The following is a 576,716-nucleotide window of genomic DNA, read 5'->3' as shown; positions in this document are numbered from 1 at the left end:
TAAAATCTGGCTTTTGTCCAAATATTTTTAAAGCCATGAGCAAATTTCCATTCCTTGGTGCTTTTTCTTTCCCTCTATCCCACCTTGGCACTTCTGTTTTTGTTTTGTACAGAGAGCACAATGAGCATTTATCCATCACAGCCCCAGGGATGGAAGTACCTGGATAAAGGCACTGACTTGGCACTACCAGTGCACTTGGCCCAGTGCTGAGCTGGCACCTGGATGCATTTCTGTGCCAGGTAACCACTGGCAAATGGTTTCTTTAACTCCTGCCTCATTTTCCCCACCTGATCACCTCACCTACTCTGCAAAGTGCTTTGGAAAAGCCTCTTTTTCTCATGGCTCTGTTGACTTCTTGGGGGTGGAATTTTTGAATTTCTCAGCAGTCTGTGGCAGCTCCACCAATTTCTGCTCTCAGCTTGATCCACCCTGCTGAAGAGTCATGGTGTGTGCAGGGGTTCTTCTCATCTTCCCACCCATTTCTGCCCTGGCCCTGGGTGTCAGAGGCTGCAAAAGTGACTTTGGGCTCCCAGAGCACACCTCTCACAGTAGTCCCCTCTGTTGTATCAGTTCCCCTGCAGTGATGGTCACTTTTTGGTTGTCTCCAGCTATGTGTCGCATGCTGGAAGAAACAGAAATATATAAGAATAAGTTTGAAACATCAGAGGAACCTTTTTATCTACCCCTAACAGGGTGGTCAAATGGGAATTTTTTGGGGAAGAAAAATCTGCGCAAAGATGTTTTGGACTCTCCATCTTTGCAGATATTCAAATCCAACTGGACGTGGTACTGAGCATGTTCCAGCTGACCCTTGTCCAAGCAGAGGGGCTGGACCCAAACCTTCCAGAGGTACCTCATCCTCTGCAATTGTTCCTGGGACCTACACAGCATTAGCCTCCATCCTGGGCACCCAACACAGGAGCTCTGCATTTCAACTCTGCACACAGCCACAGGAGCATTTTCTGTGACTGAGGGAAGCTGTGCTCATGTTTGGTTTCAGTCAGCCACAATAAAACTAATTAACGTGAAAAATCAAAGGCAAACTATGCAAGACACTCAAGAAAATTAAATTGGATTGATTTTTCAAGTGGATTAAGTTAAGTCACATTTTGCTTCTTTGTACTGTTTTTAGCAGAATTAAAATGACCATGGCTCGGTTTAGTTCTCGTTAAATGAATGAAAGCAAACTGAATCCCTTGTAAGAGCCTCCTACCAAGGAGCTTAATCCATAAACATTTATTTAATTTTGATTTTCTTTCCTAAGTGTCCTTTGTGAGCCTAAGCCAATAGCTGAGGCTCTCTCTGCAGACAGATGCCTCTGGAATGTGCTTCAGTGCTGCTGCTGGAGGTGTGTGCCCAAGACAGGTGAGGAGCATTTCCTTCAGCACCTCCAGGGAATCTCTTACCAACCTCCTCCTAAAATGCTGGGCAGGAAAAAAACCCCACCCAACCCAGCACTGACACTTGAGGAAATCACTGCCTGTCTTTGCTTTGGGGGCAGAGATGTGATGGCTGAGAGGTCCAGTTGCAAACACCATCATTTTGATCCCACAGGTCTCCTTGGGAATTAAAGGAAAGGGAGCAATGATTGCTGCCCCAGCACTACCAGGGCTGTGGTATCTTGTCAGAGAAACCCTTTTTCTGACCCAGAGATGGGGCTCCTAAGAGGGGTTTTAAGAGATTTTATTCCATTTTCAGTCTCATGAGAAGGGTGAGACAATACAGATGTTACAATTCACACCATCACAATCAGAAGCCAAAGTATTTCCCAATTACAATACATTGTAAGTGTTTTCTGGCCTATCAGCTTTTGCCACACAGTGCTCTAAATGCTTTTAAGCCAATCATCTAAAAATACCCCACATGGGTCTTGCTACAATACATCTTTCATAGTTCTATTTCTCAAAAATATCTGGTCTGTTTGAAAGGCCATAATTTGAAACTTGTTTCCAGTTCAGTTTGTCTCTCAGCAATGTCTTCTCTATCCCATGGCCTTTCTCAGTCAGCACACCTTATCTCAGAGTTTGCACACAGATGCACAAGACTGTGTGAGCTTTCAGTCAAGCTTTGGGAATCCTCTACAAACCCATTTCTCACAGTAGCTGCCACTTTATCCATGTGGGGACTGGGACAATGGACCCTGGCTGTGCAGGAACAGCTCCTCGTGTTGCCCAGAGGGTCAGAAATTGCTGGCCAGGGCTGTGGATGTTCCACCCAAAGGGAGGATTTGGTAAGCACCTGCGGATGTGGATTCCAGCTTCACCCTGGGCAGCCCCACTTCAGCCCTGTGGGGAACAACCTGGGGCTCTGCCCTGCACCCTCACATCCTCCAGCCCAACAGGGATAGGGGGTGACACCAGAAGGGTGTTCAGATGCTGGGATGTGCAGGTGGCATCTGTTTTACCCTGCAGAGCTGCACACAGCTCAGGGCTGCCTGTCCAGCCTGGATCAGACACGCTCTCATGCCTCCTGCAGGCATCAGAGCTGCTGTGCATGGCTGCCTCAGCTCTCATTTAATGAGAAATTAGTCCTGCCTGAAGCTGGGAGAGGCCACTTCAGCATCCTGAACATACCACGGGATTGGTGCTTGAGTCCCATCTCTGCTGGAATTTGGGGTGCAAAAAATGTGCACAAGCTCTTCTCTTAATTCCTGCTGGTACCCAGGAGTTTTGTTTTTGCTGAGGAAAGTGGGGTGACATTTATACACTACTGGGATTATTGTACTGATAATACATGATATCATACACTGCTGGGATCCCAGCCACGTCACCCTGTGTGGATACAAACTCAGACAGTTTTTATCTTGCTGAGATTTCTACTGGAGATTTAAAAGGAGCCGGGATAGGGACACGGATAAAGCTCAGGCTTTCCACATACTAAATCACCACAGGCTGACTGCTGCTGTTTATCACTGGGAAGAAAGGCCAGGACTAAGTCAAAGTGGGGAAGCAGAAAACCTCGTTCTTCCTTGCCCTCTGCTCTAAGGTGGCACTGGAGTGAGACCCAGCATCTCTCCTGGTACAGGGAATTCCTCCCCTCTGCCTTTGATCATCCCACAACCTGCTAACGCCTCATCACAACCTGTCAGTAAAGAGGGGCAAGAAACGGCGCTGGCAGCTCTGCAAACATCTTGTAATCACCACGGTTCTCCCATTCCCTGTCAAGATGAGACCTGGAGTTATTCAGCAGGAGATAAAGCAGAGTTTGCTCCCAGCCTGACCCTGCTCTTGGGGGACTCACCAGGATGCCGAGTTCATGTATCTTGTCTTGAGTGAGATGGGCCGGGGCTTTGGTCTTTGTTGCTCACACTGTGGGTTCATGCCCTTTTTATCTGGCTGTTTCTCATTCTCTCTGGGCCTGACAAGAAAGCCCCTCCTGGATTTGAAACGTGTTCTCCAGGGAAGTTTTATCAGGACTTCTGGAAACTTCCACTTTTAGCAAACCAAAGAAAAAAAAATTCCATGAATTTTCTGGCCTATTGTGCCTGCTGTCACAGCAGGCAGTGTGATGCTGCAAATCCAGAGTGATGACCTTACCATGCAGAAAGGTGATGCGGTACTGGTGGCTTCCAGCCTGGCTCATGTGCAATTTTCTGGGATTTGCTTTTTCCACTTGGTGACAGCACTGAGCTGTTTATAAGCAAGATAGTCCAATTTCCCCCCAGCCCATCTCAGCCTTCCCCCTTTCACCTCTCTGTGTGTACTGAGAGCACATTTTCTTCTTTCTAACCTCATACATGTAGTGATAATCACCAGGGAATGGTGGATGGAAAGTACCAAAATAGGAAAGAAATAATTGCCCTTTCCTATTGTTTTTGTGGCATAATGTTTGCAATGCTCCTTTAGGCAGAAATTTGGTTTTCCAGCCGTTTTACAGCAGAGTTCATTCCAACTTTGCAAAACAGTGATTTTACCAGAGTTGGTTTTCACCCATTATTCAGAGCAAAGCTGAGGATTGGGCTGGTGGAATGCCCTGATGTGCTCTGCTTCCAGCCTGCCTGTGCCTGGGTACAGCCTCAGCACAATCTGAGGGAGAGTGTGAGATTTGGCTCCATGATCACACTTAACACCTCTTTTTTGATTTTATAAACCTGGGCTGGCTGTGGCTGAAAGCAATGAGCAGATGGTTTTAACTGCAGAAGTAAGTTACACTTCATTCAGAGGTCACTTTTCTGAATAAACTGTTGGGAAAAAAATCTCTCCTGTTCAAGATCCAAGTCCTTCCATTGCCCAGGGTACCTCAATTTGATTCCATCTCAAACCATCAAGCAGGGATGTGTTACCCAAGGAATTTCTCCAGCAATCATTTCTCCTTTCAGAAAGCCAAAGCCAAGCAAAACCAGTTTTTCTGCAAGCTCATGCAGCTGGGGAAGAGAGAAGAACATGCTGATAAGCATCTTGGATGGCTCCAGGATAAATTTATGTCTGATCTGTTCCCTAATACAAAATGTTTTGGTTGTTTTCTCTCCTCAGTAATTGTACATAAAAATCAAAGTTAATGGGATGAGGATTAAATACCCTCAGGATGGGGAAATAAACCTTGACTTCTGGCAAGATTTGAGAGGTTTTGTACAAAATAAAGCCCTGTGAACAGCAGTGTAAATGCTTCAGCACGAGGTTTCCCACAGCACTTTGTACCTCAAGGTTCATTTTACACATGAGGACAGGGAAGAATTTGCTTGGCTCCATCCTGTGATGTGACACAGCAGAGCCCTGAAGCCACCAGATGTGCCTCAGACAGTGTCAGGAGGATTTACCAGGCTGGAAGGAGGGAGCAGCACTCTGATGTGGGGCATGACCCCTGCCACAGGGACAAGACCTGTCAAGACACGGGGCAGGTCCACTTCATCCATGATGATGCTTTGGGATGTGCAAATCTTCCACCTCAAGCCTGAGTTTGGGTCATTCTAGGTGCTCCAGACCAGCAAGTGGAATGCTGGAGGGGTGATAAAGGGTGATAAAGTGGTAATTTTATTCTATTTATATAAAGCTGTAACTTTGATCAGCCCTGCAGGCCGAAAGCTGAGCTCCTGTTGCAACAGAGGAGAAACACAAGGAAATGAAAAAAAATTAAACCAGCAGGGAGGGAAATGTGCTGGGGCAGTGCTAAGGGCAGGCAGTGTCACCTCCACAGGTTACCCTGTGCCCCTCATGTGCAGCATCAGGACATGGAGCCACAGCTCCCCACCCCATCTCCAGGGCACCATCAGCAACCTGCAGATCCCAAAATTCTGTGAATGGAGATGGCAGGAATACCAAGCTGAGATATTTGCTGACATTAATAAACCTCATTCACCATCAGACACTAAAAGGTGCTTATTTTAACAGAACTCGTTGACCTGAGATAACTTTTGGAAACCAGGCCAGAAGCAGATTAAGGGGGAGAAAGCCAAACCCAAGGAGTCACTGCTCTACTTTCCTCTCCCCCTGTTCTCCCCATCCAGCACAGCTGCACAGCACTGAGCCTCCTGGATTGTGGGAACTGAAAAATCAGTGAGAAATTAAATCACAGACAATTCTCAAAACCTCACAGAGAGATCACAAGGTCTTGTGTGGTCTTATCTTATCCAACATTGGATAAGCTGCCATCCCACCCCTGAGCAGAGGACACATCTCTGTGATAACACAGCAGCTCCTTTCCAGTGGCACACTCACCACCCACTGCACACAGTGCCTCAAAGCAAGAGCCTTGGATGACAATACACTTCTAATTCATCCTCTTGCTCTGGTTAGGATTAATTCTCAGCAGCTCTGCCTGAAAATACCAGCCAGCAGCAGGCTGCAGGATCCCCCCTTGCTGGTGGTCACCTGGGTCACTGAGCCTCCCACTGGAGAAAGATGCTGGTATCTGCTTGGCCATGAATATGGCAAGAAACAGCCCTGGTTTTCCCCATATCCCTGCACTGTGCTGCAGGTTTTCACACACTAGATGTCAGCAGAAGAATAAAAATCACTCTAGTGCTCCAGCTCAAACCTGGCGGGGATTTCCATTGGGGCACAGTAAAACTCGCAGCCTGACACCAATAAATCCATTTGCTGCAGCAAAAACCAGACTGGGCAAAGGGTGGCAGGGAAAACCCACCCAGGGGAGATTTGGTGTCTCTGTAAGTGCTGGATGGAGAAAGCCACAAGCCTGGACTGACTCCTCTGTGTCAGCAGAAACCTGAGACACTCAGGGACACCAAAACACAATTTCTTTTGCACACACATTTTTGGTGGTGGGAGATCTGCTGCTGGCCCAGGGCCCAGCATCTCTAGCAGAGCTGATTTAACCACCCAGGACTGATCCCCAGCTTCTCCTGCAGACACCTTTGAAGCTGGGGATTATGGAGAAGCCCTGCAGGTATGACCTGCCCCTTGCTCCACCTGCAGGACAACAAACCACAGCACAAAACACCTTTCCACACCAGGAGAAAGTCCTGTGCTATCAGCATTTGTATCTTTATGGTTTATGCATCAATAAACTCAGAGTGCAGCCCTTGCAGCAGAGGGGACTGCATCAGTGAAATAAGCCACCCCAAGGCTGTACCTGTTTGTCCTGAGCTGGGCTCTCACTTTCCCCAGCAGCTTTTACCCACTTTTGGACAGGACTGAGAGCTGGGAGATTTGAGGTCCTGTGCTGGCCTCTGTACAAGAGCAGGAGAATGGATCACTGAGCTTTGGGAAACCCCCTCCACCCCAAAACTTTTCCCCTACAGACTCAGCTGTACCTTCATTTGACTTGGTCTGGGAAAAGAGCCTCTTAGAGCCCATCCCAGAACATCTATGTGGGATTCCCAAACCCAGAGCTGGGTTGCTGCCCAGGGGTCCCCTTCAAGTTGCACCACTGTGTGGAGATGCCCAAGGCTTTGGAGGATTCAAAGTTTTCCTTCCAAGCCACACTCTTACCTATAGCTGAACCAGCCAAAATGGCATTGCACATGGGGTAGATGCAGCTCTTGGAATAAATCATGGGTCACTACTTGCCCCTAAATTCTTCTCCCTGGCTAATGCCTTGGAGATGGATGGGCTCTCAGGGCTCTCCCAAGCAAATTGGTCTCCCCTTTCCCAGGCTCTAGGATTTCAGACCCTCCCCATCCCAGCCCAAGGTGTCTCCCTGTGCACTGACCCTGCAGGACACAGTTCAAAGCCTCCAACAGGAAAAACAGGAAAATCCTCCCCAGCTCTCTCCGTTGACATAGTTTCGGTCTGGTTCTCGGTGTCAAAGGATGCATTGAGCTCCACCTCGGCCCTGTGTGCTGCTGGTCCCTCTCAGCACATGCCAGGAGGCCCCAGAGGGAGGACACCACAGTGGGGAGCTCCCAACAGGTGCCATAAATTCCTGCCAGGGAATGTTTGGGGTGATGCCTTAAGTTTCAGCTTTCATGTTTTTCAGATTCTGTGCTGCCCAGGGGTGCAGTTCTGAGAATCATATTAAGTGCTAATATAATACAATACATGTTATATGTATGTGTGTATATATATATATATATATATATATATATAATACGACATATATAATGTTAACATTATATATGTTATATGCATATAAAATAACATATGAAATATATAATTAAGTGCTAATATAATAACAGTAAGCCACAGAGTAGAGAGACAAAACAAATCCTTCTCCTGCTGCACACCAAGGACAACTTTCAGGCCCAAAAGCACAAACAAGGGTGGCTGAAGGGAGAAACAAGAAGGATGAGACCTCACAACCTGGAGCTGGAATTGGACAATTAAACCCCAAGATGCAAATGAACCAAAACTTATCAAAGTGTGAGACCTGGTGACCGTTTGTCCATTTTGTGACCATTTTGGGTGCACTTTGGGTGTAGCCCTGGCCAGGCTCCTCTCCTGCCCAAGGTGTGTCCTAAAGGCCTTTTAATAAATATCTATTTTTTTCTCTTATCTCTGTCCAGTCTCTGTTTCAGCACAGCCTTCCCAAGGGATCAGGGGGTACCAACCCTCTGCCCTGCTGCAGGAACCAAATCCTGTCTTTAGTGGAGGCACAAAGGGGGAAATCTCTGCTTCCCTTTATGAGAGATCAGCGAGGCACCACAGCCTCTTTAAGCGTCTCCCAGCTGGAGGGAGCAGCAAGAAAAGAAAAAAGGAGAGGGTGCGAGGTGTGAGAACAAACCTTCTGCTATGTTTACAGCCAGGAGATGGCGACTCAGCCCACGGGGCACGGATGATGGGGAAACACACAGACCCTGGTGACAGGCTGGCCCTGCTGTGCTGATGGGGTCAGAAAGGGGAGCACAGGTACTCGGGCACACACAGTCCCACTGCCACCAGCTCCTGGCTCTGGTGAGGATAAGGAAGAGCCCAAATGCAGGATCCTTCCCTCTGTCCCTTCCCATCTTTCTGATCCTTCCCTCCCCTCTGTTCCTTCCCCATGCAGCATGCAAGGTGCTGCAATTAGGGAGACATTAAGAAACTCCTCCTGTGAGAGGTTTTGCCACTCTCCAGAGCACCAAGACTGCTCCCATATCACCTTCTGACTTCCTCACTGACAGCACTATTTATTTATATATTATTTATTTGTATTTAATATTTATATTTATATTATTTCTATATTAAATATTAAATATTAAATGATATATGGTATATCTATTAAATATATGGGGTTTATTTTATATAATATTTATTATAGCACTATGTATTTATCCCCCCTGGCCCAGCCCTAGCCCCAGGCCAAGAGGTGGGGAGCAGGTTTCAGTGACATGAGGAGGCTGCATTTCCTGCTAAGCAGGTTCATGGCTCTGCTCACCCGTGGGGTTTTAGCTCCTGCACACAGCTTGGGGCAGGGCAGTGCCCAGGAAGGAGACCCAGCCCGTGTGTCACCCCCAGGGCACATGGAAGGGTGACACACTGGCCAAGCCAGGAGCTGGGAGCAGGCTCAGAGGACACAGGTCTGAGCACCCCTATGACCTGGGGGTCACACAGCACTGTGATTCCAGCTCTGCCATCCCATTTAAAGGTGCCCCAGTGATAAACCACTGATCCCTTGGAGATCAGGGGCTGTGCCAGCCCCAGCAGGGATACAGGGGATGAGCAGCGCCCCCCAGAGCCCTTCTGGGGCTCCCCAAACCAAAGCCTCATCCCCCACAGCCTGCCCTAAATGCTGTATGAACAGCCTCATGCTGATCCCAGCTCCACTTCCAACCCCTCACCTACAGATCTCCTGCAGCTGTTTTACATATGACTTCCAGCTCAGATCTGAGCAGCTCCAGCCTGGTCTGTGCTCACCAGAGGGAGATGCTGGGGTGAGGGAGGCAGCCCATCTGCAGAGCAGGGCCTGCCTTTGAAGAACCACCCTCTGACTTTTGGCTTCTCAAAAATGCAACCACAGGAAAGAATTTTTCTCTCCAGGCTTCATCTGGCAGGGTCCTTGCTCTGAGGTCTCAGCTTCCAGCATAAAAAGCAAGAAATTCTTCCAGATCTAATGCTGTAACTGCCAGGGGTGGATGTAGCATAAAGCAGGGTCCCCTCTGGGTCTGTCTGACATCACCCATCTCCCCAGATGGCACCAGGCCCACCTCCAGACATCCTGACTGCAGCTGCAGAGGATGCTCCAGCTCTCTGCTGCCTTTTGCATCCATCAGCTCTTTCCCACATCTTCTTCCCACTCCTTACTCTGCTGCTTGCTGGGTCTGTCACCAAATTCATCAGCATCACACGCGGATGGAGATTTCCTGTGGGTCACACACATCCTATGGCTGACCTCATGCTCAGTCTCCCTGCCCCAGCACACACAGTCCCAGCACTCAACAGCATCTGTCCTTCACAAACCACTTTCCCAGAGTGTATCCAGCTGGAATTCACCACACACTGACCAGGCCAGCACACCCCCAGGTGATCTGTTGAATTCGTGACCAGACTAAGAGTGCCCAAGGCCAACAAGGCAAACAACATCTCTGTCCTGTACAAGCATCTGAGGCAGCTGGGATTTCCCGCCCAGATGGGGATGAGGCAGCAAACACAGGCACTGGAGCTTTTCCTCCAGGGCTGCGGGGACACAGAGCCATGGTGGATCTCCCCAGCCTAAGGCAGAGCAATGCTACCATAAATATGCTGCTTTGGAGCACTGCAAAGAGCCTCTTGCAGATCAAAGCTTTGGGGAAAGCAAGGACACCTTGATCCCACTATAGAATAATGCAGGGGAGGTCAGGAGAGGGTCCTGCAGCCTCTTCAACCCCCCTGCCCTGCTGAGAGCTGCTGTCAGCAGCAGTTGGGGTGACAATGTTGTTGAAACCCTTTCCCATTCCTCCCCCCAGTCATGGGGTGATGCAGCATCAGCTTCGTGGCTTAATGTGAACCAGCTTTGGTAAATATAATGAAACCATAAAAAGAGGGGAAATTTCAGCCCAAAAGAACTGAAGTCTCTCGTTCAACTGTACTTTCCCTTTGGCTAAATTGATGTGAATGGTGGGTAGACCCTGATTCTCATGGGAACTCATCCATTTGCTGTTTATCTACAATGCAATAAAAGTAATATTAAAAATAGTTTGTGGACTAGAAAGAGCAGGAAAAAAAAAAAAGAAATTGACACCTGATGCTGTTCTTCTCCCTTGTCTGAAATCCAATAGCTGAGCTCTGGGAACAGGCATGTCCATGCAATTACAGCTTAGACACTCCCAGACCTTGTCTTGAACAGAAACTGGGATGAAATTATCCTTCTAGAGGACTAAAATGTTTTTATGAGGTTATTGAAACAGCAGGTACAGCGCTGCCATCTCACCCTGGGACCACAGCCCAGGGCTCTGCTCCACCCTCCTGTAGTGGGGAGAACAGATGAAAATACCAAAACTCACAAGGCATTAAGACATTGTGTTAAAAGGCAGCGTTCTAAAAACGTAAATGCTGCAGGAAAACCTGATTTTGTAACAGTCAAACCTCTCCAAACTACATAAAAGAGGGAAAGTGTCATAAAATGCTGAACCCAAGTTCCAGAGGGACAGGGCAGTGCTGGAGCTCCAGTCATGCCCCCAGACAGGCTGTGCTCTTCAGCACAAGAAGTTTTGAATTAAGACTGCTGGGGAGCAAAGCAGCAGGCTTGGGAATCTCTGCAAATCAAAGGTGGAGAGGGAGAAAAATACTGGTTCCTCCTTGCACTGAGCCTTGGGTTCAGGTCTGGACTACACTGGGGATCAGCAGAATTTTGCTGTTACAAAGTGAAGTTTTTTTCAGTCATCATTCACTTTTACTACTTTTTACAAGTTTTAGTAACACTCTCATAAACAGGTTTTTAATGCAATCCTTTTTCTCTGACACACTGTATGTTAAAGATTAGCAGAGGCTTTTTATTGCAGGTAATAAAGAACCCTGATGTCAAATATTTTAACAAGCCAAATGCTCCATGGGAAAAGCCCAAGGGGCTCCAAATGCATTTCTGCTCTGCAGCCCCTGTCACGGGGAGGGCGAAGACAACAGAGTTTTCTGGGAAAATATCTTAGATTTTATCTAATTTTTGGAAAAGAACAAAGTGGCTCCAACCACAGTACTGAACTCAAGAGCTTCCCAGGCAGGCATTTCCCACACTCCACACAAAGCTGTTCCCCCCTCAGCATCTTCATGGATTTGTTCAAGGGAGGCTCTACCTTAAGAAAAGAGTGGATTTAGGGCTGTTATTTGTGAGACACTCAGACCTACCTGCAGCCACAGGACCCCACAGGAATGACCCCACAAGGGGTTTTTTTATCCTAAGTGATGCTGCTGGCTGGAGGCATCACATCCCTTGGCTGCAGCCAGTGGGAAGGAGCAGAAGGAGGTGGGGAAGGCCAGCACATCATCACACCACCCTCACAACAGAGAAAGTGTCATTTGCCAGGGCAGGGGGTGTCTCAGCCTGGTGACACCTGTGAGAACAGGCCCCTGGTGCTGTTTGGGCAGAGCACACTGGGTTTGTCCTGGGGTGACTTTTTGGTGCTTGTATCTCCAATTGTCTGTTCTGTTTATGCTGCATATTAAGTTTTACACATTTCAGACTGGTTCTGAGAGTGAAGGGCGAGAAAGAGAAGCATGGAGTTTGTTTTCAGAAGCTGCTCTGACTCCTTCACATTCTGCTCCTGGACTGTGCTGTCTGCAGCATGGACAGACAGTGGGACAGAGATCTCCTGTACTTTTAGTTGGCTTTATTTGGCTGAGGCAGAGAAGTTCCCTGGACTGGTTTGTTTCTTTCCTTTTTCTTGGAACTGATCATCCCTGCTCTGGACTGAAACCCCAGAGGAGCACCAGGAGCTCACACCTGTGGCCCACCAGGGCCCAGGATGGATTTTCCAGCACAGGAGGGGCTGATAAGAGACTGAGTGAGCCCAGCTACACCCACATCAAGGACTTTCTCAATTTGTCATCTCTCTTCAGAACAGCAAGATATTTTATTGTTTCATATTATTCATTTTTTTATGCTTGTGGGCACTTTGTTAAATAAATGGGTTTCTTCCAGTTTTCTCTAAGGAGATTTTTTCCCGGACCGATTGGAGTAGGGACCGTTTGGGTTTGTGTCCCAGAGGAGGATTTCCTCCCAAATTTGCCCTAAATTAGGACAGGATTCCTGATCAGGAGAGCTGGGAGAAGCAGAGCTCGCTGCTCTGCACAGCCTCAGCATCTCCCTGCTCTCTCTGCTTTTTTTGGTACAGCCTGGATCCCTGATGGGTACCACGAGCATCCACCCACACAGCATCCCCAAACTGATCACTGCCCGAATTGATCACAGGCTGAGGAGGGGAAGAGCCTCGTGCTGTTCTCCAGGAGCCCAAATGGTTTTTCCCATTCCCTCTCCCCATCCCTCCTGGCCAGGGATGCTCCAGGGCAGGTTCGCAGCCCTGCACAGAAAATGAGTTTACAAGCGAGACGCGCTCCTGACATTGCCTGCAAAGCCAAGGGATCAGAGTAATAGCCCCAAATCATCCAAAAATCCCCCAATTTTCCCCAAGATTCCCTCAAAAAAAGTCTGAAATCCCCTCAAAATTCCCCTGAAACTCCTCAAAACTTCACCAAAAATTCCCAAAAGTATGAAATCCCCTCAAAATTCCCCTGAAATTCCCAAAAATCCCCAAAATTTCAACTGAAATTCCCAAAAATCATCTCAATTTTTAAAAAACTCCCAAAATTTCACGTAAAATTCCCTGAAATCCCCCAAATTTCCCAAAAACTCCCAAAATTTCCCCCAAAATCCCTGAAATTCCTCCAAAAATGTCCCCAAATCCTCTCCAAATTCCCAGTAAGGTTTTGGTCACTTTCCCATTACTGGATTCCCCCCAAAAACAGCAGCAAATGCTCCTGCTAATGGTGATTAATCTGCCATAGAGATCAAGGCAGAGACAACCAGCCTGTGCCTTGGGATTCATCACAGTCTCAGTGCTGTGGTGGAGTGAGAACCACCCCCCAGGTCAGACTCAAAAAATCTCCAAAATTAAGTTCCAAAATCCCTTCCGAATTCCCATGAAATTCCACAAAAATGACCAAAAATCCCCTAAAATTGACCCCAAAAATTCCCTAAAATTTCTGAAATTTCCCCCAAAATCCAATTTTTAAAAATCCTCAGAAACTCCACAAAATCTATAAAATCCCCCAAAATACAAAAAATTGCCCAAAATTTAATCAAATTGTCCCAAAATCTTCAAAATTCCCCAAAAATCATCCCAAATCCCCAAAAATTGCCCAAATTTCCCGAAGATTCCCAAAAATTCCCAGAAGTCTGAAATCCCCTCAAAATTCCCCTGAAATTCCCAAAAATCTCAAAAATTTCCTATGAAATTCCCAAAAATTCCACCTGAAATTCCCCAAAAAGTCCACCTAAAATCCCCTCCAAATCATCCCGATTTCCCAAAAACTCCCCAAATTTCCCCAAAATCCCTGAAATTCCTCCTAAAATGTCTCAAAATCCTCTCCAAATTCCCTCGAATTCCCAAAAAAAAAAAAATCCACCCCAAATCATCAAAATTCCACCCAAACTTCCCCCCAAAAATGACACCAAGTTTTCCCAAAAAATTCTCCAAATTTCCTGAACTTCCAATTTAAGGTCACGCCAACCCACCCTCACTCCAGGTGTGATATTCAGGGCTCCCCACCCTTCTGGAGTGGCACGCAGGGCCCAGTTTTGGGGCAGCCACCACAGAGGGGACTGTGGAGACACTCCTGGGAATGGGAAAGGTTTTTCTGAAAGCTTTTAACTCTGGTCCCAGCAAAATTAATGAGCAGAGAGAGACAGAGATATTGAGGCACTGACCTCCTCCAGCAATGGTCCCCTCACTCAGCAGATGGAAACCTCTGGGAGCAGCACTTGTGTCTTTCCACAGACAAATCCAGGCACTTCCATGACAGCCACACTCATAAATATTCTGGGAAAAATGCAGCCACAGCCCCAAACTGCTGCAGCCAAACTTTCCTTGGGAGCAAATCAGCAGCCACAGCTTTCTCTGCCATCCAAGTCCCACATCACAGGTCTCTACAGATGGTTCTGGTTGAGATGAATTCTCCCAGCTCCTAAAGAGTCCTGAAAAGACTTCAAAGTTGTGTTGGGTAACACCTTTGGTTAAGCCTTCAGCACCTGCTTCAAGTCAATCTGAGGGAGCTTGGAAAAAAATCCACAGGCTGTGATAGCAGAGCAAGGCTTCCAGCTCTCCAAGCTGGTGCCAGGTGGGTGCTCTGGAGGTGGACACTGAAGACTTGGGCTGTTTGAGCACCTGTGGAGAGCAGCACAGCCTTAGAAATGGAAAACAGTGTCCTTGAAGGAGGGCAGAGTGCAGGTCAGGAAGCATTTGCATAATAAACAGGAGCAGAATATGAGAATCAGCCCTCAAAGGAGCAGAAACCATCTCTGATCACTTTTTCTAAGAGTAGATCTATCGGTGATTGATGGAGAGACGGGAAGACTGACCATGATCAGAATTCGATTTTACTCAGGTTTTCCAAGAACTTCTATACCATTTCAGTAAGGTTAATGATTTCTACTACAATAATTAGGTTAAAAGATCATACAAACAACTCATGCATTTTTCAACATATCCATCGTAGGGGGTTGATTGAATCTTCTTCCTTAAGCAGGTTTCTAATCCCATCTTCTCATAAGCTCAAAGTTCTGTTTATTCTCGCCAGGGCATCCTAGTCACCAGACTAGATGTGCTAATTGAGTCTGTCTCACTCTTGTGAATTCCCACATAGATCTATGAATTGGATGCTTGGTTACCCATCTGCAGCTGCACATCATCCTTTTAGGATAATTCATGAAGCTTTGCAGCCATAAGCACAGCACCCACCCCGAATCCTGCACCACTGCTGCTCTGCCTGTGCCTTTCCTTTTTTTTTTTTCCTCTGAAACATGAAAAGCTGAATTTGGATCTGAGATCAGAGTGGTGCTTTAGCTGTGCAATCACTGGAGTTGACTGAGGCCAAGCAGGCCCTGACAGCACAGATGTGGCTCTGCACAAACCAGCCTGGGCTGTGTCTTGGAGCACAGGGAAGGCTGTGGCTGGTTTGGGGTTTGGGATGGCTCCTCTCACCACAGCTCTTGCTTCCTGGTAATCAGCATGGGGATAACTGGCCTCACTGCAAATGCAGTCAGTGGATCTCAAAATGACTCAGGGCATCTGCTGGTTGGTACTAGCTGGAACAACCTGTCTATTTTCTTTCCTCAGAGCTGCCAGGTTTTCTCCACCTTTCATATCTATGTCTGCAAAAGCCAGAAGTTTTCTCTCCCTAAGTTCTGAGATGGAGAGATGAACAAAATAGAAAAAAAACAAAACCAGAGGTCAGTGCTGTGCTCTGGGGAGCCAAGTCCTTCAAGGGAGGGCTGGGCTTCAGCCTCTGAAGCCAGGAACCTGCAAAACCTGATGGAGGCATTTCCCCAGGACACCTCCAAGATGATTTCTCTTCAGGACGCACCTATGGAGCTGCTGTCCCTCTTTCATCACCCTGACTCAACTTCTCTGCCTGCAAAGAAGAGACCATCCACCACCACTATGCTGCCAGTCTGCAGCTGCCTGCCCAGTGCCCACAGCATCCCTGTCCCATCCCCACCTCTGGGAACAAGGAAAACACCCTCAGCAATCAGCCTGCATAACTTTGATTCCAGCTCGGGCAAACCAGGAAACCAGAAAACCAGAGTGAACCAGTCTCATTCACATGTTCCCAGCAGCCTCTCAGTGAGACAGAAAGGTTTTGCTGCTCTGTCTTTACAAAAATAAATAAATAAATTAATTAATAACAAGAAAAGTATAGAGGCAGCAGAGAGCTTGACCAAGGATGTGCAGAGTTCACAATGAGCCAGGGCAGGGGAGATGCTGTCCCACCCCTGGTCCTCCAGCATCACTTTCTCCTCTAAAACTCAGCGCAGGAAAGAGGACAAGAAACTCCCAGAGAGAGTTAGAGATTTGACACTGATCAGAGCTGAGCACAAAGCAATTTCCCTCTCTGTACAGACTTCACAGAGTCCTGCAAGATCCCACCAAAAATCAGAGTGAACCGCTTTCCCCTCATAGACAAACCCAGCACTGGTCCCACCATGGTGAGCGGGGCCAGGCAGGGACGGCACAAGGATCTCCAGGTTTCTGTGCCCAGCGTGCCCAGACACAGGCTGGAATCTCCCCGGGAAGCTCTTTTGCAGACTGGCCGGTAGATGGGGATGGAAGAGCAGCCAAGGTGTGGCAGCCCTGTTCCTCCAGCCTGGCTGTGTCCTGGTGTTTGTCAGGGCTCAGGGGGCACTGGTGGCTGCACTGGCCGTGTACAGGGCTAGACAAGGGGCAGAATGACTTGGAAGCAGAGGAAACACCCCAGAGTTTTCGGTGTCATCCCTAGGGCAGCAAGAGTAGAGATAAAGCCTAAAATTCCAGATTTCCCCGAACTCCAAAAAAAAAAACCCACCCCAAATCCTCAAAATTCCACCCAAACTTCCTCCCAAAAATGACACCAAGTTTTCCCCAAAAAATTCTCCAAAATTCCTGAAATTCAAATTCAAGCTCACACCAACCCACCCTCACCCCAGGTGTGATATTCAGGGCTCCCCACCCTTCTGGGGTGGCAGGGAGGGTCCAATTTTGGGGAGCCACCACGGGGGACTGTGGGCACACTCCTGGGGAGGGGAAAGGCTTTTCTGAAAGATTTTAACTCTGGTCCCAGGAAGGTGAATGGAGAGAGACAGAGATATTGAGGCACTGACCTCCTCCAGGAATGGTCCCCCCTGATCATGTCCCTCTTGCTGAGACCTCTTGCTAACTCCCTGTGGTCTGCCTGTCCCTGATAATCCAGAGTGGAGAGATCTGTCCTCACCACTGATGTCTCCACTGCTTGATAGGGAAGTTGTGGAGGACCAGAGAGCAGATCCAGGTCCAGGTGCCTGCAACAGCACTGCAGTGAAACTATGGCCAAGTGCAGCTCCTGGCAGGGAAGAGAGCCCTGAGAGTCCATCACAAGCCCCTGCTAGTCTGTACCTGCACACTGTGACCTCCTGAGAGCACCCACCACCCACCACCCAGACCTGTGCTCAGCCAAGGCACTGCATGGAGGGAAAATGAGCAAACCCCAGGAAGACCCCCAGAGACACAGAGAAAACTCCCTCAGCTCACACAGCTCTGCCAGGTTGAGCTCTGCCCCTCAATGTGTGGCCAGCTGTGCTGGAATCCCCCTGGTTTGCCCCATCCAGGATTTTCCCAGTGGATGATGATGTGGCCAGTGAGCCACAATAAATGAGAGCACAGCCAAGGAACGTGTGGGTTTCTGTGGGGTGCTGGTGCCTTGGGACCCTGCACTGGTGCAGAAGGGCTTCCCCCACTCGAGCTGGGCTGTCAGAGCCCAGAGCAGCCTGCTTTCACCCTCCAAAATAAAGAAACAGGAGCAAACAATGAGCGACACTCAGTGCCCTGCCCCTGAGCTTTGTCGTGTCAGGAGCCGTCATTATGTTGATGTGTAATTATACCATTAATTACTGACCATAAAGCTCTAAAGAAAACAGACCTGAAATGAATCTAGTGCTGGAGCAAAGTCCTGAGAGATAACTCTGTGGCTGCTAAGGTGATGAAGACTGAGCTTCAATTTCTAAACCAAAATTGAATTTGCAATTAGCTCGCCTTGTTGCCTAAATCCAACAAAAGACCTTCCTGCATTTAATACTGAGAAGGGATGTCTCTGCACTGCCATCAAACCACAGAGGTTTACAAAAACCAACTGGAGCAGAGCAGAGGGAGCAGAATCCCAAATGTCTCCTTGGGCTGAGCAAGGCTCTTGTTTGATTTTGGATTTGCTGCACACTCAATGTACATCTCTGAGCAAGCCACTTAATCTGACCCTGGCCCAAAGTTTAGCTGTCTGTCAAATATTAGAAAAGGGCTTTGTCTCCCTCACAAGGACTCAGAGGTTTAATTACTGGCTGTGCCAAGATGCCCTTAGGTGGAAGCTGCAATGCAAATGTAAAGTATCATTATTAGAGCTTAGCAAATAACTCAAATGTTTTTCTGCAGCAACTCCCTCAAAAAGAAATTAGATTCCTTTCTGGTGTGTTTGGGCCTCTTTCCAGGCTCTCTTGTTGTGACACTCGTGAGCAAGTGGAGAACTAAGAACATGAAGGTAATTCACCAAAAGTCAATGCCCAGCTCCTAAACCTGAGCCTGGCTCCTGCCTCAGCCCCTGAGTGTGCCCAAACCCAGCACCAGGGGAGGCAGGGGATGGGGCTGCACCCAGGCAGGGGCCCAGCAGCTGCCCGTGGACACATCCAGCCCATCCAAACAGCCCAGGGACCCCTGGGGATGTGCAGACATCAGCCACTGCCTTCTGCTCTGTCAGTGCACGTCCCTGGGGGTGGCTCCCAGCCTGGGCACTCTCAGGGCCTTGCTGAGCCAGGAGAGTATCAAAGATGAGGGAGATAAGGGAGAAAGGCTTTGCTGAGAATGTTTTCAGAGGGAGCCACACACCTCTATCAGCTCATGCCGTGCAAATCCCGATGATTTGAGCCATTTCATGCTCTCCTCTTGACAAGTCTTGGACGTAGATTTGCATCATAAATTCTTTGGGATGGAGGTTCTCCAGGGCTGGGCAGTTGCTGTAAAGCTCCAGGAGTTTATGAGGATCTGACAAAACCTGCCAGCTCCTGCTGTGATCACTCAGTACCGTCCTCAGCACCGTGTGCTGGACTGTGGCCACTGAGTCCCAGCCCAGGGGTGCACAGGAACATCAGCAGAGCCCTGACCTCCCCAACAGCCTCGTGTGAGTGGGAACAGCATAGAGGAACATTTTCAATTAGCTTTACAGAAAACACTTGCCTGAAACTGGATGCTGTGTGAAACTCCTGAACTCTCCTTTTTCTTTCAGAGCTGGGGGGGAGGCAAGGGAGGGATGGGGGGGGGGGAATTGGAAGAGCTTTTTGTTTATTCAGATCAGAGTTGCACTGCTCTGGAGCATGTGGGGTTTGGCCAGGCAGAGGCAGAGCAGGGTAAAGGAGCTGCTGCTGTGCTCCACAGCCAGGCTGCTCCGTGGGACTGCACCAGGACATGAAAGCAGAATGCCCAGTGCCCAGAGGAGTTGGCCTGCAAGCAGCCCTTGGGCTCAGCCACACAGTGTCTGCATGGCACAGGATCACACAATGGTTTGGCTTGGAAAGGACCTTAAAGGGCGTCTTCTTCAAACCCGCTGCCATGGGCAGGGACACCTTCCACTAGCCCAGGGTGCTCCAAGTCCAGTCCAACCTGGTCTTGAACACTTCCAGGGGTGGGGAAGCCACAGCTTCTCTGGGTAACCTGTTCCAGGACCTCCCCACCCTCATGGGGAAGAATTTCTTTCCAATATCCCATCTAACCCTGCCCTCTGTCAGTTTGAAGTTATTCCTCTTTGTCCTGTCACTCCATCCCTTGTCCAAAGTCCTTCTCCAGCTCTCCTGGAGCTCCTTCAGCACCTTAGGTCTCCCTGGAGCCTTCTCTTCTCCAGGCTGAACAACCTCAGCTGTCCCAGCCGTGTCTCCACAGCAGAGGAGCTCCAGTCCCCTGAGCCATGCGCGGCCACCACCCTGACACACATCCCCTGCTGGGGCTTGGGGTGGGCACCAAGCAAAAAGTGCAGGAGGAGAAGGGGAGCTGGACAAACATCCCAGCATTCTCCTCTTACCTTGAGGTTAAACCTGCACTGCCTGACACCTTCCCCTGGCTCTGATGAGCGTGTCCCTGGTGCCAGTGAGTCAGGTCACCCTCAGTCCCAGCTCTGGGGCACTGTGGCCAGACAAGGATGCCCTTCCTGCCGTGTTGCCCTCATGCACAGCTGCCCCTCACCCTTCACAGCCTTCCTGGGCCCTGATTCCATCACACTCTGTGACATGGTTTATTCCATCTAATTAATTTCTCCTTCCCTCTGTGGCTGATTTCTTCATGGCCAGGGCTCCACCACCTCTCCAGCCCACTGAGGTGCCACTACAGTCTTCTTTTTCAGTGCTTGCCTCTCCCAACAGCCCCCTTTGCTCCTGTTCTCCCCAAAAGCACCAGCAGCAGCCCCAGTGCTGGGAGCAGCATCACTGGAACCAGCCAGGGCTACAGCACAGCAAACTGAGCTCCTGTCCCACCCTGAACTCCTCTGAGGTTTCTTTGTTTGTGTTTTGACTTGAAACAGCAACAATTAGCAAAACAGCAAGAGCTTTTATTTAATTTGTTTTTCCTCCTTGGCTGGGCGTTTCCTCCCCAGACACCACCCTGCAAAGGTGCCTCAGCCTCCACAGGGCTCTGCAGGTTCCAAAACATTCACAGCTGTCACTGCAGAGCAGAAACTCTGCTGAGGAGAGAGAAACACATCATTTTTTCATCTGCAGCTCCCAACTGTGGCTGCATCATTTGGGATTCCTTGGGTGTGATTTTTCAGCAGTTCTGGGCTTCCATCCTCTTGCTGAGAGCTCTACACCCCACTTTTCTCTTTGTGAGTACCTGTCCCCCTTCCTGCAGATGTCCTAATGGATGTCCATGCCTGCACTCCCAGCTGAGCTTCTACAAATCCCTCGTGGCTGAGGCACGTGGCTTTTAAAAATCTGTATCTGCCTTGCAGACTGTGACAATATGAAAATGAAGAGCGTTTGTAATTAAAGAAACCCATTGCAAATTATTTAATAGCACAAGCTCACGCCAAGGCCAAGGCTGTTAACAGTCTGAAGCCATTCAGCCAAGCCATACTCGAGCCATGACAAGTCAGAAAAATAAAGTTAATAAAATATCCTTGAAGTGAAATGTAGGTCATGGTACTTGATCTGCATATTTATAAAAGCTGAGCCTAATCCAGCCAAACTTTCCAGAATAAAGATCTTGCTCGTCTTTGATCCCACCTGTGCCTCCTCAGGGAATATCAGTTTTCCCTCAGCAGAGTTAGATGGGATTAAGAGTCACCTTAAAGGGAGCAAGATCTGCACAGGGAGAGAAAGTGATGGAGAGCTGTCCCTTGGAGCTCAGGGGTGTTGAGCTGGCACCATGGGGAGGCTCCCAGGCACACTCTGGGCACAGACCAGCAGCACTGCAGGCAGCCAAATTTACACTCTCCTGGCTGAGGTCTGGGCTAGTGCAGCATCTGCCAACCCAGCATTAAATTCAATGTTCAGTCTCTCTGCCTCCAGGGCCTGGCTCAATCTGCTGAGTCCAGCCTGAAGCCTCATGGCAGCTCATTTATCCAGCACTGGATAATGACACTTCTGCAGAAAACCTCAATCGTCAAGAATCCCCCTCACACCCCCAGCAGTGAAAACGATGGTGAGGGGCATGCCCAGGGCTTCACACCGGGATGGATCCTGCAGGCTGGAGAGAACCACCTCCTGAATCACATTATCCCCTGCTGCTGCTCCAGCTGTGCTCACACAATGCCCCAAGGCTCCATTTCCACAGAAAACACGGTGGGGAAGGCAGCCCCCCAGGCAATGAGGCTTGTGCCTCCTCCCCTGAGAGCCCTGAGGTGCAGAACCTCCCTGTTCCAGAGCCCCTGGGTGGCTCTAAACCCTGCAGGTTGAAGGCAAGCTCCCTCCTAGCAAAGACACAAAGGGTGTCTCAGGAGAGGAGATGAACAGCTTCAGCCCAGCTGAAGGTTTGGGGGAAGGAAAAGTCCTTGACACATCAGCTCTTGGAAGTGTAAGATGCTTCTCTGCAGTAGCAGGGGCTAAGAGTTTTCTCTATATGTTTGCAAATATAAATACTTGTGCAAACACAAGGGAAACCACAGATATTATTCACCCCAAAATTGCCCAGGAAGTGGCTCCAGAGATTATCATCTTAGTTACAGAGCTGCAGGAAACTGGTTTCAGGCCAACAGGACCCTTGATGTGTTGAGGTCTAGAGATGGGAGTGAAAATTCTGAGAATCGTTATGATAAAACCAATGTTACAAAAGCTCCCTCTCACCTAAACTGAGTCCTGCAGAGTTCTGTAAGAACCAAAGCAGTGCTACCAAGCCAGGCCCAGCTTCCCAGTTTGCCCAGTTTGAGCTGCTGTGACATCACCACCCTCCTGCTGCTGCCTCCAGCCCAAACTGCAGCCCTTGCTGTGACCATCCTGCCCTACAGGAGTCCAGCCACCCCTGTGGGCCATACTCCCCTCCCATCCCAGGTGACAAGGGACACCTTGCTGTAACAAACACCACCCCAAAGCCTCTGCAGCCCTGCAGGTGAGGGGTGCCAGCAGGATCCTCCAGCCTTTGGCTCTCCTCTTGGCTTTGGAATCCCTCTCTCATCATCCAAAGTCCCTGTGTGAGTCACTGCCTGCAGGGAGGATGATGAAAACAATCTCTCACCCCTCTGGCTGTGCCTTTGCTCTCTGGAGACAGCGGGCTGCATGTTGTCACCACGAAAATACGGCAGTTTCTCTTTCTCTTGGCTACAGAGAGAACCCAAAGTGGACAAGGGACGGATTTCTGTGTGAGGCCAGAGTGGTTTTAGCCCCACGAGGATGCATCACACTCTGAGGGTTGACCAGCAACCTCCCAGAACTGGATTAAGAATAATTAGTGAGACAGCATGGTCGGGCATGCTTTGAAAAAGTAACAAGGTTTTCATTAGAGAGAAAATAACAAACTATACAAAACAAAAGAAAAAGGTCATGCCACAGTGCACGGAGGTCCTTTGCACCTACTGAGACACCTCAAAAATGCCTTGAGAATCCCCGTGCTCTCTCTTAAATATTCAACAATCTAAGAGGGTTTTTAGTAAGCTACCCAAAAGAAAATAGCAACATTTCTTAAAGAATGGCTAAAGGGACCAACAAGTGCTTTTGTCCTGGCACTGGGCTAATTATGGTGAGAAGAGCATCCAAGTTTCTGTTTCATCTTCCTTGTAAGTTCAAAGGTGAAACTCAAAATCTTTTCCTAATATGGGAACACCTGCTCGGTGTGAAAGTGCGTTACAACAGACAAGTACCACTGAGGCTCGGAAATGAGGAGGTAAATTCCAGGTGATGAGCACACACCATACAGCATGCACAGCTGTGCTTGCAGCAGGAGGGTATCCATGGGCTTTCTCAATTTTGTAAATTCTGAAATTATGTACAGCATCCAATCTATTCTCTGTCTGCAGTCTGATCATTTTCATCCCCTTCTCTCTGCCTCCATTCTCCATTTTAATGTATTATCTATTGATATATTTATATTATATAATAAATATATATCATAACATATAACATATAACATATAATATATAACATATAACATATAACATGGTTTTTATTTATATTTATATTATATGTATAATATATCTAATATAATATCTGTTTATATTTTTATTGTCTATTAGTATTATATATTTAAATATATTAAAGCATGACCTTTAACCCCCCTCCATGTGCATTCTAAGCCACCCCCAGCTCTTGGTCCCTGCTGAAGTCTGGGGCTGGTGCCTTGCAGAACAGAACATCAGCTCCAGCTCTGCTCACCACAGAGACAGGAGTCACAGGGTGGTGCAAAGAGAGAATCAGACTTCTCACCTCCCCACACTTGGCCAGAGATTGTGGTGATCCAGAGCCACTGGGGCAGGAAGGAGTTTGAGGTGGTGAAACGATCCACCCAAGGTGGCTCAGGGGCATTGAGCAGAGCCTGGCTCCAGCCAGGGCTTTGTCCAGCCTGGGGACACTGCAGCCACCTCCACCTCCTCCTCCACCTCTGTCACCTCCACCTCCATCTCCTCCTCCTCCACCACCTCCTCCACCTCTATCATCTCCATCTCCTCCTCCTCCACCACCTCTATCACCTCCTCCTCCTCCTCCACCCAAAAGGGGACTTTCAGCAGGCTCCAGTCCTGGGTTTACAGCCAGAAGGAAAGCAAGGGTTTGTCTGTAGTTACACAAGAACTTTGTGGAGGGGAAACCAGCCCAGTTTTTTCCAAGTCCTTGATTATCCCCCCACCGAGGGGATGCACAGCACTTCCTCTGTGAGCCGCTGAGACCCTCGAAGGCGGGGGGTGCCCGGGCTCTCCCTCAGAGGTCAGGGAACGCCAGAGGCAGCCAAAGCCTCCCCCTGCTTTCCCACCTCTCCTCCCGCAGCTCAGGGAGCCGTGGGCACCCCGGGGTCCCGCAGAGCCCCGTCCTGAGTCACGGAGAGCTCCAGCCCCAGCACATTATATCGGGATGAATCACTCACTGACCTCTGCCTTCCACAGTGTTCGGTTTCTAATTTTATGGGCTGTATCAGCGCGGTTATTGAATCCAGATGTCTGCAAAACGCAACTGCAGCACACAGAAAGCCACCAGGAAAGGCGTTGGTGGCAAGGACCGGGGCATGGGGTTCATTTTTCATGAGTAAACCCTGCCTTAGGAGGGAGAGGAAAGCACCTCCTGTCCCCTGCCTACTCAGGGCTCTGCAGGAGCAAGTGATTTCCATGGGCCATCTCCCATTTCCATCACCAACTCATCCTTGCCCTCCCTTTTCCTGAAAGCATCTGTTCCCCCAGGCAGTGTGGCAGGCTCAGGTGGGTCCCATTGGAGGGAGATTTGGGAGATGCTGCAAAAACGTGGGTCCTGTGGAGCCCCTGTGCCTTGGCAAGGACATGGTGCTGCCATGGGATGAGCACTGGACTGGAGCAGAGCTTCAGCTTTCCCACAGTGACCTCTGAAGCACAGATCCCTCATGGCACAGGGCAGCCAGGGGCACCAACAGCTGCCTGTGATGGGCATTGGGTGTACACAGAGCACAGCTGGCTCTGAGACACCACCACTGCCTCTGTCCCTCCACAGGGAGGGGTAAAGAAAAGAGAAAAGAAATATCCAGACCTTGCCTCAACATCAAAGAGAAGCCTGTGGAGTGACCTGCCTGCAGTGGGGGCCACAGGAACCCCCAGCACTGCTCGAATTATGTGGGAGGCTCTGGACATTGACACAATGTGGGATCAGAGGCACCAGGGGATGGAAAGGATTATTTGTCTATTTGATGTTTTGTTTATTGGAAGTTTTTCTTGCCCCTTGCCTTCCCTGCAGCTCTGACATGGCAGACCTGACCTGAGCCTCTCCAAGCTCAGGAGGATTCCCAAGAGCTGTGTGTGGGTGCACATCCCTTAAGGTGTTGGAACCCTGGGCACTGAGAATTTTAGACTTTCTGTGCTGACAGGCACTGACCCCCAAGAAAACACTGCATTTGATCTGAGGCTGTGGAACAGGCTTCCAAAACTGAGTGACAGCACTGGGATTATGGGTGTGTAGTGTGAATAGAAGTGTGTGATATCACAGAGTGGAAAACTTAGAGTTTAAGGGTTTAGAATGTAATAGTAATATATATATAAAGTAACAATAATATATATATATATATAAAGCAAGATGGAGGTTTTAGGGTATAGTCCAATCCTTCTTTTTCACTTTCCTCTTCATGGCTCTGGGTGGTATTTTGTAATTGGATAGAAAAGTCCCCATTGCAGGCCATGGGTGGTTGGTTATTGGATTAAAAGTAAAAATAATTTAGGTGCCATTTCTTAATTGGAGAGTTTATCCTTAAAAGGCCTTGTAGAGAAGTAGAGATAGGTCCATTTATACTTTGTTAGCTAGGAGTGCTGTAGAGCTCACAGTTTGTGAGACATTACTATAGATAAGAATTAATAAACATCTGAGTCCAAACACCAAATACCATCTCATTGATTTAATCCCAACTCTGGCAAAAAAGAAGATAAAAGCAACACTAAGGGATGGTGCCCAGCCCCTGCGTCACCAGCAGCTTTCTGCAGCAGTGCAGCCCCTGACCCTTGGTATGACAATGAGCAAGGTTGTGTTCAGGACCCAAATGAACAGGCCATAACCCATTGAACTGCATTTTCTGCTCAGCTCATTGTGCAGTGACTCCAGACAAATCATTCCCTCCCAGGGTTTAGTTCACCTGACATTGCGCAGTGAGATAGCCTCACCTTCAGGAGAAACACTGGCCTCCAGGTGGAAGATTTCTAGTGGTGACTTGCTTCCTGGTCACTGAAAACCCCCCAAACCCTTACCTGGCTCTTGCTGACTCAGTGACTGCAAACTGCTGTCAGGAGATGAACAGTTTGGCTCTCTTGTCCACACCTTGGCTCTGGTCCTCCTGAATAAGCCCCAAGAGAACATCTGCCTTCCACAGAGAGGCCAGCACTGGTCCTCTGCAAGCTCATGGGAAGTGGGACATACACCAGTGCTTCATCCTGAGCTTCTCCCTGGCATTGCTGGGGTGTCTGTGGGGGATTTCTCTGCACCCACCTGCTCTCCTGCTTCTCTGGGGCTCAAACCAAGCTGAGACCTGGCTGGGAAATGCCTCCTTTGCTTTTCGCTGCAGCTTCCACGTCTCACAGCTCAGGACAGATGGAAGCTGTGCAGAGTAGCAGAGAGTCAGGAGCACATGTGGGTTTTCTCATTTTCTCTTTTGTCACCTTGGAAAGAGTGAGGTATAATACATAAAGCAGAGAGAGACAGTAATAATGAAGTTGACCTTCACCGTGGTATTTCATCTGACACGGCTGCGCCTACGCCGAGCCTCTCCTGGCCTTGGCTGCTCTTAGGGCTGCTCCTGCCTCTCAGGAACCCAGAAATGAGTCTTTTAGAGCAGCCAGTGAACCTGGGCTGGTATTTCCCCTGCACACAAGTCACACACAAACACTTTGAGAAGGCTCAGAAGACCTGCAGGGGATGAGCTTAACGTACAGATGGACTTGGTGCCAAGTTTCAGCCTAATGGGAATCACAACAGCTGACTTAGAACAACCTCCCCCTTTTAAAGTCAGGGTTTATGGGGAAGGAATCTCTGCCAGATCCAGAAACTATAGCAACTGGTGTAATAAAATAGCATTTCAGAGTAAAGCTATTTTTACAGCACATCGCTACATTTGTGGGATGGCAGTTTCCAGCCTTTTTCAGATGTCTCCTGCCAGAAGATTTAGTTGGATTAGCAGTTAAAGAGGGAGGGATCACATTGGGTTGTCAAATGCACCCCTTTCCCTGCAATGGGAAAAATTATATCCTACAAGGTGATTCATCAGGTATTAAATTAATATCACAGTTGATCTCGGCTGACTCAAAGTCCGGGCTTGCCGCAGGGCCCAAACCTGGTCACATTGAAGTCAACACGACTTTTGCAACTGGCTCTGGTGAGGCAGGTGTGATCCAAGCCACAATCAGACTTGCCTGAAGCCTAGAAACTCACACCACTCACAACATGAGCAGCAAAGAGTTGTGATCTATAATGGATTCAGGCTTATCTCAGTTCAGCCCAAGCTGATGCAAATTTTACCCCTCATTTGCATGGGGCCAAAATGCCAAACAAAGTTGGGCTTAATTCTGAGTGGCACCATTTCTTCCTGTCATTCCAGTCCAGTGTTTGCCTCTTCCACAGCTCTTCTTTTGTCATAGGAAAATTTATTTCAATGTTTATGAGGGTGGAAAAGGTGGTCTTATAAGCAGAAGAGAAGATTTACTAAATTTATTTACTTAACGATTTACTAACTATTATAATAGTTATTTACTAACTATTTACTTAAGTATCTAAACTTAAGTCTGCACCAGTGGACAGGTAAATTGGTCCTACAAGCTTCAGCACTGACAGCACAGAGGAGAAAAAAACACTAAAAAGAAAATCAAAGTCTATTTCAAAGAGATACTGATATCATATCTGAAACTACATTAAACTTTTTGTTCCTGATAACTCAGTGCAAGGGATTCTGGCTTCTCTGTGAATATGACAGACTGACATCCATAGCTTGAAACAGGCTGCTTCTGTCTGCTAACCCTAAGATGCCTCAGATCTGACCAGTGGTCTCCCCTGTTCACCAAGTCCCACATCCTGGGTTTATTCCAGGCTTTGGAGATGGGAGACCCACCTGCTTTACCCCTTTCTTGGGCCAATCTCTGTCTGCCAAAGCATCTTTCTATTAATCTGAACCTTCTTCCCACAATTAGCTTTGGGGTTGTTTTTTTTTTTTTCACTTTATTGAAGAGTTTGGTGCCCTGCCATGGTTTGCTGCTGCAGCCCAGGTCTCTCCAGCCCTACCTCCTCTCCTCCCACCACAGTTCCCCCATGTGCTGCTGGAAGGGGTTCCCTGTACCCACACACCTCAGGCACCACTGAAGCCAGGGTGGCTCAATCAGGGCTGAAGTTCTGAAGTTGTCTCTCTTCAAAACTCCTCTGAAGCTGTGGCCCACCTTGGAGCTGTAGCTGCTCCAGTTTCCATTTCTATCAGTCCAATACTGGTAAAAAGCCCAGGGAAAGCAGAAGTAATCATCCACAACAGAGAAACTTGGGAAACTTTTGGTTTCCCCAGAAATGCTGCCAATGCAAGAGGCTTGAAGTGAGAGACAGATCACACCAGGTGTGATCACTGTGTAAGGCAGAAAAGACTTTGTCCCTTTTGGTTTGGGGGGGCTCACACCCACAAACAAGCAAACCTTGGGCAGCCCGAGGTGAACAAACCTGGCCAACACCCTTCTGATTGTGTGGAAAATACATATCCTGCTCAGCCTCTTAAATAAACCCATCACTGGGTTTAGGACTGGTGAGGGAGAGCTGCCCTTTTGCTGAGTATTTACTGGAGACTTTTCTGCACAACTGGGTGGCTGCACTCAAACAAACAGTGAAACTCTGTGGGTGTCTGGGTAGGGACTGACCCATGGGTGCCACGGAGACTGTGGGATTGGTGTCAGCTGTGCAGGAAGGTTTGTTCATCTTGGCTCTCTGACCAAAACCAGCCCTCACCTTGTTTATTCACCCAGGGCGCCTGTGAAAGGCGAGTGGGAGCTATTATACACCCACTGGGACAGGCAGGAATGACAACACCAGGTGCATGGAGATGGAGAAATGGACAGGGAGAGAGTCAGCCTCACTCCCATGGGCAAAGGGCACAGGGAGCCACAGAGCCCCAGCCCAGCCTGTCCTGATGCCTTGGGAAGGCTGAGCTGGAATAGACTGGACAGAGATAAGAGAATAAAGTAGGTATTTATTGAAAGGCCTTTAAGGACACACCTTGGGCAGGACAGGAGCCTGACCAGGGCTACACCCAAGGTGGACCCAAAATGGTCACAAAATGGACAAAACAGTCACGAGGTCTCACACTTTGATAAGTTTTGGTCCATTTGCATCTTGGGGTTTAATTGTCCAATTACAGCTTCAGGTTGTGAGGTCCCATCCTTCTTGTTCCTCCCTTGAGTCCACCCTTGTTTGTGCTTTTGGGCTGGAAGTTGTCCTTGGTGTGCAGCAGGAAAAGGATTTGTTTTGTGTCCCTGCTCTGTGCAGAGCTGAGTGACACTGACTGTGAGCTCAGAACTGCACCCCTGGGCAGCACAGAACCTGAAATATATGAGAGATAAAACTTAAGGCATCAGTCCCCTCAGCCACAGCTTTTCACCCTTTCCTTTCTCTGCCATCAATTGCTTCACAGACACACAAGAGGCCAAAGCAGCCAAGGCAGAGCTGGAATCTGTGTCCAACACCTGGGATCCACAGGGGATGGAGACCCTGCCAAGGATTATTTTAACCTTCAATATTTCTGGCAGCAGAGCTTCAGTCAAACAGTTCCTACTGATTTTTTGGGGGTTATGTCACTCTGACAAAAGTTGCTCCAGACCAAAACTCTCCACGTGCTCAAAGAGAGAAGGGTTTGTTTTCCATCTTAATGGACTTTCAGTAGCAGGGGAAAGGATGCCTGAAATAATAATCCTTACTAAACCCAATAGCTTCAAGAAGGAAAATCAGCCTAGATACAGCTCATGCCCAGTACAGATGCAGTGTATATTTTTCTCCCCCAAACCACTCATCAGACCAGTGGTGAGGCACTTCCCTTCTGCATCCCAAGTCCTCCCTGCAGAGCCAGGTGGAAAGGGCTGTCTCCAGAGACCCTTCCCTAAAATGGCATTTTTAGTGTAAGTTACTTGCAAAGAGTATTTCTTTCTGGAAAAGTAGAAATGTAAATGAGATTTCTTTTGATGTGAATTACATTGGTTCCAGATAACCTTTTTTTTTTTTTTTTTTTTTAAGGAAATTGTGAGTTTTTCAAGTAATTGGGAATATCCTAGGGAAACAGCCACTATTAGGCAAGGGGAACAGTGGCTATGTAACATTTCTTGTGTTTTTCTGTGTGTTTGTTGCTGCAGGTGGAGCTTCAGAGAAAATCCCTGCCCTGTTGGAGGATGCTGAGGGCTGTACCTGGGTTAAGGAACCCTGTCAGGGCTGCCATGGGAGCAAGGGGCAGATGCTGATGCATTGAGGGTACTTTTGAAAATTACTTATTAAAAATCATGTGAAAAGCAACAAGAATGGCTTTTTCCATCCCATTATTTGAATCCAGCTGCTGACCTTGTCTCTGGGAAAATAATTATTCTTGACTTGGAAGCAGGGAAGTTTTTTGTGCCAAAGGCAAATGGCTATAGATTTATACTATTTGGAAAAATCAAAGGGCTGCAAGCCAAGCCATCCAGCTTATAAAACACAACCAACCCTCCAGGGATAATTTAAAACTGACCCTGCAGCACTGAAATTCCAACCATAGATGATGCAAAACATAATTCACCATTTTCTTATCTCCTGGATGCTCCCAGCAGTATGGGCTTCAGGGACAAAGACAAGCCAGGGGAGACTGAAAGAAAGTAAAAATTAAAATTTAAAAAAAAATTTAAAAGTTTCCAAAATAAGTTTGTGCTAACGAAGGCAAAAAGGCCTGGCAGGCCAGAAGGCAAACTTTGTCATCCACACAGCCAAAAGTTGCAAAGGCAGCCACAGTCCATGCATTTTCCATTGTGCTCTGCCAAAATAAGCCACAAAATTCTCCTGGGATGAAACAACCCACTCTCTGCTCCTCCAGTAATCCAGGCTTAGATCCTGCTTCTGACTAACAAAACTGGGAGCTCTGGTGCTTCATTCCTACAATCAAGACTCATCTGCTGGTGATTGGTGTCTCCAGCCCTCCAGCCTTTAAGCACAGGGAAAGTTCCTTCACATCTGAGCTCTCCTGTAGCCGGGGGACCACCTGAACCAGGATGAAGCAGCACTTGATCCCACCACAGGTGTCAGTGCTGATGGTGAACCAGTTTGGCAAGACAGCAAAAACAAATATTTCTAGGTAAGAAGCTCTTGTGGAACAGAGAAGGTGGAGGAGATTTGCCCAGCTGTGTTTGCCACAAGCAGGAGCACCATGAGGAGTGTGGCCTGATGGGGGAGAAGAGGCTTTAGACTGGCAGGATTGCTGTGGACTCCACCTTACAACTCACTGCAAAGGGTTCTGCTCCAGTTCACCAGCACATGGTGATTTCTCTGAGAAACAGGAGGTGCAGGGCTCATCCAGAGCAAACAGAAGCAAGGCTGACAGCAAATAAACAAGATACATGCCAAGACTTCAGTAAGAATAGAGTGATCATTCCTACAATATCCAACTCTGAACAAGGACATGGGGATAAGACAACCAGAATGAGTAATCTTAGCATTCAGCAAATACCCCCTCCAAACCTGTAGCACATATAGCTCTACCTGCCAGGAGATCTGACTCATCCCATTTCAGATGAGAATTTCAGTACTTTTTAACAAAAAGAACTCCACCAGACCAAACCCTATCAACACCAGGTCCCTCCCCACCCCTCTCTGTCACTGAAGTGACTGATGGCTCTCTGTGAGCCCCTGGGTGCAGTCACCCCTCAGGGATGACCAATTCAGGGAGGGAGAACTCTTCATTCTGAATTTCCAACTGGGTTTGGTCTCCAGCCTCCAATAAAGCAGAGAGTGGAGAGCTTTAGCACTTTGCAGCTGTAGACACTGGGGAGGAGTCACGAACATCATCTTGCAGCACTTTATGGTGGTTCAATTACCCCATGGGCTGCATGCAAAACACAAGCAGCTGAGATCACCTCTTTGTTAATCCCCCTCCTTTACCCACAAGCCCATCACAGATGTCAGACCATGCTTTGGTTTCACTGCTCACTCACACTAGGAAATTCTGAGGGACTGAGCTTGTGACTCAAAGGGTTTTGCCAAGTAAAATATTGGCCTGCAATGATGTCCTAACAATACAAAGTAGTTGACACCATAAAATAAACAATTGCATAAAGAGAGAATAGCAAAAGGGTGTTTGGAACCGCCAAGGATCTTGTGGAGGTGTTTCTGAGCCAGATTGGAGTTAGCAAAAGCAATTTTTATGACAAAAACAAGTGTCAGTGTTTCCAACATACCAGTCCCCATGTAGAAAATGCAGCTCTGTCTGGAACTGGCCACACTGCTGGCTTCTTCCTTCAAGTTTCATAACTTTTACAGCATGCAGAAATAATAGAAACAGTGAAAACAGACTGGGACAGAGTATCCATAAAAGTGTGAGTGTACTTATGGTTACACAGCTCCACACTTGGATATACAGCTACAGATTGAAATGGCAAAAGGAGAACCAGAGGCTGCCATGTTCTTGTAATACAATCACAAGGAAAATGCTGTAATTCCAAGGAGAAAGTCTTCAAAAGAATCAGCTGGGCTTGATTAGTAGCAGCAATGGAACTGCTTCCCCATCATGCTGAGAATATCAGCAAAGAACAAAGAAGGAAAAAAAAAAGAGATAAGTATCATTATTAGTTGTCAACAGAGCCAGAAAAGCCTTTACCAGGTAGAATGTCACTGTCTCCAATGTCTGTCCTTGCTGTCACTATGAAGAGTGTTAAACTGCTCATAGTCAGCAGCATCAAGCACACCTGGAAGCCTCCTTTAGCAAGCAGAAGGACACAAAAATCCTCAGGGCACACCCCCTTTACCAGCTGCTTTCCCTAATCACAACTTCTGTGCAAGAAGTTGTTTGCACTTTATTTTCAGAGACAGCTCAGATTTTAGGTCCATCCAGCAGATCCTACCCTGCCAGGTGCTTCAGAGCAGTGTGAGGATCTCATAGCAGCTGGCTGGTGGCAATATCTGCTCATCATGTTATTCTCAGTCCCAGGCTGAGCTTGTTGGTAGAGCTGGACTAAAGCCCTGCTGGACTAAAACGTCTCTTTTTGGAAGCCCTCACTGTCAACAGCTTGAGTGGGGTTCATTTGCCTTCAACAGGGTGCCTACAAATGAGATAACCAAACCTAAACCAGTCACCCTGAGTGGTGGTGAAGTCCATGATGACAAGCAGTCACCCCAGAGGATGAGCCCCCATCTGCCTTAGGATGAAGTTACTCTATTTTTGCCTATTTATTCTGATTACAAAGAAAATTACTTAGCCTTGGATATCCTGTAGGTTTGGTGAGATGACTCCTGCTATCAGAAACATATGAAAGGCTGGTGCCTCCTTGGACCCTGTATTATTACAGCCTAAATCCTTCTCTCAGGAGAAGGGAGCACAGCCAACTGAGCACAACACGGTGCTGCCAGGCCACATGAACCTCCCAAAAATCCCCATTCCCTCCTGAGAAGCTGCCCAGAGCACTGCTCCCCGTTCCCACGCCTCGGCTGAACACATCCTCAACACCCTGCTCAGCAGAGCAGAGCCTGGACGTGGTTTTGAAGGCCTTTCCTTGCCAAGAGAGGGATATTTCTGTGACCTTTCTCACCAATTCCTATAGCAATCTAATCTTAATTTAAAATGTCATGCCCTGCGGCTTCTCCATAAAATTTTAAAAACACCCAACACACAAATAAACAAACAGACCAGATGAGTTTGACTATTAGCAGCAGAAATAACACAGGGTAGTTTCCTGGGGATTTCTGCATTGTGGTTGGATTCTCTGGTGCACGATAAAGGATGTGCTGTGATTGAAACTCCTTCTGTGGTTGGAGCATTTATAGCATCCCCCTATGTGGATTCTCTACTAAGAGTTGAGCTTAGATGTCAATCTTCTCACTGTGGCTATTAATAGAAGTGCTTTTGTTTTGAGCTGCATATTTCACACCATTCTAGAGATTTATAAACTCCAAGAACACTCTCAAAATGTTGTTTTTTTTGCTGAAATTTGGGGCTCAAAAAGCAGAACGTAGGAGTGAATATGGATGGATAAACAAACAATGCAATCACACACACAGCCTCATATGAGCACACCATCCTTTCCTCCTTAGGGAACTAGGATTTAAATAAAATTAAAACACTGTTTAGAATTTGAAAATCTGCCATGACAGTCTATGTAATTTCCTATTTTTAGTTAGCTTTTGTAGGGAAACAACTCCTGAGATCACAGCCTGCAAGCCTCTCCTCAGCCCCAGAAAGGTTTGTGTTCAGCTGGCTGGGATCAGCAAGACATGGGTGCAAGTCTTCAAGGCAGAGTCACCACGCGTTTTGGGAAAATCAGCACCTGGGTAAAAGGAAGAGTCCTGACAATGCAGGAAAGGCAGAAAAAGCTTCTCTTGCCCAGCCACAACACAGCTATGGGCTGACACACAGCTCCACACCCACCATGACAAAGGTTTTTCAAATAAAAACTTCATAGCTGGAATTTCTGAGTGTAGGGCCCACAAGAGGAGCAGATTTCCAAAGGACAGAGCACCCCATACTCATGTTTGGGCCTATTCTTTCTCGTTATGGAAATGTTGAGACACAGATTTCTGTGTGCTCCTCTCTAGAGGTGGCAGACACACAGCTCTGAATCCTGGCTTGTTTTCTCTACAGCTAAAGCAGTTTGTCATTTGTTTTTCTCACCAAAATGCATTTTGGCAGCCCTTAGGTATCTTTTTCACATTTGTAAAGCAGCCCAGTTTGTTTCATAGATTTGATAATGCATCCACTTCCCTTGCCTTGCTTGTCTCAGGGTGTGCAGATAAACAGAGTGTTTTCAAAAACTAGAAACTACTCCTGCAAATCACTCATCATGTCATTGTCATCAGCCATTTTCCAGAGACATCATCACATCAAACTCCACGTCCACTTCAGGCTTTGAATGGTAACACGGTTCCATTTAGCTGACTGAGAAGGATGTAGGGCACAGCACACAAAAATCAATGTCTTTCCAGCATTTTTAGGTCAGGCACAGTTTTCAGGAGACATTCCTGCTGTCAGCTTCTGGAGCAACATAAGAAACTGAAGATTTGAATAGCCACCATCTCTTCCTGTTGACCTTCAGCCCTTCTGAGCCAGGACAGCAGTGCAGATACTTTCAACAGCATCACACAGAAATGAGCTGGCAGTGTCTTGTTTTGAAAAGACAGGTGTCTGCTAAGGAAGGCAGGAGCCTCCCTTGAAGTGGAAAATGTAAACCCCCTCCTTCTGAATTATTATTATTTTGAAATAAGGGGCTCTCAGGCGAGGATATGGGAATAGGGATAACAGTTCTTTACTGGGAAATTAAAATAAAATGCAGTAGTATAAAAAAAACCAAAAAACTCAAAAAATGCTGACAGAGTCAGAACACAACCTGACACCCTGTTGGTCAGGCTGTTGGTGTCAGTCCAATCAAGTCCTCCTGCAGTGACAGATGTGGTTCTGTTGGAACAATGATCCTGTGGAAGGGTGAAGTTTCCTCTGAAGGTCCAGTGGTGGTGAGATGGGTCTGGTCTCCTCTGGGAATCCAGAGCAAACAGGCTGTGCTGCTGTTCTCAATGCCAGGTTTGATCCAGGTGGGAATGCTGGGCTCCTCCCCCTGGGTGGAGCATCTCCCCATGGGTTGATGGAATTGTCTCAGCCCTGCAGTGAGCCTGGATGGGCCATGGACAGCAGAGATCCCCTGGAGGGAGGATGGGGCCTGGAAGGGATAAGAACCCTGCCCCAGCTGGTTTAACAGCTGGTAATAGAATAGATACTGCTGGTTACATCCTGCACTGCAACCCAAGACAGGCAGCCGAACCACAGGTGCAGACGAAGGCAGTCCCAACAGCCGTGCTCAGCTAACAAAAGGTGTCTCTGTCACTGTTAAAGCAGTAAAAGATCACCACAGGACCAAACAGCACCTGCCAGGTGACCTCCCCACCCTCCCGGTTCCTTCTTCCACAGCAGGTTTGGAGTTCAGCAGTGTGTGTCCAGATCTTCCTTGCTCAACTGGCACTGCAGGCTGAAGGCAAAACCTCCTTGCCCTGCATCAAGACCTGGCATCCCACACACATGAAAATGTGATTTCAAGAGCCTTGTCTGAGGCACAGGACAGCGTGGAAGTGGCAGGTGCTGAGCTGTTTGCTTTCACTGGCTCGGGAGTGTTCACTGTTTGCATGTTTGAAGGAGGCAGGACACTGACACATGAATCACTGTGCCTAAAGGAAGCTGACACTTAGGAGGGCCATAGCAAAAGCAATGACAATTTCTCCCTTTCTGAGCTGAGCAGATGTTTAAAACTATGTCAGCGACCTCCAAACCATAAACATTTCTCAGGAACATGTAGATGTGGTTTGCAAAAAAAAAAAAAAAAGAAGTGTCCAATGTAAAGCAGAGGCCCTTGCTAAGCCAGCCCCCTTCCAGCAGTGGGAATGGCAAACATGCTTGACCTCCAAATCAGCAAATAAGCACATTATAAACAATGTTATTAATGGTTATGCTTTCACTACAATGAGGAGTCTCCCTGTTTGTTTAACATGCAGCACGCTGGTTAGAGTGCACATAGTTTCATGGCCAAGCCACATTCAGGGGAATTTGCTCCTGTTGTTTCCAGCTCCACTGCTGGAAGGGGTGGTAGGTGGCAGGAGAGGAGACACACAGCTAATCCCAGCATCATCAGGATCTCTGTCATCATTTCATGTTTAGATACTGACCCTGTCCCTTGAATCACCAAGTGATCATCACCCAACTGTTGGGATGATGTGAGAGGTCATCACTTCTTTATGAAAACAGAAAATATTCTCCAAGTTCAGCACAAGCAGATGGCCCCATCCACATGCAAAGTCCGCTAAGGTTTCAGCCAGCCCAGAAAAAAGTGGTTTTGCCTTGAGAGGAGGACAAGAAAGAAGTGAGGTGCTCTACCAGGACTTGTCTCTCTTCCCCATGTATTCCCTCATACAAGATGTATGTTACAGCCAGTGTGACTGTACTATATTTCCAAAAAAGCATCCCTGTGATCCTACAACCTTCCTGCAAACAAGGCTGGGTCTAGGCAGCCAGTCTTCATCCTAACTACATCCCAAAGAACTTTGGGGCTTGTCCACCACAAAAGTTAATGTGTAAAAAATTCCCTTTTCACACAACTCTAACCCAACTGCCAGGGGTGGGGGCAGCAAGTGAGATGGAAAATTTCAGCTCAGGGTGTTGAGGCAGAAGTGTGCAGGGTGACAGAGGTGAATATGACGTAGAGGTGCCCAGACCATTGGTATCCAAGATCCTCCTTTGCATCAGCTGCAGGGAGGCCAATGGATGTGTCTCCTGAGGAGTGGTAACAGCAGGATTGTTACAGGTGTCCCAAGGCCAGCCAGGAAATTCCTAACAAAAATCACACTGGGTTTGGTCATACCTGACCCAGCCCAGGTGCTGTGTCCCTGTAACCACATTATAAACTACATTATTGCTCTGATGCAAAAAGGGAAGAGCTGAGCCACTCCTGTCATTCATGAGTCTGAATATTTCAAACCTGATCTTTAAACTGAACCTTCCCAAGTGACCACACTGCAGCAGCCAAAGATTTGATGTAAGGAGTTCAGGCTCACACTGGAAGTGTATCTGATCAAGGGTTAACACAGACCCTGAGATAAAATACACAATGAAAGGAAAAAGAGTGGTCCAACAGCCTCCCTACCTGTGCTAATGAGTAATGATGTCCCAAGCACAGAGAAAAAAAAGTAGAAACCCAACCAAGGAGCACGACAACAGTTACAGCAGCAAAGGGAAGGAAGGAGAAGGAATTTAATATTCCTGCACTCAAAGTCTGCACTTTGGGCTGGGCTTTCCTGCACGACCTTGGGCAGCTCACAGAGGCCAAGCCAGAGCTGCAGGATCAGGGTGGCCCTGGGAGCCTGAGGTGTCCCCCAGGGCAGACAGGCAGCAATCCCTCCCCTGTTCAGCTCCTTCCAGTTACAAGGACAAGACATTCCTTTCCTGTTTCACTGGCACATTGAGAAGATGCACAGCAGCACCAACGAGGCTCTGGGGGCCTGTGGTGAGGAGACCACACTGACTGCTCTGACAGCATCCCTCAAGGCCACCAGCATTTTGTTTTAGGCAGCTGACTGATTATTTTTACCACTTAAGGACTCATCCACATCTAATGACATTCCTCCAGGTCAGTCCAATTTTCTCCACTGATAAACCCCTTCCCTCCACCCCTAAGACATCAGTTACTGCCTCTCTTATTTTATGAGCACAGGAAAAAACCACAGCAGACTAAACACCTCTCTTGTCTCAAAAGACTTGTGGAGCAGCAACTTGCCATTAAGGACAAAACAAGCTGATAACCCAGCAGCATCCAAGGAAATGGAAAGCAGATGAAGATACAGTTTCTATAAGCTCCAAAAACATTCAGAGAGGCACAGGAGAAACGGCAGGGACTTGCACTGTGGAAGGACAGCACTCAGATGTAAAGCCCACAACTGTGATTTATGTTTTATGAGTGGTGGGATAAAATTCCCTCTAGCCATCCTTTCCCATTAGAGCAGCATTTGCTCACAGAAAGCTCCTCTGCCTCCAGCTTTGGCCACGTTATGGAGGAAGTCCCAGGGACTGAGGAATGTGCACCAGGGAGAGCAAATAAACAGAGGTGTGCAAATCTGCTAAAAATAACCCAGGAATTGTGGCTCTTGGAGGGGAACACAGGCACTCAGTTGTTCACCACCATCTACCACAATTGAGGCCTTGTCTGAACAGGTGGGTGGCTTTCCTGGCAAATCCAGTCTTAAAAAAAAGAAAACACCACACAGAAAAATCCCTCCTTAATCATTCCTGCAGCCCCTCTGTTTTCATCTAGATTCTTGCCAGAGGTTGTCAAAACAAGAAAGAAAAACAAAGCTCCAACATGTTCTTTGCTGTTTTCCCACTGCTTTCCAGGGCACTGATGTGTTGTTCCAGGCAGCCCAAATGTGAATGGCTGGTGACTATGCTGGTGACAAGGGGCAGGGCTGGCAGGGGACAAGGCAATGCCAGGAACAGGCAGCAACCTGCCTGAGACTCCCATGCACGGAGCCCTGGGAGAAAAAGGTCCTGAAGAACCCAGCAAGAACTAGAAATGGGATGGAATTATGGATCCCTGTGTTTTTGAAGTCTCAAAATGGAGTAACACAAGCATGAGACCCAGCAGGAGGAGGGGAGCGTGTGATGGAAAACTCAGCAGAGGCACTGGAGAGATTGGGTTGTGTAAGGTTGGGGTTGCAATGCAAACCTGCTGGTAAGAAACCCAAGCACTCAAATGTTTTTTTCCAATTCCAGCTGCTAAGCTCAGTGTGGGTAAACCTCCCAAAGTCAGGAGTGACTGATCTGTGACACTGATCTGTGTGTGTTAAGAAATCGCCTTGCATCAAAATTTCCTGGTGATGTCTTTTATTTCTTTGACTCCTCCCTTAATTTAAATGCTGCAAGCCCAGATAACCCCAAGTCTCTCAAAGCAGAACCTCAAAGTAAATATTTCTTTTTGTCTTTTTGTTTTTTCCTCTCCTTTCTGGCCAAGCTTCTCAGAAGTCTCCTTTCATCTCACCCAAGTCTGAAATTTGCTGAAAGGCTCCTCACAGGGTACTGAGCACATTTCCCAACACTAGAGAGCACACAGAGCAACAGGAGTACAATCTTTCCCATCTTTCACTTTCTATGGTGTAAACCCAAGCTTAGACTCAGATTAGCTGATCTCCACTCATGCAGAGGATGGGCATGATGGTCACAGACATTATCTTTGCTCTGGCCCTTCACTGGGGTTGGAGGCAGGCCCATCCCCTGCACTTTTACACCCTTATTTCTGCAGCAGACACTATGGATGGCAGGCAAGAAGAGCAGTGAAACTCCTTGAAAGGGGTGACAGAGCCAGGGCAGGACATGGGGAACAGCACGGACCATGGCAGCAGAGTTGTTAACCACCCCAAAAACACAACACTCGTGCTTCCCCCACCTCCCATGGGTGTCACATCCCTTTCTGGGCAGCATTTGAAGTGATTTCATTCCTGGTCCACAGGAGTGGTTACTGCAGCTTGTGTTGGCAGCAGAGAACAGGTGACTTACCTGGACTCAGCTCACATCAACTCTGCCTCCCACCAACTCTGGGGCCAACATAGCCAGGGTTGGGGTCAGCATGAAGGGTTTGGGGTCAGCATGAAGGGTTGGGGTCAGCATGAAGGGTTGGAGTTGGCATGAAGGGTTGGGGTTGGCATGAAGGGTTGGGGTCAGCATGCAGGGGTTGGGGTCAGCATGAACGGTTTGGGGTCAGCATGTAGGTTTGGGGTCAGCATGAAGGGTTTGGGGTCAGCATGTAGGGTTGGGGTCAGCATGGAGGGGTTGGGTCAGCATGCAGGGTTGAGGTCAGCATGAAGGGTTTGGGGTCAGCATGGAGGAGTTGGGTCAGCATGTAGGGTTGGGGTCAACATGGAGGGGTTGGGTCAGCATGCAGGGTTGGGGTCAGCATGAAGGGTTTGGGGTCAGCATACAGGGTTTGGGGTCAGCATGAAGGGGTTGGGGTCAGCATGCAGGGGTGGGGTCAGCACGCAGAGTAGGGGTCCCAGGGCTCTGTGCCACAGACTGCTGCTGGTTTTAAAGAAATGAGGTGTCACTGCTCTCTGTGGTCTGGGACAGGGCCATCCCCTGTTCCAGCTCACACCACAGCAACCCCTGGAGCTCCTCAGCTCCCTGTGCTGGGGCACTGTGGAGGCTTCAGGAACACAAGAGGCGGGTCAGTGGAGCTGAGCAGGCTGGACAAGCATCAAGATGATCTTCTGATGCCTGGAGAGGCTGCCTAGAGCAGAGGCTAGACAGAGTTAAAAGATAAAGGTATTTATTAAAGGCCTTCAACAGAAGCACCTTGGGCAGTGCAAGAACCTCACAGAGGCTACACCCAAGATGGAAAATGGTCACGAGTTTTTCAGACAGATAAAAGTTTGGTCTATTTGCATATTAGAGATTAATTGTCCAATTAACTTTTAACAATTAGCTTCAGGTAATGAAGTAACTTACTCCAAGTTTGCCCCCCCTAAATTCATTGTTGTTGACATTTTTCAGGGCCTGAGACAATAAGGTGTCCTTGAGTTTCAGGCCTAGGGAGAAAATGTTTTGTCTGAATAAAATGGGAGAGCAGCAGCTGACAGGCTATGGAGTTTCAGAGTTCTGCACTAAAGCAGGACTTATCTGAAAAATATAAAAGCTAAAACTTGAGGCATCACTTCCACTTAGTCCTGAAGATATCAACAAAAAGAGCAGTCTGTGCATACATGGCATGATTGCCAGAGACTGCACCAAGCTGTGGGATAGCCCACCCAGCACAAGCAGACTGGGGATTCCCTTCCCTGGTAACCTCAGCACAGCTCCCCACATCTGCCCATCCTTGGCCACTGCTGGAGTCAAACACAGCAGGGTCAGCTCAGCTGCTTTTCTGACTGACTTCATGTGACCTCAGCTCGAGTGGCTGATAAGGATTATCTGCGCTCAGGGCTTCCTCTGGGTCACTGGAGATCCTACAGATCAAAGCTGGGCTGCAGATCTGCCTCCTCCTCTGCTGCTTCAGCAGTACCAGCAGCAGCAGAACGAGTCTGGCCTGGGCCAGGCTGATATGAACTGTCAAAATAATTTTCAGACTGCGCAGACATAGGGAAGTCTTTGAAGGGAGTCAAGAACTAACCTCACTGGCAGAGGCACATATTTGACCGTATTACCTCATCTCAGCTGCAAACTGTCCAGCTCACAGCTGCTCCTCCTGATTTCTTCCCCTTGCAGAACTCTATCCAGCTCCCCCCAAAGCTGGTTTAGCAGCCTGTTTAACTGGTGATGTCCTTGGCCGTTTGCTCCCTATTTTAGATGGAGAAAGCACACTTGGAATTTTTTATGTATCACTTTAACCACTTTATTCCTTGCTCGAGACACCTGGTTATAGCATTGCCATTTCATAACTGCTATTAAATAGATTCTCTTTATAGCAGTCAGGACAGGATTTTTCTGCTTGCTTTGTCTAGTTTTCAGTCTGGTTAAGCTCCAATGACTACAAAAATTACTTTTATTTCCAGTGCTGCATGCTTAGAAGCTGGCCTGATACAGTTTCCAGGCACTTGGCCCCAAAGTTTCACAAAGTTATGGGTAGGATTGGTATTCCAAGAGAGCTTCTGAAGGAAAAAACAAGGCAGCAAAGAGGGGGAATGGAATAAAGTATCTTTCAACTCAGCAGTTAATGTCTGGTCTGGGGTTTTAAGTTTTCCACTGGTTCAGGAAATAACATCAGGAAGGTTCAAGGTAACGGGGATACAAGAGCCAACCTTCCCCATCTTTAGTCACAAAGTGGTCCAAAATTTGCTGCTCTTATGCACACTAAGGAGAAAACCCCTGTCCTGCCCTATGCCTTGCAAGGTGCTGCAGGAATCAGCCTCCTGAGGAGTACCCAGGGTGAGCATTGGTGGGACACGGTCCCTTGGGTGAGCAGGGATTGCTGGAACACAACAGCACCATCAAGAATGGCAGATACCTCTACAAACCTTGGCTTTGAGGAGTTTTGCACAGCTACAGTTCCACTTACCTTGTGGATATGAGAAAACCTGTGCAAACTCCTGAAACCCTTGGCTGTTGGCAGGGGAACACTTGTTGAGGTGGGGCTGCTCTTTGTAAACTGCACCACAGAAAATAGAGACAGCACTAATGTAGGGCTCAAAACTACTGTCAGGCGTGTGGTTAGAGCTCTCAGGACTTCTTGCATCCCCCAATAAATCCATTTGTGACCTCAAGAATGCATGTGTCAAACCAGAGAGTCTCCTGCAAAGAGGTAATTCAGCCTGTGATTGGGTAGGTCACCCCTGTGGTCTCAAATAAGAAAATCACAAAAACCCCAATCTAACTTCTTAAAAATGAAGGATCTTTCTCCTTTAGTTAACAGGACATAAATTCTATTTATTTGCCTGCTGGTACTTAGTCTGTAGAGTGACAAAGATGCACATTTTCCAGATTTTCTCTATGACTCCAAAAGGTGAAGCAATTTCCTCCCTCAGATTCCTCCTGAATCAGAAGGGGGAAGAAGGGTTGTTCTGGAAGTGTTGAAGTTGCCAGGATTTTGATAAGGGCATGGAAGCAGACACAGCCACCCTGGCATCAGAGATGACAGAGGCAAAGCAGACCAGTGAGTAACACCACATACAGCAAACACAACCCAAAGTAATTCAGGTCAGAATTACTGTGTTTTCCTCTTTCATTTATGAAGCAAGACAGGAAATGTATAAAAGCTGACGGGATCATTAGAGATTTTATAAATGCTGCTTCCTGTGGTACAGAAAAAGGAAAGCAGAGAGGCATGGAGCCAAATTATGTGCTGGAGCAGATTCATGTGGCTGATGCAAAGCAATGCTCTGCAAACTCTGGTGGACCTGCACCCAGAAGGATAAGGTGATCCAGGATCTGGTCTGCTGTGAAAATCAGGGCAAAAGCTGTAAAAAAAACAGCTTTAAAACTGTCCCAGAGGGCAGGTGGTGAGGTGGTGCTCCCCACGGGAAGGCTCCAGCACCTGCACATTCGATGAGTCAGCAGCCCTGGCCCCAACCTGAAACCAGGGACAGGAGGCCCCAGGATGGGAGGGGGAGTTGGTTTTGTTTTATTTTCTTCAAGGCTTTCTCTATGAAAACAGAACCTCCTACCAACATCAGACCGTTTTACCGAGCCTGACAAAGTCAAATAATGAATTTTGGCACTTCCCTTTGGTATCCACTGCCCCTCTCCGAGTCATGCTCTGGGAATCTGGAGGAAGAAGGGCTAGCAGGGAGGCAGGCTGGTGTTTGTCTTGGAAAGCTGCACACAAACCCAACGTGAAGCATCACTCCACACACTCCCCTCCTGGTCCTGCTTTCATCCCCGGCTGCAGGCAGGGAGCCCAGCCTGCTGATGGCTGCTCCAAAAGCCTCCTGCCTTTGGTACCCGTGTTCCAGCATGCTCAGGAAAACAAAGGGGAAAGGAAGTGGTGGCACATGGATCTGTTTAAGAGGAAAGAAAAGAGCAGAGGAACAATGCTCTCCACAGCACAGGATAGCTTTAGTAGCCTGCCATGGGTTGGAGGTGTTCCCAATGGGCATTCCCAGTCCAGGCAGGATGGGAGCTCCTTATTTACCCAGCCCAGTCCAGCACTGCCCAGAGCAGGAGCTGCTGAGGATGCCAGCTGCCAAACCTCAGCTTCAGAGGGGCTCCAGAGCTGGTTATTGAGTACCAACACACCAGCAGTATCTCCAAGGATTTTTAGGAGTGTCTTTCTCCAGTGTCTTTAGGAGTTTTGGACCATCCCAGTCCTACAGTCCCCTTGCAGGTGTATCCAAGAGCAATTACAGCAGAGAGAGTGTGTGAGGAGTGTGTAAGTCATGGCTGTGGAGCTGCAGGGATGTGCAGCATCCTCGGGGCCCTCTGCACCCAGGTGGATTTGGGTGCCTGCTCCAACAGAGGGGGGTGAGATGATGCTGGAGGAGTCTGGCTGCAACTCTGACAGCTCTGACATAAATGCAGATAAACCCACTGTGAGCAGCACAGCTGAAGCTCTCCAAGTGTTTAGGTTGTTCAGGAGCCAAAGAAAATACATTTGCTCTGCAGGTTACAGAAGGCTGTTAAACCAGCCATGCAACCAGCTCCTCCAAGCCAAAAATTATCTTGTTCCTCTGCACTGGAGCCTAATACCTTCAGTGATCCTGTTCAGCTTCAATTCTCCTGCTGCTCAAAGGATGCACATTATAAATAAAAGGATGAATATGTCAAGCATATATGTCACACTCCAGATTCAGCTCAAAATTGTCTTCTGTGTTTAATGAGCTTTTTCTACTTGCAGCTGAGCTCAGCCTTGGCCAAAACAGGGAAGAACAGCAAGGACTCTCCCTTAAATATCTGAGACTGGAAAGACAGCTGATACATCCCTACAGCAGAAGACAAGGGCAGAATTCATATCTGGGTTTTCTGTGAGGTGCTGTCAAGCCAACACCTCCTGCTCACCACTGCATTTGTCCCTCCAAGGAGTTCCTTTGTGACCACATTCCCTGAAGGCTGGTGACACAGGGCTGGCACCAGCTCACCTGGAAGGTGGTGGCAGGAAGTCCTGCTGGACTTGTTTCAGTGGCTGGGGAGGAGTCCCTGGCTGTCCCTCGCTCCCCTCCTTGCACAAATAGCTCAGCTGCAGGTGACAGGCACCAGGGGCCCAATCCTGCCCATGAAACAGGTGCCAGGGATGCTCATCAGGGGTGGCACACCTGCCTGAGGTGGCAGTCTGGTAAAGGCACTTCTAAGGCACCATCTGGCTTGGTAACAGCAGAGACTTGGAGGAATATTAATTATAGAGCACCTATCTTGTGAGGTTTTTCTGATCTCCATTCCACTTTGTGCCTGATGAGTCATGCTTAACTTGTAGCACCAACCTCTGCCCCAAATCCATCAGGATTAAATTGCTGCTTTTCTTGCCCTGAGCCCCAGTCCAGCCCAGCCTGCCCTGGATGCTCTGCAAACACATTCAGCCTTCAGGACGACAAAAAACCTGCTTCTCTAAAGCCATTTTCACAAAATGCTTGCAGCAGCTCTGAAAATCCTCACATCTCTCCAAAACACCATTGTAGGAGTGTTGTTTGTGTGGACCAAGAGCTCTTGTGCCACACGCTGCTGCAATACCTGCCTATCTCATCAGATCTTCCCTTCTGTCAGCAAACAGGTCCCAAACAGCACTCAGCATCCACACAGCCCTGCCTGCTGCCACAGCATCTCCTCACACAGCCCTTGCACAACAACCAGACAATCTGGATTACTCACTGGCACACGGTTTGCTCAAGTTTCTTTGCTTATCAGAAATCAAAGAAGGTTTTTTTCTATATTTGTCAAGACGACAGCACCTAATGTTACACCAGGCAGGTTGATGTTTGTCAGGGTCACAAAGCCTGCAGCCTTCAAGCCACAAACCAATCTTTTAGGGATTAAGGAAAAAACTTTCTCCTGAGTATAGGTTACTCCTCACTTGCTGACAAGGTATTTCTTTCCTCTTCCTCACCAATGTCCAGCCAGTCACTGTAGGAGCAGGATGGCTGTGGGACTCTGCACTGCCTTAACTCAGAGGCTTGGGGGAGCCAACCATTTAAATAACAACAAAACAGAAAGCAAAAAACACAGAAAAAAATATCCCACTTTCATTTATTTTCGCCTTTGCTGACAGCATAAACACACTGCAACTGCTCCACAACAGCACACTACACCCAAATTATTCCTGTGGTTGTTTATTCACTGAGATTAGAGTCATGCCTCGAGGCCTCATCTTTGTTGTCTGAAACTTTGTGGGCAACATTTTCTGGAGGAAAAGAACGACTTCCAGTATTCCCCATCCAGCCCAAGGTCACCCAGCTGGGACACCTCTGCACACCTCTGCAAGGGACACTCCTGGGGCCACACACCTCTGCAAGGGACAGTCCTGGGCTCACCTGTCAGCACCCCCTTTGTGATTCCAGTTGCAGAGGCACGAATGACCATGCCCTCATGGTGAAATCAGGGAAATTAGGCAGCTAAAGCACGCATGGGATCTTGGCTCACATCCATTTAAAAAAATAATTGAAAAGAGTCAGTTTCACCACGAGTTAATCATTTGCTCTACAGGTCTAGCAAAGAGTGGAAGTGGGAAGTCAAAAAAAAAAAAACAAATCCCAAAAAGAAACACAATAAGGGAAAAGAGTTCAAGAACACCTGCACAGCAAAGGACAGAACTTTCTTCAGCACCTGAACTTCCTTGCAATCAGGAGGGATGGGACAGAATAACAGATACAGCAGATACAACAGCCTTAATTTTTTCAGCAGGTACAAAACCCAAGAAGGAGCAATAGACACCAGAACCACTGACCACAGGCTAATGAATCCTCAGCTAAACCAGGCAGCAAGTCAGGAGAGCATTGCCATGAACCCCTGCAGGAAGGGCAGATGCTGGAACAGAAGATGATCTGCAAGCTCCAGGGAGCTCCCAAGGGCTGAACAAACCCAACCTTCATGGCCTGGTGAGGTCCAGGGACACGCACAGCAATTTATAGCAAAGCAACTCCGACACAGGCTGCAGGGCAAGGAGGGAAGTTTCACACCCATTAGGAAGTTCTGTAAAGAGGAGCCCAGGCTGAGGGAATACAGTTTCCAAAATCTGTGCTTTGCCAAGTCACAGACAGTGTATAATTGGAATATTTCAGACAAGTGAAAGCAGGAATTTCTAGCAGGAATTTCTACATGTAGAGTGAGTGGGGAAAATGTCATATATTCCATCTGAAGGGGTAGCAAAGGAAAGGTAGCCACGAGCACTTTTCCAAATGGAGAGCCAGATAAAATAATATATTAGACCCATTTTTTGGCAGGAGGAGCCAGGCTTTAAAGGTCTTGATACAGGCCCAGGGAATCTTTCACCTTTCCAAAGCCCAGTCTCCATTTAATGCTGTCTAAAATGTGGTGATCCAGCTCAATCCCCAGTTACAACATGAAGACACCACAGGATTTACCATGGAGGGACAGCAGCATTGTTGTCAAAAGCAAGGAAGACACAGTCTGGGCTCAGGTTTAAGCTCACAGAGTTTCACATTGACATTCTCCCAGTTTCTGCTTGTTTGAGTGAGATCAAAAAACCAGGAAAGTTTGGTCAACAGCTTGCAGTTCCACCTGGTTTCTACTTGAAGCCAAATGGCCTGCACCAAACTGCTTCCAGATTTGCTCTGAGGATTTGCAGCCTTTGAGGCATCAGCCAGGGAATCTGTAGGAAATTCATACTTGAACCCAAGTATGGCAGTGGAATCATGGCTCACAGCTTTCAGCAAAGCATCATCAGCCTTCTTCACCCTCACTCCACTCCCATCCTGGTGCCTTTGCTGCCAGGAAGCTCAAACGATTCCACAGACCGACAGAGTGTGGGGTTCTTTCTGCTGACTTCATGGAATCTTGGGATGGTTTGGATTGGAAGAAACTCTAAAAATCACCCAGTGCCACCCCTGCCATGGGTAGGGACACTTTCCACTGTCCCAGGCTGCTCCAAGCCCTGTCCAGTCTTCCTAGATTCCTAATCACTTCCAGGGATCCAGGGGCTTCTCTGGGCACCCTGTGCCAGGGCCTGCCCACCCTCCCAGGGAAGGATTTCCTCCTAACAGCTGAGCTAAATCTCTCCTTTTTCCTTCAAAACCACTTCCCCATTGTCCTTTCACTATCTGTCCATGTAATAAGTCTCTCTCTCCCTTTTCATAAGCTCCTTTCAAGCACCTTTGGATTTCTCCTTGGGATGAAAGCCTCACATGAAAACAAGTGGGGAGGCAACTGGAGAACCTGATGACAGCAGAGACCAGCTCGATCCCAGCAACTGCTGCACTGGGCAAATAAATGCCACGGGACATCAGCTCTGCAAACATGCTGTGTCCCCAGGACAAAGGATTCACATGAAGCAAAGAATCTGGAAACAATGAGTGAACATTTTTCTGAAACATCCTGGTGATGTGGAGAGTGGAATTTAGCAGCGTGTTACGCTGCTCAAAAGTTCTGCTGAATTTCTCCAAGGGCTGCCCTAGATCCAGCTCAGTTTTATGATATATTGCTTTATAGGACTCACAACTGCTTTCCCAAAATAAGACCCTTAGCTCTCTGAAGATCCACCAGCACTGTGACTATTCTAAGATCAAGAGCAAGTTATTAATACACAGCAGAAATGTGTGAATTGAAGGGGCAGGACGAGCTGCCCACAAATAAACAAAACTATTATGTTCTATTTTCAGGCACAAGTGTGAGTGGACTGAAGTGCTGGAAGGGCCCTGCCAGAGCTTTGGACACAACCCAGTTCGATGCCAGAAGTCAGGGCAAAAACAATATCCTAGGGTGACTTTATGAATGACAACTAATTGTTTCTATTTGGGGCACAGAGATTGAAAGTTTGGTCTAAAATCCCCCAGACAATGTCCCCATTTACCCTACAGAAATTTGGAGAACTACAGAGTGAGCTGCTGTGATTTCCTACTCACTCCATTGGCACAGGGGTCAGATTGTGGTGAAAGTGCTTTGAAGTGGCACTGAAGCAAACTTTAACTTTGGGGGGCAAAGAAATTCACCAGGATTTGTTCCTCACAGAATTTGTCCCAGTAGGTTAGAATTTTCACAATATTTGCCTGCCCAGCAAATGAAATTATGATTCTTTTCCCCTGTGCAAAGTCAGGAAACAAAGGCTGACAGACAACAGGTTGCACTCTGAGCAAGAAAACACATTAGATACCTGTCCAAACATGAGGCTTAAATAGACATTTTGTGCACCTCTTGTTCAACCCTTGTACAACTAAAGAATCCTGAGACTTTATTCCTTTTTAAGAAAACACTGGGATTTGTGTAAAATGGGTAGTTCCTGGAGATATTCCCTTTGGGTTGTTAAGTTTGTTGTGGGTCTTGGGACCCCATAAAGGGAGAGCAGACTCCCTCCTGCCAGAAAGTTAATAACCAGCACAGAAAGCAGAGCTGCTGCTGACAGACATTGTTTCCATAACCTATAGACTGAGAGGGCAGAGGGGACAGGGGAGATCAATAGGCCTGGAGTGTGTGTGGAAGCCAGCGTGTCTCTGATCAGGTTTCCTCCAGGGACTGGAGCTCCATTTTTTTTTTTTTTAACTTAACAGAAAAAATATCTTCCAGCCCTGAAGAGTGAGTTTGGACATAGATCTTCAGCCATAACAGATAAAAAAAAAATTTAAAAAATGAAAAGGGAAAAGAAAACAAAAAGATAAAAGCATATTCTTCTCCCATTTACAGTGGTGTGAAACCAAGCAATTGTGGTGTGGGTTTACTGTGCTGTGATTGGAAGCACAGATTATCTTATCATTTTACATGTTTCCATCCAGATTAATGAAGCTTTCAAGCTCAGAGCATTTTCGTCAACACTTAGCAGTAACATCTCGTGTTTAAGTGTTTGTAAAAGCATTTATAAAATGATGAGCAGGATTGTTGTTTCTACAGCCAAGATTCCAAAGAAAATGAGTCATATGCAGCAACACTGCCTGTTTCTTTGTCCCTTCCTCTCATTACTCCTACCCTGGAACTCTTGATCCTCACAGCACTTTTCAGTCATGTTTGATAAGGGAATAGGCACCAGGAGGATATTATAACTCCACCAGCTCTGTAGTCTCCAGACACCTCAAATGGCATTTAAGTCTCCCCAACCCTCCCCAGATCTCAGCTGTGCTGCTGGGAGCATTTCCATACCTACACATGAGTACCAGAGAGAACCTAGAAACCCTCAGATCTGCTTTCTGCCATGGTTTGGTCGAGGTCCTCTCTTGCCTCTGACACAGGTGCACAGAGATGCAAGAACACAAGGTGCTTTTCTGGGATAGCATCTTCAACTAATTAATAGAAATAAAGGTTGGAAAAGACCCTTAAGGCATCAAGCCCAACCTTAAACCTGAAACAATGAGACCTGCTCCTTCCATGAGGCTGTACAACAAGCACAGACCTGCCATTCCCAGGGGCAGGATGAGCTCTAAACTCATGAGGAGCCACATCCAGGACTGGAAAAAGCCCTTATCACAAGTGTGCATGAAGTTACACCAAAACACCCCCCTTAGCAGCCCCTGCTTTACCCCCTTCACCCTTTCCTCAAAGGCAAGATTTTAAAACTCCTTGCTCGTGTCTTTTTCCTGACTTTTACTGTGAACTTTGGGCTCCACATCCTTTGCACCACTAGGAGCTGTGTGCTCAGCCACCGCTGCTGGGCAGAAAGTGTGTGGCAGGTTCTGTGCATTGCAAAGGGCCCTTCCTCCCCAACAGAACAGTGTCATTTCTGCAAGGCTCAAACCTTGGACATATAGAAGGGTAAAGAGCCCTTCCTTGCCAGCAGAACAGTGTAATTCTTGCAAGGCTCGAACCCTGGACATCCACATGCCAGCCCCTCAGACCTGACATTTAATATCCCAAAGCTGTTTATCACTCAGCATCCTCACCCTGGTTTAAAATCCCCAAGTCACAAGGCAAACAACATTTTTCTGGGCTTTTGTAGGTTTCTGATTGCCTTTCTCCCTCTGTCTATTCAATGCTGCTTCAATGAGCTCCCCCAGTGATCCCAACATCGGCCTTTCTCCTCAGTGCCACCATTGTGCACCCACAATACCTTTGGGGCTGCCCCATCCATGCATGTCCACACCAGTTTCCCCATCAATTCCCCCACGATTTAGCAGTGCCATCTGATTCACAGCTTTTTTTTTTTAATGTTCCCCATATAGCAGAGACCCCAGCGAGCTGCTCTGGCTGCTTTAGCATTTTAAACAGCTTTACCCTGAACTGGGTCAGCTGAAAAGCACTTATTTCTACAGAAAAGGAGATGACATCAGCTGATGTGGGATAACCATGACAACCTCCCCAGACCAGCAGGGCCACATGCTGTTTGAATGAGAAAGTTGAACTCTCAACAACTTTCTAGGCAGGACCTCCAGTTTTAATTGGCAGAGTGAGCCCATGTCACTTTTGCACACACATGTGCTCCCCCCACCCCGGCATTTTTATGAACTAAAGACTCCTAAGATGTGGAGAAGATAGTGGTTAAAGGGAATCTTTCCAGAGTGGCATTTTGCATTCCTCCCTGCCACAGAGCTGATGTGCAAATAAAGAGGAAATCAGCCCTAAAACCTTCCTTCAATTTGTTTTCTAGCAGACTTGCATCAGCATCAAATAATCCACCATTCTTCCTAAGAAATGCACTTTGGGATTTGACACATGACAGGACTTCAGGAGTCAGGCTCCTCATCTTTAATCATCTGTTGGAAAGTAAGAACTGAATGTATTTCAAGGCTTGGGTTTGGATCCAAAGCAAAACCAAATCTATCTCCTAAATTACTTCTTCCTACAGAAAGGGGTCCACTCCTGATTGGTGTTTTCCAGCTCAGCTTTTAAATGGGCTGATGTGCAGAATCTAGAGGCAATGTGCTGGATCTGGAGAGGTTAACTCTCCCCTGCTGCAGTTTTAAAGCATGGCTGCATTCTGGAAAGCCCCACGATCACTTCTACACCATTTCTTTCCAGCATATAAACTCTTTATCAAAATAAGTAAGTGTAGGAGGATTAGCCTTCTGGATCCAGAATCTCTTACTCCCCACTTCTTCATAATAGTGTATTTATAAAACACATGTGTCCCATTTTGGGGCAATTTAGAGTTTGTCTAGTACATAAATGCTTCATTAAAACAGCTGCTCACAATCTGTTAGTATAAATATTTTCCACCACTTTCTGATCGTGGTGAAGGGAGGCCAAGGCCAGAGCCATGGATGCAAACAGCTCTGCATGTCAGAGGTGTTCAGTATTTACGTTCACATAAATACTTCAGGGTTGAGCCTGCCAGCCTGGCTCCCTTCCAGGCTCTGGGTCCTCCCTGGTGGAGAAACCTCTGAGAGATGAGGGCAAAGATGTTGGAACCCTGGGCACTGAGAATTTTAGACTTTCTGTGCTGACAGGCACTGACCCCCAAGCAAACACTGCATTTGACCTGAGGCCGTGGAAAAGTCTTCCAAAATTGAGTGACAGCACTGGGATTGTGGGTGTGAGGTTTGAATAGAAGTGTGTGATATCACAGGGTGCAAAACTTGGAGTTTAAGGTTTTAGAATATAGTAACAAGTTTATATAAAGCAAGATGGAGGTTTTAGGGCAGAGGCTGAGTCCTCCTTTTTCACCTTCTTCTTCCTGGCTCTGGGTGGTATTTTGTAACTGGGTACAAAAATTCACACTGTGGGCCATGGGTGGTTGATTATTGGGTTGAAAGTAAAAATAATTTAGATGTAATTTCATAATTGGACAGTTTGTTCTTAGAAGTGTTTGTAGAGAGATAGAGACGGCCATTTTTCACTTTTCTAGCTAGAACTCACAGCTTGTGAGACTGTAACATAGATAAGAATGAATAAACATCTGAGTCAGAACATGAAATCCATCTCTCGAGCACTTAGTCCTGACTCTAACAGAAAAGAAGACAAAAAAGCTACACAAAGAGAACCCAGGTGTGTTTGCAGGAGCCCTCTGGAACATCTCTGGGCAGCAGGGCTTCACTGGATACAGTTATGCAGAGATTTCAGTTCTCCATTGACACATCCACTGCCAAAAAGGAGCAGTTCCTGCATCACCACATGTCCCTGCTCCAGACCCCTGTTCCATCTATCCCTGCTCCACACCTCTGCTCCATATCTCCCTGCTCCAGACCTCTCTTCATGCAGCCCTACAGCCCACTGGGTCAGAGAACTAATTAGGCTGAAATAAAAGATTATTTTCCCCCCTCTTTCTCCCATCTGCTTCATGTGTTCCTTCCAAGTTAAAAAAAAAAAAAAAAAAAAAAAAAAAAAAAAAAAGAGTGGAGTAAAACAATGAAACCCCAAAACTGAAGGATGTAGCCCAGATAGTGCAGCTCCAACCCTGATAAACACTTCCAGCCCAACATCAGCAGATTGGATATAACTCACAGACAAAATGAGCCTCTCATCACCTACAACATCCTAATTTGAGACCAGCAGGCCCCAAGGGCTCTAGCTGGGAACAGGGAAGTCTCCTCCTCCCAACACGTCCCTGCCAGTGTGGAACAAAGACTTGTTCACTGGCCCAAAAGATCTGTTTGACTTGGAAAAATTAATCATGACCAGAAAGCCAGTCTCCTCGAGATCAGGAGGCTCAATTCCACATTTCATTAAACCCCTGCCCTTCTGGAATAACTGCAACCAAGGCAGCAGGGTCACATCTGATTCATACTGTGACTGGGAATGAAACCTGAACCGCAGGCTCAGATCATTAATCCTGTTATCTGCTGCCTCCCTGCATCAATCCAGAGAGGAGGAAGCCTCTTTATCGCAGCTCTATGCCTCATGATGAAATAATTCAACTGGATTAAATCAGCTCTTTGGGTGCATCAATCACCCTATTGTCCCTGGAGCAGGAAGTTTCCTCCTCAGCCTTTAGCCACCTCTGCCCTGACCCATATTCCAAGGACTTCCCTGCACATTTTGCTCACGTTTGTGTTTTGCATTTACTTACACAAGCAGTCATGTCCCGTTGAGCAAGAGCAATTAAAAAAGAAAAAAGCCAATAAACAATAAAGTTAATAACTCTTAAAGTTGTACAAGATCTAATAGATACAGGCAGAGATGCCTGGTGAGATTTTCATTGGAAGCAACTTACGACTTGCTGAGATTTCCTCCAAGCAGGGTGTTGAACAAAGAATTTTGGCATTTGGAAACTTCCACTTAGCACCTGCCTGAATGGAAATCTCACTCAGGAACCCACATCTTCAAAAAAAGTGTTGACTCCCAGTAAGGCTTAAGCAGAATCAGGTGTTGACTCTGTCTAAGGCAGCATTGGAGCAAGACACCAGTCAGATACACCGTCCATGAGATTTCCCAGCTAGAGCCTGAGGGTGAGAACAAAGAAACATGACAACAATGACTCTAGTTCTTTGCTAAAAATCAGTAGTAACATTGGGGTCTCCAAAGGAGAAGCTTTTTATCTTAAATCCCTTTCTTGCCATGGATATCACAGCAAAATCCACATCCCATGTTATGGCTGGCTTGCTGTGCTTTGAGAGATCAAAAATCAGACAACACAGGAAAGGTTTTTCCCTCAACTTTTAACCTGTGGGGCCTCTGCTAAGCCCACAGGATGAGTGTGGGGGTGTCAGTGGGGTCTGCTTGTTCAGCACAGGGGCACCATTTTCCCAAAGCATTTACTTGTGGGAATTTTGCACCCAAAAGCACTTGTGTTGTCCAAGCAGGAAACATGGCCTTTCCCCAAAAATCAGTCCAGAATTATCAAGGTGCCCCCCTGCTCCTCACTAGCCCCTGTGTGGACTCACACCATGGAATGAGTTGTTTCTCTTTGGCAGAGATGTGGTGCAAAGGGGCTCTGGGGGAGGGAAGCAAAAGCGACCAGAAAGGATCAGCTGTTGGGCTGTGTGGGATTTGGAATGTGAACGTGAACTTCACAGTAACAAAATAGGCTTTCCATGGCATTATTTACACTCCTGATGCAGAGATAAACCACCACTTCCTTGCATTACTCTCTTCCAAGTGAGAGCAGTGAGAAACATGACAAAAAAGCATTCCCATTTAAATCCGTGCTCTTTTTCCCCCCTCTCCCTCTCCCAAACACACATTTGCTTTGAGCCTCAGGTTAACAAAAACCACAAAGCCCCACTTAGCCAAAACCACAACATTTTCCTTGATTTGGGGTCAAAACTGACAAGTTCTGCCTGTTTTCCTCTTGCAACCATCAGACTTCTCAGGTTCACTCTCCGAGCACCTCAGAAACGCTGCAAAGTTCACAGACCTGGCACAAGCTCGGGATTTATTATTAAACCTGCCAGATTTCAGGTTTGATTTATGACTCTTTCACAGGGCCCCGTTATCGAGTAGAGACAGGCCCTGCAGTGCATGCTGTGAGGAGTTCTCAGAGCTACAAACCAAAGCCAAAAGAGACCACTTAGAGCTGCTCTGCCCCACGGAGAAATGCAGAGCAGCCACCACCTACCAGCACCAGGAGTGTAGCTTTTAACAGTATTTTCTGTTTCTGCAGCTCTCTGTGGTTTCTAGGGGCTCAGAGCAGCAGAGAGGACTCTGTGGAGTAAAGGAAAGGGCAGGGGCACCTCGTCATGCCCTTAGTTCTCTCGTGGTTTGGCCCCTTTCAGTGGTGATGCTGAACGCTGCGGGAGCCCCACGGGGAGGTGAGGCTGCTCCTCTCACCAGGGTGTGAGTTACAGAATTTCTGCCCTGGCCAGAGCATTTCAGCTTTCACCACGACCACAGCATTGCTTTCCCCACTTCGGTTCAGACAGATGACAGCAGTTTTACATTCAGCAATGAGGCTCATTTCCAGCTCCACCCTGGACAGCCCCAATGTCCAGGGACCAGGCAGGACTCCTGCAGCATTTCAGGAGCACTGCTGCTTTTGGTACCTTCCTGATGGATCCAAGAGTCACAACTTCAAGCACTTCCCCAGGATTACGGAAGTAAGGAAGGGCTGTGCACACACAGCCCCATCCTTACAGACGTGTCTGCAGAGGGAAGCAGAAAAATAGGTAAATTTTTAAAAGCACCCAAAAAACCCACCAAGTATTTCTGCCACTATGACCCACAACAGAAACAAAAAAATTGGGACCAACTGACATTGTCCCAGGAGATAAATCTCCATTTATGTGAGCTTCCAGAGGTCTTGGAGAGATTACAGAAAGTGTGGAGAGGAAATAGTAAAAAGCACACACAGGAAACCCTGACGTGGTGTCACTAAGCCATATGGCCAACATAAAACATTCAATACTTTTGTTTGGATTTGCAGTGTGACATTTATATTATTTTTATACATTTTATGTGTATGTATGTATATGTGTATATATATATATATATAGATAAATATAATTTATTTATTTTATATTTTAAACTCCAAGGCAATCCGCAGAGACAGAAGAAGGGTGATTTACTGCCAAGGTTTCAGGAGCAGTCCCAGGGGCCCCGTTCACAGTTATAACAACACATTTTATCTCTGCACAAGCAGGAAAGGGGAGGCACAGCGAGACGGAGGGGCGGAAGTCAGAGCTGGCAGTGAATCAGATGATGCATATTAGGGGAGATAATGAGGAGAGATTACACACTTGGCAACTGCCCCGCACTGTGCCCGGGGTTTGCAAAGCTCAGGTTCTCCCGCCAGGATTACTCGCTGCTGCTCCGGAGTGCCTCGGGTAGTTTAGTCTCAAAGCACATCCCGCCGGGAAAAGCTGGTGTGGCCAAGGCACATCGTGCTTTTTCTCTCTCTCCAATTCCAGTTTCGGTGAAACTCTCATCTCCAGGAGAGGATCAGCACCGGGCCAGGGAGGCACTTCACTCCCAGCCCTCCACAACTTCCGAGTGCTGCACATCCAGAGCTCCAAGTGGGTGGCATGCCCAGCTGCCAAGTTCCCATGTTGAATAGTATCATTCCAAATACTATCATTCCAGCACCAAGTTTTTTTCTTTTTTTTTGTTTTAAGGCAAACAGCTGCATGGCCGACATGCAAAAGGGCTCAGCAGGAGCCATCACCATCAGGTAGCTGTGCTGTCTCTAACCATGCAAATTATTCATTTAGGACAGAGTCTTGGCCAAGCCACAGCCTTGTCTAAAGGGCCTGGAGGTCCTGTTTCCAGTTCAAAGTGGCTGTGGCACTAGGAAATTCTTAAATTGGCAGCATTGCTTAATAAAAAAGTAAAAATATGACTCATTCAAAGCTTTTTCTACATTTCCTTGTTCACCTGAAGACAAGGTAGCCAAAGCTTCACAAATTACTCAGGTGAGCTCCAAATGTTGCATTTAATTTCTTTCATAGGAGGGAAGAAATCTTTCATCTTTCATTTCGAGATAGAAGGAAACTTAAGGATCACACAACTCCATCCCCTAGCCATGGGCAGGTCCACCTTTCACTAGACTGGGTTGCTCCAAGCCCTGCCCAGCCTGACCTGGAGCACATCCACAGGTGTGGCATGCACAGCATTGTACAGTTCTTTGTACAGCAAGTCTCAGTCTTGGCTCCCTATAAAACTTCAGAAGCTCCAAAGGAGCAGCACTTGACTCTAAAACAAGCCTTTGCTGACTTACCACAGTGACTCACTGTTTGCACTCCAGTGAGGGCTCACAAACCTGTCAGGTTTTGCAGATGCTCTCTGGATTCTTGCAAGCATCACTCTGCCCTTTTGCTTTGGCACTCGAGGGTTTCTTGCAGCAAACCTCAGTGCCCTGTGCTCAGGAGGGACCAGCTAAACCCATCAGTGGTCACAGACCTGTGGTAACCGTGGGAGCAAGGAAAACATTGTCCCTCCTCCACCCTGAGGTTTGTCCACTTCACTGTCTGCACCAGAACCTTAATTAAGTCAGGTACAGCTGCAGGAGTAAAAGCAATGAATCAGCAACTCCCCTTTGCCACCAAACAATTTCCCAGCACAGAGCAACAAGTGTGGGAGGCAAGAGAGAGAAAAAAAAAAAAGAAAAAAAAAATTATTTTTAGTAATGATTTTTTTTAGGTGGTATGACCCCAAAACAGGAAAGCGATCAACATCACCATCTCTGGGTATCTCTAATGTATGTGCTACAGCTTCAGCTGGAGATGCCAAAACCACAAGGTAAATTTCTCTGGCCAATGTTGGGAGCAAATATAATTAGGTGACTGGAACTTTTGGACCTAAATTGGAAAAAACTATGAAAGTGCTCTGGTTTTCATTTAAACATGTGCTGAAATGCTTTCCTCAATAGTTCTAATTTAGACAGACACAGGGCTAACTCTATTTAAACATCTTTTAGAAATAAGTAATAACTCATTTTTTAGTTCTCTAGCTGTACAGCCTAATGAATGAGTTTTGTCCCAGATACATCCGCATCCTCCTCTGTTCTGTGTATTAATTCTCAAAAGGAGCTTCAGTTGAGGATTTCTTATCTATGCATTCATCAGCTCTAACTCCCCAGTGAGGTTATTTCTGAAGATTTTAATAAAAAGCGACTTTTGATTCTTGGGGTCATGTTGCAAATTATATCTTCACTAATCTAGCAGAGGTCAAAAAACAAGTTGGAGCCAAAGAACATCTCTGACTTCTCAGCACACGTGTGTCTCAGGGCTTTTAAAAACACACAGTCCTGCTGTTATAAATAGAACACTCTTCTCAAAGGTCAAAAGCTTTCAACATCCAGGAAAACAACATTTTCTTTCTCTTTGTAACTATAATCCATTTTTTCTCCCCAGAATAAGGGTGCACTAAACTGGGACAGGAGTTGCTTTCTGGGGCATCATTCCAACCCGTCTATTTTTACACTGTCAGAGAGTTAACGTGAACATCAGTGTCATTTCCTTTGTCAGGCACCTCAGCAGTGCAGCATTGAGAAAAGCAGCCAGACACTAACACAAGAAGAGAATAAAAGTATAAAAAGCCAAGGATGAGGAGGAACAGTTTTCCACTAAACCCTCTTCAAGGACATAAGCGTGGGAAGGTGCCATGGCAGGGTAAATCCCATGCTTGAGGCTGTGATCAGTTCTCTTACATTAAAAAGGTGCTTGGACATGTAGAAAACTGCTCACGAGAGTTTGAAGAAGTAAAATCTGCTGAGTAACTGCACAAAGACAACAAACTGTGTGAAAAGAAATCCAAGACTTCAGCTGGTAGCTGGGATGTGATGAGACTGAGAGCTTCTCTGAAAAGGAGTTTTTCCACACAAGGGGAACGTATTTGTTGCCTCCTTGGTTCTCCAGGTGCAAGAATCTCTCTTCCAGCTCCAATATTTGCACATTTCCTCAGAGATTGATGAAAAGAGCAACCTCAGTCAGTTCTCTAATCGGCCTTGCTCAGGAGTGATCTCATACAGCAACTCATGTCTCTGCATGCAGGATCTCTCCTTGCTGCTGAGGTGGAACTTTGCATGGAGACAGCCCTGGTGAATATGGCCCCAGGTCCTGCTTGGAGGGCTGTGGAATGAACAGGATGATGCATTTGTGTGCTGCACAAATCCAGGTTTTATAAAGAAAATTTAGTTCTTCCAGGGATCAGCTGTGCAAACAGCACCTGCACTGTCCATGGATTGTTTTAGCTTCTACTCTTGAACTGGCTTGTTTTCAAAACACTTATAGAGTTCTGTCATGGGGTTTGGTTGTAGTCTCTAAAATAAGGGAATCCAAATCAGGTAAGAGGTGCCACCTCCTTTTGTGTTACTACGACTTCTCTATCAGGCTGAGCTTGACATGACTGATGAGGGTGGTTGGAATGTCTGAAATAAGAACAGCATGTGCACTCTTCCAAAAGAGCATCAGGACACCAGAGCTTCACTGAGGGACACCTTCCTGTGCTCACCCTTTAGTTTACTTGAGGCTTAAAAATGTCTCCTTTGGAGCAGTCTGGGAAGGCTTAACTGTTTTTAGGACCTCAGCCTTTGAGGAGCTGCTCTACAATGTGATAATGTACAAGCTTTCTTCAAGCTTTTCTGTTCCTGTACTGATGCCAGGAGCTTAAAAGGCTGTTGAGTGGTGCTGAGCCTCTGGAGGGGTCATTAACATCACGTGCAGTACTGGAGTGGTTTTCACTGGCTCAAACCATCCTGGGCTGCTGATGAGCAGGCAGAGGAAGTTGCTGTGGTCATAGGAACACATCCTTTGGGGTCTGTCCTTCCCCTCCTTTCTCCAAGACTTGTTACAGCTCTTGGCCAAACCCAAAGCCATTCTTCCAAGCTCCTGAGCAGCACTCCCCCCAGCTGCACTGCCCACCATCCTGAGTGCTTTGGAAGGGCAGGAGCAGTGCAAGGGCTGCATGTGGGGAGCTCTCCTGGCAGAGCCCCTGGCACTGTGCACCACGTGTGAATTTCACCAGTCCCAAGAGCAGAGCTCATTATTCATACACACACCAGCTCCTCTCACATGCTCAGACAACTCCCCCCCAAAGCACTCTCAGCTTTACACAACCTCAGCAGCTCAGTTGTTTCACCAAAGTTAACACCCCAGGGCAATATGGATGTTACACCCCGAACATCAGGGAAGGTAGAAGTGAGGTGCTTTTCCCAACCCTCCTCCTGCACCAATCCTACCCTGGCCAGTCCCTCCAGTGAAAAACTATCTCAGCTGACCGAGGGAATGGCTCCCAGGCTTAGAGAAGGTCCCTGTGCTGGAGACAGCAGTATCCATCCCCAGCACTGCTTTTGCCAAGGGTCACCTCAGGGAAGCCTTTCCCAACTACATTCCTGCACTGGCACAATATCCAGGGCAGCTGTGCCACTACCAGTGCCACCAGGCATGGCAGAGGAAAGGGCTGGCACCTGCCTGTTGAGAACCTCAGGAAGCCAAAACTATGAGCAGCCACTCTATAGAGGTGTAGGGGTGGGAGAAAAACAACACAGAGCCCAAAAGGACCTGCCAGAGCAAAGCCAGACCTTCTGCTGAAATATCCCCACAAGCAACTCAGCACATCCCAGAGAACAAGTTTCAGTCTAAGGGCAGGGTGAATCTCACCTGGGGGTTCTGCCCCTGTGCTCAGGTGAGTCCCCACCTGCAGAGCTGCCCCAGCCCTGTGGCCCAGCACAGGCAGGACCTGGAGCTGCAGGAGAGAGTCCAGAGGAGGCACCAGGATGAGCAGAGGGATGGAGCAGCTCTGCTGGGAGGAAAGGCTGGGAGAGCTGGGATTGTGCAGCCTGGAGAAGGGAAGGCTTTGGGGTGACCAAATTGCAACCTTCCAGCATCTGTAGGGAGCCTAGAGGAAAGATGGAGAGAGACTCTGCAAGGGCCTGGAATGACAGGACAAGGGGAATGGCTTCACTGACAGAGAGTAGGTTTAGATTAGATATCAGAAAAAAATTATTTAATGTGAGGGTGAGGAGCCCTGGCACAGGTTGCCCAGAGAAGCTGTGGCTGCCCCATCCCTGGAAGTGTCCAAGACCAGGCTGGACAAGGCTCAGAGAAACCTGGGATAGTGGAAGGTGTCCCTGCCCATGGCAGCGAGTGGAACAAAATCATCTTTAAGGTCCCTTCCAACCCAAACCCTTCTGGGATTCTGTGACAGTGGTGTCCATCCCCTACCACCCACAAACAGCCTTGACTCTTTCTAAATCTTATTTTTCTCCTCTGCTCAGCACTGACAGCACCCATGTCAGCACCATGGCACCCAGCTCACAGGGATGTGTGGTACTGTGACATGGGGTCAGATAAAATCTTAGAGTTAATTCCTCCTTGAGACTTACATATCTATAGCATTTTCTCTACCAAAAGACTGCCAAAACCACAGAGTCTCCCCCTGGCATTATATCCATTTCAGTAGTCTGGCCTTTCTGCTACTGTGAGTGGAAAAAAAAAATTCAAAGTCCACCTTTCCCCCCATTTCCAAGCAGTAAGTCCAACAGGAGATCAAAGCACACAGTAATTTAGCCCATGGAATAATAAAAGTCAATGAGAACAGTGTGCTGCTGACAGGGAAGTTGTGCCACAGTGGGGAGGAAAGCTCAGGCAAGCCAACAGTTATTCCCTGGAGCTGAAGAGACCAAACAGAGCAGGGACAGAGGGAGCTCTTGTTTTAAAATGTTCTAATTTTTTTAAGAGGACCCACGGATTAGACCACAAAGCCAGAAGTATGAATATTTATGGGGCCAAACTCAGCAATCCCAGACCCCATGAAATTTTCCACTGGTTTTAATAGGTGCTTTGCCTTCTTTTTGGTAAAATCCCCTTACCACCATGCCATTCTGCACTGTGGAGTGTCTCCTCCACTGTGTGGACACTGGACCTTGCATCTGGAGGAGCTTCAACTTTTTATGTGCATCAATTCTTTTTGAGCTTCCCTCAGACACAGCTTGTGTAGGTGGGAAAACACTTTTGGAATCTGCAGATGGAGAGCAAGAGGAAAACAGACTGCACTGCAGAAGGTGGCAGGTCCAAGTTGATGGTCTCTCTTCTGTTTGCTTAGAAAAAACCAATTTGTTCCCAACTGATAACAATTGGCCATCACCCAAAATGCAATGAAATTAGAATAGCTACATAAACCCAAACCCTCCCACCATCAAATGGAAAAGCAAATCAAGCTGCAGGACAGAGTCAAAAATAACTTCCCAACTGGCCAAGATGACAGCCCAGTCCCCGCCTCCAGCAGAGGAATCCTCTCAGCCACTCATGCTCATCCCACAGGGGCTTCTCATCTGGCAGAGGAGGGAAGTGACAGCTCCACAGCTGCCAGCTAAGGGCTCATGGGTTAATGATCCACCTTTAATATCACACATGGAAAAAAAAGAAAGCAAAGTTTTCCTTGGCCTGCCACACATCCCAGGAGATTTCCTGCTGCATCCCTTTCCTTCCTCCTCCAACCTCCACCACCACTGTGCCAGGACCGTGAATGGAGAGAGCTGGAGCCACAGCCCCTGGCCAGAGGACAAGGATTGGATCCAGTGCTCATCAGCACACATTCCTCAGGCTGCAGGAACAGCTGGGGCTTTCCGAGACCACTCTGGGAGTCCTCCCAGCAAGTCCCAGCCCAGCAAGGGCTGGTGTGAGGGTTTGTACTGCCCCAAAGGTGGTCTGGTGGGACCCCAGAGAGCCAACACAGCCACTGCAAGAGAGTGTGCTGCAAGGGGAGCCCAGCCCCACTTCCCTCCTTCTGATGGAAGGGTGGAAGAAGAAACACCCAAACAAAACAAATGCCAAGTTTGGGTCTGACTTTATGAATTGGACAAAGTCGTCTCCTGTTCCTCCCTCACAGGAGGAGAAGAAAGTCCTGAATGCAGCTCCTGAGGCCCCACCACTGCTCACAGAAATGAGCAAGGATGAGGGTGAGGTTCCTGGGTTTGGGTTCAGCAGAGGAAGCAACCAGCCCAAAGCTGAACCAGCCAGACTCAAGCCAACCTCCTACTGAGGTTAGAAAACATCAAGCTAACATCCTTTTTTTGTCATTAAATAATTCAGCAGTTTGTTGGCTTTGGCAGGTACCCGAAGCCATAATGCTGCAAGAGAAGTTGATCTCTTCATGCTCCATTCTGGCAAAACTAAGGAGCAGTGGAAACCTCATACAAGTTTGCTTCTAATTTTGTGAAGTTTCCAGATTTCAGTCTGGACCAAGAGCTTCTAATGAGTTTGGATGAACTCTGGATAATCCTCTGAACTCTCAAATGTCTCAGGAAAACAGAATCAAATATACTATCTGGGACTTGGAAAGGTACTTCAGAGTTCAGTGCTCCTGGATCAGCACAAATATAAGAGATGCAACAACCATTGCACACCCATGACTTTCATTGAAATTGAAAACAAAAAATAAATTTAAAAAAAAGATAAATAAAAAAACACCCCACACACACATTGTTACTAAACTTATGGGAAAGAAAGGCAACCCCAATTCTCTCATTGTTACCAGCCTAAACCTGCAGGGGAGTTCACCAAGGCACACCAGCAAAGTCAAAACAGATTTATCTATCCGGCTTAAAGAAGGGAAAGGATGAATGACAGCTCCTTTCTTAAAAGGGAAAGAAAAGAAACATTAACTCCTGGTGTTAAAATGCTGTAAAACTGGCTTTTGACTCAGCACAGCATAATGCTGCTTGTAAATGGGGTAATTGGTTTGTGTGAGGTCATGAAATGAAGCATGTCTGTTCCTGCCCATCCCCTGGAGCACAGTCAGCTGCAGGAGAGCACAACACTCGCACAGCACAGGTGAGGGTGAAAACACTCAGGTATCGTGCAACCCATTAATCAGGCACAAAATACACTAATAAATTTCAGTGTGTGAAGAGCTAAATTAGCTGAGAGTTTGAAACTCCCTTAGCCCTGGAGGCGACACTGTGCTTTCTAATCCTGTCCCTCTGCAGCAGTGCAGTGACCAGCAAGTGCAGAGTCCCCTTCTGCTTTGCCACCTCCCTGGGTTAGAGGTCCTTAACACACCCAGACCTCAGCTGGGCTGAGTGTGCAGAGACCAACCCTGTGCTGGAAGTGAGAGAAGCAGATGTTGGAGGGGTGGCAAAGCACTGAGGATGAAACACACAATGTGGTTCCAACAGGCAGACACCGGGAGAGCCGCTGGAATCCCTTCTGTTTATGTTTCCAGACGTCTCCATCAAGTGGGGGGTAATTAAACACTACAGCAATTGGGTGATAGAATGATTTATTTTCAAAGCACCCTCGCAGCCTGGGGCTTTGGGAAGCACATGGAGACACAAATGTTTCTCCAAAGAGGAAAGAGAGCAGAGCACTGCATGAAACCCCAGCTGAGGGCAGGCAGAGGTAAAGGAAGGAGGAGAGAGCAACAGGCTTGCATGGAAAAGTGATGCAGCTCCTTATTTCACTGTTAGCTCAGGCTTTTTAATCTTTCCAGGGTTTGTTTATGAGGTCAGAGAGAAGAAGGGAGCGGTGCCAAAAATGTGAAAAGAAAATAAGTCACATATTTGAATATGAAATGTCCCACTTGGAAAGCAAAGTCCAGCACACAGAGAAGGACACACAGAGACCATGGCCACAGATCAGTGGACAAAAATGAAAGAGCCAAACCAAGATGGAAGAACCTGCCCAGGGTCACCATGGCAAGTCTGGGGCAGAGGTGAGAAAGGTTTTTCCAAGCTTCTGTCTATTTATCAGCTGGACTTCCCCAAAAATTACTATTCCCTGAGTTCCCTGGTTTTAAGAGAGAAGAGAGCAAGGGGAAACATGGAAGTGCTTGATCATAGGAGAGCTGTGACAAGCAGCAAAGGACTTGTTCCAAAAGAGACAAACAACAGGACAAAAGCTGCAGGGATGACTGCAAGGGTGACAAGATAGGGATGTTGAAAAATTTATTTCTACCTTAACAGTGTTGAAAGGCAAAGGTCCAAACCATGAATGACATGGGACCATTTGGCTTCAGGACCTATCCAGTCCCTGGAACTCTGTTTTGGTCTTGCTTGTCCTGAGCTCCTTCCCAATAAAATCATGGAAGAAGGAAAGAGGGAGAGCAGCCTGACCATTTGAAATACGCAGAGCACCAAAGGCATCTTGTCCTGCCATAAAAGTCAGGAGAGCAGATCCTTGAAGCCAAGGACCATGGGAATTCAGCTTTATATCCAGTCCCGCTTCAGTCCGTTTATTTTACATGTTTATTTAACATCTACATGAATCAAGGCAATATAATTTTGTGGGAAAAAAAAAAAAAAAAGGGAAAAAAAGAAAACTTGGCTTCACTTATTCAAACATTTGGACAAGGAAGGAAGAAAGCCCAGCTCATGATTTGGCTGGGTGGAAGAATAGGACTATGCAGTTGTTACCCTGTTGTCAATGGTTCAAAACCAGCTCGATTGGAGGAACTGAAGTAATTTTTATCTGGCAGCTCTTGGAGGAACCTCCCTAAAAGAAGTCATGGCCTCAGCTCAGATCCAAGCAGATAAGAGTCCTGCAAGGACAAGGAGCGGGACAAAGCCTTAATTTTTCCTGGAGAACAAGAGGAACTATGGGCTTTCTGTAGGTTTGAGTGCCCCAGTGAGAAGGTGTTCACACAGCTCCTACAGTGCCCATTCTGGACTAAAAGAAAAGTCAGACCTTTACTGAACCTACCCAGACCCACCACACTCTTACCTTCCTGGCATCCTCCAAAACAAGTCAGTGCCCAGAATAACAAACACCCAGAGCAAAGGCTAGTCAGGGAAACACTGCTAAAAGCTGGAGAATAATACCAGCAGCACAAGGTCATAAACTAGAGCTGCCAAGGCACCAAAACAAGCAAGGGTTGTTATTCCCCCCACTTCCCTCCTCTCCTGAGAATAACATTAAACACCAAGGCAGCTGCAGAAGCCATATTTTTCTAGGCAATTCCCAAAGCTGCTACCATGTCTTGACTTTAAATCAAGGCTGGATGGATTTTTGGAAGATGTGCTTTTGTCAAATGCGAGTTATTGGGTTCAATAAGGGTTGGAATTCTCTGGCCTGTGCTACACAGGAGGTCACAGCCTGGATGATTTAAAGTCTCTTTTGGTTCCAAAATCTGTGGAAAGAGCTACGAAGCCTCCTGCACTGGAAATAAAAGAATAAACAGCGGCAAATAATAAAATTGTCAAATACAGATGGTCTTCACCCACAGAATAGCCATGAGCAAAATGAAGGCTCTTTGGCCCTGTTCATTAATCACAAGGATTCAAATTCATTACTGAGGTCTTTTATCCCACTTTCCAAATGAAATAAGATTTATGGAGTCACACTGCACACTCACTCCGTCCATCCACTGTTTGGGCCTATCATCCACATCCAACAGGGTCTGCAGGTCTGGGATATTAACTTACCTCACTTTTGGCAAAAGAAGGTAAGTGGGTAGAAGGAAAGAGTGCTGGATTGATATCCCCAGTGAAAGAAAGGCAGTAGCATAAAAATCAATCCTTTGCACACCAGGAAAAACCTCTTGGGGCAGGGGAAGGGGTTGGACCCCCCCACCCTTGTCACCCCCCTGAGAAACCTACTCCAGCAACATTTCTTATTGGTCTGGATTTTCTGACTTCTAAGGACAGCAGAGCTCATGCTGTAGTTTTAATACAATTAATAAAACTCGAACGAGCCACTAGACACCAATCAATGGTAAACTGAGCTCTAGGAGTTTCAGAACTCACAGAATTACTTTTATTTATGGCTAATAAGCCACAGCACAGATGGCAGAGCTTCAAAGCAGTTCACAAGCCCCTCCATGACACAGCCTGCAGTGTGGATACCACTGGGAGTGTGGATGGGCTGGGGCCAGAGCCCCTGCAGCCCCCTGTGCACGCACTCCTAATGAGCACCAGAGCTTTCTGCAGGGTTTATATAGTCTCCATCAAGACAGGACCTAATTTAACAGTTTATTCTCTCCTTTTCTCCTGGGGAGCAGACCAGGGGGAATAAAAACCCTCCCCAGCACCATTTACAGCTTCTCATGTGTTGGTTATTGTTCTGGCTTTACTCTGGTTGCTCAGGCACCCTGTGCAGAAGGCAGAATGTAAAGAATTCCTGCAATGACCTCATCCTCTGGTTGGCAGGCACTGCTCTGGCTGTGTCCTCGGGTGGAATTCATCATGAACTTTTGCTTGTGTCCTTGTATATGCAACACCAGTGACATCAGCCTAGCTGTGGGAGCAGTGGCTGCTCACAAGCACAGGTTACAGAGGCCTGAGAAAGCCAAGTGGTGATTTATGTAAAATACTGGATATATTTCAGCCCCCACCCCTGTGCCACTTAACACCGAGACTTAAAATACCTTTTTTATTTCACATAAAATCAGCTATACCTTTGATGTAGTTTCAACATTTTTTTAATCAGGGATGATACCCCAGTGCATAAAGATTAGTTCTGCATGCCTGGATTCATCACTGCCTTGACCAGAAACACCAATGAAATCAAAGGATTACGTGCATCTTTCTGGCGTAAATCCAGAGTGAACTTTGGGAGCCTGCAGGAAGGCCCAGGGTTGGTTCTGACACTCAGATCACTCAGGATTAACAGGTGTCAGGGGGTGCAGGTTCACTCCAGGGCTGTCCTGGACCCAGCACAAGACAAGCACATTTCCAAAACAGAAACAAAGAGCTCCTAAAAAATCAAATATTTTTTTAAATATTAACACTTGTGCCCAACTTGCACCCCATGATTACTCCACAGTCAAAGCAAAATTTATTTGCCAGAGATAACACTGCTTTGCATCCAATATTAATTCAAGAACCTCTGAAATCCCAATAGTTTGGTGTGTTTATCCAAGCTGAGAAGATTTAACGAATCTGTGACTGTAGATACCTGTAATTTTTGCTGATTTTCTCCATCAACATGCAAATCCACTTGCTTTCAGTTGGGGTCAAATCCCCTTTTCTTCACACCAAATCATTTCTACCAGTCTTCAAGAAATCTGTTCCAGGCAGCTATAATGGAAAAACCTGTGCTCACCTGGAACTGATGAATGAGTAAAATAAACTGTGAATGGGACAGTCAGGAGCAACTGTTTCCATGGAAAAAATCTGTCATTTTAATAACCAGGTACTGGAATGAATCCTCTTCCAGGCCGGATTCCTGGCTGAATCAGCTGCTGCAGCAGCACAGTCCTTTCTTATTCCAGAGTTCCCCCTCACTAAACTTCAGCCAAGTATTCCCCATCACCTCCCCAGCCTGATGTTTTCCTCATTTGTGCTCTCATTCCTGTATCTGTAAAGCCCAGCAGGAGAATCATGCCAAGTGCATTATATTTGGATGCTGGATGTGAGAAACCAAGCAGTTTTCCTTCCCTAAGCCTCTCCACATGCAGAGCTCTGCTGGACACTGCTGTGCCCATCCCATGGGCTGGCAGGTGCCCCCACCGAATGCAGCACAGCTTTCCTACAGTTCTTCCTTTTATTAAGCTTCAAAATATGTTTAACACCCATCTGACATGACTAACTCATTGATTAAACATCAAGGTGTGGATTTATGGTTTGTTTAGAGTGCTGCAGAGCCCTGTTGTGGTTTGAAAGCAAAACGAGTGAGAGGCTCCAAGTCAGAAATACAATTTAATAAGAAGAAAGGTAAAAAGGCAAAATAAAATAAATGCAATAATGCAGAAGTCCACTGATAGAGTCAGAATACAACCTGAGCAGGGTGGTGGGAGCAGTCCAGGTGAGATGCTCTTCCTGAAGCAGTGATCCCACAGAAAGGTCTGGGAGCTCTGCTCCTCTGGGAATCCAGTGGGTCAGGGCTGCTTGTCCTGTCCCAAATCCCAGATTCTCTCCAGGTGGGAATGCTTGGCTCCTCCCCCTGGGCAGAGCATCTCCCAATGGGATGATGAGTCGTGCAGTGGGTCCTTGATGGCCCATTAAACAGAGAGAGCTCCTGGAGGGAGTTCCCTGTGAGTCCTGGGCAAAGCATTGATGGGCCATGAGCAGAAGAGCCCAAAGGAGGGGCCTGGGAAAACACTGCCCCACTTGGTTCCAACAGCTCATGGAGATGGTGATAGAATGAATACTTTGTGTACATCCTACACTACAACCCAGGACAAGCCCGATATTTAAATGTGTTCTCTGTGCATTTATACTTCTGTAGAGGATTTGTGTGGGAAATAGAAAAAGCAGAAAGCTTTCACAGCAGTGCAGATGTAAGCCTAAAGTTAAAAAGATACAAGAACAATAAGACTGCGTTTTTGTGCTGTACAAAGTTAGGCCTTAGCAAGTAGAAAAATATGTTAAGCAAGATAATAGGAAGGTTTAATAATGAGGCTCTATGCTTTGTTTATAAAAGAGTATTAAAAGTTCCTCAATAGCAAAAAATATGCAACAAGCACCTGTTGTTAGATATAAGGTATACAAAATGATTGGTTTATGCAGATGCCTGTAAACTCTTAACAATTTACTATTGGTTAGAAAACTTTTAAAAGGCCTTGTAACACAGATAATTCTGGCTGCTGTTGTCAGGATGTGAGCTGTTGCCTTCTTGTCTCACCCTGTACTGAGACTGATGTCACAATAAAGCTCCAGGAACGTTCTCCCAGCAGTTATTTAGAATACCAGATCCAACAGATCTGGGGGAAAATTAAAAGAAAAGTCATTGGGAAACAAAAAATTCCTAGCCCTGCTGAGAAATAACCCCTCAGCACTGCGTGGTTCTTACACACAGATCAGGCTGATCCTCACCCCGCCCCACACCACAGGCACTGCAGCACAGCTCACACATGCAGGATGCCCATTGCAGGGCCAAGACTTCATGACAAAACCTCATCCCTCAGCCCCTTGTCACTCTAGGGCAGTCATGAAACGCCCCAGGCCTGTCCTCCCATCCATCTGTGAAAAACGAGGTTCACTTTTTTGGTAAATTTTAAGAGATAGATTTAATAAAAAATTAAGACAATTAGGAGATAAAAAGCAAAGTACGGCTGGGTGACTTGGCATTCAGCAAAGTCCACACTCTGCTGTACCAGAGACATCCTTTAAATACCCTTTCTATTGCATCAGTTTGTTGAATATTCATATTCTTCCATAAACTAGTTTCCGTATTCCAGGAACTGTTTTGCATGGTCCCTCCTTGGGTCTGCCTTTTTAGAGCCTGTGTGTTTCTGGGCTGTGTCTTCATTATCACCTCCAGCTCGGGCCTTGGTCCCTCCTTTCTTCAGATGGCAATTAGTATATCAATAGCAGAGTCTTCTTTACATGTTCACTGGATGTTATCCTGACCAAACAGACAGTTTAAGCAGACTTATATCAACGACTACTACTATGCCTAATTTTCTTTACTAATAGCAGAAATAAAAAAACTTATATCCTATATCCTTACCACAAGGTTATTAATCATATAGCACACATCTTGCAAAAAGCCGATTTTATAATATACATTTATAACACATCCAAACACCATCTAAAGTTAGAAAACAGCTTTTTCTGTGTCCCTGGCACTCCAGCACTCTGAATGCAAAGCCAGGCAGCAGCATTTCTCAGCCCTTTGGTATGGTGTGAATCGGGCACCCCTTGGCCATCTGACCAAACCTCTCTGTCCTCATGTGTTGGGAAAGATGGGACAGGAAGGGTTTGTGGATATGATTGCCTGGTAAGAAATACTGGAGATGTAAAACCTGTGAGTGAAATAGAAATGAAGGGCAGCTCTGAGATGTGATCATGGCAGGTAGGAAGACAGGGATGAGCTGGAGTTGGGTTGAAGGACAGAAAACAAGAGGACCCAAGAATGGAGTCCCTCTCCACCCTGCCAAGGTATCAAGGAAAAAGTAGATAAGAAAAGTAGCCTTTAGAGTTTAGAATACAGGATGATATGGTAATATAGCAGTTCTCATAGGCTGCATGCAAAGTTTGTAGGTTTTGTATCTCGTGCTGGTTGGTCACTGTAAATTAGAATATTCAACACGAAAGGAAATACAATGTATTGTAACAAGGTCCTCACTCTCTCTCTTACCACTCTTACCTCTCTTACCCTTCTTAGCTCTCTTAGCTTTTTTACCTCCCTCACCTCACACCCTCTCTCTCTCCCTCTCTCTTTGGGGCATCCCTTCAGCCCAGGCTGGTGGCTGAAGGCAAAGCCCTTTTAACCCACCACCCCTGCAATAAAACCACATCTTTCTAGAATATCTCATGTCTGCAGAGTTCCTTCTCCCTGCCCTCCACGGATGCTCCTACACTCATGACCCCAAGCAAAGACCAAAGACCCCCCTGCAGCCCCTGGCCAGGAGCAAGGTCCCCATGGGGCTGGCACACTCTGGGCTGAGCACTCCACTTCTCAGGGAAAACCAGGGCTGGGGTTCAAATTAGAGAACAGCAAGAAACTTTCAAGCCAAGAACAACAATACAGCTGGAAACAGTGCAGTGCTTCACACTGAACAAACACGAGATAATTCAGCAGAGCAGTGACTCCAGCTCCTTCCCGAGATAGCGCTGGCGGCACCTCTGAGCGCAGCAGACAGAAGCAGCAGAGGGGAGGAGAGGTGGGGCATGGGGAGGGAAATTCAACCCCAAAGAGCCTTTTAGAGTGAATTAGACTAAACCAAAACAAGGACAGAGGGCTTAGAGCTCCCGTTGAGCTTTGTTGCTGGCTGCAGACAGAGTGCACTTAACCCAAAGGATGTTGGCACCAGACAAACGCTGGAATAATGCGAGTGCAAAAAAAGACAGAAGGATAAAGACACACACACTGCCCTGTCCACTATGCCAGGCTGCTGGACACACCTATCCTTCAGGAAAAGTTCAGCTCAGCAAAGTAATTTCAGCTTGCTGTAGGTGACTCCTGTGTTTAACTTTATCTCAATTGCAATCTGTCCTCATACATTTGCGATACAAAATTTGGCCTGGATGTAGGTGGATTCCAAACAAAGCTCTGTGGAGTGGAGTGAAGAATGAAATGCAAACAGAGCTGCCAGTGGTTTCCGTCATCACTGCCCTTTCCTAGCAGCAGTCAGAGGAGTAGCAGGAAGCATCAGAAACCTTTGGAAATGGCCCATTCTTTGATAAACTTCTTTTTGCCAGCTCTAAAGTCCCCGTAAGGATCAAGAAGTTTGAGTGCTTATCCTAACCACATCTCAAGGTTTCTCTGTCCACTCACTGGCAATTCCAATGGGATTACAGCTGTTGTCCAATGTGGGTTACTTTTCCTCACACCAACATGGCCAGGCTCAGCTCCATGCTGCCTGTGCCACCTCCTCTCTCTGTCACCTCAGGGAAGAGTCCCTCACTGCTGGGCTCATATTTGTGCTTAGTGCAAATAAAATATCATGGAAAGAGTAAAACCTCTACTTTTTCTCCCCACTTGGGAATTTTTTGCTTCTTTAACGACTCCTTTATTATTTCACCGAATCGCCCATATCTCTTTACAAGTAAATACAAGCTGTCCCTTGGTGAGGGGGTGGGGGAAGAGAGGACACTGTTTTCCCTCTGCAGTATCAGTTTTCAGCGTGACACACAGTTCACTGTGAAAGCAAACAGCCCTAATGAGAGTGGCTGTGCAGTTGCTGCTCCCTGTGTCAGCTCGGCTCCTCGGCAGGGTCAGTGCCAAGGAAATGGGGAGCAGGACGTGTCCCACATCCCTTGCAGCTCCCAGCACACCCTCCTCGCTGGGAGACAGTGCATGTGCCAAACCTGCTGAGACTCCAGCCGGGCTGGGGTCACTGCACCCTCTGCTGTGTTTACACCACATCAAAGGGCTGAGAAATGCTGCTGCCTGGCTATGCATCCAGAGTGCTGGAGTGCCAGGGACACAGAGAAAGCTGTTTTCTAACTTTAGATGGTGTTTGGAGGGATGGGAGGACAAGCCTGGGGCATTTCATGAAGTACCTCAGGCTGGGTTCAGATGTCCCAGCATTGAGGGATCAGCATGTCCTAAGGAAGGTGCAATGTTGGAACTCTGGAGGCTGAAAAATTCAGGCTTTCTGTTCTAAAAGGCACTGACCCTCAAGCAGGCTCTGCATTTGACCCGAGGCTGTGGAACAGACTTCTGAAATTGACTGACAGCACTGGGGTTGTTGGTGTATAGTTTGAACAGTATTGTGTGATCTCATAGGGTGAAAATCCTAGATTTAAGATTTTAGTATATAGTAATAGATGGAGCAAGATGGAGGATTTAGGTCTGAGTCCTTCTTCTTCATCTTTTTCATCCTTCTTCTTCACCTTTTTCATCCTTCTTCTTCATGGGCTTGGGTGGTTTTCTGTAATTGGTTTGTAAAGTCCACATTGCAGACTTCAGGTGGTTAGTTATTGGGTTTACAGTAAAAAAAAAAAATTAGGTGGCATTTCACAATTGGACAGATTGTCCTTGGAAAGACCTTGTAGAGATAGAGATGTTCTCCATGTTACCTTCATTTTCTAACTTGCTGGTTAGAGCTCATGACCTGTGAGGCTGTAACACAGATAAGAAATAATAAACACCGAATCTCAACATGAAATTGTGACTCCTGTGTATTAATCCTGGCTCTAACACAAAGAAAAGAAAATGAAAACCAATACTGTAAGAGTAACAGCCTCAAAGAACTCCATCCACAGAGCTGGACAAGCAAGCTCTGCACTCATTTGGAGCATCACTAACCCCATGGACCTCAGTCATGACATCCACATCCCACAGACCATGCTGGGCACTGGAGCACTTTCCCAAAGCTTCTCTCTCCCTGCTTAGTGGAGACAGGTCTGAGCAGGTGTCTCCACAGTCTGCTGGAGGCAGACCCTAAGGCAGACCCTGCTGCCAAGGGCTGAGCTGTAGGTTGCATGGTCCTGGCTCCAGGACTCCTCCCATCCCCAGGGTCCTGGAAGGGGGCAGGGATGGCCATCACCCCCTTTTCCCTCTCAGCTGGAGGATCAGAGTTCCTCCTGTCTGTTTGCTCACATGTGCCTTTTCTCAGCCTGTGGGTTCTTTTCACTTTTGACCAATAACCACCATTTTAATTAGCCTCCAGCTCCATTGCAATTATATCCTTATCCATCCTTGCCTTTTATCTGCCTATCAGAGAACTGTCTCTCAGATTTAGGACACCCCACAAAGCTGCTCCTCAGGCTTTGAGTGTCCCCATTGACTCAGGACAGGATCCCAGGCTGAGGAAACCACCATCAGATCCTCATTCTTCACTCAGCTTTAATTTACTCCTGACACCAGGAGTCCCAAGCTTCTCCCCTCTGCCTTCACTGTTGTCTCCAGCCACCAGAGCAGCTCAGCACCAGGGGCTGAGGGTAGATGACACCCCAGGAGCGTTGCCATGGGCGCAGACCATTGTCCCTCTGGGTTCCCATGGCACCAGGCCAGACATGCAGTGCTGATGAGAGGGAAGAATACACACCAGCCAAGCTATTTGTAGCCCCTCTAAGCATCTCACAAGTTAAACAGTTCGTCTTTCTTCCCCCTGCTCCCAGCACCCATCCAGCTCAGGGGGCTCCCCTGCCCGCCAGGGCAGCACTCACACTGCACAAAAGGCTAAATAATTGTCCTGACTGACCTGGAGACAAAAATAAAATTCAACACGGGTGCTCAAGCGTGGCCAAGGGCAGAATTTGGCTCCAGTGAGCTGCCTGTTGGCTGGTTTTCCTTGCGCAGTTTTTGGCATGAAGTCCTCATCTCAGGCCTTGCTGCAGGCAGGGGTAAGGCAGGGAGCTGTGCCCAGGGCTAGGGTGCAGCAGGAGTCTCAGAAACCCATGGGGGAATTTCTCCAGCTCTGGGAAGCACAGAACACAAGAGAGCATTCAGGAGGCCTGGGAGGAGGATTTCTCTGGACCATGGGAAGGACATGGCAGTGGAGACTCATCCCTCTGGCCAGGGACAAGCATGTTAGGGACAACTCCTGTCACTCTCTCCTTTGCTGGCTGACTTGAACAGAACAGGTCATTTTTCCAGTCTGGAGTGGTTTCCAAAGGTACAGAGGCTTCAACCTCATCTCCATTTTCCCCAGGAAGGTTCACTGAGCTGTGCCTGCAGAGCACTGATCACCCTGCCAGAGATGAGGCTGCATCAGCTGCCAGCACTCAAGTTCTGCAGCATTTTAAACCCACTCTGATGTCCCATTCTGATGGTGATGTCATCCGAAAGATATTTCAGCAGGGGAGGGGGAAATAGCCCATCAGAAGCTTATGGTCAAATCCAGAATAAACTTTGCATGCTAATGAAGCATCTTCCTTCTTTAAACTGATCCCCTCCACCTCCTGGCCCTCAGAGTCCTATCACCCCTCAGATCTCCCCACGAGCAGGGGAAATCAGCAGCTAGCCAGTCTGCTGGACATGGTGGTGAGAGCAAGAGGAATTAGTCTCCATAGTACATGAAAAGAATTAGGACTATTTAATCTCCTTTTCCCCTTATCAGTGGTCTCAAATATCCCTTTGAGAGGGAAACACAGTGGAAGTTCCTGCAAATCTTGCCTACAGTTAAGGAATTGACAAGATTTTTCAGCTTTTTCTCTCTGTGTTTGAAAAATTACTACATAAAGGAAACAATCTTTGGGGCACATATAACTCACAATAGGCTGAAACATTATCTTAAACTATTCGTCTGCTTCCTGCTTAAGTAAGCATATTAGGAATGTGTGTATATATTTCTTGGGCAGCTTAAAAATAAAAAGAAGAGGTATATGGTCTGTCCTGCTTTTGAGGAGCAGGTTGTTTATATTGTCATAAGCACAGGTCATATTTATAGCTGAACACTCAGTGAAAGTGCAGGCAGGCTGGGAAACATTTGTTAGGTTTAATGATCTTTTATTTAACTGGTGCAGAAAAATGCATCCCTTTGGATTGATTCATGGCATGAATTGTATAGAAACCTTCCTTCCTTGAGAAAAGAAAAACCTCAAAAGGTCAATCTGACATTTCAGCTTTCTCAAACATCCAGCAGAGAGATGTTCACAGAGCAAACTTCCCAGCCTGACAAGCTGGATGGGGTTAGGGCAGGGAAAGGATAAACCACAGCCAGAGATACACTTCAGGACATAAAGCAGAGACATTCAAATCACCTGGACTGGAAGGATCCCATCCAGCAGCCCCACATTTCACAGCCTGTGAAATGCACCACACTTCTCAAAGCATCTTGAAACAGAGGCTCCACAGCCTGCAAGAGAGGGACTGACACTTCCTTTGCTGTGTGACATCTCCCCATTCTAAGAACAGGCTAACCAAGGCCCAGCCTGCCTCTCTGGCTCAGCCACTGAGTCAAAACCAGAGCTGAGAAGAGCTTTTCTCAGCTCCCAGTTGCCTGAGCTGACTGCAGCATCTCCTGCTGCAGAGAAGCAGCTCCTCTCCCCTGGGTCAGGGGGTTTTACAGTTTGCACCTCTCACCTTGCCAAGGTGTTGCATCTCTGCACTGCTGCAAGAGCAGCTCAAGCCTGGGCCAGCCCTCCCTGAGCAGGGCAGTAAAGGTTACAGCAATCACTGATGAAGCTGATCCTCCAATGGTGAAATCTGTTCATCCTTCATGGAGAAAGACAGTGACCATTTTGATTTCTAAAACACCTCTCCCCTCACAGGTCCTTTCAAGCTGTCCTAAGGGCTCACCTGGAAATGGTCACCACATCCAGGTGGTCACCTGAGGTATGAAAGTGCAGTGGGGACCTGAGGCTGGACAGGGAGTCCTGCAGTGATAACCCAGAGTGATGGGCAGGGAGCTCTGCTTTCTTGCTTTTCTTGGGTAAAAACTGACAAAAGGAGAGAAAGTGGCCTTAAGCTGCACCAGAGGAAGGAGTAGCCCATCCCAGGGCAGTGGCCCATCCCAGGACTCTGCAGCCCCTGCTGAGCTTCCAGCACTGCCCTGGGGTACAGCATGTACTCACACACCAGGGTTTGCTGCCATAGGGGCCAGGGCTGGCTGAGAACTGCTTCTGTCTGTGGTCATAGAGAGAGTGACGTGCAGAGACCTGCCCCAGAGCACTCCCATGAGCCAACTGCAGAGCTGGGCCAGCACAGAGGGACCTGGGGCAGCCCAAAGGGACCTGGGGCAGCCCAAAGGGACCTGGGGCAGCTGGGGCTCCCTGGCAGCTCTGCCCACACCATAGAGTGACCATCCCTGTGGCCACAGGGAGCAGCCAGTGCTCCAGCCAAGCACATCCCTCTGCCTGGGGCTTTTCTGAGCACCCACCAACCCTGTACAGACCACTTTCCCTATGGGACTGAGCACTGATCACTCATTAGGTGTTGTACATAAAACATAAACTAGCCCCCAGTGGGCTTTGTGGTGGGAGCTCCCAAAGCCCAGGACAGCAAGCACCATTAATATTTCCCTTCAGAATCCCAGAACCAGTTTGGTTGGAAAAAACCCTTAAGATCACAGAGTTCAACCATTAACCCAGCACTGCCAGCCTGCCACTAAATGCCACATTTACCTGTCTTTTAAATCCTTCCATGGCTGATGGTTCCATCACTTTGCTGGGCAGCCTGTTCCAATGCTGACAGCTCTTTCTGTGAAGACCTTTTCCCCTAATAACCAACCTGGAGAAACTTGGGACTGTTTCTTCTTGTCCTACTGCTCACTGCCTGGGAAAAGACATCAGTACCACCTCATTATAACCTTTCAGATAGCCTCCCATTCTGCAAGATAAACAAGTCCAGCTGCCTCAGAGTCTCCTCACACAATCTGTTCTCCAGAGCCTTCACCATTTTCGTTGCCCTTCTTTAGACACTCCAGAGTCTCTATGAAGGTGCCTCAGTTCATCATTGGTCTCCCAAAAGGAACAGAGGGAATGCAAGTTTGGTACTTGCTAAAAATGCTTTAGGGGCAGAAAAAGAGGGGATTTGCTTCCAGAGATCACCCAGAAGAGTGGCATCAGAAGGGAGGGAGGGCATCATCAAACTTTTGCTGTCTCTCCCCCTCGGGTGGCTGTAGGTCTCCAGCCTCTGAGGTTTGCATTGCATCACTTGGGGACAAGGACAAAGCCAGCAAAGGGCAGCTGCCCCCTCACAAAGCTGACTGCCTTCAGCCCCAAACCAGGTTAGAGATAACCAGGAACCTTTAATTGCTGCTCCTGCCTCTTCTCATAACCCACAGCAGGACTCTGGGTTGGGGAAAGTCAGGACAGCAAGAATTGCTCCACACTGGCCACATTCTAGGAAAATCTCAGCATTTTTGATCCTCAGCAAGTCAAAAGTTCAAGTAGTAAGTAAACAAAACATAAAAACCAAAACAAAGCACTCGGCTGCCTTGTCCTTATCTGCCTCAATTCTCCCTTTTATCCCACAGCTTCAGGGGAAGCAAACCTACAGGCAAAGGAAGTCATTCCACGGTGCCAGTTTCACCAGCATCACTCTGTCCCTAAAAAAGAGAGAGATTTAACATGGATTAAACTGGATCTTGGAAAACCAGCACCCTCTCGGAGGGCAAACCCAGGGCTCCTGCCCAGGCCTGGCTGCTCTCAAGCCAAGTAAACTTGATTCCTCCAATTAAACCTCTGCTGTAGTAGTTCTCCTCTGTGAATTGTATCAGCTTCTGTTTTCGAGGAATCTTAGAAACAGGTGAATGCATTAAAATTCATCAGTCTTTCCACCAGGAGCTTTATTTACCCTGACCAGGCAAGGGGCAGAGAGCTCTCTGTGCTGCCCCACTCCGCAGGGGGTGGTTGGGGCACTGGAACATTTTGGTTGAAAACTCCGTTAGTTTTTACAAGAATCAGATTTGCACTGCAGGATCTGTTTGCTCAGTGTCTGCTGTGTCTCCTAAACCTTATTTTTGAGCCCACTTTTCATAGGCTGGGCTATGAAAGACACTTCTTCCATGGCAGGTAACAGAGAAATCCCAAAGGGGAGTTCCATGAAACACCAAGTAATGAATGGTCAGAATGAATTTTTGCTGCCTACAGAGCAGCACCCAGCCATGGCCAGTGGCTGCAAGAGAAAAACAGAAGGTTATCCCAGTGCCACTGAGCCTGGTGGGACAATCTGTGTGTTTGTCTTTAGGATGAAAGAAGGAAATCAATTTGGACTGAGGCAAAGCCCGGAAAGCACAGTGGGGAGATTTAATGAGAGTTTAATCACCACTTGTAATGGGATTTGCTACAGGTCCTGCAGGGCAGAGGAATCATAGAATCACACAATCATTAAGGTTGGAAAAGACCCTTAAGATCATCAAGTCCAACCATTGACCCAGCACTGCCAAGCCCACAACTGAACCATGTCCCCAAGTGTCACATCTACTCTGCTTCTAAATCCCTCCAGGGATAATGACTCCACCACTTCCCTGGGCAGCCTTTTCCAGTGCTTGACAGCTCTTTCCATGAAGATATTTTTTTCCTAACATCAAATTTAAACCTCCTCTGGTGCAGCTTAAGGCCACTTTCTCTCCTTTTGTCAGTTTTTACCCAAGAAAAGCAAGAAAGCAGAGCTCCCTGCCCATCACTCTGGGTTATCACTGCAGGACTCCCTGTCCAGCCTCAGGTCCCCACTGCACTTTCATACCTCAGGTGACCACCTGGATGTGGTGACCATTTCCAGGTGAGCCCTTAGGACAGCTTGAAAGGACCTGTGAGGGGAGAGGTGTTTTAGAAATCAAAATGGTCACTGTCTTTCTCCATGAAGGATGAACAGATTTCACCATTGGAGGATCAGCTTCATCGATGGTTGTTGTAACCTTTCCTCCTTCTTTGAGCAGTTTTTCTCCTGAAGAAGCAGCTGCCAGGCCAATTCAGAGGGATTGCTCTTTCCAAAGGTGGAAAATGCCGGGCATTGTGTCCAGCCTGTGTTTGAAGTGGGAAAAAAGCAACTTTGAATAAGCTTTTGATGGGGCCCACGGCTCTGCTTGACCACAATGTCAGCTTGTAATTAGCAACAGATACCACTTCTGTCACTCCCGATGTTATCATCAGCCGTCTTGCGTTTCAAAGTGAGGAGAAGCATGTAAATTATGGGCAATTTGGGCTCTGAAATGGATTTTATGTTGTGTTTTTTGGTTTTTTTTCTGCTGGGCGACCAGGGAAGCCTGGAGTTTTTTACAGAGAGGAGCAGGAGGAAAGCAATGACATTGCAGAGCTGCTCTAGCAGATCCCTGGAGGAAACACATCCATGCCAGCTCCTCAGTGGAGGCAGAGCTGAGTGGTGGCTCTCACAGGGGCTGTGGGTTTTGGGGAAGGAGGAGAGAAGGTTGGAAGGAGTCACTGTCCTGCCTCTGGAATGGGGGTCTCTGCAAGGCTCCATTCATACACCAATGTGCAGAGATGGGTGGGAAGAGGGTGGCTCATGCCTGGGCAGCCAATGTACATTTATTTCTGCTCAGCATATTGTAAGTACTCAGCTCAGTGAGGCTTCGCTGGCCTGAGAATAACTGAGGCAATCCTTTCCCCTCATTGATAGAAAATGTTGCCTTCAATTAAAATTTAGTCTTCAGAGTGAAGGAAAGGCTTGTGTTTCCCAAAACAGGTTTGGATTTTTGTAAGAAAAACAAAACCCCCCAAACTCATGTAATTTCCAATTTTGACAGAAAACAATTCTAACTTTTGTTAGAAAAAAGGGAGCAAAATTTTTTTGCTTCTTTTTGGGGGTGGGATGGAGCAAGGGATGTCTACCTCTTGCAGCAAGTCTAGTGAGTTTGTCAGATCCCCTGGCACTGCTCTGCAGCTTAACAGATCCCACTGCCAAGGCAGTGGCCTAGTGTTTGATTTCATCTGTACAAATTACCAAGTGTCCTGTTTCTCCCCTGCTCTGGCCTTCTGCAGAAGGACTCACACCAGAGCTGCTCTTCACAAGAGCTCCTCAGGAAATGGGCTACAACAGAATTTGGGCCCACATTGGCTCTGTGGTGTCAAGTTCTCCCCTTCTATTTGCTGGAGGAATTCAAGCATCACTCTGCTGCTCCAATCTTTCTATCTACCACTAGCAAACAGCACAGCCAAGAAGGTTATCTGCCTCAAACAGAAATAGCTTATGTTTAGAAAAGAATTAAAATTTGTTCCCTTTAGAGTTACAACCACATCCTCAAAGCTTTTAACCTGAAAGTGAACTTCAGATAATAAAACTCTAACCTCACCCCTGCAGAAGAGCCAGCAGTGAGGAGATACCTTGTGTGCTCTCCCCCTATCTGCCCCATCGATTGCCTGATAGCACAGCTCGTTTTCTTTTTTTTTTTTTTTTTCCAAGGGAAGACAGCTACTAAATCTATGCTCCCCATCCCTCTCAGCACTCTTGGGCTCCTCCACAGCTGCAATGCTTTTCCACCGTCCCTGCTCTCAGTTAAATAAACATTATGACACATACTGATTGCTTTAACAAACTTCGCTGCTCCGCGTCCTCGGCAGAGCACGGTTATCTTTTTTACAGGGAACATTCCTTTCCTGTTGCTATGCCTGCTTCAGCACCATCCAGCACCATAGCCAAGGCTGCTGAGCAAACCCACAATTTCCAATTTTGCTCGTCCTGAAATAGCTCAGGAGGGGCTGTGGGGCCAGACCGCTGGCAGATGTGAGCTGTCAGAGCTCCTCTGCCACAGCTCATCCCACCAAGGACCCAGCCACACTCTTGGAGGATGAATGTTGCCTTCTGAAAATGCCTCAGAGCTAAAAATGTCCTCGTGGGGTGAGGTGGGAGAAGGCAAAGAGGGGTGTAGTCATGAATATTCCCCCAGCACAGCAGGGGAAGGTTTGGTTTTGTCCTCCCCGTAAGGCTGAGCTCGGTGTTCTATAATTTGCAACTAAATTGCAGAATCCAGAAATATTTCTGGCACATGGTGTTTCACAACCATTCATCATCATCGTGCAGAATTTCCTTTGCATGACAACCTATGTTTTAAAACTCGCAAGAGAGAGGGGAAACTGCCATTTGTTTTGGCCAAGCCAAAATCACTCTTGGCCCCAGGACTGGTGGTGCTGTGGCTGCTCACAGTGATAAGCACACAGGGCAAGTCCTGCCAGGTGGGTGAGGGCATCTCCTGCTCCACACACCACCCAACAGTTTGAAGAAATTAGAATGCTTCAGTTTCCCCCAACCAGCTCATTTTTTACCTTCAGCCCAGCAGAGCTATCACCAGTGTGGTTTTGCCACTTTGTGAATTACTGCTAGGCAGCCCAAAGATATTCATGACAAATTTCCCCAAAGGCTGTGATTTCACCTTTTTACATGTTGTTTTCACTTTCCCTTGTGCAGACATTTTCTTCTCAACCAAGGACAGGTTGGCTCCTGAGATACCTCAGCTCTCAAAGGTCTGATTGTTCCTGTTTAATGAAGATCCAGATGCTCCAAGATTCCTCCAGTATGTTGGACAACAGAGGAAGAGGCCAGAGAAGCTGAACACGATTTCTGGCAGCTGATCAATTGTAAAAAATAGTTCTTCCTCCAGGCATCAGCCAGAGTATTTTTGGGTCTGCAGGATGTGTGCATGTACTGCCCTCACAGCTCTCAAGGGTGTGAGCAGAGGAAAGGACTTGGAAAGAAGCAGATAAATCCCAGCTCGAGGCCCTTGTAGTCTGTATTCCAACAGCAAGAACATTTACAGCCATGCACGGCTTGGGGACAGCCCCATTTCCAGGGCCAGGCCAGCACTCTGCCCTTGTGGGGGCATTCACCATCTTGTCCCACCTCTCTCCATCCCATCAATCTCTGCACCCAGAGCTGTGTCCATCTCATGGCTCCAGGAGCTGCAGGCAGGGGTGTGCCAGGGTCAGGGAGATTCTACACACAGCTGGAGGGTCACTCTGGGATAAACCCAGCCCTGGGGGAAGATGTTTCTCTGTTCTCCCAAATGGGCTTGTGCATGATGACCCTCTGGAGACCCTCCACCAGCCCTGCCCCAAGGGACCCAGCCAGGGCAGCCAACTTCTCCTGAAGACAAGGATGCTGCTGCTGGCAGGCCACCAAGGACTCATCTCCGGCCACAGCAGCACAGCCAGGGCAGCACTGGAAGCCTGCATGGCTCAGGAAGTGAAGGGATCAGAGAGCTGGCCAGACCCAAACCCAGATGGGGAGAGATGGCCACATGAATGGAGGAAATTATTCACAGCCTGGAACTGTGAACAGCACAGGCTGCATGCCTTGGGTCTTCAGTTGGCCTCTCCTGACACAGAGGGGTTGGGGTTATTTTTTTTTTCCAGGACTCAGACAGAGATTCTTGGAAGCATATCAGGGCTGGATGTGTCCAGCAGATCCACGTGGAGAAAATCTGTTGTTGGATGTCTGGAACACCAGCTGAGCGTTTTTCCACTTCACTCTTTGCAGGTTAAGCTGAAGATTAAATAGATGCATTTCTTGTGCTCATTTGCCTTTATTAAAAGAATAATGTACCTGCACATTACCAGCAAGCCCTACACCTAGGATAAGTACTGTGGGTTATAATGGGAATAAAGTGGCCTTTCATGGAAAAAAAAACATGTCCAAAGGCTTTTCTGCTCCATCAGGAGCAATTCTTTGCTGTAATTCCAATACTTATTCTCACTGGTCAGGATCAGCCACGTTGGACAGGACTCTTTCCCACCATACCCTGTTAGAACATGCTCTGCCCTGTTCCAGATTGGAGCTCCCTACACCCAGCCCCAGCTCCTGTGCCAGGCCCCCTTCACCACCCTGTATTTAAGCTCACCTCAGATTAACAAGATGGCACTACTGGTCCTTTTTTCAGCTTTTCCAGCCCATTTCCTGGGCTTAAGCTCTGCTTTCTGCCTCTCCACAGATATGGGATTGCACAGTCTAATTGTTCAGGCTTTAGGTTAAAAAGGGGCCTCCAAGACACCCCTGAGACTCCCCCACCAGCTTGCCCAATTCCCCAGCTGCACTGTGTGAGGGCAGCAGATGCTCCCCTTTTCTTTGGCTCCTTTTGGACCATTTGGCAAAGTGCTGTAGAAGCACATCAGACACCTTGGCTGCCTCTGGAGAGGGTCCCCCATGATCATTCCCACCTCCATTACCATCCCACTTCAGTCCCAATCAGCAACTGCCAGCCTTCGTCCTCATCCCATCCCTACAGGTTACTTATTTGCCTAAAATCACCTTCTTGTCCTGCTCATCCAATCTGCAGAAGTGAAATAAATTCACCTTTTCCTCCTACCTGTGGTGTGGCCTCCAGCAATTTATGTCTTGGCTGGGCAAGAAAAAAAATCAAAGGCAATGGTGATGCCCAAGATTTGATCATCTCAGATGCTGCTGAAAAAATTATGACAGTCACAAGAGAAGAAGATTGAGGGTGGATTGTCCCAGATATGGTTGTGTTTAATTTTACCTCATTAAATCGAACTGGGGTTGAGTTACCTCCAGACAGTCTCTGAGAAATACAATCAGGAGGATCAGTGGCAGGGTCCAGCCCTTGGACAACATTGGATGTGTCATGGAGTGAAGAAATCAGTTCCCCATGGGACAACTAGATGAAATTTCTGAATTCACCCCTGTTCTGGCTCTGAATTTGACACACGGGAAGGGCTGGGTCTGCCCACCTGAGAAATTAATCTATTCCAGACCAGCCTCAAGTCCAGTCCTGGAGGCAAAAACACCTCCCTGCCCCTGTGTCCTCTGGCCATGGACTGGAAACACCACCTAAATTAGTGGGAAGGGAGTCTGCTTTCCTGTTTGTGCAAGAACTGACTTCTCTGAAGGTTTGCCAGTGGTGGGGCTGGGTTTCAGAGTCATAAAATACTGGTGAGATGAAGGGGAGCATCGGTGAAGGTCAGCAAGTATTTTGGGTTAAATTTATGTGAGGCTTGCATAGTCTAGCTTTCTTAAGCTGTGTGATTTCTTGCATTCCTATGAAACAAGAAGCCAAATTCATACTTGCTTTACGTCCATTCATTTCTCTCCTTAAATTAATTTTGTTCCCTCTGAGGGAGGGCTATGGATGTTTTACCTTTGGGTTCAACAGGCTCAGCTTGCTTTGAGCCTGCCTCTGGTCTGAGCCTGCCTTGTAGTTCTTTCCTTTCAGGGGAAAGAAAAAGATCAAAATCAGATTCATCAGACTCCCATTTCCAGGTGTATCTATTTCCTGCCATCTCTTTAGGAAAGAAGCATAGTGAATCTTTACACTCCTCCCAACAAAAGGTGCAGAAAAGAATGGTTTGGTGAAGAAGTGCAGAAAGAAATCTGCAGACTTACTCCAAGACTGAGCAACAGATGAGATCCTGCCTGTGAAAAATGACATTATGAATCTGGTGAGGAGATGGAAGAGGCTGCTTGTTGGATTTTCTATCTAGGAAGCAGCAGGCTGCCAGAGTATCCAGTAAATAGAAGTTCTGGAAGAGAGAAGCACAATCTGTCAAAGGGAAGAAGTGGTGCCAACCAACACCATCAACAATGGCTGACAGAGCAGCTTTCTCTGGACCAATTGAGAATTTCTGTCCATTACAGAGGCTCTTGCAAAATCCCTGCAAAATCCCAGCTCAGACTCAGCTATTCCAGAAACAATTGAGCCACTTCAGAACAGCAAGCAAATACCTAAATAATCCCTCTTGATCCTGGGCCCAGCAATGTGCTGGTGGGAGGGTGCTGAGAGCCCAGATGTGCTGGGGTGGTGCAGAGCTCCCTGCTGCAGCCATGGCTCTCCTGGAATGATCCCTTTCCCCTTGGCCAGCCCCAGCACCAGTGTCCCACCAGTTCTGATGTGGCCTCAACGCCACTGTCACCACTCCTGACCTTGCCCTCTGCTCTGGGTCAGGGAGCCAAACAGGTCTGCAGTCCTGAGATGGCCTCAGGCTTTGCTAAAAAAAGTGGTTTCACTCCTGTTGAGCCATAACAGTGGGAATAGAACACCTGGAGACACACCAGAGACATACACACTTTTGGGGTGCCAGGTATGTGAGTGCTCCCCTCAAGCTCTTCCAGAAATCCCTGCTCCACTAATTCATCTTTCCTTCTTTCTGTCACCACCCCTTTCTCAACATTTCAAGTGTGTTTTAATCATTTCTTATTCCTTACAATGCCCTCCAGTTTAATCCAGAATAGGATAGGGAAAAATGGAACAAATCTTGGATACAAGGCAGTGACTCCAAGAAGGCAGACAGGGTGAGCAGATGGGATGGGCCAGTCACAGCTTCTGCTGGAGTCAAGCATTGGCATGTGGACCTCAATCAGTCAGGGAATTCAGCTTTTTGGGGAAAGAAACTGCCCAGCAGGATGTCAGTGACAGTGCAACTTCTGTGTGGCACAACCTTGGCCTCAGCAAAACCCCCATGACAGAATGAGAACGTCCCAGAAATATTCAAGTCCTTTGCACCACCAGAGGCAAATCAAAGCCCCTGGTGTTCCTCCTCACACCACACACCTCAGGCCCACACTCTCAAGGCACAGGCTTGATCCCAACATCTCAGATCACACCTGGGAACATGGCTGGGTCAGGCTCAGGTGCCTCACAATCACTGTGAGGCACAGGATCAAACAAGAGCATTCAGCTACCTGAAAAGAAGAGGTGGATCCTCCCATATGTTGTTTTGGGGGTTTTTTTTCCCTCCATCCCACAACTATTACCCCAGTAGATGCAATAGCTGCTTGCTGTGCCTACTCTGTAGTAAAAGGGCACATCCTGGACAGCTGGAAAAACCAAAATGGGTTGTCATGTCTGTATTTCTTTCCCCCATCTTTCTTCCCTACTCCATGAGCACCCAAATGAGATTTTAATGGATTACTTTATAAGAGGAGAAATTCATACCTCAAAGAGCAGGAACAGAGCATGTAAATGTCTGCACGTTTTCCAAAAGTGGTGTGGATTTTGCAGGAGGCTGCCCTTCTTTTGAGCTCTCTGCTCTAAAACATCTCCTGTAAGAAAGTTGTTTTTCAGTTTTGTGGCATTTTTACAAGTAAACAACTGCTGCTTAGAAATCAGCTCCAGTCCATCTGCACAAGCCTGAAAAATGCCAAATTGGTGATTCCAGGAGAATGTTATGTCTCGGGGCTCCCGCCACCTGATCCAGTAGCAGATCTGCACTCATTTTCCAGCAAGCTATGTTTAATTCTGGCCTCTTAGAGCCAGATTGCTTAGCCCTGAAGCAGGAAGCCTGATAGCCCTTTCAGAACATCGTTAGCATTAACTATTTTTACTGCACATTGCTGTTATTCCTGTAAGAGGATCCCCTCTGGGCCTGGCTCCAGGCAAACCCCTGAGCGTTTGCCCAAGTGAACTCGGTGTGCTCCAAGCCACAGCAAAGGGCTCTTCCCAAACTTCCTGCAAGTGATGCTCACCTGGCACGAGCTCCACAGCTGGACTGGTTGGTGTCCCTGAACACAGGCCCAGGGTCACAGGGCACAGCTTCAGAGTGTGGCTGCACAGAGATTTTGGAGTTCCTGAGGTGCAGAAAGGAGCAGGCACCGGCATCGGGAGCTGAGCCTGGCCAGGAGGACACACACCTGCTCCAGCAGCTCTGCTGACCTACAGAACCACAGAATCACACACTGAACCAGGCTGGGAAACACCTTTGAGATCATCAAGTCCAACCTGTGACCTCACAACTCCTCATCAACTAAACCATGGCACTGAGTGCCACATCCAGGCTTTTCTTAAACACCTCCAGGGACGGTGACTCCAGCACCTCCCTGGGCAGGCCATTCCAATGCCCAACCACTTTTCCAGTGAAGAATTAGAATTTCTTCCTAAGGTCCAACTTGAACCTCCCCTGGCACAGCTTAAGGCTGTGTCCTCCTGTCCTGTCCCTGTTCCCTGGGAGCAGAGCCTGACCCACCTCACCACAGCCGCCTTCCAGGGAGTTGTAGGGAGTGGTAAGATCCCCCCTGAGCCTCTTTTTTTTCCAGGATAAACAATCCCAGCTCCCTCGGCTGTTCTCCAGAGGGTTTTCCAGGTTTTCAAGGCCCTTCACCAACCTTGTTGCCCTCCTCTAGACTCCATGTCCTGACACCCAGTGTCCCATCCAGCCCTGCTCCACCCTGCACATGGCTCTTGGGAGAGTGAAACCCTCTCTGACTGGGTTTTTGTTGTTGTTGTTGTAGGGCAGCTTGCCAGCCTCCCTGTAATCACTTCAGAAGTGCAAAACAGCCTGATCTACATCTCTGGTTCACACCTAGTTTTTCAATTATATTTTTGGAGTGAGCCAGATTCTTAATTGGAAAGGATGTTACCTGGTGCCCCTGCAGTGAAGATCAGTGCTAATGCTTCCTCTCATCATCTTCTCTCACTTGTTCTGCATTCAAGGCAATCCTAAAATCTACACTTGAGACAGAACAATCTTCTCCCAGGAAGATCCTTTCAGTCTGATAATGGCATTTTTCCTCATCTGCTGTGAATGTCATTGCTGCAACGTTCCCTTTTAGCACTCTGGGCTGCAGCTCTATATTAGGCCAACAAAAATAATAAGTCCTGAAATGAAAACCTCCAGATGATCTTGGCAGAAACAGCACGTCCATCACAAATGGAAATCACATTTGATACTCCACAATGGCAGGAAACTCACCTGGTTTTATTTAGTCTCCATGCAGCAATGTGCTATTGGCTCTTCTCCAGAGTATCTTTTGAGGGGGATTTTTTTATTTTAAATTCTCAGTTAGTGACTGTCTTTTCTTATCTAGAACAGCCCTCATGTTTGATTTTCACTGAGGCCCTGTGCTGATTTTTTTGTTTGCCTACTGTAAAAAGGTATAAAGGAATTCAGCAATTCATGCATTTACAGCTCCATTCCCACAACAAGGTGCTTAAAATAAAGAAATTGTCTCAGGGTTATTGCTTGATATGAGAAAGATTATACAGGCAATGAACATCTGTATCACAGCTACAGTTGATGGCTCTGAGTTCTGTATCGTGTGCCAGGAGTTCCTTGCCAAAAAAAATACTCAGGAAAAAAAAATTCCAGCCTAACGTATGCTTATATAAGACTTCTCCAGTATGCAAAGGAGATCATTAAAAAAAAAAAAAAAAAAAAAAAAAAGGAAGAAGAAAAAAATAAAAGAGAAAAGACAAGAGTGTTGAAATAACACAGGAAATTATGCAACTGATACCTGAGCCTGAGCATTGCAGATCCTATCCGGAAACCTCCCTATCTCACAAAGCTTTGGTAAAATAAAACAACTTATCCTTCTCTTTGGAACTGAACTTGTTGACACGGAGTCAGATGGAGGTTTTTGCATCGACATGGTCACTGCAGGCCAGAGGAGCAGCAATATAACTAAGTTTTGTGTCATCCCCCCTTACCCTCCCATTGCATGGAAACGCCCCAGGGCTCAGCACACACCCGAGGGGCACAGGGACACTGCTGATCCTTGGGCTCAAGCTGTCTCTGTGCTTTTAGCATGCCAGCTGCATGGATTAAAGGGAATGGGGAAATAAGCTTGGAATAAAATCAGCTGCGAATATTTTTGCCAGAAATTTAAGCTGACCCACAGAAAACTGATTTCTGAGATGAGTTTGAGAACATTTCCCACCCTGTTATTTCCATGTTCGCGTTTGACGTCCAGGAGGGTCACGTCCCCTTCTTCTCCAGGAACCTTGGCTTTGGAGGCTCTGTAATCCCCACTCATCTGTAACCTCAGCTCACCTGGGGCTCCCACAAATTCACTTGGGAACCTGAAAAAGTGGCACCCCCATGGGTGAAGAGGTGAGGGTTGGGTGAGCTGCAGCTCACTACTCAGCACACGGCACGAGTCTGGCTGGGACTTGCCCGGGCACAGCACGGGGAGCTCAACACCACATCCTCAGACTTGCCATGGGAGATCCCCCTCCCACCCAGCAAAGGAGCAGGAAAAGTTCTCAGGCTCCCTGGTACCCGGAAAAGATCTGGTTCTGTTGTGTTTTGGTGAAGAGCTCACCCATCCCATGACCAACAGCCTTTGCTAAAGGTTTGTGTCTAAGAGAAGGAAGAGAGAAGCATCAGACACCTGAATCTTACCAGCCAGTGGTGGAGTGAAGGGAAAGGAAGGCAAAGGCAGGACAGGACCAGAACAATCGTCTTGCCCTGAGTGAAACACACCAGTCTCCTGAAAGAAGACAAAGCTGGGAGCCCTCCTGTAAGATGATATGAAGAAACATTACAGGCTTGGCCTGCAGAGGTCTGGTTTGGAGTTCAGTGAAGCTGATGGGAGTTTCCACAGTAGCTTCAACAAGCCAGAAGCTCACCATGTTCTTGTTCAGCCCTTAGGAAGCCATGCATTCAGGGGGATGTATGCCCTTGCCTTCACCTTGGTCTCTCCCTGCTCTCACACTACCCACCTCACCATTAGATTGCTCTCTCCCACTGATCCAAAACCACAGCCCACTTTCTTCCTTGCAGCTCAGCTCCCTCCCCATCAGCCCATGGTGAACACACTCACAGGGCCTGCAGAGATATGTTTCTCCTCTTGGGCTGCAGAGCCCCAGAACTGCCTTAAACCAAATTAATAACTTAATGTCAGGGAGGGAAACACGTCCCCACTGCTGCCTTCCCAAACCCACAGCACCTCATAAATAGCCCCACTGCAGGATCTGGCCATGCCCTTTGGCCCAGTGGGACCTGAGCCTCATGATCATGAAGAAGCCCTTTGTACCTCTGAAAATGCTGTGAGCTTGTGAAACAAAGTTCCAACAGTCCCACACTCCTTGGTGCCCCAGAAGCTGAGTGAGCAGAGGGGCTGGGAGAGCCCCCAAGCACATCTCAGTGGGCAGAAGGAGGGCTATCTAATCAGATGTGGATGGAGAACAAATAAAAAACAGCTGCTTCTCACCAGATCTTCTCCCAACTGGGGAAAAAATTGCAAACACATACAAGAACAAGGGAAGAGGCACTGATGAGCTGTTATCTGAATTTATTGCCATCATCTGACCCACAGTGGGGTCTACTTTTTTTTCTTCTTCCTTTAATTTATAACCCAGTTTCTCATCATGTCATGACATCACCCAGGGAGTTGGATTTCATAAACATGTACACTCATCTCACCCCTGGGCCATCCTGGTCTCTATGCAGCATCACTCCAGCAGCACTCCCCAGGCACCCTCTCTTCCAAAAACATCACTTGGTGGGGCCATGACAGAGCCACCCACCTTTCAAGCCCTGAAGGCATCTTGGGGGGGATTTTTGTACCACTCCAGTCTCAGGCAGCCTTCACCCTCGTGTCCTCTTGCTCCACCCTCACTGCACTTTCCTTCCAAGGGCTCCAGATAGCTCTGCACTCCAGGATGATCTGTGCTGTTTTCTTTTGGCAGTACAATATCTCAAATCCTTCAGGGACTGGGTGGAACCAGAACTCCATCCATCCTCCATCACTCAGCCCAGGCTCAGGCTGGAGAAGCCAGTGGTCAGCATGTCCTGATGCACTCCCTGGCCCAGCATTGGTCCAAAAGCAGCACTGCCCATGTGGATGGCTCAGGAGGGAGCTCCTGGCTCTCCTAAACCCAGCACTGGAATGAAAGAGCTGCCATTCATTTATCTAAACTCTCTGATATTTGTCTGCCTGCAGCTTCCCTTGGTGAGAAATCAGGAAGTGCCCCCTCTTCAGGGTGATCTCAGCTGAAAGGTCAGGACCAGATGAGCACAGGGTTTAACTTCCCTCTGCTTTCAGAGGGGGCAGGACAAGCTGCAGCTCAGGGGGGCCATGTGCAGAACACTGCCAGCATGGGCAGTTTAGCTCCAAACTGCTTTTTAAACCAGTTCAGCCAAACCAGTGTGAGACAGGGTAGAGACCAGCCTTGAGACCAGCAGCAATAATGCACCTACTGAATTCTGTGGCTTCAGTAGGAATGATTCAGGCTGCTTGCCCAACAACTTGCCTTATCTTGGTTACCTGCAAAATCAATTCAAATCAACGGAATGTGAAATGGGAGGAAAATTAACTTCCCTACGATGTGCAGGCAGGGAGAGGAACACAGCATCTCCCAACTTTCCTTCAGCACAGACACCTCTGGGCAGGGCTTATCCTGGGGCTGGACACCAGCAGGGCCAGCTGGTGGCCCCATACCAGTCAGGATCTGGTTGTTCTGTCCTTTTCTGTGCACCCAGCCTAAAATCCACCTACCCAACTGCTCAGCTCCAGACTGATGTTCTCATGAACCCCCAGGATCTCTGCACCACATTTAACCCAGGAGTTCTGAGATAATCTCCTGGAAGAGCAGGAGCAGCTTCCTCCTGCCCATTTGCTGGTTGGGATAATTCTTTCTTTGAGTGATGATCAAGAAGCTATTATGTCCTGAGAGGGCAGTGATTTGTTCTATAATGCTCATGGCACTGCTTCAGTGCTTGGCAATTCTGTCTTGTTATCACTGGTGGAGAATTTTACAGGCCACTGACAGACCTTCAAACGCAGCCATTGCTGTGTAGAAAATCCAATTTGCTTTGGAAGTCTCCTGACACAAGGCCTTGTCTTCATGGTCCTTTGGCAAACCATTTTCAGCACATGCATTAGTTCATGACCCTGTGATTTAACGGACATCATTAAATTTTAGCAGAAGAATCCATCACTTTGAAGGAACCCCTAACAAGTGTGTGACCTAAAAGTGAGACCTAATATCCTGGCATCTTCACACAAAGGGCTCCTTTTCTCTTAACATTTGGCTTATCTCCACGCCACTCCCAGGTCAAGTTCAGCAGTGAGCCCTGGTCCTCAATGTGCCATTGAGCTGCTCCAGGAAAAGCAAATCACATCAAAGCAAAAAAATGTAAATGTGCATTTCTTCGCAGCATCCCCCACTGCCAAACAGATAACAAGTTTATGTAGGCACAGGAAAAAAAAGGTCCCAATTTGAATAGTAATTGTTTGCTTATAAATTAACCCACAGAACTGTGCCACATGCCGTAAAACAATTTTACATTACATGGACTTAAACGGTGGGGCTGGTATAATAAACTCTATGTTGAGTTACCAAATTCCTGGCATTCTTTGACTTCCCATTATGTCTCAAATGTCAGATATTTCACTGGGGTAACAAGCAGTAGCAAGGGCTGGGGGTTTGCGTGGGCTTTAATTGTAAAAGCAACAATCTCACAGAGAAGGACAGACAAGGTTCACAACCCCACTCTGAGGCTTGGGCAGATTGGAGGAGCTTCAAAGACTCTTTGTCTCCACACTGGGTTGTTTTGGGGGTTTAAGGCCCCTCCAGTCTGGCTGAGGGTTTCAAAGCTGTACAGCATCCCCCAGCCTAGGTCATGGAGCTTCTGCAGGCTGCTGCCTTCTCACAAAAAATGTGTGTGAGAGTGGGGCTGAGCGTGGCTGCAGCCTGGGGAGGCTCCTGGCTTTGGGCAAACCATCAGATTGCTGCAATGACCTGACAGCTGCTCTCCCTTCTAACCATATTGTCAAAGCCTAAGAAAGGCTTTATCACTTTGAGATTGTTCAATAAAATCCAAGCTTTATTTACCATAAAACTTGAGTGCTTAAAGATTTTAAGATCTTGTGGATCCTCCTCTTCCTTTGTATTCTGTTGCAAAGCAAGCCAGACCTTACTTAGAGAGAATTTATGCTTCATATGCTTTTGGTTGGTCCTCTGTCTCCAGAAAACATCAGTAAAGGTGCCAATGTGTCTTGTCTCCCTTCTCCATGGAGCCAAGACAAACCTGTAGGCAATTTGGACATACCTTTCCCCAGAAATACAAACGATGCTCCAACTTTGTCCATGTCCTTAAGCATGGATTCTTCATGAAGGCAGCTGGCAGAAGCTCAGGAAAAAAATAGGAGCCCAGAAATATCCTGTGATGTACCCAAAACATGTGCATGTGCCTGGATTAAGAGAAGAATTGCCCAGGAGCAATAAAAAAAGCTAAACTTCCCTTCCCTCAGTCTCAAACACAGGTTTGGCTGGTGTTTAACATTGATCCAGAGGTGAAGCAAAAAAATACTGGGAGGGTCAGGCTGCCATAGTTCACTTTTTCTCTTCCTCCTCTCTTATGCAAACAGGATTGGGAGAAAGGGAGGGAGGTCCTGCCATTGCTCACCCCAACGGCAGGAGCACCCAGGAGCTGAGCAAGCCCTGTGCCCCACTCTGATTTCCTAGAAAAAACACAAAAGAAGCACATGGATTTATTATCTATGGTCTCTTCCCCACTATAACCAACAGAAAACATCTGTAGGGGGAAGGAACCGCTCATTTACTGTCTGAAATGTCAGTGAAACCCAAGAGAAAAGGAACCAAATGTAGCAATTACCCAGGGCTCCTCTAGCCCCCTGCAATAATAAAATACAGCTAATTTGCACTGACTCCTTTTCATGCTGACTCCAGGCATGGAAGAAAAAGATCACAAAGGAAAATCAACCCCAACCCTCCAGTCTTTCTCAAAAAATTGGGAGTTATGGCTGACTAACCCGTAGGAGGAAAACACACAGCCAGAAGGGCAGGAGATTTAAACACTTAATCCCTTCAGACAAATGTGAAATACTTGTGTTTCAGCTGCAGCATGAATCAGAGATGACTCTCAGCAATCCCTGATTTAATAACAAGGGCTGGGTGCAGTGGATGCAGCTTTTCCCTCTCCCTCTACCTGCTGAATCCATCTCCAGCTTTTGAGGCTGATTTGGGGCTGGCCATGGCACCATTAACTCAAACCTAAAACAGCCTGCTCCCATCATCAGCAGAGAGCCACGGGGTCAACTGGAAACCAGAGCAAATCTGTTTAGTCATTTCTGAAGGGAAAGCAAAGCCTGATGATATCACTTACCCGTGCAGACACTCAGTCGGCAGTTTGCTGCCACAGCACCTGGTCCTGCTGCCTCAAAACGCTGCCAGGGAGCCCCTTGCACTTTATTAACCAAAATCACAGGTTTCTTTCTAGAAAACCCAGTGAAGATGATGTGCAGGGCCCTGGGTGCAAGCAGGACCAGCTGACACTGAGCTCAGCCCCAGCATGGTGAGGCTCAGCTCCCCTCCATCCTCATGGGATGTTCAGGTTGATGCTCCCACTCAGCCCAAGCAGAATCCTCCACTCATAGTGGGGGTTTTGTGGTGGAAGAACAGCCTTGTCCTCTGTGGGAAACACTAAAAGGAAAAAGGAATTTTAGGAGCTGACAAAGCAGGCCTCAAACAGAAAAGGCTGAAAACTCAGAATCTGCTGTAACTGAAAAAGGTTGAAACTAGAAAAGATACAGTAGTGTAGCAAACAAGGACATGGGAAGCAAAGGCTGAGTTTCTAGGTTTGGCTTGAACAAATCTTAACACTGCAGAAAACACGTCTCACAAGATAGTTGAAAGTCTTAAGTTTAATAAGGGAATTGTGTATTGTTAATAGAAAAACATACAAATGAACATTGTTCAAAGCAGGTGTACATGTGCTATAATTGATTGGTTAGAATAATTGTCTGTAAGCTTTAACGGTATGATATTGGCTGAAAAAGTTTTAAGATGCTTTGTAACAAAGAAATTTGAGGCTGCTGCGAGCAGACTGTGACCTGCTGCCATCCTTTACCTATGCAAAATCCTGTAATGAGACTGATGCTTCATTAAGGATTGTGAAGGGTTACCCCAGCACAGTCCTCCAGCTGCCTCTCATCAAGGCTGGAGAGCTGCCCCCACTCCCTGCCCAGGGCTGGCCACCCCTCTGGGAGCAGCTGGAGCAATGACCACGCACAGCAGTTGGGGTGTGGAGGAAGGACACGGCCCCCAGGAGCCCTGAGGAGCTTTGGATGGCAGCCAGCAGGTCAAGGAGGTCAGGAAACCTCACAGGACACAAAGGTTGCATCCTGAGTGGAGAAACATCCATCCCCAAGGTCCCGAGGAGCACCTCCAGCATAGCCCTCTTCCACCCCACCACATGCAAAGGCAGGGTGGGAAGGTGTGGAACAGCACAGAGGGGACAATGGGGCAAAGCCAGAGCCAGTTGCTGCCACAGGCAGTGTGATGCTTCACTCCGTACCCAGCAAGGCCACCTGAGCAGCTAGGGGACAAGCAGAGGGGGCTGCCTGGCCTGCCCACCTTCCCCAGGGGGTCACTGACTGGGGAAGCAGCAAATAAACCACTTGAAAGCAAAGATGTTCTCTGCTCAAGCCAAGGAGCAGGAGCTGAGACCACCAGTATGGACCTGCCACCACAACCAGCTCAAAGCCACCAGTGTGGCAGCTGCCACCACAACCAGCTCAAGGCCACCAATATGGAACATGCCATCACAACCAGCTCCTGTGCTTCCATAGCACCTGGAGGTCTGAGCTGGCCTGAGTTCCACCTCCCTTGATGGATTTAGCAGTAAATAAACAAGATAAACAGGGGGAAAGTCAGGCTCAGAGAGGAAACAACTTGTCCCTGAGTCACGCACAGGTAGAAACAGATTGCAGGTCTCCTCCTGCAGACCTGCTCTGCTTTCCTGCCTGGGAATGTTGTTCTGCGGCTACATCACCTTCTTCCAGCCTCCCCCCAGCACAGCTTCACTCTCTCCTCTCCCCAGCACTGACATATCTAAAATGCAAGCCCAGGGTTGGTGGTCCAGTAAGAAATGCAAGGAAGGAGGCAACTTCTCTCCTGGGACCAGACTAGGTGGCCCTTTTTTAGTTCATGAGGAAATCAAGGGGAAAAAAAGAAAATAAAAAGAGGAGAAAAATATCCATGTCCAAAGATTGTTTTTTCTCAGCAGCTCCAATTGTTTCTGCTTCCTAATAAATCATGTAGGCCAGGGACAACCAATCTGCACAGCATTATTATTGTCTCAATGCATTTGTTGAAAGAAAAATAACACTGCGGCTTTGCTGAAGCAGACAGGATCTGCTTTTCCAAAAGGTTTGTTGATATTAGCCCACAGCCTTGTTGGGCTCCATGTATACTCTGGACTGAAAGAGCTTTGCTGCATTCCCATCTCTAAGATACAGAGAGTCACCAAACCTAAATATTACCCTGAGCAGCTGAGACCTCAAAAGGTCTGTCTTTGTTTTGCTCCACACTCTGTTTCCCATTAACTCTCCAGCAGCATTTGTGTGCCTTGGGCTTGCAGGACCCCGGGCTGAACTTGGCTCCAGGCTGAACTATCTCACATTCATCTAAACAACAGTGAGTTTGCAACCTGCAGGATTTACTCCAGAAGATTTTCCACTGGATGTGAGCAGCACAAGCCCTCCCTTCCAGGGGCCATCTGGGGGCAGCTCCCAGGCTCTGTTTGGTGGATAAGTGTGGTCATATCAGCAAGTTATTGCCATCAAAAGCCCCCAGGAAGTGATTTTCAGTCAGTCCACATTGAGGAGCTGCAGTTTCTGTTCTCCACCATCCCAGTCCTCTGCAGCTCCTCATGATGCCTTGGAGTGATCACCTAGAACAGAGGTTAGACAAGGTTAAGAGAATAAAGTGGATATTTATTTAAGGCCTTCAATAGATACACCTTGGGCAGTCAAAAGACTCACAGAGGCTACACCCAATGTAGATGATGCTCAGCAGTTTTTCAGAAAGATAAAAGTTTGGTCCGTTTACATATCAGAAATTAATTGTCCAATTACAGCCTCAGGTAATGAAGTCACATCCCCCCAATTCACTTTTGTTTATGCTTTTTGGGGCCTGAGGCTGCAGGATGTCCTTGAGTTTCAGGCCCAGTGGAATTGCTCTGTCTGACCAAAATGTGAAGACAGTAGCTAACACTTTGTATGGAGTTTAGAATTATGCACTAGTGCAGTACAAGATCTGAAAAATATAAAGGCTAAAATCTTAAGGCATCATTCACAGCTAAAAACATCAGCACATTGTATGGACAGACCATATGCTTAAATCCCCAGTGTTTAAAGAGACCCAGAGCAGAGGCCACCAGCACTCCTGTGCCTGTCCTTGGTGTCCCCAAGAGAAGCAAGAAGCTGGACTGGGTGCAGACAGCAATGCCCTGGGGTCAGTGGTGTGCCCTTGTCTGGCCATGTGCCATTGTTTATTTCTGAATGAGAATCAAACAGCCTCTATTTTTCTGACTTGTTTTCTTTCCACAGCACATGGAAACCAGGAGAGTTCTCCAGCATACCCAGAAGGATCCAGCCAGGTCATATGGGGACAAGGAGGTACTCACCTCACCATGAAGTGTGTCCACAGTGTGATGGATACACAGCACAGACCCTCTGAACCAGCCTCACTGAACCAGTGCTTTGGAATTGAGTTACCTGACCCACAGGAGTCTGAGAAGCAACAATGAAATGCCTGAGTTTTGCTGGCCCACAGCCCAGCCTGGCCTGCTAGACGGGACACAGCCAAAGGGAGTCCCCAAAAAGCCTTGGGTGAGCAGGCACAGGGAGCCAGGCAGGGCACAGCAGCCCAGGTGTGTCTGTTCACACCCACAGCAGAGTGATCCCAGCCTGGAGATGTGGAAAGAAGGAAACACTGAGGCAAAAGAGCCAACAACAGTGTGTGCTGCTCCAGCCAGAGCCTCCCCTCAGCTCTGCATGTTGGGGCAGTCACTGACCACCTCTGCAGCCACTCAACAGTGTCACAGCAGATAAAATATCCGCCTGATGCTCCCAGCTGTCAGACATTCTGATACCTTTGGCTCTGAAGGAAATGATAATTTAATTTTGAATGCCAAGCCAAGACTAGGTGGGGTTTGGAAGCTGAACAACAAACACAGAGGGGTTTTTCCACCCAGCTTCACTTCTGCTGCCTCTGCAGCAGTTCCCCATAGCCAGGCTGCTCACACTGGGCTTGCTTAACATCATCACCCATTCCCTGCTCCGAGGGGGCCCTGCAGCGTGAAGGAGGAAGGAAAGGGCATGTGGTGTCACAAGGGAGATAAGGCAAGCAGCAAAAACAACCCTGCAAAGGTGGGCACACATGGCTGGCCTGACTCAGGGCTGAGCCCAGCCCTTCTCAAGGGCTTCAGAAACAGGGGGGGAAAGCCAAGCGAAGTAAAGGCCAAAGTTTAGCTAAGGTTTGGCTACTTTTAAAGATTTTTTTTTAAAGCATGATCAATAGATTTACTAGATCCTCTGACCCTCAGGAGCCAGTCCTGCAGTGTTTGCACCTGTGGCATAAGGAGGCTTTTGCAGCCGTGGGTCAGTAACAGGCACTTGAATAGACAAGCCCAGACAGGGATATTTCTCCACAGAGCCTGGCACAACTGGCTGAAATCAGCTCCAGTCCTCCTTGCCTAAAATCCACAATTTGTCCCCAACTCACCAGTATCCACCAGCATTCAGGCTGGAATGTTCCTGTGACACTCCAAAGCATTGATGAAAATCCAGATTAAAACATCTCTGTGGAACTGAAGAAAACTTGAAGGGCAGCAACATTTGTGGGGGGTTTTGAAAACATTTTTTTCCCTTTCTGGGAAAGACAGAAAGTCCTTTTGCATTTTGGGCATAATAATGGGCAGATAGGATTTCTCTGGAATAAGCAGATTAAGGACAACCCAAGGAAGGGTGGTAACACTGCACAGTCAGAAGGAAAAAGCCCAAGGGCAAGGCAAGCTTGGCTCAGCTGCCACACACAACTAACAAGGCTAGAACTGCAGCCACTGGTGCTTATCAGCAGCGTAATGATTTTATATCCATACTGAAATCTGCTCCTGAGATGGGTCCATGCCTGAATTTCCTCCTCCCTTCAGCCAAGGATGCAGAGGCAAGCTGTGTTACCAGCACTCTGTCCAGCCCCTCCAAATCCCCAAGAACAGACACCATCCACATCTCAATGAGAGATGTGTTTGTTTGTGTCTCACTCAAGTCCCCATTTGTCCTCTCTGAAAACCACGGAGCAATTCAGCCCCAGGGCAGGCTCCAGCAGATTGGGGGTGCCCAAGACCTTCTCCACACCACTCCCTTTAAAAACACAGCTCTGGGCTGAGGTGACTGAACTGATTTTTTAAATTATTATTATTATTATTATTATTATTTCCTCTCCAGGCAAATATAGGCTCTGCACAAACCAGTTTGACTCCAACTCAATCTGGCTCTTCCCAGAGGAACTGGAGGAACCGGTTGGTGATGGGGCAACCCCTCCACAGCCAGCACGGGTGGGCACCTGTCCCAGCCCCACACCCACAGGGATGGCAGTGACATCCATACTGCCTCATCCACCTCCATCATCTCTGCCGTTTTCATTAGGGATTTCATCAGGTTTCTGTGCAGTCAACAATGCCCTCACCTCTGTGTGTGGCAGCAGGGCTCTCCTTCCAGCTTGGCCCAAAGCCCTTCTCCCTCAGCCCATTTCAGCTGGGATAAACGTGTTTATCACAGGAGCAGTCAGGAGCAAACAGGATTTGGCCTCGTGGCTCCACTGTCCCATATGGAGAGGAGCCTACTGGGCTGCTGGAAGCATCAGGAAAACCCACCTCCATTTGAGGACAACATGGAATTGGCAGCAAAGCTGCTGGGCTCAGCCCCTCTCTGGCTGCAGCAGGGTCCCACCACTCCAGGCTCCAGGCTCAGAGGTCAATCCTCATTCCTTGCACAAGATGTTCCTCACATCCCAGCTCAGAACTTACACTTGGCCACTGGCTGCAGAGGGCAGAGGCAAGTCTTAGGTGTCCCAGGTGCTGGGACAACCTCCATGGTGTGTTTTCCACCCCAGAAGCTCAGCCTCACCCAGCCTCCACCACAGCAGGGAGAATGTTCTGGCACAAACACCATTAATAACACTTCAGTGAGGCCAAAGGAAGAACCCCCCTGCCCCAATGCAGCCCTGCAGAGGGGGGACACAGCAGCAGGAGCAGCATTGCTGCAGCACACATTGACCCCAGGAATCAGCCCAGGCTGAGCAGCACGAGCAGGAGTACAGAACATACCCAGGAGCAATCCTGAGGCTCTTACTGAACTTCTTGGCTCTTGCCCCAGAACAGTCAAAGGCGTGACTCTCCCCAAACCGAGTAATGCTGACTCCTGCTGCCCTGCCACGGCCCCGGAGCCCCAGGAGATGCCTCTGGTTTCCAGAGAAGCCAGGAAAAGGCAAAGCAGCTGAGTCAGCACCCAGCCCTGGGGAGAAAGCCCTGAGTCAGCTCTGCTTCCAGCACAACTGGACACTCCACTCCTCTCCTCTCCTCTCCTCTCCTCTCCTCTCCTCTCCTCTCCTCTCCTCTCCTCTCCTCTCCTCTCCTCTCCTCTCCTCTCCTCCCCTCCCCTCCCCTCCCCTCCCCTCCCCTCCCCTCCCCTCCCCTCCGGCAGCCCCAGCCATGCCCTGGCTGCCCCACTCCAGCTGCACACACAGAACACACGAGAGAGGCTTTGCAGGCTGGAGACCTCAAACCCAGGGGCAGCTACTGCTCAGGGCCAATTAACCCTGTGCAAGGACCAAGGGGGTCACCCAAAACCTTCTCAAAAACCTCACAGCACAGCACAGACCAAGGCTATGAGGAGAGCTGTGGGATGGTGTGAGGGTTTTTATCTTCTTTTCTTTGTGTTAGAGCTGGGATTAAAGCACGGGAGTCACAGTTTCATGTTTGGACTCTGTGTTTATTAATCCTTATCCATAGCACAGCCTCATGAGCCATGAGCTCTAACTAACAAGGTGCCTCTAACTCTTTCCAAGGTCTTCTTAAGCATAGACTATCCAATAACTAGATGACACCTATATAATTTATATTTTTGACCCAATAATTGACCACCCAAAGTCTGCAATGTGGGGTCTTTTTGACCCAGTTAGAAAAAAACACCCAAAACCATGAAGAAGAAGGTGAAGAAAAAGGACTTAGACAACACCTTAAATCTTCCATATTGCCCCATATTACTGTATACTAAACCCCTAAATTCTAAGTTTTTCACCCAGTGAGATCACACAATACTATTTAAACTCCACACCCACAACCCCAGTGCCATCACTCAATTTTGGAAACCTGTTCCATGGCCTCAGGTCAAATGTAGTGCTTGCTTGAGGATCAGTCCCTGTCAGTACAGAAAGCCTGAAATTCTCAATTTCCAGAATTCCAGCAGGATGGGTTATAGAGCACCCATGTCCAGCAGCAGCTCAGCTCAGCTCAACACACTTCAGCTGGGGAAAGGAGGCAAGTGGGGGCCCCAGCTGGAGCCCCACCAGCAGCAGTCACTGCTGGTGCTCTCATTGCTGTGGCTCAGGGCCATGAGGGTGCTCAGCATCCCTGGAATGGGCTGCCTGCCTCTTCAGAGCCCTCTTCTGAACTGGGCCCACCTGAGGCTCTGCAGAGACTGCCTGCCACAGCTTCCTCCTTGTGTCTGGAAATTCTGCACCTCCTTTGCTGGGCAGAGGGAAAGGATTAACAAATGAGACAAAGTTCTTTAAACAAGGTGAGATTAAAATAACTAGTGAAAATTGCCCTTTCCTTTGTCCTCCCCCTCCCCAACACTCAGAGCACTAGCTGATGTTCTCCCTGGATGCTCCTACCCCAACATGAGTGAGCAGCCCGGTGCTGGCCACAGCACCCAGCACCAGTGCCAGTGGGTGCTGATGGCTGGTGTGTTTTCAGTCTGCCATAGGCAGCCCCACACCTTTCCCCAGCTCCAGCACAGAGCCTGGGAGAACCACTGAGCAAGGACATAAGGCAGAAATCCATGTTTCTCATTCAGCTTTGACCAGAGATTTCTAAATACTGATTGGGGCAAAATCGAGGCATTTGGGTGATTTTGAGATAGGTGGGGGTGACACTCCAAAAAATAAACTTCACAGAGGTGGGGGTTTTTTCACTGTCACCAGGCATCTCAGTTTTGGTAAGGGAGGAGGAGGAGGAGGAGGAGGAAGGAGTGCTCACAGTTATTCAGTGTCTCTCAGTGAAGCTCTGATGTCAAGACTGATGGTGAAGGAGAAAGAATTTTCTGGAAAAGGTGGAAAAGGCTCCTTCTGTATGGACCATCCCAGAGTAAGGCCAGCTGGTCCTTGCTAAAAGGAGGTTCAAAGTCAGCTGAAGGGGCTGCCCCACAGCAGAAAGGGGAGTCACTTCTGTCAAGCTGGAGAGGAGAAACTTGATTCTTCTCCCCCCCAGCAGCCCCACTCCTCCAGGCCTGAATCCTGCTGCTGTCAAGGCTTTGCTCTGGCTCTGTATTACTTCTAACCACTATCAGAGACTTACACATAGCTCCCTCCTGATGTTTTTCTGGTTTGATTCTCAACCAATTTGGTTTTCAATTTGCTGCCTCTCCTAGAACAGCTGGTCCCAATATTACCAACCTTATTTAGCACTTAACCAGCATCTCTGGCACACATCACCAAGAGACTTTTCCAGTTCCAGAAATAAGTATCGTCTAATTAAGTCTACGTCAAGCAGGAGAGCTCCCATCTGCCTCAGAGGTGTTGCACCACATCAGCTGGTCAGGCTTGGAGCTCTCACAAGCCCTATCACACTTCAAAGGACAGGTTTGCAGGAAACACCTGCTGCATTGCACCACGGCACGTCCCTCGCTGCTCAGCCTCCTCCCCGGGCGTGAACACTCCTGGACGCTCAGGGGAGCTTGATGCAAGAGCCAGAGCACGTCTGCTGCCTCCTGCCAGGGTGACTCACTGCAAAATCACTGCAAAATCACAGCCTTCCCCCTCCCAAGCAGCACAGCACTGAGGTCTGGGCTGAAGAAATCACCCCATGCTGGTGTTCAGGGTGCAAACAGCTTGGCCATTATTTAGCTTGAATGTGGCCAAGGCGTCCCTCCCAGAGCCCATGTGTGTCCTTGGATGAGGAACTCAGCTCCATAGAGGACCAGGCCACAGGGACAAGTCAAGGCAGTCCCATCCTCCAGAAAATATTAAGTCACACTGATGGCAAATCCTTATATCAGAAGAGACCAGCAGCAGGCTGGAACTAAAGTGATACCTGATGTTCCCCAGGAAGAAAACTGGGATCACCCATGGGAGTGAGACAGCAGAGCTGGGAGAAGGTGGCAACAGCAGCAAAGGGTTTGATGAAAAAGTATCTACAGGCAGCTCTGGTCTCACAGCCAGCTGAGGGTGGCTGGGACATCACTGGGGACAAGCTGTGACAATCACACCTCCCTGCAGCCTGGCTGTGTCTCACAAAGAGTATCATCATAGAGGGAGGAAAATGGCCTGTTCTTCCTGTCTGGGAAGCAAACAGGTCATCTAACCATGGCTGGCTGCCAGCAAAACAAGCACAGTGACCCTGTTTCCCTCCATGCAGGCACTGAAGTCATGGTGTTTGGAGAAGAGATGACCCTGTCTCCCCACAGGATGAACAAGGACAGGTTTTCCCCCAGTCAAGCAGCATCAGATAAATCTCAAACAGACCCTGCAGATACCCACACAAGTTTCCCAACCCACCTATTCGCCATGGCTCATACCTGGGAAGTGATTTAGTTCACCAGTGGGCTCATGGAAAGTCAGAGAAATCGAGGGTTACCATGAAAATTGTTTTCCCCAACAAACCACACACTTGCCAGAGCTCAGACACAAGGACACAGCACATGCCTTGTGCCTATTTACAGGCAGCATTGCCCAACTGGAGGGGGCTCTTACAGAGGCAATTCAAGTTCACTAGTTCTGCTTCCTAAGGAACAGATAAGTCACCCTGTTGCTTTTAAGAGGAACTCAATTATGCTACTTAGCTTCAAGTGGAGGAAGCCCTTCATCTTCAGAGAGCTGCAGTGGCAAGAAGGGTAATGCTTTGCAAGCACCTGCTCCACCTGAGTCACCTTCAGCCAAGTCTTTCATTAAGTGGCAACAAGCATGTCCTCACCTGGCACTGCATCAATATGGTATTTTCATCTCATTACAGAGTGCAGTCAGCACATGTGAGCAAAGACAGTCATTTCTAATCCATCCTTTCCATCCCTGACTCCTCTGCCAGACAAGTCAAGCTATAATCATGTTTCAAACACTTAAGGGTGAGCATTTGGGAACTGGATTTTAGAGCAGTTAACCTGCATTAACCTCCCTCTGTACAAAGCACAGGGTGCAAAGGGTATTAAAAAAAAAAAGTCTACAAACAACTCAAACTGCCATAAGAATTGAACTGCAGCCAAAGGTGGAGCTCCAGGGCCAAAGCCTCCCCAACTGTTTGTATTTTGCTTGCACTGTCCTCATAGGACACTGAATTCAGCCTCTTCCCCTTGCTCCTGCAGCTAGCAGAGGAAGATGAGAGTGGGCAGGCTGGAGACAATTCCAGGAACATATTGTTCTTTTCTTCTCATCCTGCCAGCAGTGACTCTGTGCTGGATGACACACAACAGGAGAGAAGAGGTGAGGTACAGGGCTTCTCAAACGCCCACTCAACTGTGCTACGAGTTATCTCAGGGCTAAATCACTTTCTTAAAAGCCTGAAAAAGGCTGGGTTGAGATCCCCAAAGTGGAAGCAAGGGCACAGAGAGGGGTTGGAGTGAGCCAGTTTACCCCTCTAGTGGTCCTGGCCCATTTCTCCTGAAGTTCTAAGTAGGCTGGAGGGAACCTTGGAGCACATAGGATGGGATGCCGGGTTTGGGGCTCTGGCTGACAGAAGCCTGGAAAGCAGCTGGGTTCAAAGCAGCAAACAGGAGGGTGCTAGATGGGGTTTAGAGTCTTTGCAGAAGTAGTCACAGTGCCCTGGAGCCTCTTAGCATCACTTCAACACAGCTAAAAGAAACTCTTCTTCTCCCACTGGTGCACAGAATGAATCCTGCTGGGAGACATTCACAGAAAACACTCACAGAAGGATTTTGTTTTCACTTCAGGCCAGTATTCTGGTGCAACCCTGGGCCTTTTACTCCTGAAAAGGGCCACGGAACATCTCCTTACCCTCCATCTCAGAACCTCCTGCACCCACTCAAGACCATCCCCTGAGTTGCCCTCCCCAAGCCTCAGAACCAGATTACATGAAAGAGAGGTGAGGGGGCAGGCAGAAAGTGACACTCAGTAGAAACTTTTTATTTAAAGAACCTGATGACCTAAAATGAAAGTTGGAGCAGTGGAAAATGCAAGAGATTAAAATCCCTGTGAAGGCACCATCAGTGATCCACTGCAGGCTGTGGGGAACAGCAGGACTGAACAGAGGGGAGAGCTCCTGTCCCTCCTCAGGGTCAGTGCCTGCAGAGGTGGCACACCTTGACTCAAGTGTTTATTTTTCACAGAGTGGCCTGGTCATGTCCTCCAGGACTCACAGGTGTGAACAGTCACCTCATGCCCAAGCTACCACAGCCAGAACACTTAAAAGCTTCAAGCTGAACATGAAGGGGCAGCCTGCCTTTGGAGCTGGTCCCAAAATAATGCTGCTGACATCAGAGAGAGCACTTAAAGCCTCGCCTGCACACATGTCTGAAAATCTCCAAAAATAGCTCTTGCTTCCCCTTTGAAAAACACACTGTGGTTCCCAATGCCTCACAGGAACTCTGGTTCTGCTCAGAGAAGCCACAAAATAAGCGAGCAGCCCAGAACTGATCTATGAGCACATCTGGACTAGCTGAGATTGGCCTTAAGAAGAAAGGAAAAAAAATAAAGATTTTAAACAGCATGTGTCAAATCCAGGGACATTTATTTCTCTGGAATGGAAAGAATTTGCCAGCCTGGACAAAAAATTGCAGGCAGCAATTGTACATTCTTTCAAATAAAAAAAAAAACAACACACACACATAAGAGTTTGGCTCCATAAATTTCTGTCATAAGAAACAACTTTGAATTGTACACCAAGCTTTTTACAAAGCATCAACGTTAAGATGTTTTACCGTGCTCTATCACATTCTTGGCCATTTATACAGAATACGCCATACCAAATGCTACATCAGCTTAAGACATTTTTAAAAATTAGTATTAAAATGATACAAAGGCATCTTGGCTTTCATTTGGGTTTTTCTTTTATTAAGACATGAGAGTTTTTTTCTTTGTTTGTTTTCCTAAGGAAGTCACTAAAAAAATATAATAACTTAATTCATAAGGACAAGATTGGTTAAAAAAAATCCAGCCTTTCTTGCTTGGCAGCCCTCTGAGCTCGTACCTCTGTTGCTTCCATGAGCCTGTGAGCACCTCAGGCTGTGGGGTCTCAGCCTCCAGGTCTGTCCAGCCTCAGTGGCCAGGTTTGTTCAGAGTTCCCACTGCAGCCAGGAAATACTCCTGGCCAAAAGCTAAAAGGGATCTTCGGCCAAACGGGGGAGTTTCAATCTGGGCCAATCTCACATGGGTTCAGCCCTTTGTCTTTTGCCTCTTTGTACATCCTTTGGAAGTCTTTGAAACGAGGGGCACAGCCTAGCCTGGCCTCCCCAAAGTGCATACGTCCCGTGAAAAGGAAGTCTCCATCTCCCGGCTTCACCCCACACTCGAGCAAGGTCTTTATTTGTCCTCTCCAGTTCCCACTCTCCCCTGTCAGCTGGAAGACCTTGCTCTTCTGCCTGTACAGTTTGTTGACACCAACGTGAATGATGGATTCTTGCTCTTCTGCCTCGTTTGTTACGTTTTGAATGGAGCCTCTGATCACTGGAAACAGAAAAAGGTTTTAAGGATTAATCACTCAAAAATGCTTTGGAAGACCCTGGTCCAAACCCAGGGGAACTGACTTCACTACAGCAGCCCAAGTTTTGGTCCTTTGTTATTCTGAGAGCTAAGATTATCCAATAACCTCCAGTATATGTTTGCATTTTCTATAGTTTATATTTGTAACCTGTCCAGTAAAGAGCATCCACGGATTAAATTTAAGCAGAAAAAACAATTACATCAGAAAAACATCATTAATCATGAAGAATTCTAACAAGAAGATTTGTGCTAAATGCTCCCTGACAACGTACTTTCTGTTCTTCAGCCACTACAGATACAGCCAATGCTACTTTCCCTTTTAAAAAGGGAAGCATGGACAATTAGTGAAACTTTTGGTCTCTTGTCAAGTCGACCAACACTGTAGGGCAACAAGTAATGGCCTCTCCTGGGTGCATCCATATCCTTGACCTTCTATCTGTGGTTGCTGTGTCCACCCTGGGGAGGTGCCAGCTGGGCAGACAGTTCTGAGGTCCTCAGAACTCTCCCCGTGCCCTTAGACCACGTTTACTGCTGATGGAGGTTGCCAGGTGTGAGGAGGTGTCTCTTGGTGTTTATGGGAGGAGAAGGGACTGGGGAGACAGCAACTCACCGAAATCACTAGTGCAGACAGCCAGGAGCACCTCAGTGTCACTGCAGGGTCGGCAGGGAGCTGCACAGGAAGGGTCACAGTTAGCAAAGGACTAGACAGCAGCAAATAAATAAATTTAAATAAATAAACCATTTAAACTAAAAAAAAAAAGTGACACACACACACACACAACACAAGCACAATCACTCCAGAGATCTGTCTGGCATCTCTACCACTACAAGAAGTGGGGGCTAATCCTAGAGCCTCCATGAGATTTTTGTACCCAAGCAGGAACACTCTTTACCAGTCCTGCTGGGATATTTTGTCCAGCAAACATTGCACATACTCACTGCACTTACACAAAATATATTTTGGCACTGGGTGCATTTGTAGGGCGCTCTGCTGTAAATTCACTCAAAAGCTTTCAGACCACGTGTGTTTTATACTCTGATGGCAAGGCTTCTCTCTTACAATTTCTATCAAGTGTTGTTGGGGCATTTAGTCATCACCACATCAAAGATCCAGGAGGTTACAGCGTGGGGGAGGCAAAGAGGGGAGGAAAGAACCCCAATGCATGTGTTGGAGGGCGATGAGGCAAAGCGGAAACTCGAGCCCGTATCTGTTTGAGCTCAAGCAGCACAAAGACCATTTCCTGTACTGCTGGAAACATTTGGATATCTAATCTAATCAATGCAAGAATGTGGCTCCCCTTTGTACTCAGCCAGATATTTCTGAGGAGAAGGTGCTGTAGTTGCAATACAGATGTTTCTATAACACTCTGTGGAGTTCAGGAATCTGCTTATTATCAGGATCTGCCCTGCCTGGCCAAGCTCAGTGAGTCTGTCCCCAGTGGCACAGAAGATCAGAACCTTATCTGTCACCTGGTGTCACCTCAACACATCAGCCAGAAAAATGGAAACCCTGGATCAGCACAGGCAGATCAGCAAAGCAGGGCTCCTGCTGGAGGTGGCTGGAGGATGAGATTCCATCACACAGTCCACCACCAAACCCCAAACTGAAGTCACCCTACTTCTCCCCACCCCCAAAAAATTCAGGTTTTAAACCTCAGCGTCTGAAAACACCTGTTTGAGGTTCCCAAATAGTCACACCCTTCCTGTCCCCCCACCTGCTTCCCAAAGTTTATCCATTGCACTTAGAAGTAGATTTAAGCTTGTCCACACAACACGCAGCTGGTGCCTCCAATGCTCTGTCACCCTCCTGTCAGACAGCACAAGCCACTCTCTGACACAAGACATAGCAAATCTCTTCTTTTTTCCAAGGACCCAGAAAGGCAGTGATCCAGAAAGCAGGATTACTGAACCAAATCCACCAGATTTGCTCCAGTCAGATGATTCATACACAGTGTAACACGCTGTTTAATAGGATTAAAGGAAATGTAAAATGCACATTTCTGGGCAGGGATATTTGAAGGAATAATTCGAGGAGCTTAAAAAGCTCCAAAAGAAGAGACAAGGAATAGGCAAAATAGCATCTGGATCAATCACATTTCTGTTTAGTTTGAAAACCTCCAAAGCTTTCAGAAAAAGTCAGCTTTCCCCATATACTATTTCAGTTCTCCATTTCAGAAAAGTTTGGAGAATGTTTAATATAATGAGAAATGCAGAACCAGATGAAGCCTGGACATAACTGGAGTACCAGAACAAATTCAGGCTAAAGATACTTCAAGTTTTAGACTCAAAGAGATTTTGATCAGTGGCTAGACCGAACATACAAGCTTCATCTGACAAAGAAAATTGTAACAGAATTATGGAATCATTCAGGTTAGAAAAAACCTCTAAGATCATTGAGTCCAATCATCGACCCAGCACGGCCATGCTCACCACCAGCCCCTGTCTCCCAGTGTCACATCCACACTGGTTTTGAACACTTCCAGGAATGGTGATTCCAGCACTTCCCTGGGCAAGTCTCAGTGTGTGAGCCACTAACCATCCAACTATGGAGTTGTTTCATTCATGGCACCACCCAAATCCATCCAGGGCAAAAGCCCCTCTTCTCCAGCCTCCCTCAGTCCAAGTGAGGACCTGACTTAGATCAAGCAAAGGGAAGTTGTACAAATCTCACGGCATTTTCACATGGCCACAAGCTCCAAAAGAAAGTACAGCTGATTGACATCCTCTAAACCCACAGCTGCATTTCAGATATTTCATTCTGGAAAAACCTCATAATAAAAAGGCATCTCAGCCTTTTTAAGTCTTGGTTTAGACCAGACATCTCTGTAGTTCATCCAGCTCCATCAGAAAATTGAAAACACCAAAATGACTAAGGCATTTCTGTTCTCCAAAGGAGCGCAATACAACCAACAGCATTAGAGATGAAAAACAAAATGCTTTAAAAGTGGTTCCTTCCATTTAAATAGACTGACACAGTAATAAATCAAATGAAAAAAATCTCCATGTGTACACAGAATCAAATCATTTTAATTGTGGATCCTGGGCAAAATCCTGCAGCCTTTTTAAATACAAAAGGAAATTAAAAATGCTCAGCATTGCTCGTACTAGATCATTACTTAAAACCTGCTTCAGGTCCAGCTGACTCACAGCAGTGTGGTGGCATGTGAGCTGCTTTAACAACCATTTTCCACCACCCATCTCTGCAACTCCAGACAGATGAAGACCAAAAATCCTCTTCTGTGGGACAACTCTCACATCTGCATTCACAGAGTATCAAATAGATCTTGCAAGTGGCAAAAACAAGGTATGGAATCACAGATGGAAAGCAAGTTGTGAAGAATTACTGCTGAAGTAAATGGACCATAAAAAAGCAAACAACATCCACTGGCTACAACCAAAGCCTCATTCCCATACAAGCTCATAAAGGAAACTAAATCCTTAGGAGGTGGCAATGCCTACACTTCCTTTTGAATCACAGTCATGAAGGAATCTGTATGTTTAACAAAATAGTTTGTGGCTTTAGCTGCAGTTCAGCACTCATTCCCTTTGGATCAGGCAGCAGGTGCTCTGCTCTATCCATAGGTCAAAATAACACACACACCTCAGGCTAGAACAGGAGGCATCCTTATAACTCTAAAAAAAAATTAAAAGAGAAAGCCAACCCCAAGAAAAGCACTTCACTGAGGCACAGCAGGTGAAGATGTTCATTTTCTGGGGAACTGGGCCTGGTTACTGAACAAGGCAGCTGTGTTTGCCAGATCCTGACTCTCTGGGGGTATCTCAAGGGCTGCCCAGGTTCTCATGTCCAAAAGCCAGCCTGTGAACTTGCAACAACAACATCAGCTGCTCTAATTCCTTTAAACCTGATGAGCCAAAGAGCCTCGATTCATACAGCAGCAGGAGAAAGGTGGGGAAAAAATAACATAGAAAAGCAACACTTCATCGAAGTCCTGTAAAGCCCAGACGCCTATACCCAACTCCACCACCAGTGGCATAAAGCCTGCATTGTGCACGTCGGCTGCCCACTCTCCTGGGACTGCCTTTGATGGATTTTGATAGTATCCTGACCTGGAGTAACCTGAGGCAGCCCTCTCCCTCCAACGCCCCAGCCCAGTGCCTCCAAAGGCCTCCCTATTCACCTCCCCGCAGAGGGAGATGTAATTACATCATTCCTCACAAGGCAGCAGTCATGTCCCAGCTGCTTGGAGCCATTTGCCCTCTGAACCTGGTGTTACTGAGGAGGACGAGGCCGTGCTAACAATAGACTGCACTTGTTGGCCAACAGCTTTGTCAAACACGTTGCTGGTCCTCTCCTGGACTCTCCACAGGGAGGCAGAAACACTTGGTAAGAGAGAGGGATGTGCCCCGAGGAGATGCCACAAGCCTCAAGTGGTCCCCAGCTCCACCAGAACCAGGGAGTTGGACTGTCTAGAAGGGATTTTCCCCAATATTGTGGGGACTGGAGCTGTGTGTGTGAGCTGAGACAGGCCAGCAACACCTCCCGGCATTCCTGGTGCAGTGTGCTGAACTGCAGCACCAATGGGGCACTCAAATCCAGAGAATGTTCAATATCCCCTGAATGTTAAAGATACCACCTTCCTGGTATTTCATCTGGTGAGCTTTCTCTGTATGGTTTGCAGCTTGTCTAGAGTGAGGTCTGAGATTTCCAGAGGGGCTGATGAGACCCCTGACCCAGAAGTAGGCCCTGGATTTGAGTGCCCCATTGGTGCTGCAGTTCAGCACACTGCACCAGGAGTGCCCGGAGGTGTTGCTGGCCTGTCTCAGCTCACACACACAGCTCTAGTCCTTCCTCCTTTGCTTTGTGTGCATACAACCCTTCTTTCCTTGGAAAAGAGGAGGTGGGGGCTATGGAGGGGCCGTGGTGGAGGATGAGAGCTCCCTGCAGGACACACACACAACCGAGACGTGCTGGCTCTGGCTGCAGGCGTCACAGAAACCACATGAAGGGGCCTGGTCTTCTTTTGAAACATTTGTGTTTCAACAGCCACCCATGGGTCTGACTGACCTGACCTTACCCCAAAACCAGCTTCCAACCCACAAAAAAAGAAGTTTCCTCTGCCTGTCCAGATTTTTCTTAACACACTCCACGACGTCACAGCCACCAGCACACCCGATGAGCCACGCTACAGGTCCCTACACCCCATCCCAACACCCTTAGTGAGCCCTAAGGACCTTCCCCATGCTGTGCCCCCAGATAGGCTGTGCTGAACACCCACCCCCGTGCGGGCAGCACACACAGGAAGAGACACACTTGAAGCAGAAGTGAAAATGTTGAACACAAAGTAATTGCAGAAAACCACTTCACCGAGGAATACCCTTTGGTTTCATGAAGAAGCGGGTGCACGCGTGCCGTGTGGTGAAGGTGTGGATGCTGGGGGAGGAAAACACAGAGCTCTTTATCTGCCCTTCCATGGCACACATCACCCACACCTCAGTACTTCTGAACAAGCCTTTGATGAGCAACCAGACCTTTTCAAGCATCAAAAGCTACACCAAGGAGGTCCAGGCAGGGTCGAACTGTAATTTTCTGTTAGTTAAAGGTTTAAATCTTCTGGTTAAAACAAGAAATCTTTTCACTTCAAGACATTCAGATGGGTCTTGTTGCAGTCCCTGTACTGCAGCACCTCCGGCCACACCACACACAGACCCATCTCCCTCAGCTTGACATCAGCATTAGTTCATATGGAACAAAGGAACCCACCCACACCTTTCAAATTCTTGCAGCCAGCCCTGTAACTGGCAGCTCTTGCTGGCAGCACCCAGACTGGAAAGGGAATCACAGGGTGAGTCTCCTTCCTGGAAACACAGTGCAGGCTTCCCAGAGCAGATTATAAAAATAGAGATGTGGTTTCTTCAATAATAGTGCGTTCCTTCATTATTTTTCTGAGTCCTAAGCAAAAACGATTATGTCTCAACTGCTTACTGGATCAGTGATTTAGGTGGGAGACAAGAGTTTAGGGACAAACATCATTTGAGCAAGAAAAAAAAATAATAAATCTTGCCCTGATCCTGCTTTAACTAAAGTGAAATAAATTCTTGAAATTATTTCTTCTTAAGTATGCCTGTGCTTCCTCTCTGAAGGAGCATTTCTTCCATGAAGCAAACCTCTCACAGCTCGCATCCCAAACAAAAAGATCTGCTTTGCAGTGCAGGTGGGCAAGAATTTGATAACCACTCTGGTTTACCAGGCTGTGACTCGTCCTTTCCTTTCTTGATACACCTCAACTTTCCTCGCCACCTCAGAAAGCTCTTCCTGAGCAAGCCAAAACAACACTCAACCTCACAACCCCCGCACTGAAACACCACCTAAAACGACATCAATGCATCTGCACTGACAGTGCATCTCATATTGAGCAGGAACGTGCTGGCTGGGAGCTGAGGCCAGCAGAGCTGCATCCAGCACACCTGCATTTAACACAACACACCGAGGGAAAACAGGGCCAGAAGACACAGAGCCTCTCCACAGCTGGGCTGGAAATTACTGACACCCTGTCACAACACACAGAGGAGCTCTCTCATCACTCCTTTGTTTTACAAGGTCTTCCTGTCTTTGGATGGGATAGGATTACAGGGCTTTCTGCAAGCACTGCACTTTTTGCAGCGTGTCAGGAGGAAAACAACAAGTGAGGGGACAAACAGGAGAGCTGGACTTGCCCTGCTCCCAGCCCTCTGGATCAATAAGCCACAAACATAGGACCACAAAATCACAGAACAGCTTGGGACAGAAGGACCCTAAAGATCATCTCATTCCCACCCCCTGCCATGGGCAGGGACACCTTCCACTATCCCAGGTTGCTCCAAGCCCCATCCAACATGGCCTTAAACACTTCCAGGGATGGTGGAGCCACAGCTTCACTGTGCCAGTAACCTCAGTGTCCTCAGAGCAAAGAATTTCTCTCTAACATCTAATCTAAATCTCTCCTCCTTTAGTTTAGAACTGTTACCCCTTATCTTATCATTATCTGCCCATGCAAAAAGACACTCTCCCTTTTTTTTGTTAGCCCCCTTTAAGTACCAGAAAGCCACAATGAGGCTGTGCTTTGATGAATACAAGGTTCATGCTATGAGTAATATAATGAGGGAGTTTAGTGCTCTTCTGAAGGCAGAAGTGTTCATCTCCATTCACTAGAAAGTTAATCTGAGGCAAAACTTGGGACAGGGATCAAGAGCACAGATACAAAACTCAAAGATTCCCTTCTTCTTACAGCCACAACACAGCCAAGATTTGGTAGAGGACAAGGCGGTGATGAAGCAGCTGAAACAACATCATGATGCTGCAATGGACATCCTTCCCTGACTTCTCTGTATGGAGAAGGTGATTTTACCCCTCCAGAAAAGGAAGTGTCAACTCCCATTCCTTGCCTTAGCTCCTTTCTAACACTCAGTTCAATTTGCACATATGTACAAGTTTCCAGAAGTAACTTGGAAAATACAGACACTGGCCAAGAACAATTTAAACCTGCAAATAAATTTAATGAAACGCAGACTTTTGCAGGCTGTGGCATGGACTGTGCCAAGAGAACCGAGTTAATACCACTTCCTTCCTGCAAAGAAAGAATAAAAAAAGCATATTGTAAAACCTCACCATCAGAGATGTGATGACCTTTGTGTTCTGAGAAACGTTAGGACAAGAGATCATAAACCAGAAATTTATCTTTTCACAGAACTGTCTTCCAAGAGGGCATTAAAGTCCCTAAGTACCAAAGATTAACTATTTATGTAAACAATGTGAGGAAGAGATTTGGTACTAGGCGAACTCCATTTGCAACAGCTTTCAAACTGAAACTTGGCTCAGCAGATACAGAGCACGTAAGGATCCTTTGGGATTGATGCCTTTTTGCTGTTCCAAGACACAGCAGCCATTCTAACAAATGAGCTGAAAGGTCAGCTAGAAACATGGCCATTTGTTTAAAATTTAAAACACAGTAAAACAAAAGGAATGAAAAACCCACAGAGCAGTTTTTATTTAAGCAACATTAATATTATCAAGCTCTACCTCCATGCATGAGTTGCACCAACCCAGGAGAAGGGATGAAAGTGTCACAGCTCCAAGACACTTCTTTGTGTTCCTCCTCTTGTGGCAAACCCAGCATCAGGGTGGGCAGAGACAGAACGGTGACAGGACCAGTGCCAAATCCCAGCTCCTGCACTTACCCATTGCATCACAGCTCTGTAAAAACCCTCAGTTACAGTCAAGCCTGCAAGATATTGTGGCCAAAAAGCCCCACTCAGCAGATCAGATGTCCAGTTAAATTCCTCTCTCTGCAGCCCAGCCCAGCAAACAAGAAGTGTCTCTGCAACCACACCAGCCCACGTTCCTGTGCAAGCAGCACCTGTACACATCTGCTTTTTTTTTTTGCTTTCCTCTTCTCCCTCCCTAACTGCAATTAAAGGGAAAAGATGGCAGCAAGATAACTGCTGGGAGTTTCTCCTGTTCTACGTGCACAAGACACCACTATAAAGCCATAAAAAGTAGCTCTATTTGACTATCTCACAGAAAATACCTCTCTCCTTCCTCTAACCTACCGCTACTGCCCAAGGGGGATTAGGAGTGGGAAGCACGAGGAGAAATGAGCTGCTGAAAGTCAGAGATGCCTCTGGATGGTTGAGGGGCTCCTGTGATCCCCTGTGACCTGCAGCAGAAGGGCCGGGGCAGTGTCCCTCACTGTCACCCCAGGAGAAGGTGGCAGCACAGGCAGCTGCAGCATTTCCCCCCTGCACTGCCAGGCAGGACCAAAGGAAATGCTGCCCCTGAGTCAAAACCCACAAAGAGTTATGGCTCATCACCTCCAGAAATTCACTCTGGAAATATTTCTTCTTTCTTCTAAAGAAAACATCATGCCAAACCCTTGTGAAAGCTCTCACGGATCAAATCTAGGAAAATGTGAAGTTATAGTTTGTGATGTCTTGTTGGGCTCTGTCTCCGATAGCTAACACAGCCCTCAGCTGTCATATAGTGCTTGCACAGCAGAATATGAACAAGTAAAGGTGTTTTTCACTCCCATGCCCTGGGGAAATTGTGCAGCCAAGCATTTCTCCCTGCCCCTGCCAGGGCTATAGGGGAGCTGGAGCCAGCACCTACTACCAGGCTGGAAACCTGCCAGGAACACAAAAGCCTTCCCTCCCTCCTCCCCTTCGGTTCGGTCCATTAATGCCTCTGATGGAGCAGGGGAATAGAATTAAGAAACAAGTGGCTGGTTAAAGTTAAACCCTGAGAGTGGACTAATGACAGATCAAAGATTAAGTGAGTTTAAAAAAAAAAAAAATCATACAGGCACTCAGCTCCACACAGGTCCTTCTTCTTCCTGTTTCTAGAAATTAAATTCTTTTTTGTATGTGGGAGAGCTCTAAAGGAACAAGGCCAGTTTTCATTATAAAACCATGTTTATTTGATCACCCTGTTCTTGAGAAGGGCTGTGGAGAGGCTACATCTACACAGAGAGATCCTCAGATGCTGTAACGTTGTTCAGTTAACCTCAAAAAAAGCCACTTAAAACTTCATTTGTAACAGTAAAAGCTTTGAGATACATCACCTTTTCTTACTTAAAAGCACACCGTGCTTGGTCATATCAAGCTCATCCGCCAGTTCTATATGGGAACATTTTTTTTCTCCCAAATTTCTGACACCCACTTGCAGATAGAAGAGATTGGTGTAAAGCTACCAGCAGTTCTGGTGGGGTAGAGGTGCATCCCGTGCAAACAGGAGTGATCCTGGCAGGCAGACAGGGCAATGGAATGCCTGTGCCTTTCCCAGCACCACTGTGTGCCTTTCCCAGCACCACTGACCACTTCAGCTCTCCCAGGGCTTCCATACAGAAAGGATATGGGCAAACACCAGAGGTGATACACAGTGCAGGAGTTAATGCTCAAACCCCATAAAGGACTCAGGAGGTGCCCATATAACACATACCAAAAAAATCCTTCCACGAATCCCAACTAGCACCAAAGTTTAACTGCATCAAGGCTGTCACAGGGCAGCAGCTTTTCTGAGCCAGTATTAAACCTCCCAAGGTCAGACATAACATATCACAGCTTTAGGTCCAGGATACCTTCCAAGTATCTGTGCAATATTTCAGTGAATATTTCTAGCACAGACTGAGGTGAAAGAGATTTTCTGTCCTGCAAATCAAGACTCCAACACAGGAAAGATCTGGCCCATGTTTCAGTCAGTGGGAAGAGGAATGCAGCCTCCCCGCCCTCTCATCCCTTCTCTAACTACAGCCTCAGGAATTAGCAAACTAAACAGTTTTGCAGAGCAAGCACAGAGCATTATTAAAGACTGCCAAGCAACTGGGCTGGATTGCAGCTCTGTTTGGGCCCATCTTTGGTGGTACACAAAGGTCAGAGCAGAGCAGAGCCCCAGCTGCCCGGACAATACACCTGACTGCTTATTGGTTTTGACTGCCCACTGAGTTGAGAAATAAGCTAACGGCATTCGTGGCCAGTCTAGCAAAAATAAGCTATTTTCTATCCCTCTCTCCCCTGCAGCTGTGTATTTATCACTGCAGCCCCATTGTCACCTCCTCTGCCCACTGCAAAACCAACTCCTGTCCGACAACATCAAAGCACAAGCAGGGCCAGAGAAGATACTGGCAAAACCACTCTCTTGGGGAAAGGAGAGATTAAATTAGGGCATTCATCCAGTTTTGGTGGGGGCTTTCTTTTAGGTGAAAGCTTCTTAGTCCAACATTTTTCAGACTCAGGTCCCTAAAACATCACCCTTGCTCGAGTCAAGATGATGTAGGAGTGTGTGCATTGCCTGAGCATCAGAACAGCACTTTGAAACCATTCCACATGGGGCAGGGAGGGAAACAAAAACCAAAAACACAACTTTGTTCTCAAACTCTCCCACCCAGTCAATCATTCACTGCAAACCTGACCACTTCAGGTGCATGAATAATTGGAGCAGGTTTCCAGCTTCTCAAAATTAATCCCACTCCAGGCAGTGTTATACTGCAGCCAGCCTGATCCAGCCAGGTGCTGCTCCATGGCACACGGTTCAGTGGCATGCCCTCAAAAACCACCTTTAAATGCATTTTTTGGACATTAAGGTTAGAGAATGCTGTTTATATGTTCATGGCTACTTTGTACCAAGATTTGGATCGGCCATTACTATGGGAAAGACAGTTAGTGTGGACTCCTAAAAGGAGATGGAGCACACACTTAAAAAAAAAAAAAAAAAAAAAAAAATTAAATATTGTATCCTAGAGCAGGAGTGCCAGAAAGAACCCTTATACAGCCACTAATTGCAGTGTATTTTGAGAAAATGCAATAAAGGCTGTTTCCTCATGTTTTTCTCTTAAAATTTGTTTATGACCTTTTAGATAAAAGTCAAACAAACCATCAAAGCTACAGGTACACAGGTGAGCCACTCAGCAAGGTGTGCTCAAGGCTTATAGCACAGATCCCTCAACTTTGCTGCTTATTATTCATTTCTCCAGCAAACCCCAAATGGGAGGAATGCAATATCAACCTGTTCTGTGCACTTCATAGAGTCACAGCATGGTTTGGGTTGGAAGGGGCCTTAAAAACCATTTAGCTCTAACCCCTCAACCCCAAAAGGTTCAAGAGCTTTAACCTGCACAGAAAACAGGCAGGGGACAAACACAAAGCGAGGCATTTTCTTCATCTGATGGGGTGTGCTCCCACTCTGCCACACAGCACAGTGCCAAGATCTCAGATGGCCACAATTACTCAGGCAGAACCTGTGCTAGGCAGAAATGTCATGGGCACTTTCAGTTTTAAGTGTTCCAAGTTCTTCTTTCCATCACCTCTCCTGCCCACAGCAGCGAGGAGCTCGGTCATGGTTACCCTGGCACAGAGTGGGCACAGCAGGCTCAGTCCCTGCTCACCAGCCTTGGCACAAAACAACACAAAGTTTCCACTCTGACAAGAAGTGAAAAAATACACCAGTGTGAGGATGGTGAAATGCTGGAACAGGATGCACAGAGTAGTGGTAGATTCTCTTAACTCAGAAGCTTTCGAAGCCAGTTTGGATGGGGCTCTGAGCACTGGGGCCCAGTGGAAGCTGAGCCTGCACACTGCAGAGGGCTGGGCTGGATGGATTTTAAAGATCTCATCCAATATAAAGCATTTTGTGATTTTATAAGCTGCAGCTTCAGGTTACAAAGCTAAGCAGCACATCCAGCCTCCAAAACACAAAAACCCCTAAAGATTGGATATTTGTGAGGAACCAGAGGAAAGCAGGAGACTAGGAGCCTACAAGGTGGAGTGACAATAGAGCCCTGGGAGGATTCCTGCAGAGATAGGGCAGATTGGTGCCCCACCTCTTCCAAACACACACTGCATTAAAGATCAGAAGTTAAGAAGGGTGCTTTTAAAAGCCGTTTGTTAATAGAAGCACTGGTATAGCCCAAATACTTCTGAGCTTCCTGAATTTCTGATCTGTTTTCTCTGGACAGTGAATTAACAGCATGCAGGAAATAGCTGAACACTGTCAATTACTTAACTGGATTTATCTGGTTTTGCCTTGTTTTTCAGATACCCACACAACTGTTGTACCTCTTATGTATTAATATTCTCAGCCAGGTACCCAGCATTAATAAAGAAAACATATAAAACAGTTAATGGAATCTGCACTAAGTCTGTAGATGCCATCAAGATAAAGGGGCATTTTTGTTAAAGTTTGACTTCTTTACTACACAAAAGCAGGTGGGTAATGAAAGGGATTTCAATATACCCTCTGAGCTCTGACAACTAAATTACAGACATCCCCCTGAGTGTGCAATGGGAAAAGCAAACTACACAGCTTGAACAAAGCTGGACCCAGAGCTCGATGAGACATTCTTGAAACACAGACTTTAACTAACAAAATAAAGCTCCTTTGGTGGGACAGGGTAGAGGATTCACCTTCCTCTCCAAAACTTTTGGTCAAACCTACAGATTCTTGTTTCAGGTTAGTTGAGCAAAAGCTGAAAAATTACTCTCAAGGGACCTTGACAATTTTCATAGAAATTTAATGCAAGCAGTGTGTGCTGTGGTGCCAGGCACACCTAAACCAGGCACGGCTGAGAAGCTTGTGTGGGTCAGCGCCTTCAGAAAACTTACAGGGACTATATGGCAAAACAACACTTTTGCCAAAACCTCCATCTACTTGTCAGTATAGGCAGCATAGCTGATACTCAGAGTATTTTCTTCCAGCACAAGCAGAAAAGATTAGAATCAACAGAATTCAACAACTTAAACAAGTTCTGCTGATTCTCCAGTGGCCTCAGGCCAAAATGTCACAGTGCCTCAGTTCTTCACTCCGGCAAACACCGAGGCTGCAGAGCATAAGCTGGAGTTAATGGACCATCAGTGTGGATGGGAACGATAGAGGGGTGCAACCCAAAGCCTAATCTGAAATCAAAAGCACTTTCAGTCAACCATCACTTTGGATATGAAGAGAGAACACACCCATCAAGGTGCCTGAATTGTCAAGGTGACCCTTCTTAGGGACTACTCCCATGAAATGATGTCAAGCACTGTGGCATGTTTGCCTTCACTCCTCTTCCTTTCTTAAGGAACTACAACCCCACAGAGATGCACTTGTTTTGACTGTTACTATCATGGTAAAAAACTTTCTGTACTAGAGGTCAGCCTGAATTAAAGTCTATTAGTACAGTACCAATTCTTCCTACACTTAGGAAAATCTTGAGAGAATTTCAATGCCTTGTGGTAAGGCAGAGTCAGAGCCAGGAAAAGGGTTAAGTCATCAAAATTTAGAAAACTGTTAAGACTGCTCTGTGTCATTCAGCTTTTCCAAAGAAAGGGAAAGGCCAATGCAGAACCTGCATGCTTTCTACTGAATTATTTGCTAGACTCTGATTAAGTGGCAAAGAACGGCTGCAAACTAATAAAACTTGAGGATTTCTAATTAAACCACAGGCACCATGCCAAGCATTGTTGATTTGTTGATGCACCCTGCAATGTCAGGACTCTAAGGACATTAAAGTATTAAACAGATGACTTACACCCTTTAATCAGCGCTGGGATGCCAGGTTAGGAAGAGAGAGTAAATTCAAGGGCAGAGTACAACAATTATCACCAGGAAACAAACACAGCACTTAGGGAAAGCGGGGAGAAGTTGTTAGCAAGTACTTATTGCACAAGGAAAGGGCTGGATTACTGAGCCCCACACCTGGGTCTTTTATGATCGTCATCTCCCCACTCTGAAATAGCAAGAAAATCATGCAATATTTGCTATTTTCAGCTCTTTGCCATCAGAAGAAGCACTGCAGCTTCCTCTGCTCGGCACATCTCAGACCCCATCTACAACAGCATCTCACATCTTTGTCACCTCTTCACACCTACCACCAGCTCTGCTAAACTCTAAAACTGCAACTGAGACAGCAGCAGGCTGGTTTTTCCAGAGTGCAGCAGCCAAAAATATCAGCCCCGTTTGTGAACAAGGGACAGAAGTAAGGATGGTGGGGAATGAAGAACCTTAAACCCAGTTTTCAGCTCCTTTAAGGTCAGCACTTGCCTCTGCCTTGAGCCTCCTCTCCAGTGAAGAAATTTTCAGTGATTGTAAACTCTCCCTCCAGATGAAAAGCTCAGTCAAGGGCGTTTCATCTGAGGTTTCACAGAAAAACTAGAAGCAGCTCCAGAAGAAAGGAGGTCCACGAACTGCAAAGAGCCTCAAATATATTGCTCTGTGGAAGCCTCACAAGGCAGCTATTTGGCAGTTCCCCCAGACGTACAGATATTTATAGGAAAATAAAAGTGCTCATCTAAGTGAGTAGTGGAAAGAGTCATGTATGGCATTTTCATCGTGTTTTCACCCTGCACAGCCCCTCCCCGGAGGGGAGTCTGGGGATCCAAAAAAAGGCAAGAGAAATAATTTAAAATACAATAGAGATCCCCAGTTTGCCCTGAAGGCTCTGCTGATGAACTATTAAAAAGCTTCTTCTAGCCAAACAAGACACTTGGAGAATGGAGCAGATTCCCCACCACATTGTTTCATAAGGCAGCACAGAAATTCAAGCAGTGTCTGTTACAGCTGAAAATACAGCAGTCACTGAAAAAGTGATTTAATGTGCCTATTAAAGAGGAAGGCTGTAATTGCATGCAATCCTCAGTTTGACTTCTGAACGTCCCTGAAAAAAATCAGCTTTAAAAACCTCCAAGATTTTCTGTGTAAAGAAGAGCATTTAGTTCTGAAAACACAGCAGTTTGTCCTGGCTTGTGATGGTAAAGGATGTCAGCAGCAAGTCCTCAATGCTAGCAAAGTTCAGGGGAAGCCCTAAGTGCAGACTAAACCCAGCAGTGATAAGCAGAGTTTCTGTCATATTATTTTACTATATGCAAAAACAAGTTTAACTTTTTTTTTTTTTTTTTTTTTTGGGGGGGGGAAGAGCACAGGACTTTTTTTAGTAAGTTTAAGTGACTTCTCATTAGCCTGTCTGTGTCTCCATCCTCACAGCCTGACAGAGAAAGCAGCACTGAATCTGGGAACATTCTCCAAATAACTGATTAAACAATGTATTTAATGTCTTCTGCAATGGAATTCTACTACATAGCTGACATTCTGCACAGTGTATTCATCTTTACACAGATGATCTTACTGGGAAAGCAGCTCAGCAGAGATATCCCACTTCATTAGCAGCACATTTTGGATGTAGCAGAGCAGCCTGCCTAAAATGCACAACGGCCAATAATAAGCTTCCACTTGTGAGCGTGGCAAAAGTAAAGGCACTGACTTCAAATGTAGAATATTTGTGTTTATATTTTTTTTTTGTTTTAATGGCAAAGCTGCCACCTGTCAGTTCCCAGGGTTACTGCATCAGCCCTGAGCCCAGCTCTGCTCAGCCCAGCTGAGTCCAGCTCAGAATTGCACAAAAATCAAGCCCCGTCCGAGCTGGCGTGACAACAACTGCCACTGGCAGGGCTGCACAAACACACAAACAGGCAATGCAGAGCCTGATGTGGAAAGGAGCCAGGGGAGGGGAGAGGATAGAACAAGTTCTGCAATCACTTATCCCACAGAAGATATCCCTGGAAGATACAGCTGCGGTTTAATTAGTCACAGAGCTGCTTATCAAGCAGCATCTCAGGCAGAGCATGTGGCATCAGCACGGCAGAGTCTGGCCAGCCTCCACACGGCTCTTGGGCCACACAGCCTCACCAAACATCGCCTTTGCCCTGGGCAGAGTCATCCCAAGTGTGCTCTGAGGACTCTGCTCATTGCCTTCACCCAAAAGAGCAAATGCAGCCCGCATTTCAAAAGAGAAATCTGATTGAAACAAATCTGGTTCCCCACTTAAAATACCTGAACCTTGAAGCCCTTGCAGTCATTTGAGACAAACTACCCTAAATGTGCAATTCCTTGGGCTGTTCTGGAAAGCTCCCCTCCTTGGTTTTGGGGATAAAAGCTAGAGGCAATCCTGAATGGCTAAGAATTGTGAACCAGATAATGCCTATCTAAAGAGAATTCCCTTTTCACCCTTGTCATCCTCTGCAAATACCAGATTTTCTTCTCAAACTGTCTAATTGCTCAGCACACTTAGGTCACACCTACAGCCATAGTTCCAAACGTTCTTTAGTACCAAACTTCACAGGCTTGTAAGATCTTTCCGTTTTTCCACTCCTCTTTCCTATAAGCTTTTGATTTGAGTAAAACTCCTCTCCTACAAAATTTGCTTTTCATAATGGTTGAGAGAGAAGAAAACAGTGTCCTGGTGTTGAAGAGCTCTGCCATGGCACAGTAATGCTCAGGAGAGTGTAATAAGGAGAGCTGAGGAAGGAACACACCATTTTCCTTGTTTGAATAAAAAAAATAAAAAAACAACCAAACCAAAACAAACAAACCCCAGAAAAAGCAATAATTGGGTCAGCAAGTAGCAGTAGTAGCACTACTTGCAAAGGGGAAAAGAAAAACACTGAGGAAAAGGAGTGCCTCCTTGTTCAAATGTTTATTATTCAAAACATGCAGCGGGGTCTTAAAAACTGAGTAAAAAAGTAGTTAGAAAAGTGTTAGAGTGAGGCTGGGAAGCCCAGTTCATCTGGAGTTCAGGGTAGAGTAAAGCTGACTCCTGTAATACACCCTGCCCCTGCAAGGGGAGAATCTTTCACACTGTGCCCCTCAACAAATCACTGGAGTTCAGCCCATGCCACCAGCTTCCAAAATACAACAACAAAACCAAAACCCAAATTATTTCTTCTGCAATAGTTCTGTTTATAAAACATGTCCTTAAAAGCGCACGAAACTCACATCCAGCCACTTTCCAACTCACTCACTCACTCACTCTGCCATCTGTTACGCATCCAATGCAGGACGTGGAAGTCTGACAATACCCCGGAACTCACCAGAAGCTGTGTGCAAATCAGCTGCTATTCCCTTGCTCATCAATTCGTACTGGAAGCCTGTAATTTTCCTGCTAATGTCCTGCTGAGGAGTGGCCTCCACAAACAGGCCCCCCTGGTCGTAGCCGAAGCAATACACTCTGCTGGGGCTGCGGTCTCCATCTCGGACCAAGAGTTTCAGTTCTCCAGTTTTTTCCAAATAAATATTTGCTCCTGCAGAGTCTTTGAAGGGCTTTATGCAAACAGTCAAGTGTTTGTAAGAGGCAGGTGAAATATTGGGTCGCAGGTTGACGATGAGGGCTCCCGTGGGGTACATCCACTCTATCGACCCTTCAGAACAGCGGAGGTAGACCTGTTCAACATCCTTCCTGTGAGACTCGTGGGTCAAGCCACTGGAGGAAGAAAGAAAGAGAAGGTTAGAGAAATGACAGAGCTAACAATGTGAATGCCAACCTCAAGCCTTCCAAAACACACAGCAAGAAATGCAGGAAGCTCAGGACATTGCTGGGTGTTGGCCCATCCAGCTCAGCAGTGCACATCTCTTGCAACACTTCAGCCTTAATATTATGGGACAATTTTAAATCATCCCCCAGAAGAAAACGTCAAACCACTAGTAATAGGCTTCAAAATTAAATAGGACATAAGCACATGATCAAAAGCAATTAAATTACTACAGCCTCAGTTACTGCCCATCAGCTGAGCTGTGCATACTGAGTAAAACACGTATGCTCAAACTCCCTTCCTGGTGGCTCAACACAGCATGTTCTCCAGCTCCTCCAGCAGATCAGACTCCACCTTTTTCCAAGTGCTTTGTTCCCCTTCCAAGTCTATATTCCCAATGGATCTGAAACTGGGAGGGAAGCCAAGCTCACCCTGTAAAAACTGCAGCAAAAGCAATGCTCTATGTGCTACTGATACCCTCTAGCCCAGGTGGGCAGCCCTGATCTCCACACTGGGAGGTAAGGACAGGAGAGAATACACCTCACTCCCTTGTCATAGGTGGGGAAGCACTGAACTGTGCTGCTTTTTTTGGTTGGAGCTTGTTCCTCTACTGCTACTCAACATGAAGTTTAAGCTCATTTTGTTGTTTCACTGATGGGCTACAAGCAGACCCAGAGCTGTGTTTAGCAAGAAAGAGAACATGTGGCCATTCACTGTGGCCAAAAATGAACAGCCCAACAACCATTTCACAGACACCACAGGGATGGGACAGGAGAGCAGCACTGGGTCCCAGGGCCAGCTGCTAAACAGAATGAGCAGTAAATCCCCCATGGCTTGTTTGCCCACAGCCCAAGCTGAGGGCAGCTCCACACAACCCCTGCTGCCTATCACTGATGCTGCATCAACCCCACCAGCTCTTTACCCAGAGTGACTCCAAGCCCTAACACAACACTGCACAGTGCAGGCACTGCAGTTGGAAGAACAAGCCTGATTTATTGGCTGCAGTATTTGGGCTGAATCCTTTGGTCCCACTCCCTGTGATGTCACAAACCTATGAAGTGAGTACGAGCAAATCACTTCACCACCAAGTTTGTTTCTCCTCCTATGCTCTGAACACCTTGTTCCCAAACACAAGCATCTTTTATCCCGTGCCTGTAGAGAACTACCCAAAACCAGACTCTTTGTCACCTCTCAGGTCTGCTTTGCAGGACTTTAGGGAAGCTTCACAACATTCCTGCTTGTAGGCAGATTAATCAAGACAGGAGAAAAAAATAATTTAAAAGTATTAAGTCTGAGGTTACACAGGAAATCTGGCAAAATCGTATTTTAGTGTAGTGCAAGTGATGACATCAAGTCCTGGTTCCTCAGCAGAAACCTCCAAATACACAGTTCCCCATCCTAAAGACATATTTGGGTACTGAACAGGGTCTAAATTCAAGTCAGCACTTAGAAAGTAACTACAAGCAATGTGTAAAAGGGAAAAAACCCAAACCATATGGTTTGCATTTACTGTTGACGTGACTCATTATTGTGAGTGTCGGTGTGACCCACTTGATAGAGGTTACATGAGGAAGCTCAGAAAGAAAAAAGTCATATTTAATAACAATAGAGTCTCCAAACATGTGCTTTTGAAGAATCTTGAAAGCCACATCAAGAACACAGATGAGGAGGAAAGAGGGACAAGCTTTTAACCTTTAGTCTCTTGCCCTCAAATTCAGTAGTACTTAGCACATTCAGGAAACTTTACTTGCAAAGGGATATTTCAAGTTGACTGTAAATCCACATCTGGCCCACAAAATCAGTTTTCACCACAGCACACACATGATGCCACTCAACAGAAAACACAGAAGTCTGTTTATGTGCAAGCTGCAAATAAACAAAATTAAACAGTGTAAAGGTTATCCCTCAGCAAAGAGGCAGAAAGTTATCCTCACACATCACTTGCCCCCACTCAAGACATCAAAACAAGCTGCAGAGGTTTTGCAGGACTTATACTGGCACATTCCAGCCTGAGTGCTTAAACAGAAGGAAGACACCGGGGCAAAACTCTGAACTCATGCAGTGAAACTTCTGTCGCAAGTGATCCCAACAACACTGAGGCAGTGAATTTCTGCCAGAGGGGGAAAAAAAAAAAAAAAAAAAAAAAAAAAAAAAGCTACGTTAATTTTGTTCAAACATTCATGCTGTTCAAACGAAAAACAGGGTGGACTCTGAAATTATCTTCTGAAAGCCAATTATATCCCACAGGCAAGAGTGATGCCATTAGACAGATACATCAAGCACAAGTACCTGCACACATTAAGCCTTATAATAAAGGATGACTCAAAAGTTAAGCAGATTACAAAATACATGTTCACATTATTTAACAGCAACCATCATCATCCAGTAAAACCTGTCGCTTTGCTTTCAGTCAGAATGACTTGTCCTCACAGTGAGAGACTGTTTAACACCAGGTTTGGCTCTCACTAGCCACTCCTCACCAACACCATGTCCACACAGTAATGGAGACCCAGGAGCCTTTTTATTCTCCAAACACATATGAATTTTGGTTTTTTGATTATATGGCAAGGACATAGGGCAAGTGTTTCATGGCTGCAGTGATGGATGAGCCATCTATCACCCCTTTTAAATGTGTGCTGTTTGTTGAGACTTACTTCTACAACAAGCTACTCCTACAGCTACTTCCTCATACCAATCCATGAGGACATCCTGAATCACTGCATCTGTCTGCTTGCTGTCCTCCATTTCTGGCTTCAGCCCACCCCTTAGTTTGCCCTGTACAAACCTGTTACAGTATCTCTGCAGTGAGTTGTTATGCTGCAATGTGGAACAGGTGTTATTTAAAGAAAGAGAGGGAGCAAGAAGAATATTCACACTATCTACTTCAGTTATTTATTTATTTATTCTATTAAAGATGTGCTGAAGAGCCCTACAAGTCCTCCCGGCATCCTCCCTCTCTGCAATGAACACAGGGAATTTTTGCCCCTAAATTGGAGAATTTAATGAGAGATGACAGTCTGGAGAACATTAAAAATTCCTCAGAGCATCCACCATACTGAGGGCAAGACTGATGGACAAAAGCAGCCACATAAGAGCTGAATTCTCTATACCACAGCCTACAGCCAAACATGCCAGGCCAGCACATTCTCTCAGCCTGTCACTGAAGCACTTTTGCCCAAAGCATCAAAAGGTCACTGCAGCACAAAAACCTGAAGTTACAGCAAAAGTAATAACTAGACACATCATAGTGAAGTTGCTTTCTCCTGGACAAAGCTTTCCTGGAAGCTCTCTGACAAGCTATTTATTAAGATGCTATTATGGCTTGTACTTAAATTGCAGGTGTCAAGCTGTGCATTGCATCAGATTTCCCTGGAAGCATGAGGGACATCCAGAGGAATCCTAGTGAAGCTCTTCATCCTACGTAGGGGTATAAGCTCATCACTTCTTCACAAGCTAATAGGGAAAAAAAAACATATCCAGAATGTTTTGGTTTTAAGACTGTTGTTTTTAATATAGACATGTATATAAAGGTGAGAAAACATGTTCAGGTTTACTACAGAAGATGACATGACTCTCAAATCCACCAGCACAAGCCAACCTATGACTTCACTGTAGTGAAGAAGGACTATGTCTGGCATGCAAGATCATAACTTTTCCTAACAGTCAAGGTAAAAATCATTACATGCCTTCAAAATGTTATATTCTGCATGAAAAAAGGACTTTCTAACCCATATAATTTTTAGTATCCACACTGAAATATTTAATTAATGACATTTACTGGTACATCAAATTACTTTATTTCCTAGTTAACTGCTGTGTTTTTAGGACAAATCAGATTATATTGAGTGGCCTTAGGAGTGCCAGCATTTCTGACAACACCTGTTTGTCACCAGTAAGGCCAAAGTCAGCCTGGGTTACTTTATTCCCTCCCAAAACTCCAGCCCATCTGAACACCAAAACTCTTCCACAAGTGAAACCACTCAGACTAAACTTTGCTCTTCCTTCCCTGCTCATCCAACAGCTTCATCACAAAGCTGTCACCACTTGAGCTCACCAGAACAACAGCAGGTGAGTAAATTCAAGCTGGCATCACCAGATTCATCCCAAACTCAGTTACAAGATTTCACTTCCCCCCATCCCAAGCATCACTCCCTTAGCTGATACTCAAGGCATTGCTTATTCCAACCCTGTTCAGGTGACATGAGGAGTCACTGCTTGTTTTAAGAAAATAGAACAAAAATAAGAGCAAAATAGGACAGAATTGCAGGAGTTTATCAACATTCCTTTAAAACACTTGCTGCAGTCCCAGGTGGTAAGGTCCAGTAAGGGCCCCAGCTGGGATGCTTTGGAATAGCACTTTTCAGGGTGTTTGGTTGGTTGGTTGATTTTAGGTTTTTGTTTTGGTCTTGTTGGGGTTTTTTTGGTTTTGTTTGGGTTTTGGTGTTTTTTTTTTTTTTTTTTTGGTTTTTTTTTTGTTGTTGTTGTTGTTGTTTGTTTTTGTTTTTGTTTTTTTTTTTTTTGTAAGAAAAATGACAAATTAGGACTTTACCAGAGGTTTGATCCTTACCAAGCAGACTCATCTTCAAGTGGACTCACTGCTATTAACTATGCATCAATTACCAACAAAACTCAAAAACTCAAAAACTCAAAAAAAAAAATGTAAATAAGAAGAACCATGTTTCAGACAGTAAGATAGAAGAAATCATGACGTTGAAAGTCAGTCCAATTGTTTTCCCACTTTGAATTCTCCCTACCCTAAAACACCCCATTGATACAGGCCGGCCAAACTTTGATGTTAGAGAAAGTCAGATCTGAAGAGTGTATTAGAGGTGAACCATTTTACTCTCCAAGTCAGTCTGACCCAGCAACACTCGCTACTTGAGCGGAGCTGCTTTTTTAAACCTATAAAGAAAGGAGAAGGTCACAGACCCAACCACACGCGTTAAACATATTACAAGCAATTAAAGGAAAGATAATTTGGGAGATAAACACTTGAGAACTGGAGAGGTTTCTCAACCAGGGCAATTAGAATAAATCAGGAGCGCGGCCGCTGTGACCCAGCCCGCGCTCCCGGAGCTCATCACCATCACCACCATCATCATCATCTCCGCGGGCCGAGCGAGCGGGGAGTGACCCCGGGCTGGGCTGAGCGCGAAGTGCGGGGCGCGCGCGGAGGGAGAGCGCAGGGGAGAGGAGAGGGAGGGGAAGGGAAGGGAAAAGAGCGGACGGGAGCCAGCAGGAGCCCCGGGGAGGGACGCGCTGGCGGCGGCGGGAGCGCTCCGCAGGTGCAGCGAGCGCATCCCAGGGCCGGTCCCAGCCGGGGCTGCCTCGCCGCTCCCCCGGGCGCGGCCGCCGCCTCCGCCGAGCGCCGGGGCCGCGGTGAAGATGGTCGCGGGGAAAAACTTCTTCGAGGCGGACTCGGCACCGCCCTCCCTCTCCCAGCGCCCCGAACAGCGCCGAGGGGAGCCCAGCCCGCTCCAGCCCCTCAACCCCGCCGAGGGGAGCCCAGGTCGCCCCGGCCCGTCCATCCCTCGCTGCCCGGGTGCTGCTGCCCAGAGTCTCTCCGCGGCGAGCCCGCCGGGAGGGAAGGAGGCAGATCCGCCCCCCGCCCCGCTCTCCGCCGCCCCGTTCCCCGAGTCCCGGCTGGGCACCACAGCGGGAGACTCTCCCTTTTGTGCTCGGCATCAACTTCTTCCCCCGGCGGGACGGCGATGGATGCGGCAGTCCCCGCTTCCCCCGGCCCGGGCAGGATGCCGCCTCACCTCCCCTTCCAGTTGCACAGGTCGCTGGAGTACTGAGCCGCGGCGCCGCCGCCCAGCAGCAGCCGCAGCCCCAGGAGCAGCGGCAGGAGCCCGGAGAGCGGGGCGCTCCGCATGGTCCCCCGGGCCGGAGCCAAGCGCGGTGCAGGCGGCGGGGAGCGATGTGCGCGGCGCCCGGGACTCGCCTACATGGCGGGGAGCGCGGCAGGGCAGGGCGGCGCGGCTACCCCATCCCCGGCTCCCCCATCCCGGCTCGGCGCGGCGCCGCTCGGCTCTGCAGCTCGCACCCGCTGCCTGCGGGCTCCCAGCTGAGGGGCGGGAGCGGCTCGGCCGAGGGACGGCTCCTCCTCCTCTTCCCCCTCCCGCCGCTCCTCCTCCGGCAAGGCCGGCACTTGCTGCGCCGGCAAAACGCGGCGCCGGATCGGGAGCAGCGGCCGCCCGCGGCTACGGCCCGTCCCGGGCTCCGGCGCTGCCCCGAGTCCCCCTGGCTGATGGGGTGAGAGCCCGCTCCGCTCCGGCCCCGCCCTGCTGGGGCCCCCCTCAGCTACCCTGTGTAGGGACGGGGCGATGACGGGCAGGACCGAAGGGTTTCCTTTGGTGGGGGAAGTTACTGAGACGCGCCCTCTGCGCTGGGGCGGCCCGCAGTGACCCACAGCCCGTCCTTGGGGGTCAGCTCTGGATCACAGAGTGACACCCGCAGTCACCCGCAGCCCGTCCCTGGGGGTGCAGTTCCGTGTGTCCGCAGTGACCCACAGCCTGACCTTGGGGGTCAGCTCTGGATGCCCACAGTGACCCGCAGCCTGTCCCAGGGGTGCCCATAGTGACCCACAGCCTGTCCCAGGGGTGCCCATAGTGACCCACAGCCTGTCCCCAAGGCTGCAGCCCTGGATGCCCGCAGTGACCCACAGCCTGTCCCCAGGGGTGCCCGCAGTGACCCACAGCCCGTCCTTGGGGGTCAGCTCTGGGTGCCCGCAGTGACACCCGCAACCTGTCCTTTGGGTTGCAGCCCTGGATGGCCGCAGTGACCTGCAGCCTGTCCCCAGGGATGCCGGCACTGACCAACAGCCTGTCCCCAGGAGGGCAGCCCTGGATGCCCGCAGTGACCCGCAGTCTGTCCCCGGGACTGCACCCCGGGTGCCCACAGTGACCCACAGCCTGTCCCCGGGACTGCACCCCGGGTGCCCACAGTGACCCACAGCCTGTCCCAGGGGTGCCCATAGTGACCCACAGCCTGTCCCCAAGGCTGCAGCCCTGGATGCCCACAGTGACCCGCAGCCCGTCCCTGGGGGTGTAGTCCCGGGTGCCCGCAGTGACCCGCAGCCTGTCCTTTGGGTTGCAGCCCTGGATGACCGCAGTGACCCACAGCCCGTCCTTGGGGGTCAGCTCTGGATACCCACAGTGACCTCCAGCCTGTCCCCAGGGATGCCGGCACTGACCAACAGCCTGTCCCCAGGAGGGCAGCCCTGGTGCCCATAGTGACCCACAGCCTGTACCCAGGGGTGCCCGCAGTGACCCACAGCCTGTCCCCAGGGGTGCCCGCAGTGACCCGCAGCCTGTCCCCGGGACTGCCCCCCGGGTGCCCGCAGTGACCCACAGCCTGTCCCCGGGACTGCCCCCCGGGTGCCCGCAGTGACCCACAGCCTGTCCCCGGGACTGCACCCCGGGTGCCCACAGTGACCCACAGCCTGTCCCCGGGACTGCACCCCCGGGTGCCCGCACTGCACCTCGCTGCAGCAGCAGGTGACTCAGCTTGCAGCAGGATCTCCACCAAGGCGTGGCTCCTAGTAGATGAAGGATGACGATTTTGCTGCAACTTTCTTGTGTCTCCACTTACCAGGAAGCACTTGGGACTCGATCTTATTTGTATTACTCTTCACCACTTAATGACCACTCGGGATAACTCCTTGCGTTGTTTAATGTCCCGGGTTATTCCGCTGTTGACTTCGGATACTTAACCCTTAGTGACAGAGACCCTTAGAAGCCTTCCAGGAAGCGAGGGAAGTGCAGGGGGTGAATCAGCCTAAAGCCCAAACTACCCGGGCCAGGATAAATGGGGAAAAAAACACGGATGAGGCTAGGAGGAAAATGATCCAGCTGCACACAGACTCTGCTCTGATATGCCAGGTGCCACGTAATTTCTTTCAAATAAGCAACAAGAGGGTTGAGGTTGATATTGTACATCCACAGATAGGAGAGAGGTTAAAATATTTCCAGATCAGCGAGTTTCTTAGTCTCCTGTTGTTCTTTCAAGAGTCTGCCATGCAGCTTTATTAAGGGCACTGCTCAGATTTTTTCTAGGTGAGAGTTCATGAATGGGCATTAAACATTTACACCCTGTTCACAGTTTGGTGTGTTAGCCTCCTTAGTACCTGTTAAAACACCTTGCAAAGTGCCCCGGTGCTGTCTGAGAGCATCCCGATGGCTGAAGCAGGATATTCCAGCTCTGAAAGCTTCCTGCCTACTGCTGCACCCAGGATTAAATCCTTTGCAGTGTATCCCTTTCCATTTGTGGGTTTAGCTTTCCATGTCCTTTTTGTTTGGTAAATTACAGGTACTGTGTTCTGTTGATTATGAAGCATTAACATAATTACAGTAATTCTGCCCAATGATGCAATGCATGTAAACATGTAATTAGCACGGAGGGACAACACCGAGCAAACTGATGACAACATGCAATAATGCAAAATGCTTTTTTCTCCCAGTCATGTGCAGTGATACAGGCTTTAGAGCTTCGTGCCTTGATTATTTCTTTAGAAGGAGGTTTTGTTAGAATGTTTTTGCTTCCTTCCCTCACACTGGAAAGAAAAGCATACAGAGAAAACACCGTATTGCTTTATTCCTCAGAGTGTTTATATGTGCAACGCTCTGCAATGCCCCCCACCTACTGTATCTGATTTCCTTTGCAATATTCGAACTCCCTGCATTTGATAAAACAAACAAGTGCCCAGGCAGCTCACATTACTCTCTGGAACTTTTGAAACTGCCTGAAAACTGTGAACTTTTAAGATGGGGAACAGAGTGTGCTGTTTTGCAGTGGCTACTACCTCTGGCTTTTATTCCCCCCCTTTTAACTCAGAAAAAGCGGTGGCATTTAGTTCTCGGGACCCAGAAAAGTAATGGCAACATGGGGAGTTTGAAAGCCCCTCCTGTCCTCTACGCCTTCCTGATGCTGACACAGTTTTCATCCTACCCAAGCTGCTGAGCCTTACAAGTGAGCAAAGCCCGGGCTGGTGGCTGCAGAGCCAAGGACTGTGGGTGCAGAGCCAGGGATCGTGGCTGCGGAGCAAAGCCCAGGTTAAGCCTCCCCCAGTTCAAAAGTGAGGGGCAGCAGGAGATAGGGAACCTCTGCAGGGAAGGGGGCTGCTTGGTTTGCTCATTTGCATCTCAATCCCTACAATGCTCTTCCGGCTACTCACAGCTATTCCATAGTAGTGCTCTTGGCTGAGATCTGGGAACACGCTCAAAGGGTGAGGCAGCTTTTGGATGCACTGAGCTGTTTTCTGTTTGAGCTGTGAAAAGCAAACATCTTTTCAAGAGAGAACATTCTGAACAGTAATTTTATTTTTTTTTTTTCATTTACAATTCAGAAAGAGCAGAACTTCACTGAAATCTTGGGAGGAAAATATTGTATAATGTCGAATGGAAACATAAATCTTCTGCAGCAAAGGCTTCACACTCCTCTGAAAACAGAAGTCACTGAGTAACTACTCTGACCTAATGTGGCAGGACTGGAGATACAGGTTCTGGAAACAGCTCCCTACACTCAAACACTTAAACCCCAATAAAGCTCCACTGCTTTCCTCAAGGAGCAACTCAAAGATGAGACTCTACACAGTCACTTCAGACACTTCCTTCTAAATTCACTTTAAATATTTACTTGTCACGGCTACCAACCCGGGCACAAACAACAGCGATTTTAAAGGACTTTTAAGGATTTTAAAGAGCAGGCGTCTGCAGGAGGAGAACTTATTGAAGGAGAGATGACTCATTTTCCTCAGTACTCAAAAGTGCAGATTTAAGGAAAGCAAAATCAAGTAGTGATTACAGATGGGCTCAAGCTCAGGTCTGGATTCAAATTTTCATCAAAGCACGGCTGTGTTTACTTTATTAGGGACAAACCCCCCCTGCCAAGTTGGGACCCAGCTGGAAGGCACAGGAAGGGCACTTTCAGATGCTGGATTTGGGGTTAAGCACATCTCAGCTGAACATTCAAAGCTGCTTTAAACAGTGTGGCAGAGCTAATCTGTTGAAAGGTCTCACTCAGCCTTGCAGTCCCCAAGGGAATATACAGGGGAGAACTGTGAACTCCTCGAGGGCTGCGCTGGTCACTGCCCAGCCATGTGTTGGTTTCACTACGTGTCCCTGTTTTGCAACTTCCAAGCAGCCCCCTCTCAGCTGATTTATTGTCACACTACTCAGTTTGCAGGAGGGGAATCAGGTCCTGTGGTTACAGAGCAGACCCAAGGGCTGGTGCCTGGTGTGCAGCCCCTCGCTGCCTGCCAGCAAGGGAAATCTGAGACTTTGAAGGAGGAGGGGGAAGGAGGAGAAGCAGGGTATTTTCTGGAAAGGCAAAGCCATAGCTAAACAGCATGCATGGCAAAGCAGGAGGGAAAGAGAGTGGTCTAAGGATTCAAACAAGCCACAGAGAGCACAATAGACAATGAATACAGGAGCAATAGGAAATAAAAAGAATTTGTAAGGTAAATCCACTGGACAGACAAGAGTGAGCAGAGTAACAAAACAGGGAGAGGTTCAGCAGCTGAATGGACAGTGGGAAACCTTTGTGTGTGGTGAGGGGAGACCGTGTTCCTTGCTCTCATGAAATTAAAATCAGTAAAGAAAATACAATCATCCATAATTGCACCCTCCTGCTCATTCCTGCTTACTTCTTTAGCACTAATATCTGAGCACAATTCCTACTACACCTAAACCACTACTACTCACATCTTGCTTTTCTTGTTTTGTTTTGAAGGGAAAAGTTTTGACCTTTGGAATGCGACCAAAAAACGACAGACATTTAAAAAAAATAAGTAAATCTTTCCTAAAAGAAGCTGGTGTTAGGGCATGCCTGCAATCCAGCTGCAGGACAGCAGCATTTCTGATGAAACCGTGTTCATTTCAAGATTGCATTTTTAAGACTGAGGCAGCATTAAAGAAGAGTGGGAAGAGGGGGCGGGGAGCAGAGCTGCCCCTCTGCCTTGGACACACACAGGCAGCTCTGACACAAACAGCTCCCACTGAACTGGCAGCTCGTGCTGCACACACAATCCGGCTTCCGCCTCTGGACGTTTGCATTGGGATCCCAACCAGCTCCCACCCAAATCAATGGATTTTGCCATAGGCAGGAAAGACAGACTGAGGTACTTTATTGTCAGATACCTACTTAATTATTGTCAGATACCTACTTAATTATTGTCAGGTACTTAATTGCCAGATAAACAGAAAACTTTGGGAATAATAATTTAAAAAATCCTTAAATCATTATTTGGACAGGCTACTTAGAAGATGCAACAGTAAAATAAATAAATAAATAAATAAAGGGCAGAGATGCCCAGACTTGTGATGTGGCCAAACCAGTAGGTGTACCTAGAGTTACACCTGAGGGACCTCTCTGCACAGCACTGTGCAAACAGGGATGAACCACTGCAGGCAAGGATTCCCAAGAAAGCTTCAACATTTGAGGCAAATCAAATGTGTGGCCAATGTGTAACTTCTATTTTTTAATAAAATAATAAATTTCCCTTTCTCTTCAAGGTCTTTATTTTGATCTCCAAGGTATGAAGCAGGGTAAGACACAGTTCTAACAGCAGCCTTTGAGCAGGGAGGTCAGGTGTGCTGTCCTGCCCTGTCCCCAGGGCAAAGCCCCTCTGCAAGATGGGGTAACTCAGCCCAGGCCAGGCCATCTCTGCCTCTCCCTGCCGGCTGCAGAGCAAGACTGCACTCCTGGCTACACTACTCCTGATTTAAATACCTCAGCCAGGTAAAATACAGCGACTGAGGAGGCTGAGCAAGGCATATTTTGGGCCAAGAGATCTAAGGTGGAGTAAAGATTAAACCTATGCTATGTGATAGTGCTAAACCCACGGCTTGGCCATATTAAGGACCAGTCTCCCAAACCACACAGCTTGGTTTGGATCAAGCCACAGGCCACAGCATCATGGTAGCAATGGTTTGGGTGCTTTTCTCTCACCATTTCCCTGCTCCCAACACCTTGAACTGTTAAGCAACCCAGCCTGTGCAGACAGGATTTTGCATTTTACTCTTTGCACATCAAACTCAAAAGCAATGAAGGGAATGATGTCTGGACCCAAGCAGCCTATTGAGAGGATCAAAAAGGTAACACAAAGAACAAAAGATGGCTAAGAAACAGCTCATGCCCATCCCACACAGCAAGGCTGGCTCAGGACTGGGGACCCAGGCAGAGGATTTAGTACCTAAGCCCAGAGACCCCTCTGGGGTGCAGGCAGTGACTCCTGCTTGCATGCCTGAGTCTGGATAAAGCTAAAGTCAAAACCAAAAACCTCTGAAGAGGCCTCAGCATATTGTTATTTTGGGGATAGTCCTGTGCATTTCATCCACAAGAATTAGTGTTTTCTTTTCATTTCACAATAGCCTAGGTATTTAAAATGTCTGCCAAGAAGTACTCAGAAAACAGCGTTTAGTCTGAGGACTCTTCAAGAGCACCAGTTGTTTATTTCTACCACTTAATAAACATTAATTTCCTGTTTTAGAAAACATATTTTATGCCACTAGTGAAGCTGATATTAATCATGATGCATATCTCTTGGCTGGCTTAATTTTTCATTTTCTTCAGCTCATCCAGCCCATCTCCACTCTGCAACCTGTAGGCTCAGCCTGTGCAATCAGTTCTTCAAAAGTATTCAGCAAATTTCAGTACATGGAGGGAGAATATGAAAGCAGAGGACACAGCTCCAAATCCATTAGCAGTCACTTCTCTTAATAAAAACAAAGCTGAAGAGAATATTTGTAACACTGATCTGAAAACAAGAATATATTTTCCTTTCTGCTTCAGAATTTGGACAAAACTTGTGCAAGTTACACTAAACAAATCCAGCCCCTGCCAGGATAAACAAACATTTGCAGTGTTGCTTGCTACATGCCTGTCAAGAAATAGACACTGACACGCATTTTAATGCAACTCTCCTACAAATTGTGAAAAAATAACTGTGCACTGTGTATTCATTGTTAGGTTACCAGAAGGAGAGGGAATATTTTTGCAGATGTGATGAAGTAACAAGGTAAATAATTCAACTTAATAATTGTCAAATTTCACACTTAATTTTCAGCAGCAGGTCTTTTCAGAGACCAGATCAACCTCAGATCTGATGACAGGGATTTTTTTAGAGCTGACAAATTCCCATGAGGCAGATTTGGTTTTTACAAGCCAAATTTCACCCCTAAATTCAATGACAGTTTTTGTTGGAAAAGGGCAGCAAGGTTTGTCCAATTGTTGTTAACAGCACAAGCATTTTCATTCCTTCTTAAATTCAAGCACTCACTAAAAGAGTGATGTCTTACCAAATATTGCAGCATTAACAAAAAAAATGCAAAGAGCCCTCTGCAGATACCGAGTCTGTCTGTCTGTCTGTCTGTCTGCACAGTGACCCTGTCAGCAGCATTCTGGGAGGAACAGCACTAACTCTGGTTAAAGCAGATCAGGGATTGTATAACTAATCCATAAATTCTGACATTATTACATATTTGCTTAAGGAAAAACAATGGATCTGAGGATGAAATGAGATCCGTGCTGCTCCACAAAGCAGGGTCCTTTGTGCTGCTTTGTGGCAGTATTTGCAGGGCAGATGTATCTGCAGGGGATAAAAGACCCAGCTTCACCCCCTCCCTTCTTTTAGCACCAGAAGCAAGAAAACTCCTCAAAAGAAACTCAAAGCTCAAATGAGACTCTCTCAGTTTTGTAAACTCTGCTGAAAGAGGCTCTAATTTATTTCCTTTTTCTTTGGTTCAAAGCATGTGTTGACTATCATGGCTTCATTAGGTCAGATTACACTCTCATTTAGGTGCCAGCAAATCTGACCAGAGATGCTCCCCTGATTAAGTAGTGGACTCAGGAAAAGGAAAGTTAGGTTCCCTGCCAAAGTCCTCTCTCAGCTCCATCCATGACCTTCTGAAAATAATTTGTCTATACTATGATGCTGAAATTAGTTGATAAGGAACTTTGAAAATGCATTGACACAAATTCATGGTACTCTGCCAATTCCTTGTTGTGAGATCAGTGACAAAAGCAAAACAACATGAAAGCTTGAAGGTGTGGCAAGAGGCCTTGTTGAGGCTAAAAATCTTAATTTGAAAAGTCCCAAGGACAGTGACAAGCCCTGAGATCTAAAATGATCTAACAAAACTAGCAGTAATGACTAGCAAATTAGGAAGTGCTTTTACTCAGAAACATCATCAAGCCAAAATAGATCCTAAAAATTTTTAGAAGATGTCATGGTCACCTAAACTCTTTTATATTTAATGCTTTTAAAAGAAGTCCTTGAAGCAGTACCTAAGTATCAAATCTGGCTTCTGCTATGTTGGTCATATGTTGATCATATGCTTAGTCTATGTATCTTCTGCTTTCTCATGCAGAATTTTGACTGAAAATCCAATTGAATCCATTCGAGAGTAAAATGACCATTGTAAGACTTTGAAGGAAAGGGAATCCTCCCTACTGCTGAATCCTGTGCTCCCAAGAAGAACTGGAGGAGGTCTCCTGTAACATGTCAGATTTTCTCATCCTCTCTCATGCTGACAAGTCTGGTTGGGCCTTACATAGATTCAAATGCTTGGATGGACATGAGGATCTGACAGTCTATACTTCCCTAACTCAACTTGTCTTGCACTACCTGACATGTGACCCAAGCAGATTCCTGGAGATCTCATTCATATTTAGATCAGATGCTGGTTTTAAATTATCATTCATTTAGACTGAAAGAATGAGATTATTTTCTTCAATACTGGAAGACATTTCTTTCCCATTTATAGTCACATTTTTTTCTATGCTGAACCATTTCAAGGAAAAAAACAAAAGGAAAAAAAAAGGTAGAACTAACCCAAATGGTTGACGATCTATTTATCTCTAGTTCTATTTAATTTCATGCCTCTCTCACTTCACAGCACTACAACCTTTTTGAATTGCCCTCTGTGATATCCACTCCTCCTTGTTGACCATTGCTCACTCATTCATTGCTTGTTGGATCAGCTGGGCACTTGCACAATCAAGGCTTTGTTATGCTTTCAGACAGGCTGCAGGTCACAATATTGAAGCAGCACAAGGACTGTTTCCTCTCCTGGTATTCTTCTTCCCTGTTTTTTAGGAAGACACTACCCTAAACACATGAAAAAGAATATAAAGTAATTATGACAATAAATACTACAACAGCTCTCATTTAATTTGCTACACAATGTCTGTTTTTCCCTTTGTCATAAAAGAGTGAAATATTCAAAAGTCTGAAGAGTTTTTTTAAGTTGATCAACTAAGAAACAAGAATCCCCTTCTTTGAAAAGTGCAGCAGAGCTCAGGTTTATTTAATAAATTAGTGGATGATAGCTGGTGATACACAGTTAGTGGGGAGCCTCCAAGAGCTGCTCTCTTCACCAGTTAATTGGCCCAAACAAAGTGGAATGGACTTTTCTAACTAATAAGCACTGACAATAATGAACAGCAACTGCAGGGATGGTGGGAAGATAAAGGAATGCACATACCAAGCTCTGCAACAGGATGAAATGTCAAAGTTCAAGTTTACGTGCATAATAACCACAACAGCCACATGGGTTGTCAGCTGCATAAATAATCTGAGAATCCAAGATGAGAGCACTGACAAACACAACTTTCTACGGTTGGAGGTTTTAAAACAAAATGAAACTTCCCTTTAGCATACAGAGATATCCCAGTATTTAAATACCTGCAGGGTTTGCTTCTAGGCCAATGCTCTCAGCAGAGCTGGACACTTGGATATCTTTGAATTCTTTCTTAACGGGCACAGGACTGGGCAGAGCACAAGCAGCAATGTTAGCAAAAAGATATTTTTAGTTGTTTTCACTTGAAGTCAAAATGAGGATCTTGACTTCCCAGCTGGTGAAATTAAATTTCTTTCTCTTGTGGTAAAAAAAAAAAAAATAGTACCTTATTTGGGAAGGGAAAGTTTAGATGGAAGTTCAGTATCTGGGTTTATTACAGAAAGAATAAGAAGTAGATGAGTAAAGATTTTGTCACAGAGAGGGAGATGCAGAGTCTTTTGTGCATGGTGGTTTATTGCAGGCTCTAATGGCATCAGGATGACGTTACCAGGGAGCCTCTTCACAATGAAATAATTTACTGTCATCTCTTATATCCTGCTAGCACAGCAATGTAGTCTCCATAGATCTGCTCCTAAAACAGTTTTGATAGCCAAATGTAATGTCACAGATGTCATAATCTCACCTAAAACCCCCTCTAAACTTGACACAATTATCAGTTTATTAATACAAAATTATTGTGACCTGATAATGTCCTTTGAAAAGATCATTGTACAGACAGATTTGCTGAAGTCCTTTACTTTCACTGCCAGGTCCCACTGCTGGCAGCCCCTATCAGTCCCTAATGCTGCACAAAGCCAGGGCTCCTCCTCAGCTCCCCTGAACCCAGGGAGAAGGAGCAGAGCTGAGCAGTTCCAAGGGGCTGGTGGAGTCACTGCCTCCTGCTCCCCAGGGCAGCCCACCCTTCCCTCAGCTGGGCTCAGTGGCCCGACACAGCATGTCCCCACCTCGAGTCCCCGTGTGACAGATGATCCCACCGGGGCTGTGGCCCTGCCCTTCCCACTGCCCCGGAGCTGCGGGCACTGCTGGATAAGACAATAACAAACCATCACTGATACCATTTGCACAGCTCATTGGCTCCTCTCCTCAGAGAGGTGCACGTCCTCAGGTTAGCACCACATTTCTCAGGCTGTTCAAAGGCCCTCCTGGCCTTGAGAAGAGTCACATTCAACAAAGAAAGAATATAAAGATGGAGTAACATTTTTTCACTGAAAGGGAAGAGTTTCCTGTCTCTGCTCTGCTCACATCTGGTCAATTTTCCAACAAGAATTACATCTTTGCTACTCTTTTACGACACACAGCCAGTACAGCTGTAAGGGAGCTGCTCTCTCTACTGCCTTTTCTATTATCAGCACTATTATTAGCTTTAATTAAGCTGTTAAATCTGTTTTACTGAAGATGCATGAACCTGAAAACTTTTAATTTCATAACCCAGGGTGACTGTATGAACTGGCATTTACAGGAAAATGCAGAAGTCTTGGCTTGAAAATTAAATAAAACTGAAACTGAATTACTCACAATAAACTGTTCTTTAAGAAACACTTTTCAGAGTAGGTTAGTATTTTAAGGATGATATTAAAAAGATATAATAAGACATAATAAAATGTCTTTTATGGGGCAGTATAAAGATTTAAAGAACCTATAGAAGTCTGTTTTCAATGAAGACATATGAAGTAAATGTTGCTGTATTCTCTAGAGCTATACAAGTCTTGTATCTTTTCTTCAGATGCCTTTGGCTAATTCATAATTCAAATGTTACTCATTTCTCTTCCTGTGCATCACATAAAGATGTGCATCCAATACATTGTCTGTGGATCTCATATTATAGACATCCCAGTTCCTGTTGTGTATACATTCCTTTGGAGGGAAATGATTTATTTCTTTAAGCACTTTCCCATCTTAAAATGTCAGATGCTTCCTGTACTTATATACAAAGAAGTTTAAACTCCCAAAGGTACTGAAGTTCAACAAAATTCTGTCTGTAGATAGTATGAACCTAACAGTTAATCTTTGGAGAATATACAATTCCACCTACTTTCCTCAGCTCTTCAGAATAACTTGGTTTTGAAAGCGTTTAACATTTCAGTCTTCAAGAAGATCAAACAGGCATGGTTTTGAAAAACAAAGGAACTAAACTGAACACTCAAAGGTTTACTCTTCTTCACGTAGAAGCATTGATTCTCAAAGGTTATCACTGGTGGCACAGAGGAAAATGGGAATTCAAGGCTATCCTTTATCTCTTTCCATTATCTGAATCTTGTTATCTTTGTAAACAAGACCTTTTCCCTCCAAATAACTTACTTATAAAGCTTTTTTTGGGTACGTAAGGAAAATGCCTTTATTACTTTACTGAGTTTCAGATTGGTTTGTATATAGCAAACCCAAACTGTATTAACTGAAGTGGTAAGACTATAATCACATGCCTATCCCTGGATCCTCCAGGAGATTTCACAGGCTAAAAAGTAAATTTGGTTCTTTTACTCTATTTTAAAAATACTGAATTATTTAGAATCCTTCCTTTAGGAAAAGATTGTTAAAATTAAATTAAAATCTAACTTTGCATAATATTGCTCAAATATTAAAGCCCTTGGCAAAGAAAAAAAAATGCACTAATCTGCATCAGTTCTTTGGAAGAACTGTGCCTCTCACTCGTCACTGCCTCATCTCCTGCAGTCTTAATGCCACAAAATCATACTAAATATAAAGATATACTCAAAAGCCTGAGCTGGAGCAGCGAGGAGAATGGCTTGAGCAGAACAGGGAACAAGCAGAACAGGGAACCTGCACAACATCACACTGCTGTGGGCCAGCAGTCTGAGGGGAGGATGTGGAACCACACAGAGGGTGGCATGACTTGTGGTCAAGGAGAGTGTATGTTTGGAGGTGTGGGCAGGTACTGAAATGAATTGGATCTTTCTAGTTTACCCACAAAGGTACCCAAGTCCAGTACACTGGCTAACAGAATATTTGTGGTATTTGCCACCTCGTGAAAACAACCACCGGCTTCTTCAGGTTGACTCATTTGAAAAGAAGAAAGAAGAAACAAGCAACATCCTTTCTGAGGACAGCTAATGTTTCAGAGAAAGAAATGTATCACACAACATTTCTCCTCAAAGGAGCAACAGCATTTTTCAGTGAGGTTACCCAAACTCAATATGTCTAAATTGCAAGAGCAATTAGGCCTGTAATTTCAGCTGAGCATTTGAAGTCTTGAGTACACAGGGAAATTGGTCCAAATAACTATTAGGTACTAGTCCCTGCTAGTAATAAATGCTCTGAAGGCCAAAGGAAGGCATTAGCAGCCCTTGTGCAACTCCCTTAACAGGGTGTACACATGTAACTAATTGGAAACCAGTAAACAATCCTGGTATTGAAGCGCAAAGAAGATAATCTCACTCACACTACTTCAGTCATTTTCTTCTCATGTGGCTGACTGGAATAAAACTGCTAAAATAGTGTTTCCTTCATGCAGAAAAAGATCTAGGGGATATAATAGATCACAAGCTGATTAGGAGTTAACAGTGTCAAGCCATTGTGAAAAAGGCAAACACTGCACTAAGCTGTGCAAACAGGAGTATGGCTTGCAAGACATGGGAAGTAATCCTGCTCTGGTCCAGCCCCAGCAGGAGCTCCAGGACTGGTGCTGGGGCTTATCCTCCAGCAGAGATGCAAAGTGCCCAGAGAGCATCCAGAACAGAGCCAGGAGAATTAACAAAGGTCTAAAACATCACTCAACAAATCAGATGTCCATAACCTAAACAAGAGCGTGGGATGGGAGGGAAACTCAACAGCAATTTGCAAATTCAGAAAATCACAAATTCATAAAGGGATTTTATGCGTCCGGGCTGGGGAAGGACTAAAGGATTTGTGATGGAATTTGCAAGCCTTCCCAGGCAAAGAAAGGGTTAAGAGAAGCATTAGCAAGAAAGCAGCTGAGAAGGCACACAGCTGCAGGGGATAAAGCCATTGGGACAGGGCTATCAGGGGACCCCTGGAGGAGGGGGCTGAGCAGCCTCTCAGGGTGGAGACACAGGCTGAAGGGATGGGGGCCTGTGTCTTTTCTAAGAGATTCTAGTCTTTATCTTTGGGCAGGTTACTGGCCTCCTTGTTAGTATTTAGTCAGGGTGTTTGCTTATGAAATCTTTTTTTAGGCCTGCAACAAAGCAGGGTAGGGTGGTAAGGGCCTTGTTTTCTTTATTCTTTTTAATAGCCCAGCAAAACTCCTCATATTTGGTCTAAAATGCAGACAAAGTGCCAAATCTACTAAGATAAGAGCAAAGTAGGATAATTCTTGCCTAAGGTAAAATATTAAAATGCTGTTACTAACAGAGGATTCTAAGTGAGGAGCTGTATCTTGGGAGCTGAACACCATGGAGGGAGGGAGAGAGAGAGAGAGAGCAAAAAGCATCTGTATAAAAGGGATAAGTTGTGCTATAGGCTCAGTCTCATCAGCTCTGAAACTGGGGAGATCACAGAAGTCTGCATCTTTTAGCCAGAGGGAAAATATCTTAGCTGGCCAAATTTCAGGGGGCTTGGAAAATGCTGCAATATCTAAGCTGTATATTAAGAAATTCTTCCTATGGGCAAATATAGCAAGGACTGCAATAGAGTGGCTGAGCCTGTTATGAAGCCTCATAGACCAGTAGGTGTTAGTGAGTTGATCTTGTGTCAGGATGTCAGGACTAGATGAGCTTCTCCAGTCCCCTTCTGCTGTTTTGTACTGTAATGAGAAATATTGCCCCCCTCTTCTCTTGCCACTCAGCTGCGACATTTTATGAAAATAACAGAGCATTTCTGGAAGCTCAAAGCATTCTTTAAATAGAAGTGGTTTCAAAATTTGCTCTGAGCTGAATTTTTTACCTATTCTGTTGAATGATCCTTTCAACATAGTGTGTTCTGGAAATACTTCAGTACTAGAGCCTGTAACTTCAGTGACAAATGTGTTAAAAGAACACTCTATACTCATTCATTTTGTTTTTCCAATAAAGATACAACTAAGTTAAGTTGCCCACATGCTCCACAACACAACAGAATGGTTTGTACAGATGCATTTTCACCACCCCAATTACTGTTTGAGCTTTTCAAAAAGAAACTAAACCCAAGACTACTTGGCCTTGATATCCCCCTGATAGCCTGCACAAGCAGTCTTGCTTTTTCTTCTTTTAAACTCCAGTGAAATCAGCTGAGGTTTGCCCTCACAAGTCTATAGGTCCATGTTGTTCATACTGTGAGTCTGTATCATTTTAGAAATGACAGTTAAATGTAAAAAAAAACAAAACCAACTTTCTAGATACTGTTTTTCCATTAAGATGAGGGAAATTTCTATTTGGGAGCTAAAGCCTCCAGAAATTGCAAGTCTTAGGTTCACAGTAATACTCCTCAAAAGATTATTTTGTCAGAAATAAAAGCAAAGCATTAATTTGATGAGAAATGTCTGAGTTTGCAATGCTTTTAGCTATGAGGACTTCTTTGTGAGCTGCCCCCCACCACTGTGAAAAATCTTTAACGTAGAGCAGTTGGAAATAGAACTAGGACCAAACCATCTTTTCTTGCTTCTTAATGAGTTTGTTGCGACAGTGTTGGGAGATCTCTTTCCATTCTGACCCACATGAAAGCGGAACAGGCAGTAAAACAGTTGACTATATTTTGGAAACTATTTAATTTCCCAAGTTGCCCCAGGACACAGAAATGCCTGCTGGAATTTCAAAAGCCAGTAGGTAAGAACTCTCACAATAGATGTTAGTTGCCTAGGTTGCCCTGACAATCCCACTGAATAGGTTCCACATGCTTGTGGGCCTTTAAATGTCTTTCCAAACCCACCCCAAACAAAAATCACATTCTAAGCAGAAGTTTGTATTTAATTACTCTCTGTGGTCAGCAACATAATATAACTTAGAAAACATTTCTGGTGGGTCTGACTGGTTCTGTATTTTCCACAGGGAAGGCAGCAAGGGCTTTGCTCTGCATTTTGCTTTGCTTAATCAGGCGCTGTCCCTGACTAGGACTTTTGTTTGGTTTAGGGTGAGTAAAGCAATACTCTGCTACACTTTCTTAGATAAAGTAAGGCACACAGGCAACATAACAGTGCCAGCAGCCTTTGTCGCCAGAAACAGGAATGATCATATTTAACAGTGCTGTTCATGGAGAGATTAAACTCAGGCTGGACGGTGAGAAGCTGTGCAGATAATATGAAATAGATTCCAAGGGTGAATTACTGCTTGGCTATCCTCCTCACCTCCTCAGTTCTCCCATTTGTGTGCCAACCAACATTTTAAGATAACTCTGCTCTGTTTGCTCCTTGAATTGTCTGGCTGTTTAACAGGCTCTTCAAATAAACAAGGGATAATCTCAGGATTTTGCTGAACAAAGATTGCTTTGTGCAAATTTTAGAAATTATGAATAGGTTGTTGTACAGGGCCTGGTGCTGCAATCCCGTTTAGCTGTGAATACTTTCAAAGGAGTAAGTGGTTGCACAACCATAATTGCAGTCAATAAATGATCAATAATAATTTCCAGTATATTTTGAAAGGCCTTTCAGTATCCAAAGGGGCCTACAAGGAATTTGGAGAGGGACTCTTTGTCAGGAATTGCAGTGACTGGACAAGGAGTAATGGACACAAGTTGAAAGAGGGGAAATTCAGGTTAGATATCAGGAACAAATTTTTTACTGTGAAGGTGGGGAGGCCCTGGCACAGGTTGCCCAGAGAAGCTGTGGCTGCCCCATCCATAGACGTGTCCAAGGCCAGGCTGGACGGGGCTTGGAGTACCCTGGGATAGTGGAGCGTGTCCCTGCCCATGGCAGGGGTGGAACTAGATCATCTTCAAGGTCCATTCTGTTCCATTCCATTCCAACCTCTTTCCATTTCATGGTTCTATGATAATGGCATCATTACCACCAGGAATTTGCCCTTTTTAAAAGTTTATCAGAAACTTTTTTATTAAAAAAGCACTGAACACAGTCGTTCAGACCAGGAAAAGCCCAGACTGGAGAGATTAGAGAACATTGGCATTATCATTCTTCAGGACTATGTACGATGACCAACTACAAAACGAAAAATTTGTCTCAGTTTCCACAAATTTCAGTTCAAGCAGGCTACTACCTGCCGTCATACCTCAGTGTGGGAAATAACTTTGAAAAAGCATTGTAACACTGAAATTTACAGGACTGAGCTTAGAGAACAGGTGGGGAAGCGCAGGTAGCATCTATTGAATCAATGTGAGAGAGAAGATGAGTGCTAATGTCTTAACAAACAATTCGATGTCTTGGAAATGGATGTTCCTGTCTCTATTAACTTCAAGCTGCAGGTTTGCTACAGAGCCCAGACAGCTTCATTCCTGAAACAGACAAATGGGTCGGCACAAGCCTGAACTTCTGAAGTTTTGGTGAAAATAACACGCTTAAAGGAGGGGAATATGTGGTAGGCGGTTCGGGAAGGCTGTACCTTCCTAGTAGCTCAGCACTGGGAAAGGAGGAGGGCAACACGCAGCCGGGAGTTTGGATAAAAGGAGGCCGCGTCCTTCGACACCCCGAGAGAGAGAAAACCCCGCGGGCGTGCGCCCCGGTGGCCTCTCTCCCTTTAATTCGAATAAAGATGCAGGAGTCCTCTGTCTTTTTTGTGGACACTAGTTTTTCATACGAAAATCATACGCCTGATACTCCGTACGAATGTCTCCACAGCCGAGGAAGACATCCTCGGGGATCCCCTCATGGGCCGGGGATGGCGATCCCCTCATGGGCCCGCGATCTCCTCATGGGCCGGGGCCGAGACCTAGACCGGGGCCGGGACCGGGGCCCGGCTGCCGCCGCCAGCGGAGCCTCTTCCGGCCGCTCTCGCCTCCGTCTCTGTGGTTGTTCCTCCCGCTCCTCCCCGAGGGGCGGTGGCGATGGTGGAGCCGGGGACAGGCGGCGGGAGCCCCGGGCCCCCCGTGCAGGTGGTACGTGACAGGCGGGGCCGGGCCGCGGGGCCAGGGCCGGCTGTGCCCGGTGCGGACACGGCGGGGCTCGGTCGGGGCCGGGGCCGGGGCCGGGGCCGGGGCCGGCCCGGGAAGGCTGTCCCGGAGGGCCCGGTGCCGCCGCGTCCTGCAGCCTCGGCGCCGCCGGGTACACGGGGCTGGCAGTGAAAGCCGTAAAATCTTCCTACAACACTTCCTGCTTTTGTAATTTCCCGTACCTGTGTGTGTCTACATATATATGTATGTGTATGTGTATATGTGTGTGTGTATATATATGTATATATATGTATATATATATGTGTATATGTATGTGTATATGTGTATATATATGTATATATGTGTATATGTATATATGTGTGTATATATGTATATATATGTGCGTGTGTATATATATGTATACATATATATGCTCTGTGTATATTTTATCTGATAATATATATGATAATGTATGTACAATATATAAATATAAAATTTCTATATCGTGTGTGTGTATATTATATAATATATATAATTTTTATATGTGCGCTTATGTATAAATTAAACACGTAAAATTAAACACACATTTATCTCCATCTCTGCCTATGTAGCTATATAAATGGAGATATAAAAATATAGAAACGTATACTCATCTAGAATGTGTGGAGTTCAGGGAAATCCAAGTAGTGTCACAGTGCTCAAGTCCAGGTTTGATTCATCGCTGTGTTTTAAGAGTCATATTTGGCTCACAGGCCATGAGGCTCCTCTGTGTTGGATGCTGCTGTAAATCAGCCTCAGCTAATGAGGTGGTAATTCTGACTCAGGTCACTCAGATTGTCACTCAGATGGTTTGTAATGCCAAAAGCACATTAGTTGTTTGCAATTTATGTCCCAAATACTTAAAATTACTTTGAGAGAGCTTTACACTCTCTGTAGTTCACTGTTTTGGTAGCAGTCTTGAAATACAGGAAGGGATGAAGGACTAGAATATTCATCTGTGCTGGGGTTGGGAAGTAGAAGTTGGCATAAGCTGTGGCAAAAGGACACTGGGAAAATCATTCTGGGTCTCCCTTATTCCTGCTTTTAGTGAGTGCCTTGGCAAGGCTGGTGTTTATCCTTGGAGAGAGGGTTTGTCAGCAATGGCAGAGCTGTAGCTGATCTTATTTTGGGACAGAAGAAGCAGACACAGTTTCTGGAGGTTACTACCAGCTGCTGTTTTTGCTATGAGGCTGCACCCGTAAGTGAAGTAGTGCCCTGGTTCATGGTTTTCCCCTCTTTAAATGGTCCGAGGAGATTGAATTATTCTGATACAGTCACATGAGATTAAAAGCAAATTTATAACTTCCCAATTGCAATTCCTAAGCCAGGGTACAAATCTAGTAATGAACGAGGGAGAAACAAAAGTCCAGATTTCTGATTTATCCTCGAACTAAAACTAAACACAGAAAAACAGTGAGCTGAGCAAGAATAGTAGAACCTAAGAAAACTCTAGTGTACAACATCAGCAATACTCTGAGCTATTAATCCTATTGCTAAGTACAATTACTTGTGTGGATTTGTTAATTTTTCAGGTTTTACACAGAAGTATCATCAGCAGTTCAGCTCTGGGCCTTAGTTTGGCAGGTTTCCAGTTCTATATGGTGGTCTTGGTTCCATGGAAATAAAATTTGCTCACAGTAAAGTCTTTAGGAGCATGTTAATATATTACAAGCAGTTCTGTTCAGAGCACCTCAGTGCCATCAGGCATTTATGGGTTGTTTTATATGTGCTGCCCTTAAAGTACTTTTTTCTGCTTTCAGTTCAAGCTAAACAGCGAGGTCAAAAATCATCTTGCTGTTTTGCACTGCTGCCCTGACTTAAAACAGGAGTACACCACGGAAAAAAGGCAAAGAAGTTCCAGTTTTCAAACCAATGGCGAGCTTGTTGGTGATGGCTTAGTCAAATTTTTACTAAGTGAATCAGAAAACAAATTGAAAAATAACTGATTTTTCTGGATGTGCAAAACTGCACAAGTTTATGTTGTCATTGGAAGATTTGTGTAACACTTTTTTTTTTTTTTCCTGAATGAGTGTGGTAGATTGGTTGGTATGAGTGTGTAGGGTCATATTTTAATTGCCATGTTCATATATAAAGAATATTAAAATCTTGAGTAAATTGAATATAGTACTTCAGAATCTCAGATTTTTGCTTTTTTTTAGTCTCAAAGTACTAATCTGAGACAGTTCTGGAATAATCTTTTTTATCAGTATGTTGTAATTACTGGGTAATCAGTTTCACTTTTTTGTTTGTTTGTTTCTCCCTATTTTATTAATCTCCCTAAAACACAAGTCAAAGGCCTACTTTGCTTAAAATTTTAGAGAGCTTTTGTCCTACTTTTTTAAAGAACTGTTCCATCATCCTGCCAAAAATCAGGAGGTTCATTCATTTTAGATGTTTACTATTTTATTTGGCTGTGAAATGTTGTTAATCACTGTATCCTACACAGGACTGGGTTCTACCTGTGTGTCCATCCCTCAGTGTCCAAAAATCTGCCTTCTAATGTGTGCACCTGTGTGTATTTACACAATATACATGTGTTCATATAATAATAATAATAATAATAGTTCAATTTCAGTATCCCAGTATTTTGTTTCTTAGGATTCTCTCCTGCTCATAATGGGAACAAATCCTCTCTTTCTTCCAGCCATGTGGTTATCCCACATGATGAAGAGTTTAGGTTGTGTTTCCAGGCACTTCTTGAAATGTCCCATGAGACTTTTTATGAGTTACTTATGCCCTTAAGTTCCCCTTCTCTAAGTGATTTTAACAGGTACAAATTTGGTCTCTCCCTTTGCAAATACAGCCAGTGGATCACTGGGCTGATTTCTCAAGCCTTTGCATGCAGTGAAAGAAATGTGTTCTGTTTTGAGACACTGAAAGAATTTGGGGGGATTCAGTAACTCAGTGATGAGTTATTGAACAGATAAAGCCCTCCTCTCTTGTTTCTAACCAATTTTAAAGTATTTCAGGTATATTTTCCTGCTTTGGGAGGCTGTAGGAGGAAAGCCTGCAGCTGGAATGGCAGAGTGCAGAACTACATCACAGATCAACCTCTAATGTGCTTTAGAGCAGTTGTAGGTGGAATAATTTTTAAAAGCTTGCCTGCAGCCCGAGGGTCCAGCTGCATATATGAACATCTCCAATTAGGCTTGAAGAGAAATCAGTGAGTAAGATGTATTAATGGAAAACAAAAGTGAGGAGTGTCTTAAGAAATTCAGGATTTCTAGAAACAGGTTAGAGTGGTGTTAGAGATGTTTCATTTGTGGGTTTGCTTCAGTGGTCTCTCTTGTTTCCTTGGACTTCTACCAAAAACTATCTTGTGGAACTTAATTTAAAAACACAATTGATAGAGAAGAAAGCAAATAATATATTTGTAACAAAAATAAAGGTTCTTTGCTTTACTTTTATATTCTTAAGATGCATTTTTTGGTGAAAGTTAGTTTCAGAAGGATCTGCTACTTTTTAATAAATTTATGTAAATAAGCAAAAAATATGCTTTCTGATGTGCATCTTTCTTTGTTTTTTTGTAGTCTATCATTGTGCCTGTTCACAACAGTGAATGCTGGTTGGATGAATGCTTAAAGTCAGTTTGGGAACAAGATTTTAAAGGAACCATGGAGCTGTCAATTTTTAATGATGCCAGTCAGGTGCGTTTCAAACCTTTAAAATACTGTCCAAGTAAATTTTATCTGTAACAAGAATTTTTGGTTGGCTTCACCATACAAATGAAAATAGCTGCATCTGTGTCATTACTTTTTCTAGGATGGTTCAGCTGAAATAATTGAAAAATGGAAGATCAAGTTGGAAGAAGTTGGTGTTTCAGTAATCATTGGGAGCAACAATTCCTCTGAGCCTCGAGGTGGTACGTAGCTTAATAGTGATTTTGTGAGAGTTTGATTCTTACTGCAGGCACCTTCTGGCTTTTAGTTTGAAAAGTGTCTCCATAGCCATTTGCACTGCAATGGAAAAAAAAGCCACTTTGTTTTCTAGAACTCTGTTTGAAAACTCATTCCAGTTTGAATTTGGCCCTGTTGCTTTGGGCTCTGTAGAATTTGTTTATATGTTCAAGGAAAGAAGAACTTGGCTTAGCACTTATGTGCTCTACTCTGCAAAAGCAAAAGAATTTTGTTTAATTGTAGTGTACACAACGTTATTAATGCGTACAATTTTATTGTGGCTTTCTGATATCTGATTTATCTTCAGGATTTTAAGAAAAAAATAAATTAGAAATTTCTTACATAAAGATTTTAAAAGTAAATGCATATCTTTCAGTGCAGTGAAATAGACCCTGAAATAGAAAATAATTACCTTTTTGAAATTGCTTCAATGATCAAATCAAAACAGGTTTCAGAAGCTAAAAACTCACTAAAGTCCCAAGTGTTCACTCAGAGGGCTAAACCAAAATGTTTGGTGAGCTGTCAGACAGGTGTATGATGTAATCCCCTATTCATTTGCATGCTAATATGAGTCACATCCACTGCAGGAGATTACAAACAAATCTCTTTAAACAGATTTTCTTTTGCTTGTTTTGGTTGGTTTATGTTTAGGGGGCTTTGGCACAAAATCTCCCTAAAATGTAAAATAGAAATAAAAGTCGGTTGGTTTTTGGAGAAGCTGTTGTTGAGTGACAGTAAAGTTGGAAGATCACGTCTGTGTTCTGAGGAAGAACAGCAGGACAAAGGAAGAACAGTGTGCTCACATTTTGGACTGGAACTGTGTAACCAATGTTTCTGTCATTCTGGACTTTGTTTTAAAGAGTAGACAGGTAGGAATTGTTAAAACGTTTGTTCTAAGTTTGTGTCTTTGAAGTTATGTCTTAAAAGCCACATTTTGGAAACACTGTAACACAAAATTTGGACAGTTTCTTCACTACATGTCCTGTTGGAAGTGGAAACAAACTCAGGCTTATTACAGTCTCCTCAAAATTATCTTCTTATGCAAAAGCTCAATTCTGTTTCAGAAAGTTTGATTTTCGTCCCCTGTTGAAACATGCAATTAAATTGGGAGTTTATGCACTGAATTCATCTGCAACCTGGTAGAGGCCCCTGGCTTTATTTACTGTCCTTTCTCCTGACTGTAGGCTTTACATCTGTTTCTAAATAGTTGTCAGACGTAGCAGTACTGAAGTAACACAGCATAATCCTTATTATAAATATTTTTAGTATTTTAATACCTCCAGCATGGACTGGTGTTGTTTTGACAGTGCAGCTTGTAATATTAGAACTATTGGGCTGGTAATGACGAAAGGCAGAAAGGTTTTTAGAGGGAATTTTTCTCTTTTGGGCAACTGATACAGCTGGAGTTGAGCAATGTCAAGAATTACTCATAATCCTGTAACTTTTTCTTCTTTTTTCTTTTCCCTCTACTGTTGAGTGATCAGTCTCCTTTCAAAACTTACTTCTTTTAGTAGTTGATGATCAAGAAACTTAGTAGGTTACAATTTCTTAAGTCAAAGAATAATCCCAGAGGTTTTTAATTCTCATAGTTAATAATGTTTTAGATAATAGCATTGTGTTGTGTAACATATTTTCCATTTTTATAAACATTTCTGTGTCTAAAGACTTGTTCCTACTTGAGTGTTGTATCAATTGTGTATAAACTAGGTTTTAGTTTGCCAGAACACACAAAGAGGGTTGGTTTTTTTAAAAATTTTAGAATTCTGATGTCTGTTCACCTTTGCACTTCAGGAAACTGAACCTAAAACTGAGTTCCAGTTGTGAATTCCATTGTGCCATTAGGGATATGTCAGATTATTTTTGGGTTTAGCATGCATTTGTCAGTGTTGGGGTAGCTGGAGACTGAACAGATCCTTAATAAATTGCAGGTGGGAGGGGCAGCTGTGCACTATTTAAATAATAGTGTGAAATGCATGGTGCTGCTAAAAAACAAAGCCAGGCTTATCCATGTGGAAGACACTCTCAGGGTCACCATTAAAACAAGGACATCTTTACTTCATGGTTGTTAAATTTTAGAAGCAGGTTACTTGAAATCCATAGCGTTTGTTTGCTTTTGGTGATTTACTTTCATTTTGTTAAGGACTAGGTACAACTGGAAGGAGTCCTGCCTTTAAAAGAAGATGCTTTGGTACAGAAACAATGTATTAGTCAGGCTTCACATCTTCAACTATTTACACAAGATTAGGATTTATTTCTGATTCTTTTCTAACATGTAAAAGAAAGGGGGAGAACCAAGGAAAAAAGAAAGGGTCACTTGCCTAAAAAAAGGAAACCTTTTTCTTTCCAAGAGTGAGGAATGTTAATATCTCACTGAGGCTTAAGTTTTTACGGCTGTAACCATGGCAACAGGCTCTTTTCACCAAGTAAGCAGGCCTTACAAAACTCAGAGACCTGGCACAAACATTTCATTTTGTTCAGTGGAGTAATATTAAAGAATTTTTTTTACTCATGCCAAACGCAGAATTTGTTGTGGTGAAAGAATTTTTAATACCTAGTTTTTTCCATGGGGAGTTATATTTATCTTCTTAATAATTTAAAAAATACGTGTATTTTCTTCTCTCTCTTTCCTCTAAAAGATATCTGGCATATGAAAAACTTCAGGATGTTTCTGTCTTAAACATAGCAAGAAATATTTTCAACTCCTTCTCATAACAAATACTAGATATTTCGTGATTTTATTTAAAGTGGTTGATTTGAAGATGAGATCTGAAATACTTCAGAAAGTTCATAGAGTAATATAATTGCCGTCTTGTAGTTGCCTTGAAGCCTTCTTCACTCTTTTCTTACATTTTTCATTCCTTGTAATTCATTACAATCCACTGAAGGCTGTTGAAATATTTGGGTATGTTAATGACAGCACTGAAATGTAAGTCCAGGCCACTTTACAGCTGCTGTGGCTTCTGATGATAGTGATTTTTTTTTTTTTTTTTGATGCTGGGCAAATTTAATTCTGTCTTTTTTTTTTGTGCTGTTCTTTTACCTCTTGCTTTACTAGAGACCTGCACAGAACTGGGGGTTTGCTGCTTTGGCATGTCCAGACCTGTTGACTTGCCTCAGTTGTTTCCCACTAAAACTGCTCATGCCAGGATCCAGCTCTGCTGCTGTGGCAGCTCCTGTCTTTGCCAGCTGCTTTTTTACTGCCAGTAGGAAGGAGACTGAGAGTTACTGTATAGATGAGATTAGATATTCATAGGTCTGTAAAGGGTAGCATGTAAACATCCTGTAAAATAATAAATCCAAAAGGCCCACAATGAAGAGAAGTTAAGGTGAGGATTAAAGTACATGAGAAAGAATAACACAGCTATAAGGAAGAGCTTTTATTAGTCGTGTTCTGGTGGTAGTTGACATAATGTTCCTTGGAGGCAGTAAGAAATGCAGTCATAAGTCTTTTTCTGTACTTGGACAGCTCAGCAAAACAGCCAAGGAGCACGTGCATTACAGCTAAGGGAACCTTTGAGCCCAGTTAAATCTGTTTCCTGAGCAAACTTAAACTTGTAACACTTAAAAAGATAAGAGAATTACAGAACTCTGCTTTTTTTTTTTTTTTTCAAATGCAAAATCAGAAACTTTATAGATAATATTATTTAGAATTGTTCTGCTCCACTTCATGGTGAGATTTTTTCGCTTTACATTTCCAGTTTTCCCCCTAAAGAGTAAAAATCCTACAGTATTGCATGTCTTCGCAAAGTTTATTTTGCAGGTCAGGGTGATCTTGCTGGATTCCCTGACTTGGTTCCATAAATACTCCAAAAAAAGCTTAAGTGTTAAGTATGTAACCAAGTGGAATCCTTCCAGCATTTTTCAGACTAACACTGGAGACAGTGTGGGCTTTTCTAAGTTCTGCCCAGGGCAGGGACTCAGAGGTCAGGATGTTCTCAGGTACACCTTGTCTGCCTCCAAAAGTGATCCCAGGGAAGGATTCCCTCCTTGTGGGAGTATTTCAGTGGTTGCTGCAGCCCTATCCTTACCTTCAACTGTGGCTTCCTGCTTCTTCCTATTTTTCTGGTTCTGCCACTTGTTTGGTCCTCCAGAACAGTCATCTGCTTCAGAAATTAAGTTGACAAAAACATTTTCTTCTTTGGTTCAGCTTCCTGAAATGAATGTGTTGGTAAAAAGATTCACCAAGTGTTGGGAGGTCACCCTGGGTGCCAGTATTGTCATTTGTCTGAGGTGACATTTCAGTGTGGTCTTCACTGATGATACAACATATTATGGTATAAATGAGCCACCTTTGTGCTCCATGTATGTATCTAATAAATAAACCTGCTTTGTCTCCCCTCTGCATTACACATGCCTTTACATAAATGGCACAGGAAGATTTTGTATTTGCAAACTTTATACTTCACAAGCACCAAGGAACAGAACTTTTTGAGTCCTTCTGAGAACTCTGATGGGAAGAACAACAGTTTCTGGTCCTTCTCTGCCTCTTTTATGATTTGCTGGTATTTTTTAGGACTTAAAAGATGTATGTACAGCTAAGAGTTTTCAGCATCTGCTCTTTGCAAGGGGTTGGACCTTTAAAGGTCCCTTCCAGCCCAAAGCATTCTGTGATTCTAAAAGCTGAGGTTCTGGATATAAAACCTGCCCTCTTGTGATAAGATACACATTACATATTATGTCTTTGGGGAGGGCTGGCAAAAGTAGTCATATTCTACTTGATTGTAGAATTCTGCTACTCACTAAGAGAAGGTGACTGACATAGGCATCCTATTTAAATATTCACAAATTACCTTGCCTTAAATATGGAAAAAATTTGGTACATTATGTGATACTGATTTTTGTATTTTCTTTCATTTGTTCCTCACTTCATTAACATTTTAAAAGATGCAACAGTAAAAACTCCTCCGTATTTTTGTCTTTGCTTTCTCAACAGTTGGATTTTCTAAAAATCAAGCAGTAGTTCAGAGCTCAGGAACCTATCTCTGCTTTCTGGATTCAGTAAGTTAATGCTTTTTTGTCTAACCTGCTTTTGTCAATATAATCCATTCCTTTTTAATGGAGTTGTTGATTTGCTGAAAGACAAGCTGCTTAAAGGTGTTTGGTTGTTAAATGTGCTGGTTACTATTTACGGCTGTAAAGTTGTATTCCAACCTGTAGAAAGCCTTACATCATTCTTTGATTATATCAGATTTCACAAGCTGTTGTGAACAGGGCTGGGCAAGGTTGGTATTTAGGTGTTTTAAGGATTTTTCTTTCCCACATTCTTCAGAAAATTGTATTGATGAGAAACTAAGAGCTAATCTACTGGCTTTTTGATGTAAAATAGGAAAGGTCTCACCTTCCAACTGGAATTTTTTTTTTCCTGTCCTTTGTTGGATATGTGCTGTGAAGCCATTCAGCTCACTAACCCCTAGATAAGGATCTCCCTTGGTGCAGCTGAATATGCAGGAATGGTTTCACAAAGGTGCCCAGCTGAGCAGACAGTGGGGCCGTGTGCTGGGAGCAGGCAAGAGGAGCAGGACCTTCAAGGCTCACTGATCTCCTGTAATTTCACCTGAAGATTGATATTTTTTCCCTCTGAATTGGAACTGAACTATGGCTTAGGGTAGTGCAGGATGAACGGGCTGCTGACAGGGTAGGTTTTCAGATACGATTCAGCTGAATATTGTGATTGTCTGTGCTTGTTAAAAAAATGCTGTGAGAGCAGGTATGTGAATGCTACAGCCATTCTCAGGTTTTAATTAGGGAAATCCTTCAGTTTGCAAACTCCACAGTGTGTTATCAACTAAATGGGAGAAATTATTTTCTGTTTGTATGTTAAAATGTTGTGATTTTTGTGATGTATTGTTAGTCAGTGAGGCTGTTTACATACCTAAAATGAGAAAAAAAAAAGAAAAAAAAAAAAGAAAAGGAACTTACTTATGATTTGCAAAGTTTGGGTATTCCAGGCTTGGACAGATACTACATTGCATAGGTCATTCTAGGGAGTCTGTAGGATGAGGAATGTGTGTGCTTGAGCTGGCTGAAGTTATTTGAGTCCACGAGTACATGAATGAGAAATTAATCTACTCTTGTCCCATGAAGCTTCATATCTTCTGTCTCAAATATATATAGCATGATGTACTGAAGTAGGTTATGAGTTAGTATTTCTTTTCAATCCAGACAGATCTAGTTGTTTGAAAATCATTAGCAGTAAACTAGAAAATCAAATTCGGTAAATGAAGTTAATTCATATTTTCATAGTGATTCTTCAGAATTCTCGATTCGTTATTTGCCATATATTATAATCTTCCTGCTGCTGTGTTATTTCTGTTGGAAAACAAAACATCAAGGAAGCAGATTACAAATATTAAGGAATATAACTGGTAATAGTACTGTATTTCTGCAATATTATCATTAGCAGAATTCTATATATTATATTATCAAAAATTACTTGAAGTGAGTTGAGAATTTTATGGTTTACAGTGTGGATAAACTTAGGAGAAGTTACCAAGATTTTCTGTTCTATGCATTTCTACTGTTTCTTCAGAACAGAGGCATTCTGGATTACCAGAAGCCTAATCTTGCTACAAAAGAAATATTAAATGCCTGGCATTACTTAAATGTACTTTCTACTGTCTCTCCTTGTGACTACCATTCTTTTTGCTGAAAACAGATCAGAGCAAATAAAATGGATGTGGAAACTACTACAAGTCCAAAAATTGCTCATCGTTTTGGCTCTAGTTAGTAAAAGTTGTGTGATAATAGCTGGGACACAGATGTCACCAGCTGTTTAACAACTCTGCTTCCACACACCACCTACCTTCTTCATTTCAGTCACCAGCCCAGTATCCAGCTCTCTAGGAAGGAATGTTGAGATCAGCCTTTTGGAATGTGCTGCAGTAATGCCAAGGAATTGACCTTCAGAAGTGCAGCCTCAGTTTCAGGTTTGCTACAGGTGGATGTGCAGAGGAATGGGGCTAGGGCTGTAGTTTGTGCACGTTATAAATAGGTGAAGAAATACATCCGTGGCTTTTTGTGCATCCCTTTGCTCTCTCTGTGAAGTGAAATGAGGGGATGAGCATATTGGGGAGCATCTTTGGAAGTGCTGGCTCCAGCAAGACTGTTTTTGCTTGCCATTCCAGCTGGAGTCAAGCTGCTTGTGTTATGTCTCTCAACACAGATTTCTGAGGACAACAAACTGAGAAGAAATGTGGGAAAAAAAAAGGTTACAGATCTCAGAACTGTCAGAATTTGATCAGCCTTTTCTAGTATGAAGTGGCAGCTGTTTGACTAAATAGCTATTGTGGAGTTTTTTTTACTGTGGTTGTTGTTACAGATTTCACCTCCAAGCTACTGAGGCATTTTTTTCCCCTCTGAGAAAACAAGTGAAAAAACTGAAGCTACTTAACAATTTTTTCATATATAACATTTATAGAATGGGAAAATGAGAGCTAATTTTGCAAATATATTTCACTGTCAGCTTTTCTTCTTCAAATTGTCTGCAGTTATGTCTTTATCTGCCAGTTTCATTGTACTGTAGCTGTAGTTTGTCACTTCTCTGGGGTGATGCCATCTTTGTTAGAAGCATTTACCCACTGGTAGCACAGCAGAACTCTTACAGTAAAACTTCTGCTTTGAACTGCTGTTTTCATTGACATGCACATAAACAGGCCTCTACTTGTCTGAAACTGTATTTCTTCAAAAAGGATCATGCTTTCATTTCATCGTAATAATCTCTGTAGTTTCCATTTATTTCAGTTTTATTCGGTGTGTTGTTGGAGAGCTCCTGACTGTTAAAGAAGAAACATAAAAATGTGTCCCTTTTTGACCTGCAGTGTTTCAAACCCAGTCATAATCACTTGAGAACTTAACGTGCTTGTTTTAATCTTTTGAAAGGCTCTGTTGGCAATGTATCACAATTTCAGAGATTCTCAGGCAGTTCAAAGAAGAGACTTTAAACCACATTGCCACAGTGTCACTTCTTGCTAGTAGTCCAGAATGCCATGGGGACACAGGTGAGTTTTATTCACCAAAAATGAGGGTGAACCACATCAGATTTGTCATTCCTGTGATGGAATTGGCAGCTGCTGACCTGTGCCTTTTGGTTTGGGAGATTGGTTTGTATGATGTAAGTTGGGAATGGTAACTTATAATTACCTAATTTCAATTTCCATGTGTTCCTTGAGGTTCCAGTTCAAACCCACCTCGTGGAGGGAGTATTGCTGAAGGCCTTGGTGGAAGGTGGTTGGACCTTCTCTAGCCAGACCTGGTAGATGTGTCAAACACATTCAGTTATTAACAGCTTGTTTTTCCAGCCTCTGTAACTTCCTGTGTTTGGAAGCATGGATTTCCTCTTAGTTGCCATTATGCATTACAGGCACTAATAAGCTTCTGAAATATTCCTCCTTTCTTTCAAATCAATCTGTATTTCTTAGGAAATGATGATGTGATCAGGGTTTGTGTGTTTCCTTTCTGTTCTTGTTTAACATACTGTTCCTCGGGAACTTATCCTCTCATTTAAAAGCTGAAATAAGCTATTACACAAATAGCAGGTGTGTGGATGTAGTGGTGAACTCCATTACCAGGAGAGTTGTCCATGTTTCCTGATCACTAATGAGCCCCAAAAAGTCAAAATACGAGTGTTTGAAGGCATCATTCCTATCATGGTTTTGTTAAGATGTGCTTGTATTAAAACCAGATTAAATGCCTTTACCTGGTATGAAATGTTAAAGGAAGAAGCAAACCTGCAGAACTGGGTTGCCACAACGTCTCCCTACATGTGTCTTCATCTATTCAGTAGTTAAAGAGAGCATTTGGAATTGCTAGTGAAGCTTTTACTCTTGTCTGGCTTTACTGGCTTTGCTACTGAGCACCTTGTGAGTTACCTGCTTCACTTGGCTGCAAACACATTTTTTTTTTCAGTGATCTAACCATGAGAAAAAATCAAAGGTGATCTCCAGTGACCACAGAGAAGCAAGATATGGAAAGGCATATGTCTGCATTTGTTGAATAAATACATCGAGGTGGGAGCTGCTCCTACAGCAGAAGTTTCCTGACCAACTCATAGCGATGCTTAATTAAAAGATTCCATAAAAAGATTGTTAGGCTTATAGGAACACCACACAGATCTTTCCAAGTAGACCTGTTTGTTGCTATGCTCAAAAAAAAAAAAAAAGAAAGGTGCTCAATGCAGTCAGCTTCTTAAATTTGAAATGTTTTCTTTGTTGTCCCCTTCTTTCTCAGTTTAATTTGGGAGTAGAATCAGAAAAGTAGCATTTTTCCTTATGATCTTGCAAGTACTGACAGATCATTAGTCTCAGGTGATTTGTGGGTGCCATTTGAGTGCCTCGTTCTAATGAGTTTGATGGTGTGGAGCTGCTCAAAAAGCAGCCCCTGGAGAATTGCCTGGGATCAGGGTATTTCCTTCAGCAGAGCTGTTAACAGGCCACTTTTTGGAGGTCCCAGGCATTTCACTTCCCTGGTTCAAGGACTTGAAGTGAACAATAGCAAAGAAAGATTTTCCCTCTAGTCTGAGCAGGTGCAGGATAACCAAATGGACTATTTGATGAATTGAAAGATTTTGGAGATGCCATATTGTTGCTCAGTGAGTGAAGCATTCCTCCCGCTGTTGCTGCTGGTTGTGTTTTACATTTAATAGCTGAAATGGAAAGAAGGAGCTGTTCTTACAGGAGTGGAGTGTGTCAGCTCTCAGTCCTTTTTTTCCACAGCTCTCGGTCCTTTTTTTCCATTTTGCAGAAGCCAAATATGAAGGACTTTGAAAAAGCACAAAATGCTGGGTCTGTAATGTGAGCTTAAGAAAGCACCTCAATCCTGAGCTGTAATTAGTGTTTTGTTTTCTGTGAACTTGCCCTTGGTTGCAAAAAGTAGATGTGTATTGTGCACTGAATTGTCTATTGTGTTCTACTGTCTGAAGTGCAGAAGCACCAATTTTTAAGGGAAAATGATGAAGTTGCCACTGTGGAGCCCAATGTGGTCCACACAGCCTGGCTGAAGAGGCCAGCTTTTGTATTCCAAGTATATCACTGGGGAACCCATGCATTTTAGCATTTATTTTAAATTTCTTTCCTTTTTTCCATTCTTTCTATGAGGGACATTTCTCTTCATCCTGTCAACTATATATCTGCTAGGGGACAACCATTAGAGACTTCCATGTGAGCAGAGAAAATTGGATTTCATTGTAAACTTCTGTTTTGTTAAAATTATTTTTCAGTGTAAGTCACTGCTACTATTGTTATCTTCCCTATTCTCACCTAGGAAACAGAAACAAACTAAATATACTTCCCTTTTTCATATAGGCCTTTTTTTCCCCTGTCTGAAATGAGTGAAAAATAATTTGGAAAGTGGTTGCCTGATGACTGAGGTTTTGTTCTCAGTTTTAAATGAAAAAAAAACCAAAAAAAACCAAACTCTGCCTGTAGAAACTGAAGTTTGGCAACACATTTGCTGAAATCAGTATCACAAGTGCAACAGCTTTGATAGAAAATTTCTGATTGCATCAGGTAGAGGTAAATAAAATATTTTGCCACCTTAGATGTTTAATACTATAGTTGCTAAAATTCCATAGTTTTTTAAAGTGCTCTTAATTTGTGGTACAATCATTTTGGTTTTACTCGTTTGAATTTATTTTGGTTTTTAAATTCAACCAGTGTTGAATCCAGCTGCATTCCCTAAGATTCTTTCACTAGAAACACATTCTGTTTTCCACCCATGGTTACCTTTCCAGTCATCCATAGTGAAGAATCTGTTGAAGTTGGATTTTGCAGATACTTTTCTGGTACCAATCTGAATCCAAGCAAGCTGAATGATGGTTGTATCTCATTTCTGTCTGGGGTGTGATTTATATTTTGTGCTGTTCTTCCTCATAATCCAATTGCTTTATTATAGTATTTGGGACTATGTCCTAAACTATTATATTCTTTTTCCCCCCCCATCTCTCTTTTTTCTTTCATGAACTCAGGAGGCATCACAGAAGGATCCAGCAGTGCAGTGTGTGTGTAAAGCTGCTAATAAAAAAATGAGACAGAATTATTAAAAGAAATAAAGGTCATCCAGGGTAAGAGTTCATAGAGTTTTCCAGCATTAGAGAACAAAGCCGTATTAATAAAAAGAGGCATTTAGAAGTTTTTGTGGTTACAGTGCCCCCTCTTTAGCTGGAGTTTACAGAATACTGATGCTCTCTGATAGCCTAAGCCCCAGAGCTGTGGATGTGTGAGTTTTGCCAACAGCATCAAACTGACACTGTTTTCTTAGGGGAACTAGGCCATTCCTGTCAAATTGGGTGGTTATGAAAACATGACACCAACCTCTTTGGTGCATGGGTTATTTTAATTTGGTTTGAATACTTTCCATGCTGATTTAACCTTTTTAAATCAAGTGTATTATTTTTCATCTTTGTGAATATAAGAGTTCTCTCTGTTGTGTGGGATCATGGACAGTGAGATCTCTTAGCTATAAAGCTCAAGAGTTGTATCTTTTAAAATATGAGGGTAACATTGTTCTGAGCTTTGAAATTCCTGGATATTCCTAAAAGTCTTGGTGGGTTTTTCTTTTTTTCTTTTTTTTTTTTTTTTTTTTTTTTTTTTTTTTTTTTTTTTAATTTAGCAAGAAAACATCTAAGGATCCTTAGAAACTTGTAAAGGAGTGAACAAAGTTCAGTTAAAATATATCTGCTATTCCTTGTGTGAAAACCAGCTTTTAATTTACAAAAATGATTTACAAAAATCAGCCCTGTAATTGGCAAGAAAATTGGTAAAGAAATAGGATTGTGGTTCTTCTTGTGGGAAATAAGGTAAAGGTTTTACTGGAACAATTGCTTGATACTGGAATTCTGGTGCTCTATTGATAAAGTGGATTAGGTGGTAAATAATATTGTAGTTTTGAAGTCTTGAGAAGTCAGAAGGGTTTTTTTGCTCTGTTGGCTTTGAAAATCAGGAGCAGCTGTCATGCTTATTACTAAACATATCATAAATGCAAAATACAGAAAACTGCTTTTGACAACGTAGTCCTCCCATCTTTTATAAATTTATGTGTGATAAGAGTCAGTTTTGTTATTATTTTGTTTTATCTTTAACCTTGAACTGTATTAAATAGTTGGACCTACTTCTGAAACTTTTTTTATCAGGCATTGTTTTGATAAAAATATAGTGGCACCTTTATAGCAAGGTCATTCAACTCTTCAAGCTGTAGATATTTAAGCACTAATATATTTTTGTTGCTTTGACTTGATGGAAAGTTTTAATGTGAAAGTGGTTGGAAATTCAATATTGAGGGTTTGTGCTTTAACAGGAATCTCAGAATTATTTCAGTGTGAGGAACTGTTAAAAGAGTGTGTGTACAACAGGAATTCAAGGCTCCTTTGAGTAATGTTTGCCTGATAAGTTTATTTGGAAATACTCTGAAAAGAAATAGGCTGTGTTAGCTTTAACCAGCACCTAAAAGACTGCTTCTTTAAAAGGGGGGAAATATGGCACCAACATGGAAAAGAATATAGGTAGAAGCCTCAAGGGCCTAAATTTAGTGAAGAAAAATTGTACTACAGTTTCTATAGACTATAAAATCGCTGTCTAGAAAGGATTTAATTTTGAACAGGAAATAATATAATTTTGAAAGGAATCTCTCTTAATAGTTGAAGGCAGGATAGCAAAGTTACTGACTTTTCACAAAACAACCTATTTTATTGTATGTAAATAAAACAGACCTTTATGCTACAAGTGGAAGAAGTATTAACATGCAATTTAAATCCAAGTGGTGTGTTTTAATGCCAGTGTCAATGCCAATGCATTTTATGAGTGTGGATACTTCCCTTTTCTCCTTAGAATTTTCTAATTTCACAAGTACTAGTTTTTGTGCCCATGAAATATGATATATTTTTAGATCTAGAGACCAAAGGCTTTTCATTTTCAGTGGAACAAGGTACAGCCAGATTACTGAGAACATTTCCTCATCTTGCTGTCTCAGATCTCATGGCTTTAACTGAGGGTAGTTCCTTGTCCTCACACTGCCAGTGCTGCTCTGGGAGTTGTGAAAGAGTTGGAGAATTTCTTGAGAAATAAATGTTACACGTGTGGGTGCCTGTGGATGTGTGCTGAGCTCACAGCACCGTTGTCACGTAGTAGTTTTGATCACTTCCAGCTCCAACAGCATCGAGTTTATTCCACAAAAAGTGTGAGGTCTCTTAATATCTGTTCCATTTGCATTTCTGACTGCAAGCCAGTAAAATGATGTTAATTTAGCAACATATTCTAATGTGTGTCAGTACTGTACTGTGACCCTTTTTATGTTCAGTAACAGTGTGCTATTTATTCCAGGATGATGTGATGATGCCACAGCGGGTTAGGCTGCAGCACCAAGTTGCCATTCAACACCCAAACAGTGTGAGTACTTTTTTCTTGTGTGTATTTCTGGGTTTTTCTTTGACAGAGTTCCGGATACATCTTTAAAAGGATATGAAAATTTCACAGTGGGGCTGGGGAAGGCAAAGCAATAACCAGTGTATTCTTTTCCTTTAGTTTTAATCCTTGCACTGAATGGGAGCTTTGATTGAACTTCTTTTCTTCCTTTTATTTTCTCTGTTCAGAAAACCAGATCTTATTACAACAGTGATACTCTTTTGCAAATAAGTATATAGGTTTGGCTAATGTCTGTAATCTAAAGGAGAATGCCTTTTTTATGTGGCCTTTCAAAGTCAAGTGAAAGGCTGCAAAGGATTGGCTACAGCTATGGTTTATCTGCTTTTGATAATTAAGAAACTGTAAACCATAGGGAATGTATGGGTTGTTACCAGTGATGAACTGGCCTACAGTTCAGCTGATGATTCTCTCTCTGTCTGCCTGTAAAATGAAACATTATTAGAATTTCATTCTTCTTTCCTGTGAAATAAATTGTCAGAAATATTCTGTGAGATAGTTTTTCTCTGATCTATATGATTTTGGTTTTATATGATTTTCTGTGATTTGGGTCAGTATTCTTTAGAAAGAGTTTGTGCATATGTTCTACTTATCCAGAGATTATATATATATATATAAATAACTTGTTATGGCAGTTAGTAAATTTATCAATACTTTTGACAAATATATTTCTTTATAAACTTGAAAACTGAGTTTGTATTCCTATCGGCAATATTCAGCAAAATCAGCCTTATTGTTTCTATGTCTCTGACATATTCTCTTGTGATACTTATTTCCTTGTGAAAGAGGTTTCTGGAAAGGAAAGGTCATTTGCCTTGGTCTGTCATGAAGGTGTTTCCTGCAGGTATCTGAACAAAACACAGTTTTAGGATTATTGCTCTCTGTCAACTAAACACCTTTTGAACTTTTTGAACTCCAAAACACACTTGCTTCAAAGCAGAGATCATTGCAGTCTTTTTAGCTGGGGAATGTCTGCCAAACAACCTGCTGCTTAGTGGTGGGGTGTGAACCTGCTCATCACACCACCTGTGTTAAGGCTCTTCTGACATCTGATAATCTTTACAATGGAATTTATTAAATTATAGCTTTAATGGTACCTGAGTAGCAGTTAACCTAACTCGCATTAGAAACACAATAAAAGGATAAATTGAAAGTTGTTTTGGTTCTGATATCAATCAGTTAATGTAATTCTGCAGTCAGATGCCAAAAAACCAGAAAGGCAAGTTGATCCAGTATGCTTGTTTTATGGAAATTAGTGCTAAGAACTATCATATTTCTTGCTTATATGGCTTCTAAAGATGTAAATTAAGACTTTTTAAATTAAGCTAAATTCACCTAAACAGTTTGTAGTCTTTTTAGAAAGCACTTCAACTGTTTTGTTTATATTCTGTTAGATTTTAGTGCCCAACAGCCCTCAGTATGGGCTATTATATGACAATCAAACAAATAATAAAGAAGACCTGAGTAGAGTGAACGATCTTTATGATTGGTTCTAAGCAAGACAAATCTGTTATGCCATGTTCTAAATTCATGTGGATTTCTGGTCCTGTTTCAGTCTGGTACTTGTGGTGGCCTGGCCTTGGCTGAGTTCTGTCACTCCTCAGGAGGATGGGGTGGGGGGAGAAAGAGGAGGTGGAAAAGATTAGTGAGCCAAGATCAAAGTAATTTATTAAAAGCAAAGGATCCTTTGGTCAGTTTGGATCAGCTGCCCTGGCTGCCACCCCCAGCCTGCTGGAGAGGGGGAATGTTGGAGGGACAGCCTTGGTGCTGTGGGAGCAGGGCCCACAGCACTGGGAGGGCTGGCATGGGCAGAATTCATTTTATTTCCACCAGACCCAGCACATTTTCCATATTACAGGTATAGAAAATGTGCCTGTGTGAGGTGTAACCTTCTGGGTTAATGTTGGATCTTACAGAATTCCAATTCAAAGGCCTGAAGGAGAAAGGGGAACATGTCCAGCTGTTTCTGGTGAGCAAATGGATCCGTTTGGTCCAGAGCCCCTCAATAGTTCTGACATGACTTTGAGAAAAGCTGACCTGGTCACCAGTGTCAGGATGGGCTTCTGTTCTTAAAAGAACATCTCTCTGCTGTCCTCAGAATAATCACGCCATTCAATTTTCTGGACTTGGAAAATGTTTGAGGATGTTTGAATGAAGTTTTGTTCTACATAAGTCCTGGCCTGACTTCAATTAGTCTGATTAACCAGAGTAGGTGGAGGGGAAAAAAAAAAAATTAAAAAAAAAAAAAGAAGAAAAAGAAAAAAGCAGAAGGTTGAGAAATGCCTGTGAAGCAGTGAGCTTTTTTGGTTTGTTCCTGGAATTCTAATTTGCAGGCTTGCACTTTCCACTGTTTTGCAACTTCTTCTGACTTGGATTTTTGACTTTATGCAGTCTCAATATACTTCCAGAAATTTAATTGCTAATCCTAGTCCTGCTGATTGTTACTGGGAGTCAGATTTGAAGACCAGTGTTCCCAGTGGGCCCTGATATTTTAGGCTTCAGTCTGCTGTTGTTGTTACTACAGATCTACAGGTAGGAAAAATCTCCAACTTTCCCCCACCAAGAAAAATCTCCCAGGTCCTAATTAATCCCTGAGGTTCTTCTTATTTTGTATTACTCTTAAATGCAAATTTCATTACTCTGACTTGAAGCCTGGTTACTAAACAGCAGAACCACAGATGTCAGATGCCTCTGGGATCCTCCCAACAAGTTCTTCTTTAAAGGAACCCATGTCTCCATCCCTGAAAAAGTGAGTAGCTTGCCCCAGGTTCAGGCACTGGAACGGGGCTGAGGTAACAGCAGCAGCCTTTGTGTCTCATTTCCTGGGTCATAGATTCCTTAATTGTGCTTTGAAGAGCAAGTTAATTTCTATTCTCTTAAGCTGCTCTTATCTGGAACTCTTTTTAAAAATAAGGCTTGTAGGGAGGAACTGTTCTGTCCGTGTTCAGGGTGGAGGATTTTGGATCTCAAAATACAACATTAATACATTGTGCTTTTTGTTAAAGCACGACTGCTGTCACCTCTGGTGACTATTTTACCTCATCTCCAAATTCCCCTGACACAAAATCTGTAAATAGACACTCTCAGAAGACACAAGTTTTTGAGACTCTGTGCATTTATACTACAAATTCTTAAGTTCTGCTTAAGAACTCGGTGCAAATCCCTACTTTCAGCAGTTGAGAAGCTCAGAGACATGATAGAGTTTTTGTTTGTCCCTAGAAACTGCATCTATCCCATTTATCCAAGAGAAGCCAGGTGTTGCTTTTTTTACCAACCACAAGACGTGTGTGCTTTGTTGGCGGCTAAATAGAAAGATTCAAGATTCTATTTCCCTTCATTCTGAAGAAATCATCCCTTCATCTCTTATTTTGTATTTTTCTGGAGGAGCTCAAGCCTGGTGTTCTATGGAACAACTTTCTAAGTTTAGAGAAGCCCAGGAAGTGATTTCCCAAACCACACAAACTGTGCAGTCTTTCACTCTGCCTCATGTTTATTCTGTTATTTAATTTCAACAGAGTGTTAGCCTCTGAGAACTCCCCAAGGTTTTTTGTTTCAAGGAAAGAGGGGGATGTCAGTTGTATCTGCTCCCTGGTTGTCTTGGTGGATGCTTCCAGCAGACCCTTCTCTGGGCTGAAGGAAAATCACTGGATCTGGGAACGATCTTGGAGACACTGAGTAACATTAAAGAGCTTATAAAATGGTTAAACTTTTCCTCACTGTCTCCTACCTTAGTGAGAAAACAACAGCTGGAGTGAGAATGTGGGCAATAGAAATATCATTAATTCCTTTTGTTTTCTCTGGCTCAAAAGGAGGTGAATCAGTAGCAGTGTCACAATGAACACCTTTCTATTTGTTGTGAAATTACAGTCCTCTGTCTCAAACAGGTTGGATACCTGGGCATGTGAGAGAACATGAATATCCATTTGCATTTCTTCAATGAGCAATTCTCACTGTTTTGCATCTCCAAAGCAGATTTTTGGCATATTCTGTAGCTTGGCTTTAGATCTAGAGCAGCAGAGCTTAAAGGCATTTTTATCTGTTGCGTTATCTGCCTGTGTTAACCAACTGCCTGAATTCTGCATATCTCTGATGGTTAATGTGACTCTCAGGTAGTTGATGGGATTGAATGAACTTGAACAATTCCTGGCGCTGGTGGCTCACAGACGTGTTCACCTGCCCTGGGAGAGCTGAAACAAATATTGCACAATCGGCCAAGGAATCGGAGAAATCAGCAGATGAATAAGAGCTGAGCTGCTCCTTTCTTTAAAGCACAGCTCTAGGCCAAAGGCATTGTTTCCTTCCCACCCCTACTGAACTTCACAAATTAACTACATTTAGAAGTTAAGAGGATTTTTTTTCTTTTGGTCTGGAAACATACATTTTTTTAAATTCTGAAAGTTACAATTTAATTTTTTTTTTTTTTGCCTTGTCACTGTGCTGTTTTGCTTGTTAGGACCTGTCCCACCATTCTGCCACGTGTTAGAAAGTAGCAAAATCGTTTTTTCATCCCTCTCTTAGAGAGTGCTCTGCTTACAGAGAGCCCTAGTTTGAGTCATATCATTCTTTTCTTGTGGCTAAAATGATCAGATCCATTGATTCTGTTACTTTGCGGTGTGAAAAGACTAATGAGTGGATATGAGGTTTTGTTAAACTGCCATAGAGCATAACTACATAATGCTGAATGTTACCTCTCTGTCCTCCATGTCAATTCAATTTAATTTTCATCCTTCCTGTGTTCAGCGAGGTTGTTGGTGATCTTCCCTCATTCTGTACCTGACATTCTGAGGTCCAGGTTTCACCATCTCCCCTTAAATGCTTTGTCCTCCAGCTGTGACATATAACTTAGCAGATTTTCCTTTGATAAATGCTTTTATTATGGACATGAAGTCGATTAAGATCTTCTTTGTGTAGAACTTAAATAATCTCTTTTTCTCCATAGTTAATTTGCAGAGCTCTCCTTGTGCCTCCCTTACTCAGCATGTTTCAGACAGATCAGTGTGTGCTGCCCGGGCCTGTCCCAGCCAGCACTGCCTGTGGAGGTTCATTTTAATAGAAGAATTAATTCATACAACAGCTATTGAAGAGACATTAATTGAGTGCTGTCATGTCTTCAATGACAAATCAAATTTGTTTGCATAAACCTCTTAGCAGGAATTTGTTCCACTCAAGGGGCTGAGTAGATCTGAAGAGGCTCTAGTGTATCTTTGGTATAGACAGAAGGGAAAAAATGAGATTATATTCCTGAGGTGGTTACATGCAGTTGTTGATTGTCCAACATCAGTTGATTTTTTATGTGGGAGTAAAACATGTCCAAAGGAATATTTTCATGAACTAGTCTTAATTATTCTGGTCAGCAGAATTTTTTTAAATATTCAGTTCCCTTTTACTGCACCTTATTATCAAACTACCAAGTCTTTTACATTCTCCTCCAGCATGTGGAAAATGTGACTCTGATTAAGGCTATCCAATATAGATACTTATAAAAGCATTTATAGATTTCCCTTCAGGAAGTTGCCATTAGAGGCTTTTAAAAGTAATTTATAATATTTCTATAATCTTCTCTTGGTATGGAGGGTAGAAACTAAAGCAGCAGTTGTGTGAAGGTTTTGTTTGGAAGTGATGACATTGGAGTATGTTTAGAGGAAAAATATGATTCCTTTTCTTTCTTTGTACTGAAGAATATGAAAAATCTTTCTTTGACAATGTGGGAGTATTATTCTTAGATTTTTGGTAACTGGGCCTTTCCATGTGTATCATCCAGGTCTGCTGGAATTCAGCTGTGTCTTTGCTTTTTATTAGGCAGCTTCCTTAAAGATTTTTTCTAATTTGGTATTTCAAAGTCACAATGTCAGTCTAGGTCTGTTCTACATTTAATCAAATAGCCCAAATGGAAACCAGCCCAACTGACACGACTTTGTAATTAAATTTGTGTTTAAAATGGCTTCCTCATGCCAATAACCCCATCAAATGATTGTGATTACTGGAGTTTGATAGTCATGAAAGTGTGGCTGTAATGTATTTCATTCATGTAAATTTCATTTCATATTTAATTTTTAAGACTATGTCTGAAGCATAAAATGTTTGAAAATAAAGATTCCCTCCTCCTGGTGTTCAGGCATTTTGCTGAGGTGATAACTATTGCAATCCAGTCAGACTACAGACAAAAGAAATTGTTATCTCTTCAATGATATTTACTTAAAGTTTCCCCCAAAATGTCATGTTCAAACTTCATGAATTGACGTGTGACAACATCTATTTAAATCTTCCTGTGTTGTGATGCTCAGCTGGGCTCATTCTGATTACACAGCCTTGACTTCTTGTTTTTCATAGAAATTCACTAAAGAAAATTCAGACTTCCTTGGTTTTTGGTTCCTCTCTTTTTCTGTGATGAAAATAAACATGTAACATCCTTTTGTGGACTTTGGACTTGAACTAGTGTCAAGTAGAATGTTTAACAGGTGTTCTTAAATATGGATTGCTCCAAGATAGAAGCATCTGTGGAAATGGATATTCATCTGACCTAAAGGCTTCTCTGGGGAGTCAACACTATCAACATATTTTATAATTTTTAAAACATGCTTTAAATACACCAGGGTGTGTTTTGTATATTTACACCTAATGCTAATATACTTCACAGGTGTCATGTTTTGAAGAACAGTTTCCTCCCTTGGAAATGATCAGGAGAGGAAACACATTTTACTACATTCTTCCTGCAGTATATAATTTTGGAAAGATTTTAACCACATAAAAATATTTTTTTTAGTTTATTTCTCCTTAGTTTATTTCTCCTTTTTAATTGCATTAAATGGTGATCGCAAAATCTTTCTTAAAGGAAATTACTGCATAAAATTACTACAGTAAAAATAATTGAAGTATGGTTTGGAGACAGCAGAGGTGACTTCCTAACTTTCCTTAACACAAAAGATGTGGGCTTGATTAACTAAAGCTGCTCTTAAACATTCAGGATAAGGTAAATAACTCTTATTAGCTTTTTATTTCAGGATTTTTCCTGTTAGCTTTTTATTTCAGGATTTTTCCATCTGTAGGCCTTCATAAAGAGGCATACTGGGGAAAAAGGTGTTGTACCCTAGAGATAATTCTCCCTATTTTACTTGTTATTTGGATAATCTTTCTTTTCACAGAACATTATCTAGGATCAGATGTTATGATTTTTCTAATTAAAATATCACTAAGTACTTAATTGCATTCTCTTCAAGGGGGTTTTTACATCATTTTGTCATATTTCTAAAATGAAACACAACACTGCACATTCTTCCTTAGAGTTCAGAATGAAGTTTTGTACTTTGCATAACCTTTGAAAGTTGCATTTATTTTGTACAGAAAAGCCGTGGATTTTTTCATGCTAAAATGCAATACTTGTTTCAATAATGAAGTTCCTTAAGAGAAGATACATTCTATGAAGAACTCCTTTGTGTATTTGTACATCCAGTGCCTACTGCCTTGTGGAGAGTTTATGCTTTTGCCTGTCTTTGTTCATTTCCTCTTTTTTTTAAAACAAGGGTGGAAAATATGTGGATAAAATTGAAGACCAATTATTTTTTCATCCTCATTTCCTCTTTAGTACAACAGGGGTGGGTTCTGACCCATAGGCTGCCTCCTGAATAAGGAGGATTGATTGTGGTAAAGGAAGCTGTAGTGATTAAAAAACTCAAAAACACCACATCTGCAGAAAATGCATTGGTTTTAATTATTGCCGACTCATTTAAACTTTGTTTCCTCTCACCCACTTCCTTTTCCAATTAAATGAGCAAGGGAAAACATAAAACTCTAAAATGACGAAGATAAGAAATGTCTCTACCTGAATATTGCATTTCAAAACCATTGGTGAAAGTTGGACCAAGTTCTGACATATCAGTGACTGGGTATGGAGTGCTGGGCTTTGCACATGGCAGACACAGGAGTGAAATATTCTTTTTTTTCAGTGGAGCACTTTTGTACCTCTCAGGACAGTGACTATTGGTGACTCTAAGCAGGATTTGGTAATGTGTGTAGTAATCCTGCCCAGGTCCTCTGAATGTGAGCACAACTCTGAATTTACTGATTGTGCTTATTGGATTTTGATTTCCAGGGTTACTGTGACCTGGAGAACCTCACTGTTTTAGTTGTATCATGATCCCGTTGTAGTGGCTTTAAAGCTCTCTAAATCCTGAAGATGTTTTCAATTGCAGTGGCACAAAGAACGTGTCTGTGACATTCATTCTGATAATGTTATTTAGATACAATTCATTAACTCCACTCCTAATCGTGTGAAGTGTTAGATTTATTAGAGAAGATTCAGGTGCCTAAATACAGACCTGTAATGCTATTTTGACTCCTGTCTAAGACCATTTGGACAGGACTGGCAGATACTGGAGGCTTTTGGTGAAGCAGTAGATGAAGCAAAGCAGGTCTGTAGGGTCATAAAATGATCCTATATTTGGCCACATCTTCCCACAGAGCTCATTCTAAGCCATTTTTATTTTTAAAATTTACTTGTGTTGCCTTTCAGTGTAGGTATTTGTTGTTCCCCTATTTTATGCTCTTACTGTTCTTCCTGTTACTATTTCTTGCTGCCATAAAGGATCAATTCTTTTGTATTTTTCCAGAGACACCAATACTGATTGCAATTAAATAAAAAGCTAAATGAGCTCTGAGTTACCTTTAATACATTAAAAAAGTAATTGTCTAGAAAGCAAGTTATCACATTGCTGTAGTGACAGATAAGGATTGTCACAATTTCCTCTCCTGATGAGAGTTTTACTTTTTCCTGAACTGCCATAGTCCTTTGCTATGAGCCAGAAATTTCTTTTATTCATTGTTTATGTTACTGCTTCCTATACAAATAATATTAATATTGTATTTCAGCAAGTTTCCATTTGGAATAAGAAGCCCATTGCATTTGTTTTTTATATTGCATGGTTTAATCTAGGTACAGGTATATGCCACTCTACAGCATTTGTAATAATAAAAATAAACTTGTCTAAATTAGATCAAAAAGTTGAAACTTGGATGAACTCTATTTTTGCATACTCAAAATACTGAAAAGAATATGTCTAATGCAGAGTTTCTTGTACTTTCTGGAAGGTCTGAATGAGCCAGACCAGAAAGATTTTTATCAAAGTATTTTAAATGTTATGAGAGAAGCAACAGTGAAAAACTTTTCACTTCAGTTTGAAAGCTCTAAGGAAATATTCAGTGACGTGAATATAAAACCTCTCTGAGACACGGAGGAAATGGAACCAGTGTGTAGTTGCTTTTGCTGCCACACCTTCCACAGGGGAGCTGGAGGAAGCTGTTTGTACTCGAAATAATCTGATTTTCATTGTGTGAAAGAAGCTGGTTACATGAGCTGGGCTTTACAGATGCTGAATCAAAGGCTCAGCCTGGTGGTGTTTATCTTGGAACCACAAGTCAAAAATCCCAGTCACGCGTCAGAGTCCCACTGGGAGGGGAATGGTACAGCTCAAGTGCACAAAGGTGTGCGATTTGTATGGCTGAGGATCTAGAAATAAACTTGATTGCATCGTGGCAGTTTTCACATTTGTCTGTAAAACAAACTTTTTAAATGATGATAAAAGTGGCCTTGAGTGGTACTGGTTCTGAAAATGAAAAGAAACAGGTCCGAGGGCAGAAGGGAGAGCAAACACTGCACTTCTTGCAGCATGTTAACTTTGTTAATGAGTTTGCAGCTATTTTCCTGTTGTATTGCAAAGTTACATTTCCAAAAATTGTGATCCAAATTATGGCTAAATTCAATGTAACCCATTGATTTTTCTCACCGCAATACCAGTAATTCCTAAAAGATGATTTTGTTTAATGAGGACTTTTTTCTAATTTTTTTTCAATTCCAAAAGGCTCAAAGCCTTTTAAGACCTATAATGCAGTAAGGACAGAACCAGTGTTGTGAGCCAAAATTCAGAGAAGTAAATTGGAGCATGCAATGGAATGGCTAGATGGAAGGAGGGAATTTTGGCTTAGACTTGAAGTCAAACTCTAGGAATTACAAACAGTGATGTATAATCCAGAAAAGAACAGTCAGGATCCAATTTAATAACACTTCTGTCTGCCTTCACCTCTGCTTGCGTGTGTGTGGATAATTGATCAAACCTGTGCAGTTTTCTCTTCAATTTTTAGGAGTTGGGATTTGAACCAGTTGTTCTTTGGACTTAGGGGAATTACAGTCCTTTAGCTGAGCACCTGGATTCAACATTTACTTTAGTTTGCTTAAATTAGCAACAGCATTTATGAAATTATCAATCTGCTCAAAAAGTAATATAAAAATGTGAAACTCTGTCCTCTGCTTCTAATTTAAATTTCAAGCTGTCAGGAAAGAGATGACTGCACTTCCTATTTGGCTGTAATTGAAAACCACTTTTTCAGAAAAACAAATTTGAAATTCTCCTTTTTAATCTCTCACCTTTTGAAAGCTCTTTGTACTTTGTATCTGTTCAGCTTCACTGTGACTCTTTAAATAAGGAAGCTGAGTTTCCATCTTGTGCTGTTAGAGAATAGCTTGAGATATAAAATAAAGGTAATTTTTCCCTCTTACCTTTTATGCAGAGACTTGTAAAGTGTCTTTGTAAGTTAAAAAAACTTAGGATATGCAAGAGAAGGCTAATGAGGACTTGATTAATGAATACTAGAAAGAGTTCTGTTTTTAAATAAAAATCATCCTTGCAGCACAGGATGAACAGACATCAGACATGACTTTTGCAGGTTTTTATCTTCATGGTGTGCTGTAAAAACATCTCTATGAACTCTTCTGATTGATGTTCAGTTTAAAAGAATTTTAGATTAATCTTCTGAAAATATCTTAGTATTACTTAGTTGTGGTATGAGGGTTAAGTTAGGATGAGGGTTGAAGTTTTCCACAGTAATTTGCTGTTGTCATTGAGGAAGCATTTCCTAGTTCAGAGACATTCTGGTTTATTCTTGTGGGCTAAGCAAATAACATTTTCTTTTTCTCCATGCTTGTTATTTTGATTGTATTTAATCATACTCTAAATTGTGATGTTTCATTGCCAGCAGTCCCCCTTCTCATGGTGTTTTTGTTCCCACATCAAAAGTATTCACAACTGCACATGCAGAGCTGTGGTCTGGCTGCTCACATCTCTCTGCAGTTTAAAGCTCTGCAAACAGAGATACCTGGAAGATTTATGAATGCTTAAAGTGGAAAATAAACCAAGGAATTTTTCCACCTGTTCTTGAACAGAACTTGATTATCAGAAATTAGTGTTCAGAAACACTAAGAGCCTGTGGTGTTAGTTCTCAGTGGACAAACACATCCTCAAACACATCCTGATCAAAATCAGGAAGAGAAGTGGAGAGTTTCAGTATGATGGGAGTGCAGTAGTTGGTATTAAACAGTATCAGCTTACTTTGCATAAATAATTAAGTCCTGTGGTACCCTGAAGGTTTTGTGAGACTGCAGACTTCGAGAGGAGCAAGCAGCAGAGTTCTGTCCAGTCACACTCCTGGGGTTCTCCTCAGCTTTTTCCTTTTGTAAACAGTTTAGTGTTTCTGTGAAATTGCATTAGTATGTGTCTGTGCAGATACATGTAATATGTAATCCTGCTGATGTTCTCTGATGCATATTGGTAGCTATTTCTGAACACCTACAGGCATAGTAATATTAAAATTCATATTTAATCTATACAGCTATAGAACAGTATTAGAAAAGGAGATATTGATCAAATGGATGTACAGTGCTTCAGTGACCAAATCAAAATGAAGTGTTTACACCATTCTGCTATAAACAAAACAAGTCAGAATATGTGGGGGATTTTGCTTATTTTATATTAATTAAAATTAATGGGGGGCATTATAGGTTATGGGACTGTTGGCAGGATTGTCTGGTGTTACTCAAGTTCCGATTTTCATTTGCTGGAGTAACTTTTGGTTGAAATTTTGCATTCTAGATGTCTGCCTATGAGAAATTTCCTTTGAAAATTTCAACTAAAATGGTTCAAATATTTCCAAGAATGAGGTTATTGGAAAGATACTCCTCAGTGTTTTCTAGAGATCTTTAGAGTCTGTAACTATTTAACATTTGAACAGAGCAACTGTACCGTATTATCTTATGAACAGAGAAGGGGGCTAGTAAGGACTGTACAGATAATCTTAATTCGTGGAGTTGGCATGTTTTGAATGTTTGTTTTGTGATCCTGTTTTGTTGCCATGTGGGTGTACAGCAGTTTAACCTAGGGGATTTATCTCATTTTGCTTTAGATTATTGGTTGCCAAGTCAGAAGAGAGCCAGTGGACTCTACTGAGCGATACACTCGCTGGATCAATAACCTCACCCAGGAACAACTTCTAACACAGGTATCTTTGTTTCAGCTGTGCCTGAAATTACTGCAGGAAAATAGAGTAAGAGGCTTATTTGGATGGGTTTTTTTCCATCATAAGCAATACTTAAGAGTTTATTAACGTTATCAGATTCTCATGTTTAAACACAGTTTTTTCAAGAGAAGCCAAGGTTATGGTGCACGTGGTCATTAGAAGAGCAATAACCTCAAACTGAGTGAAAATGAAGCTTTCGGGTTTGGAGTGAACTGTACATGTCTCACTGCTGCCTGTGTTAACTACGTATGCTTTCATGTTCTAAAATTGTGGTTTTCTTGTCAAAAAGTGAATTTGAATACAAAAGGAGGGGGGGGAAATCAACCTTGAGAATGAATCTTCTCCCACCCAGGGTACTGACCACTCCTGTATCTGTTTGAGTTTTGCTTAAGATCATTTTAAACTACCAGTTCTTCAGGCATTAGACATCAGGCTCATTATACATTGTTTGTAAGTGAGATGCATCTTGTGCAACTGAAGATGACAGTTTTGGCACAAGGAACGGTTGTTTCATTAGGCAGGAGGCCAATGCTGAACTAAAATAGAGACTAAAAGAGACTTTGGCAAAAACAAGTTAAGCTGTGGAAGAAATCAGTCCAGCTTGTGGAGGAATGTTGTCCAGAATATAAGAAATCTAATGGATGGTTTGCAGAAAACATCCCAGCAGGCTTTAAGATCCAAGTATTTGGGCTTGGGTTTTGGGATGCTGTGTTAGAAAGACATTTGGTTTTAATTTCCCTGGATTTAAGTGGTTGAAAAGATTACCATATCCTTATTTGTTAGGCTTCATTAGAAACTGTGTTGTGTTCCTCTAACTCCAAAAAAACACTAACAGGCCCTGCTATGGTCATTGTAACACAAGGAGTAATCTACAGACCTTGTTTTAAAATCACCAGTGGTATTACAGCTCCCTGTAATTCACCAAGGGAGAGAATTACAGAAAAAGTTACCCAAGGAATATTTGGATTTGCCAGTGAGTGTGGCATTAGAAAAAATACAAATTTAAACCAGTGCATTTATCTCATGACAGCATCTGAATCACTATGCTGGTGAAGAGAAAGGAAAGCTTGAGGATGTAAAAGCTTGTCCTACACAATCTGAAGCGTTTCATCTAAATGGCCACTGGATCTTTGATGAATTAAGTGGAAAATTAAAACAAATATTGTGATTTTGAGATTATGCAAAAAAACTCGTGCCTTATTTTAAATAAGATGGGAATCAATGTATTCTGGAAGAGATTATTTAATATTGTGTTTCCAACAGGAGGATGCAAACATGATGACTTGGGAAGTCTCTTGCAATCTTACATACTACAAAAGCCTCTTAAAGCCTTAATAAATGCATTGTATTTATATATAATTTAGAGTCACACAATTTACAGGTAGATTAGCAATTTTGGATCATACATTAGGTTTGGAACTAGCAGAACTTGTGGTACTTACCCATGAGTTTAACAGGATGAGCTTTATAGAGTCCCACTATTTCTGTGTTCCTTGTTATATTTTAACGTGCTACCTGTTCTCCACTGAGTTGAATGCAGAAACAGCAGTTCCTCAAAGACAGTAGATTTCTGAGAATTCTGTGTGTCTGAAATTCTGGAGAAATTGTGCTGCACCAGCTGCAATTGATATGTTGTTAAGCACCACAGAATCCCCTGGGAGGGAGATTTAACTGGAGGTGCCCAGTTATGAGACAAGCTTCAGCTGTGCCACAAGCCTGGGCAGCTTGGCTTTTCCAGCTTTGGAGCTAAAGGAGCTGCTGGTTTCTGTGAGCACGTGGCACTTCTGCTTTTGTAATCTTCTGATTTGAAATTCAGGTAGGGGGATAATTATTTTGCTTTTTCTTACTTAAAACAGTATAGGACAGAGGAGAATTGTGAGTAAAAGCCATCTCAGCTGTTCTCTAAAAATCAGGGTATGAATCAATTATCTAAGGTCCCACTCATCTACCATGATATATCCTAGGCTCTGTTTTGTGTGTGTTTTTTTAAACTCTTTTCAGCATATAAACCCAAAAAAACCCCTATAATTATGGACCTGTGCTAATGGATTTGTAGAATCTCTGAGAGGAGCTGTTCTTCAGGGAATTCAGGAAAATTTGCTTTAATTTACAACACGTTGTCTGCAGCAGATTCCTGTAGTGAAAACATGTTTAGTTTTTTTTAGCTGTCTCTGTACTCAGTGCCCAGCTCTTTCCAGTCACTTCTGCTGCATTTCCACTCCATGCACATGCAGATTATTTGTGCTGGAAATTGGGAAACCAACTGAAAAAGGAAAAAGAGCCAATGGTCAAGATCATGTCATCCCCTATCATAATGTTTATGTTATTGATCCAATAATATCCTGTAGCACTAGGTTGCTCTGCTGGGCAGTGCCCAATGCCAGGTTTGGGAGCTATGGTTGGAGGGAGATGTTTTGGGAGATGCCTTCAGACACCTCTGTGCTGGATGCTGGCTTTAAACTGCTTGAGTCAATACCAGATTTTTGGATCAAGTGTCCATCCCCAGTCCTCATGCTGAGAAGATCTTTCAGTACAAAATGCTGCCAGCATTTTAACTTTTCCCTTAGCCTTGGCCTCTTGATGCTTACTCATCCATTAAATGTTTCTCTAAACAATTATACTGTAACATTCCAAAGATACTTTATGGTATGCGTGAAATTTCAGAATATATACCCCAGAGAGTGTGGTGGGAGTGAGAGAGTACAAAGAGAGCACGATAATGAAAAAACCCTACATTTTAAAAGATCAACATTTGCTTCTTCAATGTTATCTTCTGCATAAAGGACAGGTGATCAAACCATGCTTTTATGGGTATACTGCTATAAACCTTAAACACATGTGTTCTGGAAGACATGCTCTTTCTGGCCAAGAGTAAAAAAAGAAACAAATAAAAAAGGATAATTTTAACTGTTCAGTAAGTGCAGATCACAGTGACAGGTACAGGAAGAAAATGAGCAAACAAATTAAGAGAACTGGCTGTTTTGATGTTGAAGTAAGTGGAAAAAAATGGAGACTGAAACTAATCCGACGGGATATCCGAGTCCAAATTGTTCTTGTAAATGTGACTGAGGTTTGATCGTGCAGCCCTTCTTTTACACTGGAAATGTTTACTGGGCTGTGTAAGTGAAAAGTTCTGAATGGTTTTAAGACTGGATTAATTGCACAAATATTTATGCAAGTCATTTTTAAGGACTGTTGCTGACTGTAAGTAAAAGAGCTGAGTTCATGTCCCCACATCTGTTAAATCACTGCTTTGGGTTAGTTTAGTCTCTCAGCCTGTGAAGTATTCTGTTCAGCCTGAAGCACAATCCCATCTGATCTACCATTTTTTCCTCCTCAAACACAAGACATTTCCACTCTTCATGTGGTTGTGCACTTAGGAAGCAGCCAGCAAACTTAGAGTTTGCTCTTGTGAGGGGACTCCTGCCAAAAGGAAGGGTGTGTGGATGATGAGGCTGGATTGTCCTGGTGTAGATAAATAACTGTCTGAAAAAGCCACAGTGATTCTGCACAACTGTGTCTGTATGACTTCCTGATACATGCTGGACTTTGCAGGTTATCTTGGAGCTCTTGGTGTTGGATAAATCTGGAAATTGTCACAGGTGATTTGTAGTTCTTAGCAATAATCTCTGCCACCCACCCCACAGAAGAGCAATAATTAACATTTCATAGCACACACCTCTCTGTGCTCTAATAGCTGCCTGTTAAATTTCACTGACAGCTTTCAAAGCTGTGCTTTTCTACTTACTAAGTCTTCCTGTATTAGTTTAATCAATATTTGATAAATATTTATGCTACAAATCAGCATTTACTACAGATGCTCAGTATGGAAATAGTTCCAGCATTGTGGTGGAATCAGAGTTTATTTTAAAGGCAAGAAGGACCTGAGAGCATGGCTGGACCTTTTCCATAAATTCAGTGCACTCAATATTCCATTATCATTATATGGCTCAATAGGAAACTTCTCAGTGGTCAAAAGCTGGTTGGAGTAGGTTGCAAGTTGGATGAATTTTCCAGGTGGGCCACGGATTGAATGTCTCTGGCTTACTGCAGCTGTTTTGTCTACCTGCAGACAGAAAATTCCACTTTATTAGTGCTTGGGTTGGCTGTTCACGTGTCACAACTGAAATAACAATCAAGGCAGCAATCTGAAAGTGGATGTATGCAATATCTGTTGTCTGGTTATGTTAGTAAAGGCAAAAACTGGCCAGAGGGAAAGGCTTTCTTACTTAAGAATGAATAAAACATGAAAAGGCTGATTGAAATCCCCTCCAGCCTCCCCCTCCCTCCTTCCCTCCCCCATCTTTGCCACTATTAATGGCTCACTTGTGTTTGTTGTCTTTCAATAAAAAGATGCTCAACGCTTCCTTGGGATTTTTTTGATCACTGTTTCCTCTTCCTTGACCCATATTATCTAAAAATGTGGCATTAATAGTGAAGTCCTGATGTTTTCCTGCCGAGTGAAACAACAAAGTTACTGGTTATTACAGCAGATTCCAGCAGTTTATATGGGATTGAGCCTGTACCATATTAAAAAAAAAACCCAACTGGCTGCTTCCTTTTGTGGTTGGTTGGTCCTTGTTCTCCTCTGGAGGAGAATGAACCAAAGTTTCACAAGCTTGACAGTGTTTATATTTACATGTGAAAATACATGTCAAAGGGTTCATGGAATTCTAGAAAGTTTAATGAGAAGTGGCTTAGCCACATCTGTGAACTCAAAGCACAATTAGAACTTCCCAGTGAGGCTTTATGAAAAGGCAGCTCAGGGTCACATATTTTGAACTTAGAAACAGGTTTGTTGGAATTCAGAAATGTATACAGCTTGTGCTTTGTGTGTGTGCAGTTTTGCATGAGTTTAAAGGTGTCCCATAGGGGAAGGAGTGTTAAATAGCTTGTATTTTTCCTCTTCATATCTTGCTTGATAATTTGCATGATTAAACAAGGCTGGAATGTGGCTCATAATACATGGTAATGTTAAGATGGAACAGAAATATTGTAATATAGTATAAAAGGGACTTGTGATTACAATAAGTTTGACTTTATTCCAAAATGTTCTTGATGAATGCAGCATTGCAGCATGACAGATTCTTGTATGGCAGAGAAAGCCTGATACGACTTTGATGGACATAGAAATGAAACTGGTAGAAAGCAGCTATTTCTGTGTGAGCTATAATTTGTTCCAACTGATGATATTTTCTTGTATTTTTAGTGATTAATGACACCAATAAGGAATGCAACGGATTTGCATCCTAAATGCCATTTTTGTAGACATTTGATATAGGATATGGACAGGTAATGCCAAGTGTAAAGGAAAACTGTCCAAGATTGAATTTCAGAAATGCATAATTGGTTTTTCAAGTTATTATTGCCATTTATGTCTACTCAATACTCCGGAAAAATACTTTGAAAAATAGAGCAAGATGTTAAAATAAATTGAAGACTTATTTGTTAATTTAGAGCTGCAGTTAAGGACATGAATGGAACTAACTAATAACTTCCAGTTTCTGAGTGCTCCACTTAATTCTTGTTTGATCTGCCATATTTATCCTGTTGATGTGCTTGTGCTGACTTCCAAATAAACAGCCCTTAAGCCTCACTTTGAGCTTCAATATAATTGCCTTTTATAGTTTAAGGAACTATAGTTTTGCCTCTTTTTGAGGGACAAAATCCAGTCTTCATTTTAAAGTAATAGATAAGATATTGAAGTAGCCCTAACTTCTTTTTTTCCTTTCAAAACAAAAGGCCCACTCCAAATAGACATTTCCAACTCAGTGATGTTTATTTTTCAGTTGGTTGTCCATATGTGAGAGCACAGAGCTGATTCACCCTTCACTTCTGTAATTTGCTTTCTTTGAATTTGAACATCAAAGTGCTGATTCCAAAAAAAAAGAAGAGGAGTGTTTTAATGTGGCTTCTACTGTAATAAAAATCATGTATTTCAACCATGTTTTATAAGCAATGCAGTTCCCTTTTGTAGCCTTATACAAAGGAAAAAACATGTCTTTGTCTCTTGCCACTGTGCACTGAACAATTTTTCACTGTTTTAAAAATTATGTATGAGCATGAGTTAAGCACATTCTGTCTGATCTGTCACACTCAAGATTTTGTTCCTTAATACTTTTTTATACTGACTTCACCCTGCCATGTTTAACATTTGTCTCCACGGTAGTTGTTGCTTTTCTGATTTTTTAACTACTTAAGGAAGCTGAGTTTTAAAATATTTACATCCACCATATCCTCTCACAAGTATCAACAATATATGTTATATTGTTATGTTTGAACTTATATTTTTCCTTTCTGTGTTGTAAAAAAGCTAGATTCATTGTTCAGTCTGACAGCTTTGGAGTACAAGAGTCTAGATTTAATGAGTAATTCAGTTTTTATGTATTTTTTTTCTTTAGTACAAGTGTGACAAACTGGGACATGGGATTTTTATTGTGTTTTTACAGTCTTGGCCAAATGGACTGTGATTAGAAGTTCTTGAGCTGAAATTGTGCAAATAAATTACAATGAATTTTTCAGTGCATTACCTTGGATCAGTGTAACTGTGAACAGCATGTCGTTTTTCAAAAAGAATGGTCATTTGTCTGTGCACTTAGGGCAATTTCATCATCTAAAGGTGAGTAGTTCCACTGATGCCTTGAAGAACCTCAAAATGAAACAACACACTTTGGAGACAGTATCAGTACAGGGGGTAGAACAAAGGCTGGTCTTTATTGGAGGCCTCCAAGGGGCAGATATGGAAAATGTCCACCCCTGCACGGGGTGAATACAGGTGAATACAGAGAAGTTGAGCAAATTAGCATAGCTGACAGAACTCCCCAATTAGAGACATAAGTGGTGAGGTAACTCCTCTTCGATTCAGCCTTTTCTGAATCCTCCCCTCTTTAGGTAGGAACTAAAATCTGTCCATGAAAATGTGTCTCCAAGAGCTGGTTTCAACCTTGGCTTCCAGAGAGACAAGATAGGAAAGAGGCATTGGACCCCCAGTTTGGATCCTCTGAAATATATTTTGTCTTTCTGCCTGTAGGGTAGGGAAAAATATTTGGGACAAAATACTCTACAAATAGCCTACAGAGCTACAAATATATATGTAAATATATAAAGAATATATATATAAAGAATAATATATAAAGAATATAGAGAATATATAAAAGCAAATGCTGCTGGTGAGCAGCGTAGGAGGACTTAGGAGTTGCTGCAAACTACTTCTTTGATTTCTTCAGAGCTACTCAAACAGAAAAAGCAGATGTTATTAGACATCTTTTTATTAGACTAAGTTGGTACCATTCATTTATGGTGTTGAGTTTACTAGAGTGGATCTGAATCATGTCTGTCAACATAAAAGATAGGTGTTCAGAAAGTTTGTGTAGTAAAAGGAATTATTATTTTCAGGTGTATAATTCCAGAGAATGCCAAGAGATCTATATTTATTTTGGATAATGCTTTGCATACCCATACTGTAATAATGTCAGAATGAAATAAATATAATCATGAACATATGAATCTCAGGGTTATGATTATTTTATGAAGTAGAAAAGACAAATTGCAGAAACTGCTTGCTGTCTAGTGAATGGTTCAAACTCCATTAAAAGAATGTTTTAATCTTTGTCACTTTGGAGGCTTTATCTAGCCACAAAAGACAAAATAAGTGTGCTGTCAATAATGAAGCTGCTTTTTTTTTTTTTTTTTTTTGGTTGTGGGGAGTTTTTGGTTTTTTTACATTAGACTGCACATATTATACAAATGCTTCTGCCTCTGGTTTGATTTTTTGTCTTATCTAGTGTACACATTTTTAACCCCTTTGCTATGTTATGTTTTAAAAGCTATTAAAACAGGTTCCAAGTTTGTGCTGACAATTGAAATTTATTTTGAGCATGCATTCCAGACTTATTTTTCTGAAACCCATTGGTTTGACACTGTAATTTTGGGGACTTTGGGACTGTATGGGCAGATCTTACACTCTTGTGCTCTTACACTCTGTGTTTTCTTTAGTGTGTTTTGTTATTGTTTCATTTTTGCCATGTTCTTCCACTGCAGCTTTTGGAATTGGTTTTTCTAGCTGTGACAGCACTCAACAGCTTTCACTTTCTCATTTCATTCTTGGTTTCATCTCTTCCCCCATATAATTTTCTCTTTCCAAGCTTCACAAAGGAGCCACAAGTTCACCACATCCTTAATTGCCCATTCATTTTGCAAGGAGCAGATTGCTTTTAATGAAGTAGTAGTTTTTAATGAAGAAATTGAAATGTAACCACCCATAAAAATGCAGCAGAAGAGCAGTCATCTTAATATTTAGGAGAAAACAGTTTTGTGTTCATGAAATCCTCTCTCACAGTGAAGCCTCAGAGGGAGGAGGTAAATTGGTCACCAGGTTGGCAATTGCATTTAAAAGGGTTTTAAAGTTTCTGAGAGAAACCAGAATGTCCAAGTGCTTACACACTTCAATTGGAGCAGTGCCAGGCCAGCAAGGTGACACTGAACCCAAGCTAGCAAGATGCAAATGAACTGTCACAGCACTTCCAGCTGGGAAACGGCAGGGAAATCTCAGCTCTGTTATCACAGAAGCCAGCAGGAGAGATAAAGAAGTCATTGCTGTGGGCCTGGATGTAGTGTAGACACTAAAAGAGGCATATTTAGCTTTATGTTCTTGATGTTCTGTTCCTTCTGTGCATTTCCTGAGTATTTCAGCTGAAGGAGAAAAGATTTTTTTTTTTCTCCTAGTGTTGTCCTGTATGCACCCAACAGTCAACCTCTGCTTTGTGCAGGAGTCAGTTGAGAAAACTTTATCACGTTGTGTTCCAGCCCCGGAAAAGTGTCTGAGAATTACACTGGCAAGGACTGACTGCCCTTGTGATTTGTTCTTTAATTATTTCTCCTTCCATTCTTCTGCTTCTCCTGCTCATGAAGAATCCATTGCTAATGAGGGCTGCAGACAGGCTGATGTGCACCTCCCCTTTTCCTTTCTCCTCTCCCTTTTTAGCCAGGCCTAGTGACCATCTAAAATTGTAGTGTGGCCATGTCACTGGAGTTTCAGCCATACCTTTCATACTGGCATTCTTCCACTAGGAATAAATAAATAAGTCTGTGATTGTGAAATGAAAATAAATTAGAAACTGCTGCATTCAAATGTTTGACAGTCTTAGAATCCCTGATGGCACTTGAAAGAGCAGGAAGGTGCAGGTTTCCAGTGACAGTGCTGCTGAGCTTTCCTCAAATGTGTTTCTTCTCTGAAATGAAACTCAGGTTGTGCTGAATGTGTCCATTGGTACATCTGCATCCTCACTTTTTTAGGGCTGGCATGTTTGAGTTGAAGTTTGTTGTACTTGGCATGAATCAAGCAGTCAGAGGGATCACAGCTACCTCTCATGGAGGTTGCTCCCTCCACCAGTGGGCAGGTGCTCCATTTCTCTTCAATATTTGAAAATAATGTATTATCTCAATTGCCAATATTTTTTTGGCCACTTGACTTTAGAAAGGAATAACCAGCACCATCAGCTTTTCTTACCTACCCTGAATTCTATTCTAATGGCATCTTTCAGAAGAATGCAAATCTTAACCTAGAAGCCAAACTTCAGCATCAGGTTTCGCGTTCAAAAAGAAAAAAAGAAAAACACAAACCCAGTTTGGAGTCAGTAGGAGAGATTTTTTTGTGTGTGTCATGAAATTATTCATAGCTGTGCAGAGCAGATGTTGACAATTAGGAGAGAACAGAGGCTGGTCTGTGGTCTCTGTTTCACGTGGGTAGATGAAGGCTCGAGGCAGCGGCTATTTCCTGTCAGCGCGAGAGCAGGTCCTGGGGGCTGCAGCCCAGTCAAAGTGTACAAAGTCACTTTTGTGTGGCCTTGGTTCTGTCCCTGGGCTGAAAGAATAGTGGTGCTGGGAGGCTCAGTGTTCTGCTCTGAGAGATCTATGTCCATTGATACAAAATTACGGGTTGAAAACTTTTTATGGATTTTGTGTTTCTTCCCTAGATGTTTGCCTCCTCCTTTTAGAAGGCTCAGAACAGCTGACCCTTTCATTTACTGCAGTAATTGCCACTGTGTCATGTCACATTTTAATTCTTTTAGCTTGAGCCATATTTAAAGCACAGTCCCTCCCAAATTTGAATGTATTTTTACACAGTAACTTAAATGGGAGCAATTTCCTGCAAATTAAAAATGATGGAGTGTTATCCTTTTGCCTTCAGAGCTGTTTTCTGTAAAATTCTGATGGTTGCAGGTGATCTGGGGCACCTCTGCTGTTGACAGCACTGCTTGGCATACTCGTGTAAATAGGGATTTCCCAGTAGTTAAAGGAATTTTTACTGTAGCTCATTTTGTCTCTTAAATGAGTGGGCTTGTTGAAGTAAAGATGGTGTCAATGCCATCAACAATGAATTCCCATTTTCCTCTTTGCTGGTAGAGCTGTAGAAATAATCATATATTAGTGATGCAAAGTTAGAAATGTTTTTGTCTTCAAAGAAATACTTCTGATCTTCAAGTTTAGCAAGTGCAGGCAATGGTGGAGAAATCATCTCTGGTCCTTTGGGAGGCCATGGTAGAGGAGAATGAACAAAACCAGCTTGATGGAAGGAGAGAAAACTTTGTAGACCTGGTTGCTATTCAGGATCAGAGAGCTGGTTTGTAGAATTTGAAACAAACAACATCAACAAAAACAACAACAACAACAACAAAAATCTGGTGTTCTGCCATATATTAAATTCACACTTTCATGGCTTTTATGAACAAGCTGTAGCCATGGAATGTGAGCACATTAATGTCAAGTTCAAGTGATTGGGTCTGTCATCCTGCTGCTCTGTACAATGGAGGATGCTATTGAACACAAATAGAGCATTGATAAAATGACAAAAGCAAAGCATAAAAATATTTCTTAAATGGCTGAAACACTATCTGCAGTAAATACATGTTTTGTTATCCAGGAACAAGAAATTATTTTCTGTCTGACAGGATAGCATGAATTTCACTGCTGCCAGAGAACTGAGTCCCTGTGATAAGAATCTGTGACTCAAAGCTTGGGTTGTTGGGCTTTTTTTTTTTTTTTTTTTTTTCATCAAGTAGGTAACGTGAATAATTTTAGAATAAAGAGGAAGGAAGAAATTACATGCCTCAGTAGCAAGCATGTGTTCTCTGATACTTTAGTTTCAAGTTCTGTATTGAGGAGAGGTGAAGTCCAAAATCGCCTTTTATAGCAGGAAACCAGGTGCAAGCAGCGAGACATAGAACTCAATTCAACTTTCTCTTCAGTGAAAATTATAACACAGCTTCAGCCTTGATGACAAACTACCACTGCTGTGGCAGGGCTTGTGCTAATTTGGTAGGGATAATACATAAGCAATGCTCATAGATAGATATTTTTAGTCTGAAAGATGCCAACGCATCCAGGACTGGAAGTCCTGATGGAGAACTCTTGGAGCAGCCCAGCCAGGGCACTGACACCCTGAGCCCTCTAAAGGCAGGACAATTAAGGATTGGTAATTAACAGTTGCTGTAAAAACATAAAGCTACTTATGTCAGACCACATACTCAGAATGGGTCATGCCAAGGCATTTACCTGCAAATTACCTGAAAACCGTCCATAGTTTCATTCTGATCGTGTATCAGTAGCCAAATATTTGCTGGGCAAGTCTGAATCTTCGCAAAATTCTGAGCTGAGGAGTTGTTTTGCAGGAAGGCAGTCTGATGTTCCCCCCCATGACACTGAACTTATTGTTGCTGTCTGTAGAAGAGGGTGGATAGCCTGAAATGGAATCTTTTCTCAGTTCTGACCTCTTACCATAGAGCTCCATAAACACAACTAATAAATTTTACAAGGAAATAAACTTTTTTCTAAAACCAAGCTGTGAAGCTACTTCTTCACATGTTCTGAAAGTTGTTTGAATTTCCATTTGGGATTTGATATATTTGGTTAGTTCTTTTCCTGGCAACTTTGGTGATTGTAGAATGTAGAAATGTTACCACAATGAGCAAACAAAAAAAAATTAGTGTCTGTTTTTAATGCTAATATAAATAACAGAGTTTGGCTTTTTTAACTTCTGTCAAACCCTTTTTTAAAGCAAAAATATGTTATTGGGGCTCAATATCTGTGACTATCCTTAATCATGTGTGAGCAACTGGCAAAGAGAAGTAACTTTTCTACTTTTTACAAAACCCAGAGCCTTATTCAGGCACAGCTTTCATAATTACTTTCTAAAATAAGTTTTAATTCTGTTTGTCTGAATTTGAGATGCTTTGCCAAGGAATTGTCTTGCCATGCCCTGTTGGGCAGATGTGTGTTTGCATTGGCATTAAGTGCTGTTAAATATTTGCTGTTATTTCAGGGCTTCTCACTGTCAGGAATTTACTAATAATGAAGGCTCTGGATTTTATATGTGTCCCTCTATAGGCTGTGTATGCAAATCTTGTGCCATTTCTAGAACCAGCTGGTTTAACTTTGGGCATCTTTTGACCACAGTTTGACATTTGTTGCTGTTAATGAATTTTTAAATATTGCATTTAGGAAAAGTGCTACTTAATGTTTTTGGGCAATGTTACAGGGCTGGCACTGATTCATTTCAAATACACTCCTGGTAGATGTGCTTGTGTTAGCATGAAAATTTAATGCGTTTTTTTGGTTTGTTTTTGAAGAGAAAATAGGTAAATGTTGCTTTCTTATTCTCTATTTGTAATTTATCTTGACAACTACTACTTGTGCTCTGATGTTTTTCTTTCCTCCTTTACCAAGTTTCAAGCCTTTGAATTTGATCTTTAAGAGGATATGTGTAGGTTTTTATGGAAATTTGTATGTACACAGCTGCTAGAAAATAAGAGAGCATGTGCCTGTGAAAAATGACTGATTACCAAATAAGCCTCTCAAACTGAAGTCTGGAAAAAATAGGACTTTCCAAGCAGGCTAGAGGTTTATTGGAAAGGAAGAAAGCAAGCCAATTTGAGTGCTTTGCACAGCTGTTTTAACAGAGTCATTTCATCTGTGTGATTCTATAGAATAATTTGATGCCAAAAGTAACACTTTTTTTTTTTTTTAATTTGTTTTGAATGTGGTCAAATTTGTTTTCATGTGGTCAAAAAACTTCTGCATTTTGTAACAAAATAACCAGAAGTTTAGCTCATCCTGCACTTGTAAAAGCCTGCAGCTCACTGCTAGCAACAGCATTTTCTGAATCATGCAGTAAACATGAGACTTCCCTGATCATAGGTAGGAGGAACAGACACATTTTGCCGTTCCTAACTGCCAGGTTGGGGTTTTAAATTTTTTTTGCTAACAATGAGCATAATAAAAATCTTGCTTTAGATTGAAGGGTGATGCTTTTAGTTTCTTTCACAAATTAAATACCTGTACTAAGTGAAAATGTCATTTCTTGAGTGTAGATAAGCAGATCCTGCTTTCATATTTCTATGCCTATAGGTGGCTAGTTCTTGATTTCCACCATTAGAAATGTGTGTAAGGAACATTTAATAACATCCAGGCTCCAGTGGAGGGGATGAGAGTCCTCCCATCCGTGTGTAGGGAGATATCTAATGACAAAAAGAACACATTCTGGAGGTAGAAGTGCAGCAAATGCCAAACAGCTGTGAATCATCTGTGCTCTGTTATGGAAGAAATGAGAACCTTTAAGCCTGAATTGAAGAAAGATTTATTTATTTGTTTGTTTGTTTGTCTTAGCACTAAACTGACTGGTTTAACCCTTTTCTCTCCACTGCTAATTGCAGTTATCTACTTAGCCTTAGATTAATAAAAAATTCTTCTGGCTGCCTGTCCCGCTTAAAGCCCTTCAAATTATCTCTCATTAGAAGGCAGTAAAAACAAAGTGTCAATTTAGAAGTCAGATCCTGTTTTGTCCTTGTTAATGTCCCTTGACATTAAGTGCCCATAAGTAGCTGACCTTCACACCCAGCAACATAAACAGCCCCAGTAATACCCACTTGTGCCTGTCCAGTGCCATGGGGCTTTTGGTCCTGGCACCCAGGGGAGTCCTGCTGCTGTTCAGTCCCATCATTTTTGTGTTTTGCTGGCCTCTGCTGCTGCCTCTTTACCATTCCCAGTCCATTTGGTCTATGGTTTTTCCTCCTTTGGCAGATGATTTTTTTCATATCCTCTGTGTTCATCACCCTTCTCTCCATCAGCCACACTCCCTGCTGGAATTCTCCATCAATAAAGGGATATTTTGGAATACAGTCAGACAACAGAATGCCTCTTTTTCCTTGGCCTTTGATTGTTTTCCCTCAGAAATGAATAGTTTTAAACCTAAATACTTCACCAAGCGTGAATGGCTTTCCCTCTCTCTTCCTGACAGCTTCTTTATGCTGTTGCAAGGTCCAGCAGTCTTTTTGGTGAACTCAGCATGTAATTTCTGAGCCCTGATGCACAAGTGCTCTCCACACACACACACAGCATTCCTGGGTGCTTGCTGTGAGCCTTTGGAGCATATCCTGATTTAATGGAATGGTTTGCTCTGTCCAGCAGATAGTGAGGCTGCCAGAGGCCAGGAATGGGATAACAAATGTGGTGCATGTGGGTTGGTTTTCAGATTCAAAAGGATTGGGAAGTTTACTGGAGTTACAAAAATCATCCTGAGAGATATGTGAGGGAAGAGTCTGAAACAAGAGGAGTTCAAGAAGGGTGATTGATATACCCGAGCCTGAGGGGAGAAGGCAAAATTAACAATTTAATGTTAAATTAAACCAGTTAAAATTAATTGGCTTGTCTACCTTGGAGATGGAAATCACCAAATTTTTTCCAGTCTCTTGAAAGTTTACTTTTCATGGCTTATTCATGAACTTGGTGAGCCATTAAAAGAGCAATATTAGCACTCAGACATTGCTTATAATGGTACAACATCATTGATGAAAAAATGCAGGTTAAGTTGGAACTAACAAACTGTGTAACTGTTTCTGGATTATTCTCCTGCTCTTGCTTATCAAGTCTGACACTCAAATTGCTGTTGTGTCCCTTGGGAGCTGAGGCATGAAAACTGAATGAGGGTGTTTGGGGGAGCTCCTCACAAGTGTGGATCAAAGGGACTGGCTCTGAAAGCCTCACTGACTTACTGGCACTGGGGCGCTTTGTCTCCAAAGGCAGCTTGGAATTCTGTGTATGCAACATTGTTACAAAATTCTTATTGACACTAAACAAAGGAATTTTCTTTTCAATTTTTTTAAAAAATATGAATCAAAGTTTTCTGAGTTTTAGTGGTATTTTTCATGAATGCAAATGTATCAAAATAAGATTATTCAGTGCTTTGCCTACTTTTTCAGCTTCTCTTAAGGTCCAAATTAATGTTGTCTCTGTCCTTATTGCAGAACCAATCTGACTAATATAATGGAAGAACTGAAGTTCTTTTGCATTTTAAGGCATGCATTGTAGTAGCTAGTATATGTACACAGGACACATAAGATTAGTATTAAAGCCAGTAGATTCAGGGTTTATCTGACCCTTTTTTTCCTGCTGGCAAGACAGTTGTAGCAATATTAACAAGTATTTTGTGTGCTAGAGATTTTAGGAAGTGCTGTCTTATTGGATGCTGATTTATTCTTAATTTAAACACTGTACCATAAGGTAAGGATTTGGACTCGATGATCCTCGTCTGTCTCTTCCAACTCAGGATATTCTCTGATTCATGTAAAGAGAGATGGACTTGCTTTGTTTACATTTTCTTGATCCACCACAGGATTGGGTCTCAAGCAGTTCTTCTTGTGAGTGATTCTTTCACAATCAAAGGGAATGCATAATGCTACTCAGATGCAACAACTGTAAACAGTTGTTTGAAAGAATTTTAGAGAAGCCATGCTACGCTTTAAGGTGGTCGTTACATTACAGCAGTTGGAAAGTGCTTATTTTCCTGCTGTTGTATTGTGAAATAATCAAAGCATCGCTTTTTGAGCTATTTAATGGGATGAAGTATTAAAACCCTACAAAAAACCCATCAGTGTTGTCGAAGTAGATGGAGAAAAACAGAGTCGTTGAGTTTGTGCTGTGAAGAGCTGTGTGCTTCTTAAATAGGAGTTCAACAAATTCAGCATAGCACAGGGAACATTACAAAGTACTTTTTCTTACTAGAAAGGCAGAGTAGCCCCATCACCTACTGCTATGGCAGAATGCCCCTCTGTTGTTTCTTTCCACCTGCTATGGAAACACAACAGCCTGTGCTTTGGACAAAAAGTCCTGTTCCACTCTGCTTGGTTGGATACCACACTTGACAGAGGTTTTAGAAGGTTTCTCATCAAGGCACATACTAAAGCCAATCCTTTTTGCTTACAGCTTAGAGTCCTAGTTTCATGTAAGTCAGTAAATCTGTTTTTTCACAGTCTCTGGGCACTCTTATCTTCCTTCCAGTCTTGTCACCACAGACCTCATCACATGCCGTGAGAGGTGACCATTGCACTTGTCTAAGGAAGAAAGAAAGATAAAGAAAAATATTATTCTGATCCATACAGAGCCAAGATACATTCTGTTGATTACTTGGGGTCTTCAGAGAACCTTACAGGGTTCAGGGTATTTCTGGATCAGTGATTTTTCTATTTTGATGGTGGAAAGTGTATAGACATATGCTCCAGTGCTTTTATATTGTGTTTGCTTCTGTTTCCTCACAGGCTTTTGAGAAAGAAGCTGAGAGATGTTTGGAAAGGAGGCTGAAACTTTTCTGTGGAGTTGACATAGTTAGGCACACTAATAAGGACTGATGATAGACAACTCCCTGAAAAGGAAATGAAAATGATGTTTATAGAACCCCACAATGTGTGTTTCCAGAAGAACTGAGTGAGAGGCAGAGTGCAAGAAGATGAGGTAACTGCAGGCAGGTGGGCTTCTCTTTTTGTCACTGGGGTTTTCAGTCATGTCTGGTGTCTTTGAGAGGTAGTAGCAAAATGAAATGAGGTTTATGTGTTTCTCTCTCTTCAATAGTGGGGAATTACAGGTGAATTCTAGCTTGTTCTAGAATTCTACCTTGTTCTTGTGTGTGTTGTGTCTGCTTTTTGAAGACTGGGTTAAAATGTGCCATTACTAGGCATTTTATTGAAGCAGATATTTTGGCGAGAGTAGTCACAGTATCCTGAGAAGCGTGTAGTGTTCGTTCCCCCTCTTCTTTCCCCCTACAATGCCCTGCATATTCTTTACTCTGTTCTTAGCTTTTAGTTTTATTTTTCTTTAATTTTTGTATATGGCATAAAGAGGAGGGAGTAACGTGATCAATTTGTCAGCAAGTTTAATAGTTAATAAATATTCACCCTGTGTCTCTATATCCTTGTTCTTTGGCTTTCTCATGCAGATCCCTGCATGGCAGTGTCACAGAAGTGTTAGCAAACCTCAGCTACATTCCACTGGGGGGTTGATTTATGTTTCACATCGTGGCCAAAGTAAAGAATGAACTGAAACCAGAATCCAGTGCCATCTACACTTTGGATGTGGTTTTTGGATTGTAGATCTGAGTTGCCAAAAAAAAAAAAAAAAAAAAAAAAAAAAAAAAGCCCACCCCAACAAAGTGACTAAAAAAGAAATCTTGCAATAAATTAAAACCCACACTCCTAATTCACTCACTATTGTGTGATTATACAGGAGCTGGCTGGACACTTAGAGTGTGAAAGACCAAAAAAGCCAAAAAAAACTTTTCCTTGTGAGATCTTTCCAAATGTTTCCCTCAGCTGCTGCTGTAACGATAAATAAACACAGGACAGTAAAAAACAAGGACAAAATAATGGAGCCTAAATCCCTTAATTATAAGGTTTATATAAATAGTTAAGACTATTCAGAAGAGAAGGATTGTGAAAAAAATCCTCTATTTTTTAGTAAAGGTGCTTCATTATACATATAGTACAACCAGTTTTGGAAATAATGAAATGTAATCTCTTCCTGAGAAATGTAAGTGATAAATCTTCAGAAAATAGTAAGCCACTGTACATAGGAAAAGTACAGTCTGTGCTTCCAGGGCATTTCCCAAGATAAATTTACCTCATGAATGAGGTCCTTAGTTGTTGAAAGGAATCTAAAATAGAAAACACATTGGGTCCTCCAAGTTGAAAGCTCCATCAGGGAGTTCATTATTATGCACATAACATCAGCTGCTCTATGGGTTAGTCCATGTGTCAGCATTTTTTGTGTAGTAATGTTTATCCTGAATTTGGTCAGCTGCATAAACTTAAATCTATAGATGTGGTGAATTTGAACACCGGAAGGAAGTGGGGGTTTTTTTAGGGTTTCTTTTTCTGGTAAAGCAAGTGGTCAGCCTTACTGTTCTGTGTCTCAAAAAAAGAAGAAACCCCAACATATGAAGGTGATTGTCAGTGGTAAATGTTGGCCACCTTTTGGCCATGGTAATAATTATGAAACAGATTAAGAATTTGGTTCTGGCATTCAACCAGGACTCAGGATTGCCAATTTCTAGTTCTCACAAAGCAAAGTAGTCCCATCTCCTTGATTTCAGGGGAAATGAAGACTGTGATGAGATCTACAGCAAAAGCAAAATTGGGATTGATTGAATGATAACCTCCACTTTACTCTCTTGCTATATTTTCTATGTATAATTAAAAATAAACTATGATCAGTCTGTTCTGGGCTGAGGTAATATATAGTTCCCAGATTAGCCTGACTTAGAGCATCAGTATCCAGCTGTACTTGGAAATCTGCAGTAAAAACCATGTGCTCAGTAAGTCATTTGCTGTTTCCAGATGATCCAAGTGCAGCTTTGATATCCAGTATTTTTTCACATTATTACATAAAATTATATTTGTACAGAGCTACTGAGGCTTGTCCTTGCTGTGAAAGGCACCTTCTTACAATTCATGACTGCCAGCAGGTGATAGCTAATGTTGCCAGAAAATTTGGGAGCCGTTGTCTCTGTGTGTGCTGCAGAGAAAAGGGCACACCATGGCCACAGGTTGGTTTTCATTAGAACCTTTAAGGCTGTGTTGCAGTACTTTGCATTACCCACAAAATACATGTTGCATTCCCTAGAAATCTGTGAAAATAAGAAAGGTAAATGCATAAGAGATTTTTACTTAATGGTGATACTGGAAGCAGTAGACAGAAAGTATTGCAATCTTTTATTTTCATATAATTGTAAAGCAAACTTGTGTGTGTTCATTTCCGGTCTTAGTTGGTCTAAACCAGGCAGCAGTGATGTTTTTATTTTATAATGAAGCATCATTCATCATAAAGTTTGTCTTAAAGTAAATACCTATTTCAGATTGAATTTTGTAAGGTCTTTGCTCCTGTATTTAAATGCACCGAACTGCATTTTTAAGCTGCGATTCTTTTGATATTTTAGTTTACAAAGGTTCTACTCTCTCTCTCTCCTTTCTTCACGATCCCACCCATTTCCTTACTGGTGCAAGGGTTTAGCTGACTTCTTGATGAGCCAGTTCAGCTCTTCACAAAGAAAAGAGAAAAAGGTCCTCCTGTTTGTTTAATGGCAAGGTGTGGAGGAGCACCTGTGCAGCACAGAGGTGGGAGGAGGCACAAACCAGGCAGGTGTTAATGAGATTGTTGTAGGGTTGTAGCCAAAGGTTCCTGAAGAGCTGCTGAGCTTTTCTAAGAACTCACTCTCATCCAAAAACTTCACTTCCAGCAGGAGCTCAGCACCCTCCCTTGAGCTATTTCTCTTGCTCGCCTTCTGAAGGAGCTGGTTGATCTTCCTTGGCTGGTAGGAGATAAAGAGAGAGAGAAATTTTTTTTTTTTTTGCTTGAACTGAACTGCTGAGGATTCAAACAGTGGGGCTGTAAGAAGGGAAGTCGAGAAGAATGTGTGGCCAGGAAAGGAAGAGCAGCAAGTCCTTTTCAGAGCCACAGGTGCAGCTCCAGCAGCTCAGGCAGCCTTGCAGAGCCTCACTCTGTGGAGCAGCCACAGAACCAGCAGAGCTGATCTCATGGCCTGATGCCACCAAACAATCCAGCCAAGATCCTCCCTCCCTCTTCCTCTCACTTCCTTTTTTTTCCTTTCTCTTTTTGCCAGCTTAGCAAGCTGAGTCAGTCCATCTTGGAGCTAAAGGAAGGCCAAAATCAGTGCCAGGGAGGGGCTGGACATCTGAGGCCAGGAAGGGATGGGGGGTATGGGGAACATGGGGCTAATTCTTCCCCTTTTGTCTGTGGGTCACTGCTGTCCAACTCATGGTGCAGCACTTTCAATCAAATCAGCCCGGCAGAAGTTAGTTATTTATCCAAATTTCACTCTGCTTTGCCTTGGTGAATAGTCAAAGTGGTCAGCACCTCTTCCTTGCCTCAGGATGTTGTCTCCCTGTCTAATGTCACCAGGTCCTGTCATTCTCACCCTCTAACACAGTGGTTTTCAGTTCTTGCTCTCGCTCTAGGTGCACATCAAGAATCAAAATAAAGCAAATTTGTTCTTAACGTTACACTTGACCATTGCAGCTTATCTGATGTATTGTCTATACACATTATTTTAAAGCAAAAATGAAGAAAATTAAATCTTGATTCACAGAGGTATGACTATAATATGCATGAATATATTTTGTTTTAGCATTATATCAATGATGTGAGGGGGAGCAATTAGGTGAAGAATCATCTTGATGTTTGCAGTATGTTCAAAGGAAGACTTAAATCATATTAAAAAAATAAAGTTTAAACCTAGCTAGTATCCATATTTAAAATGAAAAAAGATAACCTATATTTTTCCACTTCCTGTTTAAAAGGACAGTCTGGCAAAGCCAGTAGAGCGATGTAGTTGGGGGGAGGATTGGTGGTGATGGTGACTTTTCTAACAGGCTGTTTATACAGTAAGGTACCAGACAAAAAATGACTGGGAATTGTGTATATGTTTCAGGAAAACACAGGGGAGTAGTTCCTGTATATCCAGTCTTTCCTAGTAACTGATAAGGGTTTTGAATGTCTTTTCTAAATATCATAGATATTTTGCAGGTGGACAGAGCACATTGTGTTTCTTTGCTGGGCCTCTGCTTAGGGGACACATTTCTCTGCAGTGCCAACTGTTTGTCTGGCTTCACTTTCACAATCACATTTCTCTAAGGCTTCCAGCAAGGCACAAGCATCCCTTTCATGGGGACACAGCACAAGGCAGAATCCAGAGCTGGGGGCAAATGTCTACCTTGAGTTTTAGCCACAGGAGAATTTAACAGAGCATTTTCAGCCCTTTTTCTCTGCTATGTGGGACACTTTGAGCTGGCATTCAGGATGTGTCTGAATTTACAGTATTCTTGCTCTGTGAGTGAAACCTACATGACATTTGTCTATTGAACAACTTCAAAGGCATCACCCACACAAGTGTTTTTCCTTTTGTTTTCCTCCTTCAGTTTGAGCTTATCCTAGCTTGATGGTAGTTGTAACTCAGGCATTTTCCCATGAGTTTTGGTTCTGGTTCTGTTCTTGAACAAGCAAGTATGAAGAAAACACCTTTAAAAGGGCAGATATCTTTATTGGCTGCTAGCAAAGATTGCTGCTGGTGCAGAGGAATAAAATACATGCTGTCAGTTTATCTTGAAAATAAATTGATCACCTCCATTTTACTGAAATACCTCTAGGCATTTAATTGATTTATTCACAGATAATTCAATTACATTCTCTTAATGTTAGTTTTAATCTATTCTATTTATTTCCTGCCAATTCCTACTTCATGCTTATTTGGCATAGGAGAATTTAACTGCTCCTTGTTAGGAAATCAGTACTTCCGTCTGGAAATTTGAGTGATTACTGTGATTTCTCCCTTTAGAAAAGAAATTGTAATTTGGCTTTAGTTTTGTTAGGGGGTGTAGAAGATGTGTGTGCTCAGCGTGCCCTCCAGTAGACCAGTACCCCTGGATTAAATCAAAAATACATACTTTTGAGAAGCTTCTTGGAGAAATTGTAGATCTAACTTGAAGTAAATATTTGGGGGGGGCGAAAAAGAAGTAAAGTATTTCATGCAATAGAAGCTTAGTCTTACCTAACAAAATGGATTTTCAGAAAATGGAAGAGATCAAACTCTAATGAAGTGAACCAATCCCTGCCTTCCTAATCTATGGAATTTTAATTTGCTTGTTTGGAAAGCATAACAGTGGTTATAGAAACATGCATTTAAAAGCACTTTAAAATCAGCAGGGTATCTAAGGAATTTGAGACACCTGTAGTCCTTGAATAATACTAATTGATATCTGTGGAGACTTTATGAAATCTGCACAAAAGATAGAATTTTGAGTGGCTTAAACCTTTATTTACAATTCAATACTGACAAGAAGTTGCTGAAGTCTCTCTCCTCCCTCTGGTCTCTCCCCTTTAACCTCTGATTTACTGAACTGGGTGTAAATGTATCAGTCAATTAAACATTGCTGAGAGCTTCAAAGGCTCTAACAGAAGTCAGAGGTGCACACTGAAGTTTCTTAGAGCTCTTCAAAAATCAAAAGCAAATTATATTTCTACTTGTATACAGGATAGCACTGAGCCTAGGGTCAAGATAAAAAATCCAAACTGGTTGCAGCAGGTGCAATTCTGCACCTGCAAGCACTGGGTGTTTTTCAGATGTTTGTGTGTGCATATATACACATATTTATGTGTCATTTCAGGTACACAACAAAGCTATGGAATATATTTACTGGGAAATTGGGAAAAATTCCCAGTAAATACTGGGAAAATAAGTATTTAGAATGTTCTTATTTGGATAGAATAGGATGAAAGTTAGAAAATAAGTAGCTGGAAGTTACAAAGTGTAGGTGATGATTTGGAGGTATTAAATCTGAGAGAATAGTTTCAGTTAGGAACTACTATTATAGAAACTTTAGACACTGACACTGTGTGTGTCACCTCACTGATTACTGGTAATAGCTCTTGTCATATTTTTGGCAATATGCAAAATAATGCCTTTTCCTCTTAAATGCTGCATGTTTAGAGCAGGAGACAAAAGCATTTATGTGGATATGTGGTTCTTGTTTATTTTCTTTCTAACAGCTCTCTAATAAAATTATATTTCTGATTATGTTGTGCAGCCAGCAGAGCATCAGAATCCCTGGATATGTTTATTCTGCTACAGAAACTTTGAGTTGTTCCAGTAAATTTATTTTCTCCTCTGTTTTACATATTCCAACTGTTGTTTCTATGACTGTAGCTATGCAGAATCCAAAGTCAGGCCTTGAGGATCTGGCAGTTGCATATTGTCCTTCTTATGTCTCATTCCCACAGGAAGGAGACACCTATCTCTGCATTTGTGGTCTGTTAAATATTGTAGTTGTTCGTGGGACATGGCTGGACTGGGCTGTTAGAATGAGTGATGGGACAAATGGCCATATTGGCTTTCATTGGGCAGTACAGGAAAGTTCTGTATGGATTTTAAAAATAGTAATTCATCTTGTAAATAGCCTGAGAAGCCTTGTTTGGCAGCTCATTGTTTAAATCCTTTAATCTTGGGAATTTGTCCTTATGTCAGATTTTCAGCAAAGCTCTTCTCCTACAGATGTGTACGGGTCATTTTAATATCATCACAGCTTGCGGTGCCTTGTTCCATAATCCTCTCTAAAAAGCACTGCTAGCCTCTTGGAAATGCATTTTTTGTGCATGACATTTTTAATTTGAGCTTGACTTCTTCAGTTTTGTGTTGAGGAAGACAATGGAGCCTGATCTGATTTCCATCACTAAACTGTGGCAAAGAGATTGACGAGCATAACGCCTCTGTTTGCAGGGTTCACAATTGCAGCAAAAATTAAGGCTGGATTAAGGCAAGATGCATAGCTCCAGGTGAGGAACTTGAAGATTCACTGTATGTGAATTCCAAGTCAGTCACTTGTGAGAAAATGTGAGAAACTGGAGAAAATGTGGGAAACTGCCTTGGGAGGTCAAGGGTAGAGAAGAACTTCTATAGAATCACAGAATCCTGGAAGGATTTCGGTTGGAAGGGCCCTTAAAGCTCATCCAGTTCCAGCCCTTGCCATGGGCATGGACATCTTCCACTAGACCAGATTGCTCAGAGCCCATCCAGCCTGGCCTTGGACACATCCAGGGATGGAGCAGCCACAGCTTCTCTGGCTCTGATGTGTTGTTAGTGCTGGAGATTTCTGTGTCTCCAAGACTGGTACATGACCAAGAGTCGTGTCTCTGCCTGCTGATTAAGTGGATGTAAGAACACTGATGTTCCTGTGACAAGCTGAAAAGGTTGTCAAATGAAAATAGATCATAATTTTGGCTGGGAATTGTTTGTGTGGCTGCCTGCCCAAAATGTGTGTGTCTCACAGAGATAAGTGAGCAGATGAGAGCAGTGTTCAGTCTTGTCGAGTCCACTTGGGGCTTTTCATCTGCTTGAAAATGCTCTGAATGGAGACAAAGAGTGGACTTAGGCAGGTTTCCCATTATTAGTTCTAATAGTTTATCTGCATTTTCAGGTGGGTGAAGCTGATTATTTGTTGTTGACAGACGGACTGTGTAGGGAACTTGTCCTAACAAGCAGTAATTGTGTGATTAGGAGAGTTTAATAAAGAAGAGGAATTCTAATTCATTCATAGTACTTGATTTGTTGACAGTTAATGTCATTTTCGTTGAATGAACTCTATCAGTGTTGCTTATATTTTCAAGCTATTTGGAAGTGCTGGTATTCTGAAGCATTATTGTTTGCATCTAAGACAAAAGTTAAGACCTGTAGAAATCAGGAAATATTCCTAAGAAATAAGCAACCAAAACCTGAATTTTAATATCTCAAATGTAGATACTTTGCAGTATGATTAGACTGTAGAATTAAGGAAACTCTTTTGCTGAGAATGAATTTGCATTTTGGAACGGACATTTTGTAAGTTCCATCATTATGAACTATTACAGCTATTTTTCTAAATGAAACTGGACAGCACTGATGTATTTATAGTCACAGATATGTTACCAGTGTAACTTGTTTCATTCACACATTGCATTTCTTTGCTTTGGCAGTGCAGGGCCCTAGAAATCATCTATTACTTTGGAAGGGAACAATACAAAATATAATTTGTAATATATAATATTTCTTTTCCAAGCAAAAGTTGTCTAAGAGAAAAGTTGTGATCATTTTCAGCTTATAACTGTTAAAGTACATATTTTAGATTTCATAAGAAAAAAATAAACTATTACTAAAATAGAAATGTAAGCAATACAGATGTGGTTACTAGTCCAGGATCTTTACCATTTATATGTTTATAGCTATGTAGGACCATTCTTTGTCTATTCAAAGATAATCTTCTGATCCACATAATAAAATTAGGAATCTCTAATTGTATTCTCTGCCTCCAAATGGGCATGCATTAGATAAAATTAAGTTAATTAGTTTTTTACTGGAGTCTATTTTTTGGTCAGGCATATAAATTAACTGTCAAAATCAAGCACTTCCATTTTGTCAGGAAATAATTTTCTTATAATGAAACATAATTTATGATATAAATACATGCTGAATCAGGCATTGTAATGTAGATGACCCAGTTGCCCTGTATGATTTCTGAAGCTTGGCCTTGAATACTGGTTCATACAAATTCTTCCTTAAAAAAGGGAGGGAAGAAGGGCAAACTGGGGAGAAATTCCCACAGCTCCAAATATTTCTAAAGCTGCCTAACAAAGCAGCTTTAACTCTCTGCATAAAGCTTTCTCTAAGCAACTTGGTGGGTCTGGCATAAGTATCAACTTTGAACAAGATTTTCATTTCTAATCTCTTTTCCTGTCTCAATACTGAATTATGTTCAGCGTTTTCAGATCATGCTTGCCCACAGTGGGACATGGGGAAGCTGCCAAAGCCCACAGGGAGAACTCTGTATTGATTACTGAGAGCAGACAGACTTCTGACCTGCTGCAATTGCACTGGAACCCCTCGTAGCAGTGGTTCCTAAGAGAAATAAAATAGTTACCTCATCTCTTGAAGTGATACTCTATTAAAGCATTCTCTTTTTAGGTCCTATTCTTGTATCACAAACCTTTGTCATAGGTTAGGAAATACATGATGAATGCAAATGGTGCAAACAAAAAGTGGGATTATGGGACATGAGGTGTTCACTTTTATTGCTGACTTCTTCTGTCATCAGCATAACCATGAAGCTTTATTATGATTAAAAGAAAAAGCACCTGCCTGATTGGTAGGAATACTGCTTGTAAGTGAAGACACTCATAATCACTGGATCTTTAGATTCAAAATCTTATGGTGGCAGCCTGGAACAGAACTTCAACAATTGGGTCTTGTTGCTGCAGGAATTTTCCTATCCAGAAGCACAGGTCATGGCCAGCCTAACATTTCTGAAGTGTGTCCATTTGGCTGTGGGATGTCTGTTAGATAATCACAGTTAGGGTATATGTGCACAGTAAGCTAAGCACAAGACGATGTGGCCTCATGCATTTGTTTCAGTAGGTCAGTCAAGTGATCTGAAGGACCAAATGGTTTCTCCATTGCAAGAGCCTTTTCTTGTCCAAGTTTTAAGGAGATTGGAGAAACTGGGCCTTGTTCCTGTGATCCTGTCACAGGGCAAATCCTCAATAATGAAGTGAACGCACATCCAGAAATCAGCTTTGGATTGTGTAAAAGACACATTTGTAGCTTTGTGAGTGTATTCTGCTTTCAGCCTGTTGGAACTGTCTGAATTGTACAGGTGGTTATTTCCACCACTCTGTTCTGATTCCTAGCTGAGACTTGAAATAGTTCATTTAACAAGTTTGTCCCTCATAAACAAGATTGTGGCTCCTGATCCAGTGCTTACTGCCAGGAAGCTTTTTACAAAACATATATGATTAAACATGACTAACGTAAGTCATTAACATAACTCATGGCATTAACATTTACTTTCTTAGAAGTGCAAGACAAGAAGTGATGGGGGCCTTTTTCCCCATCAGGATTTACTATCCATCTTTTCTGTGTACCTCTGCAGTCATGTGCAAGTATCAGCTCTTGAAAAGACTTGAAAAAAGGCATCAGTATTGAAATGAATTACAAAACCTGTCAGTTTTTCTGTGTGTCTTTCTTCAAAGTATTAGGTACTGATCACTGGGAAAGCCTGGTTAATCTGCTGAGTGAGATCAAAAGGAAAAATAAACTTCAGTTCAATTTAGTGTTGCCTGAGATTTATGGATCCTGTGCTGCTCATGTCTGGTTTGTAACCTGTAACTCTAGAATTTGGCAGGCTGTTTTCTCCACAGAGATCTGCTTGCTGTCTAGTGAAACATCATTTGGGCAGCAATAAAGTCAATGTAGCAAGGACAAGTGCAATTTCCCCATCTTAGATTCTTTCCTTTATGAAATGGTAAAAGGGACACTCCCAGTAAATAAAGTATTAAAAAGGGATATTTGAGGGGATATTGTTGTGGGTGTCCTCTCTGCAGTATTAATGTGTAGGATTTTTCTTCCTGTGGAAAGATCACTGGTTCAATTCCACATGGGTGTGTTCTGTGTTTAAGGCTCTTGTTCCAGGAGATGTTCCTCCAGTAGTAAGAGCTGTGTTTGGAGCTCAGCTTGGTGCACAGCTGCTCTGTATGAAATAATTGACAGTTCTATAGCCCAGTTGTTTCATTGCTGTTTCCTGGAAGAGACAGATTGGGTTCACCAGCTTAATCCCCAAACATGTGGGCTATATTCAAATACAAAATGAGGCGGAACTGTGAACAAGCTTTCTGTTTGGTTGGATTTATTTTGGTATATGCCAAATCTATATTCTGTGAAAGTGCATCCCTTGGGATCTCTTCTAAGCTGCTACTGTGACCCTCATATCAGACCAGTATCCCAGTTCCCCCAGTGGGGGATTCCAGGCTAAACCTTAACCTTGGAGCAGATTCCATTGAGAGGCAATGTTTATGGAAAGACAAATAGAAACCTGACTCATCTGTCCTTTCTGCTTTCCATGACATGTAAACTTCCAGAGACAAAAAGCAAATGTTAACGGCAAGAAGTAATTTTTGATTAATGGTTGAAATTATTCTCTTCATCTTCCATATATTGTATGAAATCTCTAAAGGAGATTTTTGATGTATTCTAATAGACTCTACAGCTGGGCAAAGAGTGGGAAAATGTAATTACAGATTTCTATTTATTGCAGCCTAATTTAGGATGGATTTAGGAAATTCATCAATAAAACAGTGTAGATTAAACTTAAAGCAAACCCACATGTTTTATCTGTAAGTGCAGACATTTATAAAATAAATTGGTGTATCGTGTTACTTTTGTTTTCTTTAAAATGACTTCATGTGAATTAGCCTTGAGTGTGGAGTAATGAGATGTGTTAGGACATGTTGAAAGGTATTAGGCATACACACAACATCACCTCCTTTGGGTTGAGCAGATGGGCAAAATTTGGGGTATTCTGAGTTGTTGCTGTGATGGGACAAGCTGATGAAAGCAACAGATATTTCTTGTAAAAGTCTAGGTTTTTACCCATGCAAAATCTGAGGTTTTCCCTACTTAAAGCACAAAAGGAAGCAAAGCTAAGCAATTGCTTTTCTTGCTGTTCCCAGCCTTGTAGATTTTTCAGTCTTATCTACATTTTTTAGGTCCTGCCTTTCACAGGGTGGTTTAATTTCCATCACCTTCCCCCCTGCTCCATTTCCCTCCTTATCTCTCCTCATTTTGCTTCAGTTATCTGTTCCATACTGAAACTTGAATTTAATTTGGTTTTGCTGGATACAGATCAAGGACTACAATTGTCATCTTGAGGAGATTTTGGCCACCTGCATCTGGACAGTGTCTGGGCATTTTTTGTATGGGGCATCTGCAGAGGAGGCTGAGGGCATATCCAGCAGAGCTGAATTTTAGTCTTCTTTTATCTAGGACTTTTTCTTTTGTAATCCTACTTGTGATTATTTTTCTTTTCTTCCCAGGGGACACTGATGTTTTACCTTTTCAAACACAGAAAGCAAAATTTATGTTCTGTTACCTAGTGATGCTCTTTGATCAGAAGATTGTGTTAACAATTTCTCTTAATTTTGAGACCAAGAGAGAAATGCCCAAGGGTGACATAAATCATCCATGAGTTCCAAGAGCCTTTCTTTTAAGTAAAAATTTTTCTCACTATAGTACTGAGACTTGTGATCTGTCAACAGAATACAAGTTATTTAAGTGAGTTTTTCAGCACAATGTTGTGACTTTTGCTGAATTTAGGAGAAAGCTATTTACTCCTCTTAACTGAGGACAGAATGTATAGTCATGCTTTTCTTCACTGACATTAGCTGATAACAAAATAGCCTCAAATATTTGCAAACACTCAGAACTAGAGCAGCCTCAGAGTATTGCCCTTTGGTTAAGAAGTTTTTTCAAGTACAAATCAAGGTGTGCTGGGTCTGGCTGGGCTGCAGTTCCTTTTCTTCACAGAATGCTGTTCTGCTCTGACATCTGGGCTGCTTTGGGTACCACGGCAGTGCTTTGGCCAGGGCTGAGCAGGGATCTCACATTCCTGTAGCCCTGCAGGGCTGGGAGGGGACATAGCCAGGACATCCCACCTTGGCTGAGCCCAGAGATGTTCCTGCAGTGTGATAAAAGCCAGAGGAAGGAAAGGGGGGCTTTGGTTATTAAGGCATTTGTTCTCCATGGCAGCCTCTGTGTACTGAGGCCCCAGGAAGCAACCAAACATTGCCTGCTGCTGGAAAATCCAGAATAAATCATCTTTTTTCTAGTTTTTAATTTGCTTCCATGCTCAGCCTTCACTTTTTTTTTTTAATTATTTAATTAAACTGCCTTTATCTTGACCCATGAGCTTTTCATCTTGTTTTCTCTTTCATCCTGCTGAGGAGAGAGGTGAGAGGGGCTTGGTGGGCACCAGGGTCAGTTTTGCACAAGGGCTGCACAGCCTTGGAGCTGTGGGACACAGGCCAAGTGTCATTCAGGACAATTCCTCCTGTTTATGAAAAGCAGCAAAATTGCAAAGCAATGGTTTGCTCCAGCTGTTTAAAATGAATTACAGCACAGGCCCACACAGTAGCAGAGGATGCATTTCTATATTTCCACAATTGTTGTAAAGCTGTGGGGTCCCTTTACTGTCTGAAGGCTCATCCAGGAGCTGGGAAGCATTAACGGGATTGGTTGAGACTGGTTTTGAGACTCATGTTTAGGAATTGCTTCCAAAATACAGCATAAAGACTCTCATTCTCTCCTGCTTTAGAAAGCCTTGCTTTCTTGGTTTTGTCCAGGGAATGGTTTATTCTGGCTAAACAGAAATATTTAGAACACGAAGGACATTCCTGACAAGATTATGTTTTTTAATATGAAATGGATTTGGATTTTAAATTCTTTTGCTGTTTTAAATGTTGATGTTTAGAATTGTGGTTGGATTTGTGAAGCAGCTGCAGTGCTGAGGGTATCCTGAGTTTGCAGCTGGCTAATGAGAAATGATGTTGAATTGGACAATACCAATTACTGACCTTATTAGTGTTAGCAATAGTAAGTCTGTCTTAGTAAGAAAAGAAATTATGTCTAGAACAATATAGAATGACAAGGCAATTGTGACAACAGGTGATAAGACTGAAAAAATGAGTGAAACACCAGGCTTGTCAAAAATCTGCATTGTTTGATTCAATCAAAAAGAACATTGACCCAGACATTTTTTCCAAAAATGAAAGGAATGAAATACGCTTGAAAAGCAAATTTTTGCTTCAGTGTTCATCACTGAAAAAGCTTCATTTGAGATTTAAAAGTTGATTCCCTCTAAAAGTAACATCTGCTAAAATACTGCAGTGTAAAAGAAATTTGTTTCTATGTACCCATTCTGCTTTCATAACACTTCTGATTTACATATACTTTAATGCAGCAAATACTGAGATTTGGTTTTGGTAAACTACTACTAAAGCTAGAGTAATTTGCAATTTCTGTAAAGTGCTATGATTAGCAAAAGCATGGGTTTGGGGAAGAAAACATGGTGGGTTTTAACTTGAATAAGCTGGTTTAAATCGCTGATAGCTCTCCTGATAATACTGTGTAGCTCCAAAGATAGACTAACACCTTAAGGTACAAATATTTTTATTTTAACTAGAATTTTGTTAACTAATTTCATAGCTTGTATTAGTGTACTTCTGCCAGAAATACTTAGATCATGACATTGATCGTAAAAGTTTCCTTTCATTTATTTACTTCAATTTGTGTGAAGAGGTGAGAGGTCTCATGGTGCAGCAGAAATGAGAGAGTCCAGGGATGGTGGTTGCTGCCCAGCAAACGCTGTATGTTCTTCTGAATGTTTGACTCTTAGACTGAACAATATTTAAACAGAATTCCAAGCCCACAACAGCTGTGACAGTAGGGGAAGTTTCGAGTCATCTCCATTTTTTTTTCTTTCCTTATTTTTTGTTTCTTACAGGTCTTGTTATATTCTTTTCCTTTTTCTTCAAAGGACATCTGGTGTGTTTTGTGTTACCTGGAGGAAAATCTCAGATATTTGACTGTGAGTGACATGAGAGGCAGATTGCTGCCCAGTGCCATCTCATCCATGGTCCCACTGCTGTGGGAGCAGGCACTCAGGGAAGATCAGGGGAGGGGTAGGATATCCAGCGGAGCCCAGTGGAATTAACAGGGCAAGAGCCAAGGGAAAGGATGTGCAGAAATGTATCCAGGCTGAAAGCTTGGAAGTTGGAAGCTTTACAACTTGGAAATTGAGAATAAGCCCAGCCTGTCACAGAAATATCCAAAGTAATACGATGAGGCTGAGTAAAACTTGTCCAGTCATCTTTTGGTGGTGATAAAATAAAAATGCCTGTTGTTTTTTGACCAGGCTTCCCAAAGTGGTGGTTGATCCTCCAAGTCTGTCAGTGTTGAAGAGACATTTGGACAATGCCCCTAGAACCATGTTTTAACTTAGTCAGCCCTGAAGTGCTCAGGCTGTGGATGATCACTGTAGGTCTGTTCCAGCTGAAGCAGTGTATTTATTCTGTTTTGCTCAGTGTGTATAAAAATAGGAGTTATTTAATTGTAACTGTGCTTTAAAATATTTATACTTCCTTAAAAATGTTCAGGTATGGTCTTGATGCCCGAATGATTTGGGGTTTGGACAAGCCGTTGCAACAGAAATGCTTCTGTTGTGGGTATGTTTGGTGACAAGTTTTGTCCTAGTGATGAATTAACATTGCTGACTCCCTGATGTGGCTTGGGGGATGCCAGACCTGAGCTAATGCACATCCACCCCTCCCAGAGCCCCTCTGCCTGCCTGCCGGGCATCTTGTAGGTACAGCAGAGGTCTAGGATGGATCAGAAGTACAAATATCCCATCCAGTTCTGCACTGGATGCAGCAGTTCCACTGAAGTCAGCGAAGGCAGTCCAGCTTTTCACTGATATAAGTGGAACCAGAAACATCTTCCATTGAATTAAAACACTGTCCAGCTGCTTGGAAACATTTATTAACTTTACATTTTGCAGATACTGTATATAAACCTGGTTTATGTCTTTCCTAAGTGGCAGTTGGTGTAAACACAACATCGTGGCACAGTATGAAACATGTGAGAAGTTCCCCCTTGGAAGTGGAGGGAAGAGGTTTTTATAATCAGCCCAATTCACATGAAAGTGTTTGAAGTGTCACACTTGCTGCAGTGCTGAGCTCTTGGCACACCTGGTACAGGGCAGCACCCAAAGCTTGTGGATGGATTTTGGAAGTGTTCTTCCCTCGGTTCTTCTGGTGCTGGCAGGTCTGATATCAAAGGGAAGTTTTGCTCAGCCTGGAGGGTGTCTTCTCATCCCCATGGCAGATGTACAGTACAAAAAGCAGCAATAACACAGAGCACCACATTCTCTGCATCTTCCTGGAATTTTTCTCGTGTTTCAATGACGTAGGAAAACAAATTGAAATTTTGGCTGAGCAGAACAACTTTTCATGTTTCACGAGCTTTAAAGTGACGATGTCTCCTTTTCATTTGCAAGAAGGACTTACCAGTCAGTATTTTTTCTGTTTAGGAATGGTGCAGCTGAGTTTGGAGGTTTGAGACCAAAGAGCTGCTGCTGGAATTCCTCCTGCGTGGGTGATTCCTCAGTGACCATCCCTACACTGACACAGACAGGCTTTCAAATGCCCCGTGGGTGTCATATTTCATAGTGTTAGTTGGATATACAGGTCCTGAAGGTGTTGTACCTCTTTAGTTTTATCATCTTTTGGCAGTATTTGAAGTTGATTTTAGTTTGGTGGGGTTTTTTGGGGGGTGTATTTTTGGTTTTTTGTTTGTTTGGGTTTTTTTATGGGGTTTGTATTTTTGTTTGGTTTGGGGTTGGGGTTTTTTTGTTTGTGGTTTGGTTGGGGTTTTTTTTTAAGGGGGAGATGATGTTTATTGTCATGAAATTGGGTGTGTGACTAAAATGCTTCATCCAACTTGCTGCTGTTCTGAATTCAAATTAGAAGAAGTGGTTTGATGCTAATGGATATGATGTGAGTAAACATCACAACATAGATATCTATCTTTTATAGATGAATTACTGGGTTTTTCAAGAGGCTCAACACTTTTTCATCCATTTTTTCCTTAAAAAAAGATCCTTTTTTCTCCTTTCTCTCTTTTGTTGTTCTGCCATTGCACTTGAGTTTCAAAGCTATAGTTGTTTGTCACCATGATAAACAAGTAGCACACACAAAGTTCTTGTTTTCTAATTTGGAAGAAATTATCTAAACTTTTATCTAAATTCTGTGCAGGAATGACAGGGAAATAATTATTATTAAGTATTTTTAACCACAGTATTTCTAATCTATGTTGTTATTGTGCTTTTTTATGTTACACCACCTTTTCTCAGAATTTGTAGTTCAGAGACCTGAAACCTCATTGAAATCTTAATCATTTTCAGCAGGATGTGTGAGACAAACAAGGGTATTTATGTTGAGTGACCCACAGAGCTCTCAAAGATATAAATCACAAGAGCTGCTTCGTAGATCCTTCCCAGCTGGTGCTACAACCATGCTTCAGTATAGCCCAAACTGCTGTTCTGTTTTCAAATTTTAAATTACATTAAGTACAATTGTAGCATCTGCTTCCCCCACTGATTTTCAGCTTCTTGGCAAATGGAAAAAACAATATTTTCTTTTCTGATTCAGATGGTTTCCTTTAGATAGTTATTAATAGTTTTTCTTTTGTGTTATAGCAAGACCCTTTAATTTATTGATGATAGATGCTGAGGGCCGCATAGTAAAAACCTACTGTCTTTTTGGTGTGAATATTTCTGCAGGACAGGAGAAGAAGATGATATTAAAAAAGAATGTCAAAAACCCTTTTCATATGTGTAGCACAATTGGGTTCCTCTTAACTCTTTGAACATTTTAGCTCCACTTTGCTTATTATCAGATTCATATTGTGTGCTAAAACCACTTTTTAGAGGTGATTTCTTAAAAAATTAATTTAAACTTAGTGGAGAAAATAATTCCATTGGTCTGAGGATAATTATAATAGTCTGATTATAGGAATGAGCAGCTACATGAGGCTCAGGCAGGCCCTTCAAAGGTGGCCCCCTGAACCAGTGAATTTAGAAGCCCTCTGGAGCTCCTCTGTTTTCATTAAAGATGCTGCCAGAGACCTTGCAGGGGTTCAGCTGCCCCATGGCAGAAATTCTCCCTTGTGGAGAGAGCTCCTTGTCTTTTATCTCCAACTTGGAGTGAACCTGGACTCTAACACTCGTTATTGTTGATTTTTTGTTGTCCCAGTGCAGTGTGGCTGCCCTGATAACTCACACCACCTATTGCTTGGAAGATCTGAAGCTGTTCATTACCTTCTTTCTTATCCCTGAATTCTTTCAAAATGTTTTAACATGCTGGCTCGATTGAATGACTATCTGAGCAGTAACTGCTCCAAAGCAGGCATGGGAAATGCCAAGTTCAGGCAGTATTTACTCCTGGATGTCAGCAGTGATGCACACCCAGGGCCCAGACTCACAGGTACAGTGTGACTTCAAGCTGCCCATGCTGTGGGAGTCTGGAGGTTACAGTCAGTCACAAATTAATGGAATGTTGGTCATGTTTCTGGCTGGGAAGCAGGGGAAGGACCCACAAAATCAAATCCCACTTATAAAGCCATCAACAAATTATTAGGGAGGCTGGAACAGGAGAATGCAGAGAGGAGGGGAAAGCTTTGTAGTGCTCTCAGCTCTGGTTTGTCTCAGACTCTTACAGATTGGTGGGCACTTAATTTCTATCTCTGCAAATGCTCAGGGTTGGTGGAGGTCTTTCTGTGTCTTCTGCACTGTTGAAAAACAAACTCTTGTAGGAGACCACTGGGCTCTGGACTTGTACTGGGCCTGTTTCATTATCAGAAATGTAGGTCTGTGTAAAGACTGTTGCTGAGGTGATGGTTTTTTTTTTTCCTCTCAGTCTGTATCTGTTTCATTGTGAGAAAGTGATTGTGGGGTAGAAGCTTAGAGACACTGTGCAGAAGGCCTGAGATCTTAAATTCTCCCCCTGTAAAATCTGCTGTTACAGTTTCTGCACTAGCAATGACATTTATTTTCCTAAAATGCATTTTTTTATTTTCTGTCTTTTCCTTGTTCTCCCATTCACAGTTTGAAGGGTTACAGAACTCAAATCAAACACTCTCAAGGCACTGGAATGCATTTGGTGCTTTGATACTCCCCAAAGACTTGTGATATGATGGAAGACATGAGGGAGAGATTTAGGGTAAAGTTTGCTTTGATTTCCTAAAGAAAACATTCTACTGTCGCAGCTGTTAATCAGATAATCAGAATCTGGAGTTTAAGATCTGATCTAAGTTTTCTCTTTTTGCCTTCTCTAAAGGGTAAAAGTCTATTGGGGGGAGGGAACACAAAAGAAAAATAATTTGTATTGGAATAAATACAGCGAGTTTGCATGAATATTTAGTATTTCTCCTGTGGGTCTTTTGCATGTACATTAGCACACAGCTGAACTTCTCAAATTCAAAAGTGATCTCCTTCCCTACAGTTTGATGCTTGTTTATAAGGTGCTTGTGTTTCTTTCATTTAACTGAGGGTCATGTGTCCCCCACTTCCAAGTTGCATAAAACTTTTATAGCACAAGCTCTTATTTGAAAAAGAGAATCAGTGGACATTAGTATGAAGGATATGTTACCCTCTCTGATAATCCTGAACACTCAGAAGTATTTCATGTTTCTCTCTCCAAATACCTGCATTTTAAAATTTGCTGAAGCTGAGATTTGCCAGGAGGTTTGCTCACATTTCAGCTGAGCAGTAGATCTGGGAGCTGGTATGTAGAAAAGTTTCATGTGCTGCATTTTATGGGAGTTTGTTTTCCTCTTTGCTGGTACATTTTAGGGAAATTTGTTAATTGTGGACATAGCATCACGGACTTTAAGAGCAGAATATTTTTATTTTTTAGTTACACATCATGTAGGGAGATAACTTCTGTTGTCTATATTGTTGTCTGTTAAATGCTGTCTAATAAGTCACAAATATGAAAGACCAATTCAGTTTTCATCTTGTGAAAATTCTAAATGTCCACAAAATGGATAGGTAATTTTTTTTTACTTATTTTACACCAGCATTGGTCAGTGTTGCTTCTTAGTAGATTTCTTGTTTGTTTTAATCACAATTTAGGGCCTGCTAATATGACTTTAAGCAGATTGTTTTCTTTCTTTTATAGTAAAACCTCAGCCCAAACAGCAAGCCAAGAAGACAGACTCTTGGTGCAGAATGCATTATTTTACTGGATGGAGTCATTCTTCCATTGTAAATACTTGACTCTTTAAATCCTGGAAAATCTCCAAGAATGACAGAAACTTTTTGCAAAGGCCACTTTTAGTAGCTTACAGACCAAAAAAAAAAAAAAAAAAAAAAAAAAAAAAAGCTGTAAGACATGCTAAAATCATACAGGCTGTTTCCTTTGGATGCAGCTATTCTTTTTGGCTTCAGCAGTAGGTTAATTCATCGTCATTAATAGGGAAAAGCTCTAAAAATGTCTAGAAGAATGGTGCTTGCTCTTGGGCATTCAGCTACAAAGCAGAGATATTCAGCAGTATGGTGGGCCCTCAATTATCCCACACAATGGGGCTGGCAGAGCTGCCTCACAAAAAAGCAAAGCTACAGCCAATTCAATCCATAGGAATTGGCCTAGAAACCCCAAGTTAATATATTTACTCGTAGCAAGTTTGTAAACAGTTTCGCTTTCAGCAGCAAATTTTAAGAAAATCTAATAACATAGGTAAGGAATAGCCTGCTGTGCAGTCTTTACCCAGAAATTCATTCTTTGTGGGGCTCTGCTGTAGCCAGAGATGTCAGGACGAGGTGAGGCCCTGGTTTTCATTCCATATGGTGGTTTCACTGACTTGGTATGAAAATTTTATTTAATGCAAGGAATACTATTTATAAAAATTTGATATTTGGATACAATGGTTGCATAGCTGTAAAGAGGACTGTTGTATTTTTCTGAAAATGACTGGCCTGGTGAAAAGCACTAGAAATACAATAACTGTGAGGAACCAGGGAGGTTGTGACAGCAGTTCAGCCAAATTCAGCTTTTCTCCCCCAGCTTTCCTCCTGTTACTGTGCCCTTTGCATTAAGGGAAAGTAGCATCTCACAGCTCCTCTCACTCCCTCTGTTCTGTGTTTCCTGCAAACTGTGAGACATTCCAGCCTTCATTCAGCCCTCAAATCCAGAGGAAATCATGGGGAGCTGTAGGTCATAAATTTTTCAGGAGCAGGAATACCTTCTCAGAGGTGCTGAATGCTCTCTGCTTTCACTAGCATTAGCAGTTCTCAGGACTCTCTTACTTCTTTTGATTAATTTTGTTGCTTAGTAGAGTTTGGGATTGTGAAGACTAAATGCTAAATAATTTTCTGTCAGGCCTGCACCAGAATTACAGAATTACTGTGTATACACCAGATTTTCTGCACAGAGAGGTAAGGTATGGTTTATTTCAATAATCTGCTTTTTGCTGTGCTGGATTCCAGCTTCTTTAGAGAAGGATTTTCAGCTGCTCCTAAAGCTTGCAGTGATGAGGTGACACAGGCAGTTATTTGTACAGGCCTAGGAAAGGGCACAGCAGTTCAGTACAATATAAACTGACTGTATGGAATCCATACCACACTGGCTGTTTAGGTTCCTAAGAGTTTAATAAAGCTCATTGTAATTATTTTCTTTTGAAAAATCTGCTTTGCCCTGTACTTTTTTGAAGTAGGAGGAATCTTTTTTTTCCCTCTTCCCTACCCTCTGTAGCTCTTCTCTCTCACTAACACACACACACAGACCTGATTCTGGATGTAAACCAGGTACATCTGGTTTAGTAACCTGGTACAAGGTTTAGTAACCTTTAGTTACCTTCAGTAACAAGGTCCTGGTACATTCATTGCTGAATTAATGCACAGGTATCTTAACACATCATTGCTTCAAGGTGAGGAATGATGCCCTTCAGTCCATGGTCTGCCTACAGTTTACAGAATCACTGTGGCCCTTCCCAGGATATTTGTTTTCTTTTCTTTTTCACCTTCTAATGTGTCAGTGTATGCCTCTGGATATTAGAAAGCTTCATTTATTTCAACAGAGGAGATTGTGTCTAATCCTTAATTTGTGAGGATAAAATTTTGAAAAATGCTGTAGCATGAGTAGAATTAATTGTGTGGTGTATTTTGGGGAATTAGCTTATTGCTTTGGAAAGCAGTCTGGGCCTGGGATTAAATCTGTTGCTTTTGTGCTCTGGTTTCCCTGTGTGTCCTGCATGGCACGATGATATCTGTTGTGATAAGGTTGTTTCACCATCTGCATGTCTGCTTTTAGACTTTGATTTGCTGCTTCAGGAAGGAGAACTTTCCTTGAGAAGTTTCTGTAAACACACAAATGCCTTTCCCTGTATTGGAACTGGAATTTTGCACTGAATGCTGACGTGATCTGCAATGAGCATCAGTGGGAACCAGAGTTCCATGTGCTGTTGACAGCTTTGAAATGCAACAATGAAAGTCACTTTATCAACTCTTTGTATTCTTTAGATTTATTTTCAGAGAATCTGTGTAACAGTTGGATGTAATTCAATAGCCAAACAGTGAACAAGAACAAACCAGTTCCAATTACTTGCTACTTGATCCTTGGAATAAACCCAGAGAGTTATAAAAGTTCTAAGTAATTTAGTAAATAAGATGCTGAAATAGGAATTTATGCCCATCATCTGGAGATGGATTCCAGTTAGGTTATGACAACAGTGTTCTTCAGGAATTCCAAACCTGAGCAGATTTATACCTTCATCTTCTGGTTTTTAACATGAAATATTAATATATTTAGATTATTTTTACAGCATATAGTGCGCTGTAATTAATAACAAGTGTTATTAATAAGTATTAATCTTTCAATCCAGCTGTGTGAGAAAGGTTCACAGGTCCAACCTGCTCTCAGAATACTGCATTAATTCCTCAGGGAGGCTGGAAACCCACTGGTATTCCAAGGTGACACAAGACATTTGTTAAGCACAGTCGGAGAATATTTCCAAGAAAACTAATCATAGTTCATGGCATCATCATTCAAATTCTGCTTTTGATTGATTTTCATGTTAAGACTAGCATGTCTTCTTTGTTTTTCTTGTTCCAGCCCATGCAATCTAAAAGATTTATGGATAAAATCTGGAGTGTCAGTCTCACAAAGTGAGAAGTTGCAGTTTTTATCACAGAATAAGGCAATTTGACCATTTTTTAACACTTTGGCAAGAGTTTATGACAAGAATAGACAAAAAAAGAAATACAGAGGAAGCTTTCCCATCAGACTGAACCAAGGTGAAATATAGAATTTCCAAAGTGCGGAAGGTTGAGGTTATTTTTCTTTTTTTTTCCTCTTGAAGATAAAATTTCAAAAGCTCTGGAAGGTGGTTTTCAGAAGTTTGGCAGATGCCTCAGTGTTTCAGAACAGTTGTTAGGAGTTAGTGTTTTTCCTGGCCACTTCTCCTCCCATCAGAGTGGGTATTCAGAGGATGCAGTTTTATGTTACAGCTGGACTCATTAACCGTAGGCAGTGACCAAAAAGGGAGGGCTTGTTTTCCTCTCCAGAGCTTTTCCTTCCCTCTCCAGTGTGTCAGTGCTATTGCTACTCTGACCCCACAGTGAACTGATTCAGAGAACTGAGGCTGTAGAAAACTAACAATAAAACAAGGGAGATAATGGCTTTTTACTGATGTAGAGCTCTGATCCATCCTGGGGTCAGGCGAGTGCCAGTGCTGGGACTGGGGTGTGTAGCCAGAGGCAGGATGAGTGGGAGAGCTCTTCAGTTAATGTAAATGTGGTGTAAGTGTAGATTTCTAGCAGTTTTATCAGGTTAAAGATTATTTCTGGATTATCTCTACTCCTGCTGAAAAGAAGGGTTTTGTTCTCTCTGCTTGGTGCCATTTTCCTACTTCCTCCTCTGGTGTGGCACCACTGATTTCTGGTTTGTTGGATCAGGAGATTCAGCTGAAGACTAAGCTAACAACAACAGCAAAGAGAATTTCAGCTTCACAAAAGTTACTCTTACACAGCCAGGGACAAGGTAGTGAGAACTTGTCCTTTGTGACAGCAGCACAAATAAATTTCCTAAAGTTAGTTTTGATGTTGCATGTGAAATATTCATGTAGAAAAAGTTTTATTTGCCAATTCATTGACTCTCAGCTGCTGTGCTGTGCAGGTTTAAAGACTTCCATGAAGGATAAGATCCTGAAATCATGTGTGGCATCTTCATTCTCTGTTTTGCCCATATGATTCTACTCTGGTATCTCTCCTAAGATGGACAGTGAACCATAGAACACTGCTGGATTTAGGAGAGGCATTGGTGTGTGCAGTGTGTGATGGTCTACTGTAAAATCATCATAAGTAGCTTTTGGATGTTTTCTCTCAAATTTTTCAACTCTGTTCTATCTGATTTCACTGCAGTATCCATGTCAGTGGAACACACCTTATCTCGGATGGGTGCAATGGATGCTCTTGGCACGTGAGCACAGCTCACTGCGTGGAGCTCCATCTCTAAGGGTGAGCACAGCTCACTGCGTGGAGCTCCATCTCTAAGGGTGAGCACAGCTCATTGCCTGGAGCTCCATCTCTAAGGGTGAGCACAGCTCATTGCCTGGAGCTCCATCTCTAAGGGTGAGCACAGCTCATTGCCTGGAGCTCCATCTCTAAGGGTGAGCACAGCTCATTGCATGGAGCTCCATCTCTAAGGGTGAGCACAGCTCATTGCCTGGAGCTCCATCTCTAAGGGTGAGCACAGCTCACTGCATGGAGCTCCATCTCCAGGGGTGAGCACAGCTCATTGCCTGGAGCTCCATCTCCAGAGGTGAGCACAGCTCATTGCCTGGAGCTCCATCTCTAAGGTGAATTTGCATTTCAGTTCTCTGAGGGACCTGACAGCTCTGAGGAAATGGCATTCTGGCCTCTCCAGACAAATTTCACAAGTACCAATGGGCTCAAGACTCTCTTTTGAAGCTTTTGTTTCTTTCAGAAATGAGATTCAATGCAGTGCCCTCTGGCCTGGCTTTTCTCCTTGCTGCTGTTTTCTTTTGGGATTACTCTTTGGTCATTGTTTGGTTCAGGCCATACTCAATTGCCCTTGTAATTATTGTGGAGCTAATAACCATGTACTGAGTAATCACGGCTGTTCTGCTTTTCTGGGATTGTTTTGACTCTTTTGGCTCCCACTGATGCTTGGGGGGAGATTTTTACCTTTAACACCTCAGAGCTAGAGTATTTCAGCTCTGGGCAACCTGCTGTTGTGCTAAGACATGTTAGGTGATAGGATTGTTCTGACTAAACATGAGTGCATAGGATTGAAGTGTCTGGATGAAAATAAGTCACCCTAGGATTCCTTTAGGGACAGTGAAGTTCTGTCACTGTGCTCCTGGAGCTGTGTGCTTCACCCTGAGGTGGATGGCTGTCTTTGAGGAGATGCCCATAAGAGAAGTGGGAGTAGGTCATCAGTCGAATTTTGATTAGCTTTCTAATTTAATTGATTTGGACAATTGATTTAAGTGCCTTTATTTGGTTTTAAATCCATGTTTATCTGTGGAAATGGAAGTTGCCAGACAGAAGAATTTGCGGAGCTCCTTCAGGCCGGCATCAAGAGGAGCACCTTTAAAATGTAGATTCTGAGATGTATGTGACAAAAGTACACTCATGCTCTTAGTTTAAGAACTTCAGATGTACAGGAATATTAATATTACTACTGTAACATGCTAGGAAATTGTAAACTTACAGGATCAACATTGTCATTTGACTGACAGGAGTTGTAATGTTGGTTTCTTCTACCTTCATGAGCCAGGTGTGCTCTGTAATTTCTGTGTCACTGCTGGAAGCAGCCACAAGCTCCTGCCTTCACTGTGCACGTTGTGTTTGACAAGTTCAGCCTCCTCTTTGCCTGGATACTTCATCTTGTGCTAAAAGAAGGAACCAGTTTACCTCCTGTAATCCACATTCTGGTTTATTTCACAGTTGTATTTACAATAAGTTTGTTTAAAGCTTCAAAGACCCATTTGTATAGTTCTTGGCTGTCACAAATTAAGAGATGAACTTAAGAGTTACTCCCTTTTCTCTCCTTAAAGCTCTTCCTTTCCAACAACCTTTTATCGTAGGTACCCCTGGGTTGCAAATCCACAGTACTCAGGTAATGTTTAAAACAAATTGCATTTTTCTTGTCCAAGCTTGATTAGGGTTTAAGTGTCTTTGGCAGAAATAAAAGATCAGTTTAAGTTCATACTTAATATATGTATAAGAAATATAAAATAGAAAAAAAAAAAAAAAATCAGTGCTCAGCAATTGTAGGGTTCAGTTTAAAAAGCTGAACTTCCCATAATTCTTCTCAATTACTTCACTTCCATATCAACATCTCCGTTATTAATAAAGTGCCAACTCCAGTATCATACTTTAAATTTGGAAAAATGTTTTAAGTACTCTGCACATTTCACAGCTTGAGAGAGAAGAGAAGCTCATGGAATATGAAGCAGGAACTAGACTTATCTTTTGGGCTGTGGCACCTGGGAGATTCTGGTACACACTGCATTTCCAACACCTAAATTTCTTCCAAAAATTGCTAAAAAAATCTTCCAACAACTGCGCTCTTCTCAGTGCTTGAAATTGCTGAAGGTCATGCATAGGCATAATTTCAGGTGAATGTGTAAGGTCTGCTTTGTTCCTTAGCAGCTACTGGGTTTGACATTTTGTTAACTGAGTGGATTTTTTTACCTCTTTCCTAGGTGTTCACCTCCCATGGGCCCACTGTGATCATGCCAACCTGGTTCTGTTCTCGAGAATGGTTTTTCCATGTGGGAAGATTTGATGAGGGTGGAAAGGTGAGTGGAGCAGATGCCATCCTGTAGTCCAGGAGCCATCCCTTTGTCTAACAACCTCTGAAAGCCCTCTAGCTGTTACTAAGGAACATAAGGGAAGGGGTATAGATGAAAACTGAAGTCTAAAAAGCCTGGGTCATACCATTTAAAAAAAAAAATAAAAATTCTCCAACCAACTAAAGTTGTTTGGGAATAACTCTGGTGATGGAAGGACCTACCTGAGATTGACATTGCAATACATCTGTTAGGTGTGTCAGCAAACCTGGAAAAATTAAAGGTTTCAGATGTACAGGCTTCTCTTTGGTCCCTGGAATAGATGCAGAAAACAGGTGGGCCCATAGTTTTGTTATGAACTATCCCTGCAGGGTGAGGTGGGTTCCTGAAAGAGGCTGGGAGGGGAGAAAGGTGCAGAATGGCAGAGATAAAAGTATATTCACCTAAGGGGGAAGATTTAATCCCTGAGAGGAAAAAAGAAGAGCCATAAAATAACTACCCCTAAAACTCATTTATCCACCTGCCTCTTGTCAATCTTAGTTCTTGTGCTTGTCCTTGGAAGATTTTAAGTAGCTTCTCCTCAAGGATCAGGGTTGAGAGGTTACAAATTGGATACCTGTGGTCTCAGAAGTGTTTCTTCCCTGACAGTTAGGTGTTCTTTGTCTTTATGAATTTCCTGTATGAGTTTGATTGCTTTAAGCTCATCAGCATGTTTGTGGAATAAAATCTATGGATGTCTGTTAGCAGTATTTATTGTGGTAGTTGAAATATGGTGACAAAGAGATCTAACTTAAACACATTTGGATCCATTTTGTGTGGTTTGATTCTGAGAGGTTTTGGTGAGATTTTAGGGCTAAAATGGGTGGTTCTGCTTTTTTTTTTTTTTTTAAAGCTTTCATTTGTCAGCACTCTAAAAAATGTGCTAAGTCTATTTCCTATTTTATTATTTAAACTACAACATATGATGATGATTATTATTTTTAATAGCTTTTAAATGAAGCCCTTCAGTGCCATGCAGTGTGTGTGTGTGTATATATACATGTGTATGTATGTATGAGGATATACAAATATTATTCTTTGGGCTGCCAAAAAACTATAATTATAAGGAGCCAGCAGACAGAGAACTGAATTGTTTAGAGCAGTGAAAAGATTTGCCCTTAATTACATGGTGGGTGAGTGGAAAAGCTGGGAATGGTGCCTGGCTCCCAATAGAATCTACATTTGCTGACCCATGCTCTTTATTTCTTTTTTATTCTTATTTCTTATCATTGTATTTCCACTCTCTGAAAGATGTTTGACTTCTTGAGCGTTGTTAGTAAGCTCCAGAAAGAAAGCAAGCAAGTTAAAGCAGCAGCAACAATAGAACAGCAAGCCTAATGATAAAGTTCAAGAGGTTAAGTTAAATAGACTATTGTTCTGTGCTTTTTGCTTTTCATTTTGATTTTTTTTTTCTCCTTGTTTTGTTTTTATGAGTTGGGTTTTTTCTGTTTTGTTCTCTCTGTGTAATTGTGTAGGAATTATGCCACTGGTTATTCAGCTGTAGTACACTGACAATCTTAATCCTGATGATTTTCCAGCCACAAAGCATGATATGTCCTTCTAGTTTTAAGAATTACCAGTGATAAGTTGAACATATTGTTTGTCCCTATTGTGAAGTGTCCAACATGTCCAAGCTCAGCCTCTGGCTGATGCAGAGGACCTTCAGAAAAAATACCCTATGAACAGAACAAATCTGAACAAAGCAGTGAAGTCAAACCTTTGTCTTCTGGGGGTTTAAAGGACACAAAATCAAGTCTTAAATCTTGAGCATTTAGTGTTACAAAGTATTTAGCATTGCTCTAACTCGTTCATTTTCATTTGAAAAGAATCCCTTTAAGGCCAAGAAAGTTTTGCTCTGTGTGTCAGCAGAGCTGAGAATACTCTGAAAGGTCTCATCCCTGTGTGTATGTTCTGACCTGAGCCAGGATCTGTGTTAATCTGATCACTTCCTTCTCCATTTTTGAGTTAGTGTTCACTAATGAGACTTGTGAGTGTCATATTGCTGCAAGTAAACACAGGAACAGGCCAAAAAACCTCCATCTTTTGGCCTTCTCCATTTGCTAAACTGTTTCTTGCCAAAAAGCTGCATTTCTCATTTGAAATTAAATCCAAACACCTGTTCTTCATATTTCAGTGCTTAGGAAAAAATGGAGGGTAATTCTTCCACGGGAGAAATTATGATTTGATGTTTATGGTAACAGAGTGGGTGGACTGATAAAATACAAATATTTGTTCTATGGTGTAATCCTTTTTTAATTCCAGGTAGATATCTATGTCTCTCTCCAGCCATTCAGACTTTAGGTGAAAAAGGTTTTTTTCTTTTTTTCCTTTTTTTTTCCTTTTTTTTTTTTTTTTAATGAAGTTCTCTCTGATCAAGATCTGCAGTTGTTGGAAATGTATTCCTTTTAGATCCAAACAAAATAGTATCTTCATAAATGGTCTCTAAGAACCTGACAGGTTTGTTTTATATATTAATTAACTAAAATGATAGAGGCTTTATTTATGCAATATCTGATAGATGATAATTAAAGCAGGAGTAGTGAAAAGATTTTAGCAAGCTCTGATGGTGTTCTGAGACTGAGATGATACAATGGAAGTGGTCACAGCCTATGAAGTAATATTTCAGATAGTATCCCCTACTGGAAGAACAGTCATAAGATGAACCATATTTTTTACTTACTTTTTTTAGGAAGCTAAAAAAAAATAATCTTTTAAGCAATTTTGGATGAGGAGTGCAGTACTTCCCTATTGAAAGAAGTAGCAGCACTTCACTAAAGCCTTCAGAACTCCAATTTGACACCTTATGTGTGACAATACCATGGGTGGCTTTGCTGCTGGAGTTTTTGGTGTCTCCTAATAAGCAGCACCATTGTTTAAAAGTACTAACCATGTCCAAAAGCATCACAAAAAATTGTGCTGAGGGAAAAATGCCCATGTTCTGGTCTAATGTGAAAAGCAGATTTTGATTTTTTGTATCATCTGTTGGAGTGGGGAACTCCCCAGCCATGTGCAGTGGGAGATGAGGTGCCTGTTACTAGTGAAGAAAAGTTATTTTTTCATGTGTCTGACAGAAATGCTGAGTACAAGGAGAGCTGAATAAATGAGCATTGCAGGCTCCACACCATGCAAGGGTAGAAAATTGCAGTCTTGGCTCTCTCCTGGCAGAATTACTCTCAACATCACAACTGTTACATGCCAAACTTGTCTTTCTCTAGAATTTTACCACAACTTGCTTCCAAATTTCCTGTCACCCCTGTGTTTATCCTTCCTTTTTAAGTGTATGAAAACTGAAAATGGAGTGACAGCCTTAAAGTTCTGAGCTAATCTCAAAGTGTAAACAGGGGGAAATTATTCTTAATGAGCCCCAGATGGAATCGTGCATTGTAAGCCACCAGCCTTTCTGAATACAAAGTGTGCCTCCAAACAAAGTGTCTGGAGCTCAGTTTCATTCGATTTTTGTGATAAAAGGTCACAAAAAACACAGGCTGAGGAGGTGTCAAAATATCCTTTTGAGCACAGGAGACTGTAGGCCGTGGTGTAAATGTAGCTCTTAGGCACTCACTGATGCAATTTTCCATGTTTCTCTGCCAGGGCACACAAATGGCATTCCCTTTAGAAAGGCAAGTGGTTATAATAATGCCTGAGAGGTAAAAGGCTAAGTAGGAATTTGGTTTTTTTGGAACATGAATTAAAATGTTTTCAGTATGTCAAATAACCTGTCAAGATGCCTTGGGGAAAATCAGGATAAAATACAGGCATTACTTGGGGGGTTTTTTGTTTGTTTTTGGCTTGCCATAGTTAAGGCTGAACAGAGATCAATATTTAATCTAAAAAGCAGAGAAAAAGTGGTGGAGCCAGTGATTAATTACACTTTATAAGCTATTTGAAAATTCACCTCATACCCCCTGTCTAATTATATTTTCTGCTGGTCTGTTATTAAATATCATTTAGAGTTTACCACCTTTCTTCCATTTGACTCCCCATCATCTTTGTTTAACTGCTTTTCTCTGTGCCAAGACATTTGGATGAAAGCAACCTTTTGGAGTTTCCTTTAACCTGTTATTACCCAAACAATGAAATAAAAACTAATGGGCTCCAGGTCCTATAATCAGGGGAAAATGATGGAAAGGCATGGTCTGGATGAGAGCCAAGAAATGAAGTGACAGATCTGCAGAAAGGGAGACTTAAGAATATCATGGATAATCCTGTTGAAAAGCTATTAATAGCTATTTAATTCTTTCCATTCACCAGTTTTAGGCTCCTCTGAGGAACTAAAGTGATTTTTTCTGTCCAGCAGTTACCCTGATGGTGCTGACTGGTTTACACGAAGTGTACCAAGTTACAGCCCAGTTTTCCTTGATACTCGTGATCAAAAGGGAGGGCCCAAGCTTTTCCAAACCTGAAGGCTTTTTTTCCCATGTGGATTGATGTACTGCTCCTGTCTCATTTGTCATTGCTGTTTATTATAAGTGTGTGTATTCATGGAATAATGGTAGATATCCCATTTTCACCAGTCAGACTTCTCTGCACAGGCTAAATTTCCACTGGTGGTGCTCACAAGGGATCTGCCACCTCTGGCAGAGGGCAGGGAGTCAAATGTGGCTGAGACAAGGCTGAATAGAGATGGATGAGGGAACTGGGACAGATGGATTCTGTGGCAGAATCACTCTCATCTATTTGGTTTAGCAGTAAATAGCAGCTTTTCTATTGTATATATGCCTCTACAGACCCGTGGTGGTTTCTGTCCAAGAGACCAAATGAAAGAGCTGCTGTCAGCCTGAAGTGCTGCTGTTGGTCATCCCAGGGCTACAGCAGGACGTCAGCAGGTGTTAATGGTTAATATTAACATTGCACAGGGCATCACTTGTGTTAAAACTCCTCCAAAAATTGCTGATCCATCCCTACTGGGGCTCCTCACCAGTACTGATGGTGGAGGTGTAAGAGTTGTACCCAGAATTGTTTGTTGAGAGATGCTTGAACCTCTTTGGAAAACGTTGAGGTGGCTGCAGTTGGCGCCTGGTTTGCTGCCAGGAGTGAGAACAGTGAGCAATGAGAAGATGGCAAGAGAAGGATCAGAGATAATTGAGTTTGGTCCCTGAACAAGGAGTTACTTTCACTCAAGTTAGGGTTCTGCTTGACACCCCATGGTGGATAAAAAATCAGTCCCCTCATCTGTACAACCATCAGCCCAGCAAGCAGTACCTGCCCAAAGTACTGGGTCAACAGAAACCCTTCCCCTGTCCAGTGGGAATGTGATAAAATGAACTGTGATTTTGCATTTGGCTGGTTAGAGCAGAGCAGGGGCAGGCTGTGCTTTTCTCTGGGAGCTGTAATTAGTTTATCCCTTTTTGCAGCAGAGGATGTGGGCTTGGGTTTTGCCTGTAATGTGGAAAATTCTGCATGTAGTCCAGTAACATGTAAACTGTGCAATTTAATTGTATTTATTATTGCTGAAAGCTATTGATGTGGTAGCCCATTGCCGAAATGCCGGGTTAGTAATTGATACTTTTAGCTGTGGATATTAATTTTCAAAAAATACATTAAAATATCCATTTAGTGGTTAAACAGCTTTTTCTTTCAAAGCTGTGTTGTTCCACAAAGATTCCTGGTGTTTAAAATGCCATCTGGATCCAATAATAGATCTCAACTGGGAAGGAACTCTTGTATTGCAGCAAACTTACACGCTCAAGAGCCGTAGGAAGTCCCATCCCTGCAGGATCCATAACACAGTCAACATCTTTCCTCTGAAAAATGCATGGCAGTGCTGCTCCTTTGTAATGTGAGAGGCCACTGCTGAGCAGTACAAGGCACCTGCTCCTTCCTAGGGCTGAGTGCACTTTATCCCAGAGAATTTCTTCCAGTAAAAGGAAAGCAAAAGAGCCCTTTTCTGCCCTTTTGCAAAAGAACCAGAGTTTTGAAAGATCCTTTTACTTCTGCAGTAACTCTTCTTAAATATACTTATTAACAGTTGTCTTGAATAATGTGAATGCTTATCCAAAGGAGAAGGGATTGCTGAGATGTGTGTGACATAATCATAGATCTGAATCCAAATGTGACTCCTGCAGCAAGCTGATATCTGCTGCACTTGTGCCCTGAGACATGATCTAGTGTGTGACCGGAAAAGAGAAAAAAGTTTAAACTTTTCTGCTGGCTCAGTATTTCCCTTAAAGTCCACAATAAGGAAAATTAGAAAGGGTACAATATAAATGGAAAGAAATTGATTTTGTGGGTTTTTTGTATTCTTGGTGACTGTGGTTGCTGGCTGCCACTCCAGCTTCTCCCAGATTTCTTTTGTGGCTTTCAAAGTAGGTTCACATAAAGCATAAATTGGATGAGGTTGTCTAAAAGTTTTCTTCTGCATTGCAGCTTTTAAACCAGAATTCAGGCAAATGTCTACAAAGACAACCAATATCTGCAGATGAGCTGCCCTTAGTGAGCAGCCAGAGCAGAATCCATTTAATTCAGAATGTAGGAGTGTGGCCCAAATCAGTGTCACACATAAATCACAGTGAAGGCTGGAGCTGCAGAGTCCAGAGCTTGATTGGGTTCTGATTTCTCCCAAGATACACATGTTCAGCTGAGTGGTTTGGAGTTGTTTTCCAGAGTTCAGAGGTGGTTTTTTTTGTGGGTTTTTTTGTTTTGTGTTTTTTTTTTTGTTTGTTTTGTTTTTTTTTTTTTTTGTCTCATTTCTCTTCCACTCCCACACCCCTCTGGCTACTCAGCCTGGTGGGTATGAGAAATAGTTACTGAACTGTATTGCTCTCATAACTGGAGGGCCAGTCCAGCACTTTAATTAGAGAATCTCATTTTCTTAATTATGGAAGAAACTCAGAAGCTGTAGTGATAGGGAAAATTTGCAATTTTTTTTAAACTTGTACTCTTATTGTTTTTCTGTGTTGAAATAGAATGGTTAAAATTGAGGTTGAGGTTTATGACCTGGTTATTCATGTGTATGATACTGTCTACAGAAAGAAGTGCATTTCAATTCTCTTCACCTTATTTTCCTTCTCAATTTTGTCATGCTATCTTTCAGCTTTTTATTGTTGCTACACTGAAATATTTTCTTTGACTCACCTGGTTCTATAAAATGGAGCTTTTTAGTCTGGTACAAATTATGTGACCTTTTCAACACTAATATTGCAGAGAAGAAATATCTGTATTTAAACATGAAAAAATGAAATGTTCTAGTATTTCAGGAAGATGTAACTTTGCAAAATATAAATAAATGCTACTTTCTTTACCTTCTGTGTAGGATTTTAAAGGTGGGTTTATGCTTTCATGTGTCACAAAATGGAATTGAGTGCTATGAGCCATATAATTGCCCTTCTGACACTGCATCACTTCCGTGAAGATTCTCTGATTTTTAAGTGGAAAACGTTGAAATGATTGTGAAATTCCTCATTTTTCCTAGAGCCTGCTGGATCCACAGTTGCAGGAGTTTTCAGCAGCAGTGGGTGCAATCCCATAAGGATGAATGTACCATGGAAGGAAGTTTCAAGGAAAAAAAATCAGATATTGCCTCATTCTGAGGTTGCCTTTATTGCAGTTTTTATTGAAGTCTGTCATTATGAGGCCTGAGTCACCTTTCCTAAGCAGAGACTAGTATTTGTATGACAGCCAGAGAAAGGAGGAGAATTCCAGTAAAATGAGAAAAAACACTCTCAAGTCACTGATCCTTTTCATTTTAAACTATTTGGTTACATGGAACTTTAGGCTGCTGGAACTTTGGGTTTCTTTTTCTTTTGAATTCACCTGCACCATGCTTTAGATCCCTGTCAAAATGAGATGATGTTGATTTTTCTCCCTCTGTTCTTGCACTTCATTTTTAAATAGCACTGATCATTCAGCAGTATTAGCTGCATTTATTTCATGACCCATTAGAGAAGTTCATTGGGACACACACAAATAATATTACAGAACCAGAGATGGGCTTGGGTTAGAAGGGAACTTAAAGATCATCTTGTTTCACCTCCAGGACACCTTCTACTAAACCAGGTTGGACACTTCCAGGGATGGGGAGTCCACACCCTCCCTGGGCAACAGAAAAGTTGTATTTAAATTGTATTTATGAATAAGAATTCTATTGAACTGTATTAATTTGGCAGAAAAATAAACCATCTTCAGCTGTAACTGAATGCTGATATAATCACTGTTTTCTGTTGCAGGGTGTCCCAGAGGATTTATTGTTTTTTTATGAACATCTCCAGAAGGGTGGTGGAGTCTTCCGAGTGAACCATTGCCTCCTGCTCTACCGATACCATCCCCAGGCTGCCACTCACTCTGTCCTGGAGTAAGTTCTGCTCTCTGGGAGAATTGAAAACTTGCTTTTATCTTGGATCATAGGCAGCATTGGGCTTTTTAATTAGGATTTTGAATATGTAATATACAAGGGTTTCATTCTTGTGTTTTTTTGCCATATGAATCATAATGTAAAAAAATATTTTTGTTATGTTACAGTTTAATTTCAGAATCAACTGCCTCAATATTTAAAAAGTAAACAGAAACTTGTAATACCAACAAAAACGGTCTTTTGGAAAAAAAAAAAAAAAAGAACCAGACCAAAACCAAACCTTTAATCTGATAATGTGCTGCCTTTACATATATTATTTTGTTATTTTAAAGGGTCTAAACCACTTAAATCAGATAATGAGGTCTGAAAATTCCCTGAGGATGTTTAGGATTAATTATCTCAGGTGCTTCCTTGTAAGCTGCCTTTGTTGCCTGCTGGCTTTCCTGGGCTTCTCAGCCCCTAAAGAAGGTTTAAATTGCTGATTCCTCTACATGCTGCAAGCTAAGCCAAAGCTGTTCCTTTCTCTTATGCGTTGACATTAATAAAAAATAACATGAGTCATACTGTCCTTTAGGAATGCCATACCAGAATCACAGTGGTAAATAAGTAAACTGTTTTCTTGCTAATTACTGATACAAGTACACTTTTCAGTCAGTCTTGTTTTTATGGCTTTGTGAAACTGAACGTTCCTGTGTACATTTTTGTTGTCCATCCCTGCACTGTTGTATTGCTGTCCAGAGTGTAAAGCAAATAAGTCCCATAAATAGCACACTAATGGTTCATGTCACCACAGATCTTTATAAATACATATAAATATGCATATCTATATAAACTCATTTAACTACGAAAAGGTCATTTGAGCAAATAGTACATATGATTTTGATTTTGCAAACAAGCACGAGGTAAATTATTTTCCTTTTTATTCGTGCTGAAATGTAAGAATTTTTATTTTTTTCCTCTTTTACTGTGTGATCCTTTTGGCAGTTAGTGACCAACTTTTCAGCCACGCATTATGGGATGCTAAGAACTCTTGGAAGCTTTTTCCTCCTATCTGTGGGAAAGCATCTGATTCTTGGAAATTAATTTGTTTTGAATTTACTGCAAGCTGTTGCTCATTCAGCTCTCCAAAGTTGTGTGGCACAAGCACCCTGAGTTACAGCATGCAGGGGGAATGTGGAAACGCTGTGAGCTGTTTCACATGTGCGGGGTGCGTGTCCAAATTGGCGCCTTCCTCGTCTCATTCTAAGAAACCAGGGGAGCTGCTCTTCCTCTTGGCTCCCTGCTGGTACTACTGGGGATGATGTTTGGTGTGACTTTCCAAACACAAGGTTGTGCAACAGCTCCTTGTCCTGGCTCATTCCCTTGTTTGCTGCCCAAGTTGGGAAAGGTTGCCCGGTGTTTGTGTCTGAAGTGCGAGTTGAGCACAAAGAGATTCGTGGACTCATCACAAAAGTTTAAGTTTATAATTTAAATTGAGTCTTGCCTAACTTGCCTCTTGGTCATACCACTTTATTTGATGCATGTTCTGGCTTTTCTAGAAGCCTTTTTCTTTATATGGTGTGTTTCGTTGAGCAGTTTTCTGGGGTGTTTTGCTTTTTTGTCATTGGCCCAGGTCATCTTTCAATTTTGAATTAGCCTAGACCTGGTTTTGGAAGTCATAACAGACCAGCCAAATTAATATCTTGTCTGAGATCAAAATGATGTTTGTAGGAATGTTGATTTTTTTTTTTTTTCTTATTAAGTACTACAGGCCTAGTTTAATCCCTAAAAAACATAGAAGGAAGTTTTTATACAAAAGTGCATCATTCATTCTTTTAGCAGGCAACAGTTACTTGTTGCCTGTGATGGTTTCAGTTTATGTGGGTATCTCTCAGAACCTTCTGGGGGAAAGGAGCCTCGCTGCATTTTCAGACTTCCTAAAATATATGTAAAACTGTTTGGCAAGTGACATTCAGTTCTTTTTTATTTTTTAGTTAGTATGTATAATTGTAAACATTCATGTGCTTTAGTTAATTTCCTATGATTAGTATCCTTCTGGAACAAATATCTGGAGCTGAGAATATCTGTGAAGCAGGAAACTAAATCTTATTTGCATTCTCCCTTACCCTGGAGGCATCAGTCTGCATTATTAAATGTTTGGAGTGCGTGACAGAATCTGCATGAAGTTCAGTGGCTGTATTTAGATTTCATTAGGTGCATGCAGAAATATGAATGTTCTCATTGTCATTTCATCCAAAGTCTGCAATGGATACCTGCTGGATTTTGAGGAACTTCTCTTCAGCTAGGAATACACAACATGAAATCTCACTTTTCATATCTCTTGGATCTCACTTTATGTGGTGTTGTATCCTAGGGCTGTGTGTACTCAGTGCTGCACAGCCACATTGAATTGATGTGAGACCGTATCAGAGCTGGCTTTAGAGTGAGAAATACTGGAGTGAGAAAGTCTAATGTATAATAAAAACATTTTAAAATTCATAGATTTTTATCTTGCCAAAGGGGAGAGAAAGGAACTGTATATACAACAATACCTCACTGTGAGATCAAAGTGAGCTTGAAGTGAGGTGAGCAATAAAAAGTTGCACTTGTCTTTAGGTAGTGCTGCTCATGAAGACAGGTGGCTGGGGCATGCAGCTAATCCTTGGAGCAGTTTACAAGTTTTTAGTCAAGACAAATTTAATACATGTGGAAAATAAGGTTTGTACCTCCTGTCTAAGATCCGGGCAATTCCCTTTTACACAGAAGAGGTGAAGTGCACCTTCAGTCATTTCAGATCCCCTGTGCTCAGAAGGAGTATGGTATTGCTCTGCAGAAATAAGCAGAATTACATAATCCAGTGAAAACATCTGGTTTCAGGCACTGGAAGCTTCCAGTGTCATCTGAGTGAGGAGGAACAGGCTTTAGTGTGAAACACACATTTGGCCGTTTCAGAGGTGCTCTGAGGCTGGGCCTTGGATGTGTGGTGAGCACAGGAATGCCTCCTTCATTTCCTGCACAAACATCCATAGCCAAAAATAGGCAGGAGAGAGGAATAGCCTTACATATTCCTGTAGAGCTGAAATTAAGATGAGGTCAACTGCATTTTTATCTTCTACGCTTGCATTTGGCACTTCAATTAAACATGGAGACTAATGACCTCATTAGATTCTTGAAAAGTAAATGCCATTAACATTGATAGTCTCTGTCTCTCTTAATAAGCCTTTCATGAAAAATAGGCCACAATGCAAACCATGCCTCAGCTAATGACCCGTGACCTGAAGATGAACTCAGACATTAATAGAACCTATTAACAGTGTAAATGTAATAACTCAGTGGGACGATATAGTCCAGCAATTAATAAGTTCACATGAAGTTCAACAGAACAACAACAGCAAAAAAAATCAGTTTATTCACCAGTATGGCCAAGGTTCAAACAGAATTTATTTCTGAATTTCCTGTGGATGGTAAGGGCCTTGAATTCTGCATGCAACACTGGCTGTAAGGGATCTGTTTTTTCAGCTCTCACTGTGGTTACCAAGTTCTCTGTTCCTCCATCTCTGGTTAATCGATCAGGTGAGGTTCACCTATCACACAGAACTCTCTCACCCTGCCATCCATAAAAAGTTCCTGGAAGAGGCCCTTCACTAGGGCAGATCCTCTTCCTGCCTGGTGTTACCTGAGCACTGTGCTGGGCCAGCACAGGGAGAAAAGGTCAGATTTATGGATCTATAGGATTTCTGTGGATGGCAATCGATGCCTAAAATTCCAGTACTGTTCAGGAGATTGGGTTTGTATTTCTGCATTTCTCAAGTACTTGTACATCTGTCTTTGCTCTGTGGATTCACTTATGTGGCCTCACTGGGGGATGGAGGGGAAAGGCAGTGCACCAATATGGCGAGGTTTGACTGAGCTCAGACATTAAATCATGTTGCTTTTATTGTCACATTATCATTCATTTCAAAATAGGAGGAGAGCAGATGTTTCTTGACTCCTGTATTCAGTCAGTAGGTCACCACACATTTTTAACAGAGCTCCATTGTTGCATTACTTGGGTAGATGCTCTGGTAATAACTACTTGGGGCTGAGGAACACATGGCATAGTCATTCTCACCCTCTTCATGAATACCCTCATTTCACTCCTGCAGAATTTTGGCTCCTCTTCTTCCTCCCAGGCTCCATAACTGATGAGCATTAGGGGCCACAGCAAGTGAGATCTTAGGAAAATTAAGTAGAGCCTCAAGAATGACATTTCCAGTGGAAATGCTTCTACAATTTCTTTTACAAAGTTGAGACAACAAAATGAGAGGAATAGGGGAAGTAACGTATTTCAAGTCTTAAAGTCAAGAAAGGGCATTAGGATATGGGAACAAATTTGTGCAGTGAGAAGAATTTTGTCCCACCTTCTGGCTGAGGAAAATCTTGTGAGTTGAATACAGGCTTGGACATGGTACTAAAGGCTGCTGCAAATTGCTTACTCTAATCTTTTCTGAGATGGGTAGAAAAAGCTGTCTTGATTTGGGGTGATGCAGAGTAATAAAACCTCCTGGGTTTTGCTGGTGGCTGTGAATATGTAATAATGCATAATCAGAAAATAGCTGTGAGAATCATCTCTGAGTGGTGGTTTGTACAACTTCTAGATCGTTTCAGGCATTTGCTTTAATTACCCTTTGCACGTTGCTACAGCTCCTGTCTGGTGCACCTGCACTGGCTCGTGAAGGATGGGAAAATGGCATTCCCTTATCCCTCGAGGCAGGAATCCCAGTTATCTATTCTGGAAACATTAAAAAAAAAAAAAAAGTGGCAAATTAGGTGAACCGGAAACCTGAAGGGAATAACCGAAACTCTCTCCTTTGACACCTGTAAGCTCCTTTTTGTCTCAGCCTGTGGGATTGTTTGTGCAGAGTGAGTTCTCACAAAGGTGATGCCTCTGAGTGTCACTCTAAAAGCCCAATCACAAATTCTCCCCTCAGTTCTGTGTTTATCTGATATCTCATCTTGTACTGTGAAAAGAATTTTGGGGTTAACTCAAGGCTTCAAAGTGTTTGATATAACTTAATTTTTTCATTGAAAACGCACAATATGGAAATGTGAGCTTCAAATGCTTTTCTGTGGGCATTGTCATAAGAATGCCTCATAGTGATGCAAGCAAAAAATCCCAACTGCTGGGTATATTAGTTTTGTTTTTACAACCCACAGTACATATTTAAGAAAGTTTTTATTAGTGTTAAGTGAAGCTGTCTGACAATATTCTTGTGGTTGAACAACAACCCAATTAATTTGGAGTTTAATACCTTTCAGACCCTTTTATTTCAGAATGCAGTTCTCTTCCAAGCTTTCCCCACTTGCTTTTCCCAGATGTCATTGTTAGATGAGATGAGTCAGTAAATCTCCTTCAGTCTGAAATCTTCACGGGTGATTTACAACACTGAGATTTGGTCTGATTGAATTTTACCTCAGTAGGTAAAATTGTGTCACAGAGGCTCTCATGGCCTAGACAGCAACCAGGAACTGTCTGGGGGAACCAGTATTGCTGTTCTGGGACATCCATCTCCATGAAAACCAAAACATCTTTTGTAAGCCTGGAGGTAGATTGCAGGGTTTGCAATGCACCTAGAAATTACTTACAAGTTCTTTTCATGCCTTGTAAGGTTGCCTGGTTTTTCGCTTTGGCTTTCCTAATGTTGCAAACTCAAGTGGAAAAGAAACTTGCCAGTGTCACTCAAGCCAACAGAACAGATTCTGAAGTTGCTTTGGAATGTAATACGGTGTTACCCTTCTGAAGTCACATTTCAAAGGAAAATCACTTTGAAAACCTTTCCATTTATGTGCAAAGCAATAATCTTCCTTTTTAGAAGCTTGCAGGAGCTCTAAAATGTCTAGTAAAGTGATCCTGGAAAAATACTTGACCTTCATATTTTGTTCCTTAAAGTTTCCTTCTGGGAATACAGTATGCTCTCATGAACATGGAAAAAGGCAAGTGTCAAAGGATGCCAGCAGCAGTTAAAGCTTTGCAGCAGGAATGCCTCTTGTGTTCCATTAGAAGAGATTTTTGATCAAATCCAAGAATTTCTTTTTCTCCATTAGTCAAAATGCTGGTGCAAAGCCATCATCTTTGAAACTGTGGGGAAATTTTATTTGTGTACGAGGTTCTTTCCAAGTTTTCACACCAGGATCAGTGATGAAGTGTTGAGCAGGATCTGGCTGTGCTGAAGTAAAGTGGGGTCACTGGGTCCTGTGAGGGTTGTGTGCTCTTCAGAACATAACTTGGGGCTGTGAGGGAAGGATGCAAATAAGCAAATGGAAAACCCCACGTGAAGATTGCCTTAAATAAGGAGACACCACTAGGGGTTCATCAGAATTTCCTGGGAAAGAAAGTTACAGCTCAAGGTGCCGTGTTCAAGGGGTGTAGGTTAGGAAGATTCATTTGTCAAATTGAGGAAATCAATTTATTCTCTCTAGGAAACTGTTTATTTTCCTAATTAATGGATATTAAATGAATGCTGGAAATATAGCAGATGTTTTTAACAGCAGGCAGTTTTCTTTAATCCATGATAAATGCTGTAGCCTTAAGTATTACATTATAGGGTACACACACTCAAACAGGGAAAAAAGCTGTAGTTGTCCAAGTGGATTTGCCAGCTGGGAGAAATGGACCACGAAAAAACTGCTTTCCTTGACATTGTTTTCTCTTTCTGAGAACCTGTCTTGAACTTGAAGATGTCAGCAGATTGACAGTATCTAAGGCTGTTGGATGGTGCCTTGCTGTGGATGGTTCCAAAGCTGTGGGATTTGTTATTTGGTATTAGTGTCACCCTTGTTTACCTCAACCACTTGGCTTAATTGTGTTGTGGAAGTTACCCCAAAGATGAAAACTTAAAGGTGTAATTGCACACAGACACCTGCCAGTTTGCTTTTTTCCCTAAAGCATGGTTTAAAAAGTTCTATGAGGCATACTGCTCTTTAGAAGAAAAAAAAAAAGAATCCCACTGCTTTTTGTTGCTAGAAATGCAGTTCCTTATGAAAGTTACCTTCAAATAAAGGGACAGTCACATTTGTGTCATTGCCAAATAACACTTGGGAATTTTTCCAGTTAAATCTCTCTTACTTGGTCTGAAATGTGTGTGTGTGCAGGTTGGTTAGTGTGAATGGTGTACCAGGGTGGTTTGTGTGGGACTGTGCAGCTCACTGGTTGTTGCTGGAGGGTGTCACTGATTCAGAGCTTTGACACCCTTTGCTGGAGGCTTGAGCCAAATACCAAACTGTAAATGCATTTGTGCTGTGCTGCTGGGGGTAAGTTGCACTTCTAAATCTGTGAGATTCCAACTCCACACTAGCCAAAGAGGATGATCCCATGGGCAGATGGAACGGGAGGAACTCAGCTTGGGTTTAGGAGATGCTTTGTCTGTGTCACTGCAGGGTTCTAGAGCAGTTCATAGGTGAGTACATGTGTGGGAAAGGTGGAATTTCATTACCACAGCTGCAGCTTTTCATATTCTTGTGATCTGGGAGGATTCTTGAAAATCCAAGATTGTTTAGCTACTGCTTCCTATTTATCGGAATGGTTTTTGTCTGAAAACTTTCACAGAATTTCTTTTCTACATTTCCCTCAGAAATTTCCAGTCTAATGTTTTGATGTGATTATTTTTTTGTATTATATGAATCACTTTGGTCAGGTTTACATGGAGATGAGTGTGTACATGTGCATATAGGTATATAATAGTGCTAAAAGATCTAGGGATCTAAATCTGCCCTTTTCCCAACTCTTCAGGGGAACCATCTGGAATCACCGAGTCAGGTTTCTTGAGGACAGAGTCCTGAGCTCCTGGACATCATTCACCATTTGGAATGCTGGCAAGCAAGGCAAGAAGCTCTACAGAAGCTTGTCACCAGCTAATCAGAAAAAGGTGAGCTGCAAAGTAACATTGGTACAAACCCACTTCTTCTTCATATGCCTCCGTGATGCTTCTAATCTAACACAACAAAATTCTCATAAGATATTTTGTTCCCAAGGTACAAGTTAATAATTAATATAAACTGGGGCGATTCTTGATATTCTGTGTATTTCTTCTTTTAAAATGCCATGATGTTTTATTTAGAGCTTATAGTGGGCATGGAGAGCAAGAAAAGCACCAAGTTCCTGCTAAGCACAGTAGTAGGAGAGAGAGAGCTGTAGTAGGCAGGTACTCAGGGTGGGTAGAGCAACTCTTTATTTGAGTTGTATGGTACTTAATTGCCTTGTCCAGGGTCATCCATACCAGTGTAATATTTACCCAGTTCCAGAGTGGATACTGGACATGTCCCTGGTCACTGTGACTCCCTTTGGAAAGCTGCATTGCCAAAAAACAAAGGGTTTGGTGTGGGCTGAATGGGTGAGTAAAAACTGCTGCATGTCCCATTCACAGACAGCTAAAAATGTTTGTATTTGGCTGTGGCAGATATTTCTCAGGATAGATTTGTTCAAGAGTCTAAATACCTCATTTTTGTAGCATTTTCTTGTGTGCAATAACTTTGTGCTAGATAAAGGCTTCAGGGCTAATGTCAAATGGCTATTTCTTATAAAGAGCCACAGAACATTCATTTTATTGCTGCATGTGTTTTTCTTTTCTTAACAATATGGATGGGAAGACAAAATGACAAATACATATAAAAACCTGATTAATGTTGTGGCCCTCAGACCACACACATATGAAAAAATAGAAGACATTTGTATACACATAGTTAGAATTACTGAATAGGCATGGGAGACTCTCAGACAGTAAGTGTACAAAGCAAAAACTGAACTGAATTTCCTGCTTGATATTCCAGTGCCATTCCAGTGCCATCCCTCAGTCATTGCCATCACTTGGCAGTGGGTGAGCTGTATGAAAATATATTAAATGACACCTTTAAAACACAATTCCAAAAGCCCCTTAGGGCAAAAGGTGATATATTAGCTCCATTTAATTAGCATTTTCTCCTCTTGAAGGTCCAGTTGTGTAAAACAGTGTGACCTTAAAAGGTCCAATACCCTTAGAAATGCAGGTAACGTTGCCAAAATTAGCTGTGTAATTTCACTGAGATTTAACTAAATCTATGTATGCTTAATAAATATTTATTAATTTATTATGACAATTATATTCTATACATGATTTCATTATTATATATAATAATGATAATGACAATTATAATTTATTTAGCTATTTTAAAATCTTTGAAAGTATGAAACTAACTAAAATTAAGTTTAGAAAGAATATAGCTATCTAAAATTAATTTTAGTTGGTTTTATTCTTTAAGTCAGTTTAGGCTCCTGAAAGTTTCACCTGTGCTGTTTGACTGCATGCTTTTGCTGAGATGCAGAATTTCAGCAGATGTCCTGACTGACTTTGGCTGGACTGTGGAGTCACTGCAGGATTGTTTTCTCAATTAGCACCTAGTACCTGTAGACAATTTGGGACACATACTCCTAGGATAAATAATAACCCCCACCAAAAAACCTACCTACAGCTTGTAATTTTGAAAAAAAACCTCTACTAAATCCTCAGGAAGAGAATTGAATAATTTGATCTGTCAGGCTTAAGGTGTGTAAGAAAACATATTTAAAAAAAAAGTTTCTAGTATTTTTAGAACCTGGTAAACACAACAATTACATTTCTTATGCTGACAGGGTCTTTGTGGGATGTTTGGAAAGCCCAGCTCTGCTCTGTGCCAAAGAGCATTGTTTCTTAGAAAACAAAATTCAGGCAATTCCAGGAAGCAGCAGTCTGTCTCTGTTCATCCTCACGAACAAATTATTACTTTAGTTTGTTTGGAAAACAGTGTAAATGTGCATTGTGGTCATGTTGAAAGAGAAAAGGACACCTCAGCAATTCTCCCTTTTCCCTCAGCCATGTGCATGATGAATATTAAAATGATGCTTTGTCTCCGGAGGAGTCAGGCAAAAATCCAAGGCTCAGTATTTTTGCTAAACAGCAACACACGAAAAAAATTATTCCACTAGTAGGGTTTTTTAAAATGAATTAATTACCATGATCTCAGTATTCTTAGGGAAATTCTGCTTCCTGGCTGTCCCCTCCTTGCTTCACACTGCTGACAGTGCTTCAGTATTAGCATTTCTGCAAGAATGAAGTCAAACAGACCTTTTTTTGTTTAGAACACATCCGTTGTGTCTATAATTTGCAGCTGAAGATGGAAACCAAATGTTTTGGGGATGCTCCATGTGCCTGGAGGGTCTCTGAGCTGTCTTGTCTGCTCTTTTATTCTCCATCAAACTTCAGCTAAAAGGAGAACTTCAGCATGAACGTTTTGTGTCATTTCTGATGGCTGAAAATAGCATTCCAGTGGCTCATGGAAAAGCAGGGGAAAGGACCAAATAAGCATCAGCTCATTAGTGGGCTGGAAACAGTGCTTGTCCACAGCCAGGCCATGCCATTCCTCTGTGACAACCCTGGCTGCTGCTGGCAAACAAAAAAGGGATTTTGAAGGCCCTTTTCCAATTTCCAAAATCATCCATTGGTTTTTTTCCCTTTCCCTTTTTCCAGGAGCAGCATCACCAAACCTTGTGTTGCAGCTCTGGTCCTTCAGCTCAGTCCCACAGCCATGGAAATTTCAAGTTTTGTAGCATTTTAACCATTCTAAAAGTGTGTGAATGGCACTATCAGAGCCTGGAGTGGGGATATGAATAAAAATGAATAAAGGGGATAATATTACACCTACCTCAACAGTGGAATGGTAATGGGAAAGCAAGTTAAAAGCCTCCAGAATAAGGAGAGAGATGAAATTTGAAAGTTTCAGTTAAATCCAGAAGTAAACCACCCTAAAATGACATGGGGTAAATCAGGGCTTCATTCTGGACTGTAGTGAATAATTCTTGGCCAAGAAAACTCCCTGCTCTTTCCATGTGGGAGGAAATGCTTTCTGCAAGCTGTGTTTTGTCAGCACAGAGCTGTGCACACCCAGAACGTGCCTAGCATCACTCAGATTGACTCTGGAGGGATGAGTGAGGCAGTGAGCTCCCACACCTCTGAAGGCAGGTGGATGTTGTACATAATAAGGGAAATGTTTCATGTCCAGTGTTGAGCAGTTGATTTTGCATGTTGGATTCTGGTGTTAAAATTCTCCAGTGACTTTGTTGTGGAGATGTGCAAAAGGGGGAAGCTGCTGCTATTTTCAGTGGCATGGTGTCTAAATGGAATAATGAAATGTATTCTTTGGGATTTAAAGATAGCCACATCTTCTGTCCTGGCTGTGGTGCTAAAGAGGTGAAATCAAAGCAGTTCCTGATACAGAAAATCACTCAGATTGTGACTGGTGGTGGCTGGTTCCATGTCATGGCAGAAGCTGTTTATTCCTCTGTGTGTCTTTTGTCCTGTTTGCCATTGGCTGTATCTATTTTAACTTGCATTGTAATGCTTTCAGTTACTTTGTTTTGACATGAATGGCCAAAATTGATGCTCCTTTTGCAGAGATGTATATTAACATGCTCCCGAGGCTTTCTACAAGCTTCAATGAAAGAATTCTAAATATAAGAACTAACAGGGTTCACTAGAAGTTTAAAACAGATGGGGGATTGCATGGGATGTGGAGGGAATGCAGCAGGGAAGATCTGCTCAGTAGAATTTTGTAGGGTTTGAAGGTGACACTGAGGAGACCAGCTGATGTTCTGAGGAGGGAGAAGTCACAGTGTGCAGGTGACCATTTACTGAAAGGGTTTTCCAGTTTTCTGTCAGGTTCTACTCAGTTATTCAGTCTCCCATGTGAAACTTGGCCCTGGTGTCCTTCCAGCTCAAAGGGACCTTGAGACTGTGCTGATTGCAGGTTGTTATTTTCTGTAAATGGCTGTTACAGACCCAAACCACAGGTGAAAACAAGATGGGGGAATAACATCCTGTGAGGATCACTCACCATAAAAGGACATCATTGAGCTGATGAAATCATTCAGTTTTTCCATTATGAAATCTGAGTGGAATGGGAAGTGTGAGGAAACATTGTCTGCAGTAGCCAAACAGTCACACAGGAAACAAACAATGCAATTGTTGTGTAATCAGAGCAGAGCTCGGACAGCCAGGTAGTCCCAGCTGCACCCCAGGGCTCTTCTGCCATTCCTGGCCCTTCAGTGACTCCCCACTGGAGGAGAAGCTGCTGCCCATGAATCTCCTTTTCCCCAGGGAGGTCTGATAGCCCCAGCCTGGCCCTGCAGAGCCCCTGTGTTTATTAGGAAGAGCCACCCAGAGAAGGGATTTTATCTCCCTCAAATGTGTCTTCCCCTAGCAGAGGTTGTTTCTGAGTAAATATCTTATCTTCTGAGCTCTGTAAACCTTCTTTTACGAGAGAGAAGGCAATTTCTCCTTTTCCCCTTACACTGTTAATGGAAGTAGCAATCCACATTTATAAATTGACTTTGAGTAGTTCCATAGCTTTCCTCTAACAGATACCTAGCTGTCTCCTCCAGTTCTGAGCTGAAAAATTAGCAGTGTTCTTTCCTTTGGGAATTTTGTAATTGTGCAGATTTTTATACAAATGATGCTCAGAACAAAACCATGTAATAATTCATATATTTTAGTAACACTGAGGAGTGATCTGAGGACTCAGTGGTCTCATGCTGTCAGAGGTATTGCTAAAGAGTAATTTTGCTAAAAGGAGAGGGGAAAAAAAGCAAATTGAGACTCCTTTATGACTTTGTAATTCATGGTTGCTTACAGGGAGACAGGAGTTCATGTGTGGATAGATGTTCTTAAAAGCTACACGAAAGAAGCCCATTAATGCAGGAAAATAAATAGGTGTCTCTGGGTTTATCCTGATAGTGTATAAAGTAAATAACTCCCATAAGCCTGATACCCTGACTTTTCCTGATAGGATAAACAACTGGGCCTGAGTCTTGTATTTAGACTCCAAACATAGCTTTGCTTTAATTGGAAAATAAATAGTGTGTGTCAGAAAAATAGTTGACTTCCATTTTGGCCACCCACATGGTGTGCAGCCTGCAGAAAAATCACCCATTCAAGTCTGACCTGTTTTATACTACTGTAAATACCAGCTCTAAGCTGCCTGGCTCCATTGAGAATTATACAGGGGAAATACCTCAGTGAGAACAAAAAAGGGTTTGAGCTCTTTCCATCCCTTTCCAAGGGAAATTTGTCACAGGCTCACCTGTGTTATTTTTTTCATGGAGGGGTTTTGTGTGGGGGAGTTCTGAGGAGTCACTGTGGAAAAGGGCAGAGTTTTCTACACCCAGAAATTGGAGTGATGGCCCAGGGTGAGAGGGAGGGTTACAATTAATGGCAATTCAGTGATACAAGGAGTGCCTTTGGAGAGATATTGTTTACAAGGGGATGGAGTGGCAGGACAAGGAGAAATGTTTTTAAACTGACGGAGATTGAGGTTGGGTACTAGGAAGAAATTGATTGATGCTGAGAAGTCCAGGCACCAGTCAGGGGTTTCTGTTACCTGGATTGTAACACACTGAGAGTGAACACTGAGACTTTCTAGCACAGACCTTGCAGCTGAATTCTCAGTTACTCACAGAGAAATGTAAATAGAATTTCACTTTATCTTGTGTCACAAGTTTTGGTGGTTAATTTTGTTTTTTATTGTCTAGAAGAGCATAAGCAGCTCCAAAAATAGCTTCATTTATTGGACAGTAAGTGAACATATTGGACTGGATTTGTTCCTAGAACTCTGCTGGGTTGACATTGAAGGCATATCCTGCTAAATATTGTTTATTATGATCACAGCTTCCAGGACAGTAAAACACAAGTGGTAGAACTGAGATTTGCTGAATATTGGAGAATTTTAAAGGTGGTTAGCACAGAATGAAGAGAATACAGCCAGGGAATTTCTCTTCCCACAATGACTTCTACTGATTCCCTTTATGTACACATATTTACAGATCTGTGTGTGTATGTGCACATCCACACCATCTGATTTTCCAGCTACAACAAAGCATTGCAGTGGGCATGGAAATAGGGCCAGGGATGTAAAGTGGATTCATCTCTGAAGGAGCTGCTTGTGTGTGTTAATCAAACCCAGCTGCACCAGCCACAAACACCTTGTTGAATGTCCAGAACCTTCCTGAATTCCCTCCTTCCTTCCTTCTTTTTCCTTTCCAGTGTTGACACAGGGTTGATTTCCTCAGTGCAATCCCTGCATCAGGATCACCCAGAACAAATTCTGGATGTGCCCAGGATGTGATTCCTCATTCACAGCCCTACTGTGGAAATTCCATGTTTCCTCCACCTTCTATTCCTGTTTTCAGGCAGCCAGGTCTCAATGTCTCCCTCTGAGGAGTTCCAAGAACTGTCCCTGCCCACCCCCTCCCGTTTATCAGCTCATTTCCCTCATTGCTTCAGACACTGGTGCTTTGCAGCCTTATTTGCAGTCCCTTGATACTTTTGTTTGCATTCTCTTGCCATTGATGTTTAATGAAGGAAGTGATATTATGGTGTTAGAAAAACAGTGTTTCTCTCTACACAAACAGAATGAGGTCACTTTAGGTAAAAGAAAACCATCTTAATCACAGGAAGAAAATGTGTGAGAGAGATTTTAGACAGGGAAAGCCAGCCAGCCTTTTCAGCCTTCTCTAACTTAATAAATTAATAAACAGCTGTTTGGCTTTTCAGATTTTCTCAGCAGTAAGTGTTGTTAATCAATTTTTAATGGAGCAATTAAAAAGATATGAAAGCTTCTATCCAACTTTCACCAGAATAATTGATTTCTGTACCACCTTAACTATCTCAACTGTTCTGCTTCAGCATAAGAGCTCCATGTAGATAATATGAATAGATCTAACAGAAGTTCAGAGGAAAACACAACCATGTTTATTTTTAAAAGTCTTCCAAAATGTTCCTGGCAACCTAGTGGCTCAAAAAATGAGGCAACTGTGTATTTTAGATGGCAGGCATTTATTCTGCCTGCATATTTATGAGGAATGCAAATAAAAAGCCATCTGAAATATCTGGCACCTAGGGCTGCAGATAATGCTTTCATAACTCTGGTAAGAATAAGCAAAGTGAAGCAGTAATGATTTGTGTTTAAACATCTGATGTGCTGAACTTTTCAGTTGACAAATTCAAGCCCATAACCATAGGAATTCCCAAATTTGGTGTGCTGTGCCCTGTAACTGGGGCTGGCATTGCAGAGCACCCACAGCAGTGGTGCAGCCCCACGGTCCCGAGGGGTCTGGGGGTACATCCCAGGCCTGGGTGGACAGGAGGAGATAGGTTTTTGTTACATCTCCTCTTGGGGTTTAGTGGAAGTGCCAAAACGAGGAGTCTGGTCTCTGGGTTGAGTTTACTCCCTGAGGATGGGGCTGGTTATGCACTCAGTGACTTAGATCACAGTGTGCTCATAGACAACTGCAGAATTTTCTCAACTCCTTAAGATACACCCAGAAAGGATTTAATGAGGGTTTGAGCTCCAAAGGAGGCCCAGGGTGCTTTGCCCTACTCCTGTGTCCATTCCCATGCCTGCAGCTTTGCTCACAGAGGTACATTACAGGAGAAATGCTGCTATTGAAACATTCTGTTCCTGTTTTCCAGGTTATTGCATTTTGTGATGTCGATGAAAAGAAAATAACAAAAGGATTCTACACTTATGAGGAATCTGAGGTGAGTTATAACCACTCTTGCATCCTTTATTGTGATCTAGAAGTGTCCTGGGGGATGTGATGCAGGAATTTGTCACTGATCTTATATGTTGTGTAGAAGCTCATTTTGGTAAAGAGGCTGTGACAGAAGGGTTGGAGGGCTGGGAATGGACACTGGAATGCAAACTGGAGCCAGGACTGTCAGCTTCACACTCAGTGAAGTGACTTTAGACAGACAAAAATACTTATTTTGAAAGGATTCTGATGATGGGGTAAAACAGTCTTCACTGACAGGTTTGTCTTCTAAATGGGAGTAGAATTTGGTTTATGGTGGATAATGGGAATGAACCCTCAAAATTAAGTTTTCCAGCAAGTTATCTTGTGAATCAAATTACCCTGAGTTTGCCAGGGAGTGGGACTGAGGGAAAGAGGGACAGGAGAGCCCCTCCTCAGGTACAGCTTGTGCTTAGCCTGGAGCAGCTGTACAATTCTGTAATGGAAAACAGAGGGCTTTGAGCTGCAGGAAAGCAACTGGGAGTCACCATTTGGGCCTGGAATACTGAGGACTCACTGCCTGGCAGTTCAGTAATGCTGTGGGTATCATTGACACAGATCTTGGGCATTTGTCTTCCTAAAACAAGCCCATCTTCTCGAGTTGTAAAGAAGATTGTACTGCAAGTGTTGTGAATCTTTAGAAAACCCTGCAGCTTGGATCCCTGGTGAAGGCCCAGTTGAGCATTAACCCTTTACCAGCTCACAGCAGCAGGGGAGAATCCTCCTGTCTCTGCTCTTGTGCCTGCCCTGATGCTGTCTGAGGGCACAGGAAGTGATGCACCTCACTAAAATGGCAAAAAAATAACAAAAAAAACCAAAACAAAACACCATAGTGTGTTGTGGGACAGGCTATTGAAGGTGCATACCTTGCCATCAGCTCAATGAGGGAATTGTTTGGGAAAGGGCTGGAAATAGAAATTGGAGGTGAGGAGGAAGCAGTGGAGCAGTGAGACCTGCTCCTCTGAGCAGCAGAAAGCTCCAAATTCAGATTTGGTGTAACTTCACACAACTGCACTGAAATGTGATGGGCACTGAAACCACGGGCAGAGAATGAGCAAGGTCTCTTTAGCATCATGGCTTAATGTATTTCCCCCCCCTTTTTAGAGTTTAGCAGCTCCTAAAACCAAGCTAACAAGTAACCTGAGTGCTTCTGTACCCCTCCCTGCTGCAGGAGAGACCAAAACCAAAAATTCCTGTGTGTCACTTCAAAGAGGCGACTCCACCCTTTGTGATCTGCGTGAAGCTGGTGAGTTCCACCTTTGGCTTCCCCTGCAGGAGCAGCATTTGCTCCTTAAGAAAATGAATTTCTATTTACTTTAAGTGGCTTTTCCCAGAAGCTTCTGCTGTACAGTTGAATGGGTTTTTTTGTCAAACTGCTTGTGCAGGGTATTTTGGGATTTAAATCATCATTATTGGGTAAAATAAAGAAAAAGAAAAGGGACAATTTCTGTGAAGGAGCTGGATCTGCTGTACTTCCTTGCCCAATACCAAATGAACCCCAATGAGCACATGCACTCAGCCTCCTTTGGGCCAAGTATTCTGCAGCCCCATGGATGGCAAAGGCTTTGTTTTTAAATCAGACCTTAAAAGTCATTTTGTTTGGGCCTGCCAGTTCTGAAGTATCTGTATCTGGCTGTGGTAGCTTATTTCTGTGGGGATATTTCAACTGGTTTAATTGCTCTGATAATATAATTAGAAGTTCTTCTATTGTTAACCAGCAGTTCTTCTGCTGTTATAACACAGGAGCTTCAAAATAGCAAATAATTGCAGTGGTGAACACCAATGAAAACCCCTCTGACAGCAACTAAAACCTGCAGCTCCACAAAACAGTGACATTCCAAGGCTGTGCTGGATCTCTCCAGAGATGGATTAGCTGCATCTCCCCTTCTCTGGTACAACGTGGTTTAACTTGGCACTCCTAGCCTCATGAACAGCTCTGGGTTGTAAAGCCAGACTGAGAGTGCCTGGGGACATTATCATGTACTGTTGGTTGATAAACTCTTGGATCAGCAACTACTATTACAACTAATTTAATTTTTCATATAACAGTGGGTGGAAGTCCCCAGACAAAACATCTGTGCAACCTGTTCTAAGGCACATTTAATCTGTGAAGCCCTTACAATGAGACTATTATACAACATCTTGTCTGCAAACTCTGCTCTCTGACTTCAGTTGAGATTTCAGTCTATTTTTCCCCTCATGGCCACTGAGCATTTTCTTCTTGCTTATTCTTTACCAACCTAAGTTCATCACCATTCTCTGAAGAAGGAAGTGTGTTTTAAGGGGCTTTATTGGCTTTTATTTTGCTGTTTGTGGTAGGGGATTATTTTTCCTTTTGATACAGACAAAACCCTCATGTTTCTATGCAGCTCTAAGAGGGTGATTTTGGAGATTAGATGTGTTTATTAAGTGGGTTGTTTACAAGAAATGACTCTGTTTGCCATGTACTTGGAGCAGCATTGGCTCATTTATTTTTTCAGGCAGTTCCTCCCTTGTGAGCACTGGCATGGCTTTGGTACCAGAGCAAATCCTCCTGGAAGAAGCAGCCATCCTCTGATCTTTGCTCAGTTTGTATTTTATAATGGCTTCACAGACAGCTGGAGCTGCAATTCTGCTCTGTGTGTGTGAGTTTTTGCTGAAGAGAATGAAAGTGTGGCTTTAGCTGGTCAGAGCAGCCACTTAACCCAAGGGTTTGTGCTCTGTTTGCTCTCACTTGGAGGTAAAAGCAAAATGCTCAGAAATGCTGCATTGTGCCATGGCTTGGCTTGGATTCCAATGGCTGCAAATGAAAGAGATTTTTATTTTTCTGTCACAGCAATTAAACTAGTTTGATTGTATGAAGTTTTCAGAAAATTTGTGGTTAGGTCTCTTATTGTACAGCCCTGCCTGGTTTTTTCCTGTGCTTTGGGAATGAAAGATTTGTCTTTAACTCTCCCACTTAATTTAGCATCTGGTCTCTTATGGTTTTTTTAACCCCTCTATAAAGCAGGTTATTTTTTCCAATGCCTTCAATTCCAGTTTCAGTGGGATTCCATTTCTGTAACTTCCCATCCTAAACATTCACAGTTAAAACTTCACCCTTGCTCTTCTGGGCACCCAGACACAAGCAGCTGCCTTATCCCTCACCTCTGGTGTTTGTCAGTATTAATTTTTGGGGGTTTTTGTTGGTGGCATTCCTTAAGATCGGTAATTAAAGGTTCCAGGAAGACCCCAGTGTTCAGGAATGATGAAGTTGCCCTGTTTTCTTAATGACATCACTGAGGTTGCTCAAGGACCAAATGTACCCAGTTCCTGTCCTGATAACTTGACTGGGGCTCAAAAGGAAACACCTTTAACTCTGCAGAGTCCTTCATCTGCTGGATGAAGGGCTTGTTTTACCAGACAACTTTATCAGTGCTCAAAATCCACCCAAACCATTTCTTTTGTCCAGCTCACTTCCTTGGTCCATTTTCTGCCAATGTGTGAGTCAGAAACACAAGAGCAGAGCTGGGCTGAGCAGCACAGCAGAGCTGAGGAGGTGTCTGGTATCCCCCACACACTGATTTCAACATTAACTTTTCAACATACCCTGAATTTTTGAATAGAAACTTTCCTGAGCCTTGGTTTATTTGTTTAGTTCTGCAAATGGGACTTCCTTCTGTGGCCGAAAGAATCACAAACCCAAACCTGTTACAACCTGAAATGGGTTTGATCTCATTTTCTTGCGCTTCCCTTGCAGGACTTGACAGGTGGAGCCTTTGAAACAAACCTGGACATGCTGAACCTGAAGGAAGGGATGGATTATTATCATTTTAACTAAACCAAGGTGAGGCACTGGACTGGAGTGTGCTGCTCTCTGTGTGTCTGGGTGCAGGAAGACCAAGTTCCTCAGGAGTTTAGAACTTTTCAGTCAGTTGTGCTTTGTTAATTTGATCTTTGGGCTGAGTAACCCCTTTGTAAGGGAGGCCACAGCTACACCAGGGTAATGCTGTGTGCTGAGTTTTACTGTTGCACATCACTCAGTTTCACTGGGAAATTGTGTTTCTAATTGAAACACCCACCAAGCACAGGGTCACCAGAGCACTGCTACCACAGGGAAGCCTCAGAGCTGCCTCAGGCAAAGCCTGTGCAGAGAGTTTTGTGTCACACACTGCTGGGAGTCCTTCCCTGCTCCCAGAGAGCTGCTGGGGCACTGCAGAGGGCAGGGCTGGTTCAGAGGGGAGCATCCTCAGCTTTGGGGCTGTGCCTGGGGCAGCCCCCATGCAGCTCCTCACCATTTCCACTGCACCTTCCCCTGCTGGAACACTCAAGGCTGTGCCAGCAGCTTGTGCTGTTCTTGCAGCAGAGACCTACAGGTGTAACTGTACAACCCCAAATCTCTCCAGAATATTCTAGAAAGCTCCCTTTGAGTGGCAGTGTAGCAGCACAGGAGCTGTGGGTGAAGGCGCATTTCCTCCTGGGGTGTGTGCAGCACATGGCCAGTGTCAGCTCTGCTCAGTGGGAGTTCACAACCACTTGATCCAGAGTCAGTGAAGAACCCTGAGCTCCACTAGTCCCAGCTGCCAGTCCAGCTTGCAAGAATATCAGTGAATAATCTCATTTATAGTTACTTTCTTCATAACCAAACAGAATCTGAGCCAGCCAGGTTGGAACATTGGAAGTGAACACCTGCAGTTTGCAGCATTTACTTCACAGAGAAACTGGCTTGGTTTTAGCTTCTCTGCCTGAATTTTTCCCTCCTTTCAACTTTCTAGAGATGTGTCTATATACACACACAGCCACTGTTCAAGTGTTGGGATACTGGGATTTAATTACAGCCATAAAATAACTGTAATTACACTCTGATGTGGCCTGTGCTTTGACCTCCCCATCACATTGATCTCACTCAAGATCAATTTTGGAGCTATTTCATTTTGTGGGGGGTAAGAAATGAGCTGGATTCCTGGCAGCTGCTTAAAGAACTGACTCACCTTGAAAACTGAGTTTACCACAAAAACAATTTGTCTGAATTAGTTACACAAAGAGTTGTTATTAGAGACTTTGACACCAGCTGAAGTAAAACCTGGGGGGTTTTGTTTGACAGACTGTTCCACAGGGACACTTAATACTTGGGATGATTTCAGTATCACTGAGTGTTGCCATTCTCACCTCTGAAAAAGAAATCTTGCATAGACCAGAGCAGCAGGTCAGGTTTAATTCTTGGTGTGTGTACAAGCACAGGCTCCGTTCAGTCAGGGAAGTACAAACCACTGACACCAAACCAGACAGGTCAGTGTGAGAGAGCAGGACAAGAACCTGCCAGACAGCAACATAAAAAACTGAAAACAAGGGATTTTGGTTGTGGTCCTGTGGCACATCTGTGCTTTCAGACAGGCTCTGCCTCTCCTGTCCAGCAGTGCAGTGCTCAGCTCTGCTGAGATCCAGCATGTTGGGACACCACAGCTCAGCCTCTTCCATCCTGGCAGCACAGGGACCACGAGCTCCAGCACAGCCCAGCAGCCAGGGCTGCTCCTCCTCATGCTGAGCTCTGCCAGAGAGAAAGGACAAGGATTAAATTAACAAAGGACAGGTCACATGGAGCAGGCATCATTGTCCTGGCCCTGCCCCAGCCATGGAACTAACTCACCTGAACAGAAAAGATAATACAAAGCTGTAATATTTAATCCTCTTAACACCACGGTTTGAACTCTCCTCCAGGGAGTTTTATTTGTACAAAATTTAAAGGAGTAGAAAGTGTTGATTTCAGCTGAAGCCAACTTCATTCACCTTTTTATCCTGCCATGCTTGGCCTCCTCTCTGGCTGCTCCCACTTGTGCCGAGTGCTGGGCACTGCTGGGAGCAGCACTGGGGACATGGGGACATTCAAAAGTGACAAAGCAGGTTTTATTTTCTGTCTCCTGTAATTCTGGCTTGGAGACTGATTATGTTCTTCTGACTTTTCAAGAGCTGAATTGCTAATTTAATTTTTTTTTTAACTTCTTTCACTGTGATTTCCAGAGTTTTTGTTTGAGTGCCACTTACCTATTGAAAATATTTTTACTGTTAATTTCTTTTTTTAAGCTGTTCACCAGAAGGAATAAATTTGTAAATCTTTATTTATAAATAATCTTATGCACTTACAAGCTTGATTATCTGAAACTGTGTTCAGTGCCATTAATCATACTAGTTTTTTGTAAAATATTTGCCATTTTGTTCATTCTATTACTTTCAAAAAATGACACTGCTCTTCAAGCAGGCTGTCATTATTCAGGTCAATACTTCAATTACTTGGGTATTTCTTTATTTTTCCCTGAGTAACACCCAGGAATTGCCTCCTCTTCAGTGGCATTGTGAGCTGCAGGCTCAGCTCTGTTTGTTTATGTCCAGGAGAGCAAGAGGTAAAGCTCCAAACTGAGCACAAAACATCCAGATCCCACCTGTTCCAGCTCCATTGGAGATACCTGAATGTGTATTTGGATATTTCTTATTATTTTGTTTAGCCTAGAGACAGTTTTCTCCTAAAGAGTCAGTCTTCTCTCAGCCTTCAATAATTAAAGATTAAAATAAGGAGGTTTTTGAGAGCAGAGAGATCACCTTGTAAGATCTCTTTTTTGAGCATAACCTTTCTATTACTTGATTAGAAAACCTGTAAAAGCAACACTCAGATCAGTTTTTGCTCTTCTTGTCTGGGCAGGAGGTTCAGAGTCTTGTTTTCCAGAATTACAAAAATGTTAGCTGAGGTTTCTTAAAATTGTACTAAAAGCAGATGGTAAAAACTGGAAAATGAATGAAGAAACTGCCAGGAGGCAGCAGGAGGTCTTTGAAGAGTATTCACAGTGTCTTAAGAATGAGTCTTGAAAGAAAGATAAATATTTATATATTCACAGTAACACATATTCCTTAAAACACTAAAAACTTCTTCTAGAACCCCTACCAAAGCAAAGAGTTCTGTAATTCTGAAATACTGAGCTGGGTGGGCACATCCAAACTGTCTAAAAATATACATTACATATATATATATTAAAATATATATACACACACACACACTTTATGGTTTTGTCTGCTGTTCATCCACAGAGGCAGTGCTGCAATCCTGTGGTCTGCACAGCACCTCATGTCATCATCCTGCTGTTGAAATGGAGAAGTTCCTGTTTTTTCCCTTTCCCCAGGAAAGGGCAGAGGAGCAGTGGCTGCACATCTGTGTCTGGAATGTGGCGCTGCCAGCCTGGAATGCTCCCTGGAATGAGCCTGGGAGGGCCTGAGGCTCCAGCTCCAGCCATCCCACGTGTTCTGCAGCTGGCTGGGAGCATCCTCAGGGACACCTCCATGAACAAAGCACCCCTGGAGCACATTCCCACCTCACCTTGGCCACCAGCTGGGGTCTGGGCACTTTCAGGAGGTCACAGAGGCAGTTGCGTCTCTCTCTCACCACGGGCAGCTCTGCCTCCCTGCCAGAGCAAAGGGTGTTCCCAGTTAATTCAGACACATCCACACAACTCCCTGAGTGATCCGAGCCCCCCTGCAGGACAGTGGGTGTGGCCTTTCATGCACATTTCCAATGGCAGGAGTTTTTGTTTTGTCACATTTGAGGACCGATGGACATTTTTGTACCACCCTAAGTCAGATCAACCACAAATACACATCAGATCTGCCACAGGTAACCAGTGGCTAATGAAATGTCCAAGATTATTCTTTTATAGAGTTTTATATTAAAAAACTTATTTGTACAATCCTTTTGATCAGAAGTTCATTTAATTCATTCTCTAAAGTTGTTGGACTTGGAGAAGACTCTCCCATCCCCTCTATGGAAAGAGGCAAGTTAGAAATAGGAAAGGACAAGTTAGAAATAACTCCAACTTTTTTTTTTTTTTTTTTTCACACCTTGGACAATTTGTCTTATTTACTACTGGAAGCTTTCCTGTGGCTAAACAGAATGTGTTGTTTATAGAGTAATTTGTTTAAACTCTGCATAACACAATTGTATGATAAAGTCTCAGGAGTCCCAACAAGGAAAATATGTGTATCACAGTAATAACCACATTCCTTCAAATTCTCATTTGGCTTCCTGCTGCTAATACTCAGGGTAATTCAGAATTTAGACTGATTATTTTAGCACTGGGAGAGTGTGAAGAAAATAAGCAGCTCACTGTGACACTCAGCAACAACTTCAAATCTCTTTTTCTGTAAACAGCTCAGCTCTACCAAGATAAAACAATGAAGTTTTGAGTAAAGGAGCTCTTTGTCTCTCATCTCAGAGCAATGGGCACAGTGCAGCAGCGTCCTCAGGGCTTGCTGCAAGCCAGAATAAAACAGGCACACCCTAAAAATGACAGGGTGAAAACAGAATATTCATTTTTCTGGAGTGTTTTACTGGGAAAGTGTTTTGCTTTGATGTAGGAACCCAGTTGTTGATGAGCAGAGCTGAACTGCCACTGCTTTCCCTGTACCACTGAGTGCTGGCCCTGGAACCATCCCTTGCTGAGAGCATTCAGCTCATCCTGCTGCAGTGGCACTTACCAAATTCCTGATGCAATTCCTGACCAACTCGGCTCTTAAGTGCAGGTTTCCTACTGGAGCTCTGAGTCACACCCAACACAATCCTAAATTTCCATGTTCAGTTAAATGAGGAATTGTAACCACAGGCAGAAGTGAAGGTAACCACCATCCTTCAACCCTGAGACTCTTGTTCTAATTTTGCACTGGAAAATTCAGAAAAAGAGCAGGAGCCACCCCTCCTAATGATAAACTCACCTTTCTTTTGACAAATATAAAATTCTTTAAGCTTAAGCATAGAAATAAACAGGAAACTACATAAAAGTCAAACAGTGTAACACAGTCTGCAACTCTGTCATTCATCCTTAAGGTGTATTTGTTCTTTGAGCTTGTCTGGGATAAATTTATTTCCATGAAATGTCAATGAAGACAAAGAGCCATTTAATATCATGACTAAATAAATTATATATTTTTCTATATTTGTGTGTTCTCTGTGATTCTGTTTGGGGCAGCAGTCCCATGGCCCTGGTCTGTGACAAATGTTTAACAAGGCAGGATAACTAATAAAGTAATTATTATCTTCAAATCCTGTATTTTCTCAAATACCCCAGGCATGCAACATTTTATCAACCTGCCCAGGTGATGATAATGCCCAGTGCTGGAATTTGCAGAAAGGGGAAAATCCAGTGCCCAAATGCTGTTCCCTGCTCCTGTCACTGCAGAGGTGCTCAGGGAATGATTCCTTTGCTCTAAAAATCACTGGATCCTGCTCATGAAGAACAGGACCCTCTTCCCCTGCCCCTGGAAGAAGGTAACAGTACAGATAAGAGTAGGGAAAAAAATGAATTACATTCTGTGGAGTGGTTGTTTAATTCATGCCATCCAATGCCTGGGAAACATCTAAACTGCCCCAATCCCAGATCTCTGCCTGAATACAAGGCTTGTAGCATGTTGAGTAATTACATTTCATGGGAGATTTGAGCTGTTCTGCTAATTCTGTTGTTTTCCAGCTTGCAGAGATCCTTCCTTTCCCCAAATCCTGCCAGTGCTCATAAATGCCAAGAAACTGTCTGTACACTTGAAGTTTGACTGTTTGCACAGCCCAGTCTCTGGTTCATGGAAAACTTCCAAGATTTCCTCCCTTTTCATGTTGTTAGGAAAATATGGGTGTTTTACTTTATCTAATGGTGATTTTATCCATCCCCCTGCCAGTAGGCAGGATCCTGGAGAGTTCCTTAGAGCAGAGGAATTCCTTGCAGCGGTGCTTTCTTGGCCTGGAAGCAACAAAGAGATGAACCTACACTGTCACTTCCTACAGCTTCCTGCCCCCGAAAGGCACTCTGAGCTTTCCAAGGCAGTGGATTGTGTGCAGCCCAGGGCAGAGAGGATGTGTGGGGCAGCACTGCACTCACCAGTTGGTGTCACTGAGGATGGCCATGACCTGCTCCATCACGGCCGCGTCCACCACGTCGCTGTAGGTGAGCAGCATCTCGTACACCTGGCTGGCCGTGGTCTTGCGGATCTGCAGGAGGGGCAGGGTCAGCACTGCCAGCGCAGGGCAGGGCAGAGCCACAGGGGCTGCTGAGCTGCAGGGGACACACAGGGATCATCCAGCCCAGCTCCTGGCCCTGCACAGCACCAAACCCACAAGTCACAGCCTGGGCATCCCCAGGAGTCGTGGCCAAAGCAGCCTCAGGGCTGCACCCGTTCCCTGGGGAGCCTGGGCAGTGCCCAGCATCCTCTGGTGGAAGAACCTTTCCCTGAAATCCAGCCCAAACCTCCCCTGACACACACAACCTCAGGCCCTTCCCCAAGTCCAGTCACTGGTCACCACAGAGCAGAGATCAGTGTCTGCCCCTCCTCTGCCTCTCATGGGGAAGTTGCAGCTGCAATGAGCTCTCCTCCCCTCAGTCTCCTCCAGCTGGACACACTAAGTGCCCTCAGCTGCTCCTCATATGGATTTCCCCCCAAGGCCCTTCCCCATCCTCATGGCCACTTTTGGATGCTCAGATCCACAGGGAAGAGCCCAGAGCTGTTACTGCTGCTGCTCCCTCCTACTGGCTGCTGCCACGGTGGGCACCGAGTCCACTCCTGCCTCTGACAGGGATTCCCTGCAGGAAGGGACCTCATCCCAGCACCTCAGGGAATCCCATCCCAGCACCTCATGGAATTCCATCCCAGCACCTCAGGGAATCTCATCTCAGCCCCTCAGGGAATTCCTGCTCCTACACTCAGTGCAGTATTTCCCATTTGGAAGGCCACACCTCTGTCCCTCACAGGGCGGGAATTCAAGCAGGTGAGATTGGCCCAGCTGGAAAGGGCCCAGCTTTGCCAAAGGAAGGCAAAGGAATAACAGGGTTATTTCTGGACACAAATCAAATTGACCCATCTGTAAAAACGAAACACATTTGTGATGTAAAAAAACCAATAAACACAGAACTGAAATGATCTCTCTCCATTTATCACATTGTGTCCCTCCTGCAAAGGATTCCTCATGGAGCAAGTACACACAACATGGAAATGGAACAGAAACCTGAAGTACCAAACTTTGCAAGGTCAGGCCTCCCAGGTTTGTGCAATGAAAAAAACTTAACCCCAAGTCTTCCTAAGTCAACACAGATTTTAAAGGACTAAAATACCATCACACACATGATCTCTTGTACATATCAGATTTTTGTGTCCTGTTATAGGAAAAAGGAGAAAAGTCTGCTAAACCTTCCTGCACCAGCTTTTGTCACACCTGACAAAATCTGTTTATTTTTCTTGAACCAGCCCTACTCCAGTGTTGCTACTCAGAAATATCACAGAACTGAGAGTGACTTATCTGGTTGGAGCTTTCAGCACTAAAGGGTGAACAGATCTTCCCAAAAACAAATGGCTGAGGCACCTGCATTGCTCCCAGTTTAACCAGTAAGGACAGGAGGTGGAAGGGCAGCACGTGTGGCACAGCCAGGTACATGGCAGGCCTGTGTAAGGGGACAGCCCTGCAGACAGCAGATCCTTGAGAAATAAAGCCTGTTCTATACATGAATACCTGCTAAAGACAATGCTGCTTTAATACACTTAGAATTATTTTTCATTTGTAAAGTATTGCAAAGAATGGAGCTGATAATGTGCAAAGTCTTCAGTACTTACTATAGGAAAGGGATGGCAAAGAAGGAGAAACAACTGGAAGAAAACTTTCTCTCTCATGTCTCCTTGAAATTGAATCAGGCCACAAAATCTAGAAAATATCAGAAAAAATCAGATCTTGTGTTAGAAGTGCACAAGTATGTTTTGAGGACTAGGATGAAGATGGACATTGGGAAAAACGTGGGGAGGGGAAGCTGTGCTCTGCTGTCCCCAAAGAAAAAGCAAATGATTCCCTTTAAGCACCTTTAGGACCATAAAAATTTTAAAACTTCTTCAACTTTATTAGATCATGTTTCACTTCAGAACTATGGGACTCTCACAACCTTCAATCCCATGAATCTGTGTGTATTTTCCATTGCAATTCCACATGAACCAGACCTAACTGTCACATCTGGCAAGTTAAATACCCTTCCCTTTCCAGGAGAAAAGATTGATTTCATGAACTCACACTCCTATGCTGGAGCGAAGCTTCCGGATGTCTTTGGACCTTTTGATCTCTTCTTTACAGAGGGTGAACAACTTCACTGGGAAGGGATGGCTGAAAATAGGAAAGAAAAAAAAAAGATGAGCAGTAGGTTTCAGCAGAATTTCAAAGACATCTGATGATTGTCAGGATGCCAAACTAACATTCCAAGGGTGGTTTGTGCTTCCCCCCAGCAGCTCAGGAGAGTTTGGACACCACATTTCCTGCACCTTTTGGTTTCTAACAAGAGAAGGAAGAAATTATAATTCATTATTTACACTGCTGTTATCTGTGTGCCAAGGAGTGAACTCCTTTTAGCCAAACAGGTTCAGTCCATGCAGGATAACTGGCTTGCCATGGTTTGTGTTTAAACAGTGTGGAATAAGCAGAAATACTGTGTCAGGAATAACATTATCCTATAGCCAAATAACAGTCTGTGTAACATGATGGTCATTCCCTAAGGTCTCCAACCAAACTTGACATAAAAGGGGATGAATGTTGTTCTTAACTACTCCACCATTTCACAGCCCAAATTCCTCCAGTGATTCCAGACAACGTAATTAAACACAGGGCTCACAGTTCTATTACGTGTACAGGCCATGAAGCCATCTTTAAATATATTTAGCAAATTCTTTTCTTTTTCCACACAGTCTGGGAAACGTGATTCTTACAGCTCTTTCCCAGACACTCGTACAAACACAAGTACTGTTAGTTATTCCAAGGATCTATCAAAGAGAAGGAAAGAGGGACTGATGCTTTTATTTCAGTTCAAATTATTTAATCTTTTACTTGCCACGCTCGAGGCTGAAGTGCCATAGATGCAAAAGAAACTATTTCATATTTGTCTGGTGAGCACAATAACTTCTGGGCTGCGTATTTTGGAAACCTCACTGCATTGTGTATGGAAAGCAGAAAGCAAAAATAGTACCATTCATTTTCTGCAACCACAATTCAGAGCTGTGGATAAAAACTACTGAAGAAAGCTGGGTACTGTCATCTGTTGAAGGGCAGAACATTTAAAATAAGATGTTTATAGGAGTGCCAAGATGTTTTGTTAAGGTAATGTGCCTTGCTCTGTAGAGTTTTCCAGACAAGAGTTAGTGGTTTTTAATGACTTTTTAAAAATTTGTAACAAAATCCTGGCAAATAGTGACCTGTTAAAAAAACCTGAACACCAAACCATGGTAAACTGAGGTAAAGAATTCTACACATGGTGGGAACAACAGAAATCTCCACAAATGAGTCTGTGTGTGTCTATGGGCATGGGTTTGTCTGGCTGGGTGAGGGAAGAGCTCTCTCAGTGTTCAGGGATGTTTTCTCTTACCTTGGTGGAATTTCTCCTCCTCCCACCCCAATTACACAAAGGCACAGCTAATTACAATCCCTGCAGTGCATGCCTGGCTCAGCACAGGCCAGGCAATGCAGTGAATTAGGTGAGATTTAAACTGGTTCAACAACAGGGACATCACTGAGAAGGGGAGCAACAAAGAGACCAGTTGGAACATCTGGAATAAATTTAAAACATGGAACCTCATGAGCAGCATTTTGTGTTTAAAACAGATGCACTTTTCCTTTCTGTTGGTTGCCAATTCCACATTTGCAATAACCAAACCTAACCTATGTGTGATCTCAAATGACTCAAATAGCTTGGCCTCTGTAAAGGAAATTGAGAAAATTCCTTCTCCTGTGTGGGCACTGGGCCAGCAGAAGCACTGGGGAAAACGGCTCAGCCTGAAGCTCTCTTTGCATTCTGTGAACTGGGCACATGTGGCACTGCCAGAGGTGTCACCTCCAGGTGAGCTGAGTGTCAGCAGCGCCACTGGCATTGCAGGGTGGAGCTGCCACCAGGCACTGCCAGCTCTCTGCTGCATGGCTGGTCATGCAGGAGCAATAAAATTACTTAAAAAAAACAATCCAGGGAGCATGGATACATGGAAAGTATCAGCTGGAGATCAATGGGGACAAAGACCTTCTTAAAGCACTGCAGGATCACCAGAAAAAAACAGAGAGGATACATGGGTGCTTCTGTTGGATGTGTAAACTACAAACATGAAGAGAGAGAAATGCCACCTCCTACCTCAGAGAGCACCAGATCCTGAATTGTCACTGTTCTGTTTACATGGCACTGAGTATTAGACCCATCTTACCACAGTTCCAAGGAGCCAGCAATCCCCAGGGCTCTGGGCATCCCTCACCCACTGGAGCAGCAGTGACCAGGGACACTCCAGTGCCAGCTCTGCCAGTGGCCTCAGTTCACTCTCCTTTCTCCTGCCTGTCCTTAAGGGTCCCAGCAGCAGCAGGGAGCTGCCAGGTACCTCTGAGCTTTAAGAGCAGCCTCTGGTGAGCTCAGAGCAGCCCAGGCTGTGCTGCTGTATTTGTGAGCTCTGCTCTGAGGTGTGCCTGCTGCCTCCAGCAGTGCCCAACCCACAGACACTCCCTGCACTGTCACAGGAGCAGCTCCACAAACTGCTCTGGGATGGACTCAGGAGGGTTTGGGCTGTGTGACCACAGAGCTGAGGGCTCTGCTGCCCTGTTTGGTGATGCTGCAGCACCACCAACACTTCAGCCCAGCACCCACCTGCGCTGCTGCCCAGAGAAATCCATTTCCCTCCCTTCCCTTCCCTTCCCTTCCCTTCCTAGTTTGGCACAACTTGTGAGGCTGAGGAAACCCCTCAAGCTGAGAGGGAGAAGGGCACTTTTCACCCAGAGCAGTTCTCCATTCATCCTGCAGGGGTACAAAGCATTCCTGACAGCACCAGGGAGGGGGAACCTCTCCTGCTGGACAAGCAGGTTTATGTCACCTTGGGACAGGTAGGAAATAACAGCCTGGAATGTTCCTAACAGCTCTTCTTTTCCCTAAGCCAAGCACAACAGAGGAGCCAGTTCTGAAAGCCTTTTGCTGACCCTGGTGACACTAAAGCTGGTTCACTTCTAAGCCCACAGGACAGGTATTTACCCCACACTCCCCATCCCTGCTGGCCAGTTCCACACATGGTCAGTGCACCTCCCTCGAGCCCCCAAACCACTACAGTGGAGCAGGAACAGCCAGGGCTCACCTGTCCTTTTGCAGAGATCACACACCAACCTCACAGAGCTTCCCCAACACTCAGATTCAGCTGCACAACCATACCAGAAATGTTCAGCTTTACATTCTAAGCTGGAGGAGCTGTAGGGTGTGAACAGGCAGGAAAATGCCTGGTGGGTTCCACCTGTGCAAGGCAGGAGTGACACCCTGTGGCAACTGGTTTTAACTGGAGTACTCACAAGGGTCAAACTGATCCTGTGCTAATCCTGGTTAAATTAAGCACTGTTGGATATTACCCATTCTGGACTGAGGATGTCTTATTAGAAAACAAATGTGTGGGAGAGCTCACAGTTTCCATTTCAAACTACAAAATGCATTTGCAAACACTTTTTTACAATGCAACCGTTGCCTATTTGGCAGCTGGTTTGGTATAATCCTGATGCCAGACATCTTACATGCCAATTCCCTTGCTAAAACTCCATTCAGCCCAACGTGGTAAAAAAAAATAATGAGGGAAGGAAATTAAACGGGAGCTGAACATCCCAAGGAAAAATACAAGGATGTATCTCATGTATCTCAGCTGGTGTTTCAGGCACACTCTATGCAAAACCTCCTGACACTGCAGGCACATGTGGCCTTTCCATGGCACCAAGTAGGGCCTCCCTTTGCCCACCCACCCTGGGATCTTACACATTTTTATGGAGGCTGCTCTGGGAAAGGAGTAAATTGTTCCATTTCAGAGACCAGACCCAAAGTCAGACTTTTCTATTCAAAAAGGAGTAGGTGGCATCCAACAGCAGGGGCAGGCAGGCCTCGGAGCCAGGATCAATGGATCCATCCATAACTACACGCAAAGGACTTCCCAGAGTAACAAAATGCAGACATTGCACAAAAAGGAATTTTGGGGTCACCCACCACGTACTGACCCACACACAGAACACGGCAGAGCTCTGGGGACTCACCTGGCTCCTGTGAAGTACCACAGAAACTCACCCATGGTCAGCCCTGCGCCAGGGGGCACCTACATTCCCCAAATGTGACACAGGCAGGAACCGAACTCTCCATCTTTTAACTGACTCCCAACTCCCCATTGCTCTGCCCTTCCTGAGCTCTGGTACCAAGTCCTGCACTCCAGGCCAGCATTTTACCCCCTTGACATGAGCATGATCCACTTGGCTGCTTCATTATTAGTTTTCTTTTTAGGTTTCATCATCAAACTGGAGGCAAATACAATTGGATCAACTTCAAAAACTTTTTCCCCCCCATAATAGTCCTGGCTTTTATTTCAGGTCTTTTACACAAAGCATCACAATGGCACCACAGGGTTGAGGCTGAGTCACTCACACAGCAAAGGCATTGCTGCCATCACTTGGTTTCTGTTCAGTGACCTGGGAGACAAGACTTGGCCTGGAATTTCTATCCCTAATCTCTCACCTTCCCCAGCAGGGATGACTGGAACCTGTGTGGAAGCTTCAGATCACTGGCACAATTACCAAACTGAACAAGCAATATTCACTCCATCTGTCCTTGACTCACTTTAAATTCCCATTCAAAGAGGGACTGCCAAATGCAATTTAAGAAAAATTATCTAAAACCACACTTCAAGACAAGAGTGGGTTCAATCAAAACTTTCAGAATGAGGAAGTCTTTTCAGATGTATCTGCTCTGAGCAATTCTTCAATCAACAAGTTCCTGAGCCAGGATCTGTGCTTGCAGGATCTGTGCTGCACAAATCTGTAAATACCTGCAGATGTGCCAAAATGCTGCCTGGGAGTGCTTGTGGAATAGATTTTAATATTACTGAAATTAAAATCATTCTTTTCTGAAACATCTGCAAACTCTCATGATTTCACACTGGAATATCTCACCCATGTTTATCCCTTCCTAAACTGAACACTTTCCACAAGAGCTCGGGGTGGAAGAGCTGGGACATGCCTTTTTTATTATTCTCATTAGAATCCTCATTAGCATCTTTGGAGATATCCACATTAAGCAGAGCAGTGGGATTGGGGGAGCCACAGCTTGTGGGCACAGAGGGTTCTGCAGCACCACACAGGGACACTGCCAGTGCTCAAAGCTCCCAGTACAGCAAGGAATGTGCTCCAACCAGCAGGGAGCTGGAATATGAAAGCATGGATCTGATCCTGGTCCAAGAACGCCAGGTGAGACATGCAAATTGTATTTGATTAATGTCCTGGCTGTCAGACAATGAACAAGTAACAAACTTCTACATGGACTCGGGAGTCAAGGATTTTATCCAGACCCTTTCAAGGCTGCTTGTCCCGCTTCAGGAAAGTTAAAGTATTCCAATATAGACTCACTTGGAGCCCTGTGCACTCTCAGAGCAACACCCAGAGCAGCAGCCAGGGCAAGACTGAACAGCACAGGGGAAAATGAACCCAAAAGACTTCCAGCAACTTACTTCTCTTGCTCAGTGAACATATCAAAACAGCCATTGGCCAGCAGCTGGTCCAGCATTGTCAGGAGAGGTACAGACACCCTGAGGAAAGAAAATGATTCAACAAGGTAAATCCACTTTTTGGCATGCAGATAGATACTATTTTTAATCAGAAGCAAAGAAAGAAACTTCCTACATAGCTACACATAGGCAAATGAGAACTCTGATTTACACAGTACCTTGTGTGTGTTGGCTGAACAGGGACATCCCCTCCCAGCCAAAAGGAAAAAACCTAATTAACAACATGCCTGTTTTATATTGCAGGGTTCTAAAAATACAATTGACAGTATTAGCAAATATTAATCTGTTTTCTAGAATATAAACAATGTATTCCACAGACTGTATCAGAAGTTACAGCACCAAACGAACCAACATATGTCACTTGGAATAACCATGGCCATGTTTCCAACACTTGAGGAACAAAATAAAAATGCAATAGTGACAGAACAAGGGGAATGGCTTCAAACTAAAGAGAGTAGGTTTAGATGGGATATTGGGAAGAAATTCTTCCCTGGGAGGGTGGTGAGGTCCTGGCACAGGGTGTCCGGACCAGCTGTGGCTTCCCCATCCCTGGAAGTGTCTAAAGCCACATTGGATGGGGCTTGGAGCAGCCTGGGATGGTGGAAGGTGTCCCTGCCCATGGCAGGGGACTGGAATGGGATGAGCTCCGAGTCCCCTGCAACCCAACCCATTCTACGATTTAAACACTTGAATATGCAAAATATTTTGCCATCACTCCTTGGTTATGTATTTTACCACAGGTCCTGCTGTACCGAACAGCTCCTAAAATCAAATGCATGTGCCTTCGACATTCATTAGATGTGTCACACATCTGACTTCCAAAAGCTGCTGAAGGGAAAAAAGTCAAGGAAAACCATTACCGGTCATTCCGCAGGTTGTCCTCAAAGACCCTGAGCAGCGTCTCACAAAAACCCTCCAAAGCACTGGGGTCACTCTGGATTTTCTTCATGTAGTCAAACAGGCTCTGGGCAGAGTATCTGAGCTGCAACAGAAGGAACCTCTGTGAAGGTTCTGGTTTCCTTTCTTCCTTGCCAAGGTTGGGGTTAATACATGGGAAACATTGGTTTCGTGTTTCTTTTCTCTTTACAGACTCACAAGCCGTGAGCTCTAACTAGCAAGGTAGAGAAATGAGGTAAAATGGAGTACCTCTAACTCTTTCCAAGGTTATTTAAGTGATAATCACCCAATAACAAGGTGACACCTGTATTATTTATATTTCTGATCCAATAATGACCACCCAAGGCCCACAATGGGACCTTTTTCACCCAAATACAGACAACCACCCAAACCCATGAAGAAGAAGGTGAAGAAGAAGGACTTAGACAACACCCTAAATCCTCCATCTTGACTCACATCTATTGCTATATACTAAAATCTTAAATCTTAAGTTTTTCACCCTCTGAGATCACACAATACTGTTCAAACCACACACCCACAACCCCAGTGCCATCACTCAATCTCAGGAGCTGTTCCATGGCCTCAGGGCAAATGTGATACTTGCTTGAGGGTCATAGCCTTTTAACACAGAAAGCTTGAAATTCTCAGCCTCCAGGGTTCCAACAAATCTCCAGTGAAGGACATGGAAAAGCCACTGGCACACACAAACAGGGGCTCCAGGAATGTCCTGTCCCTCCCAGCTGAGCACAGCTGCACTGGGATCACTCCTCCAGCAGCAGAAATCAGTAACAACACCAAAAGGACCATGGCTGTTTTACCTGCACTAACTCATTTTCAAGGAAAGTTGTTTTGGGGTTTTTTTTTAACCTTTTTAAGTTTGCCACTGCAGGACAAAAGGCCACATTAAAGGCTTGTTGTTTTCTTTCTCTCAAAATAAAACATCCTCAAACCACTGTGATTATCCTGCTTCACTTCAGATAATGATACTGTTATGACTCTGCAGGAGCACACCAGGACCTCACCAAGCAGTATTTATTAAACAGCTGATGGAACTGAACCATGCAGACGAAGCCACACAAACCACCAGCAAAATCAGGTTAAAAATGACACACAACTCAGAAAGAAACACTGACTGTGGGTTTAACTGCATTAAGCTGATCAGGCAGCTCTGCAAAATGGCAGAGGAGAGGTCAGTGGTGCTGCTCAAGGCTCAGCTGGACATGGTCCATGGGGTCACACTGGCCATCATCCATCACAGGCTGCAGCATCACTGAGTTCCCCACAGTTCAGACGGATATTGGGAAGAAATTCCTCCCTGTGAGGGTGGGCAGGCCCTGGCACAGGGTGCCCAGAGAAGCTGTGGCTGCTCCTGGATCCCTGGAAGTGTCCCAGACCAGGATGGACAGGGCTTGGAGCAGCCTGGGATGGTGGAAGGTGTCCCTGCCCATGGAGGGTGTGGAATAGGATGAGTTTTAAGGTCCCTTCCAGCCCAAATCACTCCCAGATTCCATGATCTCCAGGAGTCTCTGTGCTTGCCAGGCCAGCTGCTCCCTCAGGGACCTGCTGTGGGAGGGAAGCAGGCACAGCCTCTCTGGGAATCCCCTTTTCCTCACAGGCCTGACCATTTCATCAAGGAAAAAAAAAATAAATACTGGATGAGGATGAGAAACGTCACAAGTGTCTTCTCAAAAGCAAATTAGAGGAATCTCTATTTAAACATTTTATCTAACAAAGCTCATATCAGTAACATTTATGGGTGAATCAGTACCCAAGAACAAAAAACATTTTATCCTTGGCTCAAAACTCTGAACTATTTTCCCAAAGCTTTAGCCTGCAAACAGCACAGCCCAGCAATCCTGGGAAGAAGCAGAGTGTGCAACATTAACACTTTGTTCTGTACTGAAACATCCTGGGCAATGCAGGAGCAGAAAATGTCTTTAAAAAGGTCAAGCAGTTTAGAGAAATTCTTCAGTTATTCTGAGTTTGAGAATAACAGTCAAATCTCAGTAAAATCTGTACAAGGCAGCTACACTGAACTGAACCCAGTGTGGTTCTTTCACTGGTGTGTGGCCCAGTGTGCCCAGTATAAACTGGGCCCTGACACTGAAAGTCTTCACAAGATAAGAGAGATTTCCTGGAAATTCAAAACCTGCCGAATTATCATATGCTACCCTTTAAAACAATCTGTGCATTTAAGACTAGTATAAACAAAGAAGAAATATTTTGTCTTAACACCTTCCAAGTGCAGAGATCAACACCAAGCAGAAGAAATTCTATCTCAGAAAAAAAAAAACTTAAGTGGTGTCATTTTCTCTCCTATTCCTTTTGTCTCTTAAACTACCTCAGAGATCTCACACCATTTTTTTTTTTTTTTGAGGAAGCTGAACGACTCAGTGCTTTCTCTGCAGATCCAAATGACTTGAAAAGGCAAGAAAGGGCATGAAAAGTAAAGGGCAACAAGCACAGCTCCAGGTGGGGTGTGTCAAACCAAGGCAGAGCAGCAGGATATCAGAAACACTGGAGAACGAGGACAGCACAAGGAATTAAACAACACAAAAGCACAGGTGTGGATAATCCATCATGTAACTACTTGAGAGATTGAAAAATGGGGCATTTTCCCAATACTGGCAGAAACTCCAGCATAACAACATGACATGAGCAGGTTAAATCCTTATTTCCTCCTCAGGTGAACTCCTTTTGTCCCAGCCTCAGTATCTGAGCTGTAATCTTAACTGCTCCTGAGTATTTGCAGGGAAGAATATTTCCAAATGTCTTCCTCATCTATGCAGAACACAAATTCACACTACATCAAACGTGGGACATTTACCTTTCCCTGGGGTTCCACAAGGACTGGGAAAGGAAATTAGGAGGTTAATGGGCTGGAACTGGGACAACTTGGGATACAAATTTAAGAGGAGGCCTGAGAATGACCTTGTTCTTATGAAACAGCAAAACCAGGGTTTGCCAAGGCACGACTCCCCCAGCACTGAAGCCAAGAGCAGATCCTGCAGCAGGAGATGCACAGTGCAGAGAACAGAGCTCAAAGGCACCCTCACCTGAGGACAGAATTCAAATCTTGAAGACTGAACCTCCTGAACCAGGGCACAAGGATGAGAACTCAGCTCCAGCAAGCTCAGAGGCACTTGCAGCTCTGGGGAGGTGCCTGGTGTGATTTCTACACAAACCTTCATGCAACTGTTCTCAGTCAGCTTTGCAAAACAGGTTATTTTGAGGTTATTTAGTGTTCTAAAATCAGTCTTAAGGCAACAGGTGGGACTGATATGGTCAAAAAGAATGAGCTTGGGCATCCAGTTTGTAAGAGAGCATCTGTTACATCTAAAATCTCAGTCACCCATCAGTGAATAAGACACCTGATCCACATCTACAGGCTCTGGTTTGTACTTTGCAGCAGTGATACCTTACATGAAGTAGGAATATCATAATTCACACTACTTTTTTTTCTGTAAGAAAAGAATGCCTGGAATTATTCTCAAGTGTATTTTGCTCAAGAACTCTCAACCAAGAAAAGAGGATTTGGGGCCTGTTTCTTCCACCAAATATGCATTGATTTGCATACAATTTGTCCCAGGAACCAGATGTTTTAGAATATCATCTACTAACATCCCAATTTTTTTGTTTGTGAGATCTAACACAGTAACATAGCTCTGGTACTGCCTGGGAGGAACTTGAAGGGTTCAAAATATGTTGTTCCTTTTTTTTTTTTTTTTTTAAAAAGACTTTACTTACAATTTCTATACCATTTTAAAATGCATTTTTCACTCTATAGTGGGGAGGGGGAATCACGGGACATTCTGCTCTTCAACAAAATTTTGACTGTGATGTAGTTCAACAATAATGAAATTATATCAAAATTATATCCTGACCCCTGCAACTGCAGGGTGTGTGCACTGGAGAAAGACCAGCATTGTACATCTGATCTGCACAGACTGAGGGGTTTTATGCAGCCATAAGAAATATGCATCACTGTGGGCCAGATGTATAATTAGAAGATTCTTTTACACAGAGAAAGTGCCCTTTGAACCATGGTGATGGAGCAGAGTGCCAAATCCCACAGGGAATGACATCTTCTGTTTTCTCAGATTATTTCCAATGCTTGAGCTACAATTCTTCCAGCAGCCCCACTGCCACCAAAACACTTCAGAGACCCCACACGGCTCATTCCAGAAAATCTCTTTAAAAAGCCAAACAAAGAGCTACTCTTGCTAAATATACTGCAGAGCAATTTTAGCTGCAGCCAAACTGCCACTGACCACGGAATTACAAGAGAGCCTTTCTCCTGGTAATTCCCTGAGATGACTAAAAGACAAACTGACATTTGAACTCAGATTGTCCTGCAGTATATACAAGAATCTTCTTTCTGATTTCCATGTCCATGTGTGTATGCGCACAGATGTTTTTGAAGTGAGAGAGGGAAGAGAGTCACAAGAACACACACACATTACTGCAAGAGCACATATTCCAATAATCCTTTTCCTCCATCCCAGATTTTAAAAAGCTGCGTCTTTCATATGGATTTAATAGGATTGTTCTTAAAATATTCTATCAGTGTCTCTGGATATTGAGCAAAAGAATGCAATAGGCTTTGACAGAGTAGTTTGAATACCAGTCATTGTAAAACACATCAATTCTAATTTTTATATCACATTTTAGATATTAAAAATAATTCACCACACACAGACAATCCCAAGTGTAAGTGCCCTCCCTTGCCTTTCCAGCTGACTCAAGAGAGAATTAGGTCATCTTCCTCCTAAAACCCCTGAGAATATTTTAGCCACAACAAGCCTTTAATGTCAAAAAAACTGGAGGATCACAGAAAAGTTAACATTTCACAGTTTGAGAACACTGTAGAAGTTCTCCCTTAACACACTGGCAGATGGTAACAAGGGCAGGGAGCTGCTTGTAACTGAACTGTTCCAACTTTTCACAACTAAATGCAACCAGGACTTAAAAAAAAAATAAAATTGAATAAGAATTTTCCTCTGACCCCAGCTAGCAGCCAGAATGTCTGTTTATCCAAAACTTTCCTCCTTTTTATACTTAAGACAAATAACTTTGGTTTTGGTGGAGCCTCCTATAATTAACTGTGTTTGACTGAAAGCTGAATTTCATGTGCATGTTTGCTATTAAAGAAATCTGTTAGGAGTTACATAGTCTATCTGATAATTACTGTCACAAACCAACACACACATGTTTTCAGAGTTTTAAAATAGCCATTTTCATCTAATTAGTTGCCATTTTAGAAACATGAAAATGCTCAGAATTGGTTTAAATACAAGAGACTGCACAGACATGGAATACTCTGCTCCATCAGACCCAAAGGCTCACAGACATCTCTTGATCCCACGAGCAGAACCCACAGCCCCAGGCCAAAAAGCATCACTGGGACTGACAAGGGGAAGTTCCAGGTGATTTTAACTCTTTTCTGTGACCCAGCAGGAGCTGTTCCCCCTCCACAAAAACTCTGTTTCTCAGCACTTTTCACTTTTCTACCAGTTTTCTTAATTTGAGATGGAAATCTTAATTAGAAACATTCTTAACCACTGTTGGGATGCTGACTCACAGCCTCCTCCTCATGTTACAGGACCATTGGGATTTAAAGACTTAACTGACACTCCAAAATAGTCTGTTACTGGTCTGATATTTCTCTGTGGTTTCATACTGAACCATGTCCTTACCCTTAAAATTGTCTTCTTATATTTTACATATTTGGTTACAACAAATCAAAAAACTTTATACGCCAAATATCTGGAAACCAAGGCTTCTGAAACTACCCATGCAAGTTGTAATATAAGGACAGAAGGATACACTAAAATTATAAGAAAGCAGGGAAAATTTTGGCAGCATAGCAGACCGCCAAAGCCAGTGATAAAGAGACTGTTCATGCCAGAAGAATGAAATAAGGATTGCAAAGCTCAGAGGATTGAGACAGACATTTGAATGATATTTCTTGGTAATGGAACTTCTGACTGGTATTTTAGTGGAAAATGTATCAAGAATAATTAAAGAAAGAAACTTATGCAACTGTTAACATATATAGACAACTAATAGTTAATACACATGAACTGGATTTCAGCTCATTTGAGAAGAGCAATCCCCTTGCACTCTGATCCCAGCTGGGAGAGTCAGCACAGGGCTGGGATTTGTGGGGATGGAACAAATCTCCAGGCCTGGAGAGGAGGAACAAAGCGCCCTCGCTCCTTGTTCCCAGTGTGCTCAGCAAGTTATCCAATGAAAGGCAGGAAGGCAATGAGGTTTAGAAGCAGAGTGTGCTCTCACCGTGGTCTCAGTGAGTCCCCCCACAGACACAGAGAGCCCCAGCAGCACGTGGTACTGGTAGGCTGGGAGCCCCAGGAGCTGCGTGATCCGAGGGAAAGCCTCCGACGCCGCATTCCAGTTCAGCGTATCCTTCTCCCACCTGAAAGGAGAAGGGAAAGAATCATCTTGTGTGGGTGCACTGCTTTGCCTCTCCCCACACTGCTCCTCCACACCAGTGAAGAAGGTCTGTGAATTAGCTAAATATCAAAGCAAACATTGGTCTTGGAGCATATGGGGAAAATATAAATCAAAGCTTCAGCCACTGCCAGTAAAGTGAAGGGATCTTCAAATCCTTGTTCTGATCCAGGTAAGAACTGCAGTTTCCTTTCTCCGGGTACTACTGCCTAAATTCAGAAAACATGTTTCTTTCTGCAGTTTCATCCTGTGTTCTCTCCCACCAGCAGCTACTCAACAGAGCTCTCCCAGAAAAGCCAACACACTCTCCCAGCACTGCTGGTGCTGATGATCAGCAGCCTCACAGACAGAGCACTGGGAGTCACAGCAGGCTGAGGTTCTCCCAAACACAGAGCTGGATGCTCCTCACTCCCATCAGGTATCATAATCACCACTCAGGAATGAGTTGCTCTCACTCTTGCTTTAACTAGAAAGTCCATTTTGGAAAACTATTGCAACTAGAGCTTGGTTAAAACAATATAATTCATGAAAAACTATCATTATGATCAATGTTTCCCAGTTGAGAAAAGAAGTATGTTCATGCATATTCATAGGACAATTCAATGAAATCCTGACAAACACCACCAAATGTTCCTCCAGGCAGATATTGGGCATTTGGGCACAAAATTTACATCAGATTGCTTGGTTTAGGTGTAACTGTGTGCATTTACCTTCTGCTTTCATTGGTTTAGGATATTTTTCAATACCTTACCTTGGAAATATCCTCTCTAGCTCCTCTCGATGAGGGATGTGTGGAACTGGAGGATGGTCGAAGTGCAGAAGAGTGAGGAACACAGATCCTGCATGAGCTCGGAATTTATCTATCTTTTCAGCTGACTGTTGAGCCAGCCAGCACATAATCTGCTTGCAGCTATAAAGAAGAAAACAATTAATCAGAAAATTGAAGTGCTAGAATGTGTATTGAGATTTAAATTGTTTCAATTAAATGAATAAGAATGATCCTACTAGGAAAGTATTCTGGTTTAACTCTTCAGAATGGACATAAAAGTGATTTAAGACATCCACGTGGTGACAGAATCTTGAGGCTTATCTTCCACAGATCAATCAATCAAAAACCAGCATGACATTAATGTTACAGAGTATTTTATCTACCTTTTACATATATTGCCCCACATTTAATCCAAAAAGATAACAAAGTGCTTTATGGCTTGGCTGAGCTGCTACATTTCAGATGGAAATAGAGCAGAACTTGGAGAAAAGCACATTTTGAAGTAGAAAACTGCACATGTAGCAGAGGATAAGGTCTCTCCTATATCTCATATACACCAAATAAATAACTTCTTCAATTCTGGCTAGTTTTTAACAATATCCTATTTTGTTTATGTTCACAACTAAACTTTCAGCTACAGTCCTGTGTCCCACAAGGCCCTTTACCCTTCAGAAAGGGATACTAATGATAGAAAACCAGCTAAAATTCCTTCATTCCTACATCAAGGCCTAGAATATTTAGCAAATGGGATCCAGCTGTCAGGAATGCTTTTCTCAGTTCCATATGGACAATCTGTGTATAAACAGATGAACAGGGGGAAAGCCCTGAAAATGGGCACTAGTGAGCAGTGTATTCTTATAGAATCCAGTGCTCTCCTTCCAGGTGTCCTTCAACAATTGGGTTTTTGTCAATTAAAACCCAAACCATGTAGATGTTCACCCAACTACTGGCACACTCTGTCTAAAAACCAATACCACTATCAGGGAAGTTTTGCTGCAGCTCAAGCTATGTTTTAAAAATGGAACTTATTATTAAATCTTTTATTATTAGGAGTACCATATCATGAAATTAAAAACCAGGAACTCAGTGTAAATTATTTTTATTTCCTTACTAATAATTCTGCAGAGAAACTAATCCAAACTCATGCTCACATTTGGTCACATTCCAAATTAATGATGTGATGCTCTGGATAAGAGGGCAGGTTTGCTTTCTGTTCCAGGGAACATTACTGGGAGGCGGCAGGTTTAGCCCAAATCCCACAGCTGTGCTGCATTTCTCCTTTCCTTTCCTTTCCTTTCCTTTCCTTTCCTTTCCTTTCCTTTCCTTTCCTTTCCTTTCCTTTCCTTTCCTTTCCTTTCCTTTCCTTTCCTTTCCTTTCCCCTTTCTTTTCCTTTATTTCCCTTCCTTTTTTCCATTCCTTTACTCTCCAAACCAGATGCAACCTCCTCCACATCTGCATGGGCTTGATGCACTTGTGTCAAAGTCCTGTCCCACTCAATAAAGGAGTGAGCACAGAGTGTCCAGGCACTGCCTGCATTCCTGCAGGGCCTGGTGCAGCTCTGAGAGCTCAGCCCCAGCAGCAGCACAGCACATACATGTTGGCATGAATCAGCTCTGCCTCCTTCTGCACCAGCAGCAGCGTCACTTCCATCAGGCTGGTCATGGCAGCTTCCCGCACCCTGTGGAGACACACACACATCAGAGGAGCTCCAGCAGCACTTATTGCAATAAATACATCAGCCAGGTGAAGACACCAGCATAAAATTCCCCATGACAACAGCAATGACCTCTGAGAGCAACTCCCATATTTTGGGAGGACAAGAAGTGTCCCCCCAGTCCTGTTCTGTGAACCAAAGTCCACATTGCACTGAGGGTCCAACAGTCACCCCTGCCTCAGCAGCCTGCTTTGGATTCCAGCCACATGTCAGCAGGCTTAGTCTTTATATTGAGAAGGTTAAAGCTGAAACGATTAGTAATATTTCGTGTGCATTTAAACTGAAGTGCTCTGTCTGCTTCAAATTATTTTCCGAAAAGGCCGACCCACATTTTGACAGTCAGATATTGAACACTGTTAAGACTGTCACATTCTTGTAAATTTTCAAGCTTAATATTTCCAACATTAAAAACAAGCTGTGACTCAAGAGTGGCTTAAATCTCTATGCTAAACAATAATTAATTTAATTAAATGTTTGACCAAAGTAACACTAAGTTGTGCTTGAAGTGAGTCTTATATAGATAATGATCTGCTCCCTTCAAAATGTCTAAATACAATTTTTAAAAAAAGTATAATTTCAGCTAAAAAAAAATCAGTCTGCTTGTTCTAAACCACATCTTGTCAATCCATGAGTTTTTAAAAGTGGTTCCTTCCTTAAGACAAGGGCAATACCTCAGTGGGTTACATGACCCTGCACAAAACCAGGCCCAGCATGTTCACTACAGCAGTAACTCAGAGTAGTGTCATCCTTTCTCAGTAATAGTTTTTTAAAAAAAATGAAAAAATACAAATATTTGAAAAGGCCTACCAGCCTTCTATGAAAAGAAATACTCCCCTTGCTGATATCCAACTTGAAAATAGTTGCAGGTGCAATCTAAAACTGGGTGGGACATTTGTTATAATGGTAAAAAAGGTAAATTACATCATTTTTTCCAAAGCAGCTTAAAACAAGTCTGGCAGTCTTTCATCAAGGTTATGTTTTACTAGTTTTTTGTATCATATCTGACTTAGATATTCATGTCTAACACCTGTAGACAGATCAGACATGTCCCAGCAAACAATCTGTCAAAACAAAGGTGAAGTTTGCATATGCAGAGTCAAGTTGGTGAAACTTTCCCACAACTCTATTAAAGAAAGACAAAAATTACACAAAAAAGACAAGGTCTCTCCACAGAAACTGCATTTCTCTCCATATCTTTTCATCTTATTCACTGGTTTAGAAGAAATAGAATGAGCAAGCACTGATATTTGAGAGGCCACAAAAGCCTTCAGCAGCCAAGGGTTTGCCATGAGAAAGGATCCCCCTTCCCCCTCTGATTTACATACTTCTTGACTTCATTTTGGCTGGAATTGCCCAAAGCAGCTCAAAAAAACCATATCTGGTGCTCAAAGCACATTTGAATTTTAATAGATGCTGGGATTTTAATTTCCTCAGGATTTCTTTGAAAGTTCCACTATGTTTGGTTTGGTTTGGTTTTGAAATTAAGGCAGAGATGAAGGATAAACAACAGCTGTGGGGAACTGCAGTGGGAGCTCTCAGATGTGGAAGTTAAGTTGAATACCTAATTACATTCAGCCAGGTCCTCATCTTCTTCAGTATCTCACCTGGCTTTGAAAACACCAAGCTCAGTATCTCTTCATTTTCTCTGTCTCCCCACCCTGTGTTATTGCTCTTGCATTTTCTGTCACCTACAGCCAGCCCTGTCTTGTGTTAGAGACACATTCACCTCCCTCCTGCTTCTCTGTCAGCAGGAAAAGCCAAGCTCCTTCCTTGTGGGAGCTGGAATGACCTGCTCCTGATCCTCACTAGTTTGCATCCTTGCTTCCTCTTCTAAGGAAATGTCAAACACCTCCTGATCTCTGATTTCCTGCCCTGTGTTACTATTTCCCTGTTGTGTGACAATTTTACCAACTGAGAAGCTGGATACCACTACAGAAAACAGGGAAATTCCAATCACACGAACCTCAGCTGAGGCTGAGAGCTGTCTGGACTATTTGTGACATGAACTTTCCCAACACGTTTGTAAATATTGCAGTGAAGTGCTAAAGGGACAAGGCTCAGCAGTTGCAGAACATGGCAGAGAAGTTATTTACAATTCTTGCAGCCCAGGCTGGAACTGCTGAGATCTGACACTGCCAGTGACTATCAGTGCACAACCAGCAAGGTCTGGCTGTGGTTTGACTGGTCCTTGCCCATGATCACAGGCAAGGAACAATCCAGCATGGGGCACACTGAAAAAAAAAAAGCCCAGTCACAGCTTTTCCCCCTACACAAGACAAGAGGTGGTTACAGGCTGTGCTGCAGCAGCTCCAATCCCATTTGGTTATTACAAATGTATTTCACAGCATCTGCCCTGTCCAAGCCTAACCAGGAATCCTGGAAAGGACAATGGCACTGTAATTAACTTTTTTCCCCCCTTGTTTTAAAGCAAACCTGAAGCTACCAGACGAAATAATGACATTGAAGTTAAGACTGAGTAGGAGTCTAAACAGGACATAACAAATCTGAGCCTAACTAGAAAGGTGCCAGGTTGGGCAGCACGTGTCACCATCCTGGGCTTGGCCAGGGACAGGCACAGCCACTTTCCTGTTCATACACCACTGCTGGAAACATCCTTCAAGGAAGAAGGCAATGACTGTCTACAGCTTTTATTTCATACAAACACTCTGCACAGATATGGCTGACACAATCCGCTCAAACACTCCACATGACTCAGTGCTGTTGGACAAGAACTTCTTCAATAAGCTGGGAAAATAAACTGTTTTCAATCAGCAGAATTATTTCTTACCAGTACTTTTAAGGCATTTGTCCCTTCCTGCCTGGAAGGTAACAAAAGCAGAGGCAGATACTAGATCTGAACTATCAATAGCTTGTTAATTTAAAATCCTGAACACACATCTCTGTACCCTGAGATACTCCATGTAGCTGCCAGACAGGTCAAATACATGTATTTTACCACTTCATTAGCATACCACACAAACAGTATCACCCACAGGTTAAACAAGGCTGATTCTTCATATCTAAAAGCAACATATATCTGTAGACTTTCAAATGAAAATTATGGATTCAGACAATAAAATTAAGCGGCCTTTTCAAACCCAGCATTTTACTCAAAATCAACTGGCAACAAATAAAAGACAATTAAAATTACCCCATCACATTCATTTACAGAGTTCATGGCTTCTCTATACTGAGTGTTACTGCTCTGAGGCTTCTACACAGCATCAAAAGTATTTTAAATCTGTTCCTAAACTAGGATAATTTAATGCTTTTTATTAACAAGTACACTTCAGGCTGGGCATATTTTGCTCACAAATATGTGCAGAAAAGTACCCTGACAGGAGTAACTTTGGTTTGTAGGATCCATATTTCTATGCTGTGTAATTCCACAGGATGGGATGAATAACATGAACTCTTCATGATGTCTCCCATTCAAAGCTGGCAGGAACTTCCAATCAGTAAGTGCTGGCACATCCCCAGTTAGAGCTTCTTTGGAAATGAAACACAAACTCAAAGAAGGACATGAGCCTTTACAGTCATGAATTTTGAAATTGCCTTTCCAGATCACTGTTATTGAAGGAATACAGCGCATTCAGAGGGATGCAGTGTTACACACTGAATCTTCTTTGTATATTGGGGGACCTTGAAGACTGAGGAATGCCATGAAAATAAGACTGCTATAGATTAAATATTACCACGATCTTATTAATCTTATTAAGTTAACTGAACTTATTTAATCTACCTATGCCACAGTTTTCACATCAGCAGACATATTCCTATAGATTTATGATTTATTCTTACAGTCTCATATCTGAAATCATTGAAACCCTAAACTTACAAAAGATTCGGTGATGCTGCAGCACAACTGAGAGTTTTTGTTTCTCTCAGCAGCTGCTCCCTCTCCTGGCAAAAAATCTCCACAACAGGAATGTGCAGCAGGAGAGATCAGGCAGGACCAAATGTGTTGTTTCAAATAAAGAGAAATTTTATGTTTTAAATCCTGTTTTGCAACTGAATACATTCCTGGTATTCGCTAAAAGGAACTAATGTCACCCACAGAAGCAGAAAAAGGCTTAACTTTGGTTTTGAACATATCAGTGTCCATGTTCCCAACGTCTGAGGAAGGACAACCAAAACTTGTCAGCCTCATCTTTCCTTTCCTACTTCTCCTCCTGCTGTACATTCCTAATTCCTACCTAGCCTCAAATCTCCAAAGGCTCGGAGCTCATTTTTCTAAGAGGTTTAGAAAACCCATCAGGTTTTCACTAGACACCAAACGTGGCCCTGTGTTTCATCCCCACCTTACCATCCTCCAACGTCCCCCCGGCTGTCAGTGGTGTAGTCAGTGACACCAGTGAGCAGCGTGGCATAAATCTGATCCACGTTCTCCCTGCAGACATATTCCTGCTGGGATCCATCTCCCTTCACACCCGCTGTCTGGCAAACCCTGAAAAATAAAAAAAAAAAGGAGGAAAAGAAGGGATGATCAAGCAAGATCGAGCTTTGTTACGCTACACCTGGAACATCGGCTGCAGATGGAATGAGGAATATTTCTGTGCCTGAGGATTTCTGAGCAGTGTTTGGGTTCAAGGGAACACTGGCAAAGCTAAAATCTCAGCAGGGAAGTAGGATGCTTTCAGATCTATAACACTGCAAAAAGGAACATGCTTCCATATATGTCAGCCTCTGAACTCTCCTTAAAATGAAGTCAGGAAGAAAAGCACAGGGCCAACACAACAAGCATCAAACTTGATATTAAACTTCTTTACCTTCTTTACATGGGGTTTTTAGCAGTGTAACAGTTTAAGAGCATCAAATATTAATGTATGCTATTAACTACATCGTGACATTCAACATAGAAAATATTCCTTTAAATATAAGGCACAATTACTTTAAATCAATTCATTTTTTTTTTGAGATTGCGGAAAAAAACCATATATTCTTCCTCCTCGGTAAAGCTCATTAAATTGCAGCCCGTGAGAAAGGCAAACATTAAAATATACTCTAGGTAGTCAGTTAACTGATAAAAACCTGACAGCACCATCAGAGAGCTGTAGTCATAGTCAGGTGTGTAGTAATCCTCTGAATCAAAAATAAATTGAGTGATGGAATATGCAGTCAAGATGTGTGTGTGTCAGTGTAACTGATTTCAAGACTCATGCTCCCAGCAGAATGAACAAGAGAAAGCTTCTACAGAAAGGTTTAAGATTAGCCAAAAAGCAGGGATGAAAAACCTACTTTGCAATTGCTATTAAGGCATCTCTCCTGGCTTCAGCAAAGCTCACGTCTTCAGGGGAAATTACTGTAACTTTTTTTAGACCTTCTAAAACCTGAAAAAATACAAAGATTGAGATATATAAATCCAAAGCATTTTTTACTATGCTAAATTTAGATCTCACAGTAAAATGAGTTCAACCCTGTAGGAAAGAACCAGGCAGGCAGCAGAGTTTGGATTCTCAAATCCAAAAGCCTGCACATCTCTCTCTTCCCTTGGACAAAGTCCCAAAGCAAAGGGATAATTCAACCTCTGGCTTTTCCATTAACACGACTAAACATTAATTACCAGAAACTATGGCAAGCTCAACTCAGGATGGTTTTCTGTACATTAGCATCCAAACCCCTTTTACAAAGACCTTTAATTATGATCATTATTATTTATTTGATTACTGTCACAGGTTTCACTCAAAATGCCTTGTGCCCTCTTCTCATTACCATGATCCTGTTTTCTCACCTGTTGGAGCCTGCCCTTCAGCAGAAATCTTGGAAGGGCCCCAAGAGCTCGTGAAAAGCCACAACGAATCATTTCCTCTGAGTTTTGTAGTTCTGAAACGTACTGTGTCACCAGTTCATCTGGAAAAAATACAATTGCAGCGTGAAAAGCAATCACTACATCGTTATAATTTCATATTTGGCTAAGGAAAAAAAATAAAGAAAAGATCCCCTGAATGAAGCAGCTGGAAAATTTTTGTAATTTGTTAAATTAAAATCCAGAATACTTTTATTTTCTACAGGAAAAGGATAAAAATTTTAAGATGTCCACTTTTACATGAATGAATTCATATTTTCTGTCTAAAAAATCTCTGTATTTAGAGTAAGCCTATTATTTCAGAGAGAGAAAAGACAAACTTCTTAATTTTAAAGAGTTATCAAGTTTTAGACATCCAAATAATAAGTATAAGCACATTTCTGGATAAGCACAGGGGAGCAAATTCTTTTTATATTTATATGTCACCATTTTTATCATTGGATAAGTGCTCTGTGTTAGGCAGGAGATCCCCAGGTTTGTGAAGGTCAGTTATTTTAAGTTTTCCGTCAGAAAACTCCTGATTGGCGTCCTGTTTAAGTACACACACAGATCATACCTAAACACTGAGACAATTTCAGGTCATTTTGCACAGAGAGACATAAATGAAGGTCGGAGTTTTGGAGGAGAAAGCTCAAGAAGAAATTCCCCCTTTGGCTCTGTGTGCTGGCACAGGACCCAGAAGGGACAGCAGCCCTACAAACAGCAGCGGAGTCAAAAGGCACAAGAATAAATTCAGCTGGGCATGGAAAAAGGAGCATCATCAAACATGTGAAGTGGCAACAAGGATAAAATGAGGGTGTATGAAACAATAAGAGAGAAAGTCAGGAACAGGTTCACATTTCTGCTGCAGCCCTTATCTCAGACTTACAGACAATACTTCCCCATTTTTCACGTAAAACTCTCCTGTAAATTGCAGAGAAAAACAAAGTACTCCAGAAAAGCTTCTCCAAGACAGCTGCAATAAACAACTCTGATCCAGACAAGAGCAAGGTGGTCTTACTGATCCCTTTACTGCAGAGACACTTTTTAATCCTCAAAGAAAAAGAACCAGAGATCCTGGGAAGATTACATAATTGTGCCACTGCTTACTGTATCTAAGGGTGAAATGGTTGAGCAATATTTGCTAGAGGAAGAAAGAAGAGTTGCCATAAGAAACTCCCCATTCATCATAATTCATGACTGCTTCTTTCAAACCCCAGTGCTGTGGACAGGCCCCAACTTGTCCCTCCCATCAGGGACCCACCTCCCTGGCCAGAGGTGAGCAATACCTGCAGATAAGCACATCTATTATTTCAAACTTTCCAAACCACCAGGGTGTTAAGAGTCCTGAGGCCACAGGAAGATGCAGTGTTTGCTGTGACAGCAGGAAGATCTTAAACAACAGCGAGGCTGTGACAGTCTCCACTTGGAGTGATGGAAATTTCAGATTGACATTTTAGCCAAACGACACAGCAAGGAGCAAACAAGCAGCTCTTTACTTATAACCACTCAGTAATTAGAGTGGAAAGTGTAATGCAAATGTTAATATTCTTCTAAGAACCTTCAGCTTCATAAACCAACAGGGCCTATGAAGTGTCTACAATATTAATTCCACACAATCCATCCTGAAAGGATATTAAAAGAGAAAGTCAGCAAAACCAAACCAGAACACATTAAGACAAGAAAAGGAAAAACAAAGAGATGGTCAAAACAAACAGAGGCAAAAGTGAATCAGTAAAACTGAATAAAAGTGATTCAATAAAGACAGATTGAGAATGTCAAATTGCAAAAGCACTTTTGGTTGGTGTTTCCATTTTAATCATCAAGCAACAGTGAAATGCTGGTTAAATTTTACCAAAAGCTCTTTTTTCCCCCCCTTAATCTCCTTGATCATGTCCAGACCTGCTTTAACTGATTTATCTAAGGCACCTGCCCTGTACTGAATGTCTCCTGCACTGCAGCTTCCACACATACCCACATCCATCAAACACTGTGGGGAGGACTTTTACTACTGGATTGCAATCCCACAACAGACAGGTGTGAAATGTGTAAGTTTTATCAGTATAGAGATAAAATACACTTTTTTTTGTTTTGTTTTTTTAAAAGATGTTTGCATGGGTAATGACACTTCTGTTATCATATATGGAGCAGGGTCCAGTTCAGTTAAGGCCAAATAAAAGGGTACTCAAGATGGAGCTGACCAGAGAGTTTTCTAGAACAGAAAAATGGTCAATTCACAATTCTACTTCAGAAAGTCCAACGTGAAATTTTGTCTATATCTACAAATTTGACCTAATTGTGTTCCTAGACCATCCAGGCCACATTGCCATGGTCCCTTCAAGCACAAACCAGATGAAAAGTTAGCCTAAAATACAGGAAAAAACAATGAGGCTTCAGAAGGGTCTAAATGAGTATAGAAACAACACCTGCAGCCTGAATTTCCAGCAGATCCCTTCTCCTTCCTGACTTGGGCACCTGCCTGAGTTTTCCTGTCCATTTTCACACAAACTTGAAACTTCCATCCTTACATAAAATTTGACTTATCACCTTTTCAACTCATTTTTAGCTTGTTTGCTTGGACTCAGCTCTGCCTCCTCCTGCTCAGCACGTTCTGGTTTTACACAAGACCTTTTCCAGGGGCTGTGGGGATTTTATCTACCTTGGTACCAGATCACATCTTCCCATGCTCCCCATAAAGAATCTGGCAGACAAGGCCAAACTCCAGGAAGGAAAGGGTCATTTCTGGAGTCTGGGTTAGTTTGGGGTTTTTTTGTTTGGTTGTTTTTTTGGGGTTTTTGTTTGTTTGTTTGTTTTTGACAAAACCATAGAAATTTAGCACTATATAAAGTATTTTAAAAGCAGGATAGGCTGTTTTTATAGTTCAGCCTAATGTCTGTGGAGCATGGACTGCATGTAAATACATATGTGATCAATATCAAGTTCATTTTGGGAATAACTTTAAGACAAATGAATAGTAAGGTATTTTGTTACCTGATTCAATAATGGCAAAAATAGAAAAAGAAATCAATATTTTATTAAGTATATGTAAATTCACTGTCATATTCAGAAAATCCAGAATATAAATTGTTATTCTTAAAATATTTATCTGCACAATCCAGCAATTTATCTCTGATGGACATGATACAATCTGATCCTTGAAACAAAGACAGGTAGAAGAAAAGCAATATAAAAAAAGATGCTGATTCATATGCCCCTAAGAGAGGTTTAAGCCTCCTCCTGTACTGCTGATCCAAATACAAACACAGGGACTTTCACAAGCACATTTACCAGAACTCTGGGTGTCCTTTTTCTATCCTTTTCTTATCCCTCAGCAATTCTTCTCTAAATCAGCCATGATCTCTGGCAGAGTTTATCCAAATAGGATGTGAAAAAAGGTTCACTTTGTTACAATTTAGGATTTTAGAAACACATCATCTTTGTTTCTTTTTTTTTTACAGTATGGAATAGAAAAGCAACATGAATTTGCCTTGTATTCATTATGGTGGTACCTCCTATTCACCTCCACTCTAAAGCCAGCAAAACCCTGGAGACATTTCCTACACTTCCACTTTTTCAGACAACTTTCAGCTGTCAGTTATTTTTTCTTGAAGAATTTGAAGTTCCTTTCAAACCAGTGATGGCCCTCCCCATTCTGTGCAATCCCTCCCAAGTGCAAGTTTGGTCCAGCCCAGCATTCTGTGCCTCTGTGTTAAACATGAATCATTACCCTGCAGAGCTGGATCAGCTTCTCCCCTCTCGTTGATGTAAAATTCATTGCACAGAGCAGCCAGGGCAGACACTGCAGACTCCTGCAACAAAGGCACATAAATACATTTTACTCACCTCAAAAGTTTTTAGAATTTTTAAGGACAAAGAAAGTGGATTTAAAAACACAAAACCAAAAACAACCAAAAAACTAATTTCTGATACTGGCATTTCCTTTCTTATTATTTCTTTCCAATACCTGTTTAGTAAGGAAACTTATATAAAGAAAAAGCAGATTTTAATTTTATTCCTTCAATATGACCAGTAAGCTAAATTAGCATTTAAGACAATAACAGTAATGTATGAAATGTATTTTCAGCTCAGATGAAAGACCTCCAGGATGACACAGCATTACAAAACACACAAGTCAGTATTTCAGCTTCCATATACTGATCCCAGATTGACAAGGAACAAACCCCATTTCCTCAGGGAGCTACAGAAAGGAAACACAGAAAAGAACATGGACTGAAGGTTATAGACAAAAAACCCCAAACATCCAGGATCACAGGCTTTGTGTCCCGATCCTAATTGGTTTAGAAAAGCATCAATGGTTGTGTTTTATACATGAGCCTCCTCATTTTTAGACTGGTTTCAGTTACTCTTACAGAACTCAAATTAACTTAGTTGCTATTTCAGAAAGCACATAATCGTTTTTCTTATAGAATTTATGGCTAAATTATATTTTTCAGCTGATAATATAATGTTACCCAAAATTATAATAAATTTGAAAGCACACAAAAGCCATGCATTGTTCACTTCACGTTAATAGCAACAATACTTATTAACACTCATGTTCTCCAGGTACAAGAAATCTCAAATGTAACACAGAAATCCTGCCCAGCTGATTCATTCTGCCCTCAAAGACACCTCAGACAAGTTCTCTATGCAAAATAAAGGACTTGAAAGAAAACCAGCAGCCACCTAAAGAATATTCTAACTACCACAGGCATTACAGTAACAAAATATGCAGAATTATCAACAGCTGTAGATCAGGGACCTTTAAAGGCCAAATTATCCAACCTCTGCCATGGGCAGGGACACCTGGGACCAGACCAGCTTGCTCAGATATTTCACTTTCTAAATTAAATGTTTTTCACCTTAAATGTATGAAGTTAAACTGGAAGAGAATACTGAATGTCAGAAAAAAAATATATTGCTTTTCAACATCTTAAGTATTGCCCTTAAAATTATTTCTCTTTAAAATAGAAACAGAAATAAGTGAGAATTGCCATTTACTAAATACACTTTGCTCAGCTTTAACTGATGTTTACCAAACAAGCCAAAATTCTCTACAGCCTGTAATTAATTCTTCTAAGCTTTTGGTTTAGAAGTTCCAGTTATAAGACACACCAGCACTTTGAATAAATTGTTAATGCCAAAAGAATATCCTAAGAATTCAAATTTCTTTCTTTAATTTCCTTCAGTTTTGGATACACTCCAGTCTCCTCTGTCTCCCAAGAACAACTTTAAAAGATGAGCTGTGAAGTACCTGAAATGTCTTTTTATCTTATTACTAAAACCTAACACAGGATGTTAAATCCAGATTGTCTGTAAGCTCTAGCAGGGCAGACATAAAATTACCTTTATAATTCATCTGAGCCTTTAAGAGCACAAGATGAAACTGCCATGGGATTTCTTGGGAAAATTAAGGCAAATAATTGGAGGTGTTAAGGTGATGTAAATAAAACAGCATGAGACATAGCCATCAATGCATTTAATATTCAGAATCTGAGCAGTCTGAAGAAAAAGGAATTGCAGCAGAGTTTAATGGAAAAGTTAAGCCCCTTGTCCTGAATAACTCTGGTAACTCACAGCAATGTTCACAGAGCTACCAAACACTATCAGAACCTGAGACATCACCCAGAGCAGTTTGAACTCTCACAAGAGTTCTCTGAAACCACACATATTACAGGTACACCAAAACAGGAGCAAAACACCCTCTAAATGTGACCACAGAGCCACCAGGGAACAGCTTCCAGCACCATCAAGGGACTCCTCACCCTGTCCAGAGGGACAGACAAGAACAACCTTTGGGAAAACTGCTCAGGTATTGATCAGAAAGGCCCACTGAAACCTTGAGGAATTCATAATATACTTTTTTAATCACCCCTTCTGACATCTAAGTGAGAATGGTGAATCTAATCACCATTCTCACATCACACATCTAAGAAACAAGCATTCGAGAACCAATAAGATCATGGATAATCCATCAAAGAAAAGTAATCAATCAAAAAAATTATTTCTAATTCTGTATTTAATGTGACCACATGAAGAAGGAAAATTATTGTACCTTTATATGCTGTCGTGCAGCACTGGAAACAAGAGTGAGATGTCTCAGACTGTCATTTATTAACCACTGCCAACCTCCTGGAACAGCAAGGAACATAAAGAGTTTTAACTTTTCTTACTTTCTGAACTTCAACATTCTCCATTTAATTTTTCCATACATCAGCAATTATACAGATCAACCTGTGTCCTTGGTTTTCCAACCAAACAAGGCTGTGACTCCCAGTACATGGATTACCATGTCCACAGTGAACATCCAATCCCTGGTGATGTACTGAACATTCTATTTATTGTCAAGTTAACAGCTAAAAACCAAATCTTCAAATTGTATCAGCATCTGCTGCAATATTTGTCTATATTTTTGGTATTTTTAATGCGTTTGGCCACCCAAGCCCATTAATTTTGCTTCTTTGAAAAGTATAATTTGTTAATACTTCAGTTTAATGAACAGTTACTACAGGCATGGAAAGTTATTTAAAATAGGACGTACCGATTATTGGATCTCCTCTAAATGGCATTTTTGAGAGCGACAACTTTTCAATTAAAGTGCAGACTGTAAGAAAATAAGTTTGATAACAAGGTCAATACCTTCAGAAAACAGAAATTGTAGCAATTTTGATGAGACAACCACAGGAAGTTGCATCAGCATTAGGTTTAAATTGAAGAATATTTACAAATAGAAGTTCAAAATAAGGGAAATTAAAACCTGAAAGGAAATTGCATTTGTACAAAGATCACTAGGATGCAGTAACTGTCCTCTGACATGAGGTAGTCCCACCATTCAAGCAAACTCCTTGTTTGGTGGGATGTTTTCCCCCTCTGCCATTCAAGGTGTGCATGTACACATCAGCCACATTTACTTTGCTATACAGCCTGGAAATGTCAGTGTAGCATCAGTGACAGTAAACTGAGACAAGGATAATACTACAGCCACTAAAAACTATTCAAATATCTATGACAGGTTCTCCTACTTCTTACTCACACTGTTTGTGAACCTACAAGGAGTGGCATTTATTCACTGCACAGAGCTGGGAGCTATGAAACTGGATGCAGCTTGATTTCCTTTGATACTTGGAACACATGAGGACATTCTTTTCATAATAAAGTCCTCATTAATTCTATACATGAACTCACAAACCTACTTTGAGAATTGTAGGGGTTTTTTTAATGTTTTGAAGCTTTTTTGGGGAATGGAGATTAACACAGTAAACACGGCAAATTTTCTGTCCAACAGATTGGCTGTATTGCTCAAATGAAAACTCAACACTTGGGGAATACCATGAACTTTCACCTCCTGGGGCTCCATTCAAATAAATGAGTTTGGTGTAGCTCCATCTCACTGCCTGGCTGCTTTAGAGCTGGTGGAGAGGAGGGAAAGGACAGAACAAGGTGCTATATAAAGTAATGCCACTGTTTTTTCCTCTCCTCCCAAAACTTGATTTTTGACTCTTCCTCTGGGCTCTGTACACAGCTCATCATCTTCATTTATAATCAACTTCCTGGGCTCCAAATCTACTCTAAATCACTCCTTACTATGGCAATCCCACTCAAAATCCTCTCAATACCGTGTGTCAGCTTCTCTGTGCTAACATTTATTCACAGACAAGGTTAAGTGCAATGTGACTAAACCCAAATCTCTTGGGGTTCCTCCTTAGTTCTCTGCACTTCTTTGTGCTCTGCTGTGGTTGAGACCATCATCTTCATTAGACATGCAGACAATTTGTGGAACATTTTCAATTCTTCTCTTATTCCGCCTACACAGTTGTATCATGCCAAAATACTGCCATTTCTACTTCTCCAAACCCATGAAATGTTCAGCTGCTGAAAAGCTAAAACATATCACAAAACCCCTAATTCCTTCAGCTGGCATTTTCATGTCCTTCAGCTGTAATCTCACTCCAATCCCCTTGCTCTTCCTCCTCAGTACTGACGCTCTTTTACCCACAAGGTCTGGCTGCCTTCAGATCCTCCAAGCTGGAATTTGCTCTGCAGAACTTCCTTCATTCAACTCACAAGCAGGAAACCAAGTTGGCATCATTTCCTCATCCACCCAGCCCTCTTCTTCCTGCAACACCCTTCCTTTTCACAGCATGTAACAATCTTCAAAATCCATCTTCTCTGTGATGCCACGCTCCCCACACGCTGTTGTTTATATGGCCTTTATGCTTCACTTCTGCACACACACGTGTTATGATAAAATCATTATTTCCACCATGGCTTCTGTCTAGAAGTGCAGATTATATCTCTTCTAGAGAGGGATTTGAGTAAATCACTGAAGGAAGACAGTTCAACCCTGAAAAAACTTCACTGTGTGCAACAATAGAAGGCCACATTGTGCCACGGAGCCCAAAAGCATCTCCAGCTCTTACACAGAGTTACTCCAAGTGTATTGGCACCCCATGTCCTGGTGCACCATCTGCTGATTGGCCTTCAAAGTTTGTATTTTTTTTAATTACTGTGCAGGCTTTACTTATACATTCAGCACAACATATGCAAAACAAACTGGGAGAACATGTAAACAGCCGAATTCCTCAGGGCACCTCTGGTGCTGTCCCACCCCAGCTGTGGTACTCACCAGCTGGTCTCATCAGTTCTCCTCCTAAACCCCTGCAAAACAGAAACAGCCTTCAGACAGCAACCCACCACAGGCAACCTGAGTATATATTGTCCATAGTGAGGCAAAAAGCACCTCCAAACCACTTCAGAATGAAAGCAGAGCACAAAATACCCGCAGTTTTGTATCTGATCAACTCTGCTTCCTTTTAAATCAACCTTGAACACAAACCTCTCCTGAATATTACGCTTTCTTCTTGCAAAAATGCACTCACTCCCAGTCTGCCTAATCTTTAATGTAAACAATAAAAAGACTGTCAAGTTCATTCTGCTTTTCTTTTCACTTGCTTCAGAAACATTCCAAACCCATGAGACTGGACAAAGACTTTCCAGTCACACAGTCTCTACCACCTTCTGATTGCCACAAGTGAAAAGGAGCTACATACAATTCTTTAATAAAACCATCATCTTGGTAAAACTAAATAGAAACTTCCCTTCTGAGTTCCCATTTTCACATATGTTAACTGGTTTCCTCTCCTGGGGAAATTTATCACCCTTCTCCTCTCCTGCTCAAGCTGCCTCCCAGGTGATTTTGTGTTTATCACCACAAGAAACACATCAGAAAAGGGAGAGAAACAAATGGCTCAAGCTACTTCAGACCCTCCTGAGATAAAGATGTGCTTGCTCCTCAAGGATGGTTTCACCAGCTCAGACCTCAGAGCCCAGTTCCTCTGTCTGAACATGAGCTTGGCCAGTAACAGCACTGGGAAAAGAAGATCAGAACTGGGCAGAAAGTGGGGAGAGGAAAAAGCATCCTGGAAATGGCAGGGCTTGATTCCATTCTTTGGCTTCTCCTGGCTGTGGGCAGACTCCTCCTCACCCCACTGAGCACTGTCTGCTGTTTGTCTGGATCCCTATCCCCAGGGCAACGCCTGAGGTGTTTCACTCCCTGTTACCCTCTGTGGCTTCATTGTTCCATTTTGTGAACCTTTGACCTCCCCTTCCTTTGGATATTTCCTCCCTTGACTCCTTATTGTCTCCCTCCACTTGTGCTGGAATATTTCCTCCCTGAGGTGTGCCAAACCCTAAATCACCTGTTTGCATGTCCATGCTCTGGCAGAAACTCCCAGCAAGGGGAGCGACAAACAAAGACTTGTTTATTTGCTTGTTGTTTTTTTTTTTTATTTTAAACATTTTCTTCCCTCCTCTCCTTCCTTTCCACAATAAAACTGATGTGCTCAGAAGGCCAGCTCAGCATCCTAACAACTCTTACAACTTTGCTCTCCAATCTATCCTTTTGTATGAGCTTCAAAAGTCTGAACATTTTAAACACATTTTTCCATTCCACACAAGGAAGGTAGTATGTTCTGGGTTTCTGACTGCTCAACAATTTCATTGGTGTTTCAGGTAACACAGAGATGCCAACTCCACAATATTCCCATTTGCATAGGTCAGCGCTTCCTTTAATTGAGAAACTTTTGCTTTCCACAATCAATATATATTAGGCTTAACTTAATAATCCCCAGCTCAGTTTATCATTGCAGGAAGCAAATACACATTCTATACCCTCGTGCTGATAAGGTCTGTGTATTGCCTACCCCACCTTCTGCCATGCTGTCTGCTCTCCAGCTTCTGAAAAATTTAAATCAGAAAACAAAAAAAATGATGCAAGGAGTCGAGACAGCAGCAAAAACAGCGACTGATGTGGGAAGCCTTGTTTCCTCTTCCACACTTCCCCTTTATTTTGCCTTCATCCATTCCTTGCCTTTTGTCTGTTGCTTTACTGCAAATGAGTATAAAATAATCACCTTGCAAATGTGTTTGGTGTGCAGCAGAGTCTGCTGATGCAGGGATTCAGATATGGACTGCTCTGTTCCAACTACAAAGCAAGAACTGACTCACAAAGGCTGCTCTTCTCCATTTCCTTGCCCTGCCAAGAAGGAAGTCAGGCCACTTCAAGCTGTGTTGATGGTAATAATTTGAGTGCTATCCCTTCCTCTGGCGTTTCACCAACTCCATTTAATTCCAGAGTCTGGAGCCTCTCTGAGGATTGCTGTCCCCATGCAAGAATGCAGAAAGGTGACAGGGATTTGCATGGCAACTCCTCCACGTGGCACCAGCTCCAATCCAGCCCCTCTTGAGTGGCACCATGACCTGTGTGTGCTCCTCTGCGGAGATTCTTGAGTCGGTTCTTGCCCAGACACTCTCTATGTCCACCAATATAGTTAATTTTTCCCCCTTTCCACAGCTCATGCATATTTCACTTTTAAGAACCAAGAATTCTATCATAATCCAAAATCCTTCCTCAGCCAGTGCTTGGTCTGTCAAACATGATGCACACCTTTCTATTGACTTTATCTCACTCCACAGTATTTCACTAAATTAAAAAGATACAGATCTACCTAATTCAGAGATTCTGAATTTTGCTGTATAGTCAGTATTCCTTCTTTTTTATTCCAAAGACACATCCACAAGTTGCATCACATTATTAGATGTACCTGTTTCAAGCTTTAATTATTAATTCAATTTGCAAATTGACTGATGCAGTGCCCAGCTTCCACGATGTCCTAAGCATTCCTTTGTGTGTGCAGTTCCACAGCAATGCTTCTCTCCTAGAAACATCCTGGGATGAGTCACAATTTATGTGTGGAAAATAAAATATATAATCCCTTGCAGAATTAACATTACTGACCTAAGAATGACAGCATTTATTTTATAATTACATTGGCTTGAATCAGAACCAGTGACAGTGCTGTTCTCAGGGCATAAAGTTCAAAGTACTTTTGTGGATTTATTTTTTGCAATTATTTTAAGCCTGCTGCTTTTTGTGAGAAAGCCAGAATTCCTCTTTAAGATAATAAAAACAACAGTAACTGAAAACATCTATGTTTTCACAGATATTCCAATCTGAAGCTAAAATACTGGAATAGCTGAAGAGATTTAGTTGTAAATACTGGATTTCTGGAGAGCTGAGAACATGTATTTCACCTCCTTAAAACAGCAACCAAGCATTTTCCTTGGGAACTCTGTCCCAAATAGAACTGAGGTCTCTTTAAAGGTCCAGGTTGAACATTCCCTGGGTTTGGAGGTACAGAATGGCTTTATCAGAGGGCACACAAGGGGGAAAGAGAAACTCCTGAGCACAGCTGAATAAATTAACAAAGCTTTCCTGGCCAACCCTTCAAAATACACAGAATAAACCACACTAACATGAGAAACACCAAGTTTTAGGCTACTGTAAATTCATATGCCATGTTGTATTCTAACACCAGAATGCTACAGGTGAAATGCTGGCTCTATGAAAATAAAAGCTTTCCCAGTGAGTTCAGTTTGCAGCAGAAGAATTTCACCTTCTAACACCGTAGAGGACAGTGCAGCACGATCTCACAGAGCCACCCATCTCCTGGATGCATAAAACCACTTGAACTTGGAAGGACTGCTAAGATGAGCTCTGTTGCAAAGCTGGAATTCTTTGCTGATTAAGCTCATATGCCTAAAAATCTCTTTTAGGCACACGAGTGCCAAGAAACACATTTGCCCTGAAACCATCAAGATTAGTTACAACCTTAAAGGGCTTTGAAACGAGATGAGTTTCTCTTTTGCCCAGCACCTGTCGACACCTGCGGGCTCCCTTACTCTGCTGGAAAAGCCGAAACTGGGAAGGTGCCACTTCAACTGACACTGCCTGCTGCTCCAAGCTCCTAAATCTGCTGGGCTGCCACAGCTGACGTGCTCCACAGCCAGGCAGTGTCTGCAGAGGCTACAGGGATGAGCTCATGGCAAGGCTGGGGGTGCAGCACGTCGCAGGCACGGCGCTGCCTGGCGTGGGAGTCGCTGACGAACGTCCCGACGCAGCCAGCTGGGATGGAAGCCCCAAGGGCCAATAAACACAAGCTCTGCTGAAATACAAAGTGCACTGCAACCACCTGCAGGCAGCCCAGCACTTCCAGATCCATTCCTGATCTTCTGGGCATTCAGCAAGACTCAGAAAAATATTCTGAACATCTGCTCAGCTGAATGGTCATTCAAGAGCCTCAGACCAGATGAGGCAGTTTAGGAGAATGTTAACACAACTACTATTAAAATACTGTTTTCTTGAAGGCTTTCCATTTTATTGAATCACAGAATTATTTAGGTTGGAAAAGACCTTTAAGATCATTGAGTCCAGCTACTGCCAAGACCAACCTAACCCTTTTAACATGTCTTTTAAACATGTTAAAACCTTTTAAACTAAACCCTTTTTAACACATCTTTTAAATCTAGGTTTTCAAAGACAGTAAAAACCAAGGATGGTGACTGCACCACTGCCCTGGGTAGCCTGTGCAAGAGCTTCACAAACCTTTCAGTGAAGGTTTTTTTTCCAACATCAACTTAAACCTTCCCTAGTAGAGCTAAAGGCAATTTCCTCTTTCCAATTGCTTGTTACTTGAGAGAGAGAGTATTGAGAATGAGTCCAAGGTCTCAGATGCACAACAAAAATAGATCTGATACAAAAAAAAAAAAAAAAAAAAAAAAAAAAAAAAAAAAAACCACCACAAACACAACCAGCTACAAACAATGCTGGTGGTGCAGTGGAAGCAGAATGGAAATCAGGCTGACTACTGACTCTGTGTTTAAACCAGCAGAGTGCCTTCCTAACTCAGGCAACAAAGCTGAAGGCAACAGATGCCATAAGTTTTCATCTTAGGCTTTTATACATAAAAATGCCATTTAAAACAAATAAAATACAGCACAACTTTTGTAACTTTATAACCTGTACAGTCCCTAAACAGGCACAGGAGGCAGATGCTCTACAGGGCATGGTTTGCATATTCCTTGGTGTAACCCCCACACAGAAACCCAGAAACTGCTGCACAACCCACAGCTGGAAGTGCACATGCAAATGGCTCAAACCAACCAGCTCCTCCAGACAAACCAGTGCAATCAGATGTGTCAGGATCAAGGCTGATGGCAGGAAGTACACACTGATGTGCCTGGACTTGCAGGCTCCTTTGTACTATGGTAAACCCAGAAAGGACTTCTGCAGCAGGACAGAAAAAGACTTGTATTTTTTGAAAAAAAATGGCAATATGGTAGAAGATGGGATTTTCTACAAGTAGCATAAATGAATTTGAATGCTTCAAGCGTATTCGAAACTGAGACTGACTGCAGTGTAATTCAAAACACTGTGGACTCTGTAAAGGATAATTTATGGCCACTTTTCAAAATCAGGTTAAAGATGGTGCAAGAACTGCTAGACAAAGTAAGATGGTTAGAGCAGCTCTATGCATGTCTCCATTTCTACACTTTGGCATTCTCTTGTTTGACTTGAGCTCCTTATGGATTCAAAAGAATCAGACAATCAAGAAACTCATGACCCATTTTCCAGCTCAAAATCTCTAAATTGCAACTTTGTAAAAAATATTTTAAAAACCCAAAATCCAGCATTGCTGCTCTTTATTTCCTTTTCCATCTCTCAGAAGGCAAAAAATGCCCTGAACAACTTGATCAAAGCCATCCTTGACAAGGCTGTTTAGTGGCCAGAAGTAAAAGCAAAATATCTAATAAACAGTTGAGACATGTGGCCAGATGCTCTTTGTTAATACAGTTTAAAAAACTTGAAACACAAATAAAAAACACGGGTTTTCAACATTCCTCCAAGATGTTGTTAACACTGAAAATTCCCGGTAGCAATTTCTCAAATGGAAATCTTTGGAATATTATGTGCAATAATTACTCATCATGAAACGAGTTTGGCTTGTTTCACTAAATGCTTGCCCAGCAACACTCAAATTGTTGGTTTGTTTTTATAACCTAGTTTATTTTTCTTGTCCCATTTTCAAATCTTTGATGCATACTGATATTTTACAGTATGGAGTAGGGCAGACATCTCTGTCTCAGCTAAGTATGAGAGCAAACAGCAGTGAATCAATCTTGCTTGGAGTTGAATTGAAACTCTTATCTAGAACAAAAACATTTCTGTAGGCATCTTATAAATACCATTAAGTGGAAGAAGTGCACATTATGACAAAAACAAATTACACCCAAGCTCCACCCTGACATTAAAGAATTTATGGAAGCCAAGAGAGCCACCCACAGAGACATGAATATACAGTATCAGCACTAAGCCCATTGCCAGCCCAAGCTCACTCAGGGCTGGAAGTGTCACATTTCTCTGGATGAGCCCTCAAGAAGTAAATTTTATCGTTTCTTCAGAAAGTTTCACGATTTAAAAAAAAAAAAAAAGTTGCATAAAATTTCTTCAACCTGTAATTAATAATTACATAAAAAACTAGTTCAGGTTTACTGTTTTCAGGTAAGGTATGTGTGAAGAAGTGAACTAAAAATGACCCAAAAATGTTGTCATTTAAAGAAGGAAAAACCCTCACTTGCATATACAGTTATTAGGGAACACAAGTCATTATGATTTGATTTCCTTAAATGTAGAGGCAAACTCTGAAGTCACACACCAATTTTAATTCACATTTACTTAACAGTTCCTTAAGCAATATCCCTTAATTTCCTGGAAGCTCCAACTAATAGGAAATGAAAAACAACTTAGTGAAAACTCATTTACATTTTCTTTGTCGCAAGAGTTGAAAAATTGCCCTGAATCTTTTGCAATGCTCCTGTCCTGCTGGGAAGGGAAGGGAAGGGAAGGGAAGGGAAGGGAAGGGAAGGGAAGGGAAGGGAAGGGAAGGGAAGGGAAGGGAAGGGAAGGGAAGGGAAGGGAAGGGAAGGGAAGGGAAGGGAAGGGAAGGGAAGGGAAGGGAAGGGAAGGGAAGGGAAGGGAAGGGAAGGGAAGGGAAGGGAAGGGAAGGGAAGGGAAGGGAAGGGAAGGGAAGGGAAGGGAAGGGAAGGGAAGGGAAGGGAAGGGAAGGGAAGGGAAGGGAAGGGAAGGGAAGGGAAGGGAAGGGAAGGGAAGGGAAGGGAAGGGAAGGGAAGGGAAGGGAAGGGAAGGGAAGGGAAGGGAAGGGAAGGGAAGGGAAGGGAAGGGAAGGGAAGGGAAGGGAAGGGAAGGGAAGGGAAGGGAAGGGAAGGGAAGGGAAGGGAAGGGAAGGGAAGGGAAGGGAAGGGAAGGGAAGGGAAGGGAAGGGAAGGGAAGGGAAGGGAAGGGAAGGGAAGGGAAGGGAAGGGAAGGGAAGGGAAGGGAAGGGAAGGGAAGGGAAGGGAAGGGAAGGGAAGGGAAGGGAAGGGAAGGGAAGGGAAGTATTTGAGGGACTCCCCCCCCCCTTCCCAGATCCTGTTTCATTCCTTTTAAGTGACATTTTACAAGATGAAAAATGATGGTTTTGCATCTTTGTTTCTTACCTGTACAACTGACGACTGCAAAGCTGGGGGGGAGGGGAAGCAACACATATTAATATTAATTGAGTTTGTTTGACCCAAGTGTTTTCAGTTTTCCCCCTCACATGCAATGCCATATACTGTGAGCTGTGCAAAACTTTAGTTAATGTAGAACATTAAATTCAAAGGGAAAACCTCTATAAAACAACTTCTCTATACCCATTTGAACTTTGTTTAAAAAAAAAATCAATTTAACACATTCATAAAGCACTAATTTCCTGACTTCCAAACTCAAGCTGCTCTTGCAAATACCCTGGAAGCCAGTTTGGCTTTTTAAAACAGATTTGCCTTCCACCATTGGCCTTTTCAGGATGATGATAGACTGCATTGTCTGATCACTGAAAATAACTTTGGAAGCTACAGATAGAAAAAACAACAACAACAACAACAAAAAAAAAACTTAAACAAAGGTTTAAATGTGACTGAAAAATCTTACTTCATTCTTAATGTTACAGCAAGCCATCATAAAATATCAGATTATCACATTTCTATGTAGTAAAAGCCAAAAAACCCAGATTATTTAAAATGGAGAGTTTATGCAACTGCATCATAACAGCTTAAGGCCACTGTAAGTGCAGAGATGTGCTGACCAAGCTTTCAGGCATTTCAACATGAGAAAGTTAAAGGAGGACAAAGGTGCTTTTCCAACCTGTGGCAGCAGCTCTGAGCTGTGCCCAGAATGAAACAGGCACCTGTGGATTTTGGTGGGTAAATGGTGAAGCCTGAGAGCACATCAGAGCTGGCACTGAAGGTCCCACAGATCCTGCAGGAACCAACAGGAGCCTGAATGCTGGAGAATTGTCTGTGCCATGCTGGCAATAAAATCCCAACAACATGGGATGGCTGAAAATGAAAGGGACAAATTAAGCAAAATTATCTCCATGGAAATATTTGGAAATGCTCTGAGTAGGACAAGGCTTCATAAGCATAAGTAGAGATACAGACAATGCATTAATTGAAATGCAGAATGTGACTTTTGAGGTCTATAAACAGGAAATCATGAATGCAGGGACAAGGAATGATGTCCCTTGAGCACAGTTATCCCAAGGCCAGTCAGGAGCATGAAGGAGAAGCAAAGACAAAGACAAAGGGAACCAAAGCAACCCCTTGAGGCATTTCAGAAATGTCATTTCCAACATCACAGCTGGGGCTTCAGCAAGAGGCAGAAGAGCCCCCAGTGTCACTGTGTAACAGGGTCCAGGACACCCAGCTGCCACAGGGTCTGGGGGTGTCCCAACCACTCTTGGTGACAAGGTTTGCTCTTGGCACAGCTGGAAAACAGCTGCCTTAATTGCCAATCTTTGTTAAAAATCATGCAGCATTCCAGGTTAAAAACAGATCTATGGCTACAAACCTCTTGGTGAATTTGCTTGAGTCCCTCCAATGATTGTTCACTGAAATAGTATGTTACAGATCTGTAAAATATACAAAAAATTTAACACAGATTTCCTCATCATGTTGTAAATCATTTTTTTCCATAATATCATTGTATTTTCAAACAGAAAACCAATCATTTGATTTTCAAATTATGCTCCATAGAAATATGCAATAATTATTTTTAAATAGTTCAGCAAACATAACAACAGAAATTCTTTCCTTATCATACAGAAAACTATTCCAAAAGGCTTATAAAAAAAATCAGTGTCACTTCCTAATAACATTATAACTGCCAATACTCTGATAACCCTTCTCAGCTCAGTTGTATTTTTAGACTTCAACACTTCTCTGGTTTTTCCATCTATTCCAAGTACTTCCTACTACTAAAAATGATCTGTCTGTTTTTCTTGGACTTGAACACAAATTCTTTTGATGGATATTGCTGGCAAATGTATATGTAAATATACAGATAGACTTTTATATATGCCTGGACCAGCATTTATCAGCATTAAATCAGGCTTACTCAATGAGCTGCTTGAAGAGGTTTTTCTGCCACACTGAGGAGGTTTTTCCTCCAACCCTGAAGACAAAAGACTGTCCCTACTCGGGAAGACAGCACATATATAGGGAAAGAGGAATTAATCCGTATTTAACTGATCATGTTCAATTCTCCAAGTAAGGCAGCAAATGATCTCTTTTTTTCCTGATGACGAATTTAAGACTGAAGTCTTAAATCACTGAATAAAATGTGAAGGCTTAGCATCACTCTTAAAACCAAACAAAAATTCAATGGAAACTCAGTTCAGTGAGATGAAGATTTCCATAATTATACTCAGGAAGCTTTTAATAGACCAGACATGAAAGGAAAATTTATAGTCTAGATAAGCTTGCATTAATACCTATTATTCTCTTGTGCCAGTTTACACAGAGCATGGGTGATCTCAGCACAGGCAAGGATTGCCCCGTGGCGTGTGTGCAGATCTGAGCCCACTGATAAAGGCAGAAGTCTTGGCAGAACTGAAAGAGATTAAATAATTTTAATTTTTTCTTTTAAACAAAGCATATTGACAGATCACAGTTCTAAATGGAATTTTGCCTGCCCAGAAATAACACTGGAAAAGCGCTTCTGTAAAGTCATGTATCCTGGTGACTTTGTGAAAAACAAATTTTAATGAAGTAAGTTCTGACCAACCCCACTGAGCTATTTTATACTCCCAACCCCGTCCCCTGGCTGGAATAAATAAAATAACATTGCTGTTGGGGACTGAGCTGGCTGAGCAGTCAGGGAAGTGGGGCTTGCACTGCCATGTAATTTTATTTCCTGGACCACCACAGGGGCCCAGGCAAGGTCTGCCACTGCAGGTTCTCAGGGGTTGGGCACATGAAAAATCTGTCAGTGCAGCCTCAGCATCTGCAACGGGCCCAGCAAAGGACCCTGGGCTCAGGCTAGGAAACATCTGATTACACACACAGAGTCACAGAGGAATTCTTCTGCAAATGTCAGGCTGGACAAGACAAAACAGATCCCCCACCCTTGACAACATCAAAGCCTTCTCAGCAAGAGCTGGGAATTTGAGGGGTAACTGCTGGAGTTGTTCCCACACAACTGCACCCATTTATTCACCTCAGAAGCAGCAGAGTCCAGTGCAGCCAGGCATCTAAGGCCAACACCTCAGATAAAAACAAAGCTGACAGTAATTTATCAATTTTTGCATGAAACCTGAAAATGGGTAAAGCCATCAGGGGCAATACCTCTGCCACATAATACAGTGTATCTTTATTTTTATTAAACAGATTGATTAGATCTTTGTAGGTTTCTCCTGTCCAAGCTCAGCCTGGCTGAGTAGAGCTCAGCTGGTACCTACCCACATTTGCCATATACTCAGGGGCCTGGGGAGTGATGTTGTGCAGAGCTTTGGTTGCCAGTTCTCGAATAACACTGTAAGAAAGCATTTCTGAGGGTCAGCAATCCAGTAGAAGCAATGTGCTAAAAAAATAATGAGGAAGAGACTCTTGCCCCCAACCAAATCCCAGACAAATATTCAAAATTACAGAACTCTCTGTCCATCCTGTGCTTCCCCCCTGTAAAAAGCCAACAAAAGCCCAGAGCAGCCATGCAGCCAGCCTGCAGCCAGCTTTCAGTGAAGTGAAAAGAGCTCAGAGACACAAGGAAAAACACCAGTGGGGCTGGTAGAACCTGAGGGCTCATTCTGTGCACTGGCAAGGGACAGAGCAGTAAACTGTGATTATTTCTCATGATGCAAACTATGATCAGCACTGATAGAATCTCACTGCTGTGATATGTACACATTTCAAGCTTTGTGAACACTGAATGTGAGTAAGCACCATCTCTATGCATGAAATCTGTTTTAATTAGGATAATTGTATGGTGACAGTGTTTACCCCTCACATACACTATATACACCATATAAATGGGTTTTATTAATCTATTAACAGATTGAGGTCATGGCCAAAAGACAAAATTCATAAATCTGTTTAAGTGACAATCTGCTTGGGAGGTACAGATGATATCACCTACTACTTACCCAGTTTCCTTCAGTCAAATGCTGCTGCAAACCCAGGTGCGAGTGAAATTTATAAAAATAATCTACAAAAGCCTAATATGCAGAGCAGTCAATTCCTGGATATTAATAATTAGATTTTATGAACTTACCTATCCCAGTGGTTAATCTTCATGTTAACTAAATGATCAATCATTGGTTGTGTATACTCAGAAAAGCCAGCAATATACACACTGAAAAAGAAAAAAACACAGATATGGTTTAGAAATATAGTCCAGAGATAGAGAGTACAGAACCAGTATCTGTGTGCATTTGGCACAGCCTGTTTCAAAGGTTTCAATCCTCTGGTTTTAAGCAAACCAAAAATTACTTAAATGTGCCTTCTCCTAAATGAGATGCAGCTGAATGATAGGATGGGAAATATTCTGAATTATTGAAAAAACTTAAAATCACTTCTGTAAAACTTTCAAATTGCTAAAACCTGCTCTACATACAAGAAGCTTGACAAGCTGTTACATTCCAGAAAATCCAGATCTGTACATTAACTTGAATAACTATTTCAGATTGGAGAAACACATCACTGACATCAACTACAAGACAGAGGAAAAATGAGTTACAGAAATGTATTACATCCTCATATGTACGATGCTCCATAATGGAAAAGGGGTTTTCAATTTGTCCTTTTTAAAAATCAAACATATGCAGAGAGTTAATTGTGACAAAAGCTGTGAAAGCTGCAGAGTTCAGGTGTGAGATGGAAGCACTAATTACCTGAGGAGCCTGAATTACCTAACTCACAGCCACACTCGCCTTCCAATCTTCACAAGCATCAACTATGGAAAGCCAAGGTCAACACAAGTGAAGTGAAATGTTTTCTCAGTACATCTGATGAGTGTTAAATCACTTTGGGAAGCCAAATAATCAGCAGGACATGTTTGTGTCAGAAGGGCACAAAGGGACTCAATTTCACCTTCAAAGGGACCTTAATTTCACCTTTTCATATCTTTGAGTGATTAACTTTGCAGCTCTAATGGTGTTCCATTAATACACCTGTGTGCAGTCAGAAGCAAACAAAGAGAAAAACCAAATACTGCCACATGTTCCCATCCTGATATCTATGGAATTCATCAGAGAGGGAATCCTGAAATCCACAGCCCAGACCTCAGTTATTTGAACCAACACTGGACACAGAAGCACCCTGGACTGAGCCCTAGAGAAGGATTTGACAGTTGGTTCAAATTGTTGTTGATGCCAGCAGAGAAAGGATAAAATTCACACCTCTGGATCCTTTCCCTGTTCTGCAGGAACACACAATAACAGATACATTTCCTCTGCCATGTTTGAGCTCTCCTCTCTTCTTTGTAGTTGCTTTTTTGAGTCCCAGTTTCAGCACCCAACATTTTTGCCAACCATTTTAATTGAACTTCCTTGCCCAGCTAAAAATCCATCTCTTGGGTCACAGGTGTACCTAAATCCCACTTTTAGTTTTAGTTTATTACTATCTTTAACTACAGTCCTCATCTTCTGTGCCCTACTGAGAATTTCATGCAAGAGGCCTTGCATACAAGTCTGTACTTCCTGAGGATGGTGCTGGTTAGATTTTTGTACCTCACTCAGGTTAAGAAGTTTTTCCTTAACTCTGATTGTACCAAGCTCAGAACTCCTAAAATCACATAATCTCTTTACTGCCAGTTCATAAAAAATAGTTTTCCTTAACCTTCCATCCTCAGAAATGTGGTATTTGAGCTGAATCCTCCAAATACCCTCAGCAAAAAAAGGCATCCAGTGTGAAAAACCTGCATTAAAATATTTAGATTTGAAAGGTTCTAAAAAACTATTTATACACACACACAAATATTTGTAAATATACATGATACTGCCCCTATACTGGAACATTACCATCATTTGTGAACAAAATTCAGCTGTAGAAATTGGCACCTTTTTTTTAAATGGTTTTAACGCTCAACATTATCATGGTACCTGTTTTCTGAGTAGTCAAATATATATCTGGGTGCCTTTTCCTTTAATGTTACTCAGAGGAAAATAAGGAAATAGCCAAGTAACTGAAGTATTGACCTGAATAATGACAGCCTGCTTGAAGAGCAGTGTCATTTTTTGAAAGCAATAGAATGAATGAGATGGCAAATATTTTACAAAAAACTAGTTTGATTAATGGCACTGAACACAGTTTCAGATAATCAAAATCCTAAGTGCATAAGATTATTTATAAAAAGATTTACAAATTTATTTCTTCTGCTGAACAGTTTAAAGAAAGAAATCAACAGTAAAAATATTTTCACCTAGGTAAGTGGCACTCAAACAAAAACTCTGGAAATCACAGTGAAAGGAGTTAAAAAAAATTTTTTAAAAAATTAATTACCAATTCAGCTCCTGAAGTCAGAAGAACATAATCAGTCTCCAAGCCAAAATTACAGAAAATAGAAAATAAAACCTGCTTTGTCACTTTTGAATGTTTGCAATTTTCTATTAGTACAAAACCTCAGAGCTTCAGAGACCACGTGGATGCCACACACATGGATCTCGAGCATCATGGAAATAACCAAACCAAGCTCCTGCATTTCCCCATCTCCCGTGGGTGGGAGCTCTGGGGAAGGCTGTGGGAGGAGGGTGGGGACCCCAGAAGGGCTGACAGTCGGTAAAAGGTGAAGGGATGAACAGACTGAGATGATTCTGCACAAAAGGGACAAGACAGAGGTGGACATATCGATAAAAAAATACTTGAGGTGAAGACAGAGGGTTCCAGTATGGATTATCTTAAAACCTCTCAGTGGAAGTCACAAAAGCTGGCAGTGGAACATGAGCCATCATGTACCTTCTGCTGTTTCTGTTCCCCAAGGACATTACCTGCCCAAGCCTTTCTGACCCGTTGGGCTCTGAGCAGCCCCACAGGGCAATTTCCTGTCTCCAGTGGGGCTGAATCACTCCGTGGGTGCTGCTGTGCTGCTCTCCCCACCCTGGCTCTGCACACAGGCTGGACTCCAGGCCAGACTCTGTCTCAGACAACTCAAGCCACAACCAGCCCCTGCTCTTCGTCATTTCCTCATGAGGAAATGCAATATTCTTTCCTTCTGGCCATCCAGTTTGGCTGCAAAGTCTCCTGATTTCAGCACCTCTGACTATGTTTCCAGAGCTGACTCTGTATTCCAGAACAAACCCCTGGTCTATAACCACACCACCCCAGTTTGGGTATTTCCCATCTGCTCTTTGCAGACTGTACTGCAGACATCAGTCAGGTTTTTCAATCATATAATGGTTTCATGATCACCAATTTTGTTTTCTTTTTTCCCTACTATGAGATAGGATCAGGAGAAAAGCAAATCAGGCTCAAACTTAAAGGGTATAAAGATAGATTTATTAATACACACTAAAAGAAGAATGAGAATCATTCCTTTTTAACTAAACCCCAAGCTGTGCTAACCCATGACAATACATTACTGACACTGTGGCCAGCTTTCCACTGAGCTAATATGAGCACTCGAGTTAAAGGTCTATGCACAGACCACAAATTCAACAACTTGGGCAAACTGGTTTTTTAAAATGGGTATGACTTGATTTTTTCACCCATGTCAGAGTCTATCTGCCATCATACCAGCCTCTCCCTTTGACTACAACTCCCCAGACCTCCTCATCTTTTTCAGCCTTGAGCAGCTTAAACAGTTTTGTGACACCTCTTGGCTGCTTCCTCCTCACAGTCAAGGAAATCCCAGCCATGATTTCACTCTGCCTCATGCATGATAATCAGCTCAATGCAAAAACAAAAACACAATTCTGATTTACTTAAAACCATCAGTATTAAACAAGTTCAGTAAGGTGAGGCAATCAGACAGGTATTTCATTAGGTACAAGATGTCCCCCATATTTAGGAAAACTAAGGATTGGAAGCTTACCTTATAGTCAAGTAACAGTTAACTCTATTACCAACAGCAAAATAATCAGCTGCAGTGAGAATGTCGATGCCATGGGGGAAAGTGCCCTACAAACAAAATATTATTTTAAAATGTATAATACAGTCCAAATAGGCAACACGATTGAAAACAAATCTCTTGCTACTCTCCCAAGCATGGAAAAAATACAATTTAATTTATAGTAAAATTACTTGCGCTAGAGACATAAAGGACATTGAATATATAAACAGCAAAATACCTCACTCTATTTGTGAGTCAATGATAAACAGCCCAAGCAAATGGCAACAGGCAGTAACCTATGCAACAGCTCCCTTCACACCTCCCAGTCATACCAAAATATATATTTGGTTAATGCATGACTATGTATATACCCAAAAGATGATTCCTCTAGAAGGATTTAGATAAACATAAGCATGGTTCCAGTTTATGTGAAGGCACAAGGTGAGTTTAATGAAATATAAAATTAGAGATTTAGGTACCAAGAAGTGCATCACATGTAGAATACGCAAGTTTCTACTTATACTTGTATTTTATGACTCATTAATGAACTAAAAAATGGGGTTGGTTTGTTTTTAAAATGAACACTGGTTCCCAGCAAAGTCTGAAACAGTGAATCCTAGTGAAGGATCCCACTTCTGCCACCACTTCTCAAACTAGTCTGTTCCTAGAAGATAGATTTTCTTTCAAAGTATGAGATTTGCACTTAGAAATCTGCATTTCTGTATGCAAGACACAATTCAGATATCCAGAATTTTATTGACTCCAGCTGGTTTAACAGAGCATCAGCAGAGGCAGCACAGCACCCATGAGCCACGATGAAGAACACATGGAAAAGAGCCAGCTGAGACTGGCTCCACTCACTTCCAAAAGGGACACTCAGAGGGTATTAAAACAATGAGGCTCCCTGGAAGGACAGGTTTGGGATGTGATGCAGGTTTGTTTACAGCTCACTCATCCCTTCCACATTAGGATCCAGCCATGCAAAACTAGTGGGGAGTATCTCTCCATCTGAGCCTGAATCACTGAAGCAGTTTATCCTGGAAGCAGTGGGAGCTGCCAGCTGCTGCCAAGCAGAATTCCAGTGCTCCCAAAAAAACAAGGCCTGAAATCTAACTGGACCAAGGAGAGACAGAGTGTTTATGGCTTATCCAAGGCTGCAAGTCTTAGTAACTCAAAGGTTAAATGAATGCTCTGTCCAAAAGCCTCAGGAAACCCTGATTAGGGGCAAAAAGGTACATGAGAAACACCTCAGTATGATGTAAGGCCGAAGAGCAAGATGTACAATGGAAGATATAAAAATGCATACTACATAAGGAAAATCTCAGCCAAACAATTTGAACTCTAGTTGCCAGCTGGACCTTGCTATTTGTTCCCCAGCTGTGAGTGTGCCAGTTTGATGCCATCTCCCAGAGGGCACGGTGTCACCAAGCCTGTGGGTCAGACAGTATCATTCCTGACCTCAGGAACACAGAGGTCACGGCCAGTGGGAGAGCTAGCCTTTACAGGAACAGCCAACAGCTTCTCTTCTCTCAGAACACTTCACACTTCCCCAATATAGAAGTTGGTATTATTAGAAGTACGTGCATTTGTCATGATTCATGCTCAAAAAAAATCTTCAGATTTTTCAAAGCTTCCATTTACACACAGTGTAAGTGGCATTTTCACAATGGCTTCTTCTGTGGCCATCAGCAAGCTCTGGATTTGGGACATGGGGAATTACAAAGCTGAAGGAGGCAGCAACCAGGGAACAAGTGAGGGCAACCTTTTTCTCCAGCTATTTAGTACTTCCACCTCAGGTGGAGAATATGCTTTAGCTCCTTCCAGTTCAGAGAAAGGGTGTTTCTTTCAACACACTGCTCCACAGGGTGGATCTACTCGTCAAGTAACCATTTTCCTAAGCACCAAGGAATGGTTCAGCAAGTAAAACTTCTGACCTTCTGCAGGAACCAACTGGAGCCTGGCAGCTCCTCCATGCCATGAAAACTCACTGTTCACTGCTGATGTGCCAACACAGAGGCTGAAATCATCATCATGTGAGGACACATTTGAGTCGTGGGTCAAAGCAGAGTCTGTAAGGAACGTTTCTGGCTGTGAACTACCATGGACTGTATTGCTCAGGTTAAGAAATAAAATAGAATTTTTGCTACATGGAAGCTCTTCTAAACCTGCAGCACCCAGGAGCCCTCTCTGCCCTGCAGCTAAGCCAGGGTAAGGTGTTATTTACTTTGTTCAACACCTCACACTGCAATCAGGCTGGACTGCTGTGGGATACCCAACCTCTCCAGGGCAGGAACTGCAGACCCAGGAAGAGTCACCCTGGCTTCTGTTCATCACAGACCCAGCTGGGTCAGGTCACCAAAAATGCCTGCTCTCTTCTTCCTTGTTCTCCTGCACCCTTTCTCTGCTATTAACTAACTTCTGTCTAGAAATACACACTGAACATGAGCAGATGGCTTAACAGCCAGAGTTCTAAAGGAGTAATATTGTGGCTGAGAACACAGAGATTGTCAGGAATGCTGACACCTGACAGCATTTTAACAAAGATCCCTTAAAGAGCAGTTTATTGATAACAAAACTGCTTTAATCACACTCAGATGCCCTGCTCTCTTCACAGGAATACACTGTTCACTCCCCACACTCTCTCTCTCTCTCGTATATTCAGTTTTATTAATTCCTGGTGAGAAACCAGTAAATTCAAAGGTTTATCTTATTGGCTTCTCCTCCAAGCTTGAAAAGCAAAGTTGTCTTGAGGATTTTAATTACTTAAATGTTGCTAAGTTACATAGGAACCTACCACAATACTTTTTACCAAACGACTTGGGTACCTCCAAATGTACCAGATTTCTCAAAATATCTAGGTGGTACAAGAGACAAGCCCAAAAACTGAGTTGAAATTTCTTGAGCCTTGTTTACTGTGGAACTACAGCAATTATTGCACAGCCCACTTCAGTTGTTCTGTTTCTATTCAAAACTAGAAAATCAATGAAACAAAAAACACCAACCCAAAAACATGCACTTTTCCTGTTTTAAAAGCACTGTAGTTTCCAGGGTGTACAATGACCAGCTCAAATGCTGGTTTTGCTCTTCTGAAGGACTGAAAATTACTAGCAAGCTCATTTTCTTCCCAAACTGGAATACTAAAATAAAACTCATACCTCAGAAAAATATTCCACAAGAGCTTGCTGCCCATAATGAAAACAATTGTTTTGTGACATTCTTTCACTCAATTTTTCCAAAGCCACTGTGTTTAATTTTGATTTTAGGCACTCCATGCTTACAGTAACCTCTGAGGCACAAATGAATGAAGATGCAGGGAGGTCACCATACCTGTCTTCCAACATTCTCCTGGAAGGCAGCCTAAGGAACAGAGAACAAACACACCAAAACGAGTCAGGTTTGCTTTTTGATAAACACCAGATGATGAATTCAAAACACACAACAATATAAATGACCCATGGCTTTTCTGTTTTAAATAAAGTAAACTTTGTCAGTAGAACAAGCCCTCGGGGCTTTTCTGTTTGTGCTGTTCCTGGAGCCGTGCGTTGCACGGCAGCAGTTTGAGAACTCAGGTTTGTTCAACTCGTCACACCCACACCAGTGCTGGGGAGTAGTGACACGAGGCTTGGCCCTGGGATGGAAAGTCAATGCCTGTAGACAACAGCAACAACTCACTCTTGTCTGACTTCAACATCATTTGCTACGAGTGGGCAAAGTTTAATTCTTCATCGGTGAAAACTCTGGGCAAAAACCATTGAGACTGCAATACTTATCTGCAGGGTATGAGTCTGAAAGCATGCTAAAACACTGGGCTTGTAAAATTTGAAGGCAAAATTCATGTATTTTCCACTATTTTTTTTGTGTTTTCCACTAAATAAACTTAAAATCTTGCAAAAATGCAATGAAAACAACCATAAAGTTAATCTATCTACTTTTGTATGGCATACAGAAGAAAACCTACTTAATTCCCTACTTGAATTTTCTCTCTCTCACAAAAAAGCCCACTATTTTTATCCCTTTAAAGGCCATAAAATCCTAAGCACTAATATAAAAGCTTCTGTAAATTTTAACTCTTAAGAGAGGGAAGATCATTGTTCTCAGGACACTCCTCCACAGAACTGCCACTCTCTCTGCACACACAGCTTTCCAATGATGGGCAACACTTTTAACGGACAGGAGGGAAGTTCCTCGTGTTTACTGAAATGCCACAAGAATTTGAATGGCCAGAGCTTCTGTATTTCCTCCACAAGCCCAGCAGCCCTGTGGTAATCCACCTGTGACAACAACAGGTTGAGCTGGCTCCATGAAGATCACACTGTGCAGGTGGAGCAAGGGCTGACGCCAGCCGGGATGGAGCCGGAGCCTCCCGGAGCGTTCCCGAGGTGCTGCTGTCTGTTCAGGCTCCTGCTGCCTGTTCAGGCTCCTGCCTGCAGCCCCTGCACACCTGCCCGGGCAGGTCCAGCTGCTGCTGGCAGCACAGGGCACAGAGCACAGCCTGGGAGCCCACCCCTGCCAGCAGTGCCCCTGGGCAGCACATCTAGCCAGGATGGAGCAGGAGCTGAGGCTGCAGTGGTGCCCTGGGGCTGCAGCAGTGCCTTGGGGCTGCAGCAGTGCCCTGGGGCTGCTCCTTGCTGGATGCTCCAGCCCAGCTGCTGACACGGGTCTTTTCCCCTCCTCTCCTCACTCCCAGTCACTCTGCAGCATTCATTTCTTTCTACTTCCTTTAGGTCCTGTTTTATGCTACCCTCAATGTTTTACTGCAGGCATAGGCTGTACTTTATGCTATGCACCCTCTGGAGATCAATCAGATCTCATTAACTTGTAGCCAGTTATTTGTGCAGCTCTGAGGTCCCCCTTGGTGAATAGAAGGCGATTAGGTGATAATCTTTTAGCCCATTCTATAAAAAAGGATTTGTTTGGGATGCAGAATGTATTTTCTGGTAACTGGTGTATCCAGAATCCCAGTCTAATGAGGTTAGTGGTAGACTGGGCAGGGCTGGGTTAGCAGTTGGACATGATGATCTTAAAGGTCTTTTCCCACATAGATGATTCTGTATTTTATGCTGCTGAGACCCTTTTTTACTCAGCACAGGCACACTTCAGTGAGGATGGCATTCTCTATCATATCCAAGGGATTTCATAGTTTAACCACTGCATTAAATGCCATTTAAAAATGTGCTGCTCAGACAAGTCCCCAAATGATACAAAATCTGTAAAGCCCTGAAAGTCCTAAAAGATGCCAAATTCCTAAGAGATGCCAAATAGTTCAAGTGTTTTTTGAGAGTAATTTTTCATTTTTTATACAATCCCCTTCTGGAGACAGAAAAACTGGATACAAAGATACTAATTTAAAGATTCCATGAAATCAAAACCAAGGTGACCAACTGGTCTGGCAACCTGAACACTCTCCCACAAAAACTGAAAAAAATATTACAACATTCTCTAAAAATATTTAGTTTAAAACTACATACTTTAAACACTATAAGCTAAACAAGAGAGGGAAAAAAAGCCTCTCTTTGAGATGTCAGAGCTGAATAGAGAGCAATTCAACATCACTTATTCATCTGATTATTCCTTAGACTGATTATTCATGAAAGATTTGCACAAGCCAGCCCAGAATGCTTCTGGAGCTTCAAAAGCAGAGTCTTGTTCTATTCTCTCTAACCTCAGGGTTCAAAATGTCTCTATTCACCATTTTATTTTATTGGTGCTCTGCATTATAATATATTACATATTGTAAGAGATGGAAAACCTAGTAAAACCTGTTGTTTATTTAAATATGTGTTTAACTGTACTAATGATTGGAAATATTTAGCACTCCCAGGTATTTTTCTTCAAAACTGTAATAATGGCTGGTAAACACAAAATATTTCTTTGCCTTTCTAAAATAAAAGGCTTTAGTAATTTCATCAATGTCCATCAAACAGCTATTCCAAATTCTGACCAGTTCTGAATTAGAAAGTACTAGTGAAAAAATTAATGAGACTGGAATTAGCTGACTTGCAGACAGCTCAGGAGCCTGGGCTACAGCAGAAGAGGAAAGTGAGGAGAAATGTGCTGGGTTTTGGAATTAGAAATACAGATACTCAGGCTGCACTAAGCTCTCAGCTTTATTCTGGCTGCTTTAGCACACAGCTCATGTCAAACTACCAGCTGAAGTGTAGGAACACACTGATGATCACACAAGACAATTAAATCAAGCCACCAAAGGTAAGCAGCACACTTGTAGTGGCAATTGTGTTATAAAGATTTCCCCTTGGTGTCCACATAAACTCTGATTCTGAGGACAATTCTAAGAGGTCACACAAATAATTCACTTTTCACCACCTGTGCTCTCTAATGTTTTCTGCAGAAATTCCTCTAAGGAAATGATTTGAAAAAAGGGACTTGAATTAGCCAAGAATAGCCAATTCTATAGTTTCTAAAATGCAAGAGTTGAAGTCTGGGGGAAACAGCATTGCTGATATTCATGAGTTGTACAGTATGGAAAGAGTTCTGGCACTACTCAGCAATCTGCAGCATCTTGGCTTGCTCTGGTCTGAGCACCTTCAGGAGCTCTGGTGGGGTTGCTCAAGCACTGACTCACTTCCCCAGCAATTACTCTGCAGCTTCATTCAGCAGCTTCAGCTCCAGCAGAGGTGTGGCTACAAAAAGTCAGGATGCTGTCCAGGTATCCCTGAGAAACCCTCCTGTGTTATAAACACATCAGCTTGCAAAATTTCAGTCAAAAAGTCAGACAGACATGGTAATGTGTATATTGCAAAGATTGTCTGGTTTTTTGTTTGTTTGTTGTTTTTTTTTAGCACATTCACAGTGACATTTTTTTGTCAGGAACAGAGACATCTGGTTCTTTGGCAGGGACTCACTCTTTGGTCCTGGTTTGGGTTCATACAGTTATAGGGTGGAGTTTTTTATATTTGCATAAGATAATTTGGTTTATCTGTTAAAAAAGATACAAAGATACAATTCATACTTTTTTTTTAAGAAAGCAAGTTCAATATCTACAACACATAGACTTGAATTCTCCTAGATAAGGTGTCTATTCTTTCTTTTCAAATTCTATAACTATAGCAATCTGTAATTCTCCATCCTTTCTCTTCTCTTAAGAATACTTCTCTCAACAGCATAAATATTTTCTACAAAAAGCTTCCACAGAGTATACCTTGGTGTCAGTTCTATTCACTGCCTAACAGTATCTGACTAATGGATTTTTCACTCTTTTAAAAATTCCCAGTCCTATAGAGTTTTATATAACAACTAAAAATACATTTGAAGGAGAGAGATTATTCTAGAAGTATTCAGCTTACCATGATTAAAGAGTAACAGCTGGTGCAAAATCAGAAAAGTGTAACCCCACAAAACTCCCCAGCTTGGAGACTTGAAAAAGAGCCAATATCTGTGTATTATGTAGGACCCTTTTGTCTGTGATCTTGTGACTAAAAAATGCTAAATAATTATTTCTTAGATACTTCATCTTGATCATCATGACAACAATACAGCAGACTGTTAACTGTGGCCATAAATCAAGATGTACATCTGTGGATTATATAATTTAACATCTAAATTCACATAATACATCAAAGGATTTAAAGAATCACTTCTTTTGTTCCCAACATAATACTTTGCTTCTCTACTGTACTTCAACATAAAGTCTACAAATTATTAAATGAAAACAAACAAAAAATAACAGAGGCATTGAAGCTGGAATGTGGTAACTTACAGAAGCAGCTCTTCTGCAATTAACATCACGATCAAACACCGCAGCAATAACCAATGCACTGAGGAAATAAAACATTGAGCATTAGTAGCAAATATATGAAAAGAAATGTGCAATGCCATCATTTCAACATTTACCCTTCTAAGCAGAACAGGCAGCACATCTTCTAAGGAGCTTATTATTTAGAAATACAAGCCTGAACTAAAATCTGAGTTGAAGTAACCTTGTACTTTTGTGACTCTTTAGTTTGCTGTGGACTTCGCACAGCACAACAGCCATCCCACTGTATTAAGGAATTTATGGAATACACAAACACATCTGTAAACACAGAAATTTTTAAAACACGTTTTACTGCCTAGAAAAGTTTTCTGGTTTAAAACCTGAACATAATCATGTCTAATGTGAGACTCAGTGCAATTTTAAATTAAAACTTGGAAATACAGTTTCTCAATAGCCAAATGTACAGCAAGTCTTGTGTAAGGCTTAAACACAACACAAAGTGAAGCAATGGAAACCAGCAGTTATCTCCACAAGAACAGTCACATCCTGTAAGGCACAAAAATCAAACCATATGCAAACTCTGGAAAAAAGTAACCTACAAAGCAGTTTTTTAGGGTGACCTGCAGAGACAGAAGGATGATTATACGAAACAATTTCTTCATGCATGAAGTCTGGTGACCCTGCACGGGGTAATTCTTCTGCCTCAAAAGAGCTGCTGTTCAAAGATGTGCTACACAACACAGGAGAGAGAATATATCCCAGTCTGCAGCTTTAGAAATCCACCTCCAGCATTCAATTAACTTCAGCAACAAATAAACATCACTTCAGGAGAATCATTTAAGCAGAAAATTATTCCTTTCAAACCCTGAAACTCTTCATTACATGATTTATTGACTCCAGGCAAAACCGGAAATAAATACTGGCTGAAAAGTAAATTCAAGATAGCTTTGCTTCAGCGTAAGGATATTAATTACACTGATAATATCAAACTTCCCTGGGTAGTGGCTATCAGTTCCCTACAGTGATGAATACTGTGTTGTTCCAATTCTCTGAAATGCACAGTCAGCTTGGCCTCTGTAATTTCAGTTTATCTCCATTAGGGAAAACAGGAGACAGAAAGCCAGAATGAAATTAAAACAAACCCCAATAAAGTGTTCTAAAGACAGTTAATGCTTTCTTATTGCTACCTGCAGGAGCAGTACCCCTCTGTGCCACAAAGACAAGAGGAAAGAGGAGGTGATCCAAACAACAGCGCCTGGAAGAGCAAATGCTCAGGAAGCATTCCATCAGGAAGCATTCCATCAGGAAGCAGCACACATGGCTCACTGTTGAAAATCTGCTGGCTCAGATACACACTCTTCATGTGCTTGCTAATTCTCTGACACACAGAGAGACTTAAAAACTCTTTTAAAAGGACACTTAAGAAGTATATAGTTTTAATGATATGACTTGCTCCCATAAATGTTTTAATTAGAGAACTTTCAAGACTAAAGGAATTGGGAGGAAAATGATCTTTGAAACCAAAAAGAAGCAAATTTCTGCCTGACATTTCTGGTTATGCATACTAGAAGCTAGGACAGTAATTTGTCAGTTATGCAGTACTTCAATTTTGGTCTTTTCTGGCGAGGGAAAAAAAAAAAAAACAACCACAAAAAACCCCAAGAAGCTCCGAATCCTGAGTGCTGCCTTCACTGCATCAAGCAAGAGTTCATCTTATAATCACATTGTACTTTTCCATTTTTTCTTACTCTTCTGTTACCTTAAGACAAAGCTGTGTAAGTAAAGCCAACAAAAAAGATATTGTCTGTGATGCCACCCGAGTCAGCCAGTGCTGCAACCCAAACACTGTGTGAAGCAAAACAAAAACCCCAGGAATTCTATCATTGCCCTGTTATATTCCTAAATCCTACTGCAGTCACTGTTTCATGTTAAGCCTTTTAACTTATCAAACTCCACAAATAGTCTTTTCAGGCTAATTCCCACTTGGAAGCACAGGCACATCCTCTGCAAGGCTGAGCTTAGTATAGAAGGTGGAAACACCTCTAAGGTGTCTTCACCTGTCAGCCTTGTCGTGGGAGTTTATGTGATACTGCACCAGGATTTCCTAACATAAAGAAACTGTTTATGTCAAACTAAGTGGGATATTTTTTTAAGCTACTCAAAGGATCGTGTCTTGACTTGCCCCAAGTGCACCACACCTGCCCGCTGCCAGGCAGAGCAGAGGACAGCTTTGCACCCTCCAATCCCTGTGGAACACCCTTCTTGGCTCTTTTGCACCCTCCAGTCCCTGTGGAACACATTTCCTGGCTCCTTTGCACCGTCCAATCCCTGTGGAACACCTTTCCTGGCTCCTTTGCACCCTCCAATCCCTGTGGAACACCTTTCCTGGCTCCTTGAGGGATATGGAGCCTGCATGCATGATAGCAGTTAAGTGCACAATAAACACAAACACACTTCAAAAAGTGAGCTGCAATTTTATCAGTCAACTAATAATTCTCCCTTTCCTCATTATCCCTTCCTCCCTCCCCCAAGGACTCACCTAACTGACTTCAGGGAAAGTTAGAAGGACTCAAAGTAGGTCAGTGGGCACTCCCCAGCACATGTGGATCTCAATCCCTTCCTGACAAGGTGGCAAGAACAGGAAGCAGAGTCAGGCCAGGTGAGAGACATCAGAACACAGAAATAAGCACAAACACCAGTTGCCCTCAATTTACAAGCACCAGGTGTACCAGATAATAAACCTGAATTCCCTTGACCACCTGTAGCAGGCACTTCCAGTCTCCACTAGCCACAAGCAGCAAGAAGCTGATCCTCCTGCTATCCCCTGGGAAACTGCTACCATCAATTCCAGTTTGCCACCCTGAAGCTGTGGAGGAGAAAAATAAACTCTCAAACCTCTTGCCTATATGGTACAAAACCAAAATTTCCTTCCTGAGCCCTAAAAAGGGTGAATTGGTAACAGGACAGCAAACTCTCCTCCCTGTTTGTACTTCAGGAAAGGGAAAAGCACAATAACCACCACAAGCAAAGTGGGTTTGAACAATCCAAGCAAGCTAAGAAAAGGAGATGAGACCAGTCAGACTTGGGTCTCTTGAGCACTGCTGCTGCAAACAGCCCCTCCTGCACCTCTCCTGTCATGTCAGTGCCCTCCTGGGAGGGCCACACAGGGAGCTGGGTGATGAAAACACATCTAGACTCAGGGTTTTTTTAATTTTTGAGACCAGAGCAGTTCTCCTGTTCACTTTATCCCAGGGAGCTGTGTTACAATACTGCAGGAGCCACACAGGGGAAGGAGCAAGCACAAGGGTCTGCTCCAGCCACATTGCAGGTGGCTCTGATTTAATTCCTCCTGTTTACCTAGGAGAAGGAGAAATGCTGTGACCATTCCCATTTCCACTGCTTTTGCCGTCCCTCTAACTCTGCTCACACAGAGCTCTCACACATCCTCTTGGCCACCCACCCTCCTACACTGTTCAGCGAGTTATTCCAATCCAAAAATTTGAAGTAAAATGGTGAAACTGTAAGAAAAACACATGTGGAAAAGAGCAATGAGAAAAATGGTTAGAACAGGGGAAAGGAAAGGAAAGGAAAGGAAAGGAAAGGAAAGGAAAGGAAAGGAAAGGAAAGGAAAGGAAAGGAAAGGAAAGGAAAGGAAAGGAAATCTGTGATATCCTGCAGGAGGTCACTTTACCCAAGTGCCTTCAGCACCCAGCTCTCCTCTGCAGGTACATAACAGCAGAAAGTCATTCTCCATATTTCATCACAGTACAGGACATAGCTCAAAGCAATGCTTCAGATTTCCCCAGTTCTGCAGGACAATCCTGCCCTGGAGCAAGCTCCATCACCCATCCTGAGCCACACCTGCCTGTTCCCCCCCTCCCAAAGGCAGGCAGCACCCTGGGGAAGCCAAGGCTGCCCGCCCTCATGCCCTGCACCCACAGTCTGTGCCTGTGCTCTGCTGCATGGAGACACAGCCCAACAGATCCCAGCTCCCAAGGGATCCCAACAGATCCCAGCTCCTGACCCCCCACAGCAGCCACAGGAACCTGCACCCTGCACAGCTCCACATAGTTCAGATAGCCAGCAACCATTTAATCACTCTAATTGTATTCCAGAGTGCAAGTATGTTTTCCTTTTTATTTTTTGTTTAGGTTTTAAACAAAACAGTTCAGCTCCTTACTGTGCACCTGCCACTTCACAGACAGCAACTTCCACACCCAAGGGGGCAGGAATCAAATTACCCACATTTCCAAGTCATTAAATTCTGTTTCACTTTCCTCATAGGTAAGCTTAAAAAGTCAGGCTGCATGTAGAGACTGGGAGAGAAAGAAAGCTCTGTCAAGTAGTGTTTTTATAATGATATGCTTGAACAGCAACTTCAGTGTCTGCAGCTCAAGAAAGAGCAACACTGTCCTGCAAAAGAAGTGAAGTTTCATCTACATTGCCAAGAATTTTCTTTTTGTGGTCTTGTAGTTTGAATAGATGAGGCAAGGTTTTAGAAACCAGTTTAACTAGACTTTAACAAACCATTAAGCAGATGTGAGCAAGTGTATCTTGTTGAAATATGCATTGGGGAAAAAAACTGGCACAGAAAAAAACAAGCAAGTGCTATTAGAAATACTCTCGGGCATGTATTTCTAATCAGTGTTCTCTAACTTTTTTCTTTCTTTTTGTTTCATCTTAAAAGAGTGGAGGGTCAGGAAGGAGAAGGGCTCATCTATGATCTATAGCAACCTAAGTTTGCAACTTGAATATTCTGACAATTTCATCACTGAAAAAAACATTATAAAAAGACAGCGAAGAATCAGCTGACAGTGAATATGGAGAAAAGGATTTATTTTAAACCACTCTCAGAAATTTTACTAAAAAACACTCTGACTTCACGTAGTTTAAAGTGATTTTTCACTGGTCCAAAGTGAAATATTTATGTTCCTTGACTACAGAAAACACAACGTCTTTCACTTAACATAATGATACAAGAAAAGGAAAAAAGAATCCCCCACAAGTCACTCTCTGCTTTAATGTGTAACTGTTGGTAAGGGGATGTAGGGCAGGATGCAGTTTATGTATTTTGGAACCTAAGTGGGTCCCATGTGCTTCCAGCAGCTGAGCACACAGTGCAGGATAAACCTCATGCACTTCCCAGCACTGAGCAAAGCCAGCAGTTCAGGACTGCAATCACTCAGCACAGTTTTGGAAGGTGTTTACTATTTTTCTCTAATAATGTGTATTCTTACCCAGGCAGATGTTTTTGCTGTGTAATTCAGCTCACAATGGATATTATGCACTTTGCTTCAAGATGCTGAGTGCTGCATTTTTTAAGGGTAGCAACAATTTGCTTGTGGCTAGAAGTATGACTCTTCTTTAAGTAAAACAGTGACACACCTAAGGCTAGATTTAAAAAAAAGCCGTGTGTAATTATGGGCTTGCTGACACAATAGGTGAAACTGTGTGTCATACTTTATTTGAAGTGTTTTTTTCACCATTTCTCTTTGGAGTGGCAATTCTACCTTCGAGAGCTGATTTAGAAAAGGAACGGCCACTATAACAACAAGGATTTTTATGTAAAGCCTTGTAGAGCATTAATACTTGCTAAAATACCTTGCAGCTTTGTTGGAAAACTAAGATATTATAAACCACAACACCTTACAGCTGTTCATTAGCAATTTTCAGCTTCCAAGCCATGTTTCTCTCCATCCCACCAATTTATTCCCAACAACTGAAGTTGTCATAGGTGGCACAGCCACAGCAGTCATTGGTTTTACTACCACAGGCAGAGGGATCCCAAATATTGTCATTTGACACTTTCCTGAAAAGAAAATATTTTGTTTCCAGAAGAGGCTGGAAGTGGAAGGACATAAGTTTCTTCCAAAACACAACTTGCTGGTATAAATATCTGTTCCAGAGGTCCTACCTACAGCTTTGTGACCATAAAACTAAATACCACAAACCCTGAAAAATCACAAGGGGAAACCTGCACCAAGCCTATGGAGACCAACATTGCAGTATGGCAGGGGGAAAGGAATAAATGAAATATGAAATGCATTGCTCAAAGCATCATGAGCAGAACAAAAGTTCTGATAAACAGATCAGAATTCTGATAAAGGGAAGGTTTGAACACTCACAATTGGGCTTTTTTAGTTTCTACAAGCAACAAGCTTGCCCGACCTTAAAAGAAACCTTTAAAGCTTTTCAACTCAGAGGATGGAAGCAGAGGTTTTATTTTCATCAAGCTGCTGACCAAATCTAGAAAAATTACCAGGTTTGAACCAGACCTCAGGACAAGTCTGGCCATACCAAGACTAAAGATTTGCTGGCAGTGAGAATATAAATGTAACTCTGCAGAGCCACTTGTTACCACCCTGGTAAGGGGTGACAGCCTGCCTTCACTGCTACCATTAGTGCTGGTTAGATTAAAAACAACAGTACAAGATTGTACACATGGGATTATTTCACTGTGCAAATACATCAGGCACCCTCAGTTAAGAATTTCATACTGCATATAATTTACCATGAACTCAGCTAGAAGTGAATTAAGTATGAGCCTTCAAAATAAAATATCACGTGAATAACTTACTGTGGTGAATGTCACTGTTGGTAGCATGTCAAAGTGAAGCAGGGCTATCCTGGAGATTAACATTCTCTTTCCAAAAGTTACCCCAAAACGTTAATTATCCCAAAACAAAAAATTAAGAAAAAAAATCCCACTGATCAGATAGTACATGAAATTATCTAAAATCCTACATTCCCTTTCCAAAGGTTCCTTTTCCACCTTCTGTCTCTTCTAAACAAGGATGACACCATTGTGTGATGATCCAGTGACAGTCACTTCTGCAGGACATGGCACTCTCCAGGTGACATCAATTTGGATGGCATCACATCCTAGCACAGCCTGGAGTTACCAGACTCCTCTCCTTTACAATCTATGCCAGTGTAGATCAAACATCATCAAACACCATGAAACACTTTAGGAGAGAAACAAGGCTAAAATGTCTCAGCATTTCTTGTCTGCTTGCTATGGAAAAAATGGAAGAAAATGGTGCTTAGCCTTAAGAAGTTGGACAGCAGGTTCTTAGACAGGAAGGTTTTATCAAGGTCTCAAAAAACACCAGGAGCAGGACAGAGACCTGCTGGGTGACCCTGCATTGAAGGATCAGCACTGAAAAGTGAAGCTACAAGGATGAAAAACAGTAGAGACCAGTCAGGACAATGTGACCAGGAATAAAAATGGATCAATTTACAGATTGTCTGATGAAACTTTAAGAAGAGTTTTTAAAAAGAAAGAAACAGTCATATATTCTCTGGGAACCTGCTGAGCTCAGTTGGTAGCCCAGTGTTGGCAAAGTAGGCTTTTGGGGTGAGATTGAAATAGTTCTGTCAGCAATCTAGAAGCAAGGAAGTCCCTAAAACTTAAAGCAGATATCCAGAACCACACATCACTGTAGAGTCCAAACTACTTTCTATTGTTATGAAAAAGAAAATACTAAATGACCACTGATCAAAACCCTTCTGATGGAGACAAAGCTGCCTGAGTTGCTGCTGTCAGTGGCTGCACTAAAAATGTGCCAAGAAATTGTTACAAGCCACCTTTGTGTTTGCAGTGCAAGTGACACGTTAAGAAACCCTGAAATGTCAGCCAGTGTGTGGCCAACAAAAAGACCAAACAATAAAGAGAGAATCCCACTGCCAAGGAGGAGGGAGAACACAGGACAAAAGAAAAAAGGTAAAACCAGTTTCTATTTGCAAAAATATCAACAGTATGAAGTGAAAAGTTGCAGCAACTTCTAGTCCCCCATTGAAAGTACCACAGATTTGAAAACCTCCTAAAGTTTTTACTTCTGAAAGTCTTTTGAATCAGAAACCACGGATTGAAAAAGAACTACACCAGGCTCTTCATTCAGTGCTGAGTGAGATCCTGGACTCTGCTCTCCTCTATAAAATCACAAGGTATCAAAAGAGGAAAAATTCTCTCACATATCTGTTGACTTTAACTCAAACATCTTCTTAGTAATAATAAAGCCCCCACTAGTTAAACGTGCTGTGTTACGAAGAATTCAGTATTGCCATGGAAGGTTCTTACCCCTTTCAGAAACTGGAAGTGGTTTTGTTTTTTATTCAAAATAATCTGTGAATTGGAACACTTCAGAAGGAAAATTATAATTTGTACAGAAGTAGAGCTGAGGTGTACTTTATTATTTTAGACTTAACCTGCTCAATTTGCAAGGTGTAAGCTGGTCAATAAAAATATGCCTCATTCTATGCACAACACCCATCTGACAAAATCCCAGGAATCTTGGATTGTTAGGAACAAGACACATCTGAAAAAGTAAGAAACAACCTCTTCCTTAAGTTTTCTCCAAATATTTCCAGCCCTTTATGACTCCTAAAGCAACTCCTCCATTTTAGAATGGTTTGCTATTTCTACCTCTATTGAACTAAGGTTCTGAATCTCTCTCTTAAACTTCTCTTCTTAAAAATCCCTGAGTTGATGTCACTGAACTCCCCACAGAGAAGGTGAATCAAGCAGACAAAAGATGACACCCTGCCAAAGCCTCCACTGATTTCTATTATCCATCTTACAGTGAGTTTCTTTGGATTTTCCTTTGAAAAACAGGTGAACAGAGGGAAGTGAAGTCATCATACAATAAGGAAATACTTAAGATATTTTAGTTTATGTTGATGCATATTTGCAGATTCTCAGCTGCCTAGGGATGTAGTTCTGAGCCTCATATTAATTGTCACTCAGCTCTCTTCACAGAGCAGGGACACAAAACAAACCCTTTTTCTGCTCAGAACCAAGGACGACTTTCAGGCCCAAAAGCACAAACAAGGGTGGCTGAAGGGAGGAACAAGAAGGATGGGACCTCACAACCTGAAGCTATAACTGGACAATTAAACCCCAATATGCAAATGGACCAAAACTTATAAAATGTGAGATCTCATGACCGGGCAGCCATTTTTTGTGACTATTCTTGATCCACCCTGGGTGCAGCCTTGGTCAGGTTCTTGTCCTGCCCAGGGTGAATCCTGGAGGCCTTTCAATAAATACCTACTTTATTCTCTTTTAGCTCTGTCCAATCTCTGTTCCAGGCGATCCTTCCGACGCATCAATGTCACCGCCATCGCACTCAGACACAATTCATTACTTTTAACCCTATTCAGCACATACATTAGCAAACACCCTAAGTTTTAACAGATTAAAAAAACAACCTGTATGAGTTTCCTGTTGGCAGAGCTCACCTGGAGATGTGGTTGATGAAGGGGATGAGCTCGGCGGGCTCGTAGGCGCGGGCGAAGGCCCAGCACACGTAACACGCCGCGTCCCTGACGTTGGAGCCCACGCTGCACGCCCCTCTCTTCTCATCGTATGTCAGTGCCTTCAGCATCACAGGAACCACTGGGGCAGAAAAAAATACACACAAAGCAACAGTTAGCACCTTCAAGACCATCTCCTTCCACACTTTCCACTATTCCAAGCCCCATCCAGCCTGGCCTTGGACACTTCCAGGGATCCAGGGGTGGCCACAGCTTCTCTGGGCACCCCACTCTCACAGGGAAGAATTTCTTCCTGATATCTGACCTAAACCTACTCTCTTTTAGTTTAAATCCATTCCCCCTTGTCCAGTCACTACATGCAGGAGTCAATAACATTTTTCTATAGATAAAAGAGCTTCCAAAACCTGTAATGATAATTTTTTTACACCCTAGAAACACATTGCCACAGTTCAAGAAATATGAATGCAGGGCTCCCCAGAGGGCCTTCATTTGGTGTCTGCACATCCAGATAGCAAATCTGAATACATCTCTCTCTAGATGGCACAACTGTATTAAATGAGTAATGTCTGCAGAAACAATAGCCTCAGAAAAAAAAGAAACTATTTCTTCCTTTGTTTTCTTTCTTGTATCAAATTCATCAAATGCATCTTTTTTCCTTAGAAAATACTTGTCACAAGATGATCCCATTAACAAGAAATGGGATCACTGAGCTGTATTTCATTAGCAATCTGTGCCTGGATATCCTTGAGTGGATATAATCACAAAATAATTAAAACTTCCATGTGCTGTTCATCACTGTGTATTGCTGCTTTAAACAAAAAGATAGATACCATGACTGGAGAAGTGAAGTGTTAAAAGGCTGTTTAAATTCATTTTAAGCTGCTAAAGAAAACCAAGCAGTAGATATAGGGATGGGTGAGATTTGGCTAACAGGAGCATAAATACTACAAGGGAGAAAGTACAATTCCCATTCTGGAACAACCATACAGCAGAGATGGATGGATTGCTGGACATTTCCCAGTTCCTAAGAAACTGCAATGAAAGTATTTAAAAATGCTGTCTAGCTTGTTTTGAAAATTGCTGCATCAACTGATGAGAAAAATGGAATTTGCTGGTTCTACAGGAACACTCAAGCAGGCGCCACAGGCAATTTTGCAAAGCTGCAGCACGTTTCCCTCAGTGCAAGTGACCACTCCAGCTCCTCCTGACAGCTGTGAGCACATTCCCACCTCTGTGCAGGGAAGGAAAAGGGGCAAGGAGGCCCCTCCAGCTGCTCCTCACATTTGGATTGTCTCTGTGAAAGAAAAAAATGTATTTTTGCAGTTCAATGTCCCAAATTCTGGACACAGCACCAAACAGTTTGTCAGGGTCAGGGGCAGTGGTGATGCTCCAGGGTCTGTTGACCAGGACAACTTGAGCTCTCACACCTCTCTGAGCCCTTTTCCTACATCTGGGACTCACAGCACTGCTGGGTGTGACTGCAAAGTCTGGAGACACAGAAAAGGAAAGAATCAACAGTGGGCACTGAGGAGGTGGGACTAACAGGGGAAACAAGGTGAAGTGTGCAGCACTAGTAATTAGAACTACAAAAACAACAAAGGAAATACTGATCTAGGGGGCATCTGGTAAAGTTTTGTGCAATCACTGGTTGAATATTTATTGGTGAACTGTAATGGGAAATGCTGAATAAAAACTGCTCCTGACACAAGTGTGTGTGTGTTTTCAAAAAAGCAAGTCCAGCATTACATTTCTTGTTGGTTTTTAAGAGTAATAAAATCCCAAAGGAAACACTACCCAAAATTCCAGGTTTAACTTCATTTCTTGCTCTGGAGTTCCTCAAACACCATGTCAAATCTTAACCTAAAATCACTTTACCCAAAAAATCACAGATTTAAAAATCCAAAAATCTTATGAAAGAAGACTTCCAGAAGAAACTTATTTTAGTTTGGTAGGGTGGAGACCAAATTCTTTGATTTTTGAAATTCTGAACATGCCTTTTTTATTGAAAAGTAGGAGGCTGGAAGATGCAGCAAGGAGAAGATCTGAACTGATCCTTAACTTCACAGGTTTAACTTTCAAAGTTTAGCTGTCATTTTACAAGATCCCATTTCTTTCATGGACCTACCACTTTTATCAAAAAGCGTCCCACCAAAACCAGAGGATAAAGAGTGCCCACTCTCAAGGTGATTATTAAAACAAAATCCACCTGTGCAGGTCTGTGAATGCTCAAGAGAACACAGTCACCTTTCCCTGTAGCCTGAAGGTATCAATAAGCACCTGCTTCACCCCACCCTGCCATGCCCAAGAGCGTCACTGCAGTTGCAGCACAGCCCTGTGCTCAAGCCTTGGAAAATAAAGAAACAACTTCTGGCATTAAAAACAACAGGGTTGGCTTGTTGTTTGTTTGTTTGTTTTGTTTGTTTGTTTGTTTGTTTTTGTTGGGTTTTTTTTTCCCCTCATACTGGAGACAGGTTGCAGAGATATTCTGCTTTTTAAACACGGATTTTACACAGACATGCTCAGCGCAGGTGAGAGACAACACAAGTCTGGTGAAGGAGCTTCTGGCAGACATTGGATACTGAAGGGTTCAATGTATTTAAATGAAAGATCCTTTACATTATTCCTTTAGAAACATACTTTACACCAACCTCAACTATAACCTGTGCTGTCCAGAGCCCTTTGTCACTTTAACTCCACATAGTAAATTTATTTTTTTTAATTTAGTACAATGTTTATCATATAAAATGTACAAATACAGCAGTTAAAAAAATCCCAACAAAAACCTGTTCCGCAGCCCTAGGCCTTGTCTCCACAAGAAAACTGCAAAATGTCAAGTCAACCTTATTTAATTTAAAACAGATTTTCATTGGATCTGGTGTCAAATAAGAATTGTCTAAATTTAGTTTCAAACTAAAATATGTGACTTAAAACAGATTAAGCCAATGTTATCTTAGACAAGCATTATATTTTTATAGGGACAGTTTAGGCAGAGAAGCTGTTTAAATCCATAAAAAATATCTTCCAAAACCTTCTATTTTAGAATTATATAAGAAAAAGTACTACAAAGTAGACATTTGCTATTCCTGAAGGGTGCATTGTGCACAGTGTCACAGGAGGAGCAGCTACAAACACTACAATTAATGAATAATGAAGCTTTGTTATATATTCAACACAAAGAATAGCAATTTTGTTCTTCAAATTTTTCTTCAATGAAAACCAACTCAGCACAGAAGTGAAGGTTCAGCCTCTTTGTGAGCCTCAGGCTCAAAAAATCTGGCGGAGATATCTGCAGTGTGCTGTTTCCTAAAAACACAACTCTGGCTCCCTCATGTAGAGAAAATCAGGTTTGAGAAAATCACTCCTACACGACACCCTGGCCTCTCGAAAGAGGCAGCTCCTAATTGGAACCTCGTTAGGGCTCTTGTACTAATATTTATTGGATCAATGTTTGCAGATGCAAACACCAGAAAGTTCAGGTTTGGCCCATTACCAGAAATAAGTAAGTTGTTTAAAATTTTGCCAATCATCTCTGAATTGTTCTCATTTTCTAGACAAGTTGTTGACTCCAGAATCTGGTCTTAAAGGGCTCTTTAATGGAGAGGATGAAGCCTCCAGTGGGGATCAGGAAATGTGGGTGCTGTTTTGTCTGTGGAAAGTTCTCCGTGTTCCTGCGAGATGCTCCGACATCACACCCCCAAGGGCAAGTGCCTGAAAGCCGCCCACAGGTGACCTCTCCTGTGCCATTCCTGCCCTCAGGGCTGACCTCATTAGGAGTCTGCCAGGGAAGGAGGAAGAGCAGCACAGCTCCTGCAGGCCCAGAAGGGATGTGAGGAGTAGTAAGAAGTCTCTGAAGCTGCTGTAAGCTCCTGGTGGCCCCCAGCGCTGAGCCCACCCAGGGCTGGGCAGAGGCAGCTCCATAGACCCAGAGCAGCACTGGGTGCCCCGTGACTGTGAAGGGCTGTGTCTGCCTGGCTGCAACCTCCCTTCAGTCTCTCCCTACGTAATGAATTAAAGGAGTCTTTAATTATGTGCTCACGTGGTGGTTTTTCCATGGAGCTATCTCAGCCAGCCCACAGGACAGACCTGCTCCAGCGATGAATCACAGCAGGGCACCAGAGGAGGTTGTTGTCTGCCTGGCTGCTGAGGGTGGAAAACATGGAATGCAAAGGCTGCCTGTCAGACTGACAGAAGGGGGTGGTGGTTAAGCTGGATGTTGCCCCACAGACTGTTTGAGATCAGTCATGGCTCTTAAATGCAATGTTTAGGAGATGGACAGTGGCTCTGGTTGCCAGGTCCCTCTGCCATGGGCAAAGGCAGCCCTGCACCAGTGTCCCGGCACTGACAGGAGTGTGGGCTCTGGAGGGTGGCCAGGGGCCAAGCAGGAAGCAGACGAATCTGGATTCCAGCCACTCCATCCCAACATCCTTACATCACACAACCCTAAAAGCTCCAAGCCCCCTGCCTGGCTCGCACTCAGAGCAGCATCTGACCCAGGACAGCTCTGAAACACAAGAGCACTGCGTTTTGGGAACTCTTCCACCCACTCACACCCAAGGCCAGACCAGAGACCTTCACACAGGTGTACAGCTGAGAGAGCTCTGCCTCTGTCTGAATCAACAGCAAACTGCAGTTAAAGACATGAAGGAACAGGCTTGTGGAGAAATCCTACTAAGCAAATGAATTACTTACTCTAAAGGAGTATAAAAATTCTGTAAACTCATAATACTGCATGTCAGAAAAGAAATATCACCCAAGAAAGCCCAGCCTTAAGGCTAAAGTTGTGCAATATTGAGATAAACCCCATGGTGAAAAAGCCAGAAGCAATTCATTGTCATTTATTCCCTGCTCAGTGTTTACCCCATCTCCCAGTGGTGCTGGGGGAGGGACCTTTCCTGCTGCAGCTCCAGACACAGCATTTCTTCCTGCTCATACCTGCTGGCTAGTGAAAAAAAAAAAAAATCTGCACTATTTATAATGCTTCCTTGCTAATTTGAAAACTATTACGGTGACACAGGCATTATAACTTTTTTTAAAAGGCTTTTTTCAAGACTGTGCATCACTTTTAAAGTTCACCTGCATGTTAGAGAGAAGGAATTCCTCCAGAACCAGCCTTTCAGGTTTGGGTGTTCTCGATTCTCTAAAGAGTCCACCTAAGACAGGTAGACTTTTTTTTTTTTTTTTTTTCTCTCTTCACTCCTTCCTGTATCTCTGATGAAAAGCACCTGGAATTTTGCCAAAAGCCTCACAATTAACCACTAGTACAGAACAGACCAACACAGTGCAGAAGCCTGACTTCTTGATGCATCATCCCTCTCCTCCAGCCCCTGGCTGCTGCAAACCCGTAACAAACAACTTACTCTGGAATATGAAAACACAGAAGGTAAACCTTAAAAACAGAGAATGTAAACAAGTTTAGGAAGCTACATAATGCATTTCCATAAGACTATTCAAATCCTGGTCTCAGTTAAACCTTCTAAAATGCACTGGAAAGCAGGACTGGAATCACTTCTGTTTGGGTTTGTTTTTTTCTTCCATGAATGGCACAGTGATATTGGACAAGCAAAAATGCTCCTTTTGTCTACTGTGTGTAGAGTTTTTCTACACAAAGGAGACTTTGGGTTTTTTTTTTTAAAGTATATATTTATCTAGTTATATATAATTATCAGTAAGCACCATCCCCTCTACTCTCAGATAAAAAGACAAAATACACAGGAATCCAATTTTTTCTCCTTGACAGCACATGATCAAGCCTTCTCTGTACCAGGAACAGACAATTGGGTACTGCCTCAGAGCACATATCCATTCTAACCAAATTAACAAGAAAAAATTAACCATAGAAAATCAGCAAGATATTTGCACCGGAAGCTGAGGGAATTTTAAAATCACAGACACTGCAGTCACATGTACACAGATAGGCCTTCAAAGCTGTAGCAATTGCTATTGAGACTGGCTGAGTCCATTTGAAATCCTCTGACAGCACCAGAGACTTCATTTCATACAAACTTTTCACCAAAAATACACTTGATAATGGGATATCTTTAAAACAGAGAGCAAACATCAACTGAGAGTACCAGTGTTTCCTGTTTAAACCATGAGCTTACCATTCAACAGAAATAGTTTACAAATATGTCCCTAAGTCAGGATCTTTTTGGACACTGGTAGAGTTGTGTGTGACCTCTCTGAAAATGTAAAAAGCATCATGATTTTGTCATGGAATCCCATGATATCATAAACTGCCAGGTCCCCTCTTAAATGAGCCCCAGGTCCCTCACAAGCAGGGACAATAACACTAACCTTCGACAGTCCCTATTTCCTTCTTGCAGTTTTTTGATGCTCCTTTTATTCTGAAGGTAACTTATGAACAGAAGTAGTTAAGACTGCTTCTGAACATTTTTCATTCTTTATTACTACTTTTCATTATTCTGACATTTAAAATAATCAAATTCCAGATACAGATCAATTGTACTGATCCACCAGTACCAGACTTCTGAATCTTCCATTATCCCTGGATCCACTCAGCATTATTCCCTTCTGTTCAAATGCTGCTTTCCTTGTTGCCATAGTTTAAAAAGGAGCAAAGGATTGTTGTACTATTACAGTCTATCCCCCATGAATGGGTAAGAGTATTAGAGAAAGTGGGAAGATTAAAAGTAACATCTTGCTGGCTGGAATCCTCCCAAAATAAGCACAAATTCACTGAAAGTGTAACCACAGGGCTCTTCCAATCTGCTCTCCCTGGCTTCCTTTTCTTACTCTTCAGTGATGCAAATGTTTTCAACCTTAATGTGATTTTATAGCAGAAAGAGGATCACATAATGCACAGTGAGCATGATTTCCTGGTAAAACACTACTATGGATTATATTTGAGAGATTGCCCCTGGTTTTCAGCACAGACAGCTGGGGCTACCCAGTGCTCACCAAGTCCTTGAGAGTGACACCAGAACATTCTTCAGCTCACCACCAAGACGTTAAGAACGCCCAGGAAGGTTCATGTTCCTCTACATGACACACCTTATTAGCTAGAAAGTTTATACTGTGCTGTCATCAAGAGAAATTTTAATAACATCCTTTCACAAGCAAACCAGAAATTCAAGTAAACTAGGATTCTCTTGTTTGTTTAGTATTTATCCCCACCCAATTAAATAAAAAAAAAATCCTATAAATAATAGTCTGAAGCCTACAAAACCACAAATACAGCACAAAACAAAAGCTGTGAAATCATACTGAAACCACACTGAAATGTCAGTTTTTGGTTCTAGCATATACTGTAGAGTAAGGAATATTTCATTTTGGGGTGCTGTAATTCCAGATGTAGAATCACACACAAATCCATCATCAGATCGTGAGTTCTCAGTTAACTTCAGCCAATTTTGCTAAAAAAGTTTCTCCCACATGCAAATTAAGCTGAATGATCCCTTCTAATAACAACTGAAATTTTACAGCTAAATAGTGACATGTAACTTTGAATGCAAAACCGTAACAGCCAAGCTGCAGCTCACAAACTGCAGCATCAGTATTTTTCAATGAAATAAAATAAACAAAACATCAGGTTGCATTTGCTGGTTATATTCCCCACTTTAAAAATTTATTGAAATTGTAAACAACATATATTAATCATAGAAATCCTTATAAAATTTGACATGTTTCAGAAAATAACTGAAAGCTAACAATATGTTGAGTCTGAGAGTATTTGTTCCATGCCTCCCTCCTCTCTGGTGAGAGCATCACAGCAGCCCCACACCAGGTCTGGCTCAAAGAAAAATGAGTTTAAATACCCTGGAACTGCACATGGCACAACTCAGGTCCTGCTGCTGGATTCTATCAGAAAAACTATCATGGAGGCAAGAAAACTGGCTCAGAATATCTGGTGTAAGTTTTGAAACTAAAGCAGAAAAAGGAAAAAGTATTTGGCACAAAAAATCACTTTTAAAAGAATACATTTGGAAAGAGAATTGTAACCAGAGCATCAAGTAGAAGCTGAAGGTGCATTTTGCATCCCTGTGAGAATGACTGACAGGGAAAAGAGTCACCATTAAAAACCCTGCCTTATAAACAGTTCATCCTTTGCCTACAGTCCCAATTCCTGCTGTTTCCCACTTCCCCCAAGATGTTTCACTGCCCAAGGGCAAGGATGGGAACCCAAAGAAAGATCATCCTAGCTCCAGACCAAACAGCACAAGCCACAAGAAATATCTAAAAATGGGATCTGCAGTTGCTATTAACTGCTGAGCTTTTATTCTTTTCCCATACAAGTAATTTGCTCCAGTAATCCTGAACAAGTGGCTCCCAAACAGCAGCACAGCAATCTGCCCAGACGTATCTCCGGAGTCAGGGACTGCATTGTTATGAAAAACAAAGGCAGATTTCAAAGGTGTTATTCAAAAAGCATTAAGACTAATAACTATTCATATGGGATAGAAAAAGATAATTATGAGAATACTGTAGGAGAATCACGTCATGTTTCGGGGCACAGTGTGAGTTACAGCAATTATGTTCACATCCATTTGCCCCCTTCTGGGAATGGTGTGGAACAACCCAGCCCAAACATGCTGATGCTGAGTTCAATAACTTCAGTTCAAGTGATCCCAGAAAGAAAAAAAAAAAAAAGAACTTTCTTAGCTCAAAGCCACATATCCAGACATAGCTGAGGTGACACTGGTGAACGCTGCAGTTCCTGTATGCAGGAAGCTGATATCCAGCTCCATATCCACCAGTATCCACATTAAACTGTGATCATGCTGCTCTCCTGGAATAACTAATGAGCTCACAGATTGGTAAGGCACTTCTGGAAAAACCTAGAAAAACTCCTGGTGATGGAAAACCAGTGGCCATCCCTGGGATGGAGTCCTGAGTGCAACCAGCAGGGCCAGTCCTGGCAGCACAGCAGAAGGGCAAGAACTGTCTGATTAATGTGGAGGTGAGAACTGACTGGAGCAACACCTGGCACACACTGAGACATCCAGGGAATGGAATTCTGAAGGGGAAAACAGAACTGAGATGAGAGGTGTATCCAGATCAAGGGACGTTTACCCCATTTGGATGCAGAGTTTCTGCAACTGACATTTTGTTTTCTGATTAATGCTAAAGCTGAGCCAAAAAAATCATATAAAAGCACACACAAGGAAGTCTGTAATATTTAGAGAATGACAGAAATATGTCACAGTAATTAATCCCATGAAATTCAGCTACAGCTAAACAACACTTACTTCATACTGAATTTTAAGAAGAACCTCAAATAAAGAAGTGTATTCTACACCAAAGAACATAACAAAAAGCTGCAGCCCCACAAAGATAAAAAAATAACCACATTAAAAAAAAAAAAAAAAAAAGGGCAACTTGGCAGAAACTCATCAATAAATCCAGTTTTTACTATGTCAGTCCTGGTGCTCTTAATTAATCTGACCTGTACTCAGGTAAATGAAAAAGATGCTACCAACAGCATACTGGGGTCACTGATGGGACACTCAGAATGTGACCGAGTGAGTTAAAAACAAGTGTAGAAACAACATCATTGCAATTGTGATTCAGTATTTCTACAAGTCTGCACAAACAGGAGTTCTCATGGTCCTGTTCTGGGGTCCACCAAAGAATCTTCTACCGCAGATCTGGAATTTTAATATCATCCAAACCCCAAGCAAAGGAGAATTTATATGAGCTGTTCTTTTTCTTCCAGTTCTACTTCGCTTGCAGCTGATTCCACTGACCTGACTAACAGCAGCTTCCAGGAAGAAGCTGAGTTTAAAACATTTTCCGTGGGTCAGTGCAGCAACTGGACATCACATCTCTCCAGAAATGCAAGGTCAGGCAATGGGAAGAAGGGGGGAAAATAAAATCCAAGTTCCAGTTCTGACTGCCTGTTATCCCAGTTCAGTCAGCTCTATTGAGGGAGTCCAATAGCTTCCTCTAGATGCCACAAATTGAAATTTTCTTCCAGAGAAGTTTCTGAGTAGAGACAGTATTTCAAAATTTCACTTTCAGAATACTGAAAGGTCTTTCTCCCCTTTTCCCTTAAAAACTTCTAATACACAAATTTTTATACAAAATATTTTACAACTAAATGGAAGAATTTATTTCATCTTAATCCAAAGGATTTACAAACAACTAGAGAGTAATGTGACAGTAATATTTTGTACACCTTTTGTACTGTTACGCTGCATTATAAAAACATAATACTAAAAAAATAATTACGGGAAAAAATAAAACATACCACAACAGTCACTTTTTTACCTTAAAATTAGTGATTGCTTATAATTTGAATTTTTTTTCCAAAAAGTTACACCAGCCCAGCAAGAGGAAGCATGGTGACCTGCATACCCACATAGGGAAGTAGATAGTAGTCTGTAAATAATTCCACCAAACCAAAGGCAACACCTTTAAAATGATTTTTAAGACACTGCTTTAAAGACTGATTTTCAAACAACTTTTATCCACTTCCTAAACAGGTTTTGTAGTGACAGTTTCCTTAATAATTTTCATTCCAAATAAATCTTACTTTTGCCAACAATAAAATCCATCATACATTTGAAAGTTTCAGTAATCTGCAGCTGTCTTGTCTACACAGCAGCGGATGAAACAGGAGGATTCTCATGTTCAGTTTTAACAGAAGTTTTAACATCTCTGTAACACTGGAATTAGCAGCCAAAAACCCCTTTGCTTATGCATTAACAGGAGTGGTTTTTAGACAGAGCTACAAGTATCAAAATGTTTTCCTTCTGCCAGCCTGTATGTGAAAGGAAATCATTTCCCTGAACAGCTCAGCCATGTCACCAGGTGACGGGTACACGGACCAAGAAATTTGTCATTTACAAACTCTAACAAAAAACACAGCTAAAAGCCAGCCCCAACACTTATCAGCGGGCGAGCAGTTGCCTTTCCCATTTCACTGCTGGATTTCACAGGTCCTGAGCAAACACACAGCCATGACAATCAATCCTCCCTGCAGTGACTCCTTTCCCTTTCCAGGACCTGTACATTTGGCTGTCGATTATAGACAAGCTTTGGCAGGTTCCTGTGGCAAGCGAGCTTGGAGTTAGTTCAGTCCCGCCTTCAGAAAGGAGACTCATGAAGGACAAAAATTTAAATAAAAATGAAGAGGGGGAGGAAAAACAAAAAGCAAGAATATTAAAGCTACAAAGGCATTCAATAAAAAAGTCAGTCTCTAATAAATGAGCAAAATAATTTTTTAAGCTTTGCTACCCCCTGCATACAGTCAGTTCTGTTGCCCACGAGTCACTTGTACAAAACTGAAATATCCTCAGTGTTAGCTAAGCCACTTCTGACCCTACACTGCAAACTGCCTGCCAGAGGAGCAGCCAGCAGAGCTGAGAGCAAAACTTGGTTGTTGGAGGGCACGGAGCGACGGGAGCTCCCTTCGATAGCCGAGATGCTGAGGTAATGCTCAATGAGAGCGGTGGACGCAAACAAATGAATCGTAGCTGCAGGCTGGAGTAATATCAGGTGCATCTCTACACCCCGAGGGCTCAACTCCTACACGCTCAGGTCCCTCCCCTGGAACAGCCTCCTGCAGTTTCACTCAGGGCTCAGGCAGAGAACAGGTACTGCTCTCCCAGCAGTGACAGCTCCAGTTCAGCACCCGCCCGGCAGCCCTCGGACACCCCAGAGCCCGGTGAGTACACGGCTTTAGAGCATTTCTTTAAGTAAAACCTGCTCAGGTTAAGGAGTAAATCTGAGGTGCTCAGTTCCCAGCTGTCCCAGCAGCCAGGGTTACTCCAGCAGGTGCACTCACGGCACCAGCCTCAGCTCTCAGCAGAAAGTTTCAACAGGAGAGGGGAATATTTCAGTCTGAGAGAAAACCTGACTCTTTCAAGTTTTTACAATAATTAACCCTCGTTGGTGCAAAGGGTTTTCAGCACCTTTTTTTTTATTATTATTTTATTTTATTTAGGGAGTTAATATATTGAAGTATGACAAAAAGATGTATTGCTTAAAATTGCTGTTTGCTCTGTCAGCTCTGCTTCATAGAGTTGTGTCGGGTCCATCTGAAAAGCTTATATGAAAATTATGTGCTCCAGCTTTGAGTTATTAATTTTTCCTGCTTCTGGAAATTTAACAGAAAATCCGATCATTTTCTATTTTCTAGTCAATTAAAGTGTAGTAAGACATTGATTTATGAACTTGGTATGTAGAAAGATTTTTATTTCTCATCCACGCTGCCTGAGCGAGTCATTTAATCTCTGTTCCTGGGCTTCCTCTCGCACACTCGGACGCACACGGACACACAGACACAGAATTTCCCGTGGGTCTGTACCTCACACACACACACACACCGCCCTCCCAGCCCACTCCTCTCACCCCTGTTTCCTCCTAATTAACAAACAGTTGCCTTAAAATTTATCTTTCGGTTTCAAGGACCTGGAAGTTTAGAAGGGAGGGGTGGTTAATCGCTGGAAAATCTCAGCTAGAATAAAACTCACAAATCTTGTTCTTGCAACACCCTGGGTAGGTGACAATGGCATGTCCTTGGGTTATGCAATAATGCCACATCACAATATTTTAATTATAGCATGTCCTTCAAAATGTTCCACCCCAGTGAGTCCTCCTGGTCAGAGAGATCCACATCACCAGAAGGAGCCTGCAATAATAATGGGGTGGGCATGAGCAGCTGTTACGTACTTTGCTGAAGCAGTGTCCTAAAAAGAAATGTAATTACTGTCCCTGCTTGTAATAAAAGACATTTTGAAATTTCCTCTTTGATCAACTGGGCATCTTAAACAATTTAAACTACTTAAAACCCTAAAAAAAAACAACCTGGACAGATATATATGCATATATCTATGTGTGTGTATGAATACACATGTGCATATGTGTGTATACACTTATCCCCACGGACATTTTTTGTTTATATATTTACACACAATGTTCAACTACATTCCTGTTTTCTCAACCTGCCAACAGGTTAAAGGCGAGGAGGGAGCAACAACCTGCTTTTAAAAATAGAAGGAAGGAAACTTGGAGCAGTCAGTGTCAGGCTGGAAAGGGCGACAGGTTCGAAAGCCATGAGGAGGTTGCTAGTGACAAAAACAAACAACTAAGATAACCTCGAGTTTAATCAAGATTATCTGAATAACTTGTTTTCAATGAAAGTATAAATAAATAACACTACTGCATTTCAAAACTAGAAAATTACAATAATATATACAAGCAGGTCTACAGGAAATAAATTCTCTACCTAAAAAAAGTTACGTAAAAATTATCCTGCTATTGAAGATATTTTTCCTCCTTTATCCTTTAGGATATCATATGTGATGGCATTGAAGTTAAAGGAAAAAAGCAGCTACTTATTTTGATATTTTCTGTCCAATACTAAATTCTAACTTTGGCAGCACAAAACATACAGCTGTAAGTAACATTATTTATATAGGGACAGTTTTAATTGGTTACACCTATTTTAAACCATTAATGTCCTTTTTGACTGCATGATCAAATAGTTTTAATTTTTTTTTAATAATAAAATATGTCCCTCTGCCAGATACTCCTGTGTCTTAAAGACCAGAGAGGGAATTATCCTACTTGTCTAACTTTAGAAACATTTTAGTACTGGCATTTTTAAACCAGGAGAGAAAGGGAGTTTCAGTAGTAAAAGAGAGAAAGAAAACATTCACCTGGCTGGCACTGACCTAAGTTTAGGAAAGGTAAACACCCTTTAAAATGAGCTGCTCTCTGTATCTTGCAAGTCAGAGCAGCAGGTTCTGGAGCCATCAAAATACATTAAATAGAAAGAAATAAAAAGCTGTTGGAATGCTCTCCTGCTGTACCCATGGTAGAGGAGCTCCAAGGCTTGAAATTTCGAACATTAAAACTGCAACAACGCATTTTATCCTGTTAAGAAATGATAGTTAATACTCTGTCCAACAGGAATAACTTGAATCAAAGTTAAATACCAAGTACAAAGTCAGAGGGGGCAGGACAGGACACACAGGAATTTTCATTATGAAGCAAAGGAAAGCTGGAAGAACAAGGAAATCTAATTACCATCCCTTTATTATCAATGCTGCACCTGAATGCAGATTCGGACGTTATCATAAATGCTTCACCTAAGAAAGCGATGGAGTTTTGACAACAAGATCTTTTTTTCAAGAATAATTAGTACAAGCACTTCCAAGAAGATATAAAGAATAACAGGTACAAGCTGACTTGACCGAGTCCATTACAAACTTTGCATGTTAGTTACACATCATTAGTTTAAAAAAGTGCAACAAGCTCACTTAAGGCAGAAGGAAAAGACCAGTTCTCTATCTTGACTTCTCCTCCTACGTCTCAATACTTCATTTACTTATTTTTTAATGCAAAAATATTATTTTTAATATTTCAAAGGATTTCTAGCTATTGTTAGAAATTTTAATATACCATATATGATTTTTTTAAATTTAATTGGACTACCATTTCAGCCATCCTCCAATGATGAGACTTTAACATGCTAATGCATTTTTCCTTGTTGCTCTTACAGTATCAGTATCTAACTCAAATAACCTCATTAAAACCTGAAAAACAAAAAGCCACTTCTCTAGAAATTCCTTTTTCATTAATCTGAAGCACATTTAATCACTTAATTTTAGGAAAAAGCTTGATTATTTTTTTCTACATGCAGAGCAGCTTCGCATTTTTAAGGGTGCCTTCACAATAACTATTTTAACAAAATTAATAGTTCTATGACATCAGAAACAACACTTAATACAATTTGCTAGAATTACTATACCTGATGAGCCAAGCAGCAATTCTGTAGCTTTCCCTTCAGTTTTCATCATGTGTTGCCTGTCATTTTCTGTTAAATAATCTTAGATTTAAGAAATGCAAAATATCTCTACTAGAACTAAAATCTCACAGCACATAATTACCAGGAGTTCTTTTCATAAACTTAGTATTTTAATACTACTAATTCAAACTTCTATGTAAAAATCTTTTTTTTTTAGAAAAAAAAATGGAGCTATCTCGTCACTCTTCCAATTAGTATTCCTGTAGTTTCAGGTAACACAATAGATACAGTACGTGGTTTTGCAACAGTCATCATTTTGATAATGATGCTTGTAGTTCATGATGAAATCATCAGTTTTTAGATCTCTGCCATAACACATCCTATAAAATCATGAGAACTTGACTCCGAGAGTTTCTCACGCCTTCAGAATCAGTGAACATAATGGAACAAGCCGGTACAAGCCCTCCTGACTTATCTACCCAGCAAATCACTGGGCTGGATAAAGTATCCACAACCTTCGTTTTTCCAAAGAAAGGCAGATAGATCCTTCCCCTATAAATCAATTACTGTCTGACACTTTTTTCCCCGAGTTAACACACTCGGGTGCCCGTGTTAACTGCGTGCAATCTGTGAGGAGTGACACAGCAGGAGGATGGGATATGTGTTTATCAGGCAGAGGATTCCATTAGTCAGACACTGCAGTGCTCATTTCTCTTAATTGAATTAGGAAGAGGAAGAAAATCGGTGTGGTTTTATCCTTCGAGAGATTGGGCACCTTTGAGGTACCCATTGAGATGGGGCTGTTGGGAAACGCCACAGCAGTGAAGAGAGGGGTTGGTCAGTCTCAGAAAGAGCCCAGTCAGCCACCCAAGAGCGACCCATCCACCCCACCCTCGTGTCACCACAGCAGGAAATTCCCTCCTCGCTCTCCCGGACCGGCCAGACAGGCTTGCCCCACATCCAGCCCCTGCTGGGACCTGCCTCTTCCCATCCCACCCACTCCACCCCTCTCTCAACAGCTCCGCCTGGATTTCTACTTTCATCTTCTCAATGAATGTTCCTCCAGCTTTCAAAGAGAACTCCCCCGAACCGGCAGCACAGGCAGCTGCTGCTGCTGGAAATTAGGCCACTTGTGTGACTGTGTTCGGGTGCGGGAGGATGCCAAAGGTCAATGCCCATCTAACTCTGGTCTGACATCCAGCTCTTTTATTCTGTTTTACAAAACCCAAATAACACAACATAGGCAGTTTGAGGGGGAATGCTCTTAAGAGAAGGCACTACTTTGCGTTTAGTTCTAATGTTCCACTACAGCTAATTTTAAACTTTGTGTTTCAGTTCCTGCACCACCAGTGGCAAAAGCCTTGTTTTCCGGCACCCTCTTCCCTGAGACACCATAGGAGCTGGCTGCTTCTCCTCACCTGGGAAGAAGGATTCTAGAAACCTGAAAAACCGGAAACATCACGAGGCTAAAACTGAGGGAAGCCAACCACAAGAAAGTTTTTATAAAGAGCCATTACATTTAATTGTTTAAAGCAGAAAAAAAAATGAGTCTCCTCAAAGAACGTAAACCCAAGAAGCCTCATTACATCCCAAGACCACCAGGAAAGCCATTCAAGTACAAGTGCTTCCAGTGTCCCTTCACTTGCAATGAGAAATCCCATCTTTTCAACCACATGAAGTACGGCCTCTGCAAAAACTCCATCACTTTGGTGTCGGAGCAGGATCGCGTCATCAAGTGTCCAAAGAGCAGCTCCCTGGAGCCCAAACAGATCAACCAGCTCGAATCTACCATCAAACCAACTTCTTCTAAATCTGTCACAAATGGACTGTCAAGCCTCGATTCAAAACCTCAATATCCTTTTACAAAAGAAGATGCCAAGGAAAATGTTGAGTTACAAAACCAGGCAACCAACGCAGCACTTCAAGGACAAAAACCCGCGATTCCAAAGGAATTAAGCCCTGCCAGCTCTGCAGCAGAAGGTGCCATCAGCATGCAGCCCCTGATGGAGGGCATGGTGAGGCCCTCAGCCTTCGTTCCTGTTGGAGAACACCGAGACAGCAAAGGCCCAGAAATCACTGAGGCATCTGAAATCCTCTCCCTCTCTAACAAAAGTTCTCCTTTTCACACCAAGTCTGCGTTTCATGCACCAGCTCACCCGTGGAAGGCAGGTTCTTTCCTTCCAGAATTTCCACATAAAGTTGCTCCCACAAAAGGCTTTGGTTCCATTTCACCTTACATGCAACCAATGATTCCCGAGTACTCACCCCATTTCTATGAGCACCGGCTTGCTATCTACACACCTTACCTGCTCCCAGGTAACTCAGAGTGTGAAAGCTCTGCTCTCTCTGTCTATGGAACACAAGACCAAAGACACTTTCTTCCCCACCCTGGGCCACTTCCAAAACCCCTAAATCCATCAGCATATGAACACTATCGATTGTTCCAACAATACCACTCCACTCCACCAATACCATATGGATTTTGTAGGCCAACAGATCCTTCATTTTACAGATTTTCACACGTAGCTGGTATTAACAGGGATCAAAGCTCTCATCTGATGGAAGAAACTACCTTGCTGTACCCAGCTTCTTTAAGCCCTTCCCAACAATACCCTCTAAGCTCACATAAAAAACAAGCAGATTACGAAAAAGAAATGACGTTATTGCATGCCAAAGGTAACCTTAAGGATGAGCAAAATGAAAGAGAAAATGCCAAAATGAGCCCTCTTGCGGGAAGTGCAGCAACAGGCTCCCCTGGCAGACCCAGCCCCACCAACTTCACCCAGACAAGCCACACATGTGAGGGTTTGTTTGACCTCTCCAACAAGTCATCGTCCACATCCCTGGGCAAGTATGACCAGTCAGAAGAAAACTTCACAGCCTTCAGACCTGTGAGAAAAAGCACTGACCAACCATCTTCCCTTCAAGGTGTGCAGACAGAGCAGGAGAGAGGGGATTCACCTAACAGGTAAAATAACACTTTGCACATTCTTGTCAGGTTTACCAGGGACACACGAAGACAGATGGGCACATTTCATGCAATGCCTGTTAGATATATTTAAATTTACAGCAGCGAGTTGATATGTTCTGTACTAACTGTGCAAAGCACGCAGGTGCTACAGTGAGCAGACCTTTCATTCTCCTTAAATGTACCAGGAATTTCTTCTGTGTTTGTGTAAGTCCAATGTGTCTGAGTACTTCAGGGAATTACTTCTATTACAGTGGTGGGTATGATGAAAGGGACCCTGGGGGATTCAAAGGAGAAGAAACAAAATTGTTGGACTTCTAGCCTAGAAATATAATTTTTTTCCTCCTCCTGCCCTCGTACTCGGCCCCTGTTTAAAAGAGCAGTTGATAGTGAATTTGAGCAATTGAAACCTCTTTTCTCCTCATTTCTTTCAGCATCAATGTCACTGATGAAGACTCGCACACACAGACCGACAGCCAGAACAACTCAGGCTCACTGTCCAACATGGAAGAAGACACAGGCATAGCTCCCCTCAACCTTTCCAAAAAGGCTGACACAAGCACAGGACCTACTCATGAGCACACATACAAAACCTCATCCAAAACAGACAGGCAGAGCTTCCTGGAAATGCAGGACATGCCCCTGAACCTCTCAGTAAAGGATTCCTGTAATACAGCCAGCATGAAACCGTCCTTCCACAGCCCATCCCACGACAACGGTGCTGCTGCTGCCGCTTCTCCCGGTGCCGAGAAGGAGCTCTCCGGAGTGGAGCCCAAGAACCCCAGCAGCAGCAGCGTCTGTGACAAATCCTTCACAGCACAGCGCGATGAGGCGACGGACTTGGGGCTCATGGAGAGCTGTGATGAGCAGAAGCAGACAGCAGCTGTGGCTCTATGCCAGTTGGCTGCCTACAGCCCTGGCACGGCCCGGCTGGATGGGGATGGGCACGGCGCAAAGGACGGCCACGCCGCACCTGCCGAGCCCACCAGCGCTGCTCCTGACGCTCAGGATACTCCGTGCAATCCCAAGGGGAAAGGACAAAAAAGGACAAACCACAAAGAGGCCGTGAAATCCCAGCAAGGCGCTAAGAGGGTCAGGCCCAATGACTGCAGCAGAGTCTTCACTTTAAGGAAGAGAACAAGAGTGTCTTAATCCTCTCTCCTTTCCAGTGAGTTTCTGGTTAACCAGCATCAGCGTAAAATTTCTACAAATCCTCGCTCACTGGGCTTGGCCCATGACAAGATACAGTCAATCTCTCCATTGTAAATAATGTTCATAATTTTATATTAATATTTTTAAGTAATTGAACTTTGCCTTGTACAAGCTCAGGTTTTGATGAGCGAATTTTTGCATTCGTTACTAAAGCCAAAGTAAATTAGATGAATTTTGAAGGGGTTTTTGCAATTGTATGATGTAAAATAACTTTTACAACTTCTTTTCTTAAAAGATGTTTAAGCTCTAGAAACAATATTGCTCAATAACATACTGTCATAGTCTTTTTTCAGCCTTAACTTCATCTAATGGGGGTTGTTTCGGTCTTTTTTTTCTTTTGAAAACCTTTTTATGTCACTGTGCAGTAGTTTAAACAAGCTTAAGATTAAAACTGGCTCTTTGGAATATCCTGTAAAAACTGCTCTGTGTAGGGATGCACTTTGCCATCATGCCCTAAGACAGAACAACGGACCAAATTCACTTACTCAGAGGCAGATGCTACTTTAAATAAACTACCCCAAACTCTGTGTAAGCGACCTCTTCTTGCACTGACTCAGAACAAGATTCAAGTCAAACCAAAGAAAGCCTGCACAGATTTAATAAATGCAGTTTATGTTCAACTTTAAGTGAATCGCTATGAACACAACACTGAAAATATGAAGAACTAAGCAATCCAGGTGCCTGCTTTGCTGAGGTTAGACAGACACTGGGCAGCCTTCAAGCTCCAGGCCTAAAATGTTATTTATATAATTTATTTCACCTGAAGCAAACTCTCCTGGTGAAGGTCTTGTTTCAGTACATGTGTGTCACTCACTATCAGTTTGTGTCGTTCTACATGCAGCCATAAACTATTTCCTGCTTCTATATCTGTGTATAAAAACTGGCAATTTTTCAAATAAATCTTGTGATCTGTACTTGAAATATTTGGAAAGTCATTAATGAACACAAATACATTTACTACACTGTCTATATTGAAGAACAGTTAGCAAGAAATTGCTAGCTAAATTTTCAACTGACAAGCAGAATTTTGGGACTAAATCAATTCCAAACAATTCCAAAAAAAAGGAGCTTTCTTCAGTGACGGAAATTCATCACACAGATTAGTTCATCCATACTTTAATTCCAAATAATGAGGCTCAAAATTCCTTCTGCCTTAAGGCTGCTGTCCAGCCTGCTCAAACTGCTACAAAAGTTCAACTAAAATAAGGCTGATCTCTGTGTAAATTTGCACAGTGGAAGAAGAACAAACTCAGAACAAGCATTATTCACACACAACCACAGGTATACATTTCTCACTGATCATTAGTCAGGTCAGGGACTGACCTGCCAGCCTGAACATCACTTATAGGTGTAAGCCTATTCAAGGAAGTGGAGCTGCATTAGACACAATGCAGAATTCCCAAGATTTTTTTAAATTCTTGTTTTGTGCTGTGCTGCTTTGAGCCAACAACTCAGACAGAGCATTGTAACAAGTTTAGTAATTAAACAGTAAATGACAGACCTTCAGTTTCTGAGGTAAGGAACAAAAAAGAGATATATTGATCTATCACTTAATTTTTCATAGAGAAAATCTTCTCTCACATTATCAAAAGGCAAGAATATCAATGTGAGTTTGGAAAAAGGCAATGCAGTAACAAAAAAGCCCAATTAACTGAAATGACAACAGTAGGGCAGTAAGTCAGTGTAAGGTACTGAGCTGTACATCAGTACATGATCCAACAAAGAGAAAGAGCTGCTTTCCAGTCCAAGATGAAAGCTTCAATCTTAGGGTCAGATGCTGCTAAATCCCTAATTTCCAAACATGAAATTACAGAGTCATGTGTCACCACTGCCACTCTTCACACTACCTTAAGCTATATGCCTCACTCATCTCTGAAAAGCAGAAAGCTTCAGTTACTATTATCCACAATTTAAAACAAAATCTTGCCCATCTCTTTACTTGCTAAAGTGAACAAAGAAAAACTGTTTGGTGCTTCTTCCACAGAAGTCAAGGATTTATTCTCCCCCATCTCCATACAAATTTTATTTATAAAAGCCAGTTCCAGTGGTAAAGTCTACCTGACCTGCCTTCTTCAAATTAAATAAAAATAACATGAAGTTATCCAGATTCCCTGACAGAGGTGTACAGTTTTGGTTTGCTCAGAACTGAAGTACAGATTTACCTTTGGAGGATTTCCCATTCATGATTCTCCAGCTGTAAGGTTTTTAACTGTTTCACCTTTATCATGCAAGGGCAAAAGTAATGAAAAAAGGGAAACCAACTGAAGGCTCACTGCACAAACTTCTTCATACGCAGCACATGCTATAATGGATATGAGCTCTTTCCACGGAGACAGAGTAATAAACTGCATTAAATGCCACATTTTATAGCACAGCTTCAAACTAGAAAGATTTAGCACCTTGACTTACTAGTGTGAAACATCAGCTTTGAAACATTTTTTAAATTTAGTGTTCAACTTTTCTGTTCAACACAGGAGCACCAGATGGGATCCAAAGAACCATCTAGAACAAGTCACTGATGACATCTTTCCTTGGGTGCTTTTACAACTGCTACATTGTGCTTTTGTCATTCCCACTGTGTATGGCATTGACCAAAATTACATTAATATCTCTCTAATTCAATATATGTTGATAACTACAGAACACACAAAGAAACAATTCCTCCTGCCCTGTTCTTTTTCTTTCCATCCTGCTATTTCAAAAACCCATTTAAAACATAAACAGTTCATGTATAAATTACATGAAACTGGCCTTTGAAATTTAACCATAAACAAACAGCAGAAGCTACTGGCTTTAAAGTGCAAGTTAGTCATCAATTATTTAATATATTCTGCTTAAATAATGACACTGACACAATATGGAGACATGCAGAATTGTTTTATACAACTGTACAAAGAAACATGGGAGGGAAGAAGAAAGAAGAAAACCTCAAGAAATTAATTCCATTTTGGAAAGAAATATTTATTAAGTATAAAAAAAGGCACACCCAAGCCAATGCTTTAGACAGAAGTACTTAAATATCCCCATGGGCAAATGTTTTACTGCAGAACTCAGTACTCCAGTCATCACCCAGCACACACACATCAGCAAATCCCAGTCTACTGCCACACATTTGGTGCCTAATAAAATAAATTGTTATTTCATGAACTTACATTCAGCAAGTCCAACTCACCATCTGAAATTCGCGAAGGGAGCAGCAATCCTCTCCTGCCCAGCTCAGCCAGGGCCAGGCACCCACCATGCCATGCATTGTCTGTTTCCTGGAAACTAATGGCAGAACAAGAAGTTTGGTTAAAATTGGCCCTCCCTCTCAGCATTTCATTTCTTATGGTGAGTTCCTAACATTATAAAAGACCCCTAAGCCAAACCAGCATGTTCTTATTGTGTTATTGATGCCACTGGACTTGTAAAATAAAAGAATGACAAGTTGAACATGTTTTCCTTCCCATTTATGCAATGTAAGCACTGCTACAAATACGATTAAATAAGCAAAAAACTCATTTATGACTATAAATGTAACTCAATACAAAAAAATTCAATACCTGAAACTCATACAGAAAAGGAAAACAACTTCCTAGTGCATGGGCAAAAGATGCAGATTTACAGAACATTCCCAAAATAACTAATGAGTTTAGTGCCAAATGCAGCCCTGAACCTGCAAAAGAGGTTCAAATGGCATTTCCTGGCAAACCCATTACAAGAGTTTATGAAGAAAGCAAACAGTGTTTTTTATCCCCCTCTAGAAAACATAAGCCAGAGAAACTTGCAGTGATCACAACAAAAAAGCCCCAAATGGTAAATAATTTTTAGTGGGCTGGCAGATGGTGGAGTGGAAAGAGGAAAGGTGGCATGCTGCAGGATTAAATCTGAACAGAGTCCATTTTGTATTACAGCAGGAGCAGGAATCTGAGAATAAAATGCTGGACAGCCAGGCTAGGTCGTATCAAAGCTTCATCTCTCCCAACACCATGTCTGACATGGCCTGAGAGCAGGTGCTCAGGCAAAGAAAAGCAGGAAGGGGCATCCCCTTCTTGCCCTTCTGGCTTTGGCAATCGGCAGCACAGAGACAGCTCAACCAGAGGCTGGAGCCGGATTCATTATTTAATAACCTCTCAAGGGACTCTCTTCCATTAATTTGTATAATCCCTTTTTGAACTCCCTTTACACTTTTGGCTCCCATAACATCCCGTGGCAATGACTTCCACTGGTTAATTATAATTGCGTGGAAATGCACTTCCTGCTGCTTCCCTGGTCTGGCACCAGGGAGAGAGTGAATCGTAAACAGCCGCTCGCTCTCCCTCCTTCTGCCCTATTTACAGTGGACACAAATCACATCCCTCCACTTCTCCTCCCCACTTGTAAAAAGCCCCATCAGCTAAGCCACTTTTCAGTGATTTAGTTTTATCTCTTCCTTTCCTAATAATTTCCAGCATTACATTTGTCTTGCTTTCCCTGCCAGCCGCTGAGCACTCCCCTGACACACTCTGACAGATCAGTGGCTTCCAGGGGTTTGACAGTGAGCAGCATTTTGCCCCATGAACATCAGTTTGCATGCATTACATATTATATTTTATATGACATTTACTGTTTTATTACTCTACTTGGGCTCCTGTAACACTTTTCTTTCTGTCACTTTTAGCTCTCACTACATTAAATCAACTTTAAATATCAGCTGGTTTCCTCAGCCCCTCATTCCTGTTTTTTCCAGGATTCTTTATATGTATGTTGAACAACACAAGGCTTATACTCAAGTGGAACTGTGCTGACAATCTCACCACACTGTGAAAAATCATCACTGATTTCTTCCCTGACTCTTGCCTTTTGATATGTCTACATATAACAAACCCTCTCTTCTTATACCAAAAGGTATAACAGAGTGCCTCTGATGAGCAACTGATTGATTCCTATTTTGGTCACCAGATATTTAGTGCAAAGAATCCAACAGAGGTTCTCTCTGTCCTTGCCTACATTTGTTCCCAGGTGTTTCTGAAGAAAGCAGGTCACTCAATTACTAGGTGAATTACTCATCCCTATGACTTGAAAAACAAGGAAAGAAAACACAGTGAGTACAGGTCTTTGAAGCTCCAGGGATAATTGAGATCAGCAGCACCTCTTAAATTAATCCCAGTAACACAGTGGAGGGATCATCTAAGTGGATACTTTCCTTGCAAGTCTTTCAGACTTCATGCCTTCTTTTTTTCTAATGTTGTTATCCTATGAGTTGGCATCCTTTATTTGTACTCACGACCAATGTGAAAATGCTTTTTAATGCATGGACATCTGAGTGACAAACTGCACATGACCAGCATTTCTTGCCAATAAAGAAACTCTTTTTGTTACTGGCTGGCTCTAAACCACTCGTTTAGATTTCAGGTACTCAATGCAGGTGTGATGAGCAATTTACAATTAAACAAAAGCACGTGATAATTGTTTAATGATTTTTGTCCTTTACATGCCCTACACTAATGCAAAGCCATGACATCCAACACTGAAGTGCACCAAAAGAACATCCCACAGCTCTGTGTGCCCCAACCAGAGTCTCCATCAGCCCCAAATCCTCTCTGACACAGCCAACAGCAGATCCTTAACCAGAGTCTAAGAACCAGCACACTGCAACACTCTCCAAAACACTTCCAAACTCTGGTAGATCATGGAAAAGCTTGCAGACAAGCACACTGTTTGTTCAGGTAAATATTCTCAGTATCCACAAAGTCCTATGGCAAGAAGTTTCTACAGTATAACTGTGTGAACAACACCACTCTGTCTTTATTCTAAGCCTGACACCTGATGCTTGAGTTCGCTTCTATAACACAAAACCTTGAGGGCAACCACATCCACACCATTCCCAAGTGCATAAATCTCAATTATACCCTATTTATTCCTCATTCTCCCTACATGTTTCAGCCTTCCCTCACACAGAGATTGTTTCTCACCACCAGTGAACCCCAGAACATCACTTCCAGTTCTACTGAGCTTCTAAGGATGGACACTAAACTCAAGACATGAATCTTGGGCACACCAGGAATCTCTAAAGTAGCAAGTTAATGAGCATTTTTTTTGTGTTTCCTAAGTTCAACTTCAGTCCTTGCACATTACCTTAGTATAGGGTTAAGAAGATGGATCAGAAATAATTTCTTTATTGAATACCCTTAGCCTATCTGTGCCTTCAAAGATTTTGAAATCTGGGAAAAGGACGGCAAGAAAATTTACAGATTTTTAGACCTTTCTTCCTAACTGTTGCCCCCACATTACACAAGCAGACATGTTTTAGATGTGTGTAAAGTGTGAAATAAGATTTTTACCTAAAACAGTCCAACAGAGACCCAATCACATCATCTGCCAATTCTTTTGGAAGTCTTCCAGTTATTCTACCAATTCTACAGAAGAAGAAAAAAAAAAGCAGCATACAATGGATCATTAGTACTACAGTTGATTGGTAAATCAGGAAAAAAATCAGTTCCTGGAATCTTTCTGACTTCAAGATGCAACCCCACTGCCCTTAAACAACAATCTCAAACTTTAAAAAAAACTACACAGCAGTTAACCTCCCACAGAAATGCATTTTAAAAGAGAAAGAGAAAAAAAGGATTTTCAAGAAATGTTTCTTTGCACCCTTCAAATCTCATCCAGAACATCTATTTCCAAACCCACCTGAAATTCCCTGAGAACTGGCCCAATTTTTCATTAGAAAAAGAGACAAATGTGTCTGTGCACCCACCCACCACAGGCTGTGCTAAAACCATTTGCAGTAACAGTAAATATTGGCAATAAACCCAAATTATCAATCCTGGATTACAGTGTATTTCTATATTGTTTACAGCTTAGCAGAGTCACCATAACAAACCTACCCTTTGGCGGCAGACCACCTGACGATGGTGTCTTTGTCTTTCAGGCCAACCAACAATTGTTCTGCAAATAATTTTATTAAAAAAAGAACACAACAGATTATTTTTATTTAACAGAAAAATTTCTTAAGATGGTCAAAATTCATTTGCCTCTTTGCATAAAAATCTTTACGTCTAGATTTATTCTATTTGACACACAACTACAACTTGAAATTAAAAAACAAGAAATATGTCAGAATTGTTTATGAAAAAAGACTGAAATTTTAAGTGCTCTAAAAGATTCAAAATTGAGGTCCTGGTGGTTTTTGCAGAGCTTCATTAGATTATTCAGTTATAAAAGTCTTCTGATGCAATTTTTGCCTATTTATTTACAGAATATCCACCAGGCAGCTGGCAGAGGACAGGCTGTACAACTGCATATTAAGAAACAAATGCTGTTCCTTTAAGTCTAAAAATTAAACGATAATTCTTTAGCTTTCATGTGACATTTTTTTGTTGTGTGCTTCATTATAAATTTTAATTCACCCTTCCATTTGTGAAAGGTTCAGGGCATCTCTTTTATATAACTGGATAAAACTGGTAAAACATATTCCAGTATGGTTATACCTCCATGGCCAACTCCACAACAAATGCTCCAGTACTGAGTTCCTGATTGAGATGTTGAAATCCAAACCATTTGACAAAATACCACTTATTTTAACCAGCTGCACTGAAGTTTTAGATGTCTTTCAGAAGTTTTAGAGTCTTTCCAGCTGTTCACACTAGCACAGATACCCACATTACTTTTTTAGCCCCAAGCAGAACACTTTCTAACATATGTTTAATTCGCAGCATTGTAACGATTCCTCTCCAGCTTTAACACACCTACAACATTTTCAATCTCTCCTGGAATGTCATACTCCTCGTCATCCTCAGCTTCAGCAGCAGCAGCAGCAGCTTCTCTCTTTTGGTTCTGCACAGCAGCACCCTGAGCCTGCAGGTTGGCAGCCAGAGACCGACGGCCACGCTGGTACCTGCACAGCAAACACACACCTCAGTCATTTCTCTGATTTAACTGCCCCTAAATCTGTCTGCCACCTTCCTACACCTCCCAGGACACAACCCTCCAGTTATTTAGTGACTGTTTTAAAGGAAAGGGAGAAAATCCCATTCTCCTTGCTCCTGACCCAGTTGTCTATTTTCCAAGGTGAGAAGAGCCAGACTATTCAAATAGTTCCTTTTCATTATCCCTCCCTTCCCTGTTTCACTATAACTTTCCACTGCTAACAACAAAGAGAGACAAAATTCCCATGCCCCAAAAGTATCTCCAAAAACTAAAAAAAAATAATTAAAAAATTAATAAAATCAGCTTATTAAAAATTGCTTTTAAATCTCAAAGCCAGCTTAGTACTTTCTGACCAAGCTGTACTCAAACATTTAGCCTGTGGTATAGATGCATTCTTACAAAAGATAGACTTTACATGCTAAACTGACTTTTGCCATCGGGCAAGGTACATTCTCCACCTAAAAAGAATTTTCTATGCCTAAGGATGTTCTCAAAAGCCGGTAAAATAAATACAATAAAAATAGTCACCAAGGGAGCCTGCAATTTTAAAATATCAGTGCGAGAAATCTAAAAAAGAGTTTGCCCTCTGGCAGTATGTAAAACCAGACACCAAAACCTGACTAATATGCAAAACCAGAACGGGATTGCAAACCACTTTTCCCCTGTGAACTTTCTATCGAATCAGGGTAGGACCAGGTAATGGAAAAAGTTATGTTCACTCTTACAAAATTGTACTAAATCAGCTCCAGGAACAAAGGTTGCCATCTTCCCATATTTACTGAGTTATGCATTATATAGGAACAGGCTTCTGCTTGTGCAATCTGCAAAGTCAGATCTAGCATGTCCCAGCACTCATTTATGTACCAAAATTGAAAAGAAATACAGGAAACTAAATACAGTGGAAGAATCCTCCTTTTTCCAAATAATGCAAAGGAAGAATATGCTCATTCCCACAGGGATTTCTTTTTTTTTTTTGCAAAAAGTTAGGAGGGGCAGAAGGCAAATGGATGGATTTATGTATTTGTAGTGGGTTTTGTGCTTTTGGATTTTCCTTTTTTTTGTTGAACTTTTCAGCTTTAAACTGACCTCCACTTTGCTACCTTTGGTTTCACAAATGTCAGCCCAAGCCTCTGGACCAGTTTCATGCCCAGCTTGCGCAGAACCATCTGATTGCTTTCTGACAGCTTGCAGTTATCAAGACACTCGAGAACAGTAGCAGCTGTAAAAGAAAACAAACACACCAGAACTGCTTTTAAAAACACCTTGGTATGAACATTTTAAAGTTTTGAATGCTTTTTAGTAGATTTCTATTTTTAAAGATTCTATTTCTATTTCTATTACTGAAATACAAATGCCTGGTTATCTACTTTGTAGTAGGTGACACTGGTCAAATAGTGACAATATCCTTCACTGCCCAAACAGGGGAGATGGTTTTTAGGATTACTTTTAATTATGAAAATTATAATCTACATTTCAGTGTTTATGCCTCTGAGTCTCGCTGGAAGCAACACATCCAAGTGTCTTTCAGGGTCTAAGAATTTTCAGTGGTCTAACAGAACTAGAAGCTAGAAAATGTAATTCATTTACTCAGAAAATTCCCTGGACACTAAGGAAGTTTTCCCTTTCCTCATTTAGGATTTTCAAGCAGCACCAAATCCTGACACTGAAATTTTTATGATGATGGATGTCCAGAAGTATTTAGACATGAGAAACACTGTGGATGTGTAAACAATCAGCCACAAAACCTCTCATTTGGGCACATCAAAGGTAACAAAGTTATTTGTCCAGCAAGTTAAAAAAACACAGAGAAAGGAGAATCTTGGATTAATGAGGATAAAGTTCCAGGATTCAAAATTTTCACAAGGAAGCCATGGCTGTTACAAATAAAAAAGCCCTTTTGCAGTTTCATTAGGGTGAAAATAATTCTTCAGAAGTTGACCATTAGCTAATAGAGACTAATGACTCAGGCTCTGAAAGAGCCACAGTGCTTCCAACAGCACAGCACAGATGGAATCACAGCAGCCAAATACTCTGCAACCTCCTTCTCCAGCCTCCAGTCAGGGGTTTCAAAACACAAAGAGATCAAAGAAAACGCAATTATTTCAAAGTCTGAGACACTGTAAGACATGACTTTAAAAATCTCCTCAAGTCTTTAAAAAGACTGGTGATGCATCTTGATGTACTAAAATATGAATGAAACAATCTATGCAGACAACAAGGCAGTGGTGATTATTATTACTTCAATACCTTCCAGCAACCTGGATTTTTTGCAGTTAGAAAAGCCCAAGAGACTGATAGTTTAGGAGGAAGAGGCTGCAGAAACATCATCATTCACAGACAGAAAATAAATTAAGAATATATAAATAAAGGCCTCTTCCAAGTCCTGCCAGCTCTTGAATCACTAAATTATCTACAGACCCATGCAAATTACTCCAGGGCTAGTGTTTGTTTTTAATTCAACTTCTATGTCACAAGTGACTTCAAACAGGATCTTGCTTTGACATTTGCCTATTTTTTCCCCATTTCATCCTCAGATCTGTTATAATTAAAAATCTTAAGATATTTTTTGTCTCTCACATTTTCTTATCCTGAACAGTTCCCATCTGAGTATCTGCTTCTCAGCTGTGAGTATTCTAGATTTTCTAGGGTAAATTCATTCATTGATATTCCCTGATTCTTCTCTTATTACCAAACCCATAACTACTTGCTACTCCTCCTATGCCATGAGCCAAAGCTTCTGATTTTACTAGCAAGGTTAATGCTGTGAGCTCAATATGCTCCTTCCATATTGATTAAGATCATTGTGTTACACAGTGTAACACAGTGTTATTTTGTTACATGTGTTACACAGTGGTATTTTCTAAATTCTGTCATTTTTTGTCATTTTCCCAGCCTTTTTATTTTTCTGCTTCTCTGGGAGCTTCCCCAGTGGATTCTGCTATTCCTGTGCAATGGCATTCCCAGTATTTGCACCTGTGTCATTCCATGCAGTTTGTCTTCACTATCTTATCTCCATCATTACCCATCTCTCAGGCATTTTTTAAGGAAGTGTCTGCATCTCAGCCTTAGGAACTGGGAGAATGAGATTTTTCAGCACCAGAACTAAAAAGCTTCTTCTCGGGGCCAAAACAATTCCACGAGTGAAAGTCAGAGAACCTGCTTGGTTCCTGTGAACAGCACAAACCCCATTTCTGGTACTTGGATAAGCTCCACAAAACTGAGAGGTCTTTTTATGTGTTTTGGAATTAGCCACCATCTTTCCTTGCCTCCCTTTATTGCTATCTATAAGGCCCAGGATCACACTGCAGTCAGTTCTGATCATATTTCAAGATTCACCCCAAACATAATTCCAAAATGCAGCTACACTGTTCAGAAACCTCCACACTCTCTTCTCTTTTTGGTTTCCTGTCTATCCCTAATTGCACCCAGTATAATCTCTTTCCACTAAAAAACTTTTCTTATTCCAACATTATCCCAACATGATTCCAGCTGCATCCCGCACACAGTTGGTTCTAAAACCTTGAGTTTTCTGAAGTGCTTACATTAAAACTTGAAGAGTCTCTGCAAGAGTTCCAGCAGTAATATGTACAAAAGCAATTTATGTTCAACTGAATTTCAAACAAGTATTTTCCACATCTAACAGTTTATATGTTCTGTGTTCAGCTCCTGCATTACAGCAATGGCCAGTGTGATCACCTGCCAAATCCTCTGATGTGCTGTTCCAACATAACCCTCCCTGGTGGCATCTGCTCACAGTCATTTCTGCTTTTGCTCCCCTCATTTTCCCTGCTTTATCACTGCCCTGTGGATTTCACTCCTTACAGCACCACTTGTCACCAGGTTAATCTTACTTTCCCTTTTCTACTCTGATAGCTTGAAAAACTGAAGCCAGGCTGCTACAAACTTACCATATGGTAAACAGTCTTCTCTCTTGCCATGTTTAAACAGCTGTGCCTACAATTAAAATAGGGAACACAGACATGAGAATACAGAGATTCTATAACACAATATATCAAGTATTTAGTCTGAAACATTTTTAATGTTCTTACAATAATGTGTAATGTTTGCTGATTTAAATAGCGTAAAGGAAAGTGTCTCAGGGTGCAGCTCTTGGTAACTGCTCAGGGGATTGAGGTGGCCAAAAAACACTCAAGAGGAAATGGAAAAAAAAAAAAAAAAACCAATAAACCAAAAACACCCCCCAAAAAGCCCCAAACTAAAAAAAAAAAAAAAAAAAAAAAAAAAAGGACACCAGTTTTGGGCTAGCTCAGGTCCGACCCATCAGACTCAGTGCAGGGTCACAGGAGCTCAGCGTGGTGCAACCACAGTTTGTGAGACTAAACCACCTACAGACACCTGCAAATACACCTAAAGCAGGCCAACTGCAATTCCTGTGCCCAGGGAATTTTATCTGCAGTGAAATATCCCAGTGGGATTAAGTCCCAGCACAGCAGCAAGACAAAGGGACTATTAACACCTGACAGGTTACACATTAAAAGCTTCCTCAGCTCCTCACATATCAAAACTCTGGCCAGGCACTTGTTTGTCCTTGCTCTGGCACTCACCAGAAGCAAAATCTTCCTCAATAAATATGCCTGGGAGTTAAACAAGAACAGACTTCCCCTAAAAAGAGGTACTTTCTCACACATACCAAACACACACACATGCCTCCCGCGCTGCAGGCGTGGCTGCCAGCAACAGAGGCAAGAAAAACACCTTGGGGCTGTGTACCCAGCCTGCTTTGGTTTGTTACTAAATTGCATTTCAGGATCCCAAATTAGCGCTGCTGATCAGCTCCACTACAAGCTTTATGTGGGAATTTGATATTATATATCAGAGTGTTTGAGGTTTTAATGAAGGCAAGTGTGAGGGCTTCCTTAAAAATGACATTTACAAAGCAGCAATGCAGTAGAATGACTTCAGGCCCAGCCAACAGAAATAAATATCACTTTAAATGTATAAATTGGCACAGCTTTTAGCAATATATGAAGTCAGTGTTAAAAATATCACACTGACATCCAACAAAACTCTGCTTGTACTAAAAACCCTAAAAAAGATTTGCAGAGGACCCGCAAATCTTTGGCACAACAAATCCAGAGCTTCTCTAAAATTTCTCTGTCTTTGTTGAAATATGCAGAAACTCATTTCATCACTTTATTCCTGTGCTCTGCTTTAAAATTCCATCACTGGTTTCTCCACACATTTTGCTGTGGATGCTGGAGACATCCCTGTGTGAATGCATCCCTGCATCCTCACAACCCCTTCCCTGCATCCTCACAACTTCTCCTTTCTGCCTGACTTAACAGCAAACACTGTTTTTAAGGCACACAGAGGCTGCCTCCAAATTATTATTATTATTATTGTTGTTGCTGTTGTTGTTGTTATATTCAAGCATATTCAAACAAAGCACAGTGTAATTCTTCAATTCTTCAAGTAATGATAACGTAAAGAAGCAGCTTTTGAACAGATTCTTGGGAATGCTCCTGGACAAACACCTTTGGATTTGTGCTCTCTGCACACTGCTGGGGAGGTGGAGGAGAATCCTCAGAACACGAACCCATTTTCAGCCTGCAGTTCCTAAATTCTGGCACCTTTCTCCAACCTTCCCCACACGTTTTCACACCCCCAAGTCCAAGTCTGAATTAAGTCCAGACTCCTGAGGAACAACACAACTGGAAGGTGCCACCTCTGAGAGAGATGTGGGAAGGAATCAACCAACACACAAGCAGGAATTGAGAAAAAATTCAAATACTGCACAGTATTTTTTTAAATGCTTTTCCTTGCACACCTATGAATGAGTTTAGAACAGCAACCTCAGCAGATTCCATTTCACAACCATTTCTATTATTTTCTGAACAAAAAAGAGAAACAGACATCGTCTCCCTACAGCAGTTTCACTAAAACTTAAATAACAAACCATTTTCAATACAGAACATCTACTCCTACTATGGGGATTTATAATATACATTTTGTAATAAAATCATTGTGGCAACAGCTGTAAATCAACTGAGATGTGGATTAAGGGATTTTATTTTATTTTATCAATACGAGTTTTTAGGGGAAGTAAAAATTGCCCAAAGGTCACCATAGCTAATTAATCAATAATTATTAATTTGAATTAATAATGAAACTTTTTTTAAAGAGCCATAATATTTATACAACTTTTGATCAATAAAATATGTTACCTAATGTTTAGGAATAAACAGAGCTGAAAACACCAAATGTCTGAAAGGAAAAAAGTTTCTTTCTGCACCCATTGAGGTGCACTGGGGGTCAGAGACAACCTCTGGAGCAGGTTCCTGGCACTTCTACAAGTGATATATTGGGTATTTCTCTGTCAGAGAAGTTTAATAGCCATTTTAAAAATAAATTTTACAGAAGTAAATAGCTAACAGACAAACTGTGGAGAACTCCTCTTCAGATATTTAACACAGCAGGAAATCCAGTGTCTGAGTTTTTATCTTTGTGTGGAAAAGACAAAGAGAGAAGTGTTGGTTATTTATTTCTGAGTCAAAGCATGCAAAAGCATCCCCAAGTCCAAATCTCTAAAACTTTTGAGTGTAATAGGTATATTTTTTTCCCAAAGGAAATAAAAGAGCACTTTAACCATTGCTGGCTTTTGGAAAAGCAGAAAAAAATCTTTTCTTCCAGCACAAGCTACAAACAGTCAGGCATGTACAGCAAAGTTACTCCTTCAGAAAAAAAAACAGTAAACTTGGAGCTTACAGGGGTCATACTAAAAAAGAAATATTCATGATGCATAAATGAAAATCATGATGGGGGGGGGGAAAAATCAGCAAAAAGGGCAGATCAGCATTATCAGCATTACAGGACCCAGCTTAAACTTCCTGCCTTGAAGGAAGAAAAATATCCAAGGCATAGCATTTCCAAAAATCTGATACAAACAAAGTAATTAATAAGCTTGGTTTGCCACCTGCACAGGCGTTTTGGTGTGAGCAGTGCTGAGCACGAGGAGCCTGCCTGGCGGAGCATCCCGGCAGTCGCAGTTGCGCCACGGGCACCTCGCCTAACCAGGACACAGAGCACACACCAACCCACCCAACCTGCTCAACTGTTGAAAAGTATGTGACTCCCTCTCTTATAAATAATTAAGCCACCTACAAATTAGAGAAAATCAGTGGTGTGCAAGCAGTGACGACTGTCAAGTCTGGCTCTGCTTTAGAAACAGCGCAGGGCAAGGCAAACAAAGCCCAGTTTCTTAATAATCCCAGCAGAGACACCACACCTGCCAATTGTCTGCGTAACCCACTTTGGGCCCGACCTGCAGCACATCTATCAGTCGGGATCATCTCCAGGACTTGTTCCCCAAGCTACACAAATCACCACAAGGGGTGGCCTGGCTGGTGGAGAGTGAGTGGATCTTCCTGCCGAGCAGGAGACGCAAGTCTGGATCTACCCTCTGGTCGTAACCAAGAGGAGAACAGGGAGGATAATTCCAGCCTCGCTGGGAAGAGCAGGAAATGATTCCTTGCACTGCTCTGGAGCACCCCCTGGTAGCCACACAACAGCCCAGGAATGCCAGCAGCCATCCCTGCCTCCCAGCCAGGAGCAGGCAGGGAGAACATGCTGCCAGCACCTAACTTCACTTGGGAGCAGGGAATAGTTAATGGTAAAATGGGTTAGTTAAAGGCCTTGTTCTTACTGTGCCTCCACACAAGCAGCATTCCTGCTGTGGGCTGCACGTGTTTGGGTGTTGAGCATCAACACAACACGAAGGCTGGCAGACACCAACACAGTGATGGCAGCTTTCATGTGATCCCTGCTATTTATCAGCTGAACATCTGAAATGTTTAGATTAACACATGGAGAGCTGACAGAGTATCTCCTTTCCATCTTGAGATTACCAAAACCCACGGATTTTAAATACTGAGAAGAAAAAGAAAAATTAAGCAGCTTGAGATAGTGCTACATTCTAACAAGAAAAAGAAACAGCTTTATGATAACAGAACTTCTGAACCTTGAATGAACCACAAAACTTCTCGTGAGAAGAGAAAAAGCCAGCAGTATCAGACAAGGCCACTTAAGAAGAAATACTCCGTGACAGTCAGGAGAGAAATGACTTAAGCAGAAAGGAGTCAGTGCCCTTGGTACCTGCAGACATAAGAACATTTGTATCTCTCACCAACACTGCTTCTTCTACACCTTTATCACCAAACCACTAAACAATAACCCCTTTTTTAAAAAATAAAGCCCATAGACAATCCTAATACAGCCAATTCTTTGAGAATGCCAAAAATACAGAGACTTGGGAAACATTCTATTTGGAAATATTATATTTTTGTGCCTCTGGGTCTGAAAGAATGGAGTTAGAGAGTTCTTTCTTCCCTGGAGCCAAATTTACATAAGCATGTAGCTATTGCTAAATAACCTTTGCATTAGAGACAGCTCAGGGAAATGCCTCGTTCTTAAGACTCTCGAGTTTCATCAGATCACTGTGTAGGGCGTTTTATTTTTTTTAATTATTACTCACACTTGTATACTGAATCACTTATAAAACAAATAAGGTTTAATAAGTTTCAATGCCCAAGGCTACCTCAACGTGATGACATCTCTGTCACGCAAGAACTGGGAGTGCTGCGCCCTGCAGCGATAACTAAAAAGCTGTTTGATATAATGGCAGGTTTAAAAGCAAACCTCCAGACCAAGAGAATTTAAAATGCAGATTCTTGAAACAGGCTCGAAGTTTCCTTCAAGTAAACAAATGTTATAAAAAAGCAGCAATTTCTTAATAATCCAACATTTTCAGTCCTTCGAGTGCCGAAGACCAGGAGCACAAAAGCGAATTAAATGCCATAGCACAACATAGGTTTCAACAACGCAGGGCAGTCTGAAACACTGAATTTGAAACAGTGTCAGCAGAGGCGCCTGCTGGTGCCCCCCATTGGGAAATGGCGAGTTACTGAGGACAGGTGGAAGGCAGCAGAGAGCCAAAGGCCCCAGTGCAATTACAATATGCAATGCCCGGGTGCGTGTTCCGACAGGAGCTGCAGAACGGCCGGACTCGTTCTGCACAGAACGCTGAGTGAGATGAAACAGCAGCACACACCTGATCAGCCAGGCTCACGGCCACGAAGAGGCAGATCAAAGTGCAGCCACGGCCAACTACTCACTGCATCCCTGACTTGCAGTTTCAGTTCATTGAAATGCAGGAGTTTCATGTCTTTTCCGAGCGATTTTTCCGTGCCGGCCTCGCTCGGAGCCGCTCAGTAAATGCAGACCATGAGTGGCACAAAATCCTAACCCAACCCGAACCCAGCCTGTTCAGGGCAGCCCCACTCTGCTCCAACGTGGAGAGACTTCTTATCCCCACTCTGGTGGGTTACACCATCCCCAAAACCTGTCACAATCCCAAAACCCACCTTGCTGTACTGACCAGAAACATTTTTCTCCTGCTTGTTCAGAGGGATGGCTAAGCAGCTGCAGTTTGACTCTCAAAGTAACAAAATGCTGGAGGAATCCAAGGGCAAAGAATTCTGAAGCTTGTTGCCACAACTTTTAGTTGCTCCTCATGAGCACGTGCTCTGCTTTGCACATTTAGAGATTACTTGTTATGTTAAAATATATTGTATTTATTTATAGAATAAATAGAATGTATTATATATTATACAAAGTTAGAATCTTGCATGTTAAAGAGAAATGTTTACTTATTTTGAAGACTTTTTTCAGCTGATATTTTTGACAACACAGTGTTGCTACAAGTACGAGACAAAATTGTTAATATTAAAATATTAAGAGTATATGTAATTATATATAAATATAATATTTATAACATTTAAGTCTTGAAATAAATATTTCCTGCTCCCCTTTAGCACCTACATGCACACATACCATTCTGAAAACCTTTACTCCCTAATGATACAATTCATTGTAGCGACTGAAAGAAGAAATTGAAGTCTAAATGCAAAAAAAGGCTTCACAAATCTGCTCATATCTACCAACTGGAACAGGAGTTACGAGCTGTGGAGAGGGAAAAAAAAAAATCACAGAAAAGCAAAGCAGCAGTCTCTGCTCCCAGGTCTATTGTATCACATTCTGGTTTCGATTCTACTTGTTGAGTATTCACCTGTTTCGCTTAGTGAGCACTAATGAACAGGTGGATGGAGCCAAAGCCAAACTCAAAGGAATTATGACAAAACACTAATGCATTATACATCCTGCAGGTCTCATCATGCCCCGGGAATGGCAAACAGTCAGGCTCCCTTTCCAGATCTGACAATAAAATGATGAAACATCATTCTGTCTTTTGAAACGCTGCAATGCACACAAATAATGCTTCCTCCTGCTTAAGCAGCAGGTCCTCAGTTATTCTAAATTTAGATAATTTCTTCCCCCTTCTGATTTGGAAGAGCTCAAGAGGAAAAAGAAACAACCAAGCAAACCCCACACATTTGCTCCAGACCTTTGCTTTGATGTTTAGTACCGCACTGCACACAAGTCCTCTTGGTGACTCGTTTAAAAGAGTAGCAAATTTATGCAAATTATCAAAACTTGTACAAACACCAGCAAATCCTCAAACCTGTGCAACTGCAAAGACTGCACAAGGGCTCATGATCTGTCTTCACCTGCACTGCCTTGGTCAACAACCAAACCAAGAAGGAACAACAACTCCTCCACCCACACAAACTCCTCCATTCTGCCCAAATACATTCGGACATCCAAACTGGCACACACACCAGAACTGTTACCCCAGGATTTCAAAACACATCCCAGCACTTTTAAGGGTGTAAACTACAACAAGGCTTTTATAAATAGCCCTTCTGAGGATGTACAAGAGGAGCAGTGTCCTGGAACAGCAATTCAGGTACTGCAGATTTTTTTTTCCTATGCACAGTATGTCCATTTTAAAAGCCAAACTAAGAATTCAGCTCTTTTGAGTCACACACCATTAACAATTCACAAGGAAAGGGCATTAAACAAAACATTCACTCATATTAGCAAACAAACCCAAACCTACTGAAATAACTGCTATTTTGTGACTTATTGATGAGTATCTGTATTGACAATTTCACTTCCATTTGGGGATAACAAAAAAAGAAAATATACAAGCATGGGAAGTTATATTGCCTAAACTGCTGGGGAGGAAATTCTCCTTTTTTCATTGTCAGGAGCCCCTCTGTGCATCTGCTATCAAAGGCCTCCTGCATCAATACAGGATGGCCATAAACCAAACTGTCTATCTTTTCAGGGAAAACCAGTATTTACCAGGGCCTGGAGCATGCCATTCACAATGACAGTGCCTTCCATGGTCTGGGAGGAGGATTTGGATAACATGGAGAGCACCCAGTCCAGGAAATCTGCCATCCTGCTTTGCCTGACATCAGGGCGGACAATAAACCTGTCAGAAGAAAAAAAAAAAGAAAACATTGCAGCCATTGACTTTATGACACCCAATGAAAAACAGTTTTTCTTCCTATCCAAACTGGAAACAATTCTTCAATGTGTATTTCCCCAAAGCACACAGGATAGGAACACTCCAAACCGTCCTATGTTTAGCCCAGCTGCCTCTGAGCAAAACTCTGATCTGGAATTTCACTTTCACTTCAAACCCAGCTAAAAACTTTTGTTCAAGAAATTTCTTATCTTAATTGTGAAGCAACAAAATTTTCAAAGCTTTTAGGAAATTATTTCCATTAGAATTAATGAAAAGATGAAGCAAATAGGAGGATTCTTCACCTCTCTCACCAAAAGAGCCATTCTGCAAATCTGAAAATTAGTGCAAATTAGCACTGGGCCCCTTTTGCACGTCAGCAGCCAGGTCCAGAATGAGCAACCAGCAGGGCTACATTTGGGGTTTCAGATATTTGAAAAAGTCAAGCACCTGTTATTTAACACACTAGATAGGTCAAGAGATATGTTTTTAGCCATCTTAGAAAAGGGGAAAGATGCTTCTCACAGCTAAACTACCATAAACCTACTCTCAGCCCTCCCCTGAGCAGCCAAGCGGCAGGCAGGGCATCACTTCAGTGTCCTCGCACCTACAAACCAGATCCTGTTCCAGCAGCGATTCAGACTGTTTTTTCTCAACTCACCCATGGAAACACCAGCCCACCCAGCACAACTCACAGAATTCAAAGAGGATGTGCCCCATGACCTGGAATCCTTCCTACAGATAACAGGGGAACAGCACCAAGAGCTGATTGACGGGGTATTAAATCTATTAAATACAGAGAACGCCTCAACAGTGAGCTGATGCGATGGACTGCCTTCCCAGCCAGTCCCTGAGGTGCTCAGAGGCAGAACAATGAGCACTTGGGGTGAGCTGCAGGAGGGTTGTTTTGGGTTGAAGGATGAAGCTGCCTTTGGCCCAAGGGCACATGTGAGAGAAGTGACCTGTGAAGTGGCTGAGCTGGTTCCTAGACCCTTCCTCAGCCCCAAGGAGTTTAAATCCTTCTTTCCCAAAGGAGTGCCCTAACCTCCAGACTAAGAGCAGGATAAGGATCAGCTTCATCTCCTCCTACTGTAACCACTCACTGAGCAGGCAGAAAGGAAAATTCCTGAAATACTCTCCAGCTCCTTTGCCCTGTGAGAAGCAGCTCACTTTGGAAAACAGGAGATCTTGAATAAACTCCTTGGAGCACAAACCAGGTCCCAGACTTTCTCCTCCTCCCCAGAGACTTTCCCAGAGTGTGCTACAGAGTCAGACTCCTGTATCTTATCTCTCCATCTGTCCCAGGACCGTTGTGCTCCTGCCCACCCAAGTAACAGTCCAGCTCCAGGGAGGTGGCACAGAGACCTCACGTCACAATTATTCTGCTCAGAACTGGCTTTGGGGATATGAGAATAGGGAAAGGCTTTGGAGTCAGCCCTCTAATTTCTGGTGAAGTCATTTAATCAGCAGGCTACTTTGAAAATGGGGTTTTCATAACAAACTAAATAATTCCAACTCCACTATACAGCACCATTACTGCCTTGCACAGCTGGTACTAGCACCAGCTTAATGTATTCTATCCCCATATTTGTTCTGAACATATACTCCTAATTAAAATTAATTCAGCCAATAAACACAGGTGAAGAGAAGATAAGACAATTAACAAGGTGCCTGCATAGGACCCAGTGTGAGGGTGCAGGGAAATCCCCCTGAAACCAAGGGCAGAGCACTGCATGAGCACAAAGCTCTGCTGAACACAAAGCTGCAATCAATAAAGTTGCTGTATGTAAGCTTCCACTCAAAGTTTATTTTAACAACTAAAGTACAACTGAAAAATCGAAGTGCAAATTCAATTAAGCATAATGTGATGAAAGAATCTTTTAAAATTACTGTCATCCTTACTTGAGAAGGTTTCCAAATACTGGGTATACCTACAAGAATCTACTACTCTTGGTTAATTTGGGTACTTCCTGGGATTTTACAAAGTGAAAAAAGCCTATATGAATGTTCAAGAATAATTCACTCTGTGTCACACTGTCATCTCAAATCCTCTGGGCCTGTCAACCTGTGACAAGGCAGATTACCCAAACAAATACATAAACAGCAATTTCGAATTATTGATTCCAAAACGACTACGAAAAATAATTAGGATCACAGAATCATTATAGAATGGTTTGGGTTGAAAAGGACCTTAAAGCTCATCCAGTTCCACGGGCAGAGACACCCTCCACTATCCCAGGCTGCTCCAAGCCCTGTCCAGCCTTGGACACTTCCAAGGATGGGGCAGCCACAGCTTCTCTGGGCAGCCTGTGCCAGGGCCTCCCCACTCTCACAGGCAAGGACAAAGAGACAAACCTTGTTAAAATAACTATGTAACAGGCAAAATCTTTTCAAGTCTGCACAAATAATTCATGCAGTCTCTTGAATTTTGCTCTGATATATTTCAGAATAAACCAGAAATGCGCAAGATGAGTCACTAGAGAACTGTGAGTCTGGTCTCAAGTCCTTCATTAATTTTCTGCATGACACTGTACATTTTAAACCAAAAAAAGTGTTTGATTTGCCATCAGATTCAGACCTGTAGCAATATAATCACTAAATATAAATTTCTAAAGCCTTGAGTCCTGTGACTGAAGCTCAGAATAAATTTAAAGTAAGTTCACAGACGGTTACCTCCTAAAAAAAAAGACAAGGTCTGTTCTACTAAATGTTATATTTAACAACTATTTTGATTAATCCCATAAATGTAGTGCATCTTAACCCAGAGAACATGAACGCAGGTGTTAAGACTGTGACCTCCCAGATCCACTGCCCCCATCTCCCAACGTCCCTGTGTCCCCATGTCCCCCTTCATCCCAACATCCCATTGTCCCTGTATTCCCAGGTCCCCAGGTGCTGCTGTCCCCATGTCCCAATGTGCCAATCCCCTTGTCCCTCTGTCCCCATGTCCCTGTGTTCCACTGTCCCCATCTCCTGCTAACCCCATGTGCCACTGTCCCCAAACCCATGTCCCTCTGTCTCCATGTCCCCAGATCCCTCTGTCCCCATGTCCCACTGTGTCCTCTCATCCCCGTGTGCCACTGTCCTCATCCCCGTGTCCCTCTGTCCCCATGTCCCGCTGTCCCTCCAGCGACAGCGCCAAAGCTGCGCGGGCAGCGCCCCCTGCTGAGCACAAGCTGCAGTGCAGACTCGGGGCTTTTACTGCTTTAAAAAGAAAGGAAAAAAAAAAAAAAAAAACAAATCACAACCTGAGCTGACTAAGTGTTCCTTCCACTAGAATATCCAGGAATGTGGACTGGAATAGATACTGAAACAAGAGACATGTGTGTATTACCCCTGCTTACGGTCTTTGTAATTTATTTTCATGTGCAGAAGAAGCAGTATTCCCAACACTACTGCATCCAATTGAAGCAATATCAAGTAATATCCCACAGATAGCTGGCAACTTCCAGCCCTCCCAACACTGTCTTGTCAGAATAAGAAATAGCAGGAGGAATGGGAGTCCTTCTGCCAAGATGCACAAAAGAGACTTACTTGGACACCAGCACAGCAGCTGCATCCCGAGCCTTGTCACTGACAACCAGGTAACACTAAAGGGAAAAGAAAACAGACTGTAAAAAAAATCATCCATGGAGATGGAAAACAAACTATGCAACAACTCTGTACATAATACACGACTGAATACTTACATGGCAAATATTACGATTACACATATTATTTCATTATTATGATTACAAACTGAGCTTAAAGATAGCAGAAAGTTCATTTTCCCATTTAACAAACTGAGGTAGAGTCTCCCTTTGCATGCCTTTGAAAGTAGTTTTATTACTGAAGCCTTTACTCACAGACACAGTAAGCCCCCTAGTGCTGCAGGTGTCAAAAGCCTGAGCTGTTGGGGTACCTGTGGGGAAGGGGAGGTAGTTTATTTTTATCTCAAAGGCATGACAAGTCAGGTGCCTGGGCTGACACCCACTGGAACTTCGTGTATTTGTTTAAAGATCTTCACACAGTCACAGCTGCCAAAGTTGCTCACTCTGATCAAACCCTGATTTCCTCCAGAAACCCTCAGATTTGGCTTTCAGAAAGAAGCTCCCTGACACTTTCATGTGTTGAAAGCCTCTAACATATTCAAAGGCAGGGGTTCACCTCAGATAAAATGGTTTATTACATCAGGAGAAATTAGTTCCAGTCTCACCTGACTCTAAACCAACAAACAACAGACTGAAGATCCAGAAGCACAAAAAAAAAATCTTTACAGATTAGACACAAAAATATGGGCTTAAATAATATACAGAAAAAAATATCATTGAGGAATATACAGAATATATTAATATTTATCACATCCTGAATGACTGAGCCAAACATCTCAGTTCTAAAAACACTGCAGGATGTGTTTTCCTCACCTTCGCTATGTCCAGGATGCGATCCATGGTTGGCTGCCGAGCCTGCCCTTCCACAGAAACAAGGTTTCCATCAAAACGGGCCAGGTCAAAAGGGATCAGGCAGATCATGGACAGCCACAACAAGAGCATGTAGCGAGTTTCCCAGGTCTGGAAAGGAATGGTCAAACAAAAGGCTTTTACTTCATTTTCTGCAACATGAAGTGCAGAGAGCACAAACTACCCTTTGGCTCCAAGGGATTTTCAAAGATGAGCAAGAGAAAACTCCCAATGTGAGTGGCATGAAACTCCAGAGGAGACACAACTACAAGTCCTCCTCCTAAACTGCAAAACTGTAACAATATTAATGGACCCTCCCCCCTCAATCAGAAGTCTAGGCATCCTTGTTTACTTCCCACAGGAAAACTGCATCTTCCCATTTTCCGGTTTTTATCTTCCCTCACTCCATCTGCACCTCTACACACAAATATAACAGAAGGATGTTTTTCTCCATAATTTCTTATGTATTTCTTTCATGGGTTTACTGAAACAACTTGAGAAGAAAGAATGAAGTCTTTCAAGCTTTAAAGCTGTATGCCTATAGCAGCAAAGTGTCAGAATTGATGTTTATTTAAAAAAAAGCTTTAATTTAGAGCAGCGATAAAATTCTTGCCTTCAAATCCATGATTTGTGCTACTTATAATTGATAATGATCTCTCTTAAAATTCATCTATGTTAAGCAGCTCTCTGGAGTTCTTCTTTTTCCTTATTTAAAAAAGTAAGAGCATCAACTACAGTATCCTGAGGTCAGATGGATGATTTTTCAGTTCCTCCTTTTAGAGGTTCAATGCCTTTCACTGCCCTTTTTCTTACTCTTGTTACAATCAATTTGCTCCTTACATGAGTGGTTAAAGGTTCTACTCGCACTTCTACTGCCACTGCTTCTAAATCCTTGGAACAAATCCCAGGAAAGAAAATCAAGACCTCTCCTTGGGGAGGGCATTTCTCCTGTGACAAGATAACGGTTTTCACACCAAATCCAGGTGTTAACACCAGACAGGTTCTGTCACTGCTTCATATACTTTTTCCCTAATTTTTTTTCCTTCAGCTTTTTCCACTGGAGACATAAAAGTTAAACAAAAAGTACAGCAAGTCCTCACCTCAGTGTCTTTTGGGTTCTGCTTTGCAAGCATATCCAAAACAGGCTGCAGGTCCCGGACTTCATGTGGGAACAGTGGCAGGAAACGTTTGTACCCTCTCACCTAAAGCAGAAATTCAGTCAAATTTCAGAATTCAGTCACCCATCCAGCACATACTGAGGGGAAAGGAAAAGCCCTTGGACAAATTTCATGATTAGGATCCTCGTGCCATAAGGAGAGTAAGCATGCAAGTTAAAGTCTTAAGTACCTTGTGATATTTGTGTTTTTATAAAGTGATTAAGAATTAATGAAATGATAATTAACTTTAAAACAAGGGACATTTGGAGATTGTCTAGTCCAACCCTCCAGGTAAAGCAAGGTCACCCCAGCAGGGTGCCCAGGACTACATCCATGGGCTGTCCAGTATCCCAAGGATGGACACTGAGCCACCTACGCCAGGCCTCAGCCCTTACAGCCCAAAAACATTTTCTTGTGCTCAAATGTAAATTCCACATCCATCTAATTGTTCATCACACTTTACTTTTCAACGTTATAACTCATGTTTTATCACTCAGTATCTCCATGTCTGCAATTTCTTTTGCATTCATTTTTTAGTAATCTGGATTAGTAAATAACTTAAGCTATCATGAAAATGGGAAACAAGAAAACTAATCTTTTATTTTAACTAATCTAAATATTTTAGCTATCTAAATATTTTTTAAAATCTAAATATTCAACTAATCTAAATATTTAAAACAGTTTAAATTATTTAATCATATTAGACATTTATTTTCATATTTCTGAAAATAACAAAGAAAATATTTGTAACTGACAAATTTCAGTTAAGAACATTAAATGTAGGATTTTTTTACCTTTGTAATGATGTAGAGAAATTTAAAAGCCAGGTGAACTAGTGGGGGAGGAGATCCACTGTCCCGTACTATCTCCAACAAGGAGTTCATCATCCCCTCTGGTGAAAGGAGAGAAAAACTGGTGAGACTGCATGCAGCTCACAGAGTTTCCTGTACTTCTTATAGAACAGAGGGAGACAGCAATTATAGAATGGAAGTACTGTCAGCCACAGTAATCTTGGAATGCAAACCCAGATCTTCCAGAGTAACAGATTTTTAAGTATAGACACAAAGATTATTTAAAGATGACACTCCTACCTAAGTGGCGATCCAAAAGGTGAGGCTGCTCCTGGTACTTGTCCATTATACCTGAAAAGGAAAAGATATCTGTAATAAACTACTCCAAGGCTTTTCCAGAGCCTTAACTGTGAGATACCCTCTGTTTCTGAACAGTTGTAGCTGAAGATTTCTGCATCCCTGAGCTGCCACCACCTGTAAGTGAGGTCACAAAGTTATAGAGTGGATGGATCTTGGGGCAACCTGGTCTAGTGGAAGGTGTCCCTGCTCATGGCAGGGAGGGTGGAATGAGATGATCTTTAAGGTCCCTTCCAGCCCAGAGCAGCCTAGAGTTCCAAATAACAGTACAAACACAGTCTGCCCCCTCACACTGCACTCATTTACCTACACTGAACCATCAACCCACTCCCAGGAGCCTCTCCAAATCTCCTTGGACCAACCTCCCACAAGTAACACTTTGCAATGAGGGTGCTCCTCACAATCCTCAGAGCTAGTTTCTTATTTTGAAATAGAATACAGGGAATTATTCACCAAAGAATAAAGAATCCTTAACAAATTTTAACTTCAATAGACACAAACTGCAGCTTTTACCACTGTGCTCCTCAAAACTTTTCACATCCCTTACTCTATTTTGCTGCCTCTTCCTTTTGGATACTGACTTGAGAAAGGAGAAATTGAAATAGAATATTGAAAAAAAACCAAATAAGAACAACTTACCAGAGCCTTCAGACACAAAAGCTTTTTAATTTAAACCCAGAATCAGCAAAAAGCAGCTACAGAAATGAAAGCTGGATCCCCAAGGAGATCATTAAGTGATCCAGTTCGGCACTGGAGATTGCCTGGCTCATTTTATCTATTTGGTCAGAAAACAACTTTTGAATTAAGAAAACTAAAACTTCCTTAACCTCCCCTTTTCTGTATTTGTTTTTCTCACAAACAACTTTGCTCTCTGTCCTTTTTCTCTGCCTGACACATCAACATTTACATTTAAGACGTGACTCAAAGCCAACAGTGCTGCAGTTGACCAGTGGATGACACTGCACAACCACTTTCAGTCACCAGACCATCCAACAATCCTTGTGCAATTCCACTGGGATACCAGAATGCCATTGAGAGGGAAATTTGAGCTCCTAATCATCACTGACTTCTCATCTTAATTAATGGTGCCTTAAGCTGCATACAAACAGCAGTGAACACGAATTCCAACACCAAAGCAACAGCTTTCCAGCAGAAGTGGAATTGAAGAGTAAAACCCCAAATATAAAAACTGAAGAAAATTAATTCAAACCAGATCCTCTAAAACTATTATTAAAAAAAAACTCTTCCTATTTTTTCCTACAAAATTGTAGTTGCAGATTAAACTGTTTCCCAAACTTCTGTTTCTAGTGGTTCATCAAAAAATTAGTATCATGAGTTTTTCTTATGATGGAAACTGTCATTAAAATACTCTGGAACAGGTGAGTACTGTATTCTCTGCTCCCAGATAAAAAGTATTCCCTAAGTTTCAGTGTTCTAACCCACACATTGAGCCTCTTGGCAGATTTGGGACCTTTTGTCCAAGAACACACTAAATATTATAACCCAATACTGAACAACATACACAGTATCTTTTTAAATGTATATTGAGACTGCATTAACTGGGCCATGACACACAGGCAGAAAGCTCATAAATACAGTTTAAATGCACAGAAACATTCCACCTGATGGGACAGACAGAGAGGCACAGCAAGGTGATTTTTCCTGCAATGGTTTTTCCTGTCCCACTGAAATCTGACATTTCCTCTGTGATGCTGAACAACCAATGTGAGTTCCTAGGACCTCTGTCTGAGCAGTTATATGTCCATAATTTAGATGGAACAGTCAGTTCAGTCAGCCACAATAATGCTACTGAGAAACCTCTGCAGGGTCACATCTCCAAATGTTTCTGCTTTATTGTTTGCCCACTTCATTCCTTGTTGTTAAAACCAAAGCTGCTGGGTCAATATTTTGACTCTGAGTTTTAACAATTTCACTGCAAAATGCCAGTCTGCTAAATTCAGTTTGCAGATACATGAAGCACTGAATGAACTTTTGCAAATCACCTCGTCAGGATACTGACCCAACAGACAGATGTGCCTTGAAACAGGCTGGTCACCCAGGATATTCCTAAATGCACCTCACTATGGCCCTTCCAGACCCAGCTGAGGCCCAGGGGCAGGACAGCTTTCCTTAGGTGGCACAAAAGTCAAACCAAGTTACCACCACTTGGAAAAACTTACACCATCTGTATGAAGCCACTCTGCACATTTCCCACGAAATGAGAGAGTAAAAATAGGAAACTGACATTTGAAAGCACAAAATGGGTGTGTTTGGATGAGTAATTAGGTTAAAAAGTTGTTTTATTTAACAGGCATACAAACTTTTAACTAAAGTATGGCCTGAATTTGAATAGGAAAGAGGAGGCCCAACACGAATTAGAATTCAGATTTCTGGAATCTAAGACCTAAGTTTTCATTTACAGTAGTTAAATACCAGGTAAGAAAGGAATATCTATATAGAAAACAAAATGAGCAAAAACCCAGATCTGAACTATCTGTTGATAAAGCTCCAGCATTATCACTGGCCCAAAAATTAGCGGTTTGGTCCCTTTTGTGGTAATCATCAACAATGAAATGAATGATACATAATAAAATGTTTGTATCAAGCAATAGAAGGACCACTCCCTTTGGCTGCTGGGCTTACCTATGAACCGTTCCACGGCCATTTCCCTTGTCACCAGCTCGCCGAAGACTCCCCTCAGGTTCCCGATGAGCTCGGCCACCTCCCTGCTCTCGGTGAAGCTGTCCAGGATGCTCCTTTCGCTGATGGCTCCCGGCTCCCGCTCCTCGCCCTCCTCGGGCTCCCGCCCCGCTCCGTCCATCCCGGCGGGCCCGGCGCTGGCAGTGACAGAGGGAAGGCTCAGTGCTCAGTTCTCAGCTCCGCCGCCCCTCAGGGCGCGGGCAGGGCCGGTGCCGCCGCCCCTCACACCCCGCCCGGCCCCGCCATGCGGCCACCGCGCCCCTCCCGCAGCCCCCCCTGAGCCCCGCCCGGCCCTACCGGCCCGCACCGCGGGGCTCCCGGAGCCGCTGCCCTCGCCCCTCCGGCCCGGAGCGCTGCGACCACCCGGGACAGGCGATCACCCGGCACAAGAGACCACCCGGGACGAGCGGCCGGTGCCGCCCCGGGCCCGCCCCGCGCCGCCGCCGCTCCCGCCCTGCTACGGGCCGCCAGGAGGGACCAAAGGCGGCGGCGGCGCCTCCGAGCGCGGGCCCGGCCCCTCCGCGGGAAGCGGAGCTGAGGGGCGGACACGCCCTGGGGACGTACACCCGGGGTGAGGACATCCAGCCTGGGGACACCCCTCGGGGATGAGGACAGGGACACCCACCGGAAACAGGAACACCTGCTGGGGAATGCGGACATCCAGCCTGGGAACACCCAGCGGAGAAAAGAAGACCTACTGGGGATGGGGACACTCATAGGGGACAGGGACGTCCACGAGGGATGGGGACATCCACCCCGGGGACACCCAACTGTGGGGTCCTGGGGATGGGACAAGGATGGGGACACAGGCATGGGCACCCAAGCACTGGGTGAGGATGGAGACAGGGCCTCCCAGGGAAGGGAGCAGGGAGGAGGACATGGGCATGGGGACTCCAGGGGAAAAGGACAAGGAGGGGACAACCTCGGTTGCACAAGGTGTGTGGAGACAGCTGGATGATGCCGTTATCCATGACCTCCGTTCCTTACCTGACCCACACCAAAACACTGCATTACGTGGTCAATATCACAACACATTATCTAAACATCATACAATTCTGGAAACAACATTCAAACCCTGAAAGCTACACCTGCAGCTCCACTGATTATACAGAAATTCAAGGAGGCACCTCAGCCCAGCCAGGGAGTCAAAACAGGTTGTTGCTCTTTTCTGCTATCCCGCAGCTCCATCCACACCCAAATATTTTATCTTCAGGCTCAAATTCATTCAGTCAAACCACAGTCACAAAACACATACACCAAACACCAGGTTTCTGCAAGGCAAGTGTTTTATTGGAGAAGTTTGAGTTCACAAGTATTTCCCAGTGAGATACAGGTCGGTTTGTTCACATCCATAAACACCAGTGCATATGCACTTTGCTCTTTCCTCAGACCCAGATCTTCCAGCCATCAGCTACAACCCCAACTGTGTTCTAACTCTACTGTTCCACCTTTCCACTCTTTTAGTTCTGTTAAATTTTATAACCAACCGTGACAGATCCCCCTGATTCAAAGGAAGTAATTTTTTTTCACTATTTGTATCATATTTACAGAGAACAAAGTGCATTGTGTTAAACCAATTACAACATTGAAATTTTAACTTTATTAAGTCTTTATAGCACTACCATTTAAAGTTGAAAAAAGCCTAAACATATTTGAGCACTTTTGAATAGAATATTTCAGTATTAGTCATGCCAACCATCTGAAGCCTGAATACTCAGGTCATTTGTACCCAAATCATCTAATTCATACTTGTGGGACTGCACTTACTTTTACTTTCCTTGCCACTTTCTTCCATTAAAACTCCCCAGGGTCACTAACATACTCTAGCTCAGATTGCACACCAATATCTTTGCTGAACACTTTTCTCCCCAAATCCCCACTGCCTGTGTTTTCTGGAAAAATAAAGCAGTAAAGAACAATAAAACCCCTTACAAATCTATCAGATTTGACACCGTTCTATATACCCTGGTGGTGGCACAACAGACCAGCTTTGCCCACTGCACTCGTTTTCTAAAATTGAAAATATGTCAAGCACCAACCAATCCAGCAGCCACAGGTGCTTCTTCTCCAACCACGGAGCCTCCCTCCTAAATTTTGTTGTCTTTTTACAAAGTTATTTAAATATGTCACTATTGTAGTACAACACACTGAAATATCACACTAAAACGATGAAATGCTATTATCAACTTTGAGTGGTAACAACCCACTTCTGACTGTACAGTTAATTACCAAGGAACTAGACATCCTTCCAGAAAATACCACTGGAATTTCAGTTCCTATAACAAGAGAAAGATGAATGTGAGTAAATTACATTAAAATAAAATAAACATTAGAAATATTGTTAATTACATATGGTTGCCAAATGCAGCTAAAGGGCCTTGTCTGCTCATTAAATTAAAAAGAGAATGTTTTCAGATTCACAGAATCTGACTGAAATTTTGGATTAGGACATTAGACATGCAAAAGGAAAGGAAAGGGAAACAGAAGACCATGGAAATATCCCTGGGAAAAGGGCTGGGAACAGACAGAAAGCAGAAAACAGAACTAACAAGGGCAGACATAAGAACTTGCTGTTACTTCCACCACTGTCCCACAACTGCAGCTCTCCATAACAAACTGCTGGTGGAGCAGCAGCAGGACTGGGGAGATGCTGCTGTGGAACAACTGTGGGAGCACAGCAGCTACGAGGTGAGAGAGCAAGGGCAGGCTGACTGTCGTGGTGCTCTCCAAGCCAGTGGAGCCTTGACAAACAGTGCAGCCCTTTCCTTCAGCAGGGAGGAATCTGTGCAGGGAAACTAGTGCCCAAGTTAAAGGTTACACAATTGCTCTTAGTCAGTGAGGCTCAAAAGTGCATTAAGCCTTCTCCATATCAGAGGTTTTACCATCAATTCCAAGTTTGTGCTACTTGGAATGAGCAGGGGCTGCTCATTCCTAAGGGACTGTGTCAGAATTTCTCAAAGGTACCTGGTTACTTTAGAAGTTTCCTCATCATGTTTAGGGTAGAGCCCCTGTACCCTGTCCCAAAATGGTTCCAGTGGTTTATGTAATTAAAGAGCTGATACAACTTGTTCCGTTTCTCAAATCCCGGAGCTTTGGGTATTTTACTGTGATAGGCAGAGAAAAAAGAGCTGCTGAAGCCCCCAAACATTCCAGCAATGGCCAGTTCAAATTCCGAATGGCCATAGAAGCAGGCAGGGTCAAATATAATCGGCCCAGAGTCGTCCTCAGCCACATTCCCTGCCCATAGGTCCCCGTGCAGGAGAGCGGGAACGATTTCTACATCACAGAACATTTCAGGGATCTTTGGCTGAAAAAGCATAAACAGACATGTAACAATTAAAGAGTTTTGAAGAAAACAATAAATAAAACTAAGTACTGTAGCATGTTAAGAGCCTGAGCTGGCCAAATGCTGCCTGTGTTCAGCCCTCATGGATTGCTTTGGACATTGATGGCAATAAGAACAAGCCAGTATAAATGTTCTGGATTGTTTCTGACAGAGCTCAGCAAAGCATTTAATTCTTAGTCTACTATCAATACCTGGTACTGATGTGTTGTTTCTAGACATGGATACTGTTAGCAGTCATGAGAAATATAAAATAATTTCATTTAAACTAAAAAGTTTCAATGGCAAAAAGGACTGCAGTAAGTATCTGGACCAATGAACAGAAGAGAGGGAGCATCCCTGGTGCTCCCTGAGGGCTGCACAGAACCAGCCTCAGCTGTAAGCCTGGGCCAGACACAATACAAACCTGTCCAGGAAGCAGAATTTCACCCACTTCATAACACCAAGCTCTTAGGATTTTACCATATTACTATTATTACTAGCTGTATTCTCAGCAATGAATGTTAATGCTGAATTATGTTTTTTTTTTCCACTATCTATAAAAATTGAAAGAGTAATGGAAATTCTGTTCAGCTGACAATGTTGCTGGACCCACTGTGAAGTTCATGCAGACCCTGCTCTTCATTCCCAGCTTGGTAAATCCCTTATAAAACACTTTTACAATCTCACTGATACACATTTTCGGAAATTCTAGAAAAAACATTTAAAACATGGTTCATACTTTTAGCTGTGACCAGAGTTCCCTGGCTTCTCTGTCTCCATAATCTTTCTCAATCAAGTCCAGCTGAGCCTGGAGTCGGTGACGGATAAAGAAGGATGGCCAGTCACTCTGCCACTCATTCACCTGGAAAACACAGCATGAGTTTGTCACACACAGTTTTAACTGAGTGCACCCTAATATGTGCACTCAGTGTTAATAGCAGAGATCCAGTTAAAACACTCAGTGCTGACACAATGGCCTGGACACTGTCAGTGTGACCAGTGCACAGCAACATCAGATGTTTTGTTTTGGGAGTGCTGCTCTCCACCATACTTTGGTGGGGTTTTCTTTAATATAAGTTGAGGTTCTGGATATTTTCATTCATTCCCATTTTTAAAATGAATTTTAGAGAGAGAGTTTCTGGTGAGATCATTTCTGTTGTTCAATGTTATGTTCCAAATCTTTCTGAATATGCAGAAGTATTAATTCATTTTTTTTGGGTGACAAGTTTTTAATTTGGTGAAAAGTTGTACTTAGCAAAGAGTTTGAGATACTGGAGGTTCATTCAGTTAAGTCACAGAATGAAATCCTGACACGTGCAGAGCCAGAAAATGGTGGAATTATATCCAAGAGCCCTTTCCAATGTCTCGTGAGATCTAAATGATGAGGCTCTCCAAAAGCAGTAGAGAGAGCCATACAGTAGGGGTCAATAAAACCAAGACATGGTATGTGAAGGGACACTGATTTTTTAAAGTATCACCATGCTAAAGAACCACCAAATGATTCCAAAATCTCACTCAATCCACTGTGCCTGCTGGCCACATGCAAGCACCAGGGAACAGGGGTGGAACAGGGAAAGCAAAGCTGTGATCAGAAAGCTGCAGACAAGCTCAGGTAGGAGGAGTTTACAGACCTCTACAGGTGCCTGTTGGCTTTCACAGCTGTGGAGCAGACCATACCTGTGGGATATAACCACAGCAAGTGGGTGTGTGGAATCCAAACTGATCCACAAACTGCGCCTCGGAATGAGCAGCTCCTTTTCCTACAGAACAATATAACTATTAGGGAATTTGAGATCTTTACATGGTGAAGTTTGCAAACACGGAACTTAAGGCAGAAAAAATAACTTTAAGCAATAAGTTACACTTATTTCATGGTCACAACCCTTTCTAAAGCTGGAAAGAAATCTTTTGGACTTGAAGATGCTGAATGGAAATGGAGGCATAATCAATCACAGTCAGTGAGTTTGCTTTGGATGAAGGAGTTGGACATTCAGGAAAGGAGGCAAAATATAAAGTCAGCAAAATATAAATCTGCTGTTCTGGCACTTGGACATGTTGCCATTAAATGTGGCTTGAGTTTGATTCATAGATTATTTGGGACTTACCAGTAATTTGGCACTTCACTCAACAATAATGGATTATAGTTTGCCCACCACTAAGAGTCAGACCCAGTCCACCTCTGAAGTCACAGGAACAACACAGATACAGACTGGTACTACAGATTTTAATAGTAACAACTCAAAAAATAATTCTTTATATAGCTGATCTTTTTTTCCATTTATGCTTTAATTCACTTTGAGAAGCAGCAATTTTTTAATATTTTGCTACTTATTTGAGTTCAAAAATGTCATTCCTAACATCTTTAAAGGGGAGCTTAATTCTGCATTTACTAAGGGACAATGATCTGTAATCAGTTAATTATCTAATATAACAGCAAGCAAAAAATGGGATTTCTGTAAACTCAAGAACATTTTAAGAAAGTGAGAGTACAGGAGGCTGAAAGGTTTCACTGACACTGAAGAAGAGTCCAAATTGTCAGTCTGACTCAGGAAAGTTGAAAGCAATGTTGCACCACAGCCACAGGAATTGCTTCCTTTTTTGTTTAGTACATTACATCAATGCTTTACCAATTGTGCTGCCCTCAGCCTTCAGCTTCTCTCCGAGTCTCTGGTTATAAAGATGAAGCTCTGCTATCTGCTCTCCCAGCCTTGAAGAGTATCTGTAGGATCAAATAAACCAAAATGAAACTGAGACAAGTGAACAAATATTACACGGAAAAAAAAAAAAAAACAACCTCAATTAAATGTGACCAAGGCTATTTTTGGTAAAACATTGAACCTTAATTTCATAAGCACCTAACAGGGAGCAAATGATTTGATAACAGCTCTGAAGACAGAGATGATACAGCAAACACACTAAATGCTCTTGCAAGAAAGGTAAAGAGAACACAAGGTGGTATAAACAGGAGCAGCAAGGGCAGGAGGATCATGTGCTCCTCCTTATCAGCCCCGCTATCAGCAAAGAACAGAGCATGGTATCTCCTGTTGGGCTTTACCCTCCCAAATCAGCTGCACAGCAGTTGAAAGGCTGAGTCTGAAAAGCAGCCCTAGGCAGGGACTGAATTGAGGCTGCCTAATGCTGAAGGCAGACAACTAAAAACCAGTTACATATTCCACAGGTATCTTAACAGGAGTTTCAAGGATGGAAACTAATTTCTTCTCCATGCCCAGAATGGGCAGAAAATGATGGATTTAAAATTGCAACCAGAAGGACTAAGGTTAGACATTGGGAAATCCTTTCTAGGAACAGTGGGATGGATTAGATTAAACTGTTCGAGGAGGCTGTGGAATTGCCATTATAACCAATTTGTCCCAAATAAAATGGGCTGGACAAGCAGCTGCCAGAAGAGCCATAGGCATGACACTATTCCCATATGGAGGCCTGGAACACAGCAGTGTTCCCGAAAATCTGTTTTCAGCAACACGGAGCTCCTGAATTCCATGTTCAGGTTGGCTGACAGATGAAATGCAAATTCATGTCAACTTAATCATGGCTTCAATCATACTGGAAGATTGTACTTAGAGAAGCAGGGGTTTCAAAGACCTAAGCAGCCTGTAAGGTTAAAGGAACCTGTTGGGCTGGGGAAAGACACAATAATGAAAAATCCCATGAGAGAACGATGACCCAAACTCAGCTGTGATTACAGTCATGCAGCAGCATTTCAGCACATGTAGAGCAGCACACAAATTAGCAATGACAGCCATTTCTAGAGCAGGAAAAGCAAAATGTGGACAAGGACTGTGTACATACATATATAGATACATACATAAATATATATATTTAATATGTACACAAAGAAACAGAGATCTCAACAGAGAGAAGCTCTGTCTCAGAGAATACAGTGACTCTGCTCATGAAGTTCCCTGGCTGACTGTAAGACATTAAAAATAATATGCCCCAAAACACAGTAAAAAGAGATGCACGGACATACTTGTTGAGGTGCTTCATCTTTAGGTACTCCATGGCAAACATGGCTCCTCCTCCAGGCAGGTCCATCACTTTGATGGGCTGAGGCACTCTCACAATCCCGGTTTTCTGAATTGCTTCCAAACTTGCCATTTCCCCTTCAAACATTGTTCTAGCCTGTCAAGGAATAAGGATACCCTCGGGCTAAACTATGGATGTCTACAATGAGTATTTTGGAAAAAACAGACTTTTGACAAAGTGGCAAGGAGTTAATTCTTCTTGATAAAAGCAGAGAGCTGCAGCAAGGCTTCAGTCCACACATGAAGATTCAGGGTCCTAACCCTAACTTCTTTTTTTTTTTTTGTCTTCCCCTAAATTCATTCCAGGGTTGTAGGATGTCACATTTTACCCTGATTTCTAGCTGCTTTTGAAGAGACCAAACTACCTGGATGCAACAGCATCTCTGAGAATAATGTGGCCACTGCTAAATGAGGTAACATTGAGCCCTTAAACTGCTTCTTCTTTCCCCATAGGCCATTGGATGGAGATGACAGCACAAATATTCAGCATGTGCTCTGTATTTTTGAAGCAAAGATGCTGTTCTGTATGGCAGTTTAGAATGATATTGATAAAGCAAATTTCTGATGCACTGTGGTGTTAGAAAAAGCAGTTTGAGTATTCATTTAGTAATAGAAAAGTCAAGAGTTTGGTTTGAGAAGCTGCAAGAATTTTACTTTCAGAAATGCAAAAAGCATTGGGGATGTTTCAAACTTCTGTAGCTTTAAAGATAAAACATGAGTTTTAGAACTGGCCCCTGTTTGTGCCCTCCCATTATCGATCCTCCCAGCTGGAACATGAAAAACAATGCAGTGAATACAAAGTCAGCTCTGGACTTTTCCAAACTACAGCTACCACAATAACAGCTTTGTGCTTGGCCTCCTTTTTACAGGAATTACAGCTCATTCCTGCTGTTGAGGGTTATCACATTGCACCACACTGCATTTCACACTAACCATATCTGCTACATTAATTCTGGATATAAAATAGACACAGCTTTAAAAAGAATACTGAGAATTGGAATAATTATGTATTATTAACGATCAGCTGCTTTTAAAATAAAAAGCTATCTATATGCAATCATAAGTTCTACTGGCATTAACCTGAGGTTTGTGGTTGATTTTCACAAATACCCGTCCTCTGTCTGTCTCATACGTTTGGCCTTGGCTGATGCATCCTCCCCCAGAGCTCCCCAGTGCCTTCAGAATGTTGGTGCTCAGCTCTGCCTTCAGGATCTTCTCCACGCTCATTTCCAGGCTGCTGCAGCCGCTCCTCTGCTAAACCTGCTGCGAAACAGGATTAAAGGTCTGGGTCCTTCTGCCACTGTCACTCTGCGATGAGGTAGGAAGGGCCACCCACCACAGAAAAAAAAAAAAAAAAAAAAAAAAAAAAAAAAAAAAAAAAAAAAAAAAAAAAAAAGGCAATTAAAGAAATAGCTCAGCCAGAGAGAATGTTTCAAAGTGCTTTGCTTGCCGTGGGCTTTTATAGCTATATACGAAAAACAAAATTCTTTATAAATATTTGCTAGAATAAACTGGAGAGATTAATTCTAGGGGAGGTGGGTCCTGGGGCCTCTCAGCGGTGCTGGAGCTGCTGGTATTTGTAGTTTGGAGCCGCTCTAAAGCTCCGGGATCGCCGCCGTTTTAGGCCAATCCACTAGAGGGAAGCTGAAGGCAGCCCCAGGAATGGCCACAGGCGCTGTTTCGGGGGTATTTGGTGTGAAATCCAAAGTTTCAGCCCAAAAGGATGTTATCAAATCCGCTAATGGGCCGGGGGGGTGCGGGGAGGAGGATGAGGCGGGCGGGGAGCCCGGCTGGAGCCCGCGATTCCCTGCGGAAATTCCTGGAGCAGTGCCGCGGGGAGATCCCGGCCGAGCTTCAGGACCTGCGGGCACAGCGCGGGTGAGCGGCACCCCCGGGGCCCGGTGTGAAGAGGGGCTGGTCCCGGTGTGCGGGAACAGTCCCTGCAGTGTTGGGGAGCTGTTCCCGGTGTGAAGGGAGGCTGCTCCTGCAATGAAGGGCGGCTGGTCCCGGTGTGAGGGGCGGCTGCTCCCGGTGTGAGGTGGCGGAGGGTGTCCGGGTGTGAGGGAGGCTTGTTCCTCCAGTGAGGGGCAGCTGCTCCCGCTGTGAGGGGGGCTTGTTCCTGCTGTGATGGAGGGCTGCTCCTGGTGTGAGGGGCGACTGATCCTGCAATGAGGGGCAGCTGGTCCCTGTGCGAGGTGGAGGAGGCTGTCCTGGTGTGAGGGAACAGTCCCTGCAGTGTTGGGAAGCTGTTCCCGGGGTGAGGGGAGGCTGCTCCTACAGCGAGGGGCGGCTGGCCCTGGGTGTGAGGGGCAGCTGCTCCCGGTGTGCGGGAACAGTCCCTGCAGTTGGGGAGCTGTTCCCAGTGTGAGGGAGGCTTGTTCCTCCAGTGATGGAAGGCTACTCCCGGTGTGAGTGGGGGCTGGTCCCGGTGTGAGGGGCGGCTGCTCCCGGTGTGAGGTGGCGGAGGGTGTCCGGGTGTGAGGGAGGCTTGTTCCTCCAGTGATGGAAGGCTACTCCCGGTGTGAGTGGGGGCTGCTCCCGGTGTGAGGGGAGGCTGCTCCTGCAGTGAGGAGCGGCTGGTCCCGGTGTGAGGGGAGGCTGGTCCCGGTGTGAGGGGGGCTGTTCCCGCTGTTATGAGAACAGGAGTTCCCCGAGTTACAGGGGCTGCTCCCCGTGTGAGGGGGAGCTGGTCCTGCAGTGATGAAGGGCTGTTCCCGATGTGAAGAGGAGCTGCTCCCGCTGTGAGAAGCGGCTGTTCCCGGTGTGAGAGGCGGCTGTTCCCGCCGGGATGGGGGCAGTTCCCGCTGTGAGGGGATGCTGTTCCCGGTGCGAAGATGGGCTGTCCCCGGTGTTCTGAGGGACTGTTCCCGGTGTGAGGGGACATTCCCGGTGTGACGGGAGTCTGACACTGTTCCCCGTTCCGCACAAGCTCCCGCGGCCCCCCAGACCCGAACACACGGATTCCTGTGTAATGGCAGCACACGCTCCATGTATGTACCACAATGACAAAAATTACAACGTGAACTCTTATTTCAGAGCTTGCTCACCACAGAAATGGTGCTTTGGGATAAATGACACATCCAATGCCACCGAAAGGACATGACATTCTGCTGCTGGATTTTCATACTGCGTTTTAGTTTCTGATGTGCACAGTACCATTGGTTTCACTATTTTGTGTGGTTTTGTAAAAGGCATAAACACCATTAGATTCAATTCTTAATTCCATGAAATCTGGACAGTGATTTACTAATAAAAATAAAAGAAAATCCTGTGTTTTTTTTTCAAATGATTAAAAATATAAAAATGAGTCTGCATATTCAGTCCTGAGGCACTTAAAATGCATTAAACACAATGAATATATATTAAACACAATTAAAATGTATTCATCACATTAAAATGTATTAAATATACTTAACAATGCATTTATCACTGTTAAATTCTACCAACAGTGTGACAAATTCTTCAGTGCTACAATTGTGCATTTGGATTCCTTGTGAAGTTCTCTCAGTAACTTTTAAGGACAAACTTCACTAAGCTAAAAATTATCTATAATTATTATGTACATGTACAGCAAAGTTTTGTCTCATTAGTGCATATAATTATTTTCATAAATGTTTTTGTCTGTTTTTAATACTTTGGGGAATTAATTTGTAAGTTAAATACTTTCCCATAAGAATAAATTATATTTCATACCACTCTATGAGAAAGTTCTAGGAGAATGCCACAGACACTGTGGTAAAAGAAACATGACTTGAAGAACACTATTTCAAAAATAAATAAATTGAGTGTTTCTGGAAAATAAATCCTTTCTTCAGATTCTTTAGATATAGTTTGTTTAACTGGGGAGGGTTGGCTTTATCTTCCCTTAGAAGAATTTGAAGAACAATATACCTGAATTAGATATCAGGAATGTGAAGTCAGCCTTTAAGTATCATAAGGCTTCTGATACAACACTGTCTACAAAATTGTTACCTGGAATGTGGAAGAATAACTCAAGTCTTTCATGTGTGAAGGGGTTGTGTGACTCCGACTCCTCAGTAATAACAATCCTTTGGTGCAGCTTCACCCCAGTCCACTGCTGTGAGATACCACCAAGAGTCTGTGATGTTCCTCCTAGACTAGCACTGACATCCTCTGGGAGTGTGAAAATTCCGGCCAGTAAAATGCCAGAGCGGTGCCGGGACCTGGAGCAATCAGTGCACCAGCTTAAAGAAAAGTGCCATCAGAACAAGTCTGCTCACAGCGAACGCCAGCCGGCAAACCCCGGTGCGGCGGCAGGGATTCTGTGGGCTCTGTCCCCGGGCGACGAGCAGGCTCCCCGGCCGGGCTGAGGGAGCCCCGGGAACGCCGGCGGGATGGAGCTGTGGGGAGGCTGAAATCGCATCTCCACTGCGGCCGGACACGGACAGGGTGCCTGCGGCTCCCAGGGGCTGAGCCCGAATCGGAGACACCCAGACTGTGGAGTGCTCTGTATGTTGCCCGCCCAGTGTCCGGGTGCAGGATCAGCGGTTCTGTCCCATGCACACGGCTACGGTGGTTTATTTCTTCTAAATTACACCTTTGGCCTCCTCAATGACCAGTCTGGTCCCTTCCTGTGATATGCAGGAGGAATGCCTGGCTGGAGGGAGCATTCCCGCGGATGTGTGCCCGTCCCCAAGGCCAGAGTCTCTGTTCCTCCTGCCAGCCACGATAAACACAAGGTGAGGAGAGGCTGGAGCAGCACTCCTCGCTCCTGGTAACACTTGCAGCAATCCCACACGGATTAAGCAAAGCCTGAGGCCCTAGTTGGAGAAGCTTTAAAATAAAAAGCAAAGAAGGGTTTGTTATTTCACATTACCAGTCTCTTGGCTGCCTGAGGAAACAAAATCTCATAAAGATGCAATGTGACTATTCTATTCTAATGAGTACCCAAACAGTCAGTACTAGAGCAGCAGCTGGTGTGTGCAGAGCTCCGGGGCTGCACTCAGCTGTTGTGCACTGAACAGCTGAGGTCACCTCCCAACAGAGCCGGTCACAAATCCGAGCTGTGACAGCAGTGGAAGGCACAGAGCGAGCACGGGAAAGGAGGTGAACACACAGGAGGGATGGGGAATAGCCGGTGTTGGTGTGAGCACACACAGTCTGGGCTCCAGTTCATGGTACAGCCATGGACTAATCCGGGTTGGAAGGGCCTCACCACGCTGTCGGGTCCATCATCTTGCTTGAAGTAAAATTATTATCTAAGTCCAGTTTGGGCGCTCAGGGCCTTGAGTCCCGGGAACTTCCACATTTTCAAGACGTATTTGTGGTGGTGGTGGTTGGGTTTGGGGGTTGGTTTGGGGTTTGTAAAGTCAAGGGATCCCTATTTTAGCGTGTTCCAACCGCAGCTCCTGTGTTTTACTAGTTTGATGTGAAAGCTTTTACCAAATAGTCATTTGGAGCTGGGAAGGGCCCGGGGCACCCATCCTCCCCTGCGGCCCGGTGGTCAGTCGCGGTTTGTCCCGCTCAGTCCGGGCGGTCAGTCTCGGTCACTCCCGGCGGTCGGTCCCGGTTTGTCCCGGTCACTCCCGGCGGTCGGTCCCGCTCCATGCCCGGCGCTCCCGCCGCCATTCCCTCGGCGCTCGACTACTCTGCACTCTTCCCGCCGGCGGCTGGATGCGCTCTGCGCTCGGCAGGGTGCCTGGCGGGGCCGGAAGCAGCCGGCGGCCTGTGTGCCTCGGCCCGGCGGGACTCGGCTGCGCTCAGCCCGGCTCGGGCGGGTTCGGCTCGACGCAACGCGGCCGGGCTCGGTCCGCCTCGGCTCCGGCGGGCTCGCTGGACTGGACCCGACTCGGGCGGGCCCGGCTCGGTTCGGGCTCCCGCGGCGGGGCTGAGGCGGGCGGGCGCCGCCATGGTGTGAGGGGCGGGGGCGAAGGGGCCGAGCCGGAGCCATGAACCTGCTCCCGGCCAACCCGCACGGCAACGGGCTGCTCTACGCCGGCTTCAACCAGGACCACGGTGAGGCTGCGGGCCCGGGGAGCCGGGTGGTGCCGCGGAGGGGCGGCGGTGCAGCGCCCGGGCTGGGCTGGGCTGGGCTGGGCCTGGGGCTGCCGCGGCTCCGGACCCGTCACTGCGGGTCCCGCTTGCGTCCCGAGGCTGCTGCTGCTGCTGCCTTAGGGGATGGCCGAGATGTGGCGGCGGCGGCTGCGGCTGCTGGAAGGAGCCGGGAAGGCTGTTGGCAGCGGCAGGGTTTAGTGGTTCTTACCTTGTTGTAGCACTGGTGCGGGCGTGTGTGCGCCCAGCGCGCCGGAGAGTTCAATGGGTGGAAGGAGGGAGAGGAGAAGAAGCAGGACCAGGATAGTGGGTTGCTGCGTTTGGCTGCTCACCTTGTGTAGGTCCATCAGGCTCCTCAAAGCCTGTGCTTCAGGGGCTTCTTTGGGAACTGCCCACAGTTCAGCCCTTTCTCAGTGTAAGTACTCCACAGTCAAAATGAGTGGGGTAACTGCTTTTTTTTTTTTTTTCTTTCTTTTTACCTGACTTGTGTCTTAAAATTTGTGGTTAAGACTACTAATCACAGTGGGAGGCAAACACTGATACAAGAGCTCCCTGTGCATCCTTGGCTTATCTTTTCCTGTTGTTGAAGGCCTCCTCCAGAAAGGGAGTGCATGTGCCTCATCTTGCTTTGGCAATACAAAAATAGCACCGGCCTTATGAGTAAGTGCCATTTTTATGGAATAAGGAGTAGAAGCTCATCATTTTGTAACATCCTCTTGCCTTAACAAGTCATATTCTTGCTTAAGACACTCTTGCAGCCTCTGTCGTTGTGGACTGCAGCTCATGTACCTGTTGCTGAGCTGTTGAAGTCGTGTGTAAACACGAATTATTCTGTTGGTTTTAGTCAAACACCTTGATGACATCTTGGCAATGGCACATGGAGCAGGTAATGAGGCGAGAGCAGCTTGGCAGCTCTTCCTGCTATCCCACAGACTTGAAAAGAATAGAATAGTTTGCTTCTCAGCAGCTCTGCATTTATTTTCATGTTGCCTCTGCAATGGAGATGAAAAAAGATGTTTGAGGATGAGCTTAATTTCAGATTTGTGGGGTCTGTAATGGAGCAATGATGTTTGATGTTTGGCCTGTAGAGCTGTGTAAGAAGAAAAGTTTCTGGTTTAGTGCAAAATGCCTTCAGATCATCATTTTAGTGTAAAACTTGTTTGTTGCAAAGGCTTCTGTAAGTTCTCCAGCAATAAATGCAAGATAAACCCCTTCTCTGAACAATATCACATCCAAAGCACCTTAAGGACTTTGTCTTGGGAGTCTGTGAGCTGGCAGTATTTGTGTCCCATCCTACCTCACCTGGCCAGGCAATTGAGTGATGACAAAAAGCATGAAGGAGAAGCACAATTGGCTTCTGTCTGGCAGCTCCTGGAGCTGTTCCTGTTGGGAGTGATGACGCTGCACTGCAGATAACAGTGGCCTTTTATGAATTTAGGGCTCTTGTAAAGTGCTGAAGGGCAGGTGGTGTTTGGTCACCTGAGGAGAGCAGAGAGGAGGGAAAGAGGGAAAGCTCCCTGCTGCTTCCTGCTTCTGCCGGGAATAGAGCGTGAGTCACTGGAGTGCTGGAGCTCACAGGTGTGGGTGTCTGCATGTACTGTCACAATAACCTGATTTCTTAGTAATTTAAGGCTGGCCGATCCCATAAGGATGAGGGAACTGGAGGAATCACTGCAGAAGTCTCTGTGGGGCTGAATCTCCCTGACTGGCAAGTGATAAAGCAGCTGTGGTTGTTCTACTCTGGGCCTCCATTGCTCTGACTTGAGTAATGCTGGTTTTAGATCAGGTGCCTTTGCTACTTTTAGGCTTTAAATTAAAAAACAAAGAAACAATGTAACACAAGAAAATGGAAGGTGTCAGTTGTTTGCAATCAGAATATTCTGATTTTAGCTTCTTAATTTCTTGATTTCAGATCCCTTCCTAATGCTTTGAGAAGGACACTAAAGTGCTTTTCAAAAATGAAGAGATAAAGCTTTATAATAAATGGCTATACCTGTAAATTGCTGACAGATTTCTCTTTTGTCACTGTTGCAGCCCAAAGCTGGTTTGAAAGCTGAGGTGTGGGTTTGTTTTGGTGTGGAAACCCTTGAATTCTGTATTTACCCTTCTCCAGTGGGCTGGAATGCATTGTAGGATCCCACAGTGTTGGTAGGGTCCTCTGCTCTTGGCTTTACACAGCATTTATGCAGAAACTGCTGGACACCATCGCTTCCCTGGATTCCACTGCTGCCAGTGCAGGACCTCAGCCCTGGAGCCTGCAGGTTTCTCTGTGCCAGCATGTCCCCTTTGGCCTGTGGCATCTTTTAGGCTGGTCATTAATCTAACCCTTCCTTTTTCTGCAGATTTGGAGGAATAAAACTCACTCTGACCTCACTGGCACTGGTGGCAAAAAACACTTTTACTGTAGGAAGAAGCATGACTGTGGGTCAGGGCAATAATTCTGTAACCATTACAATTTTTAAAAAAAGTATCTGACTTATCTTTTGTTGGTGGCTTTTCAGCTCATATGTCTCTTCCTGAAAAGAGGGGTGCACTTCTCATGGAAGGAAGTGAACCTAAGGAAGTGTTGTTCCCTCCTCTGTCAGTCCCTTCCAGCACTCTCACATGGAAGGGCTTACAAGCTGTAGCCATCAAATTTGTGATTCCACTGGTAGCAGAAATCAGTCAGATGAGAATCACCAATTTCAAAGCTGCTCCTGTAACCTGGAACTGAAGGAGGAAGAGGAATTTTCCTGTTGGTTTTTTTCTCTTGTTTGACTCAGGGGTTGCTGTGCCTGGGAGCTTCCTATCCCTGTGGGTAGTGATCGACCACATGGGGAAATTTCACTGTTACTCACATCCCCATGTTCTGGTGTGATGTCTTCAGTTAAAAATGTGGATATTCCCAAGGCATTAAAGCAGCCCACATCTTACTCATGAGGTTGGTCCTGCAGAAAGCTGTAGTGGCGCTGCAGGAAGTGTAAAGTGTGTGTTTGATTGCATCAGGAATGCTCCATTTGGGTTGTCAGGAGCTGCTGGGATCAGCACAACTCAAACCCAACAGCGCTTTCTTACTATGGGATAGCTTCAGCATCCCTTCCCTTTGACTTTCCTGCAAATACAGTATGGGATTAGAAAGCTGTTGCTGGAAAATAATTCTATGGATCAGTTCTGATCCTGTACAGCAGTGCTGTATGTGGAGGGGAAGGTTTCCATTGCAGTTTGCTCCCTGGCTGTCCCAGTGCTGCGAGGTCACGGCACCAGAGCAAACCAGTGCTGGGAGGGGAGGACAGAAAGTGAACAGGGTTCATATCAAAGCCTCTTGCAATAGGGTCGCTAATCCTGCTACAGTTATTACATTCACATTAGTCACTTTGTGTGTGTGTTTGTGTGTAAACAAGAACTTTGGGCACTTAATTTATCACAATATCTTGGACAGGGTGAAGTTTAACCTGTGAGTCTTTTGGGTTAAGGGCATAGGTTTTTGTGTTTTGTTTTCTTCCCCCACATGCCCTGTGATTGTTGGAGTATCAGGTTTTGGGAAGTGTTGTGTTTAGACAGAGCTCCTCAGCTTTTATTTGAGGGGCTCAAATTGTTGCAGTGCATAAGAATAGAATCAGAGTAACTGGAACTTATGTTCCAGTACCTCAGAAATCTTTAACTGGATTTTTGGTACAATACACAAAAATTGTGAGCAGCCAACCTGCCATCAGCCAGTGGCAGCAGCTTCCTGGTGACTTGTCATTGCTCTGACTTCACAGTGACATTTCTTTGTACCAGTGCCTCTGTTCACCTGTTAGTAGGGCAAGAGCAGGATGAGGGACTGGCAGTTTAATGGATTTCACTAAAGAAGTATATACACACTTCCATATGAAAAAATAACTACAATTATTTTCCAGAGAGTTTTAATCTGGCTTCTGCTTATGTCCTTGGTTAGACTTCAACTACTGGCATATAATTTTTGGCATGGTACAGCAGTCAGCTCTTGTTAGCACAGTTGGAAAAGCTGTTTGATGAGCAATGTGCTCTGGAAACATCAACAGCAGAATCATAGTAATGAGGTGAATTTGGATTTATGAAGAAAGGAGGGAGTTCCCTTCATAACTGTTGGACCATAAACATTATAACGCTGTTTTCCTGCACTTTAGTGCATGGCACATGGTCCAGGTGGGTTGGGAATTGGTTTCCTTTCCTTTTGTTGTTTTCTTACCTGCCTAAAACCAATACCAAAATGTTTGCACCAGGCCAGCATAGAGGACAACTTCTCTGGAAGATTTTCACTTGCCATCCATCACTAGCAGAGCCTCTGAGTGCTCTTCAGCTTGAGTGTAACCGTGCAGTTATTGAGTAATGCTTTCCTAACCCTTTGGCTCTTGCTTCCTTCTTGAGTGTATCTGGCAATTAGTGTATATGTGTATATATGTGTGCTTTTTACCACAGGATGCTTTGCATGTGGAATGGAAAATGGATTCCGAGTTTATAATGCCGATCCACTCAAAGAAAAAGAGAAACAAGGTAAAACACTTACTTACTACACCATGCTGCTCTGTGTTGGAAGCTCAGCCTTCTCAATTTTTCCTGACTGATTCTTGCTCGGCTTTCACTTTTGGATAAAGCCTGAGGAAAGGTTGCTCCCACTGGTCCCACAGGGACTCTCACTCGTGCCATTGCCTGGTCAAAAGTCTCCATGCTGTTAATTTGCACAATTTGCTGATGAGGAATTTGTCTCAGCTTCTGGCAGAGTTGTGTTTGCTGTTGCTGATGTTTGTAGCCTGAGTAGGAGAGGGGGTTCCTGAGTATTTATGAGCAGGAGGAGTCGCTCCCCACAGCCATCAGAAGTTGTTCTGTTCTTGTGTGCTGATCTGGATGATCCAGTGTGGCAGTAAAAGGCTTTTTCCTCAAGATCTCAATGTAACATCTCTCATACTAAAGAGTATTGTCTGCAAGAGCACTGAGAACTCAGACCTCTAATGCTCTAAATCTTACCTTCTATGTATGCTTTAAAAATTTGGGAGGATCTTAATGTGGTAAAGCTGCTCCTGTGTCTTAACAGAAGTCAGTAGATGAGCTGCGTTAACAGCGGAGTTTTTATCAGAAAGCAAACAAAACTGAGCCAAAATATGGGAAACTGAAACTGAGCAGTGTCATTCTAACACTAAATATAGGAAGTGAGCTGCTAAACAGGTTTCCCAACACTTGCAGCCTGTGGTGAGAAAAGGGATTTAATAAGAGGAAAAATGTACTTAAAGTAGCAATTCCTATGAAATCAGGCACACTTTCGCTTGCTACTGCTGTAAGGATTTTAGTCACTGTTCACATGCCAAAGCTGACAAATTATTTTCTGCTCTTAACAGTAAATTTTTCCATAAGCAACACGCCTTGGGACTGTCACTTGTGACAGTGTGCTCAAAGAGTCAGGATTCAGCCTGAAGTCCTGTGGAGTTCCTTGTCAAAACTCTCGCTCCCAGTAGCTCTGGATGGAGATGCTTCCAGGACTCCTGCAGTGAAAAGTGTCTTATGAGTCAGGTTGCTTTTTCCCTGTGGATTCTGAGAGCTCTCACTGAACTGGCTGCCTAGGTACACAGAGATGCTGCTCATTGTTTGTGTGGGTTTAAACCTGCCCAAGACACTCCCAGCTGGAGCTTGTCCGTTTGATTTTCTCTGTAACCCAGTATGAAACCAAATCTTGTTGCAACCCCAGCTTGTCTGTCTTACATCCAAGAGTTCCAAGAAATTCCCATCCAAGCAATGACTCAGTGCTCTAACACAGATTCAGAACACATTCTTAAATTGTTTCAGGTTATCCCTTGAAGATATTGTAGATCTTTTTGTCACAGTGATGATACCAGAATGTGCTGTCCTGCTTTAAATGCTTTAATGGAGTCAAGAGGAGGATCTAGTGCAGAAAGGGGTAGTGTTCAAGAAGGAAACAAGGCACTCAGAAGTGCTGTTGAAGAAACCACAGAGGTTTGTATGAAATCCAGGGCTTTACTCCTCCAGTATGAAGAACTTTCAAGGAATCCACATTCCCTGGTTTTTAAGGGCAGCCAGGGTAGGAAGATGCTCTTCCCAGGTGCCTGAGAAATGTGCTGGACAACATGAGCTTTTCTTATAAAAGTGGTAAAAATTAGATGGCAATTTAACCACTTCTGACATTTTAAAATAAAACGTTTGTCTTGCAGAGTTTCTAGAAGGTGGTGTCGGCCATGTGGAAATGCTGTTCCGTTGCAACTATTTAGCACTAGTAGGTGGAGGAAAAAAGCCCAAGTACCCACCCAACAAAGGTGAGCTTGGGGGCTAGACCCTGCAAACACCTGCCTGGCCCCTGTGTGACACTGCCCAGAGAACTCCCACAGCCAGGGCCGGGAGCTGATGGCAGCCAGGGCTGTGAGCTGACGTCCTGAAGGTCAGCTGAAGGGGATGCTGCAGCAGGTTTTAGTCACCGTGGTGCAGGGAGTTGCAGCACTGCTGCGCAGTGCTAACAGGCTGCCACCTGCAGGGACTGCTCTCCAGGGCCTGCTGACCTCCTCACGGGGAGCTCTGCAAGGAGCAGGAAGCTCCCTGCCTGGCAAGCTATGTAGGGAAATGTACTACTCTTTTCAGCTGCTGCATTAAGTCTTTCAAAACCCTCAGAGGAAACTAAAAAAGCTGCTTTTCTTTAGAAAAAATGTATCTTTATTGTGATTGGAGTTGACCAGCTCCTTCCTGCACAAGTTATAGTGGGAATTAGGGGGTTGATACATAGTGGCTCAATGCCTCTGGTTAGCAGGATGCCTGTCTGCAGCTGCTTAGCCATTGGATGAACCTCTTGATGGGACTGCTGGGGAACTGCAAGTTGTTATAAGGGAGCTGTGGATCTTTGAATATGCCGAGATGGTCTAATGCAATCTCTGCACTGTTCTAGTCATGATCTGGGATGACCTGAAGAAGAAGACAGTCATTGAGATAGAGTTTTCTACAGAAGTCAAAGCAGTGAAGCTGCGAAGAGACAGGTGGGTACAGCAGAGGGGTCCAGACCCCCAGCTTGGCTTTGTGCTCCTACTCATTTACAGCTGCTTGTAAAAAGGAAAAGATCCAGCTGTAACACCAGCAATTGCAGGTGAAACAGGCTTTTGGAGCCAGAGTATTAGGTGTAAACAGGCCACAGTTTAACTATACTGCTATATATGCTTGGTGAAAAGCCTGCAAGACTTCCTGGTCCCCTAATGTAGGGAGATATTCTCCTGTGGCTCTTGCTGGTTTTCTAGGTATGGAGGAGTGTGAAGAAAATTCCAGCAGATCCCTGGAGCAAGAGCAGCTGTGAACAGCTGGAGTCTCTGTGTGCGTGGGTGGAGGGGCTGGATAAAAGTGCTTTGCAGTGCTTATCATTGCGTGGCTGCAAGGCTGGGAGCCTCTTGTGGGGGAGGGCAGGAAGAACGTGGCTGTTAAATCAGTTGAAAGCCTTTGCAGGTCTGAGTAAATGTTTGTGTCACAGGAACTTCTGCTCTGTTTCAGAATTGTGGTTGTCTTGGACTCAATGATTAAAGTTTTCACCTTCACACACAATCCTCACCAGCTGCACGTCTTTGAAACCTGCTACAACCCTAAAGGTAGTTGTACGTGTGGGCTGGAGAATGGAAGCAAGTTTAGTGTGTTCTTGACTTGCCATTTATCTTCTGCTGCCTCAGTCAGTTCTTTAGAAGTCATTAAACACTTACTGCACTGCAGTCGTGTCCTTTGGAGATGCTTTTGTGTTTGTGGAATTGTTATTAGAATTTATAAATACTTGGCCCAGAAAAGCTGTTTCCTGTGCTCATGTTGTGGTTGTGATTTTTATAAGAGCTGTGCTCTTTCTTCTGTAAAGAACCTGTATTTTTGCTGGAAGGTTAATTATAAACACAAACTCTACTAAAGTGCATCATTTCTCTTGCCTAATAGAGCTGGAGGTGTTGAGCAAACTTTTCTCTGCTGTTAAAAAGAGCCCAATGAGCAAACTGATGCTATTCTTTTTAAATGGAAGGGCTGGCTGTGGCTGTTGTTGAGCCAAGGGGAGGGGCTGAGGCTCATTCACTGATGGCAGCAGCAGCAGCAGGAGCTGGTGAAGGGCTCTGCAGGGCTGGCAGTGCCTTGGAGGAGTGTCAGCAAGGGGGGAGCAAACACTTCTTGTCAGTGCTGCACGTGGAGCAAGGGGTGGAGGCAGTGCTGGATGGGGGAGAGAAGCAGCTTGGATCAGGAGGGTGTTTTCTCCCCCAGATTATACAGGATTGGAATCCCCATCTCTGAGGGTTTTCATGCCTGCCTAGAGCAAACATGGAATTGCTGTCATGGAATCCCAGCCTGGATGCAGCTCCAGCAGCCTGACTGACTGACAGGCAGGGGATGCAGGAGGAGGAGGGTTTTTCAGGAATTCACTTGGCGTCAGCAGAACACCTGGGAATGGTGTGATTTGCCTTAAATGGGCCACAAAACATTACTAAAAAAACAAAATGCCAGTGCTGTAAGAAACAAGTTCAAACACAAGTTAATAATAGTTTCACTGATAGAGCAGAAGCTCAGATATCATCTCTGATAAACTCTTACCCTTCCTGAGCTGCTAAGGAGACCTTTTAACTTCTTAAAATAGCTTTGATGTAATGGACTGACTGGGCTGATCTGCAAAATCACCCAGATTCTGGATAAGCACAGCTGGATTACATTGAAATAAAGTGATGAAAGCAAGTTAAAATTATGCTGCTCCTCTGCTTAACTGTGCTCTGCACTTATGGACAGATGATGTTTTGGGACTAGCAATTAATGTAATGGCACTGGCCATTAAAATGAGATTCTGATTTACTCCATGGGCGTTCACTTATCTCAAAATTATCAATATTTTAGAAACTTACATTTGGAAAGTTGATTAGGTTATGGAAATTATCCAATTTTTTATTTTTTTTTTTTTGTCTTTCAGGTCTGTGTGTCCTTTGTCCAAATAGTAATAATTCTCTTCTTGCATTTCCTGGAACACACACTGGGCACGTGCAGATCGTGGATCTGGCCAACACGGAGAAGCCTCCCGTGGACATCCCAGCTCATGAAGGGGTCTTGAGCTGCATCGCTTTAAACCTGCAGGGAACAAGGATTGCAACAGCATCAGAAAAAGTAAGAGTGGTGTCCCCTGCCTCTGACTTACTGTGAGTTCTAGGATAGTGAGATAAAATAGCAAGTCACATCCTTTGGAGGAAAGACAGAGAAATACCTGCTGGGAAAATCTGCCACTGAACTGTGCACTCTCAGTCTTTCTGTCTTCCCTGCTCCTCTGGGATGCCCAAACAGCTGACAGCCAAGGGCTGTGCCTGAGGTAGTATTTGTTTTAGCTGGCTGTAGCAGTGATTCTTCAGTGACATTTGAACACAACTTGGCCCAGGTAATTCATGTCTTTGATCTGTTCTTCCACAGATACTGTTAATAATAAAAAAAAAGAGGTGGGGGGGAAGCTTATTTGCATTCTTTCACCTTTATTATTTTCTGCTTGAATTCCTTCCAAGCCCACTGGCTAAAGAAAAACTTGTAAATAGTTCAGTTTTACTGGCAGGCTCTTTTCTGCTCTGGCTTGGCCCCTGTTCCAGATCAGGACAGGGAGGCTGCCCCCTCACACAGACAGGGAGTGTGTGGCCACATGTTACCTGGGGCTGAGGAGACAGGAACATGAAATCAGGGTGCAGTGCAGATCCCCTGGGCTGGAGCAGAGAGAGGCAAACATGACAGAGCTGCCTTGTCCCTGGGAAGCACAGAGAGAGCTGCCAGGGCATTTGTCTCCCCAGGGAATGCCAGGCAGATGGACCCGTCTCCCTGAGGCAAGCACAGCTCTTGCTGTCTTCTTCCACTCAGCTGAAATCAGTTTCTTAAGGACAAGCCAAATTAATCCAACGAGTCTCTGTTTCACTCTGTTCTACTGCCCAGCCTGTCACTCAAACAGTTTAAAAAAAGAAAATGTATCCCAAGTCTCTCTTAAGCTTTAATGACTGCATGTCTTCTAAACAGAGTTCTAAAAGCTGCCAACTCCATTGCTAAATAGAGCCATTATCTGCTGCGTTTGTATTAAACATTCCTTGTTTTGCATAGAGAAGAAGTTCAAGCAGCTTTTATTTTCCAACTGAACTAAGAGTCTGAGCACAGTCAGCAAACATCTCAAGCCTGTCTCTTAAATCAAAACTCCACTGAGTTTACCAAGTCTTTCTCTGCTGGGTTGTTACTTCCTGGTGAGTGACTGCAGAGCTGCGTCTGTTAACCAGGTGTGTAACAGGAGCTGCAGGTGGTGATGCAAACAATGTACACCCAGCCTTCATCAGAGGAAAGCAGCACTGATTTGCTGATCACTTTATTTGACACACAGTGGCTGGTTCTGCAGCTCTGCTGTCAGGCTTGCTTCTCTCCAGCTCAAGGACAGTTTCCCAGTGCAGAGTTCTATCACCTGACTGGGTGGTGCCTCAGATTTGGATCAATACACATCATGAGTGTGTGGTAACTGATTCTTATAAGTTATGTCAACTGAACCAATTTTAAGACAAGACCAGGCACAGCTTGATTATACTTAGTGGGAAAGAATTGCACAGTAGCAATGAAAAATGCAGTAGTACTGAGGGGTGCAGGCAGAAGTGAACCACAGATCCTGGGCACACTCTGCATCTGCCAGTGTCTGCAAATCAGGGCCAGGGCTGCAGCAGTGCCTTAGAACTGAACTAAAAAAGACTAAAAGAGACTTCCTGAGTCACTGAGTGACAAGATAACACTGTGGTGATGGTGTGTGGGGAAACCAGTGTTCTTCCCCAAAATTAAGAGAGGTTTGCAAATCTACCAAGAAGAAAACCACAGCCATGTGTGCAGGGGCATGTTGGTCAGACAAAATTTTAGGATGTATTCACACATGTAAAGACAGTCTTCTGCCTTTCCTAATACAATGCTTGATTCCTTTCCTAGGGGACCCTCATAAGAATATTTGATACTTCATCAGGGCATTTAATCCAGGAGCTACGTCGAGGATCACAAGCAGCCAATATATACTGGTATGTTCAGCTGCTCCTGTGCCATCTGTGGGTCTGACTATGCTGGGCCCCTCAACCAGCATAAGGTGGCTGTCCTGGGCCTCTGCAGCTCCCCCAGGGCTCACTGCTGGGAGGGAAGGCAGGAGCTGGGAGCTCTGTGGAGCCTAGCACAGGCTACAGGACCAGGGACAGAGCTGTGGCTGTTGCCATGCCCTGACTCTGCTCAGCCCAGGTGGGAACTGGGGGAGGTTGAACTTCCCACGGACACCCAGGGAGTGCCCTGATGCACTTGAACACTGCTGAGGGGGACCTGGGATGAGCTTGGGGGCAAGGGGAGCTTTATCCCCACATCCTGCTGTGCAGGGCAGAGGTGTGACTGTCCTAGGAGCAGGGAAACCCTCTGCCCATTCCCCATGAAAACTCCCATTCCTGGTCCCCACTGTGAGGTGGCAGTTGCACGTTCTGCCCACTCCTCAGAGCAGAGCTGGTGCATTTCCTTCCAGCAGTGTCAGTGCCCCACACCAGCACTGTCCATGTCAAGGCTGCTGCTGCAGCCACTGCAGGCCCTGTCCTGAGTGCTGCCTCTTCATCCCAGAGCAGCCCTGGATGGGGGCAGCAGCAGAACTGTCTGTCCCAGGAGAAATCCTGCAGCTGTCTGTCTTCTCTGCAGTATTAACTTCAACCAGGATGCTTCCCTCATCTGCGTCTCCAGTGACCATGGCACAGTCCACATTTTTGCTGCAGAAGACCCAAAAAGAAATAAGCAGTCAAGGTAGGGATGGAGCCATTCTGAAGCCCTGGGGGGTCCTCAAGCTTTGAATTGCATTTAAAACCCTGGCCATGTCACTCAGTAGCAGAATCTCTACACTGCTGAAGGTGGAAAAATATATCTGCTGGGCTGGTGTGCAGCTGCAGATTTGGGACTTTGGTAATGGCCAAGTTCCTGCTGTCCTTTGCAGGGCTGTAACATTTCAATAGGGGGTCAGTGTTGGTTTTAGTGGACCTCAGGGTGAACATACATTGTGGACACTTTCCTCTACTAAAAATCAATCCTTCTGGCAGTTTTTGCAGTCACTTAAAGCCAGGAAGGTAGTTGTAGTGTCTCCCTTCCTGAGAAGGAGAATTACTCAGGTTATCTGGTACTTACTTGAAGATAATAAAAAGCCAGTTAAACATCATGTGAACTCTGCACCTTGTTCAATCACTCCAGCAGCTCTGAATCCACCCTGGTCAACACCTTACCAACCTGTTAATGTCTTTGTTTTCTCTTTCAGTTTGGCCTCTGCCACCTTTCTCCCCAAATACTTCAGTTCCAAATGGAGTTTTTCCAAATTCCAGGTTCCCTCAGGCTCTCCGTGCATTTGTGCCTTTGGAACAGAGCCAAATGCTGTCATAGGTGAGTGATGGAGGCAGCCCCAGGTTCTGTGCTGGCCTGGAGGGAGGGAATGCTCTGCTGAGACAGGGCTGAGTGTCCCTGTCCCCTGTCACCAAGAGCTCTGGCTGCTCCCACTGCCCAGGGAGGGAGGCACTACATGGGGATGGTGGCCCAGGGGTCCCTCCAGAGCACCTCTGTCAGTCTGAAGGGCAGCTCCCACTGGAGAACAGGAAGGCACCTCTGGCAGAGCCCCCCTGACCTCGCTTGTTTGTGTTGCAGCAATATGTGCAGATGGCAGCTACTACAAGTTCTTATTCAACCAAAAAGGGGAATGCTCAAGGGACGTGTACGCTCAGTTCCTGGAAATGACGGACGACAAGCTCTGACTGAGGGAGGGGAGTGCCCGGCTCACAGCACTGCCTCGGCCCCCTGCGCCTTTGAGGGACAGGATCTCAGTGTCCAGTACTGATCCACAAGTTCAGCAGAGCTCATGGAGAAGCCTGGCTCAACATGATCACAAGCAGCTCTGAAGTAGTGGACTACATATGTTTGTTCTCATTTCTGCAAGTATTCATCATTAAAATCTCTTTGGGTTACTGTCACCAACTCAAGTTTTCAAGATGTGGCTTTCAACAAGCTTGTGCCTATTGGGTTTCTCTTTAGTCTAAACTGTGACATGACTGGAGCTCCAACAAGAGTGCCTGCCACAGGGAAAGCTCTGCAGGGGCTGTCCACATCTTTGGCTGCCCTTAGGAAAAGGGATGTGAAACCAGAAGATTTTAGGCATTGCTTTATTTCCACTGCATGGCTGGGAGTGGGGGAACACTCTGGGTCATGCTTTCTCCACCAGGAGTCCTGCCTCCCCCCTCCCCTGGCACAGCTGAGGGAACAGGAAAGGTGACAAATATGGAGCAAGGGACACCTTAGATCAAGTCCTGTTGTCCTCTGACCTGGTGCCCGGGGCTGGGTGGGGGTGGTGGTGTGGCCCTGCCCGTGCTGCTTCAGGTGAGGGATCAGCATTACTTGTCCCAGGTGCCAAACCCTGTGAAGCAGCTGGAGGCACCTTTGGGCAAGGGCTGACCCAAGTCCCCTCTCCTGTGTGAGCACAGCAAGCACCCAGGGCTCCTGGGGCTGGAGAGCTGACTCCTTCCATGATCCAACGGTTGGTACTGGTGTGACAGCTGCCAGACTGCTGCAGCTGGGAGGCTGGAGAGGCCATGTCCATGTCCAGCACAAAGACTGAACCAGGTGGCAGGAAGTTCCATGTCTACAATGGCTTTAAACTTGCAAACTTGTCTTTGTTTTTTTCTTTTTTTTCTTTTTTTTTTTTTTCCTTTGAGCTGTCGCATACTCTTGCTGCTGGCCCAGGGACAGGTAGGTTAGACTGAACCCACTGACTTGTACACTCTTCCCCAAAAATTGTTCCCTTTTTCCTGCTGACCTAAGGCACAAGCTCCTAACCCAGAACCTGAGATAGCCCCACGTTGGGCATCTGTGGCACTAAACACTGGGGCAGGGAGGTCTTGCTCTTCTGAAAGCTAATTTCACAGATGCTTCAGCCCTGACACGCTGTGACTTCAGTTGCAAACTCTAACTTTGACAAGTCCCTTTTAGTGTCATGTAACCTACTAAGGACTAACTTACCATGTTGATGTCAAGGTTGCATGTTGCTTTTATGCGTATTTAACCACAGGAATTGTTTTGCACACTTATTTGTAATATGTTATTTCTTTTAAATAAAAGTGACTAACTTTGCTGTATTCACTGATGGTCACAGCCATGGTTTCCATTGCTCCAGGCTGGGGGAATAAACATGGGAGTCAATAGTGGTGGCTGGTGAAGGGCAGGAGCTGAACCCACTGTGAAAAGGGTTCAGGAGCCCCTCTTGTTGTCTGTCCCAAAACAAGTCCAACTTCCCAGTGCAAAGCAGTTCTTGTTCAGCACTTACCTCAGCCTTCCCCACTGCTGGGCTGAGGCTGCTCAGCTTGGAAGCAGGAGAAGGCCCTGGAAGTGTCATCTCTTGGAGGATGGGAAGGGAAAGTGCTGGAGATCGCTCCCCGAGGGTGAGGGGGGGGCTGATCCAGCAACAGGAACCTCCTGACCTTCCCCATCCAGCCCCTGCTCCAACAGCTCTGCTGGGCCCCAGCAGCTGCTGCCCCAAGGCCCTGCCCTCCTGTACCCGTTATCCTAGAGCTGATAGGACACTACAAACACATTTCTGGGCAAGATTTAAACTTCTAAATGCGTAAATTTTCCCTAAACCTCTGCTCCAACATGGCAGCAGGAATGAAAAAACCCACCTGTGCAGGCAGCTACTAGTGCTGCACTAACCCTACAATGCCCTAATACACCTCAGACTTCTTGTGCTACCTACAAATGGATGTGATCAGGTACGGCTGTTTTACAGATCAAATCCAGCACAGGATTGACTCTTCCCAGCTGGCTCCAGGTTGCTCTGCCAGCACTTCATGGCATCACTGGCTGCAGCTCTGCCTCCCGTGGATGTTTACAGTTACCCAGCATTTGCACAGCTCTACAGACAAATGGAACAGAGCTCAGTCAGTCACTTTTTGAGAAAGGGAAAGCTGCTCTGAGGACTGTGGGCCCTGTACCCAACACTGATGGACTGGTGCTACCACACAGCCACCAGGAAAGCAAAGTCTAAGACACGACTGTTCCTGGAACACAACGTGTTCCCATCAGCAACCTGCTCTTCAAGTACAGAGATTAGCAGTTTCTTTTGTATTAAAAAGTAACTCAACGCCTTCTCTCCCCATTTTGCCATGTCTCTCCACAGCACCTGTGTCACAGTTCAGAATCCTGACAGGAAAACTAGTGAGTCAGTGCACTAAATTCTACAGTAATTCCAGGTACCCGCCAGCAGAAACTGTGGAATACGAGCATTGCTTTCAGAACCTTTAGGTAGTCACAATAAAGGAGAAAATACAAGATTAATCAGTGCAGTTGGAGATGTGAGACACGACCAGTTCTCACAGACACAGGCGGGAGGGCTGTGTTGGGGTTGGGTCACACTGCCCTGCCTGCCTCGGGCACAGTAACAATTACACCACTTCACTGCCTCCATCTCTTTTCTTCCCCGAGGGTTGTGTTTGTTCAGAGCATTCAGACCACACTTTCTGTTCAAGGAATAGGTTCAGCCCATTCAGCTCCAAACAGGGCAGCTCTCCCCAGCACTTCCACAGCCATCCATAGTTCATGGAGCTGGGCTTCTCCCCAACTCTTGAAAGCATTGCCACAAAACTTTGTGCCACAAAAACCTGACCCAGCTTCCAGGAAAGTTTTCCTGGTCCTTGAAAGCGTTTTCCCAACTTCTGAGAAACAGAGACTGTAACTAAAGCAGGAAAAGGGGATCAGGCACCAAACCCACATTCATGACAGTGATTCCAGAAGGTGACATCTCCTAAAACTTACCTACAGAAACAATGATCCATCTCAGGCAGACACATGCCTGTGCCCCCAGCAGAGCAAAGCACTGGCAAAGCCCCTCCGTGGCTCCTGGGACACCTTGGCTTTGGTGGGGCTGACACAGAAGCTGCATTTACCCCAAATATACATCAATATTCCAAACACACTTGGTTGAGTCATTTCAACTTAGTTAATTTGCTGAATAAAATTTAATTTTATTTAAAAAAATCTTATACACTATTATTCACCTAGCCCTAGTTGTGAACAGATTCTCACTTCTGAAAATAAACCACATTCTAGTCAATTCATTCAACACCAAATTAAATTACTAGTACTGGATTTTTTTTCTTAAAAAAAGTATGTTAAAACTTTACTTTTTTATTTTTAAAACCTCTAAAGAAAACGTTGCAATTGTACAGAAATGCTTCTTTTCAGGTTATGCTTTTTTTTTTTAAATGCCTGTTATAAATCCAGCTTGTGTAGAGTTTTTTTTTCATAGTTTTTTAATGTATTATCTGCAGAGACATTGTAACAGTTCCATTGTGTGGATGAACACAACACTTGTACAGATTTCTCATATTTGGTCTTTAGGTAAATAGTTTCCAAAAGCTGCCTAAAATAACCACTCCAAACTGTTCAGTCCATCATGAAAATACAGTTTTTCCTTTCGCAGCAGGAAAGGAAATATAAATAATGCATCTTTATTACAGAACAGGACAAAAACCAGATTCCGATGGAGCCAACTCTGGCTCCCACTCACCTGGCTGCAGGAGGAACTAAGACGTTGTGTGAGTTGAAGACTGAACAGCAGCCTCGTTTCAAATTGAATTTTGAAATGTAAAGTGGAATCTATTACCACATTAAAGTGAGAGAAATTACCGATACATTTTAAAATGTTCAACTGCAGAACACACACTTAAGGAAGAAAAAAAAAATTATTACCATAATCTGGTAGCCACTGTTAGAAAACCACAACAGCTACTGGTCATGGAGACCCCGAGGTCAGTGTCTGACATCAAAGTGTTACAGAGAAATGGGGCAGATTAATTTCTACTGAAGGGTGCTTAAGCTTAAAAATATCGAATATACCTCTGACAAGATAATTTTACTCTTTTTAAAAGGACTCGTGATAAAGAATTTCATCTTTCTAAATGAAGAACAGTCTGTTATCTTAAACATACACAATATTAAGCGAGACTCTTGTTTTACTTTAGACTGGAAAAATATGCCAGGGACAGTCAAAGTCAACACAAAGTAACAAACAGCAAAAGGTAGCAGAGAGAGAAACAGGTAAGTGCAGCTCTGGTCAAATCCATAGCAGTTCTTTACGTCAGTTAACGGCTCATTTACATCAGAGTTTCTAATCAGTTACATGCAAGCCCAAAGAAGCGTTTGATCACTACACATGGTAATAAAATTTGATTAAATTTATCAGGCAACTGCTAAAATATGAAAATTTGCAGATGTAATAAAGTAGCTTTATCTGAACTTGAACAGGACAGACAAAAGTAAATCATTCCGTTGGTTAAAAAAACCCTACATTCAGTTTTTTACCAAACAAAATTTTCACATGAAAAGTAGTTGTGTGATTCCAAAGTTTCCGGAGTAGAAATGGAGTGATTTGAAATGTCAAAGACCCCATTGTTTTGCAAAGAAATGAAAATACACCTCAAAAATTTTCTAATTCCACATGTGAACAACAAAATACTGCATATCTATCAACAACTGCATGGGTGGGTGGTTCGGAAAGGCTTTAGCTGCCACGGTGTCGGAATGGCTCCTGCCTCTGTTCCCTTTAGGAATATACAATCGTTTGAAACCAGTCACACTAAGCGCTATCATGCTGCCGTTACACTGAGATCCTCAGTCCTGGGAATAATCTGACAGATCCTGTTAAAGCTGCAGCCCTCCCAGCACACACAGTCCGTGGGGCAGGAGGGGCGGGGGCACAGCCTCTACAACAATATGGTTCTGCAGTTTGACTTTAAATTACCAAGTTTTAAGGCCACCTGTGTTGGGTTTTGTTTCAGTGCTGAAAGTTGAAGTCTGATCACAGGGCCCCTTTCCCCACTGCGTGAGAACATGTTCCAACATTTTAGGTGTTAGATTTAAGTGTCTCCTTTTGGCACCACGGAGTTTGTTTTTGTTTTTGTTTTTTTCTGTTGGTTTTTTTTTTGTGTTTGTTTTTTGTTTTGTGGGTTTTTTTAAAAAAAAAAAAAAAAAAGAAAACTCCCCTAAGTTTCTAGTTCTGGCTGCCTTTGTCACTCACTGCCACGGGTGGGGTGTCCACGTTCACAGCTATGACTATGCTCTCTCCATCCTCTGTTTTGATACGTTTGAGTTCCTGCTGTTCCGACTGGTCTCCATTCTGGCGCTTGGTGGGCAGCGATGCCGATGCGGACGCGTGGGTCGCCAGCATGTGCAGAGGACTTGCAGCAGCTGCAGGAAAGAGAATACAAACTTCAGCACCCTCATCCTTGGCAGATCAGACACAGGGAGCAAACCTGCTCAGTCACCGAGGGATCAATTCCTTTATTGGCACCACGTGGGGTATTGGCAGGCCCAGGGGAGGTTCTGGTGTGAGTGTTTAATCTGCACAAACCTGTTGTGTAGATTATGGACATTTTCTCAAATTACCCAATATTCAACACAGATTTGGACCCAGATGGGAGAACAGGGAAGCAGCTCCATTCAGCCACTGAGAACCTGAAGATGGGGAAGGATTCAATGACTGAAGATTTAGCAAATCTACACCATAACTTGTGACAGAACAGAAGTGGATCCACAATCCCCTTGGGTAGGTTCTGGCCAGGTCCCTGATCCCTGCAGATGTGTGACGTGGCCTGGAAGGAGAGCAGGACCATGCCAGACCCAGCTGGGGCTGTGGGTTACTGCAGGGAACTTCTGGGATTCACAGAGCCAGGAGAGGCACACGACAGAGCAGCAATTCCCCTGCAGTGGGTTATGAGGCATTTGCCAAAGCTAAGGAGAAGGCAGGGATGGAACAAGTCCCAGTGGTCAGCAATGACTCAGGTGACAAAATGCAAGTGCAGAAGTGAATCACAGCAGGAGAAGTACAGTTCAAACATCCCATACAAGATTTTAATCTTTCCTCTTCCACAGATGAGGCAGCACAAGTCACCACTCATGGGTGAATACAAACCTTGAGACCCCTGAGGTTCCTCCCTCTGCCCATGAGCAGCCCCTTCCTCAACACCAACCCTGATTAAAGTCACTTTTCAAATGTCTTTGCCAAGAATGCAAAATGTTAATTACAGATTTCCTTGTTCATTGCATTTCATGAAACTGTATTTAAACTTTATCAAACAACCTGCTTTTTTCCTGCTCCCTTCCCTCAGCACTTCAGTGACATTACCATAGCATTCCCTGCTGGTGGAGATGAAACATCAAGTCCATGAGAAATTATTACTTGCTAAACTTGTAGTTTGTTATTAGTAAGCTGTCCTAGAGAGCATCACCTCTGCATGAACCAAGCTGTAAATGAATTTGTTCTGGAATCTCAGCAGTCATTCAGTGGCCATTAGAAAAGATATTCTTTGTACCATTTCTGAAGAAGAGCCATGGAGATGGAACTTCTGAGTAAAAGACCTTCCTGCAAATTTTGTCTAGCTTCAATAAAAACAGTCAGTTCACCCCTCACCTTCAAACACACATTAAGATAATCACTGCACTATTCTGTTGCATTCCTCCAGTGGAAGGTGTCCCTGCCATGGCAGGGGGATGGAATGAGATGAGCTTTCATGTCCCTCCTAACCCAAACCCTTCTGTGAGTCTGTGATTTTTCCCTCCAGGGTCTGATGGGTTGCCAGGGACCCTCTTGGCTGATATGTGGGAGTAGGAAACACACAAAAGAACAATGATGTTTGAAATCTACACTGAAAGCTGAGATACAGAATATTGAGTTATGAAATGTTATTGTACAATAAGAAACGTGAGCTTCTTATGGACCTCAGAGCTCTGAGCTGACTCACAGGGACCAAGCAATGCTGCTGAGAACAGGATCTGAAACCACCTGCTTTACTACACGTGGAAAATGGAACAGGAATAGCATTTGCTCTGCATTTCTTTCTTCTCAGATGGCACAAACCTCTCACCAAAGACAAAAACACAAAGGTGTGTGTGAACACAGCTCTGTGTGTTACACAGACACACACGAACAAATCTGTGTTTCTACGGGCCCAGCTCCCCCTTGAGATGCTTTGCCTGAGAATTACCTGGTTTCTGGCTGGTTTAGGATTTACTGTAACAAGAGCTCAGGACCTGGAGCACAGGTCACTCCACACCCATCACAAAGAGAGAGCAGTGGGAAGCATCACAACTCTACTCCTGTGTGCAGCCACATCCCCTGCACACCCTGCAGCCCTCAGCTGCTGTGTCAGGGAACATGTCGAAAGCAGCTGAGTTTTCAGAATCCAGGAAAAAGAGAAAAAGAATTATTCCTTACTTTAAAAAATAGCTTTTCGGTGCATTTCACATGGCTCTCAGCTCTATTCACACATCCCTTCTGACACAGAAAGTGCACTCAAGTCTGACTGTGATGCTTTTGCTGCTCTTAAGCTGGAAGTGAAGTGGCAGCAGCCAGAACACTGACCTATAAATGTCAGTGATGGCAAAGGAGTAAAAGGGAAATGAAGCAGATAATTCACTCCATTAGAAAGACTTTAGAGCAGAAATTCAGGTAATAAATTGATATAAGACAACCCTGAAAGTATTTGTGTAAACATATGACAAAATCCTTTCCCTTAGTATCAGATAAGAGATAAATCCAAACTGTTAGAATGAGCTGTGAGGACCTGCCAGCAGAGCAAAGCTGCCCGTGCTGGGAGCAAGAGGGAATGTGTTCAATGATGACAAAGCACTGCTGCCCACTGAGCCTGCCAAGGCCCACAGGGGAATGATGGATTCAGACACAAACCACCCCAAACCTTACAGAATTTTGGTCTCTTCAGTACCGGTTCAATAAAATCATAATAAAAAGTCACAAAGTTGGCAAAAGAGCCAACCCGTGAGCCAGTCCAGGTTTTCCTATTGGTGGCTTCCAACAAACCACCTGGGAGCAGGCACCATTTTTACAGCTCTGATCTACAGGAACTTCTTTTAAAACTTGTTTCTATCCTGGTTTAACGAGGAGAGAAGATGGGTTGTCACCACTAAGGACATTTCTATAACAACCACAGGGGAGAGAGGGGAGAAGAAGGGAGAAGAAGGGAGAGAGAAGAAGAAGGGAGAGAAGGAGGCTGTCCCGGCACGTACCTGCAGTGCCCTGTCCCGCCACGGCGGCGCTCAGGGGCACGATGTGCGTTCCGTTCTGTGTGACAGCTTTGATGGGCAGCTGGTGCTGCCCCAGCGGCGCCTGTTGCACTATGGTAACTGTCTGTAAGGGGGCGGGCTGCGAGGTCTGGATGATGCGACCAGCAGCTCCTATTGCAGCATGGCTAATAGCAGGGAGAGGCTCCACTTTCACTGGAAAACAGGAGAGAAAACGTGGTTAAAATTACCAAAGTGCTCAGGACCCACCTGGTTTCACTCAATCAGCCCTCAGTGGAAGTGTGTGGTTTTGTTACTCACTCCAGCATACCCAATTACCAAGAAATTACAATTCAAAATCTTTAGTTTTAGCCAAACACTTCAAGCATTGCCCTACAAGTTTTGAGGCCCCAGCCCTGTCTCTCCCTGAATGAGGCTTGGAGCAACCTGGGATAGTGGAAGGTATCTCTGCCCATGGCAGGGGTGGAACGAGATGGCCTTTAAGGTCCTTCCAAACCAAACTGTTCCATGGTCCCACAATTCTAAGCTTCAACTACTGATCCCTCTGTATAAAGAGGTGCCAAAACAACCCCACAGCTTCTCACCTTTGACTTCCTTGTGGTCTCCATTCTCTTGAGGTTCTACCTTGGGCTGGGTGACCATAGCAGCTTGTGTGACGACAGCCTGTCCTGCGACAGTGTAAGTGTTTGCTGGTGCTAATCCAGTCACGTTGGTGACTGACACAGCTGGGATCTGGTGCACAACGTGAACTGTCTGAACTACAGGCTGCTGGGAGGTCGATGTTGTCACGGGAGTTGCAACAGTGTAGGTGACGGGTTTGATAGCTTGTGGTAGCTGCCGTTGTACAGTAATTAAAACTGGCTGGCTAGAGAGAGGTGATCCTACCAAGAAAGAGGTCAAAATTAGACTGCCAATTTTCATTATTTCTTTTAAGTCAGTCATTCTTTTAAACTTCACATTAAAACCTCAGAGAATAAATGCCTTCACTAATGTCTGAATGAGCCAAAAGGTGATACTGGACAATGAAGGTTAGAAGTGGTTATTCCCAGCTCCAGGCTCAAGGTAAGAGCTGTACTGGCTCAGCAAGATTCACACATCATTTGGGCACCCCAGCTCTGTCCCCAAACAGAGCTGTGGTTAGCTCTTATTTAAGTAAAGCCTTTTCCACAGATGGGAATACGTGTGTGCTGCAGGTGCTGCATGCAGCATGCCTGCACTGGGAATCCTGAGGAATGCTCAGGATCATGTCTGCCCTCTGTAGTGCCACATCACCACCAAGAAACTGATGGCAAACGTGTATCAAAGAAGGTAATTAAACAAACACATCCTTATCCCATAATGCCTTATGCTCTTTCTTTTTTAAATAGGAAATTTCTTATCTCTCTTTATCCTTTCAATTCTTTTAATTCCCCCCCACTCTGGAAGGATGACATGACCACAGAGGTGTGAAAGGCATTTCCTTATTTCTGTAACACACAGCCTTACATTTTGAGGTTTTTTCAAGGGAACTGGCACAAGACAGCACAGTCCTACACAGGACAGAGGCACAGCCTCTCCTCAGTAACATGAGCCAAGGTTCTGGAGCAGCCGCAGGTAACAACAGCCCCTGTGTTCAAACAGACCCTCCCTGGCAGTTTCTGACTTTCTCACAGATCTGCTCTGAATGTGAAGAGGTCAAATAGATACTCATTTTTGGTGTACATACGAAGTGCTGGCAATCCTTTGGTGTCAGCCCTGTGCCCCCCAGCTCAGGGCTCCTCACCTGGCGCACTCTGTGCAAATCGCGCTTCTTGTATGACGGCGAGTTTTGGCTGGATAGCGCTGGGCTCAGGCTCCATGGGGACAGGAGATCCTTCCCTGGACAGGCTCTCGGGGGTCTGGACGCCACTGGAGTGCGCAGACAACACTCCAGAGTGGTTAGGAGAAGCTGGGGCACTTCTGTAGTCAAAAATGAAAGCAGCAGCTGATGTGTTTTAACTTCTGAACTGTGAAAGCCCATGACCTTCCTCTAACGAGACCGTAACACACTGCCCGCAGCAGGGGAGGGCACAGCTACAACCCAGAGCTCAGGATCTTTTAAAAAGCTTCTGTTAAACAGGGACAGAATTTAAAAGCAAACTCCAGGTACAGTTAACAGAGAAGAAGTGGCTGGATGCCTTCTTAGGGAGACTCTAAATCTGTGAAACATGAACATTTCTTCTGGTGGAGCAGAACAATGAGCAAATCTGAGGCTACAGGGCAAGTAGAAAAAGATTTGCACCAGCAGAAAGGCCATAACTTTACAGAGGGAATAATTTAAATCCAGGAATTTCCCCATCACGAAATCTGTTTGAACATTATCAAACTGAATACACAATTGTCACCTCTAAGGTCATTAAAATGGTAGCCAGTATGTGAGAATTCTCTTTGTAAACAGTTTTAAAATCTAGTAGATGGCAGTTAGAAATTAAAATTATAATTCCGCAAAACCCAGCAAAGGTACAGCAAGGCTTGCACACATTAACAATCTGATAGTTAGTTATGGAAACCGAGCTCTTTAACACTAAAAACAAGCAATAAACACAAGCCTGGTGTATGGGGCAGCCTCCTAATGAAACACACAGAATTCAAACACTGAGTCTGGAGAAATTAAATTACTAAACTTGGGACTGTATCCGAAGCTCTCAAGTCTGTAGCAGCCTGAAGATTAAACAACAGCCATAGTCTTTTTGTTCATCTGGTTTTCCTTACCTAGAAGAGAGTGGTCCCAGAGGGGTTCTAAAGCAAGGTACTCCCCTAGGCCGCCTTTTCCTAAAAGCCTGCTCTATTAATTTGCTTTCAGAGGCAGGGTCTATCCTCCAGAATGAGCCTTTGCCTGGTTCTTCCTGGGAACGTGGTACTTTGATGAAATAACGATTCAGAGAGAGATTGTGACGTATTGAATTCTATGGAACATAAAAAAATATGTAGAATTCATATAACTTTTCCAAGTCAGAATGTGGCCTACTGCAGCAGTTTGTACTACAGGAGACTCGGGGTTCAGCTCTTTAATTCCTTCATTTAACAGAACTCAGAGCACTACCAAGCAGTGCCATACACCTGAAAGGACTCTTGCATTTGTCAAATCTTTCCCAACAATCCAAAACCCAGTATGCTAATTGGAAACAACAGGAATCCCATTTATTTCATTCTCTCATGAGAAACACGGTGATTGAAACCAATGTTTAGAACACTACAAATACTCGTGCAGAATGCAGTGTTAAAAACAAAAATAAAAATGATCAGTGTATGTACACCACCCTTCCCCAGGTGTCCCAGCTCCTTCCAGTAGGGACAGAACATAGCACATAGTGATTCTGATCCTATGTGGTAATTCTGTTACTGTTCCACGGTTCAGACAGAAAAGGCCAAAAAAGTTCCAAAGGCAGCTGGATTGTTGTGAATTCACCCATAGTCCAGTTTGTCTCAATAACAGAGCCAAGAATTTAATGTGTCAATTAAAACACCAAGTGGCAGCAGGTCCTGAACCAGCTCTTCCAGATCTTCGTCACCACAGTCCCTTTGTACATTCCCACATCCTCAATTTGCTGCAACATCCCCCCACTCCTCCATGAGAGCAATGCACAGAACTGCTGACACCCTCAAGTGCCTCTATCTGTGCTTGGCTTTGCATACAGAAATTATTTTATTTTTTTCATTTTTTAACATAGATAAACCCCAAAATCTCTCTCAATATTATCACTGAACAAAAGAGACTGATACTAAGGACTCACCCTGAAACACTTGTGGGGGAACAGAGGTAAATGGGAAGAAGCTTTATGGTAACAAAAGCTCTCAAAAATTTGCAAAGCAAACGTAAAACTTGCTCAAATATCTGACTTCATGACCCTGATTGTAACTTTGGAAAACTTAGAGCAGTGATAACCACATATGATTTCTTGAATGCAAATTGATGAAACCAGAGATGGTTTTTTTCCCTGCCAAAAACGGAAATATAACTAGCAAGATGCCAAGAACATATTTATAAATTGTATTTATTTCTCCATATGCTAGAATAAAGGAATAGATCCAAAAGTACCTGCTAAAATAAGTTCACAGAGAGGAACCTTCAAATGCTCCTCAATATGAGACCATTGTATGCTAAGGGATATAAATACCTGTCTCTTAAGGTAGGGGACTGGGCACTGTACATGTGTTTGTACTCTATGTTTTGAATACTATGTGCATACATAGCCTCCAATATGTTTTGAAACATCTATCCTAAGTCATTTGAGCTGCAATCCAACTCCCAATGTGTAGAAGCTGGCAGAGCAGTGACTGAACAGCATCTGATCTTCAGCTTTTCCAATTGTTTCTATGAATAGCTGCTGATTAATGACACCAGAGCACACTGTCTGCTGTGCCTGTCACATTGGCTTTAGGAAGCACTACACCCCCATATCCACACCCTGTTCTATGGCAGAGCTCTTTACCTCAGCATAACTCTGTGTGTGTGTGTGTGTGTGTGTTGAGTTCGTGATGCTCACAAAGCAACATCATCTACACAGATACTCAAGGTACTGCAAAATAGGAAGCAAAGCACACATCAACATATTAGAAACAGAGTCTTGTTGCTAAAACAACACGACTGCAGCCAGGATACTGCACTGTTATGTGGGAAAGGGAAACAAAAGAGACTTCCCAGCCACAACAGCCAAGTCCTTGACTAACCAAACCCTCAGCAAACAGCCAGGAACAGCTCCATTCTCCACTAACCTTGGGAGAGTGATCCAGCTTTCATTTAGGCTGTATGACAAATAAGTATGTGATTAATATTTAAAAATCTCTTCCTCTAGAGGGAAGGCTTGTATTTTTCAGTCTTCGCTTGTGCAGCCAACGTTAACACTTCCTCACTTTCCCTCTCATCCAGTCTCTCTGAATTTTTCCTCCCTTACAATAAGTAACAGAGTGAGCAGATAGCCCACGATGGACCATGAGCTCCAGGTGTTCCAGGCCCTGCAAACTGTGCTCCTTGGCCTCTGAGACATCCAAAACACACCAAAGGCACAGAGCCTTCACGTGTGTCTGGAAGGCTCTGCCAGACTGATTTGTACTCAGTTAGTCATCCTGGCAAAAGCTGAGGCTGGTCTTGTGAAAATGAAAAGAAAGCAGAAATTAATTCTGCAGAGTTGAAAGGTTTGGTGCAACTCGGTACAGGAATGGGCAAGTTCACAAATCAAACAGTGCATGAACCAGGGTGAGATAATGACAGATAACAGACTTGTTCCTTCAGCTGCTGCATGGGCAAAATCATTGTTTTCACACAGAACTGAACTTGGAGAACTTAATATCTCCATTTTATCTCAAGATAGCAACACGGATGTTTACACAACTGTAAGTTACAGAACACGACACCATTCCTAGATAGCATACAGGACTCAAATCCAGTGCCAAATGCACTTTGCTTTCCCCAAAGTCTGCCTGCATCCCTACTGGAGGTTTAGAGAACACCATTCCATCAATAAAGCAGTATTTCAAATGCAGACTCATGTAAATCGGACACTCCATTGGAAAACTTACAATCAGAAGAAAGACAACACAGTGATTTGACAAATTCTATTTCTGAAGGGTTATGAGGCTTACCAATTGCCTGCTCATGACCATTTACAGCTGCCAGTATTGCTCACATGTAAAAAAATAAATTAAAAATTGCAGAAATCAAAATTACCTGCCAGCCCTTGTCTGCTGTCCTGTAGTAGGGATAATTTTTAGTTATGTGCGTATAAATTCCATTTAGTGTAAGCTGCTTATCCGGGGCCATTGTAATTGCTTGGACTATTAACTGTGCATAGGAGTAGGGTGGCTTAGAGTCATCCTGGACAAAAACAAGAAAAGTCTGCATCAACAAACTTTGAAGAGATACACACTAGATCAAAAGTCATAAAACATTATTAACTTGACTTATAGGGCAACTTCAGATAACCAAAATCTTGAGGCAGAAAAGAAATTAAGAAAGCTTTGTTCTTCTGATTAGCAATTTTAGGATAACATAGATTTTGCAGATATGTATAACAGCAAAGAATTTTCAATAACCTCCAATCAGATCTATAACTGAGACTGAACATAGATCCTCCCTCCAAGGGGACAGGGATAAAACAATCAATCAATCTCACATCTGATCACAAAACCCTACACATTGTTTTTTAAAGCCCGGCATGTTAAATTAACACTCAGTGCATACATCTTAGCAAACAAAACATCCCAAGTCTTCCATTCAGTTCAGGTGTAATTTCTGGGATTGGTTTCAAGCTGTGTTTACCTTCGGGCTGTCTCCCCCCGAAGCTTCCTTGTCGTTTTCTGACTGTGAATTGTCAGCCATCAAATGTAGGTCAGATGCTATTCCACGACTCATTTTGTACCCTGAAGAGCCTGCGCCGCGGGGGCTCGATGGGCAGGAATTTGCAGCACTGTAGAGCATAAAAAGAAGATCCTACTATTTTGTTATACAGTATATCACCACATTATGTCTCATCAAAAAACTCTTGCTGCAGCAAAGCCACTACCAGAGCTGTGAGGCTGCAGCTTAAAGGGCTGTCAGAGCTTCCATTCCAAACCACCTTCCACGCCTTGCTAACCCAGCCATGGAATCAGAACCTCTGCAGGAAGAAACCCTGCTCAGGCTTTCCTCCTCAAGACAACAAGGATCAGCTGATTGATCAGGCTGTCATGTATTTGTGTAAGATTTGCCACTTTAAGTCCACCTTAACTGCATCAGCAACCGCACATTTTTCAGACACTCGTTGGAAACAAGACACACATCTTGCATGGAATTTCTGCCATATGCTTGTGTTCAGTCTGCCCCCAAAAAAATCATCTCTCCTGTCTAGTGTTTCTGCACATTTGAGAAAATAGAGCAAGCAGTGAGGTAAAAAAAGGTTTGATTTTAATTTAAATCGAAACCAGTATTATTTTAAGTGTTTACAGGTGTGTGCACATACTTACACATAGGTATATGTATAAAAATCATAAACTTATCTATAAATGGGATGGATCAGCACTGACTCAGCTGATTTAATGCAGTATTAAGCCAACAGAGCAGATAACACTGTTAGAAAGCAAGAGATGGTGCCAAATTCTAAAAGAGTATCTCCTAACAGTTCACATCCATCACAGAAAAACAGCTCTAACTGTCTATAATTCCACTGGAACATCTTTCTACCAGAGGTCCCCTGTCTTGCAGAGTCCACAGGAACTGCAGCTGCACGATGCCAATTCTCTTCTATGATTTCCTTTTAGCCAAGAGGAAAGTCAGCAGGTGAGGTCCATCCCCTTCCTCAAAATAATTTTGGCAGCTCTCTTGCAAGGACACACACTCTGCAATTCATACTGCAGCTGATTTCAAGGCAGCTCTCAGAAATTCCAAAAAATGAGAAATCTCAACAGCTGCACCGTCTGTGTCCCCAGAACCAGCCTTATCTCCAAAGATAATCTTTAATCTTTGAATCTATGGTTCAAAACACCAACCACAAATAAACCTAGACAATGTTATTTAGATCTATACACTAAAGCTTTAACAATTTTCATCTGTCAAGGTTTGTTTGTCTGCCTGGCTCCTCAAGTGTTTTGCTACCTCCCTTTTTATGTACAGAAGGAGGCAAACACTATAGATTGGGCAATAAATACTTATACTGAAAGTATCAAAGCTTCACTTCCCAAGAAATCCACCCATGATTTGTTACTAGTGATATACTTACTATAAGAGAGAGAAGGCATTTTTTAAGTGTTGTACAGAAGAATCCTTGCTTGGAGCCAAAATGTGTAGCTAATTTATTTTTTTTTAGATATAGGTCACTCCTGCTCTGTGTTTTCACGTATCAGCTGACAACATCCCTCTGCTCTGCTCCCTTCAGCAGATATTGACAAAGCGACACATATGGTATAATCAAAGCAAGTTTACAAGTCTTCTACAAAACAGGATGATTTGCAGAGAAACTGTCAGGCTTTGCTCTCAAAATAGACTCAAAACTGTCATCTTTTTTTTTTTCCTGTAATAAACTACTCAACAGGTGCATGAAAGCCCTGAAGAGAATTACAAAATTCATAGGGAGGCAAAGACAGTGGTGATAGATGGGGATGTTATCTGAAATATTTGTGAGCTGCTCTGTCATTGACAAGATGTGTTTTCCCTGAACCCTTATAAGAAAGCAAACCTATGACACAGACAAGTCTAGATATCTTTTCTCTCTGCTTCCATCATTTAGGCAGGTGTCATTAAACACTCCCAGATAGAGACCAAGAGCTTGGCAAGCATGCAAGAAGTCAATTATCCTTCCATTCAAATCTCATTAACAAGTTGTACCTTTTTAAAAAGCAAGCACAGACAGTTCTTCACTCAAGTGAAGATGCAGGAAGTGAGAGGGGACAAAAAAGCTTTCAAAGCCAGGGACATGATTGAAACAACTTTCAGTGCCTTGACATGGAAGTTTTGCTCCTGATCTTTCCAAGACTTAGAAAAATTCCATCTGAAGTAATTTTACCCATTTGTGAGGATGGATTTCTTGTTTAATTGAGTTTGGTTCCAAGTAACAAGGGCTGCAATTACCAAAGAAGCAGCAGGGCAAGGAAAATCCTAGATCATCATACCTGGAATCAGCCATCCTAACACTGAGCTCTGCACCTCAGCCTGTGCTTTAAAGTAAAGTAAAAGGTCTGCTTACTTCCAGCAGTGACTAACAACAACAAATCTCCTGGAATAAGAGATCAGTCCATCTCCCACACCAATAATAACACCAAAAACCACCATTTTTCCTGATGATGGACTTCAGGAGGACAGTGGCAAATCAGGATGTTCTAAAATGGTGTAATTTAAAATTGTCTCACTTGAAGAACAGCAATAAGCATGCAAGAGCAATAAGCAATTTAAATTGTTGGACTGTAAGAAAAATGCTCAAGTTCCTGAGCAGACTGTTCCATACTGAACACGTTAAACCAGAGTATCACAGACTGTTCATGCACCTATGTCAGCAGAAAGGTTTCTTGAGGCAGGTAAGGCTAAGCTTCAGCTGAATTTTGACCTCAAAAGCAAAATACTGAATGAGAAAGTTGTGCTGAGCCTGAGTGTCTGTGGCCCTGATCCCACCTGCAGGGTTTAAATACCTGATAGTTCCTGTGGGAGAAGGGAGAGGGCTGATCAGGTGAGCCATGTTGTCTGGAATGTTTATTGTTAAGGGAGAGATCTGGGGTTGCACAGGCTTCACTGGGGACTCCGGGGCCTCCTGCTTTTCTCTCTTTTCATTGGACAGAGCTGTGAATGTTATCTTGATGTTTGTGCTGGGAAACCTGAAAGTACAGCTGAAAAATAAAAAGAGAAAAAAAAACCAAAACAAATATATGAGCCACTTGTTTACAGAATGTAAGACTTTCTGAATAACTTGCACATTATCACCTAGGCTCATTTAGAATTTATAAGGTACAATATTTATGTAATTACCCACAACCATCTTCATTTTACAGATCATAAAGGGAGATCAATGTGACCAGAGAAAGATCCCCAGGTAAGCAACTGATATTTGTAAAGGAATACAAGCAAATGCGATTCTTTCTAACAAGAACACTTTGTGCATTGTCTCTAAATTTCTTGAGGTTCATCCTGATCTTGCAGTAGCCTCAAAGCAGAGCTATTTTAAAAACAAAACCTCATTATTTTATGATGCCAAGGAATGGTTTCAGCAAATGAACAAGTTGGTCCATGATAGCAGAATTAATCAGAAGCATAAACATTGGCCAATTTGAGGTCTAATCAGTTTCCTAGGCTGGTCTAAGAGATTTGGGTTCTTTTCTCTTAAAATACCTAATAAATTAAACATATATCAGTTCTAATTCTGCCCATTTACCAAGGATACTTCTGCTTTAGTACTACATCCAAATACCTTTTCTCAGAGCTGAATTTAGGATCCAATTTCAGTGAACTGCCTATTTTCATGTATTACTTCAGATTATACGCCTAAATTTAATGATGAACAATAAATTAACAATGTGCAACTGTTTAAAAATTTGAAAAATAAAATACAATGGATGTACCTTAGGATAATCCCCCTTCTACATCCCTGTGCACAGCATTTAGAACTGAACCCAATTAAACAGGACATGCTTGTTTCTAACTTCTCAGTAAATAAACCTGCTCAATCTTGAGCAAATAAGAAACTTAATTTTGTCTCCACAAAAGCATAAAAAAATAGCAAAAGCATCCATAAAAATGCAGTTCAAATAACTTTACTACCTCCTCATCCTTAAGTTGTCAGACTACACTGAGCACTAAACCCACGATGACATTTACACACCTCCCACATGATGAAAAGGACTTTCCAACGACACTATACCCAGAAACAAACCTCACAAAATGTTGGGGTTTGGGTTTGTTTTGCCTTTAAGTGCTTCTAGGCAGATCTAGTTTGATACAGAAAGGAAAGGAGCACATGCTGGAACAAGGAGTAAGAAATGAGCTATGAATGCAAAATAGAGACTGTAAATAAAAGTGATCATTTCTCTGGAAAAATATATGAAACATGAAAGTGATGTAAGAATTGGCAGGAACACTCAGCTGTGGAGTAGCCTTAGAAAATGAACTCTCATGTGTTTTGGCTTTCATATCTTAAAATGAATCTAAGGATGTTTATAGAACAAAGGCAGCATTTGATTTTCACTGTGTCCCTTGCCACACGCACCACAGTGGTTCTTTTTCCCTACAATCCACACTCAAGGAGCAGGAAAAAGAGAAAAGAATTGACAGTGACCTTCCTTTTCTCTCTGTCTTACTTCTGAGAACGGACCGTGTCCGCATTTAACAGACGACCTATTTCTGAAACATGCTCAATGTACTAAATTAGGAACAGAATCTATGCCAAAAAACTGCACACACATTTCAGCAAGGAAGTTAAATGGACCAGTTTCTGGGTTGGGTTTTTTTATAATATTCAGTAACAACTCATTTCTTTGCTTTTTCCAGTAGAAAGTATTTCGTGCTTGTACCATTTCAGTGACAATCGAAAGGGATCTTGGTTCTTTTGCTAATAAAAATATTTTTCCAAGCATTTCTTTTAAGTAGCAATAAAAAAAAATGCTCAAGTTTATGCAAAGACAGCCAAAGATTAAGTAAAAACCCCTGTGAGAAAGTGAACAACATCTGTTTGACACAGATACATTTAAATTTTAGTCACCTTTCCTATGCATTTCATGAGGCTATTCCACACCTGCAAATTTACCTTAAATGCTTTTAAGTGCACATTTATTTCAACTCAAGAAATAATATGGGAAGAATTGGACATGGCTTTAGGTGCTAATTCCCTGGTAAAATCCACCCCAGTGCACAGCAGTAACAGGAACATGGAAAGGCAGAAGAGGAATACTCAGCAGTTCCTTTGATGTTCCATGTAGGCACACAGGTATTAAAAGATCTCCGTCCTTACCCTACTGCAGCCCTGAATGTATCATCTCCCTGTGGGCATCTCTGGCAAGCAAGGCCACAGCAGCCATGGGGCTCTCAGATGTTCATCAAGGTTGGAAAAAAACACCCACAAAAAGCAGCCCCCAAACATTTTGGGAGCTTTGACCAACCAGGGGGAGACTCCAGAGGTTCTACACGTGTCAAACAAACTTGGAAGTGACAGACATGAAAACCCAGAGGCATCCCCAGTGTATTTTGCATTTCCTCTGCAGAGCCTGAAAGGCCCATGGAAGGAAGGAAGGAAGATACAAAGTACTTACAAATCCCTGTCTAGTTAGAGCAATAAACACCTGAATATTATCAAAAAACCACATCTGCCAATTGATACATATTTGCAAACAGGGTTTTTTAATGGAATACTATTTTCATAGCTGGAATTCAGCCAAAAAAGCAGAATAAAGCGTGTATACTAACCAACAGAATTCCTGAATAAATTGCAGTTATGCAAATGTATTATATTTACATCCAAAATCAAAGTACAGAAGATGTTCTAATTTGATCAGAATCAAGTTGGTTTTGGCATATTCTTTAGTTATACAATGAATTAAACAAAAACCACAGAAACACCCACAGGGAGAGACCTCATCAAACATTTAGTCCTCAACAAGCTGAACTGAATTTTACTCACTGTTCAAAAGTTTACAATAGTTTCATAACACACTACCACAGAATGGCTGCTGGAGGAGAAACTCATCTAGACAATCCACTCACAAAATAAATCCCAAAGAAATAAGGCAGTTTTCTAAGCTGTTTTGTGCCTTTATTACAAGTCCAGGTGGGGATCACAACGGAGCCACTGCACGACCCAGGGAACCACAGTGGAGGTGTAACAACTAAAATGCAACTCATTACCTCAATTATCCCTCTTTAAATTAAGAAGAGCTCATTGTGGGTTGACTACTGGAAAACAGACAACAAGCATCACATAATTTCAAACTATTCCACAGACAACTCTTCTGTATCTGCAGTTCCCAGGCAAGCACAGCGATGCTGATCCAGGCAGGACCTCTACAGAGCTGAGGAACTTTGCAGAAGCCAGAGAAATGTCTCAGGGTAAAAATGTGCAAAGTCTGGTTTTGTCACATCTGTATTTCCAATATTTTCTCACTTGCCCTCAGCAGTTCTGTCCCTAATGCACAGAAAAGCTGATGATATAGCCTTGTAACAGTTATTGTAGTTCTGCCTGTGTGAAAATACCATCTAACTGGGAAGGAGGAATTTCGTCCTGTCTTTATCCAGGAAACCAAAACACAGCAGAAGAATTCAATTTCTTCCCTGTACATAAACCCTGCTGTGACACCCAGTGCCTCAGTATCCTTTGAATTATTCCAGTTTAATTGCCTTCTAAGAACCAGGACCAAAATTAGACAGAAGCTGCCATGGCACTTTGATCAGTAAGTTCTTTTATCAGCACCTCCAGATTTTACATTCAAATAGATTATAAGGGTTCAGTAGTGATAACCCCTGAAGTCACAGTAGTTACAACTGCACAGCTCAATTCCTTCACACTGACTGTGATACTGAACCCCTGTTAACTTAACAATCCTCTGAGATTTAAACAGATCTGAAAGAATAACAAGATGCCTGGTTTTGAACTCTTGTTGATTTACTGAGAGCCAAGGACAGCTTCAGCTTTTCACATTAAAAAGCCAAGACTCAAAAAAGAACCCAGTCAGCATCTGGGGAAGCTTGTGTCGATTTTTGATTTCAAATACTTTCAAGGTGAACATGGGCAGAGTTAACTCCCCACAAAGAGAAGCAGAGGTCATTATCAACATCTGCACCACCAAACACAGCTTTTCCACTTCCACTTTGCTCTGACAGTGCAGCAGCCTGAGATGATACTATTTGTACTTCCTTCTGCTATTTTGATCAGTGTACTAACAAAAAACCATGGAAATCACCATACTTTTAGCTGTGGTCTCCTTTCCATGGAAGGGAGATTTGAAACAAGCCATTTACTAATTCCTCTTACCGACCTACTTGTGATCTACTTCCCAAACTTTCCCTTTGCTCCAGGAAAAATGACTCACACAGCCAATTCATTTCTTTGTATTTGTGGTAGAACATGTGCACACTGACACTTCATCACCTGCAGTGCACACACACTCCCAAGCCCACTTTGGAAACGTTTGTATTTTGAAAGTCAAGCAAAATTTGAGATTTTACATCTTTCAGACACAACTAGAGAGAAATCAAGTTTGGAAGGAACCTCTGCAAGTGTCCAGCCCAATCTCCTGCACAAAGCAGGGTAAATTCTAAGTTAGACCAGCTTGCTCAGGGCTTTGTCTCTCCAAATTCTGAAGCTTTCCAAACATAAAGATGGGCAGCTCATTTCCTCTAATTACCCTCTCAAGCAGTGAACAGTTTTCTCATTTGTAGAGATACAAATTCTTCACTGCAGCTTCTACAGCTGCTTGTGCCCAAACTGTGAGTGTTGCCACAGCCTGGCCCCAGGCTTTCCACAACCACTCCTTAGGCAGGGGAAGGCTGCACCAAGATCCACCCTTGGGCTTCTCCAGGAAAAAAAAAAAATTAAATTAAATCGAGGTCCTTTAGCTCTCCCTCTGCCCTGAGCACTCCAGCAGTGAGTCCATTCAAACAAGTGCCCACTGGAACGTTGAGCTTGGAAATTACATTTTGATTGACTTCCTACTAATGGGTGAATTTTATTTTGAAAGCACAAGGACCCCAATTTCATCTTTTCTCCATTTGTTGCTCCATTTATTATTGATTCTATCACAATGGATTAATAGGATATTAATTATAGATTAAACAATATGTGGCAGTGGTTTTTAACTGGTTTTTAAATAAACAAGACTTAAAAGATGAGTCTTAGCAAGTGGAACTAGAAATACCATGGAAGTGAAAAAAGCACTACAAGTTGAAGTATGATTACATATTTCAGTATCTGAATTTTCTACCAAAAGGTTTCTGACTGCTCAACACCAAGAGCAGGCATACTGAATTATTCACATCCAGAATTTATTTTTAAGACTTTGGGCTGTATTTAATTGAACTGGAAGTCAATACCACAGTTCATTTCTGGAATAGAGTCATCACCTTTAGAGCTAAAAGAATCAACAAACCCAAAACTTATTAAGAAGACAAATTGAACTGAACTGCTGTTTTTATTTGAAGATGATCTAAAAGTAGCTAACTTTTAGTAGTTAGTAGTAGTTTAAAGTCTGGGCTTTCAAGCTGATAACCAAGGTGATATATAAATCCATCCAAATAGCCATAGATTGAGTAGCCACCTGAAAACTCCCAGCACTAAATGATTACTAAATAAAGTAAAGGTTATTAAGAAAATACCACACAATTTTTTACAGTAGGCATTGTCTCAACTCTTTAAACAGAAATAACTGTTCAGGTATTTGTTTTACAAAGTCTTTTCTAGGATTACATTAAAAGAGTGTTGTAACACTTTGCCATCACTAAGAGTATAGGAAAAGTTATCATAGATCCACTGAAAAAGAGTGATCCAGTATAAAACTAGTCAGATAATAATTATTTTCTTATATTCTTAAACAGGGAAACTTTCTCAATGGGTAATTTGTTCATGTAGTTGCTTGTTCACCTACATGAGGTGCCACCCTGTCCTCTTGTCAAAGATTTTGGTATTTGTAAACCTTTCTCCATTTTTGGGAATAGAAGTATCTGGTTTTCTCTATTGATGGGAGACTGGTGATGAAAACCAATTATTTATAATAATGTAACATAAAGCCCAGCTCCTCTAGTAGATTTTTAGAAAGGACATTTTTGATGCCCTCCTGCTTGCAGCTGACCACAGCCTGTGAGAAACCACCCCAGCCAGAACACAGCATCACTTCCTACATGCCAAGTCCACATCCATTGTGGTGGGATGGATTCCTCCTCTTCCTCCCTGCTTTGAAACCAACTCCTGAGGTGGCTAATTTACCAAAATTTACATTCAATTATGCTTGCCCATTACTAGTCAGGACACTTCCAGAGGTTACCCAAAAAGCAACTGCCCTTTAAAGAGTGGCAGCTTTTTCCTCTGGGAACTGAATCCTGACCTCACACGTGTTCCCCTTTAATTCCCTGTATCCTTTGCAATTGATTTCAGTGGCTCAAAGATCAATCTTTGCACAGCATGTCCTCCACACAGAGACCAGGAGAGCTCGAGGCACGCTCGACCTCTAATGCCACAAGGAACAAAGCACTGGCAGATTTTTAAACCAGCAATCAGAATTTTTATTCTGAGCACTGGGCATTGTCTTCACAAGGATTTGAGTATTTTTTCAGGTGTGCCATCGCTGTCTACACAGTGCCATCCAACAGGATAGAAAACACCCTAAAGAGCAAGATCACTGATCCATCTATCTCTATTCTCTGATCTCTTAAGATTCAAAAGCAAAGATCTATGCAGCATCAGATGAAATACTGCTGTAGCCTCATGTTAATTCAAGTTGGCCAATAAAACACTTGTAGCAAATTGTAAGCAAAGGCTGGAAATACAATCCAGCTGTAAATTACTGGCTCCCTCACGGGAAACCTCGGTTACAGACTTCCCTGCTCATATTTTAGCAAGTGCATAACAAGTATGTAAAGCTGTTGGTTGATATTCCTTACAGGAATGGTGCTGACCTGCCTCAGAAGGGTCTGGAACAAGCCTGCCTGCATCAAAAAATGATCCTATGACAGCAGAATATTGATGACGACAACAGGAACATTCCTGAAGCACCAGCAGCAAATACAAATGGAGTAATAAACACATGACCCCATCTGAAATGGTGCTCAGCTCGTTCCCACTCACAGGGCTGACGTCATGAGAAACTGGGCATTTTTAACCCTGTATTCACAGCACTTTCTCTAAGGCTACTTAAGAGTTTAGGCTGAAAAGAGTGTGCTGAAGTTGTTCCACTACAGCAAATTTTGCTGCAAACGTAAAGGATTCTATTAACAACTTGAAGCTGATCTCAGTCCTCCCCTGCATTATTACGCTACAGGAACAGGCGTTCACAGTGTATCACAGATTTTCAAAGGCTCTTGTTTCAGCAGCCAGGATCTCTTTTCTTTCCATACCAACCACACAACGCTGGTACAGATCAGCAGCAAAAACATCCAGGTTATCTCACAATCATGGCAATGTGCTGTGGTTAATTAACACTACCTATCTCAAAATCGTAAATTTCCACTGCATTCTCCTCTTTTCCTAAAGGGCAAAATATTTAAACCAGCGAGAAAGAAAATAAATAAATAAAACCACCAGAAACCCAAACAAAACCTACAGAATTTCAATGCAGCCCTGCACAGGCTGCAGGACTGAGAAAGCACTTGGCCTGCAGGCAGGAGTGTAGGCAGCAGTTACTGTAGAAACCGAGCTCTTCCCTGCTTTTCTCTGAGCAAAAGAAAGACACAAAAGAGCTGGAAAACAGCGATCGATGGGAAGCAGCTTATAAAGCTGCTTGTCACATCTGCTGCAGGAAAACCAGACACTAATTCATTAAAACTGCTCATGTAATGCCTCTGGAATTTGAGGCTCCCCAGCCTGTGAATACAAAAGAAACTCTGCCTATGGAAACACTGCATTTTCGGGTGTTTAGCATCTCTGTACACAAAAGCCTGTGCAGAGCCAGGTTGTGTGGTCTCAATCTCTACATTTCCTACTAAACTAGAAAAACAATTTAACATTTGTCCAAAAGCTTGAGTGCTTCCACCTTTGCCAAATTGCAAACAGTCCCAACATACATCACTCTACATAACACAACAGCTTCCTGCTTAAAAAACACAAACAAAACACTTGCAACAAGAAAACAGAAATCAATTATCATTTTTTTCTTCCTTCCAGATAACCGCATTTAACCATAAATATGCAAACTCCAACTTTCTCCGTGACTGTAAATGCCATTCCAAAACTTTCCATGAAGCACAGGATTTACAACCACAGCTGAGCCAAAGCTGACAAACCAAACCCACTCCATCCTTCACCACCAAGTTGGCCGCTTACAAGTGCCTGGCACCTCAGCCTCAGTCACAGGGCGCTCGTGGGGGTGCAAAAGTTCATATGGAAACACTGAGGTTCTAATAATACCAATCAGTGTTAAATAAAAGCTATCAGCAAAGCAAACCAAAGTGCTGGGAGCCAAGCAGACAGTTCCTGGCATCTCACATTCCTTACAATTAAAGCAGTAGGAGGAGTACAGTGAACAAGTGCTGTCATGATGCGTTTTGACGCAAGCATAATCATAAAAAAAGCACTTGTGACTCATACATTACTTTAGTAACAAAAGCCTTCATTTATTACCTCATCAGAGACCTGCATTCTGTTGCAAAATTATGCCCAAACTTCCCAATCGTTACCAAGAGTGCAGCTACCCTCTGAGGCAGGGCTGCACAATGATTATTCCTGATTCAAAGAAGCAAAGTTTATTTTAGATGGGCTTTTCAAGGCAGAACTCTGCTTCCAAGAGCAGCACAACCTTTCATTTGACACAGAAATCCATGACTAACTCAGGCCATTGAAGAATGACAAAAACTGCTTCCTACCAACTCGAAACTCTGAGTAGACAACAGTGTTTAATTTCCCCCCCTAAATCTGCCTGTCTGGTCAAAGAACAGGCTTTTTCCAGCCTCCTCTCACAGAGCTATGGGCATTAATTAAATTTCACAGTTGCCTACCTAAAGATTTCTGATGGTCAAGAGCCATTCCATATTTGCTTCACTGTGGTGATACTGCTGGGCTGGGAATCTTAACAGAAATCAAGATTATATTCTGAGATTTTTTTATAAACCAAGAATGTTCTTCAGAATGTTTGTTCAAACAACTATAACTTTTCCTTCTATCTGCAAATTCCTAAAACTTTTCTCCAGAATGTGCAGACCCTCTAGGAATGTTCTGTGCACTGGCTGCTCCACAGTGTGACATAAATTTGAGTTCCTTAGTCACTTGTGTGGACACTCAAGAACAAATCAAGACACCAAAAAGTCTGAAAAGCCACAACGTAAAGAAAATAATCTACAACAAGCACGTTGTTATTGGAAAATATCCTTCAAGAAGTATTCCTCCTCCTCCTGAGCTGTTCTGAGACCATGCCAAGTTCTCAAATCATGGGCTGTGTAAGGGGCAGTGGGGAAGTACAGAAGGATAAAAGCAAATAAAAACAACAGACATGATTTAACCAGTCAGAGTCACGCATGTAGAAAGCTGCCCAGGAATAAAAAAAAAAAATAGACTCAATAAAAGTTTTCATGAGAACACAGGCCAAGCATTGTCATGTACTGAAGGAGCACCAGCACAGAGGAGGAAAGGGTACAGCACAGCCACAAGAGGCAAGGAATTAGTGTCTTCAAGCCTAAGCCTGGGCCCATGTTTGACATCTGTCTCCAGAGTGAGTGAAAATGGGCAGACACTTCATGATGCCTTTGACATAGAAGGGAAAAGCCCAAAGTGGTTTGATGGCTGTGTTGCACTGGTTTAAAGAGAGTTTAGGTGCAGACACACACACACACTCCAACTCACATCTCTTCAACATGAAGCAAAACGAAACCCACTCCAAACAACTTCTACTAAAGCAATGGATACAAACCAAGATTCCCAAAGCACAGGTTCCTACCAGGCTCTCTGCAATAAAAGCCTGACCTCGGGGATGTTTCATGGCACACAGGGATGTGACAGCTCTGTGCTCCAAACAGGGCAGGCTCTCCCTGCCCTCCTGCACCAACTCTGCTCCCAGACACCATAATTCTAGTTCACTGCTTCCAGGAGCCACTGGTATCTCCAGTGATGTAAACTGATTCAGCAGGAAACTACTCAAGTTGAAATGTAGAAGCCTGCTGGTGCTTTACTAAGTTTAACCCACCTCATGGTCTAATCTTGATTCCAAAAGACATCAGGAGACCTGAATTTCAAAGCTGTGCTGTGCTACATTACAATGACAACACTCCCAATATGCAACTGTTCTAACCATTCTCTTTGAAAGCTTGAGATTTGAACTGATATAGAAAGATAAGCTTCCAAAACTAATTGCTGTGCTACTTTCAAGGTCTTAACTATAACTAAGCCACTGCTGTTCCTTTCATGAGAAAACTGATATACTGCACACAGGTCAGCTTGGTAGACCCAGTGGGTTTTGAACTCTGAGGCACACCAAAGTTTAGGGCCAACATTCACATGGGAACAGTGTATGTAAGAAAGCCCGAAGGACAAGGAAGAACAGCACCAGCAGTCTTCAAAAACAGGGAGCAGGGAGGGAATTGGAGATCACCCTGCACAAGTAATGCCCCTCAAAACCCAAGGGATTGGTTTTAAAAGACAAGGCAAAGCTCTTCCCTGATAAAAACTGCAGGAAAAGAGCACTGAAATTTCATCATCTGCCTGCCCATGAAGTATTATTCCCATTTTCAAAAACAGATTAAATGGATTTGTTACTTGGCCAAGCCATTTTGGCAAGTGTGCAACAGAGTTGGGAACAGAACGTATTTTTCCCAACACCCAATCTTTGTTTAAACCATTGGATCATCCCCCAATTCTTCCTTTTTCTACAACCACTTTAAGAGGCAAAACGTCAAGTGAGAGACATGTCTTCAGGAAAAGGGAGATTAATTCATTAAATGAGACTGAAGTAGCTCAATCAGAGTTTGTTGCACAAGAGGAGCTGTTTAAGGAGCACAGAAGCAGTGGCTGTGAACCCCACATGGCAAAAAGCAACACACACATATATATCTTAAGCCATATATCACATTGCTCCAAAGAGAGCTAAAGGAACTTCCATTTCATCAGTAGTTTACTATTACACCATGAAAACTGCTTATTAAATGCATACATTCTAATTAAAATCTATACAGTTAAGTACCAAAGGGTTTGAGGATGCTAAATGACACAAACCTCATTTCCTTTGTATCTGTGAAAAGCAAGACTTTCCCCCCCTTACTGAACAGAAGAAAATTAAAGCAATATTTCAAGTAATTAAAAAAATAAAAAAGTAAAAGCTGAAATTTCTATCTTTATACTGAGGAGTATGTGGAGAGAAAGGATTCTTCATTTGCTGTCCTTTAGCACCAAGGAGTTTCTCATTCCAGGTGACAAACAGCTGTCAGGTTACTACAAGTGTTACTCACTCCTGTGACTTGTCCTGTGCAGAACCACCCCAAAGCATCCCTGCAATTCATACCTGGAGGTGTTCAACAACAAGGGCACATCCTACCCCTGGTGATGCTGCAGGACTCATTTTCATTTTGTTTATCTGTGCTATATCTATTGTTTTTAATTAATCACACTCCTACTCTACCCTATACCAACAGAATTAAATTGAAAAATCTTTTACTGGCCAGCAACAGCCAGACTTTTTTTTTTTTTTTCCAATAACCAAATTGCTTTACTGATGAAAGTACTATTTTCACTTTTTATTTCTTATCCTGTGTAAATCAAGGCCACTGCTGTACACTCCTCAGCCTGGGTTTACTCTAACTGTATTCCTGTAGCCAGGGTCAGAATCCACAATGACCTGATCAACCCCACATAACAAAGAGCATGGGATGGAGGGTGATGGCAAAAGCATCTCCTTAGGTTGTGAGAACCAAACTCAATCTGACATTTTCTCAGAATAAACCAACCATGACTTGAGAGCAGCTTCTTTTAAGGTTAAGCTTCAAATTCCAACCTATATTTATTGTTATTATTTTGTGATTTAGTTCTTCCAGATCATTGAATTTTCTAAAAACAGAATATCTAAAAGGAAAAAAAGTGGACCTGGTACATAATACATTGTTTCTCTCTGCTTTAACCTCTGGTGACTTTGTGAAACACGCCAGAGCCAAAGCAACTTTGTAGGCAATAACTGACACATTAGCAGTTAAAGACTTCCAGAATAAAAATTAATATTGGGCTGACTCTTCCTTAAGAGCACACAAATGGATGTAATTAGGTTTATAAAATAATTTCATTGAAATACTGCAAAATGCAAGCTGCAACCAGCACCAGAAAGGTTCTTATGCAGGGGAAGATCTTCCCAAACTGCTCAAACAATTAAACTTCACTGGATGAGCAGAAACTTGTAAAGCTTTACTATACAGAGATATAGATAAAGCAAGGTGTCTCATTTTCACCCTCCCTGGACAAGCAAGTGACATTTGTCCAAGTCAGGCTTCCTTGGCTTATCAACTGAGCATCTTCCCTCAATGGAACTGTCAAAACAGTCATATAACAAAAAATCCTCCAAATTATTAATTATAAGCTCCACACACACCTGTAAGCTGGATCTTCCTCCAGCAGAAAAACATTTACTGTTAAAATTACATTTTTGTCATGCACAAATATTGATTGCTACAAATTCATATTTTCTTTGTAGTGAAATTCCAACCCAGGATTGCACATTGAACAATTTCAGCAGTCATAGGATTACTTCAAAATTCCACTGCAGAATCTACTTGCCTGACAAAACTGAAGAGATGCAAATGAGTTCAATGCATATGCTGCTGCACAAAGACAACTGCAAACACTAATTTTCACAGCACTTAAATTAACATGTTTCCATTTACATTTAAGAACCAACTGATATTTGAAAGATTTCCACTTTCAGGAAGATGTGCTGGGCTGATATGAAATGTTAATCCCTAGTTAGAGAAAGTGTTTCCTATTTTCCTTTATGTGTACAGTATTATACTACACTTCTGTCATTAATGACAAAAAACTTTTATCATGCGAATTATTTTTTGTTTTTCAACCCCTATGTCAGTATAGGAAGCACCACAAAAAAAGTGGCATACATCTAATTATTTTTTAATCTGAGAAATATCCATCTGGAAAAGTAAAAGACTAATATCCTAAATCCTAGTAAGGAACAGCAAAGCAAAAACGGAGATGATAACTAAAATATGAATCTAAAAACTAAGATAACAGACATCTTCGGTGATTAAAATCAGTCTGTATAAACCTGCATTTTTTCAACATCCTTTCTCAAAATAGGAAATCATCAGATTTTTTACAAGTTGCTCATTAAATGTTAACTTTAATGAACAAGTTTGTTGTTATGTTTTTCAGAGAGTCAAAAAGATGCATTAGATATTTTTAAACTATCACTCCTTTAATCATCACCAGGAATTACACCAGGAAGACCTTATGAGCACTAATTAGTTCATTTGTAAATTTTATCTTTCACTCAGTTTTGGTCACTCCCCTGAGAATACACCAGAAGTTCATATGAAAGTGCCAGGAGGATTAGTGACTTTTCCCCAAGAACTGCAAAGGTAACACAACATCTTCACCTCAAACAGAAAGCTTGAAAGACAACAAGAAAACCTTGAATTCTTCATCACCATTCAGAAAACAAAGCACAAAGTTTAACAGAGACTACAGAAACTGCTTATCAAATATCTGTGTTTGAAGATCCGTCTGTGGTGAAGAGCAAAACGAGAACCATCAACCACACAAACAGTTTGGACCTACTAAAAATAGCACCAGCACAGCTTTGTTGTTTTTCCAGTCCAACTTCATTGTCCACAGTGGTCTCCTTTGTTTTTCTTACTCCAATGTTTGTGGTTCACATCCACAAGCAGAAGCACTAAGGATCTCTCCTGCCTGGGGAGTATGTGGCCAGAACATCTCTGTTTGTTCAACCCCTCAGTGACACAACCAACCAAACCAGCACCAACTGAGCCAGCAAAACAATGTTTTATAAGAAAATAGTATTCTTTGGGTCAGCGTGAGATCCTGCCCACAAGGGATCTAGTGCTGCCAGAGCCAGCACGTGGAGTGCTCCAGGCTCACCTTGGAGAAAAGGAGGCTCAGGGGGGACCTGCAGCCAGGTGGGGGTCAGGCTCTTGTCCCAGGGAATGAGGGACAGGACAAGAGGAAATGGCCTCAAGTTGAGCCAGGGAGGTTTAGGCTGGATATGAGGACAAATATCCTCACAGAAAGGGTGGTCAGCCCCTGGCACAGACTGCCCAGGGCAGTGGTAGACCCTGCAGACAGGATCAGGAATCACAGAGTTAGACCTTCCAAGAGGAGACAACTTTGACACTGGTCCATGTTTAACATCTTTATCCATGATCTGGTCAAGGGGACTGAGGGCACCCTGAGTGACTTTGTAGATGATGCCAAGCTGGGTGGGAATGGTGCTCTGCTGGGAGGTTTTGCAGAGGGATCTGCACAGGCTGGATCCACGGACTGAGACCAATGGTTGTGAGCTTTAACCAGGCCAAGTGCTGAGTGCTGCACTTGGGTCACAACAGCCCCTGCAGTGAGCCAGGCCGGGGCAGAGTGGCTGCAAAGCTCCTGGTGGAAAAGGGCCTGGGGGTACTGGTCAACAGCAGCTGAACATCGGCCCAAGCAGCCACAATGGCCAAAGGTCTGCACAGCCACAGTGTGGCCATAGGACCAGGGCAGGGCCTGTCCCCTGTGCTGGGAACACCTCAAATCTTGGGATCAGTTTTGGGGTCCTCACTGCAAGAACGACTGTGGGGCTGACACATCCAGGAAAGTGAACAGAGCTGGAGCACCAGGAGCAGCTGAGGGAGCTTGGGGTGCCCACCCTGGAGAAAAGGAGGCTCAGGGGGGACCTGCAGCCAAGTGGAGCTCGGGCTCTGCCCCCAGGGAACAAGGGACAGAGAGGAAATGGCCTCAAGCTGTGCCATGGGAGGTTCAAGCTGGATGTGAGGAAGAAATTTCTTCACAGAAAGGGTGGTCAGTCCCCAGCACAGGCTGCTGAGAGCAGTGGTGGAGTCACCATCCCTGGAGGGATTTAAATGACCTGCTGTTGTGGCACTTGGGGACAGGGGTTAGTGGTGGCCTTGGCAGTGCTGGGTCAGTGGTTGGACTTAATGACCTTGAAGATCATTTCCAACTAAAAAATTCTATGATTCTATGAAATGCTAATAAAACTCCGTTATCAATCTTATATTAATATATCTTCCCATCTGGTAATGGAAAAAGTTGCACTTCTGACTTGACAGAAAACTAATCCCAAACCTCTCTCCTTCTCTTCCCAGGGATTGTTTTTCAGGCCCACCAGTAAACTAATCTGACTTGAGCACACAAGATGAACACCAAAGCTCTCCGCAGGGCAGGACAGGAAGATTGTTTCAGCTCTAACTCCCAACAGTTTGTTTTAAATAACCTAGAAACCAAAGGGTTAGTTATAGTTTATCTACAGGGCCTGTATTTTATTGAAGGGTATGGTTAAAACAAGGAGAGAGTGCTGTTTTAATGAAGCTGTACTACTGTAGAGATCTAATGTGAATGTTAAAAAAAGGCTTCTAAAAACAGAAACCATGAGAAGAATACTTTTAATTACTGCAAATGCTTGAAAAAACCCGTTTACCAACATATTTAAAATGAGAAGTGAAAGCCTTCTGTAACAGTGTATCCTTAAACTCAATGCACTTCCAGGAGAAAACTGAATTAAAAAGAATAATCTATATAAAGAAGTATGCAATGCTAAGCCTGTTACCTACAGTGCACACAAATAACTCCGAGATGATTCATTCTGAAAAGCTCACCAAGTCCAATTAATTTTGTGTCAAGCCTGATCCCATTCAAGAGGTAACACTCCCTAAAATGTTATGAAACACACAGCAAAGATGCAGGATCTTTGTATGTTCATTAAAGTTTTATCTACTGTTGCTCTCCAGAGCTCCCCAGCCATTCAGTCTGGGTTGGTGCTCACTCATTTTGTACCAGAATCCACAGTACAGAGTTGCTGCAAATGAAGAGTCACAAGCAGTCTGGGAAGTTGAGCTGTCATCAAAAATCAGTTTAAAATCAGAAAAGGCCTATGGAGTATCTGCTTCACATCATTCATCTAACCAAAGATGACAAGGGATGAGGGAAAAACCCTGCTATTTCACAGATGTGAACATAACAGTGAAAAATTGACACAGAGGAAAGGTATCACAGCTAACTAATGAATATAGACCAAGTCCCAGAAGATTAAGTGTAAGGTCATTTTATCTCTCAATTACAAGTTGATAATAATCAGACTGGTCTCCACAGTTTCAATGACATTACCACAGGAGTTACCTGGGATGGCATCCTATGAGAACAAGCACAAACAAAATAGGGCTGAGGGTGGTGGCAAACACAGCAGAGAATTTTAGAAACACAGAATCAACAGAAAGAGTAGAAAAGAAGATTAAAAAAACCCAAAACAACAAAACTAAAAAAGAAACAAAAGGCTGAGTGCTTGATATTGACAGAGGGGAGAAAAGATCTCAAAACCAAACAGCTTGTAACAAAAAGTAAATAATTCATGGGCTAGGCTGGAGTGGGGGCATGTGCTGGTCATATGTTCAGCGTATGTTACTGGCACCACTCACCAGCATGTTCCATGTTGTAATGGCTCAAACATTTCGAGCTGAAATGTGCTGCCTTCAGGGACGACATGATCTGGGCAGCCCTGACGAAACACACACCACTCCACACGAACACGGGCTAATTTTGGCTTCCAGGTTATTTCTCCATACTCCAAACAATGCTTTGCTTGGCACTAACACCCTTCGAGAGCTCATATTAAATATAACCAGCGGTAGCGTGAAGCAACCTTTAAAAGCAGCAGACTCAGTTTATCTAAGATTACATAAAATGACTACTGGAGTGTCTGTGGCTCCTTGGGGCCACTCTGTGCCTGGATCCAGGCACAATTTAAACTGCTCAGCACCCTCTGAAGCTGTGCACAGCTCCTCTGTGCATCCACCACCTCAAACACAGCAATACACAACACGATGCCACCCGTGGCCCAGATAACAGTGAAATGCAATGGTGATGTTTTAAGACTCCAAAACACAGCAGGGGAAAATCCCTGATTCAGATGGAGTTCAAACATGCAACTTCAAACACCTGCTGTCTGCAGCAGCCAGCTCTGCCTCCCCACTCCTGTCAAAGCTCTACAGAAATGCTGCTCCTGCTGCTGACACACGGATCCTTTGGGAAGGATCAACCCCTCTGCTGCCCAAATCAGCCACTTCTGCACCCAAACCAGGAGCTATTAGATCCATTTATTTCCTTTTTAATACCTATCATATAGTATTTTCCTTTTAAATCCCCCGGAGTGATTGCTCTTTCCTCTGTATTTTTGTATTAAATCATTACCTGCACAAGTCAAATCCTGTCTCCATTTAGAACATCTTTAAGAGGGTTATTCTAATGACTTAAAGATGGTGTGAACCATTACAAGTATCTAAGGACCTTTCGGATTGAAAAATAAAAGTCTCCTTCATTCAGTGAAGAACTTGGTAAGTCCAGCTCCTTGCTCTGAGTCAGACACTGTCAGCACACCCTCAGTCACCAATTTATTTACCACAAACATCCCTATAAAAACACAGGGCAGTTGTGTATGTTCTCTTCTTTACACCTCCTGGGGAAGGTTGGAACAAGCAGCTCCCATAGAGACAAAACAGTCACACGAAGGACAAAATTGCTGGTGTAACACACCCAGTAACTAATGCTTCCCTACCCAGAGCCCAGGGATGTCCCTGCTGAAGAGCAATGTCACTGCAACAGCCTCCCAACCCCCCTGGGCCTTACCTATATTTATCTGAGAGTAATTAACCCTAAACTGCTTTGATCTTCCTGATAAGGAATTTTACTGGAAGAACAAGAAAACCACCAAACACTGTCATAGTAAATGTTGTTGCAAAAAGAACAAGTTGCAGAAACAAGAGTTTCCTTGGGGCTGAGAAACACCAACACCTTTCAGTTAAAGAATGGAATCAGAGTCTGAGTATTATGCGAACTACCAAAAACACACCCTGCCTCCTCGAGCTCCCCCAAAAAAGGGACCTGGATCACATTCCTACACTGCCATCTCCCAGGTTCATTTCCACAACTTCAAGATTTTTCTTTTCTCATTTCGAAAACTGTGGAAAAGCCTGATTTTTACAACCAACATTTTTGATTAAACCACGTTACTCAGTTTCTTCTCCCTGTACTCAAAATCACACTCTCCCACACTATGGTTATTTTGTATTCTATGTAACCATGCTTTCCAGCTCCTCAGCTGAAGCTCAATTATTTTACGGCACACTTTACAGCAACACTGCAGCTAACTCAAAGAATGCACATAGACAAATACAAATAATCTTTCCTTCAGCTACTATTAAGCCAAAATAACTTCAAAACATTACCCCCAACCTTAAAACTTTTACAGATTTTTATTTTATCCTTCTGGCTGAGGGTTGAATTATTTATGTTCAGAGGCTTCTTTGACTCTTTTGCAAGGCTTGCATGCTTCTTTTCTTTAAAGGCTTCAAACCACCCAGTTTGCTGATAGCCCTAGATAAGAGTGAATAACCTCACGTAAGAATCCTGAGTACTTACTAGTCCACAGCAGACCAAACTTATTTATAGCTAAGTAGCAAGCTGGGGTTAGTGATCTCTTCCAGGCTCAACAATCTTCCAACCTCAGAATAACCACCCCATAAAACAAGCAGGGCTGTTTCACTCCTGACAGGAAAGTCAACATCTGTGTAGGAGGGTGTCCTGGCAGATGAGAGCTCTGGCTGCCTGCACTGCAGGAGACAGCAAAAGCCATTCATAACAGGCCAAAATTCATGAAGTAAATCTAAAATCTTCATCAGGAGCTGCCTGGAATTGAACCTGTATGTTTAAACAGAGAAAGGTGGAAGGACCTGAGCTCTCCTCTGAACTGTGAATGAGGTTTTTAATTTTATCTTGTGATGGTTTAACAATTAGTGCCAATTTTTTTTCTACCTGAGTAATATTCCCTATATCCTGTGATGCAGTTAAGGAAAAATTACTATATGAGAAAACAACATCTCAGGCCACCAAAAAAAATCTCAAAAAAGAAAACAGAGAAAATAAAGAAAATGGTATATTTCCAAAAGTTCTAACAGAATTCTGGCAGAATCTCAGTTCTAATGAAATTATGTTGAAGAAACGGTGAATATTCACAGAGTAGTTGCATTTCTCAGCTTTATGGGCAGACCACTACCAGGAAAAGGCTTTAAAAACAAAGGTCTGAATTTCAATTTAAGGGGATAAACAAACAACTGAACTTCTGCTGTGGTTTTTACCTATTGCATCTCTTTCCGGCGTTGCTCCACGTGCCTGTGACGTGAACATTTCAACTGAAACCCTGTGGTTTCCAGGTCCAAAACGGCCCTGGCAATTATCAATATCTGGAAAGCTGAATGAATAATACTGTGCCCAACCACAAACTGTAGAGCCCACCCTGCACTTAGACATCAGCCCAGCATTCATTTCAGAACCTGCATTCCCAGCAGAGGGGAACCACCTCAAACTGCTGCATTTGCTCTTCCTCTCTGAAGTGATGTAGAAGAAGTGGAAGTGATGCAGCTGCAAAAGTGGTAGCAGGATCTTGATGGTATCACTGACAGCAGGGCTGCATGAGGATGCACTTCATCATTCTGTGAGAATATTACCACCCAATCTAGTGATTTTAATAAAATTACTTCAGAATATATTGCACACTCTTCAAAGCAGGATTTTCATAGCATTCGAACACAAAGTCAGTGTTTGCCTTGCAGCCCCTAATGCCACTAAAAACAAAAATATTCAGTAATATGAAAGGACAGAGAGGACCAAATCACCAAACCCCTCTACCTGATAAAAAAACCTCCTGGGTCACACAAGTGCTTTGGCTGTTTTTTCAAAAAAAATGTATCAAGTGATGACCGTGTCAGGCAGATCAGACAGAAACACCTCTAGGACTTTATGTGAGCCTAACCCAGGCACACCCAGGACATTCACACACCTAAGGAAAGAAAACAACTCACTTCCTTGAACGCCTCTTTGCTTAATGCATTATTTACTGCTTTCATCTGTGGAAATGATAAACAGGGTTTTGATTAATGATCATTTAAGTAACTCACTCCTACTAACCTCTGCCAGCATTCAAGTCCACCAAACATTGCACAGACATGAAGGGTGGTATTCGTTACCATCTGCTCCTTCTGCAAGGGATGGTTTTCCTGAAATGCTGCACCTCACCTCCTCTGGAAGAAGGCTCAGAATGAAGGTCAGTTCCATAAGATCAGGAAGCCCAAGCACAGCTACTTCCAAGCCTGCTACCCAAGTAGTTTGGAAGGCTGCATCAACTCCACTGACTGAATTTATACAAGCACAGCTCCCTTTGATGGCACTCTGGATCTCCTGTCCTGCATAAAGAAGCAAAACCTCTCTCCAAATCACACCTTTGTGATTTGAGATGTTTCTACAACCTATCAAGGTGAGGCCCTCAAAAGGCACCACAGGACATCCAAATCACAGGTGATCTACCTGCACTGTCAACTTCAGCAGATTTATGCATTTCCTGAAAAAGCACTAAAGCACTATCCATACATGCAGCCCCTGCAATGAAAGACATGTAAAAATCAGTGAGGCTTTTACAATTATCTTCAAAATAATGCTTTCCTTTCAGGCAGTCCATAGAATGCTACACAAACTCTAATCACTTACTTGCCTGCCTTACAGACAGAGAAGTCTTTCTGAGATAAAAGAGCTTTTTTTGGGACCCACATATACTAAAAAATAAAATAAATAAATAAATGAAAAATTTTGAAAATTTTGAAAAATACCATTTACCCCCATTTTATCCTTAATGTTCAATTTTCCCTAGAGCTTGTCACTCCACTGCTGCACAATATACCACCAACTGGACTAGTGACCCACGGAGCAAAGCCTGGATTTAGGCAGGAACCAGGCTGATTTAGTATATGGAACACAGACCATACATTAACTCTGTCCTCTGCTACTAGATGATCCACAGCCAAGGAACTCAGATCCCTTTTTCCCTCATGTTTTCTCTGTGTATTCACATTTAGAGAGCCAGAAAGCACAGATTAACCAAAGATATGACACCATCAAGTCATGTCAGCATCCTGTGTACCTATGGCTCACCTTTTAATTTTATTTTTTTTAATTTAACATACCCTCTACCAAAAAGCATGCTGTCACAAGAACTTTTAAACATTTTTACATTACATTGCAAGTACTTTCTTAGTACATCAAAATTAGTTTGGGCCTTACACTGTTTTGAATCTTTCTTTTCCTTTGCATTTTTATTTCATATAGCACAAACAGTTCTTATAACTGCAACTTCTTAATGTACAATTCCACAAGTTCCAGCCAGCTGACTGCTGCCCAAAGTCTGTGCAGGCCCACCATGTACTCCACTGCCTGCCAGACCTCTCTGTGAGCCACTTCAATGCAACAGCAAAGCACCCAAAAATAGCAAAAAAAAAAGCAGAGGGCAGCAGCATATGAACATCTGATGAGCTCCAAGGCCAGCCCAACCAGCAGTCAGGACTTTCCCTTCCGTGCTCCACTGCAGCAGCAGGGAAACCTTGGATTAGCTCAGATGTTCACCAAAGCACAGCCCATGGTCCCAAAATGTGAGACCCCAGATCCTTCTGATTCACATTTCCCCAAATAAATATCCAAGTCTCCTTACACTCTGTAAGGATAACAATTGTATTGCTTCTCAGCCTCAGCCCTTAAACGTGAGATGATCTTAATCTTTCATGTTTCTTCAAGGCTCCCAGCACACCCTTTCACTTCTCTTCACACAACTACAAACCCCAGAATTTCCTGCATTCTAAAGCAAAACACCCTGGGTTTTGCTCATCATCTTTCCTATGTAATAACTGAATTCCCCTCTTCCATTTTTTTCTAATCCCTATGGGGTATGATGCTAAAATCAATGACAGAATATCCCAAGCTGGAAGGGACCCACACAGATCAGAGTCCAACTCCTGGCCCTGCATGTGGCAACACCAAGAATCTCATTGTGTGCTTGAGAGCATTTATCCTCTTTATCATTATTTTTACATACTTAAATAATCAGTTTGCTCTGATTGAAATTTAAACCTATCCCCACAGAGAACTTCATGTGAATAAATTCACCCTTCTCTTCTCTAAGCCTTACCCATTTAAAAATCTTATTTCTCTGTCTCCTTCATTGCTTTGCAGGCCTTCTTCACCTGCTTAGAAAGGCCAGAAGATTGCAGAATCACCCAAGGAGGGAAATTCTTTTCTGTAAGAGCCAGCTGCCATTGTTTATCTTTCCCAATTAGTTCCCTTGTGTGTTTACTGCACTGATTGTAACCAACAAGCTTGACCACTACAGAAGTGTATAAACTACATGTCTAGGCCTTGTCTGCTCCAGTTATATTCTCTCTAGAACACCCAAATACATCCAGAGCACAAATACAAAGTGATAAATGGAATTTTTCCTGTATTCTCAGACTTAAAAAACAACAAGGAGAACATCAAAACAAGCAAACAAATAAAAGCTAGGTAACTGTGGTTATATCTTCATAAACAATCAGACTTTTACCTTACAGTAAAACATGTACTGTACACTGTGCTAAGACACCAACATTTCAGCTACAGCTTTTTGAGGAAATTGATGTTTCAAAGGAAGTTAAACTACTTTTTCCCAGCTGTGACAGGGAAAAAAGAAAGCAAAGAAGGAAAAGAGTAGGCAAAATACCTGCTCCCATACTGGAACACATCAGTGAAAATCAAAATTTAAAAGTAACTTCTATCAATACATTAATTCGTCTACACCATTTCAGAAGCAGAACCAGACATTTAATCTTCATTTAAGTGATGTAAAAACTTGAATTTAAGTTCACCACAAGGTGTAAAGACCTTTTCCATTATACACTAGCCTGATTTCTTATCAACACAAGAATTAAGCAGCTTATACCTCATGAACTGTATCTAAGACTTATTTGAAGAAAAAACATTTTCACAGAATCACTTTATATTACACAAAAATGATCTCTGAAACAGTACAGTGTCCTCCAATACAAAGAGTATGACAAAGTGAACAAAAGCATCAACATCAGTGTGAGAACACTACTGGCAAGTATAAACAAACAAATACCCAACTGGATGTTTGATGCCTTAGAAATAATTTTAATTTAAAACCAAGACAAATATTGACTCTTTGTTAAAACACATAATAAAATGGTCTCTTGGTATAACCCCATGACAGTTTATTAAAAAAGACTTGCAGAGGAAGTAAAGGAGCTTCAACTTCACCTCTTGTAACCCTAAGCCATGATATGTCACCCAGCCATACCTGCTCTGCCCCTTGTCACTAGGGCTGACTACAGCAAGGGGTATTTTTTTGTTTATCAGTGGAAGATGGTGAGAGAGACATCCCACCACTCTTGAGAGTAAACTATTGCAACACAATTCAAACCTTGGCAATTCAGTTTACAGCCTCTGGTTTCACACCTGTGTGTGATCCATTAGAGAGACTTCAGTACTCTCATTCAGCCCCATGAAAACCAACCCAGCCACCTCACACTCCTTCTGAAACAAACAAAACAAACACACTGAATCCCCTTTGTCCCCCACCTTCTGGCACTTCTTCCAGCCTTCAATTCTTTTTAACAATCCTCCACTTAGATCCCTGCAGTTTTGCAGGATTCTTTAACACAGATTTGATTCCAGAATGATGTGAAGCTCCAGCACGGGTTGCACTCCCCAGTTTCCACACAGTCATCACATCAGTGCCTTGACACATCATCTCATAACAGGCATCTCAATATCTCTCTGCAGTCATGGCTTTCACTCCACTGCTACTTTTCAGAACAGTTTTCCACCTTATAGTTCTGCCCTGGGTACTTTTCCAGATGACATAGTTTTGGGGTTTTTTTTAATTGATTCATTCTATTTTTTTGTCCTCATTATTTGTGAGGACGATGTTTACAACACTGTAAATATTTATCAGTAATTGCATTTACTCCAGATCACTACACAAAATCCAGTAGTGACCAGGTATTTCTCATGAAGCATTAAGCTGCACATTATTCTAACAAGCCTGTGCATCACGTTATTCTAACCAGCCTGTGCATTCTGTAAGTTCTGCTGCTGGGAATACAGATTTTTTTTTTTTTTCAATATAGGACTATGGTTGCATGAAGCACTTTCTATAGTTATAGCTATCCCCATCCCCAGAGAATCCAAATGGACAAGGTGCTGAGCAGTCTGATCCAACACTGAAGGCACTTCTGCTTTCAGCGAGGCTTTGGCTGGAGCTTCCTACTGTAATTCTCAAAGCTAAGCCTTAAACCAGCACTGAATTAAAATTAATTCCAGTCAACTTTATACTAATTTTGTTCCACTTCATAACACTCTGATAATGACACAACTCTGGCTTTTTTACTTTAGTGCTCTGGCTCTGCAAACCCTCAATTCCATGTGCATCCTTATCCACAGGAGCTTCCTTGCTGAGGTCAACAGGAATGTTTGGATCAGCATGGACAGAACTGCTTGCCAATCTCCTCATGGTTTTCATTTCATTTGGTGCACATGGACAAACACAAAGGTGCTGTGCTCTTATTAATATTCATTAAGACACTCTGAAATTTTGAATACTGAAAATTTTCCTCCCACCAGTACTCCAGCACACAGGGAGACCAAGCTTTGTCCAAGCTTCTGCTGGGCAATAAATACCTGTGAGGACAGAGCAGCACACGCAAGGGCTGCAGCAAAATCACACACACCAATGTGAAGAAACTCCAACCATGTACAAACCTCCTCTTGCCCTATAAAAAAAACCATGTGTCAAAAAATTTGCACCAGCTCTGCAAGTGTTCACTGAGTGTAACTCACTGAAGCCTCAGCTCCCTTCAGTGATAAAAGAGCAGTGAGGGAATCTTAACTGGAGAATGGAACATTTATTTCCTGTACCATCCAGTGTGGAATAGCTGCAGAATAAATATGGTTCCTCTCCTCCGACTGCTCTATCTAGGTCAAAAAACTCCTTAAAGGCAGGAAGTCACAGGAAACAAATGTCACTATACATCAACTTTTTCTCATGAAAACAAGCAGGGCAGCAGATAAACCCACCACCTTCCCAGGATTTCAGCACAGACAGCAGCTTATTAGCAAACTGTTGTGAAAAGTCTTCATAACTGCAAAAGCCATGGCCTCACACCACATGACAAATACATAGTTTTCTTTGAAATTATATTTTTTCCAGTGTTTTACATAATTTTATATAAGTTAATGGGACTTGAGATGTCCTGAAGAGTTGCTGCACTTACTGAAAAATACAGCAAATGAGAAGCATAATCTTATTTTGAATAGCTCAGGCATGACTGTAGAAAAACCTTTTTGCTTTGCCCATGACAATTGCACATGCTCAAAAAAAAAAAGAAAAAAGAAAAACCCAACAGCAGCAGAACTCCTCCACAGCAGAATTAATCTCTAAAACACATCTCCCTTTATGAAGGAATAATGTTTGTAAGACACTGCCCTCACCTAATTATAAGCAAATTAATAATACACATTTATTTTGAAAAGGGTGAAAGATTAACTTATCTTCTTTATTAGCTCATTTAACTTACTACTTTTGCTATTGATTAAGTGTATCACCCTACTCAAACATGGCACCTTGGTATTTTGATTTAATCAATGCAAAGAATGATTTAATTTGCATATCTCCTACCTCATTATTATAACTGAAATAAGAATCTCAAAACTCTCTTTCAACTGCAGATTCCTGGAACAGACAGTTTTAATACTGACTTTGCACGTCTAAACCAAAATGATGCTAACTTTGCTTCTTGTCATAGAACTGGTACTTTACAGACTATTAAGAACCATAAAGATGATTTTCCAGTTTGTAGTATTTCATATAACTACATAAAGAATCTACTTACTCCTACAGCTAACTACAGATGTAAGAACATTTGCAGAATCACTAGAATTAGGTAAGGATAGTTCATATGCATCTCAATCATACCAACACAAAAAGCCAAACCAGTGCAAATTAATCCAAATATAAACTGTTTAAGCTTTACCTCAATCACCTCACTGGTGTCTGACAATTTGCAACATTGCTTTATTAACAACAACCAAAGAAATCACTCAGAAGGTGTGTGTAATTGAGAGGCAAATATGAAAAAAAAGAGATGACAGAAACAACTGCAATACAAATTATTACTATAGAAACTTCCCGCTCATCTCTATTTTCATTTCAAATCATATGTGCTCTACCTTCCTCCTCCTACGCTCCTTTTCAATCAGATCTGCTTAAGTGAGAACACTACTTCTACTGAGCTTGACATTTGCAAATCCTACTTTAAAGTAGCCAAAAACCCACCTATAAACAGCCCCCTTGACCTTATTAGTCAGTGTGGCACAGAACCAGCACCTGCCAGACACAGTAAATAAAAGTTTCTGGAGTCTGATTCTGTCAAGTCACAGCCAAGTCCAATGTTCCTTAGTTTTCTGCTCTGAGGTAATTTGTAATTGATATTTTAATACAGCTGGTATGGAGCTCCAAAACACACCTCTGAACACAAATCAATCACAAGGGCTCCCAAACTTTCAGGCAGCTGTCGCCCTGACAAGCCACTGTCTCTGTCAAAAGTGGTGTCAAGGAAGGGAGAAAGCAGGTGCCCACATGGCCTGAGGGACTTAGAGCACACTGCTGAGTAGAGACTGCACTAATATACTAACTCTAATTCCTTGAAGAATGTGTTTTGTCTGATTGCTCCAAGTATCTAACAGTTACATTTGTGAGAAAACCTTTAGAACATAAATCATAACCCAAACCCAAGTAATGCATGTTCCTCCTTAGCCACCACAGAACACAACCCAAGGAAATATCATGATCCTTTCACCTCCACTGTTCAGCCAAACCGCAGATGTTTCCAGTGAAAATTTCCAAGGAGCACATGTACAGTCACAGCTCCAACCACACAGACACACTTAAAACAACTGCAATTAGATGACAGAAAAAAATGAACTGATACATTTGAGGCTCTTTACAATCTGTTTCCTGGGCAGGTAACACTGAACATAATAAACTTTTCCAAAGAATTGATTCAGGGAAGAAATATACTTGATCCTTGTTCAGAATCGACCAGCTTTCATCAGCAGGAGAACTTCTACTGCTTAAAGGCAGCAATAACCCCAGTTTGTAGCTCCAGACTACAAGACCAAGTTAAAACTATTGGTTCAACCCTCTGTATTACCAGGAGGAAAAGCAGAAGAATAAAAACAAATAAAATTTAAACTTAGTTTTCAGCTGCATAGGCTTAATTTAGGATTAATCAGCAAATGTTAAGCTAAAGTAAAATGTACTTGATGTCATTTACTGTAAGAACACCCACACTTAGTAATGTAAAGAAGTCTGCAGAATGAATGACAGAATGGGAGAGTTATTTACTGTCTCTTACTATAAAAGAGCTTCAGCTGGATCAAATGAAATTACCAAGCATCACGTTCCAAAAACTCAGGAAAAAGAGGTATTTTTCCCAACACAGGCACCTATTACATTGCAGAATTCACTACTCAAAGACACTGGGGATAGAAGAGGTTTATCCAAACTCAACTACTACAAAAAGAGAGAGAAAAAATGCAAACAGTAAATTATTTTAACTCAAAAAGAACTGAACTCTTACTTCGGATCCAAAAGAAAAACCAACAGAAACACAACCATTTGTATTGAACCATTTTTATGCTTCTTCCTGGGCATCTGCTACTGACCACTCCTGAAGGCAGGTCATGGACTAAATGCATCTCTGATCTGACTTAAAAATGCTGTTCCTATGTTTATAGTATTGCTTAAGAATCACAAATTACTTCCACAAAAGCAAAACCAAAAGTAATGACTAAAATACAAAATCTATAGGTTTGTCAAAAGGAGTAAGACTGCCTCAGAACAGTGAAGTCCAAGATGTCCAGAGTTCTGTGAATTCAGAGGCCAATACACAAAGCACATCCGAGAAATCCAAAAATCAAAACAAAACAAAAGCACTCCTTCAGAGCAAAGCTGTACCCAGAAGTCTGTCTGTTTTTCCAGCTGTATCAGTTACATCTGCCTGGAATCCTGCCTCTCCAAAAGCTGCACTCAACAGCTCTGGCAACAACCCCTGCTCTGCCCAGCACAAAAGGTATTTTTTGCCAGCCAAGTACCTCAAAAGCAAATATTGATGTTATGATTTACCTAGCAATATATCCAATCAATGCTTTCACTGAAGGCAAGGGAAATTCCACAAGCAGCAAATGAAACCAATTTAAGAACGTGAACTTTACGAACCGGAGAGGGACAGTCTGTGCATCTCAAAGGTGGATGAAGAATAATTGCACTGCTTTGATCTGGGTGTCTTGAGCAGGAGCCTCTGAAACCTCTTTCATCCCACGTGTGCCATGACATTGACAGGAGAGCTCCTTGCTGGACACACTCAAAAATGGCTCTTTTCTCCCCACCCCCACTTGATTCATCTCACAAGACGACAGCTGGTTTGTACATACACAAGTAGGGATGGGAGTCTGTCAAGAACTGCAAAAACAAAAACACACTTCCCACTGCTATTACCTCCTGCTTGATAACTTCAACATTTGAATTGCCAGTGAGGCTTCCAGGGAAGCATTAAAAATAGCAACCAGAACACTTATCTTAATGCACAATAATTCCATGTTTCATGACACTTCTATCTGTAGAAAAAAGATGCCTTTATTACAGGTAAGTGTATACTCTAACATTAATAATTTAATTTCCTCAGATGTTTAAAATGTGCGTTTTGCAGGAGACTACCACTGTGCATTCCTGTTTTTTCCTTTCAAAAACAGGGAGTTCAGTAACATTATTATTGCAGTCAAATTTAAACATTGTGCTGAAACAAAAAAGGGCCAAGGACACTGGAACTACATACAATTATTAGTGACAAGCAAATAAGACATTTCAGCTCTGTAAGACTATTGTACTTGGCACCTTTGTAAGTCACTATTAAACAGACAAAACAGAGATGGACCCTCCATTCTTGGTTTCCAGAATCACTTAAAAACAAACAGAAGGAATAGGCCACTCTGGATTTTTTAAACTTCACCTGCCATTAAAATTTCCAATGATTGTGTAGTCATAGGCAAAGCATATTTATTACTGGCAACAGAGTAGGATTAAACAACAACAAAAATAGATCTGGTGATCACTTGAGCTGGAGGTTGGCAATCATCAATCCTGAGCTCACACCAAAATTACTTTCTTTCCCATCACACTTCAATTGTTAATTAATGTTTACATTATATTGAAGTAAGTTTGACTCTTAAAATCCAGAAGGCCACCTTCAGTGTGACCAGGTAAATCTACAACAAATCTCAAGAACAGGACTATAAACAATATTACTCATCAACAAGTCACACTATGGACTTCCTAGGAGCAGACAGTACCTCGAATTTGCCTGAAGACTACTGTTCAAATAAAAAAAAAAAGCTTTACAAATAATATAACTACTATTTTCCCATTCAAGACTTGTGTTTTAGAAACAGGCTTAGTTTTAAAAAAGTAACAAAGTAGCATTTACCCTTAATCTCCAGTGTAACTGTGGGGCTGTGGATTCTTCCTGCCCTTCAAGGTGACTCTCACCCCCTGCCTGGCGGCTCCAGCTCCTGGCCAGGGGCACCTTTTATTTACCAGCCTACACCTACAATTTGTAACCAGGAGATAACCACTTCCACCAGCTCACAGCTCTGGAAACAGGGCTCTGTGTGCACAGCCCAGGGAATGGTGTCACCTCTGAACACAGCAAATGCCAGTTCTTGCACCACCACCCACGTTCACTGGTGAAGAAATTTTAACTCCACACAACTTTTCGTCATTGTTCAATAAAAAAGTGAGACAAAAAAATCCTTCTGAATCTTCTTTCCACTTGCAAAGCGACACTGATGGAAAGAACTAGAATAAATAACAAATCAGTGGACAGCATGAAGAAGAAGTACTTCTTTTTTCCTCAGGTCTTAAGCATTTAACAGAATGTTACTGACTCAATTACTCCAACTAATTCTAGACTGTTTGAAATCAACACAGATCATACACAACTGTGCTTACAAATAGTATATTATACCACAGCACTTACAAAGAAAAAAGTATGTGATCTACATTTCATAAACGTGTTAGATTAAAATATAGATTAACCACATGTCAAATAATTATAAATATTAAAAGCAGAAAGCAAAAATAGAAGTGACAGTTAAAGGTCAAACAAGTCCTCCTGTATTCAGGATTACACATCGGCACTGTTAAATCCCTTCAGAATGAGCATTTCCTAGAAAGCAGCAAGGTAAGACAATCTGATTTTCACAGAGAAACCAGGTGGGAAAACTAACATTAGGCAGACACAGCAGAAAATATACACCATCAATGTCCTAACCACAGTTTAAAAGCTTGTAGGGCATTAAGGCTGTGTCACTGACGGCATGTACTCTATAAAGGCACAGCACTCGTAACGTTTTAGGTATTTCTTAGTCAAGGCAGCTAAAATACACTAAACCAAAACACTTTCACTTTTCCTACATGTGACTCCTCAGAGCACAGATCACTTATTTACAGTTCAACACATCCTTAAATGTCGTGGGCAGGCCTCACGTATTGCCCTAGAAAATCATTTTGCACAGACAGTTAATGTTTGGTAATGGCAAAGGAATGTATTACCGTTTAAAACCTCTTAATACATTTGATGTCACGTAACGAAAACATTTGAAAACGCTAAGGCCAGCAGAAGCATTTCACGTGGATGATTCAGTTTACCCATAAGAATAAACGTTAAAATTAGGCAAAGCAGCAGAAACTACCACCAAAACCAGAACAAGCCCCTAGTTCTGCCAAAGCACTGAGGGGGCTACAGGCTTCTCCCGGCGCTGATGCTGAGCCCGGCCGGCCCGGAGCCGCACGGAGCCGCCCGGCCGGTCTCCCCCGCCGCCCAACAGGGCTCGGCTGTCCCCGGTCTGCCCGCCGGCCCGGGGCCACTGCAGCCCGCACCGGGCGGGCCGTGCGGGGGAAGGACGCGGCGGAGGGCACGGCGGCGGTGCCGGGCGGTGCCGGCGGAGGCAGGACGGGCCGCCCTCGCCTGTCACACGCCATGTGCACCCGCGGCCTCCGGCGGGCCCCGGGGCGCCGGCCCCGCGTACTCACACTCGCGGCAGCTGCAGCGGCGGCGCCCCGCGCCGCTGGAACACGCCGTCCACGAACACGCCGTTCTTGCCGAGGCAGCGCAGGTAGAAGTCGCCCCCCGCTCCGCCCGCGGGGTCTCCCTGCGGCGGGGGCGGCGGCCCGTCCGCGCCGGCCGGCGGCGGCGGGGGCGCGGCGGTGAAGATCTCGAGGTGGCGGCGGGAGATGAAGCTGGAGTGGCCCATGCTCACGTCCACCGAGCCCTGCGACGAGTTGCGGCCGATGGTCACCGAGCGCTTCTTCATGAGGTACTCGAACTCCCGGCCCTCGAGCCGCGCCACGGCCGCCGCCGCCGCCGCCGCCGCCATCTTAGCGAGGGACGAGCGAGGCGCGGCCCCGCCCGCACCGGCCCCGCGCCGGCCCCGCACACAGCAGGGAACGGGGCCGCGCACCCGGCCCTGACGCAGCCACGCGCTGATTGACAGCGCGCGGGACCAATGCGCGGCCCGCACGCCCATGGGGCTACGGCGGCGCGGCCAATGGCGAGCGGCGCCGGCCCCGCACGTCCGAGTGTCGGCGCACGAGCGCAGGGGCGCGGCCCGGAAAACGCGGAGCGGAGCCGCGCGCAGGGAGCGGGGCGGAGCTGCCGGGGCAGCACCTCCCGCCCGCCTGCAGCGAACGGACGGAATAGAACCGAACGGAACGGAACGGGAGGGACAGAGCCGGCTCTGGGACAGCCGCCCCTGCCGGCACCGGCCCCCGCGCCCCCTGCCCTCCCTCTCGGCCACCTGCAGCCTCCGGCGGGGACCCGGCCCCGCACCTGCCGTCCGCCAGCAGCGCCCTCGCGAGCGGCACCGGGCGCGCGGGGAGAGGGGGAAGAATCGAGAATGGAATAAATGCAAGTAGACAAATAGTGCTAGAGGGTGAGCAAGAACCACTAGGAGAGTGCTGAGTAAATGCTCAAATTTAGCCTCAAAATACCATATAATTAACAAATAATAATAAAACTAAAACTGTAAGTTTGGTCCCTCGTAGACATCTGACAGTCTTTGCAGGGTCATGTCAAACCTAATGGTAACATTGTCAGAGTTTTGCAACATCCACGGGAAATCAGTAGAATGGTTCAAATGTACAAGTTCCAGGTAAACCAGGCTGTATTTGTGCACACACCTCCGCTCAGTCCCAGTTTTCTCAGAGGAACCAGAGGAACTAGGGCACAGGGAGTGAGCGAGTGACCTGACACGAGCACCCAGACAGCGAGAGCTGAGTGCCACTGCTCCAAGGGCACGGCAGGAGGGAATGGCACAGGTAACAGCATGGAAACACTACAGGAAAGTCCACGGCCGTGGGTTTGACTTGTAAATGTCACAGGCTACAGAAAAAGGTGGCATTAATTGTACACATTTTGTCAAATACAGCATCTGCAATGAAAATGTTTTACCTGATCCTAATACTCATTGTTACAGGACCAGGCGCTGTCAAAACGGAAAAGTAAACAATTAAACACTTCTGCTATAAACTGCGAAGAGGGCGCTAAAATGCATTTGTGCCTATTTACCAACACAGCTACTGCAAACATGACACCATAACAGCTCCATAACCTCACCATGGTTTGTTCAGAAGAGGGTTTTGTTGTTTGGCTTTTTTACAGTACTGAAGCTCACTATTATTTATTCATAAAAATAATGCCAGAGAAGCTGTGGTTGCAATCCCCAGATGTGCTCAAGGCCAGGCTGGACAAGGCTTGGAGCAGCCTGGTCTGGGGGAAGATGTTCCTGCCCACAGCAAGGGGTGAGAATGGGATGCACCTTAAGGTCCCTTCCAACCCAAACCATTCCATAAATTCAGAAGACATTAAACATTTTTACTCTTCAGACAAAAAACAGTCAGCCTGCTAACAAACATCCAGCAGTAAAGTTGAAATTGAAACTTTTGGGTTTGCACATTTGAGTCAACAGACCTTCAACTGTAGAATTACTTTGTGAATGCTTAGGAACAGAACATGACACCTGCTACCTGCAAAGTGATGGCAGACCTTAGTTTTACCCTGAGGATTTATCAGCACTTCTTATAGGCAGCTACAACATAATTCCATACTGGTTCAGTCCATTTATACAGTCTCATATGCACAGCAGATGCAGTAAAATATAGCAACAGTTTAGAGCTTTGGTTTCTTTTACAGAAAACTTTGGTTAAATCTTGCCCACACTTTGGTATTTAGAATCAGACTTTCTTCTATACCAACATATGTTTGGCACAGAAAATGTGGAGCATCAGAGAGCCAGTTATGACTCCCTGATTCTCAGCTTGTTTTTATCCCTTGGCTCTGCTGGCTACAGAAATGTTGTGCCTGCTTTGCTAACAATCGCTTTGGGATCCTGAGGGCCCTGCTGGCTGGAATTACCCATGGATTGCCATCTCCTAACACACCCCACGCCTGCAGAGGGAGAAAACCGGCAGAATGGGAGAGCAGCCAGGTGAATTTCCATCAGGCCAGCAGCGCTTTTCACCACCCTGATGGTTGCTCAGTTTGCAGAAGTTAAGGGCACTGCTGCTATTTCACCATTTTCCGTTATGTGAATCACAGCTTTCTTAATTTGTATTAATTCATTAATAACAAGCAGTACTGAATTCACAAAACTGATATAAATCTTGGTCATACAGAACAAAGAGCACAGCCATTAATACAGAATGCTGAAGTTTTGCAATCTGTCTGCACTGAAATTTCTTTCCAGGGGTCCCGTCGTCACTAAGCTGCTCTGTGAAAAGAAACTGAACACCGGTATAAGGGCTGTTTGCTTTTGCCTGACCAGCACTGCAGAGCAAACACCAGACCCCATTGTCAGAAGCTCCATTCGTTTCAAGATGACAGCTGAGACCTTTCTGCCCATGTTTTTCTAAATTGGAGCAGATTTAGTCACCTTCTTTGTGATCACAAGAGCACAGGTACAGGTCATCCCGACCTGCCCATGTGCACGTCTGGTCCTTGCTGCAGAGAGCAGGAATCAGAGCAGGAACATGTGGGGAACAGTTCACACTTACAGATCATTCTCCAGTGCTGTTCTGGGTGTCCCCCAAAAATCCACTCGTTGAACAAAACCTGGCCCTGATGTCAGAGCTGCACTGCAGATAGAGCCTCTTGCACACTTTTTTTCCCCTGCCAGCTGACTGAAATCAAAGGGCCATTTTCTCTGTCTGCCTTATATCCACCTTAACTACTCAGGACAGAATGAAGCTACTGACCAAAATTTAATCATCCCAACGAACTTCTGCAATGGCTACTGTCACTAAACAGGCTCTCAAAGCACTTTTTTATTTTTTACATTTTTCTACTTCATGGCAATGTCCCCATCATATTATGCAGCAGGATCTGACTGCATCACAGAAATGAAGAATCTGTCTCATCTAATTTTAAAACAAGCCAGCCTGAGTTTAACAGAAAGTACCATCTAAGAGCTAATCCATTAATACTGTTTTATGTGACCCACCTTCATTTAAATGACTACACATTTTTAGACTTCTTCATTTTTCCTTGAAGCTGACGCTGTAGGATATTCATTTACAGCTGCTTGTGTTGGGGCTTGCACAGCCATAGAAGGAAGTTTCCTTTCTTGGGTTTTCTTATTACATGTACCCTGTACTGAGAGCTATGAATGAGTGCAGCAGCTTCTCAAGATGCACATTCTCACAGATCCCAAGCACAGAGTACTACTAGAGGAATATGATGAATAATCAAGTAGATTAAGTGACCTTAATTGCTTACTTTGACACAACCAGCAATTAAACAGCTTTTAAAAGCTATCAGGAGCTATCCATAATCTTTTTATTGCAGCAAGTGTTCCAGGCTTCCATTGAGATTTGATTTTTATTAAACAAAATCCTACAAAGTTAATTGTCAGAACCACCTCAGTAATATTCACGTGTGATGTAACAAAATAAGCCCTTCAAATACCAGACTGCTCAAGTGAATGAAGAAAGATTTTCCACATTAATATCCCTACAGCTGACAAGCACATTTTTTCCTTTGCCTAGGTGAAAAGCTCCTTGAAAGCAGTAACAGCTTCCTCCAACACAGCCTCAAACCCACAGCCACATTTTTGAGTAATCCCAATAACTGTCCTGGAGCTCTTCACATGCTAAAATTTAACAACGTGTGTAAAACTTAGCAGGACTCATGCTGTGATTTAGTCATTTTCTCACAAATGCATTTTGTTCAAGGGGAAAGTGTTCAAAAAGCACTGTGTAATTACTGCAAAGTACTGAAAACAGCAAATGGCCAGGATGGTGGGAAGCTCCCCAGATACACCCAGCCAGTTCCTGAAGTGGCTGTAATTTAAATAACAGAAGAAAATAAACAGCTACACCTCAAATATTAGTATTTTTTCCTTTATGGATGACTTTCACACCTCTTTAAGTAATAAAACTGTAAAGTGTAATACTCTTAAAAACCCTAAGACATCCAGAAGAAGGCAATTTTTTGTAGTAGGAACAGGGAGGAGGGCAAACACAGCTACCTGACCTGCCAGTGGTTAATGTGCTGTTGGAGAGAAGGGAAATGAGCACTGCACAAGCCAAAGCCACCCAACAGCTCGCTGGGCTGGCCAGCTCGTTTGTAGCACTGCTGTATTATCCTTTGCATTCTAACCACAGGCTGCCTGCTTCCTAAAATGACCCAAAGAACCAGTCAGCACTTCTTACAAGTGCAAGGCAGAAAGATTCTGGCTCAGCAATCAATCACTGGCACAGACGAATTGCTCCTCCCCAGGTGGGGAACCCATCCAAAAGCTATGAAAAATAATCGGGCTAATTAATTCTTATCTGCAAAGAGCAATTACATAACTGACCTCGAGCACTTCAGGGAGGTGAGCAGTCAACTCAGCCATGCTGGAATGGAGTAACTTCGTAGTGACCTAAAGGATAAAGCCACAGCCCCAAATCCTCCACCTCTGTGAGACAATGAAAACTCAAATGCCTTGAACAGAGGGCATCCATTCCACTCTCCCAGGGAATCACTCAGAAAGGAAGTCTACACCCCAACATCACAAAACAAAATGGTTTCTAGAAGCCGCAGCAGCAGCATCTTAATTGGAAATGCAACCCCCCCTTGCTTTGCAATCCAGCCTTGCATGATCCAGACCTTTGCCAAATAAACAGTTAATTATTCTTCATGTTCCTATTTTATGTTTAAAATTGGACCTGATGATTCAAAAGCATTGAAGTTTTGTTACCCTTTTCTAACCAAGAGTTTTACACAATGAAGTCCTGAAGCATAATCAGGACCAGATCTCATCAGTGCAGCACTCATTGGATTTAATGTTGATCATTAGTAACTGCTACAAGTTATGACCCACAATTGTACTGTAAGAATTTTCTCTGAGTTCTTTTGCCTTTTTTCTGCCATGGAATGTTCATCCCCATCTCTCTGCTGGATCAAGAAATGCACAGCAACTCCGTTTGAAGTAAACACTTAATAGCCATTGTCAAAACACGCCTGAGAACAAACTGACACCTTTCCTATTTCTGCTGTCAGAATAGGTCAGTCCTGTGACACTGACATGAAAAGCATCTTTGTGGCTCCTTAATTCCCTGAGAGCTCAGATTGTACAGAATATTTTCTATGCATATTCAGCTGTATGCATTTGAATAAAAGGCTGTAATTTCCCACAAAAACTAAGAATGGCTGGCACTTTTAGAGAAACAGCCCCACTAGGACTCATTGAGTTTATTTACTACGATGGAATTTTTACTCTTCCTAAATCTTGAGCTGATTTTTTTTTTTCAGTCTCCTTTTAGCACCACAACATCTTATATCTTTATGATATGGTATCATAAACTAAGTGTTGTAAAAAAATAAAAAGAAAAGCAGCAGACTGAGTTGTCAAGGTCCAGGTTATCTGGCAGAGATGTTTCAGGCATCTGAAGGAGGTGACTGCAGCTGACACCTGGCAGATACAGGGTGGGGCTACAGAACCAGAAATAGGAGTTGTAGTTTGGTTGGCAGAAAAAGGCAAGTCAGAAGAAGTGAAGAGACGGGGTAGGACAATGAATAAATGATTTACACTAATCAAAACCAGAGAGGAATTATAGAAATGTGAATTAACTACATGAAACATAACCAAAGGTAAATCAAAACCTGTACCAAGTGTAAACTAACAAGAATCAATAAGAAAAACAAGCTTTAAAATGTTCTTTTCATGACAGAGCCTTCTAATTGAAATTTGTCCTTTCAGGGTGAGAGATATGAAGCTTTTATCAAAATCGGTTTAGTTTGGCTTTGTTTTAAAATCAATTCCTTTTCAGAAGCCAACAGAAAGCCAAAAAGAAAGGAACAATGAAAAGTAAAGAGATCATTTTCTTTATGTCTGTCTATGAAATATTTCTTACTCTGTCCAACAGGATAACTGCAGAACAAAGCAAACTTCAGAACAGAGTTACTGAGATACTGAGGTATGAAAAACTATTACACAAAGGTTAAGAAATTGCAATTGTTTTCACTAGAGACAAATGTTATTGAAATCATGTAATAAGGCAAAAGCACTGTGAGAACAACCTCATGTTCCATAAACAGATATTTTAAGATGCCTATAAGGAAACTGGCTGAATTCAAAGCACACAAAGGAAATCCTATAAGGAATATGATGACAGCAGCACTGCTTTTCACATCCATATAAAGTATTTAGCATTGGTATTTTTCATGTGTAGCCAAAGCCTGAACAACTTAAAATAGGACATTTTCCATCCCTGTCAGGAATCCTCCAACACAAGAACCAACCTCTGTTCTCTGTTTATACCAGAATCTACCAAGAACCAGTCTTGCACAACTGCATTTGTAACACTGACATAAGATGGAGCTGCTTGAGAATGTCCATCCTGAAGACCAAACAAGAAGCACATTCAGTTGCAGGTTTGGCCCAACAGATTTTTCTCATTTTCCTAATGAATCTCAAAATATTCAGAATGGTTGTCATATTTCATTGCTTTTTCTATGGAACTTCTTTAAGTTCAAATCTAATCTTTAAAACATAAAGCATTTATAGTTCTGATAAAAGAGAGAGAGGAAGTGACACGATTGACTTCTTTCCAGGAGGGGAACACTTGAACAACAAACAGCTGTTTAAAATTATTTAGGAAAAAAACCCAAACAGATGCTGTGCTGGACAGATTCTGTTTGAGTCCTGTGCAAATCACAAGGTGTTCAAAAACCTCCAGAAGGGCAAGGGGAGAACACAAACATTTTCTGACAGGAGAGACAGGAATCTTTTCAAGATTCAGACTCATGTTAACATGCCTTGCAATACAAAATGGACAGATGGACAGCACAGACAGGTCTGAGATCACCTTTAAAAAAAAAAAAAGCCTAAATATCAATACCAATGTCTTTCTGACACAGGGAGAAAAGAAAAAAAATCAATGAAAACCAATTTATATCTACTGCAAATATAGACTATTGAGGCAGAAAGATATCACTTACTTCTACATTTTCACGTGAGTGATGCATAATAAGCACTGTAAAGGTGAGTCCCTTGGGGAAAACAGAACCACACATGGGGAGAACAGTTCTCTTCAGCAGATATGCAGGATACCAACACACAGGCACTACAGTACCTCAGTCAGGAGCAGAAAAATGAAGCTGAGTGTCATCAGTCAAAGGCCAATATCGGGTTGTGTTAGGAACAGCCAGCAGAGGGTCTGTGACCAGAAACTACTGATGCTCACAGACAGTAATTACTGACAGATGTTCAACAGAGAAATAAATCTCTCTGCTGAGGACTTGGGTTCTCCAAAACCCATCTCCTCCACCTCAATTTATTGCGCTAATTGAATTAGCCTGTAGTTAATTTAAGATGACATTCTATTTTCATTTCAGTGTCAGAGAAGGAATGATGCAGCAGACTGTATTCCAGCCACCCAATAAACAACCCACCCTGTGAGGAGGATCCAGAGTTTCTCACCAGTGTTCCCAAGTGCCCTCTGTCCCAGCGCATCCTGTGGGGCATCCCTGCTCCCACGGGAACTCCCTGTTTGGATAGTGACAGAACTGAACACAAGAGCAATGTGGAACAACTGCCTGTTATTTTTAGTTAGTACAGTCAGCAACACACAGTTCTTCATTGCCTGTTATTAAATCACTGACTGAGGTGCAAAACTGGGACAAGGAATCACAGAATATCCTGAGCTGGAAGAGACCCACAGAGATGATCACAGCCCAACTCCTGGCCCTGCCCAGGACACCCCAACAATGCCACCCTGAGCATCCCTGAGAGCATTTCCACCTCTCCTGGAGCTCTGGCAGCCCTGGGGCTGTGCCCATTCCCTGGGAAACCTGTTCAGTGCTCGACAGTCTCCCGACATCTGCGGGAAGAATCTTTTCCTAATGTCCAACCTAAACCTCCCCTTAACATGCGGCTCAGAAAAAAAACCCCAAAACAACAAAAGAGTAGAGTTTGTTCAGTAGAAATCATGGAAAGATAACATGAAGAGAAGCACCTGTATATGTGTAATAAATATACAGACCAATATAAATAACAATTTTAAAATGCACTTAGAGCTTTTCTGAGGATAGACTGCAGCACTAGAGAAGAACAGCAACATGCATCAACTTCACAGCAGAGCACATTCCACAGCATCAGCTACAGGACTACAGGACTTTTTTTACTTATCATAAGCTGTTTATGTCACCTGAAAATTGCCCAGTACAAAAGCTTTGCAGATAAAATCCAGCCTCTTTCTAAGAGGATTCTTAGATGTAAATAAAACCAGAAACAGGCAGTTTAAAATAGAGTTAAAACATTAGTAGATTGCAGCTCATATATACATTGCCCTTTCTCCCAAGTACACAAACTTAAAATCAGTCAACTTTCGCACATCACCATTGAAGTTTGTAACCCAAAATATATTTGTAAAACACTATTAAATTTAGAACCAGTCTGTAGATAGAGCAGCCACACAAGCCCTGCCCTGCAGACTGCTGTCACTGTCCTGGGGCTGATCAGTGCTCTTTGAGAAGTTCAAGAACACAACAACTTAATTAATTAGTGTGTTGGCAGGCTCCACGATTCTAATGAATTTTTAACTTTCTACTAATCAGTTTCAAGGGACTATTTGTATTTTCCCTCATCACATCCCTAATGGAACTTTTCACTCAAATTGCCTTTATTTTACTTAATAAGGCTGTGTTTTTCTTCTCAGAAAACACTTAGTAAGAAGTTCTCTGCAGGAATCAAATTGATTATTGATGTAAGCTCAACTCTGCAAACTGACCTGTGACACATCATTCAATGCAATTCTTATCATATACTGGTACAGAGCTCTCCAGAAATGATTTTATTTGCAAGTCTGGGGCCAGTGATGGTCTCCCTGCCTGACCTTTGGGCCTGACCTTTTTGTGTGTGTTTTACTTTCTGCAGATTTTAAGAGAAATGTTGCTCAATATAAAGGCATCTTTCTTCATTTCAAAGCAGGGGGCTTTGGCCCCCTCTCAGGTTGGCCAAGCTTTGAAGGCAGAATTATGAACTGAGTTTGTATTGATGACAACAGCCCAAGTACAGCAACTGGTAGCCCAGTACCTCAGAGGCTTTTCATGTCTCTCATTCTAACAGCCCTCGTACAGCAAAATGTGTTTCTCTAATGTCATGGGGTTTATGCATTCTCATTCTTTGATTTCTGCTCCATTTTGATTAAAGAAAAAAGCAAATACAGGTAAGAACATGCTTCCTATAATTAACACCAGTAACAGTCTTCAATTTCTTCCACAGATAATTTTTCTCATTCAGTTTATCAACTTTTTTTGAAAATCAGACACCTGTGATTCTGTTTGGTCTCTACACAAAACCAAACATGTAAACGCAGCTGAAAATCTCCCTCCATTGATTTTCTTCCTTTGTAAGAAAAGACTGAAAGGATATTTTTCCCCAATAAAAGAGTTGCAGTAATTGCAGAGGCAGGGTTTTAGTACACAAGAGGGGAAGAAAAACATCACTCACAGCTGTAACTGAATAAACCAAGATTAGGATGGATGGAAGCAGGAAAGGAGAGAGGATCACTGGACATCCATTGTATCTAATAATATTTTTTTCCTTCCAATTCCCAATACAGAATTTTAAAAACAAAGCTCGCCCTCTCTGAGAACACTTGGTGTCACCTTACCATTAAAGTCATCAATAGTGTCCTGCAGTTTGGAACTCACCTTTGCCATTTTACACCACAAAGACTTGATGAGTAATCAACATTTGAAACAAGTTAATTTAAAACATCTACTAAGTATCCTCACAAACTTTTTTCTGCCCTCTCAACACCTGTTCACAGTGTTGGGATTGTTTTTTTTTTTTTTTTATTAGGAAGGCATGAGGCAGAAGAGACAAATGAAGAAAGTTCTTAAAATCAGCATTTTGGAAGCCCATAATTTTAAGTTAAACCCTTAATATCCTATTTCTAATGCTCAATAGGTTTTAAATTTGTCACCAAAAATAGGTATTATTTTCTAAGATCCCAGAATAACTTGACATAATAATCTGAATAGCTGGATCAGCTTTTTCTTCAGTGCTTTCATGCATGACAAGGTGAAAAGGTGTTTCATGTCACAGATCAGTGTTTAGCCCACAGCTCAATCTCAAGCTTGCAGTGGTAGAGTCACTTCCTGGGCTTGCCACTGATTCCCAGCCTCACAGCACCTCCCTGGTGTGACTGAGAACAAGCCACATGAAAGAAATGGCAGGAATAAAAACGCAATCAGAGACAGCACCCTTGTGAGGCTGTATTTAGGTGAGTTCCTGTCGCCAGGTTACCACATAGACTCAAAGTGTGTCAGAGGCTGTGGGGAGACTGGGAAAGGGGAGAGCAGCAGCAGCTGTGGGAGCTGGAACATGAGCCCAGGCCCTCTTTCCACCCCAGAGCCAGTTTTACCCTGGAAAGCCCTGCACAGCCTTGGCACAGGCTCTGACAGGAACACTGGGCACAATCAATACAGCATCTCTAGACTTCCACCACAGATCCTCTTCTGCCTATGGCTTTTGGAAGCTATCCTAAAAAAGAAGAACTTTATTCCTGCATTTCCTATATTTATAATTCATCAATCTTGAAATAAAGTTATGCAAGTCTTTATCATCTGATCAGACTTTTAAAAGAATACTGATTTAGGACCATTTCAGATATAGGAAGACAACAGCTACATGAATTACAGGAAGTGATTTTTTTTTTCTACATTCACAAAACACATCTGCAACTGTCTTAATTTATAGCAAAGTTCCCAATCAAAGCAACCTGGTGAGGTATTTTTGCTCAAATCTTACCCAAGCTCGTATCTGCAAGGACACACAACACATTGAATCAGGATGTTACAGACAATAATAATTTTCACTTATGAGAATTATCTACTGCAACCTGTGCTTTTATCTGCCCTTCTGGAAAAGAAAAGGCAAGACAAGTCACTGGGATATATTAAATATGTTGCAGTCTATTATCTCCAAGTACTTTTATCTAATTTGAGATTTAAACCAGCACAAGAATTATCAGAGCTGCTCTGTAAAGACTCACTTAAAGTCATCCCAGATAACACCTGAATCACAAGCTAAACACTATTGTACCATACCCAAAGCCAGGTTGAGTTTATCCTATGATGGATTTTTTTTAAATTCAAAAAAATCCTACTACAATAGGATTTTTTTTTTTTTGCCACTGAAGATAGCACTTCTTGTCTTAGTGTTACTATGTTCATTTGAAAAATAGGTCATGTCAAAAACTGCTTTGAAATTATTATTTAAACAAAGCTTACAAACACTGATTAAATTCTTCTGCTGAAATGTGTTCTGATGTCTGCACCAAGGCTGCCCAACCGAGAAGGAGTATATGGAAGGGAAAGAAATTTGTGCATAGAACTAGGAAGAGCAAGGGTAAGATTTAACAGGTATTTCAAGGATATGGAGATGAAGAACAGGAATACACACTCACTTCAGAAAAGAATAGCCTACCTTGAAAAGCAATTACTTCTTCAGTTAGATTTAAAATATCTAACCCAAACATATTTTTTTTAGGAAAGCATATGCAGTTTGTCACTTAACCTGACTGAAGCCACAGAACCAATGTAACTAAGTTAAATAGCAACATATGTCCATACAAGAGACTCAAAGTTTTCACTGTCTCTCCTTACTGCATACACACTTCCCAAAGTATTTTTGCTACTATAGACAGGAGATGTTTACAAACACACAACAGTGACCACATAACAAAGATTACTTAACACAGTGCCTGTGGTCATCTCACTTCAGACCATATCCTCCCTTAAAGCCAGGGAAAGGAAGGTCTTTGTGACACATCTCCACATGCACACATTGCTACCTAGCATAGACAAAGCTATTCAAATCAGAAGTTGTCTGTAGCTGTATTAAGTTGCCCCCATGAATGTATTTTAAGGGTTCCCATACTGTCAAGTCACGTATCTTAAAAGACATGGATCAGCAATTTGACTACTGCAGTAAGAGTAAAAATGAAAAATGGAAAACAGCAATGCAAGATGAAACTATTGTGGACCCTATGTTTTATGAAAGAACATTACAAAATTCTGTAAAATACCCAGGTTCTCAGAAGGCCAAGGCTCTGAGTAACCTGATCCAAAGCTGAAGTCAGCCCTGCTTGGAGCAGGGTGGATGAGATGACCTTCAGAGGTCCCTTTCAATCCATGCTGGTTTAAGATTTCATAAAATAAACTGGAGAGGAGGCTGTGTGTGTACACACACACACACACACAAACACTTGCCCTTTTTATTTCTAGATACTCTGGGCAGTCTCTGGATATGACTCCACTGAAGACTGCATACAGAGCATTATTACACACAGCACTAAGCAGAGCAGACTGATTTTGGCTTCTTGAATACAAGTCAGCTTTACATTTATGCACAAGAACTACAGAAGTAAGTATTGCTCTATGACCTAAGTGAGGTGGTAAAGACGTAACTTCTCACACTTATCAGCTCTACCTGATCTCAGAAGTGTCCAATTTATCTGTTGAATCCTCAGCATTGTGAAACCCCAATCCTCACTGCCAGGGCTCTGAGTGCTGCAGTGGTGAGGAATCTCTGGAATTATAAATTAAATTAATCTCTTCTGCTGAGGCAGGGGAAAAGAGAGGAAACAGGCTTGTCCTGGCACAGGACACTCAAACCACAAACAGGGCTCAGGTTCACTGTTCCTCTTTGACCCACATTTCATTTACACATCTCAAACTGGAACTCCACTTCTCCTACCTCTGTAATTCCTCCTTTGATGCATTCTTCTTCCTGCTATCCACTGATCAGTATTGTCAGCAGTGACTCATGAGAACATGCTTAACATAACACACAGCTGAAACTTGTTTGGGGTGTCTTGATTTAGAAGCCCAAAAGACTCCTCACTAACAGGCACAGGACACATAAGCCTCTCACAAAAGTAAAAACAAGCATTGTCACACTGATGATAGTATTTTGTACTATTAAATCAGACAAACGATCATGGCTCATAAAAGCTGTATTTCATATTTCAATTTTACCACAAGATAAAACCCATGATGATCTACTAAACCTGAAGAATTCAGAATAAAACCAGGTTCCTGCATCCCTGTTATATTTTTAAATGCTGTGCCTCAGTGCAGCATTTCTCTTGACTCTCTGATCAAGCTTTACAGACTTGTAAGCACTCAAAGAAAAGACCCAGAGAATTAAACAGCAATTTGAAGTGGCAAGAAAACAGGGCATTGAAACACTGTTGCTTTATTCCAGTATCTCACTCAGTTCTACTCCTCTCTACAGTGGGTCTGGCATAATCTGCAAAACTCCGTATTTCATCAAAAAATCTGTAAGAGCTATTTTAAACAATTTTCCCTCCTGTTTTGTAGGGGGTTTTTTACTACAAAAGTAAAACACAATACAGGCCAGATTACCCTTCCCCAGCAAGACACACAAAGTTTTCAAGTGATACTACATTACGTGAGCTAAGAGCACAATTGTAGTTATTGTGATTTTAGAAAACAGCTTCTTGTGAAGGCAAAGTAATGGAAGATTAAGTTAGTACTACAAAAAACAGTGCATTGTAACTTCAATTCTTTAACTAGTGGTTTGAAATTTAGGTTCAGCACAGAACAGCCCTTATTTGGATGAAGTTTCCCAGTTTATGTATGCAAATACTCACATTGCAAAGGATTTGATAGATCCACAGTTCTAAGGAAACCAACTGGAACAGTAAGTCCACTTTACAAACACAAAACAAAACTAAAATTTGGTGGGTTTATAGCTACTATTTGCCTTTCACTATAAATCCCTAAAGAAAATTTTCTCATTTAACATTATAGATTTATGCCTTAAGTATTCAGTATTGCCAACAGCACAACTTACAATTCTATTTAAAGTAATTCTCCTAAATGTATATTTTTAATGTATCATTGGAATAAGAGGGTAAGCCATTCTTATGGGTTTAGTTCTGAACATAGTCAAGTTCCACAATCCCCACAGACCCACAGGAGCAGAAAGCCTCACTTGGCCATTTTGACTAAAGCAGAACCACTGCTCATCATAACCACAAGAAGAAAGAATCTTGTTTTAGAATCATTTCCATTCACCATTCTGCTAACTTTACTGGAAAATAACAATGATAATATTCTGCTCTACAAAAGTCAGATATTCAAAAGCATATGCTCATATAGCAACCCAAATATATAATCTGTCACACTATAATAGTACAAAAGGAAATGTTTAGAAGCCTACTTTCTCTTGATTTTTTTCTTCAGCATGAAGTGCCAGTGTAATAGGAGGCTTGGAGCCTTAGTAAGGGATAAATTGTACTATATTCCAGTACTATGAACAAGAACAATCATTTTACCAGTAATTTACATAGCAAGTGCAACTTCACAAATGAGGTACTGGCAGTATTATTCTACTTTCATAACAGTAAGTCGTCAAATAATATAAATATTTGCAGTGTGCATTTGAAAAGGAACAAGAACAAAGTTGAACTGGCTGAGAACATGGAGCAGTCGTGGATTCTTCTGATTTTGAAGACTTTGGAGGAAACTGTAATAGAAGGCAAAGTCCCCTTCCCTTCTCACTGTAACAACACCAACAATCAAAAATCTGAGAGCACTGGAAGACACTTCACAGAGAATAAATGTCACCAGGCACACTTCTTCTGTGAGCCAAACTGAGTTATTTACATCAATCAATGTTTGGTAGTCAAAGAAAAATCTGAAAGGTACAGAGCAAAGAGAGAACACAAATACGGAGGAAGTGGCATTTTCATTTTGAAAAAGTCTCAAAAAATTGCCTTCTCAACTTTTTTTTTTTTAAGGATCTATCTGTGTAACACTTAAGAGAAAAATCTATAGTTCATAAATCAACATTGAATTTGGATACTTCCAAAGCATCAAGACAATATCTAAGAGTAACAGTCAGTGAAGTAGCTCATTTAAAAACTGAATGCAGAGTATAATGATCTAATTAGGGGAATTTCTCCCCACAAAGAAGTTGTTCTAGTGTTAGTTGGTGGAAAAGCCCAGCTGGCTCGAATACTGTAAGATCAAGACCCGAAAGCTTATGCAAGTTTGTGGTTAAAGAAAAAAAAGTTCAAATCAGAAAACTGGAAGTTTCTGTGCTTCTGACAACCACTGAATAACCTGAATGCTGTACCAACCTCAGCTTCTCAGCTCAGAACCTTTCCAGGATTACTCACACTTGGTAACTACAAAACATTCAGAACCGTCAACAGTGTTCTGAGAACTTCAGTTGCTGAAAGTACTACATTTATTTCATCTCTGTTACAGAAGAAAATAATTAAGATGCATCATGTATCAGCTTTTGTACTATCAAAAGCCAAAGCAAGATATCAAATGATTCAATCACTAAAGATTTTAGATAAGCATCAGAGCAGCTGATCTCAATCACTCATTTTTTCGAAGGCACCAACACAACACAATCTACAGTCCAGTATTTTTACCCATCATTTTTCAGGGCATCAACCAACTGCACAAATGTCTTTCAATATATGGAATATGTTAAATTTGTTCCCTAAAGAGAAGCATTCCAAGAAACACATTCAGATGGAAGCACACTTGATGCTGCAACTGACACTACACTATTGTCTCTATCTTAACCCTTCTGAGTTTTTAATAAAATGTAAGGAACTCAGTTGTTAAGATAACCTACAAAAAGTTATCAAATTATGACTAAGTTTAGCAGTACCTTGAGCACTTTGCCTTGTCCTTTTTTGTTGTCCCTCAGAGAACTCTGTACAGACCCTCCCAGATAAATAATCCACTCCACACACTTTATTAACATGAACATAACACAATAAAACTTCAGGTAATTAAGTTTAATGTGCTATCAACACACATGGAATTTCACACAACTTACAGTAATTCTTTACAGTTCACAATAACCTCAGAGCACAATCAAAACAGAGTAAAAACTGCCCTTGTACTGTTATACAAGAGCTTGATTTTCTTCTTGCTACTCACCCTGGAAAGCAACACAATAATAATAACAGTTATAATATGACATTCAAATACCTAAAGAAATAAGTTTATATTGTTTCTCTATGTCTAGGGAAGTGCATTCTCTAAATACAATCTTCTAACTTGGAAATAAGAGGAAATATCACAATAAGTGCATTTGTGCTTTTCTATGTGCAATACACATAAAGAGAACAACATCTTGTGTTTTATGATACATAAACAGAGGTTTCACTATAGTGAAATACAGACCAACATTCAGCATTACAATAAATTATTTGTCTGAGACTAACCACTCAATTGTCTATAAGGAAAAGCTGTGTTACAGTCCCTTTGAAGTCACATTAGTGAAACCACCACAAACTGTGGTTTGTCAGGGGTGAGGGGTGGTTGTTTTTGGTGGTTCTTTTTCTTTCTTTAATTAAAAACAAACTATGAACACAAAAGATCAAAAACAGTACATGCAGAATTTTTTAGGCCAATTAAAAATTGCAACTAGTCAAAACAAGGCACTGAAAATTGATTTGTTTGGAGAGCACAGGAAGCTGTCCTACCAAGCAGGTTATACTTACTGGGCTTTTTTTTTTTTTTTTTTTCCTTTTTCTTTGATATTTAACTGTTACTTTCCTGCTTGCTAAGAAACTCCTCAGCTGTTCACCTTTGTCATGGTAAGTCTTCAGCATTAACAGCTTGCTGCACCTTCCCTGGAGATTGTTTATTTGCTTTCCAAGGGAATTGCACTGTACAACTGCCTTGTCTGTACAGGAATCACATGGCTTTTCTGAGAAAACATTACTCAAGATGAAGAGAAGTTCTGCAATACAGAGTCTTGCAAAGTCCCACAGCTATAAGGAAAGTTGTGTAGTAAAAATCATTACAAAAGGTGCTGCCAGTGCCATTTTAGGAGAAGCAGGGACAGGCTGAAGCCTCCCACAAAGTTGGGGTTTCCCAACTCAACGTTTGTTACTGACTGACACCAACTCATTCAGCTGCACACTTCAGTCTTCCTGCTGAACTGCTGTGACACTTCTGAGTATTTACTTTGTATTTCTATTTTGTTTCATTTTTACTGAATTGAGGGGAAAAATAAGATACAGTCCATTATCAAATACCAAAAAAGGCAGTTCATAGAATCACAGAATGGTTTGGGTTGGAAAGGACCGTAAAAATCATCTTATTCCAACCCCTGGCATGGGCAGTTTTATCATGACAATCTGTCTTATTAACACAGGTAAAGGAATTTTTGAATCCCTATCATTCAACTACTACAACACTAAAAGAATCTCAAATTCCCCAAAGCCTCCTCAAAAAAACCTGTTCAACTACTTTGACTCATTACTTTTCAATGTTAGAACAAATAACATATCTTTTTAAAAATATTGTTCATTATCTGCTTTGACAGCTTCGTAATTGTTACATGTAAACTGGGAAAAAGAATTTTAAATCAGCTTGGTTAAATTCCAAAAGTTAAAAGCTAATAACAGAAGCATTGGATAAGGACTGAAACCGAAGGTTTCTTCAGAAACCTTGCTGGGTGTGGGTTGGTAATCCTTCCATTTGGCTTTGCCTTGCTAATGCCCCTTGAAATCAGATTTTCTGTACATTCTTTTTTTTCCTGTTATATCAATCTGCCAACTCCTCACAATAGCCACAACTCAAAAAGCCATTCCATTTCACCTGGCATGAATCTCTCACTGTTTCTTCATCAACTCAACTCTCTACAGCTGCTGGAAGCCAACATCATCAGGCTCCATCAGGCCAGAAACCAAACATTAAGCCATCAATGAAGCTGAATTTAAGTGTTCTTCCTCCACTGTCTTTGATGTGTGCTGCTTCTTAACAGCTAGTGTTTAGCCAACCTGAAACTAAGACCCAAGAGTAAAAAACCTAGAATACAACAGCTGCTTTAGGATTATTAATTCTGAATGTGTTAATAAAGCACCTACAATAAGACCTTGCTCTTTTCCTGACCCTTATAGGCACAGAATGAAAAGAGATATTTGGCAAAGCCCAAAACAACAACAGGAAAACCTGAGAGCCAAGTGGTTGGAAAGCAGGAAATACCCACCTGCATCACCTCCCTTCAATAGGAAGTGCAGTACCTTTGAAAACAAGAAAGAAGTATACATCACCAGAAACAATGCTCCTTTCTGAAGAAAACTCACTATCTTCTATTTGCCCAGATCTCTAAAAGCACTGAGTTAGCAATCGAGTTTGGTCTCACTTTTAAGATGCAAGCTCAGCTACCAAGAGGACTTTGGGCAAGTAACTTGACCCTTGTATGGACAATCCCACAGCCACTAAGAACCTCAGTGACATTAGCACTTTACCTCACTGCTCTCCTGTCAATGAATGACAAACCCAACAGCATCACCGCTGATGTGGTGCTCAGACACTGAAACACAAACCACTTTCCTCATAATGAGGTTATACAACTACTCCTGGTAGGTAAATATTCCCTGGAATAACACAGCATGCCCTAGGATGCTTGTGCCATTAAATTCCTCTTATTTTGGACTCTCCTTATCCTTAGGCAGCTGTTGCTCCTTAGCCTTGTACAATTACCACTGTGTATGTGCCTGATCATTTGTCCAGCATTTTATGTACTTGGTGGGATTTAGAACATTCACACTGGTATCATGAGACTGTTCCAAACCTCACTGCCCCATCTTTTAGGGCAACAAATTTGTTTTCATGCCAAACAATTTTTCACAATATTTCTCACATCTCAGAAGGCTGAATTAAACACAATTGTGTGTAATTGTCTGTCTCACCTGTATCAAATCAGTCCCAGGAATTCAGTTACTGTTGCACTCCAAACTAAAATTACAGTGCCAGAGAAAAATGCTATTTTGAAGAATATACTTGTATTTTTCAGCTTCACTGGTATTTATTTGCTCCCGGCTTAGCTCCCAAGGATTCTTCTCTGCCACAGAATTGCTTTCTGAACCCAAACTTGTTCACCTACTAAAATCAAAAGTAAGAAAAATTAGGAAAGTCACAAGGAAAACCACAGTGGATGAGAATCAGACAAACATGGTATTTGACATACTTCACCATACTGACAAGGGGTTTGGACACATCATGCAATGCCAATGCAATGTCCTATGGTCTCTGTGTCCCCCTGTACACATTAAAAGATATAGTTTTTTAAAGGTCAGAAAACTAAGACATGGATGAATTATTCAGTAAGACTGTTGTGGATAATCAAAACCTAAAGACAAAGTAATGGACAAGCATACCTATTGAAGGTTCCTCTGCTCTCAACTGGGAATGCCCCAGTTACTGAAGACACTGCAGTAACAGACACCAGCAGTCCATGGTGGGGTGGCCTCGCTGAGCACGGCACTATTTTTAGATGGTTTAACACATCACTTGGTGTGCAACATCACTCAGTCAGCAATGAAACATCTTTCTTTTGAGAAAAGTTAAAGCATATGCAGCCACACTTGCCTGGACACTGCACTGCTGTAAAAGCCTTACTGCTGATGGGGACACATGTAAAGTACTGGCTATTATTTCCTTGCTCACTCATGAACCCTGTGCACAATTAAGGAAGGCAGTCACTGGGTTTTGCTGCTTGAACTATTAGGTATATTTCAACTTTTCCAATATCTCTTTCAGATTCTTGCCTCAGAAGGACTGGACCATCAATTATGTACTAAGATGCTTTTAGATAATGAAGCATGAATGATATGAGTTTCTAATAAATGAAATTAAATGTGATAATAAAATCAATTCAAAATACTTTCAAATGAGAAACATGCAAAAAACTACAGTATTGCTAACGTGTCATCTGTCCTTGTCAACGTGTAGTCCCCTGGCACCTTTTGCTCCTCTTCCACAGTTACAATTCTCACATTTCCAAATCCAGAACAAGCAGGTTCTTTAGGCAGCTGGTCACGATTGTCATACCTGCAAATACAACCCAAATTGTTAACTGAAAGGCTTCTTCTGCAAAGGTTTTGCCTCTGTTTCATCTGCAGTAGTGTCATGTGCTCAACTATGCAAACAAGAAAACAAAGACAGAAAATCTTCTACAGGAGACATTCAAAATCTTCAATTTAACTAAAATTAGCTGTATATTTTCCTTTTTACATATAACTTTTATCTCATTATTTTTAAACATCAGCTACAGTCTTTCAAGTGGCACCAAGAGAAATATTTAATCCACCCTTCCCAAGTAAGGAGAGGACAGTACTAACGTTCCATTTACTGCTATTAAAGGAGTGCTGGCTGACAATGCTCTTCCCTCCTTCCCAGTGATCCTCCTCACACTTTCAGAGAGGGACAGAGCGGAACTTTTGACACTGGCTTGTAGCTGTCATACCTAGAAAGACAAAACACAATCGTTATCAACACTCAGAATTATTTACCTGGTATTAGCAAACAGAGGAGTATGGTGACAATCTACTCACATGTCCAGTAAAAACCCTGCGATTTCTGCGTCATTTCTGAAATCCAACTTTTCCTTAAGCGTCAGCCACCGGTCGATGTGATTTCCCACATACATCCTTGTTTTCCCCCTTCTTCTATCAAGACTTTGCTTTCTCTTTTTCTTTTCCAGAAAAGACAACACTGGGGGCCTTCCATACCTCTTTGCTGGCAGGGACATGGTGAGCCTGGAAATAAAGGAGAGGCTTTATTGAGAGGCAGCTTAGAACAACAGGTACCTCAGCGTCCCTGGCCAGCACAGCGAGGACTGATGGCCGAACACCTCTGGCTCCTCTCAAAGCCAAGTACCCGCTGCAGCCCCGCACCGATGGCCCCCGATCCGCGCCCCCCGCCCGGGTCTGTCCCCCTCGGCGTCTCTCCGCGGCAGCAGCGGCCGAGAACGGAGCGGCTTCAGCCGGAACACGGTGAAGGACTGCGGGACAGCCCCTCACGCCGCTCCTGAGAGGAGGAAAGGGGCCATTCCACCTCACACCACTCCTGAGGGGACAGGAGGGGCCATTCCGCCTCACGTCGCTCCTGAAGGGAGAGGAGGGGACATTCGCACCTCATGCCGCTCCTGAGGGGAGAAGAGGGGCCATTCCCGCCTCACGCCACTCCTGAGGGGAGAGGGAGCACCATTCCCGCCTCACGCCGCTGCTAGGACAGACACACGCACAGATACACACGTTCCCGCCTCATGCCACCCCTGAGGGGATACCAGCCCCTCATACCGCTCCTGACGGGAGCCCATTCCCGCCTCACGCCGCTCCTCAGGGGAGGAAAGGGGCCATTACCACCACACGGCGCTCCTGAGGGGAAAGGAGGGGCCACTGCCACCACACTTCTCTCCTGAGGGGAGAGAAGAGGGGCCATTCCCACCACACGCCGCTCCTGAGGGCAGAGGAGAGGACATTCCCGCCTCACGCCGCTCCTGAGGGGAAAGGAGGGGCCATCCCCACCACACGCCACTCCTGAGGGGAGAGGAGAGGACATTTCCACCACACGCCGTTCCTGATGGGAGCCCATTCCCGCCTCGCGCCGCTCCTGAGGGAAGGAAAGGGGCCATTCCCGCCTCACGGCGCTGCTGGGATAGACACCCGCACAGACACACACATTCCCGCCAGCCCTGAGGGGACACCCGCCCCTCTCGCCACTCCTGAGGGAGGACGAGCGCACCTCAGCCCGCCGGAGAGGGGACAAGCCCTCAGAGCGCTCCGGCAGGTTACGTCCTTTCCCCGACACCAATCTCCCGCTGTCCCCGGCGGGGCGGTCGGTCTGTCTATCTGTCTGTGTGTCCCTCACCCGCCGCCAGCACCGGCGGTGCCCGAGGTAAACACGGGCCACGTGACCGGCGGCGCGCGCTGATGGCGCGAGGACACGTGAGGGCGGGGAGGGGCCGGGACCGCTTTTAAGGAAAAAGGATTTAAAAAACCCCAAACGGTTTAAGTGTTAAACCAGAGCAATGACTCGAAACCTGCCCTGAGGAAGCAGCCAGTGGCGCTCAGTTAAAAACTGTTCTCAGCCCTTCACTGAAGCCCAGAAAAAGGAGTAACCCAGCATGTTTTTGTTATAAATGTATATTATAAATTTGGCTTTTCGCAAAATGTGTGCTATATGATTAATACCGTTGTGGTAAGGATATAAGTTTATTATTATTATTATTTCTGCTGTTAGTAAAGAAAATTAGGCATGGTGGTAGTAGTTGATATAAGTATGCTTAAACTGTCTGTTTGGTCAGACTAATATCCAATAAACATATAAAGAAAACTACTAATAATATACCAACTATCAATATCTAGCATCTAAAAAAAGTATAGACCAAAGCCCAAACTAAAAAAAAAAAAAAAAAAACAAAAAAAAAAACACGAACCCAAACGCCCCATACAAAGCAGTTCCTAAAATATAGAAACTAATTTATGGAAGAATGTGAATATGCACAAACTGATGCAATAGAAAGCGTATTTAAAGAATGTCTCTAATATAGCAAAATATGGACTCGGTTGAGTGCCAAGTCACCCGGTCATACTTTGCTTTTTTATCTCCTAATTGTCTTAATTTTTTTAATTAAATCTATCTCTTAAAATTTACCAAAAAAGTGAACTTCGTTTTTCACATTTTTTTAATATTTGTTTAATAACAAACTTCAATTACCTGTGTTATGCACAATAATAATAATAAAATCTACTGTTTTCCCAAGCAGTAATTCACAGGAAGAATATCCAAAATACTGTGTGGTTGTGTTACCTTCTGAAAGGCCAGACTCAGAAACAAAACTAGAGTTTCGCTCTGAAGAGCAAAAAGTGTTTGAAATGAGACCTACATGTTAAAATGCGAAATCAGTGACACCAAGAGAAAGAAAATGCAGTGAGAATTTGCAGTCCCTGGTGTCACAGTGTGTTCTAAGAGTGACATGTAGGACATTCCACCAGGTCCTTGGCACCTCCACACACTCCTGCTGACACAGCCTGTGTCTTAAAAGCAATAACTAAAAACTCAGACCAAGTTAGCCAGCAATATTTGGATAATTTTATCTAAACAAGAGAGGGACAATCATACCTGCCAATTCATTTTTTATCATTTCATCTGTCAGCTTTGTTAGAGTCACAGTAACAACTCAAATTGGCTAAAGAGCTAGTAGGTAAGTGAAGGCTTATAAAAATATTTATTTGCATTTTCTGAATCAGATGAATAACCAAAACAATTGTTTTGTTTTCCAGTATTTACATAACTCGAAAATAAAGAAGTGGAGAAAAGAGCCTTCACTTCCTGAAATCTGTCTTTGTCTTTTATCATTTACATCTTCAGCCTGTGAGCAGGTCTTCATAGTACATTTTACTATGTGAGTTAACAGAGAAGTGAAATTTAAATTAATTATTGTAGCTTAATTATAGTTTTGCTCAAAATAGTCCAAATTCTCAGTGATGCATGTGTATAAAAATAACCCCTTGCACTTTACCCATTTAATTTAGATACAATTTCTTATCATTCACCATTATTCCTGTAAAATATCTACTTGGTGATTCTGTTTCCAAGTATATACAACTGTTTAAGAGGCATTTTGTATTTAGTTCTTCTGATTGCCTTCACAAATATAATTATTGTTTGTATAACTAGATCCACATTCCAAAGAGCAGAATTGTGTTAACACCAAAACCTGTTGTGTGCTTAAGGTTCCTGTTTATTTTGAAATCAAAAAGCTGCTGGGATAAGCAAAAGGGTGCAAACAACATTTAGTTCTACCAAGTAATTTGGAAACAAAAGCAGTTATGCAGCAACTCACCTTTTATGCCTACTAAATTAAGCTACTGCTGTTATGCATGCTAATAAAGTTAAAAATAGCATGTAAAAACAGAGGACCGTGTCAGTGCCCTCAAAAATTAATTACTACATAAGAAAAAATTTCAAAGCTGTTAAGTTGATGTATATTTGTCATTTTTGTGAGGGTTTTTTTCTTTCTATTTTCATCTCATTAGGATCTGCACGCCAGTGTTTATTTCAGCTGCTTGAGCTGCTTGCTGATCCTGTCTGTGTGTCAAACACAGCATGGGAATGCTTTTAATCACACCAATATTTGTGTTAATGTTGGTTTTACCACATGGACATCCCTGTCATCAAGGTGAATATTTTGCCCCTGAGCAGTTTCACACAGGTCCCGAAATGAGCAGCATTCCTGGTACCTGGAATTGTGTCTTACAAAGCAGCAGCTGCTACTCAGGAACGAAATTCCAAAGGCAATTCTCCAAGCCCCAAAGGTTGGGGTTTGTTCTCTGCAGCCATGCACAGACATGGAACTGAGGGCACCAGGGGCAGGAGCTGCCTCCTCCCAACCCCAAACTGTAACCATGCAGGAGGGAATTCCAGAGGCTTATATATATATATATTTACATATATATTTATAGAGGTTTGTATGGCACTCTCACAGCTACAGCTACATCAACTCACTCTCCCTGTCCATCAATTGAGTTGAAAATCCTGGCTGTACTATCACCTTTCTGCTGATGAATATTTCACTGTGCTTCAGTAGTTTCCAGAGCAAACCTCTCGTTTAGCTCCCAGCTGTAAGCATGGCAATAATGCACCTTACAAACCCCAGGAGCCTGCTGCCTCCTGAAGTGTAATTTTCATTTCAAAATGCACTGTGTTGCTACAAGAGCCATCAGTTAACCCAGGAACATGTCTAAGCACCCCGTTTATCTTGTGTTTTATGAGTATTGGTGAGATGGGATTGAGAAACTGCTCCCTGGAAATGCCAATGCAAACTTCTTCATACAGTAATTAATGTATCTGTGTAATGGGATAAAAGCCTTGCAGAGACCAAGTTGATCCAGCCAAGTATCCTGTGTTCCAGAAGGATGGGCAGCTCAGCCCTTTCACTGGATGTTCTCCCAGATTCCAGTTATTCTTGATTTAAAGTCTTGGAAGATGAAGGTGACTCCAAACTGTCACAATAGGACATGAAATAAAGATGTTTGACTCCAGTCAGGGCAGTAGAAATCAGAAGGTTTATTTACAATCCATTCAGCCCTTTTATAACACGCTGTGCTAAAGGCACGTTATTGGTCCATAGGGCTGACACCTCTCCCATGGGCTGAGCAACAGAAACAGCAAACCACACCTGCTGTTATGGGAAAGGAACATTGTTCACACAAGGTTGTTTTGGGAAAAAGAAAACTGTTGAAAAGTTTCCCTTGGGAAGAGCTCAGAAAATAGCAACTCCACACCAAACCATTTCATTAGCAGGTGTGGGAAGACCTACACCTTAGGAACAGAATCCCTTTTAGACCCCTCTTAATATTTTGGACTTCTTAATACACTACTTTAGGCAGTCTTTACTTTGCTTTTTGCATTTGTTGCCTAATTGTTATTTCTAGATAGAAGGGGAGTTATGACACTGGCACAAAGCCATTTATTTCCATGTTCCAGTGCAATACTGGCACCTCATTAAAAGACACAGCACAGCAGTGACATGAATCAGCCCCCCAAAGACCACCTCTCATTTTGTAACCAGTCTGCTTCTAACCCAAAACAGAATCGAACCAACTATTTAATAAATAGAAATAAGAATAAAGCTGAAAACTGAAAACCCCAGGGTTTATCACCACACAGCTCATTCCAGTGGGAGACTTTGCTTGTATTGGGTCCTTAGTGCTTTCAGAACACCTCAAGTTGTCAAGAACAGAATAGAAACGATAAATTGACATTTAGTTAAAGGAGAGAACACTCATTTCCAAACTGAGCTCCTGGTCATTTGTGCCTTCATGATACAACACGGGAGCTACTTTATTCTAAGAGATTTCAAGGAAAGTGAAGTCAAGACCTGCACTCTGACTGCACCTCGAGCAGTGGAATCCAAGTAATACCAAAGTAAAATTCCTGACATTTACTGTTCAGTGCTGAGGTTGGATGATTCATCACATTTAAATTCTTTCACATGAGCTTCCTAACTTCCTTCTTTTATCTGTTATCATCATATCTGAAAAGAATTAATAATTTTTATCTGAAAAAGAAACTGAATTATGCTGTGTGGTACCTAACATGCAATAAAACATGCAGAAAACAAGAAGTAAAAAAGAAAAAGGAACAGTCAATCAAACCAAGATGCTGAAGCATTCTTACTACAGAAAAATGGCATCTCTAACAATATATTTGTTTCAGGTTTCCTATTTTTACTTTCTCCCCCTCACCATCTGCCTCTGTTCAGCTTTTTTCTCTGAAAAAGCATCCACCTCATTTAGCTTCACTCACCCCATCACAGAATTCAGGCTGAATTTAAAAAAAATTCCCAATGCCAAAGCCAAAAAAGCACTACCTCTTCATAAAAGACCTTCCCAAAATAACTCTCCTTTTTCTTACAGTAGCTGTAGATCTTTAAGAGAAGCAGTCCATCTCAATTCAGTGCTTTGCTACACATCCTTTAGGCAAAGGAACTCGAGCTTTTTGGCCGCTGGTAGCTCTGGGTTGTACCTGTGCCTTCAGTGCTGCTCTTTTTGCCAAATCTTCTGTTCTTTTGGTAGCCAGCACTGAATCCCACAAGAGTGAGATCCCATAGTGTGGAGAAAGAAGAGTTACAGAACGTGCAGTTATTCATCAAGAACTACTCTTTCCATCATGGAGTCCAGCAATGCCCAGGGGGATTTGCTGTTCTGGGGAGCAGAGTCCCACTGCTTTGTTTAAGACACTCTGCATGAAAATAAAACCATTTATTTATATGACAATCCTCCGAAGGAAATCGTGAGAAATAGAGAATGCCCATCTTTGATGTGTGTGCCATGCAGTGGTCAGGAGAGCCTGGCAGTGCCAGGACCTGCACTGTGCTGCCTGCAGAGGAAGCAAAGGACAATGAGGAGAAGATGAAATACAAGAAGGTACTAACCTGTGGTAGCACCATAACCTGAGTCTGAGGCAAGTTCCTGCAGGGCTGGAAAGGTCAGGACAAATGCTCTCATTTGTGAGTCAATTCTCTGCAGCAACCATAGTGAATTTGTTACTGCGGTCAGTGCATGGAGTGAGGAAAACTGGGCCCAGCCAGGGTCCAGCCCTGGGGCTCTGGATCTCTTGGGGAGAACACATTCTGTGCAGAGCAGTGAGGAGCTGGCCAGGTCAGACACCCGCCTAAGGCACCTCAGTGCCCGTCCTTGTACCCTCAGGGCCAGCGGGACCTTGGCACAGGAGCAGCAGGAGAGGAGTGAGGGACCCACTGTTACCCTGGCTGTGTCTCTGGGGTCCTGGGAGCTGGTGGGGCACCAGAGGGGCTCACAGCATCACAGAATCAGTTACACTGGAAAAACATCTGGGATCATCATGTCCAGCCTGTGACCAAACACCCCCTTGTCAGAACAGGGCACTGAGTACACTGTCCAGCTGTTTCTGGAACACCTCCAGGGACAGTGACTCCACTCTGGGCAGCCCATTCTGATGTTTAATTACCCTTTTCATGAAGAAAATCTTCCTGATGTGCAACCTGAACCTCCTTGGTGCCGCTCGAGACCGTCTTCTCTACTCCTGGCCCAAAGCCTGACCTCCACCTGCAGGGACAGGGTGGTCACAGCTAAACTCCCTCTTCCAGGCTTGGAGGGCTTGATGACAGGGAGGAAAAAATATGGAACGCTTCACGAATTTGCGTGTCATCCTTGCGCAGGGGCCATGCTAATCTTCTCTGTATCGTTCCAATTTTAGTATATGTGCTGCCGAAGCGAGCACGAATTCGCTCGTTTACCAGACGGTATTTGAAGCCCAAGGATTCGGACTCCGAAAGGTCAGGGCGACTGGGGTGGGCTAGATCGACGTGCCGATGGGAGCAGCAGTAGCCGAGCACAGCACCCGGGCTGTAGTGAGGGTCTGGGCGGGCAGGGGATGGCGGAGAGCGGGGGGACACACCCCAAATCCGGCCGCACGCGGCTTATGCAAATAGCCCTGCTGTATGCAAATGTGCGCAAAGCACTCTGGGGCGGGGCGGTACCGGGGCTCCTCACGGGGCCGCTGTGTATCAATAACCCCCGGCGGGCTTCGCTGTCGGGTTCGGCTGTGCGCAGTTGGGAATGTGATACTTCTCTGTGGTGGTTTAGACCTAAATTAGTTCATATTGCTGACCTGTGGCGGTACGCGGGTGGCTGAAGCCATTTGTCGTCTCACAGAATCATTCGGGTTGGAAGGTCCGTGTGGAGATGAAAGCCCCCTGCCCAGACAGGGACAGCTGGAGCAGGGGACTCAGGAACGCGTCCAGGTGGGTTTGAGTGTCTGCAGAGAGGGACACCCCGCTCCCCGGGCAGCGTTCCGCTGCCCTGCCACCCTCAGCGTGAAGAGGTTCTTCCTCTTGCTGAGGCGAGACTTCTTGTGTTTTCATTTCTGACCATTACTCCTTATATATTTGGAGTCTATCTCCGGAGCAGGCGGCTGTAGCGGGGCCGCGGGGACGGGCAGGGAACGCGTCCGTACACGGGGGGCGGTAAACGGGCACTAGGCGGCGTTAACCCTTCTTGACTCGCGCAAAACCGGCACTTAGCATGGGCAGCAGAGTGGCGCAGCGGAAGCGTGCTGGGCCCATAACCCAGAGGTCGATGGATCGAAACCATCCTCTGCTAGCACTAAAATTTTCGTTTTTCTCTCGTCTCACTGCGCAGCGCCCGTCCTCTGTGTTGGTTATTTTTGAGTGTGGGAGACAGTGGTGTGGCTGGTGCCAGGACAGTTGTTTTTCATAAGATTTTGGCGACACGCAGTATAGCTGATGGGAGTAAAAGACCGACGGAGCGCTGCGCAGTGGGATGTCCTCAGCCTTTCTTCTAGTGCAGTTAGAAGTTCTCGTCGAGTCACAGGATGGTTTGGGTGGGAAGGAACCCTTAAAAACCATTTAGTTCCACCCCTTTCCGTGGTTAAGGGACACACCGAGTTAATCAGAGCCCCGTCCGACCTGGCTTTGAATGTTTCTAGGGATGGGGCATCTACCACCTCTCCGGGCACCCTGTGCCAATGCCTCAGCGCCCTTGTGGTGGAAAGTTTCTTCTTTATCTTTCATAAGAAAGCTCCCTTATATAGTGAAAGGTCACAAGGTTCCCGGGAGCCTTCTCTGCTCCAGGCTGAACAGCCCCAGCTCTCTCAGCCTTTCCTCATAGAAGTGCTCCTCTGAGCATCTTCATGCCTTCGTCTGGACCTGCTCCAGGAGGTCCATGTCTTTAATTAGGCATCAAAAGCTCATTGCACACACTTGTAATTTTTCCCTGTCTTGCCGGATTAAATGAAACAATGTGGCAATGCCAAACATAGCCAGCAGACTCTCAGCGCAAAATGTAGGAAAGCAAAATAAAAACACAAACGTGAAAATGTGAAAGTCAATGCACGTGGTAACTGAAAGTCTATTTGGCTTGTGGATTGCAGGATCTGAGCAAGAAGGCTCCGTGAATTTAATGCCACAGTGCTTCTCACTGGGCGTTGTTTCAGGGCTGTACAATGTGAGAAACGAACGGCGGAATTCTCACATGGAACGAGTACGTGCGGAATGCATGGAAGACAAACAAGGCAGGGGTTTTGTTTCTGGGTACATTAGAATTATGCAATCCCCTTTGCCCACATTTGGCTCACAAGGCGCGGCTCGGGGGCTCGTGTTGTGTGGTTCCATGGTGTAATGGTTAGCACTCTGGACTCTGAATCCAGCGATCCGAGTTCAAATCTCGGTGGAACCTGAACGTTTTTTGCCCTAAACACATTTCTTTATTAGTCAGAACCAGGGAAAATCACTTAAAGGCGTTATTCATGCACTGTTAGAATTCCATAAATATTCCATCCCTCGTGGAAAGCGTCTCTGAAGTAGAACAGTGGCCAATCAGAGAATTCTCCTGGTGTTTTCTCCCCTCCGTATCCATTATTTATTGCAGCCAGATTAGTACTTATTGACAAATTGCCTGAAAAATCTCAGACATGTCACAACACATTGTTTCCTTTTCTTTCTGTGATTTGAATCGCCTGTGTGGAAACACAGTCCTGAATTCCCATCAGCAAAGCTGGTGGCAGCTGCTGAGCCCTGCAGGGGTGAGGTTTTGGGGCGTCTCTGACAGCAGATGTTCTCCAGTACTCGTGTTTGCTTTCTGCCCTCATTAGACCAGGGGTGACCTTACTGTGGCCTCCCGGTGCCCAAAGGGGCTCCAGGAGAGCTGGGGAAGGACTATGGACAAGGGACTGGAGTGACAGGACAAGGGGGAACGGCTTCACTCTGCCGCAGGGAGGATCAGGGGGGATATTGGGAAGAAATTCTTCCCAGTGAGGGTGGCACGGCCTTAGCACAGGGTGCCCAGAGAAACTCGATGCTCCATCACTGGTGCCATTAAAGGTCAGGTTGGATGGGGCTTGGAGCAAGCCGGGATAGTGGAAGCTGGCCCTGCCCGTGGCATGAGGCTGGGACTGGATGAGCTTTAACATCCCTTCCAACCCATTCCACGATTCTGGGAAGACAACGAGTATCGCAGCAACTCGGAACAAACAGGAATATTCGGGTGTTAAATTCCCATCGGCCATTCCGAGTGCGAGGGCAGAGCGGGCAGAGATTTCCCAGCGGCGTTGGTTTGCTGTGGATTAATTGTGGGGGCTGGCGGAGGCCTGTGGCACCGCCCGGTTCTATGGTGTAATGGTCAGCACTCTGGACTTTGAATCCAGCGATCCGAGTTCAAATCTCGGTAGAACCTGCCCCAGGTCTCTCTTTTCTTGCCCCACAGTGCAGCAGGGACACACCGAGCCGCGATGAAGCTCCAGCTCAGCGCCACTGGGTGTCCCCGGCCTCAGCTGGGTCACGCTCGTCCCAGTTTTCTTCAATGCAATGAATTTGACAGAACACTTTCTAGAATTCTTACTACTTTTGAATTAGGTGTTTCATTGTATTTTACTGCTGTTTTATATTAAATACTTTGGGGGGGAGGGAAAAAAAGCCATTTAACACTGGAAAATTTAATCAGGCAGATTTGCAGAATCTCTACGTTATTTTTCAGATGCACCCAACTACTCACTTGGAGAATAAGGGCAGAAACGCAGTGTTTTGGGATAAACGCTGCACAATTTAACTGGAAATGCCCTCTGCTTTGCTGACACAAATCCTCAGTAGTTATTTTTCATTTCTAGAGCAGCTAAGGCCATCTTAACACCTTGGCTCTCCTCCTCCAAACCTGCCCTACGAGTCACTTGTTTACCCAGCACCAGGAACAAGCCTGCTCTGTGCCAACTGCTCCTCCTCTGGCCAGGTAACCCGGCCTTGCTGGCCCTTGACAAAAAAAAACCCACCAGAGAACACCTTCAAATCGAGTTGTTTTTAGTAGAAATCCAGGTCCCAACTGCTCAAGAGAACATATGGAAATGTTTGCTCAATTCATTAAATTTTCACACAACTTAGCAATGAAAAAAAAATCCCTTGTCTGTGTCAGGGTTGATTTTCACCCTTTCCTCAGCTGTTGCATCAGGTCACACACTGAGTCCTTTCCCTGTGGGCCCGTGTTTAAAGTGGCTCCATACAGTAACCTCAGCACAACCAGCCACTCTCAGAGGCTGGTTTCAGGCACCAACATCATCCTCCCCAGGCACAAGAGCTTTAAGGCCACAGAGGCTTGTCTGCCTTGCAAGGAATCAATCTATTAATTGACAATTCTAGAGAGCAAATTACCATTTCCTACAGCAATCTGCCAACTTTCCTTCCATTTAGCAGAGTCTGAGGTGCAGCTGTGATCCAAATGTCCCATAAAGTGCTGCTGCAGTGCTGGTGTCACAGATGTGCCCCAGAAAAACCCCCTGGGTGAAACCAGGTGTACTTAAAGAGTTAAACTTCTACATGGAACGAGACGGAACCAGCACAGAACTGAGTACTGAGATTTATTCACAATTCATGGTCATGCTGCAATTGAAAACAAAGCACCAGAATTTGGGTAACTGAACACCATTCAGGTATAATCCAGCTGAGACTGCTGCATTTGGAGATCTGCATTACTCTGGGGGACAGCACAGCCCCTGTGCTTGGGCACAGGGGTCACACAGGTGCTGTGGCTGAGGGAAACCTCCTGCACTAGGCAAAGGGACTTCACAACACGCTGGAGCAGCCTCAGAGCAAAGGACCATAACCCCAAGAATCCAGCACCTGACATGCTCATGTCAAGAACTCAAGACAATTTTATTAATTCATTTACTTTATCCAGTTCCTTTCTCACAATTCCTCCAGTTTACAATTTTCTAAAAATCCTCTTGTCTCAGCACAACATTCAAGGGAGAGGTAAAGCACTATGGCTGTGGCCATGGCAGGAGCTTTTCCTGTTGCTGAAAAGGCAGGAATAGAAATTATTAGGGAATCAGGGAATCCAATCAGGGAATTAAATAGTGCTGTAATTTCAGAAGTGTGGCTACAAACACGTATGGTCAACATCAACGGACTTTACAACTGCAGATTTAAAAGGCAAAATCAAACCATAGGCAAGTATTTCACTATTTATGAAGCTGCAACAAGTTTTTCTGATATGTTAAAATTTCAATGAAAGCAGGTGAAGGGGGATAGATTTACAGGATAGAACTTTTCTTTCCTTTTAAACTAGCACTTTAAAGAAAAGGCCTTTAAAAAACTAAAACATTTTAGTCCAAAAAGTCTTATAAAACAAAAGCTGAAAAAAAAAAAAAAAAAAGAAAAAAAGACAAGTCTCAGTTACTTAGGTCACTAATGAGAATACATTCTGTGTAGCCACTACAAGCTTAGGTAGATGCCTTATCTTTAAAAAAGAATTCTGCAGCAGATAAATCATCAACAGCTCTGCACTGTGAGTACCTCAATAGGTGAAAGCCCTTGAGCAGATGGAAGAGATGGTGGACCCAGCTGAAACAGGTTATTTTAGACACTGAGCCACCCATTTCCCTTGCAGTGGGAGCAGAGCAGATTTCACCCACTGCCAGCCCATTCCTGGGCTCCCCAGCAGCACAGGGAGTGAGGGAGGCCCTTCAGTGGGGCAGGCAAGCACTGCCAAAAGTGCCCCCCAGCCCTGGGGAGGATCCATCTCGTTGGACAAACAGTTCAGGGCTCTGCTTTCAGAACAGCAAGGCAGCTCTTGGGGAGTTTCCTGGAGATTTCCTCAGAAAAGCAAACTGATCTTGTACCATTTCACCCGGCAGACACACATAAAAAAATGAGCACACTGTACAAAGAGCAGCAGTGATATAATTTAAACATGCATCCAGCTACAAACCATATATACAGAGAAACAGGCCTATACAAGTAGAACAGGAGCACTTTATTACAGCACAGTTCTGGTGGAGTTTTTGGAGGAAATCACGGCAGATAAAATCAGGAGGTGTATGTTGCTTCTGAAATGTCACACAACACCCCCATCCTTCTCTAGCAGACATTTATTACCCTTCCAGCTACACACAGCTCTTCCCACCACTCCTGGACTCCCTTCCCCTACAGAGGTAGATTTCTGGCGATGTTCTGATATTGCACCACGTGAAGTATCGTTCTTATCACAAGGAACAACTTGCAGAGGTTAATTTCTGTAATTCATGGGCATAATCTCATTGTGGGCACTCAGGTAGTGCAGTAAATCAAACTCGTTTGCACTTGAAACGTCCCTCCAAGTGCAATGGTTTGTTATTTAATGGAAAGCTGCAATTTTTAACAGCTTCACATAATAGAGTTATTTCTTGTCAGCAGGGTGACACTTCACTGTCTCTCTCCTTTTCAGCCTCCCTGGTCTAGCCAGTGCCAGGTCTTGCCCTGCCTTCCTTGATGCTTCACCCCATTCCACTGTGCACATTTTAAATACTCACAGGTTTTTGCAGGATTTCTTATTCACACAAGCAGTTGTAATATTGAAGAAATTTGCAAGAAGATTCATTCAAACTGCATGAAATGGTTAAAAAAGCCCATCCACACTTTCAGGCTGCATAAGGAAAGCTAGCATTTTGCTAGCTTCAAACAGCCATTAATCATGAACAGAGATTTGATGCTACCAGGAAAATCTGAAGAAGTCTGGCAGGAATCTTAATTTCTTTTGTCCATCACATTCTTGAATGACTCTCTGACAACTGTGGAAGTTGCAGACAAGCTGCATGACAGTACCACTTCACAATGTTTGTTAAATGAACCTCTACAGCATATTTATAAAAATAAGTGCATCGAAATTGATGATGCCAATGTATCGTAACTTTGATGAGCTCACAAGCATTGCTCAGGACTTTTTCTCAGAGGCACCCCAGGAAGTTATTTTTTGCAGAAGTCTTTCAACATGGAGACAAATGAAAGAACAATCTGGGCATGTTCCACTCTCAGAGAGAAGCCAAAGCAAGCAGCACCACTCCTCCTGGCTCCAAGCTTGCCAGAAAACTTACATGGAAAGAAAGTTCTCTTTTGGTAACAACCAACCTATTTAGAACTATTTTAAATGAACCATTTAGCATCAGCTTCCCAGATTCAGTTGCTGTGAAGCATTCTATGACAATATACCAGTAAAAAATGGTGGCTAGTTTGGAACTGAGTATTTTTTGCTGAATTACGGATACAAGGCTTATAGAAGAAATTCATTACATCTCTCCATGTACTCACTTGTCCTTTAAAAGGGGCTTTTCCTTAACAAGGTAAGTAAATCCCAAGTTACTTCACACCAACTGCACCAATACGAAATTTTCCTGTGATGATGGGGACTGCAGACCTAGAAGTAAAATCATCTCACCCTCTTGGAGGAGCCCCTTTCATGAAGTGAACCCTTCACTTCAGGGAGTAACTTGATCAGGAATTACACTCCCTGTCCCTGGCAGAAAGGGCTTATGTACCTTGGAAGATGAGGCTTTAGAATGAAAAAATCCATTGGACACAGGAAATGACAAACAGTTAAAGTGAAATGCCAGTGGCAGGAACCAGGGCTTGTGGAGACTTCTCTGGCTTTGCAAAGCAATGGTTCTTCCCCAGAGCAATCCTGAGCTGGGCAGAGCCTCCCTGGCACCCCCAGCAGTGCCCAGTGGTTGCATAGAGGGCTGCAGTGGTGCCCTGCAGCCTCAGCACAGCTCTGCACCTGCAGTGTTACCATTTGATATCCAGGCTGCTCGTGCTCTGATTTACTGCACTGTAGGTGGTGTGCAAAGTGTCCTGCACCTTCCTGGAGTCCATGCCCTCCAGCCAGTCCTGGTACATCCTCTGCACATGCAGGTTGGTTTCTGGCAGCCTGACAGGAATGGCAGTGTACACCTCCTCCATCTGGGCCAGCAGGGCTCTGTCTGGTTTGCCATCCTCACTCTGGGCCTGGCCCTTGCCATTGAGGCACCCTTAGGAAAAAAATAAATTAAAAAGATGGAAGGTGATGGAGATTTGATATGAAAATAAAGTCTCTGTTGACTCATAATTCTTTTTTCATGCTTCTCTAAAGGAAGTTTTTTTTTTTTTTTAACTTCCTCCCACGCTGTTACAATTTGTATTTACCTAAAGTGACTCCGGTATCAACTTCATCTTAATGGAAATGAGGTTTCCATATCAACAGTCTTTCTCTGCATTCTCCATGGTTTTATGATCCTAATTATGTTCCTTGTCTTTCCTTGCCCTTGACAGCCACCGTTTCAGAGTATCCTCTGAGGTTTGGCAGCACAGTGCTGGCACTTATTTATAGGTCAGAAGATAACAAATATAAGATAACATCGTGACTGATTTTAGAAAACTCAATCATTTTTCGAGCCAACCCTGCACCTGTAATTGGTGTTTTGGACACTTCAATAAATAGTGAGATTTTAGATTATTAAGGAGAGAAATGAAGTGCCTGCCTGTAAGGCAGCTTTCCTCTGAGATTCAAGACACACGTGCAGAACAACTGCAGATCCACAATTATTCCAATTACCTCCTGGGCAGGCGAGGACTTCTACAAAATGGTATAAAAACTTTCCTTTCTTCAACTTCAGGACCATGTTCTGGATATTTCTAAAGCCATAAGCTGCTGCAAAACGCAGCACTGTCTCCCCATCCTTTTCAAGGGTAACTTCTTGAAAGTCCTTGTTCCTGTCAAGACACACAGAGAACATTTTAACCCCCTGCATTCCCAGAGGAACCATCCAACTGTGCCAGTTTGTATTCAGATGCTCCAAAGGGAACAGAACAAGTATAACACTGAGATCAAGGTGAACTCTTCTTTCTAAACTGAGTTAAGCAGAAGTTGGGGTTGAATCTTCATAATAGCACTCTATTTTTAAGTGCAGGTAAGGTTTTAATAAAATGAGTAGCAGCAGGAGCTGCTTTGCAGTGAGAGACTTGCAGGTTCAGAGCCTGTAACTGCCTATCAGCCAATGAGCAGGTCAGCAGTAACTGCTTCACTGCAGCACCAAGCAAGGCAGGGAATTTCCTGGGCTTCAGGAAGCAGTTCCTTGCCAAGAGGGTGGCCAAACCCTAGCACAAAGTAAGTAAATCTCAAGTTACTTCACACCAGTCATCAATACTGAAATTCCTGTTGACTTTTCCCAGCACAGGCTTCCCATGGAGGTGCCAATGCCCCAAAGCCTGCAGTGTCTAAGGGGCACTTGGGCAAAGCCCTCAATAACATGCTTTAATTTTTGCTCAGCCCAAAGTGCTCAGGGAGTTGGATCAAGTGACTGCTGTGGGTCCCTTCAACTGAAAATAACCCTCTTCTGTTCTAGCTCACCCATGCTACACCACAAGGATAGAAAACTCTTAACTTACTTTAATGCTTTGTAGGTTATCTCCTTGACATCCATGCCAAAAAGCTCCTTTGCAGCATGTTTAAAAATGTGCTCCAGGTAACCATCAGATCTCTTCCCTTCATGCCTTACTACATCTCCTTCCTTTAGGTCATCAAACCTTAGGAAACAAAAAAATATGGAAATCAACTCCAAAATTTTCATTCTTTTACTTTAGTATGTGTTGCTCCCCTTCTCTGTCTCCCCCACCAAAAAGTGTTTTGTAGCACTGAGAACACATTGCATTTTTATTTATTACAGCTTAAAAAATGTAAATTACTCAGGACAGCAGTGAGATGATGAAAGAAATTAATTTAAAAAACCAAACAAACCACTTTAAAAAAAGACAATGCAGGGCTTTCCATGTTGAGAAATATCAAGCAAATGTAATTTATAAGAATGCACCTTCACCACAACGTGAAGGTTTTGTTAACAGCCGTTTACTGCTCAAGAGCCATTTTGGGGAAAAAATATTTAAATAGAATTATTTAAATAAATGATCATTTTTTGCCTGTGAGAATACAGAACTACTTCAGAATTCCAAGTCTTTGCTGACAATTCTCTTGCTTTAGGAATTGTTTGTCACAGTCTGTAACACTATGCCAGTAAAATCACACCAAATCAGTACAGCTGCAACCAGGTTAGAATGGTGTACACTGAAAGTAAGTGCTACACTGTGGTTCAGAAGAGAAAATGGGAGATCATATCCCAATGAAATCTCCTGGAAATTCACCTCTCCTCCAGGTAAAAGCAGCTCTGAAGACCCCACATTCATAAAACTTTTTTAATGCCCAGCACTTTATCACAAATTGCTGCAGTGCTGAGACTTGTTTTAAGAAGATGACTTCAAGTTGTTTAAATTTCTCTGCAAGATCTACTTTTAAGACCCCAAAAGAGCAAAAATATATGTCATTAGGTCTCACAGTTGAATCAGTATTGTCAGATTAGTCCTTTTTAAAATTAACATTATTTTCCAACAGAAATTGAGGGCACTTGGCTTGTTCAGCCTGGAGGAGACTGAGGTCAGACATCACCAGGATCTGCAGTTCCAATCTCTGCAGGGACAGAACCCATGGAAGGGATGGAGCTGTGCCAGGGGTGATTGAGGTTGGATTTTGGGAAGGGTTCTTCCCCCAGAGGGTGCAGGCACTGTCCAGGCTCCCCAGGGAATGGGCACAGCCCCAGAGCTCCAGAAGCCTTTGGACACTGCCCCAGGGATGCCCAGGGTGGGACTGTTGGGGGTCTGTGCAGGGACAGGAGCTGCTCTGGGTGATCCCTATGGGTCCTTCCAGCTCAGAATATGCTGTGATTCTATAAATGGAGCTAATGAACCAGGCACAGTCTGAGTAACAGCTTGTCCTTTCATTGGACAGCCTGATACAGAATTAAAAGACTGTCTCTATGTGACTCTGATATAGAATTACATGACTGTATCTGTGACTATTCCTGCAAGAATTTTATTCATTCTCATTATGTGTGACAATCTCAGCTAGAAGCAATCACAGGAGCTGCATTACAAACAGAGCTCTGAACACGTTCCCACTGACCCACTCAAATTTCTCCCCTCTAGGTCCAAGCAGGATACTAGCTGGAACTGGAAAGGATTTTTCCAAACTTCCAGAGCTTTCTGTTTTGTGCAAGACAGCACGTTTACTGCAGCCCTCTGGAAAGATACCAAGGAACATCTGTCACAGCTGAACAAAGATCAGGGAGAGCAGCCTCTGTAACTAAGTCTGAGAATTAAACAGCACACACGCTGCTCCCTGAGCCAAGCATAAGGGATGGAAACAAAACCTCTCCAATCCTTTGTGTGCTTCTCATCTAAAGCACAGTTCAGTTTGATCTAATCTTGAAAAACTGACTGCTGTCCTCAGTATAAAAACCAATTAATTACCATTTCCTGAAAGAGTGCTGCTTCCAGCAATCTACATGAACATATTGGGGAAGTGAAAATTTACTGTCAGGGGGTTGCTGTGAAAGAGAGGGGAGCCCAGAGCAGATGGTCAGCCCAGGACTGTCCCAGCAGCTCTGGGGGAGGCACTGGACAGGGCAGAGCAGACTGGGGGGCTCTACACAAGGAGCACGGGGGAGCTCTCAACAGGGTCAGCACCCCCAGACAGCCACACTTAAGGCAAGGCTTGAATTTCATACAATTCTATTAATTAAAATATAAATCAGGAGCTACACAAATCTTCAAGTCATAAATTTTAAGAGTTACTGTAGAAGAGTCATTATCTCAAATTATCTGCTTTGTATTTAGACAGTGCATGCAGGTTTATATTATCTGTTTCACATTACTTTTGTATCTAGTAATGAACACCTAAGAGAATATTTTTCTGGGTTTGGCCACTATATAAAGGGTGAAGCTGTGCTATACTCAGGCTCTGATGCACATTTTTTTTCTCTAAAAAGAGAACCCATTCTTCTAAGCAGTTTTACATTTATATTGAACATGCTCCAACATGTCATTTGTCATCAAAGTAAGGAAGCAACCCACAACAAAACTACTTACAAACTATCTACAGCTACTTCAGTCACATCTTTCATAGACACATTTTTCTGTTCCATTATTTGGACAATTTCTCCTGTAGGAAAAAAACATGACATTTTACTTTCAACACAAAGCACAACACACACTGTGCCTATTTCAGAGACCCAACACCTGTGTGTGCTTTGTGTCACATTCTCCAGCTCTTCCTACCTCCAGTAACTGAGAAGCCTGACACTTCCAGCCCCAAAGATAAGGGCCTTTCAGCTTGCCAAAACTCTGCTTAAATCCTCAGCCTTTCTGTTAGAAGATGTTTGGAAATACCCAAACTACACTGCAGGATGTTTGGACTCCAAGGCTGAAGACAAGATCCTCATCACAAGGCAACTGGTGCCATGAATTAGGAAAAATTTCTAATAAAAAATGACCACAGACAAGCCAGACAATCATTTTAAATATGGATTTGCATAACTTTTACCTTCGTAACAGGCTGATAAAATACCAGATTTTTTAGATGAATAGCACCTTAGAGGAAAGGATGTGTCACTTTGCCTTCCCTGTGCACTACCTGTACTACCAGGAGCACAAAAACATGTACTAACCTTTAAAGCAGAAAAAAAACAACCTTATGACTAAAGCAAACTCTGGCATAAAGGCTATTCTAAAATGGTGATTCACTTATATATTTATAGATGATAAATTTAAAAAAGTTCACCTGATGTCAGGACACAATCAACTTCTGGTGAATTATACAAGGCAGTGTAGAAATCTTCCCTCAAGGCTTCCAGCTTTTTGTCATAACAAGGTGCCACAACTACATGGAAAATTTTATCAGGGGACAAGTTCTGTGGAACACAGAAGGGAGCACATGTGAACTCCAGGAAGAGCAAAAGACAGCTTGAAGGATGACAGGGACAAAAATAGTGACAGAAATTTCATGCAGGCAATACTAGGAATAATTACTACCCATTAAATTTAAAGAGTGTTGCACACAGATAATGATTTGTCAGAAGTCACAAAGCATCAGCAACAAACTTCCAAAGTCAGTCTGGCTGGACCATATTCCCTCAGAGCACATTTTCTGCAGCTTTTTGATTGCCTTAGAAAGTGAATGCAAGTCAGGAGTTCAGAGTTCTGGTTTCTGGCTGTCACTCACTTTCACCCACAGCAACCCTTCAGAATTTGTCCATGTGCAGCAGCACTTCCCCACAGAATGTGCTTGTGGTTCCATTTGGGTATGATATGTAAAGAACAGCAATTTTTTCAACATACAAAATTGAGGAGATAAAAAGGTTAGTTCCTAGGATACAATGCTTTTATTGATCTCAGATAACAGGGCAATTTCCACATTATTCTCCTCTACTCCTGTTTTGGCTGTGCTGTAGAACTACACAGGCAGCATTTCACCAAAAAACCTTTAACTGTTACGGATTTAACTTTACCCATAAATATCTAAATCCATGTTGCACTGGGGGTGCAAGGATTGCTGCCAGCTCACACTGCACTGTATGAAATGAAGTTCTTTGTACATTCTCCTCATCATGGGCACTTGTACAGCAGCAGAGCACCATTTCTTCTTCAAATAAAGGACAAATATAATACATTAAGATCTGTATCTTAGTATTAAAGCCCATCTTTTCTATTTAGAAGAATATAATGGTAAAAATAAATCAGAATGACTTACCTGCTGCCTGGCAAAGTAGCCCTTCACTAGGGAGCCCATGATCTGCTGTGGAGACTTTGCAGTGCAAATGTGAGAGGTCACCAGGTTGGTGAGAACCCTTTCAGCATATCGGATCCAGCCTGCAAGCACAACAAAATTACAGCTACAGAGAAAGGGACCCATAAGCACAGCAAGGGGCAGCAGTCACACAGCAGAGCCTGAAAATGATGATCCTTCACAAGGAGGAAAATTCTGTGGAGGCTGGAAGCTCCACCTTAGGAGCCGTAGGAAATCTCAAGGCTCTGTTAATAGTGCTTTAATCAATAATTCACTGTGTCAGGAATTCTAGACCAAGGTCCACTGTGAACTTCCTGACCTTCCTCATGTACAGATTTAACAAAGCAGAAAGAACATGACCCCAACTAACAGAAATTTGACCTTCTAGCCCCCAGCCCTTGGATCACCATGTACTACAACAAATGCACTGTTTGGCTGCTTAACTGTAACCTGGTGGTTCCTGAGATTTAACACTCATGCACCCAGCTCGCCTCCCCTCCAACAGAATAGTCACACAAAAGCGTTATTATAAGATGCACATGGATCAAGCCCAAGAAAAAAGTATTTCTTTTACTAGAGTAGCCACACCTTCAGAAACACCCCCACAGGAAGCACCTGAAATCTCTCTGTACGCAACACTGTCCTCAGTTCCTCAGGAATCCCCCTCTCTTTGACCACATCCCTTCAGCATTCCAGCTGGCGCAAGCTGCGGGTACCCACAGCACCCCCAAAAGCCAGAGCTGTCGTATTATTCCCCTAGTAAATGAAACAAATCAATGTTTTTAGGGTGTCCAATTCTTTCTTGGGCTCTGTAGCTCTTACTGAAAACCCCAGAATCCTTCACAGCAAGGCTTTGGAGCTTTATTCACCTACATCACACCGACATTGTGCAGGAGAGTTAGGCCCAACCTTTGAGGCAGGTGTGTTGCTTTTGGTGCTAAGAAATGGTGTTAAAAAAACAATAATAAAAAAATCACACTTTGTCTTCAAGCAAATCAGTGATTACATAAAAGAAACAAACTGCTTTGTAGTACATGCTGCCCAGGAGGGGCAAACCTGGAGGTTAATTTTTAAGCGTGAAATTAGCATTTATGTAAAAACACTTGGTACTGTTTAAGTCAGAACAATACCACAAATGCCAACAGCAGCACAAAACTGGGATGAAAAGCAGTGTTCAGATGATTTGTCTCTCTGTAGCAGAGAAATAGTTTTCCCAGTGTAGTAAGTATTAGGAAAACCCAAGGATCCTTCCCAATTCTTGTTAATGTACAGACTTCAAGCTGATTTCCATAAAAACCCTCAAAGGCACACATCATCTTCAACAAGCATTCATTCCTGCTGTAGGAAAAGTTGAGGACCACGGATTTACCGATCAGGATTGCACTGAATTTTGAGACTCTGAACTGGAAGTTTGCCTGATGTCCACCTTCAGCTGGGACTTTAAGCCCAAGAAATTCCCTACAACAAACCACTGAATTTATTGGTGCTTGGTAAAAAGCTGTTATTAGCATATTCTGCATGGTAGGTACATCCTATTGCTTAAATGGCTTTAGTCTCAAGTGCTGTCGAAATAGAACAAAAACTGCTTCAAACAAAACAAGGACAGTTTTTAAAACACTTGTACTCTCATTAATCACCCCAGCAGTGCTGCTATGAGGCTGGTTCTTATAACTGGAATGTTTTTGATATTGTAGTCATGACCTATAAGGAAATTTCACTAAATCCCAAGAGATTTCTGACAGGTATTATCTGAAGCACTTCCTTAAATGGTTTCTGTCCTTGCAGTGGAGAGAACAAGTGTCTCATAGCAGCAGCTCCCAAAGATCATTAGTCTCATTAGTCACTGGTTAATTGTACAGGCAGGCTGAGTGAGTGAGGATTTGTCTGCACTCCGAACACACACTGCTGCTCCTGCCCACTCATCACAGGGCTGAACTGCAGAGCACAGTCAGGGGAAACCTCACACCCCATTCTTCTATCAGGGTATTCCTGCACTCATCCAGACCTACACCTCATCAATTCATTTGAATTCTCGGCCATTTGCTGGCTTGTGTTGGCATCAAAGAGCAGAAAGCATTACAAATTACCATATCAATTCTTGCAGAGGTAGCTCAGAACATGTTATTTTTATTTTTGGTGGTTTATTGTGAGACCATGAAAGTACACCTATGTATCTGCAGGAAGTGCAAAAAAAACCTAAGAAAACTTCTGCTACTGTAAAACTCCATTCCTGCAGAAGGAAATTGATTGACTGGGACAAAAGCATTACAATCCTCAATCCTTATGATCTTCCTCCTGCTGCTGCAAGTCTGCCCCACTGGCTTTTCTGGGAGAACACAGAGCTTGGCAGTGCCTTAAAACCACTGGATTTTTCAGAGCAAATGCTTCATGTTGGTCACCAGCCTGGTACATTAAGGAAGGGAACTGATTCTCTTGAGATATTACATTCACTATCAATAGTAACACTACTGTTCTTTCAACAGGAAACAAAGCAAAAAGGAGCTCAGTTTCTCCCCAGAGAGTAGCAGGAGGTGAACAATTAAGACAGGGACAAGAGAACAGCTTTTCTCAGCTTCTGGACTATCCAGGCCCTGCTCTGTGCTCATGGTAGATGTTGCACTCCTGACTGCTGCAGAAGGTGATAGGTCTGTGAAAAGTCACACACCAAGATAAAAAACAGAGTAAAGCATTTATACTTGAGTTCACATTGACCCTGCATCTGCAGAGCTATATAAAAGCCATTTTGTGATAAACATGCCCAGGAAACAACATCTCTGGTACAAGTTTATGTAATCCAGAGGTAGAAGGAGGAAGGAGAAAAAGGAACAGAAAATGCACTCCGACAAATAAGGTCAGGAAACATGGTGAACAACCTCACTTTAAAGATGACTAATCAGGATTTTTGCTTTCTCTAATTGCTGACAAAGAAACATATCATGTTTTCAAAATGGGTTTACAGTGATATTCTGGGTTTCCCAGAAATGGAAAGCACTCATGCTTGTCACCATCTCTATCACAATACAGAGCTGACACCAAAACCAGCACTGACACCAGAAACTATCTTGTGCAGATCACACAGGGACAAGGGAAGTGCTCCATTAACTATTTTAAAGCATTTCCACTGAGAGCAGCAGATAATCTGAGCTCTGTTTCTAGATGAAGAAAATTTAAATTCTCAGAAATTGTAAAAGAAATCCTCAGGTTTTGAATTTTACCTAAAGCACAAACAAGACAACGAAACTAAGTAACAGGGGTGTTTCAGCTGCACAGGTTTTACATGAAAAAGAGCAATATATGATATGTCTGCTCCCGAAGATAAGAGGGTACACTAAGATAACAGCAACAGAAAAAAAAAAAAAAAAAAAAAAAAAAAAAAAAAAAAAAAAAAAAAAAAAAAGAGAGACATGTTTTTAATACATGTATGTTGTACTTAAAGCATAACCCAGATACTTCCACTGCAAAATACATAGAACAAACAAAAATACAAGTATAATTCAAACAGCAGCATTTCAACTTCAAATCAATGACAACAGCAGATTCTGGGGATCACCAACTGCAACTCACCATTCTAATGTTTCTTTCATAAATGAAATCCACTTGACTTATTTCAAAGGCAGCAAGAAATATTTTGGTATTTTCATCAGCCTTTTGAAAAGCAACACTATGAACTTTAGGGTGGAGTTGAGGAGGGTGTTTGGCAAAGGAGTTACATCTACCTCCTTTCTGAAACTTCTATTTTAAGAATGTGATTTTTACTTGAATTGAAATGGTGCTGTGCTAACAATGGAAAAAGTAAGCAGTGACTGCATGTTCTGCATCTTTTCAGCAGCTGCAAGTGCAGGTTCTGCTCCTAAAAGAAAAAGTTCTCAGAAGTGAGACATTTAGAGAGTCAAGTCTGTGACATTTCACGTGAGAATCACTTTCCAAGTGTCAGATATATCCCATCTCACAGTCATCACAAGGAATGGCACTTGCTACTTTCCCCTAGGCTGAAGTGGTGAGTTCTAAACTTTGCTTAAGATAATGAAGGTTGTGGTTTAATTCTATCGAAGTCTCTTTAAGATTCTTTTCAATGAGGAAACGCCCTGGTAAACTTTGTGATCTGAACACACAAGCAGCACCCACTAAACTCCTCCTTTACAATTCTGATTCTCAATTCCAAGCACTGAAATGCTCTCAGGATGACCAGTGATACTGGGAACAAATACTGTGTGCTTGGTGTCCCTCAAAAGCCAATAAAAAATGCTCTAAATTATGTGAGGCTCCCAAAGGAAGGCACCCTTTCCTCAGCTCCTTGGTTGTTCCAGTGAGACCAGTTTGAAGGGCAGGAAGGATGGATAAATCAGTTCTCACTCACCAGGGCAAGCAGAGGCAAACATTGGTAAGGCATGTTCCTCCTGGTTCCTCCGTTGGTAGCGCTGCACAAATTCCCTCTGGCTCTCCAGGATACTGAAATCTGCAGCTATAGTGGTGTCAAACACATAATGCACCCCTAGGGAAGCAAGCAGAAAGGGACAGGGAATCACTAGAATGTTCTCCACCTCACAAACCCCTTTCAAAGCTTCAGGCCTATGAAAAAATCCTGAAGGATCAATGGGTATATTCCTTCCCCTCGGCAAGTTCTCACAAACAGCAGAGTCAGAAATAAAAGCCATACACTGCAAAAACATCTTCTACATCCTGAGTTTAAAAGGACCACCAAGTGGCTAATGCTGCAAGCAGCACTGCAAACATTCTCTGCTTCCTTCTGAGCACCTTGTATCTGTCACTTTTAGTTCAGCTGCACAGGATGTCATGACTCCTGGGTGACATGCAGTGACTCCTGCAAAGCAATGCTCCTTCCAAGACAGGCTGAAGTCACAAAAAGTGATATCCAACTCAGAGGTGTATCTGCCATTGCTCAAGTTGTTTGCAGAGGTGCAGGAGCATATCACCAACACAGCAGAGACCTCCTGGCTGCTCATTTACCAACACACTCCCTATAAGCCTACGTAACACTGAGCACATCCCCACAGAAGTGAGTGTAGATAATGAAAGCATTCTAGGAAAACTGGGGCCCACCAGAACTCAGGAATGCATTGAGATGAAGAATATATACTGGGTACAGAGATGTATCAGAAAAAATATGTAATTGAATATATACAGATAGGAGGAAACAGTTTATTATTTAGGTTTATTACTGTCTTTATCTTCCTTCAAGTAAATAAAAAGTCCAAATTTACAAGGAAAGTGGCTTTTGCTTTTTATTTAAAAAATATGATATAATGAGCAAAGGAAATAGAGCTCTAATGTAAAATACAGTAGTTCTTGTAATTTCAAATTACAGGAAAAAACAGAACTGAGAATGTTTGAGAGATACAATGTGTCAAAAGGACTGAAAGGAACTAAGAATAAGAACTACCTTCTCCCTCAAGTTATAAAATAATGGGAAGTTTGTGACTAAGCCCTCCCTGATTTCTTGGTAGCAAAGGTTTTGGAGCCAGCTCTACAATGTCCTTTTGTCCTGTGACCTTTTCTGTGAGCAGGGAATGTCTCCAGTCCATTTCTCCAGTCTACACTGGTACATGTGGGCACTGGTGCCTGGCTGGGACTTCACAGAGAGTGGAGTTCAAATTCTGAACAATGTTGTGCAACGGCACCTTAGAACTGCACAACAAAATATCATGGAATGGAATCCCACCATTGCTTTTGCTTGGGAGAACCTTAAAGCGCATCCGATTCCACCCCAAGCCATGGGCAGGGACACCCTCCATTGTCCCAGGCTGCTCCAAGCCCCGTCCAGCCTGGCCTTGGACACTGCCAGGGATGGGGCAGCCACAGCTTCTCTGGGCCTCACCACTCTAATTTCTTCCTATTAACTAATCTAACCCTGCCTGTTTCACTCCATGTCCTTGCCAAAAGCCCTCTCCAGCTCTTTCCAGCCCCTTCAGGTACTGGAAGGCTGCTGAGAAAGCAAAGCCAACCAAAATGATCCCTTCCTTTTCTGCTTCACTACCATAACAAATGCAAACTTACCAAGACTTTTGAGGAAACCACAGAGTCTCTTGGCTGCTTCATTCACAGAGAGATTGAATTTAGCAGCAAAATAAGGCAATGACTGAGGGCACAGAGACACTGCCAACACTTTGTGTTTTGAGGTATCACATTTCTGGTAAATGAAACAAAGGAAACAAAAAAGGTGTGTCATTACAACAGGGTAAGGCTCCTTGCTTTCCCTTCCTTTCCCATTGCTGGAGTTATTCCTTAGAGTCTTATGCTTCAGTGGGCCATATCATTAAAAACCCTGTAAAACAACCCTCAAGCTGCAACAGGACAGGATGTTCCTCTGCCAGTGTTCATCTCCAATCATCCATGGATGTTTCTTTTATAGAACTCGGGGGAAATCCATCTCTCCCAGGACAGTTCTGTGGCTGGTTTCCACAGGGCATAAGGAAAGTTAAGGGACATTCACCACCTCTGATGTTCTAGTAGGATGAAATATTCTAGCAAATATGAAAAGAGCTGTATGTTTAACCTTTAATAAATAATGTTTACAGAAGCAGGGGCGTTTGAAGCTATAAATACAACCCAGCAAATTACACATCTTATTTTTGTTAAGGCTCCTGTGTCTTTATCACTGCAGTTGGTAAGATGGGACTCTCAACAAATCAGCATTTGTAGACACTGAGGAATCCTATAAAAATACCCAGTGTATGGTGTGGAACTGTGCAGCTCTAATGACTGCAGCATTTAGCTGAAGATTAATCTTGTGTTTTAGCTGGGACATTTTCCACACCAGTGGAATCCTTGGAAGACAGAGCAGGGCTGTGCTACAGACAAGTGTCACCCTGCAAAGGTCAGAGCCCACAGCCTGTTCTGATCCACAATGACCCTTCAAGGAGAGCTCCTGACTCGGAGCTCATGAGCCCTTTGCTCAGTGTCTGCATTTGGACCCCTGGATGTGATGAAGGTCCCTGACTGCCTTGCTGCTGAAGGATTCAAGCCCTCTTAACAGGACCCATGGGACCCAAAAGATTATTTCCCCCCTCTTCTCTTCTAATTTTCTCATATATGACAACATCATTCTGTAGGGAGACTTAAACTCCTTCTAAGAAAATCTAAGTACTATGTAATTAATCCGTATTTATGACACACATGTACAGATCAAAATGCTTCAATTCTAGTAGCTTTTGCACAGAAGTCTGGAGCAGAACTAAAATAATTAATTTACTATCAGGTTCTAAAGTTCTGAGCACTACACATAGCAAGTAACTTCCAGAAAAACCAGAACTCAGCAGAAAGTAAGACAGCAATAGAACACTTACAAGGTTTGCTAAGAATACGGACAAGAAGTAGTCAAGTTGAATATTCATTAAAAAGAATTCTAATTTCAAAAACATATCTTCATAAGTTTGTATAATGTGGATACATTAGCACCAAAACCCACCCAGAACAGTCCTAGTAACGAAGGTATGGATATCTATAAACACTGAACTACAGAATAATTTGTTAGTGCAGTTATAAAATCATCACATTGCCAATAAATTTTCCTTCTGCAGGTGCAGTAACTGTTCTCCAGTGTTTACATTAATAGCTGTGACCTTGCAACTCCAGGACAGAATTATTTTCAGTACTTCAACATTTTGTGCTGCCTGAAGTTTTCACTTCCTCTCTGGAAAAAGCATATCCTGACAAATCTTCACGTTATCTGCCTTGGGAAACCAAGCTGCTTAATCATTCTGTAACTGCCTCCTCCTCACAGTAAACAGTGGGTTATTCTTTGGGTCGATTTACCTTATTAAGGTTGAGAATACGAAAGAACTCCTTCTGATTCTGCTGGAATACTCTGGCTCCTTCTTCCAGTGTCATGCAACTGTCACAGGCTAGGCAGTCGCTAAGGAGTATTTTAGCATTAGCCAATGTATCAAACTCATTTTTCTGGTGGCAAAAAAAAAAGTAAACAAGTATTTAATAATGATCAAATGATTTTCAAGATCTCTGCAATGAGCCAGATGAAAAGCAAACACAGCATCACTGTTTAAAGCAGGACAATCCATGACATTTGCATAAAATCCAAGATTATTTACATGTAAACAAAATAATATATTCCATCCCAGTCATAGCTCTGCTCCTCATATTACTGTGAAACTGCAAAATATTTAAGTGTAAACAAAGATCTAAATTTAGCCCCTAGTCCATATGCTAGTAACATAATTTGCACTGTGCTTCAGAGCTGACAGTCCCCCCCATCAACTCACCAAGCAACTGCGAAAACTTTTCCTTGAACTATTAAAGCTCTTTAATCAGATGTCCCTCTCACAGCAAGGTGGTTTAGGCTTTGTACCACGAGGTAAAACGAAGAAAACACAGTCCTACAATTGCACTGAACATGTTCTGTGAGATCAACAGTTTCACAATCCTGGCTACCACTACCTATCTACAGCTCACTTGAGAAGAAGAAATACTAGGATATAAAGAATAAGTAGGTATTTTGTCTACTTGTACTATCAAAACTCCTCTTCTTATAAGCTCTCTGTTCTGAAGACTTGATATAAAAGTTTTGGCATTCTGTATTTTTAAAACTTAAAATTTCTGTTTTGTGTTTGCATAGTAAGGGCTTTTATTTTATCTTTTTACAAGATTTTCGATTTATATATTAAAGGATGTCTACAAGAGCTCATAATTCTTTTCAATTGCTTGTTTATTGTTATATTCAGCAGTTGAAAGTTGTCTCCTTATGACCTCCTTTGGGGTGCACAAAACAAAAGAATATAGAGTCTAATAGACGTTTTAGAAGCAACATTACCTCTTCAGAGCCATCATTTGAACTCAATGCATCAACAGACGTACTCTGTGTCTCATCATTTTTCTGTTTTTTACTGCATTCCTGAAACAAACCATAAAATGTGTGGATTTTGCAAAGCCTGTTTACCATTCTGCAAGAACACCTTCCAGAACTGTTCATGTCATTAACCAGATAGAGTTATTTACAGTTTTTTGGAACACACGCAAGACCGTGTGTTCAAAGTGCAATTACTACGATGGAAATAATTTCCCAGGAATTCCCCCGCTCCATCGGTTCGAGATTCCGGGCGGTTTAAGTGGAGGGGCTGCCCCGCGCAGGCACAGGAGGAGCGGAGGGCGCTCCGTGTCTGCCGAGCACAGGCGCGGACAGGCACATCCCGGCGATAACGGGGCTCCCCGGGAGGTGTCACGGCCGGGCCGCGGTGAGGACGCGGAGCTCGGTGACCTTGGGGCCGGCAGCCAGCGCCGCTCCCCCTGCCGGGGCTCCCGGGCCGCCGGACGAGGCCGTCCCGGCCGGCTGCACTCCCCCATCCCCGAGACGGCGTCCCCCGCCAGCCGAGGGGCGGGCAGGACCCGCCGGCGCACTCACCTTTTTGGTGCAGTTCTCGCACTTCATTTGCTGCCGCGCGGTGCTGGCCGCCGGGGCTGCGGGACAGGAGAGAGCGGCCGGGAGGTGAGACCCGCAGGAGCAGCGCCCGCCGCCAGCCCGGCCCCCGCTGCGCTCCCTCCCGTCCGCCCGGCCCCGCCGCCCTTTGTTGCCGCGCCCGCCCCGCCGGGCGGTCCCGGGGCGGCCCCGCCGCGCTCACGTGTCCCGCGATTCCCTCGCCCGGAATTACCCCGCGAACGCCCCCGGCGCTGCGGGCGGCACCGAGCGGCCTCCGAGGAGCCCCGCGGGAAAGGTGCCCCCGCAGCGCGGGCCCGGCCCCGCACGGGGAGCGGAGCCCCCGCCGCCGCAGCCCCGGCTCTTCAGAGCCCCCCGCACCGAGGTGCCGGGAGAGCGGGCGGGTACGAGCCGCGGCTCAGCAGCTGCACAGGGAAAAAAAAATAACAGGCACAGAAATCCCCCCGAAAGCCCCGAGGCAGCCTATGGAGGGGTAGCGGGCCGCAGGGCCGGTGCCGTACCTGCCGCCGGGGCTGTGCCTGTGGCCGCAGAGCGGGCGGGGCGGCACCGCCTCCTCCGCCGCCTCCCCCGGCACGTCCCCGGCCGCGCCCGCCGGGCTCATTGCGGACCTGCGCCGCCGCACGTACGCGGAGGGACTCCCGTATCGCCGTCGCCATCCCCGGTCCGATCCCCATCCCAATCCCCGTCCCGAGCGGGACCCCCGGGCCGCACTGACCCGCCCGGCAGCTGCCCCCCGCGCCCGGGCTGTGCCCGAGGCTTCGCTGCTTCTCCGGAGTGTCCCCGTGTATTTTTTACAACGCGCTCCTCCGTTGTAGCGTACAAAGGGTTTTTCCCCCACGATTCTTGTTTTTTTCCCGGTGGCTTTAAAGTGAAATGACACTCTGCGAGTTGCTAAATACAGCTATCATCACCATTTTATTTAACCAATATGCTGCGATTTCCCATTTCTGTAACAAAACACAAGTACCAGCGATGCTGTTCCCAGGCAGGAATCACAAATCCTCATGAACAGGATTATTAAACAGACATCAGCCTTCCACAGTCTCAAAGGCCCCGGAGAATTAATCAAGATGCTTATGATTTCTTGTCCTTCTGAACCCCAGCTTTCAGGATTTAAACAGAAAGGTTCAATCAACATTTGCTCCTTTTTTAACCCCCGGCCACATGAACACACACATACAAGCAAACGCCTACGGCTACACAGAGAAGTTTTTTCAAGTGCAATATGACATTTCATAAATTAAACCACAGAACTTCCAAAACCATACTATTTCCTGCCTAAACTGCAACTTTGCTATAACACTGGTTAAATCCTGTGTCACTCCTGTTACAGTGACCTCTAATGCTTCAAGCCACAGATGGTTTTTGAGCACAAGTGCTGGAGACAGGCACAGCCAGAGAGGTTCGTTAGTCAAGGACACAACTTCAAACACTTGTTCTGTTTTAAGGATACTAAACAGAACCCCAGAGGAGAATGTAATGCCTTTTTTTTTTTTTTTTAATTTGCAGTTATTATTCAGGTCAGAGAGATCAAGAATTCCTTTAGCTTAACCATGATGAAAGCAAACAGAAACATTTATCTGACATCTTTCTTGCTCTCGTGGATGAGTATTTTCACATAAGAAAAGCTGTGCCAACCTCCCACCTTATTCCACCAGGATACAACAGCTGCATTGACCAAGAAGATGACAGGATGGATGAAAAGTTTTAAATTAGAAATGTGTTGAGATTTGCACTTAAAGGCACAGCTAAAATTGTCCTGTTTCACACTCTGATTATACTTACATTTATTATCCAAAACTGATATATTGATTCTTCAAAAGGCATGTCAGTTTTGGATATTTCTGTAACTACACAGATCATATTTAACATATGGCCTTGAATGTTTCCAGGGATGGGAATTTCTGGTCAACTAAGTTACTCATCTGTTACAGACTGGATTAAACACATTCTTCTGCACATCATCAAAGGGCAGAAGACTAAATTTCCCCCTATATTTCTTGTATTCACAATCAAAATGAGGGAACTGCATAGTAATCAAAGCATTTTGCAGAAATATGGAGGACATCTTAGGTACATACTTTAAGTATCCCTATTTCATCCTTCATCTTGGAAATACTTGGACTGAATTGATTTCAGTTTAAAAATTCAAACAAAAAGAGCTAAAACTCCTACAAACTGAAGAGTGTGCAAGGAATCTCCGTTTCAGTGCACAGTGTAAGATGATATTTGTACAATCACTAGCTAATTAGATGTCTCATTTATTTTATTGCCAAGAGCACTCTCTGCTTTCCATTAACCATGGATGCCATTTTCCCACAGAACAGTGAATCTTTGCTCAACCCTCAGAGTAGGCCTGACAATCTGAGACAAGAAAGCTCCATCCTGCTTTACTCTGCCCTGGGGAGGTAACAGTTACCACCTTTGCAGGGCTGCTTCCCAAAAACCTCACTCTCTAAGGGCTTTCCTCTGACAGCAGTAGGGTAGCACTTAAAGGCATCACTTGTTTTTATGGTCACTGTTGATGTATTCAGCCTCTGTGGCTCCATGTGACATTTATCCCTGCACCTGAAGCATTTACACCCTGGAGAAAGAAGATGGAGAAATGGAGAAAGAAGAATTTCTCTGTGAAAACAAGAGTGCTGCAAACAACTGCAAAATGTCACAGGCTTTCCATCAATCCTGCAGGGCAGTGCCAGCTGTAAATGCCTCCTTGCCACAGTGACAGCACACGCCACCCCACAGCTGGCAGAATTGGGCAATAAACCTTGGCTACAAGCTGGTAAACATGTATTCCATGAAATCTGTGCTCTGCAGGCTGTTCCCATCCAGGTCAGGGGGCTCGTGCTGTGGGATGAGCTCATTTCCAACAGGACTCGCAGCCAATTCTGTCCAGCCAAAGCATTTGGGGGCTGCTTCCAACCTAGCACTCTGGGAATGTCTCCTGGCATGTTAGTGAGATCACATGCTTATTGCATAGCTGCATTCCTAAGTCTGAGACCTTAGGGTGGAAAATATATATATATATGTAAAAGGAGTTAGAAAAGAATATTTAATAAAATGGTCTGAAATAGGAAAAAGCATCAGAATTCCAGACATGCCAAACTAATTCAAAATAAAGGCAAATTCTGTTCTATCTTCATGTTCTTGGGTTTAGATCAATGACTTAAAAGTTACAAGTGTGTTCACTACACAAACAGAACACAAACACTTCCATGGAATCTATTTTTACACTGTTGAGGAAGAAGTCTACGAATAGTCAATCACATTCCTGAACTGTTTATTTTGGAAAATAGTTTTTGTTTCTGCGGCAACGTGGTTTGTAACTCATGCTGTTCTTTAAGTCCAGGATCAGGCTTTCAAAATGTTCCTTCTTCCTTTTTCTATCTGTAGGCATAACTGCACTCACCTACTTCCAAGAGTTGCAAGATCCTCAGATTTTAGAAAAAAAACACTGTAAGAATCATTAATGGATAGCAGAAGCTTACAAGGATCCTTGCCATATTTGTTTTGATTGTGTGTGTGTAAGTGATATTTCCCATGGCTGAAAAAGTTTCTCTGTAACTTCATAATTAAATTAAGTCATATCAGGTTATCCTAGTGTGACCTTTGAGGAACTGGAGAAGTAGAGAGATAACATAATAATAAAATATGCTGTGTGGTATATGCTGAGTGGAGGGGACAGATGAATTTCTTGCTTATTTCACTGTGCTCTAGACACAAGAAATCTTTTGTCTTGTATCACTGAAAACGGCTTAACATTTGGTTTCCAGAGAAACCAGTTGCTTATAAAAACTGATTGGCAGCTAATTAGACATGAATTTCTTCCTAGCAGACTCAGTCAGCTGCTTGTTTGGGCTGAGCACACGTGAAACTTATTACTTCCTATTTTTTTCACCCAAATCCAGCAGCTGGTACCTTGTGACTCACAAGCAGGGCCATTTCATTCTTGCAGTTCCTCACTGCCTTTTCCCATTAACAAACACAAAAACTGCACATCAGCTGGTATTTTGTAGTATTTACACTTAAATGTCTGTACCATGGACTCTGGGGTGTTTTTTTCTCTGTCTTCACTCTGGATTGTTATGAAAAACACTGATCAAAATCTCAGTTCACCAGAACAGTGTTGAGAACAGCTCAAGAAGCTTCTATCATGTCATGGCCCTGAGCAAACACTCCAGAATATATTCATGTCCAGAAAAAAGCCAAAAATTGAGGATTTCGTTAAGGAAGGACATTCCTGTGCAACTGAGAGATGACCAAATATCATTTGAAGTTACACCCTGACTTACATAAAGAGAATTTAAGAAGTTAAGCCAAACTACAGGTGTCTGCACTTCACCCATCCTGCCTGACATAAGCAGTTGCTCTAATGGATTGAACAGGAACAGCTTTCCCATGTGAATGTTTGACTAAAGCAGAAAAGATTTTCCAAATGCAGCCTGTTTGCCCAGAACAGGAAAATTACTCTGTATTTCAAATGAATGAGAAACTTTCCTCCTCAAATAACAGATTTTCAAACCCAAGCCTTTAGCTGAAGTCCAATTCACAAAACCCATAACATCAATGTTGGATCTGTGATATTATCATTGATATTTCTGCTTTGCAAATATAAGTGATGTCCAGGTGTTAGAAAAAAACAAGGTATTTGTTGGTGGAATTGCCTCGTTAAAAGCCAAGGGCTTGACATGTTTTAATGATCTCAGACCTAGCAGAGGTTAGCAAAGTCAAAGAAAAAAGGATGGCAGTGGACACAAAGAATACAGAATTTAGGGGCCATCTGGCAAGAACTCCCAAGATAAGGAAGAAACAAATAAAACCAACTCAGCAACTGTGCTGAAATCATTTCCAGGTAGGTAAAAGGTAATTCTGGCAGGGGGAATCTGCAACCACTGACATGAGAAATCCGTCTGCAGGAAGGAAAGGCTGAGCATACAGACTTATTAGTATGAGAAGTGAATCATGAACCAATAGAAGACAGAATACTAATTAATAAGAAAACTATGTAACTTGTAGCCAGTGAACACTAATGTCTTTGTTTGATAAAATGTGTAAGTAGTTAAAAGCTTTGGCTTGCTTAATCTGTGGAAACCTCCAGTTTGCACCCTGTGCAAAATAAACAACGTCACCTTCCTAAACTAGACTGTGTCTGTGTTTAGAGAGCTCCTAAAATCGACATCATCTCTCTGCAGACACTCCAAACCCATGTGGACGCGTTTCTGTGCCAAGGTGTTTCAGCAGGGCTTGGACTGAGAGATCTCCATTGGGCCCTTCAACCCCAAATGTTCTGTGATTCCGCCACAGCCGAGCCACAGCACCGGCGCTTTTGTGGCAGCGGTGCCCCGAGCGCTGCCATCGAGAACCCAGAGGTTTCCTGGCCTCACCAGGGGCTGCCGAAGCTGTGGACAGCCCTCAGGGGAGCTCTGTCCAGCGAGGGGCTGCCCTGCCCTCCTCGAGCCCCTCACACAATGGGCCATGTCCCCCTCACCCACCGCGGGTCGGCACAACTGGCTCCACTACGGCTCTCCCACACGCCCAGCCTCACCCTACAGCACTCCTCTCACCACGCGAGGTTTCCGCTGTTTCAAACCACCGCTGAAACAAAACAAGCGAGGAAACACCGGCGCTCTCACTCCGGCGGCATCCCCGGGCTGAGGCGCCATGGCGGGTACTGGCAGCGCCGCCATCTTGGCGCGGCGCCGCCCTCAGGCAGGGAAGGGCGGCTCGTGTCCCTCCGTGCCCTCACCCAAAATGGCCGCGGGCGCGCCCGCCCAGCCCTGAGGCGGGACCGGCGCTGAGGGCGCGGAGGCGGCCGCGGGCCCCTTGAGAAGGCGGCTGGAGCCCCTTGAGAAGGCGGCTGGAGCTCGGGCAGGTACCGCGGGCACGGCGCTGGGGGAGGATGAAGCGGGGGCTCGGGGTCTCCGAGCACGGGGGGACAAAACGCGCGTGTTGGGCGGGTTTTGGTAGGGCCGGGCCCCGCCTGGGGAGGGTCTTCCCTTCCCTCAGGGGAGAGCGGACTCGGGGGGGTGCGGTGAGAGCAGGTGCAGGGGTGGGAGGTAAAGAAAAATGAGCTCTGTAAGGAAAATTCACCTGATGTGTGGTCCTGATGTGATGGATGTTGGTGGTGGAGGTTTCAAGGTGTGCCTTCCATGGGTTTTGTTGGCTCGCCCTGAGCCGAGAGCTCGGAGAAAGCATGGGAATGTTATTTTGATGTTGGAGATCAGTTTAGTGCCAAACCAGGCAAATTCAAGCAAAATTGAGTTTGGGAATTTGAAATGAAAGAGCAGCACAAAATTATCTCTTTAGCTGTAATCTCAGCATTGTTGTAGTAAAACAGTGTTTGCTTTAGGGTGCATTTATGATTTATTTATTAAATGTAACTTTAAAAGTTGCTTAGATGCTTTTTATTCCAAGGTCCATGTCTTGCAAGGAACAGCCTGTAAGAGACAATACACTGATGCTGAGTACCCAACATTAAACCAAAACTGGCATTTGCTTGCTTGAACTTCACTAAATTATTGTGGAGGGAGATATCAAAGTTTGTATTAATGGCCTTGACTGATATGCGTGAGAATTATGTTCTAAGCAGGATGTAATATTTGTTAAATACAGCAAGATTTCTGCAGTGATCTCAATGTATTTTATAACTTGTATTTGATAACAGGCAGGGGAGGGTGTTGTAAATGCACAAGTATTTTCCAGTATATTGAGAGCAACTCACAGGAGTCATTTGAAGATTAAAATTTGATGCTCCACATCCGGAGGAGATGGAGCATGTCTTGTGCAATAAGTGCTGTTGGCTCTTTTGGTTTCAGATGCTCTCAGATGTGTTGCTAAGAGATTAAAATCAAAGTCGTGGGTGCTTTTTTGTTTAACTGAAAAGACCTGGTTCAGTCTGCCCCCCCTGGAGCTTTGCATCCAAACTACCAGAATTACTGGAGCCTCTTATATCCAAGAGCAACCGGATAGCTGAAGGACTGAAAATCACATATTTGCCTTTTGTGAGAACTTGGATGTGCTCAGACCTGCTCTCTCCGTGTTTTTCATGGTTATTCAGAACGTGATGCATGTTGACATTTTCTGGAGAGCTGTTCTCATAGGCAGCTCACAGCAGCTTAGTGCAGCCTCCTTGGACTGGTTCTGTGGGACAGGCTGCCCGGGGAACTGGTGGAGTCACTGTCTCTGCAAGTGTTCACAAAACGTGTAGTTGAGGTGATTAAGGACATGGTTTAGTGGTGGACTGGGTCAGTGGTTGGGCTTCATGATCTTAAAGGCCTTTCTCACCCTAAATAACTCTGATTGCATTCTGTAAAACAGTAAAAACATACTGAAAATGCTGCACGGGGTTACCCAGCTCTCACTGGTTTTAATTAGTACCTGTCTTTTTAGTCTCTGCTGTTTCTGCCTAGGCTGGAGGCATGGTCTTGTTGAGGACAGACAAACATCCTTGTTGTTGGAGCTCCTGGTTGTGTTGCTGAGGTGGTTTGGAAGAGGGGAACGGCGTGTGTGGCATTATGGGATGCTGGCAGTGCTTGGCTGTTGCCCTTCCCTTCCTCATCTCTACCCAGCAGGGATGAGACCCCATGTCAGAGGTGCAGAGGGCTGCACCCTCCTGCCCCAGCTCCCAAACTAACCTTTCACACAACCCTTGGAGCTCACAGGAAAAATGCTGTCAAAGAGATTTCCATTCCCCTTGCTGTTTTTTCTGTTTGAAGGGCTGCATGAATTAGTGACAACATTGTTCCAGGTTCTTGTTTTCCACATTTTTCTTCTGGAATCTGATTATAATAGAAAGAAACTTGCCCCCAAAATGAGAACTTTCAGATTTCTGTTGTTGTGACGCAACTCTCTACATGACAGTTTCATTCTGTGGTTGTTTTCAGTGTTGCTCTTCCTGTCAAAAAAGACTGTGTTCTTACCCTGGAGTATCTTTTATAGTCTAGATTACGACTTTATAAGTCCTGAAAAACGCTAGGAAGGGGAAATGGTGGAATTGTTAATGATTTGAAATTCTTACTTTTTTACCAGTGAAGTTTCATGATTCAAACTGGGCTGTTGGGAGTGTCTTTTGAAGATGTACATGTTGGTTGAAAAACGCACAAGTTCCCATCTGCATCTAAAGAGGTCGCCTGGCATCCGATCCTGGTCCCTCTGTGTTGGTAAGACCACAGCATTCCTACTTCAGAGCTTGCTTTAAGGGAAGAGGGTCACTGAATAAACTCCTGAAATAGCCCGTGGTGAAATGCCTGCTTTCCAGGCATTTTCCTTTCCAGAACAGGAATGGTTGTGCTTTAAATTCTTCCTTTCTCACAGCCGCTAAATGAGTCTGAAGCCTCAGCGTGGCAGTTTCACTGTGAGACTTTCAGTCTCATCTGGAGAACCTCAGAAGCTCATGGATGGAATTTTAAGGGAGTCCTGAAAGATCAAGAACAGAAAGTTTATTGTGTGCCATGCAGCAAGAGAAATGTGAAGCTTCTGAAGGGGCTGTACAGTTGGGTTAAAAAACATCTCCATTTTCAGGAGTGGAGAACTGCAGTGTGGCCATGCTGGGCTTGGATCATGTGTGTGGTTGTGGTGAGCTCCTAAGGACACTGTAGGAAATGGGAAGTCATACAGGACGTTCTGAAAGGCATCTTTATAAACACTACTGAATATGCAGGAAAAATAAACTTGTTAGGATTGCACTGAGAGAGCTGCTGGGGAAAATGTGGCATATCCTGCTTTCCAGCTGAGCAAATCCCACTGCAGTAGCACCACGTTGTCATTGCTTTCAGGGATGTTGAGCGGATCTTTGCAGTTGCAGCAGCCTCTGGAGCATGGGGCACTCTTCAGGTGCTTCCTCCTCCTTGAGAGAAAGGAGCTGGCAGTTTCTGACACAACTTTACTGCAAAAGTTTTCTTTTGGCTTTATAGAGCACTTGCTCTTAAAGGGAAAAAAAACATTGCAAGGTTTGTGTGAGCACTCCAAGTTGTACTGTGCTGAGAGAAGGTGTGGTGTCATGGTTAGACTGAGTCCCTCTGAGGTTTATTCCCAGTTGAGTCACAACATTTTTATTTCTGACCTCTGTGCTTTTAATGCCTTTGCAGAAGGGATTTTTTTTTTCTTTTAATACTGAGAGAAAAAAATAACTTGACTTTCATATAGTGATTTATGTTGAAATCATGTTTGTACTGTTTTTGAAAAGTGATATTTTTCATCAGGGAATTTGAGATGTTTTTGAGCTGCTTATTTGTCCTAATTCTCGCTTCTTTCCTCCTAGGAATAGCCTCCATAGGTTTGGCTGCTGCTTATTATAGTGCAGGTAATGGCCTAACACTTTTTTGGGAGAATTGTTTCTTTCCTTGATCTGTTTTTCATGCTGGTAACTCATCTGCAGCTTCTGCCTGGCCCTTCAAAGGCAGTGTAGGTTTTTCTCCCACTTTGTGGTGTGAGTATTAAAACCAATAATAACTGTTGCCTCTCTGGCTTACTTTGCTTTAATGCTCTTATTTCCTACTCAGCCTCCTTTTCCATTTGCAAGTATTTTTAATAATGATATTGGTACTCTGTGGCATTTTGTACTTTCAATGTTTTATAAATGTGATTAGCTGGTCCTCAGAGCTCTCCTGGGAAGATGTAATGACTATTTGACACCGTAATGAAATGATTACTTTGCCTTTGACAGAAGTTCTCTGTTTCTCTGGAAACTGTCAGATCATCACTGGCAGAGATTACTCATCCAAGCACCTTTAGAGGTCAGACAGCTACTGCTGCTTCCTCCCCCTGCAGCACAGCAGACTGCACCAAATGCCAGCTGTCTTCTCATCACTGGATTTATCCTGAAAGCTGCCCTGTGATTCTTGTGCTGCAGTTTGTTAACATCAAGTGTTAAAACTTAATACTGTGCAGGAATGTGCTACCAATATAACCCACGTATTTTTATTTGAAGAGCAACATGCAGTGAAAGCTGCTTGAGCCACCAGCTAAATCAGCCTTGTTTTTCTTAAGATGTTGCAGCAAAGTTTTCTGAAACCCCAGCACAGTTCCTACTGTGCCTTCAGTTAAAAGCCTGAGTGAGCAAATTGTTCAGGCTGTGACATGTAAACATTTCCAGGACATGAAATGCAGATGTTTGTTTGTCGAGAGGACCAACTGCTTCCTTTTATGCAGAAACATGTTTGCTTTATTGAATTTTCATTGTCCTTATCCTTGTCCTCTGCAGCACAAATATTTGGTGTTGGACAGCAGGTTGGCAGTTTTGTGGATGCCTTTTAAGATGCCTTTGCTTGTAGAGAAGAAAAAGATGGGATGTTACAACCTTGCCAATAATACATATGTTTATAATTCTGCATAATTTGAAGCCCAGCGTGAATGAAGTTTCTGAAAAGTGTGAAGACTCTCTGTATTTTCATCCTGGGAAAGAGCTGTAAAAAACTTGTAGTATAACTAAAGGCAAAAATGTTTCATCAGAGAAACCTTTCTTCCTTTTGTTGCTTTTAAAGGAAGTATGTTGCTTTCAGGATTGTTTGAATACCAAAGAAGGGGAAAAAAAAAAAAGCTAAAATTGTGCATTTTTTGCATTGTTCAGACAGCTTGGCATGGAAACTCTTCTACATGGCTGGGTGTTTCTTTGTGGCAGCCCAGAATCTGGAGCAGTGGGAGGTAAGATGCTGAACTCAGGAAAGGAGGGTCTGTGAGTAGGAAGCAGTTGGCAGATGCTGATTCCAGCAGCCCCACGCACTTGCTCAGTCCAAACAGACAAGTTATGGTTTTGGTTTGGAGGAAACCCTCTGGGCTGCTATACTGGGACTAGGATTAGGGCAATAATTCTTTGAGTACACAAGCATGAAAATGTGAAGCGAAAACATATGGGTATTTTTAAGGGGAGACTTGGCCCAAAATGCTCTCTCTTATATAAAAGAAGGAGGATGACTAGGACAGTCAGCTGCACAACATGATTTTGAACTTAGCCTTCTTCAAGCTAATAGCAGAGCAGCCACTAAAAAAGGGAGCTCTAACCTTCCAGGCTGCTCAGTTTTTTTCCTCTGGGACAAGCTGGTTTAGAATTGTGTGGATGTTGATTTGAGAGCAATAATCCACTTTGTCACCCTGCTGACCTGAGTTGTGTTAGAATGAGCAGCTCACCTAAAGAGAATGAGATCCTCTTTTCATTGCCTGGCAGAGATGTTTGAGGTCCTTGTAAGCCTGACCCACAGAGCACAGCACTGCAATGTCAAATTCACCAGAAGTGGAAATTATAGGAGTTACAAGTTAGTGTTCAAATTTGATTCCAGGCAAAGTTTTTATTACATGAGGAATGTGGCAAGAGGGACAATGAACCCATTTTTAACTCCCTTCTAGAAGTCACACATGAGATATGGTAAAGTTTCTGTTAAAACCAAGAGCAAGATTGTGATTTTCATGGTCTAATAATAGAGTAATTTCTCTAAACTAGCTGTTTACCAAGATTATTTTCCCACAGAACTATTTTTATTTTACTTTGAAGCATAGCTAGTGATGGTGTTTTCAATAAAATATTTTATTGTTCAATTTTACAGGAAGCAATATTTGATAAGAACAAGGGAACACTCTGCCTAAAAACATTCAATCTCTACAAAAAAATACTGACCTTATCAAAAGGAGGCAATGAACAAGGTGAGACAGCAGCATTTGTGGTAGAAAATGCGGTGAGCAGCAGAAGAGATGGAAATGTGCCCATTTAATAGCTTCTCTGGAGTTCTGTACTCAAATTAAGTCACATCTGCTTCCAGATCTGCTTTGTTCCCAAGCAGCAGATGTAACAATCTGCCTCTCTGGGCACAAGTGCTTTTTCTCATTGTGCTGAATGCATCTTGTTAATTATTTTAATCCAAGGTAAGTAGGCCTACACATTGCTTTCCATAATATTCTTAGTCATTCCTTTGGGATGTTAATGTGTTTGCCTTGCCCTTGGCTAGTAGCCTGCTTGGAAGCTGAGACTGATGGAAAGATTTCAGTTTTGGATGCAGAAGTTGAGATTCCTGTAATCTCATCTGCTTTGGGGAGCAGGCAAAGGTTTAGATACCATATGCAAGCAGACATGTTGCATCCTGCAGATATAAAATGTGCATTTAAAGCAGCCTGTTCAGGAGGCTCAGCCTAATGCAGGATCTGATGTCCTTTGGGCTTCCTCTTGGATTAACAGGAGTTGCAGAATAGTCTGTGACTTGGCTGAGTCATGGTGAGTTGGTAGCTCTATTGCAGACTGGGATCTTTTATGCTGTTGCAGAAGTAGGATCTCCTTCCATATCAGAGTTTTTGTTCTACCCCCTGATGTAAATAGAACCAGCTCTCTATAAGCTCAGAAGAGTGGCCAAGTTTGGAATGACCTTAAGCTGAATTTGTTTTTTAAAGAGTTCATTTTCAAGATGGAAGATCAAAGATGTGGAGAGAAGGGTGTTTAATGTTTCTGAACTTTCCTTTAGGATACATGTTTACAATGGAGAGTTGAGGATATCTCTTCCTCTTTGATAATAACTGGTTTAGGTACCATACATGTGAGGATGCAGAGATCAGCAGGTGCTCTGAGCAGTTAAATATTTCAGTATTTGTTCAGTTTCAGTAAGCTGAACACCTGTTTGCCTATTCCATACAGAAAAATAGTTAAAACTGCCATTAAAGCAAGTGGGAACCATAAGTAGTAAGGGGTTGCTCCCCAATGCCTGGCTGGCTGTATGCTTTTCCTTAGGGCCTGTCCCAGCTACAGCGTGCTGCACTCACACCCTGTACGTGTTTCTTTTGCCTGTGCAGCTCAGCAGCTGTTTGCTGCTGCAGGAGTGCCCTGGTTGTGTGGGGTGACAGCAGTGGTGCCCAAGAGCAGGGTTCCTGTCACCCTGTTGTTAGCTCGAAACACATAATCACAGAATGATTATGTGCAGGTGCTTTTATTGAAGAGCTCTGGGAATCAGGGGTACAGGGTACAGACCCAAATCTGACTCTGACGTGGATTTGAAATGGACATGTTTTTATACCCTTTTGTTATATAACTACATATTAATTATTAAACCCATATTGTTCTAGTGTATGAATTCTTGTAGTTTTCATCAGGCCCCCTAAAGATCGTTTCTCGTGATTCTTAAACAATAATCATATTCAATTACCAAACAGTCATTACATTTAACAAAAATATAATTTATCCTATGATGATTATGCAGGTACAGTTTCACATGATCTAATAAAGACAAAACCCAACCTTTCCTTCCTAGGGCCTACGTAGTTTTGGTTCCCTTTCCCAGGCCGATCCAGGCCCAACCTTTCTTTCCACCTCCCCTGAATCTATTGTATACAATTCCCATGATTTTTAGAAACATTTTAATCCTATGCTATCACTGTCACCCTGTCACAGCAGTGGCAGTGCTGAGGGTGTGCAGTCACACTGACAGTCCCTTGTCCCTGTCTTTGCAGTGGTGGCAGTGCTGAGGGTGTGCAGTCACGCTGACAGTCCCTTGCTGTCCCTGTCTCTGCAGTGGTGGCAATGCTGAGGGTGTGCAGTCACGCTGACAGTCCCTTGTCCCTGTCTTTGCAGTGGTGGCAGTGCTGAGAGTGTGCAGTCACACTGACAGCTCCTTGTTGTCCCTGTCTTTGCAGTGGTGGCAGTGCTGAGGGTGTGCAGTCACACTGACAGCTCCTTGTTGTCCCTGTCTTTGCAGTGGTGGCAGTGCTGAGGGTGTGCAGTCACACTGACAGCTCCTTGTTGTCCCTGTCTTTGCAGTGGTGGCAGTGCTGAGGGTGTGCAGTCACACTGACAGCTCCTTGTTGTCCCTGTCTTTGCAGTGGTGGCAGTGCTGAGAGTGTGCAGTCACACTGACAGCTCCTTGTTGTCCCTGTCTTTGCAGTGGTGGCAGTGCTGCACGAGATCCGTGACGTGAACGTGGAGGAGGAGACCGTGCGCTATTTTGGGAAGGGTTACCTGGTGATGCTGCGCTTTGTCACCGGATTCTCACACCCCCTCACACAGAGTGCAGTGCTGGGCTGCAGAAGGTGCAGTGTGGGCTTTTAAAAATTGCAGTCTGTAAGGTGGGAGGTGGCAATCGTGTGGGTCAGTAACTGCCGCTGTTGTAACTAAGCTCAATTTTTAGACTTGCTGGTATGACACTGTGTTACTCAGTTTAAACTTTTAAACCCCATCATGTTTTCATTTACAAACCTTTACACCATCTATCAGGATCATGTTTAGATATCTGAGATCCCTTTAGTGGCACATATCTGCTGGAGTTCTCTTCCAGACAGTTGTCTTCCTGTCTTCCTCAGCTATGCAATGGCAGAAGGGGTTAATTCTACTTTGCAAACATTTGGTGTATTAGTTAACAAAAAATTTATCTTAAGCATTGATAGTAAGGAACCTTGCAGCAGGGGCTGGGGAGAGGACTGATGTGGAGGGAATGGCTTGGTGTGGCATGCTGTCAGCCGTACCCTCTATGCCCATATGACTTTACCTTGAGGCAGTTACTCTCAGGAATTAGCATGCCTGCTCTTGTCTTGTCAGCACCACAGTTCCACTAACTCTTCCATTGTTTCTTCTTTTTCCACAGTGATGTGGATGCAGTTGCCAAACTCATTACAAGTTTTCTGGAACTGGACAGAGTAGAGACCCCACAAGATTTCTCCCAGAGCAGCGAAACAGAGGCAAGTGATGCAGATGAACCGGAGGCTAAATACTGATAGTCGTTGTGAACTGAAGCAAACAGAGGCTTTCAAATATCTGGAAAATACTCTGGTTGTTCTTCAGAAAAAGAAATCCATCACAACCTTGACATGGGCATTTCTCAACGTGTGCATTTACAATGGGTGGAATCTGTCTTAGGGCACATTGTTTAGTGCTAAACTGCTTCAAGACCCTGCATGTGGACACTGCTGGCTTTTGAGCTTTGTCAGCTCATCAAACTTGTCTAGGAATTGTTATTTATTATTGAATTGGTTTGAAATAATTGCTTTTCCATTAATGAAGTGAAGGTACAGATGTGAACTTCTGCTTACTGCAAACATTTGCTGCAGGTACAGTATATGCAATGTAGAAGAGTTGCACTTGCAACTCATAACACAATGCTTTGAGGTTTCCCTTTTAATATATGCAATTAGGAGATGAAGAGTAGTGGCACTTTTATGTTCTCTACTACTGACTTGCCATTGGATATCTGTGGAAATTAAAACTGAGTGCCTCTCTTGGAATTCTAAACATCAGGTTGATCAACCTGTAACAGTGTCTTAACTTATCTCAGATTCACCAAGGAGCTATAAATAGGAAAGGAAAAATAATCATGATGAAACATCTTTGGGATGTTCTACCTTAGTCCTGTTCTGCTTTACTTCTGGGCAGAACAGAACAATCTTTTTCTAGACCTCAATGTTTACTATTTAAACTGTGTATTTAGAAAGGAAACAGGGACATGTGTAACTTTAGGTAGGGAAAAGCATGATGTCAAACAAGGTGGTAGCCTAGAGTTGTTGAGTATTTCCTCACTTGAAATGATACCGAAGTGCTAAATAATAACTTTTTTAAGGTAGCTGGCATAGACTAAATGTTTGACTTGTACCTGTGTTTTTACTCCAGGTGTGTGGTGTCCTCTGTTCTGACCAATGGTTTCACAAACAGTTAAAACACAAAAATTTTCAAGGTATTTCTGAAGTAAAAGCTACCTCTGTTAGTCAATATAGTCTGTCTAGAACTAGAACTCCATGCTTATATTAATATGTCAGTACAAGAAAAAACTGTAAAAAGATGCAAGTTTCTTCAGCATGCTAAAGCTACTTGTACTGAAGTTCACTAGGTTTTATTTAGGAATCTTATGGTCTTCAGACCTGATTTAGAAAATATTTACACAGTTACATCTAAGAGATCTGAACAGGGTACGAGGTAGCTGTGTTGTCTGCTTTCACGGCTGGCCAGCAGCAAATGTCTCCTGGCAGCAGTTTCTTCAGGATTTAAAAGAGCCTGTGTTGTTGTTTCCAATCACTCTACTCCTTCAGAGAGGTGGTTCTGAAAAGCTTTTGGTAGAAGCCCCATCCTGTTGTGTGTTCCAGTTTAGTCTGAAGCTGAGCACCTGCTCATCAAAGAACAGATTTCAGCCATTCAGACCTGAGCAGGGAGGGAGAGGCTGGTGCTGTCAGTGGAAGGTTCTCACACTGCAGCAGGGACAAGGCTGTTGATGTAGCTTTGCCTGCAGCACAGAACTAGGTCTGTTTTCTTTAAATAAGATAAAAAAGTTGTAATCACATCAGGTATCTGCCAGTACACGTTCTTGAAAGTCCTCTGAGTTGTTGGGGTAATGATGGGGCTTTCAGTGCCTACCCCACACCACTGGAACTGGGAAGCTGCTGTGTATGAATGTGGGAAACTTAGGTTACAGGCAATTAGCTAAATTTGCCTTTCTTCTGAAGCACAGCTTTAAGCTAAGCATAATCATCAAACGTGTTTAAAAAATGTTGTAGGGTGTAACACTTTGTAGACTTCCTCATTTAAATTCCCTGTAATGTATACCCCAGGTGATGCTCATTTTGGAGATAGGAGAATGAGATTGGGGATTTGGAGAACTCTTTTTTTTTCCCTCCACAGTGTAAAATGAGAATGGTGAGTGTTCTAAGGACTCGCAGTAGGAACTACAGTCCTGGAGTATGTAATGGTATAATGTAAGCACAAGGGCTCAGCCTGTGGTAGCTGCTGCTTTGTACCAGTGATAGCCAGAGGGCATTCATGGTGTGCATTGCACTTACTCTGTACCCATGGAATGTACCATGGATAATACAGACAAAACTACCTGCCTTCAGTCTTGGCTCTACTGCCTTTCCTTTGTATTCTCATGAGAGCTGACATTCCATGGAAGATATAAACCTGCTGTGATTCTCCAGTTAAAAGCCAGCTTTTGAGAGGTACGTGTGACCCTGCACTGCAGCCTGTGTCCTGCTTCTGCTGAGCTGTGGTGTGTGCATCCAGCTTGCTGTGCATTCGTAGTGTTAGTCATGTCTGTGCTACAGACTATGCAATATCTTATACAATGACTAAAACAACCTAAGGAAAATTCAGAATCTATAGAAAGCAGAATGACCTATAGTGAGGTACAATGTAACTTGAAATACATCCTGTGGAATAAGTTGCATGTTGGGTTGATGTCAATGATCACCTCTTCAGAGGTGTTGTATCCTCCTCACTCCTCGTTATCCTGCTGTGTTAGGCAGGAGAGGGATGGCTGCTGCCATGCACTGTGTGTCTAGGAGGAATATTTTGACTCCTCAGCCTTTCCCTTGGAGCAGCTGGTGCCATCCTCTCTCGTGCCATTTCCATTTTGCATTTGGCAGCTGTCACTGTACCAACAAGTCCAGTTGCAGTGGGAAGCTGTGTTTGTTCTGTAGTTTGAGCTCACAGGATGGGCCCCTGAGGCTGTGGCTGCTGCCTGTGGGGCTGTGTCCTGACTGATCCACCCAGGAGCTTCCTGCGGCACTGATCTGAGCCTCTGAGCCTGGCAGTGGGACACTGCACCCATGTTAGCACAGGCTGATGGGCTTTTCTCTTGATCCACATGTGGAGCTCCTTGCCCCCAACACCTTTATCATTAGTAGTGGGAAGTCATGGCCAGATGCAATGCAGTTATTGTGTGCACATACAATTAACTTGCAATTGCTCTTCACATGGATTTGGTAATGGCAATGTCTGTGCACTCGTCAGCAATGGGAGCAGCTTGAACAACTGTGGAAAGCAGGTGCAGCTCAGAACAGGTTCCATTCTTCCCTCTTTGGACAAGTCCTCTCTCACCCTCCTTTTCTGCCACTTCTCATCATTCTGCTGAAGGCTTTCCTGGATGCTTTTCCTCACTTCTCTCGGGCCCATTAAAGTCAAAGGCCCAGTAAACAGAGCCTTACCTGTGCCTGGTGTAAAGTAACTTAGACTCAAAGGAATCATGTGAAAGACTAGTTTTGGTTAGGAAATTAGTTACTCCTAGATTGTTACAGATGTAGTCATTAACTTTTGCATCTCAGGCTATCTAGAGATTTGTGCCTGGACAGCTGTGGTTTGCATGACTTACAAATGATTTAAAACCCTGCATAGCTGAACTTAGGTTAGATCTAACACCCTGACCCCTAACACCTTTTGTCATGCCCTTTACTATATGTATGGCAAGTGCCACTTAGCAGATGATCCAGCTCGTGCTTGAGCAGCACAGTGGCAGTTCCCTGCATGGCTGTGGTGGGATGGCACTGGGGCTGTGGCTGCTGCACTGAGCAAAAGCCAGAGTGCAGCTGTGCAGAGGGGAAGCACTGCTCTGTGTAAGGTGTAACCTCATAGTCCAGAACTTCACAATGAAACATTCCATGCCTGGCAGCAATTGTGCAAGCCTGAAAGAAAATCCAAATATTTATACTTGAGATCTGACTCGGGCTGTAGTTATGAATTTCCACAATTACCAGAACCTCAGCTGGCTCAATAATAAATCAGGAGTGCTAGTTCTGACAGTGTCATAGATGGCTGGGAGGCAAAAATACTGCTGGAAAATGTTTAGAAATTGCCTTATTTCTTTTTTTTTAAATTTAAAATTGCAAGTAGAATTTCAGCAAGGCCTTGTTGTATTGTCTTTTTTTAAAGAAGTTCATTGATAAAATCAACTTTGATAACTTGTTTTGCATCGCTGTAGTATTTTGTATTGTTTTTAATTAAAATTATTAAAATATTAATGGCTGTCTAAATTATTACTGGGAACAGAACTAATGAAGGAGTTAATGAGAGGGGGGACAGAATAGAAGAATAACAAATACCTGCTTAGAAGTGACCCTGCTGACACTCTTGCAACAGTCCAGCTTTTAATTCCATGTAGACTGATAGATCCAGCTCTCTACTCCTGAATATTTCCATTTTCCCTCCTTTAAACCAAACCAACATACTACACACCCAAAAAACCAGAACCTGTCTACAAACACTTTGAGTATCAAAGGTTTTATTAAAGGAAAATAATTAAGATGTTTAGTTCAAGCTATGTCACAGGTATACATAGCAACTGGTTCTTTTTAGATAAAGATCTGCATGTGGACCTAGTTACTAAGACTCTCATTGAGTCAGTTGAAATTTGTCTTGTGCTTGAGTTTTGCTTTCTGTATGTCAAGATTTGTTCCAAAAAAATGTCAATACCATTTCTTCCATAAAAATTTAAAGAAAGGAATAAATGGAGCACAAAAATAAATAATACTTTGAATATTCATGGTGGAGTAACATAATTAACTACTGTACTTATGAATTATTTCCATTTTGGTGATTATCTCAATTCTCCACTAAAGTCCGCAAAATATATTTCTATACATTATGACAAGTTTGACATTAAAGCAGAATAAACCACCATTTTTTCATTATATTTAGTAGCTTTAGTCACGGCTCAAATTGGGACAAACCTGCAAAGTGCAGGTTGCAGTTTCAGGTTTTACACTGATGCCTCAGTGAGTGAGGTGGTGTTTTTGTGTGGGGATGAGACTATGCAGCAGGTGAAGCAGCCCAGTGTGTTAAGGCAGTTTTCCCTCCAAGCCCAGGTTTCACTGCCTCAGGAGCTGCCTCTTGCCACAACTCAGAGCACAGGTGCAGTTATGGTACAGAACATAATGACCCAGTTTTAAAATATCCTAAATATTAGGGTAGAACTTCCTCAGGTCGTTGTTGTGTAAGAGTCTGTTGCTACAAATCCTAATTTTGGAAGAAACTGGGTTTTTCTCCTGCCTTTTAAGAGAGTGAGCTGTGACTCACTCCTGCATTCTGTTCTGCAAGGAGAGCAAACCTGACTTACAGGCAGGTGAATTAAAGCTCAGCATCTGTTAAGACAGGAAAATTGAGTTGAAATGGTTTATGTTAATACATTCCTCCATGCCTTCAGGTCACTTTTGTTTAACCACAGTTCATGCTTCAACTCTCAAGATGACAAACTCCAGCGCAAGGACTAGTTGCTGATTTTCACTAGTCATGTTTTCCCAGGGAATGAGTCAGACTAATTGAAATGCCCCTAATTTTGTGCTTTTATTGCTTCATCTAAATCATCCACCACTTGCTGCAGCTTCTGAAGGCTGGGGTGGACATTCTCCTCCATCCATTCCTCTATAGCACACCTGTGGAAAACTTGCTCCATGGCTGCTTGGAGGTCTTGCACCACAGCATTCCACTTGGAGAGGAGGCTGAGCAGAAATGAGAAGGAAGAAACAATGACATTTGCAGGTGAGCTCTGCCTCAGGGGAGGGTTGGCTTACTGGCCTTTGGAAGGGAGTACTGTCCTTAAAACCACTTTACAGGAAAAGAGGCATCTGTTACAAGAGCCCAAAGGACTTGATTTTGTTCAGATGGCAAAAGCTTGATAGTGTGTCTGTTTAAGTTCCATTAATCTTGGCACTTTCCTCATGCAAAGACTTTTAAACTACCAAAATGAGCTCAAAAAAACAATTTACACATTTTAAGTGTAACTGAAACCCACTGTAGGACTTGTTGGGAATTTAATTCTGGGTTTTATCAGAAAGAGTAGATGAGGTTGGATATTCACCCTATCATAGCAAAAAAACCCCAAACAAAAAAACCCCAAAAAAACAAAACAAAAACAAAATAAAAACTAAATAAATAAATAAATAAATTAAAAAAAAAAAAAAAAAAAAAAAAAAAAAAAACACACACCACAAGTATAAATGAGCCTTTTAGCATGAATTGGCAAAATGTCTAGGACAAGTTCTGAAAAGCCCATGGTGACAGGGAGCAGGAGGAAGGGCCTGGCTTTATTTTTATTCCAAGACCTGCCTGGAATCTGGCCTAGGGTAGCTCCTACACCAAGGCCAAGCACTGCTTAAGGTGCAGCAGGGCTGTATAGGAGTAACAAGGGAGAGGCTTTTGGAGACCAATTTCCTTCTTGTTCTCAAAGAATTCATTCAACAGAAGGCAAAGATAAAATTAGAATCATAGAATTGTTTGGGTTGGAAGGGAACTTTAAAGATCATCTAGTTCCAACCCAAACATGGTGTATAAAAACATATTATGGATAATTTGTTGGATTCCCATTGATATTTTTGAGATAATTCTGGAAAGAAGTAAGGGCTCACAACTCTCTATTCCTGAGTGCCTAAAATATATCAGACTTTATTTCCCCTGTAATGCAAAGCAAGTGGTGTTACCTGACTGCATCTGGCTGGAAGTGGTGCATCATGATAGGATGAATAATCTTCCTTTTCCTGTGGTAGGGGCTGAACCAGCCTGTGACATACCTGAAAATGGATGTTGGGAGCAGTGATGGAACAGCAGCAACACCTGTTTGTCACGGCCAGGGAGGTGGGGAAGGCTTTAGCTGAACTCCTGCACAGAGATGGTGCTTAAGGAGTAAGTTTACTTCAGTCTATAGATCTTTGGAATTAGCTTGTGCAAGTATTCTGACAGATTCTGGTCATCTGCTGGAGTATAAGTTTCATTTCAAGCTCCTTTCTTCTGTAACTGCACCATTCAAATTTTTCATTTTAACCTTAAATAGTAGTAAAATGTAATTAAGGAAAGAACTAAATCCTTTGAATAAGGCAGCATACAGTATTTGGGAACTTTGCTAAAATATTTTACATTTTGATCTAAATATTATGTTCTGCTGAGGTGTCAGTGGCACCTGAAATGCAGAGCTTGATATTTAAATCACTTTTCTGGAGCTGTGCCCCACTTTGAGATGATACAGCTCCAACACTCCTGCAGCCAGGCAGAGAATCAACAGAAACCTCATTACCTGTTCCTTTCAAGAAGTTCATCCACTGATGACTTGAGGTAGAAACTAACTTGTGTCACAAGTGTGAGGATATTGCTCCCAGGAAAGGTCCCCAGACTTGTGCTGTCCAAAGAGGATCTGTTAGTTTCTGAACTTACCACACAAGGAGAAGCACCTGAATTCTGCAGCTGGAATTTTACCTCATGTAAGTATCAATCTCCAGGTTAGACATTCCCAGGAGCTTTTCCACATTTTCTTTAACCTTTTCAGAATAGCCACCTGGCAGAAAACAGTGGAAATGAGTAAAGGAGCCTAAGAAACCAAAATGTTCATACAAGAGGGGTTTTCTGGAGTATTCTGCCTTGGCTTAGTAGTTCCCCTTTGGTGAAGATTTTTTTTAAGCTAAAATGAAAATAAAAGGAAAAAACACTTGTGGGTGGGAGGAGGAGCTCATTATCTTTCATACAGTTGTCTTGTGCAAGGTGAGCACTTCCTAGCTCTGAGCTTTCTGTTCAGAGTGCTGAATAGTTCTAGTGCCTTAATTAAAAAATCACTGTTTATTTTGAAAATAACAAAAATTCTGTTGGCAACTGCCTGTAAAGAAAGCAGAAACTACAGGAGGCATTTTACCAGTGTCCTCCCTAGATCCATTTAAAGAAAAACAGTTAGCTAAAACAACTTTTACATATGAGCACGTTCTAACTCTAAATTAGATTTAGTCTCATTTATGTATCACTATTGTTTCAAATCAGTTCAAAAAGCAATTCTGCATCTTAAATTTATTTTTTAATATAAGCATGAACTTTTTGACCATTTGTGTATTAGATCAAAATAAAGAAAGAAAATATAATAGCTACTTTTAAATACTTAGGCCAAGAGGCTTCTCTGCTCCTATGCTGCAAATTGTAATTTATTGTTCATAATTCAGGCCATGATCAATTCAGCAAACCACCTCAAAATATTACAAGTCTGTGCCAATCTTAGGGTGAGGTCACTTCACTCCTGTGCTGGGCATTATCTGAGAGAGAAGAAAATTGTCATTGTACCATTCTTTAGTGCCTGCAGACACACGGCCAGTGATGGAATTGCCACAGGGAGAAGCTCACACAAAACAGAGAAGTGATCATACCTACATAAGAAAACATCTATTAATTACACATTTTACTGTTAGAGCACACTAAACAAGTGGGAAGTTTTAATATTTCCATCACTAAAATTCAAAGAACCTCAGAAACATCAGTTTCTGTCTCAGAGAAGAGATCTCTTATCTCTGAAATGTGAATATTCCTGGTTTACTAGTAAGAACAGATCAAAAACCCAAATTCTTTTCTCAAGGCAAATTAGGGTCAGAAATTGGACATCAGCTCTCTGGTATTCCCTAAGACCTCCTGTCTGCATAAAAATGTTTTACCCCTTCATTACATTAACAAATTCTCATCTCTTACGTGATTTATTGAGTTCCCATCAGACATTCAGATAAATACACCATGCATGAACTGCTATTGTCTGTGAGCAGTCCAAGGTGGCACAAAATCCATCCAAGCCTCCCAACCCAACCTGCTGGTGGTGGTGTCCCCAAAGCCACTGTTCCTGCTGGTTAGTGCTGCACAGCTGACTGCAACTCTGAAATCTACCCTCCACAGTGTGGGGGCAAGGCCCAATAGTGATAGATGGAAGATCTGCAGGGTTGCAAAGTTCCCTTCTAAATGCCCAGCTTCCTTGTACCTCTTAGGGGGCTTTTGGGTGGAAATTGCTGATCTGTGAGCCTTGGAACCAGGCAAAGGCTGCTGCTCACCTCTGCCAGCCGGTCAGCGCGATACCTTCGAGGACACCAGCGGGGCTCCTGCTGGCCACCTGCAGCCACTCCAGCTGGTTCCTCAGGTGGTGCCCAGTCAGTGTCAGAGACTGATTCACTCCCGTGGCTCCCTTGAAGGCACTTGCAAACCACACCTTGGAGAAGCCACACCTGTGGTACTTCTCTACAAGCTGCACTGCAGTGAGACACAAAGGGACAGGATGAGCTTTCTCCAGTTTCAGCCCCGACGGCAATGCTGCAATGAAGGGGAACACAGCTCCAGATCCAACAGGCTGCTGAGCCTTTGAGCCTTTTCCTGTCAGGCTTGGAGCATCAGCAAGGATGGGGGATTTGAGACTCCTCCTGAGCAGCCTTTGGAGTGGCTGTCCTCCCCTTTCCATGTGCCAGTTACTGTATTCCACTCCCTTGTATTGCTACCATGCTAAGACCTGTGAGATTGTAACAAGCATGCACAACATTTGACAGCTGATTGTTCTTGCAACAAAGAAATATTTGCATGAATGTTAAATGCCCCACTGGAGCCTTTAGGAGCTTCCCTCTGAATTCTATAGGTGTGTGAAGCCTTGAAGCTTCAGAGTTATGTGCTCCTACTGGTGTTAATGCAAGGAGAATTAATGTAACAGTGCTTGTGGAAAACCTCTCAATCTCCTATCAGTGATTCCATAGCTCTGCTGAAAAAAATTAAGCAGCCTACAAGGCAAGTCATTCATAGGGGAAACATAAATAGAAAAAGAAAATAAGTAATAGCAACTATCATATGAAAATAAACAAGGACTGTCTTTATGCTATTAAAGCAATAAAAAACAATTCAACAAACCCAGAATGTTTTGGTGTCCAGCTAAGGTAGGTTTTAATGATAGAATTTTGCTTTGGCTATTCTGCTTCTACACAGCTCAGCAGAGAAGTACAAACCTTTGCCCTTCACGTCGATGTCTGTTGCATAGTCCCAGATCATGGGCTGCACCAGCTGTGGGACCCCGGACTCTGAAAGGAACAGAGCTCTTCTAAACCATGGAAAACAGCTGGTTAAATGAGAACTCAGTACAGGTTACTGGGGCAGCAGCATGTGGCTACAACTATGGCTTGTCACTTACAGCTTAAGTGCCCCTGGGCAGTATCAGCCTGGGACATGCCCAGGGCCACTGTCCTCAGGCATCCTGAAACCATTCATATAGAGGAGCAGTGACAATTTATCAGCGATCCCATTCCTCCCAAGCCCACCTCATTCTTCACTCCTTGCCTCTCCCTGTGTACCAGCTGGATTCCACTGGCAGAGCCATAAGCTCTACACAGGAGATTTAGCTAAACTCAAATGGAACATTCACCTCTCCATTCACAGAGTGCCTGGGCTGTGTTTGCACAGAATGTAACTTTTCAAGTACAAGTAAAGATACAAATTCAGCTTTAACTCCGTTTATAACTGTCCTGGGCTGACAGTGCTCTCTATCCCATAATCCCATATCGTGGACTCCCTTGTTATGTCTAAGAGGTTACCGTCCCCTTTAGGGGGGGCGGGCACTGGCCTGCTGGGGCTTGCTCCGCTTTGCTTTGGCTTGGCTTTGGCTTCCCTGCTTCTAGGCGCTCGCTGTCTTGCAATTTTCTGCTAGTTTCTTGCCCTTTCGTTCTTTTGTTTTTTCTTCCTTTCTTTCTGCTGCCTCTGTGCTCTGTTTGTTTTTTTTTTTTTTCCTTTTCCTCTTCTCCCTTTCCCCCCCCCCCCCCCCCCCCCCTTTAAGATTTAGGACCGGCACCCGGAGCTGATCTGGCTGGAGGAGTCCGAGGAAGATCGCCGGGGCTTGTAAAAGAAGCTGCGCGCCCCTCCCCTCACAGTAACCTGAGCTTTTTCTGTTCTTTTTTTTCCCTTGTGTCGGGGGGTGTTTATTCATTTGTTAATAAACCGGTTTTTTCCACTTTGTGTTCAAGAGATTCCTTCCCAAACCCAGGGTTGGGGGGAGGGGTGGTAGAGGTTTTGTTATTAGGGGATTCCTTGAAGGTTTTCCCCTAATTCAACCCAAACCAGAACAATAACCAACTCTTTAGCTAATTTTAAACATGTAAAACTGACCCCTAGAGAAACTGCGGTAAATTGTACAGAAGATCAGTATTTTAATTCCATCACATTTTCATTTGTTTATTCTGTTATTGTGGCAGTAGAGTGCACTTAAGAGTGCACTAGATGCTGTACTGTTCTTGTGGAAACTCCATGGGTCCCACCTGCATTTTTGGGGATGATTTCCCACTATCAAAGCCTTGAAGAGGTCAGTCACTGCTGGATGAGCTGCACAGCTCTTCCCGGTACCATTTAAATCTGTTTACATCAGCTATGTAAGGTGGCTCTGGAAATGCTGGAACTCTATCTCAGACTACTCAAATTTGAGCAGTGGTTTGATATTTTTCCACAATTCAAAGTCCTCACAATGTGCACCATGATCACAAAGATGCTCACAGGGCTGCAGCTCCTCTGTGTGAGTTTGCACCACTTGGGATCAGATGCTGCAAAGGGCAGAAATGAACATTAGAAGGTGCTGAGAGGCACAGAGATTTAGGCTTGGACCACAGATGTTAATAGGTTGTTGTTTTAGTGTATAAGGAAAGTAGAATTGATGGCAGCCACTGCAGGGTGAGCATTTTGTGATGGAAAACTAATGCTCAGACTGGCCCACACTCACACAGGGACTCTGTAACAGCCAAGGACTGAGTGCTTCTATTCTCCAGTCAAACAGACCACACCTCAACTCCTGCCAGATTTGCTCTTTTCATTGCATTCAGCTGCCAAGCAATCTGTTCTATCTGCCTGTGTAAAGCTGCCTCACCCCATGGCTGGGCACACACCTGCCAGTGTTTCCTCACTCATCCCCCTGAGCATGTCGTCCCACACGATGGGTGTCACCCTGGGGTAGGACGAGGCCAAGCAAGTGGCAACTGCTTTTATGTGGGATAAGCACAGCTTCTCTGGAGTGTTGTCTTGCTGCTGCAGCCACTGCTTTGACTCCTCTCCTTCGCCAAGGTAGTAGACCTGAAACACCAAGCAAATCATCCTGACTTCTTGTGCAGAAATAGAGAAAGTGAGGTAGGCAATATTCAAAACCTCTGTCCAGGTGTGACCCACTGAGTGGATGCATTCAATTTCTATCAGTCTGCAGGAGACTGTGGCCACGATTACATGCATCACTTGAGGAATTTTTCCTACAGAAACTAAAATATCTGTATGCCATATTTGCCTTTGGAATGTCTGTCCTTGGAAGTAGCTCTCATCACATTTATTCACTTCAAATCCAGCAACCCATCAGGACCTCAGGTAGATAAAACACGGTTCCTGTCTTGGGGAAGACCATCCAAATGTGAATCTAGAAGCAACCTGGGTAGCCCAGCATACTTGGTCCCATGCAGAGAGTAATTAAAATTTGCTGGTTTAGAGCAGGTTTTATTTATTCTACATAAATAGTATTTTGCTTTATAAAAGCCTACAGCTGCCTATCTAACCTATCCACTAGTTTCAGGATACAACAGGATACAAAATGCTAAACTAATATCAGTACAGTTAAGTGGTCATAATGAGTTCCAGGGATCTGTGTGTCATCAGGATGGTTTTAAGAAACTATGAGAAAGAGAAGCTTGAGTTTTCTCCTTCTCAAGGAGACAAACTACCAGGATAAAACACCCAATGCTTCCAACCACAGAAGGGTTTACTTTGAGTAACTTGACCAGAACAATGAACCAACATCTTACACCAAAATTTCAGGATTCTTAATGAACAGCCCTAATTGAGACCTCACTTCAAACACTCACTAGACCTAAATCCAAACACTGTTAGATTTAAGAAGCTGCTTTCAATACTTTGATATTACCCTCATATCTATGGAAATGACAACCTGTGCTACTGGAATCACTTATTGTCAAAAAGACTTTTCTGCACTGGCTCAAGTGGCGTTTTCTGTCCCCAAAATCCCACCCAAACATGGCCTGGGCATCACTGAAATGCAGAAGCCTCAGCCCTTGCTATCATTCCTCAAAAGAAAAGAAACATTCCCAGCTCAAGAGAATTCCCACCTCATCACAGCCGATGTGAAACCACTGTAAATCCTCGTGCAGGGCCATGACCTGGTCAATCATGGCTTTGACCAGTGCCAGGGACTCCTCCTTGTGTGGGTTCAGGGCGTTGGGCAGCGCCTTCACCTCCCGCAGATGAGCAAACTCCCTGTGCTTCAGCACAAACTGCAAGGGAAAGGGGAGCTGGGGGCAGCTGCCACACCAGGGGACAGCACCATCCTCCTGTCCCCAAGGCTCTGAGGGCAGGTGTCCTGCTAAAGCCAGGGTTTGGCTTGACTGAGCCCCAGGGACAGGCTGGGGGCACGGCTGCTGGGGGTCTCTGACCACAAAGCACCTAACAGGGTGGCTGAAGGAAACAGGGAGTCACTGCAGTGTGACCCTGATGTCCAATCCTGCAGCTGGCAGAGCTCCATAGCCAGAGCACTGGGACTTGGACTGGAAATTTTCCAGCAGAGAATCAAAGAATGGGTCAGGCTGGAAGGGAGCACAGCGGCTCACCTGGTCCCACCTCCCTGCTCCAACAGGGTCATCCCAGAGCACAGAGTTGTGTGCAGAGGGCTCTGGAATATCCCCATTGAAGGAGACTCCACACACTCCTCTCTGGACAACCTGTTCAGGGCTTGGTCACTGCACAGGAAAGAAGTTCTTCCTCATGTTCAGCTGGAACTTCCTGGCCATCAGTTTCTGCCCAGAACTGGACACAGTGCTCCACGGGGCCAAGCAGAGGGGCAGGATCACCCCCTGCCCTGCTGCACCCCGAGATCTCCCCGGGCCCTGCTGGCTCAGCACACCCACTCTCACCCAGCCTGGCAGCCCCAGCTCACCTCCATGTGCCCAAAGCTCTGCACCAGTGGCACCACATCCAGGCCCTGTGCCCGTGCCCGGCTCAGCAGCGCCCGGAGCTCGGCGGGGCTGCGGGATGGGGACAGTCAGTGCCCGCGGGGCAGGGCCCGGGTACCCACACCTGCGGTACCCACGGCTGCCTGCGGGGCACAGGCCCTACCTGTAGGCGTGGGGGGCCTGCAGCGGCTCCAGTGGCCCCGTGTACGGGAAGGTGTCCTCATACTCCAGCAGCAGCCCGGTGGCACCCAGGGCATGGAGCAGAGGCAGCACCTGCGGGAGGGAGGGAGGGGACACTCGGGGTGCGGCTGGGCTGTGACCAGGCTGCCACCACCCTGTGCCCCTGTCACCTGCACACCAGGCACATGGATCACCTGCTTCAGGTGCATCCCTCACCTGAGTGCAATAAATCCTTCACCCAAACCGGGTACATCCCTGACCCGAGCCCAGTACACCCCTTACCTGAGCCAAATCCTTCACCTGCACCAGGGACATCCTTCACCCACACCAGGTACACCCTTCATCTGAGCCCAATACATTCCTTATTGGTGCCAGATACATCCCTCACCTACACCAGGTGCAGCTCTCATCCGCCCCAGTCACGTCCCTCATCTGCCCCAGGTTCACCCCTCACCTGCCCCAGGCTCGTTCCTCACCTCCCTCAGGCTCACCCCTCACCTGCTCCAGGTACTGCGCCCGCGGGGCGGCGCCCTTCAGGTCCAGGTGCACGAGGCGCCGCCGCATGCTCTGGCCTCGATTGCTTTGGCCTGCTGCCGCACGTCCCGGCACACCGCACTCGGCCGCGGCCCGCTGTCACTGCCCCGCTGTCACTGCCCTGCTGTCCCAGCGCTGCCCGCCCGCGATCTGCTGTCCCGTTGTCCTGGTGTACCGTTGTCCCCGTGTGCCGGTGCCGCTCCTCCGCCGCTCCCGGCTCTGCTCTGGATCCTCCTCCTCCCTCTCGGCGGCAGAGCGTGTTCCCTCAGCAGGAAGGCCGGCAGGCCAGGGCGAAGCGCGCCGAGCGCGTCGCTGGAGGCGGAGGAGGCGCGATGGCTCCGCAGCGGCGGGCGCTGCCTCGCGGCCCCGACAGCGCCGGGCCGGGCCCGGGCCGCGGGAGCCGCCGGCACAGCAGGTACCAGCGCGGGGCCCTGACTGCCACCTCTCTCCCGCTGTCCCGGGGGCGGCGGTGCCCAGGCCCGGCATTGCTGCGGCTCCCGGAGGAGCCCCGGTGGGGAGGCTCAGCGCCGGGCCCGGGAGCGGGAGGGACCCGCGGGCGTTCGGGTTTGTAACGCGGGTGATGTACTGCAGACTGGGGATCCCGCGGGGCGAGGGCCCGGGCGGGGCCCGGGTGTGTTTGTGTTTGTAATGTGGGTGTTGTGCTCCAGACCGGGGATCCCGCGGGGTGAGGGCCCGGGGCACCCCGGTACCGGCCAGGCCGGTCTGTCCCCCCTCGCTCACGGGCCCGCTCTGTGCTCCCTCCGCAGCGCCAGGAAGGGCAGACCGCAGCAGGATCCCCGGGGATGGTGGCTGAAGGCAGCGATCCTCCTCCTCCTCTCCGCCGCGGCCGGAGGCGGCCTCGTGGTCTGGAGCCGTGTCCGTACCCAGGACGGGGTCACCGAGGGTGGGATCCCTGCGGATGGGGTCACTGAGGTGCTGGCACACCGCAGCGACAACCTGCAGGACAAGTTCATGGAGATCCCCTGCTCGGAGGACTACGACAACCACAAGCGGTTCGCAGGTAGGCGGGCAGGGCTGTCCGGAGCCGGTGGCGGGGCTCAGAGGGCAGAGACAGCCTGGCACCGAACTTGGGCTGCAAAACTCCCGTGTTTCCATAAACTCCTGCTCACTGTCTCCTGCCTGAAACCCTGAGCGTTCTTACCCCTCTGGCCAGCCCAGGGGTTGATCCTGAGAGGTTTTCCTGTCATTCCTACATAACTCCCTTTGGAAATTGCTTTGGAAGGGCTCTGTTTCTTTTCATACTCTGTTGATTCCTGTAGGAGGTTTGTGAGTGGGTTTGCTGCTAGTCAGTACCACACAGGCTGTGGAGTGGGACTGGTTCAGGACATTTTCTGTGCCACCAGCATGTGGTGACTGCACAAATACCAGCTTTGGACACTCTTGTTTGACGTGTGTGTCTGCCAGTAGCTTTGGGGGCTGCCTGCAAAGCACTTTTCTGTCTTTGTGTCTTTCAGCTGAGCCTGTTTTCTGTCAAATTGGTACCTGTTTCGCCTGGCACTTATTTCTTTGAAGTGCTGAGGTTGGTTCTTCAAGAGACATAGAAGATTTTAATCTTCTCTGACAAAGAGTAGTGAGAGTCTGATTTGCAGCTTCCATGGTTAAGCAGTGCTGATGTTCTCTTTCAGATTTGCAAAGTGTGTTGTGGTGGACTTTTTTAGTTGGTACAGCTGCCAGAGAGCAGCTCTGCCCTTGGTTTTGGTCAGTATGTCTGGCTCTGTGTCGACTGATAAGCTGTTGAATCTAAAAAAAAAAAAAAAACAACAAAACAACAAAAAAAACTTCTGAATTAGTTTTTAGCCAAATTGGTCGTTCTGTCTGCTTCATGATGTGGCTGAAAGAACACTGACAACAAAGCTGCAGGCTGGAAGAAGCTGCTGTGCGCTGAGGGAGAACAAAGGTGATCAAAGGGCTGGAGAACCTGTCCTGTAAGGAAAACCTCAAGCTGGGTCTCCTTTCCCTGGAGAAGGCTCAGGGAGAATACATCCCAGTGCTCCAGTCCTTAAAGGGAAGCTCCAGAGGACAGAAACTCTGCCTTTGCAAGGAGCTGCACAGAGAAGACAAGGCACAGTGGGTACAGCTTGCATTGGGCAAGGTTTCATCTTGATATATAAAAAAAGTTTACAGAGAGAATACTCAGTCACTGGAATAACCTCCCAGGGATGCTGTGCAGACCCCGTGACTGGGCACTGTGCTAGATAGTCTTATCCAGGCTCTTTGGGCCACAAAAAGCTGACCCAGATGATCATGAGAGGTCTTTTCCCACCTGGGCTCTTCTGTGATTCTGCAATTTTTAACTTTCTTCTGTGCCAGTTCTGATAGAAAGTGTTTGACAAATTGCAGCCCCCTGGTCTTGGTGCTGTTGGTCAAAAAGACTTGTAACATAAAAGAGAAGTCTTTCCATATGTGGAGTCTGGGGTCACATATTTTTTCCTCAGTGCTGCTACTGTAGCATCTTTTTTATTGAGATTCATCCCAAATGTTATTTAGGCTGAGAAAACTGATGTCAGGAAGCTACCACCACCACCAACAACAAAAAACCAAACAACCAAACAAAACAAAACAAAAAAAAACTGTCTTGGTAAGGTAACTTTTTTTAAAATTTTTGACAGAACACATGAGAACACATGTTCTGTTTTAACTTTTCATAGTTACTATAAGGGGAAACTGCTGCTGGCTGTATTTGTGTAGTGCAAGGCCGGAGAAAACTGCAGCTGGTGATTTGATTATCATTGAACTGGGGCTAAAAGTCTCTGGATTCTCCTACTGCAGTGTTTGCCTACCAATAAAACCCACCAAAGCAACACAACCTTACTTTTCCCTTCCTTGGTTTGCAAGAGCAATTTTTTTTGAGCTGTGGACCTGTGGTCTGGGCTATCCCTCCAGTTATCGTTTTCATTGTTTTCTTTCTATTCCTTCTTTTTCATTCTATTCTTTTCACTGTAAGGAAAGTTAGAACTTCAGGGAAGGCAGGAACTTCAAGCACACCTGTCCAGGTACAGGAATGAACGTGTTCTTTATTTTTGGAGGTGTCCTGGGGAGCAGCAGCAAGTGCTGACTGCAGGGTGAGGTCTCACCTCTTGGCTTTGTGTAGGGACAATTGACTGGCCTTTCTAATTAGGTGTTTGCTTGGTGCTGCTGCTTAAACTCCCTGATTGATTCGGGTTTTTAGCAGATGTTGTGACTGTGCTTTCCGAGGATCAGCACTTGAGCAACTGTTAATTGGTTAATTAAAGCCGGGCTGTGATAAGAGCTCTGCCTGGGCTTTTCCCCACGTGAGGGTGGTGATGAGCTGCTGAGGAGTTCTGTGTGTGTCCCTTTCCCCACAGCCCAGCGAGACAGAAAACGTGGATTATGGATCAGCTCGGCAGCTTTAGCACTTGGGAAGTAGGTTTCTGTCACTCAATAGCTCCTCATTCTCAGTCTTTAGCCTGGTTTGGCACCCACAGCTGCAGGCTCTGTGGCAGGAGAAGACACATTCCTGTCACCACTCAGTTGTCTGAAGCTCAGCTGTGAAGTTTCCACAGCTAAAAGGAGCTTTTTATTTATGCACCTGCTTCCAGCTGAACTTGTTGCAACTGAGCCTCCAGTTTGCTTCAAGTGATTTGGTAGCTGGTGTCAGAGCAGGATTTATTTCCATAGCACTGCCTGTAAACACGCTTCATACCAAATTTGCTATTTTTCAGAGGCCAAGCACTTAACTTATTGTATTTGCAGAAGGTAGGATGTTATATGAGCACAGCCTCACCTGCATTCTAAACTCCTGTGGGCAGATTTTGACCCTTTCTGCTCTCCTGAGACACAGTTAACTACTTAACCTACTGTGGCCACCGTGTGTGGTGAAATGTTATTGCTGCTGCGTGTTGACGTTTTGTGTCAGTGCACAAAGCATCCCTGGTCACTGCCCAGGAGACAGAGTTAAGGTGCTTTTCCACAGACAAGGCCAGGGCATGTGGAAAGCAGAGATGCCTGGAAAGGTCTGACTCACACTGCTCTGGGGATGGCAGCTGTAAATCTTTGCCTGGCTTGGAGAGGGATTGTTCCCTGCCCAGGGCAGGGGGGGAATGAGATGGTCTCCAAAGTCCCTTCCAACCAAACTGTTCTATGATCCTATGCCTCAGGGGAAGATCTTGACAGAGCTTTTTTCTCCTGTGAGTGCTCTCTGTCTCAGCAGTGAGTGGGTCTTGGCTAAACACCACTAAGTAGGAGACACAGCTGCAGTTTGGGCACTTGGTCTTTGGTGTTACATTCTTGTTTTTGTGCTGAGTGGGAGCAGGGGCTGATGGCAATACTTGTGTTTTGATATGCTCCTCCTTTACTTTGATTTACCTGATAGCCAAAGCTGGTGGTGCCTTACCAGCTAAAGGGATGGGTTTGTATCCACTGGGCACAAATTTGTGGAAGCTACCAGGTACTTGCAGTACTAATCCTGAATTTCTCCTGAGATTCTCCAGATATGCCTTTGACACTTCCCTTGCTCACATGTGCCATGGTCTCTGAGACAGAGAGGACAATTTTCTTACTGCTGAAATATTTTCCAAACAGACTGTTCTGATTTTTCCTCAGCATTCACCTACTGTTTGTGCTGTATTGTTGGTACCTGACTGACTTTATGCTGGATTACATTTTGCTGCTTGCTGGAGTTTTTTCTCCATTTGGGAAGGCTTATGCTGTTGCTTTCAGAACACCTTCTGCTTCCAGTTCTCTTTGTCAGGGACCCCAGACATTTAACAATTGTTTGAGGTAACCCTGTAGTTTTGGCAAGCCTGGACTCTCCAGCCCTGACTTTTCAAAAAGGGTAAGAGCTGTGCTGGTATTTGCTGCTGGAAAAGGAACAAATCTCTTCTGAAATCAGAAATCTTTGCAGAGTGTTGTAGGAGGGAAGCTCTCAATAGCCAGGTTTGTCCTGGAGAATGGGATTTCTCCTTGGAGTTTATTCCTTCCTAGCTCTTCTCCACTTGAATATCAGCTTTCCCTTGCAGCCCACCTGAGACATAGCTGGGGTACATTCAGTAACAAGAAATGGAAATTCCTACAAAATTCCTGGCAAAACTTCTCCTGTCAGCCTGGTCATTATTATGAGTAACTTTTGATCAGAGCAAACTGATGCTTTTATCCTCCATGGCTGAATTGATTGATTTCCAGGAATTTTGTGTTCTGATGAATAAATAATTCTTGAAGTGACAGTCAGTTCAGGAGCACTGAGTGTGTTGGGAGGTGTCAGAAAAACTCACTCAGCCCATCTCTCCTGGGGCTTTACATCTGTAAATGGATCTTCCTCAGAAAAGTGCCAAATGTAACATCCCAAGGTCTCTGGTGGCTCAGAACTGATTTTATTTCTTCTTCTTGCCTGATTATTGTTGTCAACCAGACTTATAAGAACTTTCATATATTCTTCACCTGGAACTCTTGCTGCTGCCTTGTTATTCCCAGGAGCTTTTAAAATTTAATGTTAGATTTCTTAGCAGTGAATTTTAGAAGACTTTTTAAATCTTTTATACCCAAGCTGTGTGCTTCAAGAGAGGCTTTTTTGCGAAGTCTCATTTAAAAATGTGCCCTTCAGGTGGTTGAGGTGTTTCAAGGGGTTCTTTTCCTCCTCTTTGTGTTGCAGGTTGCACTCCTAGGAGGTGTGGAAGAGGTGTGACAGATGCTGTAATCACAAGAGAAGAAGCTGAAAGAATTCGTAGGTAATATTTCTTTGAGTTCTAACTTCTAAAAGTACTGACTTAAATGACACTGCCAATCTGAGGTAGGAGGGGTGAGCAGGATGGATTAGACTGATTAAAACATGAAATTTCTGTTCCTAAAGCCATTTCCATTTTTACTATAGTGAGGGCAGTTCTTTCACACAGAATCTGCCTGGCTCTGAGGGCCATGAGCACTTCACAGAAAGAAAGGAAAATGAATTAAATAAGTTTAAAAGGATTTTCACTTGGCCTCCATTTAGCCTTTAAAAGCAGAACAAAACAATGTAAGCCTTATTGCAGCTGTGACTCTGTCTGGGTCATCAGCAGCTGCTGCTGACCCTGCAGTCCTCTGGGAAGGGACTGGTTTGGGGATGTTCTTAGGATGTTTTTGGGATTTGTGGATGGGAGCTGCAAGCTCAGAAATGTTCTGCAACACAAATACTTTGTTTTCATGACAGGCTGGAAGGTTCAGTTCCAAATAAATGGGAGCTGCTATTAACTCACTTGGGTTACACCTGGTGCATCAAATACTCTCTGAGGAGTTACATGCTTTAAATAAGGACATTAAAGGATAAAGTAATCAGACTTCAGTTCTCATCTGAGATTATTGTTTTGCCTGCAGAATAGCAGAGAGGGGACTGGCCTTGGGAGGATCTGATGGAGGGGTGAGCAGTGTCCTGTTATTTTCTACATTCTTTTACTGCCAAGGCAAGATTATAAATGCATTTTTTGGGGCTGAGGTGAGGAGATGGAGATGTTTTCCTTTCCGTTCTGACTTGGAAAAAAAATTGATTTGGAAAGTTATTTCCCATTAATACTTCTGCTAGCAGTGTAACTCCTGACTTCTGCAATACAGTTGCCATTTCCTTGTATTTAATTATTTCTAGCGTCTCTCTTGAACTGATTTGGTCTTCATCTGGAAACAGTAGCTATAGCAGAACTGCAAAAGTTTGTCTTCTCAAAGTAAATTAAAGTGGTTCACAGCATCATGTAAAAATTGGTTTTGTCTAGTGACAAAAAAATCATGTAATGTCTTAAGTAGACCTTGGAATAGTATTCTTTAAATTGAAAGAATCCCACTTCTCTTTAACAAGCACATTTATTTTCATTTCTTTCCTCTATCTTTATTCTCAGAATGGTTTTGTGTATGAACAGGAACTGTTTCATGAGTATTTATAAACACAGCCACTTCTTTAGGCCTTTGCTGAATTAAGACATATATTAGCAAAAAAAAAAAAAAAAAAAAGGAGAAGGGTTAAAAATAAGAATTTATTGTCCTTCTGATAGCTGAGAAAGATCTGCAAAAAATATGAACCAAGAAACTTAAGCAGTGCTGCTCATCTCAATGTGTTTAAAAGATTTAACATTCTGTGTTCAGTTCTGTTGAGATCCCCTGGATTTTTTTTCAGTCCTGTGGTTGCATCATTTGCCACTTTCCCTGGATTGCTGTGCCTGTTGGGACCCCCAGTGGGGCTCCTGGGGCTGTCACCTGGCTTTACTTTCCAGTCCTTTGTGGGATTTTTCATTACACTCCCACAAAGATGGATCAGGATGGCAAGGTGGAACACACAGAGCTTGGATCTGGAGATCGACAGAAAGCTATTGTCCAGCTGGGGGTCAGTAACTGGGGAAACTGAGGCAGAGAAAGCTGGGAGGAGATGAGACAGGGAGGTAAACTTGCTGCCCAAAGGCCACAGCTGGGCAGAGGTGCTGAGCTGGCTTAGTTGGACAACAAGCCAGTGACAGATAAATATAAATCCACCATCTCTGTTATTTTGGAAGCTTCATTGTGCTTTTTTTTTTTTTTTTTTTTTTTTTTTTTTTTTTTTTTTTTAGGGGGAGGAAAATGAGGGAGTGGGGAAGATGATTCTCTCTTGCTGCAATAAAAGAAGTCTGTTAAAAATCTGATGTCCGTGGAGAGGTCTGGGCTCTGAGCCAAACCTTCTCACATGTCTCATCATCTGTAAATGTGAGGAAGTTCTTGTGTGCTCCTAATCCTTAGGGGAAGGCTCAGGAAGAAAGTGTGATGTTGTATTGAGCACTTCACCAAGATAATGGATAAGAAGTGAAAGATGTTAGAAACAAGAGCTGAGCAGTGTTTCTGGGAAATTGTGATAGAATAGTTTGAGTTGGAATTTTGAAGATCATCCAGTGCCATGGGTGTAGCCCTGGCCAGACTCTTGTCCTGCCCAAGGTGGACTCTGGAGACCTTTCAATAAATACCTACTTTATTCTCTTTTAGCTCTGTCCAGTCTCTGTTCCAGCTCAGCCTTCCAAGGCATCATGGGCACCATCCAACCCACAGGATCTCTGCTTGGAGTAACCTTGGATGGGATGGTCAGAGCCTGGGGGAGAGAGGAGCAGCACTGGGATGGGGCTGGGATGAAAATCCTGAGCAGTGACAAATGTAACAGAGTTACAGAGTGGTTTGGATTGGAAGGGGCCTTGAAGTTCAGCCAGTTCCTCCCCTGCCATGGGCAGGGGCATCTTCCATTAGCCCAGGCTGCTCCAAGCCCCAGTGTCCAGCCTGGCCTGGAACAGTTCCAGCGATCCAGGGGCAGCCACAGCTTCTCTGGGCACCCTATGCCAGGGCCTCACTGCTCTCACAGGGAAGAATCATATTCAGGAGAAGCCTTTAAATAACACTCTCCTTACCCAGTTTCTTTTATACCTCTTTCTCCTGTCCTGCCTTTTTCCTCTTCCTTTCTCTATGTGCCAGCCCATGTTCCCTCTGTCATGGTGCAAATCTCTTCCTGGCAGTGCTGTCCTGACTCTCAGATACCATTGGATGCTGTTGTGTGTGTGTTGATGGGCTTTAGATGAAACTGTCTGTCTTCATTTGAGCCTTTCATCTTTTCCAGTCTCTTACCCACAGAGCATAAAGAATGTTTCAATTACTCCATCCAGCTATGTCTGTGTGCTCCCAAGCTTCCACCCATTTGCAGTAGGTCTGGCTTGTTGCTTTAAATTTCTTTGGCTTTAGAGTTTGGATAGTTCTGTCCAATTATGTTTACTGGAAGACTAATTTTTCATTTAAAATACCTCAAAATTACTGTTACTGTTTAAATATTTTTATTTCTTACTTTAGTGACTTCATTCTCTTTGCTATTTGAAATAAAACTCCTGCAGGTTTCTATTGGGATTCAGACTGCGTTTTCATTGCCTGGGGTTTCCTCTTAACCCCTGTGTAAGCAATATGTCTGGGTTTCTTTTTTTATCCTGTCATAGTTGTTAGATTTTGAATTCTCAGAAGTGGATTTGTGTCTGTGTGTCTAGATACAGTTTATTAATTTAAAGGTCTAAACTTGCAGTTTGTGACACTGTCAATTCTCTCCTCCCTTTGTTTGCTGCCCTTCCCTGGAATACTGGAGCATAGCCCTGAAACTTGTTTCCCATTCCATCTTTTTATGTTGAGAAAGTCTTGACAAACATCTGAATTATTGAAGTCTCCCAGGGGTCACACCCCAGTAGTCATGCTGAGCTTTCTTACCTTCCTTTGGCACTTTGCCTGGGTTTATATTTATTAATGCAGACACACAGAGAGTGACGCTAGAGGGGCTGTGGTAATCTTCTGGTCTAACTTCCAGCAGAATCCAAACAGGAATATTTTCTCCATCAGCAAGCTCCTTTCCCTTGTACATCTGTCTCTGCAAAGTTGTTTTATATTCTGTTCCTTATTCACAGAATGGGAATTGCATTAGTTGTCTTGATATTTGCCTCAGCTTTTTTCTTCTTCATATAGATCATGATATTTCCCTTTTCAACCTTCTATGATTTTGTAATTCTTCCCTCCCTCGTATTTTCCTGCACATCACTCCTGCTTGTATGAACACTTCAGCCCTGACTCATTCACTCAGGTCTTGCAGGTGTTGCCATCATAGCAAGCCTCTGGTATAAGTGAGACAACTCATTTACCATCACACCTATTTATATTTATTTCAAAACCCCAGAAAAGAAATCCCTTGGTGAGCCAGTCAGCTGCAGTCAGTGTCCTGCCTTCCAGCAGAACTGGCAAGACCTCCCTTTGCAGGGGAAAATTAAATTGTTTAGTCCCCAGGAGAAGCAAACAAACGGTGTGATGCCAAACCAGGGGTTCTGCTGTGGGCCCTCCAGCATGGTGGTTCTGCAGACTTATCCCTTGTTCTGCTTTCAGCACTCCCAGCAAAATGCTGCTGCAGCTCAAAATGCTGCCTTTCCCTATGCAGAATCCTTGTCCTATCTCATCCCTCCACTGCAGAGTTCTCTTCCTTCCTAATGAGCCTCCTGATAGTGCATAGGAAACACATACTCAGGGGTGAGTTGGGATTGTTTCCTTAACAGTTCTCTGAAGCTTTTGGAGCAGTGGGAAGGGCAGATGTGAAAAGCTCATGCTGTGTCCACTCGAGTAACTCCTTACTTGATGTATTTTTCAAGGGATAAATAAGGTTATTTGTGTAGGTTAGTTTTTAAAGAGTTGTTATTATCTCTTGTAATAAGAGTTATTGATGGGGTTCCCCTGATTCAGTTCTGGAGCTCAGAGCAATTGAGGCTGCAGAGTTTTTCTAAGGGACTGTGATGAGTGTGTTCCTCTGCCACCAGGGCTGTTAATGTTGGGATTTTGTTAGAATAATGTGAATGGTCTGTGATGCATCAAAACAATGCCAAATTCCAAGATAGTGCCCATTGTACATCAGAGATGGCAGTACTTCAGTGCCAGTCAGGTTAATTAACTGTTGCTCTTTGATATTTCCAGTGTAAAGACAAAAATACTTCTGTTAGTTATATCTTTAAATACTTTTGAACTGATGCAGAACAAACATGTATTTTTGTGGACAGCAAGGGACATACAAAAGTGTACTTTATTCAACTTAGAGAAACATTTTAGAATCCTGAGAGGTAGCTTTCTCTTCTGGTAAATCTGAATATTAATCTGCAGCTTGTTGGGAGCTCAGCAGAAGAGTTGGGCTTGAATTGGATGAAGAAACGGATTGAATTTTCCTATGTGAAAAAAACTTTTCACCATGTGATTTTCTTTTACAGCAGCTTAGGAATAGAGGAAAAGAAAGTTTGGCCCTAATAAGCCTTGGAATTCTAATTGTACTTTTAAACAGACTTTTTAATGTCTGTATTAGATATGAGAAGTATACAGGATCTCATGGTGAAGGAGAAGTTTTAATAACAAATGCAGAGCAAGATAAATATTAGTGCTGCTACTTGAGCACATCACAAATACTGGAAAATGAGTCATCTTAGTGTGGAAGGGAAATATTTTCAAGAAGGGATCCTGGAGCAGAGGGATTTACCCCAAGCCCATGAGAGGAGACTCTAGCAATTCCCTGTCAGATCAGAATCTCAGGAATAGCAGTCCTGTGCTTTTTTCCTACTTGCTCAATAATCTCGGCACCTCTGCAGGGATCTGACGGAGGTTTGTAGTTGTAAAATAAATGTTATATTGTGTACCCAAAGACTGGAAACTACTTTTATTTGGGAGGCTGTGGAAAGTGAGAGGCAACTTGGGACAATTATTAAAGGTCATAGTTAAATAATGCTAAAACCTTTTCATGCTCATTTTTCCTTCTTTGTTTCCTTTTCCAGGCATCAATTTTGGACTTGCACTCCGGAGCGCTTTCCCTGGGGAAGCATTTTGTTAATCTGTACAGGTAAAATAGGGCTGTGGCTTCCTGCCTCCTGTCATCCCACCCTTCCTTGCCCACTGCCCTTCCCAGTGTCTCAAACCCCCAGGATGGGATTAATGATGAGAAATTATGGAAGTTGGCTGGATCCACCACTTTCCATGACCAGTTAAAGAGCTTTCCTGGCATGAAAATGGATCTTTTGTTGAACTGGGCACTTTGAAAGCTGCCATTATCTTAATTTTTATGTTCTTGCACCAGTTAATTATAGAATTTTTTCACAGTTATAGTTTATTTTTCAGCAGGGGAAGAAATGAAATCGCCTAAACCCTTAAAACCATGAATCCATGTGCTTATTTCATGATGTGGGAGGGGATTTTTTAATGCCTGAGAAATGCCATTACCCTTTGCAGCATTTCAATCCTTTAATCTTTTAACATTTGATCTTTTAGCATTGCTTTTGGAAGTCATGCTCAAAAGCATTTGTAAGATTATTTTTGTGTTGTGTTCTCCCTTTTTGGTTGTGGGTAAAGCATGGGTGGGGATGAGAAGGTGTCTTGTTGCTCAGTCTGATTCAGCAACTCCTCTTTTAGACTGTTGTTTAATTTTTCAGGTACTTTGGGGAGAAAATTCATGACATCTTCACAGAAGAGGATTTTGCATTATACCGGTAAAGATTCTTAATAACTGCTGAACGAGCCACAAACCAGAACTTTTTATGGATTTGGTTTTGAGCAGGCTGGGAGGGGATTGCCCTTTACGTTCACATACTGGATTTTGCAGCTCAAAATAATAATCTCTGAGAATTAAGATGGCTTGAGAAAGAGAAGTAAAAGGACTTTTTGGTGACTGATAAACAACATTTGAGCTGCATCAGCCACGTCAGGACAGTTTTCTGGTGTGAATGTCCTCAGGGTGATGGCAGCACCATACATTTCTCTCCCTGCCAGCCAGGAGAGCTGCTCCTCTGAGCTCTCTGGGGATCTGCTGGAACATGAGAGCTGGGATGGGAAATCCTCCCTCATTCCTTCCTCTTTCACACCTTATCCAAGGGGTTGTGTGAGATGACAGACACAACTCTGGGCCATTGTTACATCAGGAACTTGGGGGGCGGGGGTTGAGGCAGAGTGTAGCAAAACATTAAAAATGGTAAAGCAGGCAGTGGAAGGATTTTGGGTGAGTCATGTTCTGGCTGGAGAAGCAGCCAGAGGATGAAATAACTCCGTAATGGAACTGCTCTGGCATCTGATGCTCTCAGCTTTCCTGCAGCCCTGCTCATGCACTTAACAAACACAGCAAACCTAACGAGTTCCATGTGCCTGGGAAGGTGTGTGGCCAAAGCTTAGGAACAAGCATTCTTTGTTGACTAGACACAATAATTCTTTGATTATGCATTTCAGTTGGTTTCTCATCATTTAAAATGTCCCTGATTTGAACATTTTAACTCTTTATTTGGTCTTTTTTTCCTTGCCTATGTGAAAGATTCCGCCTCCCTCTAGTGGTGGAAGGAATGTTAAGTAGCCAAATGGGTTTATTAGTTTTATTAAAGTAGTAATTAATTAATATAATCCTAAAACATTAAACACTTTAGGCTTATTTCTATTTAACTGCTGGTTTTAGATGTCCTTGTCTTTAGAACTGAACTTCTTTAAAATGTTTTTACTTCGGGTCCCAATGTTGCAAAAATTAGATGATTCCTTGATTATGATTGAACTTTGCGTAAAGAAAATGTGGGATTTCTGTTTCACATGGACAGAAGCATTCAATTTTTCAATAATTTTATAATTTTATGCTGTGAGATGAGACAGCTGCTAGGGAATGTCAATATTCCATTGGGATTTCATGCCAGCATAGGGGATGTTTCAGTCTGCTGGATATGAAGCTGATACAAAATATATTATTAAATGCTTCTGTTCCTATTAATGGCAGTGCTTTAGCATAGACTGTAGTACTTTATGGTCTTAATGAATGATTTTATGCTATTTCTGGGAGCATTTATCTTCATTACTTTCCCTTACCTACCAAGGTCACTTTAAAAATACACTCTTGAGAGAGATAACTGAATGTAATTAATGTCTGAGTATTACTGATTGCAACAATAACGAATCTGAGAAGGCACCCTGAGCCAGGGGGCTGATTTCTAAACTGTCTCTGTCAGAATTACATTGCTTCAGACTCAATTATGGTTTCTAGGCTGACACTTTAACCGCCATCTGCCAAGCACATTACAGCAATCCCTCTTGTTCCACATAATAAATGAAATGTTTATCCAGAAGGGAGACCTTTAATCAGGCTGCTTGGTGGAAGGGATGAGTTGAGCAGAAAACAGAACAATCAAAAATTTATTGCCAAAACCTTACAGCTTCTGAGGGCAGAGACAGAGGAGGAGCTGTGAGTTTGCTTTCTGCCGGTGTCTGTTCTGTGTGATTGCTGTTAAAGCTCTCTGGCTGTAGGAGGCCTTTGCTTTGTCAGCTCCCTGAGACAGTGCTGACAAGTGGGATAATCAGGAAGTTGTGTGGGATTGAGCTTTGAGTGTTCCTGTCACCATGATTGAATCACACTTTGCAGTGGCTCCCAACTGCGTTTTTTTGTGTTGGTCTGGCAGAGCCTGTGTCTCACAGAAACTCTTCAATGGCACTTTAGGCTCTCTGTGCTGCTGCTGCTGTGTTAAGCTGCCAGCTTTGCAAGCTAGTGAACTTCCTTTCTCTCAAGTTGTGTGTCCCAGCTACTTGATTGGCTTTTTAAAATTTTCTTCCTCATCAACCCTAACTCCAAAACCAGCTCCTGTTTTAATAGAGTCTGGTGCTCCTTTCAGGGAGTTCTGGTCTGCCTTTCCCTCAGTCTGGCATGAGCACTTTGATATTTTCCAGTGACTCAGTGCAAATGGACAGGGACTGCTGCTGACAGGTGTGGGAGGAGCATTAATTTGGTACTGATGCTGTTGACTGGATGCTGCTCCTGGGCATTTATTGCACCTGCAGAGCTCTGTTACTGCATCTACTCAGAGCCAGGGCACACCTCAGCAGTCTGAATGAGGCAAGAGTTGCTGTGCTTATGAAAACTAGTGTTTATCTTCTCCAGCACGAAGAAGTAATTTTCTTTGTAGCCATAATCTACCAGAACTCTGCCAACGGTTTTGAAGAGCCAGTGGGCCAGGAGGAATGAGGGAAGGGAGGCTCCTGCTGCTCCTGGGTCACAGAGGCTGGGGGAACAATGTGGCTCTCCCAATTTTGGACTCTTTCATTCCTTTCTTGATTGCACCTTCTGAGGTGTAATTTGGCTTCTGTTGTCACTTGGTTTACACATGAAGGACAATATTTTTGTCCTGAAGTCTTTTGCCAGTAGGCTGTGATTGGAACAGCAAGGCAGGGAATGGAATGAAAAACCTGCAGTCATGATCTTGATAAATGTTGAAGTGGCCTGGCCAGCAGAAAACAGACTGGACAGAAGAGTTTTTCTATGCTAAAAAGTGACCTTATTCTATTTTTCAAACCAGCTGCATGCTGTATTTGGCTTACTGAGTGGGGCTTTGCATCCTGTTTGGTTTGTAAAACACATTCTGGCAAAGCCATCACACATCAGTCTCCAAGAGGAGTGAGGCTTTAACAGAGCCTTATAAACACCACACAGCAAACCTTAATAGAAAGCTTTTAAGAGTGGAAGATGAAGCAGGCTGAAAGAAGAGGGAAGAGTCCTTGCAGAGCAGGACAACTGCTGGAGATTTAGTTATGTCAAGACTGTGGCCTGAGTGCTTGGGAGTGGATTTATTCCTGGCTGATGCAGGGGCCAGGGAATCAGCTGCTCTGGTGTTTGTGGCTATGAATTCTTCAGCTGGCTTGTTCAAAGCTCTCAATTCAAAACATGAGTAATAATTGCATTTGATGCTTTCTGGGAGCCTTTCTTGCATCCTGCTCCTTGGGAAAAGCAGACAGTAAGATCAGCCTCCCACTGCATGAGAGGAAGGAACTGTAGGTTTTTTCCTGGTGTCAGTTTTGCAAACTCCATTACTATGTAGCTCTCAACTTGGAACCTCAGTTCATGCAGCCATGAAAATCCCTCTGGCTTCATTTAATGCTTTTGATATTTCACATGTAAAATAGCTTGAATTGACCCCTAAAATGTATAAAAGTGAGACAGGTTAAAAAATCAAATCTGTGTGTGTTATTTCTATTTCTCGTGAGGTACTAGGTGTGAACAGAATGAATATTTAGTATTTTTTAGTACTTGTGGATTTTAAGAGATGACTTTCACAGCCTGCAGACACACACCACAAGTCTTGTTTTAATTCTGTCACATCTTTTTCCTCACCATTTAAGTTCCCTAGAGAAATACCTGGGAAAAAGTTGCTTGAAAGTTATGCTGAGGTTCAGGACTATCGAGTGGAGAAATGTAATGGAAGATACAAACCTACTAATATAATTCCATCCACAACTTCAGGAATGTGTTCTCTCAGATTATCTTGCTTGTACACTCTAACTGTGTAATTGTGAAAGTCATCTTGCATTCATTAAAAAAAAAAATCTGGTAATAATACCAATACATGTGAACAAGAATACAATACATTGACCAGGAACCCTGAATTTCATGGTGCTAGAGACTTCACCAGTTGGTTTAAAAGTAGTTGAAGGTTCTTCAGGGGCAGCTCATTTATGAAGGTACAACTTTACTTTTACCTGCTTTGGAGTAAAAATAGCTACGTGGAAGACTAATGTTTTCAGCAGTTAACAAACAGTGGGATAGGTCTGGAATTACTCAGGAAAACAGACAGAAATTTTCAAACCTAGGCCACAGGAGTCAAAGTTTCTATTCCTTGATATTCTGACAATTACAAAAAACCCAAAGCAACAAACCCTGACCAAAACCACTGGGGGATTTCTCTTTTCCTTCTCTTTTCCTTCTCTTTTCCTTCTCTTTTCCTTCTCTTTTCCTTCTCTTTTCCTTCTCTTTTCCTTCTCTTTTCCTTCTCTTTTCCTTCTCTTTTCCTTCTCTTTTCCTTCTCTTTTCCTTCTCTTTTCCTTCTCTTTTCCTTCTCTTTTCCTTCTCTTTTCCTTCTCTTTTCCTTCTCTTTTCCTTCTCTTTTCCTTCTCTTTTCCTTCTCTTTTCCTTCTCTTTTCCTTCTCTTTTCCTTCTCTTTTCCTTCTCTTTTCCTTCTCTTTTCCTTCTCTTTTCCTTCTCTTTTCCTTCTCTTTTCCTTCTCTTTTCCTTCTCTTTTCCCAATCAGATCTGTGTGTATGTTCCCCATGTTTCTGAGCTGAGGAAGAAGCAGTAACTGACTGCAGAGTACAGAGGCAGCAGGAGGGAGCTGTCACTGAGCACCGTGTCCTGTGTGTGTTCTCTGCAGGGATGTGAGGCAGAGGATCCAGCAGAGGATTGCTCAGGTGTTTGGTATCAGCCCTTCTGCCATGTACCTGACCAAGCCCACGTTCTTCTCCAGGATGAACAGCACAGGAGCCAAGACAACACACGATGAGTACTGGCACCCACACGTGGACAAGGTGAGGAGGAGGCTGAGATGGGATCAAACATCTCCTGCCTGGTATTATTATTACTATTATTATTATTAGATCACCTTGAAATCATTTTGCATTAAACAATCCATCAAACAGGTTTGAAAACTGGTGCTTCAGGGAATGAGCCTAATGAGTTTTAGAAACATAGGCCATTACATCCCATTCAGTTTTATTTTCTCTAATTTTATTTTGCTAGAATTAGTAAATTGTGACTACTGAGGAATCTTATTTTGTCAGAAACATTGATTAAAATGACCTGAATTGCGCTCTCAGCCAGATTTAGCAGGAGCTGTTTCACAGTGGTCAGTTGGTCACTGTTGTTATTCATCTAAGGCTCTTCATAAAGGCTTAATAATTGTGTTTTAGCTAAATGTGAATTGATGCTCTTTGTGTTTCAGTGGGGCTGTGGTACCTGGTACCCTCTTTCAATAACTTGGTGATTTTGAACCTTTTATCTGCACAGTCTCATATCTAGGCTTGTATCTCAATACTTGTCATTTTTCAATGGACTTAAATGATTTGGTGTTGAGTTTATTTCTGAATTTCACTGAGTTCAAGCATTCTGTGCAGAACAGCAAAATACGAATAATGGAAGAATCAAATAAAAAAAGCCCCACAACACAAAAAAAAAACCCAAACAAGCAAAAAACCCCTCCACTCCACAATACCCACATTTCATGCCTTTAGGATTTATAAATTAGTCACTCTGAAGTCACAAATTACCCAACATGGAAGCAAATAAAACAATCCCAGTTAAATCCAAGTTATTCCTCAGGGCTCGAGTCAGTAAGTGGGCAGTGCATCTTGAAGTCTATGACTTGAGATGTGGAAAAATCAAACAGAAATATTTCTTGTCTTAAAGAATTTCCTTGAAAAAGCCATTCTGAGGGAAGTGTCTTTCGTAGGTCACAGCATTGGTGTGAGTTCCTGTGTCCTTGTTCATGTGGTTAGAAGCAACTTAAATGTAGAAAATGTGGTGGTAGTGATGACACAACTTATGTTTGGAAGCAGGAAGTCTTTTAGAGTGGAATCTGCCAGGTTTGGATGCCTCTGGTCTGAAAAGCTGTGACGTAACCAGTGAAAAGCAATGGCTCTGGACCAGAGGGGGTGGGGATGGTTTTGAGGTCCTGATTGTTTTGATTTGTGTTGGTAGGAAATGGCTGCAGGGAGAAAACTCTGCTGGTGGGGTTCACAGAAATTCCATCATGTTGTGCTCAGTTCCAAGAGACCCTTGGGAAGAGGGAAACTGGTAATTCTGGTTGTGTGAAGTGCAGTGAATTCATCAGTTTCTTACAGTTTTTCCACAGTTTCAGAGAATTGGATTTGACTGCCACAGGGCTGGAAAAGCAGTGTATTTCAACAGCTGATGCCTGTTTTCTCCACTCTTTTATTTCAGCCCCAAAAAGCCTATTTTAAAATTCAGACTCTGATTTATTACTCTAATGAGATTTGTGTCTGCACAAACCCTGCTTGCCAGTATCCTCTTTATTCTTCTCTGCATGTGTTCTGCATTGGGAAATGGATAAGGTGGTTGAATAACCTCTCAATTAAGTGTTTCCTCCTAAATATCTCCTATAGTGCACAAGTTATCTTGTCATTTACATGCAAATAAGTTTATCTGAAGAGAATTTGTGGAAGCTGCTTTTCTGCCCTGTCATCCTTAGAGTGCCTGAGCATGATGGACAGCAAGCTGAATGTTTTCCTGTTTTTATCCATCTCTTTTGTCCATGTTTTATTTATTTATCTTGCAGGCTGTCTGTTCAGGCAGCAGACACATCATTTGATTTGCCTGGGCTTTTCCTAACCCATCTCCAGCTTCAAAAAAAACCAAAACAAGCAGGGAAAGTGCTCTCTTAGACTTGTAATGCATAAAGTGCACCTTAGCAGTGTCTGTACTGAAAAATTTGGTCTGATTTATGACAGTGGTTGGAATCAGTGATCTTGGAGATCTTTTACACAACCTCATTAATTCTGACTCTGGGGCAGTTATCAAACACCTTGTTCATAATCATAAATAGTCTGAGCAGAGACTAAATAGGATGAAGGTGTGCAGCTTTCCTTCAGTGCAGTCAACCTGGCTTACATTTCACTTCCTACAGCAAACTTTTCCACTTCCAGACTGCAGTTGAAAGCAAGGAAAAAAAAAATACATTTCTGTTGAGCTAAGAAGTTCTTCCCAGAAAAGAGCAGTAGAGTTCTTATGTGGCCTCCAGAGCAAGTGTGAATACTGGGAAGTTAAAGAAAGATCAATAGAAGTTGGCAGTTTGTTGGATGTTTTCTCCTTGGAACAGAACAAGTCACTTTAGGTATTTCTGCATAATTTAACAGTGAAGATTACTCCTAGAAGACATCACATCTTCTAGGAGTAGACCTAGAAACATCTAGGTTACTCCTAGAAGACTTTTTTCCTTGCTTCTTTCCAGAAGAAAGGTAAAATGAAGCCTTAGCAAAAAGAGTTCACTGTATTTTCTGTTTCAGAGTGACGTTGTTGTTTAAAAGATGTGACTTCTTGCAACGTAGGAAAACCCCTCTTGCCTTTTTCCTGATGTTGCTGAGTCTACTACAATTATATTTCTGAATCTGAGCCTCTCTGAAGACTTTTAACAGCCTAAAGGAGTAGTACAGATTTATTGTGTCTATCTGAGGCTTTGGTTTTTATCCTCCTAAAATTTACTTGGTTTGTAGTTACATAGGAATGAAAACCCTGAAATCATCCAAATGACTCATTTAATCTTGTTGAATTTACAAGCATCTAAATCAAATGAAGCGAGTGTTGTTTTAAGATGTGGAGTTTCATCTTGGATGGAATTTGTTTGGAACTGAGGCTTCCAAATGTCAAATAGCTGATTTATAGTGGAGTTGCTGCTGCACACTTCACACTGTCAGCACTTCAGTCTTACAGCATTCTCTGAGGGAAGCAGTGTGGGACTTGCAGATTTGTGCAGTCCCCTCCATGCCTGGGCACAGATCCTGTCATCTTTCACAGAATTGTCAAGCTCTGCCATAAGGTGGTTTGGGGTTTGTTTTCCTTGAGTTTCTTCTATCAGAGCTAGTCCAGCACTTCAGTGCACATTTTCCCAAAAATTATTGGGGTTTTGTAGCCTAAACACATCCATGATCAGTTAATAGCTGTTTTTGTTCCTCTTCCCAGTTCTCCATCCTCCCACCACCGTGTACTTATAGGTAGGATTCATATCCCTCTTCAGCCTTTATTTCTCTGAGCTGAGCAAGGCAAACCCTGAAGTCTCCTTACCTGCAGTGTGCTCTCCATCTCCCCAACCCTTCCCTTCCCTGCAGCCCTCTCTGCCTGCTCAGTCTGTCACTGAGAGCCGCTGCATCTTCTAGCAGACTTTTCACTCTTCTTTTCTTCCCCTACATTTAATAAAACACATCAAAGGATCCCATTTCTGCCCTGGGGGACAGCATCATCTCTGAAAACTGAGGAGCTTGACGCTCATTTCTGCTCAAAGGCCTCAGCTCACCTACAGCCCCTTGCATTTCAGAGATGTGCTCTTTGCTCTTGAATTGTCTGTTGAATAGACCCTGCCAACAAATAGGACTGGAAGTAGCTCTCAGGGCTGTTCTGGTGGTTATCTACACAGAATTAGGTGAAGGTTTACAGGAAAAGAGGAGTTTTGACTCTTTTTTTTTTGCATGCTAGACCAATGCTGATTGCAAAGTGAATTTTCTTCTGCACTGGAGAGCAGAGGATGCTGTCCTAAATATCCTCAGTAACTGCAGACCTCTTGCATGGTCCTACAGATTTTCAGCTGCATAGAAATGTGTCCCTCAAAAAAACCCACTGCAAAATGGGGCTGGCTAACTCTGGCAATTAGTTCTATTTATAATAATAGCCTTTAAAGGAGTGTCGTGTAAACATCATTATGAGCATCTACTATTAAATATTATTTGTGTTTGATTTTTTGGATGAGGAATGTTCAAAAAGAGCACACTAGCCATGTGCCATAGCAGGCTGAATGGAAATATCTATTTTTTTCTCTTGAGTTGTTTACACAGAGCTGTAAAAATTTGATTTGCAGCTGTGTTTTAATGACAGCTTTTCTCACCTAGTTTGATCTTTTGGTTCAATTATTAATCTGCCTGGTATTGGAAATCATTACCAAGGTAACAAATATATTTGATGTGCATGGGGGGACATCTAGCATTTTAAATAACTGAGTATAATTTAGTGTCTTCATTCCATAGTGTTGCATTTCTCAGGCCTGGCTGTTTCTGAGAGTGAGTAATGAATGAGGACAGGAAGAGAAAAGCCATTTTCCCTTGCACATTTCATTCCCCAAATGAGTTATCTCTAGAAATCAGGTGTGTTGGGTTAGGCTGAAATGGTTGGTTGTTTAGAATTTAGAAGTTTAGAATTGGTAAAGCCACTTTGGAGTGGAGGGAGAGTGCACTGAGGGAGCAAAGATTGCTGCTGCACTGAAGAGTTGATGAAAACAATTCTAATGCATTAAGCTTGCAAGTGTGAGTTGAATGAACTTCTCCACTGGCTGGAGACTTCCTTAAATTAACTGGAAGTTTTTATCACTGAGCCAGTGAAGTGGAAAATAGGTTTGCAGAGTTGATTTGCCTGAGAAGGGCTGTGGAATAGCTGGTTTGAGGTGCTGCACCAGCACTTGCTCATTAATTCCCATTTATTGCCTTCTATTGCTTACCAGGGTTTGGGAAAATACGAGGAGAAGGGAATCACAGTAATATTTCTCTCATTTTTGTGATTCACATCATGTAGGGCAGCATATCACCAGATTTGGCTCTTTTCCTTTAAGCCCTTATGGTCAAAATAATAACATGAGTATGAATGGAAATGTCTTCCTATTCCATCTGCTGTTATGTTCTCCCTGGTCCTGCCCTTACAGAAAAATGTGTACAGCTGCTCCTGAGCCAAAATCTAACTGCCACTAATGAGTATAACTTGAAACACGACTGAAAATATTTAGAAAACTTCTAAGTTTGGAAGTAGCACTTACCTCTAACAGTCACCAGGTCAGTCAAAACACTCTGCAAATTCTGTGTATTTATACAGTACTGCTGTGCTGCACATTTCACTGTTTGACAGTGTAATGCTGAACTCCTGAGTTGTGATACACAAAGAAATTGGAGAACACAGACATTGATTACAAGTATTTTTTTAATTGCTGGTGACAGGTAAATACGAAAGGAAATATTTCCAGAATCAGCTAAACTCAATGTTAAATATTTAGATAGCTTCACTCTGAGCATTAGCATGTAGTGGTTTTTTTCTCCAACTTCATCATACATATCAACCAAAAATACTGCTTTAAAAGGAAGGAAAAAATCACCTTGTTATACTTAAAAGTGGGGTGTTTGGTCTGTAGGCTGAGGAGAAGCAGAGACTTCCAAAGTTCAGTTTGAAGGGTTTTAAACAAAACCTGTATGGAAAAGAGTAGAAGCTCCTCCAACAAATGAGTATTTACTTGGAAGTTCTGATGTACTGTTACCATGAATCTCCTGTTTGACAGCTGGTGAAAGAATAGAAGCAAGCTATCCAGAAACCTTCAACCAAGGTTAGGTAATGGGTGGAAATCATTAGTCAAGGGTTGTTCTTCTGCTTATTAACCTGGTGAAATTTTAGCATGTAATAGTATAAATCCTGTCTTTTTGATCCAATGCACTTCTGACACTATGTTGTTTTTTTGCTCTTGGATGATAGAAATCAATAGGAGCACTTCTCTAATTATGGGAACTGTAACAATAGAAATAATAAACGTTGCATGCTAGTCTTGTAGTGTGTGTGGAAACACAAGAGACAGACTAATAAACAGAGATAATTCCTAGAAAACGGTGTTTGTGGTTTTCAAAGACCCCTTTATTAAATACATGAAAACCTGAAAATTAGAAAACCTCACTAAATCCATCTGCTCAATTAGCTGTGCTCTACAGAGATCACATAAAGAATTGGGTAATTTTGGGTCATTTTGACTTCCCCCACAGGTGACTTATGGCTCTTTTGACTACACTTCTCTGCTCTACCTCTCTGACTACTCCGAAGACTTCGGGGGTGGACGGTTCGTGTTCATGGATGCAGATTCCAACAAGACAGTGGAGCCCCGAGCAGGTACGAGCCCAGGCTGGCTGCAGGGCAGGTTGTGTGGGTTTATTGGCTGGCCTGTGTTTTGTGTCAGCAGGAATAACCTGGGCTCTTGGTTTCTTATCTTCTTTTCTCCATGTTAGAGCTGGGATTAACACACGGGAGCCGCAGTTTTGTGTTTGGACTCGGTGTTTATTAATTCTTATCCACAGCACAGTCTCATGAGTCATGAGTCCTAGCTAACAAGGTAGACAATGGAAGTGTCTCTAACTCTTTTTAAGCATAGACTATCCAATAATGAGATGACACCTATATTATTTATACTTTTGACCCAATAATTGCCCACCCAAAGTCTGCAATGTGGGGCCTTTTTCACCCAATTAGAAAAAAACACCCAAAACTATGAAGAAGAAGGTGAAGAAAAAAGACTTCTACAACACCTTAAATCCTTCATATTGCCCCATATATATTACTGTATACTAAAACCTTAAATTCTAAGTTTTTCACCCTGTGAGATCACGCAATACTATTCAAACTCCACACCCACAACCCCAGTGCCATCACTCAGTCTCAGGAGTCTGTTCCATGGCCTCAGGTTAAAGGTAGTGCTTGCTTGAGGGTCAGTGTGTTTTAGAACTGGAAGCTCAAAACTCTCAGTTTCCAGAATTCCAGCTGTGGGGTAATGTAGCATTCTGTGTTCAGATTGATCACATCAAAAATAAAGATTAAGACAGGTTAAAATACAGCCACAGTTTGTAATATCTGGTGTTAAGCCACAATAAGTGACTTCATTGAAAGCTGTAGGGCTAAGAAGAGGTGGCCAGTCCTGACAGCTTAGCAGGTCACTGTGCAGCAGGAGCAGAGCTAACTGTCACTGAAGCAAATCCAAATTAAAGCAATTTATTTTAGACTGGCCTGAAATTCTTCTGCTGCTCAAGATGGAGCTTAATACCTTGTAATGACTGAGGGCTGGGTGTGAAGGTGATTGATTGCCACAGCTCTGCTGACCTGCTGGAGCATGATGGACTGTGATTATTGGGTATAAATCCATCCCTGCTTCCTGGAGGTTTGGCAGGGATGAACCTTCTGATGGCTGTCAGTTATAAATAAATAAAAAACCTTTAAGGCTGGTTTAAGATTTCTCTAATACGTGGATAATTTGAAACTAGAATTACTCTGGGGCTGCCTAGAGAGGAGCTCAGCCTCAACTCATCTGTGTGGCAGGTGAGTGCTGAGCTTCCAGCAGTGTTACCTTTCATAATACCAGATCAACCACACTGCTACAGGAAAAAAAAAAATAAAAGGACAACTTTATATTCCTGCTGTGTTCTGTCTTTTTTTTCCAAGACAGGAAAGATGGAAATTTACTCATTTAAAGAGGCTCAGTAATTGTCTGCTGGCAGTTGTTACCCCAAGCAGAACTGACTTCAGACTATTGCTGCCTGCAAATTGGGATGGGTGTTTTTTGACTTATGCATCAGAGTGATCCATTCACCTGCAGTGAATGCTGGTTTAGATAAACTCTGATATTACCTGCATTCTGGGTTTGCTATCAAGAACTGTATGTTTGATTATTTTGTCTTTTATGATTGGAAGTAAACCCTAAACTGAAAGCTTCATCTTTTGCAAAATGCTGCTGCCAGTATTTTGAAAGGGAACACATTAAACTATTTTGTTTCCAGATGCAAATCTAAGATTACCAGATCTTTATAGCTGTATAAATCCCAGCTGAATTTGAGGTATATGAAGAGAGCTGTGCAGGTTGAGTGCAGAGAGAGTGTAGGGACACTCAGCCTGGCTGTAGTGTGCAACATGCCCCTGACTTAATTTCCAAAAGTGTGTAACTGTGAAATTGCTTCCATTCAGCCCTATCTACTCATTTCCAGGTTTTATACTGCAAGGTCTTTGCTCTTGATGTCATTTTGAGGGAAGAAGGGAAAGCTGATTGAAGCTTTTTGGCTGTTCCCTTTGCCAGGGAGTTGTATGGGCAGTGTGTGCCACAGGACACCCCTTCTGAAACAAAACAAGGCACAGCTCCTAAGGAATAGCACAAATTTCCTTCATGGACACAAGAGAAAATTAGTTACACTTCGTAACACATCTCTGTGTTAGCAGAGTTGTCAGGGCTCCTGTGGTTGTGTCACAATCACCACTGACATCCTGGGAGCAAAGCAGAAAAGCTTGAGAGGTGAAGCACAATGTGAAGGCATTTGCACTTATTTTTCCTCTTGCTGATAAAATGTTTTGTGAAGGAATGACCCCAGGCTGTTTTCTGTTGCTGGTACAAGCTGATGTATTTTTCATTTTCATAATGTTCCTCTGCAATGTTTTTTCTCCCCTTCTGTATTCTTGGCTTTTGTTTGTTTGTTTTGTTTTACACTGCTTTTGATCTTTTGTGTGCTTCCCTTGTCACTCCAGCTCAACTTTTAAAACCACACGTTGATGAGCTTTCATGCTTCTCATTTAGGAGCTCCAGGCTTTTTTACAGATGACTGTCATAATCACTGGTTCAGTTTTCATGCTTGACAACTAATTTACTTTCCTGTATTGCTAATGCCACTGCAGTCCTAAAACCTGCTACATGTCTCACACTTAGCCTGCATTTTTGGGGACCTGATATTGTGTGCCAAAATGAGCAGGTTTCTTTTCCTGTGAGCAGCAATTTGTTCAAGTGTCAGTGGGGAGCAGAAAGGCATTAATAGTGATGCAGCAGAGCAGAAAAGCAGTAATTGGAAACACAAGGAAAAGCAATTAAACTATTGTGGGATGTCCTGTGTTTGAAAGTGCTGCCTGGGCAAGTCCCACTGCTGCTGCAGATGCATTTGCAGCACTTTAGTGGTGAGGATCAGTGTCAGCCAGTCAGCTGGGGACAGGGAGAATTGTTCTGCCAGGAGTGGAGCCCAAATTAAAATGCTTTTCACTTCCCTCAGTGCATATCACTTGCAGATTACCTAAGAAGTCTCTAAGTCCTGGCTCTCACATAGTTGCCAGAATGACTCTCTAATTTGCAGGATGATCTTTAACATCCCCTAGTTTGGTTGTTAGCAAACATTAGCTTTAAGAAGGAATTATAATTTATTAACCTTGAGGCTCTTGAGATTATTTTTTTAACAGAAGTGAACACCAGTTCAAGTGTACAGACCTTTGGCTAATTCATAACCAGACGTGGCATGAAGGAACACATCTTTCTTGTGCTCCAGAAGTGAGTATGTGTCTTTTGACTTCAGTCAGGACCTCTCTCTGCCACAAGAAACTCACTGTACCATGAGGAAGAAAATTCTCAGTGCCAAGGGAAATATGACTTTGAAAAGAAAACATTTCTTTTTGTGACAAAGAAACAGATCTAAAGTAGTATCTGTTCCTTTTAAATATATATGGAAATTCCGTTCCCAAAACTGTCATATTGGGATTTTTTTTCCCCACCTTAACCAGGACTGACTCTCTTTGGGAGACTGTAAGAAACAGAGCAACATTTTGAGTGAGGTCCTTCAAAACGAATCCCTTTCAATATTAATTCTTTTTGCTGCTCTGAGGCATGTTTTAGTAATCTGCAAGACATACAGGAGGAATAAGAATAACTGGCAAACATCAAGGCTTTCTTTTTTCAGTCATAAAATTGGTATACTTTCTGCTTCTGCTAAACTTGTTAGCATGTAAAATTTCATATTTTCAAATTTTGTATTTTAAAATTTCATATTTAGAATTTCATCATTTTGCAGAGTCTTGTGTGAATTTGGGATCTGGCAATATTAGACAGGTCACAGACTTCAGTTGATCATAAAGTGTACATGAAACTGCTGCTGGAGTGAAGTCTCAGTACTGGTTCTGTGTTCTTTATTTTCATGTGTGTTTTGTGATTTGAAGGTCAGCTTTGCTGCACTTATTTCAGCTTACGAGGGAATTTATTCTTCATGCAAGTAATTTATTATACAAAGGCAGAAGGAAAGGTTGCAATCACTTCAGTGTGTTTCTGGAAGAAACTAATCAGTGGGGCAAAAGGAATTCTGTACATTGGAGAGTGAAATGTGACTCTTTAATCTCAAACTGAGCATATTCTCACAGCTGTCAGAGGAGTGTGTTTCTAGAAGTGTAAAATACTTGATTTTAAGGTATAAAGATATTTGGGAACTTCCCTCCTTGTATACACAGTCTCATCTGCCTCTGTATTCAATCCACATCCTCCAGATTCAGTGGGATTTGCTTAAAGCACTTGCTTAAATCTTCCCAATTCAACATTTTTGAATAAGTAATTGAATTGGTTAAATAAGTTTTATTGTGTGCTTGCAGAAAACATTATTAGCAGTTTATTTGCCTAATGGTATGATGGGTTTTCTTGGACACTCTACATGAGGATGAATTGGTGATTAATCCTGAACAGATGATGAGGACGAGAACACAACTGTTGTGCATTTTCCCTGGCAGTGCTTCTGTCTGGCTGTCATTCAGCAGATGAGATGGAGTTTTTCCTTCTTTCCTGAGGAACATTTAGGGCTGAGAGATGTTAGGCAGACAGTGGGAGCTGTCAGTGCATGAGCTGAAAGATGCTGAATAGATCTGTGGTGCCAAATGAACTGTTCCCACTTCCCTTTCACCAGACAGAGGAGTTCCTTCCTTTCCTTCTGAGCAGCAGCTCAGTCTTCCCAGTGTCCCCAACCAGTTGCCATGGACAGAGGATGATGGTGAGGCCCTTTCCATTCCTTCAGCCCTGCTTTGCATCCCTTCTCTGATGCCCAGGGAGGGCACATTTACCATTCCCTCACCCGACTGAGTGATGGTCAAGACAATCTAACACATAATTCGCTTTTTCTCTTTGAAGTTCTCATGACCCAAGGAGTTTTCCAAGGAAATTTGGCAGTGAATTAAACTAGAAGAGCCAGAAGGCTCCTGCCAAGAAAGCAGAAAGGGGAAATACCATGTGAAGGATGGGAGCATGAAGGGGCTTAGGGTCCAGTGGCAAAAAACAGGCAAAGCTGCAAATAGAAGTGCTGGTCTCGATGTGGATGTTTCATGTGTAATCAGAATAACTGAGGTTGGAAAGGACCTCTGGACATCATCCACTCCATGGCCCCTGTTTGAACATCAAGCACAGGAGACACAGGGGTAGCAAAATCCTTCTGAGACATCCCTAGGAAACATCTGAATGCTGCACTCATTTGTGCCAGTGATGGGACTAGAGTTTGTACCAATGCTGTGGCCCTGATGGGGCAGAGTTTGTGCCAGTGCTGTGGCCCTGGCAGCCTGGTAGGACTCAGGAATTAGATGTAATTTAGGAGCTGGCCTTGATTTTAGAAAGGGAATTGGGCCGGGGCTCTTCTAACCTGTTATGCAATGAATGTGTAATATTAGAGATAGAATAATTACGTAATATTTTTTTTTCTTATGAGCATTGTGGTCTGTTAATTTTATTATGGTTCTCAAAATCACCTCGTATATTCCCTACATTTTGTTATAACTTAAGCTCGTGTGCCCTATTAATTTTCCTCTTGCCAGAGTAAGAACAAGAGAAGATACATTTTTTTAATAATACTTGTAAATCAGAGCATGTGTTGACTGCAAAGTATTATAATGATGCTTACTAATTAATTTTCACAAAAACCTTGTTAGAATAGGTCAGTAGTACGTCAGTTTCCTTTTAACAAGGAAAAAGGTGATGGAGAAAGTGGTTTTGTTGAGGTCAGTTACATGTTGGGGGTAGATGTCACTGAAAATTGTTTCCTTTGTGTTTCCCTCCAGTCTGTATTGCCTCTCAGGACAAAGGTGAGGTAGCAAATTGAAGGCAACATCCTTGTTTCCACTGCCTTGTGGAAACAAGTATGGCAGTGCAGCTGAAAACTCAAGAGGGATAACATTTCCTGAGAGCAAGCCTTTTGGGAATAGTGACTTCTTCTGTGATGTAGCTCTGAGTACATCTAAAAAGAATTCACTGCTAAGAGGTGGTTCTGAATTAAACCTGGGAAAGCAAAAGCAGGGAAAAGCAAAGCCTTGGATTTAATACATTTATTCCTCCAGTGTTTTTGTTTGAGTATTAAATGCTACATAATTGCTCCATAGTGAAATGTCTGTTGCTTTTGCTGCTTGTTAATTAGTCCTTAAAGTAACAGCATTGCTTCATCTAAATTGGAAGTCACATAAAATTTATAGCAGTGGATCTTGTGACTGGCATTTGCATGTCTTCTTAAACAGTGATTCCTGTGGTTCAGTGCAAAAATGGATTCTCAAAAAGTCAGGAGAAGAAGTGGTTACCTCTAATATAATTAAGATCTTGCTTCCTTGTAAGAGATTGTTAGGAGGTCCCTGGCCTTGGTCATTGCCAGTGACCATCACCTGGATAAGGATATTGACATATATCCCCTGAAGGTTTTGTCAGATGGGATGAGAATTAACATTCTCTTCCCTCTTTTTGAACATTTATAGTGGTAAAAATAACGTACTGTGGAAAGAGAGTGCTCTTGCTTCAAAAATTTTGTAAAGGAAGTAAGTTTAAAAGAAATCCTTCCCAAGTGACGAAAAAGCTTCTTTGAAAACTGATCATAGCCTTGTTCAGTTACCCAGAGACTCCCACTGATACATATGGGAGCAGATTGATACCATATATATGAAGACATATTTATTAAAGACAGAACTTAAAAGACATTCAGTATAGCCAAAAAAAATCAATTTAACTGGCTTAAACACACTGAATCTTGTCTAGCTCTGAATTACTGCTACTTCTAGTCAGAGATCAAACTAAACAGCTTGAAAGTCAGTTTAAGGCAAAGCTTTGGGTGAGCAGGTGAGGGACCAGTAATAATGTACTTTAATGAAGTTGAAATATGATTTAAAAAGGGAAGGAAATGTCATGTCACAGGGATTTTGTATGGAATCCTTGAGGGCAACACTGGTGGTACAGGAGCACGTTGCTTTCATTTGGCCTTTCATCCAGAGGAGCAGGGCACCGAGCTGGGGATGAGCCGTGCATGCAAATGGATCTCCTCTTCACATGTGTGACTTCAGGCATTGCTGAGGTGCAGCCACAGGCACAGAAGGGATGAAATTGTTATGAAAGATTCTGAACTGCACTCTGAGGATTAGATGTGGGCAACTGAACATTAAAGAACTGACTCAGGGATTAGTGGGCAAACCCAGCCCCATAAAGGCAGTCCAAATGCCCCATGTGTGCTGGTTAGGAGGATGCAGGAAAAGGAACTTCTGGATCTTTGGGATCCCTTTTAGAAGAGAAACCCAGTGATGTGCCTGGTGCCCATTTTGGCTGTGAAGGTGGGGTAAGGGTTGGAATAGTTCATGTTGTTGTACAGACTTCAGGTAGGCATCAGCTTTTAAACAAACTCTAATTTGAACAGTGGGGGAAAAGCCTGAGTAGGAAAACCACGTGCTCTTGGGGTGAGGGAGCTGTGCAGGTGAGAAATTTTGGCTTCCTTGGGAGAGCAGGAGCAGTCCCACGGAGCCACGTCAGGTCAGTTACTTGCTGGACATCAACCTTGGACATCCTCAGAATAGTTGAATAACAAGGGAGTTAAGTTATTAACATAATAGAGGGCTCCGTTCTGCTGTCTCATCCAGTGGGATGGCAGTGAACCTCTGCTGTCAGCATCAAAGTCACTGCATTTCCATTTCACCTGATGCCACCTGAGGCCCAGAGTGTCCCCAAGCAGGGACAAGATGGTCACAGCTTGGGCAGGAGCAAGGACAGCAGTGAGCAGTGAGCACTATAAAACAGCTGCCAAGCCAGTGCATGGATGAAGTGGCTCTTTCTAAGGAAAGTGAATTTTTACATGGCTGATACATTTTCACTTCTAAATACTCTCCACGGTTGTCACACCTTCAGACAGAGTGGAAACTGCTGTGATTTTGAGCAACCAACTGTGCTGGTAGGAGAGAAGCAGGCAGGGATTCTTAAAATTTAGCACTTGATGTTTTAAAATGTGACTGTGTATGTGATACATGACTTTGTAACCTGCCTGAGCAGCCAGTGACCAGACTAGGCACAGAAAGTGATAGGAAACACTTGGTGCAATGCTGAGAAGGTGCCACAGCTGCTTGTAAATCTGAGGATTTGTCATTGAAGGATTTTTGCCACCTCTGTGCTGCTTCCTCCTTTTTTTGTCTAAAATTAGAGCCAGGACTAGAAGGGGAGCAGGGAGGAAATCAGTACACTTTGCTGACAGTCACTGGACTTGCACTTTTTTGTTTTTAATTGAGGCAACTTAGAACTGGCTTCTATGTTCTTGGCTTCCTCCTGCCTTTTCTAAACTACCTTTGGTGGGATTGCATCTCCAGCTTGGTGGCACAAAGGATGAATGTACATTTTAAACAGTAATAAGCAGTCAGAGTGCAGTGTGAGCTGGTAGCAGTTTGTCTGTGGTGACCTATGGGCTCTCAGGTCAGCGGGGAGCAGCTGGAGGCAGCCAGCAGCTGAGCTGTGCAGGGAGAGCTGCAGCCGAGTGCCAAACTCCATTCAGGGGTTAAAATCCTTTGTCTTTGCAGGCCGGGTGTCGTTCTTCACCTCTGGCTCAGAGAACCTGCACCGTGTGGAGAAGGTGCAGTGGGGAACTCGCTTTGCCATCACCATCTCCTTCACCTGCGACCCGCAGCACGGCATCGGGGACCCGCTCCTGGCCTGATGCTGCCACTGCTGCCCCTGCCATGGCAGCTCCAGGGGAAGGAAAAGCCCTGCAAGAGGAGAGGAGAAAGGGAGAGTCCATGTCTTGTAACCTCAAGTGCAGTTAGAGCTGCCCAGCTGTGGGAACAGCTGTCACACAGTTTGTTTTCACGTCTCCTTTTCTGTAAACAAATGGTGGCTTAAGGACCGTCTTAAATTTGATGCATTCTGAAAATGGTTTGTCTTCATGTGCCAAAGGGACAAGGCTACAAAGAAGAGAGAATGGGCTCCACAAAGAAGAAAACGTGGGATCTTCATTTTTTGAGTATTTTTTAAAAATTCTTAAGTTTAAAAGATACAAACAGTCTTTTGGGCCATGCCATGATCTGACTCCCCAGGCTGCTGTTGCCTGTTCAGTTCTTTAGTCTCCTCAGTTACTGATGTGGTGTCACATTAGTAACTGAAGAGAGTAAAGAATTGAAAGTCTGACCTGAATTAACTGAGCCAGGTGAGTGTTATTCTCTAGAACACACCTTCTGTTGAGAGGGATGGATTCTCCTGAGTGTGGGATCACTGGGGAATACACCTAGGTTTAGCTACTGGGACTTGAACTTTTTTTTAAAATTTAATTACTACTGATTCAATATTCAGGAAGTCCCTCAATAGCTATTTTTGGACTTCTCTTTTCCAGTTGAGTATGAAGGCTTTTTCTGTTAATGAGGACTGCTGATGTTCCCTGAATATTAAATTGCAGGAACTTCCAAGAGGAGCTATGTGCATTGTAACAAGCACGTGCATAATCTGGTCAAATACTTCGGATTTTTTACTGCAAAGATTTCTGTGGGGCAAGAGGTTGATAAATAAAAACTTAATTTTTTTCTCAATCAAATTCTGAAGTAATTATATTGATCTGGTTTATTACCTGGATGTATAACTTCTGTGAAACACTGAAAATCTGGGAATGTGCTTTGATTTTTTTTATTTTATTTTTTAATTTTATGCATACAGTTTGGACTTTATAATGTACTCTTCTATGGAAATAATCAGTACTGGGTGGAATTACACTGCAGATCAATATAAAGAGGAAGGAAAAGAGAACACTTGGACTTTACAGAGTTCTCATTGGGCACACCAGCAAGATTAGTCCTCTGTAATTTCATTTCTTTGTTCGGAAACCTGAAAAAGTCTTCCTTGTCTGTACTAATGAGGGAGAATTGTTAAAATGGTTGGATGCAAGGAAATAATAAAGTTCATATTGAAATACTTGTCTTAAAGTCTGTTTATTCTGAGGAATTTGCATTACACCATGTTTTAAGCCCATGTGAAGGCAGACCAAGATCACCAGCAGCTTTACAGGATTGAACTTGATTCCTGCCATTACCCTGAGACTTAAATGCAGGGCTTTTCCCCCCAAAATACCTGATAGGAATCTGAACATGAATGGACCTGTGTCTGCTGGTTACTCCTGTCATGCCAGCCGTAAGTGGCACTAAAAGGAAGTGGCACTTCTGGAGCTGCCCTGTGTCAAATCCTGCTCAACAAACTCATCTCACACTGTGGGTGAAATCTCAGCTCATCTCTTGGGTTCTCATCTTTTGAAGATCCTGTGTCTTGGAACAGCTGCTGCCCATGGTGCATCTCCTGCTGGGAACTGATGGATGATCAGAAATAAAATCAAGCTGGAATTTGTCTTTTGGAGTCTTTAAGCCTCAGTAATCTGGTCAATATGATCACCAAATCTGTCAACTGTAATTTGTTGGGAAGTTGTGCACTGTACATGGTAGGAAAGTTCTTTGGAAAAAAAAAAAAGCCAAATATTTTGTATGTTTTAGAGTCACTGAGCTTTTTCTATTTAGAGTTTCAATACCCAGACTACTAAAAGCAATGCCTAGATCTAGGGAGAATTTAAATGGCAAATGAGGAAGTGAAGTGCAGTTTAAAAGTTTCTGAAGGTAGCCTCCAGCAGGAAGCAGTAACTGCAGAATGTTCCTGGGGCAGAGTGGAAGTTGAATTGATGCTTAATGGGAACAAACTGGGTTTCATTTATTTTAGGCCACTTAAATACCCTGAATAATTTCTTATTGAGGGTCCCTTCAGATAATGATATACAACTCTATACTTGAAATATTTAATTTCTGTCCTTTTTGAGGCTCAGCTGCCTGTTGCTGCTGGGAACTGCAGGGCTCTAATTCTTAGAGCTCTGGGTCCTCCAAGGGCAGGATTTGTTGGAGTAGCAGGAATCTGATGCCAGGCTGCTGCAGAGGAGTGTTCTGAATTGAACAGAGGTGATGACACCTGGAGCTGTCCCAGTTGTGTGAGGACCTTTGGATAGAGCCCTTGGACTTAAAATAAAGGTCAGTGCTTGTGCAGTGCGAGTCCTGATGTTAAAATGAAAGCTTTGCACCTGAAAGGAGGCTCTTTAGAGATCTCTGGGAATGCTGGTTTGTGTTTTGAAAGGAAATTTCTTGTGATGAAAGGGAAAGGCTGCTGGTGTGAAAAGTCCCAGAGTGAAATAGAAAATGGAGCAGGAGAGAAAGTCAGATTTGACTCCCTACAATGAGATTGAGTGGAGCCTTCTGAGGACTTCTGTGAAGTTGTACTACTTTAAAAACCACATTTCTATTCAAATGCTTTGTGGAATACCAGGAGCTTTTGAAAAATTGACAGGTTTTGTGGTCAGATTAGATTCTTGGTGTACACCTGCCTTTCAGTCCTGTAGCATGCATTGAAGTTTAAATTTTTATTACCTGTGATTCTAGGAACTCTAGGTGGATTTCTTGGCATTTCTCATGTATTACATCTTCATTGTGCAAGCAGTTATGGCTTTTAATTCCCTGTAAGTCAGCTGAAGGGTTGGGAAGGTACATTTATGTTGAATTATGAATCATTTATTACATTATGAATGTGTATCATCCACCTGAAATATTCTGTGCTCCATCTCAATCCTTTTCGAGTCCAGAAATGTTTACAAGAATACACTATTTACAAAAAGGTTTTAATTTGGATTTATAGCAGAAATTCAGCTTCATGTCTTCCTTATTTTTAAGGTCAACAGCTGGATACTTTGGGAGGCTGTAGCACCTAATAATGTGCACATTAAAATAATTGTAGCTGAAAAGGCATTAATGACGACTGTGCTGCCAAAGAAATCTGGTTTTGTTTCTTCAGTTGCATTTTTTGGTATTGAATTGCTCCTTCACAGCTTTCCTTTCCCCAGTAAATAAAGATGATACTGTTTTTAATGTAAGAGTTCCTGTGTTCCTTCTCCATCCAGATATCCTTACACAGTGTTTGCAGGGGGTTTGGTTTTCTCTGAGCTGCTCATGGGGAGCTCTGTGAAATGTTTTTGTCTTGTCTAAATTCGAGGGGTAAAACCAGGAAATGCTGCTGGAGGTCAGGGCTCTTTGAGTGGGGAGGAATAAATCCAGCCAATCTATCTTCTCCAAGTGAAGAAAAAAAAAAATCCCAACTCCTGTCTTCCCTTTTCTGAGTCTCTGTTATGGAGATCCAAGCAAACATTGCAGGAGCAGCAGCAGAGTTACTTCCTCTCTGAACCACAGGTGGCTCTGGCACTCGTGGGTTGTCTCAGCCTGAGAAATCCAGCCAAGGCAGAGTCCTGGAGGGGTGGGAATCCTCTGCTCCCTGTGCAGCACCCTGAGGAGCTGGAGCTCTGCCTTGCTTTGGGCCTTGGGAACACTCTGAGGAAGCTGAGAGCTCATTTTATACATCACTGGCTGCACCCTGCATTCAGCTCTCTCTTCCTGATTGTTCATTTGTCCCCAAAGTCTCTGTGTGACCATTTTTACCTTCTGTGAGCCTTGGTGGCTTTGGACTTAGGTTTTTCAGGGTGGATTGTGCAAAGGAAATAAAGAAGTGTCCAATTTCCCAAGTACAGCTCTTTGAGAGTGTTCATCATCTAACCTCACATCACTCATTTCACCTCTCAGTGCATTATTTATCCATGGACTGCTGGCACTGCAGAGGAGCTGGCTTTTTCCTCTGATCCTTTCAGCTCACGTGGGTTATTAACCTTGATGAAGGATTTCTAACTCAATTTTGAGCTTTTTCATTCCTCAGCATTAGTGGGGCTTTTTTCCCCCAAAATACTATTTTATTTTTCTTTTAGCAGAGGCACTGTCCATGTTTACACCAATTATTTCAGAAATATTTATTTCCATCTTGGCTGTTTTCCTGTAAACCTGAAATAACGACAAGGTATGGATCATTTTTGCCTGCTGTTGAGCATTCTTGTCTTTCCTGCTACCTCCTGGACAAGGAGTAGGGAATTTTGAAACAGATACTAGAGAGAATGAGTCAGACCTTGGGATCAAACAAGAAATGCTTTGCTTGAGTAATTCTTACTCTGGAATCAATAAAACAGTCTGGAAGTACCATCTCCTTTATTTGTGTAACATTTAGATTCATCAAAATAAAGCCGTCTTGGTTTACTGTGGGTGATCCTGAGGCTGCCCAAGGAACCCAGACTGGGTGAATCCACGAGGTGCCAGGTCAGATTCAGGTTGTTCATAATGAAGTGCACTGAAACCTGCCCCTTTTTGAAGGGAATATTCTATTTATAGGGAGAAGCTGAGATTTGTGGAGTGTTCATGTTTCTGGGAATTTCTTGGAATGGTCCTCCAGTGTTCAAAAAAGCTCATTTTAGACATGGACACCCTTCCTATTCTTGTGTTAACAAACCACAGCAGCCCCTCCACCCCCAAAAAAAGCACCAACTTTTTTTCCTGAGCCACGATTTGTCTGTTCAGACACCTTGAGGATTTGTCTTTCTTTGGTTCCTCAGTTTACACAATTATTTGAAGCTGTTTATAGAGATGCCTGGATACTTTGCTGCTGACTCCACAGAAAAAAATCTCGCTGTTTTCCTTTTTGAGAGAGCTTTTCCCTGCCAGGGGAAGGGCTCTGGGTGGATTCCTACCTTGGAGGTGACCTCCTCAGCATGTTCCCTTGCCAGCCAGACCGTTAAATCTTGTGGGAATAAACAAAGGCAGGTCCTGATGGAGTCATTCTGCATGTCTTGGCTCTGGGTGGTGGTTCCTTCCATTCCCTCGAGCAGGGAATTGTGTTTATTTCTGTTATTTTACTGTGTTCTGGGAGTCCTCCCTGCATAATGGGGCTTTAATTGTGGTTCACTGAATCACCTCATAAAAAGAAGAATTTTACCAGGGTTTTTTTTTCACCACGTTTTACCTGGTGATTCAAAAACTGAAAAGGCTGCTGTGAAATAAGACAAACTCTGAGCTCATTTAGTCCCTGCACTTCTCAACACAAAAGAAATGAGAGAAGTCATTTTGCACTTGGATTATTTCTACTTTGCTCTGGGCCATAAATGCATGTTCTCTCGGTTTCTTTATTTTAAAGGAAAATAGGAATTCATTAGAGAGCCATTCCTTTCCACAGGGATGAAGATGATCAAAATAAGCATGGACTAGCAGGGAAAAAGCAATACTACAGAAGTCAGCCAAGCAGAGGGGGAAGTTAAATTTCAGGTGGTCTTAGGCAGAGAGCAGCTACAGGAGATTTATTTCTCTCACACTGACGTGTCCGTGCCAGTCTGAACTGACATTTTCTCCTCCTCCTCCTCACTCTGCTTTATTGTTTCATTAGAAGATCAGACAACTGGAAACTGGGAGCTTTCAGGCAGCAAAGCTCTTCCTGTTCAAACCTTTTATAACATTTTCCATAGGACCTCTTGATAACCATTTGCTTCAGCTGCTTATCCTGTCCACCCTCTGTTTGAATTAATAATGATCAGTGGATATGCTAAAATAAGTTAAGTGATGCTGCATCCACCTATTTAAAAAATGAATTGTGCTTTCTCCTGCATTTATCTTGTGTATCAAATGGGCATTTTTGAAGTGATGGTGTCCTCCACACATGGCTTTTGTCTGTTTCACCTTTTCTGCAACTGGACAGAATTTAAACCTGTAAATAAGAAATAATCCAAGAAGAATTTGAAACTGAATTAAGAGATAAACAGAAGTGTAGAGAAAGTTTCTTCTTGGGGGAAAAAAAAGGGAGGGGGGGAGTCGAAATATTTGTGGGTTTTGGAACCGTAGGAAAAAAAAACAAAAAAAAAACACAAACCCCCCCCCCCCCAAAAAAAACAAACAAAAAAACCCAAACCAAACCAAAACAAAACAAAAACAAAAACAAAAACAAAAACAAAAAAACCCACAAAACAAAACAAAACAAAAAAAAAAAAACCAAAAAAAAAACCAGAAAAAAATTTTATTTATTAATCCTTTAGAGGGGCTGTGGAGAATCTGCACCTGCTCCTCAGTCCTCTCCACTGAGGCTGCACTCTGCTTTTACAGCCTTGCACAGAAACTGGAAATCCAGCCCTCTCTCTGCCCATTTTCCCTTTCTAGCTGCACATCTTGATGGAGATCTTGATCCCTTCAGATCATAAGCAGGAGAAATCTCCTTTCTGTGCCTCAGCACCAGCACAAGATGAATTCCTGTGGGTTTCTCAGGAAGGCTGTTCCCACCTGGAGCTGCCAGCACAGGTGATCAGGACTCACTGAGGTCACATTTAGCAGTGCCTTGAAGCCTTCCCCTCTCAGCTGCTGCCTCTGAGCCTTTTCCTCTCAGCATCTGCAACTTGAGACCTCTTGACTTTGTTTTCTAAATGCCTTTAGCACCTCCAGATGGCCGTGAGTCAGTGAATTCCAGCGTGCTGCACAAATTATCACGTTCAATACAAGTTAAACACGTTTTGTCTCTTTTGCTAATTTTTCACTCAAGGCATTGGAGCAGACTACTAAAACTTGTCCTGTTCCTAATCATTCTCCTTAAATGAAATACTTCAGCCATAAAGCATGCACAAAAGGGCAGTAATCAAAAACCTTTCCATAGCTGAGTTGTACAGGGAGATATTTCTGAGATGTTCAGGTCTAAATTAATGATTCTGTCCTCTGGTCAGGCCAGATTTGTGATTTGCAGGATCTGAGCAAGGCAGAAGTGAAGGTGTTTGATGGCCCAGCTCCCCTGGAGTGGGAGGTGTAATAATTCTGTGATCGTGGTGCACTGAAAAGGGTTTCTGTGTTAAATTTATAAACATGGCAGGATCATTAGGAATAGCAATGACCTCTTGTTAGACCGTGTGACAGAACAAAAAAACCAGAAATCTTCGAGCCTTAAAGCCCTGTTTATAATGAAGGAAACTGAGTGAATGAGTCAGTGAATCAATTAGCTTGAAAAGCAGATATCATTGTGTGCCTGTCCCCTGAGCAGGGTTAGTGACCCCTGGATTTATTTCCTCCTGGCTGTGGATGGATGTGGAGCTGGGAGAAGGTTCAGTCCCTGCCTGCTCCAGACATCCCCAGCTTCCTCCTGTGAGCTGCTGAGGCTTGTTTGTACTACAGAGGAGACAAAGGGTACTCCAATTCTTTTTAATTAATAAGAGTTTAGTTCTCTGATAGCAACACCTGCTTGCTGAATGCATTCTGAGCAGTCCAGCTGCACCAGACTGTATCCCTTAGGAGACATGGATTTTCCAGTTTTATCCACAGCCCTGGGAGGGGAGGACAGCCTTGTGCAATCTGAGCCAGCTTTAGTCATGGAGCATGCCAGGGGTTCAGGTTTGCATCAGTGTGACAAGTCAAATCTGTCTCTAAATTAACAGCCTTGAAACGGAAAAAATATTATTTTGTTGGGAAGAACACAGGTGTGGAAAGAATGCTCAGCTTAATGAGCTTATCTAATCTCAGTCTCCTTCATAAGTACCAGCCTGGCTGTAAATACTCAAGTTCTTTTTAGAGATAATAGCCAAGAATGCTTCCTAACCACAGGAAGGTTTACCATTCCTAAACAGCTAAAAAAGCTGAAACTAATCAGAAATATGAAAACTCCATAAAACTGAACATTTTGCAACATTGATGTGTTGGGACTGGGAGCTCCCTCTGGGCTGGGCAGGGGCTGGAGCCAGTCCCTGGCAGGAACTTGTACAGGAACCTCAGGTGCCACAAATCCTCTGCACTTCTGCAAAATAACTTCATGATTATTATGATGATCCTTGAGGTTTTTCTAGTCTTTCTGCTCCCTGGGGACTGTGCCTGTGCACATCTGAGAGCAGGGGAAGGTTCCTGCCAGGGAGATGCCCCCAGCCTGCAGACCCCCCTCCCCATGTCCCAGGGGAGCTCCCAGGGTGTCAGCCTGGCTCCTCTCTGGAGACAGCTACTCTAAACACTGGGGATGCTGTTTATCCTCAGGGCCAGGCCTCCATCAATTTGTCCAGTTTATGTTGGGAAGAGGCAGTAAAACTGGTGCTTACAGGAATTCTGGCTGCATCCCCTCCAGACAAGGAGACCCTCGTGTCCCTAGCCCCGCACGAGGTGGGTGGTGGGGACCACCCCAGCAGGAGCTTTGGGGTTTGCTGGGGGCTGCTCTGGCTCTCAGTCCACAAGGCACTGAGCAGCTGGGATGGGGAGGACACGTCTGGACACTCCAGGGAGGTGGTGGTAGAGCAAAGTCCCCGTGGAGGGATTGGGAGAGGATATTTGGGCTCCACATTGCAGCTGATGGGATGAGCTCTCACCTCCTGCTGCTGCTCAAGAGGTGCTGGGAAGGAGCAAATGCTAAATCTGAGTGACACTGAGTGCTGGATGGCAAGTTCTGACATCCCAAATGATGGGGATTGGAACCACATGGATACACAGGATGGGGAAAAGGAACTGCTGACCCAGGGACTTCAGCAGAGGGTGGGATCCCTTTGCAAGCAGAGGCTGCAATGGCTGTTTAGAGACATTTCACCTCACACTGAGGGTTGGGATCACACTGCAGCACTTCTCCAGCCATCCTCTGCTGCCAGGACTCAAGCTGTTGACTTTTGTACCTTCTTGGGTAAAGAAAGGAGGCTGGTGGGAAAGCAGTGCCCTGGTGTGCCATGGAAAGGTGCTTGGGCAGGAGCACTTAGCAGGAAGAAAGGATCCTGACAGCATTGCTGTCATCCTCTTCCCAGCACAGGGCCTCCAAAATCCTGCAGAAAACTTAAGGGGACAGAGGAAATGTGTGGCTGCCTCCACTCACAGAAACCTGGGAGATGCCCAGTGGGAAGTGACTCACCTGGTGTAAAGCAGCAGCTGCTTTATTGAGGGGCTGTTTAATTGTTTTGCTGAAGCAGCTGCCTCTGCAATATTAATTTAGAAGAAATCACTGACTGAAAAAGGTAATTCTAGCTCCTCCTTTACCTTGATTCTTTTTCTTTTGGGGCAACGAGAGATTATCTCATAACACTTCTCTACTTAAAACCACAGGATCTCTTGGAGATCTGCCTCATGCCTTGTCCCCTTGTTAAAAAGAAAGATTTAAAATCACCTAAAGCCCACCAGGAGCTTCATTTTCTCCACAGCCCAGACTCAGGATGGGTGAGCTTTGTTAATTCAGAGCACTTTGATAAAATATTCAGTTGAGGACCCAGTGGGGTACGAAAGAACGACACTCACCCGTTACGTTGAGAAGTAAGGAGAGGAAAAAAAGGAATTTTATTATGATTTGGGGTTTAAATAGGATTTGGAATTTGACTGGGGGATGAGAAGAACACCTTTCTGACCCCAGTGGTCAAACCAGTAGTCCATCACAGAGAAGAATGCAAAACCAATCTACTTTTGTTTATGTTAAAGGCATGAAAAACTCCAGTAGAATTATGTAGACAAGACCAGAAGGCTGAAAATCAGGGTGATGTAGTACTGCAGGAGTTCTCATTCAGGTCATTTGTCCTGCCTGTATGAGAGTTACAACTCTGGACCGGTTTGGATTCCATTTCATTTCATTCACCAGTTTTGTAACCACGGGTAACAGCAGGACTGACGTGGCTCTGCACTGCTGCAAGGTGGTTGTCAAGGTTGTCAGGTTTTAAAATCAACCTGTTTTGATGACTCTTCTGTTCTGCAGATTTACCTTATGGAGTTTGCACTGAAAAAAAAAACTGTTTAAAAATTACTTTCCTTTTTTATTTGCAACATTTGAACTGAAAGCCAAATTAGAAGTTGAAGGATGCCTTTGCAAAAGGCTGGTGTGTTGCCAGAGATACAAGATCTGGGTTGTTCTAATGCCTCCTCCCTTGCAGAAAAAATAAATTTACTTTGTTCTGAAGTGTGTTGGGAAGGATGAGCTTCAGAACAGACTCTTCCTTCCTTCCTACAGGATCAGAGGAGCCGGGACCTCTTGGAGGCTTTGAGCATTTGTCACTTTGGGAGTGAAAAGGAGATAAATCTGCCCGTGGTCCGTCAGGGTTTCAGGGCTTTGCTTTTTCTTTTCTCTCCTTTATGAACATCTGCCACTGACTTCCATCCTGGGAGGAAAGTCTCCTTTTCATCAGGATGTGCCAGCTGACGGCCACATCCCATGGGCAGCAGTAGTTGCACCCCACTGACTGTGCAGGAAGAATATAATGCATTAAAACAATCTAGAACAAACTATAAAAACTCTTCAACAACAAGCCCAAAGCAAAAGTATTCTTTTAAATCTACCAACTCATTTTTAAAAATGAAGTTGTACTCATTGTGAGTGAAATGTTGCTTTCCATTTAAGTCCATCCTTCAAAAGTCCTCAAACACAAATTTTTTGGTTCCAAGCCTGTCTGAATTCACACACAGACACTTGACATTCTTTGGGAAACAGTGAGGACATGAGAGTAAACTGGAAACACCTTTTTGTCTCAAGCACTGCCTCGAAGACTCCCCATAGCTTCTGCAAGTCAGTCCAGGCTCCAGAAAGCATTCCCTGGATGCTAAACCTGCTTTCTAAACCTTAAATTACCCAAAACCCCTCAAAGAGAAGAAACACATGCCCAACAAACACGTTGGACCAGCAGCAACTCAAAAAACACCAAGGGTTCAACAGATTTTCTGCTGCTCACCCTGCCTGGGCTCTGTGAAGCACTCAGGCTTTGCTGTAATGCCTGTTTTTAACACTGGATGAGAGTTTGGTCTCAAAAGTACCTCAGCAGGTACAGGTGAGCTGTTTTTAATTAATAACATATTGCTGGAGACTGATGGCAGCTGCAGAGAGATCTTAATTCAAGTGGAGCCAGATGTGGAGAGGATCTGAGCTGGGAAAAAAACAAGGACCAAAGCCATGGCAAAGGTTTCCAAATCTGGGGAAGGTGAGCACTCTTTTGGAAGGCTAAATTTAGCAGTGATTAAATGAACTCTTAATTAAACAAATATTCCTCCTGACTGCCTTTCCAAATTATTCAATAACTGAACCATTATAACAAGCTCAGCAAGTAATTACTCTCCATTCCTCACCAACTGCAGCCTTGGAACCCACCAGCTGTTAATGTGGAAATGAAGCCCATCAAGTGTGAGCCAAATAATGGAAAAGTGAACAGGAAAAAACTCAAGGCATTAGTGCAGAGCCCAGGTTTGCTGGTGAGCACAGCAGGCAGGGCAGGAAGGGAGGAGGGAGATGCAGGAGATGTGGCTGGGACTTGGCTGCCCCTGGAAGGGACACATGGCTGTCAGGGCAAGGGCAGGGTCTGCACAGAGGTGCTGGCAGCAGGGGACATGTCCCCAAACTGGGGCACTGCCACAGTTCCCTGGCATGTCCATCCCCTCCCCTGCACTCCTCTCACCAGGGGAAAAGCCTCATTTCCAGAGGCAGCCTGGAGGTGATGCAGCATTGCCTTCCCCAGGCTCCTCTCAGCCTGAAACCTGATTTCTCTGTGCTCTCATTAATGAGTAATTTAGGGTGACACATGGAGGATTTCACCTCTGTGTTTTGCAGGGAGTGTGGCTGTCAAAGCCCTTCTCCCCACACCTGAGGTCCCTCTCATGCTGCTTCTGGGACTGTGAACACAACAACTGGAATTGGGGGATACAAAACACCTTCTCCATATCATGAAGTTATAGATTAAAAGATTTTTCCTGTCTTTTATTGGACTAAACCCAGAACTTGTTCATTGTTTCTTTTTTCTGAATAACAGAGATAGACACCAAATACCCCAGAGCACACAGTGCTCAGGAAAGAAAATATTCTCTTCTATGGGTGGAGGTAAAAGCCTAAGTGATGCTCCAGCCCTGTCCCCATCCCTCCACTGTGGTCCCTCCCCACTTAAATGAGATCTGCAAGGAGCTTTAACACTGGGCACCAGAGGATGTGGGGCTTCACTTTCTCATCTGGCCTAAAAGAAGCTGCTACAAGGATTGAAGCAATGCTTTGAAGTTTGAGGGACATTTTCCATAATAAACTCGCCTTTGTATTTAAAAAGCCCCAACATATGAAAGCAGCCAAGCAAAGTTGGTCGGTTATTTCCTGTGCTTCTGTTGCTGGGAATTAATTGTGCTGTGCCTCAGGCAGGCAGAGGTTCCTCGACAGATTTAATCATTCTAAAAGGATGCCAACAGCAAAATGACAGGGAGGTTGTGTTGTGTTTAGCAGTCAGTGATGAGTGTTGGGATAATTCTGCCTGTCCAGCCTCCTCTGAATGGGCAATGTGCTCTTGGAGCTGAGGCACAGGCTCTGCCCTCACCTCCCCTGATCCCAGTGCTCCCAGCCCATGATGTGGGCATGATGCTGTTTTACACCACAATGACACAGACTCCAACTTCAGAAGGCTGAAAATTACTCCTTTATTCTCAGGAAGTATCTCCCCTTTTATACTATTCTACACACACCAATTTGAAGACAAACTTCTTCAATCACATTGGTCAGACCAGAGGGAGACATCAAGAAGAAAATCCCTCCTAAGGAAAAAATGTAAATAAATCTGCCGTTACCAAAACGTGTCTCTTGTTTACAGAAAATTCCCTGGGAAAGGAATTTCAGAAACCAAAACATGTCAGGCACCAACCAGGGCTACATGGGCACGAGGCTCCCAGGAGGTAAAGAAGAGATTTTCTTTCCCTACCCATCTCCTCCCATTGTTTCTCACCGAGGAAGGGCTTTAAGAGGGTTCTGCTGCCCTGAAATGATGGTGTTTCCATCAGAGGCTCCTTTCAGTTGTGATCCCCGCTGGGCTTAGCTGCCAAGGCTGAAGGAGCATCTGCACTACCCAGCTGTCATAAATCAAAATCAGAGAGGTTGTGGTCCACACACATTTCCTCTGTCTGGCCATGAACAGCCACCTGAACCCTGAGTTACCCCTACAAGGAGACTCTTCCCCTTCATACACAGCACCTCTCCTCCAGCAACTTCCAAATCTGTCACACACAGCAGTGACTCCTTAAAACACCTGCCCAGACACTGGGAATAGCATTGCTATTTTCCAAGCAATGAACAGCAGCACCAGACCAAGTGACCCAATTAGAGGTAATTTCCTAGGAGGGTCCAGGACCTGTGAGCTGCCCTGGTTCAGTGAACCCCTGTGCTCAGCTCCAGCTCTGTGCAGTGCTGCCTCCATGGGCAGCTCCAACATCAAACCCTGCTAAATCTCTCCTGGCTTTCATTCAGTGTCGTGTTCTAAGCCTGCCTGAGCTACCAACACCACAAATGCTTTTGGGGCAGAAGGCTTTGAGTCCCCAGCAGCAGGTGAGGTGAAGGAAGGTAAATAAATGCACTTGGCTGCAGAGCACAGGGCAGGCAGGGGCTGCAGACTCCTCGAGGATTCCTGCTACCAACCCTTAACCTGGACACTGCCCAGGGGCAGGAAGCTGCTTACAAAACCTGGGGCTCCAGCTGATTTTACAGTAATGCCATTTCTGTGAAATACTGCCTTCTACAGTGTTAAATGAAAGGAAAAAAAAAAAAAACAACCAAACCACACCCAAAAAAAACCCACAAAAAAACCACCCAACCAACAAACCTATCTGTTTCAAAGAAAAAGGAGAAATTCGATTGAAACCTGTGGGGTGACTGGGATTTTTAGTGCCATGCTGGGGGCTCCCTGCCAGCCCGTGGCCCCAAAGGGAGGAGGCTGTGGGAGCCTGGCACAGGAGCTGCTGCTGCCTCCTGCCATGCCCAGCCTGTCTGCTGGGACCTGCATCTCCCAGGGGTTTAAGTGTCCTCTCTGCTCATGTCAGGGCTGCTGCTGTCTCTCCTCTTTTGGCATTGCTACACTAGAGTTCATTTACCTGCTCCACTCTTGAGGATTTTGGAAAGATAGGCTCAATATACCCAAGAATAAGTGCTCTGTAGCGCCTTTCCCTGAGAGGCTCCTTGCAAGAGGCAGCCTTGTGCTCCTCAAATGTCAAGCTGATATTTAAAAGAATAGCAGAGGTAGAAGGCTGTGAGCTTGATGGACGTCCCTGGTTTGCAGGAGCACACAGAGGAACTGTCTCTAACAGGCTGTGCTTATGGACACACCACATTTAGCTCCAGGAATCTCCCTTGCTTTGTTTGGATGGAATCATGTTTGGTTCTAGTTAAGAATTCAGGAGCTGAATTTGAGATCCTCACAGGAATGCACAAGGAAAGACTAACAGCATCTCAGGGAGAGATTGGCCAAAACAAGCTGGAACAAACTTGGCAGACTTTACTTCTCCAGCATCACCATGGCTTTGGTTTGAGAACTGTTCCCTCTGCCAAGCACGGCTGAGGCTGCTGGTGGTTTGATGGTGCACAAACTTATTTACTACTTTCCTTCCAGATATCTCCATGGAGGGGTCTGGGTGGGGTATTCTGTAGTATTGAAGCTCAGCCTTTTTTAATAAATGCTTTAATGAATGCTCTTTAACTCTTCACTCCATCTTTCACTGTAGAAGCATTTCTAGTGCACACCAAAATGTTCCATTTAAATTAAAATTTGTATTATAAATGGGGAGAACCAGAAAAGCAGAGACCAAATGCTGGAAGACTTTTACAGGATTCATTTCTCCCTTTCCTCTTTTAATTCTCCCCTTCTTGGGTGGGCATCCAAAGTAAAATGATGCAGCAGTTTTGCTTTGGTAAATTCCATTGGGAGAATTTTCTTTGAGGACAAAGATGGCTCCAGTTGTGACCACGGATCACAAAGCTCAGTTTTGAGCATTCACATTTGTTGAACTGAAATTAGTCTCCCCCAAAGGTGATATATGCCCCACCAGAAACTCAGTGTGGGCAAAAAGCTGCATTCCTGAGCAGAAACATTGATGATTAAAAACCCTCATTTTCATACATGTCCCATTTAAGATTTTGATATACCTATATTTAGCATAATATTAATTGCTTAATGTTAATTAATTGCTTAATATAAATTGCTTAATATTTCTCATTATTAATTAAAGACATTATTTTTCATTATTCATTAAAGGCATTAATTTTATATTAATATTTTTATTAAATAATTTTTTTTTGCTGAAAAAAAATTTGGTATCTGAGAGAAGCTTGTTGCATCCCAGAGGTTTGGCTGGGAGGAGTTCCTCCATCTGCCTTCACAAAGCTCAGCCTGAGCCATCCAACCCCTCCCAACACTCTGCCACCAAGTGAAGCATCCTTCCTCCCTGCTGTGCTTCAGACACATTCCCAAAGAAGGGCAAAAAACTTGTATAATGGCAATAACAATAACTTTACAAGGTACTCACACCCTACGAAGCTGTGGCTACTGTTTTGAAGACAAAGCAATTTATTTCTCCCCAACTACAGTAATTAACTCAGCCTCTCTCTATTCCCCCCTCCAAAAAAAAAAAAAAAAACTCTAGAAACTAACAGCAAACCCCAATATTATCAGGCAGAAAAAAATCCCAGTTGGGCTAAACTGGAGTTAGTCACCGGCTCTGGGTGTTTCTGTGGATTCTGTGCAAAATGACAGGAATGAACTTAGTCTGGGTTTGGCACAGGAAGAAACACGGGAGGGGAAAGTGAACTCTTGGAAGTAGGTTTTTCTCTTTTCTTCCCCTCCAGATGCCAAAGTAATGCTCTACTTTAAAGGGATAAAATGCTCTTATGTAGTTACACTGTGCTGTGATTTGGGGCAGCCTCTCTGTTTTAAAGCCTAGAAATAAAACAGCAGATTTTCTCCCTGAGACTTCGGGATGGGAACTTGCTGCTGCCACCAGAGGGACTCCGAAATGTGACAAAAAAGCCAAGTGTCTCCAAACCAGACAAACTTATGGCAAAGCTTCCTGGGGCTGCTCTGAGGATTTCTCTACATTTTCTGTGGCCACAGCTTGAAGGCTGGGCTGTGAAATGAGCTTTATGTGCTTTCTTCTTTCATCATCCTGGTGATTATGAATAGATTATTAATAGATTATGAATAGATTCTAAGAGATTTTAATAGATAATAATAGACTGTAATAGATTATGAATAGATTCAAATAGATTCTAATAGATTATGAACTCTGTCATCCCTCCTATTCCCCACAGTTAATCCCTCTGTGCATCTTGCAGCTCAAGTTGCAAAATGCTGATAAAGTCCCCTCTCTTTTGGTGGCTTCCCTGCTGTTCAGTCCCACATCAAGCACCAAACCTGACTGCTGAAATAGGGGTTAAAATGTTTATGATTTGCTGCATTCATGAGGGAATCGTAATGAGGGGGCTTTTGAGCTTTTACTGCAAATTTGTTTTTTGAAAGTGGAGAGAAAGATGATTAAAAAAATAAGTGACTGAAGGTAAAGGCTGCAAAAAATCCATAAGGTTCAGATGGATTCTCCTGTGTCTGATGAAAACAACCATAAAGGAATGGTCTTTGTCTTATCAGGTAAAAGTGGGAAAATTGCCATTGCTGCAGCAATTTTCCCATCTGAGAAGGAGGTTCTCCATAAAGGAAGGAGAGAGCACTCAGGATGAAACTGCTTTTCTTTCCTTGTCTGGGTTGGGGTTTTTTTGTTATAAACCCCTAAAAACTAAAGGGAATTGGAATAAAAATCTCTAGTGATTATTTTCTTTCTTGTAAAGCATGCATAGAGTTTTGCAGTGACAGCCTCTGGCCCAACAAGAAAAAGGCTGCTGCCTGTCCTAAAATTCCCTAAAAATGAAGAAGCAACTGTGTCACTAAACCTGCAGCAACGTTTCTTTATAATAAAAAACACCCAAAGCACTAAGAACCACAGGATTGCAATGATTTAGGTATGACAAGTGACCCCAGAGTACACAGAATTTCCTGAAATGCAAAATAGCCAAAATAAAATAGTTTTCAAGGAACTCTCCACATGTTGTTTTTTAGTTACAGCCCCACTGACTTCCCTGTTGTTACTCAGCCCTGGCCTGAGATGCTTCAGATTTACCTGAAGTGACACCAAGCACAGAATTGGCAAGGTCTCATCATCCAAATTCTGATTATCTCAATTTTCACACACTTCTGTAACCTCTGTGGCTGGGGACATAAGATGTTTTTAATCTCATGGCTGTGAGGACCCCAGCTCTTCCTTTTCAGTGCTGAGGACAGGTAATAACTCTCCCTCATGCAGGAAACAGCCTGAGCTGCTGTGCACAGCCTGCACACAGGGAGATGTGCTCAGGAATGCTGAGATCCCAACCCCAAAACTCCCCAAAATCCTCTGAGTGAGCAGCAGGTAAAGCCACCCCTCACAGGTGACCTAAAGGTAGTGTCAGCCCCAGGCAGGGCCAGCAGCAATCCCCTTCCCAGGTGAGCTACCAGATTAATTTGGTTTTGTTCTTAAAGGAAAACCCCCAAGGACAGTGCCCTCATTCCCAAACCACGAGCACCCCAAGAGGAGTCAAGGCTCGCCCAGTTACAGACAATGGGAACTCAGCTAAAACATCTGCTCCAGCAGGATATTGATGAAGTGGATCAAACCTTTTGTCAGTTTAACTGGTCTCATGGGACAGCAGGAGGGATGATGTTTATGAAATGCAGCTTTTGAATGGAGCTCTGAGCTCAGGGAGTGGTGTCTGTGCAGGTCTGCACCAGGGAAGAGCTGTCACTGAGCACACACAGCAGAGCTTGTGACTGCTGGGCCCTTCTGGGTGTGAAACAGCCTCTCCTTGGGGCCAGGGACCTGCTCTGTGGGTGCTGATGCCTTAAGTTTTATCTTCCATGTATTTCAGGTTCTGTTCTGCCCAGGGGTGCAGTTCTGGGCTCACAGTCAGTGTCACTCAGCTCTGCACACAGCAGAGACACAAAACAAATCCTTTTTCTGCTGCACACCAAGGACAACTTTCAGGCCCAAAAGCACAAACAAGGGTGGCTGAAGGGAGGAACAAGAAGGATGAGACCTCACAACCTGCAGCTGGAATTGCACAATTAAACCCCAAACTGCAAATGGACCAAAACTTATAAAAATGTGAGACCTGGTGACTGACCATTTTGGGTCCACCTTGGACTAAGGCTCTTGTCCTGCCCACGGTGTACCTTAAAGGTCTTTTTAACAAATATCTGCTTTATTCTCTTTTAGCTCTGTTCAGTCTCTGTTCCAGGTCAGCCTTCCAAGGCATCATGGGCACCATCCAACCCACAGGATCTCTGCTTGGAGTAACACTTGGATGGGATGGTCAGAGCCTGGGGGAGAGAGGAGCAGCACTGGGATGGGGCTGGGATGAAAATCCTGAGCAGTGACAAATGTCACAGAGTCACAGAGTGGTTTGGGTTGAGGGGGCCTTAAAGATCAGCCAGTTCCACCCCTGCCATGGGCAGGGACACCTTCCACTGTCCCAGGCTGCTCCAAGCCCCATCCAGCCTGGCCTGGAACAGTTCCAGCGATCCAGGGGCAGCCACAGCTTCTCTGGATACCCTGTGCCAGGGCCTCACTGCTCTCACAGGGAAGAATTTAATCCCAATATCCCATCTAACCCTGTCCTCTGGCAGTGGGAAGTCATTTCCCTTTGTCTTGTCACTGCAGGCCCTTGTCCCCAGTCCCTCTCCAGCTCTCCTGGAGCCCCTTTAGGCCTTGGAAGGGGCTCTGAGCTCTCCCTGGAGCCTTCTCCTCTCCAGGTGAACACCCCCAGCTCTCCCAGGCTGGCCAGAGCAGAGGAGCTCCAGCCCTTGGAGCATCTCCATGGCCTCCTCTGGACTGTCTCCAGCATCTCCAGGTCACTCTGATGTTGGAGACCCCACATTTGGAAGCAGCACTGCAGGCTGGGCTCACCAGAGTGGAGTAGAGGAGGAGAATCCCCTTCCTGGGCACATTGGTTTTGAAATACCCAGTCTTCTGCCTTTCATTTGGATGCCCCTCCATCAACCCTTTGGTGTTTAATGCTCCCACCATGTGGCACAGAAAGCACAGCCACTACACACTGCTGGTGCCTCTGAGCAGAGGAACAGAATCTCTTCAGGGGGCTGAGAGGTGTCTTGGGAAGTGTATCCCAAATGAGCCCCCTCTGCTCATCCCCACATTAGCTCACAACTGAAGAGCCCAGCTGCTCTGCATTTTCACCCTTTTTTTTTTTTTTTTATTCTATGCAGAACTCCTTTTCAGCTTCCCCCTCTTATTAATAACTGTGGGGATAGGCTGTTTAGCTTTTTATTTTTATTTTTTAAAGTACAAAGTCCCTAAAACTCTTTTTTAAACCCTGTCTAGATCATGGGATGCAACCATGCCTGGCTCTGCTAGGACTTCTGTCCAGACACACTTTGCACATGAAATTCATACCCCAGCCTACCTAAAACACCTTCTGAGTTCAGTCTTATCTTTTTAAATCTTGTATGAGAGTGACTCCCAGCCTTGGAAATGGGAACTAAAGGAAAAGCAACAATGAGTTTAGAACTAATAATTAAAAAATCAATTAATTTCTGAAAAGTTGTTCTGCAAATCTGCTGAATCCTGCTCTCCCTTCCAGTTCCCAACATGAATTGTGTGTTAGTCCCCCTTATTTCAGAAGGAATGGACAACATCAGGACTATTTATGATGCCCAGCTTGGAGTCTGTGCAATGCTGGGATATAACAAAGTGATCACTGGTGTTTCAAAGACAGTCCTGTGGTTAAAAGCAATATGGGCAAGGTGAGTTACTCAATTCCCCTGCTCCCTAGAAAACATCCCAAGAGAATGCTGACTCCAGCACACAAACACCTTCATCCAGCAGGTGAATTTCTGTGTTAGCTGAGTGCACAACCCCCAGCATGTCCCTGTTCTCTGCTCTCAGCCCTGTCTGTGGGATTGGCACTGGGTGTCTCTGCTGCAGCACAGGCACACCCCAAAGTTTGCTGTGGGACACGAGAGGATCACACAAGGACACGGGAATGCAGCCCTGCAGGGCTGGAGGGGGACTCTGCTCAGGCAGCTGGGGCTGGAGTAAGTAATAAAAAAATGGGAATGACAGTTCCTTCCACTGCTGCTGCTGCTGCTGAGCTCCCTGGGCATCACCAGCTGCTGACAAGAGTTTGTGCAGCTCCTACTGTGCTTTTCTTAACCCCAGAGTCTGTCCCAGGACAAGAAAGAAGAACATTGAACCCAATTTCATCCCCACAGCTGGAAACTGTAGCATGTGCCCTGATAAATACATCCCCCTGAGCTGGGTGAAGAGAGCAGGAGAGGGGAAACCTGAGCAGGGTCCATTTTCAATAAGCTTTTATTTATAAACTGACACTTTACAACTGTTTAAGTGCTTACAGGCATCCCCAGGAGCTGTGGTGAAGGTTTTACTGTGAGATGCCAAGCGGGGAGAAAATGAGCAGAATACATTGAGGCAAAATGGGTTTGATCAAATGTCACAAGAAAATTTGTCTCTTTTATAATGAGTTTCATGATATACGATTCAGTCATTTTTCTTAGAGCCTCAGGTCTTTGAATGATAGGATTATAAATAATTTTTTATTTCTTCCAAGGCAAATTTTCAGGTCTGTCAAGCTCTGCTGACTTTTAAGAAAAGGAACAACTTTTTCAAGAAAAAAAAAAAAGTGGCAAATTCAAACCACCTTAGGTAGAAACCTTAAAAAATTACAAGAGTGTTGTTTTTTTTTTTTTTTTTTTTTTTTTTTTTTTTTTTAAGGTAATCCTGTGGTTTCTGACCGCTTACCTGGTGGTTTTTGAATGCTTGGAGTTCAAAGTGCTGCTGCAATGAATTTTAAAATAGAGACTTTAAGCTTGACAGAACAGTAGTGCATCATAATGTAACAGGAAATAGGAAAAGGGGCTCAAAAGTCTCTTTACACACTCCAGAAACAGCCAATGGCAACATACGGGGCAAACCCCAGGCTGGCAGCTCAGTTAAGTGATACAGAACCAATTTCAGATTTCTGCAGCTCTGCCCCTGCTGTAGCCCCAGCACAGCACAGAGAAACCACACGGGACAAACGTGGGGAGCCGGAGCCGAAACTCGGCCAAGCATGGGAACAGTTTGTGGCAGAACTGAGCAGAGCATCCACCTCACCTTGTGCACCCCAAACCCCGCAGGATCAGTCCCAAACTGCTGCTGGCTCCTGGCAGGACCCCCCAAACAGCTCCCAGCAGGGTGGAAATCCAGATTCATCTCGCAGCATTGGGATTCACACAACTTCTTGCCCCTCGCTGGAGAGAGACACGAGTTTTCACACCCCTGCAGGGCTCGGGGGTCCCAAAGCCCTACCTTGGCTGGACAACCATGTGTGTTGGCAGCATCTCCTCCTCCTCACTTGTCCTTGAGCGTGGCCATGCCCAGGGCCTCGGAGCTGTAGTCGTACTGGTTGCTGGAGGACATGGAGCGGCCCCAGGAGCACTGCAGGTTGGAGCCCCTCTTGCGGAAGGACGACGTGAACCTGTAGAAGTTGCGGTGCCGGTTGCGCAGGTACTCCCGGTAGTTCTTGGTCAGCAGGGTGTACAGGAAGGGGTTGATGCAGCTGTTGCTGTAGGTCAGGCAGGTCACCAGGTAGTTAATGCACTTCTGGGTTTGGGTGGTGAGCTGCAGGGAGCTGCTGTAGAGGCGCACCAGCTGCCAGATCCAAAAGGGCAGGAAGCAGGCCCAGAAGACCAGCACGATGCTGAAAATCATGATGAGCACCTTCTGCCGGGGGGATCTCTTGCTCTTCTCCTTGTGGGGGGGGTTCCTCTGGGACTCCAGGTAGGTCCTGGCCAGGCGCGTGTAGAGGAAGCCGATGATGATGCCCGGGGCCATGATGCTGGTGCTGAAGAGCACGGTCAGGTAGGTCCTGTAGGCATCCACGCTCCAGGTGGGCGCGCACATCCTCTTCACCTTGCCCTCCGCCTTGCCCCCCTCGGTCAGCGTCACCATCAGCATCATGGGCAGGGTGAGCAGCAGCGACACGGACCAGACGGCGCCCGCCGTGACCTTGCGGTAGCCCCGAGAACGCTTGAGGGTGTCCAGGGGCCGGGTGACGGCCAGGTAGCGCTCGGTGCACATCAGGGTCAGGGTGAAGATGCTGGCGTGCATGGTGAGCAGGTCCAGGCTGAGCAGGATGCGGCAGCCCAGGTCCCCGAAGTACCAGTCCTGAGCCAGGTAGGTGCAGACGATGAAGGGGATGGTGGAGAGGTAGAGCAGGTCGGCCAGGGCCAGGCTGACGATGGAGCTGTACATGGGGGCGGCGCAGCGCGCGGAGTGGCACATCACCACCAGCGTGTAGACATTGCCGGCCACCCCGGCCACGTACATCACCGACAGCACCGTCCCGAAGGCCGAGGGGATGAGCAGGGGGCCGCCCCCGGGGCCGGCCCCGCCGCCCGCCGCCGCCGTCCCGTTGTCCCCCGCCGCCGCCGTCCCGTTGGGCTCCATGGGCGGCGGCGGCGGCCCCGGCACCGCGGCACCGGCCCCGGAGATCCCGGCCCCGGCGGCGGCCGCTCCGCCCCCCGCGGGAGGCAGGGCGGTACCGGGCTGCCCTCGGGGGAAGGGCCGCCCCCGCCCCGCCGGGGCTGCCCCGCTCCGCTCCGCCACACCGCGGGGACACCCCGACCCCGCCCGGGCAGCGCTCCGGGGAGAGAGAGCCGGGCGGGGACCCCGCGGAGAGCGGCTCCCACAGCCGGGAACGGGGCTGTGCTCTCCGGGGACAGGGCTGTGCTCTCCGGGGACGGGGCTGTGCTCTCCGGGGACGGGGCTGTGCTCTCCGGGGACGGGGCTGTGCCCTCAGGGAACGGGGCTGTGCCCTCAGGGGACGGGGCTGTGCTCTCCGGGGACGGGGCTGTGCCCTCAGGGAACGGGGCTCAAAGAGCCGGGAACGGGGCTCCTCCAGCCGAGAATGGAACTCCTCGGGCTGGGAACGGGGCTCAAAGAGCCGGGGACGGGGCTGTGCTCTGGGGCTCTAAGAGCCGGGAATGGAGCTCCTCCAGCCGGGAACGGCGCTCCCCGAGCCGAGTTTGGGGCTCCTTCATCCGGGAACAGGGCTCTCCCCTCCGGGAACCGGGCTCCCCTTCCGAGGATGGGGCTCTCCCCGCCGGGACTGGGGCTCCAAGAGCCGGGAACGGGGCTCTCCTTTCCGGGAATGAGTCTCCTGTCCGCGATCGGGGCTCCCCGGCCCGGGATCGGGGCTCTCCTGTCCGGGATCGGGGCTCTCCTGTCCGGGATCGGGGCTCTCCTGTCCGGGGTCGGGGCTCTCCTGTCCGGGATCGGGGCTCCCCGGCCCGGGATTGTGTCCGGATCGCCCC

General features: G+C 43.3%; 12 protein-coding genes and 1 long non-coding RNA gene across 21 annotated transcripts; 6 read left to right on the top strand and 7 right to left on the bottom strand.

Annotated features, from left to right (window-relative positions):
* Positions 1-106,809: 106,809 nt before the first annotated feature.
* On the bottom strand, positions 106,810-131,438 carry METRNL (meteorin like, glial cell differentiation regulator; the record flags this gene model as incomplete). Its single annotated transcript, XM_083874394.1, has 4 exons — positions 106,810-107,761; positions 108,408-108,467; positions 125,126-125,514; positions 131,326-131,438. 4 exons carry the CDS (start codon positions 131,436-131,438, stop codon positions 107,445-107,447), a joined length of 879 nt encoding a protein of 292 aa, XP_083730520.1. The 3' UTR covers positions 106,810-107,444.
* Positions 131,439-148,824: 17,386 nt separating this feature from the next.
* Positions 148,825-252,887, top strand: B3GNTL1 (UDP-GlcNAc:betaGal beta-1,3-N-acetylglucosaminyltransferase like 1). 2 transcript variants are annotated; one of them, XM_083874337.1, is made up of 13 exons: positions 148,825-149,076; positions 152,640-152,756; positions 152,872-152,968; positions 157,939-158,003; positions 166,316-166,381; positions 178,643-178,738; positions 221,736-221,831; positions 230,027-230,151; positions 237,899-238,034; positions 245,643-245,711; positions 246,915-246,989; positions 249,462-249,548; positions 252,779-252,887. In XM_083874337.1, the coding sequence occupies exons 1-12, from the start codon at positions 149,026-149,028 to the stop codon at positions 249,540-249,542; spliced, it is 1,074 nt and encodes a 357-aa protein (XP_083730463.1). In that variant the 5' UTR covers positions 148,825-149,025; the 3' UTR covers positions 249,543-249,548; positions 252,779-252,887. The 2 variants fall into 2 exon arrangements, with proteins under 2 accessions (XP_083730463.1, XP_083730462.1); XM_083874336.1 differs by having other exon boundaries at positions 152,872-152,971.
* On the bottom strand, positions 250,549-367,479 carry TBCD (tubulin folding cofactor D). 2 transcript variants are annotated; one of them, XM_083874335.1, is made up of 39 exons: positions 367,235-367,479; positions 364,535-364,585; positions 364,238-364,335; positions 363,387-363,488; positions 362,251-362,397; positions 361,382-361,437; positions 357,682-357,814; positions 350,367-350,412; positions 347,545-347,677; positions 346,278-346,426; positions 345,417-345,477; positions 344,871-344,945; positions 341,741-341,835; positions 319,640-319,796; positions 310,403-310,460; positions 306,013-306,042; positions 302,668-302,753; positions 298,912-298,992; positions 298,103-298,176; positions 297,137-297,254; positions 296,215-296,275; positions 294,825-294,847; positions 287,557-287,588; positions 285,472-285,534; positions 284,986-285,062; positions 282,658-282,739; positions 278,877-278,995; positions 278,384-278,475; positions 277,452-277,592; positions 273,026-273,109; positions 271,413-271,571; positions 270,488-270,626; positions 264,154-264,275; positions 263,237-263,314; positions 257,775-257,864; positions 257,330-257,417; positions 255,607-255,716; positions 253,065-253,149; positions 250,549-251,249 (listed from the first exon to the last, which is right to left on the bottom strand). In XM_083874335.1, the coding sequence occupies exons 1-39, from the start codon at positions 367,410-367,412 to the stop codon at positions 251,238-251,240; spliced, it is 3,585 nt and encodes a 1,194-aa protein (XP_083730461.1). In that variant the 5' UTR covers positions 367,413-367,479; the 3' UTR covers positions 250,549-251,237. The 2 variants fall into 2 exon arrangements, with proteins under 2 accessions (XP_083730461.1, XP_083730460.1); XM_083874334.1 differs by lacking the exon at positions 250,549-251,249 and having other exon boundaries at positions 253,013-253,149.
* On the top strand, positions 331,188-339,474 carry ZNF750 (zinc finger protein 750). Its single transcript, XM_083874741.1, has 3 exons — positions 331,188-331,301; positions 335,724-337,356; positions 337,791-339,474. Exons 2-3 carry the CDS (start codon positions 335,933-335,935, stop codon positions 338,506-338,508), a joined length of 2,142 nt encoding a protein of 713 aa, XP_083730867.1. The 5' UTR covers positions 331,188-331,301; positions 335,724-335,932; the 3' UTR covers positions 338,509-339,474.
* A 1,080-nt stretch (positions 367,480-368,559) lies between the features above and the next one.
* FN3K (fructosamine 3 kinase) lies at positions 368,560-378,881 on the bottom strand. Of its 3 annotated transcripts, XM_083874517.1 has the most exons (8): positions 378,635-378,881; positions 375,743-375,970; positions 374,608-374,759; positions 373,244-373,335; positions 372,294-372,376; positions 371,356-371,478; positions 370,256-370,598; positions 368,560-369,567 (listed from the first exon to the last, which is right to left on the bottom strand). In XM_083874517.1, the coding sequence occupies exons 2-7, from the start codon at positions 375,887-375,889 to the stop codon at positions 370,260-370,262; spliced, it is 936 nt and encodes a 311-aa protein (XP_083730643.1). In that variant the 5' UTR covers positions 375,890-375,970; positions 378,635-378,881; the 3' UTR covers positions 368,560-369,567; positions 370,256-370,259. The 3 variants fall into 3 exon arrangements, with proteins under 3 accessions (XP_083730643.1, XP_083730642.1, XP_083730644.1); XM_083874516.1 differs by having other exon boundaries at positions 368,560-370,598; positions 378,635-378,880; XM_083874518.1 differs by lacking the exon at positions 378,635-378,881 and having other exon boundaries at positions 368,560-370,598; positions 375,795-375,955.
* Positions 378,882-379,490: 609 nt separating this feature from the next.
* Positions 379,491-394,809, top strand: WDR45B (WD repeat domain 45B). 2 transcript variants are annotated; one of them, XM_083874515.1, is made up of 10 exons: positions 379,491-379,729; positions 385,094-385,168; positions 386,836-386,937; positions 387,558-387,645; positions 388,148-388,242; positions 389,580-389,770; positions 391,589-391,674; positions 392,324-392,425; positions 392,928-393,049; positions 393,308-394,808. In XM_083874515.1, the coding sequence occupies exons 2-10, from the start codon at positions 385,111-385,113 to the stop codon at positions 393,412-393,414; spliced, it is 951 nt and encodes a 316-aa protein (XP_083730641.1). In that variant the 5' UTR covers positions 379,491-379,729; positions 385,094-385,110; the 3' UTR covers positions 393,415-394,808. The 2 variants fall into 2 exon arrangements, with proteins under 2 accessions (XP_083730641.1, XP_083730640.1); XM_083874514.1 differs by lacking the exon at positions 379,491-379,729 and adding an exon at positions 380,334-380,638 and having other exon boundaries at positions 393,308-394,809.
* Positions 394,810-396,644: 1,835 nt separating this feature from the next.
* On the bottom strand, positions 396,645-442,578 carry FOXK2 (forkhead box K2; the record flags this gene model as incomplete). The annotated part of the gene is made up of 9 exons (XM_083874766.1): positions 396,645-398,893; positions 401,729-401,938; positions 402,328-402,624; positions 403,506-403,681; positions 404,474-404,667; positions 407,430-407,576; positions 408,021-408,168; positions 410,858-411,052; positions 442,085-442,578. The coding sequence occupies 9 exons, from the start codon at positions 442,576-442,578 to the stop codon at positions 398,697-398,699; spliced, it is 2,058 nt and encodes a 685-aa protein (XP_083730892.1). The 3' UTR covers positions 396,645-398,696.
* Positions 442,579-470,424: 27,846 nt separating this feature from the next.
* Positions 470,425-476,569, top strand: LOC310916679. The gene is made up of 3 exons (XR_014591331.1): positions 470,425-470,685; positions 473,565-473,683; positions 474,142-476,569. It is a non-coding gene; the product is annotated as an uncharacterized lncRNA (long non-coding RNA).
* NARF (nuclear prelamin A recognition factor) lies at positions 475,610-493,277 on the bottom strand. Its single transcript, XM_083874393.1, has 12 exons — positions 493,256-493,277; positions 492,723-492,778; positions 492,135-492,215; positions 491,123-491,266; positions 489,365-489,497; positions 487,707-487,841; positions 483,314-483,432; positions 482,345-482,474; positions 481,654-481,726; positions 479,125-479,262; positions 478,292-478,449; positions 475,610-477,728 (listed from the first exon to the last, which is right to left on the bottom strand). The coding sequence occupies exons 2-12, from the start codon at positions 492,747-492,749 to the stop codon at positions 477,487-477,489; spliced, it is 1,380 nt and encodes a 459-aa protein (XP_083730519.1). The 5' UTR covers positions 492,750-492,778; positions 493,256-493,277; the 3' UTR covers positions 475,610-477,486.
* Positions 493,278-498,523: 5,246 nt separating this feature from the next.
* Positions 498,524-509,105, top strand: CYBC1 (cytochrome b-245 chaperone 1). Of its 2 annotated transcripts, none has more exons than XM_083874882.1 (7): positions 498,524-498,627; positions 500,784-500,914; positions 502,015-502,056; positions 503,323-503,396; positions 504,293-504,389; positions 506,609-506,753; positions 507,305-509,105. In XM_083874882.1, exons 2-7 carry the CDS (start codon positions 500,830-500,832, stop codon positions 507,432-507,434), a joined length of 573 nt encoding a protein of 190 aa, XP_083731008.1. In that variant the 5' UTR covers positions 498,524-498,627; positions 500,784-500,829; the 3' UTR covers positions 507,435-509,105. The 2 variants fall into 2 exon arrangements, with proteins under 2 accessions (XP_083731008.1, XP_083731009.1); XM_083874883.1 differs by lacking the exon at positions 498,524-498,627 and adding an exon at positions 498,814-498,893.
* Positions 509,106-509,226: 121 nt separating this feature from the next.
* Positions 509,227-522,154, bottom strand: HEXD (hexosaminidase D). Its single transcript, XM_083874881.1, has 12 exons — positions 521,841-522,154; positions 521,326-521,435; positions 521,147-521,234; positions 520,323-520,487; positions 519,105-519,288; positions 517,188-517,259; positions 516,255-516,450; positions 515,506-515,588; positions 514,660-514,738; positions 514,481-514,582; positions 513,891-513,980; positions 509,227-512,912 (listed from the first exon to the last, which is right to left on the bottom strand). Exons 1-12 carry the CDS (start codon positions 521,904-521,906, stop codon positions 512,744-512,746), a joined length of 1,404 nt encoding a protein of 467 aa, XP_083731007.1. The 5' UTR covers positions 521,907-522,154; the 3' UTR covers positions 509,227-512,743.
* A 54-nt stretch (positions 522,155-522,208) lies between these two features.
* Positions 522,209-554,630, top strand: OGFOD3 (2-oxoglutarate and iron dependent oxygenase domain containing 3; the record flags this gene model as incomplete). The annotated part of the gene is made up of 9 exons (XM_083874833.1): positions 522,209-522,291; positions 522,644-522,897; positions 527,506-527,581; positions 528,204-528,246; positions 533,156-533,220; positions 533,807-533,863; positions 538,535-538,688; positions 544,674-544,797; positions 553,255-554,630. The coding sequence occupies 9 exons, from the start codon at positions 522,209-522,211 to the stop codon at positions 553,389-553,391; spliced, it is 993 nt and encodes a 330-aa protein (XP_083730959.1). The 3' UTR covers positions 553,392-554,630.
* On the bottom strand, positions 529,807-575,850 carry LOC310916932 (urotensin-2 receptor-like; the record flags this gene model as incomplete). Of its 3 annotated transcripts, none has more annotated exons than XM_083874831.1 (2): positions 529,807-529,926; positions 574,711-575,850. In XM_083874831.1, one exon carries the CDS (start codon positions 575,848-575,850, stop codon positions 574,753-574,755), a length of 1,098 nt encoding a protein of 365 aa, XP_083730957.1. In that variant the 3' UTR covers positions 529,807-529,926; positions 574,711-574,752. The 3 variants fall into 3 exon arrangements, with proteins under 3 accessions (XP_083730957.1, XP_083730956.1, XP_083730958.1); XM_083874830.1 differs by lacking the exon at positions 529,807-529,926 and adding an exon at positions 565,952-566,076; XM_083874832.1 differs by lacking the exon at positions 529,807-529,926 and adding an exon at positions 571,594-571,706.
* Between the last annotated feature and the right edge of the window lie 866 nt (positions 575,851-576,716).

The sequence above is a fragment of the Zosterops lateralis genome, assembly GCF_965231275.1.
Source record: "Zosterops lateralis genome assembly, chromosome: 18".
Lineage (NCBI taxonomy): Eukaryota > Metazoa > Chordata > Aves > Passeriformes > Zosteropidae > Zosterops > Zosterops lateralis.
This window is presented reverse-complemented; position numbering and strand designations above follow the sequence as displayed.

What these genes read in the sequence shown, in the direction of transcription:
- HEXD (XM_083874881.1), bottom strand. Translation starts at nt 521,906, where the DNA reads ATGCGGCGGCGCCTCGTGCACCTGGACCTGAAGGGCGCCGCCCCGCGG. An exon ending in CAGGCCCCCCACGCCTACAG is followed by an intron (nt 521,235 to 521,325) that starts GTAGGGCCTGTG and finishes CCCATCCCGCAG; the next exon opens with CCCCGCCGAGCTCCGGGCGC. An exon ending in GAACTTCTTGAAAGGAACAG is followed by an intron (nt 513,981 to 514,480) that starts GTAATGAGGTTT and finishes ATCCATTTTCAG; the next exon opens with GTATGTCACAGGCTGGTTCA.
- ZNF750 (XM_083874741.1), top strand. Translation starts at nt 335,933, where the DNA reads ATGAGTCTCCTCAAAGAACGTAAACCCAAGAAGCCTCATTACATCCCA. An exon ending in AGAGGGGATTCACCTAACAG is followed by an intron (nt 337,357 to 337,790) that starts GTAAAATAACAC and finishes CATTTCTTTCAG; the next exon opens with CATCAATGTCACTGATGAAG.
- WDR45B (XM_083874514.1), top strand. Translation starts at nt 380,572, where the DNA reads ATGAACCTGCTCCCGGCCAACCCGCACGGCAACGGGCTGCTCTACGCC. An exon ending in GTGAAGCTGCGAAGAGACAG is followed by an intron (nt 387,646 to 388,147) that starts GTGGGTACAGCA and finishes GCTCTGTTTCAG; the next exon opens with AATTGTGGTTGTCTTGGACT. An exon ending in TTGCAACAGCATCAGAAAAA is followed by an intron (nt 389,771 to 391,588) that starts GTAAGAGTGGTG and finishes TTCCTTTCCTAG; the next exon opens with GGGACCCTCATAAGAATATT.
- NARF (XM_083874393.1), bottom strand. Translation starts at nt 492,749, where the DNA reads ATGAAGTGCGAGAACTGCACCAAAAAG. An exon ending in TGGTTTCCTCAAAAGTCTTG is followed by an intron (nt 487,842 to 489,364) that starts GTAAGTTTGCAT and finishes TTGCTTCCCTAG; the next exon opens with GGGTGCATTATGTGTTTGAC. An exon ending in AGTCCTCGCCTGCCCAGGAG is followed by an intron (nt 477,729 to 478,291) that starts GTAATTGGAATA and finishes TTTTTTCCTAAG; the next exon opens with GGTGCCTCAATGGCAAGGGC.
- TBCD (XM_083874334.1), bottom strand. Translation starts at nt 367,412, where the DNA reads ATGGACGGAGCGGGGCGGGAGCCCGAGGAGGGCGAGGAGCGGGAGCCG. An exon ending in AGGTGGTCTGCCGCCAAAGG is followed by an intron (nt 344,946 to 345,416) that starts GTAGGTTTGTTA and finishes CTTCTTCTGTAG; the next exon opens with AATTGGTAGAATAACTGGAA. An exon ending in GAGCTGATTCATGCCAACAT is followed by an intron (nt 271,572 to 273,025) that starts GTATGTGCTGTG and finishes TCTTCTTTATAG; the next exon opens with CTGCAAGCAGATTATGTGCT.
- FN3K (XM_083874517.1), bottom strand. Translation starts at nt 375,889, where the DNA reads ATGAGCGTGGAGAAGATCCTGAAGGCAGAGCTGAGCACCAACATTCTG. An exon ending in GGCTGAGGGCAGCACAATTG is followed by an intron (nt 372,377 to 373,243) that starts GTAAAGCATTGA and finishes ATTGTTCTGTAG; the next exon opens with GAAAAGGAGCTGCTCATTCC. An exon ending in AACTCTGGTCACAGCTAAAA is followed by an intron (nt 370,599 to 371,355) that starts GTATGAACCATG and finishes ATGCTTTTTCAG; the next exon opens with CCAAAGATCCCTGAAATGTT.
- B3GNTL1 (XM_083874336.1), top strand. Translation starts at nt 149,026, where the DNA reads ATGGTGGAGCCGGGGACAGGCGGCGGGAGCCCCGGGCCCCCCGTGCAG. An exon ending in CCGGGCCCCCCGTGCAGGTG is followed by an intron (nt 149,077 to 152,639) that starts GTACGTGACAGG and finishes GTTTTTTTGTAG; the next exon opens with TCTATCATTGTGCCTGTTCA. An exon ending in TTCCTCTGAGCCTCGAGGTG is followed by an intron (nt 152,972 to 157,938) that starts GTACGTAGCTTA and finishes CTTTCTCAACAG; the next exon opens with TTGGATTTTCTAAAAATCAA.
- CYBC1 (XM_083874882.1), top strand. Translation starts at nt 500,830, where the DNA reads ATGTACATGTTGGTTGAAAAACGCACAAGTTCCCATCTGCATCTAAAG. An exon ending in ATCCTGGTCCCTCTGTGTTG is followed by an intron (nt 500,915 to 502,014) that starts GTAAGACCACAG and finishes CTTTCCTCCTAG; the next exon opens with GAATAGCCTCCATAGGTTTG. An exon ending in AGAATCTGGAGCAGTGGGAG is followed by an intron (nt 503,397 to 504,292) that starts GTAAGATGCTGA and finishes TCAATTTTACAG; the next exon opens with GAAGCAATATTTGATAAGAA.